This window comes from Sus scrofa, chromosome 6 (assembly GCF_054392235.1).
Source record: "Sus scrofa isolate SSC_HxYL_T2T_F1_AM1 chromosome 6, Sscrofa_HxYL_maternal_Yorkshire_Landrace_v2.0, whole genome shotgun sequence".
Classification (NCBI taxonomy): Eukaryota; Metazoa; Chordata; class Mammalia; order Artiodactyla; family Suidae; genus Sus; species Sus scrofa.
The window spans coordinates 46,282,875-46,747,878 of record NC_139388.1 but is presented as its reverse complement, the minus strand read 5'-3'; the positions used below and the strand labels follow the sequence as shown (position 1 = coordinate 46,747,878).

The window sequence follows — 465,004 nt, the reverse complement described above, 5'->3', positions numbered from 1 at the left end:
TTTTTTGTTTGTTTTTTTGTTTTTTTGCCATTTCTTGGGCCACTCCTGCGGCATATGGAGGTTCCCAGGCTAGGGGTCCAATCGGAGCTGTAGCCACCAGCCTACACCAGAGCCACAGCAACGCCGGATCCAAGCCGCATCTGCAACCTACACCACAGCTCATGGCAAGGCCGGATCCTTAACCCACTGAGCAAGGCCAGGGATCAAACCCGTAAATTCATGGTTCCTAGTCGGATTCGTTAACTGCTGAGCCACAACAGGAATTCCGAAAAGATGCCTTAAAAGATGCCTTTTAAAAGTAACCAACAGTTGGAAAGTCTCCCTCACTCAAAATCTAATTCACAGCCTCGAGGATTTGTCAAGGACAAATAAAAATCTTAAAAGTCTTTTTGGGGGAGTTCTCTTGTAACGCAACGGGTTTAACATCCAGCACTGTCACCACAGCAGCTTGGGTTGAGGCTGTGGCACAGGTTCAGTCCCTGGCCTGGGAACTGCCACATGCCACGGGTGCAGTCAAAAAAAAAGAAAAAATGCTGGTATGGCAAACTGTTCACAATTGCTTACATTTTAGTTTTCACTAGAAATTAAGATTTCTTGAATTTAATAATTCTAATTATTATGTGTAATTAAAGCTACTAAAATTAATAAGAAAAATATCTTTGTACGCAAGAAAAAAATTTTTTAAAGATATAAGGGAATGGAAATGCATGTTGTTAAGGGGAAAGAAAGCAATTTTGTCTTAAAAAAGAGGTTACAAAAAAAAGAGAGAGGGAAATCATAGGAAAACGTCTAAAGGTAAAAAAGGAAATTACAGAAGATTTTGGGAGAAAAATCCTGAGAAAAAAAGTTTTGTGCCTGGTCAGGACTGGCTAAGATTTAAATGAATTTAATTTAGTGAATACATCTTAAAAATAAGCTGGTGCAAAATTAGAATTTGGTTTTCTTCTCTGTGTTAGACAGAGAAGACAAAAGTCGCTAATGATAAGGAAATTTCATTTATTAATTTTTGCTTTTTAGGGCCACCCCTGTGGCATATGTAAGTTCCCAGACTAGGGGTCACATTGGCGCTTCAGCTGCTGACCTACGCCACAGCCACAGCAACAGGGGATCCCAGCCACGTCTGCAACCTACACCACAGCTCATGGCAATGTCGGATCTTTAACCCACTGAGCGAGGCCAGGGATTGAACCCGCATCCTCATGGATACGAGCCGGATTTGTTTCCACTGAGCCACGATGGGAACTCCCTGATAAGGAAATTTTTTAAAGTTTCTCTTTACCTCTGAGTAGTCTGTCTAAAAAGCAGAGATTTTTATATTTCATCAAAATAATTTCCTATGGAAGTTCTCATTGTGGCCCAGCGTGTTATGAACCCAGCTGGTATCCATGAGGATGCAGGATTGATCCTCAGCCTCGATCAGTGGGTTAGGATCTGGCATTGCTGCAAGCTGCGGTGTAAGTCATAGATGTGGCTTGGATCTGGTGCTACTGTGGCCTGTGGCTATGGCTCTGATTCGACCCCTAGCCTGGGACCTCCGTATTCCATGGGTGCGGCCCTAAAAAGACAAAAAATAAAAATAAAATAAAAACAATTTCCTGGGTTGTTTTATCAGGTGTTTGATTACTTAAACTGTGTCTTTTTAATATTACAAGAGCTAAGCTTTTTTTTTTTTTTTTTTTTTTTTTTGCTTTTGAGGCCCACACCTGTGGCACATGGAGGTTCCCAGGATAGGGGTCTAATCGGAGCTGTAGCAACTGGCCACGGCCACAGCCACAGCCACAGCCACAGTAACGCCAGATCCGAGCCTCATCCGTGACCTACACCACAGCTCACCGCAACACTGGATGCTTAACCCACTGAGCGAGGCCAGGGAGTGAACCTGTAACATGTTTCCTAGTCGGGTTTGTTTCCACTGCACCACAACAGGAACTCCAAGCTAAGCGTTTTTTAAAACAATTTTTAAACTTTCTGTATTTGCCTGTGAAGTCTTTGTAGGTTAAGTATTGTTTCACAGTGATCTATGATTCTATTTCACCAAGTGTTTTAAAACCTGATATCTTTGATAAACTTCCCCCAAACAAATTCTAAGTGAAGTCATTTTGACCTATAGCAAACTGGGATTTTTCAGGGGGCCCCTTAAACATCTCAGAGAAAGATATTAAACTAGTTGGGCTTAACTGGTGTCTTAAATTACATGGTAAGCATTGTCAAATAAGTGATGATAAATTATCTTAGGTTATATTGCATTGCTGAATGTAATTTATATGTGTTCTAAAAATTATATGAAATTCCTTGGGAGTTCCTGTCGTGGCTCAGTGGTAACAAACCTGACTAGTATCCACGAGGACGCGGATTCAATTCTTGGCCTCGCTTAGTGGGTTATAGATCCGGCATTGCCATGAGCTGTGGTGTATGTAGGTCACAGATGCGGCTCAGATCTGGTGCTGCTGTGGCTGTGGTCTATAGGCTGGCAGCTGTGGTTCTGATTCACCTCCTAGCATGGGACCTTCCTTATGCCACACATGCAGCCCTAGAAAAGAAAGAGAGAGAGAGAGGAAGGAGAAAGAAATTCCTAAAAATAGGATATGTCCTGATAAAATGCTATCAGCATAATTCTGGTTATTATCTTAAGACATTGTATATCATAGAAATGACCAAATTTCCTTGTCAATTGCCTTATAATCAGATCTTTAACTATGCCGTTTTAAGTCTTTTGTCATTTATGGACCGTTATTGTTTTACTCTGATGCTTTTGCAAAAATGCTTCATCTTCAAGAAGATTCATGGACTCTTTGACAAATACAGGTTTCTGGTAACTTTCAGATCATACACTGAACTGGATAAGATTGCAGAACTCTATCGGAAAATCTGACGGCTTCATAAAACTGCTAACAAATGATCCAGATCAACAAGGATTAGTTACATAGGACTGAAGGAACCGATGAATAGAATTATCGTTTTTTAAGACTTTTTGTCTGAATAGTACTGTTTGTTTGTTTGCTTGCTTGCTTTTTAGGGCCACACTTGTGGCAAATGGAAGTTCCCAAGCTAGGGGTCAAATCGGAGCTACAGTGGCCGGCTATGCCACAGCCACAGCAACACCAGATCCCCGACCCACTGAGCAAGGCCAGGAATCAAACCTGCATCCTCATGGATACTAGTCGGATTTGTTTCCACTATGCCACAGCAGGAACTCCTACTACTGACTTTTTAATGTTTGTTGTTTTCCAGGCATAAGAAAATGTGTCCTCTTGTGCTAACTCCAAATCATAACAATTTGGTAAATTATATCTTTGTAAGCAGAATTGAAACATTTATCTTTCTCCCTCCTCAGCCCCCCAGAATCTGGACTCTTAGTGAGCATTCTTATTTTCATGGCAGAATAGTGATTTATGTAAGCTCATTGAAAATTCGTTCTCTTTGTAACAGGACATAATTGGAAATATTGGTTATATCACCAGTCCTTTAACTGGAATGTCATGTTGGAGAACATGCATAGACTCAGATATGGCCCTGACAGCTTTAAGGAACTAAGATCGACACTGGAGCCATAAAGCCTCTTGGAAAACAGCCTGGTTCCTTGCTTCCAGGGTTCCCAGCAGCCTTACCAGGTAAATAAGGAAGGTCAATTCCTGGCAGGCACAGGAACTTCAAGGTATTTTGGGGACTTTCAAGAAGAGAGGGATTCAAACAAACCTGTAGGTATTACAGGCGAATCTGATGGTAAGTCCCTGATGGCTTCTTAGCCTTAAGAGGCTATTAAAAGTTCAATCTGGAGATTCCTTATGAAAAGTTTCAGCAAAGCAAATTTAAAATAGCCCGTTTGGTCAACTTCTATTCTGGCTGGACTTATGTAAATTATCAGGCCAAGTTTATTTTGCAAACAAGTTAGTCTGGATTTGGCTATACAAATGAGGGTGATTTTAGAGGGACAAAAAGTTAGGTGTCAATAGAAATTATAATATCCAATATAGGAGTTTCCGTTGTGGCTCAGTGATAACAAACCCAACTAATATCCCTGAGGACTCGGGTTCGATCCCTGGCCCCATTCAGTGGGTTAAGGATCTGGCGTTGCTGTGAGCTGTGGTGTAGGTTGCAGATGTGGCTCAGATCTGGCATTGCTGCGGCTGTGGTGTAGACCGGCAGCTGAAGCTCCAGTTTGACCCCTAGCCTGGGAATCTCCATATGCCTCAGGTAGGCCCTAAAAAGAAAAAAAAATTTTTCAAATAAAAACAAGACATAAAGATTACCAACAGGTACAAAGATGCTCAACATCACTAATCATCAGGGAAATGCAAATAAAAATCACAATGATATATCACCCAGCACCTGTCAGAAGAGCAATCATCAAAAACACTAGAGGAGTTCCCTGGTGACTCAGTGGGTTAAGGATCAGGCACTGCTGTGGCTTGGGTCGCTGATGTGGTATGGGTTCAAGCCACCCTGGGGAACTTCTGCATGCTGCAAGGGCAGCAAAGAAAGAAAGAAAAAAAAACCCTAGAAATAGCAATGTTTTCAATCATATGGATAAAAGGGAACCCTTGTAAATTGTTGGTGGGACGTAAATTGGTGCAAGCACTATGGAAAACGGTATGGAGATACCTCAAAAAATTAAAAAATACAATCCAGCAACTCCACTTCTGAGTATTCATCCAAAGTAAATGTGAACAATGACTTGAAAAGATATCTGTACAGTCATGTTTATTACAGCATTATTTATTTTATTTTTTGATTTTTTGTCTTTTTTTGCCTTGTCTAGGGCCGCTTCCGCAGCATATGGAATTTCCCAGGCTGGGGTCTAATTGGAGCTACAGCCACCAGCCTACACCAGAGCCACAGCAATGCAGGATCCGAGCCTCATCTGCGACCCACACCACAGCTCACGGCAACACTGGATCCTTAACCCACTGACCAAGACCAGGGATCGAACCCCCAACCTCATGGTTCCTAGTTGGATTCATTAACCACTTCACCACGACGGGAACTCCACAGCATTATTTATAATAGCAAGATATGAAAACAACCTGTGTCCACTGATGGGGGATGAATGGATAAAGATGTGTGATACACACACACACCTCACAGCTTTACCTGTTCTTCCATCAATGAATACATGTGTATCTAACATATATACATATGTTCTTCAGCCATAAAAAAGGGAAAATCTTTCCATTTGTGACAACATGGATGGAACTTACTGGCATGACACTAAGTGAAATAAGAGAAAAACAAATACAAATACTCTCGATTGTGGGATATTTAAAAAAAAAGGAAAAGGAGTTCCCATCGTGGCTCAGGGTTAACGAATCCGACTAAAAATGATGAGGTTGCAGGTTCAATCCCTGGCCTTGCTCAGTGGGTTAAGGATCCGGCGTTGCTGTGAGCTGTGGTGTGGGTGGCAGACTCGGCTTGAATCCAGCGTTGCTGTGGCTCTGGCGTAGGCCGGTGGCTACAGCTCCGATTGGATCCCTAGCCTGGGAACCTCCCTATGCTGCGGGAGCAGCCCTAGAAAAGGCAAAAAGACAAAAAACAAAAAACAAACAAAAAAAACAAATTGAACTCACAGATACAGAGAATACATATTGTAGTTACGAAAGATTGGGTGGGGGTGGGTAAAATGGTGAAGGCAGTCTAAAGGTACAGCAGGAGGTCTGATTAACAATACTGTGTTATGAGAGCGGAAACCAACCAGACTGGCATCCATGAGGACGCAGGTTTGATCCCTGGCCTCGTTCAGTGGGTTAAGGATCCAATGTTGCCATGAGCTGTGGTGGAGGCCGGCAGCTACAACTCTGATTCAAGCCCTGGCCTGGGAACCTCCATAGGCCACGGATGCAGCCCTAAAAAAGACCAAAACAAAATAAATAAATAAATAACACCACATTGTTTATTTGAGAGTTGCTAGGAGAGCAGCTCTTTCAAGCTTTCATCCCAAGCGGAAAAAAAGTTCTAACTATGTGTGGTGACGGATGTTAACTAGATTTATTGTGGTGCTCATTTCACAGTATGTACAGTTAGCAAGTCCTTGTACTCCTGAAATTAATGTTATAAGACAATTATATCTCAAAAAATGATGGAACAAAGTTCTAAGGTAGAACTGCACTATTCCAATAGCTCTTGGGTATACGTAGATATAGATTGTTTCCTAGATAAGAGTTTTCCGACTGTGCTTTCCTTGCTAATTGTTTTATAGGTAGACTGTAAATTCTTGACATTTAAAGACCTTGCACATTCCACTGACTCTTTATGAATTCTATTTGGAACTCAAGTAGGGAAGTGAGCACCTGTCACACGGTCTTTTGGGTTCCCCAAACATTCTTTCCTTTTTTTTTTTTTTTTTTTTTTTTTTTTTGCTTTTTAGGACCACACCTGTAGCATATGGAGGGTCCCAGGCTAGGGGTCGAATGGGAGCTGCAGCTTCCAGCCTATGCCACAGCCACAGCAATCCCAGATCCGAGCCGTGCCTGCAACCAACACCACAGTTCATGGCGACACCAGATCCTTAACCCACTGAGTGAGGCCAGGGATTGAACCCACATCCACATGGAGCCTAGTCGGGTTTTTACCACTGAGCCACAACGGGAACTCCCAGGTTCCCTAAAGCTCTGAACTGCTGTAGCCGCAGATGGAAGGAATGTAAGATGAAGGAACGTGGGAACAGAAGAAAGTCTGAAAACACGAAGGCAGGTCTGGAACGAGTTGCGAGTGGTGAAGGAAGAGCTGGCATCTGTCCTGAAGGTTTGACTCTGCCCCTGACTCAGAGGAAAAGACATCAAGAGGCCGTGGGGATACGGATTTACACTGCCCAGCTAAACATGTCTTTAAAACCCATTACATGGGAGTTCCCATTGTGGCTCAGTGGGTTAAGAACCTGACACAGTGTCCATGAGGACTCGGGTTTGATCCCTGGCCTCGCTCCGGGTGTTAAGGACCCGCCACTGCCTTGAGGTACAGCATTAGGTCACACATGCTGCTCAGATTAGATGTGGCTGTGGTGTAGGTCGGCGGCTACAGCTCCAATTGGACCCCTAGCCTGGGAACCTCCATATGCCATGGGTGTGGCCCTAAAAAGAAAAAAGAAAAAAAATTGCAAAACAAAGGAATCAAATATGTACCAAATAGAGGACGACGAAATGCAGATGGTGTTAACCTCTTCAAACTGCAAGCACCTTTGCAATTGGACAAAAACACAGTTTGAAAGTGAAGGTCCAGACCTTTAGCAGAAACTTAATTCAGAAACAATGGAATTGTATGAAAAATAGAACATGAAACTTCCCAGGAGATGACCTGTAAGAGGGAACTGACTGCAGTGGGGTACAACTTCAGGCGTTGTACAGAAGAGCTGGGGGCACTAGGAGCTGAAGGTCTTAAAGAATTGGGGGGAAAAAACTGTTTAGACAAATCCACATGATTTTCCCTGAGGGCGGGCAAAGATACCTTATGATAATTGGTTGAACACTCACTCTTCTGGGGAAAAACCAAACCAAACCAAAGCGAAAAAAAAAAACAACAGCTTTAAGAAAAGAAATGCTGGAGTTCCCGTTGTGGCTCAGTGGTTAATGAATCCGACTAGGAACCATGAGGTTTCGGGTTCCATCCCTGCCCTTGCTCAGTGAGTTGAGGATCTGGCGTTGCCGTGAGCTGTGGTGTAGGTTGCAGACACGGCTCGGATCCCCGAGTAGCTGTGGCTCTGGTGTAGGCCGGCGGCTACCGCTCCGATTCGACCCCTAGCCTGGGAACCTCCATATGCCATGGGAGTGGCACAAGAAATGGCAAAGAGACAAAAAAAAAAAAAAAAAGACAAGAAATGCTCACCAAGGACCAAAACTGGACTGAAGGAGATTTCTGACCCTCAACAAGGATTCCCAGGCCCAGAGGGTCCAAACTCGACATGTGGCAGCGGCCCAAGAAGACCAGAGGACTGTCTGCATTAACAGGATGCTGTTAACCTTCTCTAGACCTTGCGGTTCCTGAACGGGGTGAATGGCCAGTACCAGCCCATCTTACAGATTCGGAACGCGATGCTTCGGAGAGCAGCGAAGTGACTCTGAGAAAAGGTGGCTGGTGTGGGCTCACAGGACCCTTCCACTCACCCCCCGACCCTGCTGTCCTCAGTGCTTTCAGTTAGACTATCTGCCCTCTGGGGTGACCTTGACCCCAGGGAGCATTCTGTAGGGCTCTGCAAGTGCAGATGGGCCAGACGCTACCTCTGAGGGCTGCAGCGTTGGCAAATACTTCAGGAGTGACTCACGCCTGTGGGCAGGTCCCGACTGGCGGGGCAGGTCCCAGCCTGACCTCTGGCCTCCAGGCTCTGGACACTCACCCACCAGTGAGCCCTCTGCTTAGGCACTGGCCATGGTGAGCAAGAGGAGCAGACATTGGCCCCGCTAAGTGGGGAGCAGGTAATAAATTTCTCCATCAGAACATCAGGACTCTGGGACAGCACAGGTCTCCCACAATCTCTAGGAGCTTTAAGAGATGACCCTGAGAAATCTGCCCTTCTGTCAGGTCTGCCTGCCCCAACACTCTCCCCAGGGACTCGCCAGCTCTGTCCTGGGAACTGTGGTCTCAGGTGGCTCTCTGGGATGCAAAGCTGCCCGAGGAGATAGAGGAGATAGGTGATAAGTGACAATGCATCGGGCTGGCCTCTTCCTCCCAGATCAGGCCTTATCAGAGATAAGGGATTCCCGGCAGCCAAGGTGTTGGCCTTGGTGGGGAGGGGTGGGTCTTCCCCCAGCCCCTCTGAGCACAATGCAGCCCCTCTGCTCCTCCCCAACAGGAGAGGCTGCCAGACCCCTCCCATAGGACTTCAATTTCCCCTTCAGGTAAGTGATGTCTGTGCCCCTTTTTCACTTTACAATCCTACGAGCTCAGGTCTGGGCCAGCTGACCAGCAGCAGCAGCAGCAGCAGCAGCAGCAGCAGCAGCAGCAGCAGCAGCAGCAGCAGCAGCAGCAGCAGCAGCAGCAGCAGCATATCCAAGGGGTGTGTGGCCAGGGCTGCAGGTGCAGATGGAGCAGGAGCCTGGCAAGGCCTCACTGCTGTATCTCCATTTGCCAAGCTCCCTTGCAGGTCCGGGTGGGGCTGATAGCCAGTTACTGGCCCATGCCTAGAGAATCAGGGGTGGGACGAACCAAGGAGCCTGGAGGCAATCCCTCGGTGGGGAAGGAAGGAGTTCCTACCTGGGAGTTCCTGCCTCCACCTGGGAGTTCCTCTGCAGCCCTACAGTTTGTGCTGCCAGCCTGGGGTCATAAATAGAACCTATTCGCCTATTGGACTGGGTTCCAAAGTTTATCTCCTCTGGTCCAGTCTTTAGAGAGATTTGTCCTTACAGGATGTAGGAGAGTCTGGTTAATATTAAAAACAAACTGATCTGGACACACATGAGCAAAACAAAAACATTTTTGGAAAGAAACTGGCTGCCCGACCTTCCCCTTTTTGCGTGGCGTGTCTGAAACCGGGCATGGCCCTCTGGGGCTCCTAGGCGCCAAAGCCTTTCTGTGTCCCAGATTTCTTGTTCTTAGGAAATGGGCCTCATTCAGCCCCCATGACCTTCCCTGAGTTCCAAGGGGCAGGTTCAGACAGTTGCTGATCAGGGAAGGAAGGAGATGCAAAGACAAGGGAGGAATAGTCAAGACACAATAATCCAGCCCTGGGGCAGGATCCTGGTTCCCCTCAAGGGATACACATAACAATATAGGCATCTTATACACCTAAGAGAAAAGTTGTATTCCGTATGCTTCTTTTAGAAATGAATACTTTAAAACTGAACAGCTCTGAGTCCTGCGTTGTCCTTCTCCCTGGCTTAATTGCACCCTAAACACAATCACCCCTAAGCTAAAGATTAGGCTCCCTGAGCATAATTGCCTGTGGGTTAAAGATTATTAGTGTTAGGGCAGTGGAGTCCAGAGAAGCAGAGGCTGGAGCAGTGAGATCTCAGGGAGGTTTATCAACCAAGAAAGTGGCCGGGAGCACTGAGCAGAGAGAACCGCAGGCTCCATGCTGTGGGGCCAGGGCTCTTTTCTAGTTGGGGTTTTGTGTGGTAGGTCACGTCGTCGCAAGGAAAAAAAGGGAAGGAGGTACAGGAAGCAGGGAAGGAGGATTTAGGTTAAGTGTGAATTTTAACAGTCCTTTTGGCTCTTTTTTTTTTAATTTTATGATTTTTATTTTTTCCATTATAGTTAATTTAAAATGTTCTGTCAATTTCTACTGTACAGCAAAGTGACCTGGTCACACGCACACACACACATATTCTTTTTCTCACATTATCCTTATGTTCCATCGTATATTTATGTTACATCATAAGCGATTAGATATAGTTCCCTGTGCTATATAGCAGGATCTCATTGCTTATCCATTCCAAATGCAATAGTTAGTATCTATTAACCCCAGACTCCCAGTCCATCCCACTCCCTCCCCCTCCCCCTCCCCCTTGGCAACCACAAGTCTGTTCTCCAAGTCGGTGAGTTTCTTTTCAAAGGAAAGGTTCATTTGTGCCATATATTAGATTCCAGATATACGTGGTGTTTGGCTTTCTCTTTCTGACTTACTTCCATGTATGTTGTTGCAAACGGCATTATTTTGTTCTTTTTTATGGCTGAGTAGTGTTCCATTGTGTATATGTACCACATCTTCTTAATCCATTCCTCTGTTGATGGACATGTAGGTTGATTCCATGTCTTGGCTATTGTGAATAGTGCTGCAATGAACGTACGGGTGCATGTATATTTTTCAAGGAAAGTTTTGTCTGGATATATGCTCAAGCGTGGGATTGCTGGGTCATATGGTAGTTCTATATTTAGTTTTCTCCATACTGTTTTCCATACTGGTTGTACCAGCTTACACTCCCACCAACACTGTAGAAGTGTTCCCTTTTCTCCATACCCTCTGCAGCATTTGTTATTCGTTGACTTGGGAATGATGGCCATTCTGACAGGTGCGAGGTACTACTTCCTGGTAGTGTTGATTTGCATTTCTCTAATAATCGGTGATGTTGAGCATTTTTTCATGTGCTTGTTGATATTTCTTTGCAGAAATGTCTATTCAGGTCTTTTGCCTATTTTTCAGGTTTTTTTTGCTGTTGAATTGTATATTTTAGAGATTAAGCCCTTGTCATTTGCATCATTTGAAACTATTTTCTCCCATTCCATAGGTTGTCTTTTTGGTTTTTTTATGGTTTCCTCTGCTGTGCAAAACCTTGTCAGTTTGATTAGGTCCCACTGGTTTATTTTTGCTTTTATTTCTGTTGCCTTGGGAGACTGACCTAAGAAAACATTTGTGTGAGAATGTTTGGCCTACGTTCTCTTCTAGGAGTTTGATGGTGTCTTATCTTCTGTTTAAGTCTTTATGCCATTTTGAGTTTATTTCTGTGCATGGTGTGAGAGTGTGTTCTAGTTGCATTGATTTACATTCAGCTGCCCTGCTTTCCCAGCTTGGCTCTTGTTTATTTTGAGATTTAACAGCTCCTTAAATTATCTTGGTCCTGGGACCTTCATCCCAACTGGAGTCTGCTTTCTTGTCTGTTTGGTGTCTGGAGCCCGGGTGGAATCTCAGTGGTGTGGCTGTGTTACAGCCTCCACTTAGTATTCTTCCTCCAGCTTATAGATACCACCTAACAAGTAGCACATGACATTTTTCAGAAACTTTCCTAGTTTGTTCTAATCTCTGATCAATATTCCCTTTTCACGGAGTTCCGGTCGTGGCACAGTGGTTAACGAATCCGACTAGGAACCATGAGGTTGCGGGTTCAATCCCTGGCATTGCTCAGTGGGTTAAGGATCCGGCATTGCTGTGAGCTGAAATGTAGGCTGTAGATGCGGCTTGGATCCCGCATTGCTTTGGCTCTAGTGTGAGCCGGTGGCTACAGCTCTGATTCGATCCGTAGCCTGGGAACCTCCATATGCCGAAGGAGTGGCCCTAGTAAAGGCAAAAAAAAAAAAAAAATCCCTTTTCGCAAGTCCTGTTCTTCAGGCAATAACCCAGAAGCCCACCATCATGATCATACCGAGATCTCTTGACTCCAGCTTTGATGCCTAAGATTCTCCCAAAGAAAGAGGAATGCATGTTTGTCCCAATCCTGGTGCCCATCTGAAAACCTGTTTTTCTCCTTTTTACTATAAAACTCCTCGCAATTCTTTGGTGGGGGCGGGGGGGGGGGAGAGACACAGTCTTTAGGGCATTAGCCTGCTGTGACCCTCCTTTACCTGGCAAAGCAATAAAGCTGTTTTTTTCTCCTTTACCCAAAACTCTGTCTCTGCATTTCAATTCTGCCCAGGCAGACAGAGGCCGAATTCTGGCAACAAATTCTGGGGGCTCGTCCAGGATCTGCCTGTGGGCAGGTGGCCCACAGGGCTGTAGGCTTGACAGGATGCTCTGAGGTTTCTTTCCATGCCTGTCTCCCTGCGGGTGAGCGGAGGGTTGGCAGGCGCTTTCGGAGGCCGGATTGCTGAGAGCTTCCTGCCGCAGGGTCGGGCCCCGAGCAGACCGCATTGGCCATCACTGAAGTTGGAACTGCCGGTGGAAAAATGGTCGGAAGGGCAAGGACGACCATCCCAGCAGCTGTCGAGGCCCCATTGGCCTTGGGGGACCTCCTTCCTTTCCCTCTGCTCCTGCTGGTCCCAACTTCCCACTTCAACAAGCTTTTGGGGAAGGAGAAAGTAGCATCAGGGACATCACAGCACCTCTGCCAGCATCTGGGCAAGTCCCCCAGCGTGCTCTCCAAGGCCCCTTGGACCTTGTCCATTTGGGCAACCTTTGATTCCTGTTTGGGGATTTTTCTTTTGGGAGATCCCGTTTGCAATACGCCACTTGGACTACGGTCCCAGGCTTCGTGGGACTTGGAAGCCAATCTGGGGAACCTTTCGTTTCCATTTGGGGGTTTTCCTTTTGAGAGATCCCATTTGTAATTCTGTGGCTTCCTTTCGGCGGGCCAGGATTCCAATGTTGCTTTCAGTTTTGTGCATGAGTATTTAATTCCTTCTCATGGTACCCTAGAAAAGATTTTGACAGAGGTTCTAGCCTAGGTCTCAGTTTTGCGAGCTAAGGAAAAACAAAGCCAATATGGGAAACATCTCTGAAATTCCATCAGGCAGTCTCCTGGGGAAGATCACAGGCCACGAGTCAACTTTAGATATAAACCAGCAACTAAGATACCGTGTCTTGCTTCGTTGGACGAGACTGAGGGGTCTGGGATGAGTGTTCAGGTAAGAGGCTGATCTGATGCTTTTCCTCAGTTCCAGCTGCCTTCATGGAATTTGTCAAGATAAAGGTGAAGATGCTAGATGAGAACATTTGCTATAAAGAAAAGGGACAAGATTCCTCCCAGCCAGTTATGGTTTCCTGAGGCAACTGAGAAATTTAAGGGGGGAGGGTGGAGGCCGAGTCCTCATGCCGTGTAGTCACCCCATAGGGAAACCCCCGCCTTAATTAAAACCTGCTCAACCAAGAATGCGAGCAAGAACTGGCCATTCGGTCATCTGGGCACCTGTGGTGTCCCAGATGCCACTGGGAGACCCGAGACCCATAAGAGAGAGCTGAAGCAACTCTGGGCTAAAACCTAGAGGAAGTAAGCTCTCAAGCAGCCCAGTGGCCCACCACACGATGTCAGCAGGTAACTTGATCCCCGACAAATTCAATTTTAAAATGGGAAATAGAGTCTCAAACAGAAAAAGGAGGCGCACCAGAAAGCCAGCCCCCAACGAACACCTCAGTCAGATTTATGTACATACAAAACCCGTACTTGCAAGTATCTACTTAAATGAGTATTAAAGGAAAAACATTTTGCTCTAAAAATGGTCAAAATGGGCTCTTCTAGTGCATATGCAGTTATCAGAGAAAGCTAGCTTGGAAGAAAAAAAAAATCTTTTCAGAATTCGCAACTCCTGGAGTTCCCGTCATGGCACAGTGGTTAACGAAGCCCACTAGGAACCATGAGGATGCAGGTTTAATCCCTGGCCTCGCTCAGTAGGTTAACGATCCGGCGTTGCCGTGAGCTGTGGTGTAGGCCGGCGGCTACAGCTCCGATTGGACCCCTAGCCTGGGAACCTCCATATGCTGCGGGAGCGGCCCAAGAAATGGCAAAAAGACAAAAAAAAAAAAAAAAAAAAAAAAAATCACAACTCCGGTGGGATATCCCCTCTTTGCCTTGACATCCCGGCCACTTGGGGCACCCAAGAACCAGCCTGCCCACTGAGGGACCATACCCCGCGGCTGCAACCAGGACACTTTGGTCCCTGGTCTCCTCCTGACACGGATGACTGGCCAGAGTGCCCAGACCTGGTAAGGGACAGGGGACTGTTGACTTTCCCCCTTCCCTTCTTCTCTCAAACTGGCCTCTTTTCCTCCCTTGGACACCTTTGAAGACCCAAGATATTTCTGTTTACTTTTTTTGCATATACAACTTTTCAAAAAGCAAGCTTGAGAAAACATCTTTTCAGAATTCAGACCCTGAACAATGAGTCCTTCTAGGAGAATTGGCTTTTCTTGCCCTGTGCCTTGAGACCTGGGCTCTCAGGAATGCTTCTCTCATCTAGACCATCTCTCATTCCTGAGACTGAAGAAAAAAAAAAATGGGGAAAGAAGTCTTTTCAAAACTTATTTATAAACTAGTGAGTTTTATTTGTAATAGCTGCCTCATCATTAAGTTTCAAAATGAAGCTATGATGGAATTCCCGCTGTGGTGCAGTGGAAACGAATCCAATTAGAAACCATGAGGTTTCAGGTTCGATCCCTGGCTTCGCTCAGTGGGTTAAGGATCCGGTGTTGCCATGATCTGTACTGTAGGTCGGCAGATGCAGCTCAGATCTGGCGTTGCTGTGGCTGTGGCGTAGGCTGGCAGCTACAGTTCTGATTCGACCCCTAGCCTGGGAACCTCCATGTGCCACGGGTACAGCCCTAAGAAAAAAAAAGAAAATGAAGCTGAGATCTCTATGTCTTTCTGTGAGTTTGTATGTGCATCATATATGTCTTAAATTGGGGATGGTATTCTCAAAAATTAAATGTAAATGAGCTGTACTTAATTGGCTTAAAGAAAATTAAGCACATATATAAATTCTCAAAATATGAAAGGGAACTAATGGTCAGAATTAATTTTAGGTTCACGGGAACTGGGAAATATTCAGTATTAAATTAATATCTTGTATTAGAGTTAAAGTTTGTTGATCTAATTAAGACAGACATGTCATTACAGTTATCAACATTAAGTATAATATTTTATTGTACCTAGGTTTATTTATTTATTTATTTATTTATTTATTTTTTGTCTTTTTGCCTTTTCTAGGGCTGCACCCACGGCATATGGAGGTTCTCAGGCTAGGGGTCCAATCGGAGCTGTAGACGTCGGCCTACACCAGAGCCACAGCAACACAGGATCCGAGCCAGGTCTGCAACCTACACCACAGCTCACGGCAATGCCGGATCCTTAACCCACTGAGCAAGGCCAGGGATCCAACCCGTAATCTCATGGCTCTTTGTCAGATTCATTAACCACTGAGCCACAACAGGAACTCCTGTACCTAAGTTTAATAGAAGTCAAATGAGACACTGAGACATCAGTTACTAGAAAGGGAAACTAAAGGTGTTTAGGGCTATTAATCCATATGTTTAGTGCCACCCTGAAATGTCCTCTATAAGGAAAACACATGTTTTTAGAAATTATAAAAGACAGTCTGTGGTTGCTTTAGAAAAGTAGGATGCGTGTTTGAGTAAAGAAGGATGGGGAATAGAATTTCATTTTATTTAGGGAAAAGAAAATCTGTCTTTAGCTTGTTGCTCTGTATGGGAAAATAAGGGGCAGGCTAGTATGGATACAGAAAGTGATACAAGGTGTGTGGAAAGTGGACACTGAGAAAAGAATTTTGTGCATGGTCGGGACTAAGTCTAAGATAAAGTTAATTGAGTAAATTAATTTTAAAAGTAAGCTGGTGCAAAACTTGAATGTGGCTTCTCTCTGCTGAGAGAACAATATCTTCTCAGAATGCCACTTTTGATCACAGATTATGTGAAGTCCTTTGCCTTTGGGTGATCTGTGTCTGCTTTTGCGACCTCTTGTAACTTTGGGAAAAGTATTATCCACAGTGACCTATAATTCCATTTGTCCAAATGATTTTAATGAACTTCCTATCAAATTCTAATTAAAGTTCTTTTGACTTCAGCTAACTTCAGGATGGTTCTGAGGCCCCCCAGGCATCCCAGAGGTGGGAGAGGGGTGTTAAATTAACTAGGAAAATACATGGAGAGTATTATCAAATGAGTGATAAGCAGCTCCAGATTCTACAGTACGATGTCTCCACAGTAACCAAGTTTCTTTATCAATCGCATCGTAATCAGATCTTAAATGTGCCTTCTTAAATCTTTTGTCATTGTAGGCAGTTAATGGCTTCACGCTGATGCCTTTGCAAAAATGCGTCTTTTTCAAGGAGGTCCATAGAAAGGACTTTGTTGGAAAATACAAGTTCCTGATTTTCAGACCATATTGCTGAACCAGATCCTGCACTGGACTGGTCTGTAGAGAGGACTGCTGCCAAAGTCATGGTCACATGGATGGAAAGCTGTGCCAGGACAAGAAGACAAGACCCTGGCCCACGACGGTGGCCCTGACTCATATGATGATTTATCAATTGACTGCTTGAACTTTTGCATATGGATCAAATGTTTTTCCATCAAGCGCATGATCCTATGCTAATCTTAAAAACAGTCCAATTGTTGGGCTGGTGACAAATTACCTGCGTCCAGTACTTCTGGGCTGCCTTGCTGGCCTCCTCCTCTCCAAGGCTCTGACTGAATCACCTTTAAGAAATTTATTTGTGACTGGGTGGGATTTTCTCACATGGCCAGTGAGACTACCTGCTCTGACCCTGACCATAACTGTGAATTTTCTGCTCCACTCAAACTCAGAACAATGATCTACGTCTCAATCAGAAACTGTAACCTTCTGTTTATTAGAAGGGAACCTCCCACACTTGTGAGATGGATTTAGTGCTTAACACCAGGCTATGGCCATTTAAGTTGAAAGGCTCTTCTGTGATGAGAATAATTAAATCATCCTAAGAGTGATCAACCAAGCCTGGTAACATCAGGAACAACGCCTGCATATGACTACCCTTGGCGATCGTGGCTGGTGTGGACCAGGCTGGGTCACACCGAATAGAACTCAGTGAATTTGTAGTACTAATTTATGGCCTTGGCTTCCACCAGGATGGATAGGAAGATGTATTCTAGAACTCCCTCTGATTCAAGGTCATATACGTAGCAACTTAAAGATGACCCCAACCAATCTACCATTGGTAAGAGCCCAGTGGATCAAGAAATCTGTATTCCACCAGTAGGACAACTTTGCAGGTATTTTTGCCCCATCAATGGGATTGGAGCCTGTAATCAGCAAATGACAGTAACCAGGCTATTTGCCTACTGAATTCTGAGGTCCTTTCCTGCTTTAAGTGACATGCTCCCTGGTCTGGACAACATATTCTAAAACTGGTTTGGAGTAGGAAGCTGTTGGCTTAAATATTTACGTATAACTCTATTAGCTGTATTGCTTGTATTTTGCCTGTCGTATGAGATTATTGTTCCCTGTTCTACCAAATGTGTGACTGAGCCTCCAAGAAAAAGAATTATGACTAGGTAACTTGAAGCAGTTAACCAAATATCTAGTTCTTTACCAGATCTATGATTGTAGTAGTGTAACTCTAGATAGGGGAAAATGCAACAAGATTTTCCCAGACTGCAACAGACTAGTAAGACAGGTGGTCCAGAGACTTTTGGCAACTGTCATAAGGCCTAGTCCAGTACCAGCACACGGAGTGGCCTATCAAGCAAAGTCTTTGCCAGGCCTGGGAAGGAGCATTCCTAGTCCCATGGGATGAAATGTCTCCCAAACAATGGTGGAATTTATGACCATGAAGGAGCCCTGTGAACTGGAGTTGAGCACTGGCATCTGCCTTCACATGCACTGCGTCATGAGCCGCTGCAGCTTCTGACCTCCAACACCCCCTGAAAGAGCTCAGTGCAGAAATCAGGAGTACAGAGTACCTGTGCTCTGGGAAAACTGGCAGAAAATCTTCCAATAGCTATTTTCAGGAGCATATTTTATGAGCCCAATTCTTGCATCTCCTCATACCTAGAAAAGCACTAAAATCCTTAACAGAGATATCTGCCTTGGCCATGAAGGAAAATACTGTTAAAAATGGAGTAGCTGCAGTTCAGACCTCCAAAGTCATGCTAGGCAGCATTAGAATTGTGACTTCAGACAAGCCCTCGGATGGCTGAGCACTTTCTGAGCTGTGTTACATTCTTTTTTTTTTTTTTCTTTTTTTGTCTTTTTGCTATTTCTTTGGGCCGCTCCCGTGGCATATGGAGGTTCCCAGGCTAGGGGTCTAATCAGAGCTACAGCTGCCAGCCTACACCACAGCCACAGCAACACAGGATCCGAGCCGCATCTGTGAGCTACACCACAGCTCATGGCAACACCAGATCCTTAACCCAACTAAGCGAGGCCAGGGATCGAACCCGCAACCTCATGGTTCCTAGTTAGATTCGTGTCCGCCACACCACAGTGGGAACTCCTCATTCCTTCTGCTTCTAACTGGGTCTGTTGCACTAGAATGTTCCAGGGATTGAGATCTTAATCATACAAGACTCAGATGCAGGACTTGGAACTCAAGAATGTTTCTAATTTGGTGTCCATTCCCCAAAGCGAGGCAGGACTATGCCCCATTTCAGCAGGAAGTAGACAGAGCAGTCGTCACCCACGGCCCCCCAACCCGCGTTCCCTGGAAGAAAGATGAAACAGAGTGGGGATTTAAAACTGGGTCCCCCCTAAAATCGAGTTCCTTTGCTGAGTTTATGATTCACATCTTTATCCAAAACGATTATTCCCTTTCTTGCCCAACACCTGTTGTCCTCGAGATTGAGGAGTATCAAAGAAAAAGCGAGGGAAGAAACCAGGCATGACCCTGTGGGGCTCCTGAACACAAAAGCCTTTCTCTGTCCCCCATTTCTTGTTGTTAGGAAATGGGCCCCATTCAGCCTCCATGACCTCCCCTGAGTTCCAAGGGGCAGGTTCGGACAGTTGCTGATCAGGGAAGGAAGGAGATGCAAAGACCAGGGAGGAAGAGTTAAGACACACTAGTACAGAGTTCCCGTTGTGGCGCAGCGGAAACGAATCCCACTAGGAACCATGAGGTTGTGGGTTCAATCCCTGGCCTCGCTCCGTGGGTTAAGGATCTGGCATTGCTGCGAGCTGTGGTGTAGGTTGCAGACGTGGCTCAGATCCCACATGGCTGTGGTATAGGCCCGCAGCTACAGCTTGATTAGACCCCTAGCCTGGGAACCTCCATATGCCGCAGGAGCAGCCCTAGAAAAGGCAAAAAAAAAAAAAAAAAAGACACAATAGTACAGCCCTGGGGCAGGATCCTGGTTCCTCTCAAGGTATGCACATAATAATATAGGCATCTTATACACCTAAGAGAAAATTTATATTCCTTTTGCTTCTTTTAGAAATGAATACTTTTAAACTGAACATCTTAGAATCCCTCCTGTCTTTCTCCCTGGCTTAACTGCACCCTAAACTCAATCACCCCTAAGCTAAAGATTAGGCACCCTGAGCATAATTGCCTGTGGGTTAAAGATAATTAGCATATGATGTTTTTCTTTTTTCTTTTCTTTTTTTTTTTTTTTTTTTGTCTTTTCTAGGGCCACACCCTTGGCATATGGAGGTTTCCAGGCTAGGGGTCTAATCGAAGTGGTAGCCGCTGGCCTACACAATAGCCACAGTAACTCGGGATCCAAGCCACTTCTGCGACCTACACCACAGCTCACAGCAACACTGGATCCTTCACCCACTGAGCAAGGCCAGGGATCGAACCCACAACTTCATGGTTCATAGTCGGGTTCGTTTACCACTGCGCCACAACGGGAGCTCCAGCATATGATGTTTTTCAGGAATTTTCCTAGTTTGCTCTAATCTCTGATCAATATTCCCTTTTCGCAAGTCCTGTTCTTCTAGGCAATAACCCAGAAGCCCACCATCATGCTCATACCGAGATCTCCTGACTCCAGCTTTGATGCCTAAGATTCTCCCAAAGAAAAAAGAATGCATGTTTGTCCCAATCCTGGTGCCCATCTGAAAACCTGTTTTTCTCCTTTTTACAATAAATTCTTTCTGGGGTGGGGGTGGGGGTGGGTGGGGGGTAGAGTCTTTAGGGCATTAGCCTGCTGTGACCCTCCTTTACCTGGCAAAGCAATAAAGCTGTTTTTTTTTCTCCTTTACCCAAAACTCTGCCTCTGCATTTCAATTCAGCACTGGCAGACAAAGGCCGAATTCCGGCAACATATCCAAGCTTCATGGCTTTAAAAAAAAAAAAAAAAAAAAAAAAAAAGGCGTTTAATAATTACCTTTGCTGACCTCTGTACCTTCTGGCTTCCTCCTCTCCAGGGCAGGAGACATGGCCATTCCTAGGGCGCCACTGTGCAGAGACAGGCGGTCAGTCACCCTGGGCAGCTCCCTGGGCTTCCAAGGTCAAGAAGAAGGTAAGGCCACTGGGTGATGGGAAGCCTGACGGATCCTCTGGCCGGGGGAGCTCGAGTGGGACTTTATTTGGAGAAAAGGAACAGGAAATAACCATTAATGAGTTCAGCCTTGAACTGATTTTCCTCAGGGACTTTCCTTGCATCCCTCAATGGAAAAAAATATCTATACCAGGCATCTATTGTGCGTGACGGGGCTTCAATCTTGGGAAGTAATTATGAGAAAAGGCTTCCTTTCTCGGACTTGATTCCACTAAATCTATTCCAGGCAGTTTTAAAATATGTCTTTTTTACTCTTGGAAAAAAATGAGCTTGGAGCATGGAGGTAGAATGACGTTCAGGCATGTCAGCTTCTGGGGGTTAGGGGACAAAGCATAGCTCTGGGAACGTGGGGACCTGAGGGGCTCATGGGGGAGGCTGGAAAAAGCTCTGAGCCCCAGTCCTCCAGAATTTGAATGGCCGTCACGATTTTGCTGGAACTGAGCAGATCATCCGCGAGGAGTGGACAACTTTCCCAAATCACCTACTAGTAGAAGAAGTTCCCACAACCCAGACATTACAGCTGAGCCCACATTTGCGTCTTGCCCGCTAGAGCATTTGCTGAGCGAACGCCCATGCCCTCCTTGCAGCCTCCTAGAAGTGGCAGGAGGGGAAAATGCAAGAGACAAGCCTGAGAAAAAGGAGAGAGGATGAGAAGTCGCTCCAGAGCACTGAACCCAAGACCACAAATCTCCAGAAAGAGGTAGGGCAGTCCTTCCTTGGGGGACAGGTCCTTCCCAGGTCTGTGTGTGTGTGTGTGTGTGTGTGTGTAGCCAAGACCCCCACCCTCAATCTCTGATTGAACAATTTCCTGCCCTTACCTCTTTCCCTCTCACCAGTGAACTCAACATAATCTTGTGAGGCTGATACGCGTATGTTTCTATGTGCTGGGGGAGCACCCAGAGGGGCAGGTGTTTGCTCAGCCCAATGGCTTTTTCCGGGGTGGTCGGAGAGACCCTTTGATGTTTGAGTCCCCTCTACTGCACCTCCACCAGATGTCTGTCCCTCTCGTGTTTGAACACCCCCAGCCATAGGGAACTCCCGTTCCCTCTCAGCGGGTAGCCGGGGTGGCGAGGCTGACACAGGGATGACATAGAAGATCCCTCTGCGTTGGAGCGTAGGAAGGGCTGGACTTGGAGGTGCCTTCGACCTGGAGGGGCCAGAGCGTGGGTCAGACGGGACTGCCTCCCAGCCCGCCAGGAGGAGGGGGAGCTTTGCGGGGAGGGTCAAGGGAGAACAGAGGCAGAAAGGTGCTCTGAGCTCCGTGCTGCACAGTGCTAATCCCCGGAGGAGGGTAGGAGCAAGGGCTTTGGGCGGATGACAAGCACAGCCCCTGCCCAGACAGCCTGGCACGTGTACGTTCACCTTGGGCTCCAGAAATCAGGCTGGTGGCTTCTGGGGGCTGATGTTATAAGCAGGGGCCTGAATCAGACATTTCCTTCCTTTAAAAATTTTTCTCTTGATTCCCGTGTAATTTACATGGAGTGACATGCATAGATCTTCAGTGTTCACTCTGAGGAATTTGACAAGACGACCACCCCAGAAAGTTCCATCTTGCCCCTTTCCAGGTGGATCCTCACCCCCACCCCCAGTTCTATCCTTACAGGTTAGTTTTACCTGCTGTGGACTCCACAGGAATGGATGTACACGGGGCATGTCGGAGCCCCGTCTTGTTGGCAGGAAGCTCGTATTCTACGAGCTTCAGAGAAAAAGAGCCTCAGAGAAGGTTCACAGCCCCCGAGGGTTCTGTCCCTGGAAGCCCCATTGCTCACCTCCCCCCACACCCCAGTCCTCTGACCCCAACTTCACTCTCAGTCTGGGGGGAGAAGCTCTGCCCTTCGTGGCCCAGCTAAGAGGAGTGTCCCAAGGACCTTTCTTATTGGTGACTGATTGTCAGCTTGGCCTTGACCATCTGACCCTCCATCAAGCGCGGTAAGGGTTGGGCATGGAACCCAAGCTGGGTCTAAACTGCCCTGGCTGGGAACCTGGGCAATGATGGAATCTTTCTGTTCCTGTTTTTCTCCTCTGTAAAATGGGTGTGATAGTGAGGTGGCTGCAAAGGCTAATTGACTTAATCCACAGGAGCAAAGGTGCAGGAACAGCACCCTCCTGCTCTCCCCACGATGGCACAGGGGGAAGGTGCCTGGGACACTTGGGGCTGCCCTGGCTGCTCCAGGAGTGGCGGGGGGGTGGGGGGGCTGGAGAAAAAGGGCTGCGTGGGAGCCTCCGAGCCCCAGTCAGTGGCAGCACTGACTCTCTTGTCCCCTGGTCCCCATCCCAGCTGGGCCTGTTCAGTGGCATCTGCATCATCGTGGGCACCATCATTGGCTCCGGGATCTTCATTTCCCCCAAGTCTGTGCTCAGCAACACGGAAGCCGTGGGGCCCTGCCTCATCATATGGGCAGCTTGCGGGATTCTTGCGACACTGGGTAACAAAGCCGCTCTGCCCCTGCCCCTCCCCACCCCCATGAACACCCCCTATTGATTGTGGGGCGGGCTCCCCAAGCTCTGTGTGTGCCTGCCTTGCTGCTGCCCCATCCCCTTTAAGGCTTGTGCACCAATAGGGATAAACCGGGCTTCTTGGGATGTCCAAGGGCCAGAGCTCAGGATGGGAGTCATGGGGGGGAAGGAGGGGCAGAAGCAGGTCCCCCATGGGGGAGGGGGCTCCTTCAACCTGCCAATGCCTTACGAGGGGCCTGGGGTCCCCTTCCTCTGTGCATTCCAGGTGCTCTGTGCTTCGCAGAGCTCGGCACCATGATCACCAAGTCGGGGGGCGAGTACCCGTACCTGATGGAGGCCTTTGGCCCCATTCCTGCCTATCTCTTTTCCTGGACCAGCCTGTTCGTCATAAAGCCCTCATCCTTTGCCATCATCTGTCTCAGCTTCTCCGAGTATGTTTCTTCGCCCTTCTACGCAGGCTGCAGCCCCCCTCAAGTCGTCGTGAAATTCCTGGCTGCCGCTGCCATCCGTGAGTCCCTGGGTGAACCGCCCAGTGGGGGTCAGAAAAGACCTGGCACAGATGAGGTGCAGACACTGGCTGCGTCTCCAGAAAGAGGCCACTTGGGCCTGGAGGAGCCGTGAGGCGCAGGGCCAGGGTCCTGACGCCCTCTGCTGTCGAGTCCCTGCTCTTGCAGGGCCATCGGAGCTGCCCCGGGGGGTGGGGGGGGGGGCAGCCTTTGGCTGGAGGTGGGGGTAGCCTGGCTGCTTGTCCATTGCTAGAGGGCAGGGAGGAAGCCCCTGCTGGATTTCAAAGATGCGTTTGATGGAGGTGGTGGTGGAGAGCGGAGTTTAGGGGATGGACCTGGGAGTGGAAGAGAGACTTTCCAGGGCCTTAAGACAGGAGGGGGTGGTTGAGCCCACAGACACAGACCGTTGCCCACCTTGGACTCTTCCCAGTGGTCATCACCATGGTGAACGCGCTCAGCGTGCGGCTGGGGAGCTACGTCCAGAACGTGTTCACGGCGGCGAAGCTGGTCATCGTGGCCGTCATCATCATCAGCGGGCTTGTCCTCCTGGCCCAAGGTGACCTTCGGCTGGAGGGGAGGGTGGCGCCACACAGCACAGGCCACCCAGAGGGTCTGCTCCTGAGCGGATCTTTAAGGCAGGCATTCCACAGAAATGATCTTTAGTTTCCCGATTTTTCAGAGCCTATTTGTTTTTCTTTTTTCTTTTTGTGTTTTTAGGGCCGCACCCGCAGCATATGGAGGTTCCCAGGCTAGGGGTCTAATTGGATCTGTAGCCTCTGGCCTATACCAGAGCCACAGCAACTCCAGATTCAAGCCGTGTCTGTGACCTACACCGCAGCTCACGGCAATGCCGGATCCTTCACCCACTGAGCGAGGCCAGGGATCGAACTTGCAACCTCATGCTTCCTAGTCAGATTCATTTCCACTTCGCCACAATGGGAACTCCCTGTTTGTGTTTCTTAAATGTGGAGGCTGTAGCTGTGGCGAGCAGAAGTTCCTGGGCCAGGGATTGAACCCGCACCACAGCAGCAACCCTAGCCACCGCAGTGGCAATGCTGGCTCTTTAACCCGCTGTGCCACAGATGAGCTCCCGGGGTTTGTTTAATAATCTGAGGTCCTCAGTCACCCCCTTCTTTCCCATGGAGATGATGCCACGTCCCCAGTCTGATCAGCTGACACCTGCTATTCACTGTCTGGCTTAATTCCAGGAAATACAAAGAATTTTGAAAATTCTTTTGAGGGCACAAAACTGTCTGTGGGAGCCATCGGTCTGGCGTTTTATAATGGACTCTGGGCATATGATGGATGGTAAGGCTCTCCTACAATGTCATCCGTCTGGTTGTGGGTTGCTTTAGGCTACTGAAACGGGGTGGAAAGCAGTGACTTCTCCTTTAGGGGACTTGGTGGGACCCTAACAATTACTTTCACTTCTCCCTCTTGTTAGGCACCCCATCCCTCACCCTTCTGTTCTCCTTGGACCCCAGAGGCACTGCCCTTTCCCAGTCTCTTGTATGGCATCAGTCCTGGACACAGCGGCTCCTGAGCCCCCAGTGGTGAGGTCCTGTGCCAGAAGCTTCACCAGACACACACAGGCTCAGCTGGCGTGGGGGCCAGTGAGGGCTGCCAGGCACTGGGAAAGGCAAGAATACTCAGTAGTAGCACTTCTAGTTCAGCCTTGCAAATACTGGTTTAGCCGATGAGATTCTGTTTAAGTTCAGTTGCCATCCAGGACGGGCTGGTCTTCGCCTCATGCAAAGTATCTGCAGGCTTCATTCTCTTTTCAGACAAAGAATCTTCCTTTTTTTTTGAAGCACAGTGGGGACTCATTAATCCTAATAACTGTTGAAAATTCACGCAATTCCCATGGAGGGCAAAGACTTACACCTAGCAATGTATTCCCACCACTGCCAAGGCGTTCTCTGAATGAAGTTACCCTGAGATTCCTACAGGGAACTTTTGCTCTGATGGAGACACTTAAATGAGGCCAACACTTACTATTTTGTGTTTCATAATCTTAGCAAAGAAAGTCAAAGCTTTGTTACTCATGTTACTTTTTCTCCCCTTCTAGGAATCAACTCAACTATATTACAGAAGAACTTGAAAACCCTTTCAGGTAAGACAGCTGGGTCGTGGACAAGTGAACATACTTCCCTCGCCCCCCAAAAAGGGTGCGGCCCCCCTTTTTTAAAACCCACACCAGGGGCATAGGGAAGTTCCCAGGCTAGGGGCTGAATCAGAGCCACAGCAACACGGGACCTGAGCTGCCTCTGAGACCCACAGCACAGCTCATGGCAACACCAGATCCAAGGATCCCCAAACCACTGAGCAAGGCCAGGGATTGAACCACATCCTCATGGATACTGGTTGGATTCATTTCCACTGCACCACAGTGGGAACTCGGAGGATTCCTTTTTTTTTTTTTTTTTTTTTTGACTTTTTTAGGGCCACATGCGTGGCGTATGGAGGTTCCCAAGCTAGGGGTTGAACTGGAGCTATAGCTTGCCACAGCAAAGCCACAGCCACAGCAACGCCAGATCTGAACTGCGTCTGTGACCGCTGAGCAAAGCCAGAGATTGAACCTGCGTCCTCACAGGTGCTAGTCGGGTTTGTTAACCACTGAGCCACGACGGGAACTCCCGAGGATGCTTTCTTTTTTTTTTTTTTTTTTTTTTTTTGGTATTTCTTGGGCTGCCCCTGTGGCATATGGAGGTTCCCAGGCTAGGGGTAGAATTGGAGCCATAGCCACCAGCCTACGCCAGAGCCACAGCAACGCAGGATCCGAGCCGCGTCTGCGACCTACACCACAGCTCACGGCAACACCGGATCGTTCACCCACTGAGCAAGGGCAGGGACCGAACCTGCAACCTCATGGTTCCTAATCGGATTCGTTAACCGCTGCACCACAACGGGAACTCCCGGAGGATGCTTTCTTATAAGCTCACTTACACTCGTGAGAGAATGGTTTTGCTTTGGATACCAGGATGGTTGCTGGGAGGAAGGAAGAACTCAAAGTTTAGCTTATTTTGCTTTATAAACAACTCACTTTTACTGGAGTCTGAGAGAGGGAGAGTTCCTTCTCATTTCTCCACATGTCGCCCCTGGGACTCTGCTGTTCCATAAGCCCTCTGCTTCTGGGTGGGCCTCAGGAAGGGCATCGGTGACCCCAGCCCACCACAGGGAGCAGGGGAGGGCTGGCCGGGGCGGGTGGAAGAAAGGGCCAGATGAAGGCAATCTTGCGAGTCTCTCATGGGATGCTCTGGTCTGACTGGGTCACTGGGTCCCTGCCCCTCCTAGAAACCTGCCCCTGGCCATCATCATTGGGATCCCACTGGTGACAGGGTGCTATATCCTCATGAACGTGTCCTACTTCACTGTGATGACGGCCACCGAGCTCCTGCAGTCCCAGGCTGTAGCTGTGGTAAGTGCCCAGGGTCTCTGCGGGAGGGTGCCCGGTCTGCGGGAAGGAGACAGGCAAGGGCTAAATGCTCAAGGTGAAGAGCTTCCCGGGGAGGGAGGGAAATCACCGTCTAGGAGACCACAGACCAGACGGGGAGGGCAGACAGGTTAGGGCAGAGCCAGAGACCCAGCTGAGGCTCCAGGCTGCCAGCAGGCGGCAGGTCCTGCTCTCCCAGCATCCCCCCCTCTTGTCCGACGCCCCTGGCCTCCAAGGGCAGACGTGGCAGAGCTGGACTTCGCCAGGGCTGGGGCTTTGACCCACAGGTGTGAGAGAGAGAAGGCGCAGGGGAGTCTTTGAACAAGGGAGTTATAGTGACGGGTTAGGGAATTCAAGCTGGGTGAGGAGGGAAGCGTGGCCGAGGGGGCGGGATGTGAGGGGCAGTGGGAAAGGTGGGTGGGATCCACCTGCTGGAGGAGGCCTGCAGAGTTGGGGCCGGACAGGAAATGAAGCTAGCAACAAGCAATGAGGTGACAGGGACAGGGAGCGTGGAGAGATGCAGGCTTGGTGATGACATCACTGTCCAGCAAAGGGGTGGCTCAGGTGAGAGGAAGACTAGGTCGTTCTAAGTGAGAAAGAGGTGCGGGCATCCGAGGATGCTGAAACACTGAGAATTATGCCTGGGAGCAGTAGAGAAGCGGCTTCCATCACCAGGGCACCATTGGCAGAGGCGAGATTGCCGTTTCCTCCGGACTGGCGCTCCACTGTTGGGAGCTGGGTGGCTGGCGCTGGGAGGGCGCGACAGCTTGCGGGGGTGGGTGACCTGTGGCTCATGGGGTGCACCGCCTCAGGTCTCGCTCATCTGTCTTGCAGACATTTGGTGACCGCGTCCTCTATCCCGCCTCGTGGGTCGTTCCACTCTTCGTGGCCTTCTCGACCATCGGCGCCGCCAACGGGTCGTGCTTCACGGCAGGCAGGTAGGGCCCGCCTCCCATCCTGGGGCGGAGCGTGCCCGGAGAGCGCGCCTGGGGCTCGCGCCGAAAGCGTGCGGCGCGGCACGTGGCTCAGGGCTCGACCGAGGTCCCCAGCAAGCGGGGACAGCCTGCCCCAGCTCAAGGTGGGATTTGGAGACCCGGGTGAAAGAGGTTTACGCACACGCGGGAACTTTCGCCAAATGAGCTTTCTTGACCCTCTCAGGTAAATAGATACACAGCCTAGAGCAGGATTCGCACACGGTCCCTAAAGTGCAGAGAGTGAAGTTTTGGGCTTGCAGGCCTTGCAAATCTGTTGAGCTCTACCTTTGCGGTAGGAAAGCCGGCAGGCGCGGTTACCTTCCATTAAAACTTTATTTACATAAACTGCTAGAGTTTGCCAGCCCCTGCCAGCCTGCCACCTCATGATATAGAATAATTTCACATCATTCCAACTCCTGGGCTGGGTAGGGGCAGTTTGCCTCAACAGTGCAGTAGGGAACATTTGTGAGCACGTTTTTGCCCAGGTGTCCAGTGTTCCGAGAGTGGACAATAGTTGTTTTTTTTTTTTTTTTTTTTTTTTGTCTTTTTTGTTGTTGTTGTTGCTATTTCTTGGGCCTCTCCCGCGGCATATGGAGGTTCCCAGGCTAGGGGTTGAATCGGAGCTGTAGCCACCGGCCTACACCAGAGCCACAGCAACGCGGGATCCTAGCCGCGTCTGCAACCTACACCACAGCTCACGGCAACGCCGGATCGTTAACCCAGTAAGCAAGGGCAGGGACCGAACCTGCAACCTCATGGTTCCTAGTCGGATTCGTTAACCACTGCGCCACGACGGGAACTCCATGGACAATAGTTCTGAGAGTGAAATTGTCAAAAGTTAAAACATGTATATACTCAAAAAAAAAAAAAAAAAAAAAACTATGTACTACAGAATCATTCCTTATCTCTGCACCTTTCACTTTTTCAAAAGTGTTTTGGCTGTTCTAGATTCTTTGCTCCTCTATCTGAATTTTGGAATCAGCTTGTCAATTTCTACAAAAAAAGCCTTCAGGGGTTTTGGTCAGAACCACAGAGAATCTGTAGATCAATTGGGAGAGGACCCGCCATCTTCAAAGTATGGATTTTTCCAATCTGCAGGCATGGGCTGTCTTCCTGTTATGTCTTCTTCAATTAAAAAAATTGCCAGGTGGGGGGAGTTCCCACTGTGGCTCAGTAGTAAAGAACCTGACTAGTGTCCATGAGGATGTGCTCAGTGGATTAAGGATCTGGCATTGCCGTGAGCTGTGGCATAGGTCGCAGAAGCAGCTCAGATCCAGTGTTGCCAAGGGCACAGTGTAGACCGGCATCTACAGCTCTGATTAGAACTTCCATATGCCAAGGGTGCAGCCCTTAAAAAAAACACCCCTCCCATTTTTTAGTAGTAATGTTCAGTATACAGTTCTTGCACATATTTTGTCAGATTTACCCTGAAATATCTCATTTTTTTCATGCTGTTGTCAATGGTATTTTCAAAAGTGTAAAAATGTCCAGTTTCTGATCATTTGGTATTTAAACAGCTCTACTGAGGTATAAATACCATAAAACTCACTTTGTAATTCTACGATTTAGTGATTTTACTCAATTTACAAAGCTACATAAATCCCAATCTGATTCTAGGACATTTCCATCATTTCAAAAAGTTCCCTCCTGCCTAATTATCCCCCTCCCAACTCCAGCTCTAGGCAAACACTGATCTGCTTCTGTGTCTGTGACTTTTCCTTTTCTAGACATTTCCTCTAAGTGGAATGATACAGTATGTCATTTGCATCTGGCTTCTTTCACTAAGCATATTATTTTTGAGGTTCATTAATGTTTTAGCAGGTATCAGTCCATTCATTTTAATTTTTTTAAATTTTCGTCTTTTTGCCTTTTCTAGGGCTGCTCCTACAGCATATGGAGGTTCTCAGGCTAGGGGTCTAATTGGAGCTGTAGCCACTGGCCTACACCAGAGCCACAGCAACACGGGATCTGAGCCACATCTGCGACCTACACCACAGCTCACAGCAATGCCAGATCCTTAACCCAGTGAGCGAGGCCAGGGATCAAACCCGCAATGTCATGGTTCCTAGTCAGATTCATTAACACTGAGCCACGACGTCCATTCATTTTAATTGCTGAATAGTATTCCACTTTATAGATGTATATTCCACTTACCCATTTACCAGCTGATGGACATTTGGACATTTGGATTGTTTCCAGTCTGGACTATTGTGAATAACGCTGCTGTGAGCATTCATGTACGTCTTTGTGTGGATGTATGTTTTCATTTCTCTCTGGCAGAGTCCTAGGAATAGAGTTGCTGGGTCATATGGTAATTTTGTGATTGACTTAAAAAATTTTTTTTTAATTTTTTTTGCCATGACCACAGCATATGGAATTTTCCAGGCCAGGGACTGAACCTGAGCCACTGCAGGGTCAACACTGGATCCTTAACCCACTATGTCACAAGGGAACTCCACGACTTTGTGACTGACTTTTAAGGAAACTGCTTAACTGTTTTCTAAGTGGTTGCTCTATTTTAATTTCTGTAAACAATGCATGAGAGTTCCAATTTCTCCATATCTTCATCAATGCTTGCTGTTATCTTTTTTTTTTTTTTTTTTTTGTCTTTTTGCTATTTCTTTGGGCCGCTCCCGCGGCATATGGAGGTTCCCAGGCTAGGTTCCCACTGGCCTACGCCAGAGCCACAGCAACGCGGGATCCGAGCCGCGTCTGCAACCCATACCACAGCTCACGGCAACGCCAGATCCCTAACCCACTGAGCAAGGGCAGGGACCGAACCCACAACCTCATGGTTCCTAGTTGGATTCGTTAACCACTGTGCCACGACGGGAACTCTGGTATTATCTTTTAAATTAAAGTCATTCTGTTGGATATTAGTATGTCACTGTGGTTTTAATTTGCCTTTCCCTAATGACTAATGATCCTGAGCATCTTTTCATGTGCTTATTAGCCATTCATATATCCTCTGGTGGAATATCTATTCAAATCTTCTGTCCATTAAAAAAATTGGGCTTCAAAAAAATCACATGAACAGTGAAAATAATGAAATAAAGATTAACACGCATGTGTATATGTTTAAAAAACCCGTCTTATTTTTGAGCTGTGCAAGTTCTTCATATATAATGGATACAAATCCTTTATCAGGTGTCTGGTTTTCACATATTTTCTCCCAGTCTGAGCTTGTCTTCTCACTTTCTTTTTAAAGTCCTTTTAGGGCTGCATCCGCAGCATATGGAGATTCCCAGGCTAGGGGTTGAAATCGGAGCTGCAGTCATTGGCCCACACCACAGCCATGGCAATGCCAGATCCGAACCGTGTCTGCAACGTACACCACAGCTCACAGCAACACTGGATACTTAACCCACTGAACAAGGCCAGGGATCAAACCCGAATCCTCACGGATGCTAGTCAGATTCCTTTCCACTGAACCACAACGGGAATGCCTCTTCTCACTTTTTAATGGTGTTTTGAAACACCAGTTTTTTAACTTTGGCAAAGTCCAGTTGATCCTTTTTTTGGTTTGTTTGTTTTAATGGGTCATGCCTTCATTGTCGTATCTGAGAACTTTGCCCAATGTAAGATACAATGATTTTTCTCTTCTATCCTAGAATTTTATTAAGCTTAGCTCTTATATTTAGGTTTATGATTCCTTCTGGGTTCATTTTGTATGGTTATGTATGGTGGGGCTTGGAGACTGTGCTATGCTGAATCATGTCGGATATCATCTTTATGGGGTCCGATCTAAGATTCTTGCCTACTGGTTTCTGAGTTTTCTATCTCACATAGACAAACCTTCCTCTCTCCTTTCAGGAATACCCACCTAGGAGTTCCCACGTGGCTCACCGGGTTAAGGATCTAGTATTGTCACTGCCGTGGCTCTGGTTATAGCTCCAGCTTGGGTTCAACCCTGGCCGGGGAACTTCTGAATACTGCAGGCATCACCAAAACAAACAAAAAAAACCATTTATGTTCTCTTCTAGCATTTTATTTTAGCTCTTTGATCAATCTAGAAAGCATTTTGACATGAGGCATAAATCTCATTTTTTCCCCTCAAACCTTTACCTATTGTCCCAGTTTTATTTACAGAATAATCTCCCCTTTCCCCTGGTTTGAAATGCCACAATTACCATTCCAGTGAACCTGGTTCACTTAGTCTCGCTGATAGGCCTTTTTCTGTGCTGTTATCATACTGATTACAGCTGCAGTAAGGTAAAATCTGGTAGCACGGGTGCTCCCACGTCAGACTTATCTGTTTAGCATCCCAGATGCACTTAGAGCCACTGTGCCCAGCTCCAAAAGTCCTGCTTTGCATTTTGAATGCCTGGAATGTGGACACTGGTTTGTGGAGCACTGATGGAATTTTCAAAATTCAATTTTCAAAATTCAGAGCATCGTCTTGAGTCTAACTAAGCCTCCCCTCCATCTAGCAGTTTCTTTCCATCCAGTTTCACTGATTTGTTCTGGGAATCAATACCATGTTATGTCTTTTCAAAGTTTAAATATGTAGCTTTAAAAAACAGGTCTGTTTGGCCTTTGTATTTCTGACTTCTGATGTTACTGTATTGTACTCAGAGCACATGATCTTACTTCTTTGGGAGTTTTAAGACTTCCCTTGTGGCTTACTGACGTTTTTATAAATGCCTCTCATGGTCTGGAAAATAGCATTTTCTATTAACTCCTAGCTTATGTTATCATTAAGCTTGTACCTTGACTGTTCAAATCTTATGCTCTCACAGTGGATTTTTCAGATTTTGCCTCCTACATTTCAAAGGCTCCTGTTTTTAAAAAATTGTCATTGAGGAGCCAGTTGATTTACAATATTCTGTAAGTTTCAGGCACACAACATAGTGATTCACAATTTTTAAGAGCTATATGCCATTTATAGTTATTATAAAATACTGCCTGTATTCCCTGTGCTGTATAATATATCCTTGTAGTTTATGTTATACATAGTTTGAGCCTCTTAATTGCCCTGTGCCTATGTTGCCCCTCCCCCTCCCCCTCCCACTGGTAGCCTCTAGTTTGTTCTCTATATTTGTCTTTTTCTTTTTTGTTATATTCACTAGTTTACTTTTAGATTCCACATGTGACAATGTACAGTATCTGTCTTCCTCTATATGATTTATTTCACTAAGCATAATACCTACCTTCCATGTACATCCATGTTGTGGCAAATACTAAAATTTCACTTTTTTAAGGCTGAATAGTATTCCATTGTGTGTGTGTTTGTGTGTGTGTGTGTGTGTGTGTGTGTACAACACACCTTCTTTATCCATTCATCTACTGATGGACACTTAGGTTGCTTCCATATCTTGGCTACTGTAAATCATGCTGCTATGAACACTGAGGTGCATGTATCTTTTCTTTTTTGCTTTTCAGGGCCACACCCAAGGCATATGGAGGTTCCCAGGCTAGGGGTCCAATTGGAGCTGTAGCTGCCAGCCTATGCCACTGACACAGCAACGCCAGATCCTTAACCCACTGCCACTGATCAAGGCCAGGGGTCGAACCCGCAACCTCAAGGTTCCTAGTTGGATTCGTTTCCACTGAGCCATGACAGGTACTCCATGTATCTTTTCAATTCAAATGTTTTTGTTTTCTTTAGATATATAAAGAATCATACGGATCATATGGTGGTTCTATTTTTAATTTTCTGAGGAAACTTCATTATGTTTTCATAGTGGCTGCACCAATTTACATTCCCACCAATAGTGTTCAAGGGTTCCCTTTTCTCACATCCTTGCCAACATTTATTTGTGGCTTTTTGATGAAACCATTCTCACAGGTGTGAGGTGATATCATTGTGGTTTTGATTTGCATTTCCTTGATTAGAGATGTTGAGCCACTTTCCCTATGCCTGTTAGCCATTCGCATGTCTTTTTTGGAAAAATATCTGTTCAGTTCTTCTGCTGATTTTTTTTTTTTTATCTTTTTGCCTTTTCTAGGGCTGCTTCCCATGGCATATGGAGGTTCCCAGGCTAGGGGTCTAATCGGAGCTGTAGATGCTGGCCTACACCAGAGCCACAGCAATACAGGATCCGAGCCCCGTCTGTGACCTACACCACAGCTCATGGCAATGCCAGATCCTTAACCTGCTGAGCAAGGCCAGGGGTTGAACCCGCAACCTCATGGTTCCTAGTCAGATTCGTTAACCACTGCACCACGACGGGAACTCCTTCTGCTGATTTTTTAATCAGAATTTTTTTTTTTTAATGTTGAGTTGTATGAGCTATTTGTATAGTTTGGATATTAACCCCTTATTGGGGGGGTAATATCATTTGTAAATATTTTCTCCCATTTCAATGGGTTGTCTCTTTGTCAGTGGTTTTCTTTGCTGTGCAAAAGCTTTTACACATAATTAGATTCCTTTTTGGTTTTTTTTGGCTTTTGTTTCCTTTGCCTGAGGAGATCCAAAAGAATATTGTTGGGATTTATGTCAGAGTGTTCTATGTTTTCTGCTAGGAGCTTCATGGTTTCTGGTCTTATGTCTTCAATCCATTTTGAGTTTATTTTTTGTACATGGTATGTCCCAATTTCATTCTTTTGCATGTAGCTGTCCAGTTTTCTCAGCACCATTTCTTGAAGACACTAACTTTTCTCCATTGTATATTCTTACTTCCTTTGTTGTAGATTGATCATAAGTATGTGGATGTATTTCTGGACTCTCTTTTCTGTTCCACTGATCTATATGCCTGTTTTTGTTCCGATACCATAGTATTTTGATGACTGTAGCTTTGCAGTATAGTCTGAGGTCAGGGAGTGTGATATCTCCAGCTCTGTTCTTTCTTTTTCTTTCTTTTTTTTTTTTTTTTTGGTCTTTTTGCCTTTTCTAGGGCCACTCCCATGGCATATGGAGGTTCCCAGGCTAGGGGTCTAATCGGAGCTGTAGCCACTGGCCTACGCCACAGCTGCAGCAACTCAGGACCCGAGCCACATCTGTGACCTACACCACAGCTCATGGCAATGCCGGATCCTTAACCCACTGAGCAAGGCCAAGGACCAAACCCACAACCTCATGGTTCCTAGTCAGATTCGTTAACCACTGGGCCACGACGGGAACACTTCACTAATTTGCATGTCATCCTAGCGCAGGGGCCATGCTAATCTTCTCTGTATCATTCCAATTTTTTTTTTTTTTTTTTTTTAGTATATGTGCTGCCAAAGTGAGCACTCCAGCTCTGTTCTTCTTTCTCAAGATTGTTTTGGCTATTTGGTGTCTTCTGTATTTCCATACAAATTTTAAAATTATTCTAGGCATTCCTGCTGTGGCACAATGGGTTAATGATCTGGCTTATCTCTGTAGGGTTGTTGGTTCAATCCCTGGCTGGCACAGTGAGTTAAGGAGCTAAGCATTGCTGCAATGGTGGCATAGGTTGCAGATATGGCTCAGATTCAATTCCTGGCCTGGGAACTTCCACATGCCGTGGGTGTGGCCAAGAAAAGGAAATATTTTTTGATTTTTATTTTTTGCTTTTTAGGGCTTCACCCGACAGCACATGGAGGTTCCCAGGCTAAGGGTCAAATTGGAGCTACAGCTGCTGGCCTACGCCACAGCCACAGCAACGCCAGATCCAAGCTGTGTCTGTGACCTACACCACAGCTCATGGCAACACTGGATCCTTAACCCACTTAGTGAGGCCAGGGATAGAACCTGCAACCTCATGGTTCCTAGTCAGATTTGTTTCTGCTGCGCCACCACAGGAACACCAGAAAAAAAATGACTTATTCTAGTCCTGTGAAAAACATCCTTGGTATTTTGATAGGGATTGCATTGACTCTGTAGATTGCCTTGCGTAGTAAGCTCATTTTAAAAATATTGATTCTTTCCATCCATGAACACTGGTTTATTTTTTCATCTGTTCACGTCATCTTCAATTCTCTCATCTATGTCTTACAGTTTTCTGGGTACAAGTCTTTTACCTCCTTGGGTAAAGGGCACTCCTAGGTACTTTTTATTAATGTGATTGTAAATTGTTTCCTTAATTTTTTTGATAATTTTTTGTTAATGTATAGAAATGCAACAGATTTCTGTATATTATGTCTTACAGCTTACCAAATTCATTGACGAGCTCTAGTAGCTTTTTTTGTAGTGTATTTATGATTTTCTGGTATAGTATCCTGTTGACTACAGTGACAGTTTTACTTCTATATTTCCAAATTGGGTTTTATTTCTTTTGTCTGATTGCTATTGCTAGGAATTTCAAAGCCCTCCCACCCCCCGCCACTTTTTTGGCTGCACCCATGGCTTGTGGAAACTCTTGGGCCAGGAATTGAACCTGCATCACAGCAATGACCTGAGCCACTGCAGTGACAATGCTGGATCTTTAGCTTTTGACCACTGAGTATGACATCAGCTGGGGACTGATCATATACGGCCTTTATTATGTTGAAGTATGTTCCCTCTATTCTCACTCACCATCTGGAGAGTTTTTATCATAAGTGGATGTTGAATTTTGTCAAAAACTCTCCATTTATTGAGATCATACATATGGTTTTTATTCTTCAGTCTGTTAATGTGATGTATCACATTGGTAAGTAGATACTGAACCATCCTTGCATCCCTGTGGTAAATCCACTTTATCATGGTATATGATCTTAATGTATTATTGGATTCACTTTGCCAATATTTTGTTGACTTTTGCATCTATGTTCATTAATGATATTGGCCTATAATTTTCTTTATCGTGTGTGGTAGCTCTGATTTTGGTATCAGGGTGAGGCTGGCTTCACAGAATGAGTTTGGAAGCATTCCCCTGCAATTTTTTTGGAATAGTTTAAGAAGGATAATTGTAGACTCTTCTCTCAATGGTAGACTTCACCTGTGAAGCTAACTGCTCCTGGATTTTTGTTTTAAATTTTATTTTTAAATTTATTTTTTATTGTTGTTGTGAGTTTTTAAATTGCTGATTCATTACTGGTAGTTTGTATATTCATATTTTCTATTTCTTCCTGGTTCAGTTTTGAGAGATGTACATTTCTAGGAATTTGCCTCTCTCTACTAGGTTGTCCATTTCATTGGCATAATGAGTTCAGAGTTGTTCATGATCCTTGTATTTCTGTGGTATAAGTTGTAGCTTTTCATTTCTCAATTCTAATTATATTGCTTTGGGCCCTCATTTCTCCTTAATGAGTCTGACTAAAGGCTTATTGATTTTATCTTTTCAAAGAATTTCATTGATCTTTTTTTTGTTTTGGGTTTAGTCTCTGTTTCATTTATTTCTGCTCTAATTTTTATTCTTTCCTTCTACTAACTTCGGATTTTGTTTTTTTTCTAAGCCCTTTAGGTGTAAAGTTGTTTCCTGAGATAAGCTATGTCACTATATATTTCTTAGAATTGTTTTTGCTACATCCCATTAATTATTTTTTGTCTTTTTAGGGCCACACCTGTGGCATATGGAAGTTCCTAGGCTAGGCATCAAACTGGAACTGGCCTAAACTATAGCCACAGCAATGCCAGATCTGAGCCACGTCTGTGACCTACACCACAGCTCACAGCAGTGCTGGATCCTAATGCAATGAGCGAGGCCAGGGATTGCATCCTCATGGATATTAGATTTGTTTCCACTGAGCCACAATGGGAACTCACCATCTCATAAATTTTACCTAATTGTGTTTTCATTTTCATTTGTCTCCAGATATTTTTAAATTTCATTTGATTTCTTCAGTGATCTTTGGTTGTTTAGTACCATCTTGTTTAGTCTCCACATTTTTGGGTTTTTTGAAGTTTTTCTCCTATAATTGATTTATCTCACAGCATTGTAGTCAGAAAAAGTGCTTGTTGTGATTTCAATATTCTTAAACTTACCAGGGCTTGGTTTGTGGCCCAGAATGTGATCTATTCTGGAAAATGTTCCACGTGCACTTAAAAAGAATGTGTCTTCTGTTGCTTCTGGATGAAATTATATATATATATATATATATATATATATATGTATGTATGTATGTATGTATGTATATGTATGTATGTATGTATATATGTATGTATGTATGTATGTATATGTTAAATACATCCAGTCTCATGTATCATTAAAGGCCATTCTTATTGATTTTCTGTCTGGGAGTTCCCATCGCAGCACAGTGATTAACAAATCCAACTAGGAACCATGAGGTTGCAGGTTCGATCCCTGGCCTTGCTCAGTGGGTTAAGGATCTGGTGTTGCCATGAGTTGTGGTGGTAGATGCGGCTCAGATGCCGTGTTGCTGTGGCTCTGGCATAGGCTGATGGCTATAGCTCTGATTAGACCCCTAGCCTGGGAACCTCCATATGCTGTGTAAAGCTGCCCTAGAAAAGGCAAAAAGACAAAAAAAAAAAAAAAAAAAAAAGATTTTCTGTCTGATCTGTCCATTAATGTTGTTGTTAAAGTCCCCTATTACTACTGTGTTACTGTTTAATCCCCCCATGTCTGTTAAATATGCTTTATATATTTGTTTTATGTATTTAGGTCCAATGTTGAATGCATATACATTTACAATTGTTAACCTTTTCTTGGACTAATCCCTTGATCATTATGTAATGTCCTTGTCTCTCACAACAGTCTTTATTTTAGTCTATTTTAGCTAATATAAGTATTACTTGCAGGATTTCTTTTTTATTGTTTTTTTGTCCTTTTTAGGGCTGCACCCGTGGCATAGGAGGTTCCCAGGCTAGGGGTCTAATTGGAGCTGCAGCTGCCGGCCTACATCACAGCCACAGCAATGCCAGATCTGAGCTGTGTCTGTGACCTACACCACAGCTCACGGCAATGCCAGACCCTTAACTGAAGCCAGGGATCAAACCTGCAACCTCATGGTTCCTAGTCGGATTTGTTTCTGCTGCATCATGATGGGAACTCCCGGGATTTCTTTTGATTTCCATTTGCATAAATATCTTTTTCCACCCTTTCACTTTCACTCTGTGTATGTCTTCAGATTTGAAGTGAGTCTCTTGTAGAGATATAATACAAGACTCATTTCAAATCTAAAGATCTAATATGCGTATATATATATATTAGTATTTGTGTCCAGTCACTGTCTTTTGATTAGAGCATTTAGTTCATTTAATTATTTAAATGTATTTCTTATTGTCATTTTGTTATTTGTTTTGGTTGATTTATAGGTCTTCTTTTGTTCTCGTGGTTTATGACTAGTTTTATGTTTACATTTTCTTTTTTGTGTATCTATTATAGATTTTTGGCTTGTAGTTATATGAGGTTTATAATGTAGCAATCTATATGCATATTATTGTTTTAAGTTGATCTCTTAATTTCAAATGCATTTTAACAACCTTGCATTTTTACTCTCCTCCCCTCACAATTACTATTTTGACCTGTTTTTCAGCTAATTGTTTTGTGTGTTCCTTAACTGCTTATTGTGGCTATAGATGATTTTACTACTTTGTCTTTTAACCTTCCTACTAGCTTTACATGTGGTTGATTTTCTGCCTTTACTGTGTATTTGCAAATGCTCCTGGATGTTTTTGCTTTTGTTTTTAATCCTTGGTGGACTTACTCCATTTTTCAGGAACTCTCGCTCTTTATGCCTTAAATTCTATTTTGTCTGATAATGATATTGCTAAAGCATGTCTTTCAGGATGCTACTTTTGGCAACGTGTTCCATACCTTTTATCTTCTACTTCTCAGTGTCATGAACTCTGGCTTTTGTCTCTTTTTTTTAATCTTTTATTTTTAGGGCTGCATCTGCGGCATATGGAGGTACCCAGGCTAGGGGTCTAATCGGAGCTATAGCTACCGGCTTACACCACAGCCACAGCAACAGCAGATCTGAGCCATATCTGTGACCTACACCACAGCTCACGGCAACGCCGGATCCTTAACCCACTGAGCAAGGCCAGGGATCAAACCCGCAATCTCATGGTTCCTAGTCAGATTTGTTTCCCTTGTGCCACAACGGGAACTCTTTTTTTCTTTTCTTTTCTTTTTTTTTTTTTTTTTTGGCTCTTTCAATAAACCCAACCCAGGAGTTTCCAGCTGAGCAATGGGAATCTGATCACATTTGATGTGATTACTGCTACAGCTAATTTCTAACATATTCTTTTGTGTTTTCTTGGCTTTAAAAATCTTATCCTGACTTACCAACTCTTGGATTTCCTTTATTCCTTTTTTTATTTCTGATGTGGATGGAAGTTATATTTATATTCTTTTAGCAACTACCTTTAAAATTTAATATGAATACCTAGTAGAATTTATCAGCATCTCAGTTTTCTTCCCTCTCTTGCAAGGGCTCTCACTTTCATATTATCTAGTATATCAACTACACCTTGCTTACAAACCCAACCAACCCTCCAAAAAAAGTCTATCTTAACAGAAAAAATTCAATACTTACATAAATATTAAACATGATTTACTGCTATTTCCTTAACAGTGCTTCTCCAATCAGTTCCTTAGTTCAGTGTCCTCTTTTGTTGGAGTAGACTTTTTAATAGTTTCCAATGAGGACTAAAGAACAGTGTCTTGTAGTTATTGTTTCTCTAAAAATATATTTTGCCAGTTGTCTTGAATGATAGTTTAGCTATGCAGAATTTTAATATGAAAATCAATTTTCCTCTTCCCTTTGAAAGTGTTATCATGAGATGGCTACTATTCTAATTGCCTTAATTTTATAGTTAATCTTTCAAATTCAGTAGCTTAACATTTTTTTCCCTCCCACTATACTGTTTGTCTGGGTACGTTTTTTTCTAGAACTAGGTTCAATTTGAAGGCTCAGTGCTTCATTATGTAAATGCTCTCTGCTCTTCTTTGAATTTATCTTATCCCATTCAATATATTTGAGCATCTGTTTCTTCTCTTGATTTCATGTCTACATTTTTTTTTTTTTCATCTTTTTGCCTTTTCTAGGGCTGCTCCTGCGGCATATGGAGGTTCCCAGGCTAGGGGTCGAATCGGAGCTGTGCCACCGGCCTACGCCAGAGCCACAGCAACACGGGATCCGAGCCGAGTCTGCAACCTATACCACAGCTCATGGCAACGCCGGATCTTTAACCCACTGAGCAAGGCCAGGGACCAAACCTGCAACCTCATGGTTCCTAGTCGGATTCGTTAACCACTGAGCCACGACAGGAACTCCTTTTTAAACCATTTTGAACAGTTCCTTTTAGCTGCTTGAATAATCAATAGTTTTTGCGGGGAGGTTATGGTGGAGCTAGGCGACTTGTTTGCATCCACTGACTCACCCTTAATTTTTCTAACTTTTTTTTTTAATACAGAATTTGGATTTAGGATGTGCAAGACACGTCTTGTTGTTGGCATCGGTCAGGTGACTGACTTCCGTATTGTTGCCTTTTCAGACTTGTTTATGTGGCGGGCCGGGAAGGCCACATGCTCAAGGTGCTCTCCTACATCAGCGTCAAGCGCCTCACTCCAGCCCCTGCCATCATCTTTCACGTAAGTGTGAATTCCGCCAGGAAAACACCCCCTCGAGGCATAAGGTCCCTCGGTTTGTATGATGAAGTACCTTAAATCTGATCACTAAGCTCCGTGATTTTTCAAATGACCCAGCTTCTCCCAGTCCTCAGGTATATATGTAGGTATATTTAAAAGTTGGGAACAACCCAGAACTCCTGCTGTGGTACAGTGGGTTAAGAATCCAACTGCAGGAGTTCCCGTCATGGTGCGGTGGTTAACAAATCCAACTAGGAGCCATGAGTTTGGGGTTTGATCCCTAGCTTTGCTCAGTGGGTTAAGGATCCAGCGTTGCCGTGAGCTGTGGTGTAGGTGGCAGACTCGGCTTGGATTCCTGCGTTGCTGTGGCTCTGGCATAGGCCGGTGGCTACAGCTCCGATTAGACCCCTAGCCTGGGAACCTCCCTATGCCGTGGGAGCTGCCCAAGAAATGGCAAAAAGACAAAAAGACCAAAAAAAAAAAAAAAAAAAATCCAACTGCAGTGGTTTGGGTTGCTGAAGAGGCATGGGTTCAACCCCTGGCCTGGCACAGTGGGTTAAAGGATCCAGCATTATTGCAGCTGTGCAGCTACAGCTTGGATTCAATCCCTGGCCCAAGAATTTCCATATGCTGGGGAAGCAGCCATAAAAATTCAAAACAAGTCATTACCTACCTTTTGCTCTTTGTTTTGAATTTATCCATGGAATGTCTCTGTATCTTCTGAGCTTGTATCCTCTATACTTCCTACATGCACATTTGTACATTCTGGGGTCCCTAAAAACAAACCATACAAAAGCCTACTAGCTTGTGGGGGAGGAGACTAAGGCATTCTATGAATTGGCTACCGACAACAGTTACTCACTGTGGTCCAGTAATGCAGAAGTCTTGAGATCCTTATGAAGTCAAGGCCCTTTGATATCTTCTGATTGGAGCTTCTCCGTGGGGGAGATTCCCTGGTTGCATATGTATCTGTCTTGGGCACCTGTGGAGCATCCACACCGTAGCCTCAGGGACAGACTCTTTCTTTCACCCTACTCCCTTTGAGGATGAGGAGAGAGGCCCAGAATTACAGGGCCTTTGGAATTGTAAGTCCAGGGCGGTGCAGCTAATGCAGTCAACAGCAGACCTAGACAGCTGAGTTTTATTGTGTAGGGGTCTTGCCCGTGATGAAAACTCTGGAAGGAAAATTCAAAATTAGGTAGATGGTGCAAAATACATACACATTTTGTTTTTCCCCTGCTTAAAACCACTTCAAAGAGCCGCAAATTTTCCAAGTCCTTTCTGTCGCACCTCAAAGAGAAGACCTGTCATGGCCACAGTTGGGTTTAACCCTGAATGTAATGGGATACCTAGGAGGTTTCTTTCTCTCCAACGTATTTATCCACAGGAAAAACTGCTTCTTCCATCGTTTGTGAAGAGATAAGGATGATGGTTTCATGTATTAATTAATGACCTAAGAATTCCTTCTTTCTTCTAGGGTATCATAGCAACCATTTATATCATCCCTGGTGACATAAACTCACTAGTCAATTACTTCAGTTTTGCTGCATGGCTGTTTTATGGCCTAACGATCTCCGGACTAGTTGTTATGAGGTTTACAAGGAAAGAACTGAAGAGGCCTATCAAGGTAGGTTGAGTTCCCCAAATGTCACAAGTGGCTTTGATTTCTTGAAATGAATTAGGCAGAGGTAACTATTTTAAATTCTAGGAGCATGCTTTCTATTTTCAACCATTTTCCTTTTAAATATGTTTTAATTTTTTAAATTATACTTGATTTACAATGTTCTGTCAAATTGTGCTGTGCAACAAAGTGACCCAATCATACATACATACACATTCTTTTTCTCCCATTATCCTCCATCATGTTCCATCACAAGTGACTTGATAGTTCCCTGTGCTATATATATAGCAGGATCTCATTGCTTATCTACTCCAAATGCAGTAGGTTGCATCTATTAACTGCAGAATCCTAGTCCATCCCACTCCCTCCTCCCTCCCCCTTGGCAACCACAAATCTGTTCTGTATGAGTCTATCTGTAGATAGGTTCATTTGTGCCATATATTAGATTCCAGATATAAGTGATATCATATGGTATTTTCTTTTTGACTTACTTAGTATGAGAATCTTTAGTTCCATCCATGTTGCTGCAAATGGCATTATTTTATTCTTATGACTGAGTAGTATCCCATTGTGTATATGTACCACATCTTTTTTTTTTTTTTCCCCACTGTACAGCAAGGGGGTCAGGTTATCCTTACATGTATACAATTACATTTTTCCCCCACCCTTTGTTCTGTTGCAACAGGAGTATCTAGACATAGTTCTCAATGCTATTCAGCAGGATCTCCTTGTAAATCTATTCTAAGTTGTGTCTGATAAGCCCAAGCTCCCGATCCCTCCCACTCCCTCCCCCTCCCATCAGGCAGCCACAAGTCTCTTCTCCATTATTTTTTCTTAGGAGATGTTCATTTGTGCTAGATATTAGATTCCAGTTATAAGTGATATCATATGGTATTTGTCTTTGTCTTTCTGGCTCATTTCACTCAGGATGAGATTCTCTAGTTCCATCCATGTTGCTGCAAATGGCATTATGTCATTCTTTTTTATGGCTGAGTAGTATTCCATTGTGTATATATACCACATCTTCCGAATCCAATCATCTGTCGATGGACATTTGGTTGTTTCCATGTCTTGGCTATTGTACCACATCTTCTTAATCCATTCCTGTGTTGATGGACTTGTAGGTTGCTTCCATGTCTTGGCTACTGTGAATAGTACTGCAATGAACATAGTGATGCATGCATCTTTTTAAATGAAAGTTTGGTCTGGATGTTTGCCCAGGAGTGGGATTGCTGGGTCATATGATAGTTCTATATTTAGTTTTCTGAGGTACCTCCATAGTCTTTTCCACAGTGGTTGTACCAATTTACATTCCCACCAACAGTGAAGAAGGTTCCCTTTTCTCCACACCCTCTGCAGCATTTGTTATTTGTTGACTTGTTAATGATGGCCATTCTGACTGGTGTGAGGTGATATCTCATTGTAGTTGTGATCTGCATTTCTCTAATAATGATGTAGAACATTTTTTCAATGTGCCTTGTTGGCCATCTGTATATCTTCTTTGGAGAAATGTCAGTTCAGGTCTTCTGCCCATTTTTCAATGGGGTTGTTGATTTTTTGCTGTTAAGTTATATAAGTTGTTTCAATATTTTAGAGATTGAGCCCTTGTCATTTGCATGGTTTGAAACTATTTTCTCCCATTCTGTAGATCTTTTTTTTTTTTTTTAATGGGTTTCCTTTGCTGTTCAAAAGCTTTTAAGTGTGATTAGGTCCCATCGGTTTATTTTTGCTTTTATTTCTGTTTCCTGGGAGACTGACCTAAGACCACATTTGTATGGCTGAGATAAGAGAATGTTTTGCTTATGTTCCCTGCTAGGAGTTTTATCATGTCTTATGTTTAAGTCTTTAAGTCATTTTAAGTTTATTTCTGTTCATGGTGCAAGAGTGTGTTCTAGTTTCACTGATTTACATGCAGCTGTCCAGTTTCCCCAGCACCACTTGAAGAGACTTTTTTTTCTCCTATTTTATAGTCCCAGGAGTATGGGACATCTTTTTTTTTTTTTTACATCTTTCCATTTCTTTGAATCCTCTTTAGAATTTCCTTGATTAATGTTTTATAGTTCTCAGCATGTAAGTCTTTCACCTCCTTGGTCAGGTTTATTGCTAGTTATTTAATTTTTTGTGTGTGATTTTAAAAAGTACTGCATTTTCATATTCCTTTTCTAATATTTATTAGTATACAGAAATGCAACCGATTTGTGAATATTAATCTTGTATCCTGCTACTTTGCTGAATTCATTGATGAGTTTGAGCAGTTTTTGTGTGGCGTCCTTAGGGTACCATGTCATCTGCATAGAGTTTCAATTTTACCTCATCTCTTCCAATTTGGATACCTTTTATTTCTTTTGTCTGATTGCTGTGGCTAGGACTTCCAACACCATGCTGAATAAAAGTGGTGAGAGTGGGCATTCTTGTCTTGTTCCAGATTTTTAGAGGGAAGGCTTTCAGTTTTTCTCCATTGAGTATTATATCGGCTGTGGGTTTGTCATAAATGGCTTTATGTTAAGGTATGTTCCCCCTATACTCACATTGGTAAGAGTTGTTACCATGAATGGATATTGGATTTTGTCAAATGCTTTTTCTGCATCTACTGAGATGATCATGTGGTTTTTGACTTTTCTTTTGTTAATGAGGTGTATGATGCTGATTTGCTTATGTTGAATTGAATACCATATTTTAGATTAGAATTTCATTTCATATCCTAGTTTATGATCCAGTCAGCCCTCTATTTTTTTTGTTTGTTTGTCTTTTTGCCTTTTCTAGGGCCACTTCCGCAGCATAGGGAGGTTCCCAGGCTAGGGGTCTAATCAGAGCTGTAGCCACTGGCCTATGCCAGAGCCACAGCAACGCAGGATCTGAGCCGCGTCTGTGACCTACACCACAGCTCACAGCAATGCTGGATCCTTAACCCACTAAGCAAGGCCAGGGATCAAACCCACAACCTCATGGTTCCTAGTCGGATTCATTAACCACTGTGCCAATGACAGGAACTCCTCTCTCACTATTAAAGCTATCAATATCTGTGACCTATTTCTAACCAAAGTGAGATATCCAGTTCTGACAGTTCCAGGATCTCTCGTGTGTACACTTTTTGTAGACTGATGGGGACTTCTGATTCTGGCCCAGAGCCATTCCTGTACATGCAACCACTAGCAGCCCACATTTGCAATCTGTTTTGGGCTCTTTCCTACCTCTCTCCATGGCTGGTGTGGTCCATATACCAATGAGAAAGAAGAACGTATTTCATTTTGCTTATGTTAGGGGCTTAAGAAAAAAGGTATGTCATTTAGCCTATTTTTCTTTTTTGGCTGCCTTGCAGCAATATGGAGTTCCCAGGCCAGGGATCAAACCTGTGTCTCAGTGCTCCAGAGACACCGCCAATCCTACTGCGCCACAGTGGGAACTTCTGTGCTATTTTGCCTATGATAACAAATGCAGATTAAGAAAAAGGGGGGCAACAGGGCTTCAGTAACTAGAACAAGAATCAAGATAATGCCTTTAGCTTTAGAATTCTGTTTCCTAAGTTTGGTTAAAAGTCTTTCTGGCACTGTAGCTTGACTATCTCCAAGTCGCCCACGTCAGTGGAGACACAGGGCAGACTGCTGGAATTAAGCAGTTCCACCTCAATCAGGTCATCTACCAGGCAGAATCAGGACGGTATAGTGCAGATTTTTAATCTTCACAAAATCTCCCAATCAGAAATAAAAAGGATTTGAGAGGAAGTAATTAAGGAGACAGGGGAAAAAAAGAGATTAACACATGTATAATTGGAGTCCTTAAAGAAGAAAATGAAAGTAACAGAATTCTTAAGAATTACTAAAAATGATTCAAGGAGTTCCCCCTTTGTGGCTCAGCGGGTTATGAATCCAACTAGTACCCCATGAGGTGCGGGTTCAATCCCTGGCCTAGCTCAGTGGGTTAAGGATCTGGTGTGTTGCCGTGAGCTGTGGCATAGGTTGGCAGTTGTAGCTCCAATTCAACCCCTAGCCTGGGGACTTCTGTATGAGACAGGTGTGGCCCTAAAATGCAAATAAATAAATACAAATGATTCAAGAAACATTTCTTGAGGCAGAAGGGAAAGTGGAAGCAGGGACCACAAAAGGAGGGGGGACTAGAACCAACACACTGAAAGGCCTACAATATACCTGGGACATTGGAGCTAGAATGGGCAGCAAAGAAATAGATTCTGGTAAAACTATGGAGCTTTAAAAACGTGCTTTGGGTACTCCCTTTCCTCTCCTCCTCCTCCCCAATTTGCCTGTAAAGGAAAGAAAATAATATAGGCATCTGACTTCTCATCAGCAACCCCTCATGCCGTAAGATCGTGGACAGCATATTTAGGATATTCAAGGAAAGAAAATGTAAGTCAAATATATTATATCCGGTCAAACAGACCTTGAAGAATAAAGTTACCAATGAAAGAACTCAAGGCACATATTGCTACTTGAGACCTTCATTCCTAAGGAATCGCTAGAGAATGAGCTTTAGACTCAAAAAGCCATTGGCATAAGGTGAATATATTTAATTACAGAACTAAGACTAAATGATAGGAGATAATATTTACATACTATTTTGATATCTTTAAGGGCTGGCGATATAAGAGACACTGGAGAAGAGAGCATGTGAAAGCATGCCAGTTAAGGAAAGTATGTCAGGGAAACTGCCTTAGGATAACATTTCAAATTAGATGCTGGGGGAAAGGAGGAGGATGCCTAGCTTCTTGAATTACTGCTTATTATAGACAATCTAAAAAAGAGGAGATAAAGGTGTTGTACCTATGTTTGTAATGGTTATACTCAGAAGAGAAATACAGTGTTACAGATACCAAAAGATATATCCGAACACGCACACACACAAAGCTGTGTCATAAAAGAGAACCTCTATATAAAGACTTGAATAACAAAACAAAGCAGAATATCTTCCTGACTGACATTTTCTCAGTAGAGTGCTTGTTGGTTTTTTCATTGTTGTTCCTTTTGGTTTTTGCTTATTAGTTTTTAAAATTCCCAATCTTTACAGATTCTACAAACCTCTCAATACTCTTATTTCTAGTTCATAGGTTATGTGGAAAAATGAATAACTGCCCAAAATGAAATATAATATTTTTAATACAGGTGTGAGAAAAGTTTTGGGTTCTTTGGGTTTTGTTTTGTTTTTTTCCCCCTCTTTAGGACCCTGCCCTCAGCATATGGAGGTTCCCAGACTAGGGGTCTAATCGGAGCTATAGCTGCCGGCCTACACCACAGCCACAGCAATGCCAGATCCAAGCCACATCTGCGACCTACACCACAATTCATGGCAACGCCAGATCCTTAACCCACTGAGCGAGGCCAGAGATCGAACCCACAACCTCATGGTTCCTAGTCAGATTCATTTCTGCTGTGCCAGGATGGGAACTCCAGGAAATCATTTTTAAAGCAGTTTACTTCCAGGTAAAACACTGCATTTACTATCTTTTAGTTATATCTGAAAATTCTGGTTAGAAATGGGGGCTTCATTATGACACATAATAATTTTTCCCACTTAAGAAGGAAGTGGGCCCCCGGTGAGAGTCTTCCCACAGAACATAACTCTTTAAGGGCAGAAAACTGAAAGTAGAGGATGCTTTATATAGAAATATACAGCAATAATGGAAACCAGACTTACCAGTTGTATGAATTAACTGGCGTATTCACTTTAAATGGGTCTAAATCAGCCACTAAAAGAAAAAAACTTTTAGGCAGGTTTACAAAGCCGTGAAAAATTAAGAGAACAGGCAAAGAAATGCCAAGCAAATGCCAGGCAAAGAAAACAGGCGTTGTTATCAGACAAGCACTCGGGCCCAATGCATTTGGCCCAAAACACTGGCAAAGACCATTTAGTAATGCTACAGGCTAAAATTCACAGTAAGGAAATAACAGTTGCGAAAACCTATTCACCAAACCACACAGTAATGACTTTTATGAGGATAAACTGTAGGAAATACAAAGAGAAATAAGCAACACACTAATAAGAGACTTTAAAACGAACAAAACAACCAAAAATGGGAAATAATCCCAAAGAACCACCACGAATGGGAAATAATCCAATCTAATAAGAGATTCTGAAACATCTTCCTCAGTCCAAGACAGATCCAGGCACATTACCAGTAAAAGTCACAGAAGATCTAAAAAAATGTAACAAGGTACATCTTAGAGAGTCATATCCACTTCTGAACCCCCAAAATAACAAACATACCTTTGCAAGAGCACATGGGACATGTCTGAACACAGACAATCTTTAATGCCACAAAGGAAAATCTTTAAAAAAAAATCTTTATTAAAAAAAAAATCAGGGGAGTTCCCGTCATGGCTCAGTGGTTAACAAATCCAACTAGGAACCATGAGGATGTGGGTTCGATCCCTGGCCTCGCTCAGTGGGTTAAGGATCCAGAGTTGCCATGAGCAGTGGTGTAGGTTGCGGACGCAGCTCGGATCCCGAGTTGCTGTGGCTCTGACGTAGGCCGGTGGTTACAGCTCCGATTCAACCCCTAGCCTGGGAACCTCCATATGCCGCGGGAGCGGCCCAAGAAATGGCAAAAAGACAGAAAAAAAAAAATCAGGAATGATACAGATCACATTCTGTTTACAGGAAATTAACTTTTAAAAACTAAACTTTTTGGTCCAAAAAGAAATAGGAAATGAAAAATATGCGAAATCCTAAAAATAACAATAATGAAAAACAAGACATACCTATAATCAGTGCTTTAAGGAAGTTCTACTACATTACTTGTATCAATAAAAATGAAAAATTAAATAGGCAACTCAAAAGGCAAGAGAAAGAACAACAGAAAAACCAAATGAATGTAGAAGGAATTGATAAATATAAAGAAAGAACTTAAGGTTCTTTCTGACTTTTAGAATTTGGCCATGAATTCTGGTTCTGCTGAAGTTGGTTTTAGTCAACTATGTATTTCCTAGAAAACTGTCCATTTCATCTAGGTCTTTGAATTTATCTGAATAAGAGTTGTACAGAATTGTTTGATTTTAAAAAAGAAAACCTCCTATATTTTGGATTATTTCCCATGTTTGGTTGTTTCATTTGCTTTTTTGCTTTTTAAGGCCACACCCATGGCATACGGAGGTTCCTAGGCTATAGGTCAAATCAGAGCTGCAGCTGCCAGCCTACACCACAGTCACAGCAACACGGGATCTGAGCCACATCTGTGACCTACACCACAACTGATGGCAATGCCGGATCCTTAACCCACTGAGTGAGGCCAGGGATCCAACCCGCATCCTCATGGATACTAGTTGGGTTTGTAAGCTGCTCAGAGCCACAGTGTGAACTCCCCCCCCCATTTTCCTTATGTGTATCTTTATGCTGCCCCCGCACCTCTTTTTAAGGTAAGCTACAGCTTGTTTTATTGATGTTTCAAAGGGGTTTTATGGGCTATAACACTGATATCAAGCCTTGCAAAGATAGCACAAAAATGCGGAAGAGAGAGTATCATGGACCAATCTCACTTTTTGATATTGATATGAAAATCTTAAATTAACAAATAGAATCCAATTAGATTAAAAACACAGCATGACTAAATCAAGTCTATTCAAAGGTAGCTAAAGATTAGAATGAATTGGATTTAATTCATCATATTAATATATTTACGGTGAAAACCCCTATAGTTACCTCCCATGGATGCCAAAAACAGCCTCATAAAATTCAACATACATTATGGATAAAAACACAAATCGGAATTTATAACCTCCTTGGCAGGATCACATGCACAAACACGCCCTAAGGCAAAAAGCAATTTGATAATACCGGAGAGGTCTCTGCTGAGGAAGACAAGAATGCCTTCTCTCCGCCTCTACTGCCATTTAACATGTTGTGAGTGCAGTTAGAAAAGAGAGAGCAATGTGGAGCATAAGTGCTAAAGAAAGACTTTCGAAAGTTTCTAAAACTTTCTTCTTTCAAGGAAAATAAAACTATACACCTGGAAAACCCAGAAAGATCAAAGAAAAAAAAAAAACTAAGAAAATACAGTAAAATATAAAATTAGCACATTGAAATCAATAGCCCTTATTTATAAAAATTATATTTAATTAAAAGATAATAAAAGGAACACCTCATCCCAAAAAGAAAAAATAAAAGAAATACCTTGCTCGAGTTCCCACTGTGGCACAGTGGTTTAAGGATCCAGCATTGTCTCTGGTAGCAAAGGTTCAATCCCCGGCCCAGCACAGTGGGTTAAGGATCTGGTGTTGCTGCAGCTGTGGCTTGGGTTGCAGCCACAGCTTGGATTCAATACCTGGCCTGAGAACTTCTTTAAGCCATGGGTTCAGCCATAAAATTAAAAAACAAACAAAGGAGTTCCCGTCGCAGCTCAGGGGAAACAAATCTGACACCTCGCTCAGTGGGTTAAGGATTCGGCGTTGCCATGAGCTGTGGTGTAGGTCGCAGACACGGCTTGGATCTGGCATTGCTGGGGCTGACAGCTACAGCTCCGATTCGACCCCTAGCTTGGGAATCTCCATATGCCACAGGCGCAGCCCTAAAAAGATAAAAACCAACCAACCAACCAACCAAAAAAAAAAAAAAAAAAAAAAAAAAAAAAACTATCTATAAATTTAACAAGAGGTTAGACCTCTCAGTGGAAAAACAGAATTCTCCTGAACAACAGAAAATGTAACTTAAATAGAAATGTCATGTTCTTGGATAGGGAAACTCAACATCACAAAGACGTCACTGACCTTTAATGTAGACACTTAATGTGACGGCAATGAAGAAAAAAGACTTTTTTTTTCTGGAGTTAGACAAGTTGATTAAAAAGTTCATACTAAAGAACTAGCTAGAACAGCCATGGCAAATCTTAGAAATGAGAAAAATGTTGAAATACAAAGATTCTAAAATTTAAATATTATGGTGCTGATACATAAAGAAAACATAAATTGCTTTGTAATCCAAGAATGGTCAAAACCTTTCCTATAACTCAAAATCAAGTTTTTTTTTTTTTAGAAAGGGGCAACCATAACCCCAAAATAAAAATTTATGCGTTCAAAAAAAATTGAAAACATGTACACAACTTATTGGGGGAAATATTTGCAACAATATCACAAAAACAAGGCTACTGTCCCTAATTTAAAGAGTTCCTAAAACGTGAGACAAAAGTTACTAACAATTGAAATGGACAAAAGATATAACTGGACACAAGATATAAAAAAGACAGTTCAAAGAAAAAATGCAGTGACACAAACATGAAACAAATCAATCTCAGCAAACTCAGTCTTGTTCCTATTAGGAGACTGCATACCAAAATTCTAATGAGATACCATTTCTTGCCTATCAGATGGGCAGAAATCCCAGTTTGGGGACTCACCATGGGTGAGGCTATGCGGAAATAGTTTTCTCCAACACCGCTAGTGAACTACAAATGGTATGGCCACTGTGGTGGGAAACCTGGCAACATCCGGCAAAATTATATACGCATTTACCTTTTGACCAGGCCGTCTCATTTGAGGTAATCAATCCTGAAGTGAAGTTGACAAAAATATAAAATATACACAAGGTTATCTATTGTAGCATTAACTGTACTAGCAAAAAGTTGAACACACCCAAATGTCAATAAATGGGAGATTGGTTAAATGACTTTGGTACATCCACAAAACAGAGTGGTATGCAGCAGTAAAAAAAAGTGGATGAGTAATTTTATAGATTACTATGTTATCTCTGGACTATATTAATGGAAAAGGGCAGAGTGCCAAACTGTTTTATGCATTTTCTACCTTTTATGTAAGGGTAGTGGAAGAGGAATGTGGATATATACATGTGTTTATTCTCAAAAAGAAATAATGGAATAAATCAAAGAGAAAACTTAAAATTATAATATTTTAAACATTAAAATAAACAAATATCAAAAGGAAAAAACAAATCCTTAAAAACTGAAAACAAATGGAGATCAAGAAACTTCACTCTAGGAGTTCCCATCGTGGCTCAGCAGTTAACACACCCGACTAGCATCTATGAGGACTTGGGTTCGATCCCTGGCCTTGCTCAATGGGTTAAAGATCCAGCATTGCCATGAGCTGTGGTTCAAGTCACAGATGCAGCTCAGATCCCGCATTGCTGTGGCTCTGACATAGGCCAGCAGCTACAGCTCCAATTGGATCCCTTGCCTGGGAACCTCCATATGCTGGAGGTGTGGCCCTAAAAAGACAAAAAAAAAAAAAAAAAAAAAAAAAAAAAACTTTATAACACGTAGAAGACATAACCACAAAGAGAGCGTAATTACTAGAACTGATATTAAAGTGCAGTATTTTGAATGCATCTCTCTTGTAGCTTTTACTCTGCAATTAAAAAGAACTGCAAAAAAAAAAAATCTTAACAGTGGTAGGAGTAATGGTAGAATAATTCTGAAGTTCATTATAGCACATCTTAGGATAAAGAAAATAATGTAATGGAGTTCTCATTGTGGCTCAGCGGGTTAAGACCATGACTAGTATACATGAGGATGTGGGTGGATCCCTGGCCTCCCTCAATGGGTTAAGGATCCGGTGTTGATGCAAGCTGCAGCTTAGGTCACAGACGTGGCTTGGATCCACCTTTGCTGTGGCATAGGTGGGCAACCGCAGCTCCCATTCGACCCCTAGCCCAGCAAATTCCATATGCCACAGAAAAAAGAAAAAAAGAACAAAGGAAGGAAGGAAGGAAGGGTGACAAGAAAACAATGTGGAAGCCATTAAGATTTTCAGAAGCATAAAGAAAAAAAGACACAAGTCTAAAGAAAGGAAAAAAGTATAGCCTTACATCTGGTTTGGACTATCAGGATAAATCTCTGAATTTTTTTCCCTTGGAAAAAAAATTGCCTCTGTCCTTGCAAAGGAACACTGAGTACTTTAATCACCCAGATTGTGGTTCCTAAATACCATTTCCTACTGAAAGGCAATAGCTCCCTGGAGAAATGGTTGAATCCTGATTGATGGGATTGGAGTCCTCTCTGGCCCCTGAGCCCACGGGTTGACTTTAGTGATTCAAAAGTGTGACAATACAACCCTAGGTTCCCCATAATGTGTTACAAAAGGAAGTGCGCTGGTCCAGCGACAAAGTATTTGTGCCTCCAGATCTCGCTACCAGTTTACAGGCAACAGGAGTGATACAGGAGCAAGTTATCAGGCAAAGCTAGAAGGCAGACACTCTACAGGATAAACCATTCAATTCCACAACAAATGAATGGTGAGATCAAGAGAGGAGGAAACATATTAAAAGCATCAAGTCCTTGTCAGAGATGGGTAATGAATATTTTACAGGTAAAATGACGTGACGGCATTTCCTTTATATTCCGTGGAAAAGGAAAAAAAGAATAGGAGCAATAAGGCTGGCAATATTACATACGAATGACTGAAACCGGAGGGGGGCAGTCCATGGAGTTCATCATATTTTTCTTCCTCTCTCAGTGTTGTTATTTTTATTTTGTGTGTGTGTGTGTCTTTTGTCTTTTTTAGAGCTGCACCTGAGGCACATGGAGATTCCAGGCTAGGGGGTCTAATCGGAGCTGTAGCTGCCGGCCTACGCCACAGCCACAGCCACTCGGGATCCGAGCTGTGTCTGCGACCCACACCACCGCTCACGGCAACGCCGGATCTTTAACCCACTGAGCGAGGCCAGGGATCAAACCTGCAACCTCATGGTTCCTAGTTGGATTCATTTCTGCTGAGCCATGACGGGAACTCCTCAGTGTTCTGTTTTGAAGGAAAGTGTTCAAAAAGAAGACGAACGCACAAGGCCAAATCCTGACCGCGCATTGCCCTGCCTGCAGGTGCCCATCGTCATCCCCGTCGTGGTGACTCTCTTGTCCCTGTTCCTGGTGTTGGCTCCAATCATCAGCATGCCCGCGTGGGAGTATCTCTACTGTGTGCTATTTATGCTGAGCGGCCTCATCTTTTACTTCCTGTTCGTCCGCTATAAGTTCGGATGGGCTCAGAAAATCTCAAGTAAGTATCCACCGAGGGATGGCCTTGCTGTCAGTGAAGCAAGACAGGCCCCGCATCCTGCAGCCCCATCAGACCCCCGTCCAAGATGCTCGTCACAGGAGCTCATGCAGCTAACAAATTTCACCTCCTCTTTGGGAGGACGCCTGACCCCTTCGCCTCAGTGGCCCTCTGGGGTCCAACTTGTGGCCTCTTCTTTTGTTCCCATCAACACCGTAACAAGCAGGAAGAGAAAGCACCACTTTTCCTTTTTTTTTTTTTTCCTTTTTAAATGTAATGTACACACAGCATCTTAGCCTTTTTTTTTTTTTTTTTTTTTTTTAATGGCCACACTTGAGGCATATGGACCAGGGACTGAATCTGAGCCACAGCAGCAGCTTATAGCGCAGCTGCAGCAATGCCAGATCCTTTAACCCACTGTGCTAGGCTGAGGATCTAACCCACACCTCTGCAGCAACCCGAGCCACTGCAGGAATTCTTAACCCACTGCACCACAATGGAAACTCCCATCTTAGCCATTAAGGGCACAGGCCAGTAGTGAGAGCACATATTCACATTGTGACATCGACATCCCACCCCCAAAGCACCGTTTTTTGCCAGATATACAGACGTCATCTGGGAAGCTCAGCAGCATCCCAGAGAGACATCCAAAGGGAGAGCTGGGATGGGGACCTGGGCCTCCAATGCCAAGGCCACAGCTTCTGCTCTTCACTCTGCAGTACTGGTGCTTTGTCTCCTTTAGGACACTGTCGAAAAGTTTGGCTGTGTTAGCCGCTTTCCTTTTGGGGAAAAAAAAAAAAAAAAAGCAGCAATGGCAAAATACATGAGAGGGGACCCCTGAGTGTGTGCTACACTCATGGTGTGTTATTCTACACACGTGGTACACCCAACCGCAGGGCACTCCACTCACAGAAGCCTGCCAGGCTCCTGAGCCTCCTCCCCAGGCCAGCAGCGATGCACGGCCTTGCCTAGTCTCTCTCATCCTAACCCGAGTTCCCCGAAGGCAGGGGTGGACTGTGAAAGCCTCATCCTGGATCTGTACAGCAGCCACTTAATATTACAGTAAGTGTGACTAAAATTCTGCCTCCTCCTGGAGTTTCCATTGTGGCTCAGCAGGTGAAGAACCCAATATAGTGTCTGTGAGGATGTGGGTTTGATCCCTGGCCTTGCTCAGTGGGTTAAGAATCTGGCATGGTTCAAGCTGTAGTGTAGTCACAGATGTAGTTGGATCCGGTGTGGCTGTGGCATAGGCTGGCAGCTGTAGCTCCAATTAGAACCCTAGCCCTGGAACTTCCATATGCTGCAGGTGCATCTGTAAAAAGAAAACAAATAAACACCTGCCGCCTTCTTTCTCCTTCAGCCTGTCTCCACATAAAAGTACCATCACCTCCTCAGGCACTCCTATGTGGGTTTTTTGTTTGTTTTTTGCTTTTTAGGGCCACACCACTGCATATGCAAGTTCCCAAGCTAGGGGTTGAATTGGAGCTACGGCTGCTGGCCTACACCACAGCCACGGCAACACCGGATCCTTAACCCACTGAGCGGGGCCAGGGATCGAGACCGTGTCCTCATGGATACTAGTCAGGTTTTTCCACTGCACCACAATAGGAACTCCCTCCTACGTGGTTTTTATTTATATACATCTCTCTCTGAGAGAGGTAAAGGTACCAAAAGGCGAAACCCAATTGAAAGGCAGCAGAGCCGACCCTGAGACCTGCTCTCAGACGGAGCCAGCAGGAACAGAGAGGGCCTGCTCCCAGCCCTTCTGCCTCCCTGTCCTCACCTTGGAAGTCTGGTGACAGGGGTGTTACAAGCAAGAGAGATCTGTTTTACGTTAACAGAGTGAAACCAGAACACGGCTTTACTGCTTCCCAAGGCCTTTACGCCTTTCTTGAACTAGTTCCCCGAACCCCAACCTCAAAGCCCTCAGCTGAGAGGGGTTGCAGGCACACTGCTACAGAAACAAAAGAAAAGGTATGACTTTCAGAGAAACAGCCACTTTTACCTGAGACTCTGAAAATGAACTTGGATTTGATCATATTGACAGGGAATTTAGCCCAGATGGACTCACAACCTAAAGGCCCCAAATGTGTCTTATTTCTCAGCTTTAAAATATTTAGCCAAGCTGTTCCCTATAAAAACCGATAAGAAGTTAGAATTAAGGAGGTGAAAAGAATGAACAACCTGTATTTTAAACAAGATGCAGACCGAGTGACTTCAGACTAAGTATTCAACCCTTGGTCAGTGGTAGGTAAATATACACGCATAACTGAGGCATTCATGTTTTTCCTACGAATGGTTTGGGGGCAGGAAGGCATTGCGTAGGTTCCCAGTACTTTAGCAGGAAATAACTTACCCCTAAAGAACCACCACGGCCCCTGGCCCCCGGCCCCCGGGGCGGTCTGCCCGCCTCCACCCACCTGGTCCCCTGGGCCTGGGCTCTGACAGGAAACACACCCACCAAGGAGGAGATGAGCCTGCAGCAGTAGGGGAGGCGAGGCTGACTTCTAATTGCGGTTTTCCATCTGATCGTCTTCACTCCAGAGCCGCTCACCATGCACCTCCAGATGCTCATGGAAGTCGTCCCCCCGGAGGAACCACCAGAGTAACAAGCTCAGCCTCCCAGGGCCAAGTCCAAGCTGTGATGAAATTTATTTTTGTAAGCAGTATTTGTGGCTATTTCTTCCTGATGTTTTTAAGAAAAAAAAAAAAGCATTCACATGTGTTTGATACCGTTATTTTTAGCCATCCTTAATGCGCGGGGTGGGTGTCTGCTGAGGGTATCAGCAGCAAGGATGTAACCTGGCAGAAGGCAGGTGGCCAGGGAAGGTCTGAAACAGAGCGACCCCACCACGCGGTGACTCCTTCCCAAGGGGTACGTCACGGAGCTCCCTCCTGGCTCAGCAGTTAGCGAACCTGACTAGCATCCATGAGGACGTGGGTTCCATCATTGGCCTCGCTCTGTGAGCTGTGGTGTAGGCTGCAGACACGGCTCGGATCCCATGTTGCTGTGGCTGGGGTGTAGGCCGGCAGCTACAGTTCCGATTAGACCCCTAGCCTGGGAACCTCCATATGCCGTGTGTGTGCGGCCCTAAAGGACAAAAAGGGGGAGGGGACATCACATCTCCTCAGTAAACAGTATCCTTGGAACCCAGTGATCAGTACCATAGGTGTGTATGTGTGTACATGTATATACACACACATTTTATACATATATACCTATATATTTATACACGTATTTTTATATATAAAATTGGCGAAACATCTGCTGTGAGTGAAATGGATTTTTTTTTTTTTTTTTTGGTCTTTTTGCTATTTCTTGGGTCGCTCCTGTGGCATATGGAGGTTCCCAGGCTAGGGGTCTAATCGGAGCTGTAGCCACTGGCCTACCCCAGAGCCACAGCAACGCGGGATCTGAGCCGCGTCTGCAACCTACACCACAGCTCACGGCAACGCGGGATCATTAACCCACTGAGCAAGGGCAGGGACCGAACCCGCAACCTCATGGTTCCTGGTCAGATTCGTTAACCACTGCGCCATGATGGGAACTCCTGAAATGGATTTTTAAAGCTCTAAAGTACAAATGCTTTACTCCCGACCCCTCCCATTCCCCCATTTCACCTGGGATGCCCGTGGCTGGTCTGTCCCAGGCTGGATGTCAAGGCCCCCCACGTAAAGCTGACAGTCCACAACCATCTGCAGCCTGTGTCCCCGAGGGGCCCTCCTTCACAGGGTCCCTGGCAGCCCTCCCGGGCACTCCTGGCAACCCGGACAGGGTGGTGGACAAAATACTCTTCTGCGTCTGGCCCTTGGGGAGCACCCTGACAAAACACTGCCTTAAAAACGGAAAAAGTGACATGCCCATGAAAACACTGAACTTTTATTGATATGCTGCAACAGACCTCCACACAACTAAGGAGGTGAGCAATTTTAGAAGCACAGAAAGTACTTTTACCTTGCATTTCAGAAATTTCCCCCCAAAACCAAATCAGTGCATATTAATAGTAGACAACAAAAAAAATTAGAAATTGTTTACATTTCACAAGTCAGTGTGCTATGTTTTACCAAATGTTAGAACTTCAGCCGTAAATTTAAGCATCTGAAAAAAGTAATGGAGATTTAAACATGCAGCCCTCCTCTGCCCAGCACTTTCATTTAGCTCTTGGCGAGCCACGCGAGGGAATCGGCCCTGCATCCTCTTTGAGAGCAGGACCCCCACACTCGTACATGGGGAACACACCTGTGCAGCAGGACCCCCACATGCATACGTGGGGAACACACCTGTGCGCTCTACTGTTTGCTGTTATTTGCTACATTTTATGAAAGAGACAACAGGAGCCAGCGTACAGGGAGAGCAGAGCAGCTTGGAGGCCTCCCCCGTGGGAGCAAAGCTTTATCTACAGACATACCTGACATTACAAGAGCTTCAGAGAATCAGAACCTTTGCTGGCAAAGACACGGGACCTTCACATTTCCCGAAGAGCTTGCCCAATTTAGCCAAGAAAAAGGAACATCATTCACCGTACGTATGCTGCAAGTGCCCATCTGCCAGAGGCTGCAACCCACGGGAGTCGGCAGCGGCAAGGACGCACTCCCGGCAGCTGTCCAGGCTGGACGCCACGTCCACCCACCAGAGGGCAGTGGCCTCACCCAGCCCAGCAGCACCACTCCCACCCCTCGCCGCCCAAGGCCAGACCCCACGAGGAGTAGAACTGCTGTTTTTGGTTTTTTTGTTTGTTTGTTTGTTTTGTTTTGTTTACAGATGAGGAAACTGAGAGCCAGGGGTGACCCACACCTGCTCATGGGACATGACATGAGTTTACTGCCCACTCAAGGTGGTAGCTTAGACCCGAGATATACATGGATTTGGGCAGGTGCTTTCTGATGTATAAAAAGAACAAAGACTCGCGGGAAGAGGCCCTAGAAAAGGCAAAAAGACAAAAAAAAAGAGAAGAAGAACAAAGATCTTGGGGTCCATCCCAATAGTCGGACCCAATCAGCGTTCTTTTCCACCTCTAGGCAAAGCCTCCAAGTGCGCACTGAAGCAGCACATGCAGGCTGTAACCTTCCCAACAGCTGCTCTTTCTAACTTGCTCAGTTAATGTGAAGTCAGGCTCGGGGTGTTCCCACACTTAAGCGGAAAGGACAATACACCTTTCCTGATGACCTCGTGACCCTGGGCACCACAGCCTCACCCCGGGATGGGGTCCTGAGGTGTTCAGGGCTCACCACGTTCAGGTGTGCTGCGGGTCACCTCCAGGCACCCCACACGTCCTTTTCTGTGTCCACAGGCGAGAACCTGTGCCCTGCTTGCCCAGGATTCCGCAGGCGCAGAGGGATCTGCAGAAGCACTCGCTTTACTTCCAGAAAGCCCTGGGTCAGGCTGCCACTGCCGAGGCAACCCCCTCCCCATCCTCGGACTATCTCCTGACAAGACGCAACCTCGCCCTGGGTGGCTGTCAACATCCAGAGCACAGTGGGAGCGCTGGCGCAGGACAGCTATGCCCGATTCCAACCACCTCCCGCTTGAAGAGGCCTGTTAAGCTGCACTGAGCATGAATTGTCACAAACCTCCATCCATACGCCCGAGAGCGGAGTTTAAGAAGGTGCCAAACACAGGTCTCAATGAAGAGGAACAGCAACAACAACAAAAAAACCCTAACACCCAACAGTGCGAGTCTTTACCCAAATTCCACGGGGTGCCCAGGCAGGCTTCAAACGAGAGGCGCAGGGCTGGGCCGTGTTTGGGCCTCTGCCTCCCGCTTCCTTCCAGTCTCATCATCAGCCTGCTTTTCAAACACTCAAGAATTTCTCATCCCTACTAATCCCAGCACCACAAGGTGACACTCAGTCATACTTTCTGAGGTGACAAAAGGTTTGTGCGTGACTGCCCAGCTCCTCAGCCTCAGTCACAGAGCCGTGTCCGCTCCTGTTCAGAGTCCTCCGGCCGCGGTGCACGTTGCGATTCCCATTCTCATTCACTGTCACTGGCATCTTCCTCCGAAGATCTGTCACTGGTCTCAACCACCTCTGCCACTTGGCAAGACGGGTTTTTAGAATTTACAACTAAAAGAGTTAGATATTTATTGAAATTATGTGGATAATTATAGATTAAATAGTACATCTTGCCGCGCCCCCCCCCCCGCAATAATTTTGGTCATTGCAGAAAAAGCCCCTTAGGTTCTAGCTCTAATATTTTGTGACTTAGTTTATATTTTCACCATTTTAAGCAAGAAATGAGCAGATGAATTTTGCCTGCTTAGGACTAAATTGTTTTCCTAAGAGAAATGTTTGTAAAAGTGTTATAAGTGTTATAGCTCTTGGCTTACAACCAAGAGTTGATACCTCCTCAAAGCAAAACGTTTGGCACCAAGATCGACCACAAGGAGAAAACTAATTCCTAAGGCTTTACACTAATGGGCCCATTTCCACAGAGGCCACAGTTCTGCAATCAGCCGAGCAACTTGTCTGCGTCCACCCCGAGGTGCTCAGGACCTAGGACTCCTCTAGGGTGTGCCCCCTCTTACCCGTGCAAAAGTGGCTCTCCTCTTTATCCTCGTCACAGTCTTCCCAGTGGTCAAAATCAAAAGCCACGTTAGGATTCTGTTCAACATGAGAGCTTACGTTACGTGAGAAAATAAAACACACTCAGGGAGCTAGGACCAGGCGCGGCTGACTTCCACTCACCCTCTGTTTGAGCAAGCCGCACCAAGGCTCCCTTTTCTCTTTTGCAAGAGTGATGATCGGTTCATCGTTTTTAATTATGCATTTGCAGTCGTCTTTAATGATGCTGGCCTGCAGCTCCATATCAGCCAAGTACAGTTTCTCTCCCACCCAGGCACTAGATTTACAAAAAGAAATAAACTCAGCCTTCTAAAATGTTAGAAATTACTTCTGGTTTACTTTATAAGCAATACCTACACCCACCTGAAAACCACTCTGTCTCTAAAGTATTTACATCTGTAATCTTTTACATTCCTTATTTTTATCTTCAGTATGACCACGTCCTCTTTCTGGAACCACTTTATTTGTGGGTGGAAGCTACAAGAAAAGGAAGGGCATTATCCACTCATCTCAGTTCATTCACTAGGCAAGGACGGAGGAAAGAAGATCCCAGTGTGGTGCGCACCTTTTCGGAGGCTCTGCAGTTTTGTTGCTGGAAGCATCGCCAGGGTTTTCAGGTAAAGCTTCTGTACAAAAAGTCAAATTTTCCTATAGGTTATTTATATGTGACTCCACAATTTATGTGTGTACATATATGTATTTTGAATTTTATGCAACTTTTAGTTGAGGAACTAGAGTATAAATTTCACAGTGACCAAAGTATCCAATTGTAAAGAATAATTTTTAAAAAATTAAAATGCACCTCACTTTGTAAAACTAATCAAATATTATACTAATAAAACAAACATCTGCCTTGACAAATGTTAAAATTAAACAATCAGACCAGCTATGATGGAAAAAATAAAAATCACTAAAAAAAAATTAAAGAATCAGGAGTAAATTTTAAAATTGTTGGCTGCAGGACACAAATGCTCCAGCGTGTCTGCTTCCCTAACCTGCTAGGAGCCCACTAAAGGGGACTTTCAGAACAGCAGCCAATACACACGCAAGGAACCACTGCTGAGCATGACATTTCTTAAAACAATGCAATTTAAATTCTAAATCTAAAACATCTTGAAGCTTCCAAAGACTTGGGCAAAAATGTTTATAAGCAGTTTTAATAACAACATTCAAAAACTGAAAACAACCTCAATGTTTATCAACAGGCAAACAGATCAATTGTAGTATGTTCCATCACAGAATACAATTCAGCAATAAAAAAAAAAAGGCACCACTGCTACTTGAAATAATCTCAGTGAATTTCACAGATGTAACGCAGAGTGAAAGAAGCCATAAGAGTGTATACCAAGGGGCTTCTAATTCAGCAAAACTGATGGTGACAGAGGTCAAAGCAGGGGTCACTAGGAAGGGTCACAGACAGGGCAGATGCATCAGGGAGACCACTGGGGTTCTGGAGACGTTCAGCAGCCTGGCTTGATCCAGGTGTGGCTGATACACACGCATACACGTAACACATTCTGATGGGCTATACACTTAAGATCTGTGCACTTCAGTGGATGAGCATTATACCTCAAGTAACAAAAAGGAAAAAAGGCACCAAAAACTTGGAGAAGAGACTTGTGGTTGCCGAGGGGGAGGAGGGATTGGGATGGACTGGGACTCTGGGGTTAACAGATGCAACTATTGCCTCTGGAGTGGATGAGCAATGAGATCCTGCCATACAGCACAGAGAACCACATCTAGTCACTTATGATGGAGCATGATGGAGGATAATGGGAGAAAAAGAATGTATATATGTGTGTGTGTGGCTGGGTCACCTTGCTGTACTGTAGAAAATAGACAAAACACTGTAAAACAACTATAATGGAAAAATTAAAATCATTAAAAAAATTTAAAAAAAAAACAATTAAAAAAAGGCAGCAAAAAACGGAAACCTGAATTGTCAAAAAGACAAAGTTAGGTAATACCGGTTTGTCACCTCTAATTCATCCAGAAGTGGAAAGCCTAAACCTTAGACAATTTCCAAACATTAATGATTTTAAGTTAACCAACTTGTAAATTACCAACCCTGCTTTTGGTTTTCTGAGTCTGTCTCGGAGTCGGCACCTCTCTCTGGCCCTGTGCTCTGCGGACCAACAGCATCAGCTGCTGAAGGCGGCATCCTGGATAGAAGAAGCAGAGGTTAACTCTGAGAGGAAGAGACGGGCTCTCTACAGGGACCTCCCAGGGAGAAGAGAGAGGCTGGCCAGCAAGACCGCGCTGTGAAGCACCTCCCAGCATGAGGCGGGCCTCACAGAGCTCATGGCTCAGGTAGGGATGATGGGCAGCGCAGCCAGCTCTGTGCATGGCAGTGCCCCGGCACTGGGTGAGAGCAGATGATCCATGCCCATCATCTGATAAATACTCATTTACCAAAATAAAATTCCTTTCATATGACATAACTTTTTTTGCTACACCCATGACATGCGGATCTTCTGGGGCTAGGGATTGAACCTGCAACCACAGCAGTGACAATACTGGATCCTTAACCCACTGAGAATAGTATATCCATGGCCCACTTCAAAGAGGATAAAAGGGGAGAAAATAAAAAGCCATCTCCTTTTCTCTCCTGCCCTAGCTTCTTGGAGACACTCCTTTACCAGTTTGGAACTACTTCTATAAGTTTTTTTTGCATGAAAAAGCAAACATTGCCATCTGTATCTTTCTATCTAACAAACATACACACAGTTGGTTTTTTTTTTTTTTTTTTTTTTTTTGGTCTTTTGTCTTTTTGTCTTTTGTTGTTTGCTATTTCTTGGGCCGCTCCCGCGGCATATGGAGGTTCCCAGGCTAGGGGTTGAATCGGAGCTGTAGCCACTGGCCTACGCCAGAGCCACAGCAACGCGGGATCCGAGCCGCGTCTGCAACCTACACCACAGCTCACGGCAACGCCGGATCGTTAACCCACTGAGCAAGGCCAGGGACCGAACCCGCAACCTCATGGTTCCTAGTCGGATTCGTTAACCACTGCGCCACGACGGGAACTCCCACACACACAGTTTAAACACACAGGAACCTGCTACATTCGCTTTTCCACCCCTTATTTTATTGTACTTAATGACCAGAGATTACTCTAGATCAGTACATAGAAGACTGTCTCGTTCTCATAAAAATTTTTAAATTGTGTTCTTTTGATTAGGTAACCACCACATTCACGTGGTTCAATGTTTTTAAACAGAAAGGTCTCCACAGTGAAAAATCTCCCTTTCAACAGAGGTTCCCCAACCACCAATTTCCTTCCTCATGGGTGACAATGTGTCATGAGACATGTTTCTACCATATTTTCTTAGCCTCTTTGCTGAAAATTTCATCTTGTCCTGCTTTACTTTACCCCATCTTCCTGCTTGAAAAACAGTCACAGTGCTGGCAAATGACTTAAACTTAAGCGCAAAGACCTAAAGGCCATAAGTTTATTCATAGGATCAGCTGAATGAGGACGTAAGGCATTGGTCTAGGCAATCGGACCTGTGCAGATTGGAACGCTGTGTGCACAGCATGATATGTCCTAAGAACAAAAGAAAGAGGAGCCTCATGGCCCCAAGGGGTTTATGAGGGGTCGTTAGCAGGATATGCATCAGCAAGGAGAACCGAGGTGCAAACCTAGGCACGCTGGGTTGCTGCAGATAGGCACACGGTCTATGGAAGCACAATGGTGATTCCCTAGAATGCTGTGCATAGAGAGCTGATGCCAAGCTTCCTCAAATGCTAATGACTGTTAAACGCCTAAAGGTCAGAATAAAAGCTTAATCAGCAACTGGCTATATGACTTTTAAAATAATAAAAGAACTTATAAAATAAAATTAAAAAACCCTATATCCTGCACCTACAACCCCCTCCTCACTTGATGTCATCCTCAAGAGCACAATAAAAGTAGTGTGGTTTCTTGAGGCAGGGCTCTTGGTTCCTGAGACCTTGAGTCCCCCGGTTCCCACCTTTACTTAAGATAAATGTCTCTGTGTCTTGTTTTATGTTAACTTTTTTCCTTAAGTTTCACAGCACCCAATCTTCAGCCCCAACCTGCTAAGCTGGTCTCGGCAACAATGCAATTCATTTTTCATGCATTCTCTTTGAGATAATTCAAGCCTAAAGGAGCGAACATGTACAAATGCATGTACACACACACACACACACACACACACACACACACACACACACACCTGCGGGATTGGGAGTGTGCCTGAGTGTCATCGAGGGGACTTCTGCCTAACACGCATGAAGCCTGTGGCATGGAAGGCGGTGTTCCATGCTCCCTCCAACCAACCACGGCTGCTCCTTCTGAGGCTCCTCCCCCATGTCCCTGCTGCCCCCCATCTCTCAGCCTGAGAGGCCCAGGGCTCTTTGGGGCCCTGGTCCAGCATCCAGCTTCCAGCAGCTTCTCACATCCCCAAAGCCCCCGAATCCGAGCCGCAGTCATCCTGTCCTGAATGCTGGACACAGACTCTGTCCCCGACTCCAGCCTGTTCTCAACACAGCAACCCAAGATGTTCTGATTAAGCCAATCCTGTGCTCAAAACCCTCTCTCAGTGCCACCTTCTCAGAGGAGGAGCCTGCCACTTGCAACGGCCACAGGGTCCAACAAGATCTGCCCCCCGGGACTGCTCCAACCTTCACACCGAGACTCTCCCCTCCTGTGCTGCTCTGGTCACTGTACCTTCCTCCCTGTTCTTAGAGCCAACGAATGACCCAGGCTTCCCTCTCCCACCCGAGTCTTCACCTTGACACCGACCCGGATCAGGCCTCACCTCCTGTGTCTCCGCTGGCTGCGCACCCTCTCAGCCTGTCTTCCCTCTGCATTAACCTGCTCCACCTCACACCACCATCTGACCCGCTGTGCACCTCTGTAACCCGCTCATCATCCGCCTCTCTTCTACCGCATGAACTGGCCCTGCATGCCTTGTGCTCACTACTGCTTTTCCAGGAGATACTCAATAAATATTTCCTGAACAAACGAAGGAGTTTTAAAATTTCAATTTCACCTAATAGCAACTTGAATTAAAAGTATTTATCTGTTACCTACGTCAACAAAAACCAAGTCAGACGGAAGAAATATTCCAGCATCTTGCTACCAAAATACTCACAGAGCAAAATGGCAGATCAGAGAAGAGGGAGACAGGCCAGCAAGGCCGTGCTGTGAAGTGCCTCCTAGCATGAGGCGGGCCCTCACAGATGCCCATCATCCGATAAATAAAGTGACTCAGTTGCCAAAATAAAATTGCTTTCATATGACCTAACTTTTTTTGCCACACCCATGACGTGAGGAAGTTCCAGGGCTAGGGACTGAACCCGCAACCACAGCAGTGACAATACTGGATCCTTAACCCACTGAGCCAGCAGGGAGCTCCCCATATCACTTAACTTTGAAGCTGCAGGTTCCCATTTCCCCGCTGATACCCTGAACAACCAGCAGAGGTCGTCAGACCAACTTCCTATTCCCCCACCCAGAATCCAGAGAGGGCAGAGCAGGGTTCATCTGTGAAATACTGTGTAGCCCATTCTAATCCGTCTAGGGGCTACCTGAGGGACTAAGGCAAGATGCTTTGTCTTTGTTTCACAAAACTCGGAACACAGGTGGGACAGCTGTGGGCACTGCTCAGAAATTCTAGGCCATTACAGACCCACAGACAGGACGGGCAAGGAGACACACAGACCATCTGAGGCCTGGAGGAGAAGTGGGGGAGGCTCACTCCAAATCAGGACATTCGAAAGCAGTACGCTGGACGGCTCTTAGAAAGCCATGGGCATGCCAAAGCAGGACCCACTTCTGGCAGTTCAAATATTAATATGGAATTGTCATATGACCCAGAAATTCCAAAAGACCAGAAAGCAGGAACTTGAACAGATAGTAGTACACTGAAGTTTATTCACAAGCACTATTCACAAGAGCCAAATGTCCACTGACAGATCAAAGGATAAACAAAAGCCAAAACAACAGAATATTTTCCAGCCTTAAAAAGGACAGAAATTCTGGAGTTCCCTGGTCCCCAGTGGTTAAGAACTTGGCTTTGTCACTGCTGTGGCACCGACTGAATCCCTGGCCCAGGGAACTTCTGCGTGCTGCAGACATGACCAAAAATTTTAATTGAAAAAAAAGACAGGCGTTCCTGTTGTGGCTCAGCGGTCAACAAACCTGACTAGTATCCATGAAGACGAGGGTTCGATCCCTGGCCTCACTCAGCAGATTAGGATCTGGCATTTCCGTGAGCTGTGGTGTAGGTCACAGACGTGGCTCGGATCTTGCGTTGCTGTGGCTCTGGCGCAGGCCGGCGGCTATAGCTCCGATTAGCCTGGGAGCCTCCATACACCTCAGGTGCAGCCCTAAAAAGACAAAAAAGACAAAAAGTAAAATTAAATAAAAATAAAAATAGAAAAAAATAAAATTAAATAATTTTACAAAAAGTAAAATTAAATAAAAATAAAAATAGAAAAAAATAAATTCTGATACCTGCTACAACATATGTGAGCCTTGAAAACATTATGCTAAGTGCAATAAGCCAGATACAAGAGGACAAATATTGTTATGACTCCATTTACATAAGGCACCCAGAGTAGATCAATTCATGGAAACGGAAATGAGCATGGAGGATGCCAGGCGCTGAGAGAATAAGGGCCACAGTTTAATAGGTAGAGAGTTTCAGTTTGGGATGATGAAAAGTTCTGGAGCCGGAGTTGGTGATGGTTATACAACAATACGAATGTACTTACTGCCTCTGCAATATATACGCAAGAAATAGTTAACGTGATTGATCGCATTTTCCCCCACGTCCAAAAAACAAGTAAAAATGAGAAAGTCTGCTAAAGTATATTTAACAGATGTTTTTACTTAACACGATTAAAAAAAAATTCCATTTAAGAAAGTACCATTAATTTCGTTAGCTGTGATAACCGCCCTCCAGTGGAGTTCTTAAAGAACTTTGTTTCTCCACATCCTCACCATCACTCTACAGTGCCCTCCACTCATTTCTCACGGCCAAAAGTGGTTTGCTGCCCTGCAGGTTGGGGTTTTTTTGGCCCATTATCACACAATGGATCTTTTAAATTTAAAATACAGTTGATGGAGTTCCCATTGTACCTCAGTGGTTAATGAATCCGGCTAGGAATCATTAGGTTGCAGGTTCGATCCCTGGCCTCACTCAGTGGGTTAAAGACCTGGCATTGCCGTGAGCTGTGGTGTGGGTCGCAGACACGGCTTGGATCCCACATTGCTGCGGCTGTGGTGTAGGCTGGCGGCTACAGCTCCAATTAGACCCCTAGCCTGGAAACCTCCATGTGCCGCGGGTGCGGCCCTAGAAAAGACAAAAAGACAAACAAACAAACAAACAGTTGATTTACAGTGCTGTGCCATTTTTGCTGAGCAAAGTGACTCAGTCATAAAAATACACACATACACACTTTTTAAATATTATTTTCAATCATGGTCTATCCCAAGAGATTGGATATAGTTTCCTGTGCTGTACAGTAGCATGTCATTGCTTACCCATTCTAAAGGTACTAGTTTGCATCTACTAACCCCAAACTCCCAGGCCATCCCACTCTCTCTGCAATCCCTTGGCAACCACAAATCTATTCTCTATGTCTGTGAGTTCGTTTCATAGATATGTTCATTTGTGCCACATTTTAGATTCCATGTGTAAGTGATATCATATGGTATCTGTCTCTTTCTGAGTTCACTTAATATGAGAATCTCTACTTGCATCCACGTTGCAGCAAATGACATTATTCATTTTTTTTATAGCTGAGTAATACTCCATGGCATGTATGTACCACATCTTCTTAATCCATTCATCTGTTGATGGACATTTAGGTTGTTTTCATGTCTTGGCTATTGTGAGTTGTGATGCTATGAACACAGGGGTGCATGTATCTTTTTGAATTCTAGTTCTGTTTGGATATATGCCCAGGAGTAGGACGGCAGGAGCATATGGTAATCTCACTTTTAGTTTTCTGAGGAACCTCCACACTGTTTTTCGTAGGGGCTGTACCAATTTACATTTCTCCCAGCGCTGTAGGAGAGTTTCCTTTTCTCCACATCCTCTCTAGCATTTGCTATTTGTAGACAGAATAATGGCCATTCTGACTGGTATGAGGTGCTACCTCACTGTAGTTTGACTTGCACTTCCCACAATGAGCAATGCTGAGCATCTTGTCACGTGCCTACTGGCCATTTGAATGTCTTCTTTGGAGAAATGTCTATTTAGGTCTGCTGACTATTTTTCAATTGGGTTTTTTCTTGTCATTGAGTCAAAGGAGTTGTTTGTATATTTTGGCAATTAAGCCCTTGTCAGTTGCACTGTTTGCAGATATTTTCTCCCATTCTGTAGGTTATCTTTTCATTTTGTTTACGGTTTCCTTAGCTGTGCCAAACCTTATAAGTTTGATTAGGTCCCATGCTGCACTGTGGTTTTAATTTGCATTTCCCTAATGACTAATGAGTCTGAGCACCTTTCAATATGTTAATTACTCGGCAATTAATGAATTGGACACTGTGAAGTGTCTGTTCAAATCTTTTGCCCGTTTCTACGAGGTGTCTGCCCTTTTCTCCCTGACTGAAAGGGGTTCTTGGTGTGAGTCCTCTGGACACACATGCGGTGCTGCCCTCCCCTCTGGAGGTTGCTGGTGTCCTTGTTCAGTGACTTCCACAGCCTCTCACACGCTGCTGGTGGAAGACTGTTGCGCAGTAGTTCTAATTAGGACTCACCAATTCCATTCCATCAGAGATGCATTCCTAAGGGCACCAAAGCACATGCAGGAGAATGTTTAAAGTGCCACCAGAAATGGCCCAGAACTGGAAATTTCTCCCAACAGCAACAGAGTGGATAAACAAATGATGCTATATTCATACCATAGAATACAACACAGCAAGGAGAATCTGTGGTCCACAGCGGCACATGTGATGTGGATGAATTTCACAAAAAATGCTCAGTTCAAGAAGCCAGATACGAAAGAGCCACTCCGCGTGATTCCATTCCAAGTACGACCAAGGAAGAGCTATCCATGCTGTTTTGTGTCCAGAAGGCAGCTGCCCTTGGAGAGGGAACAGGGGTGGCTGTGAATCATGCACCTTTCCTGATCTGGGGCTGGTTTCTGTGCTCAGAAAATCCACCAAACCACCCTTAGGATGCATGTACTTTTCTGTACGTGTGCTGTCAATAAAAAGCTAACAAAGGAGTTCCCATCGTGGCACAGGGGTTAACAAATCGGACTAGGGAACCATGAGGTTGCGGGGTCGATCCCTGCCCTTGCTCAGTGGGTTAAGGTTCCGGCGTTGCTGTGAGCTGTGGTGTAGGTTGCAGACATGGCTCGGATCCCGAGTTGCTGTGGCTCTGGTGTAGGCTGGCAGCTACAGCTCTGATTCGACCCCAGGCCTGGGAAACTTCATATGCCTCGGGAGCGGCCCAAGAAATGGCAAAAAGACAAAACAAACAAACAAACAAAAACAGCTAACAAAAATTCATTCTGTAAGAGATACAGGTGAAATAATACATTCAGCATTTGTTTTATAATACTAAACCAAAAAGAAAAATGTGGGCTGGGGTTTGGACAAGGAGACTCATTAAACTCTTCTACTTTCCAAAAATCTGTCCATCACATTTGTGAGTTCTATTTCCACAAAACTGTTCCACAAAACAGTATGGTGCAAGTTGCAGATGCAGCTCGGATCCTGCGTTGCTATGGCTGTGGTGTAGGCCAGTGGCTGTAGCTCCGATTCAACCCCTAGCTTGGGAACCTCCATATACTGCAGGTGCAGCTCTAAAAATAACAATAATAATAACAATAATAATAATAATAATAGGCTTCTTTAATGAAAGCAGTATCTTCTGGAAGACCTGTGTAAGTGAAGCCACAAGAAAGCAGCTGCTTTGAACAGAGCAGGGGAATTCAGGGTAAGGTTCAACCACTACCTGCTGTACAACTGATGGATGAGCTACTGCAGCAAAATACTAAGGCCAAACAGCACATACAAAGATGCTCACCATCACTAATTATCAGAGAAATGCAAGTCAAAACTGCAATGAGGTACCACCTCACACGGGTCAGAATGGCTATCATTAAAAAGTCTACAAATAGCAAATGCTGGAGGGGGTGTGAAGAAAAGGGACCCCCCTCCTACACTGTTGGTGGGAATGTAAATTGGTGCAGCCACTATGGATAATAGTATGGGGGTTCCTCCAAAAACTAAAAATAGGAGTTCCCATTGTGGCTCAGCTGGTTAAGAACCCAACTAGTGTCCATGAGGATGCAGGTTCAATCCCTGGCCTCTCTCAGTGCGTTAAGGATCCAGCGCAAGTTGCCCCACAAGCTGCGGAGTTGGTTACAGATATGACTTGGCTCTGACATTGCTGTGGCTGTCGTGTAGGCCAGTTGCTGCAGCTCTAATTCGACCCCTAGCCTGGGAACTTCCACATGCCGCAGGTGCAGCCCTAAAAAAAAAGCTATCAACAGAGTTGCCATATGATCCAGCAATCCTACTCCTGGGCATATACCCCGACAAAACTGTAATTCGAAAAGATATATGCACCCGTATGTTTACAGCAGCACTATTCACAATAGCCAAGCAACCTAAATGTCCATTGACAGACAAATGGATAAAGAAGATATGGGAAAGATATACAATGGAATATTACTCAGTCATAAAAAAGAATGAAATAATGCCATTTGCAGCAGCACGAATGAACCAGAGATTATCATATTAAGTGAATTAAGTCAGACAGAGAAAGACACATACCACGTGATATCATTTACATGTAGAATCTAAAATACACTATGAAACAGACTCAAAGAACAGACCTGTGGTTGCCAAAGGGGGAAGATGGGGTATGGGGCAGAGGGGAAGGATTGGGAGTTTGAGATTAGCAGAGGCAAACTATCATGCATAGGATGGATAAATAACAAGGTCCCACTGTACAGCCCAGGGAACTACATCCATCCAGTGATAAACCGTAAGCGAAAAGAATCTGCATGAGAATATACATGTATAACTGAATCGCCTGGCTTACGGCAGAAATTAGCCCAACAGTGTAAATCGACTACACTCCCACGAAATTTTTAAAAACTTTAAAAATCCACTTACAGATTTTGGCTTAGGCTGTCTTCCAACGTTGGCATCTTAGCGTCTTGGTATAATTTTTTCAGTTGCTGTACATGTTCAGGGTTATCGATGCCCATTCCCGTTGACAAAATTTCAGCTCGAACATTATAATCAATGACAGAAGTTTTCAAGTTTGAAAGTTTTGTAATGTGCACCTGGAATCAAAGAGAAAAGTACGATGGCAGGAATCACAGCGCACTTCCGATGGATCACAAACACTCTCGAGGGGCCCATCCGCAGCTCACCACGCACTTGGCACCACGGTGTGGGGCCACGGCGTGGGACTCTGCCGGAACTCAGCCCCGCACTGGGGAAATGAGAGGAGGTCTGGGACTGGGGCCAAGATCAAGTCCTGGAGTAAAACCCCAGACAAGACCCCTCTGGGATGTGGTACCCAGTTCTTGGATCTTCTGGTTTTCCCACCAGTACTTTCATGTCTCTTAACAAGGAGGCTCAGAGTCTGCAGATGCCCAGAAAGGGCCTCCACCAAGACCCTAGATCCTAACTCCTGGACGGTTTCCTCCACTTTTTTTTGTTGTTGTTTTCTGCAACCAAAATATTCTCATCCATTTCAATTTATAAAAAATTAAGTAAAACATGAAAATCTGTTAACAGTCTGATCCCTCTTGGTGGGAGGTGTGGCCCCAGGACTTTCACGGGGTGGGGGACAAGCTGGCGCTGGCTGGGGCACCTCCGTCTGGGAACGGGATAGGGCCTTTCTCCACAGCCTGGGACCAATGGGTGGGGTGGGGCTGGGCGGTAAGGTGGCAGGTGTAGGGTTTGTCCCCCTCCAACTGCCATGGACACTGCGGCATTTCAGAGCTACGGAAACCAGGTAGGTTTTCCTTCTTTGCTTCACTCTCCTAGCTATAGTTTTAAAAATCCTTTATAAAGTTTCCATTTTTTTCTCTGATAAAGAACCACCACAGGGAGCTCCCACTGTGGCTCGGGGGGAAAGAACGTGATATAGTGTCCGTGAGGATGCAGGTTCAATCCCTGGCCTCGCACAGTGGGTTAAGGATCTGGTGTTGCCACAGGCTGTGGCGTAGGCCTGCAGCTACAGCTGACTCAGCCCCTAGCCCAGGAACTTCCATATGCTGCAGGTGTGGCCCTAAAAAGAAAGAAAGAAGAAAAAAACCCACCCCAGGAGTTCCCTGGTGGCCAAGGTTCCAGTGTTGTCACTGCTGTGGCACAGATTCGATTCCCGATCCAGGAACTTCTACATGCTACAGGCACGGCCAAAACAATAACAAAAACAAAAAGAATCGCCACACTACTGACTACTTTACAATGTCTCTTCACTGACCTGCACTGGTAGTCTCTCTACCTTCTCTTCTAATAACCATTTCTCCTCTTCTCTTATATTATATTCAAACTTTTTTCAGTGTTAAGGCGTTTTCATGCTTACAAAAATAACGTTCAGCAAAATATTTCTTATGATTGAAGTCTAAGAGAGCAAAACTTTGGACTGAAACGGAGAGTTCCCGGGGTGCAGGCAGAGGGGGGGATGGGGCTGGCCCGGAGTCACGTGTGCTCACACTCGGCCCCGCCCACTCCCGGGGCAGGCGTCTGCTCCCGGATGGAAGCCCAGTGCTTGGAACAGGTCCTAGCACACAGCACATGCGCAATAAACACCGGAAAATGAATGAGATGGAAACCACGAACATGATAAAGCCCGTCCTGGAAAGTCCTCCACACTCGCGAGCACTTTAAGATCACAGACAACCAGGCCAGCGCAGGGCTGTGCTGCTGCAGGGCAGACCCTGGCCCAGGGCTCCCCGCCCGTGTGGACAGCGGACTGTGAGGTCAGTTTAGGGGTGCACAGCTGACACTTGGAAAAGGGGACAAGAGCAGAACTGTAAGTGGTAGAGACTGCCATGTCACATGTACTAAGCAAAGGCAGTTTCACAAAGCTTCTGCGTTGGTTGTATGCCTGAGTGTATGTGATTTATACAGACACACCTGCGAACGCTGAGTTACCATGTCAAAGATTCCCTGAAACACAAAAACCCATGAACACATTCATGCAAATAACGTGAAAAAACTTCCCTTTGCACAGAGCACTTTATCAAATAAGCCTCCACTTACGTGAGGCAAATAATTATTCCAGCAACAGATAGAGGAGTTCCCATGGTGGCTCAGTGGAAATGAATCTGACTAGTATCCATGAGGACGCAGGTTTGATCCCTGGCCTCACTCATTGGGTTAAGGACCTGGCATTGCTGTGGCTGTGGTGCAGGCCGGTAACTACAGCTCCAATTCGACCTCTAGCCTGGGAACCGCCATATGCTGCGGGCAAGGGCCTAAAAAGAGCACAAAAAAAAGCAACAGGTAGAATAATTTGGACAACCTTAGGGGCCCACTCAAACACAGGCTTCTTTTCAAGAAAACTACATACTTACCATTGGATCAATCCAAACTGTATTTCCTAAAGCCAACATCACTTTTGCATCATGCAGTTTTCCAATAATTTTATGATGAATGTATCTAGTGACCTGAAAAAAAAAAAAAACCATAAGCAATTGATCTGAAGCTTTAAGAAAACACTGTATTCTGTATATGCTCTATAGTTTTGCAAGAAGCCTTTCCAAGCCTCTCACCTGAGCCTCACCACCACCCCATGAGGCAGGTTACGGAGGCCATCATGCCCCCTCACCAGCAAGGGCAGCTGACAGCAGAGAAGAGGAAGAGGGGGCAAAGGCGAGTCCCAAGCACAGGGTACTCCTGCTGCTCCAGGGGTGGCAGCCACATCTTGGAGCCATTCAGCACCAGGGACGCTAACAGTAGGACCCTCTCTCCACAGCTCACTGAGTTCCAAAGAAACTCAATTTTTTTTTTGTCTTTTTTTTTTTAAGGGCCGCTCCCACAGCATATGGAGGTTCCCAGGCTAGAAGTCAAATCAGAGCTATACTGCCAGCCTACACCACAGCCACAGCAATGCCAGATCCAATCCTCATCTGCAACCCACACCACAGCCACAGCAACGCCAGATCCAAGCCTCATCTGCAACCTACACCACAGCCACAGCAACGCCGGACCCTTAACCTACTGAGCGAGGCCAGGGATCAAACCTGCATCCTCATGGACACTAGTCAGATTAGTTTCTGCTGAGCCACGACGGGAAGTCCAAAACTCAATGTTTATCCACCCTTTCACGTCAGGCTGCTAGGTGTGTGTCAGGCGTCCACAGCATGGACCCGTGTCGGGGACTCGCCTCTGTACCTGTCCTCTCCCAACGCCTCGGTTTATAACCCGAACTCTTTACTTTGCCAACTGCAATGGCTTCTTTCACATCCTATTAATCAGATTAGATGAAATTTAACCTTCCTTGGAAGAACCAGGAGCACCACTAGGAACAGGACTCGCCTCTCTGGTGATGAGCGGGACTGTCTATCTGGTCTCTGCCGCCTGCGAGGACGGGGGGGCCCCCCCGCGCCCCCTCTGACAGCTCTGCGAGGCCACATGGGGCTGCTCTTCTGTGCTCTGCGTCCTGGCACAGGTGGGTTTCTTCCCCTTTGGTGCCTTCTCTGGTCCCCTTGGAGACATCCTAGTGACCCATCCTGAAGGCCCCTCAGGAAGCTTCTCGGGGCTCTCTCCTTCCTTGCCCATCTTCCTGACCCCAGTGGGATCACCTGGGCTCTCCGGAGAGTGTCCCTCACCTACGTCCCCGTTCATCCCCTTCTGTACGTGTTCACGCTGTTTATGCTCCATAAGTGACAGCCCATTTATTTTGAGCACATCGCCTGCATCTGCTCGCACTAACGATAACAGGGCCGATCACGCCGAGGCGCGGCGTGGCGTCGGGCACCCGGCGCTGGAAGTGCAGCTGTGCTTTAACTGCCCAGCAACGCGAAGCATTTTACACAAAACCAACACTCCAAATGCAAACACAGCTCCATTCTGTGTATATTCTAGGTTTCATATGTTCCAAAAGTCAACCAGATAAATATAAAAAGCCGCAACAACTCACTTTCGGATTCCATTCGATTTCATCGTCAGCGGGTTTCACTCTGCAGACGACGAGCTCCACGGCTTGCGGGGGCAGAGTGTGGAAGCACTCTGGGAGATGCAGCAGTTGGTCTCTTGCGGCGAGTCCAGTCCTGCCTTCATCTATAAACTTCACCAGGACAGTATTCAGGGCCCAGGGGTCTTGTTTTTGGCTCATCTCCAACACCTGAACCCTGCAGAACAACAGTGGCAGATCCAACACAGAGACTCAAACGGGACATTACCCCTGCCTCAGCTCACGCATTAAAAGCAAAACACACAAGAGTCCCCTAACCTGCATGGGGACTTTACTTCATACCAGAAATAAAATAACTAGAGGCGTCAAGAGCGCTCAGCCATGACTGATTTATTTTGGGTATACCTAAGTATAAAAATTGCGGAGTACTCTGAATAGAAAAAAATTCCTTATCTGACAACACAGTAAAAATACACACAGCCAATTCAATACTCAAAGTTTCTCAACCTGGACTTACGATCACACGGGGACAGGTGTGGCATTTGAGGGACATTGGTGCAAATGGGCACGTGAGGCAGGTGGGAATACTGACTGTGCCATTTATCGAGCTGGTCTTAGATAACTTACGTGACCTGGCTGAGGCTCAGTTTGCTTGTCTGTAAAATGGGAACTCTGCTTATTTTGTGGGAATTTTGTAAGAATGAAGTGAGTTAAAGATGTACGTGTGTGCACACACACAGTAACAGTTCAATGACTGGCCACATGTGTCGCACTGTCCTCCAGGCTCTGTGCTCAGCAGCCCCAGGGCAGATGAGCCTTGGGTACAGCTGGGCTGGGCATGAGGGGACACAACCCTCCCACCACCCTCCAGGACGCTGGCCAGATAGAGAAGAGAATAGGGATTTGATACCACTTAAAGTGACCTTATGTCACACAGCCTTTAGAGATGAAACACGTGACATTTTACCTGTGAAAGACTGTTTTTTCTGCTAATCCATATAATCCAAATTTCTCCACCTTTTCAACAGCTGTTGTATTACTGGGATCCTCAAAATACTCTTTCATTTCCACACTAAGAGTTGCATAAAGATCCACATGTTTATCAACTATACGACCAAGGTAATTGGTGGCATTTAAAATGTAAAAGGGTATTACCTGCAACATAAACAGTAAACACATCCAGAAAACAGACTCAATCTAAAGCAAAGGGTTATCTGCAGAAGTCAGCACCTGACCTAAGAGCCTGAAGCTCATAAACAGGAATTTTAAAATAAACTAAACTAGAGGCGTTCCTGTTGGGGCTCGGCAGGTTATGAACCCAACTAGTAGGCATGAGGACACGGGTTCAATCCCTGGCCTTGCTCAGTGGATTAAGGATCCAGCATTGCAGTGAGCTGTGGTATAGGTCGCAGATGCAGCTTGGATCCCACATTGCTGTGGCTGTGGTGTAGGCCGGCGGCTGCAACCCCAATTCAACTCCTAGTTCAGGAACGTCCATATGCCACAGAAGCAGCCCTAAAAAGTAAAATAAAATTAAAATTAAAATAAAACAAAATAAACTAGGAAACAGACCAACAAACAAAAAATAAAAAACCTTAGCATACTCACAAATAATTAATTTCACTTTAAATCTAAAGGAAGATGTTTTGGGTAAATATTATTTTAAAACTTCTTTATTATTGATGTGTTCCCTTGTTTGCCTTTTAACTGTACTTGATAAAAGTCCTTTAAAAAATAGCTTCCTTGGGAGTTCCCCTGTGGTGCAGTGGGTTAAGGATCTGGTGTTTTCACTGTTGTGGCACAGGTTTGATTCCTGGCCCAGGAACTTCTGCATGCCACAGGCGCAGCCAAAAATAAAACAAACAAACAAACAAACAACTAGCCTCCTTTGTCTCTTGAGCTCTTTCTGATCTTTGCTCACATAACAAGAAGTATTTTACCAAGAGCTTGCTGTGTGTGAGGCAAAAGGGACACAGGCAGGAAGCATGAGGGACCCTCAGCAATCAGGACAGACATGCCACAGCAGGTATGTAGTTAAGAAGACAACTCCTTGCCGACGAGTGCAGGCAGGTTACTGGTATATGCGGGGGGTGTCAGTGTGCACAGGTGTGCAAGGGTGTGCAGAAGGCATTTCAGATGGGGGCAAACACCGTGCATTAGGGCAGGGAGCCCTGGCAACAGAGCAGACACGAGGAGTGAGAAGCAGTTCCTTGGTGTGATGGCAGAGAGGGCAGTGCCAACTGGGAGGCCAGGCAGGTGGAGGTTAAGGCCACCCCTTGTGACCAAAAGAGGTGTTGGCTCTCACAGGGCTGACAGCCTGTGACGCTCCTCTGTGGCCTCCTCAGCATCACTGCCGGCCCCCCCACACTTGCCAGTAAGCCTTGCCCTACACTACAAACAGTCCCCATAACACACCACACAATCCCTACGTTAGGACTTGGCACTTGCTGGTTCCACTGCCCGGAATATTCTTCCCCAGATATTCTCATGGCTGGATCCTTCTTACCACTGGCCCTCGGGGCAGCTGACCCCTCCTCAGAGAGCCCCTCCTGCCTGTCCCTTCCAAAGGACCCCCTGTCCCCCCAGCACACACCGTAACGTCACTGCATTTCAGCCTCTCCATCTTCCGGTTAACCATCCCCACTGGGACACGCGCCCAAAGAGGAGAGCTAACAGCCTGTCACGGCTCCCACGCCAGCCATTCCCAGCACCATGGAGAACCTGCCACGGTAAACACTCAGGCGGGGAGTGGGCCTCGCCCAGGAAGCAGGCCTCCCCTATGGTTTAGGGGCCCCAGCAACCTGGCATCCAGACATCACCCACTGGGTGACAGCAGTCAGGACACAAGATGCAGAGGGTCAGAGAAAATAACACAACTCATGAGAGACTGGGCAGGACATGACTTAGACCCCAACAACAGGTGCATCTTCTTTGAAAGATACACAAAGAAAAACGACAGGGAAGACACAGTAAGATGCTAACGGCGACTGTTTCAGGTGACAGGAACAAAGGGGAAAGTGTCTTTCCTAAGTCACAAGGCTCCACGTTAAGCCTAAGGGGCTGAGCACACATAGGTGAACACAATCCAGGCCCGAGCTCTGCACAGCATCAGCGCACATCCTCAGAGACACGGAGCAGGCAGAACGGCCGTGGCAGAGAGAAGCCTGGACGCCCCTGACTGGAGGGGGAGTGCACAAGGCCTCCAGACTGAGTGGCTAACTTGTCCAAACGCCCCACCTGGCAGGGAACCCCTTGGGCCTGGGCACATGGGAGGGTGCCTGCCAGCCATACACCGCCCTCATCTGCAACCTATACCACAGCTCACAGCTCGTTACCACTGAGCCACAAAGGGACCTACCCCACTCTCACCACCTTTATCCAACATAGTTTTGGAAGTCCTAGCGACAGCAATCAGACAAACAAAAGAAATAAAATTGGAAGAAAAGAGATAAAACTGTCATTACACACAGGTGACATGATACTATATACAGAAAACCCTAAAGACTCCACACAAAAACTACTAAAACCGATAAACAAATTTAACAAAGTAGCGGCATAAAGATTAACATATAGAAGTCAGTAGCATTTCTTTACACTAACAATGAAATAGCCAAGAGGGAAGGTAAACAAACAATCCCTTTTAAAATGACATTTAAAAAATAAAATACTTAGGAATAAACCTCATCAAGGAGGTGAAGGACTGAGAACCATAAAACATTAACAAAGGAAACTGAAGATAGTTCAGAGAAACAGAAAGATATCACATACTCTTGGACTGGAAGGATTAATATTGTTAAAACCACCACACTTCCCAAAGCAATCTGCAGATTTAATGCAATCCCTATCAAATTACCCATAACACTTTTCACCAAACTATAGCAAATAATCCTGAAATTTATATGGAACCAGAATTGCCCAAGCAATCCTGAGGGAAAAGAACAGAGCAGGGGGCACAACCTTCCCAAACTTCAGACAATATTACAAAGCTACAGCAATCAAAACAGTGTGGTATTGGCACAAAAACAAATGTATGGATCAATGGAACAGAACAGAGTCCAGAAATAAACCCACACATCTACAGTCAATTAATCTTCAACAAAGGAGGCAAGAATATATAATGGAGAAAGACAGTCTCTTCAGCAAGCAGTACTGGGAAAGCTGGACAGCTGCATGTAAATCAGTGAAGCTAGAACACACCCTCACACCACACACAAAAATAAACTCAAAATAGAACAGACTTGTGGTTGCCAAGAGGGAGGAGGGAGTGGGATGGACTGGGAATCTGGGGTTGATAGACGCAAACTATTGCCTTTGGAATAGATAAGGAATGAGATCCTGCTGTGTAGCACTGGGAACTGTATCTAGTCACTTATGATGCAGCATGACAAAGTGAGAAAAATAATGTGTATATATATGTGTGTGTGTGTGTATGACTGGGTCACTTTGCTGTATAGTAGAAAATTGACAGAACACTACAAACCAGCTATAATGGAAAAAATAAAAACCATTTGAAAAAAAAATTAAACTCATAATAGCTTAGGGGAGTTCCCACTGTGGCACAGTGGGTTAAGAATCTGACTACAGTGGCATGGGTTGCCGCACAAGCTCAGGTTCAATCCCTGGCCTGGTGCAGTGGGTCAAAAGATCCAGCACTGCCACAGCTGTGGCGTAGGTCACAACTGCAGCTCAGATTCAATCCCTGACCCAGGCACTTCCTTCCATATGCTGTGGGTGCAGTCATTTAAAAAAAAAAAAAAAAGGCTTAAAGACCTAACTGTAAGAACAAAACCATAAAATTCCTAGACAAGAACAAAGGCAAAACATTCTCTGAAATAAATCATACAATATTTTCTTAGGTCTCCCAAGACAAGAGAAGTAAAAGCAAAAATAAACAAATGGGACCTAAGTTTGCTCAGAAGCTTTTGCACAGCAAAAGAAAACATAAACAAAATGAAAAACAACCCATGGACTGGGAGAAATAGTTGCAAGTGATAAACACCAAGGTCCTAGTGTATCGCACAAGGAATCATATTCAATATCCTGTAATAAACCGTAATAGGAAAGAAGAGGAAAAAGAATACGTGTATGAATGTGCATACTTGAGTCACTTTGCTGTAAACCAGAAACTAACACAACATTGTAAATCAATTATACTTCAATAGAAAATAAATGAAAAATAAAAGGGGGCTTGGTTAGAGGGTTTCTGGGAAGGTAGCAGCACTGAGGTGTCCTCTTTGTGACTCTGAATCCGCCCACATACAACAGACAGAATAATGAGATAGCAAAGCCAAAACCAGGGCCATAATTGCAACAAACTATCCCCCATGGACCCCAAAATAAAAGCAGATGAGGATGATAACATGGGAGAAAATCCAAGTGACCCTGGGTTTGGCAATGACTCTATGGATATAACACCAGAAAAAGCACAACTTATGAGAGGAAAAACTGGAAAGTTGGAAGTTATTGAAATTAACTTCTGCTCTCCAAATGACATTATAATCATCTCTTAGTATTCACGGAGGATTGGTTCAAGGACCCCCCCCCCGCCCCCCATGAATACCAACATTCAGGGATGCTCAAGTCCCTTGTATACAATGTCAATATCTGCAGATAACCTAGGGACATCCCAGCCTCCCATATACTTTAAATCATCTCCAGATTATTCATAATACTTAATACAATGTAAATGCTATGTAAATAGTTGCTGGCCCACTGCAAATTCAAGTCTTTCTTGCCAAATATGCTAGATTTGAGGTTAGCTGAATCCATGGATAACAAGCAATCACTGTATAAAGGGGATGAAAAGATAAGCCAATGACTGGGAGAAACGTTTTACAAAACACACATCTGAGTAAGTCAGCAAGAGAAGACAAGTCCCATATGATACTAGTTCTTTATGGAATCTAAAATAGGGCACAAATGATCCTATCTACAAAACAGAAACAGATCACGGCCAAGGAAAGCAGAAATGCGGCTGGTTGCCAGAGGGGCGAGGGGAGGGAGTGGGATGGACAGGGAGTTTGGGGCTGGTGGATGCTAACTGTAACATTTGGAATGGATGGGCCATTGATGGGGTCCTGCTGCACAGTGCAGAGAACTGTGTGTGATTGGGTCACTCTGCTGTACAACAGGAACTGCAGAAACATTGTAAATCAACTATACTTTGAAAAACATAAATAAATAAAACTTAGCTCAAATTAAAAAAAAAGATTTGAGGGACCCATTAAAAAAACCTCACTGACCCATAATTCGCACACCATACTGATCACTCTTTTTTTCTGTCCTTTCAAGGCCACACCATCGGCGTACGGAGGTTCCCAGGCTAGGAGTCTAACTGGAGCTATAGCCGCCAGCTGACGCCACAGCCACAGCAATGCCAGATCCAAGCCACATCTGCGATGTACACCACAGCTCACGGCAATGCAGATCCTTAACCCACTGAGCAAGGCCAGGGATTGAACCCACAACCTCATGGTTCCTAAATGGATTCGTTTCTGCTACGCCATGATGGGAACTCCTTTACTGATCACTCTTTAAAGTGTAATACTCCATGTTTTTGGGTATATTACATTAGTAATTTTAAAAATTTGTGATAAAATATACAACACTTTCCCTTTTAACTATGTTTTTGGTGTACAGTTCAGTGGCATGACTTACCCTTGCAATGTTGTAAAAGCATCACTGCTCTCTATTCACAAAACTTTCTCAGTACCCCCAGACAAAACTTCTTTGTTTTGCATGTAATATCTCAGCCTGTCCACCCAGGGGCAAGAGCGATGAAGGAAAAGAAAGGCCAGGGAGTTCCCGTTGTGGCTCGGTGGAAACCAATCTGTCTAGCATCCATGAAGATGCGGGTTCCATCCCTGGCCTCACTCAGTGGGTTAAGGATCCAGCATTGCCGTGAGTTGTGTTGTAGGTCACAGACATGGCTCAGATCCCATGTTGCTGTGGCTGTGGTGTAGGCTGGCATCTGTAATTCCAATTTGACCCCTAACCTGGGGACCTCTTTATGCTGCAGGTGTGGTGTCGGAGGAGGTGGACAAGGAGGAGGAGGAGGCGGTGGCGGCGGTGAAGAAGGGGAAGAGGAAGAAGAAGCAGAAGAAGAAAGGCCAGATACACCAGATACGTGGAGGAGGGGCACAGAGCCAGAGAGTCTCAAAAAAAAAAAACACTCAAACTGTGCTTCCACTTTCAATTTTTTTTTTTTTTAAACAAGACACGGAAACGAAAGAAAGTCTGTGAAACTGGAAAAGTTATCCCGACCCACACCTCCTTCTTAAATTTCACTAAAAGGAATTTTATCTAAAAATGAGCAACAGCAAAGTACAAAGGTCAAATCCCAGACTAAGTTACAATGACAAAAAAGAAGAAAAGGAGAATAATCATCTCTACACACAACGAAAACGCATTCGAAAGATGTAGCCACAAAATAGATCAAGACCGTCACCTCCAGAATTCCCGTCGTGGCCCAGTGGTTAACGATTCCAACTAGGAACCATGAGGTTGTGGGTTTGATCCCTGGCCTTGCTCAGTGGGTGGAGGATCCAGCATTGCCATGAGCTGTGGTGTAGGTCGCAGACGCAGCTGGGATTCCGCATTACTGTGGCTCTGGCGTAGGCCGGTGGCTACAGCTCCGATTAGACCCCTAGCCTGGGAATCTCCATATGCCGAGGGAGCAGCCCTAGAAAAGGCAAAAGAAAGACTGTCACCTCCAAATTCAAAACTCCTTTGCCTTTTAGCTTGTTAACTAGGAAAATAATAGAATGTATAAAAGAACAATATAAACCAGAATTTTAAAATTGAGAAACAGAACTCAGGAAAGAATTAGAAATTAAAGAAAAAATCATTCAGCAGTGAAAACTGTATTGGGTTGAATGGTGATCCACCTCCCCCCACTCCCCACCAAAGAAAACTGTCTCTGCACTAACTCCTGGGACCTGTGGCTGTGACCTTATTTGGGAAAGAGGTCTTTGCACATATAATGAAGCATCTCTGGGTGAGTGAGGAGGTCACTCTGGGTTATCTTGGTGGCCCTCCATCCACCAACATGTCCTTCATAAGAGGCACAGAGGGAGTTCCCGTGGTGGCACAGTAGAAATGAATCCAACTAGGAATCATGAGGTTGTGGGTTCGATCCCTGACCTCACTCAGTGGGTTAAGGATCCAGTGTTGCCGTGAGCTGTGGTGTAGGTCGAAGATGCAGTTCGGATCTGATGTGGCTGTGGCTGTGGTTGTGGCCCAGGTCAGCAGCTGTAGCTCTGACTGGACCCCTAGCCTGGGAACCTCCACGTGCCATAGGAGCGGCTCTAAAAAGCAAAAAAAAAAAAAAAAAAAAAAAGAAAGAAATAAAGGCACAGAGAGGGAGTTCCCATTGTGGCTCAGTGAGTTAAGAACCCAACTAGTATCCATGAGGATGTGGGTTCAATACTGGGTCTTGCTCAGTGGATTAAGGATCCAGCATTGCTGCAAACTGTGGTATAGGTCACAGATGCTGCTCGGATCCCGGTGTTACTGTGGCTGTGGTGCAGGCCAGCAGCTACAGCTCTGATTTGACCCCTAGCCTGAGAACTTCCATTAGCCACAGGTGTAGCCCTAAAAAGCAGAAAATAAAGGTGGGGGGCAGAGAGAAGAGGGGAGAGTGGTGTGCAGATGAAAGCAGACTGGAGGGCTGGAGCGGACAGAAGGCACAAGAGGCATGGAAAGGGCTGTCCTCCAGAGTCTTTGAATGGAGCACAGCCTTGCTGACACCTTGATTTCAGACTCCGGCTTCCAGGACGGTGAGAGAATAAATCTGCATTGTGTTTAGGTCACCCGGTTTGTAGTATCTGCACAACAGCCCCAGGATATGAGTAGAGCAGAGCCAGACAAGAAGGAGCGCAAGCATGAACATAACGCCTTAAGGGAAAGGGACAGTGAAAGCAGAACATTCCGACCCAAGATGAAAGGAAACAAGCAATAAGAAAGATTCCCAGGAAAGATGACAGGGTCAACTCAGCAATGCCATCTGAGACTCAGAATTTTCCCCGAAGGAATAAACATGGATGTCCTGAAAAGATCTATGTAATCATCACATTATTTTTAAGAGTCCCCAAAGGGAAACGACTTTCTTTCTGAACATACAACTAAAAAAAAATGCCTACATTGTTTAAGTGGTTTATCTATTTTCCCAATTTAATCTTGGTTTTCTGAACTGGGGCTTTGAGATATGGCTCCATATCAGAACCCCTGCCTGCTGTCAGGATAATGGTGGCGCATTAACACTGTCCTAATTACAGTCTATTAAATTCCACCAGTTAAAATGAAATATGTTCATGGAAAATGTCCATTAATCATTAGACAAAGGGATCTTCAATAGAACTCACTTTTACGTATCCACACACTGGCAGTGTTTGGTTGGATAATTTCCTTGGCATGTCTACTTCTGGATTGACATGGTGTCGATCAGGACAGGTCCTTTTGTCTCTGAAAGAAGCAACAAGATTTTAAAACCAGAAAGAAAAACAGTAAAATTTTTTAATATGAATTATTAAAATTAATAATAATCAAAATTAGTCTATAATCAAAATCAGAGAACTCTTACTCCAAATACTTTGTCTTTTTTTTTTTTTTTTGAGATTTCTTGGGCCGCTCCCGCGGCATATGGAGGTTCCCAGGCTAGGGGTCGAATCGGAGCTGTAGCCACCGGCCTACACCAGAGCCACAGCAACGCAGGATCCGAGCCGCGTCTGCAACCTACACCACAGCTCACGGCAACGCCGGATCGTTAACCCACTGAGCAAGGCCAGGGACCGAACCTGCAACCTCATGGTTCCTAGTCAGATTCGTTAACCACTGCGCCACGACGGGAACTCCCCAAATACTTTGAAGTAAACCATCCCTTAGCTGACACTAACAATGTGTAAATAAGTGGAAAGGGATCCTAAAATTTAATCAACATTGAATAAAGGAGTTATTGCATTATTTCTCTAGCCATTTTTTTTTTTTCTTTTAGGGGCCCCGCCTGAAACATATGGAAGTTCCCAGGCTACACAGGGGTCAAATCAGAGCTGTAGCTGCCAGCCTACACCAGAGCTCACAGCAACTCCAGATCCTTAACCCACTGAGCAAGGCCAGGGATTTGAACCCACATCCTCATGGATATTAGTCGTGTTCGTTACCACTGAGCCACAATGGGAACTCCCTCTAGACATTCTTAAATGCAATACATAAGTGAACAAACCTTACTCTGAAACAAAAACTCTGAATCAGAAACGAACCACTGTAACCCACAATAGATGCCAATTAACCTCTAAACCACAAGCCATTCCCTCATGCAAACTGAGAAGTAGTTAAAGGTTCAGTTTTAACAGTCAATATTTTATTTAAAGGCATAGTGGAAACTGCTAATAACCTGTATAATGTACATTAATTCAAAAAAGTTAACATCAACAGTTAATTTCAAAATTAAATTCAATCCAATAGATACCGATCAGGCACCTACTCCCCAGTCCCAGTGCTCCACTGACCAAGTAAGCATTGTGATCGTGTCTGGATCCCTGAGAGCCATGCTCTCCAAACTGGTTCTTAGAATCAATGCAGTTGTTACCAAAATTCCAGCAATGTTTTAGAAAAAACTGACAAGCCTATTCTAAAATGAATACGGAGATGCACTAGACTTAAAATAGCCAAAACAATCTTGAAGAAGAGCAAAGCTGGAGGACTTACACACTCTAAGGCCCATTCTAATTCCAAGACTCACTCTATCATGAGCTGCGGCACTTAGAGCGCAGCACCAGTGTAAGCGCGAACACACCAACAGAACAGAGTCTACGGATGGGCCACACATACTATCACCTGGTTTACGTCAAAAGCACCAACTTAGTGAGGACACAATGATGTTTTGGTTTTTTGGTTTTTGTTTTTTTAGGGCTGCACCCATGCATATGGAGTTTCCCAGGCTAGGGTCCAATCGGAGCTGTAGCCGCCAGCCTATGCCACAGCCACAGCCACACAGGATCTGAGTTGCATCTGCGACCTACACCACAGCTCATGGAAACACCAGATCCTTAACCCACTGGGTGTTAACTGCCAAGCCACAACAGGAACTCCAACAATGATATTTCAAATAAAGAATTCTGGTGAAGTCAGTCAATGAGACACCAACATCAAATGCTATCACTTACACATAGAACCTGAAAAAAGGACACAATGAACTTCTTTGCAGAACAGATACTGACTCACAGACTTTGAAAAACTTATGGTTTCCAAAGGAGACAGGTTAGGAGTGGGGGGCTGCCCTGAGGGTTTGGGACGGAAATGCCTTAAAATGTGTTTGTGATGATTGTTGTATACCTACAAATGTAATAAAATTCATTAAGTAATAAAAAAGGGAAATGGAAAAAAAAAAAAAAAGAATTCTGGAGAAGTTCCCAGGCGGCTCAGCAGGTTAAGGATCTGGCATTGTTACTGCTGCGGCATGGGTTCAACCCCTGGCCTGAGAACTTCCACATGCCACCAGTGCGGGTGAAAAAAAAAAAGAATGCTGGAGCAAGATTATCCATACAGAAAAAAGTCAAACACTATACACAAAAATTACCTGAGTATAGATTTTATGCCTAAATGCAAAAGGTAAATCTGTAAGTTTCCAGAAGAAAATATAAAAGAATGTCTTCATGACCTAGAGATGGGCAAATATTTTTTGTAAAAAATATATATAAGGACACACAAGAAAACAGCAACCGGAGTTCCCGTCATGGCTCAGTGGTTAACAAACCCAACTAGTATCCATGAGGATGCAGGTTCTATCCCTTGCCTCGCCCAGTGGATTAAGGTGAGCTGTGGTGCAGGTCACAGACTTGGCTCAGATCTGGCATTGCTGTGGCTGTTTCCTAAGACAGCAGCTGCAGCTCCAATTCAACCCCTAGCCTGGGAACCTCCACAGGCCATGAGTGTGGTCCTAAAGAGACCAAAAAAAAAAAAAAAAAAAAAAGAAAGAAAGAAAGAAACAACAACAAAAACAAAGGAATCAGGACAGGACCTAAGAGGAGTGAAAGAAGAAAGGGAGATCAGCCAGAAATGGAGTGGGCACCTCAAAGCCTCAGGGAAGAGTGCAGCAGCTGGACTGAGGAGGGCAAAGCAGAGAGAGAGCCACACAGACCATCAGTACCCCTCCCGGGACACCACAGCCTGAGATGCACAGGTAGGGGCTGGACACTGAGACTCAAGCTCCGGAGGTCAGTTCCAGGGAGAGGACTAGAGTTGGCTGTGTGGAGACAGCCTGAGGGGCTAGGGAGCAGTTTGCCAAGGGCTGGGGAGTGGGGCACCACAGCCGAGAGAACACAAGAGGAGGCCTAGGCCCACAGGAGAAGCAAGGCGCCACTGTCAGGGAGGGCGAGAGGAGGAGGGGTGGGACCATCACAGGAGTATCTTTCTCTGTGCACGTGTGGGGCCTCGGGCGGCAGGCCACTTTATGGGCAGGATACGGGTGCCAGGGTGTTTCTTGTGCGGGCTACAGGTAGCAGGGTGCCTCTTGCGCAGGCTACGGTGTCGCCTCTTTCATGCACTACAAGGACAAACCACTGTAGCCATCACAAATTCCACTGTGGAAAACACTATGGTGATTCCTCAGAAAACTAAAAATAGAATTACCATTTGATCCAGCAATGCTACTCCTGGGTATCTACCCAGAGAAAACCATGACTCGAAAAGATACATGCACTCCAATGTCCACTGCAGCACTATTCACAATAGCCAAGACATGGAAACAACCTAAATGTCCATCGACAGAGGACTGGATGAAGAAGATGTGGTACCGGAGTTCCCGTCATGGCACAGCGGAAACGAATCCAACTAGGAACCATGAGGTTGTGGGTTCGATCCCTGGCCTTGCTCAGTGGGTTAAGGATCTGGTGTTGCCACAAGCTGTGGTGTAGATCACAGATGTGGTTCAGATCTGGCATTGCTGTGGCGTAGGTCGGCCAAGCCCAGGAACCTCCATATGCAGTGGGTGTGGCTTTAAAAGGCAAAAAAAAAGCAGCAGCTATGGTACATATACACAATGGAATATTACTCAGCCATTAAAAAGAAAGAAAGAATGGCATGGGCCTAGAAATTATCATGCTAAGTGAAGTTAGCCAGACAGTGAGACACCAACATCATATGCAATCACTTACATGTAGAATCTAAAAAAAGGATACAATGAACTTCTTTGCAGAACAGATCCTGACTCAAAGACTTTGAAAAATGTATGGTTTCCAAATGAGACAGGTTGGGGGCTGGAGGGATGCGCTTGGGGTCTGGGATGGAAATGCTATAAAATTGGGTTGTGATGACTGTTGTACAACCATAAATGCAATAAAATTCATTGAGTAATTTTTTAAAAATGCTGGAGAAGGTGTGGAGAAAAGGGAATCCTCCTACAGTGTTGGTGGGAATGTAAATTGGTACAACCACTGTGGAAAACAGTATGAAGGCTCCTTAGAAAACTAAATATATAACTACCAATATGGCCCATATTATCTGGGCAAAACTTTTCTTGAAAAAGATACATGCACCCCTATGTCCACTGCAGCACTCTTCATAATAGCCAAGACATGGAAACAATCTAAATGTCCACTGACAGATGAATGGATTAAGAAGAGGTGGTATATACACATCATAGAGTACTACTGAGCCATAAAAAAGAACAAAATAATGCCATTTGCAGCAATATGGAGGGAACTAAAGACTCTCATATTAAGTGAAGGCAGAGGGAGAAAGACAAATACCATATAATAATATCACTTGTATGTGGAATCTAATATATGGCACAGATGAAATTATCTACAGAAAAGAAACACACAGACATGGAGAACAGACTTGAGGTTGCCAAGGGGGATGGGGAGGGAGTGGGATGGACGGGGAGTTTGGGGTTAGTAGATGCAAACGATTCCATTTAGAATGGATAAGCAACGAGGTCCTGCTGTATAGCACAGGGAACTATATCCAATCACTTGTGAAGGAACATGATGGAAGATACTATGAGAAAAAGAATGTATTTATGTATAACTGGGTCACTTTCCTATACAGAAGTTGACAGAACATTGTAAATCAACTACAATAAAAAAATGTTTTAAAAGAGGAGAATGGATATATACATTGTGAGGTCTTCATATAATCAGATTCTGGGCCACACAATAAATAAAATACCAATACACACAACAACACAGATGAGTGCCACAGACAGTGGGTTGAATATACTACAATTCTATTTATATCCAGTTCAAAAACAAAATTAATCAACGTGGATAGATATGATGGGAGCTACCTTTTGAGGAAGAACAAACTGGCAAGGAGCATGAGATTCTAAGGGGCCCCCGCTGAGCTGGGTGGGCGTTTACATGGGTTGCATATATAACATAATATACATAACAATCCTCAAACTGCAAACTTATCATCTGTGCATCTGTATGTTATATTTCAATTAAAAAAAAGATGACTTACTTGCAAAAACCCAAAGCCTTAAGATATGGACAAAGAGGGCTTCTGGCTTTTTTATCTTCTTTGGCTTCCAGAACCCCTGCAGTAAACTCATACAGCTCTGAAGGAATCTTGGCATCTGCTCGCTCCAAATAGCGCAGGACACCAACTGCATGGCAGGCATTTTTCTCCGTCAGCAGCAAGACAGATTTGGTTTTTTTATCTCCCTGTTCTGCAGGAGGACCCTTAAAATTGGGGGTGAGAAAAGGAAGTGGATCATCCATACCAGTCAAAATGACAAATCTCTGTGGACTCAGACTGTGTTGTTATGTGGAAAATGCCAGGGGAATATTAAAAAGATAATAAAAATTAATCAAACCTGCTCAGTTAAACTCTGAAAATGATCAGACATGCAATACAGGCGTCCACCAAAAATTTTTGGTGAGGCAGGAAAGCTGAAGTGAATCACACACGTGGCATCAGTGATGGCCAGGAGGGGTGTGCAGTCATCTGTTAAGGCTGGAGAGAGGATCCAAACAGGTGCAGGTGAGCCTGGACTTACACTGCACACACTTTGCAGAGCAATTCCAGGAACTATACTTCACAGCACGTGGCTTTGTCGGATTTTACTCTTTAGACCCAAAGAAACATCTTTCCTGTTTCTTCCCCCCAAATTTCAGAGAAAATGGTTTCCCTTTTAACTCAAAAAATACCTCTATTACTGGAGTTGCCGTCGTGGCTCAGCAGTTAACAAACCCAACTAGTATCCATGAGGATTCGGATTTGATTCCTGGCCTTGCTCAGTGGGTTAAGGATGCAGTCTTGCCATACGCTGTGGTGTAGGTCACAGACGTGGCTCAGATCCACTGTGGCTGTGGTGTGGGCCAGGAGCTGCAGCTCCTATTCGACCCCTAGTACCCTGGGAACCTCCACATGCCACAGGTGCGACCCTAAAAAGACAAAAAAAGTAAATGCCTCTATTACAAATCTAGGCAGCCCATATAGTTTTCACTTATTTTGTACATTTTGACTTTTATATTTCCAACATTTAAAGTTGATAATCACTTATGACAAGTTTCATCACAGGCATACACACACACACACACACACACACACACACACATCTATGTTTATATATATATGCCAGTGATCCTTGAGCTCCAACTCCAGGGCACATGTCTAGACCAAGGGCTGCTGCCTACTGACCAGAGAGTCCTAGAGACACTTGGATCCACCTCAGCAGCCAAAGCTTAGTTGAGGTTAATTTTCACTTTGAAATTAATAGTAATACATTCCCAATAAACCTGGGAAATCATTTACCTCCTTTGGAGAAGAGGTAAATTAATGAATTGAAGACATAAATTCCTACTAGCTCAGCCTTCTCTAAGTATGAATAGAAATTAAAATAACTTACCTAAAACAATGTGAGAGCCACAACTTAACTTCTTCTTCCACTGTTCTAAGACACTTTTCAAATTAAAAACCAGTTCTTTATGCATTTTCAAGCAAAATATGGAACTACTCTCTACTACCTAAAGATGAAACCACAGAGGCAGGTCAGGAACATCAGCTCAAAGACAGTTTTTCATCAATAATTATCAATGCAAACCATTTAAAACAGTCTGTGAGGGTACTACTTCACTGATCCACTAATTCTGAGATGGTTATAAGTTTAAATAAATGTACTTTCAAAATTTGATAGTTTAGGAGTTCCTGTCATGGCACAGTGGTTAACAAATCCGACTAGGACTCATGAGGTTGCGGGTTCAATCCCTGGCCTTGCTCAGTGGGTTAAGGATCCGGCGTTGCCATGAGCTGTGGTGTAGGTCGCAGATGCGGCTCGGATCCCGCGTTGCTGTGGCTCTGGCATAGGCTGGTGGCTACAGCTCAGACTTGACCCCTAGCCTGGGAACCTCCATATGCCATGGGAGCGGCCCAAGAAATGGCAAAAAGACAAAAAAAAAAAAAAAATTATAGTTTATATCCAAAAACTTGCTCCAGTGAAAGAAACATTATTTTGCTAAAATTATTTTCCTTCCCTTGAAAATAATGCATACATACATATACACATGTGTATACTACTGACAGAGAGCTATGTACACTATACAGCACATTTATGGTACCATTATCAAGAGGGGCTTTTTCACTACTCCTGCTGGTTCATTTTTGCTGGAAGGTGGATTCACTAATGATTCTTTTATTTTTTATTTGGCCTTGCTTCTACATTTTACCATTAATATATACCCAATTAGATTAAATGTATCTTTAGCCAATTTATTTGGCTTTTCTGGCTAACTGATGAGGATAACTGGTGTTATCTTTTTTATTTTTTTTAGGGCTGCACCAGAGGCACATGGAGGTTCACAGGCTAGAGGTCAAATTGGAGCTGTAGCTGCTGGCTTACACCACAGCCACAGCCATGCAGGATCCAAGCCACATCTGCGACCTACACCAGAGCTCACGGCAACACCGGATCCTTACCCCACTAAGCAAGGCCAGGGATCGAACTGTGTCCTCATGGATATTAGTGGGGTTCATTAACCCCTGACCCACAAGGGGAACTCCTCTATTTTCTTAAACAGAGGGCACAGAAGGTGTTCCTGATGGTCTTCAGGAACTGGATGCTTTCAGTGCTCTGCCAGGACAGAGCACTGTTCCCCTGGGGGGCTGTTGGTCCCATCCGCCTGGCTCCTCCACTCAGTGTCCGGCCTCCTGCTGTCCTCTGACACTGCCACCGCTACTCTGCAGCAGAGCCCATTTCAACTGGGGTTGAACTTGTAACATCTTATTTCCTTGTCAAATATTTGACCATCCCAGTAATTCTCTGATGACTCAAGATTCAAGCATGGCTTAAGCAAGCAGCAAGGGCTCACCTTACACACCATCTCTGTTTCAGCGACAGAACAGGTGAAGATTAAGGTCTTTTGGGCCTGACGTGGAACGAAATCAAGGGTTTGGAGTAAAGTGGAGGTTTTTTCACATTCCAGGCAAAGATGTACTACCTGGTAACAAAAGGCAGAAACAGTGTGATTGTCAGAATGTTCAAAGTGCACCAGGTCTGCTTTTCATGGATAAGCCAACATTTTAGCAGAAAAGGTACAGAAGGGTGATACAGATTTAAATACACAAATACAGATTTGTGTATGAAATTAATACTATAATCTTTTTTTTTTTTTCTTTTTTGGCCGCCCTGCAGCATATGGAGTTCCCTGGCCAGGGATCAGATCTGAGCCACAGTCGAGACCTAAGCTGCGGCAAGGCGGGAACCTTAATCCACTGTGCGGGGCCAGGGATCGAACCTGTGTCCCAGCACTCCCAAGATGCCGACGATCCCAGGGCACTGCAGCAGGAACTCCAGAATGCTATCATCTTTTCATATTAAGCCGTGAACAAAGGTGGCCTGCTTGTGCTCCTCGGCCCACCACACACACTCCCGACGCCTCACCTGCTGGACGCTGCCATACAGGGCAGCCTCTTCCATGGCTGTGATCACAACGTAGGGGTCATTCATGAACTCTTTGATTAAATGCTCTATGTGTCTGTTCCAATGAACTCCAACTGCGACGATCTGATGTGGGGCAGATTCCCTTTCTTCAACTTCGATATTTTTTTTAAAGTTCTCTAATATAGCAAACATCTAAAAAATTAGTATAATTAATTTCATTTCCATTTCAAAAGAAATAGCCTGACAGAACATAAAAGGTAAAAGATGTATATTTTCTGTTCTCAGAGCAGGGATGTTCTTTAGGACATGAAAGTAAAGAAAAAATGTTAAAGGTAGACTAAATTAAAACAATCATCTAGGTAAATACGGGTAACACAGTGACAAAGGACCAGCAGCCTTCTATAAAAACCCCTACAGGGCGTTCCCATCGTGGCGCATCGGAAACGAATCCAACTAGGAACCATGAGGTTACAGGTTCGATCCCTGGCCTCGCTCAGTGGATTAAGGATCCAGTGTTGCATGTGGTATGGTGTAGGTCACAGATGAGGCTCGGATCCTGCATTGCTGTGGCTGTGGTGTAGGTTGGCAGCTGTAGCTCTGATTTGACCCCTAGCCTGGGACCCTCCATATGCCACAGGTGTGGCCCTAAAAAGACAAAAAAAAAAAAAAAAAAAAAAAAAAAAGGATAATTCTGGTCAAAGAAAACCAGCAAAGGAAACAAAGAAGCAGCTCACAGATGAATGGGTACAAATGACCAGCAAGAATTAATGCTCAATTTAGCAACACAATCAAGGAAATACAGGTTAAGCAAATCAGGTGCCACAGGTAACAAGTATCCTGGAAAAGAAAGCTGGACGAGGGCCTCCTCCTGCCAGTCGTGCAGGGAGTGTGGCCTGGAGGCACACTGCCTGAAGGAGTGCAAATCGGTTTACACTTGCAGAAAGGTCACTGGACAGGCTAGCTTTGCAAATGAGAACGGTGACTCTAGAGGCATGCAAAAACTCTGCACGGGCCCATACAGTCAGGAAGTAACAAAGCCTGGACCTGATCCTGGGGCCATCACTACTCCCACAGGAATGCTCATGGTCATCATGTTACACGGCTTTCGACAAATGCCTTATAAGAATTCACAGCTTTTGAGCCATTAATCTCCTTCCTGGGGTTTTATCCTAAGAAAAAGGCGTCCAAAAAATACGTATGGTTCTTCAGCCACCGCCCCCCCCATACACACATGACACTAAATATCCAAATATAAGAAAATTTTTAAATCAATGATGTTATGCCCATAGGATTCAATATCATGGCTAGTAACCGACACGCTGGAGAACAGTTAGCTGCAATACTCCCACTGCTATTTAATGAAAAATGCAACTTACAGACTAATACATGAATTAAGGTGCTGATATTATTAATCATATGTCCCAACGGATACAGGAATTACAAAAAGGAAGGAAATACTCTGAAAGAGTAGGAGTGATCACCTCTGAGCATAAGATTTTGGATGTTGGAGCCTTTCAAGTGTTCTTCTCTATTTCTCAAATTTTCTAAAATAAAAATCATCGCTTCCATCACCAGAAAAATATCAAGTATTTTAGAAAATCTCCCTAGGAAAGAATTTTTGCTCTTCAATGAGAACTTTAACATTGGGAAGAGGAGTTCCCGTCGTGGTGGTGGTTAACGAATCCGACTAGGAACCATGAGGTTGCAGGTTCGGTCCCTGCCCTTGCTCAGTGGGTTAATGATCCGGCGTTGCCGTGAGCTGTGATGTAGGTCACAGACGCGGCTCGGATCCTGCGTTGCTGTGGCCCTGGTGTAGGCCAGCGGCTACAGTTCCCATTAGACCCCTAGCCTGGGAACCTCCATATGCCGCGGGAGCGGCCCAAGAAATGGCAAAAAGACAAAAAAAAATTGGGAAGAAACTTCAGATAAATGTTCTCTTTTCATTAAGTATAGCAATTAAAGGGAAAATTTTTTTAGATATATAAGCACTAGACACATTTCCTGATTTTTGAACGCAGTGAAGAGTTTAACTACATATATATTTTTGAGTAGTAATGATATCTAAATGAATGCCATACTTACTTGTTCATTAGCTTCAGAGAATAAAACTTCCACCTCATCTAAAATTAGGTGACAGAGTCGAAGAAATAACAAGCTTTGATACTGGAGAAGTCTCAGGAGGCTATGTGCTGTGGTAACGATTACATCGCCTACGTTTTAAAAGAAAGAACAGTTAACGCTTTAGATTTTCCGCTGGTGTTCCTAAGAATTTCTTTGCTAGGATTCCTCACACTTTGTAGAAATGCCTTCCAATGAAATAACCACCCCGTCTTCTTACTTAGGTGGGTGAGGCAAGAGGCCGGCGGGGGCCGGCTCAGGAACTGTCTGATTCAATACCTGGGTTCCCAACAGATTTTGTGCTTCTGAAAGGCGGGGGTGGGGGTGGGGAGGTGGGGGGGTTAGTCAGCATCTAATAAGCAGTAGGTGTTCAATAAATAGTTGATAAATGAATGAAAAGATGTCAGTTTCTCGGTAAAACAGATGAAAGCCAAGCACACGCCTTCACCACCTACATGGGTTGGTAACTGACAGGTGAGGTTTGGACCAGTGACCGCCAGCTCATCAACACACACGCCCGGGTCAGCGGCAGCCCCCAGGCCTGCCGGAGCAGGGTTCCACTGTGCTCCCCAGGGAAAACCAAACAACCTGGAAAGGATGCTTACACCCCCTGGGAAGCTTCATGTTTTTGGCTTCGTCTTTGTGGAGTCCGATTGTTAACAACACGGGGTGAAGAGGCTTGGAGCACATGCTATAGTCTCCCAATAATTCAAAAATAAACTGGGCCTTCTTCCACCTGGGGCACACGATGACTGCCAGAGGCTGCAAAGACAAATTCACACAGTTCTGGACAAAGGTTAGGAATCAAAGGTGGCATATGCAAATCCTGCAGAATCTCTATCTCCTTGTGCAGAGAAAGTACTGTGTTAAGTTTTGCTATCATGACTGTTATACAGGCCAGAAGAGTTAAAATGGAATTTCATTAGAATGGACTTAGACACACTGACTCAGATTTTTCGGGGGCTCGAACTAGGCCCAAGCATTAAATCATTTATCCTTCAAGTCCCCTTAAGGGGTGAGACCTCACTGCACAGAGGAGGAACCAAAAGCAAAGAGAGGTGACGTCAGAGGCCCAAGGCTACATGGGATTTCAAGCCCGGCCATCCGGCTCCAGACCTCCTGCTGCTAAGCACAAGGCTGAACCAACTGCATCTTGGAAGGGGCTTTTAAAAAGCTTCAATCTCTTCCTTGGGAGATGATGTTTCCTATCCCCCCATCTGAACCCTGCCCTCCACTCCGGCACAGCATCTCCTGCACCACCCACCAATCACCTTCCTGGACACATGCCCTCAATTAACTGAAGCCGACAACACATCTCCTCTCTTTTAGGTGATCCAGGGAAGCGCCAGCTTCCAGGGCTCACACCTCAACGCAGGCTGATCATGGAGACGCAGAGGAAGCATAATGGGTACAAGGGGCCAGCCTGGACATCCCTGTTTGGCCCAGCCAGGGTTCCATCTCAACACCAGCAGCACCTCACCAACAGGGTCAGCTGCTAGACAGCTGAGTGATATGAGTGTATCCATTTAATATCAGTCAATACCTCATAACACAGCCAGTAGAGACTTCCAAGGGGAACTCCCAACTATACCGCCTAATTAGAAATGAACTGGTATCTTCCCTGAGATCCTTTGGTTTTAGGGCTGTACCCATGGCATATGGAAGTTCCCAGGGTAGGGGTCCAATCAGAGCTACAGCTGCCAGCCTACACCACAGCCATAGCAACACCAGATCTGAGCCACATCTGCGACCTACACCACAGCTCACGGCAACGCCAGATCCTTAACCCACTGATCAAGGCTAGGGATCAAACCCACATCCTCATGGACACTAGTCATGTTGGTTAACTGCTGGGCCACAAAGGGAACTCCCCTAAGTGTCTTTCTGCACTGCCATTCTTCACCTTATAATGAGGGATGGAAGCATCTGTAAGATCTGAGTAAGACTGAGATAAAATCTGAGACAGGTCTCATACACAGCAGTTCACCTACGAGCCAAAACCCAGCAAAGCACATGTCGCTCCCCCACCGTCATTTGATCCTCACACCTAATTTCTCTCCTATCATCGTCTCAGAGATTACAAGAATTCCAAGAAATTGGGGATGATAAAAGTAGGATTATAAGACAGAGTGGAGTGGTGTGAAAATAAAGAATAGAGGACAAGATGACAGAAAACCCAAATTCAAATCTCACTTCTTGTCACTTATCAGCTTTTAAGAACTTTTTTTTTTTTTTTTTTTTTTTTTTTTTTTTTTTTTTTGGCTTTCTAGGCTACACACATGGCATATGGAAGTTCCCAGGCTAGGGGTCCAATTGGAGCTGCAACTGCCAGCCTACACCACAGCCACAGCCGCTCAGGATCCAAGCCGCATCTGCAACCTACACCATAGCTCTCGGCAACACTGGATCCTTAACCCACTGAGCGAGGCCAGGGATCAAACCTACGTCCTCACAGATACTAGTCAGATTCGTTTCTGCTGAGCCACCATGGGAACTCCCCTTTTAAGAACTCTTATCAGTAACTTCATGAGCTTAATTTTCTCATCAACATAAGAGTGAAAACAATGCACAGCCGACCATCTCAAAGGGTTGCCATGACAATTAGACAAGGGAATCAGTGAGCTAGTTCTATAAACCATACATTCATCTTTTAAAGCCAGGACTCTCCTGATTCAGCCCACAGCCCGCACGCCAAGAATCAGTGTGAGAGAATCAGAGACTGTTTAAAGAGAGAATTGTCTCCCAGAGGACAGCATCTGTCCTGCCAGTTTTAACGTAATCTCAACTTAACCAAAGGTCAGATGTCACGTTGAAAACAAACACAGGAGTTCCCGTCGTGGTGCAGTGGTTAGCGAATCTGACTAGGAACCATGAGGTTGCGGGTTCGATCCCTGGCCTTGCTCAGTGGGTTAACGATCCGGTGTTGCCGTGAGCTGTGGTGTAGGTCACAGATGCGGCTCGGATCCCGCGTTGCTGTGGCTCTGGCATAGGCCGGTGGCTCTAGCTCCGATTAGACCCCTAGCCTGGGAACCTCCATATGTCGCGGGAGCAGCCCAAGAAATGGCAAAAAGACAAAAAAAAAAAAAAAACAAAACAAAACAAAAAAAAAAAAACACAGAATCCATTTAATAAACTGGCTTCAACTCACTCCGTTTCTACTTGGTAAGGACTTGTAGCAGCCCCCAGTTTGCAAAATCGTCAGCAGTGGAGGAAGGTACAACAAAGGATCATTTCCGCCGTGAGAAATGACCACCACGTCGTAGCCACGAGCTATGGGAGGCCAAGAGTAAGATTCAGTGTGGTTGGGGCCCGGAAACTTATTCTTCTGAAGAGCCTACGAAACATCAACAACAAGCAAAACAACAATCAAGTACAGAAAACGAATAAACTCCTTCCCACCGCTCCCTTTACCCCAACAAGTATACATGGCTCGACCGGGTATTTTCCAAGACCTAACTTGATAAGGCCCCCGAAAGCTTTTCTAGCACCAAACTCGTGCCCAAAGACTCTTGCCTTTCTGGGCTCCAAACTGAAAGAACCCAGTGGGCAGTCTGCTGAAGTACTGGATGCTTAAAGCTCCAGAGCAAGGATGGGGCTTCCCTTCTTCCTCCTGATGATCTGCTGGAGCGTCAGTTCCACTGGTAAAGGTTCTTAAAAGCATGCCCATGCTGGGAGTTCCCTTGGTGGCGCAGTGGGTTCAAGATCCAGCAATATCACTACTGCAGTGGCTCAGGTCGCTGCTGTGGTGCAGCTTCGATCCCTGGCCCTGGAACGTCCACCTGCTGTGGCACAGCCAAAAAACAAGACAAAACACATGCCTTTGTTTCCTTGTTTTCCTGTTAACTGTCACCAAAACCTCCCAGAGGGTCCACAGAGGCAAGTTCTCCAGCCTTGCTGATGCCGTCTTCCAGAAGGCTGAATCGTCGGCATTGGCTCGTCCTTGGCCCTGAGCCCCAGCTCACCAGGACTGGGAACCCCCTGCAACCCCACCCCTTTGTCTGCACCTTTCTCAGTTGACTTTCTTGTTTGGCAGAGAACATGCTTCAGTAGCTTCTTGATAAAGGGTACAGAGGAAGGAAGTCTGAGACTGCATGTGTGAAAGTGTTATCGTTCTATTCTCACATTTCACTAATGATCTGAGCACAAACCTCTGGGCTGGAAGTAACTTTCGCCCAGAGTTTTGGAGTCAGTGCTCCTCTGGGAACCATGGAGAAGCCTGAAGTCGTTCAGATTCCCACCTTCGCTACGGGACCAGTTTCTTCTCCCTGGAAGCTCTCAGCACCTCGGGACTCCTCCAAGTTAGATGCTTCGTAGCAATGTGTCCACACGCCTGCTCCTCAGTTGTGCTGGGTCTGCTACTGGCAAACTCTCTTAATTTACAGTCATATCTACTAAGTCTAGAAAGTGTTCATGTGTTGTTTTCAGAATTTTCTGCCCTCTTCTATCATTCTAGAAATCCCCTTCAGATATGAGACCTTAGATTAACCCTTAAATTTTTTCTTTTTTTTTTTTTTTTTATGGCCACACCTGTGGCAGATGTAAGTTCCCAGGCTAGCGGTCAAATCAGAGCTACACCTGCCAGCCTACACCACAGCCAGAGCAACATGGGATCCAAGCCTACACCACAGCTCACGGCAAAACGGGATTCTTAACCCACCGTGCAAGGTCAGGGATCAAACCTGCAGCCTCATGGATCCTAGTGGGGTTCATTACTGCTGTGCCACAACAGGAACTCTGACCCTCAAATTCTTTCTCCCCCCATTCCCATCTCTTTTGTCTTTTTAGTTTTCTTTCGGATACTTCTATTTTACGTCTCATATCCCGTTTATTTCTACAGCATCTTGAATTTCTAAGAACCCTTTCCATCTCTGACTCTTCCCTTTTTATAGCATCCTATTACTGTTAAATCCAAGCAATATCCTCTCTCAGCCCTGAAGACATCTATTTTCGAATGTTTTCTTCCCCTCCCTACACTGTTTTTCTCAGAGCTTGCTTTGGCTTTTTCCACCCCGAGGTGTCTGCTCACGTTAAGGAGGACACTAAAAGCTGATAAGATCTGCGGGCAAAGCAGAGCTTGTCACCATGTGAGGGTCACATGACTGCAGAGAGTGGCAGCAAGCAGGCATTTTTACTGGGAGGATTCAAAATAGCATCACCCAAAGGTCATCCTCTAGGCTGTACACGTTCCCCAAACAGAGCTTCCAGTCTCCTTCCTGAGAAACCGGCTGTGGACATTCAGGAAACAGAGGAAACGGGTTCACTGTCCCTCCAATGTCACTCCTTCCTCAGGGTGGTCACTTACCCTCTGCTGCTGTTCTTCACCTTCTAAAGACGGTGGACATTTCCTGTCCACTAAAGGCTTTTGCTCTCATTCTATCCATCCTTGCGAGGTTTTTTAAAACTTTTTTTTTTTTTTTAATATCAAGAGGAAAGTAGATCAACATCTATGATCTAAACTGACCATCTAGGAGTTCCCGTCATGGCTCAGCAGTTAACGAATCTGACTAGCATGCATGAGGACACAGGTTCAATCCCTGGCCTCACTCAGTGGGTTAAGGATCCAGCGTTGCCTTGAGCTGTGGTGTGGGTTGCAGACACGGCTTGGATCCCACGTTGCTGTGGCTGTGGTGTAGGCCGGCAGGTGCAGCTCTGATTCAACCCCTAGCCTGGGAACCTCCATATGCTGCAGGTGAGGCCCTGAAAAACAAACAAACAAAAAAAAAAGAAAAATAATAATAAACCAACTATCTAAGTGAAACCACAGGTGTATAAAGCAATTCTGAAAATGTTGAGAAGAAATACACCATGAATGTCCTGACTGCTTGTGTTCCTTCACAGCCCCTTTTCAGAGGCACATGTGGTCACTTACTTCAGAGAAGCATTTAGGTTTCTCCACAAAAGAAATCATTCACTTAGAAGAAGTTAACCTGGACTTAAGAATAAATGAGGAATAACAGAAGCTTAAGAGAAAAGTTCAAGAGCAAAGGAATTATACCAATGCAACCTGAGAACTGTGTATTAAAATCTTTCTACGCCAGACAGGTCAGGACTCCGTTGCGAGTCTGGTCTGGGCACTGTCACCTTTTTCACGTCGGCTGAGAGCGGCGCCATGTCAACAGACAAGCAGGGCTCCACCCTGTTCCGCAGAACCACCAAGGGCTGCCGGGAGCCCGACTTCAGCTTCTGCAACTAAGAACACACGTGTTAGCTGGCCCAGCGACTTAGCACAGAACACCAAGAATGTAACAGAAATGAAAGAGATCCAAGAGTCTGGTTTCAATGCAAAACCCTAGGTCACACGCCTATCAAAACCCAAATGACCGAGGAGTTCCCGTCGTGGCTCCATGGTTAACAAACCTGACTAGCATCCGTGAGGACGTGGGTTCAACCCCTGGCCTTGCTCAGTGGGTTACAGATCGGCATTGCTGTGGCTGTGGTGCAGGCCGGAAGCTATAGCTCCAATTTGACCTAGCCTGGGAACCTCCATATGCCAAGGGCGTAGCCCTAAAAAAACAAAACAAAACAAACAAAAAAAACCCAAACCACCAAAAGGAAAGGAAGATTATCTATTACTCAAAGAGACAAAAAGCTGTGTCTCTAAAGCAATAATTCACTAGCTAATTTCTAAAAGAATGTCTCAGGTAAAGTCCCCAGGAAAGGAGTTTCTCTTCAGGATTTAAAGAGTACCTTTCTTTTTTTGGGGGGGGGTATGGTTTGCAATACCTGCTGCAGATCAGAGATTCCATCCGTTTTCAAAGGATCAGGATTTAAAAACTGCAATAATCTGTAAAATAATTAAAAGGCGACTTTGAAGGAAAAAAAAAGCAGTGTTTCTATTTCTTCAGTTGCACTACTATTCTAATTCTTCCCTGACAGAGGTAAAGTGAACTCCGTCCCCCAAAGCATGGCTCTGATGCTACTGCTTGTTCTGTTTCACTGTGTCTATTGCAACCCAGGGGCCGTGCTGGTCTGGCTGGTCTCCCTCTTGCCCCTCCCCCTCTGGGACCCATGCAGTGGACTCCGTGCTGCCAATCTCAGGGTCACGTGCCCTGGACCAGGAGAAAGACTGCATGATCACCAACTAGGTCATCTCATGTTTCTTCTAGGAAACCCACTGGCTCCTTCCTTTCTTGCTGTCTACTCCTGAATCATTCAAGGCTCCTGGCAACCCACAGCAGGCTGAGACATCAGTTGGTGTCATTTCATCAGTGGGTTCTGTGTAAAGGGCACTTAGCTCGAAAGAAATGAGCGGCATGGACAATGCAAGGTCTCTTGTTCCAAGGAAATAAGCTCCTGCAGCACCACGCCTCTCAGGTATGAGGCGGAGGGATGCCCGAGAGAAAGGTCGGCTCTGCTCCATGAACTGCCGCCCCCAGCACCGTGGGTGCCATGGTGGCCCTCAGAGCCCCTGCCCTGGACACCGTGAGGTGCTCCTGCTGGGCGAGAGGACAGCACGGGACCACAGAGTAGCCTCTGGGAGGTCGGGCCACACGAAGAGCTACGGGGTCACCACCCTGTCCCTGGGCATCCCGGGCCAACTAGTAGATACAGTTCAATCTCTTCACGGCTAAACTGTCTTAAATGCTTTGTCCCTCTGGTGGCTTCAGAGCAGCACATTTGGAATCTAAGAGTGTCTTTAGGCTGGAAATCATAAAAATTGGTAGGAAAACATTTGGTGGATTAAACAAGTATCAAATGAAGTGATTATGCTATAGTAAATAACTTGTAAGTGAACACTACGTGAATCTGGCAGGACCAAAAAAAAAAAAAAAAAAAAAAAAATCCCCAAATTCCACACTGCAAATCATTAGTATCTCCTGCAGGTGGCAGATCTATTTAACATCAGAAAACTGGGAAGCAAGCAAGCACAAACCCATATAAAATCACCAGCCCCCAAAGATCAACTATATATAATTTGTTTCATAAAACTGTTCACTGCACCAAGAGAATCAGGAAGGGAAGGGAGAGAATGGCTATTTACAATGGAACAAAGCTTTAAATCATAAAATACACCCTCATAAATGGAAAAGAAAAAACTAACTTCAAAGCCTATAGACACTCTGTGTATATATTTACTTTATGGGAACGTAGGCTTGAAATTAATAAAATCATATGTAAACCCTTCCTGCTTATAATTTTATGACAATTATTTCAATAAAAAATTTAGGCCAAGAAAAACATCCATACTTCACACAGCCGTTCTTCTCATTGTATTCTTTCTTCTCAGCCGATCTAAGTGGTTTCTCATTTGACTTCTGACATAAAGCACTAGAAATCAAAAACATTCATTAAAATTTCTGAACCTACTGCTGTATAGCACTGGGAACCACATCTAGTCACTTGTGATGGCACTTGATGGAGGATAATGTGAGAAAAAGAATGTGTATATATATATATATATGTACATACGTGTGACTGGGTCACTTTGCTGTAGGGTAGAAAATTGACAGAACACTGTAAACGAACTATAATGGAAAAAATAGAAATCATTTTAAAAAATTTCTGAACCTATTTATCCCAATCCTGAAGATATCTTTATTTTCTGTCTGTCTTGCTCACCACTGTGTTACCAGCACTTAGCATGGGCTCCTATCACCCACTGGTGTTTTTCCAGCTGCAAGTAGGGAAATCCCACTTGAGCTGACTTTAGCAAAAGCAGAATTTTGAGTAAGAGCTTCAGCATCTTGGTCACCTTCTAGGGATAAAGGGGAGACGCTTCTTAGGCTGTGTCATCCTAAGTTCCTAGGGGTGCCTTAGGCTCATGAATCCAGCTCCCCTGAGATCCATGGGGAGCTGCTTGGGGGCCCACCCTGGGCAGCCCTGAGCCTCGTTCAGTGGACTTGAGACTCAGCGAGGCCAACTCTTCAGCCCAAGGTCAGCTGTGGAAGGAGCATTGTCCTGCTCAGCCTGGTCAGATTTTTTTTTTTTTTTTTTGTCTTTTTGCTATTTCTTTGGGCCGCTCCCACAGCATATGGAGGTTCCCAGGATAGGGGTCGAATCAGAGCTGTAGTCACTGGCCTACGCCAGAGACACAGCAACTCGGGATCCCAGCCGCGTCTGCAACCTACACCAGAGCTCACGGCAACGCCGGATCATTAACCCACTGAGCAAGGGCAGGAACCGAACTCACAACCTCATGGTTCCTAGTCAGATTCGTTAACCACTGCGCCACGACGGGAACTCCCAAGATAAATTTTTTTTAAAAGTCTCAAAAGAAGAGGAGAAAGAGATGGGTGCAGAAAAAAAAAGTTTGTAGAATTAACAGCTCAATACCTACCAAATTTGGTGAAAAGACAGAAACCTACAAATGAAGAACTCTAATGAACCCCAACTGTATCAAACACATACAATAATGAAGTTGCTCAAAGCAGCAATAAGGAGAAAAATCTTAAAAGCAGAGGGAAAAGGATAACGTTGCAAACAACAGACCAAAGGAAAAAGACGACAGTAGATTTTGCATCAGGTGCAACATGAGCAAGCAGGTGGACCAACATCTTTAAAACAAAGAGAAAAAAGAACTTTCAACCTAAAATTCTATACCTAGCCAAGGTTTTTTTAAATGAAGCTAAAATAATGTTTCAGACATACAAAAGCTGAAAGAATTCATCACCAGCAGAGCCATAATACAAAGAAATAGTAGAAGGAAAATGATACCAGATGAAGATCTGGATCTACAGAAAAAGTGAAGAGCCTACATGGCAACTACAGAGGTAAGTAGATAAGATTTTTTTTCTTATTATTCAAATCCCTCTAAAAGAAAACTATTTAAATACACATGATAATAGATTCGAGCATTTGGAACAAATGTATAAATAAAATGTTATGGCCACACTACCATAAAGTCCAGGAGGGGAGAAAAGGAAGCATCCTACTTTAAGATTTCATGCCATGTGCGAAGTATAAAATATGACAGCCTTTCTGTGATTTCATTTCTATCCCTGACATGTACCTTGGGGAGGACAGGGTTACTTACAAAGTCTTTGACGCTCATCTTCAAGAATGAAACAAAACAGCCTTTGCTTTCCACCAACTTGAACTGCCACGGAGCACACTTTTAGCCTCCTTTACATCAAGGCAATGTCATTGGACCTGCCTTACAGAAACAACTCTGTCCGACAAGGTAACAAGGAGACTCTAGAACCACGACCACTTTTTGGCCGACTGTGCTACTCGCCAGTTGTCACAACATTTTTATCTTAAATTAATAAATGGAAATTCCCTGCTGGCCCAGCAGTTAAGGACTCGGTATTGTCAATGCTATGGCTCAGGTCACCGCTGTGGCTAGGGTTCAATTCCTGGCCTGGGAACTTCCAACAAATTAATATATGTTTAGTCAAAATTTCCAAAGACAGAGTTCCTCTTGTGGCGCAACAGAAAGGAATCGGACTAGTACCCATGAGGATGCAGGTTCGATCGCTGGCCTCGCTCAGTGGGTCAGGGATCTGGCATTGCTGTGAGCTGTGGTGTAGGTCGCAGGTGTGGCTCAGAGCCTGTGTTGCTGTGTCTGTGGTGTAGGCCGGCCCCTGTAGCTGATTCAGCCCCCAGCCTGGGAACTTTCATATGCTGCAGGTACAGCCTTAAAAACAAACAAAAAAAAAAGTCCAAGATCACTCTTTTTTTGAAATCAAATATTTTCCATCTCTCTTACAAAACATTATGTAAGAAAATATTATACTTAAGTCTCTAGTCAATTACATGGGATTTTCAAATCATACCTTGTCACTGGTATATCTGGATCGGCGTATATGGTTATGTCCCTTTGTGTTGGCCAGTACACTGAAGATTCAACACACTGTAAAAAAAAATTTTCAGAAAGAATATTTATGCTGGTAATATGTGTATTCTGGGAATCAAAATTCCATGGGAGTTATTCTCACAGACAACCATCCCAGATGATACTGAGGCAACCCAGATGTGGAGAGACAAAGATCCGGAAAGCTGGTTGTTTATGCCACCACTGTCACCACTAGATTGAAGTGTTCAAATTCCAGACATCCAGCCTTTCAATGTCCTGTAATTATTTTCATATGTCTTCTCAAAGGGACTGAAAAAACAAGTGAGGCTTGAACTTAACTAACAGAGAGTCCCATAATTCCAGATTTTTACATCCTTGTTGAAATACTTTGAGAAAAAACACCCAATTGTAGGACAAGAACAACGGCTTGACGAGAAGGGAAGCAGGAATCACCCTGTTCTTTCGAAACAGCACAAACATGAAAACATATTTTTTCATAATGATCATAGCCATATGTTTGGTTCCTAGCAAATTTTAAAGGAGAACATTCTAAAATCAACATTATATGAACTTGGAGTTCCCGTCGTGGCGCAGTGGTTAACGAATCCGACTAGGAACCATGAGGTTGCGGGTTCAGTCCCTGCCCTTGCTCAGTGGGTTAATGATCCGGCGTTGCGTGTGATGTAGGTTGCAGACGCGGCTGGGATCCCGAGTTGCTGTGTCTCTGGCGTAGGCTGGCGGCTACAGCTCCGATTCGACCCCTATCCTGGGAACCTCCATATGCCGAGGGAGCAGCCCAAAGAAATAGCAAAAAAGACCAAAAAAAAAAAATTATATGAACTATACATTTAATGGACATTTAAAAATACCTTATTTACATCTTTTAAAGAGATGCACTGCTGTTTCTTTTCAGATTTTTTTTTAGATGAACTTCCCAATGGATCCATATTACATTTTACAGCTTTATCTGTAAAATAAAAAGTGATAAAAATTATCTCAGAAAGTGTTATTCATAAATAGAAAATAGGACAGAAAGGATTATACTGAAAAATTCCTATCATAAACCTTAATACATAAAATTATTATAGAACAGGCTTTTGTATCAAACTTTTATTTGAGGGAGTTAAATTTAAAAATCTTGCTTCAGGGAGTTCCTGTAGTGGCACAGAGGTTAACGAATCCAACTAGGAACCATGAGGTTGCAGGTTCGATCCCTGCCCTTGCTCAGTGGGTTAAGGATCTGGTGTTGCCGAGAGCTGTGGTGTAAGTCGCAGATGCAGCTCAGATCCCGCGTTGCTGTGGCTGTGGTGTAGGCCGGCAGCTACAGCTCTGATTCGACCCCTAGCCTGGAAATGTCCATATGCCGAGGGTGTGGCCCTAAAAACGTAAGAAGACAAAAATTTTTTATATTAAACAATAAAAACTTATAGCTTTAAAAAGAAAACCTGAAGTGGCTACATTAATTTCAGGCAGAGCAGACCTCAGGACAGGAAAATTAGGAAGGAGAGAGGCATCACGTAATAATAAAGGAGCCAATTCTTCAAGAAGCTATAAGAGACCATAATGTGCATGTACTTATTAACAAGAGAGCATCAAAATATTTGAGGCAAACACTGCTACAACTGCAAGGAAAAATAAATGAGTCCACTCTTAGAGCTGGAGACACCAACACCCCTCTATCAGGAATGGACAGTCCCGCAGGCAGAAGATCCATAAGGGCACAGCTGAGCTCAAGAGCAGCACCAGACAACTGGTCACAAGTGTTATCCTACATCATCTTTACCTACAGCAGGATGCACCTGCTTCTCAAGCTCAAAAGGAAATTATACCAATACAGACCAATTACACCTAAACAGCAAGTTCCCCCATGGCAACACAGTGGAAACAAATCCAACTAGTATCCATGAAGATGCGGGTTAGATCCCTGGCCTCGCTCAGTGGGCTACGGATCCAGCATTGCCGAGAGCTGTGGTGTAGGTCACCACCACAGCTCGGATCTGGCATTGCTGTGCTGGGGCACAGGCCGGCAGCTACAGCTCCGATTCGACTCCTAGCCTGGGAACTTCCATATGCCAAGGGTGCAGCCCTAAAAAGGAAGGAAAAAAAAAAACTAAACAAATTTAAAAGACTAGAAATTATAAAATGTATACTCTCAGACCACAGTGGAATTAAACCAACTTAATCACAAAAAGATGGCTGGAAAATCCTGAAACATTTAGAGATTAAACAATATACTTCTACATAATATATGGATCAAGAGGAAATTTCAAAAGAAATTTCAAAAAAAAATTTTAACTAAATGAAAATAGAGGAGTTCTTGTTGTGGCTCAGTGGGTTAAGAACCCAACTAGTATCCAAGAGGATGCAGGTTCCATCCCTGGCCTCACTCAGTGGGTTAAGGATCTGGCATTGCCACAGGCCGTGGTGCAGGTCACAGATGTGGCTCAGATCCAGCATTGCTGTGGCACAGGCCTCAACTGCAGCTCCGATTCAACACCCAGCCCAGGAATTTCCATATGCCGCAGGTATGGCCCTAAAATAAATAAGTGAAAGAAAACACAACTCATCAAAATTTGTGGGATGAGGCAAAAGCAGTAAAGGACAAATGATAGTATTAAATGTGTATATTGGGGAGTTCCCGTCGCGGCGCAGTGGTTAACGAATCCAACTAGGAACCATGAGGTTGCAGGTTCGGTCCCTGCCCTTGCTCAGTGGGTTAACGATCTGGCGTTGCCGTGAGCTGTGGTGTAGGTTGCAGACGCGGCTCGGATCCCGTGTTGCTGTGGCTCTGGCGTAGGCCGGTGGCTACAGCTCCGATTAGACCCCTAGCCTGGGAACCTCCATATGCCGTGGGAGCGGCCCAAGAAACAGCAAAAAGCCAAAAAAAAAAAAAAAAAAAGTGTATATTGGAAACGGAGAAAAATCTAAAATTAATAATGTAAGCTTCCACCTTAGGAAAGTAGAAAAAAAAAAAAAAACAGCACATTAAGCAGAAAAAAAAAGAAAGAAAGAAAAATCAGAGCAAAAATCAATGAAGTTGAAAACAAGAAATCATCGGCCACAATTAGGCCATTCTACAGAATCACTGGTCTATAATCTTCAAAGGTGCCTGATGACTGCTGCAGCCTAAGGGGGACCAGGAGATGCACCGAAGGATGCTGACTGCATGCTCCTGCCATGGGACAGGGGTTACAGGGTATCTGAGGGTTAGATGATCACAATGCATCGATGTTCATTTTCTGCTTTTGAAAGCTGTATTGTGAACGTTTTCGAGAATTTCTAGGAAAAACACACAACTACTGGGGAGAGATGGGAATTCCAGTCAGCAACTTATTCTCAAATGGTTTCCTATATTAGCTGATTGGTTAGCCAAGTACTGAAAAGTACGACACTTTAAAAAAAAAAAAAAGCAACTTCAAAGTACCAAAAATTAATAAAAATATGGTTGAAATAGCTTCTCAATAATTCACAAGGGAAATCTCTGAATAAGTAAAAACGAATAATTTTGTTTCTTATATGATAATCCGGTCACATTTCACATTAGTTTTCTTTTGTTTACGATCAACTTTTTCCTTTTCGAGGACATGCACAGTTCATTTCAACACTGATTATAATAAAGAAAGGGAGGAAATAATTATTTCCCAGCAACCTGGGGCTACTTGAAATCATAATGACAGAATCTATATAATGGAAAGCTTCGCAGTGACTAATCACGATGTAAATGCCTGGTGTTTTTCCTGCTTCCATGAAAAGGTAAGAAATACAAATGGAAATAACGCATTCCTATCAGCAAAGGGCTCCTTGCTGCAGGAATTCCCACCTTGCACCCCGACAGGATATGGGTTCATATCAGAACATGGGTGGGGGAGTTCCCATTGTGGCACAGCGGAAACGAATCCGAGCAGGAACCATGAGGTTGCAGGTTTGATCCCTGGCCTCGCTCAGTGGGTTAAGGATCTAGCGTTGCTGTGAGCTATGCAGTGTAGGTCACAGACACGGCTCGGATCCTGTGTTGCTGTGGCTGTGGCGTAGGCCAGCCACTGTAGCTCCAATTGGACCCCTAGCTTGCGAACCTCCATATGCTGCAGGTACGGCCCTAAAAAGCAAAAAAAAAAAAAAAAAAAAAGTATGGGTGGGACCACATATACCAAAGCCTGCCACTCAAACTCTGCACATGAAGACCCCAACTGACCAACTCAACAAGTGGTAATAGTGCCTCCCTGTGGAACAAGGGAGGGAGTGCACTGATGGACTATCACGTCCAAGCCATGTTTCACATCCTGAAACCACATAACACTGGATCCATTTGACCTAGAAACAGTTCAGCCATTTATTAAATGAAAAACACTCCACAGCAGTATATATGGTAGGATCCCATTTCTGTAAGATAGAGATCGTACACAGGAGTTCCCGTCATGGCGCAGTGGAAATGAATCCGACTAGGAACCATGAGGTTGTGGGTTCAATCCCTGGCCTCGCTCAGTGGGTTAAGGATCCGGTGCTGCCCTGAGCTGTGCTTTAGGTCGCAGATGCATCTCATAGGACCTGGTGTGGCTGTGGCGGTGGTGTAGGCCGGCAGCTGTAGCTCTGATTTGACCCCTAGCCTGGGAACCTCCATATGCTGCAGGTCTGGCCACCCTCACATCTGGAAAACGGTGGGGGGAAAAAGGCTGTAAAATTTTAGTTAGTAGGTATAGTCAAGATGACAGGCTTTTAAAGTTCTGATTATCTGTGTGTTTGTATGATGAACAACATGACCAAGGTAATTTAAAGTGGAGGGAATCTTTTAGCTGATTACGGCTATAGTTTAGTTGAGGTTTACCATGGCTGTATGTGAAATATCACGCCCACAGGTATACCTAAGCCCCATGTAAGTGTGAAATCGTGGAGATCTCCACAGAGGGTAACCAAGCATCAAAGCAGTGGTATATTTCACCCTTGCCCAACAATTCCAATTCATTAAAGATCCTGGAGATAAGAAATTGAAGACTGGGTATTTCTGACTTCGCAGATGCCTCTTTCTCATTTTTATGCATCCTATTGCTTAAAATAAAAATAAACCAGGAGTTCCCGTGGTGGCGCAGTGGTTAATAAATCTGACTAGGAACCATGGGGTTGCGGGTTCGATCCCTGGCCTTGCTCAGTGGGTTAAGGATCCAGCGTTGCTGTGAGCTGTGGTGTGGGTCACAGACAAGGCTCGGATCCCAAGTTGCTATGGCTCTGGTCTAGGCTGGTAGCTACAGCTCCGATTAGACCCCTAGCCTGGGAGCCTCCATATGCTGCGGAAGCAGCCCAAGAAATGGCGAAGACGACAAAAAATTTAAAAAATTAAAAATTAAAAATAAACCATAAATCCATATGTATATTCTGAGGACAAAGAAGACTCACCGGCCTATGGCTGGGCTGGAATAAATGAGTCCTACATGTGAACAAATGCCCATCATGTTCTTTGCATTATGGTAAAAGCCTACGGACTGCAAGGCACATCATCTTTGTCGGCCTCTTCATTGTAAATTGGTTCCACTAAATTGAGGGGAAAAGAGTTCTCATAGCCCCTCTAACCAACCTTACAGTCTTCAGAGAATTAAGAGTATTCTTTTACGTTGCTATGAAATGAAGCAAGAGAGAACTCACCCAAGATCCTAGAGGTTGGCCTGAGGTCACTCACACCCTTGGGCCACGGATGCTGGAGAGACTTCGCCAGAAAAGTTAAACCATGTGAATCTGACAGAAATAATACATTTCCAGATTAAATCATGAAATAAAACCCAAAACACAAATGTGAATTTGTTGGTACGCTTCTGGTTTCATTTTTGGTGTAAGGTTACAGGATAATCTAACTCAGGGCAGGGCAGCAACGTGAGGGGACGAAAGAAAAGTGGAGGGAGAGAGACATGTCATGTTGTTCTTGGAGTTCCCGTCGTGGCTCAGCAGAAACGAATCCGACTAGGAACCATGAGGACGCAGGTTCAACCATCCCTGGCCTCACTCAGTGGGTTTGGGAACCGGCCTTGCCATGAGCTGTAGTGTAGGTCACAGACGTGGCTCAGATCTAGCGTTGCTGTGGCTGTGTTGGAGACTGGCAGCTACAGCTCCGATTTAACCCCTCACCTGGGAACCTCCATATGCCACAGGCACAGCCCTAGAAAGCAAAAAAATTAAAAGTATCTAGGAGTTCCTTTTGGTGCAGTGCGTTAAGGCTTGTCACTGCAGCAGCTCGGGTGGCTGCTGTGGCAAAGGTTTGATCCCTGGCCTGGGAACTTCTGCCTACCACAGATGTGGCCAAAAAATATCTAAAACACTAAACAAATAAAACTTTATTTTGGTAATATCTTTATGAACATAGGGCCTTATAAAAGTATAACTTCATGTTGATAAGAAATTGACAATAGTTTTTTTTCTGTTCTCATAAAAACAAACTGCAGCAGAACTTGAGTTCCCTTCATGGCTCAGTGGTTAACGAACCCGACTAGGACCTAGGAGGACACAGGTTTGATCCCTGGCCTCGCTCAGTGGGTTAAGGATCCAGCATTGCCATGAACTGTGCTGTAGGTCACAGACATGGCTCGGATCCTGCGTTGCTGTGACTGTGGTGTAGGCTGGCAGCGGTAGCTCTGATTGGACCCCTAGCCTGGAAACCTCCAAATGCCACGGCTGCAGCCCTAAAGAGAAAAAAACAAAAAACAAAACAAAAAAACCCACCTACAGCATCTCTTGACCTCTTAACCTCAAACTTGTTACAAACTCATTAGGATTAAAATTAAAATATTAAATTCAGAATCCAATGCCTCCATATGAGGAAAAGTCTGTACAACTCATATCAATACACTAAGACCCCTATAAGTAAGACAGTTTAAAGTAAACATACATTGTTGAGAATCCACTCACTTTCCATCCCTTGAGAATCTTTTCCTTGCAAAAACATCGGCCAAAGAGTAAGTGCCGGGTTGAGTTTACTGGAAAAGGATGCTGACTTTATATTCAATCTTGGTTTCTTTAAAGAATCGAGGTTTTGATTCTCCATGGGCGATACGTAACAAGCAAAGTTCTTTGCAACCAGATCGTCATTAACACAAACCTGTGTAATTTTAAACATTTCATGGATAATAAGTTACTTCAGCAACTATTCCAAACTTAACCCCAAATTTCAATCAACACAATTATTCGATTTCAATCTTCAACACAATTATTTTACAGAATATAATTTAATAGAAATTGATCTACTGACTTCCGCTCTAGTAATGGTGAACTAGATACTTCTCACCAACTTTCCTGAGAAGAAAACAGAAAGAAACTGTATGAAATCTAAGAAACATTTTGAAAGCACCAGAAATGTAAGGAGTTAATATTCAAGATATATAAAGAACTCATATGGATTTCCCATCATGGCACAGCAGTAACGAATCTGACTAGGAACCATGAAGTTGCGGGTTCGATCCCTGACCTCACTCAGTGGGTTAAGGATCCAGCATTACTGTGACCTGTGGGGTAGGCTACAGATGTGGCTCGGATCCTGCATTGCTGTGGCTGTGGTGTAGGCTGGCAGCTGTAGCTCCAATTCAACCCTTAGCCTAGGAACCTCCACAGGCCACAGTTGTGGCCCTTAAAAAAAAAAAAAAAAAGGGGGGGGTTTAAAAAAAAAAAAACCCAAATATATAAAGAACTCATACAACTCAATAGCAAACAAAGAAACAAAAATCCCCAAATAATCCCATTGGAAAATAGGCAGAGGATCCGAGGGTCTAAATACACATTTTTCCAAAGAAGACATAGAGATGGCGAGCAGGTCCATGGAAAGATGCTCAACATCACTGATTATTAGAGAAATGCAAATCAAAACTACAATGAGGTACCACCTCACACTAGTCATAATGGCCATCATTAAAAAGTGTACAAATAACAAATGCTGGAGAGGGTGTGGAGAAAAGGGAGTGCCCCTACCCTGTTGGTGGGAACATAAATTGGTACAACCACTGCAAAGAAAAGAACAGTATGGAGTTATCTCAGAAAACTGAATATAGAATTACCAATATGGTCCAGCAATCCCACTCCTGGGCATATATCGAGACAAAACTACAACTCAAAAAGATACATGGAGTTCCCGTTGTGGCTCAGTGGTTAACGAATCCGACTAGGAACCATGGGGTTGCGGGTTCAATCCCTGGCCTTGCTCAGTGGGTGAAGGATCTGGCGTTGCCGTGAGCTGTGGTGTAGGCTGCAGACGTGGCTCGGATACCGTGTTGCAGTGGCTCTGGCGTAGGCCAGTGGCTACAGCTCTGATTCGACCCCTAGCCTGGGAATCTCCATGTGCTGTTGTGGCTCAGCAGGTTGGGAACCCGACATGGTATCCATGAGGATTCGGGTTCGATCCCTGATGTAAGTTGTGGATCCACTGTTGCCGTAAGCTACGGCACAGGTCACAGACGCAGCTCCAATTCCCAACCCGGGAACTTCCAAATGCCATAAAAGGAAAAAAAAATGTAGAACCCATGATGGAAATGGGCCAACACCACAGAAAAAAGGTTTTGACCACAAGAATCACTGATGGATATTTGCAGAGTCTCAAAGATACTTAATAACTTCAAAAGGAATAAACAGTAACTCTGCAGGAAAAGCCTAGCAGACACCACCTTAACCAGCCAATCAAGGTTAAGGTGACTAGTACTAAGACACATCAACAGTCAACATCAGAGTTCCAGTTGTGGTTCAGTGGAAACAAACCAACGAGCATCCATGAGGACACAGGTTCAATCCCTGGTGCCACTCAGTGGGTTAAGGATCGCTTGTTGCGGTGGCTGTGGTATAAGCCAGCAGCTGTAGCTCCAACCTGACCTCTAGCCTGGGAACTTCCTTATGCCACACCTGCAGGCACCACCCCTCCAAAAACACATGTCAACATCATGACCCCTGCTCTAAAGCAACCCAGAAGCACATCACGTGTGCAGCATTCCTGCTCAAACTATGGGATACCTCAAGCTAACCATGAGAAAACACCAAAAAAAGCCAAAGTGAGTAGAGAGTTCCTTTGTGGCTCAGAGGGTTAAGGGTCTGTCATTGTCACTGCAGCAGCTCAAGTCCCTGGTGTGTCTCAGGTTCAACCCCTGGCCTGGGAACTTCCACATGCTGTAAGCACGGCCCCCCCAAAAAAAAAAAAAAAAAGTGTCCGGTACACTTTAGAAGTGTCAAGGTCTCAAAAGAGGAGGAAAGACAAGCTGTCAAATTGCAGGACACTAAGGAGATGTGACAGATTCAACGTGGAATCCAGGATCTGATTTGAGACCACAGAGAGGAGATTAGCAGGAAAACTGGCAAAATTCAAATAAGGTCTGCAGGTTTTTAAAAATAGTATTTTATCAGTGTTAATTTTCTGGTTTCAGTCACTGTACCGTTTGTTTGTATGGTTAACATCAGGGGAACCCAGATAGAGCACACACACAAAATCTCTCCACTCTTTCGGCATCTTTTCTATAACTGTGAAACTGCTCCAAACTAAAGTTTTAAAATAAATCCATGGTTTAAATGGCCTCTGTGGGCCCTGAGCATTCCCAAATCTGTATCTGCATCCATGACCACACAAGCTACAGCCTTGATAAAGGGCCACCAGCCAAGGGTAACCAGCTAATAACTGGGGCTGGGGGGCTCTCACATGTGATGCCCACTTTCTCTCTTATGTTATTATCTGAATTCTTTACAACAGGCACATATTACATACAATGAGAAAATTAAGGGGGGAAAAAGCAGAGAACATCAGACCAAATTATGTGTATTAAAAAAAAAAAATTATGGGAGTTCCTGTCGTGGCTCAGTGGTCAACACATCTGACTAGGAACCATGAGGTTGTGGGTTCGATCCCTGGCCTTGCTCAGTGGGTTAAGGATCAGGCATTGCCGTAAGCTGTGATGTAGATCACAGACGCAGCTTGGATCCTGCATTGCTATGGCTGTGGTGTAGGCCGGCAGCTACAGCTCCGATTAGACCCCTCGCCTGGGAACCTCCATATGCCACGGGAGTGGCCCTAGGAAAGGCAAAAAAAAAAAAAAAAAAATTACGGCCTCTTATAAGAAAATAACATTCCGTATTCATCACTATAGGAATAATTTCTTGTCCATTACTAAGTAAAATGCTGTCTAAATTAAATACTAAAGGAGTTCCCTCTGTGCTGCAATGGGATTGGCGGCATCGCAGGAGCCCTGGGATGCAGGTTCAAACCCAGCCCGGCACAGTGGGTTAAGGATCTGGCATAGCTATGGCTCAGACCTGATCCTTGGCCCGGAAACTCCGTATGCCTTGGGGCAGCTGAAAAAGAAAAAAGAAAATTAATGAAATGAAATAAATACTAAAGTCATTTTTTAAAATAATTAAAAGAAGTTCCTGTTGTGGCTCAGCGGTAACAAACCCAACTAGTAACCATGAGGATACAGGTACAATCCCTGGCCTCACTCAGTGGATGATGGATCTGGAGTTGCTGTGACCCACTGCATGGGTCACAGACATGGCTTGGATCTGGCGTTGCTGTGACTGTGGCGTCGGCTGGAGGCTGCAGCTCTGATTCGAACCCTACCCTGGGAACTTCCATATGCCATGGGTGCAAAAAAAAAGAAGAAGAAAAACAGTCCTGGCTAACTTCTGATCTAAGCCAAATCTTGAAAGAATAAAAAAATGTCTACGCTGTGTAAATGACATTATTTTCCTTGATGTTCACTGTTTTATTAAAATAAACACTTTTTTTTCTTTTTCGGTCTTTCTGTCTTTTTAGGGCTGCACCTGCAGCATATGAAGGTTCCCAGGCTAGGGGCTAACCCGAGCTACAGCTGCCGGCCTACACCACAGCCACAGCAACGCCAGATCCGAGGTGTGTCTGCGACCTGCACTACAGCTCATGGAAATGCCAGATCCTTAATCCACTGAGCAAGTCCAGGGATCAAACCCGCAACGGTATGGTTCCTACTTGGATTTGTTTCCGCTGCACCACGATGGGAACTCTCAAACACTTTGAACAATAATAAAAATGGCTTTAAAATACAGTTCTTTCACGTACCTTTTCATTTTTCATAGTCACATAAAGGTAAACATCAAAAGTATCTTCTTCCACTGCACACAATTTGGCTTCCACCTGGGTAGTTGCTAAACAGCAGAAATGAAAACACATTAGCTGACATTAAAAGTAATCTTAAAACGACTACAACTATTTCTCACACCGTCTCTGCTAACCACTTAGGATTCCCTAGCACAAGGTCCTGAGGCTTCCTCGTGCAGAAGGGGTCTGGCGGTGGGCAAGGGGTCAGCCCCGGATCCTCTGTCATCACCCCCTGCATCCTCCTCCTGTGACACCACCTCAAGCTCGGTTCTGTGCTCTCTTCTCTTCCAGTGACTCCCAAACCCTGTGCCCAGTCACAGCCTTTCACCCGAGTCCATGGCACCCCTCCATGCCCATGGGCTCATCCCAAAAGCAGCTCCACGTATGGGCACCAACAGGCCCTCTGCTCAGTTTCACTTCACTCCTACCGCCACCCTCTGAGATGGTGCTGCTGTCATTTTACAGGGGAGGAGACGGGGCTCCGGGGAGGCTACACAGAGGCAGCAGGACAATGTTTCTGAGGCACCCTGCCTCCCCCAAAACCGGTCTCCCAGGCCCCCTGTGGGCTCGCAAGGGTCCAAACTACCAAACTAGAGGCGTCCCCCTTCCCATTTCTCCCAGGTGCAACACGGGCTACTGGCCGCTTCTTTACCCCAACAGAGGGGTGGTGGTGAAGAGGGGCCAGGGCCCCAACAGGTGCTGCTCCTCAGAACAGCCCTAGAGGTCAGCACGGTTATTTGGCTCAGACTGCCAAGGTTTTTAGGACGGATGCCACAAACGAGAGTCTATTTTACAGCCAATGATAAAAAATAAAAAGAACACAAAAAAATGGGAGGGGGGGATGCCTCTGGTTTGGTAGTTTGGACCCTCTACACATCTTAATTAGCAATGATGGTGATCACCCAGTAAGCATCCATTTATTGTCCCTTGCTTGCCAAAAACATTAGGCTTTTTGTCAATTGTTGGTTCAATGAAATGCACATAGATATATGTGGCAGTGCTGCAGCGTCTATGCAAACTGAGAGACAGGCATTCTTATTGTTGAAGGGTGCCCCACCCAAACAGCCCCTGTCTGACTTCACCTGTCAATTACCGATGTCCCCATCCACCCCCAAATTCCAGGGGTGCAGAGTCACTGCGACACTTGGGGTGGAAGAAGCTCCAGGTAACTTACGAACCCACACGGGTGGGAGCGGGGTGTGTGTGTTTGACTTCACCTGTCAATTACCGATGTCCCATCCACCCCCAAATTCCAGGGGTGCAGAGTCACTGCGACACTTGGGGTGGAAGAAGCTCCAGGTAACTTACGAACCCACACGGGGGGGCGGGGCTAAGCAGACACATCTCAAACCCCCTCACCAACAGAAGGCAAAACCCTCTTGGGGGTCCGTTCAAAGCACTGCCTCACCTTTTAGGATATTCTGAAAGTACTGAATAGCCGCACTGTCCCACTTCTTGGAGGGTCTGGAACAGAACAGACGCAACTTCATTAAATGAAAAGCCGAGGCTAGTACACCAACGTCACTCTGTAAATTATACTCGGGGTGTTCCTGATATGACATGTTGATGGGAGTCTGGCTCTGCGCTGGGCTGGCGACCCCAGCAGCCAGCACGGCTGGCTCCCCCCGCCCCCCACCCCGCCCCAACCGCTGCCCCAGACGCCAGAGCAGAGACTCAGGGAGAAGAGCCCCCTCTTGGGGCTTCTTGTGCTGCTGTGCCCACCGCCATCATGCCAGCACCTGTGACATGGGTCTCCCCATCAGAACACGAGCTCCGGGGACAGCCCCTGAGCAGGGAGTACCCGGCACAGAGCGAGGCCCCACGTGTGCTGGGAAAACTGACATCCTCAGAGCAGCCGGCCGTGGGAAACCCAGCCTCTACTGTCTCATGCTTTTCCTCACTCTGCTTCTCCCTGCCACTGTGTCCCATTTCTCCCTATCATCTTGCCCTTCCCTACGTGTGATACTGTGATTTATGAGAAAAAATACATATTTGGTCATTGTCCCTGTTGCACAGAGCTCAGCGATTCCAAGAGGGATAAAGCTGTCTTTTGGCATGTTAACGAGGTGACTTTTGGAAAGGACCTAGGTAACTGAGGGAGGCGGGCTGGCTGCCAGGGGAACCAATCTGTGATCAGAGTCAGAACTTTCAGTCCCACCCCCCACCCACCCCCACCTCTGGGAAGGGGAGAGGGGGTGGAGGATGAACCAACCAATCGCCAGTGGATGATGAGTTAATCAATCATGGCTGGTAACGAAGCCTCCATAAACACCAAAAATTAACTTGGTTGTGAGCATCTGAGTTGCGAGGGGGTGCGGGGAGTCTTGTAGGATGGAGCCCCTCATCTTGGGAACAGATGCTACCTCAGGGGAGACTGCATTAATTGCTTAGGGATGTGTTAAAACACACACACACACACACACACACACACACACACACACGCACTGGAGTCAAGAGTCCTACTATGCTTTGGAAAGAAAATCACAGGAAAAGTTACAGGTGGTAGAAGATCACAAGAAACCAGCATTTGGAAGCATGGAACAAAAATAAAATAAATAAGGTTAGAGTGATGTTTTCTGTCTACCACTGGTTTTATTTACTAGAGGTGCCATCACTATCCCCCAAAGGTTGTTTCAAAGATCAAATGAGGTAATGCACATAAAGCACTCGGCCCAGTTAGTTTCATCTTTACTGAGAAAGATACTAAGCACATTACCTCAAGAAAATCATGAAGTATTTCCAAAAGGAGGTAGAAATAAACAAGCAAACAAATAGAGGTTCTAAACCCTGTTGCATAAAAATTACTTAACAAGCTCTTCGTTTTTTAACAAAATGTAGTAGATTCCTAGTAAGAAAAAGGTCAAGGAGTTCCCGTTGTGGCGCAGTGGAAACAAATCCAACTAGGAACCATGAGGTTGCGGGTTCGATCCCTGGCCTCGCTCAGTGGGTTAAGGATCCAGCGTTGCCATGAGTTGTGGTGTAGGCTGCAGACACAGCTCGGATCCCGTGTTGCTGTGGCTGTGGTGTAGGCTGGCAGCTACAGCTCCGATTAGACCCCTAGCCTGGGAACCCCATATGCCTTGGGTGCAGCCCTAGAAGACAAAAGACCAAAAAAAACAAAAAAAAAAAAAAATCAACCTAGGCTATGAACTAGTATATTGAGAAGTCTCTCACAGGAGTGCCAGTTGTAGCTCAGGGGGTTACAGACCCAACTAGCATCCACGAGGGTGCAGGTTCAATCCCTGGCCTTGCTCTATGGGTTAAGGATCCGGCATTGCCTCAAGCTGAGATGTAGGTTACCGACGAGGCTCAGAACTGGCACGGCTGTGACGTAGGCAGGACCCCTAGCCTATAAGCCTAGACCCCTGGCCTGGGAACTTCCATATGCCACAGGTGCAGCCCAAAGAAGAAAAAGAAAAAAAAAAGTCTCTCACAGGCCAATTAGTCTGTGCATTCCTCTCCACATACACACTACATGAGGAGATACCCAACTTTACAAGGCAGAAAAAAAATGCAACATAAAACAAAATACCACTGTCATTCAGCAAAGAGGTGAAAATTAAAAAGCCTGATGTTCAACATTGTATGGGAAAAGCAGCACTTTTTTTTTTTTTTTTTTTTTTTTGGTCTTTTTAGGGCCACTCCCGCAGCATACGGAGGTTCCCAGGCTGGGGGTCTAATCGGAGCTGTAACCACCAGCCTATACCACAGCCACAGCAACGCCAGATCCGAGCCACATCTGCAACCTACACCACAGCTCACAGCAATGCCGGATCCTTAACCCACCGAGTGAGGCCAGGGATCAAACCCGCAACCTCATGGTTCCTAGTTGGATTCATTAACCACTGCACCATGACGGGAACTCCAAAAGCAGCACTTTCTATCCTCCAATGATGGGAGTATAAATTGCTAGTCTTTTTGGAAGGAAATTTGATGAAACCTGCCCAGGCCCGTAATACATGTATTCAGACACACCTTCTTAATGAGGCGCAGACAAAAAGGCACCACCTGTCAAAGAAAGTGATCAAAATGCAGCAAAAGGCTGAGGGGCTTGCTTCAGCCCTTCTTTGTCTACACTGAGGGTCTCCTAGGTTGGGTGTGTCAAGGCTGGGAACGCCCCTGCGGGGCACTGTGGGGGCACTGGGGAGGGGGTCATGCAGAGGGGGTGTGAGGAAGATGGGGGATGGCCTCTGAGGAAGAGCTGAGCAGGACAGCGACGGGGACGCTGCCGGCTGCTCTGAGGATCGTGGTGGCCTCGGCAGAAACCAGCTGGCTTAGTGTCACTGGTGTGGATTCCAAGGCAGCCACAAGGGTGACGGATTTCTTTATATTCTTACGAGAATGTACAGTGCAGAAGAGTTTAGAGACCATCTAGCTGGCCCTCAAGAGAGGAAAGGTTAAACACAGCAGCTGTGCCGATTGCAGTCACCCAGGAAAAGGACTGGAGCAGAGGGGAGCACAAGGACTGGCAAAGAGCTACAGCCCGCGTTCTCATGGGTACCACTGGGTCACTTTGCTGGACAGCAGAAACTGACGCAACACTGTAAATCAACGATACTTCAAGCAAAAAAATGTTTCAAAACATTCTTAAGTTCCCTCTGCCAGTAAGACAGTGTGTTCTAATTTTCATTAAGAGCTCCACGCCTGTGAATATGTATAAAAGTGCTGAAAAAGAGCTGCAAGTTCAAACCTAAACGAGCCCCAGAGGCTCCCAGAAGGAAGGAGGGGATGGGGCTGGAGAAGGGTACCCTGCGTATTTTTTTTAATGCACCATGACCCGATGTGCTAATGTTTTTCTTTACGGTTAATTTCTTCCTTTTTTGTTTCTTTTTTGGCTGACCCACAACATACGGAGCTCCTGGGCCAGGGATCAGATCCAAGCCACAGTTGTGACCCAAGTCCTGCGGCAGCAACACTGGATTCTTAACCCACTGGGCCAGGCTGAGGATAGAACCTGCATCCCAGTGTTCCCAAGATGCCACTGATCCCACTGCACCGCGGTGGGAGCTCCTATTCCTTTTTGTAAGTTAAAAAGACAAACAACACAGAGCTCGGGCCCCTCCTCTATCCCTCACACTGCAGCCTCTGTGGACAGGGCAGGTTTGACACACAGACTCAGAAGACACCTCCTAAAGGACAAAGAGACCTTTGAAATCGCTTAGCATGTCTCAAGAGGACCCGATTTCATATCATCATACACTCGATTTAGGACTTTTAATGAGGGTTCAACATACATCAGCAGGTGTACTTACACAAGCTCAGCATTATCTTCCCGGAAGTCAACGTGCAACGTGACAGGTTTTGTGCAGTATAGTCTGAATTTTTTTGCTCTGTAAGGAAGCTGCATAAACGTCTCCACTGCAACTCGGATGCTTAAGAGTGAAACAGAACAGTTCCAAAATAAAGAAAAAAAAATTACATATAACATAGTTCTTAAAAGTATGCCTATATATTTAATATCCTTAACATAAAACAAAAGACCAAAGAAAAGCCCATTTTTTTCTGTTTCTACTAGAGCCACCAAGAGTAGGCAAATGCTTAAGCCCAGTCGCCTACGAAGATGAAAACTGGGTCTTGGCAGCTGAGAAAAACCTTACTTTCCTATACACCAAGATATACATACGGAGTTCCCGTCATGGCTCAGTGGTTAATGAACCTGACTAGCATCCATGAGGAGGCAGGTTCGATCCCTGGCCTCACTCAGTGGATTAGGGATCCGGCACTGTTGTGAGCTGTGGTGTAGGTTGCAGATGTGGCTCGGATTCTGTGTTGCTGTGGCTGTGGTGTAGGCTGGCAGATGCAGCTCCCATTTGACCCCTAGCCTGGGAACTTCCATATGCTGCAGGTGAGCCCCTAAAAACCAAAAAAAAAAAAAAAAAAGCAAGAAAGGACACACAGCTCTCAAATGTCTGTGTGTGCACAGATATACACACAGTACATAAAAGATATTCAGTACATCTCTGGCATTAAAATTTATTTTTCAGTCTTTTGTCCTTTTAGGGCCACACTAGTGGCATATGGAGGTTCCCAGGCTAGGGGTCGAATCGGAGCTGATGCTGCCCACCTACACCAGAGCCACAGCAACACGGGATCCGAGCCGCATCTGCGACCTCCACCACAGCTCACAGCAACGCCAAATCCTTAACCCACTGAGTGAGGCCAGGGATCAAACCCATAACCTCATGGTTCCTATTCAGATTTGTTTCCACTGAGCCATGACAGGAACGCCTTAAGACTTTTAAATATCAATTTTAATACACGACCAGAACCACCTTGAAGTTTCTGTAAATAAGCAGATGTTTTAAAAATTAGTGTTTGTCGACTCTGCACAAAAGGGTTGAAGGGCTGAGATCAGATAAGTAAGTTTGTCACCATTTTTATTTCCAGTCTCCTTCAGGTAAACCACTTGGGTGTGGGGTTTCCACATCTCACGTGCCACGGCTTCTCAGGTGCCCCATGGGGGGGCCTGGGCACCTGTGTCTCAGCCAGTGTAGAAAAGGCAGCTGGACTAACCGCTCCTCCAGGCCTCCTTGCTCTAACCACACGGTTCTCTTGCCCAAAACAAACTGAACTTAAAACTCCAAATACTGGGAGAAAATATCGCCAGTTCAGTACAATGCTGGTTTTAGTAACCTCTACATTTATAAAAGTAAATCACAAGCTAGGAGGTCATCTCCTTTTCCGCGAGGACCTGCCAGCCCGCCAGCCCGCTGTGGGAGCAACCTCTTGCCAAGGACTCTTCCACCAGGGCACCCGCTGCCGTGGCAGCCGCAGCCTCTATCAGAAGGAAGATTCTTCTTCCTCTATCAGAAGAAGGGTCCTCGTGTTTATTTAGTCCTTAAACTGATATCCTCTTCCTCTGGGGCAGGAAACCATGAAAAACTGACCACAAACACCAAGACCGACTTGCTGGCAGGTTCTCTGGTGCCCTGTGATGTGTGGTCCTAGAAGCAGCGTGGGCCACTCTGAACTGTTGCTCGTCTTCTGGGACAGCGGCGCCCTCGCTCCGCAGGACACCAGGGACACACACTCTGCTCTCGGCAACCCGAGGCCATGCCAGCAAACCATCCTTTCTGTGGCGACAAGAAACGTTTCTCCCTGCCTCCCTAAAGGAACCACTCCACCACCTGAGCGAACCCAGGGGACAGGCCAGGCCGGGTGAGCAGCTGGCCAAGAGCACCCGCCTTTCCAGGAAGGACAACAAGAAGGGCCAGAGGCGCCCACTGAGTCCTCATTCTGACTCTTGCTCCTACACTCACTGCTTGTAAAATGGGATCCTGCGAGTCTCCCCTTCATGAAGCTAAGAAAATTCCAGTTTATGACCTCTGTCCCTTTTAAAGGAGCTCCTTTCAAACTGACATTCGTCTCCGAAAGAGCCTATGTCGAAATAAACACATACGTACGTACTTTTTGGATTTCACGGGAATGTATTTGGCAAAGTCCACAAGGAAACAATCTGCCAGGTAATGGTCCGCTGAAGACACGATGGACTTAATAACAGCCCTGCACCAGCACCTTAGTTCCTGACAATAAACCACACAGACCTGCGAAACAGAGGGACAATTTCAGTGGGAAACTCTCCAGTCAAACAGTGGGAGCACGGAAAGGTACTCTCAACATCACACCTTTCACTTCCAGATGCCAGGAGGCTGGATCACCCCAAGCTAAACTCTGCTTGTCGAGAAAGTAAGAACAGAGGGCACCTGAATTCTAGCTGTTTTTTGTTTGTTTGTTTTTCTCTTTTGGCTGCCCGGCTGCACATGGAGTTTCCAGGCCAGGGGTCAGATCCATGCCACAGCTGCATCACGGCCCTCCAAGCCTGACACTGCCCTTGGCCGTTTGTTACTATCAGCCACAACTGGACGTCAGCTTCACCAGGATGGGGACTTTTGTGATTTTGTTTACTGTCACATCCACAGCACCTAGAACAGTACTTGGCATGTACTAAGTTCCCAAAACCACTGGGTGAGTGAGTAAGTAAGTACCTGCAGGAGTCCCCATCGTAGCTCAGCAGTGAGTGAACCCGACTAGCATCCATGAGGATGTGGGTTCGATCCCTGGACTTGCTCAGTGGGTTAAGGATCCAGCCTTTCTGTGGCTGTGGGGTAGGCCAGTGGCTTCAGCTCCAATTTGATCCCTTGCCTGGGAACCTCCACATGCTGCGGGTGCAGCCCTAAAAAGACAGTAAGTAAGTAAATAAATACCTGCAGCCCCCTTTTAGGGCCTAAAGTTGCCCTGCTGGAAGGACAGCCCTTGGCACTCTGACTGTCCCACAGGACTGCCGGGCCACAGACAGGCAAACACATGCTGACTGTGCTGACCACAGACTTAGAAAGTGGGGACAGCTGTGCCCAGCAGGGAAGAAGTGGACCAGTGGAGACTCTTGCACTTGGGAAGAGAAATTGGAAAATACAGGGCAGCCATTCTGCAAGGCAGAGGTGCTGGAAAGCCTCACATAATTCAAATGATACAAGAGCAATTCTGCCGAAGGATAGAGGGTATTTCTATTTAATGCTTATGTCAAAGAAACCTGTAGTTAATAATTCACACAGTCAACTCTGAAAAGGTGGTGTAATTAGGGCTTCTACTAGCCAACAATGAGATAACATAAGCATCAAGGACAGTGGTTACAACCAATGAACGCATTAAAAGCCATGCATCCAACACAGTACTTAAAAATGCTGAGAAGGAGTTCTCTGGTAGCTCAGCAGGTTAAGAATCTGGCGTTGTCACCGCTGTGGTGTGGGTTCGATCCCTGGCCCAGAAACTTCCATGTGTCACAGGTGAAACCAAAAAAAAAAAAAAAAAAAAATGACAAGGAGGAGAGAAAAACAAACCTTTGGACATCAATGTAGATAATGGAGCACAAATAAGTACACTGAAAGTTGATGAGGAAAAAAGTTGATAAGGGAAAGAATTAAATAATTTTTCTATCTTTCCAAGATGAACTGCATTGTTTCAGGAAGCCGGAGTCCTGACACATGAGGGAAAGTTCTCTATGGAAGAATTTCAGCTCATGAATGCAGAAGCAATGTGAAAATGACCATTTTACAAGTGTGGTGAAGAACAGATGTGGGCAGTGGTGATGACCGGGTGGCGTGCCCGCTATGGGACAAGCTCATTGGCCTGCAAGGAGGGCTCAGACTGCTGCCACCTGAATGCACAGGCCAACCTCAGCATCACCAAAAGTGAGATTCTCTCCCAAGTCAATACAACTTGAACCTCACAGCACCAGTCATTCTTGGGGGGAAAAAAGTGACCCTAAATCTGTTTTTCTTTCTTTTTAGGGCGAAACCTGCAGCATGTGGAAGTTCCCAGGCTAGGGGTCAAATGGGAGTTGCAGCTGCCAGCCCACATCACAGCCACAGCCACATCAGCTCTGAGCTGCATCCGCAACCTACACCACAGCTTGCGGCAACACCAGATCCGTAACCCACTGAGCAAGGCCAGGGATCAAATGAGCATCCTCACAGACACTGTTTTGGGTTCTTAACCCACTGGGCCACAACGGAACTCCATCCCTAAATCCAATCTAAGCCTTATATTCATCAGTCCACAGGAAATACAGGGGAAGTACAGGGGAAAGGTATCACTACCCCCACAAAGAAGTAATCAAGCTATCCAAAATGTGCACTATTTTATTTTTATTTTTTTTAATGGTCATAGTCCTTTATTTTTACAAAATCAGTTATAGATAATAGAGTTGTAGCCTCTCTTACTTCTGGTGTCTGCCCCCCTTGTGGCTGAAATTGGTACGGGGGCTTGCTGTAGGCTTCAAATGTGCACTATTTTAAAAGGACAACAGACCTGGTTTTATTTCTTCAATAAGTCAGTGAAAAATATGTCATGGAAAAAATAATTTTACTAGCGATTACTTAGGATGGGATGGGGAATTCAAATAATTTCTCATTTTTTCTCATAAAGAGTTTAGAAATAAATCTTTTCCCAACATGCCCTTATAAAAATTCAAACTCTCGTGGAGAAGCAGATCGAGGCTTTCTGTGGCCGCCTGGTCCAGATGCTGGGGGAGCCACTCGTCCCGCAGCTCCAAGACAAAGTGCACTTGCTGAAGCTCCTGCTTTTCTATGCTGTGGACCTAAACCCCGAGACGTGGAGCCCTCTGCAAAGGCCAGAGCAGCCCCTGAGGTCCCTCTAGCACTGAACACCAAGAATACCTCCTGAACTCCACCTCCAACTACATGGAAGCTCTGTAAGTACAAAAAGTAGTTTGAAATCTTATAGGACCAAACCCTCTCTTATTTATCTGTAGGCTATAAGAACTTTCTAACTCTTTACAATTTTTTTTTTAATAATCCTATCCTAGCCTGTTCTCAGATATGGCTTCAATATATATGGTGTATATATATACTTTTTTTTTTTTTTGGTCTTTTCGCCATTTCTTAGGCCGCTCCCGCAGCACATGGAGGTTCCCAGGCTAGGGGCTGAATCAGAACTGTAGCCACCAGCCTACGCCAGAGCCACAGCAACGCCAGATCCAAGCCACGTCTGCAACCTACACCACAGCTCATAGCAACGCCAGATCCTTAACCCGCTGAGCAAGGCCAGGAATCAAACCCGCAACCTCATGGTTCCTAGTCGGATTCGTTAACCACTGCGCTACAACGGGAACTCCTATATTTTTAAATAAATTATCTATACTTTTTCTGCAACAAGTAATACCATATACACATATGTTTAACATTTCCATTCGAGCTGTGAAAAAAGAATCCCTGTGGTGAACAAATTCGAGACATCAATGTTATATCATTCAAGGTACTGACAACCTATTTGGAAGGAGAAAGACATTTCGTTTCTCTCTAATGGAACGCAAACATCCTATATTGGACCTGTTATGTTGCCTATGAATTTGATGTTGTGGTCAGTCTATCAAGATCTGATGTAATGGGGGGAGCGGGGTAGAAACAAAAAGATGGGTGTGTTACAAAAATATGATGTTAAAAGGATACAATAAAAAGGCAACGGTTTTTCAAAATACTACGTTTATCATGCTTAGGTTCCATGACTGTGAGAAGGCAGAATGGAATTAACTGCTCTTCACAGGACAAAAAAACTGCCATCCACACTTGAGAAAGTAGTCAGGATTTTTATTGTCAAAACAAGAGATACAAGCATAACAGAAGACACAAATAAATTAACTGTTCTGATCAAAAAAAAAAAAAATTCAAACTCTCCTGAGAAATGACTGACGTATAGAGAGAAGTTGACGATGGGCAGGAGCTGGGGCAGCAGGAAAGGGCGAGGGGCCCTGAGGTGGAGTGAGGAAAACAAAGCAATAGGAGTCGACCAAAGTCATGAGTCACTAAGAGGGAGGCAGCAGCCTGAGACTGGAAAGCTCCCTGATCTCTCTGCTACGGTCGCTGCAAGGGATCTTGAAAAAGCCTCTGGTTCCCAGCCCCAAGATGAGGGCCCCAACGCCTGAATTTAGAGGACACCGCATCGCCTGTTGACCCACGTGAACTTTATACAAGTGAAACTTTCCATGACTAGCCTGACTCTCAGGCAACCAAAAGAACCTAACACAAGGCAATGATTATAAGCAATGAAAATACTGCAAAAGCTTTTACCATCTCAGTTGCCAAAACAGTCTACAATTTGAGCAGCATTTAAAGACACGATGCTTAAAGCACCTTTAGATACTTACCTGCCCTTCTTCCAGCATTAGTGGCTTTATTTCTGTATCTTGACACATGCTATTATAGAAGTCATTCATGGCATTATTTAGTTTTTGATAGTCAAGTTCATGATCTAAAAAGGGACTACATCCTTTTATAATAACCCAGAAGCAACCTGGATCTTCCACCTGTAAAATTTTAAAAGACAAACGAAACAAAACATAAATTAAAAGTGAAACCATGGAATAATAAACCTTAGAATCATGGTGACTGTTTCAGATTTAAGTGATCTAACAAATTCTGGATGAGTGCCTCTGTCTTAAATGGTCAAATTCAAGATACAAAACCCTCCATATATTTAATATATATATATATTAAATCATCACCTTGCATACCTTAAACATGCACAATGTTATATGTCAATTATATTTCAATAAAACTGGGAAAAAAGATAAAAGATGCAAAGCTAAAATTCTAAAACACGTAACCAACAATATGCAAGTAATTTTAAACTATGTGTTATAACTCAAAAAGCAAACTGAAATCAATGCCCTTGATGTGTATTTTGAAAATATCCATAACAAAATACAAAGGCAAGGCTCAGGACAGTTTTTAGTATTCTATGTATTTCATAAGAAAGAAAAGGAAGTATGAATGCATATACATTATGCTCAGAGTCAAAGGAAGAAATGATGGCAAGTAAAGCAAAAACGTATGAATTACTACCCACAGGAAAAGCCAGGGAGGGCATAGAAGGGAGGGACAGAGATGAAAGTCAGGCTTCTCTGAATGTATCTTATCCTCTATTAGGGTTATTAGAAGCCAAGATTTTCATCATTAAAGAAAAGATACAGGGAGTTCCCATTGTAGCTCAGCAGTGACGAACTCCACTAGTATCCATGAGGATGTAGGTTCAACCCCTGGCCTCACTCAGTGGGTTAAAGGATCCGGCATTGCCATGAGCTCTGGTGTAGGTCATGGATGTGGCGCAGATCCTGCCTTGCTGTGGCGAAGGCTGGCAGATACAGCTCCGATTCAACCCCTAGTCTGGAACTTCCATATGCCCCAGGTGTGACCCAAAAGACAAAAAAAAAAAAGTTAAATTTGAATTGAAAATAACAGTAAGGGAGTTCCCGTCGTGGCGTAGTGGTTAACGAATCCGACTAGGAACCATGAGGTTACAGGTTCGATCCCTGGCCTTGCTCAGTGGGTTAAGGATCCTGCGTTGCTGTGAGCTGTCGTGTAGATTGCAGACGCAGCTAGGATCTGGCATTGCTGTGGCTCTGGCGTAGGCTGGTGGCTATGGCTCCAATTACACCCCTAGCCTGGGAATCTCCATATGCCGTGGAAGCGGCCCTAGAAAAGGCAGAAAGACAAAAAAAAAAAAAAAAAAAGAAAGAAAGAAAATAACAGTAAGAACTCATGATTTTTTAAACATACTATATTCCCTGAGTACTGAAAGGGCCTAAAAGCAGTGACATGCCAAGATTTTGGATCCCAGATGACGGATTATTCACTTAGTATTCTGAATGTTTGAGCGTTTTTATAATAAAGAGTTAGAATAAAGAACAGCTGGCCATTCTGGTTCCAGTAATGACAGGGTGTTCTATATGGACTAACCTACCTGCACGTAACAGCGATAAACCTCGAGAAAAAAACAAATGACAATCTGAAAGCAGTGAAGAGCAACCAAAAGCAGGTATGGGATTTCCTCCTTGAAGGGAGGCAACGTCGCTACGTGAGACCCACGTTTATCACAGCTTTTCCCAAGAACAGCCCCTGTCTGGGTGGTGCAGAATGCAACTCAAGCAGAAGCCACCTGTTTGTGGCTTGAGGAACCAGGGGTTGGAGCCTGGGGCAGCCAGAGCAGCTGTACATGAGGGGGAGCAATTCCAAGCCACAGAGGGGAAGGCCCCAGAGTCTGCACATAAAAACCCGCCAATCCTTGGCAGAGCCTCAACTGCACAGTGGAGGCTCCAGGGAGGCCTGGGAGAAGCAGCTGCTGGGAGGCCATCGGAAAAAGTTTTAGCTGCTGCCCATGAGAACTGCAGGACTCTAGGCCCACGGTGACTCGGCCAGGCCTCTGCAGTAAGAGGCACCCAAACTCAGCAGCCTGGTCCCTCTACAACGCCTGCCTGAGGAAGTTCAAGGTCATTGAGTCACTTTCGTCCCAGCCAACACCTGACACAGGCCCTTTCACCCAACAGTTACTACGAAGGGTCTCAGCTGTGGTCCTTCTTATCCCTCTGAGATGGGTGTGACCTCCTTCTGTTCAGGAGCAGTCCTTCAGGGAAATGTAATCACCTAGAAAGACAGGGCCCTGTCTCCCAGTCTCTGCGGGAAGACACAAGCCTGAGGTCCAGAGCTGGTGGACACGGCTACCTCGTCCCAGTGACACTGACCAACCCTCTGTCACATCCCACTGGAGCCCCTCCCCTCCCCCCCTTCCCAGTCACCTCCTCACAAATCACAACGGAGCTCAGCTCCCTCTTCTGCATCAGTGGGGACTCAATCAACCCATGTCCAGCTCCGATTCCCTCTGACACCCATCACAGGAATGTGGAGATCGGAGCAGAAGTTCTGCCAACTTAAAGAAGCTCCGTCAACAGCCCAGGCTCCCCACAGAAGCCCTGCGCGGCCAGGCCTCAGGAGGAAAGACCACATTGCAGGACAAGCAGAATGTGCTCTAACAACAAAACCGGAGAGGTCTCCGAACAGCACAGCGTATAAACCAAGCCGCCTAAACAATGCATGCCAGGCTCAAAGTTTTACCAGCCTGGAATACGTGGTTCAAGTCACTGTTTCTCCGTGTGCTTTACCAGGAGGGGGTGGGCTCACAATTCCTCCCACCCACCCCCACCAAGGTTGGGGTCTGCAGCTTCCCACCAGCGCCATAAGGCAATGCTCCCACACTGCAATCATCAGCCTGACACACTATTTTTTCTGCATGCTGTGTTATGTCCATTAGAAAAATAATATTTATATAAAATTTTGGTCCACTTTCTTCTTTAACTCTACCATTCAAACTTGAATACATTCATTTTACTCAAAAGAGGAATCAGATATCTGGCATGAGAACTAAATATCTCATATCATTAAATTAACAGGATTTCATTGAATTACAGTGTTATTATGTCTCAGGAATAATAAGTCATCCTTCCTACATGTTATTCCTCTTTTTTGGGGGGGAGCGCACTTGCAGCGTATGTCGTTTCTGGGCTAGGGATCAAATCGGAGCCGTAGCTGCCGGCCTACACCACAGCAACACCAGATCTGAGCCATGTCTGCAACCTACATCACAGCTCATGGAAACACTGGATCTTAACCCACTGAGTAAGGTCAGAGACCAAACCTGCATCCTCATGGATACTAGTTGGGCTCTTAACCCACTGAGCCACAATGGGAACTCCTCCCTTTAGTTTCATTTATCTGAGTAATTATGTAGTAAGTGTCTCTCTTCCCACATTCAGTAATCTGAGTGGCTGTACGTGTAATTTATGACATCAGTGACAGAACTCATCACCTAACCTTCAATTTCATGTTCAATTCACCGTAGCACATCGGATTTGCATAATAAGTTCAGCTACTTCAGTCAAGCTTACTTTCCAGTATCAATTATAAAAAGATGCTAATGTCAAAACATCAAGAAAATTCCAGACTAAAGAGCACTCGGCCCACTGTGGTCATGCGTCGTGAGGGGACCCTGGGCAATTCCTGCTTCCATCTCAAGCCTGCCACCTCTGGACAAAGCAGCAGCCTGGTAAGCAGCCCAAACAGGACAACCACTCTTGAACTGTGGATTTCACTGACAGGACTGAAGTCATCCACAGCAGCCAGCAGCACAGCTGTTTCGACCACAGTCATGAGGTCACAGCCTGCCGCCTTCAGAGTTTCACCTGTTTCTAAGGCTTGTTTAGCCTCTTCCATCACCCCTCCTGCAAAAAGCTGTCCCCTTAAAGGGTCTGTGCCTTGTTGTCTTGAAATGTAAGTGACCCTGTCCACTAACACAGCTTGATTTGAGGACCAGTGGCCTTGAGGCTTTCTCTGTGCTGATCACCTTTCTGATCAAGGATGACATAACTAATCCTTTTCTCTTGGAGCCATTCTGGGTCTCACTGCATTCCGCCTTCCTCATTTTTGACACAACTGCCTGTTGCCTGGGCTGCTTCCATAATGTATGTATATATATATATTTGTTTGCCTTTTTTTTTTTTTTTTTTTTTTTAGGGCCACAACATATGAAGACTCCCAGGCTAGGGGTCTAACCCGAGCTACAGCTGCCGGCCTACACCACAGCAACGCCAGATCCAAGCTGCGTCTGAGACCTACACCACAGCCCAGGGCAACGCCAGGATCGTTAACTCACTGATTGAGGCCAGGGATGGAACCCACAACCTCATGGTTCCTACTCAGATTTGTTTCCTCTGCGCCACAACAGGAGCTCTCATAATGTGTACATATGTGTATGTGTATATATATACACACATTTTTTTTCCCCCTTCAGGCCACACCCGCGGCATATGGAGGTTCCCAGGCTAAGGGTCTAATCGGAGCTGTAGCTGCCGGCCTACGCCAGAGCCACAGCAACGCGGGATCTGAGCCGTGTCTGCAACCTACACCACAGCTCATGGCAGCGCCGATCTTTAACCCACTGAGTGAGGCCAGGGATCAAAGCCGCAACCTCATGGTTCCTAGTCGGATCCGTTAACCACTGACTGAGCCACGATGGGAACTCCCCCACAATGTTTATTTTCAATCAACACCTTTTTCTTCCTTAGCCTCATCCTAACAGGTATGTAATGCAAACTATGACTTCTTACTTTTAGAAAATATTACAAAATACGTAACTTAAATTTTTAAAATTTAATCATGGTAAAATACACAAAAACTGTACCCTCTTAACCCTATTTGGTAGCATCAACTACATTCATGTTGTTGTGCTATCATGATCACCATCTCTCTTCAGGACTTTCTCCATCTTGCAAAACTGAAACTCCATGGTCACTGTACAATAACTCCCCATTTCCCCAGGCCCTCAGACCCTGGCAACTACCATTCAACTTTCTGTCTCTATAAATCTAGGCAACTCAGATAAGTGAAATCATACAGTATTTGTCCTCTTGTATCTCTTCTTTCACTTAACATGCTATCAAGACTCACCCGTGTTGTAACATGTATCAGAATTTCCTTCCTTCTTAAGGCTGAATGATATTCCATTGTGTGTATACACTATTTTGCTTATCTATTCATCTACTGGCAGACACTTGGGGGAAAAAACTTATCCATGTAAAAGTTAAATTAATCTGGAAAACTACAGCTGGTACAGGTACCACACCTGGGAAAAGACTCCTATACTGGATACAAAATTTGCTCTGAGCATGAGCAGAGTAAGAACCAGCAGTGGGGGCAGAGCTGAGGAAGTAGAGAAAAGGGTTCTAGGGTCCAACGGAGAAAAAAAAAAAAAAGCTTTCCCAAGCTGGAGGCAATCAAGGTCCAGCCACTCCTTCCAAAGTTCTGCCCCCGTGGATCTGCACATGGCAGCATCCATAGTCCTTGGAAGAGCCCTGTTTTTCTAAAGGAGCAACCCAACCAGTGTATTCAGGGAGAGTGGTGGAGAGGAGCTTGAATCTGAAAACCCTGGAAGTCTCAGAGGAACTCCTCTGTAACAATCAGCTGCTTCAAATGCTTGTGAATCTCTGTGCGTATAAATTACACAAAATAGGAGCAGGAAGGTTGAGTTTTGGCTTTGTTTTTGTTTTTAATGCCATCACTCTGCCCACTGAAGTAGGATCTTTTTATTTCATTTTTTTTTTTTTTTGTCTTTTGTTGTTGTTGTTATTGTTGTTGTTGTTGTTGTTGCTATTTCTTGGGCCGCTCCCGCGGCATATGGAGGTTCCCAGGCCAGGGGTTGAATCGGAGCTGTAGCCACCGGCCTACGCCAGAGCCACAGCAACGCAGGATCTGAGCCACGTCTGCAACCTACACCACAGCTCACGGCAACGCCAGATCGTTAACCCACTGAGCAAGGGCAGGGACCGAACCGACAACCTCATGGTTCCTAGTCGGATTCGTTAACCACTGCGCCACGACGGGAACTCCTCATTTTTTTTTTTAACTTATTTACTTATTTGGACACACCTGGGGCATATGGAAGTTCCCAGGCCAGGGATGGAATTCCAGCCACAGCTGCAGCAACGCCAGATCCTTAACCCACTGCGCCACAGCTTGAACTATGTTTTTTGTTTTCTTTTTACAGTTATTTGTATTTCCTCTTCCCAGGATCCCAAACCCACCCCTTTGCATGGTTTGTAAACGCCTTCCTCGAAGTATGCATGTGAACACCAAGCCTTTGCAGTCTCAGGCATCATTAAAGAGCACGCCCCTTGACTCAAATAAGCAGCAACAGCTGTCGGGACCGCTTCACAAGTCCCCGTCTGGGGCGAGACCCCGCCGCCCTCGCGGGGCTCCGAGCACGGTGCGAGCCCCGAGGCGCCCCGCGTGGAGAAGGGGTGGCCGCCAGAGTCCGGGCGGTCAAAGCCGGCAGGGGTCCCCACGAGGGAAGCCGGGACGGGCCGAGTGTTCGGAGGGGAGATACAAGTCACCCCCAGCCCTGGCCAAAGGGGTTGGGGGTCCACGCTGGGGGAGAGGAACACGTCCCCGGCCGGGGAGGGGGGATGCGGAGGGTGGCGAGGGGGTCCTCTCTTAGCACGGACCCAGGACCAGGTGTGTGGGCGAAGAGGTCAGAATCCGTTCTCCCTGGCCACTCCCGAGGTTCTAAACACAGGACACCTAGTTACACCTTAATTTTGGAAAACAACGAGTAACTTTTACTCGAAGCATGTCCCAAATACCGCACGGGGCACCTCGAACTAAAACTTCCCGTTGTTTATCGGAAATGAAGGGGGCTGCGGTCTCTTCCCGACGCGGACCCAGCGCGGGGAACGAGTGAAAGGCCGGGCCCGGGGCTCCGCGCTCGCTCACCTTCAGCACCAGCACCTCGAGCATCTTCCTCGCGCCAGGCTGGCCGCCCGGGGCCTGGTCCCCCCGTCGCTAGGAACTTTGCGGGAGAAAACGGAGTCCCGGGCAAGGCCGCCTCCCCGGGACCGCGCCTCCTCCCCGGGTCCGCACCGCGGAGCCTGCGCGCCCAGTCAGCGCGCCGACCCCCGAGCCAGGACGCCGCCGCCGCGGGCGCGCTCCGCTCCGGCCCCGCGCCCCCGCCGCCCGACCAAGCCTCGAGGCTTCCGGAAAGCCACGCGCTGCACCAACGGCCTGGACAACGGTCGCCGCCAGAAGCACAAGGCCCTGGGGGGTCCGCGGGGGCGGAGCTTCGGGGGCGGGGGCGGAGCTTCGAGGGGCAGGGGCGTCACGTGGCTCGCTCCCGGGTCCGCGCCACTTCCGAGCGCCCAGGGATGCGAGGGGCCCGGCGGCTAGCCGCCTGGTAGGGCGGAGTGGCTGCCTGCGAGGCCCATGCCCTCTGACTCCTTCTTGGTCATCACAACCCTGTGGGTGAGGAAGCGTCCCTGACCCTGGCTTTCTTGAGCTCCAACCTCTACTTTCTGGAAAGGCTCTGGGTCCCTGTTCTCCTCTTACCTGGACCTCAAAGGTCTTACGGTTACTTCTTGGGACCGTCAAAGGTCGCAGGCTGCAGCCTCATGGACCAGGTCCTGGCCAGGACTTCTATTTTGTTATTGATTGCTGAAGTTCCACAGGGTTTTCTAAATTTTCACTTGTGGTTTCTCACCTGAGAAGTGGGACTCAGAGATTGCCTCTCAGAATTAGATGAGGTTGTACTGTGAAACAGGACACAGGAGAAGTGTAAAGGAGAGTTAGCTTTTGTTACTATCTCGGGACTCTCTCTCCAACATTTGAATAAACTGACAAACAAGAAAGTGAATATTCCTTTAAAATCAAAGGAACCACAGCTTGGAAAATGTGCTGGGCCTAGGTGGTTTTCCGGGTGAATTCTTTCAATATTTTAATTGCGAAAAAAACAATGTCTTAAGCTCCCGGCAAAATGTTAATTTGCTAATAAAGGAGCCAAGAAGATGGCACAAAAAATGCACCAGTTTAGAGCATTGCAATCGTGAGGTTATATATTTGGGAAACAATGTTCACATAAGTATCCAGTCTTATATTGTTTGCTTTCACAAGGTCCAGCAAACATGTGCTTAAAGTCTCAGGCAGGAAGGTTGGAGAGGAGATCTGTGTTGACTACCCACTGGGGGAAAACACAGCTTAAAGTACAGGAAGTTCACCTGTTACTGAATTGGATTAACCAAGCCTCATCCCCAGGCAGACATCTGCAAAGGCCAAATCACCTGAAAGCTCCAGAGCTTGTCAAAAAAAAAAAAAGATGGGAAACAACTCAGGCAAATTTAAACAGGAGGCCCCCGAAGCAGTTTCTAAGCCCCAGAGAACATGCAGAGTACAGCCCTCTCCTAGTTCTTAGTGTGGGGTCAACACTTCTTTTTCCTTTGACTAGATGCCATGCTACAATATGGTGTTTCTCAAACTTTTTCACAGCATGGCTCACAGAAAATGAAAATATATATCACACTGGGATAAAGAGTCAAGACTGGAGTTCCCACTGTGGCAAAGTGGATTAAGAATCTAACTGCATTGGCTCAGGTTGCTGTAGCAGCAATAGTTGATCCCCAGCCCAGTGCAGTGTGGTTAAAAAGGATCTGGTGTTGCCAGCTGCAGCTTAGGTTACAGCTGGAGCTGGGATTCAATCCCTGGCCCGGGAACTTCCATATGCCAAGGGTACAGGCATTGAAAAAAGGAAAAAAAAAAAAAAAAAAAAGGAAAGGATGGAGTTCCCGTTGTGGCTCGGTGGTTAACAAATCTGACTAGGAATCATGAGGTTGCGAGTTTGATCCCTGGCCTCGCTCAGTGGGTTAAGGATCTGGCATTGCCATGAGCTGTGGTGTAGGTTGCAGATGCACCTCGGATCCCTCGTTGCTGTGGCTCTGACGTAGGCTGGTGGCTACAGCTCTGATTAGACCCCTAGCCTGGGAATCTCCATATGCCGCGGGAGCGGCCCTAGAAAAGGCAAAAAGACAAAAAAAAAAAAAGAGTCCAGACTGCTGCAATGGGAGCTCACTGCATGGGGCTCTAGCCTCCTTGAGGCTGCAAGGAGTCCATATCTGAACCTGTCCCCCCTCCCCCCAAATAGTGGGAAGCACTTTTTTTTTTCAATTTGGGGGCTTTTTTTTTTTTTTTCATTTTTTTGCTTTTTAGGGCCGCACTTGTGGCATATGGAAGTTCCCAGGCTAGGGGTTGAATTGGAGCTACAGCTGCTGACCTACACCACAGCTACAGCAATGCCAGATCCAGGCTGCATCTGCAACCTACACCAAAGCTGACTGCAACACTGGATCCTTAACCTACTGAGCGAGGCCAGAGATCAAACCCCCAACCTCATGGTTACTAGTCAGATTTGTTTCCACCGCACCACAATGGGAACTCTTTTTTTTTTTTTTTTTTGCTTGGGATCATAATCAAAAGGCTGTAACATCACATCTTAACATCATTAAGATACCTTAATCGAGGCTCTTGTGTCAATGACCTCACTGTCAGCCCTCACACAATACCTATGTGGGGCTGTGGTCTTCACTTTAAAACATTTTGGGAGTTCCCGTAGTGGCCTAGTGGTAATGAACCCAACTAGTATCCATGAGGACTCGGGTTCAACCCCTGGCCTCACTCAGTGAGTTAAGGATCCTTGGATCCAGCATTGCCGTGAGCTGTGGTGTAGGTCACGGACGTGACTTGGATGCCGCGTTGCTGTGGTGTAGGCAAAGGCCAGCAGCTGCAGCTCCGATTTGACCTCTAGCCTGGGAACTTCCATATGCTGCAAGTGTAGCCCTAAAAAGACAAAAACAAAACAAGAAAAACTTGATTTTGTGACTTTGTGGGCATTCTGCTCTTTCTTCCTGAAAATCTATGCATTCTGTCTGACATTCAAAATGTCATCCAGGTATTGAACAAGTTTTATTTTTCCTTTGACCATAGCAGGAATTTTTTTATCTGAAAACAACATTTTCCTTTGGCTTAAGAAAATTTTATTCTGGAGTTCCCATCGTGGCTCAGCGATTAAAAAATCTGACTAGCATCCATGAGGATGCAGATTCGATCCCTGGCCTTGCTCAGTGGGTTACGGATCCGGCATTGCCGTGAGCTATGAAGTTCACTTTTCCAGGGGAAATGCACTGTGAGGGGAAGACTGAAAATGGAGAAACTGGGGAGGGGGAGGGACTGGGAGCTTGGGGTTCATAGATGCAAACGATTGCTGTTGGAATGGATAAGCAATGAGATCCTGCTGTGTGGCCCTGGGAACTATGTCTAGTCACTTATGATGGAGCATGATAATGTGAGAAAAAAGAATCTATACATGTATGTGTAACGGGGTCACCTTGCTGTACAGTAGAAAATTGACAGAACACTGTAAACCAGCTATCATGGAAAAAAAATAAAAATCATTATAAAAAGAAAAAAAAAGGAAAATGGAGAAACTGGCTGTTACCATTGGCTAAGTGAGAGACAGCTGTGGCTCAGACTAAGGCGATAGCCCTGCAAAGGTGGGAAGGTGGGAAATCAAGATAATTGTGCATAATAGATCAATACGACTCACTAGTCACTTGGATACAGGAATGAAGGAAAGGGGGGAATCATGAATGACTAAGATTTTTGGCTTCAGGGAGTTCCCATCGTGGCTCAGTGGTTAATGAATCCAACTAGGAACCATAAGGTTAAAGGTTCGATCCCTGGCCTTGCTCAGTGGGTTAAGGATCCGGCGTTGCCGAGAGCTGTGGTATAGGTTGCAGATGTGGCTTGGATCCCGCGTTGCTGTGGCCGTGGTGTAGGCCAGTGGCTACAGCTCCGATTCGACCCCTAGCCTGGGAACCTCCATATGCCATGAGAGCGGCCCTAGCAAAGGCAAAGAGACAAAAAGAAAAAAGAAAAAAAAGCAGAAAAACAAAAAAAACCCTGGCTTCTGTCTCTGTGTCCAGGTGGCTTCGGTTGCTACCGTTTCCAGCCAGTGAGAAGGGAAAAGAGAAAGTGAAGGGCAAGCAACTTGTCTTTAAAGATGTGACCTACAAATGCCCGTATACGAGGGCTCCTCCCTGAACCTATCCCTCAGAAGAGAAGTCTCCTTCCCTTCAAGTCCTTACTCTATCTCCCACGTTATATTTTTATTAACAAAGAACTGTGAGGAGTTCCTGTTGTGTTGCAGCAGAAACGAATCCAATTAGAAACCATGAGGTTGCGGGTTCCATCCCTGGCCTCGCTCAGTAGGTTAAGGATCCGGCGCTGCCGTGAGCTGTGGTGTAGGTCACAGACGCGGCTCAGATCTGGCCTGGGAACCTCCATATGCCGTGGGTGCAGCCTTGAAAAGACAAAAAAAAAAAGGAAAAAAAGAAAAAGAAAAAAAAGAAAGAAAAGAAAACAAAGAACTGTGAGAACAAGGACATATCAGCTTAAGGATACTGAGATACTGACACCAGCTCAGTTTTTTTTGTTTTTTTGCTTTTTCCTGCTTTTTAGGGCCGCACTGGCAGCACATGGAAGTTCCCAGGCTAGAGGTTGAATCAGAGCTACAACCATAGCAATGCAGGATCCGAGCCACATCTGCAACCTCCTCTACAGCTCATGGCAACACAGGATCCTTAACCCGCTGAGTGAGGACAGGGATCAAACCCACATCCTCAGGGATACTAGCTGGATACATTTCCAATGAGCCAAGACGGAAGTCCGTCAATTTTGAATTCTCTCTCAAGTCATTTAGAAGTTGATCCTGCTCTGCCTTTTTTTTTTTCTTTTGTCTTTTTAGGGCTGCACCCATGGCATACGGAGGTTCCCAGGCAAGGGGTCAAATCAGAGCTGCAGCCCCCAGCCTACACCACAGCCACAGCCACAGCCATGCGGGATCTGAGCAGTGTCTGCAACTTACACCACTGCTCACAGCAATACCGGATCCTTAACCCACTGAGCGAGGCCAGGGATTGAACCTGTATCCTCATGGTTGCTAGTAGGGTTCGTTAACCACTGAGCCACAAGGGGAACTCCTGCTCTCCATCCAATGCTTGGCTGTGTTGTAGTTTCCTTGGTAACCATCATACCAAGATGTGACAGGCAGACGTGTTCACATCTCTGCTTTTGGTGACAGGCAACAGGTACCACGTGTTAGAAAAAGAAACACATGGTTCTACTCTTGGCTGTGGCACTAACTAGCTGCGTGATTCTGTCTCTCAGTTTTCTCATCAGCAAAATCCTGGTGTTCACTGAGGTCTCTTCCAGCTGGAACATTGTTTTCTCTGAGGGTGGAAGGAGAGGATGCCCAAGGCCAAAGGCACTGAAGAGAACCTCTATAGATTCAGAAGCCAGATGGAATGCGAACAGTATCTGCAGCTCTCCAGACTTACACAGTAGAACCATTTGCTGAAGAAAACAGATTTTACTCTAGATCAGAGTTTCTCAGCCTTGCCTAGATAATTCTTTGTGCTGGGTGGCTGTCCTGTGCCTTGTAGGATATTAAACTGCACCCCTGGCCTCCTCCACTAGATGGCAGTAGAAGCTCACACTCAATTCTAACAACCAAATATGCTTCCAGACATTGCCACAGGGCCCTGAAGGGCAAAAGTGTCTGAGTTGAGACCACTGATCTAGATGTGTTCCTCTAATCAGGATTAAACTTTACTTATCAAGACCTCTATGTTATAGATAGGAAAACCCAGTACATTTCATGAAAAATGAAATGCACTGTATAATTCATAATACAAAGATTTGAAATACAATTGGTGTATTTTGTATCTTTAATCAGTAAACATCATAACTTTTAACAGGAGGTGAAAAGATTACCCATATTAAAAATTCTGAAAATAGGAGTTCCCATCCTGGCTCTGTGGAAACGAATCTGACCAGTATCCATGAGGATGCAGGTTCGATCCCTGGGCTTGCTCAGTGGGTTAAGGATCTGGCATAGCCGTGAGCTATGTTTTTGTGTAGGTCGAAGACGTGGCTCAGATCCCCGAGCTGCTGTGACTGTGCTGTAGGCCGGCGCTACAGCTCTGATTTGAACTCTAGCCTGGAAACCTCCATATGCCACGGGTGCAGCCCTAAAAGGACAAAAAAACAAACAAACAAACAAACAAAAAAACAACCCAAAACCTGAAAATAAGTATCATTAAAAAGTACCATTAAATGATGAATAGTTCTACATCTTTCCAACCTCTTTGTAGTCCATTAATGCACACTCCAAGGTAAAAATAATTATGCTTTTATTATGGTGTATTTCTTTAAAATGGTCACTAAAATAATTTCCAATTTGGTAAACCTAATAACTCATGCTGTATTTTAATCATCAAGCTGAAATCATTTAAAAAAAAAGACACTGTCACATGAAGGTCATCTTCGTGTACTGTTCGCCATCGTTCTAATCAGACACCCTGAAATTAATTCCAATAGAAAGTCCAAGGAATTTGTGGATCAATCTCCTGGCACAGCAAGCAAAGTGTTCATCCATCTTATTTACACTCTCGATTATAAAAGAGTCCACAAGTAGAAGCCCTTGTAAATGTCTTTTCTCATTTTGGTAACAAGGTCATTAATACTTTGACTCATGCGATGCTGTAAGGATTAATGAGTGAGATAAAGCGCTCCACAACACACTTGAAATCTGCAGGACTGTTCTAGAATTCTACAGGCACGAAGCTCCTGGAGTTCCAAGCCAAGCTAGTCAAACCTGTTTTCATCAGCACTCCAAAGAAGGAGTGCTCTACAAACGGCTTTTACTCACTACGAAGTTCTTGGGATAAATGTGTTTATATTTTGACTGAACGGTCACATGGATGTCGTAATCATGCCAGCCATTGATCACTATCCGGTGCCATCTCTTGCCCTCCTTAGTGATGTCTTCACTCTTTTTTTCAGTGACCAGAGTATTTTCTAAATAGTGTACATCTTCGACATACATCTTATCTCCTGAAAAATAATATTTTAATTCCTGTTATTTTAGAAAACCTTCCAATATATTAGTGACATTTCAATCAGTGTTTATTTGTATCTACTTCATGTGTTTGGAACTGAGATAGTTGTTAAAGAATCCAAATTTTAGGAGCTTACCTCAATTTTTTTTTTTTTTTTTTTTTTTAGGGCCACACCTGCAGCATATGGAAGTTCCCAGGCTAGAGGTCGAATCAGAACTGTAGCTGCCAGCCTACACCGCAGCCATAGCAACACTGGATCCAAGCCGCATCTGTGACCTACACCACAGCTCATGGAAACGCTGGATCCTTAATCCATTGATCGAGGCCAGGGATCGAACCTGCAATCTCATGGTTCCTAGTCAGATTTGTTTCCACTGCAGCACGACAGGAACTCTGACAAACTCTCTTTTAATCCAAAAGTTTACAATGTACAAGTTTTCATAATTCAAAATTAAAATGTAAAAACGTGGGAGAATATATGAGAAAGTTGGCAATATCAAGGAAACATATTTACCTAAGTGTGTATAATGTAAAGTATCCAGGAGTTCCCGTTGTGGCTCAGTGGAAATGAACTTGACCAAGATCCGCGAGGACATGGGTTCAATCCCTGGCCTGGCTCAGTGGGTCGGGGACCCAGCATGACCATGAGCTATGGTGTAGGTCGCAGACATGACTCAATCTGGAGTGGCTGTGGTGTAGGCTGGCAGCTATAGCTCTGATTCAACCCCTGGCCTGTTCATTTCCATATGCTGTGGGTGTGACCTAAAAAAAAAAAAAAAAAGACATAAATAAATAAAGCAATGTATCCAGAATTCCTGGTTATAATTAATACCAATGGATCTTACAGATCTTGACCTTATTTGACAAATACCTCTGTAGTATGTAAAACACAAGACTGTAATTCATGATGCAGGGAGGGGGGCGGTGGCAATTGTGCCACACAGCCCAGAGCATTAAGAGTGTGACTACAGGGAGTTCCCGTTGTGGCACAGTGGTTAACGAATCCGACTAGGAACCATGAGGTTGCGGGTTCGATCCCTGCCCTTGCTCAGTGGGTTAACGATCCGGCGTTGCCATGAGCTGTGGTATAGGTTGCAGACGCGGCTCGGATCCTGTGTTGCTGTGGCTCTGGTGTAGGCCGGTGGCTACAGCTCCGATTCGACCCCTAGCCTGGGAACCTCCATATGCCGTGGGAGCAGCCCAAAGAAATAGCAAAAAGACAAAAAAAAAAAAAAAAAAAGAGTGTGACTACAAACAGAAACGCGACGCTTGGCTGATTTACCTGGTAAAAGCTGGATCAACCTATCAGCAGTTATTAACAAGATGGGCAGCCAACTTTCCGCCCCTTCTAATTCACGATCCACACAAAATCTGTGCAAGTCAGAGAGAGAGCTGAAGTTTTCTAGTCTTCTTATTTCGTAGAACTGTGGGGGTGCAAACCAAACCTTCTCTGACAGGAAACTTTCAGTTGCCTCTAACGGAGATAACCACTGTGGAAGACAAAGGTAGTTTCCTGAGGTTTGTCCCATAGACAGTGCAAGATCTGAGATCTTTTTTTTTTTTTTTTTTTTTTCCTGTCTTTTCAGGGCCGCACCAGCGGCATATGGAGGTTCCCAGGCTAGGGGTCTAATGAGAGCTGTAGCCGCTGGCCTACGCCAGAGCCACAGCCACATGAGATCTGAGCCGCATCTGCGACCTACACCACAGCTCATGGCAACACGGGATCCTTAACCCACTGAGCGAGGCCAGGGATCAAACCCACAACCTCATGGTTCCTAGTCGGATTCGTTTCCACTGCGCCACGACAGGAACTCCAAGACCTGAGATCCTTAGATCCGTAACTAAGATCTAACTGAAGATGAAAAATTCATTCATTGATGTGCCCTGCTAGATTCCTCTGAGACCCTATGAAAAGATTTGGTGAAGAAGGCTGGGTTGATCCCCTTCAGAGCTTGATTACTTAGATACTAATCCTGAGAACTAGTAAGTAAACCAGGATAGATCATCCCAAGTTGACCTGGGAGAGCTGTTCAGCAGAAAAGGCAGGAGATGCTAAAAAGGCAAAGTGGTTCTGGTCACTCCCGAAGGAACATTCTGAAGTATAAACTCATGACAGCAGGAAGAGAAGAGTCATTCCTCCCATAAATGCGTGCCTTGGCTAAGCCCTGGGGATGTGCTGGTGGACAAGACAGAACTCTCTAGGGCCCTAACAGGGCCTTCAGCAAACAAAACATAGCATGATGTGTGCCATATGTTACAATGAAGAGTCAGGAGCAAAAGAAGCTTTCAGGGAGGTGCCATTGTGGCTCAGCAGAAATGAATCTGACTAGTATCCATGAGGACGCAGAATCGATACCTGGCCTTGCTCACTGGGTTAAGGATCCAGCATTGCCATGAGCTATCGTGTAGGTCGCAGACGTGATTCGGATCCCAAGTTGCTGTGGCTGTGGTGTAGGCTGGCGGCAGTAGCTCCGATTGGACCCCTAGCCTGGGAACCTCCATATGCGGCAGGTGCAGCCCTAAAAAAAAAAAGAAGCTTGGAGTTCCCGTCGTGGCGCAGTGGTTAACGAATCCGACTAGGAACCATGAGGTTGCGGGTTCGGTTCCTGCCCTTGCTCAGTGGGTTAAGGATCCAGCGTTGCCGTGAGCTGTGGTGTAGGTTGCAGACGCGGCTCGGATCCCGCGTTGCTGTGGCTCTGGCGTAGGCTGGTGGCTACAGCTCCGATTGGACCCCTAGCCTGGGAACCTCCATATGCCGTGGGAGCGGCCCAAGAAATAGCAAAAAAAAAAGCCAAAAAAAAAAAAAAAAAGAAGCTTTCAGGAAGGTCAGGAGGCATGACTCAGTCTATAGTCCTAGGAGTGTAGAAAAACCAGGATGCCAGCCAGACAGCATTTACCCATTTAACTTAAGTAGCCTCACTGCTGTGATCTGCCCTCTTTCCCAAGCCTTCCTTCCATACACATTTAGATAAAAAGAGCTGATTCCACAAATATGGAATAACCCCAAAAGGTCTTAACTGGTTTATTAAAATATCCATTTATACTGGGGAAACAGATTCTCACATCTCAAAACCAGGGAGTTGAAAGTGATTGCCTTAAACAACCACAGGCTAAAGGCTGACAAGCTTGAGTGTGCTTAAACATCCCCTGAGAAACCTGTTTCATCTTCAATCCACAGAGCCCGGCAATCTATGTTTAACAAGCCCCCTAGATTCTTCTGAAGTTGGCTAAGGCTACATTTCGAACCAGACCAACCAATGTCTATGGTACGGACAGAGCACACTGCTTCATCAAATTCCACATGAGTTCAGTGGTAACAGTCAAGATAAAAGGTTACACAATATAGGCATTTACTCAATTCAACCTGTTCAAGTTAGTCCAGACCATAGGTTAAAATAACTTAAAACGAGGAGTTCCAGTGGTGGCTCAGTGGTTAACGAATCTGACTAGGAACCACGAGGTTGAGGGTTCGATCCCTGGCCTCGCTCAGTGGGTTAAGGATCTGGCATTGCCGTGAGCTGTGGTGTAGGTCGCAAATGCGGCTTGGATCCCGGGTTGCTGTGGCTCTGGCGTAGGCTGGCGGCTACAGCTCTGATTAGACCCCTAGCCTGGGAACCTCCATATGCCTTGGGTGTGGTCCTAAAAAAGACAAAAAAAAATTAATAATATTCCACTGTTTCCCTTCAGTTTCGGAACCTCAGCAGTACTGACGTCTTAGGCCAGATATGTCTTTGCTGTAGGCGGTTGTCCCATGCACTGAAACATATTTAGCAGCATCCCTGGGCTCTACCCAATAGAAGCCAGTAGAAGTCCCTGAGCTGTGACAACCAGCAATGTCTCCAGACGTTGCCAAACATACCTGAGGATGGCATGCAGTAAATCATCCCCTGCTGAGAACCACCTGCCTAGAACAGGTTAAGAACTGTTTCAGGTTAAGAATTGTTTCCTATCGTGGCTCAGTGGAAATGCATCTGACTGGCATCCATGAGGACAAAGGTTCAATCCGTCCTTCACTCAGTGAGGTACGGATCCGTCGTTGCCATGAGCTATGGTGTAGGTTGCAGACGTGGCTCAGATCCCGAGCTGCTGGGGATGAGGTGTGGGTCAGCAGCTGTAGCTCTGATTCAACCCCTAGCCCAGGAACTTTAGTAATCCGTGGGTGTAGCTCTAAAAAGACAAAAAACCAAAAAAAAAAAAAAAACCAAACAAACAAAAAAAGAACTGTTTCAGCCATGAGTGCTAGATTACCCTCCCTCAACATATGTAAACAACAGAGAAGCGGACAAACTTTACGAAACCACTGTTTTCAGAGGTTGAAAAATGCAGAATTATAATAGGTGAGAAAAGCAAGTGAGGTGACCTCCAACAATGCCCACACTTTCTGCCTAAGGCTAATTCCCAGACTGCAACACAAAGATGGAGGACGAGTCAGAGTATAGGATGCTTACTGAGTTGGGGAGACTGAGATAGCAGCCTAGGAAGGCAATGTACCTAAGAGGGATCTAAACACGTAGAGGGTGCCCATGAGTTTTGTTTTTTTGTTTTTTTTTTTTTTTTTTTGGGTCTTTTTTTCTAGGGCCGCTCCTACAGCATATGGAGGTTCCCAGGCTAGGGGTCTAATCAGAGCTGTAGCTGCCAGCCTACGCCAGGGCCACAGCAACATGGAATCCGAGCTGCATCTGCAACCTACACCACAGCTCATGGCAACGCTGGATCCTTAGCCCACTGAGCGAGGCCAGGGATTGAACCTGCAACCTCATGGTTCCTAGTTGGATTTGGTAACCACTGCGCCACGATTGGAACTCCAGAGTCTTTTAAACCCTAATCTATGCATGGATAAGATGAAACTATGTGACACTTGGAAAAAAAATAATTCCTAAGAAAGTAATGATTACTTGAGAACTTTAACAGCTCCCAGAGCTGACCTAGGGCCAGGAAGTTTTCAAATTCCCTCCAACCACTGTGGAGAGGCCTTGTTGAATTTAAGCGGCATTCATTCAGTAGATCCCCAGAAGAGTCCTATCTTAGAAATGCAACTAAATTAGCCCTAGAATAAAGGCTTCTGCAGACCGACTCTAAAACCACTTAAAAAAAATTCATTAGGCAAGTTGATTTGCAATAACTTGGTTCAGTGGATCAAGGATCCTGTGTTGTCACTACTTTGGCCCAGGTTTGCTGTGGGCCAATCCCTGCCCTGGCCCAAGAACACTTGCATGCCATGGGAACAGCAAAAACACACATGTGCACGCGTGAGAGAGAGAGAGAAAAAAAGAAAAGAGAAGAGAGAAAGGAAAAAGAAAAGGGAGGGAATTCCCGTCATGGCTCAGCAGTTAATGAACCCAACCAGGACCCATGAGGATATGGGTTCAATCCCTGGCCTCACTCAGCAGCAAGGATCCGGCGTTACTGTGAGCTGTGGTGTAGGCCAAAGACGTGGCTCGGATTCCGTGTTGCGGTGACTGTGGTACAGGCCAGCAGCTGCAGCTCCGACTCAACCTGTAGCCTGGGAACCTCCATATGCTGCAGATGGGATTTGTTTCCACTGTGCCATGATGGGAACTCTGGAAAAAAAATTTTTTAAAAGAATATAGTAGTTCCCATCATGGCTCAGCAAAGACAAATCTGACTAGCATCCATGAAGACACAGGTTCAGTCCCTGGCCTTGCTCAGTGGGTTAAGGATCCAGCATTGTCATGAGCTGTGGTCTAGGTCACAAACAAGGCTCAGATCTGGCGTTACTGTGGCTGTGGTGTAGGCCAGCAGGTACGGCTCTGATTTGACCCCTAGCCTGGGAACTTCTGTATGCCACAGATGTGGCCCTAAACAGACCAGAAAAAAAAAAAAAAAAAAAAAAAAAAAAGAATCTAAAAAAACTTAACCCATTTAAAATTCTATACCCAGCCAAAATATCTTTCAAAAATCAAAGTAAAATATTTTCAAATAAAATTTAGAAGATTCATTGTCATAAGATCTGAAATATAAGACCTATTAGAGGAAATTCTTTAGGTAGAAAGATAGCAAAGGTAGATTTAAATCCACACAAAGGAATGAAGAGTGCTACGAATGGTAGCTCTGCAGGTAAACATAAACCCTTCATTTTCACAGTTTTAACACTGTTTAAAGCAAAAACAATCAGAGTGCATTGCAGAGTTTCTTTAAAACCCTAAAGCAACTGCAAAGAAGTATACTTAATAAGACAATAATGGAGATAAAACAGAGTTCTAAAAATACTCAATCCAAAAAAAAAAAAAAAAGTTGAGAAAAGAAGAAAAACTGTGCAAAAAAGGAGGGGACAGATTAAAAAACTACTAGCAAGACGCCATGAGTTCCCATCGTGGTGCAGTGGTTAACAAATCCGACTACGAACCATGAGATTTCGGGTTTGGTCCCTGGCCTCGTTCAGTGGGTTAAGGATGCCGTGTTGCTGTGGTTGTGGTGTAGGCCGGCGGCTACAGCTCCGATTCAACCCCTAGCCTGGGAACCTCCATATGCCATGGGAGCGGCCCTAGAAATGGCAAAAAGACCAAAAAAAAAAAAAAAAAAAAAACAGAGTAGGAAACAAACTTTCAAGGAATTATGTCCCAAAAGGCATCTTGAGAGTAGGGTGCATATGTAGGCAAAGAAAAAACAATCAGGAGTTCCCGTGGTGGCATAGCATAACTATAAACTGACTAGTATCCAGGAGGACGCAGGTTCCGTCGCTGGATACAGTGTTGCTATGAGCTGCGGTGCAGGGGGAACAAAGGAGGCTCGGATCTGGGGTTGCTGTGGCTGTGGCAAAGGCCCCCTGCAACTGCAGCTGGGATTCCACTTCTAGCCTGGAAGCTTGCATATGCCCCTGGGGCAGCCCTAAAAAGCAAGCAAGCAAGCAAGAAAAGGAAGAAAAACAAAACAAAACAGGAACTGTCATGCCGATTTTTTTAAAAGCAAGACTATACGCTGCCTACAAGACGTATACTTCAAATATAAAGCTACAGAGTTCCCATTGAGGCTCAGCGGTTAACGAATCCGACTAAGAACCATGAAGTTGAGGGTTCGATCCCTGGCCTTGCTCAGTGGGTTAAGGATCAGGCGATGCCGTGAGCTGTGGTGTAGGTGGAAGACATGGCTCGGATCCTGTGTTGCTGTGGCTCTGGTGTAAGCCGGTAGCTACAGCTCCGATTCGATCCCTAGCCTCAGAACCTCCATATGCCGGGGAAGCGGCCCAAGAAATGGCAAAAAGACACACACACACACACACACACAAAATATATATATATATATAAAGATACACATAGGTTAAAGGTAAAGAATGGAAGAAGACATACTACGCTGTCGCTAATCAAATGAAAGGCTGAGTGGCTATATTAGTACCAGACGGAGCAAACTTCAGATATCAGAATAAGGAACATTACCAGGGATAAAGAAAGCTATTTCCTAAACGACTGAAATCATATCAACTGTGTTCTCTGAGGAAAGAAACTGCTGTGCGCTTGAGAGGAGTTAATGCATGTAAGGTGCTTAGGCGGGAGCCTGGCGCCTGATCAGCGGTAGCACAGTGGCTGGGATCTCTGAAGGCAACCCCCTGGAGAAAACCACGTGGGAGAAGACATCGTCGAGGCTCTACTCTAGGACTGTGGAGCCCGTAAAGGTAGACAGCAGCTCGCCAAGGTCATGGCTTTGACCTGCTGGGCCCGGGGACATGACCGCCTGGGTTCCGTGCCCTCTCAGTCACTTACTGGCTGTTTGGCACTGAGCAAGCTAATTAACCTCTCTGGGCCGGGCCTATTGGGAGGTTGATGGTGAGCCTGGGCCCCCTGCCAGGGTCGTCACTTTCAGGCTCCCGTGGGTCCCCCACTGCACGCCGAGAGGGCACCCTACCTGGCAGTTCACTATCTCTCCCGAGTCCGAGAGGACCTGGGGCGGCTCTCGCAGGCAGCACAGGAAGAACAAGGTCTCGAAGCGGAGGACGTCGGAGTTCCTGAAGGGCGTGAACCAACAGCTCCAGTCGTGCAGCGCCCAGATGTCCGGGGTGCAGTCGAGGTGCGCGCACAAGCACAGGAAGTGCTGCGCATCGCGGCGGACGCGGGAGCGCCAGTCAGCCAGGTCCAGCGACGGCGCGAGGGCGAGGCCCGGCTCCCGCTCTGCAGCCAAGGGGCCCCGGGGCCGCAGCAGCAGCACCCCCGCCTCTTCGAAGGCCTCGCGAATGGCGCAGATGCGGAAGGCGACGTCATCCGGCAGCGCTCCCGCATCCCCATCGACGGCTCTGGCCACGGCGTCGGACAGCCCCGGGAAGACGACGCGCTGGGGCGGCGCGGGCCCCAGGCCGAAGCGGGGCGGCCAGTGGTGCGGCGCGAAAAGGCGCAGCCAGTCGGACGAGCGGTCTGCTGCGTCCATCACCCCACCCGGGAAGACGTGCGCCCCGGGCAGGAAGTTTTGCTTCTCAGAGCGCTCCAGCAGCAGCAGCCGGAATCCCTCCGCGGGCAGCTGAGGCCGCGATGGGGCAGCAGGGACCCAGCGCGGCCAACCGGCCGCCAGCACCACAGTGGCTGCTCGCCGCCAGTTGCTTGCGCCCGGCCGCAGAGGGCAACTCATGGTGTGCGGCGGCGCACGGCTTCCGGGCTCTGGGCTCTGGCGTGGCCGGAGCTTACAGCGACTTGGGAACCGAAGCCTGGGTCCCGCTGGTTGAACTCCCGGCGAAGCGCGCACGGGGCGTTCGGTGAATCGGCGCTGTTTGGTCTCACCCGCGCCTGCCAGGAGGGGAGGGGTGGCGCCAGCGGTGGGAAGCACCGCCCAGAGTGCACTTATTCCCGACCGCTCTCGCGGGACAAGGGCTGTCACAGCCGCCTGCTAGGAGGGCCGCGTCTTCCCCATTCTAGACGCTTGGAACAAGAGCAGAATGCTTAGGGTTACACAGTAACCAGGGTCGAGGTACAGCGCAGTGCAAACCTAGGCTTGGTGACACCTATCCGAGCCAAACCTGAGAACTAGGACTCTCCCCTTTAAGCCAATGGTCGACAAAAGCCTTTGGCTGAGGAGTGGGGTGCGGGGGCTAAATGTCTGAGCTTTGCAGTCTCCCATGAACCCCACCAATGAGAAGCTAATAGATGAACCAGGCACCAAATTATACATTTCTTCCTGCACAGCCTGAGTGTGAAAGGTTATCCTTAAATCTTCAGACAAGTTCCTGTCTGGTGTGCTGGACACCTTTTATTGTCAGGACACCCAGGGCCACCCTAAGCATCTTAGGTCATCTGATAATTTCGACTTTCGTGGGAGAATTTTAATCCAAGCCTAAAGATGAAAATTTTTCTCTACTTCACCTTTGTAGTGGCTTACGTAATACTTCCACCTCCAAGAGAAGCGTTAAAAAGCCTTTTAAAACAATCTCCTCTTTTGTAACTCCTTAGTTGTCAACGGTTTCTCCCACAATTGCTATTATACTTGATCACACATTTGTTATGTTTTTGGATGAATATACAGACTACACTCTCGTTGAGCCTCATTGACAGACTATCACTTCAATGTGGGTTATTTCCTGGGAGTGAATCCAGAGATGGCACCACCAGTCATTAGGCTGATTTTGGTTGGCATCATTTTCTAAAGATGTAAATCCCAGGAACAGGACACATGGCCACATGTTGAGAAAAACACACAGAGACCAAGGGAGCCCAGAGTGTGCTGGCAGATTGGGAGTGGGACGGGGAGTCTGCCAACTTTCATCCATTCAGTTGGGGACCCTTCTCTTATCTGCTTTCTCACTGCACGTGGCTTTCTGCTCTGAGAAAGTCATTTCACAGTCTATTGTAGAGTCTGTGGTGGCACTCTGGAGCTTGTGTTGGTTTTGGGGGTTTTTTTGTTTTGTTTTTTGCTTTTTAGGACTGCATGGGTGGCATATGGAAGTTCCCAGCCTAGGGATCGAATCAGAGCTGCAGCTGCTGGCCTACACCACAGCCATAGCAATGCCGGGTCCGAGTCGCCTCTGCGACCTACACCACAGTTCACTGCCACACTGGGTCCTTAACCCACGGAGTGAGGCCAGGGATCGAACCCTCATCCTCACAGATCTTAGGTGCGTTACCCCTGATGGGGGACCTCCCTGGAGCCTGTGTTTTTAACAGTCCCCACCCCACCCACCACAGGTGATTTCTGTGCTTTGGGCCATGGGAAGCCATAAAAGGAGGTGACATGATTAAGCTGGTATCTTCAAATGTCACCCTGACAGCAGCATGATGACTCAATTTGGATGGGACCGGACTGGAGGCCCGTGGAATTTGCTGGGGAAGAAATAATGAGAGTCTAAACTAGGAGAGTGGCTGTGAAGAGGTGGTGAGGTGGGGAGGAAGGAATGATTTATAGAGTATTTAGGAGGTGGACTTGAGGTGATGTGGTAGTTGGTTGAATATGCAATGCAAGGGAAAGCCTGTGACTTAGCCTCAGAAGTCACACTCCATTTCCGAAGTATCTTATCGTTACACTGGTCGGCTCTATTCAATAAGCATTTATTATCTCACAGTGTCTGTGGATCAGGAACTCAAGAGCATCTTAGCTGGGTGGTTCTGGTCAGCCTTTCAGCCAGGGCTTGAGTGGGGGTTGGAGGGCCCATTTCTTTTTGTTTTTTTTTTTTTTAGGGCTGCACCTGCAGCATATGGAAATTCCCAGGGTAGGGGCCAAATCGGAGCTACAGCCACCTGCCTACGTCATAGCCACAGCAACTCGGGATCCCAGCCTACGTCTACGACCTACACCACAGCTCACAGCAACACCGGGTCCCTGACCCACGGAGCGAGGCTAGGGGTCGAGCCCGAATCCTCATGGATCCTAGTTGGATTTGTTTCCACTATGCCGCAATGGGAACTCCCTGGGAGACCCATTTCTACAATGGCCCACTCACATGGCCATTGGCCAGAGGCCTCAGTTCCTCACCACACTGGCCTCTCCATAGGGCTGCTTGGGTGTCTTTGAGACTGGACATTTAACCCCCCAAAGAGAGAATGATCCGAGAGGAAGGAAGAAGTCATGGTGCCTTTTCTGACTTAGCCTCAGAAGTCACACTCCCTCATTCCCACAGTATCTTATTGTTACACTGGTCAGCTCTACTCAGTGTGGGAGGGGACTACACAAAAACACCACGAGGTGGGGATTTTTGGTGATCACCTTGGAGGCTGGCTACCACAATGGATTAAAAAAAAAAAAAAAAACCCAAAAAACAAAAAAATGAAGCCATCTAAGTATTAGGAGAAAACAGGTGAATTGATCTCTAGTCTTAGACTCGAGATCTGGAAGCAGTATGGGAAAAGATTGATTCATTTGACATATCCTCCATATTTATAACTTTATGATGACAAAAGACACCATGAGAAAGTTCGAGATAAAACAAACTGAGAAATTGGGAGTTCCCGTTGCGGCTCAGTGGTAATAAACCTGACTAGTATCCATGAAGACACGGTTTCAATCTCCGGCCACACTTGGTGGGTTAAGGATCCGGCGTTGCCGTGAGATGCAGTACAGGAAGCAGACACAGCTCGGATCTGGCATTGCTGTGGCTGTGGTGTAGGCTGGCAGCTGCAGTTCTGATTTGACCCCTAGCCTGGGAACTTTCATACGCTGTGGGTCCAGCCCTAAAAAGCAAACAAACAAACAAACAAACAAACAAACAAAAAAAAAACCCTGAAAAAATTATTTCTAATGCCTACCACAAGTGATTAAGAGTTAGACAAATAGGAAAGACCTGCAATTGTGTAGAAAATGGTCAAGGGACATGAAATGACAGTTCACTGTGATTTACTTAAGGTCACACATGCAACAGTTGTGGAAATTGTATCCAAACCTACCGGACCGGCATGTCCTCCAAGGGAACTGTCCAGTCCTATTTGGCCAGGAGCACAATGCCAGCTAGCCAGGCATGACACTAAGCATACACAGCCACCCCCTACTAGCGCTAGCAATTACCACGTGCCACTTGATCATAAGAGATGAGACACTGTTATGGCAGCAGGTGCTTTATTCATAGGTTAAGACACTTGGCTCTCTGTTCTTGTAATCCACTGGTTCCTCTCAGCTGTGTTTACAGTAAGAAATGTCCTTATTTAATTCATCAGAACATGCATGATCTTGAAAGAAAAAAAAAAAAACTTTCCCAACTTGTTATCTTGCTTCTTACCCATACCTCCAAGCCAGTTTTTTTTTTTTCTTTTTTTTTCTTTTTAGGGCCACACCTGCAGCATATGGATGTTCCCAGGCTAGGGATCTAATCAGAGCTGTTGCTTCCCGCCTACGCCAGAGCCACAGCAACGCCAGACCTGAGCCGCGTCTTTGACATATACGGAAGTTCCCAGGCTAGGGGTCAAAGCAGAGCTAGAGCTGCCGGCCACATCTGTGACCTACACTACGGCTCACGGCAACGCTGGATCCTTAACCCACTGAGCGAGGCCAGAGATGGAACCCGCAACCCCATGGTTCCTAGTTAGATTGGTTTCCACTGTGCCATGACGGGAACTCCAAGACATTCTGTATCTTGATTGCAGTGCTGGTTACATGATTGTATACATTTGCCAAAACTGGAAACTGCACACCTAGAAAAGGTGGATGTTACTGTATTTAAATTATATCTCAATACATTTAACTTTAAAAATGTACAGATTCCAACTTTTAGATCAACCTGAATTTCCCTCTGTAAAACCTTGACCATTTTATTATATACCATCTCTCATCTGACAACTTTAATCTTTAAATGTATACCTAGCAGATATGACTAATAAGTTACAGAAAGTTAATGTGTTTCATTTTATTTTTCTTTTCTGCACCCTTGCATGTGGAAGTTCCTGGGCTAGGGATCACACCCTGGCTGCAATTTCAACCTACACCATAACTATGGCAACACTAGATCCTTAACCTGCTGCACTACATGGGCACAACCCAGAAAGTTAATGTTATCATATGTATTGCTTCTTTTGCCCAAACATCCCATTTTAGGACTTCTAAAGTAGTATGATATTAATAACAGCAATGGCAGCCAACATTTATTGAGCCCTGTGCCTGGAAAAAAAGTCTTATATCAATATCCCTATGAAGTATACCTATTATTACTCCCAGTGTAAGGATAAGGAAATTGAGGTCAAGGAACTTCTTCAATAAGAAAGGATTTGAGGAGTTCCCGTGTAGCTCAGTGGGTTAAGCATCTGGTATTATCATTGCTGTGGCTCAGGTCTCTGGTATGTTGCAGATTGGCTGGGAACTTCCACATGCTGCAGGTGTGGCCAGAAACAAAAACAAAAAAGGAATAGGTCTCAACTCAAGTGTACCCTATTCCATAGTCAGTGCTCCTAACCTCATGCTATTATTCTGTTTTGATGCTACATTTCAAAACATGCTTCTAATTCCCTGCAGGTAAGATTCCAACAGTGATTTGCTTTGCCTTTGCTGGGGGTGGGGGTGGGGTGGGAGGAGGCTCTGAAATTGCTTCTCATTATAACTGAGACTCTAACTGTTAAAATTTATATTTTAATAACAATAACATAACACTTTCTAGATGATAAGAGCACTCAAACTTTTATTGTAAAAACAATGTAACAATATTAAACACAAATATATTGAAAAGATACCATTCATAATCCTACTACTTTAACATTTTCATTTTTGTATTATTTCCTCATGGATCTTCTCTATAACACGTACCTATAGGCAAAGGTACTCAAATTTGCTTTCTGACGACAGCATATTAAAATGTCTTCAAAATCATTTTGCCAGAAGGAATTCTCATTTGGCTTATAAGCCTTAAGGTTTTAAAATGCTAAAACACTAAAGAGGAGTTCCTGTCATGGTGCAGTGGTTAACGAATCCGACTAGGAACCATGAGGTTGCGGGTTCGATCCCTGCCCTTGCTCAGTGGGTTAACGATCCGGCGTTGCCATGAGCTGTGGTATAGGTTGCAGACGCAGCTCAGATCCTGCGTTGCTGTGGCTCTGGCATAGGCCGGTGGCTACAGCTCTGATTAGACACCTAGCCTGGGAATCTCCATATGCCATGGAAGCGGCCCTAGAAAAGGCAAAAAGACAAAAAAAAAGAAAAAAAGATAAAACACTAAAGAAGGATGCCCAAGATCTCACAGGTATGCAGGGAAGACATCCAGAATCCTCCATGGAATAAGATGAAAATAAGTAAATGAAAGAGAAGAATATTTTTCCAGAAAACTGTCTTGTGCTCATGGACACAGAGCTGGAGTATGTGATCAGTTCCTGCATCTTTGGTCAGTTCCTAAGGACCAAAGAAACAGTATTTGAACATGACTTTGATCTATGTTGATCACATAGATATGGTCGACCTATGACGGTGTGGAGACCTACAACTCTTCATGGATTGAAAGTTGAGTATAATTGTATTGAAAAGCACTTGGAGGAGTTCCCGTCGTGGCGCAGTGGAAACGAATCCAACTAGGAACCATCAGGTTGTGGCTTTGATCCCTGGCCTCGCTCAGTGGGTTAAGGATCTGGCATTGCCCTGAGCTGTGGTGTAGGTCACAGATGAGGCTCGGAACCCATGTTGCTGTGGCTGTGGTGTAGGCTGGCAGCTGTAGCTGATTGGGCCCCTAGCCTGGGAACCTCCATATGCCACGGGCACAGCCCTAAAAAGCAGAAGAAAAGAAGAAAAAAAAAAAAGCACTTAGAGATTTCTAATCCTGCAGTCTTTCTGGACATCTCTGTGTAATGAAGTCTGTGAACGGTAAATATGTTGATAGGATAGTCACTTCAATTTACTTATTTATTTTTGTCCTTTTAGGGCTGCACAGGCAGCATATGGAAGTTCCCAGGCTAGGGGTTGAATCAGAGCTACAGCCGCCGGCCTATGCCACAACCACAGCAATGACAGATCTGCAACCTACACCACAGCTCACAGCAACGCTGGATCCTTAACCCACTGATCAAGGCCAGGGATTGAACCTGTGTCCTCATGGATACTGGTCAGATTTGTTTCTGCTGAGCCATGATGGGAACCCCTATTCACTTCAATTTAAATGTGCATGAAGAGGATTAAGAATATGTATATATTTTGGGGTCGACCCCTGGGCATGTGGAAGTTCCTGAACCAGGGATCAAATCTGCATGGCAGCTGTGACCTGCCCCAAGGATTTGGCAATGCTGGATTCTAACCCTCTACCCTACTGGAACTTCTAGGAATATTTTTAAAAATCATCATAGTGGGAGTTCCCGTTGTGGCTCAGTGGGTTAAGAACTCAACTAGTATCCATGAGGATGTGGGTTTGATCCCTGGCCTCCCTCAGCAGGTTAAGGATCTGGTGTTGCAGCAAGCTGTTGCACAGGGTGGCTGGGATCTGCAGTTGCTGTGGCTGTGGCATAGGACAGCAATGCAGGTCTGATTCGCCCACTTGCCTGGGAACTTCCATATGCCTCAGCTATGGCCCTAAAAAAAAAAAAAATCATAATTGCTAATAATGGAATCATTTAAGGGTGCCTTCTCAACTACGTTATAAATGCTGCATGTTATCTTTAATTTCGTAATTATGTATAGCCATCTTTGTTAGAAGCGTCATTCCAACAGTAGATATGAAGCCTTATTTCCAACTAGGATCTGATGCCACACACAAAACCATCCCTGCTGTGCTGGCTTCTCAACATCAGGCAGCCATGAGGGCACGAGGTTAGTTACAGAAGAGGGTTCTCCTGAAATGGAGTTTTAACTAAAGAACAACCCCCCCCCCCTGCTAAGAAGGCAGCTGCAGGCCTTTCCAGCTGTGCTTATCGCTATGCCACCCTTCTTGTAATAATGTAACAACTGTGTGCTCTCTGCCCAAGCCAGCAGCCCTGCTAATCAGGTACCCAGCATTGCTGATCAGTTCTGCTTCTGTAACCTTGCCGGCTCAGTTTCTTCGGGAGGAACACTGTCTGCTTGGGGATGGGGGAGCTCCGGGATGCTTACATGGGAAAATCAAGACCTTGTAGTGCATAAAAGTTACTGAGAACAAAGACCTGGTGCTCAGACTCTGGAGGTGACTCCTCTGAGCCCACACCGGTGCTGAATAAACCTTGCTTTTCCATATCTCCGAGTGCTGTTTGTCTCCTTCCGTTGTCACAGTTTTTGCGGTTTCCGCAACAGCAGCATGTGGAGGTTCCCAGGCTAGGGGTCTAATTGGAGCTACAGCTGCTGGCCTACACCACAGCCACAGTTAGTGCCAGATCCTAGCCGTGTCTGTGTTCTACACCACAGGTCATGGAGACACTGGATCCTTAACCCACTGAGCGAGGCGTGGGATCCTTAAACCACAACCTGATGGTTCCTAGTCGGATTCATTTCCGCTGCGCCACAACGGGAACTCCAGCCCTGTCTTGTTTAAGTGTATTCTGTTAACGCATTTTAAACCCCGGAAGGGAACTTAGTTAATTAGTCAAGACCCTTCCCCCCACCCCATGGCGCATCTCACTAAATGAGGGAAGTGAGGCACATGGGGGGTCATTGGCTATTCAGAGGTATTGGGAGAGAAAGGCAGAGCCCCTGGCCCTGCCTTGCAGGAGAAGGCACTCACGCCCCAAAGGAATACAGAGGCCAGTCCCATAGCACTTTTATTTCTCAGGCTGACATACAGGCTCACACTTTGGGGCTCACACTCTTTAACAAAGCTTCATTACAGAACCCAGAAATGCATTCTGAAAAGCGACTAGGTAGCTAAAATGTATCAATGTGCACAAGGAAACGGAAAATGCAGCATGATCAGGGTCCTAACACAAACCAGATGGCTTCAACCCAAACTGCTTTTCAGTCTCCTGACCTCACACATCTCTTAGGTAGCTTACTGTAAACCTTTGGTAAATCGTGATGTTTATGCTCTAATTTGACTTACGACAAATATTTTCCCTTGTGGACTTTAAAAGCAGACATTTTCAGTAGTCCCCCTGTGATGCCGCAGGGTAAGGATCTGGCATTGTCACTGCAGCAGTGGGAGTAGGTGTGGCTGTGGCTTGGGTTCCATCCCTGACCTGAGAACTTTGATATGCCCTGGGGGTGCAGATAAAAAAGATTAAAAAGCAAACATTCTCAGAGTACATGGAAAGAATTGGCCAGGCTTTTTTTTTTTTTTCTGCAAATATTAAGTTTTTTTCTGTTTTTTTTTTTTTCCTAATAGGAATAGGTGAAAATTCCCATGATAAATGCCTTGACATTCCAAGTACTTGTCTTCTCAGTACCAGAGAAAGCCGCACAATTTTTCCTGAAAGAGAAGCCAGGGATGGTTTCTCTTTACAGGTGTTTTAACTTCACAAGAGATTTATAATAGCATTTAACTCTTTTTTTTTTTTTTTTTTTTTTTTTTTTTTGCTTTTTAGGGCCTCACTCACGGTATATGGTGGTTCCCAAGCTAGGTGTCAAATCGGAGCTACAGCTGCTGGCCTACAACACAGCCATGGCAAAGCAGGATCTGAGCCATGTCTGCAACCTACACCACAGCTCCCAGTAATGCTGGATCCTTAGGCCACTCAGTGAGGTCAGAGATCAAACCCGAAACCTCATGGTTCCTAGTTGGATTCACTTCCGCTGCACCACAACAGCAACCCCCAATAGCACTTAACTTTTGAGGTAAAGAGCTTTCCTTTAACTTGTACCTTTAATTTAAGAAAATAGACTCTAATTCTGACCATATTATATATACACCATATTAAACATTTGTAATTTTTTAAATCATCTCTATCATGGTATAAGATCCTACCAAATCTTTTTTTTTTTTTTTTGTCTTTTTGCCTTTTCTGGGGCCGCTCCCACAGCATATGGAGGTTCCCAGGCTAGGGGTCCAATCAGAGCCGTAGCCACTGGCCTACACCACAGCCACAGCAACACAGGATCCGAGCCACATCTGCAACCTACACCACAGCTCACAGCAACACCGGATCCTTAACCCACCGAGCAAGGCCAGGGATCGAACTGGCAACCTCATGGTTCCTAGTCGGATTCGTTAACCACTGTGCCACGACGGGAACTCCATGATCCTACCAAATCTTTTTAGACAATTAATGACATGGACATCAAACTCTAAGTTGAAGCAGGCTTCTACCAGAAAGCAATCTCTTGAATTATAGATGGAAATGAGAGAGATATTGTAGAGATCAGCCTATTGCTCAAGCAAGATGACTCTGCTTGCAAAAGTTCTATTAGGCAATGCTGTAACTCCAAATACCAAATATTATGAATGCTTAAAATTTTCAGAGTTAAGTTAGGGGGTGCAAAGGATAAATATGTTTATTGTAATTCAGCTTTTTCGGTGTGTGTGCAACATTTTAACACTAACTTCAGTGAGCAGAGGACTCTTCGTATCAGGCACACATCTGATTGCACATATCAGTAAACACCCAAGGACTGACTAGAAAGAGTAAAAACAAATTTGCTTGTCCCAATTTCTCTCTACAGATTACACACTTCTGATGGGTTGTTTCTTTAATAGGTTTTTTTTTTTTTTTTTTCATGAACCAGAATACCTTGTTAAAAAGTCATAGTCTTAGAAACAGAAGACTTATATTTAGGGCTTGGTTTTACAGGATATTTTCCAACACCGGGACACAATATGCCCCAGCCTCTTCTTGCCTGAGAGAGATGAGACTTTGGGGAAAGTGACATATTCCATGTTGTACTGGGTGTGGGATGAGGAAGAGGGGAGTAGGAAAACTTTCTGTGCCATTTCTAAAGGTACTCTGGCAGGTGCAAAGAGCATCTAACGTGGCCCAATTCAGATTCACCCAGAGTGGATGAGGCTGAAGGAATTCCTTTTTTTTTTTTTTTCCCCTGGCTTTTCTAGGGCTGCACCCACGGCACATGGAGGTTCCCAGGCTAGGGATCCAATCGGAGCTGTTGCCACCAGCCTACGCCACAGCCACAGCAATGCCAGATCCAAGCCTCAGCTGCGACCTACACCCTAGCTCATGGCAACGCCGGATCCTTAACCCACTGAGCGAGGCCAGGGATTGAACCTGCAACCTCATGGTTCCTAGTCGGATTCATTTCTGCTGCACCACAGCAGGAACTCCTGAAGGAGTTCCTTTTATTAGTTACTGCGGTAGAACTTTTAATCCGCTTAAGACCTTGTGGGTCTTTGAAACCCCTTATCACAGGAACGCACAAACAGATGCTGTGCTTTCACTATCTGGAGTACTGGAATTTGTGCTGAGGAGTGGGAGTGGGTGAGTGAAGCTAGGAGGGTGGCCCTTAGGACTGGGTGCCCAGGCGGCATTTCTGCTGCTCATTGCTTCTGCCCCTTGGCCTTCCAAACTGCCCTTGTGACAAACTGCCAATTCCCTCCTCCTGGTCCATTTTTCTCTTCGGGGGTTAAAAAGCGAAAAAAAAAAAAAAAAATCCTTGTCGTTTTTTAGCCAAACCAGCCTCTGGTTTTATTCCACATTACGATTAGCGTTAAATGCATCTGTTTTCTCAGCCTTACATCCCTAGCAATGCTCTCTCTGGATCACAGATTGGAGTTTGTGGCAAATTCCAGTGTTGGATCTAAGATGTTTTCCACATTTCCTTATTTATTGCCCTGAAGAGGCTGGGGCCATTTAACTTGTCACTACACCTGTGGTTTCAGCAGTTTATGCTATGATCTCCTGCCTTCAGGAAGATCAATTTTAAAAATAAATGCAGATGTAGGCTTAGTAACCTAAGTATATAAGTAAAGACACTATGTTTGATTCCTTGGCACCAGCATGAATTTGTGGCCAAATGTCCTTTATAAAAATCAGGTTTGACAGTAAGTGTACAATGTGCAAATGTGCTTTTTCTTTCAAACGATGATTTTTTTTTTTTAAACTTCTTACATTTGAAGTTAGAGCTGCTACATACTAACCCAGTCTCAGGGCTAACTGGCTCAAAACCTCTGTGCCCAGTGATGCCACTTGACCCTCTCAGAGGGCAGTGTCAGGGTCAGGAAGCTGTGCAGCTCCCTCCAAAGCCAGCTCTGCTACGGGTCAGCAAGCAAATTCCAAGGGATAGACAGGATTAAGGGCTCCAAAGAGGATTCCCCAGCCCTCCCCCAAAGAAGGATCAAAAACTCTGGTCTAGTTCTGGAACAAAAATAAGTTCCAGCCAAGGAGAAAGTGCCTGTTTAGACAGCCTGTGGCCCTTCCCAAAGCTTGAGCCCCTCCCAGGCTGACTGGGCGGAGCCCTCTTCAACAGGCAACTGTGTGCAGAAGTGTGTATTGGAAAGCATTTTGCCTGAACTTCTATTTGCACACTTTCCTAAGCTTAGGCCCTCCAAAGGATTAAGGTAATAACAACTGCTTACATCTTTTTGCAATTTGTTTCTTGTCCAGGAAACAAAACCAATACACACACACACACACACCCACACACCCACACACACCAAAATAGCCACCTTCTCAACACTTCATTTCACCTCACCCTTTTTTTCCCCCCAAACTGCCCCACTCAGAGAATGGGATCACTGACAGGGGCGAGAGGACCAAGCCCAGATTCAGTGTAAACACGCCCCAGCAGCACAGGCGGTAACCTATTAACTTGGAGGAATCTCGGGTCACTGTGGACGGTTTTCTATTAATAGAGGATAAAGCTCCTGCATACATTAGCGATAATGCCCTGCTGGCCCGCGCAAAATTAACTCTTCCCTGGCCAGCAAGAGGAAGCCATGTTCTGTCCTAGCAAATGTGTGCTTGAAACGTGCCTATACCTACACGTATAGGCACGAGAACAGCTCTCCTGAAACATGCCACATCCCACTCCCACCCCTAGTCCTAGCAGTCGCAGTTGTTCTTGGAGGGGTGCCTCCAGGGAGGGAGCGGTAGCGTCGGGGGGCCGTCGGGTGCAGGTCAGCTCAGCTTCGCCACGCACACGGCCAAGGCCACAGCCGCCAGCAGCACGGCGCTGAAGATGGTGGCAGCCAGGGCCTTGCTCAGGTCGCAGGGCCCGGTGCGTTGTTCTACGGACACGCCGCCCACAGAGGACACGCCCGCGCTAGCGCTAGAGAGGAGCTCGGCGCCCGCCACCTGCCGGGCCTGCACGGTCCAGCGGGGCACGTTGACTTTCATCTCCATGTCCTGGATCATTTCGCCCACCTGAAGGATCTCCCGCTCCAGCTGGTGCAGGTCTTCCACGTCGAAGTCCCGCTCCGCTTCGTGCCGCAGGCTGCGGACGCTCAGGGCGCGCGCCGCTACGCCCGTCGCGCCGCCTTCCATCCCGGTGCGCACGAGCGGCCGCCGCGGCGCGTGCAGAGGAAACTCGGTGCCCAGGGCCAGCGCACGCCGCATGTCAGCTTCCAGGAGGTCCAGGCAGCCGGAGAAAGCCACCCAGAGGCGCTCGAACTCGGCGCGCTCCTCTGCACCCAGGCCCCGGTCGCGCAGCGGGGCAGTCAGCTGGGCGCGGATGGTCACCGCCAGCTCCTGCGCCTTCCGTCGTGTCTTCTGCAGCTCCTCTCGTAGGTTCTGCGAGTCCGCTGAGCCGCCAATGGTCAGCACCAGGTGGTGGTAGCATGCGGTCGCCTTGTTGAGCGCGTCCAGTAGCGCTTTGCACTCCTCCTTCGCCATGGCGCTGCTCTCCCGCGCAGCCCAGCCGCCTGCGCCCCTCTCAGCCTCACGTCCTCACCGTAGCAGGACGCAGCCAGCCCCGACGGCGTCTCCGGGCCGGGCGGCCCGCGCACTCCTCATGGCTTGAGGGGAGCTTGGCGCGGCAGCTTCGGTCGACAGAGCCACTCAGGACACACGACGTGCGCTTCTGCGGGTTGGCGCGGAGAGGGAGCCCTGTTAGCAGTCTACCGCCCGCTACATCTTCCCCAGGTGCCCTCCTAGTTACACGCCCAATCTCTGCGCAGCCATCGCCTCCATAGTAGCCACCTGCGAAGTCCAAGTTGCGGTCCCCATCCTCCTCCAGTACCCTAGCCAGGGCTAGCCGGCTGCGCAGCCTCGCGATCCGCCTTAGCCGCTGCTAAGGGCGGCCGGGTCGGGTTTCTTAGGATCCGCCCACCCCGCCGGTCTTCGCTAGGCGCTTCCATCCCCGGGACCAGGGATAGGCGGGGCCCCACGCGGGGAGGTCACGTGTAGGCCCCTCATCTCCCCCTTCTCCGAACCCCATTACGGTCTGGAATATTAGCACTTGACAGATCCAACCCTCTTCTATTTTGCGGAAGGGGAAACTGAGGCTCAGATTTAAAAAGGGGGGGTCTAGGTCACGCGACGTTAATGCAAGTGAAGGGGCTAGAACTCAGGGACTCTGACTCTTAGACCCTGCCAGCGACGAGAGTGGAATGCCTCGTAGGACTGGGCACCTTTATCCTCCAAAGCAAGCAGTAAAGGGTGGTCACCTGGGCGGGACGGCTCCCGGACCTCACCGTCCCGGCTCCACCGTCTTTCCCGCAGCGGAGCTTGGGCCCCACCTCTTGTGTCAGATCTGCTCTCGGCCCCGCCCCCTCCCGTTCCGGGCACGCGCAGTCGACGGCTCTGGGCTTGTCCAGCCTAAGTAGGAAGTGCTGTGAGCCGAGGTGAGCTCCACCCCCGGCTGGGCGGACTCAGTGATTGCTCTGCGCACACGTCACTCTGAATAAAGACGGCTTCTCATTGGGCTGACCAGGGGCCTTAGGCGCGGACCCGCCCAACGGCGTAGTAAGGGGGTGGGCGGTGGAGCAGAGCCGTGGCGCTGGGTGGTGGTCCCTGAGGTCCGAACCGAGGGGCCGGCAGGTGTTGGCTTCGCTCAGGGAAGGGCAGAAAGTGAAACTATGTAGCCTTTTAAGTAAGTGTCCTCCTGCCTGTCTCCTCCCGCGCCTCCCTTCCCTCCGGCTGGCTGCGCCTCCGGGCCCGGAGGCCGGGCGGGGCCCCGGAGCGGGAAGGGGGAGGGGCTCGTTCCTCTCCTCCGCCGGCGCCCCACGCTCTGCTGGCAGCCCCCAAAGCCCCGGCGCGTCGTCCGGTGGACTGCCCTTCCGCACTCTCCTCGTCCCGTCCGCAGCTCTGCCTCTCTTGTATGTTTGCGGGGCAAGGAAGGGGTGGGGTTGGCGAAGAATGCGCCCTCTGACCCCACGTCTTCAGGACAGGTCCGTAGATCCGGGATCCCGGGAGCTCAGACTTGGGGGCCGTGGGCAGGGTTGTCGCTCTCTGGAGGCGTCTGTGGTTTAAGGGAGATCTGGCCGGGCGATTGGATGGGAGGCCGTGGGTGGGGGTCCGGAACCTCGGGCCGCGGGCAGTTGTGGTACCTGGGATGATGAAAGCGCGAGGGAGAGAGGAGGGTATCCCTGCTTGCCTGCCTCATGGCGCGGGGTCTCCTCTTCCTGCCTGGTAAAGATTACTACAGGAAAACTCTTAACCACCCTGAGGTGTTCCAGACTCTGAATCTTTTCAGTTCTTTTCGTTGAAAATGGATTGCCCATAGGCGCACCAGCCAGGCCATGCCGCTCTGGCCACTAATGGGGACGTGGGCACTCCCCATCGGTGCAGGACCACCAGAGCAAGAAGCGTTTCTTCATTGAGGAGTTGGGATATTCAGGGAATGATGGGCAGGGGTGACTGTAGGGACTACTAATTTGCCATGTGGTCTGGGATTTTCCAGGTTTGTGGATTTCAGGGAGAAAGGTGTTTGTTATTGTTGTTGTGCCTCTGGCACGTGGAGGTTTCCTGGCCAGGGATGGAACCTGCATCAGGGCAGTGACCTGAGACACACCAGTGACAACTATGGATCCTTAACTGGCTGAGATGCTAGGGAACTCCAAGAGAAGCCTCTATTTTGATTAAGAAATGCACCCTCGGAGTTCCCGTCGTAGCTCAGTGATTAACGAATCCGACTAGGAACCATGAGGTTGCAGGTTCGGTCCCTGCCCTTGCTCAATGGGTTGAGGATCCGGCGTTGCCATGAGTTGTGGTGTAGGTTGCTGAAACGGCTCAGATCCCGCGTTGCTGTGGCTCTGGCGTAGGCCAGCAGTAACAGCTCTGATTCGACCCCTAGCCTGGGAACCTCCATATGCCGTGGGAGCGGCCGAAGAAATAGCAAAAAAACAAACAAACAAAAAAAACAAAACAAACAAACAAAAAAAATGCACTCTCCCACCAGCCCTAAAGAAGAGCAGATCATTAGCAGGATATTTATGTTTTTAGGCTGCCTTGCCCAGCCTGGTGTTGAGGTAGCCGTAGGAGTCCAGAGTGCTGGGCTCAGGGCTCACTCTCATTCAGCAGTTTGTCCTTTAATCAGTTGTTTGGATGGCAATTTGTGGCCAGGGTTAGGTGGTACTCTGGCCCTTGGACATTCTTCTTTTCTTTTCCCTTTTTTTTTTTTTTTCTTTTTGGCCATACCTGAGGCATGTGGAAGTCCTGGGGCCAGGGCTCAAACCCACCACACAGCAGTGACCAGAGCCATTGCAGTGACAGCACTGGATCCTTAACTGGCTGCGCCACAAGGGAACTCCACTTGGCCGTTCTTTGCGGTGGACGGTCTCAGGCATCTATGGGCCAAATGGGGCCTTGACAGAGGAAGAGTCATTTTTAGGACAAAATGGGTAGACGGAAGGAGAGCCTGTCTCTTTGGGGAGCTCTGGGGACAGCTGAGGGAGGTGAGGCTTGCAGAGGCGGGCAGAAGGCCAGGAGTGAGAGGTTCTCTGTGCCAGGCTGAGAAGTTGAGAGTTCATTTGGTTGGGAGTGGAAGGGAAGTCTGAAGACTCCTGCACAGATTGCAGTGTTGGAAAGCTCACTTTGTTGTCTTCCAAGTGGACAGGTTTCCTGGGGGTCAGGAGGCAGGCCCTGTAGCCCTCAGAGGGGGAATGGCAGGATGGGAATGGGAGTAGATATTTATTCTAGGCTCTAGTAGGAGGAAAATGGTTGGGGCTCTGAAGCTGGGGAGACACCTTGGGTGAGCTCTCCTCACCTTGGCTTGTCACCTGAAATAATCCCACCTGCTGGTATTGCTGGGAGAGCAGCAGTAGTGTCTGCATAGGGCCCCTGGTCAAGGTCCTGATTGTGCCTCCTGGTGACACTGGGACTGTGTTGCACTCATGAGGGCAGCTGCTGGGGCTTGGGGCTTCACATGTCTGCCTCTGGTGGTATTTCCGTCAGGGGTCTGTCTCCCTCTGTGTATGAAGTGTCAGGATGCATTTGGTGTCCCGTAACTTCATCCTTTCCTAGAGGAGCAGGGGAATGTGACCATGTGATGATAGACTTAGAAAGGATTCAGACCCGAAGAATTGGACCTGATTTGTCCTGAGGTTGCTTTCACATTCAAGAGACGCTCAGAAGTAAGTGGTCCTTGGGAGTTTCCGTCGTGGCTCAGTGATTAACGAATCCGACTAGTATCCATGAGGATGCATGCTTGATCCCTGGCCTTGCTCAGCGGGTTAAGGATCCGGAGTGGCTGTGGCTGTGGCATAGGCCAGTGGCTCCGATTCCACCCCTAGCCTGGAAACCTCCGTATGCTGATGGTGTGACCCTTTAAAAAAAAAGGGGGGGGGGTGTTCCCGTCGTGGCGCAGTGGTTAACGAATCTGACTAGGTTGCGGATTCCGTCCCTGCCCTTGCTCAGTGGGTTAATGATCCAGCGTTGCCGTGAGCTGTGGTGTAGGTTGCAGACGCAGCTCAGATCCCGCGTTGCTCTGGCTCTGGCGTAGGCCAGTGGCTACAGCTCCGATTCAACCCCTAGCCTGGGAACCTCCATATGCCTCGGGAGCGGCCCAAGAAATAGCAAAAAAACAAACAAACAAAAAAACAAAACAAAACAAAACAAAACAAAAAAACAAAAAAGGAAGAAATAAGTGGTCCTTGGAGCTCCTGCCCAGGATACTGGCAGGGAGCAGGGTGCTAATATCTCCCCTCCAGTTCCAGCAACAGGGTGATGGGGTGGCATTCTGAGGGGCACTTGTGCTCCTCCAAACTCCCTTGCTCCCTTGGGTGGTCACACCCCTCTTCTAGCCTGGAGGTGTTCTCTCCTGTGACCCTCCGTATTCCAGCCCTCACTGTGCTTAGCCAGGTCTGAGCACACCATTTGTTAACGGCTCTTGCTCAGTACCTGTGTGCCTGCCTGGGGCCAGCCCTCGACCCTCCCCTCCCTACAGGCAGTGGATTCCCAGCTCCTGTGAGAGAGGACCCCTCTTGGAGCTGGATCTTTCTCCAGCACCTCACTCTCATTTTGTTCAAGTGCACCACAGTTACTGCATGCCTGCAGTAAGCCAGGCCGCCAGGCTTCAAAGTGCTTTGAAGAAGAGCTGTGAGAGATGTAGGGACAGGAACCATAGATGTTACAGGCCAGAAGGACACAAGTGACCCTATTACCATAGGTTACATCATCAGATTGCTTCCATTTGGTATTAAACATCAATTCATAGAAAGTTTTCCCTTGGAGGTCCTGTCATGGCTCAGTGGTTAATGAATCGGGCTAGCATCCATGAGGATGCAGATTCAATCCTTGGCCTCACTCAGTGGGTTAAGGATCTGGTGTTGGTGTGAGCTGCGATGTAGGTCACAGATGCAGCTCGGATCCCAAGGTGCTGTGGCTATGGTATAGGCCAGCAGCTGCAGCGCTGATTCCACCCCTAGCCTGCAAACCTCCATGTGCTGTGGGTGTGGCCCTAAAAAGCAATAAATAAATAAATACATATATAAATAAATAAAAAACATCAATGCATAGAAAGTTTCCCTTCCTACCTTTTCCTTCTGAAGCACACATTAAGCCAGCTGGAGAGTCTTGCCCATTGCTTGAGAAAGATGCCTGATCAGGGTCTTTGGTCAGGCCCTGGGAGGTTCAGAAGCAGCCACAGCAGTGAGATTTGGCAGAGAGTCCATCTCTGGGAGGATTCTGCTGAGCCAGGCTGCACGATGTCACCAGATGGTCCCTGACCACCCAGACTCATCCGGGCTGGCTGGACGGTTGAAGACCACAAAACCACGAATGTGCACACTGCCTCAGAAAAAGCCTAGTGTTGGTTTGAGGCCTTGCTCGGCTCTCCTGTTGAAAGTAACCTCAGATAACTCATGTGCAGGGGTATTTGGTATCTATGACTAATTTCACTGGATTTTCTATACATCATCCTATCAGATGCATTTAGGCAGGGGTGTAATTTTTTTTTTTTTTTGGTAAGTAGTTTTATATGAGGGTTCACGCGTCTTTCCAATTTTATAAGAAAAGTTCAGTTTGCTTTGCATGGTTTTTTTTTTTAGGCTGTCTGGTGGCATATGGAGCTCCTGGTCCAGGATTAGTTCTAAGCTGCAGCCTCTAAGCTGAAGCTGCGGCAACAGTGGATCCTTAACCCACTGTACCAGGTTGGGGATTGAACCCAGGTCCCAGTGCTCCCAATATGCTGCCGATCCTGTTGCACCATAGCGGGAGCTCCTTTGCATGTTATTTTGAAACCAATTCTTGCAGATAAACTTGTCGGAATGTTAAATTATTTTTAAGCATGTACCCCCTATATAAGGAGTCAGCTCTCGCATTAAACATTCTTTCTTTCTTTCTTTCTTTTTTTTTTTTTTTTTTTTTGTCTTTTCTAGGGCCACACCTGCAGCATATGGAGGTTCCCAGGCTAGGGGTCGAATCAGAGCTATAGCTGCCGGCCTGTGCCACAGCCACAGCAACACCAGGTCCGAGCTGCATCTGCGACCTACACCACAGCTCACGGCAACGCCAGATCCTTAACCCACTGAGCAAGGCCAGGGATCAAACCCGCCTCCTCGTGGTTCAGATACATTAACCACTGAGCCACGACGGGAATTCCTATTTCATATTTTTAACACTGGGACAGAAAGGTTGAGAACAGTGCTGGGCAGGGCTCTTTGTTTTGTTTTGTTGTTTTGTTTTTTTCAGGGCTGCACCCACAGCATATGGAAGTTCCTGGGCTCGGAGTGGAATTGGAGCTACAGCTGCAGGCCTACGCCACAGCCACAGCAACTCGTGATCTGAGCCATGGCTGTGACCTACAACACAGCTCATGGCAACGCTGGATACTTAACCTACTGAGTGAGGTCAGGGATTGAACCCACATCCTCATGGATACTAGTCAGGTTCTTTTCCCCTGAGCTACAGCAGGAACTCCTCGACAGAGCTCTTTGAATCCCTACTCCTGGACAGAGGATTCAGTCCTTGGCAACTAGGAGACCCATGTCCAAGAGAAAGCAGATGACTTGGACTGAAAAATATCCTCTGGTTCCATCTCATTTACCAGCAGTGCTTGCTGAGAATCTTGTGTGTTTATACATTTCACACATTTGAACTGAGTTTTGTTTTTTTTTTTTTTTTTTTTTTTTTTTTGCCTTTGCTAGTGCCGCTCCTGCGGCATATGGAGGTTCCCAGGCTAGGGGTCCAATCGGAGCTGTAGCCTCCGGCCTACACCAGAGCCACAGCAACTCAGGATCCGAGCCACGTCTGCGACCTACACCACAGCTCACAGCAATGCCAGATCCTTAACCCATTGAGTGAGGCCAGGGAGTGAACCCGCAACCTCATGGTTCCTAGTCAGATTCGTTAACCACTGCACCATGACAGGAACTCCCCTGAACTGAATATTTTAAAAAAATTTTATTGGACTGTAGTTGACTTACAATGTTGTATTGATTTCAGTTGTACAGCAAAGTGAATCAGTTATACGTATACCCATTCTTTTTTCCCGTACAGGTTATTATTATAAACTATTGAGTAGTTTTCCCTGTGTCATACAGTAGGTTCTTGTTATTGTCTGTTTTATACAGTAGTGTGTATATGTTATTCCCACCTCCTAAATCCTCCTTCCCTCCCACAGTTTTTTTTATGACTTTGATTTTTTCCATTATAGTTGGTTTACAATGTTCTGTTAATTTCCATTGTACAGCAGAGTGACCCAGTCACACACACATATATATGTTCTTTTTCTCACATTATCCTCTGTCATGTTCCATCACAAGTGACTAGACATAGTTCCCTGTGCTATACAGCAGTCTCCCACAGTTTTAAAAATCTAAGTTTGTTTCTGTTTCATAGATAAGTTCATTGTGTCATTTTTTTTTTTTTTTTGTCTTTTTGCCTTTTCTTGGGCCGCTCCTGCGGCATATGGAGGTTCCCAGGCTAGGGGTCTAATCGGAGCTGTGGCCGCCAGCCTACGCCAGAGCCACAGCAACGCAGGATCCGAGCCGCGTCTGCAACCTACACCACAGCTCACGGCAACACCAGATCGTTAACCCACTGAGCAAGGGCAGGGACCGAACCCGCAACCTCATGGTTCCTAGTTGGATTCGTTAACCACTGCGCCACGATGGGAACTCCATTGTGTCATATTTTAGATCCCATGTATAAGTGATATCAATATTTGTCTTTGTTTGACTGACTTAACTCAGTATGATAGTCTCTAGGTCAATCCATGTTGCTGCAAATGACATTTCATTCTTTTTTATGGCTCAGTAATATTCCATTGTATATATGTACCACCTCTGGTTTATCCATTCATCTCTTGGCAACATTTAGGTTGTTTCCATGTCTTGGCTATTTTAAATAGTGCTGCAATGAACATTGGGGTGCATGTATCTTTTCAATTTATGGTTTTGTCTGGGTATATGCCCAGGAGTGGGATTGCTGGATCACATGGGAGTTCTATATTTAGTTTTTTTTTTTTTTTTTTTTTTTTTGCCAGGGCGGGGCATGAAGGAGCAAAAGACAGCTTTATTGCTTTGCCAGGCCAAGGGGGCCACAGCAGGCTAATGCCTTAAAGACTGTGCCTCCCTTGGAAGGGATTATGAGGTGGTTTTATAGTCTGAGGAGTGGAAAATAGGGCCTCAAATAAGGATAAGGATCAAAATCAGCAAGTGCATATTGTCTTTCAAAGCTGGTGTTTGGTGGCCCCTGGACTGGTTCTGGTGGTCCTCCTCCTTCCCAGGAAGAAGATGCTTCATCAGGTAGTTCTTCCTTTTATTGGGGGTTTTAGCTCTGCAGAAAGCCTTAAATATATTCTGTATATTCCTCGAGGAGGAACCAGGACCCTGCCCCAAGGCTGTGCTATTGTCTCTTGACAGCTCCTCCCTGGTGTCTGCATCCCCTCCCTTCCCTGATGTGCAACTGCCCTTTGCAACTCAGGGAAAGTCATGGAGGCTGAGGCTTATTCCCTAAAAACAAGACATGGAGGATCCAGAAAAGTTGTGTGTCCAGGAAACTCACAGGGCCCTGCTTGGTTACAGGCCCCCCACGCCCCCGCTTTTCTTTGCAACTCCTCAGTCTTGAAGAGAACAGGTGTTGAGCAAGAAAGGGAATATTTGGGGTAGAGATGTTAATCATAAACTCAGCCAAGGGACTCGGTTTCAGGGGCTATATTTAATTTTTTAAGGAACCTCCATACTGACCTCCATAGTGGTTGCACCAATTTACATTCCCACCAACGGGGTAGGAGGGTTCCCTCATCTCCACACCCGCTCCAAAATTTATTGTTTGTAGACGTTTGGATAATGACCATTCTGACTGATGTGAGTTGATACCTCATGGTAATTTGGATTTGGATTTCTCTAACTAATTAGTGATGTTGCGTTCCCACCATGGCCTATCGGATTAAGGATTTGGTGTTGCCGCGGCTGCAGTGTAGATCACAGCTGTGGCTCTGATTCCACCTCTGGCGCCGGAACTTCCATATGCCATGAGTTCAGCCAAAAAAAAAAAAAAAAAAAGGTGATGTCGAGCATCTTTTTGTTGTTTTTTGGCCATCGGTCTTAGATCTTTCTATTTAGATCCAATCCATTTTGGATTGGACTGTATGTTTTCTTGGGATATAAAGCTGCATGAGATGTTTGTGTATTTTGGAGATTAATCCCTTGTGGTCCCTTGAACTGAATGTTTTGGTGCGACAAAACATTCCCTTTGCTTCCTTTTGCTGCCGTTCTCTGAGCACTTTATTGGATTCTTATTTTTTCTCAGAACTCAGTTTCTCATCTAGTCAAAAAAAGTTTACTCGTGAGTCTTCTGTGCCCACTGAAACCTGTTCCTGCTCCCTGACCCTTTGGCCCTGCTCTGGTCACTGCCAAGAATGCCTCCCACACTCCCCACCCTTGCTGTTCCCTCTCTGTGTGGCCCTTACCTCTGCTGGCACTGTTCTGGGTGGTGCTGGTTGTTTTTTCACTCTTCTGGTGCACATTGCTTGTTTCCCAGGTAGGTTGTTAGTTCCTCCATCAAAGTCCGTCCTTGTCACCTCCATCTTGGGCGCAGGGGTGGTTGGTGCTCTGCCAGCATCTTGTTCAAGGAGCAGCAAGAGTGTCCCTTTCCTAGCTTTAGTCTGTCCATATCGCATCCTATTTCTCCCACCATTTTTCTCCAAGACATGTTGAACCATCTGTGTCAGGAATCAGGAAGAATGTTTTCTTGTGCCTCTGTCCCAGCAAAATTATATTCTCCCGTTGTTCTGGTAGAGACTCATCAAAGGATTATCTGGGCTCCAGTAATTATTGAATTCAGCAATTCAAATATCTGAATTGTTGCAGAGCTGGGGCCCAGAGAAGGATTATATGGAGCCATTTTCATGCTAGGCTCTTCTCCCTAAGAGGATTTGCAGGATGCTCAGGGGCCTTCTTTAGGCAGTTCCCAGGAGGGCCTGCAGCCAAGACCGCTCAGGCCGGCCCAGACCGAGGGAATTTGATGTGGAGCCTGTGTGGCTGGCTGGCTGTCATGGGAACTTTTTCTTTAGGGGAAATGAAGTGTGGAGTCTGTGCATCCATGGCTCATGAAATAACCCTTAATCCAGGCATATTTATTTTACATTATGAGCATGGTGGTTAAAGGGACGGATGTTAGAATAAATCGGACCTCTAACTTGAGGCCTCTCTAACCTCAAGTTGGCCCGCTGACCCTCAGATTCTTCATCTGTGATATGGGGCTAATGGTACCTATGGCTGTTGTGAGCATTGAAACGAGATGAGGATGTATAGAAGTTATCACAGTGCCTGGACCAAGGATGCTCTCAAATGGTGGCTGTTTTTAACATTAGCCATAAAGGATAAAATTTATAAGGCACTAACATATACTGTTCTGATGTTTTCCCAGAGAGCCATTTTGGGACATTGTTACATAATGAGAAAGTAATTCAGTTTTTCACTCATATTTCATTCATCTGATTCTGTCAGATGCTCTTTTTTTTGTTGTTTTGCTATTTAGGGCTGCACCTGCAGCATATGGAGGTTCCCAGGCTAGGAGTCTAATTGGAGCTACAGCTGCCGGCCTACACCAGGGCCACAGCGGTGCCGGATCCAAGCCTTGTCTGCGACCTACACCACAGCTCATGGCAATGCCAGATCCTTAACCCAGTGAGCGAGGCCAGGGATCGAACCTGCAACCTCATGGTTCCTAGTCAGATTCCTTTCCACTGTGCCACGATGGGAACGCCCCTTGATGCTCTTTAATAGGTGCCAATTTTCTCTTTTTAATGAAGAAAAGAGGCCTCAGGCTCAAGTTCAGAACTTTTGGCGGCCACGTTTTAAATAATATCAGTTGTTTTTATAATTTTTAAGACTATCTTAATGGGAAGTGATACTGTTTTTCCATTTAAAGTAGTATTAAGGGTTCTTTTAAAACTAATTTTTAGGCATTCTCATTGTGGCTCAGCAGGTAAGAACCTGACATAGTCTACATGAGGACATGGGTTCAATCCCTGGCCTTGCTTAGTGGGTTAAGGATCTCGTGTTGTCGTAAGTTACGGCACAGGTCGTGGATACAATTTGGATCTGGTGTTGCTGTGGCTGCGGCGTAGGCCTGCAGCTGCAACTCTTATTCAACCCCTAGCCTTCCATATGCCATAGGGGTAGCTGCAAAATGAGAAAAAAGAAAATCAACAACAACAACAACAAAAAACCCCCTAAATTTTCAATGGGAGTAGATGTTTAAAGGAAAATGTCAAATATTAATGGTAGAGCCATTGTGTACAATTGTGAAGGTTATTTTTTGCACAGGTGCCCAGCCCTGGGGAGGGAGGTATTGGCAAACTGGGCTAATATATAGCCTGTGAGCTACTTACTAAGCCACACGTCCTCACACAGGACTGGGAAGATGGGGTACCTTTTTCTACTTGCAAAGGCACTCTGTGGGTCCGCAGTAAGAGGTGGTACATTGGTGTGCAGTATGGCAAAATTAGTGAAGGTGGCATGTAACTGGGACTCCTGCAAGACTGGTGTTCATATTCTGCATTCCACAGACTGAGACGGGAGCTCAGAGAGGTGAAATGACATGGCTAGGACTCTGACTTCTTTTCTGTGCCCCTTTCGCATGTTCCTCTCTAGTAGTTCAATAAAACGGATGTATGTTAAGGGGAGCACAGCAGGGGCATAAGAGGCCCCATTTGCAGCAGGAGCAACTATATATAGAATATAGAAATAATCTCTAATGAAAGTAATATATGACCTGCAGTCTTTATGGAGAAAATTCAGTTGGAGGACATAGGAGAAGATGTGGGTGGGAAGGTGTACCATATTCATAGATGATGAGATAATTATAAAGGTGTTGACTCAGAGTTCCCAGCATGGCACAGCGGGAGTGAATCCGACTAGGATCCATGAGGATACGCATTTGATCCCTGGCGGTGCTGAGTGGGTTAAGGATCTGGCATTGCCGTGAGCTGTGGTGTAGGTCGCAGAGGTGGCTCGGATCTGGCATTGCTGTGGCTGTGGTGTAGGCCAGCAGCTGTAGCTCTCATTAGACCCCTAGCCTGGGGACTTCATATGTGCAGGTGTGGCCCTAAAAAGACAAAAAAGGGGGGCTGGCATGCCAAAATAGTAGGATTTCCTTAGATCCAAAAAGCACTGACCAGCAAGGGAAAGACTGACAATTTCAACCGCACTAAAATCAAACACTCATTTCCGAAAATACTCATTTGGTGAAATCAAGAGGCACGTCACAGATTGGGAGAAAAAATATCTGCAACATCTTTTAGTACCCAGTTATTTAAAGAACTACTTGTTGTAAGAAAAAGGCCAATAGCCCATTAGAAAAGTGGTCAAGGAGTTCCCTTCATGACTCAGTGATTAACAGCTCTGACTAATATCCATGAGGATGCAGGTTCAATCCCTGACCTTGCTCTGTGGGTTAAGGATCCAACATTGCCATGAGCTGTGGTGTAGGTTGCAGACACGGCTCAGATCCCGTGTTGCTGTGGCTGTGGTGTAGGCTGGCAGCTGTAGCTCTGATTTGACCCCTAGCCTGGGCACCTCCATATGCCATGAATGCAGCCCTAAAAAGCAAAAAAAAAAAAAAGGAAAAAAAAAAGAAAAGTGATCAGAAGACACGAATGATAAGGTAATTTATGGAACATAAGGAAATGATGTTAAACTTCATTAGAGCAGTCCTACTTAACTTTTCTGTATAAAGTATTTCACTAAAAACACGCATATGTTTTGTTTTGTTTTGGCCGTGCCCTGTGTCACATGGAAGTTCTGGGGCCAGGGATCAAACCCACACCGCAGCAGTGACCTGAGTCACAGCGGTGACACTGCCAGATCCTTAACCCACTGAGCCACCAAAGAACTCCTGCATGTCTTTAAAATGTCATAATTTTGGATGTAGGATGTTCCAAAAGTAGCCATTTGTACTTGCGCAATGACTTGGAGTTCAAGATTTTCTGAAAGTAATTTGTACATTTAACCAGTAAAAAAAGTCATCTTGGAATTGGTAAGTTATCTTTGATCTTTCCTGATAGGTAGATCTATAGTGTAGCATAATACACGTCAGGGCTGCTTTTTTAGAAATTGCCAGATCAGGGAGTTCCCATTGTGGCACAGTGGTTAAAAGTCCCGACTAGGAACCATGGAGTTACGGGTTCGATCCCTGGCCTCACTCAGTGGGTTAAGGATCCAGCGTTGCCATGAGCTATGGTGCAGGTCGCAGACGTGGCTCGAATCCCAGGTGGCTGTGACTGTGGTGTAGGCCGGCGGCTACAGCTCCGATTTGACCCCTAGCCTGGGAACCTCCATATGCCACGGGTGCAGCCCTAGAAAAGATGAAAAGACAAAAAAAAAGAAAAAAAGAAAAGAAATTGCCAGATCAGGACTTTAATGTATTATATCCACCCGAAAGTAGTCATTTATTGCTTTTTCCTCTCTTATCCCAGGAGACTCGCTTCGCCCCATCTGAAGTCCATATGGCTCTGTATGATGAAGACCTCCTGAAAAATCCTTTCTATCTGGCTCTTCAAAAGTGGCGTCCTGACTTGTGCAACAAGGTGGCCCAAGCCCATGGCATCGTAAGTACATCCATCCCGAGGGTTGTCCTTCTCCACTAGGCGTGGACCAAGCAGGGCTGACAAGGCAGAAATGTGGTAGACTTCAGTTTAGTTTAGAGGGAATCAGGTACAGACCTGCTCTGTGCAGCAAGCCCCAAAGAATGCTGGGTAAATTAACGAGCAGAGAAGGAGCCCAGGGCTGCTTCCTCCAGGCAGCCTCTTGGGATTGCACCCGCCCAGGGTGTGGTCCTTTCTTTAACTCTCAGCCCCAGTTGTCAAGGGTCTCATGGTATTCACCTCTGTTTCTTTTCTTTTTCTTTTTTTTTTTTTTTGCTATTTCTTGGGCCGTTCCCACGGCATATGGAGGTTCCCAGGCTAGGGGTCCAATCGGAGCTGTAGCCTCCAGCCTACACCACAGCAACGCAGGATCCGAGCCGCGTCTGCAACCTACACCACAGCTCACAGCAACACCGGATCGTTAACCCACTGAGCAAGGGCAGGGACCGAACCCTCAACCTCATGGTTCCTAGTCGGATTCGTTAACCACTGCGCCGCGACGGGAACTCCTGTTTCTTTTGTTTCTCTGTCGACCAGGAGGTCTCCACGAGGGCAGAAATTGAGTTCCTCCTCAGGGCCTTGAAAGTCCTCACCTGTGAGGTGGGTGCTTGCTCCCACAGAAGAGGGGAACATGTGGAGACAGGAGCTGGCCACCTTCCAAGGCATTTCCTAAAGGGAAAAAGCTGAGAGAACTTTTATAGCAAAGAGGCTGCAACCTCAAAAGCCTACAGGGGCAGCCCAGTCACAGGAGTGAGAGAAGAGAGAGCCCTTAGCCTGGTCCACTGCCGCCTAGAGGGAGGGAGGCAGGCCCCGCACCGCAGGTCTTTCCTGCTCTCATCAGGTGTGGGTCCTGCCTGCACACTGTGGGGTTCGGCAAGTGGGGCACCTCTGTGCCACCCGTCTGCAGCAGGGCCTCCTCTTTGTGTGTGCGGCCTTCTTTTCTTCTCATGCTTGTGTTCCTGCTTCTCTGGCCGAGGGATGCAGCCTCCCTTGGGGTGTCCCCTGACTGAGGATTTGAACCAAAGGCCAAGTGTGTTCAGCTCAGGTTTCTCTGCAGACCTGGAACCCACTTTCCCTGTGCCCAGTCCCCGCCTCTGCCTTCAGAAACCTGAACTTTTTCGAGTCCCTTCTGGTTTTAATCATCATGATGATTTTTTTTTTTTTTTTAGGGCCGAACCCCGGCCTGTGGAGGTTCCCAGGCTAGGGGTCGAATCGGAGCTGTAGTCACCAGCCTGCATCACAGTCACAGCAATGCCATAAAGTTCATTATGTAAAAATATTAGAGAATACAGCTGCTTCCCAAAGAAGAGAATAAAAATCCCATAAAGGTTGTTAAAGGCATTCACTGTCATGCGTTCATTTCACAGTAGTTATTAAATGCTGCTCTATGCAAGGCACTGCGATTGGTGCTGGGGGTTCAACCACAATATGAATATGCAAACCTGTCTTTACCCTCACGGAGCTGAAATTCTAGTGGGAGAGATGGTTGCACTCTGAGTCTATAGTCACTGATGATGGCTGTGGGAAGTATCACAGGATAAAAGGTTAGGATGCCAAGCCATCATGTTGACTGGGAAAGCCTGACCTAATTTGGCAAATATTTCTTTCCCATCATTGTTTTACAGTTTTTTTTTGTTTTTTTTTTTTCTGTCTTTTTGCCTTTTCTAGGGCCACTCCTGCGGCATATGGAGATTCCCAGGCTAGGGGTCTAATTGGAGTCGCAGCCACCGGCCTACGCCAGAGCCACAGCAACGAGGGATCCGAGCCTCACCTACAACCTACACCACAGCTCACGGCAACAGCCGGATCCCCAACCCACTGAGCAAGGCCAGAGATCGAACCTGCAACCCCATGGTTCCTAGTCGGATTCGTTAACCACTGAGCCACGACGGGAACTCCTGTTCTACAGTATTAAAAAATATGTATTGAGTAGGACCTCTCCCTTGGTGCAGTGGGTTAAGGATCTGGCATTGTCAGTGCTACAGCTCAGGTGCCTACTGTGGCATGGGTTTGATCCCTGGCCTGGGAACTTCTGCATGCTATGAGTGCAGCCAAAAAACAAAATATTGTCTAGATAAGAGTGTGTTATCCTATGTAACTTTCTCTCTCTCTCTCTCTTTTTTTTTTTTGACTTTTTTTTTTTTTTTAACCTCCGTGGCATATGGAGTTTCTCAGGCTAGGGGTCAAATCAGAGCTACAGCTGCCAGCCGTAGTAACAGCCACAGTAACGCGGGATCCAAGTCACATCTGCAACCTACACCATACATAGCTCACGGCAATGCCAGATCCTTAACCCACTGAGACCAGGGATCATACCTGCATCCTCATGGATGCTAGTCAGATTCCTTTCCACTGAGCCACGACAGGAACTCCCCCTCTTGCTTTTAAAATGCCATGCTGTGCAATGCTGTTAGTTCTCTTAAATCCCTTGGGGGATCTGTCTGTCTTGCTCACCACTGTGTTACCAGCACTTAGCATGGGCTCCTGTCACCCACTAGGTGTTTTTCCTGCTGCAAGTAGGGAAATCCCACTTGAGCTGACTTTAGCAAAAGCAGAATTTTGAGTAAGAACTTCAGCATCTTGGTCACCTTCTAGGGATAAAGGGGAGACGCTTCTTAGGCTGTGTCATCCTGAGTTCCCAGGGGTGCCTTAGGCTCGTGAATCCAGCTTCTCTGAGATCCATGGGGAGCTGCTTGGGGCCCACCCTGGGCAGCCCTGAGCCTCGTTCAGTGGACTTGAGACTCAGTGAGGCCAACTCTTCAGCCCAAGGTCAGCTGTGGAAGGAGCGTTGTCCTGCGCAGCCTGGCCAGTTTTTGTTTGTTTGTTTGTTTGTCTTTTTGCCATTTCTTTGGCCACTCCTGCGGCATATGGAGGTTCCCAGGCTAGGGGTCGAATCGGAGCTATAGCCGCTGGCCTACGCCACAGCCACAGCAATGTGGGATCCGAGCCTCATCTGTAACCTACACCACAGCTCATGGCAATGCCGGATCCTTACCCACTGAGCGAGGCCAGGGATCAAACCTGCATCCTTATGGTTCCTAGTCGGATTCATTAACCACTGAGCCACGATGCATTAAGCAGAGCAGCTGGTGACCACCATGAGACCCAAATTCACATTTCAGGTCGAGCCTGCCCCATAGACAGGTCTGGCACCCTGAGACATCTCTGGTGGAGGTGGCAGCCTGGGACAGGAAACTCTGTTTCTGTGGCTGGTATTACAAACTATGATCACAATTTGGGTTAAAAAAGCATAGAAGACTTCCCGTTGTGGCACAGCAGAAACAAATCTTACCAGGAACCTTGAGGTTGCGGGTTTGATCCCTGGCCTCGCTCAGTGGGTTAAGGATCCAGTGTTGCTGTGAGCTGTGGTGTACGTTGCAGGCGCGGCTTGGATCTGGCATTGCTGTGGCTCTGGCGTAGGCCAGCGGCTGCAGCTCTGATTCAACCCCTAGCCTGGGAACCTCCATATGCTGTGGGTGCGTCCCTAAAAAGCAAAAAAAAAAAAAAAAAAAAGCATAGAAAAAAGATGGGAAGGAAACCATGTTCATGCCATGTTTATCATTCAGGTCGTGAAATGACCTGTGATTTTGTAGTTCCTTTTCTGTACTTTCCAAACTGTGCTTTCTTCATCTGGAATCATTGCTGAGCCTACTGAGGACAGAGGGGGCACCTAGGGTGGCCGGTCGGGGGTGGGGGTGGGGGGTGGGGATGGGGGTGGGGTGGGATGGGATTTGGAACAGGGGGCCCAGTGGTGTGGGAGTGAGCCCACCATTCTTAGGTCCCAGATGGACGAGACTGTGGTACCTCCTTCCGCTGGGTGGGGAGCCCCCGCTTCCATCACAGAAACAACACATCAACCGCGGACACTAAAGCCAGTGACTCCAGCCAGGCATCCTCTCTGCCAGCTGGTCCCCAGGGTCATGCCAGCTGCAGTGTCTCTGGGAGCATCCCTTTCTGCAGAAGGTGTAGGTGACGCACCTCTTTTGTGTTCACCCTAATTGGTTTTCCCCCACAGGTCTTAGTACCCTGCAAGGGAAGCCTGGCGAGCAGCATCCAGTCTACTTGTCAGTTTGAGTCCTACGTTTTGATTCCGGTGGAAGAACACTTTCAGACCTTAAACGGAAAGGTATTCCATTCCTTTCTCGTGGGTCCACCAGGGCCCCTCACTGGGTGTTGGCAGTGTGGGAGCGGTGCGAATCCTGCTTCTCAGCCTTTCACGTCCATCCGTGTCACATGATGGCTTTGATACCGCAGCAGCCCTGCTGCCTTTGAGGAAGGAGGCGGTGGCAGTGGTCAGCAGGGTCCTGGCTGGGGCCCGGGGAGGCTGGGCACCGCTCCCTCAGCCTGGCGGGCTTTTGCGGGGAGTCGGGGAGTTGGCAGGATACCTCTTCAGAGAGACCCCGTCAGAGCAAGCTGTTCATCCTGGTGCCGTTGAAAGTCTGTTTGCAGTTTCTTGGCCACAAGCTGGACATCAGGGATGAATTTTTCATTTTTAAAGAACATTTTATTGTCCAATCCTCTCAAACCTACAGCACATTTCAGTAAAGTACAGAGAACCCTCAGGTACTCTTTCCCCAGATGTGCCGTATTTATTTTATCTCCCCATCTCCCCACCCCAGCTCTGTCTATCCATACACACACGCACACACCCGGACACACACAAAGACACACACAGACACACACATTATCATTACTATTACTTTTTCTGAACCTTTTCCAAAAAGTGGAAGTTGCAGACACCATGTCCCTTTACTTCCAAACAATGTCTATATTTCCTGCATAACCCCAGTGTAGTGATTACACTCAGAAAACGTAATGCCGATAGAATACTCTTCTCCAACACACTGTCCTTATGCAAATTCCGCTCGTTGTCCTAGCCTTTTATAACAACAGCAACAACCAAAAAAAAAAATCTGTCTTTTTAGATGGAGGCCCATGTCCAGGATCGTGCCGTGTATTCAGTTGTTAGTCCTTTCACTGTCCCTTCGTCTGGAACAGCTCCTCAGTCTGCCTCTTCCATGACATTGCCCTTTTGCTCTTGCTCTATAGCCTCTTCCTCAATGTGGGTTTCTCTGGTGTTTCTGTGATTAGATCACCGTTGTGCATTTTGGGTGGGAACGCCCCGGAAGGGTTCTTTATCTCTCCCAGTGCATCGTGTCAGGGGCCACATGATGTCAGCCTGTCTCATTGCTGATGTTAACTTCGTCGTAGGCATTTTCTTCCTTTTTAAGTGGAAGCAGATAGGTTCTGAGAGGGAGGGGTTCCATCCCTCGTCAGGACTGACTGTGGTCCCCAGCCTACCCATGGTCAGGGGCGGGGGCCACGCTGCCCTTCTCCACCCATGTTGCTGCTGCACCTGGGGCTTGTGAGCCCTGTCAGGCCTGAGGAGGGATGGCGTGGGGGGTTCCAGTATGCCAGCTTGGTGGGGGGCGGTCTGCAGCCCTGTGGTTCCCACGCATGTTCCTCTTTTCTTTCCAGGGATCTGCTCCCGCAGGTGCCCATCACTCATTGGTTTACTTGTTCTCTTCATGGTACCCAAATCTGCCAAGAGAACAGAGGCACCAGGCTTATTGTGGCTGGTCTTCCCGGGCACCCTGGCCATGGCTGGAGTGATGCGCTGTGGAGCGGCTGCAGCACGCATCCTTCAGCCCCTCTGCCCTGCGGCACCGAGGGGCCCCAGGGTCATTCTGGGCTCTTATTCAGGGAGATGAGCCTTCTTGCTTTTTCCTTTCCCAGAGGTACCAGCTTTCTTCTACTCTAAGGAACAGCTTCGTGCTTTTCTGTTGCCATATACCAAAAGGATCAGGGTCCTGTGCCGCCACAGTGACAGGGGGAACAGGGGAAAGAAAACATTTCAGCACCAGAAAGCAAGACGGAAGGGTGTTGGTGTCCCAGCACACCCACCCTGGAGCAGAGACGGGCGGGTGGGGTGCAGTGCCGGATCGGGGCCAGGCTCAGAGGTTGGTGGTCACACCGGCTGCTGATGCAGTGATGGCTCTCTTGTTTCAGGATGTCTTTATCCAAGGAAACCGGATTAAACTAGGAACTGGTTTCGCGTGTCTTCTCTCCGTGCCCATTCTCTTTGAAGAAACTTTCTACAATGAAAAAGAAGAGAGTTTCAGCATATTGTGCATAGCCCATCCCTTGGAAAAGAGAGAGAGTTCAGGTAGGCTGGGAGAAAACCCCTCTCTCCTGATTCAGAGGGATGCGCTTGTTGCACTTCCCCCTGACACAGCTCTTATAAACATCCCATCAGATATTCTAGAGCCTCCTAGAAACCTGTGTGACTGTTTACAATCATTCTTCCTAGAACTTAATCAAAAAGTCATCTCGAGGAGTTCCTCTTGTGGCTCAGCAGGTTACGAACCCGACATCATCTCTCTGAGGATGTGGGTTTGATCCCTGGCCTCACCCAGTGGGTTAAGCATCCGGTGATGCCATGAGCTGCGGCATAGTTTGCAGATGCAGCTTGGATCTGGTGTGGCTGTGGCTATGGCATAGCTGCAGCTCTGATTCAACCCCTAGCCTGGGAACTTCTATATGCTGCAGGAGCAGCTCTTCAAAAAAAAAAAAAAAAAAAAAAAAAGAGTCATCTTGAGCCAAGGAGATGGGATATAGCTGCTCTGTGCGGTTGCACGTGTTAGATGCTGCACACGTAGACCTCCGTGCGAGTGTCACCCCCTGGCGTTGTCTCTGGGTCTAGGCTCTAGGGCGACCTCTTCGAGCATTATTACCACCTGGCCCCACTGTTGCACCTCTTTTTATTTTTTTATTTGTTTTTTTTTTTTTTTTTTAATCTTTTTGCCTTTTTCTAGGGCTGTTCCTGTGGCATATGGAGATTCCCAGGCTAGGGGTCTAATCGGAGCTAGAGCCACCGGCCTTTACCACAGCAACAGCAATGCAGGATCCGAGCTGCGTCTGCAACCTACACCACAGCTCATGGCAACAGCCGGATCCTTAACCCACCGAGCAAGGCCAGGGATCGAACCCACAACCTTATGGTTCCTAGTTGGATCTGTTAACCACTGCACCATGACGGGAACTCCTGTTGCACCTCTTTTTAATGGATAATAATTCTTTGGTGCTCCGGGAAACTGAGATAAGGAGTCATGTGCCAAATAAGAGCTGTTTGAGGCGCTTATTGTCAGGAATCAGGGCTTCTTCACCAGAGCCTCGCATGTCGTGCTCATGGTCCCAGATACTTCAGGTTTTGTCCCAGGAATGGGCTTCAGGAGGACCAGGCTCTCTGGACCCCCAGCTGTCCTGTCACGAGGCTGCTCTTGGGTGATTTCTTGAAATAAGTTTATCCTTCTCCCATAGAAGATGGAGCCTGAAACCCCGGAGGAGCAGAGCAAAGGATTGTGGGACTTGCCCTCTTGGGAAACCGGGAAGGCTTCAGCCAGCCTGACCCTCTGTCTCTTTTTCAGAAGAGCCTTCAACATCCTCAGATCCCTTTTCGCTGAAAACCATCGAAGACGTGAGAGAGTTTTTGGGAAGGCACGCGGAGAGATTCGACAGGAACATTGCCTCTTTCCAGCGAACGTTCAGAGAGTGTGAAAGGAAGAGCCTCCGTCACCACATAGTCAGTAGTCACGTCGGGCTTGGCGAGGCGCGCCCTGTCTCAGGCTGGTTCAGAGCAAGGGGAACCCTCTCGGTTCACCCGGTAGCTTTGCTGCCTCCACCGTTGGACGTTTTATTTGAATGTTTCTTCCTTCCTATTATAAAAGTATTTCTTGGAGTCCCCTGGTGGCTCAGTGGGTTGAGGATCTGGCATTATCCCTGCTGTGGCATGGGTTTGATCCCCAGCCTGGGAACTTCTGCTTGCTGCAGGTGCAGCCAAAAAAAAAAAAAAAAGAGAGAGAGAGAGAGAGAAGTAGTACAAACCACAGTTGAAAACTTGAAAACCACAGAGAAATATAACAGTGAATATGGTTATCATCTATGTTAACCCTAAGGGGAATTTGTCCCTTCTCTTAATGACTATTTACCTGAAAAAAGTTGAGTTTCTGTTGTGGCTCAGCAGGTTAAGAAGCTGACATAGTGTTTGTGAGGAAGTGGGTTCGATCCCTGGCCTTGCTTAGTGGGTTAAGGGTTCGGTGTTGCCGTGAGCTGTGGCATCGGTTGCAGATACAGCGCGGATCTAGCAATGACATGGCTGTGGTGTAGGCTGGCAGCTGCAGCTCTGATTGGATCCCTAGCCTGGGACCCTCCATATGCTGCAGGTGCGGCCATAAAAAGAAAAAAAAAAGTTGAAAAAAAAAATCGCCTTCCTGATTTGATAAGCTTGAATCAGGACGTGGAGCTTGGCACCCAGGGGACACATTTTGTGAAATGTTCTCCTGGCTCCAGGATGTGTTACACTCCTGGCTTTTGTGTCACGGCCTCGGATTACAAAGGCAACCTCTCTCTGCTCTGTGTTGCACAGGACTCCGTGAATGCTCTTTATACCAAATGCCTCCAGCAGCTGTTGAGGGACTCCCACCTGGTAAGCAGCACGGCATTCAAATGAAAGAGTCGCAGGAGTTCCCGTCATGGCGCAGCGGAAACGAATCCAACTAGGAACCATGAGGTTGCGGGTTCCATCCCTGGCCTCGCTCAGTGGGTTAAGGATCCGGCATTGCCATGAACTGTGGTGTAGGTCACAGATGTGGTTTGGATCCTGCGTTGCTGTGGCTCTGGTATAGGCCGGCAACTGCAGCTCCGATTCGACCCCTAGCCTGGGAACTTCCATATGCTGAGGGTGCAGCCCTAAAAAGCAAAAAAAAAAAAAAAAAGAAAAAAAATTGCAGCTTGCCCCTGTGCCAGCCCATGCTCTGTAACCATACCTTTCTTGTCCTCCAGAAAGTGCTTGCCAAGCAGGAGGCCCAGATGAACCTGATGAAGCAGGCCGTGGAGGTCAGGGGCCAGGGCAGGGAGGGCAGAGAAGGTGGGGTGGGGGTAGCAGGGGGCTCCCTTGTTCCCCTCCCCCTCCCCCTGCCCCCACACCTTGAACCTGGGCCCACTGATTTCACAGATGTACGTCCAGCACGATATCTACGACCTCGTCTTTAAATACGTGGGCACCATGGAGGCCAGCGAGGTAAGTTCCCAGTCACCATCATGCAGGAGGGCAGCCCTGTTCTAAGCCTTTTAGGAGATTTGCAGCTCCGTTAAAAATCTGTTCTCAGGATGCTGCCTTTAACAAAATCACGAGAAGCCTTCAAGATCTTCAGCAGAAAGACATCGGTGTGAAACCTGAGTTCAGGTAAGGCCGCGCACTGCAGGAACAGTGTCCTTGGGCTGGGGCACCGTGCCCCTTGGAAGAAGGGGCCCCAGCAGGAGTGGCGGCACTGATGTGATGTGGTTCATACAGAGGAGCAGGGCAGTTATTTGTGACCAGAGATAAAGGGCTGTCACATTCCAGTCCCTGTCTGCCAGCATGCCAGTGGGTGGAAGCCGGGGGGTTGGGGTTTTTCACAGATGGTCCCTGGGAGGGCATGCCACTCGCCCAAGTGGGCCTTGCTTGCAGACAACTCTCCTCACCTGCCTGTCTGAGCAATGCCCCCATGACCTTTGGGCCACCTCCTTTTTTTTTTTTTTTTTTTTTTTCCCCTTTTGTCTTTTTAGGGCTGCACCTGCAGCATATGGAAGTTTCCCAGGCCAGAGGTTGAATTGGAGCTATAGCTGTGGCCTACACCTCAGCCATGGCAACTCCAGATCTGAGCCGCATCTGCCGCCTACACTATAAATTGTGGCAGCGAGGGGCACCTTTTTTTGAATTAAATTTCTAATGAAACAAGAGTTTCCAAACTATTTATATCTATATTTCCTCTGCCCTCCCCCCAAAACCACTGACCTCTTTCACTCTGGGGCTAAGGATTGTTTTTTGTTTTGTTTTGTTTTTCCTAATTCTCTGGTGCAGCTCTATCACTTGGCAGCCTGATTGGGACCCTGAAAGTTGTTGTGCTTTGCCACTGACTTGAATCTGATTACTTTTGAGTTTCTCTTTCTGTTACTTATGGTTTGCTGTAAGAGGTGTGAATCTGGGAGTTCCCATCATGGCTCAGTGGTTAGCGAACCTGACTAGTATCCATGAGGTTGCAGGTTCGACCCCTGGCCTAGCTCAGTGGGTTAAGGATCCGTCGTTGCCCTGAGCCGTGATGTAGGTCACAGACATGGCTCAAATCTGGTGTTGCTGTTGCTCTGGCATAAGCTGGCGGCTACAGCTCTGATTGGACCCCTAGCCTGGAAACCTCCATATGCCAAGGGTGCAGCCCCAAAAAGACCAAAAGAAAAGAAATGTAAATCTGAAACAAGTTGTTAGATCCAAGAAGGGAGTGCTCTCACACCAGGGTCTTAAGTTGGTCCCTTTCCAAATTGTTTTGCAGCTTCAACATCCCTCGTGCAAAGAGGGAACTGGCTCAGCTGAACAGATGCAGCTCTCCACAGCAGAAGCTGGCTTGTTTGCGGAAGGTGGTGCAGCTGATCACCCAGTCTCCCAGCCAGAGAGGTGTGTGCTCGGGCAGGGCGCTGGTGGCGGGCCTGCTGCATATGGTCGGATGCAAACAGCTGTCAAGGAGCAGGGCCATCGGACAGGGTCAAGGGGATGGGCTGGTGGTGGCAGAGCTTCTCCATGCGAGCACCCTGGAGTCTGTTCTGAGGAGGGGGTGCCTAGGGATGGGGGTGGGGGTGGAGTAGGTTAGGTACTTTCGAGGTAAGAAAATGCTGACGGAGAAGCAGTGGCCTCCAAACCAAGCCGAGCTAGTGATGGGAATGTGAGAGTTCAGCCATTTGTTAGGTTCTCTCTAGTTTAAAGAAAAAAAAATTTTTTTTTTTTGCCTTTTTAGGGCTGCACCCATGGCATATGGAGGTTCCCAGGCTAGGGGTCCAGTGGTAGCTACAGCTGCTGGCCCACACCACAGCTCACAGTACCGCTGGGTGCTTAACCCACTGAGCGAGGCCAGGGATCGAACCTGCGTCCTCGTGGATTCTAGTCACATTCATTTCTGCTGAGCTATGACGGGAATTCCAAAAATCTTTCTCTTTTGACGGCAGCACCTGCAGTATATGGAAGTGCCCAGGCTGGGGGACAAATCAGAGCTGCAGCTCCTGCCCTATACCACGGCCACAGCAACATGGGATCAGAGCTGCAGCTGTGAGCTGTGCCACAGCTCTCAGCCATGCCGGATCCTTCACCCATTGAACGAGGCCAGGGATTGAACCCTCATCCCAGTGGACAGATACTAGTTGTGTGCTTAACCCGCTGAGCCACCATGGGAACGCTCTAATTTGGTATATATTTAAAATGTTTCGTTAGAAAGAGTAAAACAAAACAAGCTCAGAATAAAAGTAACGAGGAGGCAAATGAGTGTGTGCAGTTAGGGGATGATCTCCAGAGCACGTGGAATGTTTTTTTGTTTTTTATCTTTTCTAGGGCCGCACCCAGAGCATGTGGAGGTTCCCAGGCTATACCACAGCCATAGCAACGCAGGATCCGAGCTGCGTCTGCGACCTACACCACAGCTCACGGCAATGCCAGATCCTTAACCCACTGAGCGAGGTTAGGGATCGAACCTGTAACCTCATGGTTCCTAGTCGGATTTGTTAACCACTGAGCCACGACAGGAACTCCGAGAGCATGTGGAATGAAAGCGTATCTATGATACCCTGCGGACAGACTTCCCAGACTGTCTCTGGAAAGATATGTGGGAAGCAAGCAGCAGTGGCCTCTGGGGAGCAAGTCTGGGTGGCCTGGGTGGGAGGGACATGCCTGGCGTGCTCTTTTGTTTTGTTGAACATTTTCTTTTCTTTTCTTTTTTGCTTCTTAGGGCAGCATAAGTTCCTAGGCTAGGGGTTGAATCCGAGCTGTAGCGGCCAGCCTACACCACAGCCACAGCCTCGCTAGATCCTTAACCCCCTGAGCAAGGCTAGGGATTGAACCTGTGTCCTCATGGATGCTGGTCAGATTTATTAACCGCTGAGCCACAGTGGGAACTTCCTGTTGAACATTTTAAATGTGTGAATGGATCACTGAAACAAAATTACAATTAAAAAAAAAATCAGGGAGGGCCTGTTGTGGCTCAGTGGTAACAAACCTGTCTGGTACCCATGAGGACTCAGGTTCGATTCCTGACCTCACTCAGTGGGTTAAGGATCCAGCGTTGCTGTGAGCTGTGGTGTAGGCTGCAGATGCAGCTCGGGTCCCATGTTGCTGTGGCAGTGGTGTAGGCTGGCAGCTACAGCTCCAATTGGACCCCTAGCCTGGGAACCCTAAAAATATGCTGAGGGTGCAGCCCAAAAAAAAAAAAAAAGGCAAAAAAAAATCGAGTCTAGCCACACATTAGCATCAGACTTTGTGGTGTATAAAACGGAAGTGACCCCAGGAGTGAGCAGACTTTTGGCAGTGACTCTGGCACACTTTCGAGTTGTTTCCATCGTCACCAGCTTCCCCAGGCTCTTTATCTGTCCCGGGAAGTGGCGAGGGGATGATCTGCCTGGAGCTTGCTTTCTTCCGCCCACGTTCTGAGGACTCTAGGCCTACATTTCCCCGGAATCTGACATCGCTTTGGGACACTAGAAAGGAAACTGTGCGATTGAATTTCCCCCTGATGTGTCATCTTCCCAGATTGTGGTTTTGTGGGTCGGATGGTGGTGGGGAGCTGATAGGCTTGTCGGTCCTTTTGAGTCCAGGATGGCTTTGAACGTGTGTTTCTCCCTCCCTCGCAGTTAACTTGGAGACCATGTGTGCTGATGATCTGCTGTCCGTCCTTTTATATTTGCTTGTGAAAACAGAGATCCCTAATTGGTAATATTTTTTGTTAAACTGTTTTGTTTTGTTTTTTTACAATGGCAGCACCGTACGATGGTGGGTTTAGTATCACTCTAGGAAACTGAGTGGCCCTTGTGAGCCAGGGACCTGCCCTGCCTTCATTCTGCAAGGGGGTAGGGGGGAGGCTGTCATTCCATCTGCAGATGGGCAAACAGGCCCAGAGACCTCGTGTGTCTCATTCTGGAACATGTGGCTCGTCTGGCCGAGTGGGAAGCCGACTCCAGTTCTGTCTGGCTGCAGAGCCTTCTCCCACAGGAACCCAGGTTCATTATGTAATCATCAGCTTTCTAAAAGCTAGCCTACCAGGAAAGTCACAAGCCCCTTGCTTTGTTTTCCCAGTTGCGCCCAATCTAAGTAGAGACCCCAGGGGAAGCCGCCCTAGCTCCCCTGAGCTAACTGTCTTCATGACTGAGCCAATAGCCTTGTTTCTGCCCAGGTGTTGATTGGGTCTATGACACTAAAGCATCTTCCTTCCTTTTATTAGGATGGCAAATTTGAGTTATATCAAAAACTTCCGATTCAGCAGCTCAGCCAAGGATGAGCTGGGATACTGCCTGACCTCCATTGAGGCTGCAATCGAATATATTCGGCAGGGCAGCCTCTCCGTTAAGCCACCGGTGAGCTCTCCCTCCTGCCCTGCCCTTTCTTCTTGTCTCCCTCTCGCGTGTGACGGGCTTCTGAGGGTGGTGTTGGGGAGGGGGGCTCACAGATGCTCTCCCAGGAGAACAGGGTCTCAGCCGCTTCAAAACCACCCAGCATCCTACTCTATAGCCCAGGGAACTATATTCAGTTTCTTGGGATAGACCATGATGGAATATGAGAAGAAAAAAAAAAATATATATATATATATACATATGTGTGTGTGTGTGTATGACTGTACAGCAGAAATTGACACAACATTGTCAATCAATTCTACCCTAATAAAAAATAAATTAAAAAAAAAGCCTACCCGGCAGACGGAACACTGAGCACCCAGTGGGTTGTGAGACTTGGCGGGTTATCCTGGGTGCTCACGTTATTCATCTCCTGCTTCATTAACCCTCCTCATCCTCAAGAGCATGTGGCAGGGGGATCCTGGAAGAGGGGAGTTTGGAGGTCCTTCCTGTGATGGGTAAGGGGTGAGATTCTTTTTTTTTTTTTTTTTTTTGTCTTTTTTCCATTTCTTGGGCCGCTGCCGTGGCACATGGAGGTTCTCAGGCTAGGGGTTGAATCGGAGCTGCAGCCGCTGGCCTACACCAGAGCCACAGCAACGTGGGATCTGAGCCGCGTCTGCGACCTACACCACAGCTCATGGCAACGCCGGATCTTTAACCCACTGAGCGAGGCCAGGGATCGAACCCACAGCCTCATGGTTTCTAGTCAGATTCGTTTCCGCTGTGCCACGAAGGGATCTCCATGGGTGAGATTCTTACTGTCTGCAGTGTTTGGACTGAGGGGCCCTACTCCAGTTTTCCTGCTTGGTGGGTGAGCTTTGGCTGGCGGAGGTGATCTTAGTCCCACGAGAACTGTGAGACTCTTAAACCAAGCGTGCGCTGCCAGCTTATTTCACTGCATACCAACCAGCAAAGTGTGTCAAAATTGCAAAGCCAAAATCAATCGAGCAAAAAGATGTCCGTAGTAAAAACCAGGAGTCCTGGAGTTCTCTGGTAGCACAGTGGGTTAAGGATCTGGTGTTGTCCCTGCTGTGGCTTGGGTTCAATCCCTGGCCCGGGCATATCCATGTGCCACAGAAAAAACAAACCAACCACCCAGGAGTCCTGAGGATAGAGCATTCACTTGATCTTAATTTTCTCCCAAGAATAATAATTAAAAAAAAAAAAAATTGGTGGAAACACCTGGAAAAGAATCTAGGCCTTTCCAGACAGGGCATTTCAGGTACAAGCAGGTCTTTGAATTCTTTCATTGTTAGCATGCTTCTGTATTTTCCAGTCTGTTTCCTGGCCGTGTATACTTTACATACTTGAAATGATACTGTGGTTAATAACACTTTTTTTCCCCTGAAGGGAATAGTTTTTTTTTTTTTTTTTTTTCTGATTAGAAGACTAACAAGTTTGCTTACAAATATTTGAAATATATAAAATTGCCATGAATGCAGCAAAAGCCTCCCATAAACATACTAGTTGAGACTTGTGTTAACATGTTGGTATATATCTTTTTTCTGTGTTTATGCAATGATTTTAAAATTGTAATTGCAAAAGTTCCCAGGCCGTGGCTCAACCCCACACCACAACAGTGACAATTCTGGATCCTTAACCTGCTAAGCTACTAGGGAACTTCAAAAAATCATGGGTTTTTTTTGTTTGTTTTTTGCTTTTTAGGGCCGCACCTGCGGCATATGGAGGTTCCCGGGCTAGGGGTCTATTCAGAGCTGTAGCTGCCGGCCTACACCACAGCCACAGCCACGCCAGATTTCTGCTGTGCAATGACAGGAACTTCTGTATTTTTAACCAAAATTTGAGATTATGCTGTGCTTGTTGGCACATAGCCTGATGGTATCATGGTGCTTGATGAAGAATTAATTTCTGCTCTTGGAGTTCCCATCGTGGCTCAGTGGTTAACGAATCTGACTAGGAACCATGATTTTGCGGGTTTGATCCCTGGCTTTTCTCAGTGGGTTAACGATCCGGCGTTGCTGTGGCGTTGGCCGGCAGCTACAGCTCCGAGTAAAACCCTAGTCTGGGAACCTCCACGTGCTGCAGGTGTTGCTCTAGAAGAGGCAAAAAAAAAAAAAAAAAAAAAAAAAAAAAAATTTCTGCTCTTGTCCAGGGTCAATTTGATTGCCCATACAGATATGGATGAAATTAGAGGCTATCCATCTTATCTCAGATGTGTCAAACTTTCTCTCTTGGAAAGTTTTTTCTAATTTAGGGAGATACTGTTACTGCTCTAGAATGCACAGGCGTGCGCATGAGTGCCTCTGCAGAGTGAGAAATGCTGCTCACTGCCATCGCTGGGCAGTAAGATTTCTCAGTTTGAATTGTCTTCTGTGGGGTTCTCGGAACATAGGTTGTTTTCCCCTGGTTCCCGGAGAGGTTTTTCCGTCATGGCCCTGCCCTTCCAGTTCCTTCCCTCTGATTGGTCTCCCCTCCTGGACCCACTAGCCTGCAGAGGGCTGGCCTGATGCTCCCTGACAGGGCAGGGGCTGCCCCTGGTCACCTGGAAGTAGGCGCTCCCGTCCCCTTGCGCCCCCAGCCTGTACCGTGCCCAGCCTGCTTGCTTCCTCTCCGTGGCCTGTGGGCTGTAAGGCCACACCTTGGGCCAGAGAGGAAGGAGACTGGTTGACCAAGCACTACCCGTCAGCTTCTGACACCTGCTTCTCCTTCAGAAAGTATTCCAGGTGGGACTGGGGGAGCCTGCGAGAGGTGGCCCCTCTTGTGCTGGTGTTGGTTTGAGTCCAGCTCTTGGACACGTCTATTTGTCTCTCTGAGCCTCTGTCCATTTTCCTGTCTGCACTGGGGATGATGCTGGGGAGCTCACCTTTGCCTGGTGGGAAGCAAATGGGCTCTTTGCAAGTGCTTTTTCTGTCCGTCTCTCTGTCTGTCGTTTTAGGGCTGCACCTACAGCATATGGAGGTTCCCAGGCTAGGGGTCCAATCGAAGCTGGAGCTGCCAGCCTACACCACAGCCACAGCAATGTGGGATCCAAGCCACATATGCAACCTACACCACAGTTCACGGCAATGCTGGGTCCTTAACCTACTGAGCGAGGCCAGGGATTGAACCTGTGTCCTCATGGATGCTAGTCACGTTCGTTTACTGCTGAGCCACGGTGGGAACTCCAGTGTTCTTATTTGAATCTCCACGTGGCAGGTGAGGTTCCTGAAGAGCGTTCAGGACTAAGCGTTAGGACATCAAATTATATTTTATTGTCGACTCTTCGTATAATATAGTTTCACAGAAATTTTCTCCCCAAGACATACATTATACTTGAGACGTACTTGAGATGACCACAAACATTCTTTTTTTTTTTTTTTTTTTGGCTCACCCTGCCACCTATGGAGTTCCTAGGCCAGGGATCAGATCCGAGCCACGGTTGTGACATATGCTGCAGCTGTGGCACTGCCAGCTCCCTAACCCACTGCACCAGGCCAGGGATTGAACCTGAGTCCCAGCATTGCAGAGACTCCTCCTAGTCCCGTTGTGCCACGGCAGGAATGACCGTAAATATTCTTTAATTCATTAATGAATTACCTTTAGCTTTTTGTAGATAACCCTTCCTGGGATGACTCTCTTTACCTCTGTGGACAGAGGACGGGGGAGCAACTGAAAAGCATCCCTGCCCCCTCGGCTCCAGCTTCGCAGGCTTCCTGGTCTTTCTGGCTTCCAATAAACAGTATTTACCCTTTTCCCAGATTGATCCTAGCCAATGGGCTATTTGTCCTGGTAGCTCATTCTTCTCCGAAGAGTCAGGCCTAGAAGGTCTGCCTCTTTTTATCACTGCCCTTCAAACTGTCACCCCCAAGAGGAGAAAAGAGCCCAGATGCACCTGAACCGTAAGGTCTTTGATGTTTCTCTGACTCGAAGCATCGCAGCTGTAAATCACTGAAGAAAAAAGGTTGTTAGAGCCTTAGTGCCTGTGCTAACGGGGAGCGCGGTGACCTTATTGCTGAGAGGTTGGCGTTTGTTGGCCAGGACAACCCCGTGGGGGCAGCTGGTGTGAGGGGCCCTGCTTGACGGTGGACCCCCAGTGTGCTGCCAGCTCTGTCTTTAACTGGGCTTCTAAATCAGGACTTAGGGAGCCATAAAGAGACTTGGTTCCATAATTTGGTCAGGGTTTTGGTGAGTTCTTCTGGCTGCAGCTGGCTGTAAACAATTCTGTCCACCTCCAAGATTCTTTTCGAGGAAATCAATTTGTCATCAGTTTAGTTGCAGGTGGTCAAGTGAGCATTGAAGTGTCTGGCTAGAAATTATTTCATAAAGTAAGGATATATTTTTGGATTTTTTTGTATTAAAATAAAAAATCACTGGGAGTTCCTGTTGTGGCGCAGTGGAAACAAATCTGACTGGTGTCCATGAGGATGCGGGTTCGATCCCTGGCCTCACTCTGTGGGTCAAGGATCTGGCATTGTTGTGAGTTGTAGTGTGGGTCGGAGATGTGACTCGGATCCCGTGTTGCTGTGGCTGTGGTGTAGGCCAGCAGCTGTAACTCCTATTTGACCCGTAGCCTGGCCCCAGGCAGATTCCATATGCTATGCGTGGGGCCCTAAAAAGACAAAAAAAACTTACCTGCACTATGACGATGTGAGTTTCTGCTTTGGGGTGGACTCAATATTTTATTGGACTTTGGACCAGTGGCCATTTACTTGATGTTTTAATAAGTTTGTTAAAAAAGCAGGACCATGGAGTTCCTGCTGTGGTACAGTAGGATTGGCAGCTTCTCTGGAGCGCTGGGACACAGGTTCAATCCCCGGCCCAGCGCAGTGGGTTAAGGATCCAGCATTGCTGCAGCTGTGGCGTAGGTTGCACCTGTGGCTCGGATCTGATCACTGGCCTGGGAGCTCCATATGCCTTTGGGTGGCCAAAAAGGGAAAAAAAAAGCAGGACCCTTCTCTCTCCTGTTGGCTGACACTGGGAAGTATAGCCCAGCCTGTCAAATGGTTCCCCTGTTTGTGAGCCCAGATCAAACACAGGGGCCAGGGCTCTGCAGGCAGAAGGATGGACATTTGAGAGGAGGAGGAGGCCAGGACAACTGAGGCTTCCATCTGGAGGATGGTGGTGTGTGCATGCCTCATTACGCGCACACGCACGCACACACACACACACACACACACACACACACACACACACACACACACACACACACACACACACACAGGTCCCCACTGGGAAACCATGGTCAGAGCTCCACTTCCTGGAGAGGCATCGAGGGGAGCCCCTGGCCCAGCCTGCTGAGGGTGCTGGGTGGCTCGGGGAGGGTTGGGAGAGGCAGCGCCCGTCCTGTTCTGCGGGAAAGGGCAAGGATTGTCCCCGGGTCATCTGTTTCCAAGGATCTGCCCTGACAGCTTGTGTGTGATATGTGATAAAATGGATTGTCGGCTTTTCCTGCAGGAGTCTGAGGGATTTGGCGACAGACTGTTCCTTAAGCAGAGAATGAGCTTACTGTCTCAGATGACATCAACGCCCATTGACTGCCTCTTTCAGGTGAGACACCGGAGGTCCGGCAGGCACAGGTATGCAGGGAGCTCTCCATCCTTCCGTGCCTCCAGACTCTCAAAGACTCCATCAGGGTGGTCTGTGCTCGAGGGGGTTGTAGGAGTGCTGAGGTCTTACAGCCCCCCGCCCCAACCCCGGGCCTAGTGCTCTGCGAGTGGAACCCTCGACCAGGCTGTGCTCCTTTATCCATTCCATGAAACACGACTTGTTCTTCACAGTCAGCTCGGTGGGGCCTCACCCACAGCCCCGTCGGAACTGGTGCCTCTTCTGGGCTCCAGGAGCCCACCTGACAGATGTTTGTGTGAGTTTGCTGGGCTGGGAGGCTGGCACATCAGGCAGCTCCCTCCTTGCATCTGATCAACCACGGGAAGCCTGGCGAGATGCCCTTCGAGGCAGTCATCGGAAGGCCACCCGGGGGGAGTTCCCAAGTTCCCACTGTGGCTCAGCGGTTAGCAAACCCTACTAGCACCCATGAGGATTTGGGTTCGATCCCTGACCTTGCTCAGTGGGTTAAGGATCCAGCGTTGCCATGAGCTATGGTGCAGGTCGAAGACTGGGCTCGGATCTGGCGTTGCTGTGGCTGTGGCATAGGCCAACGGCTACAGCTCCAATTCCACCTCTAGCCCAGGAACTGCCACCATATGTCTCAGGTGTGGCTGTAAAAAGGAAAAAAAAAAAAGAAAAGAAAAAAAGCTACCTGGGACCAGAGTGGGTTCCCACTCTGCTACCTGGGACCCAGAGCTATGTGCCTGCACCCCCACTCTGTGCTCCCTGCAGGTCTGCTTCGGGGTGGGGTCTCATGTGAACTGCACCTCTTCTGCAAGCAGAGGCTCTCGTAGACTGTGAGAGGATTTGACCTCCCTAATGAGGGGTCAGAATCGACAGCAAGGTTCCGGATGTATCCCCGACCCCACTCTTACTGCTCTGGAGGTTTTGTCATCCTGTTTTGGTTTTGTTTTTTTAGTTATGGAAAAACGCTAACATTTCCAAAAATAAAGGAGAGTAGCGTAAGGGATGAACCCCCATGTTGCCTTCTCCCAGTCTCGTTTCATTTCTCCCCCCACCCTCCTCTCCCCATCTGCCCAAATTATTTTGAAACAAGTCCCAGAGAGCAAATCATTTCCACCCATCCGTCCGTAGAAACGTGATTCTCTAAGGACACTCAAAAAATTCACACCTTGGAGTTCCCGTCATGGCTTAGTGGTTAACGAATCTGACTAGGAACCATAAGGTTGTGGGTTCGATCCCTGGCCTCGCTCAGTGGGTGTGGCTGTGGTGTAGGCCGGCAGCTACAGCTCCGATTTGACCCCTAGCCTGGGAACCTCCATGTGCCACAGGGGCAGCCCAAGAAAAATGGCAAAAAGACAAAAAAAAAAAATCACACTGCAAGGGAGTGAATAGTTCCTTAATGGCAACGGTGTCTCTGCCGGCACTTTTTAGCACATCGCATCAGGTAACCAGAAAGAAGTGGAAAGACTTCTGAGCCAGGAAGACCAAGACAAAGATGCCGTCCAAAAGATGTGCCACCCTCTGTGCTTCTGTGATGACTGCGAGAAACTCGTCTCCGGGTAAGAGGGTCCTGTGTTGGCTTCGTGCCAGGAAGTGGGAGCCCGGGTGGCCCCCCGGGCAGAACTTTCCCACTTGCTGGCTGAGCCATTTAAAATAAGGAGTTTGGAGTTCCCATCGACTAAGAACCATGAGGTTGCAGGTTCAATCCCTGGCCTCACTCAGTGGGTTAAGGATCCGGCGTTGCCGTGAGCTGTGGTGTAGGTCGCAGATGCGGCTCAGATCCCGAGTTGCTGTGGCTGTGGTGTAGGCTGGTGGCTACAGCTCTGATTAGACCCCTAGCCTGGGAACCTCCATATGCCGTGGGCGCGGCCCTAAAAGGACAAAAAAAAAAGACAAAAAAAACAAAAAATAAATAAAAATAAAAATAAGGAGCTTATTCCTGCCACACTCTGCCTCCTTCGCTGTAAAGTAGAGACAGTAACTCCTGTCTCTAGAGAATCAGATAGAATAAAGGTCTTAAAAATATTTGGCATTTTACCAGGGGTAGGTAGGCAGAGGGTTTTAGGATCGGAGGAACATCAGGTTCTTCCCAGAGCCTGTTTGGCTTCCCCATGTCTTTCTCAGGCTGTTCTGCAGGGTGTTGAGGCCCCGAGTGGTGGGCTGTGGGAGAGGCCCTGCGGAAGCCAGGGCTGATCCTCTTGGGGGCGCTGTAGGGAGACCCAGCTTGGGTCCCACGCGGAGATCTGTCTGCTCCTCCCAGGACCCTGGAGTATCCCATTTCTAAGGTGTATTTTTCTGTCTCTTCTTTCTCTTTTAGGAGGCTGAATGATCCCTCAGTTGTCACGCCCTTCTCCAGAGACGACAGAGGTCATACACCGCTCCACGTGGCTGCCCTCTGTGGTATGTGCTCTTGCCTTTGTGCTGCTGGGGCATAAGGATGGAGCCAGAGGTGGGGCCCAGCAGAGGGTGGCTGCCAGGGGTGGTGGCATTGGGGTGCGGAAGGGCTCTTGTCATGGGCCTACCCCTCAGGGGCCTTCACATGCTGCTTGTGAGCTGGAAGAGACGGTATCCAGTGTGTATGTCCTGACACTGCCCAGGGCTGCTGGTCCAGCCATGGAAGGCTTGAAGCCAGACTATGAGGATGGCCTCAGAATTGGGGTTCTTAGGGAGTTCCCGCTGTGGTGCAGTGGGTTAATGATCTGGCTTGGCTCTGTGGAGGTGTTGGTTCGATCCCCAGCCTGGCACAATAGGTTAAGGGATCTGGTGTTGCTGCAGCTGTGGTATAAATTGCAGCTGCAACTCAGATTCCATCCCTGTTCCCAGACCTTCCATATGCTGTGGGTATGGCCAGAAAAAAAAAATGCAATTGAAGTTTTTATATTTCTGCTTTAAAAATGTAACTTTACTGTCTTTCCAAGTGCACATTTTAAAATTTTATTTATTTAGGGCCTCACCTGAGGCATATGGAGGTTCCCAGGCTAGGGGTCAAATTGGAGCTACAGCGGCTGGCCTACACCAGAGCCACAGCAACAAGGGATCCAAGCCACATCTGTGACATATACCACAGCTCACAGCAATGCTGGATCCTTAACCCACTGATCGAGGCCAGGGGTCGAACCCGCATCCTCATGGATTCCAGTCAGGTTCGTTAACCGCTGAGCCATGAAGGGAACTCCCCAAAATGCACATTTAAAAAAAAGTACACATTCCAGGTAGGAAACACAAACATCTGTAGCGTCACCCACCATCCACCTGTCTCCCAGAGATCACCTGTTTTGATTCATGACTGAAATCTCAGCGTGCTTGTGTGTGTGTGTGTGTGTGTGTGTGTACAGATATGATAGTGTGGGAGTCACACTGTTGGGTCCAGCCCTGTTTGTCGCTTGGCCATATGTCACATTTCTCTGTGTCAGTAATTTTTTCACAGTGGCACAATCTTCTCCCCTGCGAATGGACGCCCCACAGAATCTTCTAAGGCTCTTTTCTCCTGCCTTCTGTTGCTGGCAGTGGGCAGGGGGTGTGTGGACTGGAGCTGAGTCCTTCCGAGGACCACCCAGCAGAAAAGTACCTGCCGGCATGTCCCGGCTGGGGGCTGAGAGGGGAAAATGACGCTGGGGCTTCACGTGGCGGGTTTGGAATCCGCCCCGTCTGGTCGCTTGTGTTCCGTAGGGCAGGCGTCCCTCATCGACTTTCTGGTGTCCAAGGGCGCGGTGGTGAACGCCACGGACTACCACGGCTCCAGCCCGCTTCACCTGGCCTGTCAGAAGGGCTACCAGAGCGTGACGGTGAGCGGTCGGGCTCGGCCGGGCTGGGCTCTGCCCTGGGCATCGCGGGGCCGGCTGCTCTTGCCCCAGGCTGGCTCTGCTGGGCCCATGGAGGGCTGGGGTCTCTGTCCCCCGGGGTCTGCTGGACAAACTCTTAGGTATAGATGTGAAACGTCACAGTCATCAGGGGAAAGAAGGGCGAGGCCATAGACTTATTTTGGGGGGGCATGGGGGGCACACCTGCAGCATACAGAGGTTCCCAGGCTAGGGGTCGATTCAGAGCTATAACTGCAGCCACTGCCACAGCAACGCCAGATCCGAGCCGCCTCTGCAACCAACACTATAGCTCAGGGCAACGCCGGATCTTTAACCTACTGAGTGAGAGCAGGGATCGAACCTGAGTCCTCAGAGATACTAGTCAGATTTGTTTCCACTGAGCCATGATAGGAACTCAAGGCCATAGACTTTTTTTTTTTTTTGGTCTTTTTGCGATTTCTTGGGCTGCTCTTGCGGCATATGGAGGTTCCCAGGCTAGGGGTGGAATTGGAGCTGTAGCCACCGGCCTATGCCAGAGCCACAGCAATTCGGGATCCGAGCCATGTCTGCAACCTACACCACAGCTCACGGCAACGCCGGATCCTTAACCCACTGAGCAAGGGCAGGGATCGAACCCGCAACCTCATGATTCCTAGTCGGATTCGTTAACCACTGCGCCACGACAGGAACTCTGCCATAGACTTTTTAAATCTCTAAGCTTTTTATTGGGAAGGATGAGAGTGATGATCGATCTACCTATCTATATATATCTATTTTTGCTTTTTATTATTATTATTTTTTTTTTTTACTAGGAGTTTCCTGGTGATCTAGTGGTTAGAATTTGGTGCTTTCACTGCTGTGGCCCAGGTTCAACCCCTAGTCTAGGACCTAGGATCCCATATCAAGCTGCTGTATACCTCACGCCCAAAAATAATCTTTTTGAGTTCCCTGGTGGCCTAGTGGTTAAGGACCTGGCATTGTCATAGCTGTGGCATGGGTTTGATCCCTGGCCTTGGAATTTCTTTTTTTTTTTTTTTTTTTTTTTGTCTTTTATCTTTTTTTTTTTGTTGTTGTTGTTGTTGCTATTTCTTGGGCTGCTCCCGCGGCATATGGAGATTCCCAGGCTAGGGGTTGAATCAGAGCTGTAGCCACCGGCCTACGCCAGAGCCACAGCAACGCGGGATCCGAGCCGCGTCTGCAACCTACACCACAGCTCACGGCAACGCCGGATCCTTAACCCACTGAGCAAGGGCAGGGACCGAACCCGCAACCTCATGGTTCCTAGTTGGATTCGTTAACCACTGTGCCACGACGGGAACTCCGGAATTTCTTAATGACATGGGTGTAGCCAAAAAAAATTTTTTCTTAAGAGTTCCTGTCGTGGCTCAGTGGAAATGAATCTGACTAGCACACAAGGCTGCAGGTTTGATCCCTGGCCTTGCTCAGTGGGTTAAGGATTTGGCATCGCTGTTACTGTGGTGTAGGCCAACAGCTACAGCTCCAATTTGACCCTTAACCTGGGAACCTCCATATGCTGTGGGTGTGGCCCTAAAAAAAAGAAAAGAGAGAGAAAAATACATAGATATATTATTTTAAATTCGAGTATTGAAGTATTATTGATTTACAGTGTTAGTTTCGAGTGTACTGAAAAATGATTTGGTTTTATAGCTAATACGTATTTTCAGGTTATTTTCCATTATAGGCTTGATGTAAATTTATTTTTAAATTTTTACATTTTTTAATTATTATTATTCAAGTAGAGGTGATTTGCAGTGGGGGTTGCTGTAAATTTCCTTATAGCGTAAGTAGATAAGGTTGAAAATGGAGACCAGCTGCTCCCCCCGCCCCACCCCATGGGACTCCAGGCCCCTCTCCCAAGGAAGTGTGCACCTGCGCTGCCAGGCTTGTTGGCATTCATTTCCCCTCTTCTCCCTCTCCTTCGGAAGCTGCTGCTGCTGCACTACAAAGCCAACGCCCAAGTGCAAGACAACAACGGCAACACTCCTTTGCACCTGGCCTGCACATACGGCCACGAAGACGTAAGTGCGCTTGCTGTTCTGAGGGCAGCTGCTTTCCCCTTTCCCACTCGGGGAGAGACGTGAATTTCCAGTGAGTTCAGGGTATTTCATGTTGACGATTCTTGGAATATTTGGTGCGTAATTTTTTTTTAAATACAAAATGAAGCAGGAGTTCCCGTCATGGCTCAGCAGAAATGAATCTGACTGGTATCCACGAGGACGAAGGTTCGATCCCTGGCCTTGATCAGTGGGTTAAGGATCTGGCATTGCCATGACATGGTTCAGATCCCCCGTTGCTGTGGCTGTGGTGTAGGCTGGCAGCTGTAGTTCCGATTGGACCCCTAGCCTGGGAACCTCCATATGTTGCACGTGCCACCATGAAAAGACAAAAAAAAAAAAAAAAAAAAAAAAAGCAGGGTATTACAGATGCTCTAGAAACCTGTAACCGTGAGTTCTCTGGCTTAGCACTTAAGGACTTGGCATTGTCACCACTGTGGTGCAGGTTCAGTCCCTGGCCCCAGGAACTTCCACATGCTGAAAGCTAGGCAAAAAAAACCCCCCAAAAAACAAACAAAAAAACCCCCACAAATCTGTAATGAAATTGTCTTTTCCTAAAATGACCTCATTTGCACTCATCCCTGCTCCCATCTGCTCCTTACCTTTGGTCATCCTCAGTTTTTACATTTTATATTTTTCTAGTAATATCAGGGAATTTTAATCGTTTTTATTTTCACTTAATATTTACCTGTGTGTGTGGGTCTGTCTGTGGGTGATTTTTTTTCCCCCTAACCACTCTGCCCCCTTTTTCTCCATGGTCGTGTACAGGTAGATTTATACAGACAGAGGATTGAGGCTGGGTGAGGTGGTTGATGGGTGAAAACGAGATCATAATCTCTACATTTCTAGGCAGTTTACTTTCCCAACTTAGTGCACCGTGGCCGTCCCCTAGGGCCGTAGGCATGGAGGGAGCCCATTCTGCAGTCGCTCCACAATAGTGTGTTATGTGTGTCCAGCTCCCTAAGCCCCTGTTGGATGATTCCTTAGGAGGGCTCACAGAACTCAGCCTCATTCTCAGCTGTGATGTCTCGCAGTGATGGGACACAGGGCACGGATCAGCCAGGGGCGAGGTGCAAGGATGAAATCCGGGGTGAACTAGGTGCAAACGTCCCCGAATCTCTTCCTGTGGAGTCACACACAGGACACACTCATTTCCTCCAGCAACAAGTCCTGACCACGTGTGTGAAGCATTTTCTCCCAGGAGAGCTCATCGAGGGTCTCAGTGCCCGAGGTTTCCCTGGAGGCTGGTCGTGTAATTCCGTCTGCCTGGCATGTAGCCAAGTCCCAGGCTCCCAGGAGGAAAGCAGGTGCTCAGCACAAACCAGAGGGTTGGACACACATTCTAGGCCCCAGGGGGCCCCTCTTATCAGTTAGGGGACCGTGGGAACACTCCCCAAATCCAGGCTCCCAGGAAACATCGCACACGAGTCAGGGGCCAGCCTTGCCAGCCGGCCTTCCAGGGATAACAAGTCTCAGGCCTGCTGTGCTGGCTCCTCTCTGCACACAGATCACATTTTATTCTGCCATTTCTTCTTGATTGGCAGTTGGGTTCTGTTGGGGGGGAAAAAAAAAAAGATGTGCCCTGATCAGGCAGCCTGGAACCCGTGAGAGTCTATAACTCCCTTACTGTAGGTCCACTCGACCGGTGGCGTCTTGGCTGAGTCGGAACACGGACTAGGGCCACAGAGCACACGGCAGCCTCTCCCATTGTGTTTGCAGTGTGTGAAGGCTCTGGTCTACTACGACGTGCAGTCCTGCAGACTGGATATCGGTAACGAGAAAGGTGATACCCCCCTGCACATCGCCGCACGCTGGGGTTACCAGGGCATCATAGAGACCTTGCTGCAGAACGGAGCTTCCACGGAGATCCAGAACAGGCTGAAGGAGACGCCCCTCCAGTGCGCGTTAAACTCGAAGGTAGCCTTTCTCATCGCAGAGCAGCAACATGACTTTTAAAAAACACCCGGGTCCGAAGATTAAGTCTTAGCCGTGTTGTTCAAACTGTGCATTGGTCCCCATGGTGAGAACTTGGGCTCATCCTCCCTGCTGCTTCTGGGACCTGGTCCTTAATTGTATTATTTTTTTTTTTTTTTAACAGTTGTACCTGTGATATATGGAAGTTCCCAGGCTAGGGGTTGAATCAGAGCTACAGCTGCTGGTCTGTGCTGCAGCCACAGCAACTCTAGATCTAAGCCACATCTTTGACCTACATTGATGCTCACGGCAACATGGGATCCTTAACCCCCTGAGTGAGGCCAGGGATAGAACCCGAGTCCTCATGGATACTAGTTGGATTCGTTATCACTGCCACCACGGGAGCTCCCTTAATGGGTTTTATGTATTCCTATCTTGGTCCATTTTAGTAGCAGTGTGTCTCAGAGTTGTGCCAAGGGTTACTCCCAGCAGCTTTGCCCCAGCCTGAGAGTCCTGTTGGTTTAGGAACAGACAGTAAGAGAGGACATGGGGCAGCGGCTCTGGCCGCGTATGTCACCTCCGTCTTGCTGTTTCTTTACTCTCAGCTCCTAAAGCCTCATTCTGATCGGCCCCCTTTGAACATCACTGGGTATAGTTTCCTTCCTAAATGATTTGTTAATGAACGGCTCATCCTTTCCCGCTAGTACTTTCTGGAAGCTCGTAGTTCTGGGCCACATGTGCAGTGCTCATCTCAAGAGCAGGTGGGGACTAGGGGGAGCTTACAGAGGCCAGGCCTTTGTCCTCGTCGCCCAGCAGCAGCTCTGGTGAAGGAGTGCCTTCAGGGAAGTGTGTTCGGCCACTTGGCTGAAGCACAGGGCCCCTCACAGTAGACGGCCACGGTCATCGACTCATGTGTCCGGAGCACCCCCATCAGTGGGTGCATAGGTGATTGGGTGTTCTCCCTCTGCGCAGGCCCTGCTTTCTGCCTCTGGATGGTTTAATGGCTCCTTTTCTCAATTTCCAACCCTCTTCTAGGGCATTCTTTCAGTTTGTTCATGTCTTCTTGTAGAAGCAGCAGTTTTTGTTTTTATTTTTATTTTTTATTTTTTTTTTGTCTTTTGTTGTTGTTGCTATTTCTTGGGCCGCTCCCGCGGCATATGGAGGTTCCCAGGCTAGGGGTTGAATCGGAGCTGTAGCCACCGGCCTACGCCAGAGGCACAGCAACGCGGGATCCGAGCCGCGTCTGCAACCTACACCACAGCTCACGGCAACGCCGGATCGTTAACCCACTGAGCAAGGGCAGGGACCGAACCCGCAACCTCATGGTTCCTAGTCGGATTCGTTAACCACTGCGCCACGACGGGAACTCCAGTTTTTGTTTTTAAACCACTTTCTTGAGGTGTGATTGACCTGCAAAAAGCTGTACATATTTAACGTGCACAACTCGATGAGCGTGGCGTTAAGTCCACACCCGTGAGACCAGGACCACGCTTGATGCGATGACCATATCCAGCACCTCCAAAAGTTTCCTCCTGCCCCCTATTAATTATTCATTTTGTTGTCGTTTTGTGTATGTGGTAAGAACACAATGTAAGGCCTACAGGAACGCAGTTTGGGAAGGTTGACGCCCCTGCCCCTGACCCTGGGGGCCCCCGCTGCTGTGGACTCACAGGGTCTCGGCTTTGTAGCCGCCAGAGCCACGGGACTGGGTGATGCCACCCTTGGCCTGAGATGCCCGCGAGGGGCTGAGGGTGCCCTTGCACTGTCGCATCTCCCAACGGCCATAACGGAGGGAAATCTGCAGGCAGGGGGAGCAGACGGCCTTCCTGGCTCAGCTCCCAGCTGCTCTTGCTTGAGGCACAGGAGAAAGGTCACACTTGAGGCCTGTGGCCAACCAGCTCAGGCTGGACGGGGCAGCTTTGGGTCCCCCGCCCCAAGGGCCTGCGTTTCCCTTGTCCCCAGAGGCCATGCGTGGGCAGCACCGGCTCTTCCAGTTGGACTGATTCAGTGTGATCCTAAGTTCCCCGCCGCCCGCCGGCTCCAGCCCTGGTCTCCCCATGTCTCTCTGCGGGTGTGGCCACCCTTGGCTGAGGTGCCCGCGAGGGGCTGAGGGCACCCTTGCACTGTCACAGGCATCTCAGGCCAAGGGTGGCATCACCCAGTTCCAGGGAGGTGGGAGGCAGTGGGGCGATGTAGGTAACAGGACATGGGTGACCCGTCTCACGTCCCCTTTGTCCTCCTAGATCCTGTCCGTAATGGAAGCCCATCAGCTGTCCTTCGAGAAGAGGCAGAAGTCTTCAGAGGTAAGAGACCTGGGCTGCGCCTGCCACCCCTGCCCGAGACCAGCCTGGCCCCGGCCTCACCTCTCTCCACCCGTCAGGCTCCCCGGCTGCAGGTACCTGCGCGGCCCCCTAAGGGCTCCACGGACTCCAGCAACCAGGGCTCCCCGGCCTCCGGCTTCTCCTCCACGTCGCTGAGCTCCAGACGAGAAGAGCCCAAGAAGGACTACAGGGAGGTGAGGCCCCAGGAAGGGGGGCGGCCAGAGAGACCCCAGCCTGATGGGCCGTCACTGGGGCAGCCACTCTGCTGTGGCCAAGGTCATTGCTCCCAGTGAAGCCCAGCCAGCCTCACCCTGTTGCCCTTCATGGTCTCCTCCCCCAGCAGCTCTTTGCTGTGTAGATAGTGTGTGCGTGTGTGTGTGTGTGTGTGTGTGTGTGTGTGTGTGTGTGATGGGGGCGCAGTATTCTAAGAAAAGTAAAAGGAAAGTCAGCTGTAGGTCCATTGCTTTAAGATCATTTTATGGGAGTTCCCGTCGTGGCTCAGTGGTTAACAAACTCTACTAGCATCCATGAGGACACAGGTTCAATCCCTGGCCTTGCTCAGTGGGTTAAGGATCCCGCGTTGCTGTGAGCTGTGGTGTAGGTCGCAGACACAGCTCAGATCCCGCATTGCTGTGGCTCTGGCATAGGCCGGAGGCTACAGCTCCAATTTGACCCCTAGCCTGGGAACCTCCATATGCCGCGGGTGCAGCTCTAAAAAGACAAAAATACGTTTAAAAAAGTTCACTTTACGAAGTAAATTCTCTGCCCTTGCCTCCCACTCCATCAGCACCACTGTCACCCTGACTTCCTGCACCGTCTGTGTAGACATTTACATGGGCTGGCCCATCGCCTTTGGGAAACGCTGATTTATACCCTTTCATTCCCCCATCTAACCCACCCGCAGAGCAGACCATTGCGTGGACGTGCCCAGATTCCTTTGCCCGACCCCTATGGATGGGGAGCCCTCACTGACTCCACCCAGGGTTCCCCCTGCTTCCTCCCCTGCTCTTGGAGGGCCCAGGAATTTTCATTGGACTCCGAACCTCAACAAGGAAGGCTGAGAGGCCTGGAGTGGTTCCAGGGGTGGGGGAGGGCTGTCTACCCTCAGGGTACCCAGAGCTGGCCCGCAGGAGGGTGAGTCGATGCAGTTCTGAAGGCTGGCTGCCCTCTTAGGAAGTGCTTCTGCCTCCATGTGGCTGTCGTCCCACGGAGCCACACGAGTGGCAGGTCACCTTAGGACCTTACACAGCAGGTGCACAGCAGCCCCTCCTGGATGCCCTGCTGAGCTGAGTCAGGGATGTGTTTGAAAGATACTGAACGAAATTGTGAAGCTCCAGCAGTCAAGAGACAAACGAAAGCTACTAGGTTTTCTCAGGCTGTTATTTTTATTTTTTCTATTGTTATTGTATTATTATAATACTTTTCCTTACGTCTTTCTTCCTTTAATTAAGGTAGAAAAACTTTTAAGAGCGGTTGCTGATGGAGATCTAGAGATGGTGAGTTTTCAGAAGTGAATGGCCAGCAGCCTGCTCTCCATGTACACGGCTGTGCCCCGGGTCTGTGGTCTCCTGCTGAGTTAGGAGCCCCGTGGGTTCTTTGTCGAAAGGGTGCGTTTCATGAATACCTGGTAACAGGGTGGGCTGTGTCCCCTGCCAGTAGCGAGGCAGGGGGAATAAAGCTGCAGAGAGAGCCTGTCCCTGCCCTTCAGACTTGCACATTCCAGGAGGGCCACGATGTTGGCAAGAGGACCAGCCCACAGAGTGTGGGCTTGCTGTCACGCCCCACTAGCCCGGAGCAAGGTGAACTCATGGGAGGGGGGAAGGGCAGAGGAGCAAGGTGAACTGATGGGGGTGGGGGGTGCAGAGGCAACAAAGGGGAGGGCAGAGCCCAGAAGGCATTGATGTGGCCCTGCAGCCGGTGTGGTCAGTGTGACGCCCTGGCGGGGAGGCGGAGTCTCTCACTTGGGGCTCTGAGGAGTCACAAGCACGTGTCCAGATGAGATGGGGCACAGGCGTCTGTCCTCCCGCTCCCCATCGTCAGGCGGTGGGGACCAATCTGTGAGGAGAACTCGGGAGACGCTGTGGGCCGTTCCCCTGGCTCACCTTCGGCTTCCCGAGAGGAATTCGTTGGGTCTTCTGCTTCAAAAGGAGGAGTGAGCGCGGGCTCACCTGATCTGGAGCTCGAGTGGCTGGGACTTCCAGGAGTGCTTTACAGCCACGTGTGTTGCAGGGGCACTTTTGCCGATGATTGAGTTTGAGGAGGTGGACAGAAGGTCCCGACATCTGATTGTCACAGCCTCCGGGGTATGAGGCAGCAGAATGTAGTTGTCCGTGTCTCCCCCTCTGCCCAGAGGCCCCGGTTAATCCCTCAGCTCTGGGGGGAGGGCACAGGGCCTGGATCTGACTGCCGCTCAGTGTTCCCCCTGTGAGACCCGCCCCAGGGAACCCACTGTCCTTTGGGGGGCGCACCACCATGAGCCGAGCCGGGGTGAGAGCCCAGTGGAGAGATTGCAACCTCCTGTGTCCTGACGCAGCTGCTCCTCCTCCCCCAGTGGGCGGGTGAGGACCCCGGGCCCTGTGCTTGTCTCCAGACACATCTGCCCCTGCAGGAGCCTCCAGCCCCCTACCCGAGGCCCCTGCCCCTTCCCCCATCCCCATCTGGGTCCTTGTAATCACTGAGAGGAACTGCCCTCGGTCTGGTCTGTCCTGGCCAGCCTGTTAGGTGAGGTCCCTCGGTCAGGTGAGGCCCCGCTGTTTCCATGTTGCGAAGCATCTGTTGTTGGGGACATGGAAGGGACCTGGGGGATGCTTTGGGGTGGAAGCATTTGAGGTCCTCGGTCCCTCTTGCAGGCAATATGTGGACTTCCTCAGCTCAGATCGGGGCCTAGAGGTGTATTTATATTGCTTTCTCGCATTTAATGTCCTAGAAACTAGTCTTTACTGGAACAGCGATGTGACCTTTTGGGGTCTTTGCAGTGTTTTCACCCACGGGCCAGGGCATTAAAGAGAGCCTGTGTCGAGGTTCCCGGCACTACTTCCTTGTTGTGTGGCCTTGAACATGTCGTTGGCCCCTGGGAGTGAAGCCCCTGCCCTGAAAGACAAGAGGGGCTGTTTGGATGAGAGCAGAAAGTTAGATAATGTGGGAGGTGCTCACGAGATGCTCTAGGCCCGGGGCTCGAAAGCTGTCCCCCCGCAGCACCGCTCTGCTCCTTGTCAAGATAGAAGAATCTGATGTGAGTGGCAGGAATGGAACCTGTCTCCCTGTGTCGCCACTGAAAGGACTTAGAAAGGCTTGAGCACAGGTGAACCCTGGCGTCCTCGAGAGGGAGGGGCATCAAATTACCTCAGCGGCCGAGGATATGTTGTAGGTCTTGATTTGGGAACAGGTGTGTGTGTGTGTGTGCACGTCTGTGAAGCTTATGAAGGAGCCGAGGGTAGGTTTTAAGTCCCTGTTTCTCCCCACTGCCCGGCGCCAGGTGCGTTACCTGCTGGAGTGGACGGAGGAGGACCTGGATGAAGCTGAGGACGCCGCCGTCGGGGCGGCAGAACTTGAATTTTGTCACCCCCTGTGCCAGTGTCCCAAATGTGCTCCAGCTCAAAAGGTTCGGCTTTCCTGGTGGGGGTGGGGGTAGAGGGCCAAATGCTTCCTTTTCCCCTCAGGAAAGTTGTCCGTTTCTCAGCCAGCTCCTGACCCCGTGGCTGGTTGCAGGTGTCCCCTGAGACACAGCTCAGGGCAAAGGAAAGCGGACCCTCACGCAGAGTCCGGCTCGGGCTGTCTGCTTTCGGAAGGGCAGGTCGGGGGCAGGGCCATGCCCGTGGGCTCAGTGTTTCAGGGGCTCTCAGGGCCCCGAGTCACAAGGCAGGGGCGTGTGAACAGATGTGCCTGAGGGTCTCTGTCCCTGTGGCTGTGGGCCCCTGGGGAGGCTGCGGGTGAGACCCCCCGCCCACCACCTTGGCTCACTGTGGTGCACCCTCTGCGGGAGGACCCACCCTCCCTCCAGGCCCAGGGACACCTTCACCCTTTCCCCCGTTTCCCGCATGGTAATAGCTTGTAAAACCACAGTACAGTATCGGCAGGGATCCAGTCCGTGTCTTACTAAGATACCCCGGTTTACTTCTGCCCCTCTGTGTGTGTGTGTGTGTGTGTGTGTGCATGTGTGTATTTAGTTCTGTCTAGTTTTATCACACATGTAGGTTTGTATCCAACACCCCCTTCGAGTTCTCTCATCACCAGGAGAGTCACTCGTGTGGCCCTTCCAGAGCCACACCCACTGCTCTGCCTGTCACCCCACCATCCCGGACCTCTGGCAACCACGAATCTTTGTCCTGTTCTATAATCTTGTCTTTTCAGAAATGGTATGTAAATGTGATCACACAGCACGGAACCTTTTGGAATTGGCTTCGTTCACCCAGCCCGATACCAGGTTGTTGCGTAGAATCCAGTTGATTCTTTATTGCTGAGCGGGGCTCCATGGCCAGTCTGTGCTGTACTGTGTTTAGCCATTGACCTATTGAAGGGCACATGGGTGGTTTCCCGTTTGGGGAAATTGCCAGCACAATTGCTGTGTACCTTTGTTTACAGGTTTTTATGAGAACATAAGTTTTCATTCCTCTAAGACATATGCCCAGGAATGCAATTGTTGTATCATATGGTAATTGCATGATAATTCTGTAGTTTTATTAGGAACTGACAAAGTGTTTTTCAGAGTGGCTTTTACATTCCCACCAGCACTGGATGAGCGAACTGATTTCCCCACATCCTCACCAGCAATTGGTGTTGTCACTTTTGACTTTTTTTTTTTTTGCTTTTTAGGGCCCCACCCTCAGCATATGGAAGTTCCCAGGCTAGGGGTCAAATCAGAGCTGTAGCTGCCGGCCTACACCACAGCCATAGCAATGCAGGATCCAAGCCACATCTGCGACCTACGCCACAGCTCACAGCAACACTGGATCCTTAATCCACTGAGCGAGGCCAGGGATCAAACCTGCATCCTCATGAATCCTAGAAGGGTTCATTAACCTCTGAGCCACAAAGAGAACTCCCACTTTTCACTGTTTTTTTTATTTTCACAATTCTGATCTGTGGGTTGTAATTTGCATTTCCCTAATGGGCGATGACCTTGAATGTTCTTTCACCTGCTTAGCAGCCATCTGTACCTGCTCTTCGGTGAAATGTCTGTTCATTTCTTCTGTCCTTTTTCTTATGGGTTTGTTTTATTTCGATTGAGTTTTGCTTCTAGGTTCTTCACATGGGTTTTCACAGGGCAAATTATTAGTTTTGAAGTCCAGTTTATTCATTTGCCCTATATGGATCATGCTCTGGGTGTCAGGTCTAAGAATATTCTTTGCTTAGCCCTGCATTGCAAAGATTTCCTGATGTTTTTTTCTATAAGTTTTATAATTCTGCATTTTTCAGTTAAGTCTGTGATCCATTTTTGAGTTATTTTTTGTACAGTGTGTGAATTTAGGTTGAGGGTTTTTTTTTTTTTTTTTTTTTTTTTTGCCTAAAGATACCTACTTGCTCCAGCACTGTTTGTTGAAAAGGCCGTTTTCCCCCGACTGACTTGCTTTCGGACTGCAATTGACTGGACTCGTGCATCTATTTCTGGACTTCTGTCCTGTCCCACTGACCAGGCCACACTGTCTTGATGACAGCAGCTACACAGTGAACCTTAAAATTAAGCAGAATGATTCCTCCTAATTTATTTTTCTTTGCCAAGATCGTTTCAGCTATTCTAGGGCCTGTGGTTTTCCATAGACTTTTTTTTTTTTTTTAAAGGGCGGCACCTGCGGCATATGGAGGCTCCCAGGCTAGGGATCGAATTGGAGCTGCAACTTCCCGCTTACACCACAGCTATAGCAACACCAGATCTGAGCCGAGTCTGTGATCTACACCACAGCTCATGGCAATGCTGGATCCTTAACCCACTGAGCGAGGCCAGGGATCGAACCTGCATCCTCAAGGATGCTAGTCAGATTCATTTGCTCTGAGCTATGATGGGAACTCCCTCCGTATAATTTTTAAGATAAGCTTTTTTGTGTTTTCCCCAAACCTTGTTAGGATTTTGATAGGAATTGCACTAAAACAGTAGATTGATCTGGGAGAAATAACCTCGTTACTATGCTGAGTCTTCATGAGCCTGATATTTCTCTCCAAGTATTTAGGTGTTCTTTGATGTCTTCATCAACATTTTGTGACTTTCAGCATTAAGATCCTGTCCATGTTTTGTTAAGTGTATACTTGAGTTCATTTCTTTGAGCAGTTGTGAAAGGCCTCGTGTATGGAGCATGCACTCCCACGCTAACTCATGTCCCTTGCTGTGGAAATGAATTTGACCTCAGAAGACAGCTACGGCAGTGTTATCTTTTGTCTTGCGAGATACTACTACCCGATTAAAAAATCTACACCACGATGTCTCTAACCTAAGAATATTGAGATGGCAGCGTTTTCCCACTTGCAGTAGCTCTTGAGCTGCAGGGTGGTGTGTATGTTGGCATGGACAGCTTTTGTTCTGTCCCTGTGCTGCTGGATATGTACCATCCAAAAAATGGCTTTCCCAGGGCGGCCTGCCAAAGGACTTAAAAAAGGCAGGTGCTCTTTCAAAGGATGTGATACCAAGGTAGCAACAGCCCTCAGGTCCCGTCAGTGCCTGTGTGGCTGGAGGTGGCTGCTGGGTCTCTGTTGTTCTTTTTGTCATTATAATCTTCTCCCCCACCTCCCAGTTTGTCAGTTGTAACAAGGAACCGAATGACCCATTACAGTGGCTATTGAATTTATTGCATGAATTTACCTTCCCTGTTCTTTTAAAGCCTACACTCTTTTTCTCTTTTTGTAATTTCTTAAAAAGACACAAGAGTAAATTGCTTCCTGGAGTTCCCATCGTGGCTCAGTGGTTAATGAACCTGAGTAGCATCCATGAGGACGCAGGTTCGACCCCTGGCCTCGCTCAGTGGGTTAAGGATCCAGTGTTGCCGTGAGCCGTGGTGTAGGTCACAGATGTGGCTCGGATCCTGCGTTGCTGTGGCTATGGTGTAGGCCGGCAGCTGTAGCTCTAATTCGACTGCTAGCCTGGGAAACTCCATTGGCCATGGGTGCAACTCTAAAAAGAAAAAAAAAGTGCTTCCTGTCATGCTTAAATTAAAACTAACCTTCCCCCCACTGCATCCTCTCCTAGCCTAGTAGTATGTTTAGAGTGAGTTTTTTTGTTTAAAAAACATTATTGAACCCTCCTACACTTTTGGTGGGAATGTAAATTGGTACAGCCAGTATAGAGAACAGTATGGAGTTTCCTTAGAAAACTAAAAATTGAGTTGCCATATGATCCAGCAATCCCACCCCTGGGTATATATCCAGACAAAATTTAATTCAAAAAGATACATGTACTCCTGTTTTTATAACAGCACTGTTTACAATGGCCAAGACATGGAAACAACCTAAATATCCATCAATAGATGAATGGGTAAAGAAGATGCAGTACATTTTTACAGTGGAATACTACTCAGCCACAAAAAAGAGTGAAGTAATGCCATTTGCATCAACATGGATGGATCTAGAGATTATCATACTAAGTGAGATATGTCAGGCAGAGAAAGACAAATACCATAGGATATCACTCATAGGTGGAATCTACAACTCTGACACAATGAACTTATCTACGAAACAGAAAGAGACTCACAGACATAGAGAACAGACTTGTGGTTGCCGAGAGGGAGGGAGCAGGGTGGACTGGGAGTTTGCGGTTAGTAGAGGCAAACTCTTACACACAGGATGGATACACAGCAGGGTCCTACCGTATAGCACAGGGAACTGTATTTAATATCCTGTGATAAACCATAACAGAAAAGAAAAAAAAAAAACCTTACTGAAGTATAATTTACAGCAGTAAAGTACATCCATTTATTTATTTATTTGCCATTTCTTGGGCCGCACCCACGGCATATGGAGGTTCCCAGGCTAGGGGTCCAATGGTAGCTACAGCTGCTGGCCTACACCAGAGCCATAGCAACACAGGATCTGAGCTGCGTCTGCGACCTACACCACAGCTCACAGCAACACCAGATCCTTAATCCACTGACTGAGGTCAGGGATCAAACCTGCAGCCTCATGGTTCCTAGTCAGATTTGTTTCTGCTCCGCCGCCATGACGGGAACTCCTATCTAAGCAATTTTTCCTTCTCCCAGTGTTGCAAAGATTGTATGTTCACTCCAAAAAGTCTGAAGTTGTAGATTTTACATTAGGTCTGTAATGCATTGTAGTGTTTGCTGTGAGATAAGGGTTGCCGGGCAGTGTTTTATCTGTGGCTCTCCAGTTGTTCAGCACCGTCTGTCCAATGGACTTTGCCTTCCCCATTTCATTGCCTTGGCCTAATACGGCATCCCTCTCAGGGGCTTTGCTCTCTGAAAAATGGCCGTTAATCCTTTGATAAATCATTCCTTTCTAAAGTAGTAATCCACCTGTGCGCCAGCTAATTCAGGATCCCAGTGTGATTCCAGAGTTTACAGAAGGGCCATGGGGCATGGATGGCTTCAGTTCCTTTGGCCAGGTTTCTTCAGTACTAATGACATTTCCGTTTCCACCTTTTGCACTTGCTAGAAGCTGGCAAAGATTCCTGCCAGTGGCCTTAGTGTGAATGTGACCAACCAGGATGGCTCCTCGCCCCTGCACATTGCTGCCCTCCACGGTCGGGCGGACCTCCTCCTCCTCCTCCTGAAGCACGGTGCCAGTGTGGGGGCCAGAGATGCAAACCAAGCCGTCCCCCTCCACCTGGCCTGCCAGAAGGGCCACTTCCAGGTATGGGTTCTGTCTCCGGGGTGGTGTGCATATGGTCAGGACCTCGCTCGGGCGACATGCTGCAGAGGGGGACGGGTTTGGCGGCTGGCTCAGAGGACGAGCCATTTTCCTCCTCCCAGGACACTCACTTGGCAACAGAAGACGGAACTCGGGGCTTCTGGGGGTGGAGCTGACCCCCTCCCACTGGCACTCAGGGCATAGAGGCTGTCATTCTGATTCTGACCCCAGCTGCGTGCCGACTCTCTGGTGTTGGTTAGGGGCCCCAGCCTTGTCCGACCACCTCTGCATCCCCCAGCCCCTGTCTGTGCCAGTTTAGTATCTATTTATTTTTCCATTCTTCCTTATTAGTTCTACCGTAAGCTTTATATTTATTTATTTTTTGGTCTTTTCTAGAGCCACACCTGCAGCATATGGAAGTTCCCAGGCTAGGGGTTTCATTGGAGCTGTAGCCACCGCCTACGCCACAGCCACAGCCATGTGGGGTCCGAGCTGCATCCTAGACCTACACCATAGCTCACTGCAATGCTGGATGCTTAATCCACTGAATGGGGCCAGGGATTGAACCTACGTCCTCATGGGTTTATTATGACTGAGCCACGACTGGAACTCCGTACTGTAAGCTTTTTAAGACAGGAATCATATTTCAGGTAATGCCTAGTGTCGGTTCCCCAACATGTGAAACTGGACTAGTAATTCCACCTCTCCGTAGCGAAAGTACAGTGATGAAATGAAAAAAACTCGTGTCTAGCCCATTGCCTGGTGCACAGAAGACCCTCAGCAGATGTTAATCCCTTTCCACTTCAGTTGGCCTTTCTCCTGTCTAAAGAACCTTCTAGATAAACTTCCAGAAAAGTCAAAAGAGGATTTCTCCCTGCAAATTTTAATTAAAGTTGAAATTTCTTCTCCGATAGGTGGTGAAGTGTCTATTAGCCTCTAATGCAAAACCCAATAAAAAGGATCTAAGTGGAAACACACCCCTCATTTATGCCTGTTCCAGAGGCCACCACGAGGTCGCGGCACTATTGCTGCAGGTAAGGGCCCCCCAGCTCAGAAGCTGCTGACACGGGTCAGTGAGGGGCATCTGGCCAGTGACGAGCTCCTGGCAGCACGGGCTTTCACTGTAAGCTGGCCCTGGGGAGAGGAACTTTGGACCACATTTCCTTGCAACAGCACGGTCTTGGCATCTGTGCTGCAGAGTTAAGGACTGAGACGCTGCTTTTGCTGAAGGTTTGAATCTTGCTTCACTTAGCAGATCAGTTGAATTGTTACCTGAAGTGTGAGCTGAATGTCCTTGTCGCTGCTGCTTTTTTTCTTCTCTTGATAAAGGTTGACTATAGAAGGAGAATTTTGAAAAGTAGGGAAAAAAGCTACTTTTCCATAACCCTGTTACTCAAAGGCAACTAATTTTGGTGACTTTTAAAAAAGGTACATAGGCAGTTCCTGTTGTGGCTCAGAGGTAACTAACCCAACTGGTATCCATGAGGACATGGGTTCGATCCCTGGCCTTGCTCAGTGGGTTAATGGTCCGGCATTGCTGTAAGCTGCAGGGTTGCAGACACAGCTTGGATATTGCGTGGCTGTGGCTGTGGTATATAGGCCAGCAGCTGCAGCTCCGATTGGACCCTTAGCCTGGGAACTTCCATATGCTGCAGGTGCAGCCCTAAAACCAAAAAAAAAAAAAAAAAAATTCCGCATAGTTTAGATCAGTATTATTTTCCATCTTGCTTTTTTCACTTAACATAGAAAATTGAAAAGCCTCAACATTTTTTGTCTTTTTTGGGGGGTGGCTGCACCTGTGGCATATGAAGTTCCCGGGCTAGGGGTCGAATTGGAGCTGTAGCTGCCAGCCTACACCACAGCCACAGCAACATCAGATTCAAGCCAAGTCTGTGACCTACATCACAGCTCATGGCAATGCGGATCCTTAACCAACTGACCAGGGAGGTTAAGTCAGATTCATTTCCACTGAGCCACAGCAGGAATTCGGAAAAACCTCAACTTTTTAACGGTTGCGTAATCATGGATGTACCAGTTTAAAAAACAAAAACAGTTTCTGCTCATTACGTTTAGGTGACTTCTATTTTTTTCCTGCTACAGTGATAATTGCTGCAGTGAATATATTTGTTTTTCCTCAGTATTACTTTTACCCTCAAGAAAGAATGTTGTAGTAGACATAGGCACTACAGTGATTCAGTGTCGATAGTTTCAGCTTTTGTTTTTTTTGTCTTTCTGCCATTTCTTGGGCTGTTCCCGTGGCATATGGAGGTTCCCAGGCTAGGAGTCTAATGGGAGCTGTAGCCGCTGGCCTACGCCAGAGTGTCTGCGGCCTAGACAACAGCTCACAGCAATGCCGGATCCTTAACCCACTGAGAGAGGCCAGGGATGGAACCCGAGTCTTCAGGGTTCCTAGTCAGATTCGTTTCACCTGCTACAACAGGAACTCCCAGCATTGATAATTTAGTATTCCTTCTGAGTGTAGTGTTTTCTCTTTCTAGCACGGGGCCTCCATTAACACTTCTAACAACAAGGGCAACACAGCCCTGCATGAGGCTGTGATAGAAAAGCACGTCTTTGTGGTGGAGCTGCTTCTGCTTCACGGAGCATCAGTTCAGGTCCTGAACAAGAGGCAGTGCACAGCTATCGACTGTGCTGAACAGGTGAGCGGACAGCATCACTGCCGAGGCCACTTGCAGCCCCCTCCCAGCTCACTCGGATCCCCGGTGTTTACACCAGATCTGAAAGAGCAATAGCCAGACCCTGGACTTGCCCTGTCAGGCTGAGCTGGTGAGCTGAATGTCTGCCACTGTGGCTGCATCCCTGCTCCTTAGTCACCTGGTCAAAGGTGACCTGCTGGGGGAGCCAGGAGCCAGTCCTTCTGGGGCAGTTTTCAAAGGCTGGAATAGAGGTGCCCCCACTGCAGGCCTGGTGCCCTGGTCTCCACTGTCCTGCAGTCAGGTACGGGCAGGGAGGGAGCAGGTAGAGAGCATGCTGGCCTGACCCCCCTGCACTGGGAACACGCCCGAGGTCCCACGAGTGTGATGGAGAACGTCTGCAGCTGGTGGCTTTGAGACTTCTGGGATTTCTGGTTCTGTGGGGGCTGTGACGAGCAGCCTACCACCCTCGGGTGCGTGGCTGTGTGCCAGGGAGAAGTGGGGAGGAGCTCCTCCTCCTGGGGGGAGTCAGCTCTCTACTGTTGCTGTTTTCATGCTGAATCTTAATCTACTTCACTACCCAGGTAGACAACTAGTAGGCTGTTAAATGGCACTACTGACATGTTGAAGTCACCATAAATCCAACCTGCTCACCTAATTTCTAATTTTCAGTGGCATTTATTAACAGAATTGAAACATTTTTTTTTTTTTTGCTTTTTTTAGGGCCGCACTAGCGGCATATGGAGGTTCCCAGGCTAGGGGTCTAATCGGAGCTACAGCTGCTGGCCTGCACCACAGCCACAGAAACATGGGATCCAAGCCTCATCTGCGACCCACGCCACAGCTCATGGCAACGCTGGATCTTTAACCCACTGAGCAAGGCCAGGGATCGAACCCGCAGCCTCATGGTTACTAGTCGAATTTGTTCCCACTGTGCCACAGCAGTTACTCCAGAATTGAAACATTTTAAACTTTTTTTTCCTTGGCTGCCCCAGTGCATATGGAGTTCCCGGGCCAGGGATCAGATCCAAGCCACAGTCATTACCTAAGCCACAGCTACGGCAGTGCTGGATCCTTAACCTACTGGGCCAGGCCGGGCCAAGGATCGAACCTGCGACCCATTGCTCCCAAGACAACGCCAATCCCGTTGTGCCACAGCAGGAGCTCCAAAACATTTTAAACTTTTAATTCAGCACTTTCTCAAATGATGAATATCTTTTTTCCCAAATGATGAATATCTTTTGAGTACTTGCCATGTGCTGGGCCCTTGGTAACCTCATAATTTGACAATAACAGATCCCGTTATCAACCCAGTTGCTCAGAACAGTGAAACACAGGCCCGGAGTTCCCAGTAGAGGGTAGAGCCAGCCCCCAAATGCCAGGCTTTTCTCTACCACTAGGCTTTATGGCCTGTTTTGTGTGTAGTTGTTTCTTAGTTTTTCTGCCCAACCACGCCAATATTGGTATTTAGAGGAAAGGTAGACAATAACCTGCTGAGAAAGAATTAAAAATGTAACTTTTACTTTTTCCCTTTCAAACTGTAGAATTCAAAAATAATGGAATTGCTTCAGGTAGTTCCAAGCTGTGTGGCCACATTAGATGACGTCAGTGAAACAGACCGCAAGGAGTATGTTACTGTCAAGATCAGGAAAAAGTGTAAGACCTCACATTCTTCCTGTAATTCTCACTTGGGCTTGTTTGGAAGCTCATTGACTAGTTGCTGGTTGTAATTATAAATGTAAAAAATGTAATTGTAATCACGGCTGGGGGTGGGATATAGGCACCAAAGAAACACATGTCACGTCCTGTTCCATCAGCTTTTTCGGGTCCTCATTTTCTGGCTGGCTGATGCTCCGTGAGATGAGCACTTTGAGCATTTCCCCTGAAGGCCGGGCCTCCACTCGCTGGTTTCTCGTATGTCTCATGTTCTGAATCCAGGCCCTTTTCTAGGCATTTCCTGGACATGTCGGGTAAATGGAACCTTTAAAGGATGTCTTGTTTAAATCTGCAAGTGTATTGACTGACACGGATGGGTATTAAAACAGCAGTTGCCAAACGGGTGGGGCAGAAGTATTTTCTTTTCTTTTTTTTTGCTTTTTAGGGCCACACCTGAGGCACATGGAGGTTCCCAGGGAAGGGATCATATCGGAGCTACAGCTGCCGGCCTACACCACAGCCACAGCCACGCCAGATCCGAGCCACGTCTGCCACCTACACCACTGCTCAGGGCAATGCCAGATCCTTAACCCACTAAGTGAGGCCAGGGATCGAACCTGCAACCTCACGGTTCCTAGTCAGATTCATTTCCTCTGTGCCACGACAGGAACTCCAATGTATTTTCTTCTTTTTTAAAAGGTTGTTATGGGAGTTTCTGTGACTCAGCGGTAATAAACCCAACTGGTGTCCATGAGGATTTGGGTTTGATCCCTGGTCCTGCTCAGTGGGTTAAGGATCTGGCTTTGCTGTGAGCTGTGGTGTAGCTGACTGGAACCCTAGCCTAGGAACCCCCGTATGCTGCAGGCGTGGCTCTAAAAAGAAAAAAAGTTACTGAAGTTTAGATGGGGTCCTTGTTCAACTTTTTTTTTTAAATTACAAGATAGTCTGTAGTGCCATATCTGGATAATCCTGAGGCTGTCTCACCACAATTGGCTATGGCTGGGGAGTATCAGTTTATTAAGGATTTATCTTTGTTTCATGGGGGTTCACACAGTAATAAACAGGTTATCTGCTAGTATATTTCTGTAAGCAAATGCAGTGCTTAATTTTCTAAGTCTTATTAAACTTCAAAAAGAAAACTGGACATCTGCATCTATTAAAACAATTCTTAAACTATTTTGAAAGTTTTCAGATATTTATCCATTTATCTACAGGGAACTCAAAAATGTCTGATCTGCCAGATGAACCTTTCACAAGACAGTTTTACTTTGTCCACTCAGTTGGTCAGTTTAAGTGAGTATAAAATTTGACCTTTACTTAAAACTCAAGCTGCTGCTTATGTGCAGCTTCAGTGGGTTCTCAATCTGCGCTCATCAAAGGCTGCCCCCTCGTGGCCAGCCAGCGTGTCTGGCGCTGCCATTCCGAACTTTTATCTGAGTTTGTTTTGGGTTTCAGGGGAAGGACTGCAAGGGAGTTTATGGCAAAAGATAAAAGTGTCCCTAATTTTACTGAAGATTCTTTGCATGAGGTGAGTTATGAAACACTGACTTATAATCTTATTTTTTAAAGCCTGGATTTTTCAGAGCTAATCCATGGTAAACACATTTTTCATTTCATTGTTCCCTTCGCTGTTAAGTTACTAACAATTAAAATGAAGTCTTTAGTGGCTTGGTCACATTAAACATATCATATTTAATGCTATACGTCAAATATAACACTTATTATATTTAATAACACTTCTGAGCTGAAAAAGTGGAAAATAATTGTACACGTGGGAAAATGTTGCAGTTCATGGTGTGCATACCAGGTAAAAGATTTCACTATTTAAGCAAATCCCCCAATGTGTTACTGTAAAGAAGAAAACATGTTTTGCATATAGACGGGTAAAAAACTTCTCCAAATATGGTTAAAGTTGCTCGTATGGACAATTCTACATGTGGCTATCTTCCTACAGCACTATTTAATAACTCAAGATATAAAAATCCTGTGATGCAATTTGGTGACCCTTCTTACAAACATGGCACTTCTACTCCAATAAAATTAAAATTAAAAACTAAATGGCACTTCTTATTGCTGCTTGCCAATACAATATATGCCTTATTGATGAGAAACAGAATTTATAGCATGTGTGATATAGGCTTGTCGGAACAAATATACCAAAGTTCTAGCAGTTCCCGTCTAGCAGTAATAAACCCCTGGCTATGCTCAGTGGGTTAAGGATCTGGCCTTGCCGTGAGCTGTGGTGTAGGTCACAGACGTGGCTCAGATCCTGTGTTGCTGTGGCACAAGCCTGCAGCTACAGCTCTGATTCAACCCCTAGCCTGGGAACTTCCATATGCCATGGGTGCAGCCCTAAAAAGACAAAAACAAACAAATCCCAAAGTTGTAAATCTTTGAGAATTATACTGATTTTTGTTAATGTAACTGACTTCAATTACATGTTTAATCTTTCATGGCTTTGATAATAGACTGGCTGCTGGGTGAGAAAGCCTGCAGACTGAAATCTGCCAGGTTCAGTTGAATGCCAGTTTTTCTCCCCTTGCTAGCTAGCGAACTTCAGGCAGATGGCTTAATTTTGTTGATCCTGTTGTTTCCTCAGCTGTATGAGAACAGGGATAACAACAGTATACACTTGTAAGAGTTGTAAAGATTAAGTGTGAAAACGCACATTGGGTCTGACTATAGAGCATGCACGTGTCACACTTTCACTGCAGGGATGATAAGAGCTGAGGTATGTCTGGAAAGCACTGAGTGCCCTGGATGACACAGAACACTCAAGGGTAGCTGTTACCGTGTGATGGTGGTGGTTTAAAGCACAGTGCAGGTGTGCACTGTTTGAATCATACCTTTTCTTTAGGCAGGGTGGCAGAGAGTCACACGGAAGCAGAAGAACCTGCCAGACCAGAGCAGACCTCTGCGTGCTGACAAAGGGAATGATGATCAGCCGTCGTCGTCGTCAGAGAGGCCTGGGCGGAGACAGAAGGCCCCAGCAAGCAGGAGAATGCTCCGTAGACACACAGTTGATGATGCAGTTGTATCCAAGGGCCCGGAGACTGCCAGCAACCTGATCGCTCCCCAAGAGGCTAGCATTTCCCAGTCTTAACAGTAATAGGAGTTATTTACTGCCAAGACGCCAGTCCTCCACAAGATGCTGAGCATGAATGCAGCTTAGAACTCAGTGTACTATTTGGCTTGAGAGAAAGGCGGAAAGGCCCTGCAAGCTTTTCTGTGGCTGATGGAAAGAACGCAGCAACAGAAAGTCATCAGCATCCCCTTCCTCTTCAAAGCTAATGAATGCACTTGCAAAGGAGCGGAAAAAAATTCCAGTTGTGTCCAGACCCTAGGACCAGGGTGTATGCTTTAAGTATTAAGGTTCCTTGGCTACAGTGAGAGGTTTCATCACCAGACTCTGACCTCCTCCTAACGAAAGGTGCTAAACCTTTGCGATGTGTATAAACTAGCAAACCACAGCTAAAAGACTATCTCCCTTTGGGAGGAGCTGAAGAGAAGCAGTTTAAATTTCATGGTACTGTGGAGGCCGGGGGAAAATGCCACGTTTGAGTGAAGAAATACAGGACCCGAAAATGTCCCTTTGCAAGCAACACTTTAACCCAAAGATGCCTAAATGCCATTTTGATGTTCATTTTAGTGAAAAGGACACATATATGTTCGACACTGTGTATGTATGTGGGGAAAGCTGGGTATGATTTTTCCTAAAAGAAAATTCAGATAATGGATCACCACACGTAGGCCCCTGCAGCAGTGTCTCCAGAAACATCCCTTTCCATTAAGAGCCTCCCTTAAAATGTCACACCTGATGGATGGTTACTGAACTGGAGAATAGATTTGGCACATCTTTTTTGTCTTTTGATTCAGATTCAAAACTTAGCACAAACCAGGTCAAAATTACTTTAGGTTAGAATTTATTGCCATTTATTCCTTTTTATATAAATTTCTATAGATTATACTCTTATTTTTTTATGTTATTAACTGGTCTAGGGTTGCAAACATGGGTTTGTCTGGAGTACATTTTCAAATAACTTTGTAACAGAGAAATGGTTTTGTGCATGTTCTTGGAAGTACTTATGTACAGAAGGGAGGGACTGATTATTTTTCTACAAAGTAATTTATGATTTTTAATTTTCTAATGTGCCTTGGATATGTGCCAAATGATGGAGAAGAAACAGTAAATTCTATGATTCTTGAGTGTGTCATGGTGTACTTTTTTTACTTAATGTTTTGCTCTGATGTGTTTCTCGGCCTTTCTGCTATAAACATGTGTTCTGCATGTGGAAAAACCTTCCTCTGTTGGAGGACATACAGTTTGTTTTTCCGTTATAAATGTGAGTATGACTAAAACATGTGAACTGGATCATGTGGAGCAGACCATTACCCATCTACCCTGAGCAGGGCTGATCCAATCAAGTTAAGTGCAAAAATGCTTTTAATGTAACATCACAGGAACTAAACATAGCTTCTTAGCACAAAGAGAGCAGTGTTGCTTTGCAAATTTCTTCGGATTTACTTTTCTTCCTTTTCCCCACTTTTAAACGCTACCACCTCACTGACTTTAGCTGCTGTGCTTCCCTACTACCCTCATTAAGAAATTTTACCCTAGGAGTTCCTGTCTTGGCTCAGCAGTAACCAACCTGACTAGTATGCATGAAGATGTGGGTTTGATCCCTGGCTTTGCTCAGTGGGTTAAGGATCCAGTGTGGATGTGAGAACTGTGGTGTAGGTAACAGATGAGGCTCAGATCCTGTGTCGCTGTTGCTGTGGCTCTGATTCATCCAACTGCTAGTCTGGGAACTTCCATTCACTGCAGATACAGCCCTAAAAAGAAAAAAAAAAAAAAAACTTACAGGGTAAGTTTATCAGCACAGCCATTTCCAAGATGCAAATACATACATTTGATACCACTTAATTTTGGGGGTGGTACAATATGATTTTGAAAACTTTCACGTATACCCCCCATCAATTCCAACACCTGCCCTGGCTGGTAGAATTGTCAGATGAGGAAACAGGCTCATGAAATAAGAGGGCTGGTTTGCTTGCACTGTCAGAGCTGGGGTCAAGGTCTGACTGCTGCTGCCATCAGAGCTGGCAGTCCCCAGCTTGGTGTGCCCTTTACCTGCAGATAAGAATACCAGGAATGGGACTGTCAATCTCAGTGGAGGAGACTCCTCTAGAGCTCCTCTGGAAATCAGCAGGGGAGCAATCTGAAGTGATTACCTCGATTATCTTTAAAACACTTGTGTTTCTCTCCAATTACTTTCCCACTTAAAAACTAAATTTGATTTGATAATTCATAAGTTGGTAATGCTCAAATTTCTATTTTGTGTAAGAATGTTTTGAATTCAAAGTATTGTCAGTTAAATTAGCTTAGAATAACTACTCTCTAGAGAGAAACATACCCCACCCCCTTGACACCTTCAAGAACCTCTATCCTTATGTGTAGAATCACTTTCCAGTCTCAGCATCTCTGAAGGGTGGGACTTTGAGAATCTTTAAACACATTCATGTCAGCAGCTACCATCATCAGGACAAAGAGAAAGCGTGTGGCAAAACTTGCTGAGAGTGGTCTAGTCTCCCTCTAGCATTTCTATATAAATGAGACCAAAAAAAAATTTACCTGTAATTGGGATTTTTCAAAATCCTTGATCAGATTTTACTTTCAATAATTTCTTCTGTTCCTCTGAAAAGTTTTTGATGTTCTTAATAGTTCTAATCATTTCTTATTCAGGAATACACTTGTTCCAACACTGATTTTCTTGTCTATGGCTATAAATTTCAAGTCTCAAGTATGGTAAAATCTCAAATATAGTTTAAACATCTGTCAGCAGTTAAATCAGAGATTGGGATCATAAACCATATTCCCATTACATCCTTGCTATTAATCTTATTCATCTCATCAAATGCTATGAACTTCCTCTGGGGCTGGATCTCACAGGACTAAGACATCTATCTATAAGGTTATAACAGCTCACTTCACAATTAAGATTTAAATTTGTTTCTTCAGGAGTTCCCGTCGTGGTGCAGTGGTTAACGAATCCGACTAGGAACCATGAGGTTGCGGGTTCGGTCCCTGCCCTTGCTCAGTGGGTTAAGGATCCGGTGTTGCCGTGAGCTGTGGTGTAGGTTGCAGATGCGGCTTGGATCCCGCGTTGCTGTGGCTTGGCATAGGCCAGTGGCTACGGCTCCGATTAGACCCCTAGCCTGGGAACCTTGGGAGTGGCCCAAGAAATGGCAAAAGGACAAAAAAAAAAAAAAAAATTTGTTTCTTCATTTTTGGCCATATCCACAGCAGGAGGAAGTCCACAGGGCAGGGATCAAATCAGTGCTCTAGTTTCGGCCTGTGCCACAGCTGAGGCAACGCCGGAACCTTAACCTGCTGTGCCACAAGGGAACTCCCAATGATTTAAACTTACGAGCAAAGTTTTTTTCATAACCTGGCTGGAGTAAAGCACAATATGAGAGATGACATTTGGAGTTCCCACTGTGGTGAAACGGGATTGGCAGTGTCACGAGCCCTGTGACAAGGGTTTGATCCCTGACCTGGGAACTCCACATGCCTGGGGAGGGGGTGTTATCTGAAAAAAATATATATCTGTTCTTAAAAAATAAAGGACATTTGCTTTTTTTTTGTCTTTTTAGGGCTGCACCTACAGCATGTGGAGGTTCCCAGGCTAGGGGTCGAATCAGAGTTGTCGCTGCCAGCCTACACCAGAGCCACAGCAATGCAGGATCCGAGCCACATCTGCGACCTACACCACGGCTCATGGCAACACTGGATCCTTAACCCACTGAGCGAGGCCAGGGATCGAACCCGCAACCTCATGGTTCCTAGTCGGATTCGTTTCCACTGCACCACGATAGAACTCCAACTCCAGAACATTTCTAGCAAAATGTTAACTGCTCAACTGTTTCCACTGGATTTTAATCATTAGAAATCATTTCTCTTACAAAACACGCTTATTAGTGTGTAAGTATCATTACTAGCAGGTCCCAATTATTTTGGTCATTTTTTTCCAATGGATGTATCCTCTAGTTACAGAGGTTGTTTGGAAGGGGTGATATTTGTTAGATAATTTAGTCTCAATGCCTTGGGAATCAGATTATAAAGGAAACCAAGATTAGGGATTTTCTTATGTTAAATATAAGTAGTAACTGCAGGAAAAAAAATAGCTTACCTGCTTTCAGAACCTATGTCTTAGAAATATTAAAGATGACTCAGCTTGAGTATTACTGGTCTTTAAAAATAATTTCTGGACGGGCTCCAATCAAGATGGCAGAGAAGAACATGGAACTCACCTCTTCCCACAAACACATCAAAAACACACCTACATGTGGAACGATTCTCACAGAACACCTACTCAACATAGCAGAAGGCCTCAAACACCTGAAAGGACAAGAAAGATCTCCACATAACCAGGAAGGATGAAAGAGATTTGAAAAAAAAAGAGGAAATGGGACAGGACCAGTGGCCCTGGGAGGGAGCTGAAGAAGAGGCCCCCTCACCACTGGGAGATCAATCAGGATAGAAAAGAAGCTTCAGAGGCTCAGGGGAGACCACAACAACTGGTTTGTGGCAGGCAGAAAAGAGACCTGTAGAGATGGTCAGGCCACTGCCCTACACACCCAAGCCTGGGACTCAGGTTTGTTGGTACAAGCCAGGGCTCGTGTTGGACCTTGGCATTTAGAGAACAGACCCAGGAGAAGACTGGTATTGGCGGTGCAGACAGCCTGAAGGGGCTGGAGTTGGGTACAGCTACAACCAGGGGTATCTGCAGAAGCCAGGACCTGCCACAGAAACAAAGTACCATTGTAAACTGGTTCTCAAAGGGATGGGTGGAGCTGCCCTTACAGCCTCTGCCTCCAGGCTCTGGCCCCAGCTGCGACCTTGGGGGCTCCAACCTCTGGGGGTTCCTGCACCCCAGTACCCCAGTCACTACCTCAGTGGGCTCTCATGCACCAGCTGCTGTCTCAGCAGGTTCTGGAAGTTGACACCAGCTGACTGCCTACTCACAGAGGAGAGGCTGAAACCACAGATAAGCCCTGGGGTAGCACAACGTAGGAAGGAAGGCCGAAATCGCCCCATGGCTACACAAGCTGTTTTTTTTTTTTGTCTTTTAGGGCCATGCCTGCGGTATATGGAGGTTCCCAGGCTACAAGCTGAATTGAAGCTGTAGCCACTGGCCTACACAAGCCACAGCAACAGAGCTGCATTTGCGACCTACACCACAGCTCACGGCAATGCCAGATCCTTAACACTGTGACACGGCAGCCAGGCATCAAATCCACCTCCTCATGGATTCATTTATGCGCTGAGCCACGATGGGAACTCCAAGCTGCAAATTCATATCCTCACCACCAGACAGGTAAATTCAGCTCCTGCAGGACATATGAGTGGACGACAGGTGTCTCTGTGGGTGCGATGGGTCTGGCTTTGGCAGCTGTGGGTTTTGTAGGTGCAGGTACCTGGAGGTTGGGCTGGACCAGAGTCAGAGCTGCCTCCATAGTCCTCACAGTGGGTCTGGGTGCACAACTACTGCAAACCTGGGACGTGACTTCAGGGGATCTGCACTGGTGGCCTTGTGAAAACAATGCCTGAGGGACACCACAACCAACTGCTGGCATTCCCAAGGATGAGATGGGGCTGAGGGCAGGGCCAACAATAGTGTACTCTGCACAACAGGTGACCCAACAGAGCACACTCATCAGTGAAGAGCTCTGGTGGAGACCCTCAGTAGCTCCTCTCCCAGTGGGAGTGCTCCAACCCCATCCACCTCACACCATTGCTCAGACACAGATCTGGGGGCCTCTACTCCAAGAACCAGGGAACATACCTGGCCCCTGACAGGGCTGTGGTAACCAGAGAGCTAAGAGCAGGCCCTGGTGACAAAACCACTCACACCTTCTATCAATGGGATAATAGCCAGCATACATAGAGGAAAGAGGTGGCAGACATCCACACTAAAAACAGCCCTCATGCCAAAAAAAACTACACCTTCATAGGCTACACAGTGGTTAACTCACAGAGCAAGAGAAACATCAGTAAAAATGAAGTGGAGGAATTAAAAGAGCAAGAGAATTCCCCTGAAAACAAACAAACAAACAATGAAACAGGCCTCTACAGTCTAAAAGACACCAAGTTCAAAAAGGAGATCATGAAAATACTGAAGGAACTGAGAAAGGCTACAACAGAAAGGAACTAGAAAACTATAAGGAGGAGCCCAGAAAAGTTAGAAAATTCATTCATTAAGACAAAAGCTGACCTAAAGGCAATGAATAACAGAATGAATAATGCAGAAGAATGACTAAGTGATCTGGAAGATAGAATAACGGAAATCACCCAATCAGAACAGCAGACAGAAAGCCAAATGAAAAAAAATGAAAGCAATGTAAGAGACCTATGGGATAAAAGCATGCCAATCTATGCACAATAGGGATCCCAAAAGAAGAAAAAGAGGACTGAAAATGTATCTGAGGAGTTCCTGTTGTGGTGCAGTGGAAATGAATACGACTGGGAACCATGAGGTTCAATCCCTGGCCTCACTCAGTGGGTTAGGGATCTAGCATTGCCGTAAGCTGTGGTGTAGGTCGTAGATGCGGCTCAGATGGAGCACTACTGTGGCTGTGGCGTAGGCTGGCAGCTGTAGCTCCAACTGGACCCCAGGCATGGGAACCTCCATATGCCACGGGTGCTGCCCTAAAAAGCAAAAAAAAAAAATGAAAGGAAAAAGAAAATGTATTTGAAAACATTATGTCTGAAAGCTTCCCAAATCTAAAAAAGGAAATAGATATCCAGGTACGGGAAGCACAGAGGGTCCAAAATCAGATAAACACAAATAGACCACACACACACTGTAATAAAAATAGCAAAAGTTAAAGAGAGGATTCAAAAGGCAGCAAGAGAAAAACAAAGAGTTAATTATAAGAGAATCCCCATAAGGCTAACAGCTGATTTGTCTATAGAAATGTTACAGGCCAGAAGGGAGTAGCAAGATATTTTCACAGTGCAAAAAGGGGAGTTCCCATTGTGGCTCTACAGTAACAAACCCAACTAGTATTCACGAGGACAGTGGTTTGATCCCTGGTCTTGCTCAGCGTGTTAAAGGATCTGGTGTTCAGCCAGAAAGTCTACAAACAGTAAGTGCGGGAGAGGGTGTGGAGAAAGAGGAACCCTATTACACTGTTGGTGGGATTGTAAATTGGTGCAACCACTGGGAAAACAGTATAGAGATTCCTCAGAAAACTAAATATAGAAATACCATTCAATCCAGCATCCCACTCCTGGGCATCTACCCAGAGAAAACCCATGACTCACAAAGACACATGTACTCTGATGTTCACTGCAACACTATTTACAATAGCCAAGACATGGAAACAACTTACATGTCCATTGACAGAATGGATCAAGAAGATGTGGTACATATACACAATGGAATATTACTCAGCCATTAAAAGGAACGAAATACCAGCATTTTTAGCAACATGGATGGACCTAGAAATTATCATGCTAAGTGAAGTCAGCCATACAATGAGACACTAACATCAAATGCTTTCACTGACATGTGGAATCTGAAAAAAGGAGAGACTGAACTTCTTTGCAGAACAGATGCTGACTCACAGACACTGAAAAACTTGGAGAAGGAGACAGTTTGGGGTGTGGGGGGATGTGCTTGGGTTGTGGGATGGAAATCCTGTGAAACTGGATTGTTATGATCATTATACAACTACATCTGTGATAAATTCACTTGAGTAATAAAAAAAATTAAATTAAAAAAAAATAATAAAGGATCTGGTATTGCCGTGAGCTGTGGTGCAGGTTGAAGATGCTGCTGGGATCCCGAGTTGCTGTGGATGTGCTGTAGTCTGGTGGCTACAGTTCTGAGTCGACCCATAGCCTGGGAACTTCCATATGCCAAGGGTGCAGCCCTACTAAGATAAACAAAACAAAGTGCTAAAGGGGAAAAATCTGCAATATAGGACACTCTGCTCAGAAAAATTATCATTTGGAATAACAGAGATAAAGAATTTCTCAGACAAGAAAAAACTAAAAAAATACAGCAATAGTGAAGCTACTCTAGAGGAAATAGTGAAATCTTCTCTAAATAGAAAAGAATCTATAGGAAAGAGAGAATCACAATTGGAAAGTAAATCAAATAAACCAATACTTAGATTAAAAAAAATTCAAAAAATTTCTGTGAAAGTGATGAAAACCACAATGAATAGCAAAAGGATGAACATGTAAAAGAGGACATCAAAATCATAAGATGTGGGGGAGAAGAGTAAGAAAATACAGATTTCTTTTTTCTAGAATGTGTATGTGTATTGTTTTTTGTTTTTCTGCTGCACTACAACATGTAAAAGTTCCTGGGTTGTGGATCAAACCTGTACCACTGCAGTGACCCAAGCTGCAACAGTGGCAACACTAGATCCTTAACCTCCTGAGACACCAGGGAACTCCTAGAATGTCTTTGAGTTTATATGACTACCAGTGTAAGGCAAGTAGATACAAGACAGGATTAACATACATGAAAAACAGGGTAACCACATATCAGAAACATATAACAGATTCACAAAAACCAAAGACAATATGAGCATAAAACAAAAGAAAATCATCAACCACAAAAGGGAAAACAAAAAGGGACAAAGAAATATAAAATCAACTGGCAAACAAGGTTTAAAATGGCAATAAATACATTATCAATAATTACCTTAAGGGAGTTCCTGTTGTGGCTCAGTGGAAATGCATCTGACTAGGATCCATGAGGATGTGGCTTTGATCCCTGGCCTTGCTTAGTGGGTTGGGGATCTGGCGATGACATGAGCTGTGGTGTAGGTCGCAGATGTGGTTCAGATCCTGCGTTGCTGTGGCTGTGATACAGGCCAGCAGCTGCAGTTCCCATTTGACCCCTAGCCCAGGAACTTCCATGTGCTGTGGGTGCAGCCCTAAAACAAACAAAATTACCTTAAATATCAAAGGGCTGAATGTACCAATCAAAAGACAGAGAGGCAGATTGGATTTAAAAAAAAAAAAAAAAAAAAAAGAGTCTATAATATGCTGCACACAAAGGACCCACTTTAGGGCAAAGAACACATATAGAATGAAAGGGTGGGGATGGAAAAAGATAGGTCAAGCAAATTGAAATGACAGGGGTCACAAAACTCCTATAAAATACTTTTTTGGGGGGCCATGCCCCTAGCATGTGGAACTCTGAGCCAGGGATCAAACATGACCCATCCACAGCAAAGACTATGCCAGATCCTTAACCCGCTGAACCATCAGGGAACTCTTGTGGCAGACAAAATAGACTTTAAAACAAAGGCTATAAAGAAAGATAAAGGAGGACACTACACAGTGATAAAAGGATCAATACAAGAAAAGGACATCACATTTGTCAACCTATATGCACCCAATACAGGAGCCCCCAGATACATAAAACTACCACTAACATACACTAGATACATAAAACTACCACTAACATACACTAAGGGAGAGATGGATGGGAATACAAAAATAGTGGGAGACATTAACACCCCCTCAATCAATGGAAAGATCTTCAAGAAAGACAGAAAATCAAAAAGGCAACAGAGATCCTAAATGACACAACAAAAATTCAACTTGATATTTTCAGGACATTACATCCAGAAAAAGCAGAATAAACATTCTTTTCAAGTACACATGGAACATTCTTTAAGACTGACCATTTACTAGGGCTCAGCAGGTTGAGGACCTAACACTGTCGCTATAAGGATGCAGGCTGGATCCCTGGCCTTGCTTGGTGGGTTAAGGATCCACCTTTGTTGCAAACTTGGATCTGGCTGTTGCAGTGGCTGTGACATAGGCTGGCAGCTGCAGTTCCAATTCAACCCCTAGCCTAGGAACTTCCATATGCCATGCGTGTGGTTGTATAAAGAAAAAAAAAAAAAAAACAGTATGGAGGTTACCCTAAAAACTAAAAACAGAATTGCCACATCATCCAGCAATCTTACTACTGAGCATATACCCAGACAAAACTAATTAGAGAAGATATTCACCGCAGCACTGTTCACAACAGCCAAGATATGGAAGCAACCTAAATGCCCAGCGACAAATGAATGGATAAAGATGTGGTGTGTATATATCCGTATATATATATATATATATAATGGAATATTAAAGAAGAATAAAATAATGCCATTTGCAGCAACATGAAAAGACCAAGAGATTATTATACTAAGTGAAATAAATCACAAAGAGAAAGACAAATACTGTGTGGTATCACTCATATTGGAATCTAAAATATGACACAATGAGCTTGTCTACAAAACAGAAATAGACAGAGAAAAGACTTGTGGTTGCCGAAGGGGAGAGGGACTGGGGTGGGAAAGATTGGGAATTTGGGATTAGCAGGTGCAAACTATGGTACACAGAATGGATAAACAACAAGGTCCTGCTATATTGCAAAGGGAACAATATTCAATACTCTGTGATAAACTACAACGGAGAAGAATATCTATGTGTGTATAGCTGAGTCACTTTGCTGTAGAGCAGAAATACAACATTGTAAATCAACTATACTTCAATAAAAATGAAAAAACAAGTTGATTCAGCTCAATCCACAAGCCTTAACCCCATGATGTTACTGGATGCTATTTTCTTCTTACTGAAGACAGCTTGAGCAGCTTCTATTTCTGCTAAAGCCATCTTCCTACCTAACACTAATGTCACAATTACAAAGGGTATATTCATGCTGCTACACATGTTCAAAAGCTTTGGATGAGAAAGGAAAAAAATTTAAATGCAGATCTTCTTTATTTAGCTATGGTACTAGAACAACTTTGCCCAAATTGTTTTATTTTGCATAACAAGTTTATTTTTAAAAGGTATATGGACAATAAACAAAGTAAACTTCCCGTCAGATCTTAACTGCTGCCAGGTATTATCTGTCCTAGAATTGTTCCATTAAGTTCCAGTCTCTAAACATCTTAAATTCAATAATCGTCATCTTCATCAGAGTCCATTACTTTTCTTCTGTTGAACTGGAGGGAAAATTAAATGAATATCATAACATGTTTAATAAAGCTTAACTCAGATTTTCTGAGAAGATAAATTTCTACCTACTACTGCAAGACATTTCCGTCTTTAAAATAACTTATTTAGTGTTTCAGATCCAAGGGCAGGGAAGGACAACAAAAGAAGAGGCTTAAAAATCAGACCCTTGGAGTTCCCATCATAGCTCAGTGGTTAACGAACCTGACCAGTATCCATGAGGACGTGGGTTCGATCCCTGGCTTTGCTCAGTGGGTTAAGGATCTGGCATTGCCATGAACTGTGGTGTATGTCACAGACGCGGCTTGTATCCAGCATTGCTAAGGCTGTGGCTGTGGATGGCAGCTATGGCTCCGATTAGACCCCTAGCCTGAGAACCTCCATATGCCACGGGTGTGGCCCTAAAAAGATTAAAAAAAAAAAAAAATCAAACCCTAAATATATGCAGCCTTTCTCCCTAGACTTCCTTGTGCTATAAAATGAAAATGTCTAGAGGCTGAAACGTTTGCTATAATAGATGCATATGCAACACTTATTTAAAGTATCAGTCTTTCTTCTGCCATGAGCATTTGGGAAACTTACTTTAACTGTTGTTTTCTTTTCTGTTTGTTGGCTTACTTTTTCGAGGATTTCTATTAAACCTTGTTCTGATACCTAGGATAACCAGAAAGAAAAACAGTACTTTTTTTAAAACAAAGAACTGACCTCAGCAGACTGAACTTTTAGTCCTTCCGGGTGTGGGGATGAAGGTCAAGCGGGAAGGAGAGTAGACCAGCAGCCTGAAACCCCTGGCTATAAGGCTTAGTTTTAAGTTCCACATAAAATCTGCCCTGCTGGTTTTCATTTGAGGGAGGAAACGTATCCATCTTTAAAGAATCCGTCATTCAAGGACATGATCTGCCTTGAAATCTGTCCTTGAATCCACTTTCATTCAAGGAAGTTAGCCTCCTTAAAAAATCCAAAGTGAGCAGGTATTTAAGAACACCTTTATCACCACTAGTAGACAAGGACAACCACTGAGTTAAGTGTCAGGGACAGAGACACACAGCCTCTGCTCTTGAAATCTTGAGAAACCCGAAAGCAGGAAACCAGCTGTCTCTTTTACACACATTCTCAGTGTAAGGGGTTCAGGGCAGGCTGATCCCTGCAGGCTGTGGTGGCAGCAGAGGGTCTCTCAGTGCAGGTGGGGCTCCTCCGGATCTTGAAAGATTACCAGAATATATTCACAGTGGCATTACGGCAATGCACATAATTACCAGGAGTTTTAGCACCTCCTCATTTGCAAAACAAACATAACTTTACCTATTTTAATTAGTGTTACTCAAACCTTATTTCCAGTGTAAAGCAGTTTCAGCTAGCTGACCCTAAAAGTCACTGGTTTCCACATAAATAACACCAACAAGGTTCCACAGCAATGTCAGGAAAGGAAAGCAGAGGATTTTAGGAAAGACAAGCAGTTATCTTTTAGGAACTATGGTAGGTACAGCTATTCTCTCCTTCAGCAACTGCTTCAAGAATTCTATAAGCAGAAAATGATGAAATTGACCTTCTGAAGATAAGTTTTGACTAAGTAGGTAACAATAGGTTAAAACTGCCTCAAGGCAGTCCAAGCTTACCTTTCCACTTAGCTGTCCATATCGTGCCATCTGTATAAGGTAGTTCTCTACTGCTTTAGTTTTCTCAGGCTTTACAAGTGCTAAGTTACTTACTAAAAAGGAAAAAAAAAAAACACACACACATACAAAGAAGTCAAAACTAAATGCACTTATATCATACTTTGAAACCAAGCAGTGACATTTCCAAAGCACTTCAGACTTATTTACGTCTAGAGACTAGCAAAGTAGGTAGAAGAGACACTTGATACTCCTCTGAAAAATGAGATTTAAGTTCAGCTATGTCAGTCTCAGTCAAGACCACAGAGAGGTAGCGGTAAAGCCAAGGTTAAACCTGCATCCTCAGATTCTAAGCCTTATGCTTAAAAAACAAACAAACAAAAAACCCCATATACATGACTGCTTTCTGCAAAGCTCTTTATACATTACTATGCATATAAAATCTTGCTGATCCATCTAAGCTTGCCTTCAAGTTACAATATAGAATATACTGGTTCATTCTGACTGGCTCACTGTTTCTATGTGGTTTTCTCTTCAATTTTTATTATGAAAAATTACAAACATGCACTCAAATGGAGAATATAGGTATTCTTTGTTTTGTTGAGCCTCACTTTTTATACTTTACAGATAATCCATTTTTTACAAATGAAGGTATGTGGCAAGCCTGTTTTAAGCACGTCTACTGGCGCCATTTTCCCAACAGCACCTGCTCACTTCATGCCTTTGTGTCACATTTTGGTAATTCTCATAATATTCCAAACTTTCTATTAATATTACATTTGCTACGTTATCTGTGATCAATGATCTCTGATGTTACTGCAAAAAGATCGTGACTCACTGAAGGCTCAGATGATAGCATTTTTAGCATTAAGGTTTTTTTTTTTTTTTTTTTTTTAAGTCTTTTTTAGGGCTGCACCATCGTCATATGGAACGTCCCAGGAGGCTGGGGCCAAATTGGAGCTGCAGCTGCCAGCCTACACCACAGCCACAGCAATGCCAGATCCTTAACCCACTGAGACCAGGGATCAAACGTGCATCGTCATGGATACTATCAGTTTCTTAATCCACTGAGCCACAATGGAACCCCAGCATTAAGGTATTTTTATTTATTTGTTTATTTATTTACTTATTTTGGTTTTTTTGCCATTTTCTTGGGCCGCTCCCGCGGCATATGAAGGTTCCCGGGCTAGGGGTCGAATTGGAGCTGTAGCTCCTGGCCTAAGCCAGAGCCACAGCAACGCGGGATCCAAACTGTCTGCGACCTACTCCACAGCTCACGGCAATGCCGGATCCTTAACCTGCTGAGCGAGGCCAGGGATCGAACCCGCAACCTCATGGTTCCTAGTCGGATTCGTTAACCACTGAGCCACGACAGGAACTCAAGGTATTTTTAAATGAAGGCATGTACATTGGTTTTTTTAAAGACATGATGCTGTTACACACCTAACGGACTACAGCCTAGCGTAGCTCAATTTTTGCATCTACTGGGAAACCAAAAAATCTGTGGGACTCACTTTATTAAGGTGGGCTGGAACAAAAGCCACAGAATTTCCAAGGTCTGCCTGTACAAACAACCTGATCCCCTATTACACACTTTGACTACCAGCAACACTTTGTGATTAACTCTATTTAAGAGTTTCTGTAAATTTTCCCTTGGTATCTGTAAGGGATTGGTTCCAGGATGCTCTTTGGATGCCAAAACCTGAGGATGCTCAAGTCCCTTATATAAAATGGTACAGTACAATAATCAGCCCTCTCTATCTGTGGGTTCTAACTCCGAGGATATGGAGGATATACATGCACCTGGAGAGCACTTCCTTGATAAGTGAGGACGGAGCTGGTACTTTTAACCATGATTTAAATACATTCTTTTAGGTTTATAAACTTCACACTTCTTATAATCTGTATCTCATGTGTTTTTAGGTTAAACAAATGCTTATTCCAGAGACAGCAATAATTTCATATATTATCTCCCTATTCAAAAAACTCAAGCCAATTTTATGGAAATAAAAAAAATGAAAGATGCTTACACCGGGCCCGGGCTGACTGATCCAGAACTTGGGCTAAGATACTGTTTCTCATTTCTGCTTCCCTATAACAAAAACAGGATAAGCAAAATTAGAATTAAGCAGTCAGCATTCCTACTAAACATGGAGAAATGTAACGAGTCCGATCTTACCCTCAAAGGCCAGCTTTATATTTTGATTATAAATCTACAAAGTTGAAAGGTAAAACTTCACATTTTTATAATCCAGGGTGGAGTTTCAATTCAACCACCATTATAAACACATATTAAGTATCCGTATTGAGTATCCAGTGTGTGAGGGGTGCTAGAAATTTGTAGTGAGATTTTAGGCACTTACAAGGACCAGGTGATGAGTCTATGTAACCTCCTCAGAGATGAAGAACCTGCGTTCCCTGGAAACGAATCCGACTAGGAACCATGAGGCTTCTGGGTTCGATCCTTGGCCTCGCTCAGTGTGTTAAGGATCAGTGCTGCTGTGAGCTGCGGTGTAGGTCACAGACGCAGCTCAGGTCCCTCATTGCCATGGCTCTGGCATAGGCCGGCAGCTACAGCTCTGATTAGACCCCTAGCCTGGGAACCTCCATATGCCGCAGGTGTAGCCCTGAATAGCACAAAATACAAAATACGAAAAGAAAAAAAAGAAGAAAGAAAGAAACTGGGACACACACAGGCAACCATGGCCCAGAGAGGACCAGATCCCACATTTCAAGACTCTCAGTTCTAGTTTTGGGGTGGAGGGGAGTGAATCCTTGCATCTTCCTACCTATCTAGCAGGAACTACTGTTCCTATGTTTTTAAGCATAAACTGTTTTTCAAATAAAGCCCTTCAAAGAAATTAAAACACAACATATGCAAAATTAGAAGCTGGCTCAATTAGAAGCTGGGGCTGCCTGTGCCTACTAATTACTCCCACCTGAGAAGCCTTAGGGTTCAGGAACACAGACTGAAGCCCACTTCCAAAAGCCATTCCTTATTACTCCCGAGTACTTCAACCCTGCCACAACCTACTACTGTATTTCACTGAATCCAAGACACCATCTATTGTAACTCAAGTCATATATAGCGTTATATATGGATGGAAAATACCCCAGATGAAGTGCCTAACATGAGACCCTCATTCAAAGCTGAGGTATCAAAGAGCAAGAGCTTCAATACAAAGTCAACAAGAAATAAACCTGCCATGCAGAAAGAGACGGCAAGGAAGTGTGCATACATCAACCTTGGCCCTGAGAGGAAGTTTTAAAAAAAAAAAAAAAAGAGTCAGAGAATTTGAACTTCAAGCTCTGTAGGCTTGCTGTTTGAGTTCGCACTACCAGGATGCAGGCAAGAGAGAATGCCAAGCAGAGAACTTTAAGAAGTCTCAGGTTAGAAATGAATGACCCAAGTGAAGCAAAAATAAATCCTCTTTAGGACAGAGAGTTTTGTGACTCATGCGAATTTCAGATATGTTAAAATATGTGTGTGGTGGGGGGACGCACATATTAGAATCAATGAAATTCATGTGGTAGTTTTATTTTCGTCTCAGCACTATCCCAAGTACTTACCATCTGTCTTCTCCCTCTAAGGTAAGCTACAGAGGGCAGGAACAGTCTCTGCCTTGCCTATTTCTCTGGACCCAACATAATGGTTGGTCCAGAGCAGGTGCTCTTGGTAAGTATAAGTATTGTTAAGTTAACTAAGAGGCAGCATGGGGGAGGGGGAAATGGGGAGTTAATAGATATAGTTTGTTTTACGAGATGAAAAAGTTCTAGAGATCTGTAGCACAATAAAGAGAATATAGTTAATACGACACAACTATACACTTAAAAATGGTTAAGATGGTAAGTTTTACATTATTATTTAAAAAAAAAATCAGTTAGGAAAAAAGGTAGCATGATGAGGTAACCAGCCATTTATTCAACACACCTGCCAATTGTGAGGTGCTCTGCAAGGTGCTGGGGTAAAATAACACTAAGAATACATTAACAGTTAATATTTATTGAGCATTTACTAAATGTGAACCACTCCTCACAACCTCCCTACCACATAGTCCTATTATCATGCTTATTTTAAGGCAATTACAGTTTAGCGGGGACGCAAACATCAACAAATTTTAGCAGAAAAACATCAATCAGTGATTGTCATATGTGATTGCCATATAGATCATATGTGTTACTGGGTTCTATACATGTGTATTTAGTTAACTAACAGCAACAACGATTTCTGCAAAAATCAGTATGCAAGGAAAAACTTTAACATTCACACATCTATTAAAAGAACGAAAGTAAAAAAACCCCACTTTTTTGGTGAAACCATCTTTCAAAAAGTTCAGAGTTACCATGGACACAGAGAATAGAGCAAGAGGTGAGTTGAGAGGTGGGCAAAATGGGTGAAGGCTGTCAAAAAGTAAACTTCCAGTTATAAATAAGTCATGGGGATGTAGTACACAGCATGATGACTAGAGTTAATAATACTATATTGTAGGAGTTTTCTTGCAGCACATGGGGTTAAGGATCCAAGGATCCAGCTTGGCTACTGCAGTGGCTTGGGTCACTGCTGTGCCACAGGTTCAGTCCCAGGCCAGGGAACTTCCACATGCTGAGAGCATGACAAAAAAAAAAAAAAAAAAAAGTTTAAAAAATACTGTGTATTTGAAAGTTGCTAAGACAGTAAAAAAAGTTCTCATCACAAGAAAAAAATTATATGTATGGTAATAGATGTTCACTCGACTTATGGGGGGATCATTTCACAATATATACAAACAGGAAATGATTATGTTGTACACCTAAAACTAATGTTGTGTCTATTACTCGTTAACTTAATTTAAAAGGAGCTACTACATTAAAAAACTCAAAGTTCCAGCTCATACCTGTGCTTTGCTTCCTGTTGTGCTGCATCACCAGGATCCTGAAAAAATAATTTTATCTTTTAGGAATTTCACGGAGGAAGAAAAATAGGAACTGTTTGTTATCTCATAGAGGGGAGAAAAAAAAAACAAAACAGGAACGGTTCTAGATTGTTTCTGATGCCTAACAGGCTCCTGCGGTGGTAGAGATGGCAATAAATATAAAAAATAAAACAATAAAATAATAAAGCTTAGCTTCCACTTACTACACGTTCTGATAACCTTCTAAAGTCACAATCCAATAGAATGTTTTAGGATACAAACAACCATTAGGGAGAAGAGCCTCTGTACTATGAAACCGTATTTCATGTGGTAAGGATAATTTCTGGAAAGGAAAATTGTGATTTGGTATTGGGGACGTTGATAATTCAAACAGCGCTTCCTTCCAGACCATCCCGCTCCATCCCTAAAACGCTACTCCCCCCCTCTTTTCAAGATTAAGGCGTTTTAAAAACGGTACTAGAGTTCAGTGTCTGGCTCCTCCCTGGACCCGTCCCTGGGCCCGCTACAGCTTCAGCACCTGGCACAGAGCAGACCCTCAAAAAATGTTTGTCGAGCACTTGGGTCGGAAAAACTGAATTCTAGAAAATATTCGGCTAGAAGGGCTAGATTCAAGGCTAGATTCAAGAGCTAGAGGCACCGAACCCCGACGGGCTGAGCATTCTGCTTGGGACCAATGCCGGCCCTGAGGAGACCGACTCCCTGCCCAGCAGAGGCCTGCGCCAGACCCGCCCGGGACAACACGTGGTCCGCGTGCCGCCCGAACCCCTGTGCCGCGGAGTGGAGCCGAACCACCCCGGAGTCCGCGGGTGAGCGGAGGCGGGGTCCTCGGCCCCTGGGAAGAGCGCGGGCTGCGGCGCCTGCAGCCTCCGCCCGGGGCCGCGCCCTCCGCTTCGGGCGAGGGCGGCGCCCCGCAGGGGACGGGCCTGGCGGGCGGCCGGCGCGCTCACCCCATGCTTCGCCTGCAGCTCGGCCAGCCTCTGCTTCCTCAGCGCCTCGAGCTCCTCCTCAGCCATGGTGCGGCCGTCCCGGGCGAGCAGCCGCAACCACGCTTTGGCCCACTCAGAACTCCGGCTGCCCCTCGGCGCGCGCGCGCGGCCCTCACCACTGCGCAGGCGCCCGCAGCGCCCAGGCATCACCAATCCAACCCGAAGCCACGCCTCCAGCCCCAGCCAGGGCGCGGGGAGAGGCCCGATTCCACGATCGCAGGCGGTGAGGCACCGGGCAGAATCGCTGCGCGGGGCATTCCTTCTCCGGTCCCACGTCTCTTCTGCAAATCTGTGCTCTACGCGTGCCGGCCCCGTCCGAGCTAGAATCCGGCCCCTTGCAGGGAAAGATAATAACCTAGAAACAGGCCATCATCAACAAGCGTAATAGTAGGTAAAATTTGTTGGTGGCTTACAATGCGCTAGGCTCCTATCATCTCCATCAGATAAGGATCCGGGCGCTTAGAAAGGAGTGATGGAAAGGTCCTAAACCTGGATGGTGGTGATGGTTGCACAATTGTTAAATTTGCTCAAAAATATTAAATTTACATTTAAAATAGGTTGGGGGGCGCTGGAGCAAGTAAAGACTCCCTGGTCACCTTGCTATTAAGAAGCCAAGAGTTCCCACTGTGGCGCAGTACGTTAAGCATTCGACTGCAGCGCTTGGGGTGGCTGCTGAGGCCCAGGTTTGATCCCTGGTTGGGGAACTTAAATATGTAGCTTAAGAAAACCCAACAAACAAAAGGAGTTAAAACAGGCCTTACCTGAGAGGTTGGAGGAGGGGCTGTGGGATGTGGTGGTGTGTGGAATGTGGTGTGAACTCTGGTACACGCCTGACACTCCTCCCACCAACACACACACACACACCTCCCTGGAGGTAAAAGCAGGCCTTTGGAGTGGAGAAGTTGGTGGCATGTGTTGTTTTTTTCAGTTGTGGCAATATATAAAATTGACTATTTGAACCATTTTTAAGGGCGCAGTTCAGGAGTGTTAAATACATTCACCTTGTGTAATCTTTAGAACTCTTTTCATCTTGTAAAACTGAATCCATACCCTATAAATAACAACTCCTCAATCCTTTCTACCTTAGCCCTTAAACCATTCTATGAATTTGCCCATTGTAGGTACCCCCATAAGTGGGATCATACAACGTTTGTCCTTTTGTGACTAGATTATTTCCTCCATGTTGTAGCATGTGTTAGCATTTTCTTCCTTTTTAAGGGTGAATAATATTTTGTTATATATATTTTTTTAAAACACATTTCCTTTATTCATCACTCGAGGTGTTTCCTCTTATTGGTTCTCGTGAATGATGCTGTGGTGAACATTGACACATAACTCTTGGGTATAAAGAATTCATGTGCTTTGAATTTGACATTCTTAACCATTAAGGATGGCTTCTCTTTAATATGCGAACAGACAAGATTTTTGCGGGGAGAGATTGTGAAAATGGCAGTCTGGAGTCTTGTCTTCTGTTTCAGGGTGTCATGTTTTGAGATCCACTGTGGACAGTCATGCAGTGGGTGATGTGATGGGTCCTGTGACTCCCACTCACACAGGTCAGCCTTGGGTGGGGAGGAGACAGCCAGGTCAGCAGACACAAGGATTCTAAACTCATTCCCTAGATCAAAAACATGTTCTCAATGAATCAAATATTTAAAAGTTTAAAAGTTAAATTAGGAGTTCCCGTCGTGGCTCAGTGGTTAACGAATCCGACTAGGAACCATGAGGATGTGGGTTCGATCCCTGGCCTTGCTCAGTGGGTTAAGGATCCGGCGTTGCCATGAGCTGTGGTGTAGGTCTCGGACAAGGCTCGGATACCTAGTTGCTAAGGCTCTGGCCTCTGGCATAGGCCGGCAGCTACAGCTCCAATTTGACCACTACTAGCCTGGGAACCTCCATATGCCAAGGGTGCAGCCCTAGAAAAGACAAACAAATAAAACAACGATAAATTGGGTTTTTTTTGTCTTTTTGCTATTTCTTTGGGCCGCTCCCGCGACATATGGAGGTTCCCAGGCTAGGGGTCGAATCGGAGCTGCAGCCACCGGCCTATGCCAGAGCCACAGCAACGCAGGATCCGAGCCGCGTCTGCAACATACACCACAGCTCACGGCAACGCCGGATCGTCAACCCACTGAGCAAGGCCAGGGACTGAACCCACAACCTCATGGTTCCTAGTCGGATCCATTAACCACTGCGCCACGATGGGAACTCCAATAAATTCTTTATGTAGTTGTGTGACTATTTTAGGGCAGAAATGAAAGGACTTTCTGTCAACACACCTGGGTTGGACCCCTCTTTGAACATATTTTCGTTTTCTTCATCAGCCTGATCAGGTTTTCTGTCTCTTTTCAAGGTTATTTTAATTGCTAGACAACCATTTCATTCAGGGTTTCATGTTTTAGAAATATCTGGCTATCACATCTGTATCTGTGGTTGTATACCTTTTAGGGATTGCTGATTTGATTGTTTTTTTAGGGGTTATTGTTTCTTCTTTGTGTTTTCTTTCTTTCTTTCTTTTTTTTTTTTTTTTTGCAATTTCTTGGGCTGCTCCCACGGCATATGGAGGTTCCTAGGCTAGGGGTTTAATCGGAGCTGTAGCCACCAGCTTACACCACAGCCACAGAAACTCAGGATCTGAGCCTCATCTGTGACCTACACCACAGCTCACTGCAACGCTGGATCCTTAACCCACTGAGCAAGGCCAGGGATCGAACCTGCAACCTCATGGTTCCTAGTCAGATTCGTTAACCACTGCGCCACGATGGGAACTTCATTCTTTGTGTTTTCTGATTATACTTTCCAGACATTTTAATATTTTGCTGGGGGTTTTCCCCCCCAAGGAACTCAAATTTATTAGTATTGATTACTTTCTTTTTTTAATCTTTGTTTCTACCTCCTTTCATATTTCCATTGTAATTGTCCTTTCGGTTCCTTCCAAATGTTCTATTTGTCTATTTTTATTCTTTCTTTTTAATAATGAAAACATTTAAGGAATGAATTTACTTGTGAGTACAGTTTTGTGTGTGTAGATATACATACATGTATCGTATTTTCAATGTTCTTATCTTTTTCTCTTTCACAATGTTTTAAAATGTTTTTATATCTTCTAAAGGTAATAATTTCTTTAAACTCTGATCAAAATAATATTGATTTTAAAAAATCAGTGGGGAGGAGTTCCCGTCGTGGCGCAGTGGTTAACGAATCCGACTAGGAACTATGAGGTTGCGGGTTCGATCCCTGGCCTTGTTCAGTGGGTTAAGGATCCGACATTGCCATGAGCTGTGGTGTAGATTGCAGATGTGGCTTGGATCCGGAGTTGCTGTGGCTCTGGCGTAGGCCAGTGGCTACAGCTCCAATTGGACCCCTGGCCTGGGAATCTCCATATGCCGCGGGAGCAGCCCAAAATATCACAAAAAAGGAAAAAAAAATCAGATGGGAGTTCCTGCTGTGGTGCATCAGGATTAGCAGCCTCTTGGGGGCTTTGGGACACAGGTTCCATTCCTGACCCCCCACAGTGAGTTAAGAATCCATTGTTGCCGCAGCTGTGGCTTAGGTTGCAACTGTGGCTCAGATCTGATCCCTGGCTTGGGAGCTCCATATGCCGTGGGTCGGAGGGAAGGAGGGAAGGAAGGAAGGAAGGAAGGAAGGAAGGAAGGAAGGAAGGAAAGAAAGAAAGAAAGAGAAAGAAAGATTGATTTTAAAATCAGTGGTACAAAGGGAAGGCAGCTCTTCCTGGCCCTGTTCTAACCAACTCAGTCTCAGTTCCCCAAAGGTAAAACTTTCCCTCTAGTTCCTTCTAGTATTACCTTCGCTTATTCTTTTATGAACTGTGTGTTGAGTGTCGGCCTCCTCGTGCCAAGGACATGTTCTAGATACCAGTGTATACAGAGGTGAATAAAAACAGGCAAGCCTCCCTCCCTCCCCCTCCTACGTAGCACTGGTGAAGTGGGGTTATAATATAAATGTAGAAATAAAAGGCAGAACACGTGTATTAGATGTGGTAACTAAAGTGCTACTGAGAAAAATAAAATCAGGTAGCGGGGATGGTTCACGTGGTGGGTCTGCCAAGTGTTTATTGAGATGGTGACTTTTGACTTGACAGAGGCACAGAGAGTCGCAGAGGTTTCTTGTGGAAGAGAATTCCAGGCACAGGGAACAGAAAGGCAAGGGTCCTAAAGTAGGAGCCTGCCTGAAATGTTTTTTTGTTTGTTTCTTTTTTTTGTCTTTTTGCCATTTCTTGGGCCACTCCCGAGGTATATGGAGGTTCCCAGGCTAGGGGTCCAATTGGAGCTGTAGCCACCGGCCTACACTAGAGCCACAGCAACACGGGATCCGAGCCATGTCTGCGACCTACACCACAGCTCATGGCAACACCGGATCCCTAACCCACTGAGCAAGACCAGGGATCGAACCCGCAATGGTTCCTCATGGTTCCTAGTCAGATTCATTAACCACTGAGCCATGACAGGAACTCCTGAAATGTTTAAGGAACTGCAAGTGAGCCACTCAGGCAGGACTGTAAACAGTGGGAGTGGGGAGAAGGCAAATGCACAGTCAGGAAGTGGGTTGATGCTCTATATTTAAATAATATACCGGTGCGCTCATGTCTTAATTTGCATCATTTAGACATCATCCGATGATCTCCTCCCATGATGGATAAGGATTTAACACATTCCGCAATCCCTATTTCTCTTCCTCTTTTTCCTAAGGCTCATACCCCTTTTCAGTTCCAAAGTTGTTTATTTTTCTGTCCTTAAGCAATACATGTACTTATTGCATCCCTTCTGTTTCTTATTCCATCAGGTATAGACAGTGTCTCTTGACTCCCAGCTTTAAAAGATGAAGATACCGGAGTTCCCGTCGTGGCGCAGTGGTTAACGAATCCGACTAGGAACCATGAGGTTACGGGTTCGATCCCTGGCCTTGCTCAGTGGGTTAACGATCCGGCGTTTCCGTGAGCTGTGGTGTAGGTTGCAGACGCGGCTCGGATCCAGCGTTGCTATGGCTCTGGCGTAGGCCGGTGGCCACAGCTCCGATTCGACCCCTAGCCTGGGAACCTCCATATGCCGCGGGCATTTCTACCCTTCCAGTAAGTTCACATCATTTTTTTTCTACATGCTCCACTTCGATTATCTGTGCTACATCTCATTGATATTCCAACCTGTCATCATAATTTAGTCTTTTTTTTCTTTGTGTTTTATTGAGATATGATTGGCTATAGCACTGTGTAACTTTAAGGTGTATAGCATAATGATTTGACGTACATATATATCGTGAAATAATTACCACAATAAGTTTAGTGGATATCCAGCCTCTCATTTAGACGCAAAAAGAAAAGAAAAAATTTTTAATTTTAATTTAATTTTGTTTTTATGGCTGCACCTGCAGTGTATGGAAGTTCCCAGGTTAGGGGTCAAATCAGAGCTGCAGCTGCCAGCCTGCGCCACAGCCACGGCAATGGCAATGCCGGATCGCAGCCACATCTGCGACCTATGATGCAACTTGTGACAATGCTGGATCCTTAACCCACTGCATGAGGCCAGGGATTGAACCCACATCCTCACAGAGACAGCATCAGGTCCTTAACCCGCTAAGCTGCAACGGGAACTCCAAGGTAAATTAAAAAAAATTTTTTTTGTTGTGATGAGAGTTTTTAGGATTTACTCTCTTAACTTTCATATATAATATACGGCAGTGTCAACTATATTTTGTACATTATAGCCCTAGTATTTTCGTCTTATAACTGGCACTTTGTAACTTTTGATTACCTTCATTCAACTCCCCCTCCCCTGAGGAAACCCTCCAATCCTGTAACTACAAATCTAGTCACTTTTGCCATGAGTTTGTTTGTTTGAAATATAATGGACTGGAATTCCCGTCGTGGCTCAGCAGTTAACGAACCCGACAAGCATCCATGAGGAAGGGGGGTGGGGTGGGTGTCGATCCCTGGTCTCGCTTGGTGGGTTAAGGATCTGGTGGTGCCGTTAGCTGTGGAGTGGGTTGCTCGGATCCCGTGTGGCTGTGGCTGTGGTGTAGGCCGGCAGCTACAGCTCCAATTGGACCCCTAGCCTAGGAACCTCCATATGCTGCAGGTGCAACCCTAAAAAAACAAAAAAGATTGACTTTCTTTGTGGTTCACTTGTTCTGTTTTAGATTCCCCACATAAGTGAAATCCTATGGTATTTGTCCTTCTCTGTCTGACTTATTTCGCTTAGCATAATATTCTCTAGGTCCATCCATGTTATTGCAAATGGCAAGATTTCCTTCCTTTTATGGCTGAATGATAATTCCGTTGTATCTTTATGCCTCATTTTCTTTATCCATTCATCCATAGATGGACACTTAGTTTATTTCTGTGTCCTGGTTATTGTTTATGATGCTGCAATGAAATCAGAGGTGACTTTGTTTTTCTTTATCAAAGAAAATTGAACATTTCTTTCTAAATGCTCCTTCATATCCTGTGTTCTGATTGATTCTACTTTTATTGTTAGGTATCTGTGTTATAAAGGCCTTCCTCTTACTTTTTTTTTTTTTTTTCTTTGTAATGCCACATCCACAGCACATGGAAGTTCTTGGAGCAGGGATTGAACTCCCAAGGCTTTTATTATTTATTTATTTATTTATTTTTGGCACACCTATGGCATGCAGAAATTTCTGGGCCAGGGATGGAACTCTAGCCACAGCAGTGACAATGCCAAATCCTTTTTTTTTTTTTTTTTTTTTTTTCTTTTTAGGGCAGCGCCTGTAGCATATGGAGGTTCCAAGGCTAGCAGTCCAATCAGAGCTACAGCTGCCAGCCACGCCACAGCCACAGCAATATCAGATCCGAGCCATGTCTGCGACCTATGCCACAGCTCATGGCAACACTGGATCCTTAGCCCACTGGGTGAGGCCAGGGGTCGAACCCACAACCTCATGGTTCCTAGTCAGATTCGTTTCCACTGTGCCATGATGGGAACTCCACAATGCCAAGTCCTAACCACTAGGCCACCAGGGAACTCCCTCTTCCCTCTTTAATCTGGGTAGTTCCAGGACTGTTGCATTCCTGTCCTTCCATTTGTTGCTATTTTAGGTTGTATCCTGTTTCTTGGATGCTCTATTTTCTATCCTGGTTTAATCCCTCATTTTGTTGAAATATATCTTCAAGCAATTTTCTAAAAACAGCTGGCAGGTAAAATTTTGATGTTCTTGCATCTCTGAATATTTACTCTTATGCTTGACTAATTGTGTGGATGATTATAAACTTCTAGACAAAATAATTCTACACACATATGTGCATGCATACACGGCACACACACACACCCCCCCATATACTCACACACAGTTTTTCTGAAGCATTTGATTGTAACCTGCAGATACCCTATTGCTTCACCCCTAAGTATATATACCCTAAGAACAAAGACATTCTCATACACAACTACAACTATTACACCCAATGAATTAATATAGATAAGATATCATCTAATTGGTACACAACCCCATGTATCTCTTCAGTTGTCCAAATAAACTTTACCACACCTGTTTGTTTTCTTATCAGCTCATGATTCATTTGTGTTTAGTAATCAGTCCCTTTGAAGTATAAAGGTATATCTCATCTGTTTTCTACCATTTGGTGTTGGTGATTAAAAAAAAAATCTGAATTTTGGGAGTTCCCATCATGGCTCAGAGAAAATGAATCTGACTAGTATCTATGAGGAACAGGTTCGATCCCTGGCCTTGCTCAGTGGGTTAAGGATCTGGTGTTGCCATGAGCTGTGGTGTAGGTCCCAGATGAGGCTCAGATCTGGCATTGCTGTGGCTGTGGCAGAGGCTGGCAGCTGTAGCTACAAATCGACCCCTAGCCTGGGAACCTCCACAGGCTGAGGATGCGGCCCTAAAAAGACAAAAAAAAAAAAAAAAAAAAAAATCTGAATTTTGTTCCTTCATAAATGGTATTTTTCCTTCTGGAAGCTTTTGGAATATTTTTTTTTCCCCAATGTTCTAAAACTTTGCACACATATGGGTCTTTTAAAAATCCTTGTGCTCTTTGCTTTGTAGGTATTTTCAATCTAAAAACTTGTAACTTTAACCTTTGGGAGACTTTGGCATACTGTTCATTTGATCATGTTTCCCCTCTGATTTCTGTCTCTCTGTCTGGAATGCTTGTAAAAACTGGACCTCCTGGATAGATCCTCTAGGTCTCTTTTCATTCATGTCTTCTATCTCATGGGTTTGTTTTCTTCTGCTTTCTGGAAAATTTATTCTCTTTTATCTTCTGAGCCTTCTATTCAGTTTATTTCAGTATCATGTTTTCATTTTATAAGAGCCCTTTCTTGCTTTCTGGTTGTGCCATTTACTTAGTAGCTTGTTCTTGATTTTGATGCAATACCTTCTTGAATATAGTTGTGATAATAATCAGAAAAAATTTAAATTCTCAAAAAAAATAAAAGGGAGTTCCTGTCATGGCGCAGTGGAAACGAATCCGACTAGGAACCATGAGGTTGCAGGTTCGATCCCTGGCCTTGTTCAGTGGGTTAAGGATCCGGAGTTGCCATGAGCTGTGGTGTAGGTTGCAGATGAGGCTCGGATCCCCAGTTGTTGTTGCTGTGGTGCAGACTGGCAGCTGTAGCTCCAATTAGATCCCTAGCCTGGGACCTTCCATTTGCCACGGATGTGGCCCTCAAACGCAAAAAGGAAAAAATTTAAATTATCTTCTATTTCCTAAAGTAGTTCTCTTTCCTTTGAGGGTTTGTTTTATTTTGTTTGTTTTTTTTTCATGTTGGTGGTATTTTTTCATGGCAATCCTTAGCAAATGAATACACATATTGTCTCTCTCGGTTTTTCTTCCCTCCCTCCCCCCTTCCTTCCTTCCTTTTCTCCTTCCCTCTCTTCCTCCTTCTTCCTTTTCTTCTTCTTTGTTATTAAATTTCTTCATGGACAAACTCTCAGATGTTTCATTTGCAGAGCTCACCTTTCTTGGTCCTACATTCCAAGCAAGGGGAGGGGATAAGGACTAGAATGTTTAAGACAGAGCTTTTCAAGGAACCTCGGTGTTTTCGGCCCGGTCTTCCTTGCATCTTCTCTCTTGTGCCTCTCTGGGATTCTGTAGAAAAGATGAGCAGCCTGTGGTGGGTCGTTATTATCATGCCTACATCTGCTTGACCTCATCTTAGAATTTTTTCAAAGCTCTCCCCCACCGATGGACAATTTTCTGTTCTCTTGTCATTATGGATTTAGTCCCCGTTTAGTCTTTTCCTACCATTTTTGTAGGCTCTTAGGGGGAAGAATAGAAAAATGGAGTGATCCAGCCATCATTCTGAAAACAGCACTGGTCTTCTTATCTCCAGCTTGCAATTCTGATCGGCTTAGCTAAGTTGCTTAGGAGGCTTACATCAGTCAGGATGGGCTAGGCTCTGCTGTCATAACAAAACCCTCAAAATCTTCATGGCTTAAAACAACAAAAGTGTCTTTCTTTCTTACCGAGGTTGGCTGGAGGTTCTGGCCCAGGTCTCCTCACTCTGAGACCCAGGCTAGCAGACCCTCTGCCATCTCCATGTTACCCGTTGCCATAGCAGAGAGAACCTTGTGAATTGTTTCTATAAGTTTCCACCCAGAAATGATACCTGTCATTTCTTTTCATATTTCATTGGCCAAAGCAAATCATTTGACTATTCCCAACATCCAAGAGGGTAAAGAAGTACAGTCCTATCCTGTGCCTGGCAAATGGAAAGGTGGGAATGTTTGTTGCACAGTACAGGGAACCACCAGAGGATTATAAAATTTCAAGTGGTTGGATTTTAAACTTTTAACTCTTGAATTTTGTAAAAAAAAAAAAAAAATTGTATCGCAGTCAGACTGTGAGCTTGTGTAAAATTCCTGAGGGTTTTTTCTTTTTCATTGTATTATTTGTGACTATTTTTTTTTTTTTTTTTTTGTCTTTTTGCCAATTCTTGGGCTGCTCCCACGGCATATGGAGGTTCCCAGGCTAGGGGTTGAATCGGAGCTGCCAGCCTACGCCGGAGCCAGAGCAATGCAGGATCCGAGCTGCGTCTGCGACCTACACCACAGCTCAGGGCAACACCGGATCGTTAACTCATTAAGCAAGGCCAGGGATCGGACCTGCAACCTCATGGTTCCTAGTCAGATTCGTTAACCACTGCGCCATGACGGGAACTCCCGTGACTAATCTTTAAAAAATGTTTTACGGGGGAGTTCCCCTCATGACTCTCTGACAACCCAACTAGTATCTATGAGGATGCGGGTTCGATCCCTGGGCTCACTCAGCGGGTTAAGGATCCGACGTTGCCATGAGCTAAGGTGTAAGTTGCAAACTTGGCTTGGATCTGGCATTGCTGTGGCTGTGGCGTAGGCCTGCAGATGCAGCTCTGATTCCACTCCAGCCTGGGAACTTCCATATTCCGCAGGTGCAGCCCTAAAAAGGCAAAAAAAATCATGTTTTATGGAGTTGGAAAATGAGTACTCTCTGTTGGTTTTAGACAAGTGTGACACGTTCACAACATGAAACTATATCTTCTTTATACCTGTTAATTTTTAAATCTACCAGATCTATCAAAGCCTAAAGAATTATTTAAAATTCTTACTATACTATTGTGTTTCTATAGATTTCTCCTTGTTTTTATAACAGTTTTGCACTGTTATTTACCTTGTAAGTTTTCATAGTAGATACGCATTTGCTATTTTGTTTAAATAACCGTTGTCTCAATTAATGGGACTTTTAAATTCCTGTTTCATTGACTACATGTATTTTGGAGTCTCTTAGGATCTCAAACTGTCTCTTAATTTTTAAAAATAGCATTGCATTTGGTGGTAATTTCTTAAATAATGACGCTAAAAGCACAGGCAACAAGAGTAAAAATGAATATAGTGGACTTCATCAAAATTTAAAACTTCCATGTAGCAAAGAGCACTATCAATATAATGAAAAGGCAACCTACAGAATGGAAGAAAATATTTACAAATGATCTATCTAATAAGGGGTTGATGTCTATAATATGAAGAACTCCTATGATTCAACAACAACAAACTAACAACCCAATTTAAAAAAGGGCAAAGAACTTCAATAGACATTTCTACAAAGAAGTTTTACAAATGACCAACAAGCACATGAAAAGATGCTCAACATTTTGGAGTCCCCACTGTGGTGCACTGGGATTGGCAGCTTCTCTGGAGCCCTGGGACGCAGGTTCGATCCCTGGCCCAGCACAGTGGGTTAAGGATCTGGTGTTGCTGCAGCTGTGGTGTAGATTGAAATTGTGGGTTGGAGCTGATCCCTGGCCTGGGATCTCCACATGCTGCAGGGTGGCCAAAAAGGGGGAAAAAAAATCCTCAACATCACTAATTACTAGGGGAATATCTATATATCCGAATCACTTCGTTGTACCCCTGAAACTAACACAACATTAAATCAACTATAATTCATTTTAAACAAAACAAAATCACAGTGCGGTACCGCTGTAGTGGCTACTGTCAAAAAAATCCCCAGAAAATAGCAAATGGTAATGAGAATGTGAAAACATTGGAGTCTTTGTGCACTGTTGGGAATATAATATGGAGCAGTTGCTGGGAAAGCAGTATGGTGGTTCCTCAAAAAATTAAAATTAAAAATAACCATATGATCTAGCAATTCATTTCTGGGCATATACTTAAAGGATGTGAAAGCAAAGTCTTGAAGAGATATTTGCACCCCATGTCCATAGCAGCATTCTTCACAATAGCCAAAAGGTGAACACAACCTACTTGCCCCATGGCTTTCTGGTTTTCTACTAGCTTCTCCTTTGTGGGATCTGGCTGGCTCTTTCTCCTGATATTTTTCTTTCTTTTTTTATGTATAATGATTTTCATTTTTTCCATTATAGCTGGTTTACAGTGTTCTATCAATTTTCTACTCTACAGTATGGTGACCCTGTTACACATACATATATATATATATATTCTTTTTTTTCTCACATTATCATGCTCTATCATAAGTGACTCGACATAGTTCCTCTCCTGACTTTTTATACTCACTCCCTGGCTGTCTCATCCAGTGCCATCTATACCCTGGTGACTCTCAAATCCTATCTGCAGCCCTTGGAACTCAGTGCAGAGCATCCACTGGCCCATCCACATCATAGGTGTCTACCATGCATCTGAAATTCAACGTGCCCCAAACAAATCCTGACTTCTCCTTCAGAACCTACCCCCTTCCAATGTTTGCCATCTCAGTAAATCTTGCCACCAGGTCAAAAAAAAAAAAAAAAAAAAAAAAACAGGCACCTTCATATTTGTACACCAAAGATCTTGGAGTCACCTTGACCCTTCTCTTTCTTTCTCACCCCACATCCAACTCACCTGAATATCCTGTGGTCTCTCTTCAACATCTCTCCAGGATCCGACTCCTCTTCGCCTCCTCTCCCACTCCCTGTCTTGGTCAAGCAAGCTTCTTCAGCTGGAGGGCTGTGATGACTTCTTAGCTAAATGAACAAATGAATAAATGATGCTGCGAGTGTTGCAATTAACGCTATCAACACAGACATGTATTCCTGAGGACACCAGCAGACACGTAACTGAACAGGTTCCCATGCAGCAGCAGGTGAGAATAGGTGATCCTGTATCAGCCCATATAATCCAGAGAACTAGCAGTATCCCCACTAGTACTGGATTTGGTAGCTACTCTTGCCCAGTAGCTAAAGTCGAACCTAAAAGACACTAGTTATCATTGGGAAGTCTGCAAACACACATGCCTGCAACCCTATTAACTAACTGAAATTAAATTCGTAGGGTCATCAGAACTTGAAGAGAGAAATCAGAGAATTTGAGATACTGACCATGCAAAGAACGAGACTATCAGAGAATGGGCTGTTGTGCTCCGGCTGATTGATGGTTCTGAGAGGAGCAAATAGGGTCCGAGTTTCAGAAAGTGTGGGGTCAGACACCCCCACCCCCACCCTGAGCCTTATCCACTTCCCCTATCTGTTTTTGGAAATAGAAACAGCTGGAGGGAGTTCCCGTCGTGGCGCAGTGGTTAACGAATCCGACTAGGAACCATGAGGTTGCGGGTTCGGTCCCTGCCCTTGCTCAGCGGGTTAACTATCCGGCTCAGCGGGTTAACTATCCGGCGTTGCCGTGAGCTGTGGTGTAGGTCGCAGACGCGGCTCGGATCCCGCGTTGCTGTGGCTCTGGCGTAGGCCAGTGGCTACAGCTCCGATTCAACCCCTAGCCTGGGAACCTCCATATGCCGCGGGAGTGGCCCAAGAAATAGCAACAACAACAACAGCAGCAAAAAAAAAAAAAAAAAAAAAGAAACAGCTGAAGTTTAACAGTTGATTTTTTTTTTGGTTTGGCCAAAAGGGACACAGCAAAGTTGTAGCACTGAAATATTTCTGCTGTCAGGGTGGCTGCTACATTAAAACATCCCGTTGCTGAGAAAGAAGCAAGTCTTAAAGTGGGACGAGTGGTAGGAGGCTGAGGGTGGGGTGTGGCCATGTGTCTTGAGTGGCGCTGCTTACAGATGGGGCAGAAGGTGCTAAGCCTTCTGGGTGATGTGGTCTCCTTGGCACCACACAAGGCAGCTGCTGGGCACGCTAGGACTCGGCAGAGCAGAGCACTAGCAAAACTGTTGGCGGGGTCTGACACAGAGCTGGGGAAGCTTCCGGCAGTGGCTGTGAAGTGGGTAAAAGAAGGAGGGAGAGGAGTTCCCGTTGTGCGTCAGCAGGTTAAGAACCCAACATCGGAGTTCCTCGTGGCGCAGTGGTTAACGAATCCGACTAGGAACCATGAGGTTGCGGGTTCGGTCCCTGCCCTTGCTCAGTGGGTTAACGATCCGGCGTTGCCGTGAGCTGTGGTGTAGGTTGCAGACGCGGCTCGGATCCCGCGTTGCTGTGCCTCTGGTGTAGGCCGGTGGCTACAGCTCCGATTCAACCCCTAGCCTGGGAACCTCCATATGCCGCAGGAGCGGCCCAAGAAATAGCAACAACAACAACAACAACAACAACAAAAAAAGACAAAAAGACAAAAGACAAAAAAAAAAAAAAAAAAAAAGAACCCAACATCGTGTCAGGGAGGGTGCGAGTTCAATCCCTGGTCTCGCTCGGTGGGTTAAGGATCTGGTGTTGCTGCAAGCTGCAGCGTGGGTTGAAGATGTGGCTTGGATCCGGTGTTGCCATGGCTGTGGCGTAGGTCGGCAGCTGCAGCTCTGATTCCATCTCTAACCAGGGAACTTCCATATGCTGCAGGTGTAGCCATTAAAAAAAAAAAAAAAAAAAAAAAAAAAGAAGGGGAGAGAGAGAGAGGAGGGTCACCTTGCAGGGGCTGCCTCTCAGCATCCCTTCTGTGACATATTTCAGGATGGACACAGGTGATGGGGACAGTACATCTTGCCATTTCTTTGCGTTTTCCATCACTTCCACCTCTTGCTCCTGGTTCCAGCAGCAGCACAGAAAGTCCCAGGATCCCATAGAGGCAGAGCCTACAGAACGAGTCTGTCTCTCTGAATGTTCAGCCCCATCTTTCTCCTCCCAGGACAGGCCACCTGCTCTATGTAGGTCCCCAAGGATCCCTGAGTGCCTGGGGCTCTTAATATCTCCTGCCAGCAGCAGAGGGAGCCCACACTCTACCAAAAGGGATTGAGTTTTTCATTAGACTACAAAACCAAATACAGTAACTCGTTTTTTTGTTGTTGTTGTTTTCTGGGTTTTTTTTTTTTTTTTTTTTTTGCCACACAGTATGTCCTTATAGATGAAGCTTTAATCTCCCTCATCCATCTCTGTTGCTGTAAATTCCTGCTCCATTGGTACCATATGCCCAGATTCACTGGAAGAAAGCCACAGCGAGCTTGGAGGCCCACTTGGGCTTCTGAGCTGTTTGTGCTGCGTGTTAAATTACATATTATCTCACACTGTAAGGTTGTGTCTTGTAAAGCTCTTTTATATCAGTTTATTAGCCACCCTGCAGTTGATCAGTTACATTATGGAGGGGTATCATGGAGCTCGCTGACAATTACGAGGTGCAAGAGGCAGAAGGAAAATTAGGCCCGAAGCACAATGGAGTGGGGGGCTCATCTGATCACTGAGCAGCTGCCTATTCGCCTTCTCATCTGTTTCTCGGTCATAGATAGTGATGCTTCTCTTTACAGAGCAGGCACACACTACACAGAAGGGCATTTTGAATTTCAAAATCCTTTCAGGCTCACGGTTTTTTGTTTGTTTGTTTGTTTGTTTTTCCTGTCTTTTTAGAGCCACACCCACAGCGTAGGGAAGTTCCCAGGCTAGGGGTTGAATTGAAGCTGTAGCTGCCAGTTCCACCCCTAGCAATGGGGGACCAAGCCACATCTGCAACCTACACTGCAGCTCACGGGAACACCGGATCCCAGACCCACTGAGCAAGGCCAAGGATCAAACCTTTATCCTTATGGATACTAGTCAGGTTCCTTACTGCTGAGCCACGATGGGAGCGCCTCTGGCTGACTTAAAGGCACAGTGTCAGATGCCAGGACCCACAAGGGTTACTCTTGGGCTGAGCCACAGCATCATTGTTCCTTATAACGTGCTCTTTCTTGGAAAAAGAAACAAGTTCTCCTTTTCCTTCATTTCCCTCCCAAAGTAACTGACCAAATTGTGTAACCACTCCTAGGAGTAAAAAATTTCAGGTCCTTTATCCCTTATGATGACAGCTGTCATTTGTGCCTGGTGCGAAAGGGGGGGCGAACAGGAAACATTTAGGAAAGAGTTTCTCGGAATTTCCTGGAGGCTCAGTGGGTTAAAGATCCAGCGTTGCCGCTGCCGAGGCTTGGGTCCCTGCTGTGGTCTGGGTTTGATCCCTGGCCTGGGGAACTTCCACATGCCGAGGGTGTGGCCAAAACCTAAAACCACTTGTGGAGTCTTTGGCTTTGGGAGCAGCTCTGCTCGAGCTTTTGTGACCTGGCCAGGGTGGCATCTTCCTTCTGAGATGGATCTCTGTGCCACCGGGTGAGGACATCACCCCGGGACCCCGACTAGGGCCTCCTTCTCCTAGCTGGAAAGCTAACAGGTTTTTACTTTTGAAGCCCCCACTACGTAAAATGTCAAAAAAAAAAAAAATAGAAAGGCAACTCTAGTTCCACCCCTAGCCTGGGAACTTCCATGTGCTGCAGGTGCAGCCATTAAACATCATGATAGTGTTTAAGTAAATAATAAATGACAAGATGGGCATGGAAACTAGCTGACACACTCTGTCTCATCCAGGGTATTAATCCTGACATTGCACTTTTTCTCTCTAGTTTGTTGCTGATACATTTTTTTTCCCCTCCCAGGCTGTGTGTACGCCCGTGGTCAAGGGAGAGCTGTGGGTTCTGGGCCTTGTCCCTGGGTGGCAGCCTTGATACAGTCAGTGGGGGGCTGAATGGTTGGGGGCCAAAATGTCCTAGCCCTTACCTGCCTGGTCCAAAGAGAACCGACCTCAAAGGAAATTAAGAAGATCCTTACCTGTCCTTACATAGAACCAGAAAGACTCTCACCTGTTGGTTAAAGAAACGGTACTGAGAAGGGGATTCTGTTTCTAGCAATATGATTATTCATCCATTCACTTGGTCCTTTTTTTTGAAAGCCTACTAAGCTCCAGGCCTAGTTCTGGGCATTTGGGAAACAGAGGCAGATAAGACGCAGTAGGAGTTCCCATTGTGGCTCAGTGGGTTAAGAACCTGACATGGTATCTGTGAGGATGCAGGTTTGATACCTGGTCTTATTCAGTGGGTTAAGGATCCGGTGTTGCCACAAGCTGTCACATAGGTTGCAGATGCAGCTCAGATCTGGCATTGCCATGGCTGTGGTGTAGGCCGGCAGCTGCAGCTCCAACTTGACCCTTAGCCTGGGAACTTCCATATGCCACAGGTGCGGCCATAAAAATAAAAAATAAATTATTATTAATTAAAAATATAGGAGTTCCTGCCATGGCTTAGTGGAAACGAATCTGACTAGCATCCATAAGGGCGCATGTTCAATCCCTGGTCTTGCTTAGTGGGTTAAGGATCTGGCATTGCCATGAGCTGTGGTGTAGGCCAGCAGCTGTAGCTCTGATTCAACCCCTATCCTGGGAACCTCAATATGCTGTGGGTGCAAAAGACAAAAAAAAAAAAAAAAAAAAAAAGTAAAGACTCTCTTTGTGATAGAATCATTTCAGAGTGAAAACCCAAAAATCAACTGGTCACTGAAATATATCAAACAAAATGATCCTGGCCAGTATGTATTAATAGCAATAAAGTGACAATTTCAAGGCACATGCTTTCTTTGCTGGGTCTAGAAGAGGAATATGATGGAAACAATGAGCTAGGATGGCCCAGGTCAATTAAAGAAACACGAAGCAGTAAATACCCATCTTTCCAGGAAGGCGTCATAAACAGGTAGTCACTACTCTCTCTATACCTGGTGATGGATTAACCGATATTAAACATCAAGTTATTCAGCTTGGGCTGCTGAAGACAAGACGGATGGTAGGATCTTAATTCACAAAGATAATAGGCAAAAGCAATTTGTCTTTTTTTTACAACAAGCATTTATCTTGATATAAAAGCTTGCATCTATGATATAAATCATATATATGTTTATGTATGCAACATATAGATCATTTATACACATACATGTTATGACAGAGCGTTATGAGACTGTGAAATACCCAGATGAAAAAAGGGAAGTTTCAGTGGGCTGAATGGCTCTTTCCCCACACTGTGGACATTTAGCTTCATGAAGACAGAACATCCAGATCTATGATTTTTCCCTCGTAGGATTACTTGAACTCGTAGACTTGGCTTTCCTCTCTGTGCAGTGGCTGAGACGTGCCTCCATGTGAATGGGGTCATTCCTGCTCACCTCCTGTACAGAGGGGCTGCTTTTGGGGAGTTCATCAAAGACCTAGAGAAAAGAAGCTTTGAAAAGCTCAGAACAGGGCAGTTCCCATTGTGGATCAGTGATAACAAACCCTACTAGTATCCATGAGGATGTGGGTTTGATCTCTGGCCTCCCTTGGTGGGTTAAGGATCCAGCTCACAGCAGACACGGCTGGTGTAGGTTGCAGATCCTGCATTGCTGTTGCTATGGCTGTGGCTGTGGCGCAGGCCAGCAGCTACAGCTCCGATTCGACCCCTAGCCTGGAATCTTCCATCTGCCGCAGGTGCGGCCCTAAAAAGACAAAAAAGAAGAAGAAAAGAAAAGCACAAAACACACGTTTCCTTTACTTGTGGCTGATTATGACTGCAAAGCATTATTTCAATAGATGAGTGAGTTCTTGAATGTTTTCAGAGGGTTTCAGACAGAAGTGTGCAGGCCATGGGACTGGCAGGTGGTTAGAGGACATTTTTGACTTTTGTCTTCTCTGGACTTAAAGTTAAAACAAACAAACTGTACTGTGAGCCCCCAAACAGTTTTTGCAAGGTTCGGCTAGTGTAAAATTATTAATTCACTCAAGTCTTCATTAGCTTATCAGTCAAAGGGTCTTCAATTTTAGGTTGTTTTTCTAAAAATTAAATTTATTGAAGTATAACTTACATACAATAAAAAGCACACATTTTGAGTATATGGTTGGATGAGTTTTGACAAATATACTCCATGAACCATAACGCCAATCAATATACAGATAATTTCCATCATCCAAAATATTCCCTGGGAGTTCCCATCATGGTGCAGCAGAAACAAATCTGACTAGGAACCATGAGGCTGTGGGTTTGATCCCTGGCCTCACTTGGTGGGTTAAGGATCCAGTGTTGCCGTGAACTGTGGTGTAGGTTGCAGACTTAGTTTGGATCCTGTGTTGCTGTGGCTGTGGCATAGTTGAGCCACTGTAGTTCCGATTGGACCCTTTGCCTGGAAACCTCCATATGCTGCACACATGGGCATAAAAAAAAGCAAAATATTCCCTTGTGGCTAAGTGATAACAAACCCAACTAATATCCGTGAGGAGTTCCCATCGTGGCTCAGTGGTTAACGAATCCGACTAGGAACCATGAGGTTGCGGGTTCAATCCCTGGCCTCACTCAGTGGGTTAAGGATCCGGCATGGCTGTGAGCTGTGGTGTAGGTTGAAGATGCGGCTCGGATCCAGCGTTGCTGTGGTGTAGGCTGGCAGCTGTAGCTCCGATTCAACCCCTAGCCTGGGAACCTCCATATGCCGCTAGTGCGGCCCTAGAAAAGGAAAAAAAAAAAAAAAAAGTGAATTGTGGAAACCATCCAAATATATTATCTGGTAGTAAAAGGAATTAAATAGAAATACATGCTACAGGAGTTCCTGTCGTGGCGCAGTGGAAACAAATCCAGCTAGGAATCATGAGGTTACAGATTTGATCCCTGGCCTTCCTTAGCGGGTTAAGGATCTGGCGTTGCTGTGGCTGTGGTGTAGGCTAGTAGTTGTAGCTCCGATTAGACTCCTAGCCTGGGAACCTCCATATGCTGAGGGTGCGGCATTAAAAAGCAAAAAAAAATAAAAATAAAAATAAAAATAAAAAAATTGTGGGTTGTTTGTCTTTTTATTAGTGATTTGCAGAAGTTCTCCATGTATTCTGGATGCCAGTAATGTGTTAGTGTTTTGTGAAGAGCAGACACTTTTAATTTTGATAAAGTCCAATTTATCTTTTTTTTTTTTTTTGTCTTTTTGCTATTTCTTTGGGCCGCTCCCGCGGCATATGGAATTGGAGCTATAGCCACTGGCCTACACCAGAGCCACAGCAACGCCAGATCCGAGCCGCGTCTGCAACCTACACCACAGCTCACGGCAACGCCGGATAGTTAACCCACTGAGCAAGGGCAGGGATCGAGCCCCGCAACCTCATGGTTCCTAGTCGGATTCGTTAACCTCTGCGCCACGATGGGAACTCCCCAATTTATCCATTTTTAATTTTACATTTAGTGCTTTCAGTTTTTTGTGTCTAAGAAATCTTTTTGCCCACTCCACATCGCAAAGATTTTTCCTATGCTTTCTTCTAGGACTTTTATAGTTTACATTTAGATCTAGTTAATTTTTATGTGCAATGTGAGGTAAGGATTGAAGTTCATTTTTCTCTATACAGATAATCCAGTTTACTGGCGTCATTTGTTGAAAATATCCTTTTATCCTTTGAATTATTTTGGTGCCTTTATAAAAAATCAATTAACCATGTATGTGGGGATCTATTTTTGAGTTTTTATTAAGTTCTGTCAATCTATATAGTTACCTTTATGCCAATACTGAAGCTATTGGGTCTTAAGATCAGGATCATACGTCCTCCAACTTTGTCCTTTTTGAAGTTATTTTGGCAATTCCAAATCCCTTGAATTTCCACATAAATTTTAGAATCAGCTTGTGAATTTCTACATAAAAGTCTATTGAGTTCCCTGGTGGTTCAGAGGGTTGAGGATCCAGCATTGTCACTGCTGTGGCTTGGATCAGCGCTATGACTCTGGTTCCATCCCTGGCCCGGGAACTTTCACATGCGTCGGATGCAACCAATAAAAAAAACCCAAAACCCTGTTGGGGTTTTGACTTGTATTGAGTTGTCTTTATAAATCAGTTGGGGCAGAACGGACATCTTAACAAACACGGAGTCTGGGCACTTAGAGAAAGGACAGGAGGAAGAAGACAGGATTAAGATGGCGGAATAGAAGGACTGGGGCTCAACTTCTCTCCAAAAAACAACAAAATTCACAACTAAAGGCTGAGCAATCTTCACCCAAAGGGACTGGAAACCTTAAAAAAGATATCCTACTCCAGAAGAAAAAGAGGAGGCCACATCCAGAGGTAGGAGGGGCGATTACACGACAGAAACAACCCCATACCTCCCGGGTGGGAAGCCCCACCAACGGGAGACTAACTGGGTCAGAGAGACTCACCTACAGGAGGGAGAGTTCTGAGCCCCACATCAGAGTCCCACGAGTGGGGATCTGGCACTGGGAGAAAGAGCCCCTGGAGCATCTGGCATTGAAGGCCAGGGGGGCTTGTGCACAGGAGCTCCATGGGACCGGGGGAGACGGAACCCCATTCTTAAAAGGCGCACACAGACTTTCACGTGCACTGGGTCCCAGGGCAAAGCAAAGTCTCCATAGGAATCTGGGTCAGACCTGACTGCAGCTCTTGGAGGACATCCTGGGAAAACAGGGGTGAATGTGGCTTGTTGTGAGGGAAGGACATTGAAGGCAAAGCTCTCCGGACTATTCAGCAGCTGCCTTTTTCTGGAGGGGGCCGTTCTGGGAAAATCTGGCCCCACCCATCAGTCAGTGCTGAGAAGCCCCAGGGCAAACAACAATCCAGGTGAGATCACAGCCCCGTCCTTTAGTAAACAGGCTGCCTAAAGACCCCTCAGGCACCCAGCTGCCTCTAATCCCACCCAGAGACAAAGCCCCACCCACCAGAGGGATTAGAATCAGTTCCACCCACCAGTGGGCAGGCCATCAGCCCCTCCCAACAGGAAGCCTACGGCAAACCCCTGTACCAACTTCAGCCACAAGGGGGACAGACGCCAGAAGTAAGAGAGGCTACAACTCTATTATCTGTAAAAAGGTCACCACACCAAAAACCTATAAAAATGAAAAGACAGAGAGCTATAACAAATATGGAGTCTTCCATTCCATTTATAATTCTCCATTTTTTTAGGTCTTAAATTTCTCTCAGGAAAGTTCTGTAGTTTTCAACCTAGATGTATAGCACAAACTTCATTAATGTATTCACAAGCCTTTCATGTTTTTTGATCTGATTTCTATTCCTGTAGATTATTGTTGACGCTATTTAACATGGTATTTTAAATTTTTGTTTTCCAATTATCTGTTGCTACATTCTAGAATGAGAATTGGTGACAGTAAAAAAACTGGGAGTCGGATTCGCCTTTGCATGTTTTCATTAAACACACCATCTTAGTTTATGGTGACGATGATGTTTATAAAACATCGTGTTAAATTCTGTTTGTGGGAGTTCCCATCGTGGCGCAGTGGCTAACGAATCCGACTAGGAACCATGAGGTTGCGGGTTCAGTCCCTGCCCTTGCTCAGTGGGTTAACGATCCGGTGTTGCCGTGAGCTGTGGTGTAGGTTGCAGACGCGGCTCGGATCTGGCGTTGCTGTGGCTCTGGCGTAGGCTGGTGGCTACAGCTCCAATAGACCCCTAGCCTGGGAACCTCCATATGCCGCGGGAGCAGCCCAAAGAAATAGCAAAAAAGACAAAAAAAAAAAAATTCTGTTTGTGTATATGTATGTGTGTGTAAGATCTGTTCCCTGATTTCGAGGATTTTGTTTGCTAAGACTGATTAAAAAGAGATGACTTTTCTAGCAAAGTGGGTTTTCTCTTTTCTCATCTCCCACTTTCCTGAAGGCAGGAAGTTCTTGGGTGGAATCCAATTCTTTTGACCCTTTATCTGTTTCCAAACCATATGAATATAAGTGGAGTATTACAAAGAAAAACCAGAATATTCTCAGATGAACCAGGGCACTGGGAATATACAGACCTTTCTTTCCTTCCTTCCTTCTTTATTTGTCTTTTTAGGGCCGTACCCATGACATAGGCCGTACCCCTACCAGGCTAGGGGTCGAATTGGAGCTACAGCTGCTAGCCTATGCCACAACCACAGCAATGCCAGATCTGAGCCGCATCTGCAACATACACCACAGCCACAGCAATGCCGAATCCTTAACCCTCTGAGCAAGGCTGGGGATTGAACATGCGTCCTCATGGATACTAGTCTGATTCGTTTCCACTGAACCATGGTGGGAACTCCCCAGACTTTTCTGTCTTTATCCTATATTTTCTTTCTTTATCCTATGTTTATCCAAGGGCTCTGTAAAGAAACTCTCCCTCTTAATGGAAGGAGTATAGAATATCATGGCTTTGTTCTACAGTGCAGACAGCTATTTTTTTCTGAATATAACTATGTCCTCATCTGACAAATTTTGATAGATATTGCTCTTACTGTCCTTTATTTATAGATGGTGACTTCTGTTGATTTTCAGTTTGACCGGGAGCGTGACTTTCAAGTTTAGAAGTCATTAGATTTTATCTATCTATTTTTTGGTTTCATTCATCTCTTTATTTTTCATGGTCAGAAGTATGGTGACCTATTATTTGGGAAATAATTTAGGCTTTATTTGTAGCTGAGTATATAGTTATTTTATAGGTACCATGGGCATTTGAAAAGCTTATGTTTTTTCCTGTTTAAAAAGTATAGAAGTTGATGGATTTATCGGTTTCTATTTTTGAAATGTCCTGTATCCACTCTGTTGTTTTCTCGATTTGTCTCCTGTATGGTGGCACTTTTCCACAGGAAAAGTTGGGTGGGTGAGGAAGTGTTGAAGTGAAGAGCGAAATCATGATTTTCATTGTAGTTGACTTTGGAGTGGGGACGGGGGAACTCTAGAGTGTTTTTCCCTAGGTCCCTGTAAAACCCAGATGTAAGCCTTCTGTATTTCGTACCCTTAACAATGATCACAACCACGGAAACAAGAGTGCTTCTTTTCAAAGAATGCCGTCAAGATATTGAAGGCAGTGTGATGTGCTCCTTTGCTGCGGATGGACTATGTACGTGACTCAGGGAGACAAAAGAAACAAAGCAAAAAGAGAAGGGAAAACACAGGACCTGGCAAAAAAGTGGTGAAACCAAGCACGTGACAGAGATGAGGAGAGCTGTGGGGAGAGATTGGGGCAGGGAGAGCTTCTGGTCTAGGGTGGGGATCTGGGCTTACAGAGCTGGCTTGAAGCCTAGGCACAATTTCCTTTGACCCAAGGGTAGGGTTGCTCCTTGTTGCTTGAAGCCCATAAGCAGTTTAAGCAGCCAGTTATCACTAGGCTTCCCAGTGTACCAGCAGGTTCCCGTTTTTGGTGGCGCCTTTTCATTTTGAGTTCTTGGTGACCATTGATGTATCTTAAGAATGTTGATCTGCAGCACAGCAAAGGTTGATCTCCAACAGAGGTATTGAGGGTGGCCACTTTGGCCTTCACAGGACAGGAACCTCATGGCTTGCTTACAGAATGATGTGGTGATTTCTGTGATGTCCTTAGAGAACTCATGTTCTTCATGAATATAGAGATTTTTATTAAAACATTGAGGAGTTCCCCTTGTGGCTCAGTGGTAATGAACCCAACTAGTATCCATGAGGATGCAGGTTTGATCCCCTAAAGGATCCGGTGTTGCCATGAGCTGTGGTGTAGTTTGCAGACTCAGCTCAGATCTGGTGTTGCTGTGGCTCTGGTGTTGGCCGGCAGCTGTATCTCCTATCTGACTCCTAGCCTGGGAACTTACGCATGCTGCAGGTGTCATAAAAGGCAAAACAAACAAACAAGCAAACATGGGGGTACAGCTCCAGTTGTTGCAAACTATAACTCATTTTTTTGTCTTCTGAAAATGTTTGCTCGTTGATGGTTAAAATATGACCCTTTTACTGGCCAGGGTGATGCAAATCTCAGGCCACTTTAGATTCAAGAAGAGACTCTCTGTGGGATGTCTTTCTCTGGTCAAGGTAATGACCAGTTCAGCAAAGGGCCAAGCATAATCATGATGTGGAATAAAATGCATTATGCAGGGTGGTTCAAACCTTCAGAAGGTCTTGAACTCCTGTGCACATCTTGATTGCTAATTAGAAAAAGGTGTTTCAGCCCAGAAACCACTGAAATATGAGAGGCATTGGTTATGGAAATTAAAATCAAAAGCATCAAGCTTTGCATTTCTGATTACAGATTCGCACCATACAATTACAGGGTATAAAATCAATTTTTACTGTAGTCATAAGTAGTAATTAGACATAGACTTTTAAAATTCAAATCATATTTGTATTAGATGAAATTCCTCCACTTCTTTACCCTCAAGCAGGAAAAGATCTGAATGGGAAACTACTGCCAGCTCTGTTCTTTGTAGATAATCCTTAACATAGCTCAGTTATAACCCGTTTCGGCTTGAAGGAACACATTGGGAAAGAAATGAAGAGGCTGCCTCCCTTCAAATGTTGTACCATAGAGGTCCACATTTTCTAGCCTTCAAAGCTTCCAGCATTTTTTCAGGGATTTGATGCCAAAGAAGGGGGAAAAGAAAATGAGGGTGGGGTAGAGAGCCGATTAAACAGCAAAGACCAGCTTTATCAGCGTTACCACCAGAGTGAGTAAGTACAAGGACCCGGAACCAGTGAAAACCCCCAGCACCCAGACTGTGGTCTCTAAATACCATTCTCTACTAAAGGGAAGCATGGCTTCTTGGAAAATAGTGGACTTCAGGCCCGAAGCAGAAAGTGTACAAACCGAAACGGAACATCTTGTTCCCAGATGCAAGGACATGCTTTAAGATTGATGGGAATGTGGCAAAAGGATGCAGGAGGTCGCTGGGAGGCATCCCCATTGGGCAGATCTGGGACAATCTGAGCACAATGAACGATGACAGTAATGGATTATGACGCATTGAATAAAAAGAGTTTGAGTCATAGTAATGCTGCCCCTCACACTGTACTCCATAAAAAAGAATGGCAGTTAGTGTAGAAGAAATGGTAAAACTAGAAAATCACTTTTTGCAACACATTTTATAATTGATTTAGATAAAGCTTATCAGTGGATGCTAAACCATTGAGTAATAGATTATTGCAAGAGAATAGTCATGTGGTCTCAACTTATCACTTCCAAAGACTTATTAATTACCAAGGTGGGGAGTTCCCATTGTGGCTCAGTGGTAACGACCCGACTAGTGTCCGTGAGGACCTGGGTTCGATCCCTGGCCCTGCTCAGTGGGTTAAGGATCCAGGATCCAGTGTTGCCATGAGCTGTGATGTAGGTTGCAGACGTGGCTTGGATCCTGAATTGCTGTGGCAACTTCCATGTGCTGCAAATGCGGAAGCTCTCCAAACCCCTTCCTTGTAGAGTTTTTAATGGAGGCTTCATTACACAGACATGATTGACTCAATCTTTGGCCACAGGTGATTCATTCATCCTCCAGCCCTCTTCCCTCCCTGGAGATCAAGGGAGTGGGACTGAAACTTCCAAACCTTTAATCATTTGGTTGGTTTTCTTGGCGACCAGGTCCCATCTTTAGGTGCTTTTCCAAAGTCACCTCAGTAACATAACAAAAGACACTTTTTTTGCCATGCCCACAGCATGTGGAAGTTCCCAAAGCAGAGGTTGGACCCAAGCCACAGGTGTTCCAAGAGGAACTCCCAACAGCATATATTTTAAAGAGTATTTAGTTGGCCAGGTCCATCACAAATCATGTGCAGACTTCTAGTTTGAGCTGGTCTCAGGCATCTGATGTACACTCTCATTGATGAGGCTGATATGCCTTGCAGTTCCTAAAACTACTTTCCTACTCTCATCTTTTGACATTCTTTTTCTTTCTTTCTTTCTTTCTTTCTTTTTTTTTTGGTCTTTTTAGGGCTGCATCCATGGTATATGGAGGTTCCCAGGCTAGGGGTCTAATTGGAGCTACAGCTGCCAGCCTACACCACAGCAACGCAGGATCCTAGCCGCATCTTCGACCTACACCACAGCTCATGGAAACACTGGATCTTAACCCACTGAGCGAAGCTGGGGATCGAATCCACAACCTCATGGTTCCTAGTCCGATTTGCTTCCACTGCACCACGAGGGCAACTCCTCATCACTTGACTTTCAAGGTTAACATTTAGATATCGGTATGAGAAAATCCAGAAATAGTTTTTTTTTTAAAGGATCCAACTGAGTTTTTATTTTTTAACTTTAATCTTTTATTTTTTGGCCACTCCCACAGCATGTGGAAGTTCCTGGGCTAGGGATCAAACCCACACCCTAACAGCAACCTGAGCTGCTGCAGTGACAATGCTGGATCCTTTTTTTTTTTTGCCTTTTCTAGGGCCGCTCTCGCAGCATATGGAGGTTCCCAGGCTAGGGGTCTAATCAGAGCTGTAGCCACTGGACTGCGCCAGAGCCACAGCAATGTGGGATCCAAGCCACATCTGCTCACAGCAACACTGGATCCTTAACCCACTGAGCAAGGCCAGGGATTGAACCTGCAACCTCATGTTTCCTAGTCAGATTTGTTAACCACTGCGCCACGATGGGAACTCCTTTTTTTCTTTTTCTTTTTTTAAATGCTGGATCTTTAACCTGCTGAGCCGCAAAGAACTCCCCAGAAAAAATTTTAGCCAATCACAGATACCAAGAACCACAGGCTGCTGCTACTGGCATTTTGAATGACAGAGGGGGTGGTGTGTGTCCTAAAGGCTCCTCTGGGGCCGTGGTTGCCAGCCCGTGGTTCTTTGTGGCTTCCAGGGCAGGATTTGGCAGCCTGGCAGGTGTAAGAGTGGGACAGGTGGGCTGTGAGACTGAGACAGTGCACTGTGGATCCCAGAGGGAGACTGACCAACCGGGGATTCAGTGTAGGAGTCAGGTTGGGGACGGAACTGGGGCCAGGAAGTTGGTGAAGGTCTGGGGAAGGGCAGGAGGAGATAGAGGTTCAGAAGCTGATGTTCTTAGAGGGAGAATAACCTCTATATGGGTTTCTGGAGAGGAAGGGAGAGGGAGAGACAGAGACACAGATAGACACAAATAGACACAGATAGACTCCTCCCAGTGAGGGAAAAACAGCCAGAATCAACAAGAATGCCCATTAGGCAAAGAACGCAATTGAAATGTCCCTATCTCTGGAATCATTTTTTTTCCTTAAAATTTTTTTCTTAAATTGTGGTTGATTTACAGGGTTCTGCCAAGGAATCACTTAAATAAAGTTCATTTTTTTAAGTAAAAGAAAAGGAAAAAGAGAAAGACATATACTATATAGCACACACATACCATAATGTATACTATTATTGCATAATATATATTTTAGCACTTTAGAATGATTCAATATGTATTTTTTTCTTTGACTGGACCCTCAGCATGCAGATTCCTGGGCCAGGGATGGAACCTCAGCCACAGCAGTGACGACACCAAATCCTTAACCCCTATAGGCCACCAGGGAACTCCCTCTTTTCCTTTCTCGATATTCATAGAAAATAAATAACATTTATTGAGGCTCTGTGGGCCAGGCCCCGGGTTACGTGCTTCCGGGCATTATTTGTTTTAATCCTACTGCAGCCCTACTTTACAGATGAGAAAGTGGAGTCCAGAGAGGTTGAGCGGCTGGTGATCAGAGGAGCTGGGATTGCAGGCCCAGAGGCCTGAGCCGTTAACAGCTGCTTGGGCAAAGAGCTCTGGGCATATGTTTCACCACACGTGTGGGTTATTCAGAGGTAACTTGGGCAGTTCTGATGGTGATGAGTTTGAAAGAATAAATGATTCACTGAGGTGGCAGATTGATCTTCAGTTCTCTTTGCTGCCTTTGTCTTGTCTGGGGCTGTGAAGGTGAAGACCATTGAACAGGTGTTAAGTTGTCAGTAAATAGGTTACAGAAAATAGGTTAAATTTTAAAATAAGGTGCTGAACTGGTTATGGGACATGACATCCTAGCCCCCAAGAAGCTTCTGATTAAAGTCACCTGAGGAATCAGCTCTCTCTTTTTTTTTTTTTTTTTTTTTTTTTTTTTTGGCTTTTTTGGGCTGTACCGAGGCATATGGAAGTTCCCAGGCTAGGGGTTGGATTGGAGCTACAGCTGCCAGCCTACACCACAGCCACAGCAACACAGGATCCAAGCTGCGTCTGTGACCTACACTACAGCTCATGGCAACTGCAGATCCTTAACCCACTGAGCAAGGCCAGGGATGGAACACGAGTCCTCATGGATACTAGTCAGATTCATTTCCATTGCACCACAATGGGAACTCCAGGAATCAGCTCTTGATAGGAAGCTGATAGCCACATCTTTTTCTCTCCATTAGGGCACCCAAGTTAAGACATTGGTTAAAATCACTAGAGACCTTTGTACGATTTTAATGTCTAAGAATCCAAATTAGTATGTCCCTGTCAAAAGGGTATGAAAAAGTAATCTGAGCATAATTATTATATGATGTGATGCCCAGGCAGGGACCTGGAGCCAGCTGCCTATGGACCTAAATTATTAAAGGGGCGGTGGGGGGAAGGGGGGGCGGTCCATGGACTGGTACTGACTATCAGTCAGAATTCCACTTGGATGGAGCAGCTTAGGTGAGCAGCTGGAAGGGTGCCCCCTGGAAGGTCTGAGAGGGGCCAGCTGCTGCTGAACTGTTGACAGCCTCGCAGCCGGGCCATGTAGAGAGATTACTTGTAAATCCTGGAAGAAAACTCACATTTAAAATTCAGATTTGAGATACTCTCAGGGGGAGAATGCTTGTGCAGTGAGAGATGTGACTAGGGCAGCAGGAGGGGGACGGGGTCCTCCAACTGCTGATTGAATGCTACCTGCCTTTGTGCATCAGATCTGCCTTCCGGCTGCTCCAGGGAGCTGACCTGTGTCTTCCGTTTGATTCTAAGAGGTGGGGCCACTTCTAACAGGGCATCAATAAAGCTTCAGGATAATTAAGTGCCTAATTGAGTGCCTAAATTCAGCGGAAGCAATTTACATGGACTCTTGCCATATCTGCAATGGCTTTTTCACTTCTAAGAAATCACTTTTTTTTTTTTACTTATTTAATTAATTTTTTTGGCCGCCCCCGGCATATGGAGTTCCTGGGCCAGGGATCAGATCTGAGCTGCAATTGCAACCTTCTGGGTGCTAGACCAGGGATCGAACCTGTCTCCCAGTGCTCCAAAGATGCCACCAATCCTGTTGCACCACAGCGGGAACTTCAAATTCCTGTGATACAGCTGTGGCTGCCTTTGCGTATTTATGCCATTAGATTGGTTGATGTGGGTACACCACACAAATCAAATAAATGCAGTAGAAAAATAACATAGAAAGGTGAACAACTGGGAGTTGGAAAAGAGTTTAGACAAGAAACCCAGAAACTCCTTTAATGAGAAGGACCTTTGGCTATTTGGAATATTGGCCCTTGTTCCTGCCAGGGAACTCTTGGCTTTTTGTGGAAAATTGGGTACATTTCCATGATGGCCTTCATCAACAGACCTCTTCTCTCACCTCCCGGAAGAAGTTACTGCCTTTCTTCAGCATCTGTGCTTTCCTTCCCAGCCGTCAAGTCAAACAGTGATTAAGTGCCTACTGTATGCACGGCTCCAGTTGCTGGATGGGTTCTTGTTCTCAAAACGCGCCCACCACCAAAGTGGCCTCCTGGCCTGGCACAGCCGACCAGCCCCACCAGGAAATCCGGGGCTGGACCTGGGCAGGTGGGTGAGGGATTCAGGGCTGTTTCAGGAGGGTCCTTGGAGCTTTCAGGAGCACAAAGAACTCTTCCTTTTTGTGCATTGCGGGGTCTTTCTGTTTCACACCATCCAAGAGCTGGAGATTCCTAGTGGAGTGCACACTTTAACCCTTCAATTCAGAAATTTATGCTCAAATCTCTTAGAAGGAGGAGAATCTGCCCCAGTCAGGGCTTCGGCTGAAAACCGAGCATTGCATTTTCTTTTCTTTCTTTTTTTGGCCATCCACCGACAGATGGAGTTCCTGGGCTAGGGATCAGATCCGAGCCTCAGCTACCACCTATGCTGCAGCCGTGGTAACACCAGATCCTTAACGCACTGCTCCTGGCCGGGGATCGAACTTGTGTCCCAGCACTCCAGATACATTTTTAATAAAAAATAAGATGTTAAAAGGTGTGCTGTTGCCACTTAGTATATACATCCCTCTTCTGTGTCTGGCTTTCCTATGGACAATTTCAAACACACAAAGAAGTTGGGAAAATAGCATGACCCCCACATTTCAGTTATCATCAACTTACAGCCAGTTTGGTTTCTTCAGTATCCTCTTCCCACTGGATGATTGTGCAGCAATCTCAGACATCCTATAATTTCATCTGTAAATATTTCAACATGTATTTCTGTAAAAGGAGGACTTGTAAAAAAAATCCACAAAACCAGAGTTCCCGTCGTGGTACAGTGGAAACAAATCTGACTAAGAACCATGTGGTTGCAGGTTCGATCCCTGGCCTTGCTCAGGGTTAAGGATCTGGTGTTGCCACGAGCTGTGGTGTAGATCACAGATGTGGCTCGGATCTTGTGTTGCTGTGGCTGTGGTGTAGGCTGGCAGCTATAGCTCCGATTCGACCCCTAGTCTGGGAACCTCCATACGCCATGGGTGTGGCCATAAAAAGACCAAAAAAAAAAAAAAAATCCACAAAACCATCATGTCATCAATCCCCTTCTGCAATTCCTTAATATCAAAGACCTAATCAGCAAATGCTCAAATGATTTGACTGCTTTTTTAGTTTGTCTGTTCTAGCGGGTTTTCAGATAAGGCCCCACACAATGCCATGCCCAGTTAAGTCTCAATCTGTAGGTCAACCCCTCTTCCTTGTGTTGATCAAGTTTGCTTTAAAATGGTAAAACCAGGAGTTCCTGTTGTGGTGAAGCAGAAACAATTCGACTAATAACCATGAAGTTACAGGTTTGACCCCTGGCCTCGCTCAGTGGGTTAAGGATCCAGCGTTGCCGTGAGCAGTGGTGTAGGTTGCAGACTGAGCTCAGATCTCATGTTGCTGTGGCTGTGGTGTAGGCCAGTGGCTACAGCTCTGATTCAGTCCCTAGCCTGGGAACCTCCACATGGCATGGGTGCGGCTCTTAAAAAAAAAAAAAGAAAAGAAAAAGAAAGAAAAAGAATCCTGGAATTCCTTGGTAGCCTAGTGGTTAAAGGATCCAGCATTTTCATTGCTGTGGCTTGTGGTGGGGGGATCCCTGGTGTGGCTCCGGTTTCATCCCTGGCCTGGGAACTTGTTCATGTTGCTGGTGCAGCCAAAAAAGAAAAGAAAAAAGAGAAAAAGTAGAATCCAATACAGCATTTATATTGTCTGTGAAAATTTAGATCATGTGAATCCTGTTCACTGGAAGAGCTCATTTGTGGTTGAGTTCACCCCCCACAGAATGAATGTGTGGTGGGTCAACTTCCTAATTCTTTGCACGTTTGAAAACATTTGATTGATAGCTGGCCCGGGTTAGGAGTTGTTGGGTCAAAAGTATTTCCCCTAGAAACTTTGAAGGCCTTTTTCCACTGAAAAAGCAATTTGCAAGGTTAATTTCCTTAGCTCTTATTACTATGGTGCTTCCATTTGAGTTCTTAGGATTTAAACAGTGCCAAGCCGTCTTCCAAGTGTTTTAATCCGTATCAAATTTAATCCTTAGCCTTATGAAATTTTCAGTTATTATCCACACTGTCCAGATGAGGCAGCCAAGGCATGAAACTTGTCCAGGAAGGATTTAAACACCGGAACCTGCATTTGGAAGCTGGCAGCTCTCTTCTACCTAGGGCCACACCTCCTATAGAGGACACCCCCCTCCCCCAAAATCCCCAGTGCTCACAGGATTCTTCCTCTGACCCCTTCAGGCCCAGGTCTGGTCCCCAGTGCTTCACTACCCCTTGTGGATCTCCACACCCACCTACATCTTTGAAGAGTCTGTTCATTAAACAGCTTACCTTAAACATAGGAGCACCCAGCAGTCACCTGACCGACACAGTCACATGTCTGGGAAGTACCAGGGCTCAGATTCAGCCTTGTTCTGTGAGGCTCTGGGTGCTTGTTACCCAGGAATAGGTTTAAAACTTAAGAAGGCAATAGTTTAGAAGCTGTAGAAGGTGAGAACAGAGAAAATATTGATTAGTGGGGTTGGGTTTTTTTTTGTTGTTGTTTTTTTGGGGGGGGGTCTTTTTAGGGCCACAGCCTCGACATATGGGAGTTCCCAGACTAGGGGTCAAATAAAATGCCACAGCCACAGCAATGCTGGATCCGAGCCGAGTCTGTGACCTATACTATAGCTCACGGCAGCATTGGATTCTTAACCCACTGAGTGAGGCCAGGGACCAAACCCACATCCTCATGGATACTTGTTGGGTTCACTACCAGTGAGCCATGAGGGAAGCTCGTTTTTTTTTTTTTTTTTCCTTTTTTTTAAATGACCACACCCATGGCATATGGAAGTTCCCAGGCCAGGGATTGAATCCTCAGCAGCAGCTGTGACCCACCCTGCACCTGCAGCAACGCTGGATTCTTTAACCCACTGCAGCCGTGCTGGGGATCAAACCCATGTCTCCACATGGACCTGAGCCAACGCAGCTGGATGCTTATTAACCCACTGCACCATAGCAAGGAACTCCTAGTGTGGTTTTTGTTTGTTTGTTTGTTTTTTGTCTTTTTGCCTTTTTCTAGGCCTGCACCCGAGGCAAATGGAGGTTCCCAGGATAGGGGTCCAATTGGAGCTGTAGCTGCCAGCCTACACCACAGCTATAGCAACTTGAGATGCAAGCCGAGTCTGCGACCTACACCACAGCTCACGGCAACGCCAGATTCTTAACCCACTGAGCAAGGCCAGGGATTAAACCCGCAACCTCATGGTTCCCAGTCAGATTCATTAACCACTGCACCACAGCAGGAACTCCTAGTGTGTTTTAATGTAGTATTGAATATCCCCATATTTTTTTAAAAAGCTAGCCAATCCTGATATTGTTGTACTTATCACAGTGTTCATTTTATCATCTTAATTTATTTATTTTTATTTCTATTTTCTGGCTGCACCCGCAGCATGCAGAATTTCCAGGGCCAGGGATCGAACTCAGGCCACAGCAATAACCAGAGCCACAGCAGTAACAATGCTGGATCCTTAACCCTCTGTGCCACCAGGGAACTCCTCAGTTTTATTTACTACCACTTCATCTCTGTGTAGTAAAATAGTCAATCTAAGCAACTTCTCTTTTTACAAGTGTCATATATAACTTTAAGTTCTTGTTTTTGCCATTTTTGAAGTGTCTTGAAAACCAGTGAGGGTCTCCCTGTGGTACACCCTGGGGCTGCCAGGTGCCCCCTCCAACAGTGGGTTTTATTTGTCATCACAGAACAGAATGGCTGTCCTCCAGAGTTTAGACAACTGGTCCACACTGAAGACATTGTTTCTGAAAGAGTTCCCATGACAACCTCCCTCTTCAAGGTAAGCATTTGAGTTTTATCAAAACAAAAGACTTGGCTTTGTATTAAATCGGTCCCCATGGCAGTGTTCATCACGCCATGCATACTGTATGAGCCGCCTTCTCTCCTGGTGTATTTTTTTTTTTTTTCCCTGAGATTAAGGGGCTCGGTTCATGACAAGGGGACCACCTCCTTGCATCTTGGACTCAGACCAGAAGCCCCATCTCTTCTGTGAAACAAGATCCATCTTCCCTAAATAAAGCAAGCTCTTCGTTGGCTGGTTATGGCTCCTTATCCTGTAGTTGCTATTTTTCTCTTTGAATACAGGCACTTAGAATGAAAATGTTTTGCCCTGGAACAGATGCTTGGTGGTTTTTTTTTTTTTTCCTTTCTTTTTTTCTTTTCATCTGTCTGGCATCTCTCCTCTCCCCTTTTCTCTGGTAATAGTATTTTACTTCTCCTGGTGGACTGGTCCATTGATTAGTTTGTAAATGTTGCCTGGACAGATGGTTATCCATTTGAGGAGAGATCACTTCTCTGCTTTCATGTTATTCACAAAAACCTGGATGGATTAAAAATAAAACGTAAAAGAATTTCTAGAGCAGCAGAAGAAAATATGGGAGCCTATTTACATAATCTGAGAGCTGGAAAGAAAAGAAATTTAGAAGCCATAGAAGAGAAAGAGGGGACCTCCCCAAATTCAAAACTTGTAACCACAACCACATCGTAAATAATGAAACAATAAATAACAAAATTTAAAACATGTTAATGAGTCATGGCAAAGCGTTGATATCTATAACATGTAAAAGGCTTCTAAAATAGATAAGACAAAATAGATAAGACAAATATATGGTTCAAGGTACTCAAGCTTATGAATCAAAGAGATATAAATAAACTATCAAAGGGAGTTCCTGTTGTGGCTCAGCAGGTTAAGAACCTGCCATAGTGTCCATGAGGATGCAGGTTGGATCCTGGGCCTCGCTCAGTGGGTTAAGGATCTGGCCTTGCCAAACGCTGCGGTGGAGGTCATAGATGTGGCGCAGATCCGATGTGACCCCCAGCCTGGGAACTTCTATGCCACAGGCGCGGCCTTAAAAAGAAAAAGAAAAAAAAGTACCATGAGGTCAGACCAACCTAAATGTAAAAATTTAGAAAAAAATGCAGTCTTTGTAAGGGTGTCGGGGAGAAGCATTCCTGCACTGCTGACCAACACGTGCAATTACATTCTCTTGGCAGTGCGGGTCCATTTAAAATGCCCGTGACTTTCAACCCCCAAATTCCTGTCAGGAAAATCTCTCCTATGGGAATACGGACACAGCTTCAAGATGAATGTAAGAATGTGTGTGGGTGTGTGAGCATGTGAGTTTGACATCATTGCAAATATGTCAAACTCACACTCTGTCCTTCACTAGAAGCTCTCTGAGCGCAGGGTTCTCCTTGGTTCCATTCACGCTTTTGTCCCCAGCACTAAGGATGAGGCCCCCGCATGGCCGATGATCAGAAATTTTTAAAATATTTTTAAAATAGGCGTTCCCGTCGTGGCTCAGGGGTTAACGAACCACAACTAGCATCCATGAGGATGCAGGTTCCATCTCTGACCTCACTCAGTGGGTTAGGGGTCCAGTGTTGCCGTGAACTGTGGTGTAGGTTGCTGTGGCTGTGGTGTAGGCCGGTGGCTACACCTCTGATTGGACCCCTAGCCTGGGACCCTCCATGTGCCGAGGGTGCGGCCCTAAAAAGCCAAAAAAAAAAAATGTTTTTAAATTAAGTATAGTTGGTTTACAATGTTGTGCCAATTTCTGCTGGAAAGCATATGTGAATGAGTCACTTTGCCTTTTTTTATAGTATCTTCCATCACGGTCTATCCCGGGAGACGGGATATAGTTCCTTGTGCTGTACAGTAGGACCTGATTGTCTATCATTCTAAATGTAATAGTTTGCATCTACTAACCCCACATTCCCAGTCCATCCCATTCCCTCCTCCTTCCCCTTGGCAACCACAAGTCTGTTCTATGTCTGAGAGTCTGTTTCTGGTTCATGGATAAGTTCATTTGTGCCATATTTTAGATTCCACATATAAGTGATATCATATGGCATTTGTCCTCTTTCTGACTTAGTTCCTTTAGCATGATAACCTCTAGCTGCATCCATGTTGCTCCAAATGGCATTATTTCATTCTTTTTTGTGGCTGAGTAGTATTCCTTTGTATGTGTGTACCATATGTTCTTAATCCACTCATCTGTCAGTGGACATTTAGGTTGGTTACACATGTCTTGGCTATTGTGAATAGTGCTGCAATGACCATAGGGATGCATGTATCTTTTTGAATTGTAGTTTGTCCAGATATATGCCCAGGAGGAGAATTGCTGGATCATATGGTGGGTCTATATTTAGTTTTCTGATGAACCTCCACACTGTTCTCCATAGTGGCTTGACCAATTTACATGCCCACCAAAAGGGTAGGAGGGCTCCCTTTTCTCCACACCCTTCCCAGCAGCTGCTATTTGTCGACTTATTAACGATGGCTCTTCTGAGTGGTGTGAGGTGGTACCTCCATGTAGTTTTGATTTGCATTTCTCTCATAATTAGTGATGTTGAGCATCTGTTCACGTGCCTACTGGCCATCCATATGGCCATTTCTCCATTTCTTCTTTGGCAAAAATGTCTAGGTAGATGATCCAAAATTTGAATGAATTAATGCATGCATAAATGAATATTGGGCAGCTGCAGGAAAAAAAACTGGGGTTATGTTATTAATACATGAAATGGATTTGGGTCAATGTACTAGTGATACAGAGGGTATGATTTACGGTGGAGATGGTCACATCACCCACACAGATGTAGTAAATTAGCAGTTGAACTCTCTAAAGCAAAAAGAAGCTAATGAATAAACTGTCATGATGAAACTCAGAGGGAGACACTTGAACGCAGGATTCTCAACCTTTGACAGGTCAGATAGGAACAACAGACGAGTGAGAGGCTTTGCATGAAGTTGACATACAGGTCTGGGGCACTTTATGCCCTGTGCATAATCACCGTTTTGTCTCAGAACTTAAGAAATTCTCCACTTCCACAGGCAGAATTTGTACAGGGTACATTTTCTAACACTTGAAAATCCATAAAACTAAAAATCCATAGGAAAATTTTTATTTAAAAAATTCAAGGCCCGGACGTTAAGCAAGTAATAAGACTTTTCAGTAACTCTCGGTCAAGGGTTAACTTCTTCCAAATAGCAATTATGGGCTCCTTGGAAGTTAGGACCGTGGAGAGCACAGGGCACCAAAGCTTATGAGAGACACAGGCAAACTTTGCTCAGAGCAAGAGAAGGAAACGTTCTCATTAGGCAAGAGCGAGTGAAAATAAATATTGAAGAGGGACTCAATAAAAAGCTGGAAAACCAATAAAACAAAGCCAAGAAAAATCAAAATGTAACTCCTGGAGACAAAATTAGAGAAAAGAACTAGTGTAGGATTTTTTAATGCCAGGGATGTTTCTCCAGAAAAAAGTGAAAAATGACCTAGGTTTTAGCAATGCTCATCAGGAAAAAGAAGAGAAGGGAGTTTCTGTTGTGGCTCAGCAGTAACAAACCCAACTAGTATCCATGAGGATGCGGGTTCGAGCCCTGGCCTCGCTCAATGGGTTAAGGATCCAGCATTGCCGTGAGCTGTGGTGTAGGTTACAGATGTGGCTTGGATCTGGCGCTGCTGTGGTGTAGGCTGGCAGCTAGGGCTCTGATTTGACCCCTAGCCTGGGAACCTCCATGTGTTGCAAGTATGGCCCTAAAAAGACAAAAAAAGAAAAGAAAAGTAAAAGAAAGGAGGAAAAAGAAGAAAAAACATTAGTACAGAGTAAACAGCATGTAAGCACACAGATGAGAGGGGGAAGATATGCCATTCCAGCAGTCCCCCTCCAACCCCCATTCTCTCCACTGGCCCTGCTCTCGGACATCAGGAGGCAGTGAGGGCGCCCAGGGCAGCCACCACCAGTCCCGGAAGTAGTGTAAGATACTGCAAATGCAGAAACTTCACAGCCTAGTCCTCATCTTGTGGCGGTCAAGGGGCAGATGCTGGAATCCTACTGATCAGTCTCTCTTCTGGAAATGGATTTAAGATTTTTGGACTCTAGGCAATCTGGGCCATCTCTCTAATTCTCCAAAGCCCTTTTTTCTAAGGGTGGAAAGAGAGTCATTCTGAGATAGTCTGGGGCCCCTTACTGGAGTGCTTGCGCCTGGACACACATCTCCTCCAGCAGAATACAAGGAAACTCTGAAGATACTAAAAATAACGACACATATTTGCAGTCGGGACAAATTAGAAACAATTAGGTGCAAAAAAGGCCAAAAACCAACTGCCCCTTCTGAGGTGTCTGGAGCAAAAGCGGGGGACTGTGCATGATCCCTGCACCCAGCACCACCAAGGGGGTGGGCACACTGGCTAAGCCACCCCTCAGGCTCGACACACCAATCCTGTTCCTAGCCTCACCCCATTTAAGGAACCAGCCTGCCCTGTCCCGGGGAGCCCCTGGGAGCAGCAAGGAAAACGGACTTGTTTTCACTCTCTTGTGCTGAGCACGAGTCCTGGTGAAGACTTGCCTGAATCCTTCCTCTGGCCAGTTTCTATTGATGAAAGAACCCAAGTTGGTAACAATTCTGACAAGAGGAGGGTGTGGCAGGGCGGGACCAATGGAAAGAAAAAGAGAGAGCTAGAGACAGTGGCCGTGGGACCTAGAGAGACCTCAAGGCAGTGGCTGCTTTAGGCTCTTGGGTTGTCTGAGACCTATTTTGGAGGGGGCGGGGCTTATGTGAAATATAATTTACAAAAGTTGCAATAACGTGACTCAACAATAACTAGAACAAAAAGCCAAGATTTTCTTGAACTCACTGCAGGAACGAGGAAAATGTTGAAACTTTTGCAAAGTGCATTTGAAGAACTGTACTTTAGGCAACTTTGATAACTAAATGTTAGGGTAGGATTGCTGGTAGATAGAAAACGGGTTGCTCTCCTACGGGGCTATCACCGTGGCACCTGGGATTATTTTCTTCACTGCTTAGAGATGATTCGCCTCTCTAATGGAAAAAAAATCTTTAAATTCAGCACTGCCGGTAGAGAGTTTGTAAAACAGCCCAGTCAATAGAAAAGCAACCACAGGGGAGAGCACAGCATGCACTTGACACCCACCCAGCAATTCTCATTGATCTGTTTTCAAGTTTAATATAGTTTTTTTTTAATTAAAAAAAAATCTTTTTTACCTTTTCTGCCGAACCTGCAGCATACGGAGGTTCCTAGGCCAGGAATGGAATCCATGACCTTCGCCACAACTATGGCAATACCCCATCCTTAACCTGCACCAGAGTGGGAACTCCACGTTTAGGCTAGTTTTGTTTTTGTTTTTGTTTTTCAGGTCCACACATGAGGCATATGGAAGTTCCCAGACTGGGTGAAATGGGAGCAGTAGCTGCCTGCCTACCCCACAGCCACAGCAACTCCAGATATGCCCACGTGTGCAACCTACACTGCAGGTCCCAGCCATGCAGGATCCTTAACACACTGAGTGAGGCCAGGGATCAAACCCACATCCCCATGGATACTAGTTGGGTTTGTTACTGCTGAGCCACGGGAACTCCTAGGACAGTTTTTGTGATACATAAAAATAAATCCCTCCTTAATCTAATCTGAGAGGTGTTTTGGTACTCACAGCCTAAAGGTCTGGTGGGAATTGAGCAGTCATAGCAGCCAGGTATGAACACTTCATGAAGACAGAGCAGGTCTCAGCGGACCGGGGGACCAGCCCAGGGCACATGAACTCCCATAGCGCTTCCCTTCCCATGCTTTTAAATCAAGCTCTGTAAAAGAACAACACTCAGACATGTATCAGTGGCTTTTAATTCATTATAAATTAACCAAACTCTTAATCGTCTTGTGTATTTGAGAGTCTGCTAGGTGATCACAACCGGGTTGGAAGCACAGTCTGCCCTCGGTATCTGCGGTTCCACCTCTGCAGATTCAACAACCGATAGTCTATGGTTGGTTGGAGCCATAGAATTCGAGACACCCGGGGATCAGAAGGACAGGCTGTACTACACCGTATTACCTAAGAGACTTGAGCATCCACAGAGTTTGGTATCCATGGGGGTCCTCAGATACTAAGAGAGCATATATCCATATGCAGAAATATTCTAAGACCACTCTGCAAGACCATTGTTGAAATTAATTCTGCATGGATCACCATGCTTAATGTTATTTTTCCCTAGAAACTTTATAATAATAATTATAGATGTTATTGTGACCTGCGGAGAAACTGGGAATAGTATGCGAACTAGCAGCAATTGTTGGTAGTGAAAAAATGAGAAGACGACAACATTTGTGTTTCAGGGACTACTAGTGACAGTCACACTCAGTGTGGTGGTGTCTAGTACCACAGAGCCTTTCCTGGGAAATTGGGGATCTGCAGATGGTGTCAGTGATCTAGGCTGCTTGACAGACGACCCCCAAACTTAACGTTTAAAAGCAACAACGTATTATTTCTCCTAATTCCTGAGCTGGCTGGGCTCAGCTGGGGGGTCCTTCTGTTGGTCTCGCCTGGCTCACATGACTATTGCTATCTGACATTGGGAGGGAGGGTCCAAGATGGCCTCCTCACGTGCTTGCAGCCCTGACGCTGGCTGTCATCTGGACTGCCGCCTCCACTTGGTCCCTCATTGCTTGGGAACTGCAGGCCTGCTCCCGTCAGAGCTGGAACATTCCAAAAACCGGAAGAGGAAACTGCAAGATTGATTGATTTCTTTCTTTCTTCCTTCCTTTCTTCCTTTCATCTTTTTGCCTTTTCTAGGGCGGTACCTGAGGCATATGGAGGTTCCCAAACTAGGGGTCTAATCAGAGCTGTAGCTGCCAAGCTTATGCCAGAGCCACAGCAACTCTGAACCAAGTCTGCAACCTACACCACAGCTCACGGCAACTCCAGATCCTTAACCCACTGAGCTAGGCCAGGGGTCGAACCTGCAACCTCATGGTTCCTAGTCAGATTCGTTAACCACTGTGCCACAATGGGAACTCCCTGCAAGATTTTTTTCTGCCTAGCCACCGGCGTGCTGTGTTCTATCCACTAAACTTGCAAAGCCTAGATTCAAGTGGTGGAGAAACAGGCCACACCTCCTAATGGGAGGAGCCACAAAGTTACGTGGAAAAAAGATGTGGCCCCAGGGAGGTGTGACTTCTTTGGAGGGTTACATGTCTCATCCACCACAACACTATAATGTACTTGCTCTTTATAAGACATGCATGCAACAGGCATTTGGCACTTAAGGTATCTGCTTAATTTAGGCAGGGCCACACATATGAGAGGATTTTAATAAAAACTTACTGTATTGAACCAGATGGAGGGAATTTAGACCCCAAATGTTTCCTCTCCTTGTTTTATAACCTTTATAACCTTACTTTGTACAATCAATGGACCAAAAGGCCTGAAAAAGGTAGTTAAAGGATTGAGTAAAAACTTCCTCAGAATTTTTCATTTTACTTAATTTTAACAAATAGTATATATATATCAGCTAATGAATATTTCAGTCTTTCATGTATGAACCAAAAATGTAATTATGGATTTGATTTTACCAACGTTTGCTGCCTGCAGTAGTCAGTGACCACAAATCGCATTAAATGAAAGGTGAACCCCATTATGGTATCTGGAAAATGGAACTTAATAAGTTATGTAATTATGGGGCAAATCTATGCAAATTGCAATTTTTATTAGGCAATTTTCCATCTTCATCTAGGCTCTAATAGTCTATTAGACTTGTGGCAGTTCAGTGCTTTTATTAAGGAAGTTCTTTAACTTCTTTTCTGTTTGGTTCCTTATAATGAAGCAATTGTATTTTGGGGTAAAATGGTCACAGGCCTGCTTTACTTATCTATTTCAATCTTATTACAAATAGGAAGCTGAATTCTATGTTAATTCTTCAGCTAAAACTCCATGGAGCCCATTTATGTCCATCTTATATAAAGACAGAACTTAAGAGAATTTTATGCCCTCTCTCCAAAAAAAAAAAAAAAAACCCTTACAGTTGAGTTCTTTTGCATTTATGGCACTGTGTTGTTGTAATGTTGGCCAAAAGAAAATAACTTAATTTTAAATTCTTACCAGGTCAGTTTTTCATCCTAAAAATGTTGTTTCACCTGTTTGGTGATTATGAAGTTATAAGTCATTTTATAAGCTGGAATTCAAAGTTGGCACATGAAATTACCCATTACACTAACTTTTTCTGTACTACTGTATAGTTGTGGTAAGATTTTATGATCTGTAAGCTCTAGTAATTCTATATTTAGCAAATTATCAGTTTTTATTGTCATTTTAAAAAATTTTTGGAGTTCCCATCATGACTCAGTGGAAATGAAGCTGACTAGTTAGTATCCATGAGGACACAGGTTCAATTCCTGGCCTAGATCAGTGGGTTAAGGATCCAGCACCATGAGCTGTGGTGTAGGTTGCAAATGCAGCTTGAATCTGGCGTGAGTGTGGCTGTGGCATAGGCTGGCAGCTTCAGCTCTGATTCAACCCCTAGCCTGGGAACCTCCATATGCCATGGGTGCAGCCCTAAAAAGACAAAAAAAAAAATTTTTTTTTTTAAGAAGTTCATTGGTAGTCTAGTGGTTAGGATTTAGTGCTTTCACCTTTATGGGCAGGTTCAATCCCTGGTCTGGGAACTGAGATCCCACATAAAGCTGCAAAAAAAAAAAAAAAAAAAAAAAAAAAAGCTTTTGAAAATTTATTTGATAAGAAGAAGATGACCCGGTGTCCCTAAGTGTTAGGAAAAAGCCTCGTAGAAAGTTTTTGCAGGTGGCTTGGGTATTTCTAAATGCAGTGTTGGAGATGGCTCAGGTAGCATGGGGCCAGGCTCTGCTCCAAACTCAGAGATTTATTTGTTTATTTTTATTTTTGTCTTTTCAGGCCCACACCTGTAGTATGTGGTGGTTCCCAGGCTAGGGGTCAAATTGGAGCTGTAGCCACTGGCCTGCACCACAGCCACAGCAACGCCAGATCCCAGTCGCATCTTCAACCTACCACAGCTGATGGCAATGCCACATCCTTAACCGATGAGCAAGGCCAGGGATTGAACCTGCATCCTCATGTATACTAGTTGGGTTCATTATTGCTGAGCCAAGACAGGAACTCCTCAGTTAGAGATTTATAGCATGGACTTAGACTAGAAACAGAGAGCATGACAAATAATGCTTGCCATGAATAACTCCTCATGCAATAGAACTTACCTGACTAGGCACGGAGACATGCACAATTTGGTTTAGTTTTAAGAAGGCTTTTGCATTATACAACTACAGATGTGATAAATTCCTTTGAGTAATAAAAAAAAAAAAGAAGGCTTTTGGAGTTCCCTGGTGGCTCAGCAGGTAAAGATCCAGCACTGTCACTGATGTGGCTTGGGGCACTGCTGTGGTGCCCCTTAGATTCCTGGCCCGGGAACTTTCTCATGCCATAAGCATGGTAAAACAAAACAAAACAAGACAAAACAAAACCCAAATCAAAACAAAAAAAAAAAAAAAAACAAACAAGGGCTTGGGCCAGGTACTGATGTCATCACAACACTTTAGCTTTTTGAGGATGTGAAAAACATAGCTGTCTCTTCCAACAAACTACTTTACATGTTCTACAGGTTACCCTTGCAGGTGGTGTAGACAACCTCTCGCTTGGTGGGGTGAGGATTCTCAAGTAAATGATGATCTGGGTTTCCATGGGATCAAGGATCCGACAGAATTATTAAATTCATACAAGTTCATCAGTATCAGTAAGACCCTTGGCAGCCTCTGCTTCCTCCTTCCTCGTCTGACAAGGTCATGGGAGACGTCACCCTGATAAGCAAGATTTAACTATCCATGTATTAGTATCATTCTTCACTGATCTGGTGACATTTCGTGACCTCTCAAAGCCTGTGTTGGTCATCCAGCTCTTCATTTTGAAAGATAATCAGGCTGGGGATGGTATCCCAGGTGCAGAATTATTGTCTCTCAAAACCTTGAAGAGGAGTTCCTGTCGTGGCACAGTGTTTAATGAATCCGACTAGGAACCATGACATTGCGGGTTCAATCCCTGGCCTTGCTCAGTGGGTTAAGGATCCGGCGTTGCCGTGAGCTGTGGTGTAGGTCACAGACACAGCTCGGATCCTGCGTTGCTGTGGCTCTGGCATAGGCCCATGGGCGACAGCTCCGATTTGAAACGTAGCCTGGGAACCTCCATATGCTGCAGGAGCAGCCCTAGAAAAGGCAAAAAGACCAAAAAAAAAAAAACCGCAAAAACCTTGAAGAAGTTGCTCTGTTTGTTGTCTTATATTGAGAATTGTTATTGAGAAATGTACTAATCCTTGTCCATTGTAAGAAATATTTCTTTGGAAGCTTCTCAACGTTTTCTCCCTCTCCCTCCCTCTCTCTCTTTCTCTCTGGCTCTGAATTTCACACACCATGTCTCAGGTAGGTCTCCTTTCCACTGATGCTTAGAGGGCACTCTGACCTGGGGTCTCATGTTTCTTTGTCTTCAGTTACTCTTTCTTCATTTTTTTTCTTCTCCCTTTTCCTCCTGGGTCTCCGGCCTAATTGCTCCGGCTGAAACTCCTGGATCTCAGCCCTCAGGCTCTGCATCCTGGTCTTGAGTGCATCTGGATCCACACAAGGCTCACTCACTGGCTCCTCAGCATTGTCCACTCTGTTGTTTGGCTCATCCCTTCATTTCTGAGATTTTTTTTTTTTTGCCACATCTGCAAAATGCAGAAGTTCCTGTGCCATAGCAGTGATAATGCCAGATCCTTAACCCATTGAGCCACCAGGGAACTCATGCACATTTCCCATTTCTAAGATTTTTACGTGTTCTTTTTCATACTGCCCATTCTTGCTTTGTGGATTCCCAGGAACACACTCTCTTTGCCTCTGCCCACTGTTTGGCATGGCCTGGAGAGCAGACGGGTAGACCTCCGTGGGTGTCACTGCCGCAGTGTGACCAGCACCTGTTTTGGCACTTCCTGAAGGGCACAGCCCCTTCCTGTCCCAGCATCCCACTGCTCCCACAGAAGTCCACTCTTTTTTTTTTTTTTTTTTGGCTTTATAGGGCTGCAGTGCAGCATATGGAAATTCCCAGGCTAGGGCTCGAATCAGAGCTGCAGCTGCCAGCCTACACCCCAGCCATAGCAATGCCAGATCCGAGCTGCGTCTGTGACCTACACCACAGCCAATGGCAGCAATGCCGGATTCTTCACCCACTGAGCGAGACCAGGGATTGAACCCACATCCTCATGGACACTAGTCGGGTTTGTTACCACAGAGCCAAAACGGGAACTCCTGCGTACATTTTGTTGTATGTGTGTAGCATTGTTTAACCACTTATTATGGGAATGTAATTTTTGCTGTCATATAAAGATTTATAGTAAGTGTCCTATACACTATAACTGAGAACTTCTCTCCAGTTATCAGCTCTTGACTGTATCTCCTTGTGTTGTTATTCATATACCCCATCTCCTGTCTTCGGGGTTATTGCCTTTTGTTTCTTTTGGCATTATCAGTCACATTTCGTGTGAATAACCCTCCATATGTCTCTTGGGGCACATGTGCAAGACCTGCTCTAGGTGCACAGCAGTGGGGAATTACTGGGTCACAGTGAAATGGAGCAGGTCGTATGTCCTTTCCCCGACCATGGCCTCTGCCTGCCGTTTGTCTGTATGTCCAGAGACATCTTTGGAACAATTATTTGCATGTATGTCTATTTCAACACATTGGATGTGACACTCACTTGATACCCTAAGCTTCTGAGTAATGTGCTTCTGGTATGTCAGTGGTCTAGAGCCCTGAGGATCCGTTTCTGTGTTGCCCACAGATTCGGGTCTTCATTTTTTTTTTTTTTCTGTCTTTTTGCCTTTTCTAGGGCTGCTTCCCATGGCATATGGAGGTTCCCAGGCTAGGGCTTCAATCAGAGCTGCAGCCACTGGCCTATGCCAGAGCCATGGCAATGCCAGATCCGAGCCATGTCTGTGACCTACACCGAAGCTCAAAGGAATGCCGGATCCTTAACCCACTGAGCGAGGCCAGGGATCGAACCCGCAACCTCATGGTTCCTAGGCAATTCGTTAACCACTGAGCCACGACAGGAACTTCAGATTCATCTTCATTTAACGTGCAGGGAAAGAGTGTAAGGAATCCCAGCTGACAGAGGGCTCGTAGAGGGGCGCCTTAATCTCTTGCTTCTTGCCTCTGCATACAATGTACGTAAGCACAGGTTTATTAATGATGTGAATGACAAAGTCTTGGGACTTCTGGTTTCAGTTTCACCATTTAAAGAGCTTAGAAGAAATAGATAAATCCACTGTTTGGAGATTTAAACTCTTCTGCCAGTAATGGCTAGATCAAGGAGGCAGAAAATCAGTACGGATATAAATGACCTGAGCATTATCCATCAACTTCATCTAATTGACACTCAGAGAACACTCCATCCAGCCACAGCAGATCACCCAGAAAGACCACACTCTGGTCTGTAAAACACACCTGAACAAATTTAAGAGAATACAAATCATGCAAAGTATGTTCTCAGAACGAAATGGAATGAAACTCGAAATCTGTAACAGGAAGCTGGAGAGGGATAGAAAACAGTATGAGAGTTGGAAAATTCCCAAATACTTGGAAATGAAAGAACATGCAAATAACATCTGGTTTGAAGAAATCTCAAGACATACAGGTGGCCAGCAGGTACATGAAAAGATGCTCGACATCGCTAATCAACAGGGAAGTGAAAAATCAAAGCCATAATGTGATATCACCTCATACCTCTTAGAATAGCTGTTATCAAAACCCCAAGAAATAGCAAGTGTTGGGAGGTCCCACTGTGGTGCGGTGGAAATGAGTCCAACTAGTATTCCTGACGATGTGGTTTCCATCCCTGGCCTCCATCAGTGGTCGGGGATCTGGCATTGCCATGAGCTGTGGTGTAAGTCACAGATGCAGCTCAGATCCCACGTTGCTGTGGCTGTGGTGTAGGCCGGCAGCTGTAGCTTCGATTAGACCCCTACCCTGGGAACCTTCCACGTGCCACAGGTGTGGCCCTAAAAAGCAAAAAAAAAAAAAAAAAGAAAAGAAAAGAAAAGAAAATGTGGGATATATACACAATGGAATATTACTTAGCCGTAAAAAGGAAATCCTGCCATTTGTGACATCGTGAAGGAGCCTGAAAACATTATGACAGTGAAATAAGTCAGATAAAAAGATACAGAGTGGTCTTGGATCTGGCATTGTCCCTGCAGCAGCCAGGGTTGCTGCTGTGGTGTGGGTTCGAGCTCTGGCCTGGGAACTTCCATATGCCACAGGTGTGGCTGAAATAAAAGGGTAAATACTATTTGGTCTCACTTATATGTGTAATCTAAAATAAAAAACCAGGAGGTCCTGTTGTGGCTCAGCACACTGAGAATCCAACATAGTCTCTATTGAGGAGGCAGGTTCCATCCCTGGCTTCGTTCAGTGCTTAAGGATCCAGCGTTGGCACAAGCCACGGCATAGATCACAAAGGCAGATTGGATCTGGTGTTGCAGGGGCTGTGGTGTAGGCCTGCATCTGCAGCTCTCATTTGACCCCTAGACCAGGAACGTCCATATGCTGCAGGTGCAGCCATAAATTATGAAAAATAAAAAATAAAAGCAAAGCCCAACCAAAGAAAAATTTCTGAGCTTATGGATACAAAGAAGAGATTGGGTTTTGCCTGAGGCAGGGAATGGGAAGTGGGCCAAATGGGTAAAGGGAATCAAAACGGACAAATTTCCAATCATAAAATGAATATGTCATGGCGATGCAGTGTATAGCATGGTGACTATAGTTAATAATGCTGTATTGCATATTTGAAAGTAGCCAGGAGAGAGTATGCTTAAAAGGTCACATCAGTAATAAAGAAAAATTGTAAAAGCAAAAAAAAAAAGAAAAAAAATTGTAGCTATGTATGGTATTGGATGTCAACTGGACTTATTGTGGTGATCGGTTTGCAGTATATATAAATATTGAACCATTACATGGTATACCTGAAACTAATAAAATATGTCAATTATACTTCAATGAAATATATAAGTAAATAAATTTTGGGAAAAAAAAGAAAAACGTCTTAAGAAAAAATAAAAAATATTCTATTTTTTAATTCTTATTTATTTTTTATTTTTTTGTCTTTTTGTCTTTTTAGGGCTGCAGCCACAGCATATGGAGGTTCCCAGGCTAGGGGTCTAATCGGAGCTGTAGCCGCCGGCCTACACCACAGCCACAGCAATGACAGATCCTTAACCCACTGAGCGAGGCCAGGGATCAAACCCACAACCTCATGGTTCCTAGTCGGATTTGTTAACCACCGAGCCACAACGGGAACTCCAAAAAAACATCTTAAACAAGATGAAAATGAATGTAAACTTATCAAAATGTGTGGGATGCTGTGAAAGCAGTGCTTAGAAGAGGGAAATTCATACCATTAAATGCGTATATTGGGAGTTCCCATTGTGGCACAGCAGAAACGAATCTGACTAGGAACCGTGAGGTGGCAGGTTCCGTCCCTGGCCTCACTCAGTGGGTTAAGGATGCGGCGTTGCCATGAGCTGTGGTGTAGGTTGCAGATGCAGCTTGGATCCCATGTTGCTGTGGCTGTGGTGTAGGCCGGTGGCTACATCTCTGATTTGACCCCTGGCCTGGGAACCTCCATATGCCATGGGTGTGGTCCTCAAAAGACAAAAAGCCAAAAAAATAAAAAAAATTTAAAAAAAAATAAGTGCGTATACTGGATGTTTATCTGAAACTAATAGCCCAAGCTTGCTTCGTTGAATGTTAGACAGAAGAGTAATTTAAGCCTAAAGCCATCAAAAGAAAGAAATTTTTAAGAAATAAAGCAGAAATCGGTGAAAGTGAAAACAAGAAACTAATAGAGACATCAATGGAACCCAAAGCCACCTCACTGAAAAGAGCAGTAAAATTGATAAACCTCTAGCCAGGCTAACCTAGAAAAAAAAAGACAAAATTATCAATATAAAAAAAATGAAAGACGGGTCATCATTGCTGATCTCATAGACAATAAAAGAGTAGTGAAGGAATAGCATGAACACTTCTGCGCCCACCAGTTTGATAACTTCAATCAAACAAACCAATTCTTTGAAAGACACACACTGCCAAGACTTACACAAGCAGAAATAAATAACCTAAATAGCGTTATAGCTACTGAAGAAATTTAGGCAGAAATTAATAACCTTCCAATAAAAGAAAGCGCCAGGTCTGGATCATCAAAAATTTCACAGGTGAATACTTGCAAACACTTAAAGAAGAAATAATACCAATTTCCTCTGATCCTTTCCAGACTCTAGAAGTAGAGGAAACACCGCATAATTTATTTATGAGGCCAGTATTTATTTACTGGCAGAACCAGGTAAGACATTACAAGATCGGAAAACCATAGACCAGTATCTCTCATGCTCACTGATGCAAAAATCCTCGATAAAATATTAGCAAATCAAATCTAATAAATAAAAAAAGATGATGTACCGTAACCGAGTAGATTTTATTCCAGGTACGCAAGAGAAACCCCTTTCTTGTTTGACCAAGGCTACCTTCTTACTATGTCGTCACATGGCAAAAAGCGGGGGAGGGGGAGAGACAGAGATCATCTCTCTCATGTATATTCTTTTTTTATTTCGCTTTTTTTTGGTCTTTTTTAGGGCCGCACCCACAGCGCCTGGAAGTTCCCAGGCTAGGGGTCCAATCAGAGCTGTAGCTGCCGACCTACACCACAGCCACAGCAATGCCACATACAAGCCGCGTCTGTGACCTACACTGCAGCTTGTGGCAATGCCAGATCCTTTAACCCACTGAGCGGGGCCAGGGATAGAACCCGCATCCTCATGGATCCTAGTCGGGTTCTTAATCATCTGAGCCATGACAGAAACTCTCATGGCATACCTTTTTTCTTGATGAGTTCCCTTCGTGGCTCAATGGTTAATGAATCCAACTAGCATCCATGAGGACATGGGTTCCATCCCTGGCCTCACTTAGTGGGTTAAGGATCCGGCATTGCTATGAGCTGTGGTGTCGGTCTTAGATGTGGCTCGGACCTGGCGTTGCTGTGGCTGTGGTGTAGGCCGGTGGCTATAGCTCCAATTAGACCCCTAGCCTGGGAACCTCCATATGCCTTAGGTGCGGCCGTAAAAAGACAAAAAAAAAAAAAAAAAATTCCATATGGGCTGCTTCCAGTTCTTAATAATCATGATTACAGTGGCCATAAACATTAGTGTGCCAGTATCTGTGTGGATATAAGCCTTCACATCAGTTGGGTGCAGGATTGCTGGATCGTATGTACGGTAAAACTAAGTTTCCCTTCAAAACAAACCACCAAACAGTCTTCCAAAGTGGTGGTTCCATTTTGCATCATCTCCAGTAATGAGTAAGATTTCTTCTTGTTCTGCATCTTTACCAACAATTGGCATTCAGTTTTTTGGATTTCAGCCATTCTAATAGGTGTGTAGTGGTATTTTATTGCTGTTTTAATTTCTCTTTCCTTAATGTCAGTGATGTTGAGTGTCTTTGCATACATTTATTTGCATCTCCTCATTTTAAAAATTGGCTTATAGGCTTTCTTATCATCGAATTTTAACAGTTCTTTGTATATTTTAGATATGAATCTTTTATCAGATATGTGTTAGTATGGCTCGTCTTTTCATTCTCTTAACAATGGGTGTCTTGGACAGAGAAGAACTTTTTCATTTTAGTAAAGTCCAGCTTATCACTTTTTTCGCTCATGGGTTGACTTTAGCATTGTACCTAAAAACTCATCAACAACTCTCGAAGACTTTCTTTTATGTTTTCTTCTAGAAGTTTCGTAAATTTCTATATTTAGTCTTTGATCCATTTAATTCTGCGAAATGTGTAAGGCTTATATCTAGATTCACATTTGTGCATATTTCGGTATCCAGATGTTCCAGGAATATTTGTTGAAAAGACTGTCCTTTCTCCATTGACTCGTCTTCATGCCTTGTCAAAAATTAGTTGACTAAACTTGTGAATCCAGGAGTTCTGCTGTGCCACAGTGGGTTAAGAATCTGACTGCAGGAGTTCCCGTCGTGGCGCAGTGGAAACGAATCTGACTAGGAACCATGAGGTTGCAGGTTCAATCCCTGTCCTCGCTCAGTGGGTTAAGGATCCAGCATTGCCATGAGCTGTGGTGTAGGTCACAGAATCAGCTGGGATCTGGTGTTTCTGTGGCTCTGGTGTAGGCTGGTGGTAACAGCTCCAATTCAACCCCTAGCCTGGGAACCTCCATATGCCGTGGGTGTGGCCCTAAAAAAAAGAAAGACAAAAAAAAAAAAAAAGCATCTGACTGCAGTGGCTTGGGTTGCTGCAGAGGCACAGGTCCATTTGCTGGCCTGGCACAGTGGGTTAAAGGATCCAGCATTGTTGCAGCTGGGAGTAGGTCACAGCTGCGGCTCAGATTCTATCCCTGGCTGGGGAACTTTTATATGACAGGGGAGCGGATATTAAAATAAAAATGTGAGGGAGTTCCCATCGTGGTGCAGTGGTTAACGAATCTGACTAGGAACCATGAGGTTGCGGGTTCGATCCCTGGCCTTGCTCAGTGGGTTGAGGATCCGGCGTTGCCATGAGCTGTGGTGTAGGTCACAGATGTGGCTCGGATCTGGCATTGCTGTGGCTCTGGCGTAGGCCGGTGGCTACAGCTCCGATTGGACCCCTAGCCCGGGAACCTCCATATGCCACAGGAGCGACCCTAGAAAAGGCAAAAAAAAAAAAAAAAAAAAAAAAAAAAATTGTGAGTCCATTTCTAGGTTTTACTCTGTTAGATTTATCTATATGTTTATTCTTTTTCCCAGATAGTGCTGTCTTGATTAGGATAGCTTTATAGAAAATCTTGGAATTGAGTAGTGTGTCACCAACTTTGTTCCCCTTCAGTATTGGGTTGGCTATTCTAGGACTTTTGCCTTTCTAAATAAACTTGAGAATCATTTGGTTGGTATTCACTAATATGGACTGAGTGTTTGTATTCCCCCCAAAATTCATATGTTGAAGCCCTAATCCCCAATGTGATGGTGTTTTGAGAGACCTTTGGGAGATAATTAGATCATTAAGATGGAGTCCTCTTGAATGGGATTAGTGCCTTTATTAAGAAAATATATGAGTGTTCCCGTTGTGGTGCAGTGGAAACGAATCTGACTAGCATCCATGAGGATGCGAGTTTGATCCCTGGCCTCACTCAGTGAGTTAAGGATCCGGCATTGCTGTGAGCTGTGGTGTAGGTTGCAGACGTGGCTCAGCTCTGGTGTTGCTGTAGCTGTGGCGTAAGCCAGCAGCAACAGCTCCGATTAGACCCCTAGCCTGGGAACCTCCATGTGCCGAAGGTGTGGCCCTAAAAAAGCAAAAAAAAAAAAGTATGTAACATCAAGCCACACAAAAATACAGATGAAAATAATGCATACTGCTAAATGAATGAAGCTAATCTGAAATACTACATACTTTATGATGCCGATTATGTGACATTCTGGAAAAAGCAAAACTATAGAAATGGTAAATGGATCATTAGTTGCCAGGGGTTTGACTAAGTGAAGCACAGGGGATTTTTCAGAGCAGTGAAACTATTCTGTGTGACACGATCATGCTCATGGTGGATACCCAACACTGTGCATTTATCAAAAACTACCAACTGGTTTCTATGTGGTTTAAAGATTGAGAAGCACGGGTTTGCTGTGACCCACACACTCAAGGGCGCCCCACTCCCCTTGCAGCCCTATGACAGAGGGGCAGGGGCTCTATCCCAGCAGTCAGCTATGGCATCCTCCAATTGCTGCCATTTCAATTCCAGTCACAGGTGTGCCAAGGACTCCAGTTGCCCCATCTAAAAGCTGACTTGTGGTTTTTATGAACAGAGGGCCTGGTTGCCATGTAAGAAGTCCAGTTACACTGAGACCACCAAACTGAGAATGCCCAAATTAGCCAGACAGAGAGAAAGAGAGATGCCCCAGCTATTCTAGCCATCCTGGTCCAGGTGCCAGACGTGTTAGTGAAGAAGACCTCAGATGCCTCCAGCCTCATCTGAAGGCAACAGCATGAGACACAAGAACAACCCAGCTGAGGGAGTTCCCATTGTGACTCAGTGGAAACGAACCCGACTAGTATCCATGAGGACACAGGTTTGATCCCTGGCCTCACTCAGTGGGTTAAGGATCTGGCGTTGCTGTGAGCTTGTGGTGTAGGTCGAAGACGAGGCTCAGATCTGGCAACTACAGCTCCAATTCAACCCCTAGCCTGGGAACCTCTGTGTGCCGAGGGTGCAGCCCTAGAAAGACACTCGCACACACAAACACACACACACACACAACTACCCAGCTGAGCCTAGTCAACCCACAGAATTATAAAGAGATAGTGGTAAATCTTTGCTGTTAAGTGTGGGAGTGGTTTCTAGGGCCACAATAGATAACCAGTCCAGAGCTGCAAGGCTATACCCTGATGTGGGGACTCCTGCTGTGTTGTCTTGCTTGCCCCCAAGAGAGAAATGCCTGAAATATCAGAGGAGAACAGTAGAAAAGATTTGCAGGCAACATTCCCAAGTCAAGGCAGAGGGGCAGTCTAGCTCCCTTCTCGTCCTTCTCACCCAGGCTCCAGCAGCTGAGAGAGTGAACTGATTTCATTACAAATAGCTAGTTCTTCACTTCTGTTTCCAAGGGAAGAAGTAAAGCAATTTTCAGGCAGAAAAGGAACCAGGGTGGGACGTAAGCGTAAATATCATGAACGTGGAGTGAAGAGGGCAGATACTCATTTGAACAAGAATTAGCTCACACAACTGAAGGAACATTTAGGTAAAACTTCCCCAAAGCCTCCAAGACATTATCTTCCATCTTCATCATAGGGCATGCCTCTGAAGAAGAGGTCAAACAGAAGGTCCAAGACAAGAGCATTAAACAACCGAAAGCGAAGGAAAGTGGCTCTTGGAGAATGAATTGAGAGGAAGGCTTTATAAAATGAAAAGCACCTCACAAGCACCTTGGAATCAAATCTGTACTGCTGCCATGGAGATGAGGTCCGAGGGAAGATCCATCAAGTGCAAGGGGCAAAGGCAGAGGAAAAACATGATTAGATGATGGATGTGAGAGCCGACAGTAATGATGCAGCCCAGAGTGGGTTTTCCCGAAGAGAACGGAACAAATGCAACAAAACCGAATTTATAGATAAGTAACAAAACCAAATTTATAGCTAAAGTAGAAGGATGACTGTAATTTGTACACTAAAAAGATTCTCTTACTATAACAAGACAAGTCAGTATAAAGCCATCAGGACCAAGACAAATCCTTTAAGCATCAGGGCAGGATAAGGTCAGCTTAACAGGGGAAATTTTAGGTTGGCTGCAGGCTTTCCTCCAAAACTCAAGATGCCAAAAAATAATGGAACAATTGTTTCGCGAATGTGTGGTGAGGAAAAGCCTTTGAGCTAAGAACGTGCAAATGCTTCTTCAGGTTTGTGCTTTAGTTGATGTGATACTTAGTAAAAGGACAATCAAAATAAAGAGCCTAGGACCATGAAGAATGAAGGCTGTGGTGAGCTTGGAATCCAAATCAACAAAATTGTTAGGTTAACATGACTGGCAATTCTGGCCATCAACCAGAATTTACTTATTACACTGGTACTATTCTTCCACTATGTTGCTTATGCAATAAATGTAAGAGATCACAAAAATCTCAGCTGGTGCCAGCAGAAGTCATGGAAGCAGAGAGCATCGGAAAGGACTGTGGCGGCTTCATTTTTGTCTGCAAGGGGAATGTCTTAGCCTGTAACAAAATGCCACGGATGGGGTAGCTTATAAACAGCAAACATTTCTTTCTCATGGTCTTAGAGATACAAAGGCTAAGATCAGATGCCAGCAGGGCCAGGCGAAGGTGCTTTTCTGGGTCACAGACTTCTTGCCATGTCCTCACGTGGGGCAGGGACTAGGGAGCTCTGTGGGGTCTCTTATGATAGCCTTAGTCCCATTCCTGAGGGCTCCACCCTTGTGACCTAATCGCCTCCTAAAGGGTTGGGATTTTTTTTTTTTTTTTTTTTTTTTTTGGTCTTTGTAGGGCTGTACCCACAGCACATGGAAGTTCCCAGGCTAAGGGTTGAATCGAAGCTGCAGCCGCAGCAATACCAGATCTGAGCTGTGTCGCAGCCTACACTGTCGCTCATGGCAACACCGGATCCTTAACCCTCTGAGCAGAACCAGGGATCAAACCTGCGTCTTCATGGATACTAGTCCAGTTAGTTACCACTGAGCCACAATGGGAACTCCTGGGGGTTTGGATTTTAACATATGAATTGGGGGGACACATTTATACCATAGCAGGGAATCAAGAAATAATATTTTAAAAATTTATTTTCTTTTAGCCACACCCAATGCATGTGGAAGTTCCCGGGCAAGGGACCAAACCAGAGCCACAGCAGTGACCCAAGCCACTGCAGTAACAATGCCAGATCCTTAACCCGATGGGCTTCGAGGGAACTTCAGCCCATGACCATTCTATCCTTGTATGTTGGAGTGGGCCAATAGCTTTGGAGGTGGCGGAAAGAATTTGACGTTTGGTTCTTAAGTCTCTGGGTGGAGAGAGTGCTTCCTTCCACCCAATTTGGAAATTCCTCTGCAATACCTATAAATCCTGGATTTTAAGCCTGATGTCATGATAGGATGGAGCATTTGGATATTACTCTTGGTCAGAGATGTGTAGGCATATATTGCTTGTAGGGAAGAAGGATGGTCTAAATATTTAGAGATGAGAAAGACAGACTCTGATAATCTTTAGTTTGCCAGTATTTCCACTTCTCCCCCTTTCCCGGCTCATTGCAGGTGCACTTTGGAGCCCCCTAGTGGTTGAGTAAGAAGTGAGCAGAAGAGTCATATATCAAGCCTGAGCTTTTTTTAAAAAATTTTATTGTTATTAAAGTATACTTGATTTACAGTGTTGTGCAAATTTCTGCTGTACAGCAGAATGACACAGTCATGTGTGTGTGTGTGTATTCTTTTTCTCATACTATCTTCTGTCATGTTCTATCCCAAGAGACTGGATATAATTTCCTGTGCTGTACAGTAGGACGTCATTGCTTATCCATTCTAAAGGTACTAGTTTGCATCTGCCAACCCCAAACTCCCAGTCCATCCCACTTCCTCCTCCCTCCCCCTTGGTAACCACAAATCTGTTCTCTATGTCTGTGAGTTTGTTTCTCTTTTGTAGATAGGCACCCTTATATTCATTGCAGCGCTATTCACAATAGCCAAGACATGAAAACAACCTAAATGTCCATGGACAGATGAACAGATTAAGAAGATGTGGTACATACATACACTGGAATATTACTCAGCTGTAAAAAAGAACTAAGTAATGCTATTTGTAGAAACATGGATACAACTGAAGATTCTCATACTAAGTGAAGTAAGTCAGAAAGAGAAAGACAAATACTATATGATATAACTTATACGTGAAATCTAAAACAGGCCAGAGCTTTTTTAGTTTGTTTTTTGTTTTTATTTTCTTTATGGCCGCACCTGCCACATATGGAGGTTTCCAGGCTAGGGGTCGAATCGGAGCTGTGGCTGAGGCTTGTGCCACAACCACGGCAACATGGGATCCAAGCTGCATCTGTGACCTATGCCACAGCTTTCGGCAGCACTGGATCTGTAACCCACTGAGCGAGGCCAGGGATCGAACCCACATCCTCACGGACACTGTGTTGGGGTTCTTAATGCATTGAGCCACAGATGGGAACTCCTAGAGCTTTTAATTACTGGTGCAAGACTCCCCGGAGCCATTGCTTCCTCCATGGTAGTGACCTCCCCACCAGGGGCTGCTTCGTCAGCCTGTCCAGGAGGGAGAACAGCATGATGGAAACCCCCACTCACCCCACACACCTCACGGCTTTAAGCTGCGGAGATTTTAGGGCTGTTTGCAGCAGAATCAAGCCTATCCTGGAGACACAGAAATGGGAAGGGAACGTTTCACTTGTATAAAATCGCCTTGCCCTCCGTCTCCCTGTTTTGGGGGCTCAAATCCTCGTGAATGCCAGGGAGGAATCAGCACAGTACTGAGTACGTCCTGGATGCCCAGGAGGTGGTTTTCAATTGATGGGTGGACGTCATAGATTTCATGCTAGAAATTTGCTTCCATTGGGCCTATAATGTCTCCACGCAGCTATTATTAGAACATAAATTGGAACAGACTGCTCTGTAGTGACAGGAATATGAAAGTTGGTAACTTAGAGGCACTTCATTTGGAAATGCTTTGGACAGCTCCCCTTCAAGGTAGTCCAGCAAGAGAGTTTTAAGGAAAGATGAGCACGGGGAAAGCAGACATGACAAGTTGAAAACGCTGCTGCCAGAAGTACTCTGAGGGGAATCCCTGCCCTCGCAGTATTTACTGCGTGATGAGTGTTGAAGGGAGGCAGCTGCTTTTTAGCCTCAGTATCCCATGACTTGGTGTTCTTACAGACCAGAGAAGGAGCCTAGTAAGGCCACGGGGGATTAAATTGTTGGGTGGAGAGCAGGTCAAGCTTAAAGGCATTCGCTTTTGTAGTGACTCCTCTTTACAAAACATGGTTCAGTGAGTTCAGAATCCAACTGCCCTGGCTCGTGGAGGTACAGGTTCGATCCCTGACCCGGTGCAGTGGGTTAAAGGATCTGGCATTGCCACAGCTGTGGCTTGGGTCACAGCCGAAGCTTGGATTCCATCCCTGGCCCAGGAACTTCCATATGCTCTGGGTGCAGCCATAAAAAAAAGAATGTATATATAAATTGTCACAATACTGTAAATCAACTCTACTTTAATAAAAAAGTAAAAATAAAAAATAGAAAACAAGGCAGAATTCACTCATTCAAAAAAGAATATATATATATATATATATATAACTGAATCGCTTTGCTGTACATCAGAAACGAACTCAACATTGTAAATCAACTATTCTTGAATACAATTGTTTTAAAAAGGGGGCAAATATTCGAAATGGTTTTTGTGGAAAGCCAGGCACACAATAGAATTTCTGGGCCTGGTGGTGGGCCCGGAGAAGCTTAGGAATCATGGCTTTAGGGTAGAATCAGAGGCCTCTGTCAGATATAATGAGGTTATTATTCATTTTTTTGAATGGTAATTTTCAGGTGTGTTTTTTTTTGTTTGTTTGTTTGTTTGTCTTGTTAGGGCTGAACCCACGGCATGTGGAAGTTCCCAGGCTAGGGTCCAATTGGAGCTACAGCTGCTGGCCTACACTACAGCCATAGCGACACCAGATCTGAGCCACGTCTGTGACCTATATCACAGCTCACGGCAATGCTGGATCCTCAACCCACTGAGTGAGCTCAGGGATTGATCTCGTGTCCTCACGGACACTCATCGGGTTCATTACTGCTGAGCCACGACGGGAACTCCTGAATGGACATTTTTAATGATGCTGTGATGGGCATTCTAGCCCTCCTGCAGTCTTTCCCTGACTCTTTGGGGGGCATATGTTCACTCAGCGCATGAGGGGTTATTATGTGCCAGACACTCTTTATTCATTAAGCAATTTTTATTGGGTGTCTAATTGATGCCAGGCATTCTGGACATGGTCCGAGTGGGGTCCTGGAAAGTAAGTGAGTAAACAAAATGGTAATGCAGACTCGAACGGGTAGGAAGGCAGGAGGGATGGGGTGAGGAGGTTCGTGTAGGTCAGGGGTCCGGGCAGCCTAATGACAAGGAGTTCTGGAAGCAGAGGCTAGAGCAGTGAACAGGATAAAGGTTTTGCCCGCCTGAAACATCCGTTCTCGTGGAAGCAATAGGAAAGACAAGCAGAATCAGAACCATAGGTGCCAATAGATGGTAGGCGGGAGAATGTGAGTGAGGAGGGCACGGCTGGCATAGGAGGTGCTATCTGAGCAGAGTGGATTCGAGAGAGGGAGGGGTCGCATGCCGAGAGGATGGCAGGGGGTGGCAGCTGGAGATGCTCTGAATGGGACCATGCTGGGAGCGTGCTAGTCGTGGCCAGGGCTCTGGGAAGTTAGATTTGCTCCTTGCTGATGGCCCCAAGTATTTCAAAATAGTCACAGAGGAGTTCCCTCGTCTCAGCAGGTTAAGGATCTGGTGTTGTCACTGCGGTGGCTCGGGTTGCTGCCATGGTGAGGGTTCAGTCCCTGGGCTGGGAACTTTCCATACGCTGCAGGTGCAGCCAGGAAAAAAAAAATAGTCAGGGAGTTAAAAAGGAGGGGGGTGGGGCAAGGTGTCTATTAATAGATGGTGTAGCCACACCAGGGGTAAACATTTTATTCCATGGGGTGAAAAGAATAATTACACAAGCCCAACTCCCTTTTAAGAAGTGTCAAAATTGCGTGAATAACAGCAGTAAATATTAGGTGTTTACTCCATGCCTGGATGGTTGTAGGAGCTTTAAATTATGAACTAATTTAATCCTTTCAGACCTTATGAGATGAGACTATTGATTTAATCTATTTACAGTTCAGAAACTGAGACACAGATTCCTGTGTTTGTGTTTCTCTTCCAAGGTCATGCTGCTGTCAAGTATGGATGCTGGTGTAGACGCTTTCGTTATTGTTCTGCCTGCTTCCAGATCCCCTGCAAGGATATGAGAAAATACTAGCAAATGATAAGCATTAGGATTTCAGTTTAATGGAGTGGGTTATATATGTGAAGGGGAAATTAATTTCAAATATCATAATGTATCCAGTACTATTAAATTGTGGTAGTCTTGGAATTCCCGTCATGCCTCAGCAGAAACGAACCCGACTGGTATTCATGAGGATGCAGGTTCAATCCCTGGCCTCGCTCCGTGGATTAAGGATCTGGCATTGCCACAAGCTGTGGCATAGGTTGCAGAAGCGGCTCGGATCTGCTGTCGCTGTGGCCGGCAGCTGTAGCTTCAATTTCACCCCTAGCCTGGGAACTTCTATGTTAGTTGAGGGACAGCTTGGTTGTTCCCAAGTATTGGCAATTATGAATACAGTTGTCACAGAAGTGGATACAGGAGTTCCCATTGTTCCTGAGTGGGTTAAGAACCCGACACAGTGTCCGTGAGGATTCGAGTTCGATCCATAGCCTTAATGTGGGGTAAGGATCTGGCGTGGCTGCAAGCTGCAGTGTAGGTCACAGATGTGGCTCAGATCCAGTGTTGCTGTGGCTGTGATGTAGCCCGGTAGCTGTAGCTCTGATTTGACCCCTAGCTTGGGAACTTCCATATGCCTCGGCTGTGGCCCTTTAAAAAAAAAAAAAGAAAGAAAGAAAGAAATGCAGTGTCTTGTGCTACTCGTCTACACTGGAAAGATATGTCAGCCATCCTCTGGGAGCTAGGGGAGGGACCTCTGTGTCCTCATCTGCACCTGCCTGGACTGGAGTCCCTGTCACGCTGAATTGGGAGGTGGGGGGAGGGAGGCAACAGGCTGTGGTTCAAATGCCACAGACTTCTACTCTTTTTTTTTGGGGGGGGTGTCTTTTCTAGGGCTGCACCCGGGGCATATGGAGGTTCCCAGGGTAGGGGTCTAGTCAGAGCTGTAGCCACTGGCCTACGGCACAGCCAAAGCAATGCGGGATCCAAGCCCCACTGCAACCTACATCACAGCTCACTGCAATGCCAGATCCTTAACCCACTGAGCGAGGCCAGGGATCGAACCTGCAACCTCATGGTTCCTAGTCAGATTCGTTTCTGCTGCGCCACGACGGGAACTCCTTCCATGTTCTTATTTCTCCTCCCACCCACTTGGAACCCTCTTCCCTCCAGTCTTGGAGGGAATAGTGGCCTCCGTCCTGTCTTTCAAATCCTAGCCTAAGTGCCATCTCCTCAGAGAAGCCTTTCTGAGCATTTAAAACCAAGTACCCACCTAATTTTAATTCTCTTTGAACATTTGGCATTTTCTTGTATCGTCCTTCGTGGTCGTCTACACTGTGATATGACGTTTAATGAGACCATGGACCGTGTCTGTCTTGTACACGAATGTGTTCCCAGTGCCCACGGGTCTCGATAAATATTAATTGAGTCCATTTAATCACTGGGACATTAGATTAAGACTTACCTGAAGGCCTAAGATGCTAATAAATTCCTTTTATGGTTTAAGCCAATTTGAGCGGGGTTTGCTCTCAACCTGAAACTTCCTGAATGGCACACTGTTTTTTTTTTTTGTTTTTGTTTTCTCTTAGAGGAGTTTTTATAACTCTGTCTAAAGCATGTTATCACAGCGATTTTCTCTCCGTACAACAGGATTTTTTTTTTTTTTTCCTTTTTTGGCCGCCCTGTGGCACATGGAGTTCCCCGGCCAAGGATCAGATCCGAGTGGCAGTTTTGACCTATGGTGGATCCTTAACCCACTGTGCAGGGTGGGGGGTGGTTGAACCTGTAGCACGGCACTCCAGAGACCCTGTCAGTACCCTTGCATCACAGCAGGAACTCCAAGATATATATATATCCAATATGTATATATGTGTGTATATGTATGTGTGTGTGTGTATATATATATATATATAATTTTTTTTTTTTTGCAGGGTATAGAGAATTTATTCAAAGTCTGATACAGACTGGCCAAACCACCTTCTACGAAGCGGACAGGAAAAAAGAGCCTACAGAAAAGGTAGGAGTTGTTATAAAATTGCCTTAATTCCACTCTCTCTGCGTTACAAGCCGGGGGTGGGCAGTGGACTGCCGTGCTGTGTGCTCCATGCAATCGTGGGCCTCTAATTGCTGTCATCAAAATGTACATCTGTGTCACCGTAAAAAACTGCATTTGCTGCTTGTGTCTCACGTCTTACAACAGGTATAAATTTGTAAATATTTACACCCGTGTTCCTCCCCGCCTAGAAACTGGAGGTCCGGGCCCCGAGGCAGGCCGGCCAGCACAAGGTCCGGGCAGGGAGCCCCTCTCCAAGATATTTTTATTCATGTTTATATCATGGGACCTTCCCCATCCTTAGGGCGCACCCGGTCATAGAGTAGAGGCTCAGTAAATTCTCATGGAAGGAATCACTGAGCTGACTGATGACATAGGGAAGGTTGTGTTCACAACCCACGAGGCTCTTACAGGTACTCAGATTTTCTATCAAGCAAAACTGCTGTCCACCAAGAGCAAGTTAGCCATACCGTGGGTCCTCTGCTAATGGTCTTGTGCGTTAATTATCCCTAACTGTCAATCATCCTCGTTCATTATCAATAATCCCCAAATACTTTCCAGGCCAGAGAGAGAAACTGGCATGAGATCAGGTGTTGCTAAAAAAAAAAAAAAAAAAAAAAAAAAAAAAAAAAAAAAAAAAAAAAAAGGCAATAAAATCTGAGTGAGCACAACCTATGTAAATAATCTTAGTAGCAGTGATAAGAAAGATAATTGTTCACAGGTGTCATATCCTGGGCTTGAGGGGGAGGAAATACACCTTTTTTTTTTTTTAGCAAGAGGAAATGCTAATCGTTTCATTCAATTTATGAGCCTTAATTAGCACACTGCTGTTGTAATTGCTGAAATCATGTTCCTTTCCTGCTTTCCCTCTCTTGAGCAGATTCCTACACCATCAGACACTTCTACTTTCTTTGTGAATATGTGCATTTTGGCAGGGCTTTGACATTTATCAGTAATGATGATGTTGCTTCAAAAACATGCCATCAGTCGGCTTCTCAGTCTTTGTCTATGGCTTATTTCTCTCACACACACACTCAGATACAGACACAAACACACCTCTCTTTGTGGTGCAAATACGTAACTCAGAAATTACTAAAAAGCTGGTTTTCTTATAAGCTGGTCTCATTAATCTCCAAGTCCCTAAATTTTGTTTTGTTTTGATCTATAAAGATAATTTCTATAGCACTACAGCCAAATAGTTCACATAAAATTACTCAGGACTCTTGGGATCTGTCTGACTCACATAACTTTGTTCTTCAAAATTTCTCCTTGACAGTCTTATTTTGATGATGATGGTGATAATATCCTGTATCTTCCACCTCTTTTTCTTACCATGTACACAATGTCTTAGGCCTGGTGCTTTAAATGTTATCTTATTTATCCACCTAATGTCTCTATAGGTAGATTATTAACCCTCTGTTTACAAAAACAGAAACCAAAGCTAGGAGTATATATATTGTTTAAAATCATATATGCCCGAGTTCCTGTCATGGTGCAGTGGAAATGAATCCAACTAGGAACCATGAGGTTGCAGGTTTGATCCCTGGCCTTGCTCAGTGGGTTAAGGATCCAGTGTTGCCATGAGCTGTGGTGTAGGTCACAGACGTGGCTCGGATCTGGTGTTGCTGTGGCTGTGGTGTAGGCCAGCAGCTGTAGCTCCAATATGACCCCTACCCTGGGAACCTCCATATGCTGTGGGTGTGGCCCTGAAAAGCAAAAGCAAAAAAAAAAAAAAAAAAAAAAATCATATATGCCCATTCCCTTTCTTCTCTTTGTGAGGCTTCAGTTACTCTAACAGGATAAAGTGAGATGTTCTAATATACATCTCAGGCTATTTCCTTTTTCATCTTATCTTCCTTTATGTTTTGATCTCCTGGTGTTTTCTTCTAACCAATCATCCAGTTGATCAATTCTCTCTTCAGCTGTGTCTAACTTGCTAGTTCATCCTTCATTGAGTACTTAATTTATTACAGTTCTCAATTCTAGTATTTACATTTTGTACTTTATTTTATAGTTTTCAGTTCACCTAAATTCTCCATCTTGTCACTTAATTTCTTGAATAAGCATAGTTATTTTGAAAGTCTGTGTTTTAAATTCCAATATCTAAGTAGACTGTGGCTCTGGTTCTAGTTAGTTTCAGTTTCAGTCTTGCTTTTTATTATTCCTAGTTATTTTTTTTAGGATATAAAAATTTTTTAATGACTTTTTTATTTTTTCCATTATAGCTGGTTTACAGTGTTCTGTCAGTTTTCTACTGTACGGCAAAGTGACCCAGTCACACATACATATATACATTCTTTTTCTCCCATTATCCTCCATCATACTCCATCATAAGTGACTAGATATAGTTCCCAGTGCTGTGTAGCAGGATCTCGTTTTTTATCTATTCCAAAGGCAACAGTTTGCATCTATTAACCCCAAATTCCCAGTCTATCCCACTCCCTCCCCCTCCCTCTTGGCCACAAGTCTGTTCTCCAAGTCCATGAGTTTCTGTGGAAAGGTTCATTTGTGCCATATATTAGATTCCAAGTGTGTGATACCATATGGTATTTGTCTTTCTCTTTCTGACTGACCTCACTTAGTATGGGGGTCTCTGATTCCATCCATGTTGCTGCAAATGACATTATTTTGTTCTTTTTAATGGCTGAGTAGTACTCTATTGTGCATATATGTACCACATCTTCTTAATCCATTCATTTGTCAGTGAACATTTAGGTTGTTTCCATGTCTTGGCTATTGTGAACATGCAATGAACATGTGGGTGCATGTGTCTTTTTCAAGGAAAGTTTTGTCTGGATATATGCCCAAGAGTGGGATTGCTGGGTCATATGGTAGTTCTATATTTAGTTTTATGAGGTACCTCCATAATTTTTTCCATAGTGGTTGGAGCAATTTACATTCCCACCAACAGTGTAGGAGGGTTCTCTTTTCTCCACATCCTCTCCAGCATTTGATACTTGTGGACTTATTAATGATGGCTATTCTGACTGGTGTGAGGTGGTATCTCATAGTAGTTTTGATTTGCATCTAATAATCGGTGCTGTTGAGCATTTTTTCATGTACTTGTTGGCCATCTGTATATCTTCTTTGAAGAAATACTATTCAGGTCTTTTGCCCATTTTTCAATTGGTTTTTTTTTTTTTTTTGAGAGTATGTAAAAAAATATAATTTGAGGCCATGAATAAGGTTATCATCCTCCATAGCAGGTTTATATTTGCTTTTGACAGAAAGTTAAGAGTCTTTAGGAGTTCCCATCATGGCTCAGTGGTTAACAAACCCGACTAGGAACCGTGAGTTTGAGGGTTTGATCCCTGGCCTTGCTCAGTGGGTTAAGGATCCGGTGTTGCCGTGAGCTGTGGTGTGGGTCGCAGACGAGGCTCGGATCCCGCGTTGCTGTGGCTGTGGCTACAGCTCTGGTTAGACCCCTAGCCCCGGAACTTCCGTATGCTGTGCGAGCGGCCCTAGAAAAGGCAAAAAGACACACACACACACACACAAAAAAAAACCCCAAAATTGATCCTTTAACTCCCTGAGCAAGGCAGGGCTGGAACCAGCATCCTCAAGTATACTAGTCAGATTCTTGACCCGCCAAGCCACAAGAGGAACTCCTTCATTAGTCTTTCTAAAAGACCCTGCATTTTTTTTTCAGGTGTGGGGAGTATATTTATTATTTCTACTATTTCCCCAGAGAACTGATTTCTGTTCTTGTAAATTTTCATCTTCCTAGTTTCCTGGTTTGTTAGTTTTGATTTCTCTTTTTCTCTATACAAAAAATTCCAACCTAGCTAACACTATATAAACTCATGGCCCATCTTGTTTCATCTATTCCCCAGAATTATTTTGATGTAAACCCTGTACATATAATTCCATCTGAAAATGAATATTTTCATTTTCAGATGGAATATATCTAGTCTAAAAGGACCTAAAAAAATAACAATGTTCATATCACACCTATATTTACAATTGTCTTTAATATCACCACTGTTCAAAGGATTCTATTACAGTAGAGTTGGGGGATAAGACCAGAGCCAAGTTCAAGCTGCCATCGCCCCGGACTCTTCCCAGCTGTAATGGCATGGCTTTCAAACTCTATCAACTCACAGTAAGAAAGGAAACTTATACTGAGCAAGGATATCTGCATGTATAACTGCACCAAATATTTCAAAAACCCTACTTCCGTTTACCACATTGTCTGTTCTCTCTCTTCCCTTTCCTTCTCTCCCCCTCCTCCCTCTCAACCAAAAAAATGTTGGTTGCTTCCCACTGAACTGATTTTACATTACAGCTGTTATCCGCACTTTGAAGAACAATCCTATAAAGCAAATGTCTCAATATTAAATTAAGTGAAAAGGTATGAGATGAGTTTCAGATACCTTTTCTGAAAGGAGGGGCAGGGAAATAGCATTTCATCTAACATGTGCCTGGTGTCACAGGTCAAACCATTACATGTTCCGTCCATTCATATCCTGAGTCTCTCACATATCTATATTGTTGGCCGTTCTTCATTTGCTAGAGCCCATTCTAGTGGAGTGTACTTAATAGCTTAAGTGTGAGTACTCTGAACTGTATTCTTATAAAGTCAGTACAGAATGTTTGAGATCCCACTGCCACTTTCTTATATTGGGAAGTATGTCTTCCTGACCATTTCTGCTTGCAATTTCTGTATCTTCTGTGTTGAACAACTTAATAGTCAAGCACATTTGTTATCTATACACACTTAGCAACAATGTGGACCACCACCCATTTTCCTGAGTTACTAAAGACAGAATTTAATCAAGAAGTAGAAGCAGGATGCAAACTATTACACTTAAAATGGATAAGCGGTGAGGTCCTACTGTACAGCACAGGGAACTGTGTCCCATCACTGGCGATAGACCACGATGCAAAATAACAGAAGAAAAAGAATGTATATATACGTATGAGTGGGTCACTTTGCCCTACAGCAGAAATTAACAGAACACTGTAAATCAACTACCTTAATTAAAAAAAAAAAAAAAAAAAAAAAAAGCAGAAACAATTCCAAAGGTCAAACCAGCAGCACAGCCACTTCTCTCTTTGAGGATAAATTCCACTTGCAGCCTTCTCTTTAGGAATCTTAACTATAGACTCGAGGTTCAAGTGAAGCAAATAACCAGCCATCAAACCAATTTCTGTGAAAAAATAAACTCCTTCAGCATTAACAAGTATAATTAAGACCTTGCCCCCATCCATCTTTAGTGACTCTACTTTATTTAGCACATATTTAGTAGACCTTAATAAGCCAGTTCCTTGGTTTTTGACCTTCAAAGAAATGAAAGACACCCGTCTTAACTTAAAAGAGCTTTATTTAGTACATAATCATACAGTTCAGTACAACAAATTATAAAGGTTCTTTGTAAGATCCATAGGATGGTAAGGACAGAAAATCAATTGCTGCAAGAAAGTATAAGCCACTTTCTCATCTCAAAAGCTTTCTTCCATGAACAGATAAGCACTCTCTTCTAGGCCAAAAGCTTGTCATACATAAAGGATCTGGGAGTAGTATATTGGCCAAGATATATGATCTTAGAACATTTTCCCTTCCTATTAATCCCAAGGTTTAAATGAAAATTTAAAAATGGAGTATTTTGGTTAATTCTGATAGGTTTGGGCCAAAGGTGAGCTAAAATTGGTACAAGGATCATGTGGAAAATCAGAAAAAACATTTTTAGTTAATTGTAAAGATGCAGACCAGATGAACTATCTACCTGTGTCCTTGCTGACAACACTCACCCAACACACACACACACACACACACACACACTTATCTAGTTGATCTCACAAAGGTCAAGAAAATCATCTTTAAATGGACAAACAAATGGCCTAAATAATACCTAATTATGCTCCTGGCTAATACATCTTAAATAAATCCCTATTTTTTTTAAGTCTGTAATAAAGCAATTGGAACCTTCTAACTCTAGGACAGTCTCTATTAGCCACTGTGATCAGTATCAGTAGTTGGTCATTTAAGGAAGTAAAGTGGGGAATCCTAACTTCAAATGTACATTCATCTGCTCATGTTTGATATAAAGCTTTTCCTTTGCATAAGGGTCTAATGACTGCAGTTCTATTCTTGCAGAAGTCATACCAATAATATGATGTGGTACATACATTACATTACACATACATTGGAATACCTCATGATCAGTCTAGATTTTTCAAAAGGTGAAATGAGTACTTAAATCTGTGAAGCAATCTAAGTTCAGAAATTTTCTTGAATTTTATGTTCTCCCAATATTTTACAATTTTCCTAAGCACACCTAATTTAAAAGCAGTTTTTTATCAGCAGCAACCTTTATCAGATTTTACCAAAGCATTCAAGGTAATTTTCGCAGGAATGACCCTTTCTTTTTAGGCCCAAATGTCCAGGGTTTCTGTTGAATTGTGTATTGACAACAGGAAGCAGGGCATGTGCAGAGAAGTCTGGTGCGAGCAGAGAACTCAAGGGAGGGACAGAGGTGTGTGGGAATGTCAGGGAGCAGCCCGGGAAGGCTGGCTGATGGGAGGGACGCTGTGAGTCGGGTAAATAAAGGTTAATTAAGAGCACTTGTTGTACTTAGAGGTGCTTCTGAATGCTAATGCTGAAGCAAAATCAAGTCGTTTTTCTGCCCACAAAATACAGCCATCATTGGCGGCTCTCACCAAATACTAGCACAGCCATTGAGGTCCGTGCGGCAGGCAGCTCAGGCCGCAGGTCACTTGCTTTGGCTTGGCAGAGAGCCAGAGGTCAGTTGCTTTTCCTCTCTTTCCTTCATACTCCACTTATTAGAAGGTCATAAAGGAGAATACTGACGCACACAAAAAAATATTTAACATGATTCGCTAAGAGATTTGGTCATTAGGAAATAACAATGCCTACCATACACGGTCACAGTGTTTTGGAAAGAGTGTATGCATGGATTCTATCTTGCAAGATTTTTTTGGCACTTTGTATTTTACACCAATGACAGGACACGATGTTTTGGCAAAAAGTGGTACCTAAACTATGAAAAAATGATTACTGTGATGTCATTAATGCAGTGATGATGAGCATAAAAATTTACGTATGTTTCTTGTATATTGAAACTCCAAATACCCAAACCCTCAGATTAATGCATATGGGTATATTTAAAATAAATTGAAATATATCTGAGAATAGAGGGTTTTTAAAAACATAACTAGATGATCTAACATGTTGTACCTTACATGTGCTTGGTTTCAGTTAGAGTAAGGCACTCACTGAGGGATGGGCTGACTCGTGCTGTCAGCTACAACAGGCATGCATCATTACTGGCTTAATTAAAGGTTGAGCGCTGATTAAAATGTTTTACTACTGTATTATCCTAAACTGCAGTGGTCTCCAACCTTATTAAGGGATATAAGAAAAATATAATTCAGGAGTTTCAGCTGCAATTTAATAACCTAGCTACTGTGAATCTTTTATTTAATAAGTTTCAATAAAAGCCAAGTAGCCTTGAATCCAACACAACAGTGTAAAAGTTCTTTCAGAGTACTACTTAATAAGTAGTAGCTGAATATAAAATCATTTGACATGATACATACCCATCTTCGGGCCTACAGTAATTTACTTCAGTGTAACTGCAAGGAGAAACAGGTAAGTCATTTTCAAATGGCACCAACAGAGGTGAAAGTTAATTTCATTAGCCATCTTGATTCAATTAAATACACAAGATGCTTTTATCAGCAACTTTTACATGTCCCCATCATTAGAAATTAATTATAAAAGCAATTATAAAATTTTTTTGAGCAGGTACAAGGTGTACATAATCCTCTTTGCTGTTTATAAATAAGCAATGACTTAGAGGCACTTGGTTACCTTTGAGTAAGAAAAAGAATAACCCACCAGGGCCCTCATGGTAAGATTGGAGACCACATATCAAACTTGGTATGAAAATGCTCTCTGCCAAAAATATTGTATTAGTGAGTTAGTTAAGATACAACATTTAAAAAATAGTAATAAGACTTTGCAAGTTCTAGGCTGTAAAAAATACAAAGGCTAAAAACAAAAAGTTTACAAAACTTTGCAAACTCAGTAAATTTGAATGAGTAAGAAATAAAGAAAAATTCTCTTGATGCAGGATAGGTTAAATAGTATCAACAGGTTTTAAAATAACAACACTAAACAGTAACACATTCTACACTCTGCTGCTTTAAGGACTTACAATCTGGACCTTGTAACACTCTTCTGTGTCCAGCATTGAAACATGCATGCACATGCACGTGTACACACACACACACAAAGACACATACTACTGACATGCTACACACTGCATTTCAGACAGAACACAACCAAAAAATTTTAGATACATACAAAGACCTAACATGATTTTTTTTTTCAAATTATTAAAAGCATGATGGTCGGAAAAGATTATAAAATTTTTAGGCGAAACAGGACAATAAAGAGCTTTTTAAAAAGCCACCAGTTGGTCTTCCCTAGTGAAATAATATTAAATAGTTTGATGATGCAGCCCCTCAATTCGATCTAACTACAGCTATCTTAAGTCAATTAAAAATCAGAAGTATTTCCAATCCTGAACAGGCTCTGGATTTCCAACATGATAGGCAGCTGTTCAGGCTACATGTGGGACACTTACTGTCCTTCCCACAACAAAATTCTAGATCGCTTTCGAAAGTTAAACACACTTAAGCCAGAGAACATTAACACAACAAGACAAAAAAAAAGACGTACGTCTGTATAAGCTACTTTCAAAGATGGTCACGCTTGTGTAAACATTTGTAGACTTCATCATATCACAGCTTTAAGGTACGGGCTATCTAATTACAAATGAAACGCTATCTAGCGAGTTTCATTACGATAGTTTCACGTATCAAAAATAGAAATTGGATGGGAAGCTCTGTTACTTGTTTCTGGATAGCTTGTAAACATGGAATGTTTTGTTCTGAAACACTCTAGTGAAGTATGCTGTGTAGGGGGGCAGGTTTCTTTTTATCTCTTCGCAGAAGCGAGGGTGGCCTGCAAGTTTCAAATCCGGGTCATTCTCTCCTGGGCCATCCATCATCTAAGGCCAAAACAAAACCACACACAGTTTGGAAAGAAAACAACAGAAGGAGGAATGGGTATTGGGTTTCTTAAGAATGCTACGTGAGTGACCTTGAATTGAATGACTTCAAGGTCAATGGCTGCCCGGAGACCTTCCGGTCCATCCCTTGCCCCTTCAGAAGGGTACGTCCAGGCTGAAGAGGAGAGGGCAATGTTCCCCTTTAAATGGCCAGGCCAGATCTCAGTCTCCTTGTTCTGGGGAACACACGACACCAGTCCTCCCATAAAAATGAAATACAGAGGGAGTTCCCGTCATGGTGCAGTGGTTAATGAATCCAACTAGGAACCGTGAGGTTGCGGGTTTGGTCCCTGGCCCTGCTCAGTGGGTTAAGGATTCAGCGTTGCCGTGAGCTGTGGTGTAGGTCGCAGACGCGGCTTGGATCCCGTGTTGCTGTGGCTGTGGTGTAGGCTGGTGGCTACCGCTCCGATTGGACCCCTAGCCTGGGAACCTCCATATGCCAAGGGAGCGGCCCTAGAAAAGGCAAAAAGACAAAAAAAAAAATAAATAAATAAGAAAGAAATACAGAGAAGAACTACTATGACCAGAGAGAGTTCTTCAACTCATTTGATGGCCTCATTCGAAAAAGGTACACACACAAAGCAAAAGTGAAGTGCATGTACTGGATCTGTACCTCCTCCAAATTCAAGACAGTGAGGAACAGTTATTTTCCTTGGGTAAAAATCAAGTCTCATGTTCTTTTTCCCCTCAGCTTTACTGAAGCATGACTGACAAATAAAACTGTATGAGTTTAGGGCGCAGAGTCTGCTGGTCGGATACACACACACGGCGAATGATTACGTCCATCCGCTCACCGGTGCCTTCCTACTGGTCAAAGGGGACAGGCCTGCACGTCCACGACAAGTGAGTCCCGGGCTCTGACAGACGGCGTGGTGACGGGTTTAGAACACTGTATTCCACACATGGGATCTGCTAAGAGACTAGATCTTAAGCGTTCAGAATCTCAAAGTCTAGTCAGCTTTTTTTTGGTTTAAAGACATAGACTAGGTGTATCATTTTCCCTGCTTCATTTTAGAAATATCTGTCAGCGTTTATGCCAGTAGTTACAACACATACCACCTCCAAAAGGTGACAATCTTCTGCTTGCTCTATTTGAGACGTGGCATAGCTCCCCAAACAATTTCCTCAGCGGGGGGAAAGGAGAAATAGCGTGTTTTCCTGCTCTGGCGTGTGAGACGCGCTGTAGAAAGCCATGTCTGTGCAGGCGCGCCAGTGGACCAAGAGGGCCGGCCCAGGAGGGAGTGTGGGGAGGGGAGTGGGTTCCCAGCACCAAGACTGGGAGGGGGAGGGGGGCCCCTCCGCACCCCGCCATCATAGCTATGCCTACAAGCCAAAAGGAAGCTTAGGAGCAGCGGTTTTTAAAAGGATGAGTTTTAAAATTTACTTTAAACTTTAAAAAGTGGTGTTTTTTGTTTTGTTTTATTTTTGTCTTTTCTTGGGCCGCTCTCTTGCCATATGGAGGTTCCCAGGGAAGGGGTCGAATTGGAGCTGTAGCCACCGGCCTACACCAAAGCCACAGCAATGTGGGATCCAAGCAGCGTCTGCGACCTACCCCAGAGCTCACGGCCACGCTGGATCCTTAACCCACTGAGCAGGGCCAGGGATCAAACCCGCAACCTCATGGTTCCTAGTCAGATTCGTTAACCACTGACCCACAACAGGAACTCCTAAAAAGTTTTAAATAAATTTTACGCCCGTGCCTCATAACACAGTCCAGCCAAAGACAGTGCTGCTGTGTTTGCTGTCAAGTTGGGAACTACCGCTCCCCTCCCATTTCTCTCGTGGGCAAGTCACTGATGTGCCAAGGTAGGGTCCTGCAGAGTGCAAGGGACTGGAATGCTTGATCTGGAATGTAACTCTGCAGATACAAAGCTATTCACATGCCTTCCGACTCACTCAGGAATGCTCTCCCCCACAGGAGACGCCCCACACGTGGACATGTGGCAGGACCGAGCTTACGTGGCCGTTGGCGACATCCAGCAGGTCCCGCAACCGGCAGCCCCTGCGGTGCCTGCGCTCGTAGCAGATGCTGTCTTCCAGGATCACGTAGTCGGTGCCAAAGGACCTTAGGAGGGCGTGTACTTCCTCTGGAGGCCTCTTTGCGTATATCTGATAAACCTTCAAAATTAGGAGATAAAAAATGGAATATAGCAAATGCTGCTCAACTGTCAGGAAGTTCGTCAAGGACCATCTATTGACGTCGCCTCCCACGGGAGTTGAATCTGATCATAGAGACTTCGCTGCACTTTGGGCCTGGTAAGCCAAGTACCCTTTATTCCTCTAGTAACCCGGGGCCATCTGGAACACTTGGGCCAACTGAAAGAATCCCCATTTTAGCAAGAATCTTAGTTCAGATGACTTTCATATAAAAAATGGGTACTCAGTAAAAATCATCTGCTTTTAGTTTAAATCTCACCCCCCCAAATACTTAACAATTTTTCAGCTATCAAGATTAAGAAGTGACTGATAGAAAACATTAAAAAGTTTGGTAGGAGTTACCCTGTGGTGCAGTGGATTAAAAATCTGACCGCAGCAGCTTGGGTTGCTGTGGAGGCAGGAATTCAACCCCCAGCCCCATGCAGTGGCTTAGAGGATCCTCTGTTGCCACAGCTGTGGCTTGGATTCAATCCCTGGCCTGGGAACGTCCATGTGCCAAGTTTGAAATCACTGTTAGGACTAAGACAGGTACCCTTCTGTACTCCTGACTGGAATGTAAATTGGTATAATTCAGACAGATGTAATAATTCTACCTCAATGACAAATGCCCTTGCCCTGTGACTCAGCAGTTTTACTCTAAGAGTCTGATGTACAGATACACACTTTGTACCCGTGCAGAGTGATGAATATACAGATTTATCATCTGGAACATTGTTTATGTAATTGCAGAAGAAAGGGAAACAACCTAAATGGTTAAACAGAATTTGCTAATCTGCATAATAAAATACTATGCAGCTTTAAAAATAACAAGGAAGCTGTTGATATCCAATACAGAATGATCTCCATAGAATGAAATATTAAGTGTCAAAAAAAGCAAGATGTAGTATGTTAGTTCTTTTGTAAAAAGTGGGACAAGAACATGAATGTGTGTGTGTATGTGCGTGTGTGTACATAAAATTTCCTGGTTAACATTATTTGCCTCCTGGGAGTGAAACCAATAGCTGGAAGACAGGAGTGGGATGGAGCCATTTCACTGTGTACCCTTTTGTATGTTCTGAACTTTGAACTGTGTGGCTAGGTCACGTATTCTCCCCCCCCACCAAAATGGTCCATGAGAAATGTGACTCCTCTACTCCTTTTCCTTCTCTCTCCAGTTCAAAGCTCTGAGGGCTCTGTCCTCAGATGCTCTTTCTGTACATCTCAAGGCACTGTCCTCTCAGTTACTTTGCTAGCCCAGAGGATCATAAGGCCTAAACAGCACGCCTTCACGAGATGGGGGGGCGCCAAGGTCAGACGCCGGGGACAGCCCTGTGCGCGCCCCTCCACCTTGCCCTTACAGAGCCTCCACGCAGCAGGAACCCAACTTTCCCAAATGTGAGCCCGGAGGGACCCTCACCGCTCTGGTTCGCTCTCTCAGGCTGTTGTCCTCGTAGTGCGGGTGGTTGGTTAAGGTCCTTCCCGTGCACAGCTTGACGCCAGCCAGCAACTGCATGCTCCCGGCAAACACAGCCTTTCTTGGCGTGTTAGAGCTAAAAGATGTTTAGAGTCTGCATTAAGCCCACAGCTACCCTTCCACAAAGACAGTCATGACACTCTCAAGATCACCCAGCGATGTAGGTGTGATCTGCTGTTGACAATGATTAGGAAGCTTCCAATTTTCTGTTTTGATGGGTTTACTCTTGAAATGCATTGTCTTAGGATGTGGGTATCTTCTATGTCTTCTAGGCTAAAACCTACAATGCTCTCCTGCTCTTGTTCCAGAGGGTCCAATTCTAACAAGAGAGGCCTCAGCAGACTGCCAGTGCTTTGGTATGAAACAACTAAAGGGCTGCCTAGAGTAAAACAAATTATAAAGCTAGGAACTGCAGCTGGTCATGAGTCAGTTCCAAAGGTTTTTGGTTAAAACAAAGAAGATGATAGGTATCACTAAAAATTATTGTTCAGAAAAAAAAACTAGTAAAAACAAAAGAACATGAAAAGAAGATTCTGAAATAGCAAATAGCTTCTTACTAAATATGAAGATGTACAACACTTCTGATGGAGACGCAGAGGCATTTTATGTATTCTTTTCCTTTAGTCCTGATTATGAAAGATTGCCTGCATCGTAAGGAGTATGGGGCATTCAGATATTAAATTATGATCTTGCCTGCCATCCACCACCACACTGTGGTTCTCTGCCTCCCCATGGGGTGTGAGGGGCAGGGACGGAGGGCCAAGGAAAGGCTTCCTGATTGCAGTGAAAGCATTTCTCTTTTGCCCCCTGGGAAAAAAGATTCCTAGTAGTTGATTTCATTTCCTTCCTTTTTTTTAAAAACCTGGAAGCCACCTGCAAATCAACAAGGTGTCCTTTTATTACGAAGCACTTCAGAGCCCTTCAGTATGGATAGTGCTCAATACAGAATGTCCCCGAGGCCCCCTAAGAATACCGCAAGAAACGCCTATTGTTCGTGTGTTGAGAAAGGAGTCTGTGGCTGCTGGGGAAGTTAACATGATGGAGATTGTTTTGGGAGGAAGTCTAACTGAAATCGTTAGAAGTCAGCATACTCTGCAGCAAAAGCCCGAGCAGGCTGTTCTCGATGGTTCTGGAGCTCAGGGCACGACCTGCTCTGGTGCTCAAGCTTCTATTCAAACACGCCACGAGGATGTTCTGCTTACTCCAATTTAACGTTAAGATTACAGCGTGAATGCCATCCAACAAAGGCCTTAGCACGTCTACAAGCAAGGCAGCCTATGGTTTAAGCCGAAACATTTACAAATAATTTACTTTTGAAAAATGCAAGACTTTTCTAACATGGACACTCTCATTCACTTGCATTCCGATTAAGTTCTCTTAAGGGAGGAGAAAAGTGGAGAGAAATTAGAATGAGCACACAAAGAAAGATACACAATGTGCACCCTCTCCTATTCCTGCTGGAGCCCAGCAGGAGAAAGCTGCAAGTGAGTGTGGCTGTGCTTCACAGGATGTCACCATTCTGACAACCAGATCCAGGAACACAAGCATGAGCAGATGTCTGCTGTGTCCCCCTGGACCAGCAAGTCACAGGGAATTCATGGTCAGGGAAATAGGAGGGTTTACATGAAGAGGTGACGGTGCACAGAGCTCCTTAGTGAAACGTTTTCACAAAACTTCAGTTGAATTCAATACTTACTAACTGCTGAGTCTGTGCCATCTACATCGTGCTGCCTCATTCACAGTCCCCCGTAATTGCTAAAGAGAGTAACGACTGGACGGGGAAATCAAAGATGCCGTCATTTCTCCAAACCAGTCTTCTTCCCTCTGTAGAATCGTAACTGGCACAAACCATTCCACTGCAATACGTTATACAGAACCATCAGGAATGAATGCCACCATGTGGCTGTCCTTGGATCCTCTGGACCAAAGAGATCTGCTGCATGCAGGGCGACGATGAGCCTGGTCTCCAGGTCTGGCAAAGCATGAGGCAGAGGCAAGAGGAATGGGGAGAGAAAACCACCCTGGTCTGTACGCTCTTACTGCCTGAGAGCACCAGAGTGGTCTTCTCCACGAACAACAGATCCAGCAGCCCAGCTGACAGTATCCATTCAAATCTCTAGACTGTCTCAGCATCATCACTTTTGAATACATAACAGGATTCAGCATCGGGGGATCTGATCTGGCACAATTAGAGGGCTGGTTCTAATTGTGCAGAGACAGATGACTGGCCTGTTATCTATTCCTGGCTAACGACCAAGCTTCCGTCCTCCTTCCCAGACTGTAATTAGCACACTTAAAACAGGGGTTAAAATGTCAAAACTCCTAAACTGCTTGCTGGCGAGTTATAAGGTTATTCTGCATTCAGCTGAAAGTTGTTACTGAGGAACTGCTATGTGCTGGGCTGGCAAATGTGGCACGCCCTGTCTTCATGAAGCTTACCAGCTAATCCAGCCAGACTCAGCTCACTACCAGCAAACACTTCAAAACCAACCTGTCATTAGTCCACCACACACTGACACATGATTTCCGTACGCCTGTGGCTATGCTGGAAACGAAACACATCAGACATAGTACAATCAGGGTCAATCCTGCCTCTCTCTTCTGCAACCTCTAAAAGCACCTGCTGTCCCCTGTCACTTGGGGGAGGCGGGGGGCACGGTCCCCAGGGCGGCAGCAGCCATCACCAGGCCAGCAAGTCATGTCACATGACTACCTAGAGGAGGTGAGGAAAAAAATAGAATAAAACTCCTTCAGTTGCGATAAGGGTTAATGTTTGGCCTCAGGAGTAAAGAGTCAGAAAGTGTATAAGAAATATAACCCCTCTCGACTGCTCATGCTTCAACCCTCTGGATTCTTAACAGTCTTTTGCTAAGGTCCTTGGTTTTACTTTAAAGTAGCAAAACACAAGCACCCTAATGCCTATAAAATGGATATAAGATTTGTTTGAAAACAACTGACTTTCAAGCATAGTAGAGATACTGTTTATTTACTTGATTCTGTTTGACTTGGTTTTAAATGCTAGCCCTACGGTAAATCTGAGCTATGTCGTTGCTCCCTTAAACACTGACATTTGCCCGTAAAGCAAATGCAAACGTAAAATAAATGAGCAAAGTGAAGTGGGGGGAAAAAAATCACACATTTTCTAAACTTTAAAAACCTAAATTTGTGGCATTTTACATTTTCTGTAGAAAACTCAGCAAGTAAAAAAAGGGCTTCTTTGTCCTTAAATGACAATGGGCAGGATGACAGACGTAATGATGGCTCTTCTTCCTGCACAGATACTTCTGCTGACACAGTCTGTGGTCTGTGTCTAAAATAGCTCGTGTGCGCTTAACCACTGAATGGCACTTCTCTATTAGAGAAAAACAAAGCAATTTTTACCAATGTTTGAACAAATGATGTATAAAATGAAAGAATAATTTGTTTTTATAGCTCTCTGCCAAGCTCCGCAGCAGGCTGCCCAACCTGCAAACAATTTCTTCTGTAAGAAATGTCACTAAATAATGACAAGGACTCACAGGTCAAACGGATTTACATTATATAATTTAAATGTCATTCCAGGAAGACCTGATGGCATTTTGAACAAATAATCTCATTTATTTTTGAAGCTCTAAGCTTCAACAAGTTAATTACTGTTGAACTAATGGGTAAACTGAGCATTATAACGTGCGAACATGTGCTTTATCTACGCTTCAAAAATTTATAGAATTGTGCAAATGCTCCAAAATGAGGCATTAAATATAAAAGAGGCTTATGAGCATTTAAGGTCTGAACTTAACCTACATCGTATTTAAAATATACGGTAATTTTTCTGCTTTGATTAAATGTGAAGGAGGTTTGGTCCGTTTTCTCAGGCCCATTGAGAAAATACTGCACAAGCAGGCTTCTTGACTGGAAAGAGGCTATTTCTAGTGAAAATCTCCTAAAGCCAAGTAGTTGAAACGTCACACCTCAAAACAGTCAGAGCTATAGTCTCTCTTAATTATTACAAAGAAGTGTTTCAGGAACCACAAATGAAACACTCCAAGGACTCAAGGGAACGAGGTATCAACGACCAACTGCTGTGACATTTGGCCTTGCTGAAGTAAACTGTGCTTTCTAATCACACATAAAATCGATACAAGTACCAGCCTGGGTTTTGCTGAGAGAGATACCAGAAAGTAAAAAAACAGAAACAAAACATCATCAGCTAAAGGGGTTACTGTGAACATCCGCATTTAAATCTGGTGCAAAGGCAGGCACACTGCAGCTCAGTACACCATGGAAGGCAGGCCGCCAGCCCCCGGAACACCCAGGCCAGGGCGTGGAAGGCACGCGGAGGGATGGCGCCCCTGTTCCCACATGGAAGACTCCGTGGCCTGGCTGCCACAACGTCCCCTGGCTGCCTAAAGGGGAATTTAATCTCCAAGCACCAAGCATCAAGCACCAGCAGCGAGCACGCCTTGGAGACTGGGAGATGGCAGAAGCTTCTTCCTGACGCTTTACACAAGAGCTGCCCTGTGCCAAAATGGAGAGTCGCTTGCATCCCCTAGAGCTTTTGCGGGTCACTGTCTCCTGTCCCGGAGGACAGGCAGCTGTCCTGTAAGGGAAGCTGTGCCCCTGCCCCAACAGATGCTGTCACAACCACCCTGGCAGAGGACAGATGTGTGTCTCACTTGGGCTGCGTGAGAATGGAAGCCGGCAGGATGGAGAGCAGGCAGCCCTCACTGACGGTGCAAGTGGGCACCACGGGGCTGGCTCCTGCCTTCGGGGGCTTCAAACAGACTTTCCAATACCTTCTATGTATTCTCAGGCCACAGCCTCTTCCCCAGCACGGCTCAAACCTACTAATAAAGCAGCAGAGTGACAGCAGAAGGCCATATTTTTACCTTTTAAAAAAAGGAGAAATCAGGGCAGGTTAAAAGAATAATAAGTGCTTTCACTTGTGTTTGGAACTGAAGCCTACAGACCAGAGCTGATTTAAATGTTGATTTAAACAGAGAGATTTTGTGTCTAAACAGACCCTATTTTGGCATACATTCATCATCACTTAAGCTTATTTCACAAACATGCCTAGCAGCTATTTTTGCAAAAACAACAATTTGGATTTGAAGACTTTGAAGGGAAAACAGGCAAGATGAGATCACAATGGAACCAATTTGGGGGAACAATACAAATCCTTCAGTTGCTGAGGATTTTTAAAAAGTGAAAAGAGCAAGTCTCCATACGGGGAGAAGAGCCCTTAGTAAGAGGAGATTGTGAGAACAAAGACCACTTCCCCCAGTGGGAGAAATAACAGACTAACACACTGTCTGCGTCACACCTGGGGTAAGCGTGCGTCCATGACTTTTCAGGACCAGAAATGTTACTTTCAATAACTTTTGGTGAGCAAAATGCATGAGAATGAAGGCATTACACTACATACAACCAGTTGACACAACCAAAGAAAGCTGGGGCTCTGCTAGAATAAACTTTTAATGACGCTACAATGAATTCTTAAAAGACTGGGGGGCCGTGGGGGGATGTTCTTAATGAGCCAAGTGGATCCAGAAGATCTGCCACCTTTGCGACTCCACCAGGGTGAGTGCCCTTCCACTATTCATATCGATGGTGCAATTTAAAAAGAGAAAATATCAGCCTCACCTTCAGAAGCACACGTCAAAAATTTCTAGTTGACTATACCTAATGCAAAAGTAATTAGCTTTTCTTCATATGAATGACCTTCTTTTTCCCTTACGCAAATAAAAACTGAAGGAATTATTTACGCTGCAATTGTCTGCCATGATTTAAAGTGAAATAAATAAAGACGAAGCACTGCTTCATACTCTCAGCTCTGGAAATCATACTCACTGCATCTAGTCAAACCCAGTCCAACACAGGGGCCACAGCCACATATGTATTTTTGGTATAAATCTATAAAATCCATGTATTGTCCCCAAGAGACCTAAGCTCTCAAACATTTACCATCTCTTAATACACAAGCTGTACTGGTTAGTAAACATTAGTCATGAGAGAGTGCCAATACGGCTACTAAAATTCCAAGTGATGAAGACAACACAGCCGATCCTTTCAGAAGATGTCACACAAGATTTGCAGCATCTATTTACGTGTGAATCACTACGCGGCTGCTTTTTGGATAGAAAATAGGGCAATACAGTATCACAGGACACAGGAATGCTGCTCTGGGTGGCAAAGTTTATTTTTGCTGGCGGGAGGCAGGTTTCATTAACAGTGCTTTGAAGGACACCAATCTCATGCTGATGCCGAATGCTGAGGCAAAGCCAACAACAGTGCAGGCAAAAATAAAAACCCATCTAATGTGAAATCACTGTCAGCTTCAGAGAGGAAAAGTTCTGGTTTTCATGTTTCAAATTTTCTCTAGGCCTAAGCTTAGGCAGGATGTTTGGTTAAAACAGAGTCTGCCCTGAGCCAGGTGGACTCTAATTAACTGGAGTTTACAGCATAATTTAAAAATGATTAATAAGAAAAGAGTATTTTATGTGTCAGTATTAATAGAAAATTTGAATGGTATTAAACCAAAAGAAATGATAAAGATAAAAGTGGACACAGAACGTAAACTTTTGTTCCATGGTTGTCACTGGTTTGAAACGCCTCCTCTGATTCTGTTTCCCTCTCCATACTGGTATTTTCCCTTCTTCATGGGACTGTGGTTAGAAAGCGTTTTTCTCAATGGAAAGCAATTCTTTTCAAATACAGAGTTTTAAAGAAAAACTAGAGAATGAATGCATCTTCATAATTAGATTCAAAAACCAAAAACCAAAAAAAAACAATAAACCAAAAACTTAATGATGTCCACAGTGACTCTTAAAAGATACTTTAAATTTGAAAGGTTAAAAAAAAAAAAAAATCCTCTTACTTAATCCAGTTCATCAGCTCCACTGTATCTGGATCATAGAATTCTCTCAACTCGGAGAGTTCATCCATCATTCCTGGCCAGAACTGAAATTAAAAACAAAACAAAACCAAAACCAAAATCCATCCCCACACCCACAACTATCACTAAGATTAGAGGGAAAAAGGAGAAACTGCACATAACTGGTGAACTAAATAAGCATGGCAACTGGAACGTGAGAACTGTTTTACCTCTGCAGTCAGCCCTCCTGGTATGAGTGAGATGACGTCTGAGAAAAGTCTCCAAAATTATTTTGACCTGGAGCTAATTAGGACTAGAGGTGTGGTGAACTTTTATTTTACACTAATAAAGATGCTGTTGAATGCGTTGTTAATATGCAGTACAATATCGATTTGGATATGACAGGAATAGCCCCCACGAGAAGGTTCACAGGCTATGAGAAAAATGTGACTGACTTTATGTAATTTGTCTTTAAGTGTAGGATGTTCCCTATAGAAGGCAACACCATTTTAGAGCTGCAGACATGCTTTGGAATAGGGACTCTCATTTCACCCTCGCAGTCAAGTAGAAGACATCATCCCCATAGCTATTTCTTTTTCTTTTTTTTTTTTTGTCCTTTGAGGGCGGCACCCTGAGGCATGTGGAGGTTCCCAGGCTAGGGGTTGAATCAGAGCTGTAGCCTCTGGCCTATACCATGGCCAGCAAGGCAGGATCCAAGCCATGTCTGCAGCCTACACCACAGCTCATGGCAATGCTGGATCCTTAACCCACTGAGTGAGGCCAGGGATTGAACCTGAGTCCTCATGGATACTAGTCAGGTTCGTTAACTTCTGAGCCACAATGGGAACTCTGGCTATTTCTTTTTCATTGTACTTGTATGGAGACCTTGGCTCTGAGAGAGATCCTGACTGTATCAGGCCTCAACAGGAAATCTGACTAAATCCAGCCCTCTTTCCACTGTGTGACATGCTGATGATACTGTGTGCACTACAATTCTGGACCAGTGGTTTGACAACGACTACGACAATTACAGGTACAAGGGGAGAGACGAATATTTGAAAGCAGGACTTCCCAAGAAAATCTGGTACACCTGAGTATTATATTTATGCCACTGGGGCCTCCCACTCAACTTGAGTTACCTAAGTTATGCAGACAGAACGTAAAAACTACACTCTGAATCCACTGCTTTTCTAATACAACGTGTCTTTTTAATTCAACAATTGTTAATTGTTTCATCAGATGGCATTTGGCTCAAGAGACTTGATCATCTAAATATATACCAAGGAGTTCCCACCATGGCACAGTGGGTTAAGAATCCAACCACGGCGAGGAGTTAAAAGGATCTGGTGTAGCCATGGCTGTAGCATAGGTCACAGCTGTAGCTCAGAGTCTGTCTGGGGCCCGGGAATTTTCATATGCTACATGTACAGCCATAAAACTAAAAAAAAAAAAAAAAAGCTCAGGTGAACTGCAGAACTCATTTCCTACAGAATGGAATAGGAGCCCCGTGACAATGTTACAAGAACAATCTTTTTATTTAAGAACCACTTGCTAGAACCAAAGTGGCACCTGACTGGTATAGGGCTATGGTTTTTAGCCCATTCATTCTCTTGTTCTGTTATCTCATCTTTGGCCATTTTTACTACTCATTCATATTCTGTCTCCTGGGTGGGCGAATCAGGAAAATTGCCGCTGATGGAAAAGCAAGTGTCAGCACTGCTAGTTCTAGGTTTCAAAGGAAATGCAGAAAAAATTACTGATTAACTGATACCTTTGTAAGATTTCAATTACTCATTATCCTTTTTTTTTTTTTTTTTTTTTTTTTTTTTTTGTCTTTCTAGGGCCGCACCTGTGGCATATGGAGGTTCCCAGGATAGGGGTCCAATTGGAGCTATAGCTGCCGGCCTACACCTGCACCACAGCTCACGGCAACACCGGATCCTTAACCTACTGAGCAAGGCCAGGGATCAAACCCACAACCTCATGGTTCCTAGTCGGATTCGTTAACCACTAAGCCACGACGGGGGCTTCAATTATTCATTATCCTTATTAATTTTGATAATTATTTTTTTGGCCATGCCCATGCATGGCATATGGACTAGGGATCAAACCCGTGCCCCACAGCCACCTGAGGTGCTGCCCTGACAACACGGGATCCTTAACCCACTGCGCTACAAGAACGCCTTTATAATTATTTTGTTATTGTATTCTATTGAATACTAACTTTTAAATGATATGTTTAAATTATTTTGGTATAAAACATATTTTGAATTCAAAATTCAATGGATATTAAATATTTTTCCAGGCCCTTTTTAGGGCCGCACACACAGTGGAATCAGAGCTGTAGTGCTGGCCTACACCAGAGCAACAGCAATGCCAGATCTGAGCCTCATCTGTGACCTACACCACAGCTCACGGCAACGCTGGATCCTTAACCCACTGAGCGAGGCCAGGGTTCAAATACATGTCCTCATGGATCCTAGTTGGGTTCATTAACTACTGAGACATGACAGGAACTCCTATTTTTCTAGTTTGAAAGTTGCTATTGTTAATTCTGAAAGTGTTAAAATCTAGTGATGTAGTCTTATGGTAAACGCTTTTGTTTTGTTTCTTTAAATTTATTTACTTTTAATTTAATAAATTTTATTACATTTATAGTTGTACATGAGTAAACTCTTTAAACAATGTGAAAACAAATGCTGAATTAACTAATTGCTGTCCCTAAATGATCAGCAGTAGTTTCTATGAGATTGCAGGTATCCCAATAAGTTAATCAACATGATGGCAATAATTTTATTAAACTCTTGATTTTAGAATGGAGACTAGAACTCAGGAACAAGACAAGGATGTCTGCTCTCGCCACTACTCTTGAACATAGTTTTGGAAATCCTAGCCACAGCAATCAGAGAAGTAAAAGAAATAAAAGGAATCCAAATTGGAAAGGAAGAAGTAAAACCATCACTATTTGCAGATGACATGATACTATACCTAGAGAATCCTAAAGACTCTACCAGAAAACTGTTAGAGCTCATCCATGAATTTGGCAAAGTCTCAGGATACAAATTTAATACACAGAATTCAACAGCATTTCTATACACTAACAATGAAAGATCAGAAAGAGAAATTAGGGAAGCAATCCCGTTTACCATCGCATCCAAAAGAATAAAATACCTAGGAGTAAACCTACCTAAAGAGACAAAAGACTTGTACTCTGAAAACTGTAAGACACTGATGAAAGAAATCAAAGATGACACAAATAGATGGAAAGACATACCCCATGCTCTTGGATTGGAAGAGTTAATATTATCAAAATGACTGTACTACCCAAGGCAATCCCTATCAAATTACCAAAGACATTTTTCACAGAACTCGAACAAAATATTTTAAAGTTTGTTTGCAAGCACAAAAGACCCAGAATAGCCAAAAACATCCTGAAAAAGAAAAATGGAGCTGGAGGAATCAGGCTCCCGGACTTCTGACTATACTACAAGGCAACAATCATCAAAAACGTATGGTACTGGCACAAAGACAGAAATAGAGATCAGTGGAACAGGACAGAAAGCCCAGAATTGAACCCACGCACCTACAGCCAACTCATCTATGACAAAGGATGCAAGAATACACAATGGAGAAAGGACAGCTTGTTCAATAAGTGGTGCTGGAAAACTGGACAGCCACATGGAAAAGAATGAAATTAGAACACTCCCTGACACCATACACAAAAATAGACTCCAAATGGATTAAAGACCTAGATATAAGACCAGACACTATAAAACTCTCAGAGGAAAACATAGGCCAAACACTCTCTGACGTAAACCACAGCAACATCTTCTCAGATCCACCTCTTAGAGTCATGACAGTAAAAACAAAAATAGACAAATGGGACCTAATCAAACTCAAAAGTTTCTGCACAGCAAAGGAAACCCTAAACAAAACGAAAAGACAACCCACAGAGCAGGAGATAATCTTTACAAATGAATCAACTGACAAGGGATTCATCTCCAAAATTTATAAACACCTCCTGCAGCTCCATACCAAAAAAACAACCCCATCAAAAAAGGGGCAGAAGACCTAAACAGACAGTTCTCCAAAGAAGACATACAGATGGCCAAAAAACACATGAAAAGATGTTCAACATCACTCATTCTTAGAGAACTGCAGATCAAAACCCACTATGAGGTACCACCTTACACCAGCCAGAAGGGCCATCATCCAAAAGTCTACAAACAAGAAGTAAGTGCTGGAGAGGGTGTGGAGAAAAAGGAACCCTATTACATACACTGTTGGTGGGATTGTAAATTGGTGCAACCACTGTGGAACGCAGTATGGAGATGCCTCAGAAAATTAAACATAGAACTACCATTTGATCCCACCCCTGGGCATCTATCCAGAGAAAACCATGACTCGCAAAGACACATGTACTCCAGTGTTCATTGCAGCACTGTATACAATGGCCAAGACATGGAAACAACCTAAATGTCCATTGACAGAGGAGTGGATCAAGAAGACATACCCAATGGAATATTACTCAGCCATTAAAAGGAACAAAGTAATGGCATTTTTAACAACATGGATGAACCTAGAAATTATCATGCTGAGTCAAGTCAGTCAATGAGACATCAACATCAAATGCCTTCACTGACATGTGGAATCTGAAAAAAGGATAGACTGAACTTCTTTGCAGAACAGATGCTGACTCACAGACTTTGAAAAACTTATGGTTTCCAAAGGAGACAGTTCAGGGGATGGGGGGGATGCGCTGGGGTTGTGGGATGGAAATCCTATAAAACTGGATTGTAAAGATTATTGTACAACTATAAATGTAATAAATTCATTGAGTAATAAAAATAAAAAGAAATAGAATGGAGACTAGTACATACTTTTCCTGTTTAATCAGAATTATCTTAAAGAGACATATAGCAAAACAGGTATTATGAGCAAGCAAATTTGAAATCCTCATTACAAATGCTGTGTAAATGACTTAAAACGAGCTTTGAAACATGAGTTCATATTACCTACAGATAAATGTGTTCAATAGTTGGGAAATATTTAGTTTCAGGGTAACCCCTAATATGCATAAGATCTTTATTTGTGATTTTAAATTTTTACAAGTTTTGAGAAGCTAAAATGTCTAAACTATTTTATTTTATTTTATTTTGTCTTTTTGCTATTTCTTTGGGCCGCTCTCGTGGCATATGGAGGTTCCCAGGCTAAGGGTCAAATCGGAGCTGTAGCCACTGGCCTATGCCAGAGCCACAGCAATGTGGGATCCGAGCCACGTCTGCAACCTACACCACAGCTCACGGCAACGCCGGATCCTTAACCCACTGAGCAAGGACAGGGATCGAACCCGCAACCTCATGGTTCCTAGTTGGATTCATTAACCACTGCGCCACGATGGGAACTCCCTAAACTATTTTATATAGTGAAAGCTAGATGCATTAGGACTGAGAGAGGCGACGCCACCTGTCTTTGGAAGGATTCTGCAGAATTACTACTAAGTCCCTTACTCAGGGTCCATCTACAAAGATGTCTTGAGGAAGTGATGGACTTTTCCAGTGCTGTCACTGGCTCTCCTGTAGCAAAGCTTCTCAGGGGTGAGGGGAGAGATTCTACCCCACTTGCAGGAGACATTTTACAATGTCTGAAAACACTTGGATTGTCATGACTAGAGGTTGGTGCTACTGGCATCTAGTGGGAAGAAGGTAAAAGCATCTTATGATGCACAGGACTGGCCCTAAGACAAAGAATTATCCAGCCAAAATGTCCATGGTGCCGCTGTTGAGAAGCCCTGTTCTGAGCAGGGATTCCTCAGGTTTGATGGTGCAGCAGCACCACCTGGAGGGCTGGTTATAACAAGAATCGCTGGACCCCCTCCCAGAGCCTCGGATTCAGTAGGTCTGGAGTGGGACCCAAACGCCTGCATTTCTACAAGTTCACAGGTTATGCTGATGCTGCCGGTTTATTTCTTCTATAATGTCCTTCCTCAATTTCATCAAGAACAAGAGACCTAAGTATTGGCCCTAAAAAACAATAGGAATTCCCATTGTGGCTCAGTGGTTAATGAACCCAACTAGTATCCATGTGGATGCAGGTTCGATCCCTGGCCTTACTCAGTGGGTTAAGGATCTGGTGTTGCTGTGAGGTGTGGTACAGGTCAGAGACACAGCTTGGATCTCGCGTTGCTGTGGCTGTGGCACAGGCCAGCAGGTGCAGCTCCAATTCGACCCCTAGCTTGGGAACTTCTATTATGCCACAGGTGTGGCCCTAAAAAGACAAAAAAAAAAAAAAAAAAAAAAAAATTCAAATAAATAGCTGAGACATAAGGAACTTGGCCTACATGCAGAGACAGTGGGAAAAGACTGTTACAGTGTGTGTCTGTGTCTTTAGTGGTGAGACAGAACGATGATGAGCAGCATCTTTTCTGTGAGAAGAATCAACGTGTGAAGATAAGTGACCTCATTCATCATTAAACATGTACCCTGTTTAATTCTTAGTTGCTACTTTCCAGATGTTTAAGAAGTTTTATTTATCTGTACTAAAGCAATAAAATTCCTAGAGGCAGGATGGCAGAGGCGATCTATTTCTGTTTTCTAGTACTGGGAGCTGGCCCAGTGGTCTGCCCCTAACAAATGTTCTGATAGACAGGAACATGAAAGAACATCCTTTTTTGAAATATTTACAACAGAATTGCCCGACACAGTGATTATCAAACACTTCTTTTAGCCTAAAGCCTTTGTTTCAAATAAAATTTTACATGAAAACATATGCCAATAAATCCAAAAGCTGAGCTGCAGTAGCTGATCCTCTCTGTGGCTGAGTTCCCGACAACACCTCACCCCCTGGCCTGCTTTTAGCCACCCTCCCAAATCAGCGGCTATATACATGGTGCAGTCTGAAAGCTACTGTTCTTACTTATATCAAAATTTGAAAAAAAAATCTAATCTCAAAAAATATGTAATTCTTTTTTTTTTTTTTTTTAAAGAGAGGGTGAGAGTTCAATTGGATAAGATAATCCAGGCCACTTGTCCAGGTAACAATTCAAGCCTCTAAATCTGAAAGATGTGATTTAAAAAAAAAAAAATCACTGTCTCTCATGTGGAGGGGTCTCAGAATTGAAGCACAGTTAATGTTATTTCAGAAATTAGCCAACTGAGAATATGAAGAACTTCATAATTCCCTATTGAAACTGAAGGAGAGGTGACAAGGAGAACCTTACACTACACTTGTTTATATGTGCCCAGCCCTCCTACAAAGAAGATTTTAAGCACTGAATAAATGTAGGTTAAAGTAAGATGCAGTTTAAGATTCTTACTCTAATAAGAAGGAGGTAACAGGAAAAGCTAATTTTTCTCCTTTATTCACTTCAAAATAGGCCTGAAAACAACTTTATTTTCAGAATTTGCATCAGTTGAATAGTATAAGTCAAAACCAAGATTAATTAGAATGATTAAATTGTAGTATTTGGCTATAGTGTTTTTACTTGTTAAATCCTACTTTGGGAAATAGATCATTTTTCCTGTCAATGCTAATTGCCATAAGAAGAAGCTAAGGAGACATTTATAACCTCTGTAAACTACCCTGTTTGTCAATGATACACAAAGTACACTGAGTCAAAGCAACTATTCTGCTAAATAGAATTCAAAGGCAAGAATGAGGACAATCAGTCTTACCTTATAGCACAGATACAGCAGTATTAGTATCGGTATTGAATATCGCATTATACATATCTATTTAAGAAAGACATTATTTAGATTATAAGTATTTGGAATACTTTTGCTTTACATTTTTGCTTTGTAAACATAAGATTTTTTTTTGAAACAACAAAAATATAATTCAATGGAGCCTGAGTCTCCAATACACAAAACAACTGAGTCATTCATAAGACACTTGTGGTTTCTACCATATTGCCCCCTAGTGAATTCACAGGGCAGAACAACCCAGAACTGCACTAACGGGCTATTAATCACTCCCATACACTTATTAGTAATTACGTTTGTATTATATATCATAATAATAACTAATAATAATAATAATAGTGTTAACTCTGGATAATGGGATTACTGATGATTTTTAATTTTTCTTTTTGTGTTTTTCAGTATTTCCAAATTCTGTATAATGAACTTATGGTCTGGGAAAAAAAATGCTTTAGAAAATAAAGCTAAAATTAAAAATATTATTTATTTTAAAATAACTCCTTATAAAATCATAATGTATCAACTATGAAGCTTTAGCTTTAATTTTATATCCATTTTATCAAACTGATGCATGGGCTACTGAAAAAAAAAACCAAATTGATATGAAAGAAATACTAAAAATCATAAAGATCAAATGGGAAAAGGGAGAGCACTGACCCTCTTTGGGTTATAAAGATGGATCAACTTCAGAAGTAACTCCCATATTTCAGGGCTGCATAAGCCAAATGATGCAAAGACACACATGTGTGATGTCCAGAGGTACTTCATTCTGTAAAAACAGAAACAGGAAAAAGTCAACAGTGCTAGCTGTGCAGAAACCTGGAGTCTGAAATGGTTGTAAAGGCAGCTCTGTTTGCTGTGACGGTAAAATCTCACTGAAACTATGCAGAAACCATCTGCTAAGGGGTTAGGTATTCATGCCATTGTCTTTTGAGAACTATCATACAAATACAAATAGAACTATATTGATAATCAGGAAAAAACTGGTTATAAATAATATTTGATACTGGGAGAAGACAGTAAATAAGGACATTTTTATGGGAACCATAATCATTAATGAAGACGACCGTCAGTTCATCACATTGCTAAATTACGTCAGGTAAAGAGGGGTCAAACAAAAACACACAAACGCATAAGACAAAGATACCTCATGGTACTCAATGCCAAGAATCCAAACAGAATGGTATGTATTAAGTTGTAGGCAGTTTCTGGTTTCAGGCCGATTGAGGACTTTCCTATTTTACCCATGGATTGCTGATTTGTAGAATCACTGGATGAAATAAGCACATATACAAAATTAAAGCTGAGTATCTTATTTTAATTTAGTCAAAACTTTTTTTAAAGAAGAAGATACAAGAAATCTATGCTTTCATATGCTTAGAAATGTATTATTTACCTAAGATAATCAGCTCTGATCAATTCTGAATTTGTTTATGAGGCTAAAAGTGTCGCAATATAAATGAATTGATAATTAGATTAACTAAAATTGAACAAATTTCATTTTAATTTAGGCAAAACCTTGGTCCTTCAATCCCTTAAATTATATAAGATAGAAAAAGTATATTCTTTTGGAAACACTGAAACAAGAGCTCTCTAGAGATATCTTAGGAGTAACTAGTATTTTTAAAGTTTTTATAAAGAAGAAAAAGTAAAAATGTATCTGTAAGCTTCAAATTCATTTGCTTTATGAACTGATGATCACATTTTTAACCTACCAATACCTCATTATGTGTGTCTAACATATTTTTAAAATCAAATATGGCTACATAAAAATGACTGCACCCATAAAATTAATAATCCTTTAACATTAATTATCTAACACCCAGTTCATGTTCTATTTTCTATTTATTGCAACAGCTTTTATCAGATGCTTTCTTGAATCAGGAACCAAAGCTTTCATACTGCCTTTTACAATGTCTCTCTGAATTATCTTTTAGTCAGCAAAAGTACTCCCCTCTTGCTGCTTTCAAGGGTGTTTACTTGTTGAAGAAAATGCATCATCTGTCCTATAACTATTCGCTATTCCCACCTTCTGGATGGCGGGAATGGTGAATATTCCCTTGTGGTGCCATTTAACACACTTCTCTATTCCCGTGTTTCTTATAAACTTGTAATTAGATCTAGAGGCTAATTATTAGAGTCAAGTTCATTTACTTTGGCAAGTACAGTTCATGGGGATATGATGTACTCTATACTGCATCATGCTGAGAAGCGCATCCTGTCTGGTGGTCCCCACTTGAGCGATGTTGAGATGGATGAGTGGGTTTGGATTTGCACAATTTGTTGCCAAGGGAAAAAGGAAAGAACAGTAAGGACTGCCAGTTTAGGATAAAAGTAATACTTCTATAAAGGCCCCGTTTATCCTTTACATAAATCCAATAGACTTGGATATGTACGATGCCTCTATGTAAGTACAGAACTATTATTTCCTGGAAATCCTCTTTTCACAACCCTAGATACTAAAGAAAATTAAAATGATACTCAACGGTAATTTTCACCAGTGGTAATAATCTCTACTTATATGATATATATTATAACCCAAACTCTGGCTTCTACTGATACTAAAAGATTACTCCAGACAAAGAGAAGATACACTCCCATCCTCCCTGGATACCTGGGAGAATTCTACGACACCCCCCTAGGTCCGTCCAGCTGAGCTGCAAAGCTCTATTAATCCCATGAATAAAGAACAGGGTGTATCCTACACACTAAGGCAGATGTGTTGTACAAACATAACAGTAACATCCTTCCTAGTACTAAGAAATACTAAATACTTGGCACTGATAAAATATCTTTTAGAGTTCCCGTTGTGGCTCAATGGGTTAAGAACCCCACTAGTATCCAAGAGGATACAGGTTCAATCCCTGGCTTACCTCAGTGGGTTAAGTATCTGGCACTGCTGTGAGCTGTGGTGTAGGTGGCAGACGCTACTCAGATCCTGCATTCCTGTGGCCATGGCCTAGGACAGCAGCTATAGCTCCAATTCGACCCCTAGCCTGGGACCTTCCATATGCCCCAGGTGCAGCCCTAAAAAGAAAAAGAGGAAAAAAAAAAAAAAAAAGTGAAAAAAAATTACTTAGAATTCACATTAAGACACTATAGTTCTTAAATTACTTTAATTAATCTAGGGCTTTTCCTCTAATAAAGTCTTAATGTCCCTACCTGGTAGAGGAAGATGCTTTAAAATCTTTATCTGTGATCATATACCAAATCAGCTTTCAGAGACGGCTCATAGATTCGCACTGAGCATGGCAGACATTCTCATAAAATACTGCAGGCCAACTCAACTTCCTGCTCTGCCTGCAGTCTAGAGTCCTGTCGACACTTGGTGTGTCTGAAATAATATTAAATTACACTGTCTAGAATAATTTCCATCTATTTTCACAGGGCTAAATTTTTATCTTGGGCTAGGTATAAAAAGAACACTTCTGAAAGATACTAACATCGTTTATAGTCAATGAAATATCTTCATGGTTCAACGTTGCTTCATTCTTAATAATCATAAAATACCTCGAGTGATCAGGGCTCACTGTAATGACTTTCTCCCAGCTCAGCTCTCCAGTGGCTGTGACTCACAGTTCACCAGCACCTTAATTGGCAAGCTAACTACATAGGAAAAGGGCTTCCTTCTGGGCTTCATTAAGTTTTCACAAATGACAGTAGCTTCAACTTCTTGCACTTAATTTTCTTTCAATCTAACATGGATAATAAATGCAAAAACATCCATCGGCTTGATAGGTAGGTATTCTACAAGTTTTTGAAAAGTCTTCATACTCCCCAACTTTAAAAAAAAAAATAGATTAGTAGGCATGCTAAGTTTTTTTTTTTAAAAACACTGTCAATTAATACTTAAGACTTTGAGTAGATGTTAATAATTACAGTCTATTCTGACTTTATAAGCCCTTAAACAAGATACAACAAAACAAATAAACAATGGTTAACTCTTGATATTTATTGAGAAATTAAAAAAAAAAGGCAGCTGGAGAAAGAAAGGTAGAAAAACAAAGGAAATTAATAATGGGAAGAAAACAGAGACTCTGGGTCAATAATAACAACACCAGCTAATATCAGCTAAAATCTACAATGTATTCTATGTATGAGGCACTATTTTAAGTACTTTATGTTATTTTAACTTAGCTGTTTTTCACCAAACCCTGTAGAGCTGGTGTTCTTAATACTCTCATCCTGCAGAAAGGGAAATGGAAAAACTAGAGGGGTAGGTAACTGGCTCCAGAATCACATAGTTCCCAAGTGTGCGAGCCAGGGCTCAACCCAGACTATCTGCAAAGCATCCTCACTTTCTGCTGTCTCTTAACTACCCCATTCCTAACAACGGAGCGTGGAGTCCACTCTAAACTGGGTGTGTTCCTTCGAGATGACTCTACTCTCTCCTGTATCTGACGTTTTGATTTTCCATTTAGCAATTTTTCTGCAACACAGAACAAGTTCGTTAAAGTACAGAATTAGATTTCTAAAATATGCCATACCTGAGATTACGGAAGGCAACAGCTAATGCTGCAGTCACCGTGATGGACAGAACAAATATATAAGCATAAAAAAGCAGAGTATCGGAAAGCCTTTCAAATGTATTAAGAGGCAGAAGGCCAAATGCTTCTTCACACAGATAGAGGTTTGCATCAAAATCTCTGGGAAACAAAAGGGAATGCCAAGCATTAAATTCAATATAAGTAAACCTCAAATTTTTCCTCAAAATAAGCCTAAAATTAACAATTGATAACCTACATCTTAAGACCCTGCTGATTTAATATTAAAAGCAAACACATACTTTAAGTTCAGTCATACCTTGTTGCTCCAAACCCAAATTTTGCCTTCAGAAATTTAAATATGTGTTCATCTGACTTGAGGTTAAGAATTCTCTATTTGGGAGGGAGAAAATGAAAATTGCCATTAGTTCCTCATGCATAGTTTTCTGATAACTTCCCACATATTCAGTGTCCCACTTCACAGGACTGTATGGGTAAAATTAGTAAATGTTCACAATAGTTCTTAGAACTAAGGAATTCTAAAGCAGGGATTATCAAGCTCCCTCCTTTCATTTCATTTCTTTCTTCTCTTTCTTTCACAGAATCATTTTTGCAAACAAAATCGAGGCATAAGTTCAACATTAAAAATAGATAAAAGATGAGGTTCTTTGGTTTGAGAGGAGACAGCTGAAGCCCAGTAAGCACAATTTTTTAAATCAGAAAACCGAAAATATCATAATCTGAAACTTCAAATAGGAACAAAGTCCACAAAAACTATACTTTGGGTTTTTTTAATCTGCAGATATAATTGAATAAGACTTAATCACACAAAGCCAATTCAAACAACGCTAATAACCCTCAAGGGGAGAAGAGACCAAATGCCAGTGCTTATTAATAGTGAGTATAATTTTAACTCATGTTATTTTATTTCTACTTTATGGCTTACAAAACCCTCTACAACATGGGTAAAGAAATTGTATCAGTGGGAAAATGAAGACGGAAAAGAAAGTAAGATTAATCCAGAACTGATCTTAGTCCACAAAACATATTCACTAGAGATGAGCCACAAACTTGGGCTTGGGCAGTCTAGTAGCAAATGCAAAGAAGGAAATAAAAGCATTTATGTTACTCGCAGGGTGATAAGATTAAAATGAACCAGTTGCTCAGAAGAAATTCTAAGAGTCCTAAAACTGAGACTCAAGAGAAATTTTCCCCTGGGGTACGGTGAAAACAGCAAGCAGTCTATAGTCAAAGACTGTTTTTTCTAATTCTTCTCATTGCAAATGGCTGGCAGAACATCAAGTGTAATTCAAAAAACATTGTTCTTTGGGGAGTCAAAAAGCAATGGTCCAGACATTAGCTCTCTGCTGGCTTAATCTAGGCTGAACACCTAGAATGTGGAAATGGATGGACTCCATCTCTTTCAGCCAGTCTTTCAGAAATGCTGGTTGTTCCTTTCAGACAAGCTTTTGATAAGTACTCAACTATATGGAAGGTTTTTGTCCTTGTTTTTGCTTTTGAGGGCTACACCCAAGGCACATGAAAATTCCCAGGCTAGGGGTCGAATTGGAGCTGCAGCTGCCGGCCAACGCCACAGCCACAGCAACATGGGATCCAAGCTGCATCTGTGACCTGCACCACAGCTCACGGCAACACCAGATCCTTAACCCACTGAGCGAGGCAAGGATCAAACCTGCATCCTCGATACTAGTTGGACTCATTACCACTGAGCCATGACGGGAACTTCCACACTATATGGAGTTTAAGAACAGAGTGACACGGACCTGGAGTAGAGGTGTTTAATGTGGCTGAATGAGTGAAGAGTCTTTTATTCTTTGATCATCAACAGACAGGGGGAAGAACTGTAATTCTCTTACAGAGGAATTGATCATGAATGTGCAGATGCCTTCTGTCCTGACATCTGCCTGCCCTGGGGGTGGGGTGGGGGTGGGTGGACAAAATCATCTCAAGAAATCATTCCGGTTCTGAGCAAAAGCAAATATGTTAAGGAACTTAACCCCAATAAAAATCATGCCATCTTTTTCTTAGTACTACAGTATAGAAAACTCTCTCTGAAAAGTAGCATTTTTTTTTTTAAATTTAGAGAAATCACTGTTTAATGTTTTTACAGATGAGGTTTTTTTTTTTTTTTGTCTTTTTGCCATTTCTTGGGCCGCTCCCGTGGCATATGGAGGTTCCCAGGCTCGGGGTCGAATCGGAGCTGCAGCCGTTGGCCCATGCCAGAGCCACAGAACGCGGGATCCGAGCCGCGTCTGCAACCTACACCACAGCTCACGGCAACGCTGGATCCTCAACCCACTGAGCAAGGCCAGGGATCGAACCAGCAACCCCGTGGTTCCTAGTCAGATACGTTAACCACTGAGCCATGATGGGAACTCCCTTACAGACGACTTTTTAAAAAGTCTAGTTAACTCCAAAGGTGACTTCAAAGTAGAACATGTTAAAAGAGTGAATAGAAATCAAGGACTAAAATTTAGAAAATAATCCTGTTACTGAAACAAAGGTAAACTGTGCCTGTTTAAAGAAGAACTGGTAACTCTTTAGTAATGCTAAATTATATATGTTGTTTTATTGACCTACCTTAATAATGTTGTTGAGAAAAAGTGTCAAACATAAAACCACAAATAAATGTAACAACAGTTTTCCAAGCCTATTAAGGAAGCTTCCAGTTTTCAGATTTTTCTAGAAATTAAAAGAGTTGAGTTTCAATTTCTACATTTTAATATAACTTCATAAACATTTAAGATGAGATTACTTGAGGATTTAAAACATTGGGTCATACAACACACAGGGAAAATAAAACCTAATAACCTAATTTTCATGAGGTTTCATGGTCTTAGTATTTGTCATTTTCTAAGAGTAAGTGTATTACCTAATAATAAGCTCCATATGATGAGGAAATGTGTCATAATCCTTTTTTTTTTTTTTTTGAATGGCCACACCAATGGTATACGATGGAACTTCCCAGGCTTGGGATGGAATCCAAACCACTGCTGTGACCTACACTGTAGCTGTGGCAACACCAAATCCTTTCACCCGCTGCACTGGCCAGTGATTGAACCTGCATCTCTGCAGCAACCCAAGCCCCTGCAGTGGGGCAGGTGGATTCCTAACCCACTGCATTGCACTGGGAACTACCCCCCGCCCCCAATTTTTTTTTAAGACCTCTGCCTCCAGAGCATGGTACCTTAGAGGGTACTCAGGATATACCGAACAAATCTTTTCATCATTTACCCATTAATTCATTTATCACAGACTATAACCCATTAAATAAAAAGCCTATAAAAAAGTAAATTGTGTTGATATATAATAGTTTTCTTACAACTCTTGAATAATTTTGTAGATTATCAATTGAATAATATTTAACAAGTTCGAATATGAGTGATGTTTATTTACAGTTAAGGTTAAAAGACTAATAAATGAGAACCAGTTTGTAACACTCAACTAAAAGCCTGCTTTTTAAAAATTTTTGTAAGGATTTGTCCATAGCAGCTGTCACTCAAAAGAGGAACAAGAAAAAGGATTTATGCTTCCTAAAGTGGAAAACAAAACAGCTTGTTGACGCAGAAGTGTTTATGAGAAAGAAAACAGGCTTTGCAACTCTTTAAATCTAATGTAAATTCATTTATTTATTTTATTTTTCATTTTTTGGTCTTTTTGCCTTTTCTAGGGCCGCTTCCGCAGCATATGGAGATTCCCAGGCTAGGGGTCTAATCGGAACCGTAGCCACCGGCCTGCGCCAGAGCCACAGCAACGCAGGATCTGAGCCACGTCTGCAACCTACACCACAGCCGGATCGTTAACCCACTGAGCAAGGCCAAGGATCGAACCCACAACCTCATGGTTCCTAGTCAGATTCATTAACCACTGTGCCACGACGGGAACTCCTAAATCTAATGTAAATTTAATAAAGTTAAATTATATAACAAAGTCAAAAGATCAAGTCGATGTCAAGCATGTTACTCTAGAAAATGTCCCATTATTTCTAAAGGCATTTATTTGGAATCTCAAATTTCTCAAAACAGAGCTAATTTTAATTCACTTCAAAAGCAATAATTTATATGGAAGGATGGGGGGAAAGAGTGGTGTTACTGTTTCAAATAACAACAAGATGCCTATCAGCTTGAAAGACGGTGGCAAATACATTTCCCTAAGCAACAGGTTCTTCTCACTCTTGAGTTCACGCAGGAAAAAAAGTTAACGTTTCTCCTCTTTTATTTCAACTTCAAGCCAATGGTATTCAAAAAAGTATCTCTAGCTAATCCTGAATTGAATCAAGATCCCAATTTTCTAAGAAATAATAAATGTCAAAATGAAGGGATGACATCAAAAAGCTCAAAGACAAATGCTATGCGCTTAAAAAAAAAAAAAAAAGGAAATAATGCCCCCACTGATTTTTAGTGGGAATTTGGTCATAAATTCTACTTTCTATTCTACATGAAAACAAGGGCCAAACAACCACACAACGAAAAAAAACAAAGTTTACTTTGGTTAAGGACAAAAAAAGGTCCTACCTGAATTTTTCTTGCAATTAATACCGATAGGTTGAAACTGATAAGCAATGATCCCAGAATCATGGAATTAAAAAATTGAAGAATGCAGACCAGGAGCAAACCTGTTAGCTGAATACCATAGAGCCATGTCACCTGCGACAACCAAAGATTAGATGGTTAGACAGATTTTATCTAGAGACTCCCACATGCTGACATGTTGGTCCCCAGCTGGATACATCCCATTTATAAATGAGGCAGAAAACACATCTAGCTTCAAGTAATATAGTCTAAGAAAGGAAAATAAATCACAGTCACAGTAATTGTTTATTTACCTTTAAGTTACAGAATATTTTTTCACATCCTGGCCAATATTTGTTATTTGTCTTTAATTTTTTTTTAAGCCATCCAAGTAGTTGTAACATGTATCTTACTGTGGTTTTTATTTATTTATTTCTGTCTTTTTGCCATTTCTTGGGCCACTCCAGCGGCATATGGAGGTTCCCAGGATAGGGGTCGAATTGGAGCTGTAGCCACCAGCCTACATCAGAGCCACAGCAACCTGGGATCCGAGTCGTGTCTGCAAACTACACCACAGCTCACGGCAACGCTGGATCCTTAACCCACTGAGCAAGGCCAGGGATTGAACCCGCAACCTCATGGTTCCTAGTCGGATTCGTTAACCACTGAGCCACGACAGGAACTCCTGTGGTTTTAATTTATATTTCCCTAATGACTAATGACGTTGAGCATCTTTTCATGTGCTTACTGAACGTTTATATATCTTCTTTGGAGAAATGTCTATATAATCTTTTACCCGTATTTTATAGTTGAAAGAGTGTAAGATTTCTTATTCTGGCAATCCTTATTTAGACATACGCTTTTGCAAATCTCTCCCATTCTGCAAGCTGTCTTTTCACTGTCTTGATGACATGCTTTGAAGTACAAAAGTTTTTAATTTTCATGAAGTCCAAATCATCTATTTTTTTCTTTAGTTACTTGTGCTTTTGGTGTTCTATCAAAGAAGGCGTGGCCTACTCCAAAGTCAAAAAAATTTATTCCTATTTTATCCTCTAAACATTTCAGTTTTAGCTCTTAAAATTAAATCTATGATCAGAGTTCCCTGGTGGCTCTGTGAGTTAAGGATCTAGTGTTGTCACTGTTGTGGCTCAGATTGCTGCTGTGGCACAGGTTCAGTCTTTGGCCTTGGTACTTCCATATGCCGTGGACACGATCAAAAAAACTCCAACTAAGTCTATGATCTAGTTTGAGTTAATTATTGTATATGGTAAGAGGGCAGGGTCCAACTTCATTTTTTTGCATACAAATATCTAGTTATCCCAGCATCATTTATTGGAAAGAGCACTCTTTTTCCATAATAACCTTGACACTCTTGTTGAAAATCAGTTGACTGTTTCTGGTCTCTCAATTCTATTCCATTGATTTATGTCTATCCTTCTGCCAATATCATACTGTCTTTTTTTTTTTAATTTTTTTTTTCCCCCTAGGGCCCCATCCATGGCAATATGGAGGTTCCCAGGCTAGGGGTCTAATCAGAGCTCTAGCCACCAGCCTACACCAGAGCCACAGCAACGCGGGATCCAAGCCACGTCTGCAACCTACACCACAGCTCACAGCAATGCCGGATCCTTAACCCACTGAGCGAGGCCAGGGACCAAACCCGAAACCTCATGGTTCCTAGTCGGATTCGTTAACCGCTGAGCCACGATGGGAACTCCCTCATACTGTCTTCATTACCGTAGCTTGGAAATTGTAAAACTGGAAAGTATGAGACTTCTTAGTTTTTCTTTTTCATGATTTTTTTTTGGCTATTCTGGGTCTCCCGAATTTCCATATGAATTTTAGGATCAGCTTGTTGATTTCTGCAGCTGGGATTCTAAAAGGAATTATATTGACTTTATAGATCAATTGGGGGAGTACTGCCATCCTAACAACAGAGTCTTCCAATCCTTCAACATGAGGTATCTTTGCAATTTATGTAGCTCTTTAAAACTTTCCAACATGTTCTGTAGTTTTCAAAGTATAAGTCTGCACTTTTGGAATATAAGTTTTGTTCAGTTTGTACCTACATATTTTATTTTTTTCAATGCTTTTCCTTCTAGGAAGTATCTGCATCTTTTGCTCCCTGTTCTACTGGGGTGTAAATGTTTTTCTCATTAAATCTGGTGGGAACTCTTTAAGGATAATGACTCATTCAGAAATACGTTTTTTAAAAATGAAAGTTTTTTGTCTGTACGTGGATTATGGTGTTTTTTGATGCTGGTGGTTCTTTTTGTAACAAGTAGGCATACTTAGACAAAAAAGAACAGTTTGTTACAAGAGTGCATAGTTTCATAAATGTTCAGTGATCCCAGACCCACAGTAGACAATAAAATCCTCAGAAGTTCAAGTTCCACAGTCTGCCTTCTGCATCCATGACTTCAACCAACTATGGAGGACTATATGTATTTATTGAAAAAAATATGCATAAAAATGGACCTACACAGTGAAACCCGTGTTGCTTAAGGGTCAATGTAATGATATCCTAGGTTCAAGAGAAACACTGCAGGTGACCAGCCAGAAGTGTAAATTTGAGCAGTTTGTATACTAGAAAGTCCTGGATTATCAGTGGTACAAGTCATATTGCTTCTCAGGTTCTATCAGTCCAGAGTTTAGAAACAAGGCAACAGTAATATATTCTTACTTTGTAGACTAATTTAAATTGTCGTCAATGGATCATGCTCATACTCTTTATTACCATTCATAATTAATCATGGTTAACATTTTTTTGACATTCATAAAATACTAGGCAGTGTTATAAATGACTCACATATATCAACTCATTCAAACTGAGGAAGTCTGGTTCTAGAGTCTGTTTTTTTTTATGGGAAAATATTTTAATAGACACTTCATTATAAGAAAATATCTGGTTTTAAAATAATCATGAAAAGATATTCAACATCATTAGTCATTAGGGAAATTCAAATTAATACCACAATGAAATCATTACAGATTTATTTAAGTGGTTACTATAAAAAATACTAACAAGGCTACACAGATGAGGAACAATTAAAAATCTCTCATTAATTTTCTGAAAGAAGGCAAATGCTACAGACACTGTAGGAAACAATTTCAAAGTTAAGCATATAATTATCCTATGTCCCCCAAAAGTGAATTCTATTGCATACAAATTAAAAAATAAATAAGTTAATAAATACCACTCCTGTAATTGTTTTATTTTATTCTTAGGGATATTATATTAGCGTGTTTTCCTTAAGCATTCTGAAGCATCACAAAAGCCTTCATATTCCAAATATTTTTAATATGATTGTTATATACTAGGTATATATATTATGTAATTCAACCCCCTTAAAATAGCATTGTAAGGAATATATTATTCCAATTTTACAAATGAACAAATACTTATTTTTAAACTACTAACTAGGGGGGCAAGAATTGAAAACCAAGCCCTTGAATTTACAATTGCAGTGTTATTTCCACTCATTTTTTCTAACATGGTGTATTAATGGTCTTTACACCCAAATGCCACCTATCCTTCTTCTAGAGTCTGTGTTCTTAATCATTACGCCATACTGTCTAGAACATAAGCAGTACTACAGAGATTCAAAATTTTGGTATCAAAGTCTGTTAACAGTGAGTTCTTAATGCTTCAAGGCAATTATGGAGGTTTGTAATTTTACTGATCTTCTGAATGAACTAGTTTTATTTCACTAATTTTCTCTATTGTGTTTAGTGTCATACATTTTCCTTAGTGCTGCTTTAGCTGCATCCTACAAGGTTTGATATGTTGCATTTTTGTTGTCAATGAGTTCAATGTTTCCTCTAGGCTTCCTCTTTGACCCATAGATTATTTAGAAGTGTGGTTAGTTTCCAATTATTGGATTTCTAGTTTGAATCCATTGATTCAATCCATTGAGTATTCTGCTGTAGTTGGGTGGAGTGTTCTCTAAATGTTGGATAGACCTCATGGGTTGATGGTGTTGTTGAGTTCTGTTATCCTTAATGATTTCTGTCTGATTCTCAATCATTGAGAGAGAAGTGTCGAAGTCCTCAACTCTATTTGTGGGTTTGTCTATTTCTCCCTTCAGTTTATCAGTTTTTGCTTCATATATATTATGGCACTGTAATTTAGTGCATATACACTTAGGATTGCTATGTCTTCTTGGTAGGTTAACACTTTTATCATTATATAATGTTCTGGTAATTTTCTTTGCACTCCCACCTACTTTTGCTGATATTAATATAGGTACCCTTACTTTCTTTTGATTAATATCTGCATGGTGTATCTTTTCCCATACTTTTCCTTTCAATCTACCTATATTGTTTGTTTGACATGAGTTTCTTACAGACAACAACTGAGTTGTGCTTTCTTTCATCTTTTTTGTCCGCTTTTGTCTTTTTAGGGCCCCACCTGCGGCATATGGAGTTTCCCAGTTTAGGAGTCTGATTGGATCTGTAGCCTCTGGCCTACGCCAGAGCCACAGCAACACCAGATCCGAGCTGCGTCTGCAGCCTACACCACAGCTCACGGCAACGCCGGATCCTTAACCCACTGAGCAAGGTGAGGGATAGAACCCGCAACCTCATGATTCCTAGTCGGATTCGTTTCTGCTGCGCCACGACGAGAACTCCAAGTTGTGCTTTCTTAGTCTACTCTACCCACCTGTCTTTAAATTGCTGTATTTAGATCATTTATCTTTAATGTAATTATTGATATGACAGAGGCCTTAAATCTGCCATTTTACCATTTGCTGTTTGTTCACTCTGTTTTCCATTTCTGTTTTTTTTCCTGGCTTCCCGTGGGTTATTTGACCATTCTTAGATTTCTATTTTTACTTTATAAAGTACTTTAAAATGTATCTTTTGGTACAGATTTTTTAGTGGTTGTTCTGGGTTATTACATTAAACATTCATAATTGAATTTTATAATATTAAGACAATATTATAATTTTTGCTTTAGCTATCAATGTAGAAAACTCAAGATGAGAAGATGTTTATTATGTTTATTCATATTTTTCTTTTGATTGCCTTTTCTCTTTTCCTAATGTCCCAACGTTTCTTATCATTTCCTTTTGTTTCAAGAATTTCATTTAGCCTTTTTTTTTTTAACAATAGGTCTGTTGGTAACAAATTCTGTTAGTTTTCCTTCATCTGAGAATGTTCTGATTTTCCTTTCTCTCCTGAAAGACACTTTTGCTGGGTAGAGGGCTCTGGGTTGACCATTCTTTTCTTTCAGCACCATGGTTTCTGATGAAAAACCCAATGTCTTTCAAATTGGTTTTCCCCTATAGGTATCATTTTTCTCTGACTGCTTTCAAGATTTTTTTCTTTATCTTTAGTCTTCAGAAGTTTGATTAGAATAATCCTGGGGAGTTCCCATTGTGGCTCAGTGGGTTAAAAACCTGACATAATGTCTGTGAGGTTGTGGGTTCAATCCCTGGCCGCACTCAGTGGGTTAAGGATCTATCTGGTGTTGCTGCAAGCTGCAGTGTAGGTCACAGATGAGGCTCAGATCCAGTGCTGCTCTGGCTATGGTGTTGACCTCAGCTGCAGCTTCAATTCAAGCTCTAGCCTGGAAACTTCCATGTGCTATGGGTGTGGCAGTAAAACAGGAAAAAAAAAAAAAAAAAAAGGATGTGTTTTAGCATTGATTTATTTGGGTTTATCCTATTTGACATTAGTTCAGCTTCTTGATTCTGTGGGTTCTACCAAATTTGGGAAGTTTTCACCCATTCCTCAAAACATTTTTTTTTTCAGCCTCACATTCTTTCTCTCCATTTGGGATTCTGATTACATGACTGTTAGACTTTTCGCTATGGTCCCACAGGTCTCTGAGGCATTGTTCATTTTTTCCAGTCTATTTTCTTGTTCAAATTAGGTCATTTCTAAATTGTCCTGTCTTCAAATTCACTGATTCATTCCTCTGACCACCCATTCTACTCTTGATTCCATCTACTTAGTTTTTTCTTTTCATTATTGGAATTTTTCAGTTCTAAAATTTCCATTTGCTTCTTCTTTTTATCCTCTAAATCTTTTTTGAAACTTTCTATTTTTCATTTGTTTTAAGTGTGTTTGTAAATGCTCAATGATAATTTTTTTATGATGGCTATTTTAAATTCCTTGTCAAATAATTTAGCTTCTGTGTGACTTGGTATTGGCACCTGTCGATCATTTCAGTTCATTCAAGAGAGATTTCCCTGGTTTAACACATGACTTTCAATTGTACTGTATTATGCTATGGAATGCTGAATCTTATGTAAATCTTCTGTGTCGGCAGACCTCCTCTGACACCATGCCAGCATCATGCCATTGAGCAAAGGATGTGGCCTCATTATTTCCAGATGGGTCTAGATGTCCAGGGTGTCCATCTGACCTCCACGGACCTTTGGGGAGGTGGGAAAAAGCAGTGTCTCATTACTGCTGGGTAAAGATGAAAGTTTAGGATCCCTACAAGGCTTCTGCTGACATGGAGGGGAGGGAATGTCTCAATACCAGTGGGTAGGAGTTGAAGGTTCTCCATGTGGCTGGCCTTCATGCTTCTCCCTTTACGGTCTTTTTGGCTTTTGTTGGGGCTTTTCTGGTCTGAGTCCATTGGTATTTCCCAGTTGCTGACTTTCCCAGTACCTAGTGTGAGATATATGCAGCAAAAAGAAAACCTAGGGAACTCACTGTCATGTTCTTCCTCTGGTCTCAAGATCTCTCAGCGTAATGTACTTTCTGTTCTCCATCTCTCAAAATCACCTTATGTTTGTTTTTTACATATTGTCCAGGGCTTTTAGTTGTACTCAGTGGGAGGAATAAGGAGAAGTGCATTTACTCTACCTTGTCTGGAACCATACCGAGTACTTAAAAATTGCCTCTTAGGAACTGATCATTAATGTGTCTTGTTGTTTTCACAATGGGTACCCTCCATATTCTTTAGTCTTCAATGCAACAGAAGTATATGCTTTATAACACTTAATGCTATGTTTTATATTTAAAAACCCTGTATACATTTCTCACCAAAAATTTAATCTTTTGATGGTAAGAGATTTCCCATCATCCATGAAAAGGAAATGACATGTACCGAACAAGATACTGCTTCTTATCACATCGGGTTCTGAATCTGTATTACCTTCTAAGCCAATTATTCTGTCTTTCCCACTTGACAGGATTAAAGATCAGTGATTCCAATTTATGAAGAAACTAAGGCTCTAAGAAGTTAAATCCCTTGACAAAGTTTAAAGAGCTAGTTATTTTCAGAGTTAATAGAAGCAACTTGGTTTATAACCCAGGATCCTTTCGTTATAATACTGTTCCTCCTTAAATTCTGACAAGTATAAATACTTCTACCACCAACAGTTCCAAATGTAAAAGTTCAATGACGTTTAGAACTGAGTATGAAACAAATTAATTGTATTATTTAGTTTTGTATATCAAAAAAGTACCTTTTATTCTGTTTTCTAATTTTAAAAGAAAAAGAAAGAGACGTTCACTACAGAAAAATTCTAGAAATCCAAAGAGCAAATAGAAGATAAGAGCATTAATCACAGAGCTGATTGCTAATAATGTATGTATTTTTGGAAACTTTTCTCTTTATATAGACATTTTAGTTTTTTATTTTATTTTTTATTTTTGCTTTTTAGGGCAGCATCTGCAGCATACGGAGGTTCCCAGGCTAGGGGTCAAATCAGAGCTTCAGCTGTAGGCCTACAGCCACAGCAACAGAGGATCCAAGCCGTGTCTGTGACCTACACCACAGTTCACGGCAACGCCAGATCATTAACCCACTGAGTGAGGCCAGGGATCGAACCCACGTTCTCGTGGATGCTAGTTGGGTTTGTTACCACTGAGCCACAATGGGAACTTCCTAATTTATTGTTTATGGTAAAATGTACAGCGTTCTTTTGAAAGCACCTGCTAGATGGGGATAAAAGTGATATCGCATATGATACCAACTGGCCTAGGAGCATCTGACAAGAAGAAATAGGCATCTAGGCACCTCTTCCCCTCAGCTTGCAGGTCTCATGAACAAAGTATAAAGACATTATAAAACAGGAAAGCAAATGTAAACAGTCGGGAATAGACTCAGCTTCATTTGCACATGCAGCTTTTAGTGGCATGTGGGCTCCAGTATTATCTAATACCACACACACGCACACATTTTAACTTTGGCTTTTCCACTTGCTTTCTTTACCCTCACATCCTGCCACCTCATACCCCAACCAAATTCTACTCTCCTCATTTTTGGTCCAGCTCTAGCCTCCCACTTCTGTGAAACATTTCCAGCCTAAAAAGAACTTTCCTCTTCTAGATTTTAGCATTTATTCTTATTACATCTATAACTGACATCTGCAGATAAACAGACACCTAATTGTACAGACATTTTTTTCCCTCAAGCTAGATGGCAAACTTCCTACGGATGGGACAATGTCTTACACAGGTCGGAATTTTCCGCGGTGCCTATCCCACTATAATGGCACAGTGGACAGACACTATATATTGCTGGTTGACTTTAAATATTTCCTAACTCAGGTTCAATCCATTTCCAAAGATCGTCTGCAACTCTTTTGACATGGAATATATGAATGTAACTCTTCTCTCTTAGATTATCTTGCTGCCTTAGATCTGGTGATAATGTTTTATTATGCTTGGAAAATACTTACGTTACTGTTACTTTACTATGAGCAACTTAAAAACATACACAATACATTACTTCTGCACATGACAAAAACCATGCAGTTAAATGGCAGCAGCACACACTGGGAGACAAAGAATGGCTTCCTTTATAATTTCCTTATTTCATTGTGACCTTTGACCAATTCACATCCTATATTGCTAAATGTTACTATGAAAATTTTATAAAGTACCACAAAAAAGTTGTTATACACTCATATAACAAAAGTTGTTGATTTCCTTAAAGAAAGGAACACACTTTAAAAGAGCTATCATATATATGATAATAAATTTATAGTATATGATAATACAACTTATAATAAATATATATACATATTTATTTTCTTTTTAGGGCCGTGCCTGCAGCATATAGAAATTCACATCAGAGCTGAAGCTGCCAGCCTAAACCAGTCACAGCAGTGCAGGATCTGAGCCACATCTGTGACCTCTGCCGCAGCTTGCAGCATCGCCGGATCCTTAACCCACTGAGTGAGGCCAGAAATAAAACCCACATCCTCATGGATACTAGTCAGGTTCTTAACCTGCTGAGCTACAGCTGGAACTCCAACTGTCTTTAATTTAAAATTTAAGATAACTTTATTAAGGAGAACTGATCTAGACATCTGTGCTCCAAATGAATCCATCTTTTATGTAAAAACAGCAGAATAAAAGTTAAGATGGTCAAACAAGGCTGCATCGATTACTCAGTTTCAACTGACGAGAGCATATGTATAGTTTACAGTATAGCTAAGAAGCAGCTTCAACTTTATCATTAAGCCTGTGCGTATTCTGAGCTCATTCTATGACATAAAACATTAAACAATGACCATCTCAAGTGAGAAAAGAGAGTAAAGCTTACCTTTACTGCTGGCAGCATGTCCAAGGAATCCAGTGTGAACAGCACTAATGCCTGCATCAGCATCATAAACTGATTAAACTGCCATGTCAGACTAAAGAGAAAAGTTGATGTGAAAATGGCAAGAAGTGTCAGCCTCTGTAAAAAGAAAACCTTTGTATAATTTACATGTCTTTAGTAATAAAAAGCCTCGCAGACAAGTTTTCTCAAGAGCAGCCAGTATCTCTATAAGTGAAACAGAAAAACTATAAACTGTTGCTCTGAAAACTCTTGCCTTTGTTATTTAAGCTCTAACCATCCTAAAGTGACACTTTGCATATAAATGTCCACATACGGTATGTGTACTCCATACTATTATGGAGGTGATAAAGCACCAAATCACAGCTCAAGAGCAATGGCTTAAAAATTCTGACAGTTTTGCAGAAATTGTGTGGGTTTGCTGCAACTACTTAAGGGCAGATAATAGAGAGTACATTTTTAACATCAAAAGAGAAAACATTTTCTTTGCAAAGTAGGAGAACGTTTAGAAAAGGAAAATTTAACTCAAGTTTAAAAATTGGTCATGGAATAAGAACTATTAACTATGAATATCACATTTTCTGAAGCTTCTTAGATAAAACTGGAGTACTAAAAATATAGACAAAGTCTTATAAAACTTACTTGAGAAAGAGGCTGCAAGTTTGGCCTCAGGAAATAGGTAATTGCTGCTATCTGAATTGCAAAGAATGGCAGCGCCCAATTCTCTCTCAGTGGGATGGTAAATTCAACCCTTGTGGTATCTATTCTGCACAGAGATAACACAAAGAGCCAAAGCAGTCATTTTTACTGTCATTACCTCAAAGATTTCCTAAAGTGAAAGATATATTACATGAAGTATATTTAGGTTTTGGTTACTGGTTCTCAATTTGTCCTTGTCATCATCATCCCTGTAACATAAAAATGGCATTGAGAAAATTTAAGTTAACTGTCCACAGGTATGCAGTTAGCTAAGTGGCAGAATTAGAGTTCAAACTCATGTCACTGTGACTCCTAAACCATGAATGTTCATGTCAAACTGCCTCATACTTTTATTTCTCTCCAATTTTACTAAGGCTAACTGGCAACATTTTGCATTCTCCCTTTTCTGTATTTCTTCAGTGCTTTATACTTGTGTCTTAAATTTGTCACTGATAATAATTTTTAAAAGCTCCTTGTCCCCCTAGAGGGCAAGTATAGTTAAGTTTTCCACTTTGTGCACCAGGTACCAAGAACCACCCCTATGCATACTAGGCATTCAATAAATGTCTTTTATCCACTTTTAGTAGGAACAATAAATTTGACTTCCATTTGGAGTTCCTGTTGTGGCTCAGTGGAAACCAATCTGACTAGTATCCATAAGAACGCAGGTTCGATCCCTGGTCTCGCTCATGGGTTAAGGATCCACGACTGCCGTGAGCTGTGCTGTAAGTCGCAAATGTGGCTCGAATCTGGTGTTGCTGTGGCTGTGGTGCAGGTGGCCAGCCTGGGAACTTTCATATGCTGCATATGCGGCCCTAAGAAGACAAAAAAAAAAATTGACTTCCATTTACTCTTAGCAGAAACTAATATGTAAGATTAAAATATTAAGAGGCAGCATAACATAGTGGTCTCACACCCTGCATTTGAATTCTGAGCAAGACTTAGCTCTGTGTGTGCATGTGTGTGTATATGCCTTTGTCTATATATACATATATATGCCAATATAAATAGTCTCTTATATATACACACATAACTTAACCTTTTGAGATATACATACATAATACATATATTTATAAAACCTAAATATGTTATGTATATATGCATGTGTATATAAAACTTAACCTTTTAAGCTTCAATTACCTCATCTTTACAGTGCTAATAATAATAAGAATATGTGCCCTATAGAGTTGTTAAAATAATACATATAAAGCAGGATATAAAGTGCATGGCATATATTAAGCACTCAGTAAGGTTATAATAAAAAGTAATTTATTTAGGGTTACAACATAAAATCAATACTAGAACTCACTCAAATTTTAACACTGCTACTGAATATTGGTGTTGTTTCTATAGGCTAAGCAATAATTCAATATATTTTGAATATTTTTAAAAAGTGTTATTTCATAACACTGATATTGAGAAATTAATAGATATTAATTTAATAATATAAGAGCTTCCTTGATTTGTACAGTGCTTTCTGCTTTGCTAATTATGGGCTGCATATAATCCTACAAAGGCTGGGGAAAAAAGATATTATTAAATCTTTTAAGAGATAAGATACGTGGCACAGCAAGCTGGCAACAGCACGGATGATTCTCTTGATTTACAATTCAATGTTTTGTTCCTAAGCTGTCAATATATATAAGTAGGACTCTCTACCTTACTAAATAAGACACATTCCGCTAGGTATTCCAAAGAAAAAATATTCCCATACGAATGTGGCCAAACAATTTTCTTTAAACTGGAAATGAAATAACTTCACTTTAATTTACATTTTATTTTATTGTTTGTTTGTTTTTTTAATTTTTTTATTTTTTTTGGTTACACCCACGGCATATGCAAGTTTCCAGGCCAGGGATTGAATCCGAGCTGCAGCTGTGACCTACACCAGAGCTGTGGCAATGCTGGATCCTTAGCCTACTACTGTGCCAGGCCAGGAACTAAACCCGTGCCTCCACAGTGACCCAAGACTCTGCAATCTGATTCTTAACCCACTGAGCCACAGTGGGAACTCCTCCAACTTACATTTTAGAAAGGGAGAAAGGAGTACAGACTCTAACTCACCTATTGGTGACATACCAGAAAGCTGCTAATAGTCCTGATAGCCACGTACCACTCAGGAGCCAGCTGGTTATATAAAGAGCTGTGACATAGATTGCTTGGAGTCCAAATAAGGTGTAAATATAAAAATAAACTGGCTCCAAATATTTCTGTAAAAGAGAACAATAAAAAAAAGGTCTCTTAGAGAAGGCTTACTCCTTCTCATTGCAATTTAAAAAATACGACAGTAGAAATTTAATATTCAGAAACTGGGCATTAATTTCAAGAAATAAGCCTACATCACTCCTTCCCATGTAAATGGGGTGGCAGCCTTTCTTCTCACTATCAAGAGCAGAGGAGGGAAGGGAGTCTTCAGGTCTCCGCTTCATTTTTCAGATGAGTTTTACACCTCATTGTTACCTTATTCATGTGAGATTTGCAAGTGATTTGCTAGTTTTCCAGGTTTTTTTTTTTTTTTTTTTAAATTTCAAAGACAAATGAGGAGTAATTCTGTATTTCCAAATGAAAATATGTATCAGCTTCTAGACTGCATACTTATAAGCCTGGAAGCATCTGTATGCAAAAAATACCTTATAAAAGATAAATAAAAAGCAAAATTCACAATATGTATAGGGAAAGTTAGGATACTGTTTTTATCAAGCCAGCTGAAGATAAGAAAAAACATGTGAAACGTTCAACTTAAAATGGCAGACTCTGACTTTCATCTGATATTAAATTCATTGTCACAGAATGCAACATACCTGTATGGGTAGAACTCTATATAAAATACCGAGAAAAACCTCTTGGTAAATATTCATTCGTTGAAGGAGGTTAATTGTCCTCATAGATTCGGTTTTGTTATCATATATTAAGCCATGAAAACCTAAGATTGATATTTGAAAAGTTAGGAAAAAATAATTACAATTACAATTATTTGTTCAAAACCATTCAAGGACTCTTTAGAATATGCCAGAGAATGTGCTAGGCATTGGGGATATAACAGTAAGCAAAAAACAGCCCTACCCCTAAGGAGCTTACTGTATATTAGAGGGACATGATTTACATGTTTACATAACTTTGGTGATAAAACAGAAGAGCCACATGGTTCTTCTACAGAAATGTGAACAAGAGGGTTTTATATTTCCCCACCCTGCCTTCCTGCCAATGAGACCTGTGGTACCTCCTTTGGGAGAGCATTTGAAGCCCCGCCGCCCCGCCCCCCACCACTCCCTGGGGATGGGTCTGGCCATCTGACTTGCTCTGACCAACGGCAAGTGAGCGGATGTGACACATATCACATCTGAGCAGAATCTTTAAGAGACAGTGCATGTTTCCACCAGCAATCTTGCTCTTTCTCTCAGCCGTAATAACGTGTTCTGCATAGGGGCTGGACAATAAAAGCGAGAAATGAATCTGTGGTTAAATAGAATTCCATTGCTAGATTGAGGTCATTTACTACTGCAACCAAGCTGACCAACTAACAGAAGATAGGACCAGATGGTTCACAGAAGAAAACACGCACACCGTCTTCACGCAGAAGAAAAGAGGCTCTACGTCACTCCTGCTGGAGCTGCAAATTAAAACCCACTGAGGTACCATTTCTTAGCTATCAGCTTGGGGAAAAAAATCAAGGAGTGTGACAGCATACTCTGTTGGTGAGGCTGTAAGGCCCTTTCATAAACGATGGTTGGGAATGCACAAGGGTATAATCCCTATGGAGGAGAAGTGGGCAATGCCCAGCCAAATGACATGTGCACTGACTCTCTGACAGCAGGAAGCCCACGTCTAGAAATAGGTTCCAAAGACAGACTGGCAAAAAGACAAAATGACACAGGTACAAGGTCATTCATGCAGTGCCACCTGTAAAAGCAAAAGATCAGAAACAACCCAAAAGTCCATCAATAAGAGGTATTTTGGACCTAACGGGGTTCTCTCAAATTCCTGTGTTGAAGCCCTAACCCCAGTGTGTCTGCATTTGGATAGGGCTTTTAAGGAGGTAACAAAGGTTAAGTGAGGTTGCAGGGTGGGGCCTTATTCTGATAGGACAGGTGTACTTAGAAGAAGAGGAACAAACTGACAACAGAGGGCTTGCTCTCTGTGTGCACACACACGCAGAGGAAGGCCATGTAAGGACATAGCAAGAAGGTGGCCATCTACAAAGCCAGAAAGAGGCTTTGCCAGAAACCAACTCCCACAGTACCTTGATGGTTGACTTCTGACCTCCAGAACTGAAAAAAAATAAATTTGTACTGTGTCAGCCCCTGGTCTGTTGTTAGGCAGTCCTACTAGACTAATAGAGGAGTGTTACGGCTTCGTGTTTATGGGCTCCCTAAATTCCTGTTGAAGCCCTAAGTCCCCCAATGTGATGGCATTTGAAGATGAGGCCTCTGGGAGGTAATGAGGTAGAGAAAGAGGTCATAAAAGGGGGCCCTCCTGATGGGATTAGAGCGCCTCTCAGGAGAGACAACGGAGAGCTTGCTCTCTGTCCTCCCTGGGGGGACGCGAAGAGAGCCTGCACTAGAACCACACCACGCTGGCACGTTGATCTCAGACTTCCAGCCTTCAGAACTGGGAGAGAGTAAGTTTCTGTTTTTCAAGACACCCAGTCTAAGGTAGTTTGTCACGGCAGCCTGAGCTGACAAAGACAAGAAGGCTACTTGGATCAAGTTTGGTTACCCACAAAAAGGAGAACTACGTAACTACAAATAAATAAATAAACAAAGAAGGAATATCACTACACTCTGCTGTGATCAAGATTTCAGTTACGGAGTTCTTGTCACGGCTTGGCAGAAATGACTGACTCGCATCCATGAGGACGCAGGTTTGATCCCTGGCCTCCCTCAGTGGGTTAAGGATCTGTGAGCTGTGGTGTAGGTCACAGATGCATCTCGGATCCCATGTTGCTGTGGCTGTGGCAGAGGCCAGCAGCTACAGCTCTGATTGGACCCCTAGCCTGGGAACCTCCAAATGCTGCAGGTGCGGCCCTAAAAAGACCAAGAAGAAAAAAAAAGATTTCGGTTAAGTGAAAAAAGCAAAAAAGAGAACAGTGTATAGAGTAAGCAGGGACTTTCTGTAATAAAGGGGGAAATGTGAATAAAGTATTTATTTATATTGAAAATATTACCTGTAGAGGAATAAACCAAAAACTAATAAAAATAGTTACCGAAAGGGTGAGGAAAGAAACAGGGTGGAGGGAACAGGGATCGAGGGAGACGCTCCTGAATGCTCCCTGTTTTATAGTCTTGACTTTGGAACCATGGAAACTTTAAATAAGTAAAAAAAAAAAAAAAAAAAAAAAAAAAAAAGTATAAGACTTTTTTTACAAAGAAATTCCTGAAAACCTAAAGCAAGACAAAACAAATAAACCTACTGAGTTGGTAGCTTGTTTACACAAAAAGAACTCTTTCCAGCATTCCTGGGAATAGAGGAATGTGTCTGTTAAGTCTCTAGTAGGTAATATCCTAGGACAAAAAGAATTACAAAGATAGCTTGAACTGTTTTCAGGCAATCATACTGTTAGTAGCAATATTATCACTGCTACTACCTTCAAAGTGTTATAGACAGTAGCATGAAAGAAATAAGTGATGCTGATGTCATAAGAAGCAACATTTTCAACTTAAACAAAACAAAAGGATACAAATATAAAGTCAAGAAAGTAAAAAGCTTGTTATCCTCATTTTGAATTAAATAGCTATATTTATATTTTCTCTTGGGGGGAAAAATCACATTTCCTAGCTCTGCTCATTAAAAAGGTCTGGAAACAAGGACCAACCTAGTAACAACAAGTGCCTCTAGTACCCAGTTTGTGGTCTCCAAACAGCCAAGAAAGAGAAGTGGGGCCCCATGGAGAAACAGCAATTCTAAGTCAGGGGTAGGAAATACAAAATTGGCTTGAAACACCTTTTCACCACAAAAAACAAGGACGTTTTCAAAGACTACTGGGTCATGTCAAAAAGATAGCAGCTGAGAAGTTCCCTTGTGGTGCAGTGGGTTAAGGATTCGATGTTGCCACAGCTGTGGCACAGACCACAATTATGGTGCAGGTTCAACTTCTGGGCCAGAAATTGCTATGCTGTGGATGGAGCAAAAAAAAAAAAAGAAGGAAAAGAAAAGAAACACAACAAAAAGATAGCAGCTGATCTGAAGGGCATCCCAGTGGCCAAAGGTTGGACAATTTGACATAAGAAGAATAATGCGGAGTTCCCAGTTGTGGCGCAGTGGGAACAAATTCAACTAGTAACCATGAGGATGCGGGTTCGATCCCTGGCCTCGGTGAGTGGGCTAAGAATCCAGCATTGCCCTAAGATGTGGTGTAGACTACAGACGTGGCTTGGACCCCATGTTGCTGTGGCTATGGTGTAGGTCAGCAGTTATAGTTCCAATTCAATCCCTAGCCTGGGAACTGCCATATGACTCTGGTGCAGCCCTAAAAAGCAAAAAAAAAAAAAAAAGAAGAAGAAGAATGCAAAAGATTGAAACACATCAAAGAGGTTAGTAATCCATGCATTTATGATGATATTTAAAAAGCAAAGCTTTTATGATGCTAGAGAGGTATCTCATTCTAAAACAAAGAGAGATGATCGATACTTATCCCACCTTTCTTTTAGGAACTGAAATTTTGGACTGCCACATAGTTGATGAGAAATGATTTTCTTTATTACTATTATTATTATTATTCTTTTTTGTCTTTTTGTCTTTTCTAGGGCCGCTCCCGCGGCATATGGAGGTTCCCAGGCTAGGGGTCTAATCAGAGCTGTGGCCGCCAGCCTATGCCAGAGCCACAGCAATGCCAGATCCGAGCCATGTCCATGACCTATACCACAGCTCAGGGCAACGCTGGATCCTCAACCCACTGAGTGAGGCCAGGGATAGAAGCCACATCCAAGTTCCTAGTTGGATTCGTTTCTGCTGCGCCACAATGGGAACTCCAAGAAACCATTTCTTTAGTGGAGAATTCCATCTGATAATGATGGAAGGAACTGCAGAACTAGAATATCACCATGTTATAGTCCTTATGCAACTAACAGATTTAGGTAATGATCATCAGTGGTGCTAAACCATTAGGTGAAAGGCTAATTGAGAGGCTAATGGATGGATTAGTCTTCATCCCAAAAGAGAACGGGCTTAAGTGCATCATGTACACCGTGAGGCGGAAGTATATACTACCACCTGGGAAGTACTCTTGCCAAAAAGCAGAACTGATAATCTGAGCAAATCTCTACATCTAACTGACAATTAAGAAGGAGTTCAGGCAGCAGAGAAAACACTGAATGGCACCACTGGGGCTCCAGCAAAATCCAGAAAGTGGAAAGCTCTCAGACAAAGCAGTCAGTGTTTTCAACAAAGAATTACAAGGAAAAAAGATGGAAAGAAATCCACAGATTAAAAGAAACAAAGAGACACAGCAAATAACTACAATGTATGAGCTTTATTGGATCTCAAGAACTACATTAAAAATCTATAAGACAATCAGGAAAATAAGAATACCAAGTGGATATGTGACATTAAGTAATATTTTTTCTTTCTTCATTTTTGGCTGCCCCACAGTGTAGGGAGCTTCCGGGCAAGGGATCAGATCTGAGCTGCAGTCTTGACCTAAGCTGAAGCTGCAATGCCTGGCTGGGGATCCAGCCCTCATCCCAATGCTCCCAAGACACTGCCAATCCCACTGTGCCACAATGGGAGTTCCATTAAGTGCTTTTCTTTCTTTCTTTTCTTTTCTTTTTCTTTCTTTCTTTTTTTTTTGGTCTTTTTGTCTTTTTAGGGCCACACCCGCGGCATATGGAGGTTCCCAGGCTAGGGGTCCAATCAGAGCTGTAGCCGCCAGCCTACACCAGAGCCACAGCAACATGGGATCCAAGCCACATCTGTGACCTACACCACAGTTCACGGCAACGCAGGATCCTTAACCCACTGAGTGAGGCCAGGGAATCGAACCCACATCCTCATGGATGCTAGTTGGGATCTAAGCCACGACAGGAACTCCATTAAGTAATTTCTTAATTGTGATCAGGATAACACGGTTATGTTTATAAAAGGGAGTTGCCATACTTTACAGAAATATACTGATATATTTAGAGGTGAAGCAATATGATGTCTTGGAGTTATCTGAAAATAAAATAATCCCAGTTAAGGATAGGGGCAAAGAGGAAACAAGATTGGTCATGAGTTGGTAACCTTGTAGTTGGGTGGTATGTAAGTGTTAATCCATTAGAGGATCCACTCTACCTTTTTATATATTTGAAACTTTTAAAAAGAATAACCTTAACAAAGGACTTAAATAAACTGAAACCAATCAAGCACGAGTTTAGTGATACTTAGAAAGAACATACTCATTATTCACCTTGAAAGCAGAGTTTCTCAATTTCAACACCATTGATATTTTGACATTCTGATCCCGATAATTCTCTGGGGGTGGGGGGGGGGGTACTGCCCGGAGCACGCAAGACATTTGGCAGCATCTCTGCCCTCATTAAATTCCAATAGCACACTCCCACACACCTGCCACCAAGCTGTGACAGTCAAAACTCTCTGGACATTCCAGGGGATATAACTGCTTTAAGCGGTTCTTAAAGCAGTAAGAACCACTGCTTTAGTGAATGCTAGAGAAACCACTCATAATTTTGAGAGCTGGTAAAAAACAGTGGATTCTCATTATTCACCATAGGTATGTTCTGTAAAATTGCCGTGAAAATTGTACTAGCAATACTGAACTAGGGTAAAGTTCCTACAAGCCTTAGGTCATGCATTTTTATCAGCTGATCAACACATGAACTTAATTAATGAGTTTTGTTGACTCATTAACATTTAACTCTTGGCCAACTCATGCCTGAACAAAACTTCTCTCTGTATGCCTTCGCCATGGCCTTCGTGCACTTAGGAAGACTAGGCAGAACTTCAGCACTATGTTTGGGGGCCACTTTAAACAGCAAAATCAGAGTTCCCATTGTGGCTCAGCGGAAATGAACCCGACTAGTATCCATGAGGATGTGGTTTTGATACCTGGCCTTGCTCAGTGGGTTTAAGGATCCAGCATTGCCGTGAGCTGTGGTGTAGCTCGCAAACACGGCTTGGATCTGGAGTTGCTGTGGCTGTGGCATAAGCCAGCAGCAGCAGCTCCAATTCGACCCTTAGTCCAGGAAATTCCATATGCCAACCTGCGATATTAAAAAAAAAAAAAAAAAAAAAAAAAGGCAAAAGCACAAATATGCAAAAAAACCCATGGAACTAGAAACTATCACTATTTGTAGATGACATGATACTATACCTAGAGAATCCTAAAGACTCTACCAGAAAACTGTTAGAGCTCATCCATGAATTTGGCAAAGTCTCAGGATACAAATTTAATACACAGAAATCAACAGCATTTCTATACACTAACAATGAAAGATCAGAAAGAGAAATTAGGGAAGCAATCCCATTTACCACCATATCCAAAAGAATAAAATACCTAGGAGTAAACCTACCTAAAGAGACAAAAGACTTGTACTCTGAAAACTATAAGACACTGATGAAAGAAATCAAAGATGACACAAATAGAGGGAAAGACATACCCCATGCTCTTGGATTGGAAGAGTTAAGATTATCAAAATGACTGTACTACCCAAGGCAATCCCTATCAAATTACCAAAGACATTTTTCACAGAACTCGAACAAAATATTTTAAAGTTTGTTTGCAAGCACAAAAGACCCAGAATAGCCAAAAACATCCTGAAAAAGAAAAATGGAGCTGGAGGAATCAGGCCCCCGGACTTCTGACTATACTACAAAGCAACAATCATCAAAAACGTATGGCACTGGCACAAAGACAGAAATAGAGATCAGTGGAACAGGACAGAAAGCCCAGAATTGAACCCATGCACCTACAGCCAACTCATCTATGACAAAGGATGCAAGAATATACAATGGAGAAAGGACAGCTTGTTCAATAAGTGGTGCTGGAAAACTGGACAGCCACATGGAAAAGAATGAAATTAGATCACTCCCTGACACCATACACAAAAATAGACTCCAAATGGATTAAAGACCTAGATATAAGACCAGACACTATAAAACTCTCAGAGGAAAACATAGGCCAAACACTCTCTGACGTAAACCACAGTAACATCTTCTCAGATCCACCTCTTAGAGTCATGACAGTAAAAACAAAAATAGACAAATGGGACCTAATCAAACTCAAAAGTTTCTGCACAGCAAAGGAAACCCTAAACAAAACGAAAAGACAACTCACAGAGCAGGAGATAATCTTTACAAATGAATCAACTGACAAGGGACTCATCTCCAAAATTTATAAACACCTCCTGCAGCTCCATACCAAAAAAACAACCCCATCAAAAAAGGGGCAGAAGACCTAAACAGACAGTTCTCCAAAGAAGACATACAGATGGCCAAAAAACACATGAAAAGATGTTCAACATCACTCATTCTTAGAGAACTGCAGATCAAAACCCACTATGAGGTACCACCTTACACCAGCCAGAAGGGCCATCATCCAAAAGTCTACAAACAAGAAGTAAGTGCTGGAGAGGGTGTGGAGAAAAAGGAACCCTATTACATACACTGTTGGTGGGATTGTAAATTGGTGCAACCACTGTGGAACGCAGTATGGAGATGCCTCAGAAAATTAAACATAGAACTACCATTTGATCCCACCCCTGGGCATCTATCCAGAGAAAACCATGACCCGAAAAGACACATGTACTCTGATGTTCATTGCAGCACTCTTTTCAATAGCCAAGACATGGAAACAACCTAAATGTCCATTGACAGAGGAGTGGATCAAGAAAATGTGGTACATATACACAATGGAATATTACTCAGCCATTAAAAGGAACGAAACATCAGCATTTTTAACAACATGGATGGACCTAGAAATTATCATGCTGAGTGAAGTCAGCCATACAATGAGACATCAACATCAAATGCTTTCACTGACATGTGGAATCTGAAAAAAGGACAGACTGAACTTCTTTGCAGAATAGATGCTGACTCACAGACACTGAAAAACTTATGGTCTCCAGAGGAGACAGTTTGGGAGGTGGGGAGATGTGCTTGGGTTGTGGGATGGAAATCCTGTGAAATTGGATTATGATGATCATTATACAACTACAGATGTGATAAATTCACTGAGTAATAAATAAATAATACACATCTGGAAAAAAACAAAACAAAACCTGGAACTAGACAGACTGTGAAAAGGACTCTGTAGTCTGAGAGCTGACACAAGATGGCATTAGCTGTTCAAACTCAGCTGGGAACATACATGTCTGGCAACTGAAAATTTCCCCTGCTCTGCACATGCCTGGGAATGACTGTGAAAGTCCCATAAAGACTGATTCTGAAGTTACAACTAAGTTTCAGTGAGTAGGTGGAGTTGCAAATATGGAATCCATGAATAACAAGGATCAACTGTATGGAGAAAAAGAATCAATACTTATCCTTCCTGTTTTAATAAACTGTACCTCAGGTTAATCAAATAGCTGATGATAAAAAGCTTTTCCATCTAACAGAGTTCCAGCTAATTAATATAGGACAAATGAGAGTCACTTTTGTAACTCTACTGAAATGAGGATATGAGAAATAATCATCAATGGCTGCTAAAACCCTTTAAGTGAAGGGTTGGTGGATAATTAACCTTATTATTATTATTATTATTATGTGTGAAGGCAACTATCTACACAGAAACCAAATGATGAACTTTTATGGCACAAAAAGAAAGGCAACCAAAATTTCATGTCTCCTATTGTGATAAAATTAGAACATCACCCATGAAGAATTCTTGCCAAAAATATGCCTGAACCCAAACACAGCCTAGAAAAGGGCAATTCTCTGTTGTGTGCACCCAGGTTAAGCATGTCGAGCATATGTTAAGTGGGAGATGATCCCTGTGGCGGTTTCCATTAGGTGGAGTAAAAGTAAAGAGAATGAGGTCCAAACCACTTAGGAAGCATGGAAATGTGGGAAAATGATCATGGCAAAATCAAGGCCTGAGTGGGGGCCCTGGGAACAAAAAGGACAACTGCCACTCTCATCTGTATTACCAAAATGCCTCCTGCTTTTAGACAATACTCCTTTCACCTACAAAGAGCTCTTTCAAAATGATCATGAAAAAGAAATCAACAGTACAACCAGCATACAGATAATTTAGGATGGAGTAGAGCTGAGAAGCAAGGAGACAAGAATTACATAAAACATTATGTAACTTCTGCCGGGGCAAAACATTTCCACGGATTGATTATGTCGCCAAGGAGAAATCTACACAAGTTCTATAAAAGCATTTAAAATATCTTAGTGCAAAAGTTATGTTTTGGCTGAAATACTGAAAAGAATGAAGTAGGCCCCAAATAAAACTATTAGTTGTAATTACCTTGCATGAGAGTTGGAGCCTGCAACATCTGCTTGTAGTAGGAGTAATACAGTCCACATTCTGTTCTGAATGAGATTTCTCGCTCCACTTCCTGAAACAAAGTTAGGTCTACTGGGTTTACATGACCTAGATTTGTTTAAACAGCTATTGTGGAAACAGGATACAGAACTACAACTTAAACAGAAAAAAAGAGAAACTCCAAAAATATAGCCTTAAAGAATCATGGCAAATAAAAACAATAGAAGGCTGATCATTATGGATGCTGGGTGTATATCATGGGGATTTATTTTACTATTCTATGTTTGCGGATGTTTAAAATTTTCTATAACAAATCGTTTTTCTAAAATGGAGACAACTAGCTCCATTTAAGTTGATGCTTCAGTTAACATTTTTCTTTTATCCCCTTCAAGTTAAAACCTTAAAAAAATTACCACAATTCTTATGTAATAAGATACAAAAGAGCAACGAGTATTAAAAAAAATAACTCTCAAATAAAAAGAACTATAATTGCACTAGACACCTGCCTAAAAGCTAACATTATATATGATTAATAATTCTCCTTTTATTCTAAGAGCACAAGTATTCTTAGCAAAATGGGACACACCTTCCACACGAGCATGTTACTTTGACAAGTGGAAACTTGGTGGGAAGATGTTCATATAGGAAAACGGAAACAGGGAATATTAAACTGCTTTCACATACTCATGTTTATAAGAACTGAAAACTAAAGGAAGTTATTAGTCAATTCGGCTATAAAATGCTTTTATGAAATCTAAAATTTAAATCCAGTAAGATAGAATATAGAGACAACTGGTAATGAGCATGAGGAAGACTTTCCGGAATATCCCTATTAATACTCTTAGGTCCTATATATTATGTGTACGTGTGTATCTATATCTATATATAGATATAGATATACACGTATATAACAGTTTAATGAACATAAAATTATAACCTATGTCATTATAGATTCTTTTAGATCAGTGTTCAAAAAACCATGTTCTAAAACTCACAACACATTGTCTAAAATGTACTGACATCTAAGTTTTTTCCTATTATAGCAGATCCATATCCACGAACCCAACTAATTTTACTGGAGGGAGATGGTAAACATTGAACATCTTACTTTCTAGCAGATAATAAACTTCCTTTAGCATTTCTTTTTTTGTTGTTTTTAGGGCTACAGGTTCGGCATATGCAAGTTCCCAGGCTAGGGGTCAAATTGGAGCTATAGCTGCAGGCCTACACTACAGCTCGGGGCAACACCAGATCCCTAGCCCAATGAGCAAGGTCAGGGATCAAACCCGCATCGTCGTGGATACTAGTCAGGTTCGTTACTGCTGAGCCACAATGGGAACTATATTTTTAGCACATCTTTGTTTTCCCCTTCCTCCAAATATTTTTCAAATAGTAATAAACATTTCATTAAAAGAACCACTCATGGGAGTTCTCTTGTGGTGCAGCAGGTTAAGGATCCTGTGTTGTCCATGCAGCAGCTCGGGTTCGATCCCTCCCCTGGCCCGGGAACTTCCATATGCAGCAGGCATGACTGGAAAAAAAAAAAGACCCACTCATGCTGTTTATCTTCAGTCGTCGGAATGATTTTAATATATTTCCTTCTACTCTTTAGATACTTAAAGAAATATTTCTCAGACAATTTAAAAAAATACTATAAATCAATTCATGACTACAGCACTGAAGAAATACTCAATTCAGAGTATAAACATCCACGTATTGACCTTGAAAAAAACTATTATGTTTCATCATTAAATCTTCTTTAAAAAAGCAGGAAGAGGGATAGAGTAGCGAACCTTCTTATATAATGAGCTTCCACTCAGAAAATAAATTTATCCTTGGGAAATCAAACATAAAAAAAAGGCCCATCGAATTCTGAAATTTAATTTCATTAACACACTTGCTTTATAAAAAGGCCAATAGAAAATGACGTAGCTCTTTTAGCTTTTACATTTGCTACTGATTTGTGTTGTAACTTTCATAGCAGTAAAGACAACGCTTCTCATCAGCTATCTTAATCCATTCACCTTTATTTTACACTCTGGGAAAACTGCTCTATTGGTTGTGATAACATAAAACTAAATTGGTATCCCCTGTTTCTAGAATGTTCAACCTCCTTGGTCAAGTAACCACAGAAACCATATGACGTTAACTAAGCAAACATTAGCTTTGTCCACCCAAACAAGAAAAAAAAAATGACATTTAATTACATTCCTTTCCTTCTGTCCCGCTGCCTTAAAGTGTTCAAAGTATGGCTGCCTTTGACTAAATATTTTAACATCAAACTCACATGCCCAAACCAAAGTGGAGAACTCAGGCACTCACTCACATGGTGGGGGCTGCCTATTCAACACAGTTCTAAGAATGAAAGCCAAGACTGACTTCATAAAGATGGGGGGAAAGAAAAAAAAAACACTGCTCAAAGTACTAAAAGCAGAAAGCTACTTGTGTGCCCCATCTCTCTCTCCTTAACCCAGGAGATGTGTAAAGAACAGAGGGGATCCTGTTTAATAAAAATGCATTTCAACATGATTAATTGGTAATCCTGGCACCAGCTGTAGAGAACCAAATGCTATACTTTATTAGACAGACACTTGCAAGTTTTACATCTGCTTCATGCTAAGAGAACATCTGCTTGACTCATTCAAACACTTTTCCAGTTTTACAGCAATTTATACTTTGCCTGGTGGATTGTGCCAATGAAAATGTGCACCAATAGAAGTTACCCTCTAAAGAATGCAAAATGAACAAATACTCCGGTATTTTAATTTGCATAGGTCCCATAGGAAAAGCAATGTTGAGAATGGGAACATGGTCTCTGAAAGTGACAGAAAAAGAGGGGAAAGACAGAAGAATTATATTTTTAAGGAACCGTACAGCTAAAACCATTTAAGCAGTAGTTTAGATAGTAATTTAACAAAAGTACTAAAAAGAAATAAGCATCAAGAAAAAAAAAAAAAATGACAGCTCACAATTAATGATTCCCATCGCCTGGCAACACACACAAAAATAATAAGCCCTTTTAGACAAATGACACCAAATTTGCAAAAGAACCGTATCATTAGTTTTAAAAAAATTAGTAAGTATTTATGTAAATAACTTGCTTATAAAAGCTGCTCCCCCAATAAGTAGGCTGCTGGTAGTGGGGACGCCACTGCAAAGATGAACATTAAAGATAGCATTAATATTAGAGATTACAGGAGTTCCCGTCGTGGCGCAGTGGTTAATGAATCCAACTAGGAACCATGAGGTTGCGGGTTCGGTCCCTGCCCTTGCTCAGTGGGTTAACAATCTGGTGTTGGTCGCAGACGTGGCTCGGATCCAGCGTTGCTGGGGCTCTGGTGTAGGCTGGTGGCTACAGCTCTGATTAGACCCCTAGCCTGGGAACCTCCATATGCCACGGGAGCGGCCCAAGAAATGGCAAAAAGACAAAAAAAAAAAAAAAAAAAAAGGTAAAGATTACATTAAAGACAAATGTTATCTTTCTGACTTAGGTTAACAAGTCATCTCACCAAGAAGCAGGAGCTTGTAATAGGACAGCTGTTCTTAAAGTTCTATACAGGGAATCATGCCCTCAGCAAACACATTTAAGGCACATACACGGTTTATTGTCTGGTTAAATGTCCATCTGTTAGGATGGAATGATTCTTGCCCCAGAGTTGATTAAAGCCGTGTCTGAGACTAGGTTGGACTATTGTTTGAAGTGACAGCACGAGGCTCACGGTAAGCACTCACTAGTCATGGTTCTAACAGTAACCACTGGGTGGATTAACCCTATTCCTTCCAGAGACTCCTTGCTTTGCAGGAGCAGTCAGTGGGAAGATGTGCAAGCTCTATGATAACAAAGAAGAGACAATGCTACCATGAGGGAAAAAAGACAAAAACAACTGAGTGACTTCAGTACTTTTAGCCAAATGAGGATTACCTTTTGTTAACACTGAACATTTATTTGCTGGGGAAACGAAAAGGTGTCAAGAATTCAGTCCTAGATCCCAAGGAGTTTCAGTTTCAATGAGAAAGAATAATGCATTTTTTTAAAAAGGAAAATTGACTATTCAAGGATAAACAGGTAGCAATTAGGAGTGAATAGCCTTTTCCCTGAACTACAGCCTCCCCACTGGATTGTGTGCTAATTGGTCTCTTCCTTCTCCAAACTATCTTTCTCATCCATCCAGCTAGCCAGCCATTTGTTCATTCAATAAAATGTACCCGACCACCAAATGACAAGCATTCTTTTGCTGGGAGATTCAGTGGAGAACCAAAGAGACAAATCTCTGCATGGAATTTATGATCTACAGCAAAAGAAAACAAATACACAAGTGAAATATAAAAAGGAAAGAAGAGAAGAGGGATAGGGAGGGAAGGGGGGTGGTGTGCTCTGGGAGGTGGGCAGGGAAGCGGTGGTGACACCAACCACAGACCGGAAGAGGTGAGACAGTGAGGGGAGCACCTGTCCATAAGACACAACGGCCCACATACACCCTAGAGAACAGCAAGGATGGCAGTGTGGTTTGACAGGAGGGAACAAAGAAGGGGCAGAAATGGCAGAGAGGCTATAGGGGCAGATGCAGGGGGCGTACGTAACGTGGGGTTAGCGGAGTCCTGGGGCACAAGGATGCTGGGCTTGTACTCGGAACCAGAAGGTGTAAGTTCAGGGAGGTGGGGAGGTCAGGAGTTTGGTTTTAGACGTGGCTGAGTTTGAAAGAGAAGAGTTTTGAAGACACACACTGCCATACATTTGAAAGAAGAGCACTGGCTGCGGGGTGGAGAACAGACTCCAGGGCGCAGGGGCAAAGCCAGGAAACCAGGAAGGGGGCAGGCGGCTGAAGCGATCTGGACAGAGCAGGCGGAAGCTGCGAGAGGCCATCGGATGCTAGACACTGCCTGAAGAAAATGGATGGGACTTCCTCAAGGATTTAATGTGGATTTGGACAGAACAGAAATCCTGAGCCTCTGAAGGATGAAGATGCAATTGACAGAGAGGGGGACTGAAGGAGAAACATCTGAAGGCAGGAAAGGTCAGGTGTTTGAGTTTGAACCTGTTAAGTCTGAAATGCCCAGCAACATCCAAACGCAGCTGGTTTAGTAGTGCATCTACTCGATATGAGTTCAGGCAGGGGGGTCTGAGCAGGGGAGAGATGGTGTTTAAAGCTACAGACAGACTGTTCTTGGAAGTGAGGGTGGACAGAAAAACACAGGAGCTAATTCTTGGGGTTCTCTGCCAATAAGAGGTCACTCTGGAGGCTGAGGAGTGGCCTGTAAAGGAGCCAAAGGATCCACTGGAAAGGCAGGAAGAAACCCAGGAGAGCGTGTGTACTGGAGCCAAGAACAAAGGCTAATAGGGCGAGTAAAATGAGGACTGAGAAGTGACCACTAAATTTAGTAACTTGAGGGTCATCTGTGACTTTAACCCAAACTTTTTAGGAGCTGTGCCATGGGGGAAGCCTAGCTGGAGTCAGTGAGAGAGAGGGAGGGAGAAAGAGAGGGAGGGGAAAAGAGAGAGAGAGAAAGAGAGAATGTGAAGAGAGGAACAGAGACTACCGGCAGACAAATTTTGGGGGGAATTTTGGTGTTAAGGTGAGCAGAAAATGGGACAGCAGCTGCAAGACAAGGTGGGGACAGAGTAGACCTTTCCCCGAGGATGGGAAAAAGAGCAAGAGAGAGAATTACTGCTAGAGCGATGTGGTCCAGCAGAAGAAGGGGGGTAGGTTCTCACACCCACATAAGAAGTTGGCAGGTACATGCGCAGCTTCAGGAAGATACACCTGGAGGCAGGAGAAAGGTCTCTTTAGCTTGCTTCTATCTTCTCAGCTGAAGGAGCTCAGAATATGCTATCCCAGGAGTTCCCATTGTGGCTCACTGGGTTAAGAACCCGACTAATATCCAAGAGGATTCGGCTTTGAGCCCTGGCCTCGCTCAGTGGGCCAAGGATCCAGGTGGCCGTGAGCTGTGGTGTAGGCCGGCAGCTGCAGCTGGGGTTCGCCCGTAGCCTGAGAATTTCCATATGCCGTGAGTGAGCTCCTCCCCGCCTCCCCCTGGCCATATGGCCCTTGGCATATGGAGTATTTTAAGCTGAAGGAATTGGAGGGATGGCAGATACAGGAAGGACTCGGACCTCCACCTTCTCCCCTGAAGGTGGGAGATCTTGTGAGAGGTGCCCTTCCTACACCCAGAGGAAAAGAAGCTCCGGGTCTCTGAAGATGGAAGATGCCGAGAGGGATCTGAACGAACCGACCTGGCCTGGCACCCGGTCGCGTTTCCCCAGGACCTCCGATTCATCAAATCTGTTATTCAAATGCTCAGGTTTAATGATTTCTTCCGGTCTCCATTTCATTATGAAGCTTCTTACGTCCTATAAAACTTGTATGCAGGAGTTCCCGTCGTGGCGCAGTGGTTAACGAATCCGACTAGGAACCATGAGGTTGCGGCTTCGGTCCCTGCCCTTGCTCAGTGGGTTAACGATCTGGCGTTGCCGTGAGCTGTGGTGTAGGTTGCAGACGCGCCTCGGATCCTACGTTGCTGTGGCTCTGGCATAGGCCGGTGGCTACAGCTCCGATTCAACCCCTAGCCTGGGAACCTCCATATGCCGCGGGAGCGGCCCAAGAAATAGCAACAACAACAACAAAAAAGACAAAAGACAAAAGACAAAAAAAAAAAAAAAAAAAAACTTGTATGAAATAACTCTATGCTTTTCTCATGTTACTCTGTCTTTTGTCAGTTCAATGTACAGGACTCCACCCAGGGAACCTAGGAGGACAGAAGGAAAAAGAATTTTTTCCTTCCCTACACGGTGAAACATAAGCATTGTCACCAGCCCGACAGTGAAGACGGGGGAAGGTCTGGGGAAGAAGAGGAGGGAAGCAAAGGTTAAAACAGTCACAAGGAGAGCTGTGGAGAAACCAAGTGTTACAGGCTTGTCAGGCAGTGCCTGCTAAAAGGGTACATCTCAAGTCTTCCTTCCTTATTAACTTCAATTTGACAAATTTAAAAATAAATCTTGGTTTCTGTATACTTAATTTTTTATTTAAACCCTGCTACGTCCTGAACTGTCCTATTGCTTGTAGTAATTTTTCAGATTCTCTTGGGGTTTCCAGGTATATAATTACATCGTCTGCAAATAATTTTACCACTGCTTTTCCAATTTCTATACCTTTTCCCTCTTGTCATGCTTATGCTGCTGGTACCTCTAAAACGATGCTAAATAATGGGAGTAGTAATGGATGAGCTTTGGCTTGGGATATGCTCTTAATGCTGTGCTGCCTCCAGCCACATGTACCGACCTAATTTAATTACAACCAAAAATTCAGTTCCTCAGTTCCGGAGCATATCTGGATTATGGCTAAGGTATTACCACAGCACCGATAAAGAACTTTCATCCAATGGAAAGGTCTATTGAATACCATCATTCTAGTGTTTCCCTAATGGGTGAGGTCTTAGAATTTGGTTTTTAGAGGTATGCATGCCCTATATATATAGTCTTTTTAGGCCCGCACCCGTGGCATATGGAGGTTCCCAGGGTAGGGATTGAATCAGAGCTACAGCTGCCAGCCAGCCACAGCCACAGCAACGTGGCATCCGAGCCACATCTGCGACCTCCACCACAGCTCACGGCAACGCCAGATCCTTAACCCACTGAGCGAGGCCAGGGATCAAACCTGCATCCTCATGGATGCCAGTCAGATTTGTTTCTGCTGAGCCATGACAGGAAATCCCAAAGGCTTGTGTGGCTATTTTTTTTTTTTTATCATTTTACCTACCCCATTTTAGCATTCTTTAATTTTCACTCTTCTAATAACCATTTATTTACTGTTTTCCTACTTTTTAGTTAATCAATTTCTTTTACCTTTATCCCTCCTTCTGCTGTGAGATTTCCTAAGCGGAATAATTAGGAAATTATTTTTTCTACAAATTCTCTTCTGAGTACTCTTTTAGCTCTATTCCATAACCCTGAAATATAGTTTTCATCATTTTCTAGATTTCATTTATAATTTCTTTTTTCTTTTTGTTTTTTCCAGGGCCCCACCTGTGGCATGTGGAGATTCCCGGGATAGGGGTCTAAACCGAGCTGTTGCTGCTGGCCTAAGCCAGAGCCACAGCAACTCGGGATCCGAGCCTCAACTGCAACCTACACTACAACTCATGGCAATGCCAGATCCAAAACCCACTGAGCGAAGCCAGGGATCGAACCCCCAACCTCATGGCTCCTAGTCAGACTCGTTAACCACTGAGCCATGAAAGAAACTCCGAGATTTCATTTATAGTTTCTATAAATTCAGTTTTAATTACCTGTGGCACAAGTTTTTTAAATATTTAAAATATTCCAGGTTGACTTTTCTTTTTAATTAGCCATCTCCAATGTTTATTTGCATGAGGAAATTAACAAGAGAGTCTGTGACCTTAATGCCCAGAGTCAGCATTATGCGCTATCGCATTGTGATTAGAGAATATTGGCCATATAATTTCTCTATTTTTGGACCTGAGATTTTCCTCATGGCTTAACTTATCAATGTTTTGGGGAATGTTCTGTGGAAACTTGAGCTGAATATATTTTCTCTCTTTAGATACAGATTAGATCTATCATACTCAATATTTTCACTAGGTCTCCTTTTTTTTTTTTTTTCTTTTTCGCTGAAGCATGCAGTGACCTGATGTACAATTTCAGTTCCCAGACCAGGAATGGAACCCAGGCCACAATGGTGAAAGTGCTGAATTCTAACCACTAGGCCACCAGGCAACTCCCTCACTCGGTTTTCTGTATCTTATTTTTATCCATTTGCTTTTTCATGAACTGTGAAATAATGAAAATGCCTCAACTCTAATGTATTTCTATCCTTCTTGTATTTCCTGTGGGTTTTGCTTTGTATATAATTATCTGATGAATGGACAGTCGTACTTGTGGTTTTTGCATCTTTATCATTGAAATCTTGCTTCTTTGCCTCATTTAACACTTTCTGAGACTTTCTTTCCCCTTTTTGCATTTATTTAGGAAATCCTTATGCACATCTTTGGTCTAATTCTTCTAAATAACTCTGTTCTGGGACGATCTTAGGCCTTTACCATGTTATGTGGATTTTGCTTTGTGATCCAGAGTTTTTAGTAGGTGGGTAAAGCCCATTTATATTTATTTAAACAAAAATATTTGCACGTATTTATGTTAAAACATTTTGTGTCATGTTTTTTGTTATTCTTTAGAACAAAGCCTTCACTATATGATCTGTCTGCTTGTTTCTGTGTATGTGTGTGTGTGTGTGTGTGTGTGTGCATGTGTGTACATGCATGTCTTTAATTTGGAAGGTTTATGATTTTGTTCTTGGGTTATCTTTATAACTGCAATGGATAGTATTTAGGGACTTCCTATGAGGAGTAATGACAATCTTTTGAAATTCATACTTTCCTCCTGTCCAATTTTACTTGATACTTTTCTTGGAATTTTCTTTCATATATATGTTTCTTATCTTATTTTTAATTGAAACTTTTTGGCTTTTAGCTATAAAGATAAGTCAAGATACAGTTACCACCTTCTACCTTCTCTTTCCCTTCCTCTTCTGTATTATTATTATACTATTAATAACATTATTACATATTATTACTTTGCTCACAGTATATATACTTTGTTCTGTAACTATTTAGTCTTAGTTCTACAGTTAAATAAATCTGATCTTCACGGACCATCTTTCTACCATTGTTTTGCCTTTTATCTCTTGACTGGATAAAGTTTTTCTTCTACCAATTTCTCCAGGTTTTCGTAAAAATACATATGTCTCAGAATTTAAAAAAAATCATATGGTGAAATGACTGGGTTAAAATATGTAAATCATGTTCTTTGACATGAGTCCTCTGTAGACATCATTCACGTCTCTGAGGGCTGGATATTACTATGGAAAACTTGGAAGCCAGACTGACCTTTGCCTCCCCTTATAGATAAATGGATCTTTTTGTCTGAATGACCAAAGAAAGGTTTCTTACTATTGAAGTACAGGAATTTCATAGCTATATCCTGCTAAAGATTTTTCTAAGCCAAATATTCCTAGGATCCCCTATAACCATTAAATTTGCAGATTGAGGTCTTCTTCTATTTTTTGTTTGTTTGTTTGTTTAGGGCTGTACCCTTGGCATATGGAGGTTCCCAGGCTAGGGATCAAATGAGAGCTGTGGCCACTGGCCTACGCCACAGCCACAGCCACACCAGATCTGAGCCACATCTGTGACATACACCACAGCTCATGGCAACGCCGGATCCTTAACCCACTGAACAAGGCCAGGGATCGAACCTGCATCCTCATGGATGCTAGTCAGATTCATTTCCATTAAGCCACGAGGGGAACTCCATAGGTCTTTTTTCATTTTTGGAAAGTATTCTTGAATTATAGTTGTAAACATTTTTTTGTTCCTGTCTCATGGCTTTGGTTCTTTTGGAACACAATTTATGCAATCTTGCTCTTGTCTTCCTCATCTGTCATCTCTCGCTAATATTTTAACTTTATTAATTTTATTTCATTGTGTTTACTGACATCAGTGCTGTCTTTCTACAGATTCTGGTGTCCTGTGTGTTGCTTCCAACGCAGTCATGATTTCTATCAGGGTTACATCTTTAAATTCCATTTCTTGCCTAAGTTCTGCCAGCTCATGCCTCATTTCCTTTCGTTATCTTCCTGTATCTCTTTGAGGATGGTATACTCCTTCCTACATTCCTGCTTTGAATTCATCTTCATCAATAAACCAGTGGCAAATGGCTTATTATGTTTGTTTTGTTTTTATGTTTTTAGGGCTGCACCCGCAGCGTGTGGAAGTTCCCAGGCTAGGGGTCGAATTAGAGCTGTAGCTGCTGGCCCATACCACAGCCACAGCAACACCAGATCTGAGCCGCATCTGCGACCCACACCACAGCTCACGGCAACACCGGATCCTTAACGCACTGAGCAAGGCCAGGGATCAAACCCTCATCCTCATGGACACTAGTCAGGTTTGTTAACCACTGCGCCACAGCGGAACCTCCTATTATGTTTGTTCTTTTAATGTGACGTGTTTGGCCACAATCTTTGTTTGCGTCTGCTGTAAAAGTATCCTGGTTTTTCTCTTCCCTTTTCTCTTGTGGTATCATTGTACAGATCCTGCGCTCCTTCCTTTCTGATTATTAGTCATTTCTGGATGTGGCAAGTTCTTACCAAATCAGCTACTTGCAGCAAGTTCATGTGGGGTAAAGGCGTGGGCCATTGCACAGGCCAGCAAGAATCTCTCTTGCGATATGGAGCGGGAGAGGGTTATAAGAGCTCTTTAGTCTTTTCCTCATTTTAGTCAACAGGGATCGGCCGCTTCAGGGCTGTTGAAAATGTACGTTTGCTCTCTTTATCTTTCTCTTCTTAAACTCTACTTTTACCAAAACGGTTTGTATCTGTGATTACTCCTTTCAGCCTACCTGCCTTGTTTCTCTGTGACACCCAAGTGTATCCATGAAAAAAGCTTCTGTCCTTCCTCCTCACACCCAGTCCGATGGTCCTGCAGAGGGGACCACTGGTTTACCCCCTGGGATATGCCAGTGACTCTGGAGGACTAAACTTTGGCAGCGTTATCTAAAATCTGCAGCTCTGAGTCCTCACTCAGCATCCTTCCACACCCCGTGGCGTTTCAGTGGATTTGGCAGCCCTCCCTCACACACTGTGGTTCCAGATTACAGACCTCCCTGAGTTTCATCAAAGAAGGAATCTGACTGTTTTTCATTTTCCTTAGATGCTCTGAGGTAATTCTAAAAAAAGAAGGAACTGACATTTTTATACTGCCACTTTAAAATGAGAAGTTAAGTAAGCCATTTTAGGGATCTAACAACACAATCAGAAACAAATCTCCCCCAATGGGAAAGCATAGAAATAGCGAAATGATCGAGGGTATAAAAATGTCAAAACTATTCAGTTATATAACCATCCTTATTTCCCTAATAATTAACTCATTATCTTCATAAGGAATGTTGGTGAAAATATATAATTGCATATGGAAAAGTATATGATGATTATAAAAACTATCTATACTGGAATCATAAATAAGTAAAACATATACATACACAGGATGAAGACTGGAAGGGAAAAATGAAAACTGTTTTTTTTGTTGAAGATAATGAACACTGAGTAATGTTTCTCATTAAAAACATTTTTGTTGCCACCACTGTGGCTCAGCAGGTTAAGAAATTGATTGGTATCCATGAGGATATGGGTTTGCTCCTTGGCCTCACTCAGTGGGTTAATCACCTGGTGCTGCTGCAAGCTGAAATGCAGGTTGCAGATGAGGCTCAGATCTGGGGTTGATGTGGCTGTGGCGTAGGTCAGCAGCTGCAGTTCAGATTCGACCCCTAGCCCAAGAACTTCCACTTGTTGCAAGTGTGGCCCTAAAAAGAAAAAAAAAAAAAAAACCCACAATACATGTTCAAAAAACAAAAATAATCAAGACCATACAGATATCTACTCTGGCACCTACTAAACACAAGTCATTAAAAATGCAATGACTGGCTCTCCGCTGGCCAGTACTAACTGTACTGTATCCTTGAAGGCAAGCTCCAGGTCCAACCCGGATTCTTTGTAGCAGCCAGTTGTCTCCCCTGCCAACAGCACCCCATCACCCCTAGAGATGAACTCCTCTCCAATAGACCCCTGTCTACTTAGCACCGATGATGTGCCAGACATTGTTGTAAAGGGAGTACAGCAAGTAAGAGCATAGGCTCTAAACCTTCTTGGTTTGTTTTATTTTATTTCTAATAAAGAGCAGCAAAAAAAAAAAAAAAAAAAAACAGGTTGCATTTAAAGGCTGAGTTATAGAGTTAAAATATCTGGGCTCTGGAAACAGCCAGATTAAATACATGTAAAATGCACCTAAAACAGTGCCAAGCATGCAGCAGACATTTGAGAAAGGATATTTTAAAAAATTCTCTTATACTTTCAATTTCTCAGCAAGGGGATATAATAGAATGGGTAAGACAGTAGGAAAATAGCTTTTTAATTAAAAAAATATGCTAAGAAAGGATAATACATACATATTTTCTATGACCATTTAAACCAACATCTTCTTTTCAATTTTCAAGTTTCTCTGCTCCAGGGTTCCCACACCAAATACTAATGCTGCTATGAACATTTAAAAAAATTATTTTAATTGCATAAAATGAATGTATATTTTTTTCTATTTTATTAGCATATTTTTACTCTCTAAATAATTAGAATTAATTCAAAACATGCAAAAGATCAAAGTATTTTCATAAAAAACTAGCCCAGCAATTTTGCTAAGTTATAAGCCACAAATAAAAAAGGAAAACAGGAGTTCCCACTGTGGTACAGCAGAAACTAATCTGACTAGTATCCATGAGGATGTGGGTTTGATCCCTGGTCTCGTTCAGTGGGTCGGGGATCCTGCGTTGCCATTAGCTGTGGTGTAGGTCACAGACATGGCTTGGATCCTGTGTTGCTGTAGCTACAGCGTAGGGCAGCAGCTGTAGCTTCAATTTGACCCCTAGCCTGGGAACTTCCATATGCCCTAAAAAGGAAAAAAAAAAGGAAAACAGATTCACACTTCTCAAATATTCCCATAATCTCCCAATATGAAAATGATGTAAAGGAGTAAATTTATGCAGGTGTATAAACTCTGAAAATGAGCTTTTCCTTAGGCTAAGTAATATCTTTGACCAGAAATGGCTATATTTATCACTGGTTTATTTATAAAAAAATATATACGCATTTTGCAATTTAAGTTCAATTTAAATTAAATTTAAAATTTAGCTCCTCTGTTAACACTAGCCACATTTCCAACATTCAATAGCTACATCTGACCAGCATCTACAGACAGCGTAGACTTAGATCATTTTCTTCAGCACAGAGAGTTCTATTGAAGCCCACTAGGTCAAGATAATCTAAGAGGCAAAAATAAGTAAAATGCCTTTGGTCTGGTTTGAGAAATGGTTAGAACATCCAAGGATCCCTCTGTGACACAGGGCCGGGTTGATGGGGAAAGGAAAGTCTGCTATCAGGTACTGCTTGAATAGAGAGAGAAAAAAAAGGCACTAAGGCTCTGAGCTCAATTTTAAGTTTCACGGGATAGGGTGGGGGAGAAACCTGCTAGAGGATATGCCTGTTTTGTAGCTTCTCCCGGATGGTGTCGGAAGCACAGATGGAATCTAGCCTCAGGTCTCCTTTTCTCACTCCACACACTCCTCAAACAATCTTACCCACACAGCTACAAGCTGGTCATACGAGTATGTCCCTTTCCAACATAGGTGGGACTCTCCTGCCTTCAGATCCGAAAATCCAGCTTCCTTCACTCCACATCTTTACATGGACTGTCCTGAAAGTGACTCATAATGCATCCAAATCTGAACTCATCATTTCTTGCCCTGCTGTCCCCTGTGTAGTAAAGAATTGGGTTGGCCTTTGTCCCCAGTTCCTGGAGGTGGCCATTAAGTTCTTCAATTTCCCAAGTGGTAAGAGTGTCTGCCACTCACATGGGTTTCTTAGCCCACATCCGACAGTCTGTGCTCACAGGGGACTCTGGGTGGACCCCTAGATAGTCTCTGTCAAGGAGCTGACTCAGGATGGGAGTTGGCCAAGCCAGAAAGACCAACCATATGATTAGAAGGATGGGGCTTTGAGCCAGCAGACTATCAACCCAACCTCTCGGGTATGGAGGGGGCTGGAGACAGAGTTCGACCCGTGTCCAATGATTTAATCAACCAGACACATATAACAAAACCCCTGGGGGTTTCGACACAGGTTTAGGAAAGCTTCCCTGGTTGGCAAAATTCTGCATGTTGTCACACGCTGACACGCCAGGAGGGTAACGGTCCTGACTCTATGGGGGAGGACAATGGAACTGTCAAATCTGGTACTTTCCCAGACTTTGCCCCATGTGTCTCTCTCTTTGGCTGGTTCTGATTGGAATCTTATTTCCATAATAAAATTCTAATTATGAATACTGAACTTTCTTGAGTTCTGAGTCATTTCAGTGAATGTACAGCCAGATGGTCAGAATTCTGTAAGGGTAGCCTGGGGACCTCCAAAGTTGTGATTGGTGTTTGCAGTGAAGGGCAATCTGAGGGGAGGGCTGTGTCCTCAAACCATGAAGTGTGGCTTAACTCTGGGTAGCTGGTGTCAGAAGTCTTTGTACCCTCCAGATGGGCTCCTCCCACAGGGTTCACGGTCACAGTGAAGGGAGATCCATCCATTTATCCTTCAGATAATGAAAGAAGGTCATCACTGATGAGTCTTCCTCCTCAATCCCACTCGATACAAATGAGGAATCAATACCTTCTTTCAACTCTATCTCTGTCCATTTCTCTCCAACTCCTACCTAGCCTGCAAAACCCTACATGACCTGGCCTTTTCCTCTCTTGTACCATCTTCCTCCTCATTGCTCATAAAATTCCAGCCATAAGTGTCTTCTGAAACTCGACCAATTTATTTCTACGTTAGAACCTTTTCCCTTTCCCTCTGTTTAGAAAGTCCTCAGAGACCTTAGCTAGGCTGGTTCCTTCTCATCATTTAGGTCTTGGTGTGTGTGTTATCCTCGAAGTAGTCTGCTTTACCCCCCAATTTCAAGTAGCCTGCCAATGACTACCTTATCACCCTGTTTGATTTTCACCACAGTACTTATTTCTTGTTAGTTTCTGATTCATTTCTCCTCATCCTAATTAAGTTCCATATCAGAGTCAAATGCTGTATTCTCCGGGCCTAGATCAGTGACTGCTACACAGAAGATATTCACTTACTAAACATCTTTTTTTTTTTTTAGGTCCAAAGGTGCAGCATATGGAAATTCCCAGGCTAGGGGTCAAATCGGAGCTGCAGTTGCTAGCCACAGCCACAGCCACAGCCACGCCAGATCCGAACAGTCTCTGTGACCTATGCCACAGCTCACGGCAATGCCAGATCCTTAACCCACTGAGCGAGGATACTAATCAGGTTCATTACCACTAAGCCACAACAGGAACTCTCACTTGCTAAACATCTTAATTGGATATTCAGAGAGCACTAAATCCACTGAATAGGACTTGACTCTTCCCCGCCTCAAACCCATTCTCTACACTGTAGCCTCAGCCAAGGTCCTAAAACACCAACATTCACTTGCTGTTCACCTGAAACTTGTGCAACCTGGAGGGTTAACTCTGCTTCAATAAAATAAAATATAAATAAACCCCGCCAACATAATGCCATCAATGCCTCCTTAAAAGCAGGGCTCACTGCCATGTTCAGAAGAAGCTCTCCGAGACACACAAGCCAGGCCTCTTCAGATCCGGCCTCGGTTCACCATTCCCAGTCCATGCCCTCTTCCCATCTACTCTCCAGTCAGGCGCCAACTCCTTGGACATTCTAGGTTCTCTTCCCTCTTGAAGTTCCTGTATACGTCCCTCGACGTTCCTCCCCAGTCTCCCTGGCTAACCCCTATTCATCCTCCAGGTCTCCTCAACCCCTCCTTCCCCTAGAAAACCTTCCCTGATCTTCCAAAATCAGGTTAGGCCACCTCTCCTTTCTGCTCCCGCCTGACTCTATCTCGCCCCACCACAGAGCTGATTTTGAATCTGTCCTACCTATATCCCACTCAAGAATGTTAAGCTCCTTTTGTTTGTTTTTTGGGTTTTTTTTTTTTTTTTTTTTTGCCTTTTTAGGGCCGCACCCTCAGCATATGGAGGTTCCCAGGCTAGGGGTCCAATCAGAGCTACAGTCGTTGGCCTACGCCACAGCCACAGCAACACCAGATCCTTAAACCCACCGAGTGAGGCCAGGGATCGAACCCACGTCTTCGTGGATATTAGTCAGATTTGTTTCCACTGCACCACGATGGGAACTCCAAGAATGTAAACTCCTTTAGAAGAGAGGCCTTGTCTTACTTGGGGGTATTATTACTCCTGTGCACAGTGCCTGCTGGCATACTACAGGTGCTTAATACATATTTACTAAATTAACTGATTACACTGGAAAGTCGGCTAGCAAATTCAGAAGTCTGTTATTCCTTCCAGGTTCCCGCAGTGTTTAAGTCAGTGTTACCCACAGAACAGAGGCTCAATAAATACTAGGTAAAGAAAGATACAATGACTTCTCTAACCTGGTGAGAGTAAGGAGAGAAAAGTCAGGAATGCTCAGGCTTCTTAATGGTGGGGTGTATCTATTTAAGGGTGCTAACAAGGCAACTTACACACTTTAATATTTTTTTGGCTGTGCCCGTGGCATACAAAAGTTCCCTGGCCAGGGATCAAACCCACACCATCGCAGTAAGCAGAGCGACAAAAGTGACGCTGGATCTTTAACCTGCTGAGCAACCAGGGAACTCCATGGGCTTTAAGTTAAAAAGCTAAACTTACACTTTAAAATTATGTCACCTCTTTCACCATGTCCCCTTACCATCCAGTTCCTAGCATTTAATTTTGGCTGTATGCCCACAAAGGGGAAATTCCAACCTTTACTCAAAATACTTGTGTTATTTAATAAATAAGTATTAAATTTCTTAATTCCAGGGAATCTGTTTATAGATACTCCACTGTAAAGAGATATAGGTGAGGGAGTTCCTGCTGTGGCTCAGTGGGTTAAGAACCCAACATAGTATCCATGCTATGGACGTGGGTTCGATCCCTGGCTCTGCTCAGTGGGTTAAGGATCAGGCATTGCTGCAAGCTGTGGTATAGGCTGGCAGCTGCAGCTCAGATTCCACCCCTAGCGTGGGAACTTCCATATGCTTCAGGTGTGGCCCTAAAAAGAAAAAAACAATAAAAAATTAAAAAAAGAGAGATATAGACGAGTAAATTTTTTCTTGATAAGAAAAACTACCACCTGTCACTGAAGGATAAGAATTATTATTCTTTGTTACCATGATAATTTGTATAAATATATATACACAGACACATGCTATACCTATAAAGTAATAGGACAGGTTTTAAAAATAAATGTACTAGAAATTACACATAAAAATAAAATTTGTCATTCAAGTAGCCTCCTTTGGAGCTCCTGCTGTGGTGCAGCAGGTTAAGGATCTGGCATTGTCTCTGTAGCAGCTTGGGTCATCGCTGAGGCGTGAATTCTATCCCCGGCTCCGTGCATTGGGTTAAGGATCCAATGTTGCTGCAACTGTGGTGTAGGTTGCAGGTGCAGCTTGGATTTGATCCCTGGCCCAGGAACTTCTATATGCTGCCAATGTGGCCAAAAACACCCAAACACAAATCAAAACAAAGTAGTTTCCTTTGGAGACCCTGTTCAATAATTGAACAAAGGCTCAAAATATTTTGGCCAACTATCTTTGGGATCTATCTTTAGATTCTGCATAGATTTTTTGAATATTTTCATAGATGATAAATCTTTGCCCTGTGAAAGTGAATTTTACCTTTTTTATATGAAGGTTCCCAGGCTAGGGGTCAAATCAGAGCTGTAGCCACCGGCCTATACCACAGCCATAGCCACAGCAACACAGGATCCGAACCTCATCTGCAACCTACACGACAGCACACAGCAACCTGGATCCTTAACCTACTGATCGAAACTGTGTCCTCATGGATACTAGTCAGATTCACTTCCACTGAGTCAAGACGGGAACTCTGAATTTGTAAGCACTAGTTGCTTACAAAGGTAAAATAACATTCACTGCAGCACTATATCCAATAGCCAAGACATGGAAACAACCTAAATGTCCATCGACAGAGGAGTAGATCAAGAAGATGTGGTACATATACACAATGGAATATTACTCAGCCATTAAAAGAAAAGAAATAATGGAATTTGCAGCAACATGGATGGACCTAGAAATTAACATGCTAAGTGAAGTAAGCCAGACAGTGAGACACCAACATCATATGCAATCACTTACATGTGGAATCTAAAAAAAGGACACAATGAACTTTGCAGAACAGATACTGACTCATAGACTTTGAAAAACTTATGTTTTCCAAAGGAGACAGGTTGGGGGAAAGGGGGAAGCGCTGGGGGTTTGGGATGGAAATGCTATAAAACTGGGTTGTGATGATCGTTGTACAACTATAAATGTAATAAAATTCATTGAGTAATTACAAAAAAAAAAAAAAGAAGTCATGGAAGCCATGCTGGGAAATAAGGTCAAAGAGCATGATATTCCTGGATCAAAATCAAGGTACATTTGGATGAAAAACACTGGCAAGGTGAAAGTTTCCTTTTAAGTGTTCTGAACACAATGCCAAATTAAACAACATCTAGAAATGTTTAAAGAGACAGAAAGAAAGAGAAGAAAGACAACAAGGAAATTGGTGTTTAGAGTCACAGACCCTCTTGACAATCTGATGAAAGTTACGGTTCCCCCAACTCCAGCTACCTGCAGATACTATTAGAAAGTTACACCAACCACATCAAGGTCATCTATGGACCAAGATTAATCTCCATGGTTTAGAGCAATGGTTTTGATTTTCTCTCTTTCTTTTTTTTTGTTGTTGTCTTTTTGCCTTTTCTATGGCCACTCCCACAGCATATGGCGGTTCCCGGGCTAGGGGTCTAATCCAAGTTGTAGCCACCGGCCTACGTTAGAGCCACAGCAACTCGGGATCCGAGCCACATCTGTGACCTACACCACAGCTCATGGCAACGCCAGATCCTCAACCCACTGAGCAAGGCCAGGGATCGAACCCGAAACCTCATGGTTCCTAGTCAGATTCGTTAACCACTGAGCCACGAAGGGAACTCCCTTTCTTTTTTAACTGTACCCGACAGTGAAAAAAAAATTTATACTGTGACCCAGTGTGTACATACATATATATAATTAAAAGTTTCAATATGTGGTAGTATTCTCTTACATTTGATTTCATTAAGAAAAATGTTACTCATAACCTACATTAATTTCACAATCCAGAGTTTGAAAAAATACTGATTTAGACTAAGTAATACATAATTGGAAAAAGTTAATGAAAAGGGGAAAACTCACTTTCTGCTGTTATTTTTAACTAACAAACAAAAAGTCATTTTACTTAATAGCCAAAGCTTTTAAAAGACTAAATTCTTGGGAGTTCCTGTTGTGGCTCAGCAGTAATGAATCCAACTAGTATCCATGAGGACATGGGTTCCATTCCTGGCCCCACTCAGTGAGTTAAGGATCTTGTCATAAGCTGTGGTGTAGGTTGCAGAGGCAGCTCAGTTCTGGCATTGGTATGGCTGTACTGTAGGCCGGCAGCTGCAGCTCTGATTGACCCCTAGCCCTGGAACTTCCATATGCCGCAAGTGTAGCCCTAAAAATTTACAAAAAAAAGGAGAGAAAGAGAGATTGAATTCTTTTTGGCAAAGTGGAGTTGTCTTGGTCATTCATCTACATGGCTAACTACTAGAGATGCTGATGAGTAAATCACACAATGGTCATACCTTAATATTAGAAAACCATAAATCGTTCTCATGCAAAGTGGCCAGGTAGACAGATGTGAGAAGTCCAATGCAAAGGGCAACAGTTCCACCAATTGTAAAGGACAGAATCTTCCATAATCTTCTATTTGTACAACCTTTTAGAAAAATGGAACAGATGAAAAACTAAGTCAGTAAAGAATTTAGCATTTAATAGTTTTATTTCAGACTGCCAGGCATGCTAAGTCAAGCCTTCTCTGTCCCAAGTAGACAGTTAGGGGCTCCTTTCTGGGATTCCACAGACTTTTTAATATTTTTCATACTTTTATGATAGTTTATCCAACTAGATCTAACTGTTCATTTGTCCACTGTGCCAACTAGAGTGTGAGCTTCCAGAGGGAAGTACACTATTTTATTCATCTTACTACCCAGGGCCTGTGTTTGGCCTAGTTTAACAACTATTGCATAACTACTAACTTTCTTTTCTTTTTCCTATTTTTTTTTTCTTTGGCCATCCCCATGGCATATGGAAGTTCCTGGGCCAGAGATAGAATTTATGCCACAGCAATGACCCAAACCACTGCAATAACAATGCCAGATCCTTAACCCTCTATGCCACAGAGAATTCCTAACTACTAAGTTTCTTTTTTTTTTGTCTTTTGTCTTTTTAGGGCCACACCTGCGGCATATGAAGGTTCCCAGGCTATGGGTCTAATGGGAGCTGTAGCTGCCAGCCTACACCAGAGCCACAGCAATGCCAGATCCGAGCCGTGTCTGCAACCTACACCACAGCTCATGGCAACACCGGATCCTTAACCCACTGAGCAGGGGCAGGGACCGAACCCTCAACCTCATGGTTCCTAGTCGGATTTGTTAACCACTAAGCCACAACGGGAACTCCTTTAACTACAAAATTTCTTAAATGGAGGAACAAATAGGTTATAATCTGAACTATAATGTCTTTTAGGTAATCTACTTACAATGTGTACTTTATTCTCAAAAAACTTGATAACAAAATTTTTAAAACCTATAGGAAAAAACCATTACTCTAAAGTGAAAGGACATATAAACTAAGAAAAATACTTACAGAACATATAAGAAAGGTTAAATATTCTTAATATAGGACAAATACTTTCAAGATAATAACAAATAATAAATATTCCAGTAGGAAACCTATTAAGGACATGAATAGGCAATTCACAGAAGAAAAAAAATGGCCAATGAACTTACTAGAAAAAAAAAGTTCAAATTCATTAGTATTAAAGAAATGCAAATCAAAACAAAGAGCTGTAACTTTTCAAATGTTGGCCAATTGATAGTTTAAAAATACTATCAAGTATTTGTTGATAGTATTTGGTAAGGATACAATAAACAGTCATTTTTCAAACGCTGCTGGTAAAAGAATAAACTGATACCTCTCAGGAATGCAACATGGCAACAGGAAGTAAAAGCCACCAAAATGAGCAATCTATTTGATCAATAATTCTAAATCTAGGCATATACACCAAGGAAATAACGTTTTGTTGTTTTTTTTTTTTTTTTTTGTCTTTTGTCTTTTTGTTGTTGTTGTTGTTGTTGTTGTTGCTATTTCTTGGGCCGCTCCCGCGGCATATGGAGGTTCCCAGGCTAGGGGTCCAATCGGAGCTGTAGCCACCGGCCCAGGCCAGAGCCACAGCAACGCGGGATCAGAGCCGCGTCTGCGACCTACACCACAGCTCACAGCAACGCCGGATCGTTAACCCACTGAGCAAGGGCAGGGACCGAACCCGCAACCTCATGGTTCCTAGTCGGATTCGTTAACCACTGCGCCACGATGGGAACTCCGGAAATAACGTTTTAAGCAAATATTTGGCCACAAGGATATTTGTTCAGTTTGTATAGGTAAAAGGTTAAAAAATCATCTAAATATCCTATAGGAAATTAGTTAAATACATTATGCTACAGTCACACAGTGACTATACATTGACGGTATTTTAAAAATACATTGTCCAACGTGATCTGTTCATAACACGGTATAAGAAACATAGCAAAGTTATAAAACAGCATGTTGGGTTACAATTTTGTAAAACCACATCTGAATGCCTGTAGGTATACACATGCAAAGAACAACATTTAGACCACAAAACAATCCAAGTATCATAGGTGGTAACCTATGCCACAGCTATAACCAGAGCCACAGCAGGGACAATGCTGGGTCCTTAACGCTCTGAGCCTCAGGAGAACTTCCTTTTTTTGCTTTTCTTTAGTTTTCTTTTTTTTTCCCCCTGACATGAATAAATACTCTTTTGATACAATGAACAATCCTCAAAATTATGTTTTAATGAAAAAAAAAACTTGAATTTGTATTTGCATAAGGTTTTCAGAAAGTACTCTGTTATTATCCCAAATTGTTAAGAGCTGAGTTGGGTGGCATGACGTCTCAGTACGGATTACTTTTATTTTAGAAAACTGTTATCCCATATTACTTCACTAGCTCTAGCTGCAACTGATGCAAACTCTATCAGATATCCAAAATGGCTGGTGGATGTGGAATTTTTCATGCTTACTTTAAAAAATCCTGACCTTGTTTAGTCTAAGAGAGCAACTGGGAGACAAGAAGTTGGTAATTAATGCCATCTGATGTATGGTTTAGCAAGAGCCTTCAACATTTAAAAAAAAAACTAAACAATTTATCAAACTTTGACCACTTTTCCCACCAAAAAAGAAAAAAAAAGCAAATAAGAAAATTTCAAGAAATTGATGGGAAATAAAAAATGTTTGATTCATCTTTTAATATTTTAATGAGAAACTCACCCAAGGTACGGCTTTCTAGTTGTGAACAGCATACACAAACCAGAAAAATTAGAACTAGACTAAAATCTGAGCAGTGGGAAAAAGCATTCCTCTGGAAAGTCAAAGGATCAGATTGGCATAACCATACTGAACAGACAGCTGAGAGGCAGGGTTCTAATCCTAACTGTAAAACCAACCTCATCAAACTGCAGTTAAAACATGTGGAATACTAAAATATCAAGGTAGTAGAACACGTTTCTTCAACGATTAGGTCTCACCAAATTTTTATCCTGTTTAGAGTGATTCTTTTAATATGCACACAAAAAAGCAATCCAAAATGCTGCTTTCATTTAAATCACCTACTAGATGGCAATTTATTTTCCAACTTCACATTCTCTTCTTGTGCCGCACAATCCTCAGAAACTTCTGTGGTCTTTATTCCTTTTCTTTGCCTGATGGATATCATGGCGTCAAAGACTCACATGCATTGTTCTTCCAACCACGCCTACAAACAACACAGAAGTGAACCACCATCCATATGTCGGTACCTTCTCTCCCCAGCACACCCTGTGCTCAAATGGGCTTAAGTGACTTGACTCGGGCCATTTTCCCTTGCTTGGCATGCCCTCCCGTTTTCCCATCCAAATCTTAACCAGCCTTCAAAGCTGCTCTCAAGACACACCACAAATACTTCTTTAGGACAACCACATTTATGACGCTTCTGTTCTCTGGAAGGCATTGCCCAGAATTAGGGATACAGGTGAGCATCACAGACAAGCCCCTGTCCTTCTTCCAGGAAGCCCTCCTTCCTGGGATGCCCAAGTTCCTGCGGATCTTTCCTCTTCCCCAGTCATAGCAGTTACAATACAATGTGTCACATAATTATATAATTTTATATTATTTTCTACGGTACCATTAAGCAGTTAAGTAAATTAGCAGATTGTTGATAGCCTAATTCTGAAGAACTGAAATATTGTTTCGGGTTTTTTTGGGCCGCACCCATAGAAAGTGGAAGATCCCAAGGCAGGGGTCAAACCTGCACCACAACAACGACTTGACACACAGCAGTGACAACACCAGATCCTGAAGCTGACAGACCACCAGGGAACTCCCTGAAATATTGTTTTATCTCAGGTATCTGAATTTGATACCGATATTCTTTCAAACAATTCACACTGGAAAAATCGGGAATATGCCTCAGTGGTGATGGCAGCGGGGGTGTGCCAATCAGGGCAGTTGCTATGCCAGGGAGCAACAGTGGGAGTGACAGCAGGGAGCAGGAGCCTGGTTTGGAAGCAGCAAGTGGGAGGCGGGGGAGTGGTGGCAGTGAGTAAGCTGGCTACAGTCCCCCAGAACATCTTGCATCACTCCTGCGAAGAATGAACAGCGTTTAACTAATTATTAATTAAGACCGGTTGCCGGACACGATTGTTGGGGCAGTTTACAGAGTCCTAAAGGTAAACAGGTTGCTCTATTGAAAAGAAGAAAGCAATCAACATCATACAATTAACTCATTCATTCATACGTACCAAAAAAAAAAAAAAAAATCTGAGAAGCAAAACAGACTTAGCGGCGAGCACCGAAAATGGAGAATCTGGACAGACGCGGGAGAAAAGGAGGGTTGGCAAAGTCCAAGAGATGAGTTTATCCCCAAATTACCTCGTCCTGGCCTTAAGCCCTTTCTAAGGGCTCTGAGCAGAGTTGTAAAAATCCCACAAGTGAGACACACTGTAACACGTTAAGACTGAAGGGCAACAAATATTTAAGGGCCAACTATGCGTGATAATCCCACTGTGATAATCACATGGCCCTGCGAAACAAAAGTTTCCCCATCAAATGACAAGGCATGCCATCTTAAATGAAAGCGGTGCTTCTTTCTCTACAGCTTAGAAGAACAGCGCGTACTGGGCATCTCAGAGCGCTGCAGAGCACGTTATTCGGCTCACCTCCGCACCTCGACCCTTCGGCGACCGAGGTCCCCGCCAGACCCCGAGGGGCCGAAGTTCAGTACTTGCCCTGGCTCACCCAGGAAGTCGACTGGCCCCCGAGGCCGGAGACCACTCAGGCCCTCCCTCTGCCCGCGCGGCCAAAATGAGAAAGCGCCCCGCCCTCAGCAAACTTGCTCTCTCCGGAGTTGCGGCCCCGGCCCCCCCATCTCAGGCGGACAAGTGGGCGCCGGGTCCCACACCAGGCGACCCAAGTCTCCGCGAGGGCCAGGGCCGCGCCCCCCGACTGAGCGAAACGGCGGGGCGGTCCGAGAGGCTTTCGGTCTGCACGGCGGATTCGGCCGAACGCCTCTAGGCAAGGACGCAGCGCGGCCCGCCTGCCTGCCCGCGGGACACTCTGGGACCGCCGCCGAAGCCTCGCGCCCTCACATCCCCTCGCGCCGCCCGACACGCAGTCACAGACCTGCGGCCTCGGCCGTCCTCGCGCGGCTCCGGACAGGGAAGGAGGCCGGCCAGTTGGGGACGCCGAGGGCCACGGGGGCGGGGCCACACCAGCGCCTGCAAAGCACCGCGGCGGACAGCCAGGACCCGGTAAGTCTCGGCGCTTTGTGCAGCACCCTGGAAATGGGGGGCTGGGGGGCGTCAGCCGCCCCGGGGAGGGGGCGCGCCAGGGAGGCCGGGCCGCTGCGGCCGCGCCCATAGGCCATGGGAGCCGTCCGTCAGCGCGGCCCCCCGCCCCCTCCCGGGGCGCCCCGCCCCGTCTCGTGCGGCGCCGGCCGGAAGGTAGCGGCGCACTTCCGGTCGCCAGACCAGCCAATCCTGCAGAGACCCGCGAAGTCCTGTCGCTGCCAGGACCCCGCTCGGAGCCACTGGAACCGTGCTACCGACCGCCGATCCGAGGCCACCCTCACCCTCGCAGACGCCCGCCACCCCTAGGCCAGAGCGGGAGGCGCGGCTCTCTGGAGGAGGCCCGGGCTGCGAGGAAGGGTGGCCTCAGATCTGACCGCGGGAGCGGCGGGACCACTCCGGCCCCAGGGGAGTTGGGTGGGGCGGGCCGATGGCCGCGAAAAACTTCCTTCCGCTAGTGCCCCTGTGCTGAAGGCTGTAGAGGGGTCGGTAAAGGCACGACGGATGGCTGCAGTTTGGCCACTCGTACGTCTCCCACCTTCCCGCGTTGCAGGGCCTGGGGCACCCCGGGGCGCCCCCCTCCCCTGGTCCTGGCACCCGTACCCTGACCTGTGCTTGGAAGGCTTACCGACTGGCAGTGAGAGTCCTACAGAGATACTTTCGCATCTCCAAAGACACCTCTCTTTGGGGGTTGGAGGTCACTATCTTCTTCCCAGTTTTGTCTTCTTAAATATATTCCTCTGTCCTCTGAATTTATTGTGTTACTCCGTCTCGATACTCAGGCTAAGCCTTTTTTAAGGGCGGTTGCTGTGCTGTATACGTGGATATCTTTGCTAATTACACTGCGAAGAACAACAGTAGGTTAAAGCCTTTTGTCAGCAGATTCTCAGAGCACATGTTAATTGATTTTTGTAAAGAAGTGGTCCTCTGGGTCCTCCACCTGTGAAAAGACTGCCCATCTGTCTAATTCCAGGAATTACTTCAACCATCAGCCAGGTGCCTTTCCTAGTTACCCTTGTTTGCTATTTTTCTCCTCCTTTATGTGTCTGTTGCTATTAATAACAAACACATTGTGAGAATGGGTTGAGGTGCTGGTTGGTTTTAATAAAAATAAGTGTCAGCTGTTTTTTCAGATGGCATTTGTCATGTTTCAACATTGATTGTTGGTGTCTTTATTTCATGTTATGGACTTAAGAACAGGAACTGTGTATTTATAATCTTTCTCTTTCACCTTAGGATGCCTTACGTAAAATACATTTGTGCGCTTAGTAAATACATATGTGAATTGATTCCTCCATAAATAGAATTCCCCCCCTTATTAGTTTTTTCTTAAATTGTCTCACTCTAGGGAAAAAAAATGAGTCTGTTGTAAAACACACCCCTTGAGTAAAGGAAAAAGTACTTGTTAGCAGCTGCTTGTTTTAATATGAAATGTCTTGACCAAGCAAGATAAAATTTTGAGAGCAATAGGCGTCCACTACTGAGGATAGGTCTTGGGAATAAATAAGTTAATTAAGAATGAGTCCAAGTTCCCTAGTGGCTCAGTGGGTTAAGGATCTGGCATTGTCATTGCTGTGCACTGGATCACTGCTGTGGTGCAGGTTTGATCCCTGGCCTGGGAACAGTCAAAAAAAAAAAAAGAATGAGTCCCTAGTTCTCTTACAGCAACCCTTGCGGTAATGGGTAGTGAGTGGTAGTAGGCTTTTGCCACCAGTGACTTCCGGTCATGGACTATGGAGATGAACAGGAATACTTCTTGTTTGCATTATGATTTGAAACCCAATGGAATCTGGCTTTTCCTCTGTTGGAGCCACAAGTAGTTAAACTGCTGGAACTGTGCAACTCAAAAGTAGGTCTGGGGACCTTTGGCATCATTGGCATCACCAGGGAGCTTGATGGAAATGCAAATTATCATATCCTACCCAAGATTGACTGAAGCATAATCCGTAGGGGTCAGGGACCAATAATGTGAGTCTGTTCTGCAAAGATTGAGAGCCATAATGGGATTCAAAGTGCTCTTCAAAATGTGGTCTGTGGACCAGCAATGTTGGCATCACCCAGGACCCTTTTAGAAATACAGGACCTCGGGGACCTGAGGGCTTGGGACCTCCCTGAAACATACTAAGCCAGAATCTGCATTTTAAAATATAATGCCAGGGAGTTCCTGTTGTGGCTCTGTGGTTAATGAGTCCAATTAGGAACCATGAGATTGCAGGTTCGATCCCTGGCCTTGCTCAGTGGGTTAAAGATCTGGCGTTGCCGTGAGCTGTGGTGTAGGTCGCAGATGTGGCTCGGATCCCACATTGCTGTGGCTCTGGCGTAGGCTGGTGGCTACAGCTCCACATTACAGCCTGGGAATGTCCATATGCCGCGGGAGCGGCCCTCAAAAAGGCAAAAAGACAAAAAAATAAAATAAAATATAATCCCTGGGGTTATCTGTATGTACATCACACTGTACCGGAAGAGATTAATGCTATTCACATCCTTCCCATAAAAGCATCGTGCCTTGAACCAAGGAGAGCACTCACCTTCTCCATTGGCTATTTCCTATCTGATGTGCAACATATGTTCAGTTTTAAATTATTTGGCTTAGGAGTATGAACAAGCCAGATCACCCCTGTCTTCTGTGATGGTAGACTCTCACAATACTTCTCCTCAACTACCTTTCTGGCGTTCACTTTCAGTCTCTTTTGTAAACCCCTCTTCCTCTTAAAATGCAATGATTCTCTGGCTCATGGCTGCAATTTCCAGTGATATTCTGATGACTCAGAAGTTTTTATGTCCAGGCATATCTCCTGACGGCCACGTCCCATACGTCCACTGCCTATTGGAAATTTCCATGTGTGCAAAGCACATCAAACTTGGCTTGTTAAAAACAAAATAAAATGAAACAAAACAAAAAACCTTTCTCATCCCCATACCTACTTTTTAATCCCATGTGCCCCATTTACCTAATTGCTCAAGTCAATAATCTAGGAGCCCAACTTGATTCCTCCCTATTGTGCAACCCATGTATTCAATCAAACATTGAGTCCCTTGGGTTTATTCCTAAGTATCTCAGAACTTGCCCAAGATTTGTCCATCTCCATTGCCACTACTGAAATCCAAGTTAGCATTTTTTTTTTCTTTTTATGGCCACACTGTGTGGCATATAGAAGTTCCTGGGCTAGGGGTTGAATCGGAGCTGAACTGCCAGCCTACCACACAGCCACAGCAACGCCGGAACCAAGCCACATGTATGACCTATGACACAGCTTGCAGCCGCCCCAGATCCTTAACCCATTGAGGGAGGCCAGGGATCGAACCCACATCCTTATGGACACTAGTCGGGTTCTTAACCTACTAAGCCACAATAGGAACTCCACCTTTTTTTTTTTTTTTTTGGGTCTGGATCATTTCATGGCCTGGCCTTACCTCCACTCCTGCCCCCTGGCCTTGTTCACTCAAACCATCCACCATATATAACCAGACTGATCTTACTAAAATATAAATCTTTTGGAGGCTTACCGGCTTTATATAAAAATCAAGCTCCTTAATGCAGCTTGAAAGTACTGCCATGAATCAGACTCCATTTACCTCTCCAGCCTCATCTGTACTTTCTGTTCATAAATTTCTTTCAATGTTGTTATAAGTGATCTCCCTGCCTGACTTAATTACTATTCCACCTTTAAATTTCAGCTTAAATGATCCTTGCTGCTTGGTATTTAAATACTCCCCCCTTGCTGAATCACAGCTGTTCTGTGTGATCCATAGGGTACTGTGGCAGTGACATTGTGGGACTTCTGAGGCCAGGTCCTAAAAGACATCCCAGTTTTAGCCTTAGCCTCTCTTGGATTGCTGATTTTTGGGGACACCAGCCACCATATTGGTAGGATGCTCACGCAGTCTGTCAAGAAGGCCACATGGGCAGCAATGGGCTTCTGGCCAACAGCCAGTCTGCCCTCTGAGTGAGTTACCTGGGAGGAAGACCTGCCAGCTCTAGGTCAGCCTGTAGCTGCCTGCAACCTCATGAGAGAGGCTGAGCCAGAACCACCCATGCCACTCCCACATATTTATTGCACAGATATGATACATGTTTACCTTTGTTTTAAGCCGCTAAGTTTTTGGGGGTAGTTTTGTTACCTAATGATGGGTCATCAATACAGTAGCAATCCTCTGTATACATGTATCACAATGTGTTTACTATTCCCCTCTAATTGGACATTTCAATTGTTTCTAGCTTGATCCTATTACAAGCAATGCTGCAGAGAATATTCTTACATTGATGTAATTCTTTAGGATATATTTCTAGAAATAGAATTGCTAGAACTCATATTTTAAATTAGGGTAAACATTGGCAAACTGTGTTCCAAAAAGGTTAAAAATTCTATTACTTTACACTTCCACCAATGTGCATTATGGTGCTTATTCTCCATATCCTTGCCAACAATGGATATTTTAAATCCTTGCCAATCTTAGGTGACAAATGATGTCTCTCTCTCTTTTTTTTTTAATTTTTATGGCTGCACCCACAGCACATGGAAGTTCCCAGGCCAGGGAGTGAATCTGAGCCCCAGCTGGGACCTACACTCTCTGATGCGACAATGCTAGGTCCTTTAACCCACTGTGCAGGGCTGGGGATCCACCTCCATAAAACCCGAGCTGCTGCAGTCAGGTTCTTAACCCACTGAGCCACAGCAGGACTCCAATGAGGTATCATTTTAGATGTATTAGCGTGGTAGAGAAGTTATATCCAGAGAAGGTTGGCTGTTCGTATTTCTTTTTCTTTTTATGGCCATGCCTGGGGCATATGGAAGCTCCTAGGCTAGAGGTGGAATAGGAGCTGCAGCTACTGGCCTAACCCACAGCCACAGCAACGCCAGATCTGAGTGAGCCGCGTCTGCGACTTATACCACAGCTCACAGCAATGCCAGATTCTTAACCTACTGAGTGAGGCCAGGGATGGAACCTGCATCCTCATGGATGCTAGTAAGATTCGTTTCCATTGAGCTGCAATGGGAACTCCTTCACCATCACTAGCCTACTGACTTGAATTACCTGCATCACATACTAATTCCTGTATGTATATGGTCTATTCGTAAACCCATTATTGTGTTTAAATGATTTTTAAAAATTAGTATGCGATAGTTCCACATACTGTATTTTATTTTTATTTATTTATTTTTTTGGCTACATTCGTGGCATGTGGAAGTTTCCAGGGCAGTGATTGAACTTGTGCCACGACAGTGACAATATTGAACCTCTAACTGCTAAGCCACCAGGGAACTCCCACACATGGTATTTTCTTTTATTTTTTATTTATTTATTTATTTATTTTTGTCTATTTGCTATTTCTTGGGCTGCTTCCGCGGCATATGGAGGTTCCCAGGCTAGGGGTCCAATTGGAGCTGTAGCCCGCGGCCTACGCCAGAGCCACAGCAACGCGGGATCCGAGCCGCGTCTGCAACCTACACCACAGCTCACAGCAACGCCGGATCCTCAACCCACTGAGCAAGGGCAGGGATTGAACCCGCAACCTCATGGTTCCTAGTCAGATTCGTTAACCACTGCGCCATGACGGGAACTCCACACGGTATTTTAAATTATTGTTTCTTGGAGTTCCCTGGTGGCTCAGCAGGTTAAGGATCCAGCACTGTCACTGCTATGGCGTGGGTTCTGTCCCTGGCCTGAGAACTTCCGCATGCCTCAGGCATGGCCAAAAGAAAAGAAAAAAGATATAAAGTAAATTACTATTTTTTTAGTAGAATACTTTGATATTTGGGAAAGCAATTGCCCCTTCATTGTGCTTCTTTTAAATACATGTTTTGGCAAGTTTTGCATACTTATTTGCTTAGATAAACTTTATACTATTTTACCAGTTTCCAAAAAAAGAATCCACAAAATTCCTGTTGTGGCTCAGTGGAAACGAATCTGACCATAAGGACGTAGGTTTGATCCCTGGCCCCACTCAGTGGGTTAAGGACCCAGTGTTGCTGTGGCTGTGGTGTAGGCTCCTATGTGACCTCTAGCCTGGAAAACGCCATATGCCATGGGTGTGGCCCTAAAAAAAAAAAAAAAAAAAAGAATCCATGGAGATTGTTTTACTGGAATTGTATAAAAGGTATAGAAAGAAATCTTTAAGAGAAATGAGAGCTTTACAACACTGAATATTCTTTTACAGAAACATGTATTCAGACGAAGACAGTTTTGTCCACTTATATATGTTTTTCCAATAATAGTTTTAAGCAATTTCACATTTTGCCACCTTGTCCATGGAGTTGGTTTTTCAGGCATCTTGGTAAAAGTCAGAGCAGTGGTCTTTGATTTTTTATTTTTTATTTTTTTGCTTTTTGGGGCTGCACCTGCAGCATATGAGAGCTCCCAGGCTATAGCTGCCTGGCTTATACCGCAGCCACTGCCACGCAGGATCCAAACCATGTTTGCAACCTATGCCACAGCTCATGGCAATGCTAGATCCTTAACCCACTGAGCAAGGCCAGGAATTGGACCTGCATTCTCATGGATACTAGTTGGGTTTGTTACCGCTGAGCCACAATAGAAACTCTTTTTCTTTTCAGTTTTTTGTTCTCACAGCTCTATCAAACAAAAAATGTCCTCTGCATGTGTGCGTATATACATATGTATACACGTATGTGTGTGTATACACACATATTTAGCTAAATGCAAATGGAATCCAAGGAGTGTTCCTGAGCATTTCTTTTTCATGACCCATATCAGAGACCTTGGAGATTGGGTGTGTCTGCACTATTCTTTTTTTCCCTACTTTACTTAGTTTATATATACATTTTATTAGAGTATAGTTTTTTTTTTTTTTCGTCTTTTTGCCATTTCTTGGGCCGCTCTCGCGGCATATGGAGGTTCCCAGGCTAGGGGTCTAATCGGAGCTGTAGCCACTGGCCTACGCCAGAGCCACAGCAACGCGGGATCCGAGCCGCGTCTGCGACCTACACCACAGCTCACGGCAACGCTGGATCTTTAACCCACTGAGCAAGGGCAGGGATCGAACCCGCAACCTCATGGTTCCTAGTTGGATTCGTTAACCACTGCGCCACCACGGGAACTCCAGAGTATAGTTGATTTACAATTTCTACTGTACAGTATGTACCCAGTCATACATATATATACAGCCCCCCCCCTTTTTTTGTGGTCTTTTTAGGGCCGCTCTCAAGGCATATGGAGGTTCCCAGGCTAGGGGTTGAATCAGAGCTGCAGTCGCCAGCTTGCACCATGACCACAACCACGCCGGATCCCAGCCACATCTGTGACCTATACCGACCTACACTGTAGCTCATGGCAACATCAGATGTATCCTTAACCTACTGAGCGGGGACAGGGAGCGAACATGCATCCTCATCGATATGAGTCAGGTTCATTACTGCTGAGCCACAACAGGATCTCCTTAACAAGGTATTTAAGTACTGTCAGTGTCATTTCATTTTCTTCCACACCTGCTACTCTTCTTCCCTCTACTTGTCTGTTGTTTCCACCTACACCTCTTTTTTCCATTTCCGCAGTTGGAATATTGTACTTGTACATTTTTGAATGAGGATGTGAATAGCCACGTTATCCAATTAAAGCAGATGATGGTCCTGTATCACAGAATAAGCTTTTGCCAAATGGTGATGATTCCTAGATGTTGGCTGTTCTAGTCCACACACCAGTGGCCTTGGTTGGTCTTTCCAGTTTGTTCCCTTGGACTGCTCTCATGGCAGTCCCTGCAAACAGGCAAATACACAACAGGTGTCTAAAAATCCTAGAAGTAGACATTTCCTACTCACAGATGCCAAGGCGTATTGTCTGTGTGTGTGTGTGTGTGTGTGTGTGTGTGTGTGTGTAAGAAGTAGCACTTTCAGCGAGAAGTGTATGTGTTCCTAATATTCTCAAATTCAGGTACCTTATCATGCCTTAGATTATGGCTCATCCAGCACTGAGCTGGATTTTCATGAACACTTATCAAGTGCTCCTCCCAACCCTTCCTGAGTCCACCTGTGGATATTAATGATTCTAACTCTAGGACTAGAAGGATTTATGCCTAAGAATTCACAGATCTGATTGCATCTTGCCAGGCACAAAAGCTACCAGGACACAATGGACCCCAACAGCTGCATGGAGGCTGCAGTGGGTTGTCTCTGTCCCTTGGTGCTGCCCACATGATGGAGGAGCAAATACAGCTACCTTGGAGAGGTTTTTTTTTTTTTTTTTTTTTTTTTTTTTTGTCTTTTTAGAGCTGCACCTGCCACATATGGAGGTTTCCAGGCTAGGGGTCGAATCAGAGCTGTAGTCGCTGGCCTACACCACAGCCACAGCAACTCGGAATCTGAGCCACGTCTGCGACCTACACCACAGCTCACGGCAATGCCGGATCCTTAACCCACTGAGCAAGGCCAGGGATTGAAGCTGCAACCTCACGGTTCCTAGTCGGATTCGTTAACCACTGCACCACGACAGGAATTCCCTAAGAGAGGTTCTTAGTCTCAATCTCTTGATGGCTTTTATAATTTTTCAGTCAAGATATGAGGAAACAGGAGTTCCCACTGTGGCACAGTGGGTTAAGAATCTGACTGCAGCAGCTCGGTCACTGCAGAGGTGAGGGTTTGATCTGTCCCTGCCACAGTTGGTTAAAGGATCCTGTGTTGTCGATGATGCGGCTCAGATTCAATCCCTGGCTCGGAAACTTGCATATGCCATGGGTGCAGCCATTAAAAAAAAAAAAAAAAAAAAAAGAAAGCAGGAAACAAAGTTTGTGGTATCTTTCTCTTCTCACATCTGTCATCAAGCTGTTCATTTCTGTGAGAGCATGCATCCTCCATGGTGATATTATTCTCCCTGCCAACAGAGATTAACCTGGGTCTTGGGGGTTGAAAAAAATCCTTACTTTTTTATGTCTGAGGCAGAGAAAATACAGAATATCTAAGGTATTCAAATTTCATGGAGGGAGATTAGGAAAAAAAAATCGTAAAAAGGTTCCCTGCAAGGATGACCACAAACAAAAATGTTGGCATGCTGACACACATTAAGCTTTGATGATTGGTCCCCTGGTCAAATTGTAGGGGTAAACTTATTTCTCTTTAATGGATTTCACTAGGCTTAAGTCTTTTGGAGGGAAGACTAGAACTAATGGCTAAGGATGTCAGTATTAATTAGGATGCAGGATGCCTCGCTTAAATGATACCTCAAAAAACAAGGCACTTCTATCATGTAAACACTTCAGTTTCACAGTGTCAGGGACCCAGGGTGTTTCTCTCTCACTGTTCTGCCATCGCCAGGGTATCACACTTGTTATGAAACTGACAGTGCTAACGGCCTGATCCCAGCCAAAACCCAGACTGGGACTTAAACCCACGGTTTTATTTATTTATTTGTCTTTTCTAGGGCTGCCCCCACAGCATATGAAGGTTCCCAGGCTAGGGGTCTAATCAGAGCTGTAGCTGCCGGCCTATGCCACAGCCACGCCAGATCTGAGCTGTGTCTGCCACCTACACCACAGCTCATGGCAACGCTGGATCCTTAACCCACTGGGCAATGCCTGGGATCGAACCTGAAACCTCATGGTTCCTAGTTGGATTCGTTAACCACTGAGCCATGACGGGAACTCCCAAACCCATGGTTTTAAATTCGAGTTACTCACTCTGTGTCTGGACTCACCAAGGCCCAGGTTCTTGATGCCTCCGTGCAGAAAGAATAAAGTGAGAGACAAAGTGATAGCCAAGAAAGAGATTCATGACTATGCTTGTGAGAGATGCAAGCGGGCAGGCAGGGAAGCTCTGCCAGAGGATGCTGTGGGCCACAGTTTTATCATCCAAGGGGCGTGGGGGCTGGAAAGACCCACCTCTTCCTTTCTGAGAGTGGTAGCTTCTCCTTAGCGTCTGGTGAGGTGTGTATTCAAATCAGCTGAAGGGCGGTCTTCACAGGCCGGCCCTTGGTCTGAGTCGGAATGCAGGCCTCATCCCATCCCCCACCCAATGACCTGAGGCAGTTCTGGCAGCTCCACTAGTCAAGCAAGCCTGCCTTGTTCTGAGGGTTTTCTTGAACTTCCAGTGGTCTCCCCGCCTCCCCAGGTTTCCCTCTTTATCTATCATCCCCTGTTGGGACTTCACAACCACCTGTGCCTGCTCTATCCCTCTCAGTTACAGTCACAGGAAAACAGAAAAGAGGAGGGAAGCAAATGGAACGCCCCTTAATTTTAAGGGCACGACCCAGAAGTTTCATACATCACTTCTAATCCTATCTCATCAGCCATAAGTTGGTCACATGGCCTCACCTATTTATAACCCAGACTAGGAAATAGTCTTTATATTATTATTTTTCTTTTTATGGTTGTACCTGTGGCGTATGGAAGTTCCCAGGCTAGGGGTTGAATGGGAGCTCCAGCTGCTGGCTTCTGCCACAGCCACAGCAATGCTGGATCTGAGCCACATCTGCCACCTCTGCCGAAGCTCACGGAAACACCAGATCCTTAACTTACTGAGCGAGGCCAGGGATCGAACCCGAATCCTCACAGAGACTATGTCAGGTTCTTAACCTGCTGAGCCACAATGGGACTCCCTGACTGGGAAATAGTCTAGCTGGTACATGCCCAGCTACAAATTCTACCATGGAGGGGGAAGAATGGTTTTCAGAGATCTGGAAGTGTCTGGCAACAACTTATGTGAAAGTACTTTCTTTTGGAGTTCCTTGGTGGCTCGGTTGGTCACTGCTGTGATTCAGGTCACTGCTGTGGTGGGGGTTTGATCCCTGGCCCAGGAATTTTCACATGCCATGGCATGGCCCCAAAAGTACTTTCTTTCAGGGGTTGAGGTTGAATGTGGATTGTTTTGATTTGTGTACTCTATTAGTCTTGTTTCTTTCTTTTTTTTTTTTTTTTTTGCTTTTTTAGACCGGCACCCGTGGCATATGGAGCTTCCCAGGCTAGGGGTCTAATTGGAGCTACAGATGCTGGCCTACACCACAGACACAGCAAAACCTCAGATCTGAGCCTGTCTGTGACCTACACTACAGCTCATGGCAACACCGGATCCTTAACCCACTGAACGAGGCCAGGGATCGAACTCCAATCCTCATGGATCCTACTTGGGTTCATTAACCGCTGAGCCACGGAGGGAACTCCCTAATTGTAATCTTCCCTCCACCCACTACTCTATGGAAAAATATAGACTTCTCTTTTTAAAATTGGAAATTTAGTTTTACTGGATGGACTTTGCTAGAAGAGTTCACTTGGGGCATTTGGAAACAATGAATAGATGTTTGTTGAGTGTTTGAGAACATGCGTGGAAATGTGCTATGTCAAAGCAAATTACTGTGTAGGTAAGCTCTGGTGTCTTCTTGAATTTCAAAAACAAATCCTCGGAGTATCTAGTGCAGGGTATGGATCCAGCTAGAATTCGATTCTGGCACATCTATTTAACACAAAATGAGTGTTATTGTTTTACGTTTTCATTTAATTAGAAATCAGGCCCTTTGTGTCTCATGCCCATGCATATGCTTTTCTGTTTTGCAAGGTATAACTTACAGCTGGAAATATGGCTACTAGGCTCTCTTATTCCAATTAATCTTTTTTTTTTTTTTGTCTTTTGTCCTTTTAGGGATGCACCCGAGGCATATGGAGGTTCCCAGGCTAGGGGTCGAATCGGAGCTGTAGCCACCGGCCTACACCACAGCCACAGCAACGCCAGATCCGAGCTGTGTCTGCGACCTACACCACAGCTCACAGCAACGCTGGATCTTGAACCCACTGAGTGAGACCAGGGATTGAACCCTCAACCTCATGGTTCCTAGTCGGACTGTTTCCGCTGTGCCACAAAGGGAACTCCTCCAATTATTCTTTTAAGAGTAAGTCACATCGGTGGAAAATCGTTAAACACAAGTGCTGTTTAGGTTTTATCTTTGCCACTTCTGCCATTTTCCTACTGGCTCATAAGCCTACTGGGTGGAACTAGCAGAGCCACAACCCAGGCCCACCAGGCAGCACCCCACGTGAAGAGGCTGGCATGGAAGCTGTCCTGCAGGTGCCCTTCAGAGCTAAGACTGCCCTGCACCAGAGTCCTACAGAAGAAACTGTCCTTGTGAGATGGTTACGAGACTGACTTCTAAGTGAGAGCCTCGCCTGGTCTGAGACAGGCCATTTCTCACCGTTTCTAAGAACTTTCACCTTTCCCTAATAGTGGCACTCACTCCTAAATAGTTAGCGGCTAATTAGACTGGGTGCAAACAATTCGAAGTACGGTTCTCTCACCTTGGGCCCAAGTTTTTTCAATGCTGCCAGCTCATCTGCTTATTTAGGGAAAGGGCCATTCTCATATCGTCCCTAATGGCTAATAATATTAATTATATGAACTTAACATGATGGTAACAGGGCAATTTCAACACTTTCTCCCAGGCTGTTATCTTTATTTTTTTAATTAATTAATTAATTAATTTTTAATAATTTTATTTTATTTTTCATTTATTTTTATTTTTATTTTTTTTTGCTATTTCTTGGGCCGCTCCCACGGCATATGGAGGTTCCCAGGCTAGGGGTCGAATCGGAGCTGTAGCCACCGGCCTACGCCAGAGCCACAGCAACGCGGGATCCGAGCCGAGTCTGCGACCTACACCACAGCTCACGGCAACGCCAGATCCTCAACCCACTGAGCAAGGGCAGGGATCGAACCCGAAACCTCATGGTTCCTAGTCGGATTCGTTAACCACTGCGCTACCACGGGAACTCCTAATTTATTTTTTTATTGTTGATTTTTTTTTTTTTTTTTGACTGTGCCTGTGGCATGAGAAAGTTCCTGGGCCGGGGACTGAACCTGAGCCACAGCACTGAAAATGCCAGGTTCTTAACCTGCTGAGCCACCAGGGAACTCCTATCTTTTTATGTGTGATGTGACTTGTATACAATACTTTAGACACTAATAAACAATGAGTGTCTTTCTTTTTTTTTATGTATATTCTAAGGGATAGGACATTTTATTTTGTTTTGGGTATCCTTCCCTAAAACACAAACAGCATGGTTCTTAAATTCCTTTCCAAGGTGGTATCAAGAAGCTTTGATACCATCATTTATCAGGTCACTTAACACCCTCTCACTCCCAACACACACACACAGTAAATGCCCCAACCGTGATAGGAACTGTTGTTTGAGTTCTCAAATGGCCAGGCCCTTTATACACATGGTTGCTGATCTTCATAACAACCCTACAAGGTTTAACTATTACCATCTGTTTTACCGATGCAGAAATTTAAGGCTCGGACTTCTCTGGTGGCCTAACAGTTAAGGATTTATTTGGCCTTGTTGCTGCTATGCTGCTATGGTGCAGGTTTGATCCCTGGCCCAGGAACTTCCACATACTCCAGGTGCAGCAAAAAAATCATGTAAAAAAAAAAAAAATTCGAGGCTCAAAAAAAGGTTGAATGCTTTACTCAGGGTCCCATGCCTTGGAACCACCTGTCAGAACACACCTAGGTATTTATAGAGGATCTTCTCATTTAATCCACATCACTCTCTGAGGCAGGCATTATATCATCAATTTTACATTTCAGAAAACAGAATAACTGAATTCATAGGAGGTTTTTAAGGTCAAGTCAAACGATATTCCAAACCAGCTTAGGCAGCAGTAACCACTCTGTGTGCAGCCTGGTGGACCGTCTGCCATCGAGTCCTCTCTTTGCTTCCGATGGGACAGGGTGACTGCTTTCCCATTAGGCATGAGTCACACTTATGTTTTCCCTGCGATTACAAAGCAACTTTTAAAAAGTGTCACACGGTACACTGGAGCCTTTTTATCAGCATTTGCACAGCGAGCACGGGGCTGCTCCAGGTGGGCACAGATTCTGGAGATGCTCATTTTTGAGTTTTTAACACATGTGGGGTTACCCTGCATGGGCTCCAATCTCAGCATTATGGAAAGGCACTATCTCTCCGACTGTGTCCTCATGCTTCCTATGGAGAAGTGTGTAGAAAATGAAGATAACCTTGAAACCACTGGTTTCTGAAAATTATTTATTTCAGCATGACTATTTTTTGGCAGAACGTTAGCTGTAGAGGATCAGAAAGAAAGACAGCTTAGGACTTGAACCATATCCTGCTATACTTTTTCTCCTAAGCCCGAAATAGCATTTTCTAACACCTTTTGTGGTTGGAAATACTGAATTTAAATAGGACTGCAGATACAAACAAAAAAGGAGCAAGATGTGGATTGATGTGTCTATTTCAGTAAAAGGCAGCCACATTATTGCTGAAGTATGAATACTAAAATTAATATGACAAGCAGAAAAAAACCCCCAAATCTGGAGATGTGCACTGCAGTGACAATAGGCCTTTAAATGACATTAGGTACTAATGAAAGACCTGAAACATGGGTAACCTGTTTTATTTTGTTGGAGGTCCCTTCAGGTCATAATTTTCTGTTGTGCACCTACTTAGGATGACACATACTTTATTAGTAATTAAAAAACATTTCACTATTACTGATACCAGTGGCAATGACATGGATAACTCTTTTTGTTTTTCCTTTTAACAAAGGATAAAACTGAGAAATCAGAAAGATGACATAGTTGGGTCTGAGCTCATGGTCAAGGATTCATCTTCTTTCCTTTTTCTTTTCACTGCTGCACCTGCTGCATATGGAAGTTCCCAGGCTAGGGGTCGAATCACAGCTGTAGCTGAGGCCTGCATCACAGCCACAGCAACACCAGATCCGAGCCACATCTGCGACCTACACCACAGGCTGCAGCAATGCCAGATCCTTAACCCATTGATTGAGGCCAGGGATCGAACCCACATCCTCACAGAGACTATGTTGGGTTCTTAACTTGATGAGCCACAATGGGAACTCTGGATTGCTTTCTGATTTGTGTAAATCAGAACTCTATCCACCTAGCATGTCATGTCTTTCTCAAACAAAGGCCCCATGTACCTTAGAATTACCATGGAAGTACCTGTCTTACACTGTTTTGCAAACTGTTACTGAATGATGCCTTTTACTATCTGGATTAAGTGACACGGCAGGTGTGAAAGTGGTTGAGAAGCAAAACAGCACCAACATCTGATGATTCTGTGCTAGGATGGTAGGAATTCATATTAGATGCCTAAAATTAAATTTTTTAATTCAAAAGAAGATCTACTATAATCAACTTTCGTAAGGGAAACAATTTAAATGGGAATTACACTGGGCAAAACAATCAGTAGATAAAAATCAAATATGTCATAATCTTACAATTTATGGTTCAAATGAGAAAACTGGATACAGTGTATTTATTAATGTACCACCAGAAAAAGAAGGTCTACGGTCCCCCCACACAACATACCCACTGGATTCTGCTGCACACCTAGGACTCTGGAAATGGTTTAAATATCTCATAGTCATTTGGATTCTAAGTTAGAAATCAAAACATACTACCTATTGTAGGCACCAATAATATGCAGAAACTTCTCTAAGAATTTATAGGGCCAAAAATGTTCATTTTACATATTTGATGCTTGATTTGGAAGAATCTACGTAGGCGAATATTGTGACATTTTCTTAGATCTGCCAGTTTCGTCTACAGTTCTCCATCAAAGCTGACTACAACCTCCACCCGACCCCTGAATCTGCTTTTAGATTCAGACAAGCTATTCATTATGAAGAGGTGCATGTAAGGCTCTCTCTCTCTCTTTTTTTTTTTTTTTTTTTGTCTTTTTGTCTTTTTATGGTTGCATCCAAGGCATATGGAGGTTCCCAGGCTAGGGGTCGAATCAGAGCTATAGCTGCCCGCCTACATCCAAGCCACGTCTGTGACCTACATCACAGCTCGTGACAACGCCAGATCCTTAACCCACTGAGCGAGGCCAGGGATCCTCATGGATGCTAGTTGGGTTCGATAACCACTGAGCCACGATGGGAACTCCTAAGACTCTTTATATCCCGGATTATGCAAGTCAGCTGTTACTGCAGCTGAGTGGATTAGTGGCCAGTTGTAGTGCCCACAGCACTGAAAGAGTGAAGCAGGGAGGGTACCATAGACAACATAAGGTTTTCAGGAGGAAAACAGTACTTTTTAAAGCAGCGTTATTGATTATTTTTGTGTGTGTGGGGGGGTTCCTTTTCATGGCTGCATATGAAGTTCCTTTGGCTAGGTGTTGAATCAGACCTGCAGCTGCTGGCCTAGGCCACAGCCACAGTCACGCCAGATCTGAACTGCATCTGCAAACTACATCACAGTCTGCAGCAACAATGGATCCTTAACCCACCGAGTGCGGCCAGGGATCAAACCCTCATCCTCACCGACACTACGTGGGGTTCTTAACCTGCTAAGCCACAATGGGAACTCCCTGGGTGTTATTTTAAACAAACTGTGTTTGGCTTTAAGCAGTGGAGATGATGAAATAGTGAGTTAGGTTGAAGTCATAAATCATGGATAGGGCTGTAGAAGGACAGGGAGACTTTATAAAAATTATAGAGGGAGAAATGATACAACTTAGATATAAAATAGTGCTATATAAAGCTTTCTTTATAAGAGGCTTTTTCTTTCCTTCTGGGAGATTTATTTATTTATTTTTTGCCTTTTTGAGGGCCGCATCCGCAGCATATGGAGGTTCCCAGGCTAGGGGTCTAATTAGGAGCTGTAGCCGCCAGCCTATGCCACAGCCACAGCCACGCGGGGTCCAGGCCACGTTTTCGACCTACACCACGGCTCACAGCAATGCCAGATTCTTTTTTTTTTTTTTGTCTTTTTGCCATCTCTTGGGCCGCTCCCGCGGCATATGGAGGTTCCCAGGCTAGGGGTCGAATCGGAGCTGTAGCCACCGGCCTACGCCAGAGCCACATTAACTGGGGATCTGAGCCTCATCTTCGACCTACACCACAGCTCACGGCAACACCACTGAGCAAGGGCAGGGACCAAACCCGCAACCTCATGGTTCCTAGTCGGATTCGTTAACCAGTGCGCCACAACGGGAATTCCCCTTCTGGGAGCTTTAAAGCACAGATCATTCCATTGTTCTAGTTCAGAGATCAGCAAACTCTATCAAACTATTTACTATGAAACAGATAGTAGATAATTGGGGCTTTTAGGTCTACACAGTCTCTGTAACAACTACTCAATCAATGCTGCTGTTGTATTTGAAGACAGCCGTATACAATATGTAAATGAATAGGCATGGCTGTGTTCCAATAAAACTTTACAAAAATGGGTGGCAGCCCAGCTTTGAAGCAAAGGCTGTAAGTTTATTAATCCCTTTTCTATACCACCACTGTCCAAGAGAAATCCAATGTGAACCACATATGCAATATTAAATTTTCAATGGGCTTTATTTTATCTTTAGCAACACCTGCAGCATATGGAAGTTCTGGGGCCAGGGATCAAACCTGCGCCACAGCGATGACCTGGGCTGCTACAGTGACAATGCTGGGTCTTTAACCCTCTGTGCCACAAGGAAATTCTGCAATTTAAAATTTTCTAGTAGCCACGTTAAAAAAAAAGGTGACATTAATTTTAATAATGTATTTTATTTAATTCCTGATTATTAACAATATAAAAAACTATCGATGAGATACTTCACACTTTTTAAAGCTATGTCTTTGGAACTGCTGTATATTGTACACTAATCACATTTCAAGTGCTTAAGAGCCACTTGTAGCCGGTGGCTCCCAAAACTCTGCCATTATGTTTCATGCTGGGATTTCTACAGCTGTTTGGAGTTTGGTGACACAGTGTTGGGATTCAGCTCTTGTAAGACAGAGAATATAATTACGTTGCCCCTAGGGAGGGCAAGGGATGATAGCTTTTGGGAAGAAATGCTTGGCCTCAGACACTTGCAGCAGAGGTGGCCTAGGATTCTAGGGCACAACTGTGTAACTAGACCAATGACAGAGTCAGATGATGTTAGCGTCACTTGCCAGTGCAACAGATCAATGCAGGTGCAAAATGATAATTGCTGTTAACAGAGCTAGTCTTTAGTGCTTTGTTTACATCAGAATTTAAAGCATATGAGGATGTGATTTGGAAGATAAAATGAAAAACTGTGCAGACAAGGAAAAAACTTCAAAACTAGATTTAATTTATTTATTTATTCATTTGCTTTATGGGCTGCACGGGCAGCATGTGGAAGTTCCCAGGCTAGGGGTCGAATCGGAGCTGTAGCTGCCGGCCAACGCCACAGCCACAGCAACTGCGGGATCCAAGCTGCATCTTCGACCTACACAGAAGCTTGAGGCAACATCGGATCTTTAACCCTCTGAGCGAGGCCAGGGATCAAACCTACATGCTCTTGAGTACTAGTCAGGTTCGTTTCTGCTGAGCCACAATGGGAACTCCTAGACTGAGTTTTTAAAGTGATTCAGTTCCCGTCGTGGCGCAGTGGTTAACGAATCCGACTAGGAACCATGAGGTTGGGGGTTCGATCCCTGCCCTTGCTCAGTGGGTTAACGATCTGGCATTGCCGTGAGCTGTGGTGTAGGTCGCAGACGCGGCTCGGATCCTGCGTTGCTGTGGCTCTGGCATAGGCTGGCGTCAACAGCTCCGATTAGACCCCTAGCCTGGGAACCTCCATCTGCCTCAGGAACGGCCCAACAAATGGCAAAAGACAAAAAAAAAAATAAAATAAAATAAAAAAATAAATAAATAAAATAAAGTGATTCAAACAATCTAAAGGCTTTTTCAATTACCTTTGTGTAACACAGTTTAATGCAGGCAGCAAGAGTTTAACGTGTTACCAAAGGGTAATCGTACCTTAATTTAACCCTTGGGAAGTTCTTAATTATTCAAACCCAACTTTAAGTCCCTTAAATCAATATTTCCAAAATAAGAATGGATATAACTTTTGTTAATAAAACTTAAAGAGGCAAGCGTTTTTAACAAAAAATTTATTACCAAAATACAATATTAAAGTCAATACATGACAAACTCCTGTAAAGCAAAATAAATTATTCTAACATTGTACAGTATTTCCAAAGGTAGTTAAAGAAGCGCTATAGACCTTGCTTCACTGTGTGTTGAACAGATAAACTGTTCTACCATGAACACAATCCTAGAGTTTTAGGCTTAAGGCATGCAGCTTGATGTGCAGGATAATTTTACGAAATGCAAATCATCCTATTTTAATAAGGTACAGTGTCAGAATTAACTGTAGTCTTTACATGTCAGTGTTCCAGAAATTTTTAGACTTTGGCTATAGAAGCAATGCCATAGTGTTACACAATACTTATTTCTTAAAAAAATACATGTATTCATGTCCATGAATATCGAACTCAAATTTCTATTAAATATATTTTATAGAATATTACTTAGAGCACCTTGCTGTACAATAAAAAAAAAGATTAAATAAGTGTCCATGAAAACTAAAAATATAATAAGTCTCAATAGAGGAGCCTGCTTGTCTTCATCAAGCCAAGTACATTGCAGGAAGATACAATGTAAACACAGGTGCCCACCATCTGCTTTGTTGAGAAAAGACAAAGAAAATAATAACAAAGCCACCAACAGCTACCTCAAATAGGTGAAAGATCTAGAACAAAGGCTTCAGTCAGCGTTGCTACCCTGCACTGGCTAGACACAGAACTTGAAGTCTACAGGTCAGCTCGAATATAGGCATGGTACTGTTAGAACACTGGGGAAACCAACCATAATCTAGGTGATTAGAGAAAGAGAGAAAATGATAGTGCCCTGAAAAGTGTTATTTAGAATGATCAGAAGGCATCCCGTTCCCCCTCCTCACCTTTGCCTTATCCAGGAAGTTTGTTTTTAAAAACTGTTTTCACTACCAAATCTTAGAATTTTAAGTGTTCAGAGCAGAAAACAAATACTATAAGCTTTGTATGGCAAAAGATCTAGTCACCAGTAAAAGGTTATTTCTACAAAGTGGATTCCTGTTGACTATGTTAATACCTATCTCTTCTATAATTAAAATCGCATATTTAGTTTTCATTATTACTTTTCGGATCACTCAGTTGTTTCTGGGGGAGACCTTGTTAACTTAAGGGTTGCCGCAAAACCATAATGGGAAGGTGACAAACACCCTTGGTATAGGGTTCCTCCTGCAGGCCAGGACAGAGCTTTTGAAAATATTCTAGGCTAGAGTCAGATAAGTGTTTAAAAGACTTTTGAACTTCTGGGTTAATTTTTTCCCATGAGTTGGGGAAATTTTAAATTCATAATTCCAAATGGAAAATTTAAGGAACAATCAAGTGGTAGTGGAAGTGGTTTAAGGAAATTAAAAAATTCTCTGCTGAAATTCTGGGAATGCTTTTTGGTTATTAGTATTTTACAAATGATTACATAAAATTAAAGCCAAATTCTTCTAAGGTTGTTAATTTTCAGAATAATAAATTTTTATAAAGAAACACTGAGTCACAGCTACAGTAATGAAAAAACTGACTGAATGGCAACAATATAATGTTGATAATGGAACCATTTAAGATATTTTATTTGAATTTGAAATGAAATATAATAATCATGCTTTAATTCTGAAACCAGAAGAAAACCAAGAAATCCAATGCATGTGGATTTGGGGTTTATAGTTTAATATATATAAATTCATTTTATCTTTTAAAACCACATACCAGAAATCGATTAACTTTCACAAATAAATTAAAACTACCTAAATTAAAGAGCTGCAAACTTACAATCAATCTAATCTCATTTTGATTAGAAAAACAAATCAGACAGTGTTTCCAGGTGCCTGGCCCCGCATGAATAGATTCTAATGCTATCTTTAAAATGTTAATTCATTCAATTCATACCTGGACTTTGGGAAGACAATTCTTTCCTAAAATGTGTCCGCAGAGTATCCTATTCAAAAAGTTCTGTTTTCCCATGTTTTCTAAGTTTGTGAGAGTCACAGCCTCAGCTCTAAAAGGTGTCAGAAGTCAAGTTCAAAAAGAGCACCATGAAGATGGCGCACGCACTGTATGGCGCACCGGCCACCTTTTGACTTGTAGGCAGGATGGACATTAACGAAACGATGCATACATAAATGATCGGAGCTATAAAAGCAAGAACAAAAAACCCTGTTCTCTTCACTCGCTGAAAAACAGCATAATACAAAGTGTGTAATTAATGAGATTTCATCTATTTGATGGCGAGTTTTAACGCAAAGAGCACTTCTAGTTGGTTTTCCATGTATCTTATTGCACAACAAAATGCAATTTCCTGGATAGGAGAAACCCTGTACACTTGCCAAATGGTGTCAAAGTTTTATAAACAATCTGAATTTTTACTATATTTCAGCCACATCTGGTTATACTTCTCATGCTAAGTATAACGAAATAAACTCTAGGAAGTAACATCTCAAGGCAGTATATATTCTAGGGGCTTCTGAATTTCATCTCTCTTCCCCCAAATGATTTTTTATTTGACAGTTCAAGTTATTTCCAAGGTCTGATATTCAAATGCAAAATTTCCTACTTTATTGTTTTAATAGACTCTTTCAGATAACAAGCTTAGTCTAGGTTAGAAGAGTGGATTAGAAGGCAATGGAGAAAATTGGGGTGTTCCATCAAATATGCTGGGAAGCATCTCTGAGAAGTGCACAGTGCTCACCCAGCCACCATTCTTATGAACCTTGAGATCTGGGTGGAGGCTGGAGGGAATTCATCTCTTTCCTCCTTTGCCCATAAGACATTCACTGTAAATTTAAGACAAGAATTTACATTGTAAATGCCTATTTACAATCTAGATTTTGATTTAGAGGACTCTTTTCTTTCTCTTTCTTTTCTTTTTTTGTTTTTGGTTGTGCCTGTGACATGCAGAAGTTCCCAGGCCAGGGATCAAACCTGTGCCACAGCAGCAACCCAAGCCACTGCTGGACCTCGAGAGAATTCCTCTTTCTCTCTTTTTAAAGAATAAAGTAACACAACTCAGATTGTGTATATGATTTATTCCTATCACCCTGGGGAAAGATTTTGGTTGATCATCTCAAAGCCCTCTAAAGACCTTTTCTTTGCTGATGCTGAAAAATCCTCTCCTCATAAGAGGCCTGTCATGCACGTCGCAACTGAGAATGAAGAAAACTAAGCTCTGCTTATGGTTGTGACACTTTCATAACAAGTTTTAGAATAGTTCCTGAAAAGCCCTTTCTTAACTCTTCTGCTTGCATTTCTATACTACAATAAGCTTTTAATAATAAATATACTCAAACTAAGAAGAGGTAACAGAAGGTTATTAGAAAGGTTACATCTTTGCTGTCTCCTCAACCCACTTCCTCTCACACGAAATATTTAAATACTATCACCTCTTATCCATTTGGAATTCCTTCTATTACATTACAAATTTGGTTCCAAAGTCACATGGTCATGTCCTCAAAAATCACACCACTTCCTCTGTATCTAGTAAGTTACTGGACAGTGCAAAGGTGAAACTGATTTAAAGGATTCCTCTTCTACCGTTTTCCTCTTCGGGTAATTACTCCATCTAATTTGTGTTTACAGCTGTGCTGTGGTCCTTATTTAGGATGATGTTTACAATTTCACCCTCATGCTCTTTCATATGATCCAAGAGATTTTCTTTGCTGGTAGATTCAAAACCACAAATACAGCAACAGAAGAGTAAAACACAATACTCCATACCAGGAGGGGCCAGACTGGAGTTTTTTTCTAAACTGTATGAGGTATTACTTGTAGGGCTCAGTTTCTCACTCTCGTTAGGACCTATGACTTCACTGGGAGCCTGAGAAATCAGCTCGGAGGATGACACCAAATTTTCTGAACTTCCAGTAAGAGAATTGGCTCTTTCTTCACTGCTGTTTAACAGAGTCTTTCCAGGGGATTTCCCTCGAACTCTTCAAAACAAAACAAAACACATCACACTTTCAGTTGTTATAAGGCAGCCAGGCAGATTCGGTCCTAACTTTGATTTATGCACAACTTTCATTTATCTGTAACTAATTTATGTATATGTAGTAAGATCAAATACCTGCCACTTTGTGAGATCGCATCATTAATAGCCTTGTTTACTTGTTCGTAGTTATAATTTTGGTCACTGGCATGCTTCCACATGTGAGACTTCAAAGAAGGAGGATGGCTGCACACATACCCACACAAAGAACATCTGAAAGATTGATAGGAAGGAACTCAGACCATCTCGTAATATCATTTTTAGTCATTATAATGATTGTGTAACAATTATTAAGTTTGTTCTGAAGACTTATTAGAATCATATTTCACAGAATCTATAGTGTCACTGATCATCCAGACATTGATTTCAGAGGCTAAAATGCTCTAGAATAGATATCTCAGAATCGATGAAATAAAGTATTTTATATTATAAAGAATTTATAAGAATCAGGATAAATAGCCCCAACTATTTTAGTTATTACAGTATTTGGAAAGATTTCTAATATAGTAAGTAATATGCAAAATCTCTGCTGTAGAGATTTAACCACACATATACACACACAAATATACAAAACCGATACTCTATTATACCACTATCTTAAAAGCTAAAAGGAATTAAATAATTTTCAAAATGAATTCTGTGCTTATTTACATTCACAGAAAATGTAAGGAGTAGTCCTGAAATGCTGTAGCAATTTAGACTTCATAAGCAAATAGATGGTAATCTTAAAGTTTCTATTGAAAATAACAATCATTTCACATAACTGGGTACATAATCAGTAAAAGCTGAACTGAATGAAGTACTGAAAACCTTCTGTAGAGCATGTTTAGGTTTATCCCCTCTCTCTTCTGCATCCAGTTCCTTCTCCTAGTAACACCTTGTATCAGTGTGAATACTTGTTGTAACTGATGAACCAGTATTGATATGTTATTACTAACTAGAGCCTACAGTATACAGGTTCACTGTGTTGTGCAGTTCTATGTATTTTTTTGTTTGTTTGTTTGCCTTTTTTAGGGCCACTCCCACAGCAATGGAGGTTCCCAGGCTAGGGGTCTAATCGGAGCTGTAGCCACCGGCCTACGCCAGAGACACAGCAACGTGGGATCGGAGCCGAGTCTGCAACCTACACCACAGCTCACAGCTGTGGTGTAGTCCCCAACCACTGAGCAAGGCCAGGGATCGAACCTGCAACCTCATGATTCCTAGTCAGATTCGTTAACCACTGCACCACGACGGGAACGCCTCTATGTGCTTTGACAAATGTGTAATTTCACACATCCATCATTGTAACTTCATGCTGAATAAACTCCCTACCCTAAACATCCTCTGTACGCAACCCATTCATCCCTCCTATTTCCCAATTTCCTGGCAACCACTGATTATTTTACTGTCTCCAAGGTTCTGCCTTTTCTAGACTGTCACGTAGTGGAACCACAGAGCAGACAGCCTTTTCATGCTGGTTTCTTTCCTTCAGCCACATGCATTTAAGGCTCCTCCCTGTCTTTTCATGGCTTGAGAGCTCCTTTTTTTTTTATTCTCTTGCTCAATAATATTCCGTTTTATGGATGTTTCAGTTTGTTTATCCATCTCTCTACTGAAGGACATCTACTTGCTTCCAAGTTTTGGCAATAGGAATAAAGCTCCTATAAACATTCACATGCAGATTTTTGTGTGGATACAAGTTTTCAACATTTGGGTAAATACCTAAGAGCAGAATTATGTTTCTCTTTTTAGGAAACTGCAAATGTACTTGTGAAATTTTTATTTATTTTTCATTTAAAAAAAATTTTTAGGAGTTCCCCATGGTGGCTCATTGGTTAATGACTCCAACTAGGAACCGAGGTTTCGGGTTCGATCCCTGGCCCTGCTCAGTGGGTTAACGATCCGGCGTTGCTGTGAGCTGTGGTGTAGGTTGCAGATGCGGCTCGGATCTGGCATTGCTGTGGTTTTGGCGTAGGCTGGCGGCCACAGCTCCACTTAGACTCCTAGCCTGGGAACCGCCATATGCCACTGGTGTGGCCCTAGAAAAAGGCAAAGAAAAAAAAATTTTGTTACTTTTCCGCCTTGCCCATGGCATATGGCAGTTCCCAGGCTAGGGATTGAACCCAGACCACAGCACTGACCTGAGCCGCTGCAGTGACAATGACAGATCCTTAACCCACTGTGCCACAAGAGGACTCTTGCAAAGTACTTTTAAAAAGACATTTTTGTTAAATACTTGATAACAAGCCTAACAAATCAGGTAACTTACCTGTACTGTTCCTCACAACAATAAGAGGCAATCAGCAGAGAAGTAAAAGGACCACTCTGAGATATGGTGGAGGCTTCTGCTCTTAATGAGGTCTGAACTCAGGAGAAACTTTGGAACCAGAGCCTCGCCTACTGGCGTTTATCAAAGCCTATCTCTGACTCGAGGGGAAGGAAAGACCCAACTCCAGCCCACTCCAGCTATCTTGTCTCACCAAGCGGTGGAGAGGTAGGGATTGGGTACATGTATAGTTCACAGCCCAGAGACACAGGCTCACTAAAAACCCGAGACTTGATCATGGACTGCAGAGTAGTTCCCCTCCCCCCACATCTTACCACCATGTTTCTTTTTTCTTTTTTTGTTTTTTTTGCTATTTCTTTGGGCCGCTCCTACAGCATATGGAGGTTCCCAGGCTAGGGGTCGAATCGGAGCCGCAGCTGCCGGCCTACACCACAGCCACAGCAACGGCGGGATCCGAGCCGAGTCTGTAACCTACGCCACAGCTCACGGCAATGCCGGATTGTTAACCCACTGAGCAAGGGCAGGGACCGAACTCGCAACCTCATGGTTCCTAGTCGGATTCGTTAACCACTACGCCACGACGGAAACTCCACCACCATGTTTCTAAAGGCCTATTTGCAGCAGTGCCTTTTACCCAGGACATCATGCCTGGCTAAGAAGAAAAAGTTATAAGACATACTGAATGGCAGAAACCAGAGTTGAAGAGACAAAGCAAGCACAGGAACAAGAGTCAGATATGGCAGGATGTCGGAATTATCAGACTAGTGATTTAAAACAACTTTGATTAATAGCCTAAGAGCTCTAATGAATAAAATATATAGCATGGGAAAACAGATGAACAATGAAAGCAGAGATAGAAATTCTAAGAAAGACCCCCCCCCAAAAAAAATCAGACAAAGAGATCAGAACCAAAAAGACATTAAAAAAAAAAAAAAAAGTAGAAGAGTGCCTGTGATGGGCTTATTATGGAACGGATACAGCTGAGGAAAGAATCTCTGAGTTTGAGGCTATCTCAATAGAAATCTCCAAAACTAGAAGGCAAACAAAAAAGGACTGGGAAAAAAAACAAAAACAGAACAATATACAACTACAAAAGGTGCAATATATGTGTAATGGGAATATCAGAAGAAGAAAGTGAGAAAGGACAAGAAGAAACATTTTAAACACTAATAACCGGAAATTTCCCCAAATTAATGCCAGACATTAAACCATAGCTATAAGAAGCTCAGAGAACACCAAGCAGGATAAATGGCAGAAAAACCAGACCTAGGAATATCATTTTTGAACTACAGAAAATAAAAGAAGAAGAAGAAAAAAATCTAGAAGCCAGAGGGGGAAAAACATTTTACCTATGAAGAAGTAAAGAGGAAATACATCCAACTTTTCGGAAACCATGCAAGCAAGACAGAGTGTAGTGAAATATTCAAAGTGTTGAAAGAAAAATCAACTGAGAATTCTGTACTGGCACAATTATTTTTCAAAAGTGAGCAGAAAAAAAAACGTTCTCAGACAGAGACTGAAGGAATTTGTTGCCAGGATACCTATCTTGCAAGAAGTGTTAAAAGAAGTTCTTAAGAAATAAAAAAAAATTGGGGAGTTCCGTTGTGGTGCAGCAGAAATGAATCCGACTAGGAACCATGAGGTTTCGGGTTTGATCCCTGGCCTCGCTCAGTGGGTTAAGGATCCAGCGTTGCCGTGAGCTGTGGCACAGGTTGCAGAGGTGGCTCGGATCCTGAGTTGCTGTGGCTGTGGTGTAGGCCGGTGGCTACAGCTCCGATTAGACCGCTAGCCTGGGAACCTCCATACGCTGCAGGCGTGGCCCTCAAAAGACAAAAAAAAGAAATAAAAAAAGTTTTCTAAGAGAAAATACACACATGTGTATACATATTCCAGTATGTTTTTGCTACTATATTTTAACAAATCATTTTCTCTTAGACCAATTAGGAATATAAATAAAAGCTATCATTTTATCTTCTCTTACAGCTTATCTGATGTTCTTCCTTTCTTTGTTACAATCTAAGTTTCTGGCCTATGTCATTTTTTTCTTTCCTCTCCCCCAAGTCAGATAGGCTTTGATAAAACCCAGTAGGCAAGGCTCTGGTTCCAGAGTTTCTCCTGAGTTCAGACACACACATATACAGAGGCACTTTTGTATAAATGAAATGAATGAAAGAAATGACTCAGAGTATGGGAGAGAAGAATAAGGGTTATTTTACTACAAGGTGGTCAGGACCCAAGAAGCCAGTATAGTGTTACATGAAGGTAGATTTGGACTAGTTGTAAATGTATTATTCCAAACTCTAGGAAAAGCACTAATAAAAAGTAAAAAAAAAAAAAAAAAAAAAAAATGAAGTATAACCCTGATCTGCTAAGAAAGGAGTGGAAATGGAATCATATAACACACTCAAGGAAAACCACAAAAGGCAAAAAAAGTAGAAGAAACAAAAGAACAAGGGCGAAAAGTAGAAAACAGTAATAAATACGATATAAATTCAAGTATATCAAAGCAACATTTTGAATGCTAATGGTTTAAATACACCATTTAAAATAAAAGTCAGAGACTGCTGGAGTGGATCAAAAAACAAAACCCAACTATATGCTGTCTATAAGAAACCCATCCTATCTATCTATCTACCCACCTACCTACCAGAGAGCCAACCTACGCCATAGCAGCGACAATGCTGGATCCTTAACTGCTTGTCAGGAGGGACCGCCAAGAAACCCACTTTAAATACAAAGACCCATATCGATGCAAAGTAAATGGATAGAGACAGATATGCTACATTAACACTCTTCAAAAGAACATGGGCAACACATTGCAAATCAACTACACTTCAATTAAAAAAAAGAAAGCAGGAATAGTTATATTAATTTCAGACAGGGGAGACTTCAGAGTAAGAAAGTTATTGGTTAAATAACAATAATTATCAAAATTATATTTTAAATAGAAGCCCTAAAGTAGTATATATGATTGCGAACCTAGGAATGATGGGTAAAGGTGGTTTATAACTCAGATATTTTATTCTTGGAAAACATTAATTTTGGGTTTTGCAGAAAATTTTTCTATTCAGAATTTTTATAAGAATCTGTCCCTTATTTTCCCTAAGTGCTCCTTAGCAAAATATGGCAACAGACAGCCTGTGGGATTTAAAGTTATATTTTACCTTTGTAATGTGCTTGTGTCATTAATATTTGAATAAATTAGAAATAATGATTAAAAAAAAAAAGTTATTGGGAAAAAAAGGGGGCATTACACAATGGTAAAGGCGTGGGGGGGGGCGCTTTTCTCCAGGAAGACATAAAGATCCCTAGCATGAATGTGTCTAACAACAAAGCGTAAAAACATGTAAGTCAAAAGTTGACAGAACTACAAGGAGAAACGGTTGAATCCACTATTGTAGCTGGAGTCTTAAACACTCCTCTGTCAGGAATGGACAGATCCATCAGGCAGAAAATCACTAAGTACACAGCTAACTCAACCCCTCCTCTATCAATCAACTGGGTATACCGGACATTTACAGACTCCTTCATCCAAAACCAGCACCACATTCTTCTCAAACTTACCTGAAACAGTCCCCAAGACGGACCACATTCTGGGCCATAAAACACATCTCAGTAAATTTAAAAGAATAGAAATCATGCAACGTCTGCTCGCAAACCAAAAGGAAATTAAACTAGAAATCTGTAATGGAAAGGAAATGGGAAAATCTCATAGTACTTGGAGATTAAATACACTTAAAAATTAAGACATGGGTCGAAGAAGAAATCGCAAGAAAAATTTTATGATATTTTGACCTAACGAAAGTACAACTCATCAAAAATGTGTGGGATGTAACAAAAGCAGTGCTTGGAGAGAAATTTACAGCACTAACGCAGGTATCAGGAAAAGAAGATCTAAAATCAACCACCTAAGCTTCCATCTTAGGAAACTAGAAAAAAGAGCAAATTAAACCCAAAGTAAGTAGAAGAAAAGAAATAATAAAAATCTTGAGCAGAAATCAATGAAATTGAAATCAGTAAATTAATAGAGAATATCAACAAAATCAAAAGTTGGTTCTTTGAAAAGATCAATAAAAATCAATAGGCCAGGAAGTAACCAAGCTACTTAAGAAAAAAGAGAATACAAATTCCTGTCAGAAATGAAAGAGGGAATATCACTATATATCCATGGACAAGAAAAGGATAATCAGGGAATAATATGAACAACTCTATGCCCACAAATTTGATAAATGACATAAATAGACCAATTCCTTGAAAGATACAATGTGCCAAAAACTCACACAAGAATTTAGACCATCTGAAGAGGGCTATATCATTAAAGAAACTGAATCAATAATTAATAATCTTCCAAAACAGAAAGCACCAGGTCCAGATGGGTTCACTGGTGAATTCTACCAAACATTTAGGAAATGTGCCAATTCCCTACAATTTCTTTCAGAAGATAGAAGCAGAGGGAACACTTCTTAACTCATTCTGTGAGGCTGGCATTAACCTAATACTAAAACCAGATAAAGACATTATAAGGGAAAAGAAAAAAATCTATGACCCAATATATCTCTCATGAACAGAGATGCAAATATCCTCAACAAAATACTAGCTAAATTAAATCCAACAATGTATAAAAAGAACTAAATACCACAACCAAGCGGGATTTATCCCAAGCACGCTGGTTCAACATGTGAAAATCAATCAACATAATCCACCACATTAACAGGTAAAGAAAAACCAGATGATTATATCAACAGATGCAGAAAAGGCATTGACAAAATCCAACACCCATTTATTTTAGAAGCTCTCAGCAAACTAGGAATAGAGGGGAACTTCCTTAGCTGGATAAAGAATATCTACAGGAAATCTACAGCTAATATCCTACTTGATGAGAAACTAGCTTTCCTGCTAAGTTTAGGAACAGCACAGATGTCATCTCTCACCATTCCTTTTCAACATTATAATTAAAATCCTAGCTAATGCAATAAGACAAAATAAATATATACATATAGACTGGAAAGGAAGAAATAAAACTATCTTTGTTTGCAAGTGATATGACTGTCTATGCAGACAATCCAAAAGAATCGACCAAAAACCTCCTGGAACCACAGTGACTACAGCAAGATATTAGGGTAGAGGGTGAATATATAAAATTCAATTGCTGGGAGTTCCCACTGTGGCTCAGCAGTAACAGACCTGACTAACATCCATGAGGATGCAGGTTCGATCCCTGCTATCACTCAGGGAGTTAATGATCTGGCATTGCCATGAGCTGTGGTGTAGATGACAGACGCAGCTAGGATACCATGTTGCTGTGCTTGTGGTGTAGCCTGGCATCCGCAGCGCCAATGTGACCCCTAGCCTGGGAACTTCATATGCCACAGGTGCGGCCCTAAACAGCAAATAAAAAACAACAAAAAATTGCTTTACTACATTCTAGCCATGAACAAGTGGTATATCTGAAATTAAAAACATTACAGAATTTATTTTTTCTTTTTCTTTTCAGGGCTGCACCGGTGGCATATGGAAGTGCCCAGGCTAGGGTCAAATCGGAGCTGCAGCTGCCCACTTACACCACAGCCACAGCAACGCCAGATCTGAGCCCCTTTGCAACCTAGACTATAGCTCAAGGCAAGGCCAGATCCATGACCCACTGAGCAGGGCCAGGGATCAAACCTGCATCCTCATGGATACCAGAAAGGTTTGTTACTACTTAGCCACAAGGGGAACTCCTAACATTATACCATTTACATCAAAGTCCTAAAAATGAAATATTTACCTATAGAGTGCACAGCTCCAAGAGTGAACCCTAATATAAACTACAGAATTAGATGATAATATGTGTCAATAGTGGCTCATGAATTCTAACAAATGTACCACTCTGGTGGGGAATGCTGATATCCGGGAGGCTATGAATGTGTGGAAGAGAGGTTATATGGGAAATCTTTGTCCTGCTTTTTAGCAGTGAACCTAAACTGCTCTAAAATACAGTCTGTTAAATAAAGTTGAGAAGTTCCCTGTGGCTTAGCAGATGAAGGATACCATGGCTCAGGTTGCAGCTGTGGTGTGGGTTTGATCCTGGGAACTTCTGCGTATCTTGAGTGTGGCCAAAAAAAGTTGAAAGTCATTGAGAACACAGACCATCAGCTCTGATGACTGCATCAGTGCATGTTCACTCTTTTAGGAAACACTCAGAGAAAGTGCACAGAGAAATGAAAGAGCAAAGTTATTTACTAAAGGCATACTATTCCAATGCCTAAAGTCAATAGAGGAGAGTTCCTGCTGTGGTGCAGCGGGTTAAGAATCCAAATGCAGCAGCTCGGGCCACTGTGGAGATGCAGGTTTGAGCCCTGGCCCGGCATTAAAAGATCCTGTGTTGCTGCAGCAGCGGCGCTGGTTGCAGCTGTGGCTCGGATTCAATCCCTGGCCCAGGAGCTTCCATAAGCTGTGGGTTAGCCCATCAAAAAAAAAAAAAAAAAAAAAAAAAAGTCAGTGGAGAGTAGCCAACTTCTTTGTTATATTTAAATCAGCTCTGGAGAGTTAAAAAAGGCTTTCAAAGTCTTTTTAGGAAGTCAGAATAACACTAATGCTAAAATTTGGTAAGGGCACCAAAAAAAAAAAAAAAAAAAAAAAAAAAAACTACATGCTAATCTCACTTATGAAAATCAAGACAGATATACTGAATAAATACTGTAGAATCTTGCAGTATATTAAAAGAATAACACTACCTTGAGGAAGGGAGGCTTATTTTAGGAATATAGAGAATTCAATATGAGGAAGTATATTATTAAAATTCAGTATCTGAAAGGATAAGAAAAGTCATATTTTCATTGCCATCACTGAAACCTAATCTAAAGAAATTCAGTATCCATTTAAACAAAACTTTTTACTATGGAAATCTTTAAACAAAGACTGTAGGAAAGTAATCTCCATCACCCAGCTCCAATAATTACTGACACTTACCAGTCTTGTTTCATGTACCCTCCAATTTAAATTTTCTTGATTTCTGCAGAAATGTCTTATTTGAATGAGGATCCAAATAAAACCTATACAGTTGTCTGTGGGTATCAGCAGGGAATTGGCTCCAGGACCCCTCACAGAAACCAAAATCTTAGATGCTCAAGTCTGCTATATAAAATTGCATAGCACTGTATTGCATTTGGTTGGCATAAATCTTGTTTTTAATCTGCAACACTTCTTTCCTTCCCTCATCCTCCTCATGCCATTTATGTGTTAAAGAAACCAGGTCATCTGCCTTGTAGAGGCATAGTTTCCCATATTATCAACTGCACTGACAACTTTCTGAGGATATAGTGTTATGTCCCTCTAACCCCCACATTTCTTGGAAACAGGTAGTGAGATCTAGAAAAGGGTTTCTACACCTCAGCCCTAGGTTTGGGCTAGATAATTCTTTACTGTGGGGGCTGTTCTGGGCATTGTAGGATGTTTTCAGCAGCATCATTGGCCTCTAGTAGCTCCCTCTCTCCCTGTTGTGACAATAATGTGTCCAGATATTGCCAAATGTCTCACCTGGTGAGAAGTAATGATGCAGAGATTTCATTAGATTCAAGGTTAATTTTTTTCATTTCTATTTTTTTTTTCTTTTGTCTTTTGAGGGCCCCACCTATGGCATATGGAGGTTCCCAGGCTAGGGGTTGAATCAGAGCTGTAGCTGTGGGCCTACACCACAGCCACAGTAACGCCAGATCTGAGCCGTATCTGTGACCTACACCACAACTCACAGCAACACTGGATCCTTAACCCACTGAGCGAGGCCAGGGATCGAACCCACGTCCTCATGGATACTAGTTGGGTTCTTTAACCACTGAGCCACAACGGGAACTCCTATTTTTTTTTTTTTTTCAAATATACTTCAAGGGCACAGGTAGGTGTACTCCCTACCACATTTTAGGAGGCACTAATAACATCTAAGCTCAATTACACTCTTAATAAAGTTTCTCACCAAAACATGGTAGGTAATTCTTCAACATGATGAAATACATCTGTATCAACCCCCAAACTAGTATAAAGCTTAATGAGGAAACACAAGAAGCATTCCCACTAAGGCCAAGAACAAAATAAGCATGTTCACTATCCTCACTGCTATTTAGCGTTGTGGAGGTACTGGCTAGTACAGTTAGATAACAGGAAGAAATGAGAGGTGTAAATATCATAGAGGAACGGCCGAGACAGTTATCTGCAGATAATACAATTACATACATGGCAATCCAAAAGGAATTAAAACTTTTATAAGTAATATGATAATTTAGCAAGGGTGTAAAGTGAACATCCTGTATAGATCAACAGCTTTCTCATGTGACAACAATACCAGAAGCTAGGAAAGGAAGAAAAAGACCCAAATTATAAGAGCAAAAGAAAAAAAAAAAACAAAACCCAAAAAAACCCATAGGAATAAACCTAACAACAAGAGCATGTATGTATTTTGTGTGTGGGCAGCTCTTGCTTTGTATGGTTCCAATATGCCAGGGTTTCGGTTACCATGGCTTAGTTGAAAGAGTCTCCTGACAACACTGCTCAAATTTTGAAGCACATCACCTATGAGTAACCATGGAGCACAAACGTCACCAGGAGCTCTTTGGTCCACGATGTGAACAAAGGTGCTTCATGATCAGTGGCTAATCCCATCATTTCTTTGAAAGTCTGTCAGTGATTAGTCACTCACTTCTGTTAATTCACTCACAGACAACAAAGCACGTAGTTATGCTGCCTCCCTGTATCCTGGTGGTAAACCCATGTAACATTTTACAAAAATGGATAACTTGAAAGAGAAAACTGGCCAAGAAAATGGATGTTCAGCACCACCCCCCAAAGTGATGATACTGAGAGTGAAAATCAGACTCAAATGTAAATGGAGTCACAGAACAAACAGGGCACCACGGGAATGCTGACACGGCCACCACGGAAGAAACTGGAGATGCAGCCAGAGGATCTAAAGAAGGTGAACTTAATGACATAAATAAGGAAAGTCCTCCCCAGAGGAAGAAGTTATGCCAGTAAAAACATTTCATATTACAGAAACTCTCAGACATGTTTCATGATATTTAAAGAGCAAAGGATAAAATGTTGAAAGCTGATCCGTACTTAGGAAGGAGAATGACAAGTGGCCAAGGCACAGAAGAGGATCACCCAAAGCTGTAAGGCGTCCAACGAGAAGGCAAACGCTGTGTCAACTCCTCATGACAAGCTTCTTACAGGGAAATAAAACATTTAATTCTTAATGTTTCTAAATTTTAAGGTACAGCATACTCAGTAATACTTAGGGTTTTCCATTTCCCTATACATTTATAACTAACAGTATAAGAGTTTTTGATGTTTTAAGAAAGGTCTAAAGGTTATAGAACCACTAATAAGATAGTTAGGGGGAGTTCCTGTAGTGGCTCAGTGGAAACAAATCTAGCATTCCATGAGGATGCAAGTTTGATCCTTGGCCTCGCTCAGCGGGTTAAAGGATCCGGTGTTGCCATGAACTGTGGTGTAGATCTTCGCAGATGTTGCTCAGATCTGGTGTTTGCTGTGGCTGTGGTGTAGGCTAGTGGCTACAGCTTGGATTTGACCCCTAGCCTGGGAACCTCCAACAGCCCTAAAAAAAACGGATGGTTTTGCATGGTTTCAGCTTGCATGGTCATTTTCGGTCCCATGTTATTGTACAAACCAAGGACTACTTGTGTGCTTAATGTATGTGTGTGTGGCTATACACACATTCAAAACAAGAAAGGTACAAAATAGGATACATGGAGAAAACTTTAAATGCTACTGAGGGACAGACTGGATGACTTGAACAAATGGAAAAGTCCATACCTTGTTTGTACAGAGTTGTCAATTCTTTTAAAATCAATTTAGAAGCTTAATATGATCCCAATACAAATAGCAACAGAATTATTTTAAGAGGAAACTAGACAAGCTGATTCTAAAGTTCCTAGGTGCAATTAAAACCTCAAATAAGAAACTGAGCTATCCACAAAATCCAGATACTTGACTCCATTTCCTTATCACCACTTCTACAGAATTTGAAATACTTTGTATATACAATTGAAAAAATGTTTTTTGTGGAACTTATGTAAAAGAGTAGAATAAAGTGTATATGCAATAACAAAAATGACAAACACTGTGTACATGATGCCTGCTTAAGGGGAACATTACCTCTCTCTTAAGAGCTCTTTGGGTTCCTCCGAGTTCTCAATACCTGTTCCTCCCCCAAAGAGGAACTACTCTTCCGAATTCTGTATTGTATGACGCGCGCTTACTTTTTCTTAGGTTTACCTACAAGTTTCCCTAAAACATTGCTCATTTGCATATTTTTGAGCATATAAACAGGATCACACTTAATATATTCTCATGTGACATGCTCTGTTGTACAAGCCAACGTTTCTGAGATTCATTTGAGTTGACAGGTACAGCTTGTTTATCTCACAGGTTACCTGCTTTACTTGGATTTTCACCCTTGTAGTTTCTCAGTTTCCCTGATAGATGAGCTATACATGTAAACATTGTTTAAATATTTACCTAGCACTTTAGTTATCTTTACTGGGAGAGGTATTCACGTCATCTAGTTTGCTAAGTTGGCCCCTATTTGGGATGTTTAGTTTAACTGCTAAGCCAATTTCTGTTGTAATTCAACTGGTCTGCAAATACTGTCTTTCTTAAAACTTTTACCTGATTATATAATCTATGTCTTCATATAAAATGAAATATATAGGCAAGTATAAATTGTAAAAAATTATTTGCATAATTTCTTTTTTAAGGTATATGCATGGATATAAAGCAAAAGGAGAATACCACAGATTTTTAATCTTTTCTTTCTTTCTTTTTTTTTTTTTTTTTTTTGCTTTTTAGGAGGGGACCTGTGGCATATGGAAGTTTCCAGGCTAGGGGTCAAACTGGAGCTACAGATGCCAGCTTACACCACAGCCACAGCAACACGGGATCCGAGCCACATCTACAACCTACACCACAGCTCATGACAACACTGGATTCCTGACCCACTAACCAAAGCGAGGGATTGAAGCTGCATCTTCATGGATGCTAGTCGGATTTGAAGGGAACTCCTTTAATCTTTTTTTTTTTTTTTTTTTTTTCTTTTGGTTATGCCTGTAGTATGCAGAAGTTCCTGAGACAGGGGTTGAACCTGTGCTATAGCAGTGGCCTAAGCTGTTACAATGACAATGCTGGATCCTTAACCCACTGTGCCACAAGAAAACTCCTTAATCTCATTTTCGTCAATGTTCGCAAGTTAAAAGTTATGCATTTTCAATGGAGTATAATGTTCCATCCCATGAAAGTGTCATCACTTAATCACTGTACTATTATCACAGTTAGAATACTTTTGATCCTTTTACCATTATAAACAATTCTCGAACAAACATGTTCTATATGTACATGTACTGCTGATTATTCTGCAGGATAAAGTCCATTCCCCCCACCTCTAGAATCTTTCATAAAGAAAAAAATCAACACAATTAAGATACAGAATATCACCAATATACCTTTGAAGCTTCCTCTACCCCATGTTGACTGCCTCCTCTTACTTTCCTAGAGGTAAGACTGCTCCTGAAATGTGGGACATAGCCATTTTTAAGGCTTTTGATCTGTCAATATTTACTACATTAGAGAGAAACCAGGTATGATGAAATACGTAAATTTAAATTAATAACAGATATTTATATAAGCAGTGAATGACATATTCCAGAAGTAAATGCTCCAATTGTTTTCAGAATAGATGGTGGAGGACAGGTACATCTTAGAGTTTAAGAAAAGCTAAAATTTAGTGAGATATTATTCATGGTCGAAATGTTCTCATCTAATTAAGAGTTAATGTATGAGCTAACCTAGAGTCTATCCCCTTTCATTAGCTTTCCTATATAAACAACGCATACAGGTGAAGCCTCTTACTCTCTTGCTTTCAAATTTCTCTCTCACTGTATTAGACAATGACTTATTTCTGCAAATTTAATATGAAATCCTCAAAATCTTTTTTTTTTGAGAGAGGGAAGAAGAGGCAAGGCAAGAGCAGTGTGCTAAACAACTAAGCCCCAATACCTACCTTAGCCTGGTACAAAGGTTATTCTGCAGGGACTCTTACAATAGTGAATAGTCACTGAAAGATCTAAGTATGAAAAGAAAAAGCAGGAGCAAACCGAAGGATAAGCATTTAAGAGAATCAGTAGCTAATTTAACTGATTAGAGGAGAAAGAATACCACGGGAGAAAACTTCAAAGTTATGAAAAGGTGGCTTAAACCTATTTTTCCTCCCTTTTTAAGAAGAATATATTTCCATTAGCTAAAATACTATTTTCTCATTTTCATTCCTCTTCCACTTTCCCTACATAACTGTATGGAATAAACCAAATTCTCTTAGTTAAAAGGAAAACAGAATGAACCACTATTTTACTACATCCTGGTTCATTCACTTCACTGCACTTATTTTCTAAAATAATATTATTTTTTATTGTCTCTATTCTTTCATTAAGAGGAATCAAGGAGTATGAGCCCTCTAAAGACAGCCAGAGGCTCTGCTCGCCAGTATGGTGAAAAAAGTACCAAATATGCAGGTTGTCTCAAGATGTAGTCAGTCTATACAATCAGAGAGCCAGTCCAAGGGTGGAAGAATTAGCACCAAGGGTATCCCACGACCGTGTTGTTTTGTTGAGTCAGAGAAAGAGCAGAAAGTCAATGCAGAAACCTGTGATACTGTGATTTATAGGAAGAAATATATATCTCGGTTCTTGGCACAGAGTTCTTATAACCCTCGGAATTTTCTAAGCGAAGAGAATGATAAAACCCTTTTGTTATGTTAATAAGGCGACTTTCGGAGAGCCCCGACTTAACCTAAGGTTGGGGGCTGGTTGCCAGAGGAACCAACCAGGGGATGAGAGGCTTGGAACATTCAGTCCCATCTCCCTGAGGTGGAGACAGAGAGACAGCCGAGTTCAACTCAACACTCACTACATGATTTAATCAATCATGTCTAGGCAACGAAGCCTCGGTGACCTAAAAGGAGAGTTCAGAGAGCTTGCAGGGAGAGCGGCAGGTCCAGAGAAGGCACGGGAGCTTCACCCCTCCTGGACTTTGCCCTTTGTGTCTCTTCATCTAGATCCTTTATAACAACCTTTATGAACAGCTGGTAATTGTAAAGAGACTGCTTTCTTGAGTTCTGTCTCTCTAGCAAATTAATCAAAGCTGAGGGGATCATGCGACCCTCTTTTATAGATGATTTTAAAATCTGATTTGGGAGTTTCCTGGTGGCCTAGTAGTTAAGGACTTGGCACAATCACTGCTCTGACTCAGGTTACTGCTGTGGTGCAAGTTCCATCCCTGGCCTTTGAACTTTTTGGGTGCGGCCAAAAACCAAACCAAACCAAACCCCTGATTTATAGCCAGTCAGTAAGAAGCAGAGTTAACAACCTAGACTTGTGATTGGCATCTGAGGTGTGGGCAGTTTTGTGGGACCAAACCCTTAACTGATAAGATTTGATGCTATCTCCAGGTAGCATCTGAGATTGTCAGAAATGAATTAAATTTGCAAGACACAGCTAATATCTTCTGGGAATTGAGTTATTTAACAGTATAGAAAACATTTGACCTTGGAAAACCTAAGGTTTCTCAAATCCAGCTAAAAATACAGACCGAATTTTTCTACAGGCTTTTTCTCATTGCTAATGGGTCAGTTACTTTAGTCCCAGAACCCCACAGAGATGAGGATGAGGTTAAAATACCCGATTCAGGCCCTGGCTCTACCACTTGTGAGATCTGGGGAAAATTGTTTAATCTAACCAGGTTCTATTTCCATAGCTACAACACTGGGATAGTAACACTCCTAAGTACTGGGCTATCATGAGGATTTAGTGAGCTGACACTGAGTACTTAGCACATTGCCTAGTCCAAGACAAATGCTCTAAAAACTGTTAGCTATTATTATCACTTGTAATATATTTTTATTTATATAAAGAACAGACTTTATAAGATGACTGACCACACATAGGAGACAACCCTGTCATTCCAAATGTCATTCCTATCACTTAAACTGTTCTGGAATTTTTTTTTTTTTTTTGGAGATTTTTCTTTTACTTGTTTGTGTCCTATTAGAAAATCATGGTCATTAACACATAAGCACCCAGTATTTTTGACCCAGCTGATGTGAATCCTTGAAAATCAGGCTCATTACTTTATATAAGCACATACTTCTACCTCTCATCATCTACCTTACTCGTAGGCTATTAAAAAACATCAGCATCAGGTTCAGAGTATAAAAATAGAGAAGCCCTAACCACAGAAAAAAGGATTAATAAATTGGATTACATTAAAACTAGAAATTTCTGTTCATCAAAAGACATCCTTGAGAGTAGAAAGGCAAGCCTTGGAGAGTGCAATATCTGTACTCGGAATACATAAAGAACTGCTGCAAATCCGTCAGAAAAAGGCAGACAAGCCAATAAGAAATGGGCAATTAACAAACGAAAAGCTGCTCAACCTCATACATAACTCGTCAGGAAAACGCCTCTGAGAACAACCTACCAGAATAATTACAATTCAAGACTGACAATACAGGAGTTCCCGTCGTGGTTCAGTGGTTAACGAATCCGACTAGGAACCATGAGGTTGCAGCTTCGGTCCCTGCCCTTGCTCAGTGGGTTAACGATCCAGCGTTGCCGTGAGCTGTGGTGTAGGTCGCAGACGCGGCTCGGATCCCGTGTTGCTGTGGCCCTGGTGTAGGCCGGATCCCTAGCCTGGGAATCTCCATATGCCGCAGGAGCAGCTCAAGAAATAGCAAAAAGACAAAAAAAAAAAAAAAAGACTGACAATACAAGGAAAGTGCTAATGAGGGTATGAACTAGTACAACCACTGTAGCCACTGTATAACCCTTCTGAAGAACTGCTGAAACATCCACCAAAGCTGAACATATAGATCGTAGGTAGGCCCTACTGCCCACATAGTCCACTCCTAAGTATAAGCTCCATGGACTCATTTCCATACATGCATCAAACAACCATGTTCAAAATGGTATTATTCATAATGGGAGGAAATCAGGGAATACTCCAAATATCCATCAACAGTACAGTAAATAAATCGTGGTATAATCTTACAACCAAATACTATATAGTGACAAAAAGGAATGTATTAGTTCTACAACGAATTACACACACACGATGTTGAGTGAAAGCAGCCAGACATGAAAGAATGCATACTGTATGATTTCACGTATATTAAGTTCAGAAATGAAACAGGCATAACTAATTTATGACGAGAGAAGTCAAAACGGTGGTTACCTGACGGGGAACAGGGAGCAGTTAGTAAGTGGAAGGGCCAAGAAGAGGGTGCTGCCGGGGAACTGGCAAGTTTATTTCTTGGTCTGAGGAGTTACAAGGATGACTGTGCTTTGAGACCATTCATCAAGCCGTACGATTTTAATTTATGCAATTTTCAGGAAATTGCTGCCTTAAATCATAAGGTCTATTTACATATTTTTAAAAGAGCGCCTTAAGAGACTTATCTGTCAAAAGCAATGTTTGGATCTCTGGATGTAAACAGAATAACTCGAAAAGGATACTTCTGTAACATTTAAGGAAATACTGGGTATTTTTGGACTGGGTAGTAAAATAGGATTGGTATTAAAAAATCAACATAAATACTTGGGTAGCTCTTCTACTTAAGGAAGAATAGTACTATATACCTATTTTCAAAATATAATCTTATAGAACCAGAGCCATTTTATGGATAAGAAAACCTGAGACTGACAACTATCAGCCATTTACTGAGCACCTACTATGTGCCAGGTGGTGTGCTGAGTACTTCAGCCCAAAGTACGTCCCTCTTTGTCATGCAGTCCCTTCTACCCTCTGCCTGCCGTGTAGTTTTGGAACCTAAGTACCAATACAATTATGTTTCCAAGGGAAAAAGGGTTCAGTGCCTGTTTCCTCCATCATCAGGAGGAAACTTGGGTACTTGAGGAAAATGTTCTACTGCCTCATCTTCCATCTCTAACCAGTCATTCACAAAAGTGGCATTGGAGGCATGTAAACCGGGAGAATTCCAGGACTGCAATATTAAACTAAACCCAAGAATCTAATATGTGAAAATTCTGAATGAAACTTTTTCCCCCGGTCACCCCTGCAGCATATGGAAGTTCCTGAGACTGGGATCAAATCCAAGCCAGAGACGCAACCTATGTGGACCTACAGCAACACCAGATCCTTAACCACTGCACGGGGCTGGGGATCAAACGGGCGCCTCCACAGAGACAAGCTGAACTCCCTGAATGGAACTTTTAGTAACTTGGGGGTCACTGTTGGAAATATTAAGTGTAACTATAACTGATGTGTGGCTGACTTAGAAAGTTCCTTAAAAAAGTAGAGTGTGCTGAATTTGGTAGCACTGGGATGGGATGATGCCCTTTTCAAATTTCCTTGTCCTAACACAGGAATGGGAAGCGGCTCTCTGCCTTGTGTAATGAGGACAGGGCTTCTGAGACAACCTCATGACTTCATGAGCAGAAGAAAGGAAGCAGGCCCTTTAATGCTCCCAAAGTAACATGCTGGGTGCTTAATACATATAATCTCATTCAATCCTCACGAAATTTTTGAGCTAGGTAGTATTCTCCCCCGTTTCATCGAGAAAGGTTTAGCTTAGAATAACATCCGCAGAGTCAAAGGCAGAGGTGGTGTACGGTCCAGGCCTGAGACTAAAGCACAAGTGCTCCCTGAGATGCTGGGCTGCCTCCAAGGCAGCTGACACAGCACAGGGACCTCAGCGTGACAGTGTTTTTACCTGGATGTAGCATCTCTCTTGCAAAATAAACAAAACAAAACAAAACAAAAAAACTAATAAGCTATACCTACCTATCCAGGAACAGAATTACTCCATTTCCCAAATGATGAGAGGTTAACAGCTTTTTGCGTGTGAGTGTGTGTGGTTAAATAATGCTTCAGTGAGAAGTGACAAAGATAAAAACTGGGCCCAATAACTATTAGACAGCTACCATTTATGGGGTGCTTATTACGTGCTGAAATCTTATAATACACGGTGTTTAATTTGGTCCTTACAATAGTCTTGTAACTCAGGTGTCTTAATTATCCTCATTTTAGAAACGACAATACCAAGCAAAAAGAAAAACATTTTGCCCAAAGTTACAAATGCGGCAAGTCAGAGAGCTCAGATTCAATCCCAGGACGATCAGCTCTCAGAGCCGGGCTCTGATACATGAAGCTAAACGGTCCAGAGCACACAAATGGGTGCAGTGAAGGACTGGAACGGCAACACAAAAAGGACAGGCACGGGAAATGAATAGTTATCAACACCACAGAGAGTCTATTACCTAACGGGAACATTAAAACGCGTGATCAGCCTGTTCTGTCCTTGTGCAAAGCTTAGAAGTGGTACAATGAAGCACTCCCACTCTGTAAGAAATTTATCACTGCTGCCTGTGAGCGTGTTTTTTTTTTTTTTTTTTTTTCTTTTGTCTTTTTTGCCATTTCTAGGGCCGCTCCCTCAGCATATGGAGGTTCCCAGGCTAGGGGTCCAATCGGAGCTGTAGTCGCCAGCCTACGCCACAGCCACAGCAACTCGGGATCCGAGCCACATCTGCAACCTACACCACAGCTCACGGCAACACCGGATCCTTTACCCACTGAGCAAGGCCAGGGATCGAACCCGCAACCTCGCGGTTCCTAGTCGGATTCATTAACCACTGAGCCACGACAGGAACTCCTGAGCGTGTTTCTTAACAAAAGTAAGGAATCAGAAATGGACGAGGTATGGACTCTGAGAAAACAAGCCTGAACTCTGTAAGTGTACCAGGCAGCAAAAGTGAATGATCTATATATGAAATAAGTCAGGAAAACTACTGTGATAACTTAGATTAAACTAGATACCACCAAGAAGGCTATGCTAACTAGAAGGCAGGCAGTGTGTGACAAAGAAGAGAAAGCCCTAGAAATACACTGGAATAGAACATGTTAATCCATAACGCTCTGCAGACTGCAAATTCCATGAAGACAAAAGACGTCTCTTTAAAATATTTAAAGAAGGTTAAAAGAGGAGTCACAAGATTTGAAAGGTGGAAAGTAAGTCTTATTATTTTCCAGAGTTCCTGTTGTGACCGCTGAGCCACTACAGGAATTCCGGAAAATAAGTCTAAGTATAAGGGAATAATTACATGGAGGGGATGGTATGACACCGTTTTTTCAAAGGCATAAAAACTCAGGCCAGGAGTTCCCGTCGTGGCGCAGTGGTTAACGAATCCGACTAGGAACCATGAGGTTGCAGGTTCGATCCCTGCCCTTGCTCAGTGGGTTAACGATCCAGCGTTGCCGTGAGCTGTGGTGTAGGTCGCAGACACGGCTCGGATCCTGCGTTGCTGTGGCTCTGGTGTAGGCTGGTGGCTACAGCTCCGATTTGACCCCTAGCATGGGAACGTCCACATGCCGTGGGAGCGGCCCAAAGAAATAGCAAAAAGGCAAAAAAAACCAAAAACCAAAAACCAAAAACCAAAAAACAAACAAACAAAAAACTCAGGCCAAATCCATTAAAAAAGTACAGTGTGAACAAATTTGGGAAATAACATACAGAGACTTCTTTGATGTGACAGGGAGAAGATTCCCATAGGATGCAGGATGTTGCTCATTGGAAGCAAAATCCTAGGACAACAATCCTATGAGTCTGAATATTTTAAGAACATAAGAAAACATAATCCTGGAGTTCCTGTTGTGGCTCAGCGGAAACAAATCTGACTAGTAACCATGGCTGTAGATTCAATCCTTGGCCTTGCTCAGTGGGTTAAGGATCCAGCGTTGCCGTCAGCTGTGGTGTAGGTCACAGATGTGGCTTGGATCCTGTGTGGCTGTGGCTGTAGCTGGCAGCTGCAGCTCCGATTAGACCCCATCCTGAGAACTTCGTATGTCACAGGAGAGGCTCTAAAAAGCAAAAAAAAAAAAAAAAAGAAACAGAAAACAAAAAACCCAGAACACATAATCCTGAGACGGCAGAAGCTTTCAAAATGAATCTTTTAAGCTGTATGACTAACCTCTTCAGGTAGATGTGAAACTTTCCTCTACAGAACCAGCATTAATCATTAAGCTCTTTCATAGATTTATCATGATTATATTTTTGATAGTTTACTTGTTTACCGTCTAAAGCTTCAAGATGGCAGGGATGATAACCTTTTTCTTTTTTTGCTTTTTCCCTGTGAAATCTAGGCACGGCTGGCATCGGATGGTATCTTTTTATTAGGACTACAGTCTAAGAGCCTAACACAGCCCTAGAACACTGTATTTGCTCAATAAATATTTCTCAATGAACATTATAATTCTAGACCCAGAGAATATTATTTTATCCTTGCCTGGATCATATGAGTTTGGCATGGTATGCTATTAAATTTAAGAATAAAGACATCTACCACCCTATGGGATCAAGCATGTTAAGGCATCACATCAGGTTTTCACTTAGATATTAATATAGTAACTTTCCTGCACTGACCTGTGTCCTATCTACAAAACCTGAGGAGAGAGTCAAAATGTGAACCAAGTTTTGTCAAGGGGTTTAAAGAGATCATGCCAATGCCCAGTACCACTGGTCATGGTGACTGGCTTAGCTCTGAGTAGAAACCTGATGTTCCCTCATGGCTGCATGTAGAACAAACTGCTTTGTGACAGCTGGACCAACTTTGTAAAAATATTTGCCCCTTTACTATATGTAGATAACAAGTAGTTTATTCTCAAGAGGCAAAGTTTATTTAAGAAACAATTATTTCTACTCACCAGCCTATCTTGATCAACTCGGAATGCCTGTATTTTCTGAATGTGTATTAGAATTGTCTTTTGTGAAAAGTCAAATAACAAAATTCAAAGACCTTATTCTACACATGAGAGATTCATTTTCAAAAAGAGAACCTTTCATGGAGAATTTTATGGCTTTTAAGTTTTAAGAATCTTTTGCTGGAATATTTAGTACTTAACTACCAAACTGTTGAAATAGACTCTTAAGCACTGAAAATTGCTCAGGTAATTTATATCCAAGAAAAACTGAAAACATCAAACTGATGGATGCAGATATCTTCTTATATTGTAACTAGACAAACAAAATGCCTATTATCCTAAGACTCAGGCTTAAAATTCATATTCTTTAACAAACTAAACAATACCTATAAAACTAGAAGGTAAAAGTTTGCACTTAACCTGTGTTTAAAACAAGTGCTATGAATTTTTAATTTGCTTCTAATTTTTCTGTACTATACAGTACTTAGATACAAATATTAAAACTCTAAGTTTGGAGTTCCCATTGTGGCACAGAGGAAGAAAACCCTACTAGGAACCATGAGGTTGTAGGTTTGATCCCTGGCCTTGCTCAGTGGGTTAAGGATCCGGTGTTGCTGTGAACCGTGCTGTAGGTTGCAGATGCGGCTCAGATCCTGCATTGCTGTGGCTGTGGCATAAGCTGGCAGCTGTAGCTCCAATTTGACCCCTAGCCTGGGAACTTCCATATCCCGCAGGTGCAGCCCTAAAAAGCAAAAAACAAACAAACAAACAAAAACAACCAACCAACTAAAAAACCACTCTAGGATCATCACACTTACCTGTAAGGCTTATCAGAGTTATGGATTCGTCTATGGTTTCTGACACCAACATACGTAGTACTTGTATATTCACACACATCACATCTGTACTGTTTCTGGACCGAAGACTTATTCCCTAGACAAGGTATTTCAGAGTTTTAGCGATGTGCGACAGCATTTACATTCCATTGTAAATGTATTTATACCATACAGTATTAACATTTCAATCACAGCTTCCTCAATGTTTAACAAAATTAATAAGTTTGACTGGAGCCTTACAGGTTCACCTGCATCTGAGCCATCAGTGGATGCAGAGTGAACGTCATTTTCTCTGTAAACACAGATATATTGGGTTGGCTTCTACATAACCTTGTACAAAATTCTAAAATGTAGTAAGCCTGATGCCAGCTGCCCTGCTGACAGAAGCTGCTGAATTAACCAGAGATAACACTGTCAACTTGAAATGTGTTAATATAAGCAATATTGGATATATTGTCTTAGAGAAACAATGGAGTTCCAGTCGTGGCACAGCAGAAACGAAGCCAACTAGGAACCATGAAGTTGTGGGTTGGATCCCTGGCCTTGTTCAGTGGGTCAAAGATCGAGTGTTGCTGTGAGCTGTGGTGTAGGTCGCAGATGTGGCTCGGATCCTGCGTGGCTGTGGCTGTGGCTGGCAGCTGTAGCTCAGATTTGACCCCTGGCCTTGGAACCTCCATATGCTGCAGGTGCGGCCCTAAAAAAACAAAAGGAAACACTGATTTGCCAACAAGCTGTAATTTAATACTATAATCTATTATTCTAAAGTATGGTGACAAAGCATATGTAACAAATTCAATACAAAAAGCCCAAAGCCTTTTAACTCTGTAGGTTTCCTGTGTTTATAACTGCCAGCTATCAATGCAACAAGAGAAAGCAACAGCAAATTATTAAGTGCTATTTAATATGGTATAATTATATTTAGTAAACTGGCAGGTTACAAGGATTAACATGGATATGAAGCGCTCTGAAATACAGGAAACACGGGTCCATGGAAACAGGCCATGTTACTAAACTCACTCTGCAGCAACAGGGCTGGGTAATTCAAATCAAGGTAACCTTACGGCAATACAAACAGAATGACTTGATCATATGAAACTGTTCCTGACGGATATTCAACTATTTATTTACTCTTCTGTCAGCACAAAGTCCATAGGCCACTCACAGCCTGACTGCTTTATATTCAGAAACAAAGCAAGCATAGAAGCTGAAGAACAGGATGGAACAGGAAGAAAACTTAGGTAGAACACTAGCACACAGTGCACGGAAGTGGTACAAAAGAGAACCTACACAGAAATTTAACAAAAGAAAATCCTTAGGTTAAATTTAAGCTTTCTAAAATTGAAATTTTCTTCTGCTAATAACTACTTCTGCCAGGCAGAACAAAATGTCCTAATTTCCTGGCATAAATCTGTAACATTAATACACACACTAATCATAATTATAATCTAAGTATTGCTCTTAATTGGTAGGTTAAAAACTTGGACTTGATTATAAGTGGCACTGTTCCAAATACAGTTTTAAAAAAACTTTGAAAAAATGAAGTGTGAAATATTGGATAATGGTTTTGTGTGAGAAATATTACAGATCAATGACAACTAATAAAAATGACAGATGGAAAAACTTAATATAGCACAGAATAAGAGCCTGTGCTACTTCTAGCAACTGTTTCCAATGGAAAGACGATTGGACTGAAAGTTCAAAAACTTGGGTTTAGTCCTCGCTCTGCCACTTAGTACCAGACTGATCACAGGCAAATTATTTTACCTCTTGAGGACTCAGCTGTCTCATCTACAAACTGGAAATACTAGAACCTCCCAGCCTGGTTTTAAGCCCAGGAACACTCTGTAGTCTCCCTTCCCTGCAGTCTGGACACTACGTGCACGTCTGCATCCAGTCTGACTTGTCACTAGCTGGAGACTTCTTGAGGGCAGGAATCGGTCTGTTCTGCTTGCACAGAATCCCCAGGGCTTGGCAATTTATTTACATTCATGAAGAAACACCACTGCTTTGCCCACGGCTCTCTGAGGGCACCTGTCTTCCTCAATGGGCTGGGCACCTCGAAGGCAGTGACACTTCCATTGCACCCCAAGCCCTCAGCACACTATCTAGCTCAAGATGGGTATACCTGGCAGAATGAGACGTCTGAGGTACCATTACACTGGACCTCTGAGTCAAAAACATGCCATAAGTTATCTTTGCTGGCATGACAGACAGAGACTGGGAACCCCAGAAGCACACATCTTCCTCTTGTTTTTTTTTTTTTTTTGTCTTTTTGCTATTTCTTTGGGCTGTTCCCGTGGCATATGGAGGTTCCCAGGCTAGGGGTTGAATCGGAGCTGTAGCCACCGGCCTACGGCAGGGCCACAGCAACCCGGGATCCGAGCTGCATCTGCAACCTACACCACAGCTCACGGCAACGCCGGATTGTTAACCCACTGAGCAAGGGCAGGGACCAAACCCGCAACCTCATGGTTCCTAGTAGGATTCGTTAACCACTGCGCCACGACGGGAACTCCTTCCTCTTATTTAATATGTTTATTAAATGGCTAAAGACATTTTCATAGAACATGTTTTTGTTTTTTTTTTTTTCTTTTTAGGGCCGTACTCATGGCATATGGAAGTTCCTGGGCTCGGGGTCCAATCAGAGCTGCAGCTCCCAGTCTACGCCACAGCCACAGCCATGCTAGATCTGACCCATGTCTGCGACCTACATCACGGCTCACGGCAATGCCGGATCCTTAACCCACTGAGTGAGGCCAGGGATCAACCTCACATCCTCATAGATACTAGTTGGGTTTGTTACCACTGAGCCGCAACGGGAACTCCAAACATGAATTATTTTTACCTTCTTTGTGAGCTAAAAACTTGTTCCTTGACCTGACAACTAGATTTTGAAAGATCTAACAGTGAATCAATAAAGCATTGGTAGAGATGGCAGTTCACAGGAACTCTACCACCGCTTCAGAGAACAGCGAATAGAGCTGAGGTGGCGGAGTGGGGGAGAGGCATGGCAAGCAATTTAAAATCCATACGTGTAACCCGAAGAAACAGAGTATGAGCCACAAAGAAAAGATGCTGCAAAAATGGAGTGTGGTGGATACGATGCTAACGCTATGAAGCTCAAACTGGTTATTTTAATTTTGAGCTGACATTTCAATCTTTTTAATTCCGTTTGTGAGTTTTAATTTGTTAATCCATTTGGACAGTTTTAAATGACTGCTTTTGGGGATGGTGCTAGAAAAGACATATTCCACCGCCGGTAGTAACCGCAGGTGGTGCCACTGAGTAGTACTTACTTTATTCCTTCATTAGGGATTTATGGTCCAAAGATATCAAATGTTTTAATGTCTCCTTTAAAGGGATATGGAAACATAATGAATTAAAATAAAAGGAGGCATTCAGGGCTATTCTGTAAAAAGGAAACAAAACCGTTTTAGCTCAGCCATCTATTGCAGAAACAGATGCTATGTCATAAACTCCTTTTGTTTTGGATAGTTTTACAGGGACGGCATCTGTTTGACAAGGGAATTTTGGTGCTACAGTGGTGTCAAAATCAGTTCTTTCAGAAACATTCGAGAATCAGTTATGCTTTCTGGGGTATAATTTAATGAAACATTATGGTAAAACATTTTACTCTGCAGTTGTTTCTAACTTTAATTCTTAGGGAATCTAAAAAGGAAAGTCACCCCAATATGTTTTATTTCCCATAAACACTATGTACCACACTTGAAACATTTAAAGTATATCAATTTAAGTGAGCTGATGCAAGGAAACACAGCTTATTACACTTTATCCCTAATTCTCTGGATGTGGCATCCGCCTTTTCATGGAACTCTAATTGAATCTTTTGATTCTAATATTCCTATTAGCAGACACTTGGCCGACTGGTACCTAACGAGTACATAAAAAGAGGCTGTTTTTTTTTTTTTTTTTTTAAATAATGCAGATGAAATCTGGCAGTCACACTTGGGTAAGAATAAGGACACAGCAGGAAGCCTCAGTTAAAGTTTGAGTTGGGGGCCTACCATCTGCAAAAAACTCCGTTCTCAGTGGGTCAACTGGTACCGAGAGAGGAGAGGAGGCTTTCTTTCCTCCCAGCTTGCTGGCATGTTACCTCAGGCTTCCTGCTGCGCTTGGCTCTTACAGGACAGCATAAATTTCAACATACATCGACCCACACAGTTGAAGCTGCGTACTTAGTCATACAGTACTTTGTTGAGTACTCAGGATTTCCACAGGAACAGATCTAAGATTCACTCATGTAATATAAACACGGAGGAGAAGAGATGCAGTTTTAGTCCTGAAAACAACCGTCGTGACAACAAAGAGCATCTTGTGTCTCACACGCTAGACAATGGAGTCTACATAAAAAAATGCAGATACCTTCCTGAGCACATTTTCCATCAGGGATATCGCTGGAAATTCTTGACTCATTAGAGGTTGCTATTGACAAGGTATCTGGAAGACTGTGCTGCTCTCTCTCATGGTTCCTCAGTTGACTCTAAAGAAATGGAGAGAAATTAATATGTAATTTTCAATAAACATACCTGCACAGTTATTAGGAGGCTGTACAAGGAGGAGTTCACTACTTTCATGGCTCAGTATCTAAAACATTACCAACATTTAAACATCGAATGTACCAAAAGACCACTTCACACACGTGACAGCTTCTGGAAAGAACTATGCCAGGGAAAACACAATCCTAACAAAAAAGGCAGTTCCTCTTTTCGTCTTCTCTGAAAGGAAACCACTGCTGTCTCAGGGAGCGCTTATGCATGGCACGTGTGTGCTTCCCGAGCCGCCGGCGGACCCAGTGGAGGAAAGAGCAGCGTGTTCAGAATAACTCAATACTTTCACAAGAATGTATCCAAGCAGCTAATGTCTGGTCTTCTGCTGACTCTGGCTTTAAATATCCACTAAATGTGTAAGAGAGACCACTTGGCACTGCCACTCCAAGGACTTCTTCCTCCTTACCCCATGAATCAAGAGTGCACCAGCAAAAGAAACTCCTGGAACTTCTGCAGCCCGTCTGGATGGCTACTTGTCCAGTGGCCTGAGGCCATTTCAGAATGTCATGGGGGAAACCCAAGTGGCTTTTTAAATTCCTAATTACCTTTTTACTACCAGCTGGACCCCATCTGGGGCTAATCTGAGAAAAAGTCTACATCCCCGCTAGCCCTTTAGGATACACTTCCTCCCCCGCCCCCCAAAATAGTCAACTAGCACACTGAAGAAAAGTTCTAAAGCAACGATCCAATGAATGCAAGTTCCCTTTAAAAACACAGTATTTCACACAGGTTGCTGGTTTTAAGGTAGCACATCAAATGAAAATCGCACTCAAAAGTAATCGTTGAGAGTCCCTTAAATGTCCCACCAAAACATAATTACGTGGCTCTATTTCCACGGCACTGTCTTTCATTAAATCCAATACAGTCCACTTTTCCTCCTGCAATGATATACATCAGTATTGGTTGGTTGCGTAGCAGCTGAAGTAAATAACTTGCATTTTGGGGCCAAGTAAGAGGAAAAATAAGGTTTTTTTGGCATTGATGACAAGGGTCAAATGTGTGTACCCTGTTCCTCCAATGTATATCCCCTTGTAATTTCCCTTCACTTTAAAATTAATGTTTTTTTTTAAGGGCTGCACCTGTGCCATATGGAAGTTCCCAGGCTAGAGGAGGGGTCTAATTGGAGCTACAGCTGCCGGCCTACACCACAGCCACAGCCACAGCCACAGCAACACTAGATCCGAGCTGCGTCTGCGACCTGCATCGCAACTCATGGCAACGCCGGATCCTTAACCCACTGAGCGAGGCCAGGGATGGAACCTGCATCTTCATGGATACTAGTTGGACTGTTTCTGCTGCACCACAATGGGAACTCCCTAAAATTAACACATTTTAAAAAAGATATTATGGAGTTCCCATCGTGGCTCAGTGGAAACAAATCCTACCAGTATCAATGAGGACACAGGTTCCATCTCTGGCCTCGCTCAGTGGGTTAAGAATCTGGCATTGCTGTGAGCTGAGGTGCAGGTCAGACTGAGCTTGGATCCCATGCTGCTATGGCTGTGACGCAGGCCAGCAGTTACAGCTCCGATTCAACCCCTAGCCTGGGTACCTCCATATACTGTGGGTGCAGCCCTAAAAAGACAAAAAATTAAAAAAAAAAATTACACACTAAAACCCGAAAGCAATCAACACAGGGACTGTTCCGGAGGCGGCAGGCTGGGGAAAAGAATCCTACACCAGACATTCTGAGAACACAGATTTCAGTCCCAACGTTAATACTAATTAGTTGGGGTCCCATGGGCAGATCATGAAACTTTTTTGGGCTTCAGGTTCCTTATCTATAAAATGAGGTGGGTGGCCTCTATCTACAAAGGTCCCTGCTTGCTCTGAAGGTCTGAGGTTCTCCGAATGATGTCACGAACAGACACTTACCTTATAATGGAAGGACTCCTCACACTGCTTGCACTGGTATATTCGTGCTTTACAGTGGTTGATCATGTGGCTCTCCAAGTCTTTGCTGTTGTCCGCTATGTGCTCACAGATAGGACACTGATAGGGCTGTCTCTGCCGGTGGACTCGCAGGTGCTGCTTGATGTAGCCCTTGTTGCCGCTGGTGTAGTGACACAGGCGGCAGCGGTAGGGCCGGTCGGCGTTAGGGATGTACTCCACCACGCTGCTTCCTGACAAACCCGTGTCGCTGTTGGGTTGGCACTGGGCGTTGTCTTGCAACTCTTTCAAAATGTCGTCATCGGAAGCGTTTTGGTCTGTCCTTTCCCGTAATTTTTCAATCACGGTGAGCAGGGACATGCTGATGCCTGTCTTTACCTGCCCGTCTGACAATTCCTGCCTACCCTCCGGGAGTGCCACCAAGGTAGGGTTGCTTTGGTTGAAGCTCGTTAACCCCTCTGAAGAGGTTTTAAGTGGGGACATCATTTTAGAATATGCTGCCAACGTACTGTCTACTTGCCTTTGTCCGGTGTCTGGATCTAGGAGGTTGATGTTCCCGTAGTGCCCAAGGTTGGCTCGTGTGAGCTCCACGGCTCTTATAGGCATTGTGACCAGGGCTTCTGCAGCCAACGAGTGCAGCCTGAGAGACTCGGAATTTGTCCTTCTCCGGCCTGGTGGGGCATTCTCATCGGTAGGCAGCCCTTTATTTATTAACTCGCCATCTTTCTTCTCTGTGTTGCTCCAGCCTATGATCAACCCCCCGATGTCCACGGTACACTTCTCGGCATGATAGACGTCGTCGTTTCCTTCACATTCAAGCTTGGCTTCCGTCGCGCTCAGGTTTTTGCCCTCTTCAATTTCGGTGTTCATGAGGAAATGTTTCTGTGACAGAGTTTCTTCGGCACTTGGCAGCCGCTCCACGATCACGTTAACGTGGCCTTTTTTGTTCGGGCTACTGCTGATGATCTTCTGTGCTGAGGAAAGTAGGCTGTCGGCCACCAGATTCTCCTCTGCATCCGAAGCCACCTCTAGCACTTCTTCCTCGTTGGCATCGAGGGTAACTGACTGACTTAGGTGAACCCCCTCTTCCACATTCTGCTCTAAAGGAGATGAAGATGATAAGGGCTCTGAGCTGCAAATCTGCACTTGCACCGATGGCCCGTTGTGGATGCTCAGTTCGTTGTCTCCGATTGCAATGACGACTGCGTCGACCCCGCCAGCTGCAGCAGCCACCGAAGAATCCAGCAGGCCCAGGGGCTCACTTTCATTTTCAAAGATTGGGTAGGAGCAATCAACCTCCCCAGCGTGTTTCCAAGCATGTGTTTTCAACATTCTCTGCTGGCCACAAGTGTAACTACAAAACAAGCATCGATACATGCCATACTGCTCATAGGCATACCATTTCCTCCTGCCCATTTCTGCCACGGATGCCGTCTGGACCATGTGAGTCTGTGGTGGGTTGTCCACACTGACTGCGTTGTCAGGAATGGTTTCGGTATTTCTTTCTGAGGTTCTCGGACACAAGGAGTCAGTGGGGCTTCCACATTGTTGGGCTTTGGGTTGACTGTGACCGTTGGCATCGTTTTCGTGGTCGTTTACCACGTGGGCTTCAAGTTCCTCTTGGCTTTTGGATGTGATATGGCATTCGGAGCACATTAACAACACTTCATCCTGCTGACCATGCTGCCTGACGTGATCTTTTAATACAGAAAAAGACGACGACAGAAACTTACAAAGGCTACATTGGTAAGACATAGCTTTCCCATCATTCTGGGCAAAAGAATCAGGGGTTAAATGGATTTGTGACATCTCAGCCCTTTGAAGAGCAGCAGCAGGTGACTGGGTTACTTTAGCGGGGATCTCACAAGATTCTTGACTTTCAAGAGAGCGTGTTGCAGCATTTGAACGTGACCGTTTTTTCCCAATCAAAAGACATTTTTGTGACTTTTCGTGTTCTACTATCTTGCTTAACTTTTGGATAACGTGGATTAATGGATCTGTTTTAGCTTTTCTTTGTTCATCAATTTCCAATGATGAACTGATGACAGTTTCAGCAGTCAATATAGCTTCCTGTTCCCCAATATCTGGCACCAACATGGCGATGCTGCTGCTTTCTTCCATATCTAAAAAGAAGAATGTATGACCGAAACAAACACCAGGTTACAGGATAATTACAGGCATGTAATTCAGGAAATCTAAACTTATCTTAGAGTTGAAGTTATTTTAGGTATTTTCTAACCCAGCAGCTCCATATTAATATACTTGGCTATCCTCAATAGAGGCTTTTAAGAAGCTCAGAAGTCTTCTTTGGAGTGCTATCCCCTAACAAGGCTGATAATGGACAGCTTCCCATTCTTCATTTCCTTGGAAAGGACTAACAACCCGCAATTCCCTTTTTCTTCACTTTTTCCCCCTCTTTGACATCTAGCTGGTCTTAATCAGTACTTTTTCTCATTTGCACAATGCCCATGCTCCACTCCCCAGAAAAGACTGCTATTCCTTTTTGGAAGGAATGTGGCGGTTCCCAGGGCATGCGGAACCACCTCACCTTATTATGAAATACCATTCTGTAGAGCCAACACACGACTGATAGGGTTCTTGGGAGACAACGTAGCATACCAAATATAATTGTGGTTTTCTTACTAAAATCATAAACACCTATTTTTTTCTCCCCAGATCTTTAGGATTGTGAAAATATGGGTAAGTAGCCTATTGTAAAGGGCATAGTGAATTTTGACAAGTATTATGCAAATGAAACCAAATAAAAGCAATGATCCAGTTCCTTCTTTTACTTCCTTTGATTTATCTTCCTGAAGATAAACCACAAACTATGCTGTGGTTTCTTTCTAGAGGTCATATTAGTGGTCAACGATTACTCACATACACACATACATATTTTTTCCTGAAAGGGAAAGGGGCATCCGCGAAGGAAAAAATTGATATCCTAGTTGTGTTTTAGGTCTAAAAAAAAGCACAGAAGCCTTAGAAGGGGTTATCTGTAGGTTCTAATAATGCATGAGAGCCAAGGAAGTCACTGAACATAAAAGATTTATCTTTCAGTCTGAGTCTTGAATACTCTATTTCCTGGCAATACTTTCATTTCAAACATTTCCTTTGGCTTAAAGTGAGCTTAATTTGTTGACTTGGCTAACGTTTTTCAGTTTAGGCTTTTTTCCAGCGACAAGTTTTGTTTTTCCACATTTTAGGTGCATTCTGGAATCTTATCCACAACATTCGAAAAATGCCAGCAAAATTTCTAATGGCATTAGCTACCAGACCAAAGATCATAGACTAAAGACCACACTATTCTTAAGCCTCAGTCACAGGCTCTGGTCTCTTATTTTAGGAGCTCAATCATGGCGCCTCTTCCCTCAGGTGGCCAAGTTAACATAGAGGGGCCCTTCAATCCTTGCCAAGATCATCCCTAACCTCCCACAAGACCTCACCAGTGCTCTGACCACCTTTAGGCCCAGTTCTCACACATCAACTGACAACAGCTGTGGCTTTTCCTCCCTTTAGTTTTTATTCTTCTTGGTACACTAACTTGCTACATCCAGATCCATGTCATGTGAAAATGCAAACATTTCACTCCCAGTTTCTTCAGCACTACTTCTTCCCTCTGCCCGGTGCCACCGGCTTGTCTCTTTTTCCACCTATGTTGCCCTCCCGGCAGGGACTGCATTCCATAGCCCTTACAACAATGACAGTCATGCCTGTGCCCCACAGCCAGTGGCCCTTTGACCATGGTCTCCCATGAATAATCTGAGGACTTCACCTCTCAAGGACTTCTATCGTTTTCAAGTAGGAAGAAGTGCTTTTCAATCTCTACATTTAACCATAAGCTACTCAAGAAGGGACCAGTGTGGGGAACTGATCTGTTTCTGGAGAAAAAAACCCTTTGTGATTTCCTAAGTCAATTTTCTGCTTGAGAATTTCACATTTGGAAGCCAAGGGAAGCTTTGGCTCTTCATGTGACAACTGATTTCCCTTTAGGGTCATTCACTTCAGGCTTTATTTCTTTCAGTTCAATTGTTAAATGCAAATTTCTTAAACAACAGTTAATAGGGACTCCTAGAACGTCCAATTTCTTACATAAGAACAGTGCTCTACTACAGATGGAAGGGCTCCTTCCCATGAAATGTGACATCCACGCAGGCTGACTGATAATCTGGAGGTTAACAAGTGAATGTTTGCTCAACAGGCTCCACACACCCACAGGGTTACAAAGGTGACTCATGTTATCCTTCGTCTGTTTAATGATATAATAGGAGGGAGACAGAGCAGTGCAAATTGCTCCCTGTGGATATTTCAGTGTGTACCTTAAAAAGAAAGTGAAATGAAGAAGAGGAGGAGTTCATCTTATCTCAAGAAAAAGACTAATACAAAAGAATCTGATAAAACATTCCGATTTTAAAGCTGTGTCTGCTCAGGCATTAAGAGCTAATGGAAATTTGCAGCAGATGCTCCAATTTTCCCTGAACATTTATGTAAGTATCTCATTTTAGAGGCTGCATACATTTGGGGATAAGTACAGAAATGGCAGCTATAAAATAGATATGACAACATAAAATACATCAGGAAACACCTGAAAAACCAGTTTGGGTCCACATGGCACCATCAGTGCACAAGTCTCATTAAAACAAAAGTCTCTGTTAAAAAAGGTTAGATAAACAGCTCATAATAAAGTATAAATAGAAATGAAGTTAAATTGACCTTAAGGCCAACTTTTTAAATTTTCACAGAAATTTTACTTAGGCCACCAATGTGCATATACATACACACACATATGGGATTACATGTCATGGGAAGTCAAATTTATTTGAATAATAAAAGAGACAGAAACAAGGAGTACAAATACAACCCCAGTGGCTCAAGAATGATGACAAGGTGGATTATGATAATCTGCATACTATCCATGACCTCCAAGGGATTAGCGTAAATGTCACTTAAAAGAAAATTACCTGGGGGGGGGGGGTGAGGGAGAGTGGAGAGGGTAGGATAAAGTACGAAAGGCAAATTTTCTAACTAGAATACCTATGAGTTCATTATACCATTCTTTCTACTTGTGTAAATGCTTAAACAATTCTTTAAATAAAAAGTTAGGAAAAAAATAATTGTTATGTGCAAGGCACCCAGCAAAGTACAGGAAGCATGGAAAACATGTTAAAGTAACTGTACTCATGAAGTTTAAAACTGAGTTCAGCAGATGAGACTAACATATTTAGGCGTTAAAAAGAATCAACAGCTTTTAAATAGCCCAACGGTACACCAGGTGAAATAGGTAGAGGGTAACAGTCAATGGCCAAATCCTAACAGAGACCGAGGAGCTTATTTTGGTCTAGGAAGGGCTTCTGGAAGAGGTAAGACGCACGCTATATTCCAAATGATGAGCATGCTAGACACTATCCCTTTGCCCCCATGGGCTCACTGTCTCCTCCACTTGGCTCTCCATCCTGGGAGGGATTACATCATAGGCTCCCATGCCCTCTGGTTCCTGGCTTTTATGCCAAGGGGGAGCCATGACAGGAGGTCAGGAGGAGGTAGCAGAGGGAAATCAAGATAATCATTTCCAGGAGTTCCCGTCGTGGCTGGCGCAGTGGTTAATGAATCCGACTAGGAACCATGAGGTTGCGGGTTCAATCCCTGGCCTTGCTCAGTGGGTTAAGGATCTAGCACTGCTGTGAACTGTGGTATAGGTCGCAGACACCGGCTCAGATCCTGAGTTGCTGTGGCTCTGGCATGGGCTGGTGGCTACAGGTCCTATTCGACCTGTGGCCTGGGAACCTCCATAAGCCCTGAGAGCAGCCCAAGAAATGGCAAAAAAAAAAAAAAAAAAAAAATCATTTCCAGTTCCTCTCCTCTAGGTCACCTTGGCTGGCTGTGTTCCTCAGCAGAGGCCATCCTCCCCTCTCCTGATGCTGTTAGCTCTGGATAACTGGATTATCCCCGTGGTTTGCCTTTACTACAAGTCCTACACCTTTATCATAAGGATCTCTATAAGTACATCCTCCTCGAAACATCCTAATTTGAGTGTGCCATTTGCTTTCTTGGAGTTCAGTTGACAAGAAGGCAGCCATAACATTATTAGATGTTCAGAAGTGACAAGAGGCATGCTATCCAGGGATTAGTGAAAAGACCCACATGGGTGAATAGAAAGGTTTACTAGGAGGAGGAGAGACTATAGACATCAGCAAGACTGGGGGTTTCCTGTTTGGAATCTTTAGATATACAATTAGACTAAGTATATCAAGTTGTTACAAATAAATACATACACGTTGTAACCCAAAGCAGAAAAGTTCTCCAACTTTTTCTACAGAGTCTCAAGTCTTTCCTAGACAACAGAATTCCACTGGTAAAAGCTTATCATTAATGTCTGTTCTAAGAGAAGAGCCAAATTATTTCAGGAGTCTTTATTTCCTTATAATTTGCTATTTGGTTTATTTGTGTATCTAATTAGTCCCTTTCAGTTTTAGCAGTATGGTTTATCATAAGTAAAATCAAGTTGAACAGTTCATGGGGGCTTGAGAAAAGCTGTAATTTTCTGTGTACATATGAAGACAGCTCAGTATGTTATATAAAGAGCTTTTTCTTTCAGAGTAAGAATTTGTTCTTTCCAATTAGAAAAAAAATCATGTTATACAAGTAACGGCCAATTCCTTGTTCTTCCCACATTATCGTAACTCTAAAATAGAAGGCAGGGGACATAGCTCACGGGTTCCTCTCCTAGAGGAACCTCAGTTAGCTGTGTGACCTTAGGCAAGTCACTGTGTCTAAAGGCTGTAGATGTGTGCACTGTGTCTCTGCAGATGTGAAAGAGTTGTGTTGGATGAACCTTCATGTTCCTGAACTTTCATGTTCATTATCTATAAAAAGTTACCTGAAATTGCTTACACATTAGATTTACCTTACTAACATTAGTTATAATTTCCTTAAATTAAAAACACCTTAGCTTAATGTAGTTACTAATTGCCCACCAAGAAAAACTGAGTATATATATCAAAGTACATGAATTTCATAGTCTAAAATTTCTTAGCTGGCATCTAGCCTGAGAGACTATTTGAATTTGGCAGCTGCAATTAAGACATACGGTCTAACTAATGTTAACCAATATTCAGATTTAACATTTACTAGGGCACGTATGATGTGCCAAGCAATGGGCTGGCAGCTACCAAAATAAGTAAGAGGGAATCCTTGCCCTTGAGGTGCTCACAGACCAGAGAGTAGATTCTGTATATTACTTTAAATAATGCTGCCCTGCTTTTTTTTTTTTTTTTTGCAGATGGGGACTCTGAGGCTCACAGATGTAAAGTAATAGCTGGTTGAAGAACTGGAATCCAGGCCTATCTGATTCTAAATCCATCCTTTCTCAATACACTAATTTTCCTCTTATTTCTTAGTAGGAACAGAAAAGTGGATGAAAATATCAATACTGGAAAGAGCAACAGTCCCTCACAGTTAGGCTCTATCAAACACTTTACTGTGTTTGAGCCTCATAACTCTTTGGGACAGGCTAGTGTGTTACACAACTCTACAAATAAGGAAACACTCAGGGCAGTTTAAGTGACTTACCCAAGGTTACATGGCTGTTAAGTGGCAGAGCCAGTGTCTTTCAAATCAATTCCTGAAATTAATACAGTCCCTTGGATCAATCTTCAAAATCCAGCTGTGGCCAAGAATGAAAGTATATAGTATCAAACATTTCTCTTTCTTGGTGAAACAAAGCAATGTTTTGTTTGTTTGTTTGTTTTCAGTATATAATTGCCCAATATTGCATGTCATAAAGAAATTCAGAGGAATGCTCATGCAACCAGATCACGTGACACAAATTTACAAAATTTACCTAACAAGCAGACTTCAGGATTTTGCGAAGGTTAGAAAAAACAGCTCTAGAAACTTCTCCAATAAATTGTGTATTTTATGTTTTAGCTCAGAATTTTTATCTAATTGACTCAAAATACTACCTACTGGTTCGATTGCTAGCACTTTCTAATGAAGAAACAATATATTGTACATTGCCCCTTTAACCTTAACCAAAAACAATCTAAAGGGTGATTCTGCACATCCAACAATTTTACAACTGAATGGCAGCCTGAAAAGATAAGACACAGTGGACTGACCTATATATCTTCTAATGCAGTTTCTTGCCCCTGTTCTACTTTTCTTTGCTACTGTTTATGTTAGCTTGAATGAACCTAAAAGATCAAAGAACGCGAATTCCTTTCACCTAGAATGCAACTTCATGATGATGGTTAAGTAAACAGTTCACTGCCAGGGCAGAAAGCACGTATTTGGCTTTCCTCTGAATTAATTTTAAACGGGTTAGTGAGGTAAAGGAATGTAGAGCCAGGCTTTCTCTTTTGATCAATGATGCAACCCATACACTGAGTCAGAATACTTTAGAAAGTACACACTCAAAGAGGTGATAAATCTAGTAATTGCCGGATAACGGAGATCAGACTGATAGCAAATTACAGCCCACTGCAGTAACTAAAAAGATCGCCTATGGGTTGGGATAGTGGCCTCGGCCTAATTAATCATCCAGGCCTTCCACACACAAACCATTCACTCCGGAAGCTCCCAGGTGTTAGAGGGTGGGAGCTTTTTCCAGTCATCTCTGGGGAGATCACTTCATCGAAGAGGTTCGAAATAGCTGTAGAAGACCAGGACTGTTTCTATGTACCAGCTTTTCCTACACCAAACAGCGGCTAAAGGGCTGGAGCGGTGGGGGTTGAGAAAAGTAATCAAAAGATGCAGTGAGGACACAGTTGTTCGCTCCATCCCTGCTGTCCTAAAGCGATTTCACATCTGCTGATGGGAAGGAAGCGACGCCTCGGCGGGCCTGCCTGCGGACCAGGCTGGTGAGCGGGAGGTTCCCCCCACCCCCAGCTGCAGGGCAAGCCCTGGGTCTCCACAGGCCTTGCCGTAGGCGGCACAGGGAACTGAAAAGAGCCACGGAACTTGGCGCATGTGGCGAGCACCGGTCGCGTGTCGGCCGGCTGAGGAGCAAGCGGGCGCCGGTAGAGGCCTGAGGGGAGGACGCACATGGCCCGCGGCGGCGCTAACAGCGGGCGGAGGGGCGGCCCCGGGGCGCGGTACCTGCGGTCGGGCGGCAGCTGCTGCTTCCGCGAGCCTCCTTTGGCCGGCCGGGAGCCTGGCCGTGCCCTCGCCCGGGTCCTCGCCCACCTCTCTCCCGGCTCTTTTCCCTCTTTTCCCCCGCTTTTCCTTTCCTCATCGGGAGCTCCAAAATGGCGGCGTTGGGAACAGATCACGTGAGCCCCGGGCAGGTCAGGTGACCCGAGTGGCGGGCGGCGGGGGCGGGGCGATGCTCAGGCCCCGCCCACTGGCATCCCGGGGGCGCTTGGCTGGGCCGGCGCGAAGACTGTATCCTGCCTTCTCAGTGCAATGCCCGGCACCTAGGCCGAGTTCATGTGCGGGTTGTCGCGTTTCCAATACCCCTGACGTTGTCTTCTCAGTGGTCGTTGGGTCTAGAAGTCAGTGAGTATTCACTTTGGACTCCCTCTATGTCTTCCAAACCTGCTGTGGGCTAGTTTTATAACCAATTAGCCTCTACCTGATCGCCTTTGAACAGTGGGCGTTGACATTCTTTTCAGCCCGCTGCTTCTGACTTAGTTACCGCTTTGGGTTGGGTTATAATCTTTTTGCGGTTCTTGGCCAAAATGCAGAGGTGCTATCTAGGTTCGTGGCTGGACCTCAAAGTGTGTCTGCTGCGGGGCAAAGCTGGCCCTGGAAGATTTATTTGTGGGAGAGATTGAGGGTTTTCAGGGAATGAACTCATCCTGGGGGTTGTAGGGCCAGACTTGGAGCTTGCTTGACTTAATAACACAGCCTCAGTCCTCTGAGGGCTCAGAGTGTGTGTCGTCTGGATCTGTTTTCCACGTACACTCCAGGGTCGTAAGCAGTCCTGTTCTGGTACCCCGCCTGACAGTAAAATGCAGTGTGAGTGAAGCAGTCCACCCAACTTCAGGAATGGTGGGCAGGTTTTATATAGTAGGAACTATACAGCAGGGTGCTTGTCTCTGGACTGAGCAGGTGGGCCGTGAACAGTAGGAGCAGGGCAAAAACACTGAAGATTCCAGGCGTGGTAATGGACTTGTGCATTGAGATACAGGCATTATGGATTTGGTTCTCAACTACTGCAGTAATGTGAGTTGCATGAAGTTTCTGGTTTCCCAGTGCATATAAAAGTTATGGTTATACTATACTGTATAAGTGTACAATAGCATTGTGCTTGCAAAACAGTATACATGCCTTTATTAAAAAATTCTTTATTGCTAAAACATGCTAACCATCATCAAGCCTTCACAGAGTCGTAATCTTTTTGCAATGATAACATCAAAGGTTATAGATCACTATAATAAATATAGTAATAACAATAAAGAAATATTGCAAGAATTACCCAGATGCGAGGCAGAGACACGAAGTGAGCAAACGCTGTTAAAAGTGGCACTGATAGACCAGCTTGGGGCAGGGGTGCCTCAAACCTGCAATTTGCAGAAAAAAAAAAAATGCAGTATCTGCAAAACTCAGTTTAAAAAAAGGTGCAATAAAACAAGTATCTCTCGGGGACTTCCAGGTGTACTTAAAGGCCTTTGCAGCAGTTTGGGCTCTCACTTATCAAGTGAAAAGAAGATCCAGTAAAACCTAGTCATTGTTCAAACAGGTCAGTAATTCCTGAGATAACGGTAAGTATCTCAGCTCAGGATACAAACTCACTTGAATGCGGGGGTGGGGAAACCCACGAAGTTAGAACCCTGCTTTTCCACAGAATTCTTTGCCAGTTGAACCAAAAAACTAAAAAGAAGGAAAAGTAAAGGGTTAAGTAATTTTTTTCAGTAGAAGAGATTGAGACTGGCATGGAAGGGTGGAAGGAAAAAAAAAAAAAGCAGAGATGCATAAAAAGGGAGAAAGAACAATGAGTGTGCAAATCTCTTCCCTTTTCCTTGTGAGCTGCTGACACAAACCCTCCTCATTTTAACTATCTGAAGAGAGGCTTTTTTTTTTTTTTTAAGTACTGGTTTAACTGTAATGTTTATGAATCTAAAAGTGGACAGAACAGGAATTAGAGGATTACTTGATCAGAGTAGGGAGCAAAAACAAAGTGGAGAAACTATTCTCTAGGGAAAGTCAGGGAATTCCAAAACAAAGGAGAGAAGGTTAAGTGTATCTTTGTAGTTCCTGTGGGTCATCTTTTCTGATATTCATCAGCTATTTCCCAGTGTCCTCCTTCCAGCACTTGTTTAGATAAAACTTCCTGGCCCTCTTCCTGGCTCAGAGGTATGGCCTGTGGCAGGTGTTGGCTAATGAACTGTATGCAGAAGTGAGGGCGACCATCCTGGAACATTTAGTTGCCAGGGCAGTTCCTTCCAGACTGCCCTTTCCTTGCTGGCTAGAGGCCCAGCAGTGTTCGCAATGGTGGCCACCCCTTCAGCCCACATTTTGGCCTAGGACTGTGAGTGGCAGTGAGGAGCAGAGCCCCCAGATGACCCACAATGGATGTGCAGAGTGAGAAAGTCACCGAGGTTTTGAAGCTGTGTCATACCACAGCACGACATGGCCACTGCTGACTGACCCTCCTCTTCCCTACATTGAAGTAACTGGAGGAGGGAGAACCGCTAGGAATAAAACATTACAGGCAGATAGGAATGTGAATGAATGAAGTAGGGCCTTCATTCCTGAAGACAGAGATGCTATAAGACACAGAATCTGGAGTTCCTGTCATGGCTCAGTGGGTTAAGAGCCCGACTAGCATCCACAAGGATGCAGATTCGATCCCTGGCCTCCAGCATTGGGTTCAGGATCCACTGTTGCCGTGAGCTGAGGTGTAGGTCACAGACACGGCTCGGATCCTGTGTGGCTGGCAGCTGCAGCTCTGATTTGACCCCTAGCCTGGGAACTTCCATTCGCTGTGGGTGTGGCCCTAAAAAGCCAAAAAAAAAAAAAAAAAAAAAAAAAAAGAGAGAGAGAGAGACACATAATCCAATAGAAAAACGTAGGCAACTTCAAAAAGCCAGTGGAGCAAAACCTCAGTATTTTTTCTTTTATACAAAAGCGCTCCAGAAAACTGAAGTAAACATTTCTATGGGACTACAAAGACATTCAGGTGTATTATCACTGGACTCATGGATATCTCACCAAAACTCTTCATTTCTTGGGCTGCTCCCACGGCATATGGAGGTTCCCAGGCTAGGGGTCTAATTGGAGCTGTAGCCACTGGCCTACACCAGAGCCACAGAAACACCAGATCCCAGCCACGTCTGCAACCTACACCACAGCTCACGGCCACACTGGATCCTTAACCCACTGAGCAAGCGCAGGGATCGAACCCGCAACCTCCTGGTTCCTAGTCGATTTGTTAACCACTGAGCCACAACGGGAACTCCTCACCAAAACTCTTCTAAGCGCCTTCCACTTGCCACAGAATGTCATTTATCATGATTTAATTAACTGATCATAGTAAGATTAGGTGTTATGGATAAGAAAATTACTCAGTTATCTAGTACCTTCTCAGTGGAATCCCACTCTGTCTCCAGATGGGAGATGAGCCAGATAACTGAATCCTTATCTCCCCCCATCTCATTATTCTCCTTTGGGATCATTTGTTAGTTGCTGCGCTTAAGAGGTTCACTTCTACATGTGTCATGATCTGTATCTTCTTTTTTTTTCTTTGCTTATTAGGGCCGCACGTAGGGCATGTGGGAGTTCCCAGGCTAGGGGTCAAATTGGAGCTGCAGCCATCCGCTTACACCACAGCCACAGCAATGTGGGATCTGAGCCTTGTCTTTGACCTATACCACAACCCATGGCAATGCTGGATACTTAGCCCACTGAGCGAGGCAGGAATCGAACCTGCATCCACATGGATACTAGTCGGGTTTGTTACTGCTGAGCCACAATGGGAACTCCTGTATTTTCTAAAATGACCAGGTTGTCTGATTATACATGGCATGTGCTTGATAACTTACAGCAGAGCGCTCTTTAAATTTGGGGAACACTCAGGACAGTGCAGTTAAGTCACCAAGGTCACAACCGGTTATAAACATGGACATGGAAGGAGTTGAAACTTGAGACCAATGTGTTCCCAGACGTGATCCTTAGGAAGGACACCTTGTCTTTGGTGTAATAAGATTAGATTAGATTTCTTTTGAAGGAATTAATCATGTAAGTCTTTGGCACAGCACAGAGAATTGGAGGAGACGTGTCAGCCTACATTTCTTTTAGTTACAATTTTTATCACGATCTCAACAAAATATACTTTGAGGAGTTCCCATTGTGGTGCAGCGGAAACAAATCGGACCAGGAACCATGAGGTTGTGGGGTTGATCCCTGGCCTCATGCAGTGGAATAAGGATCTGTCGTTGCCACGACCTGTGGTGTAGGTCACAGATGTGGCTCGGATTGGCATCGCTGTGGCTCTGGCATAGGCTGGTGGCTGTAGCTTCAATTAGACCCCTAGCCTGGGAACCTCCATATGCCCTGAGCGCAGTCCTAAAAAGCAAATATATATATATATTTGAATATACTGCCTCAAAAAAGGAAAGATTGTGGGAGGGTAAAGAGCAGGCAGGAGGGCCAAAAAGGGGGAAAGGGGGTGCAGTGGTGTGAGCTGAGAAGATGAACACAAAATCTTTTCTTGACTTTCTTTGCGGCTCTTGTAGGACTGTGAGCAGGTGGGCTGTATCCTCCTAATGTTTTCATCGCGCCTGTGAAACAAGAAGTTCAATTTCTTTTTTTTTGAGCTTTCAGATGTCTGGTAGATGGAAATACAGAGTTTAATTATAGGCGTCCTCCAGGTTCAAAATGGGACCTGATCATTAAGAATAATGGCAAGGCTTGATTTTATTAATGAATGAAAAGATTGCTTGATGTAAGTCAGAAGGAATATAAGATTAAAAGACATGATATATTATTATACATACAGCTGTCAGTAGTAAATTAACATTAGCGCTAGGCTTCTTACACTTTGCATCCTGAATGTACACCTAGAAATACTTCATAATTATAGTTCAGGTCTCAAGAATCATCATAAATTATCCATCTGTCACTCATCCTCTGCTAAAAGCCACAGACCTACAACATTTCAGCAGCACCTTGACATCTACAGTCTCTTGTGCTACAAGGCACACGTAATTAATTTCTCACTTATTGAGGATCAGAATAAACTAAGAGGATACACAATAACTGATAACGACCAGGAAGAATTGGAGAAAGAGCATGGGCCCCCCAAAGTGAGAGTTGGGGTGTCTTCTAGCTGACATTGGTCTTGCCTCACTTTCAGCTCAGCTGTTTTGGGTCGGAGCCACTCACTGATTTAGAAGAGGCCCCCAGTGGAGCTCAGAATGTCCTAGCATCTGAAGCAGCCCTGTCGTCCAGGTGGGGACCGAATTCGGAGAGTTCCTTTAGCCCCCGACTCTGTCTTTATTAAGGACTAGAATCCGTGGTGGTGACATCTAGTGGCCTCCCTGGGATGTGCAGCCAAACCACAGAGCACTCCAGGGGGAAGCCGGGCACATTTGCCTTCTCCAGCGAATCTAGGCCCGACCCCTGGGTCCCCGGGATGGGTTGAAGAGCTAGCTTTCCGGCAGAGCTGCCCCGAAATTCATGTTGATTTATGGTGGGGGTGCAGGAAAGGCACCAGCAGGCTGGGAGTAGAGGTGGAGAGGGGCTGCTCGCGAGGATGTCGAGAGGCTCCTTTCAGTCTGGTCTGCGCGTGCCGCAGACTCTGCCGCGGAAAGCCGGGCTGGGCGGAGCTGCGCGGGCAGGCAGGGAGCTGGCCTCCGCCAGGCTGTCTCTCTGCTCCAACACAGGCCGGTTATCGGAACGCTCAAGCAATTTTCAGTCCTCTTTGTCAATAAAGTCAGTCTCTTTTCCACCAGCGAATGAAAATGGTGTTTTGAGGCCTCCAGAGGGCTGTCCCCTTTGGCCACTTTATCTGCCCAGGAGCTTCCGCTGAGCTGGGTGGCAGCTATTTGCTATGTCCCAAACCCTGCTGACAGGTAATACCACCTGCTTCGGAGCAGGACAATGTGATTCTAATAGGGTACCGTTAAATTCTTCTCACAGAAGAGGTTTCCTTAATGCAGTGACCTTTATTGATGAGAGGGGCAGAGGGAGAAAATGAAAAGAAGGTGGAGAAGATGAAGAAAGACACTATGAGGAAAAGTAGCTGCTAATCAAACCAAGAGGGCCCGGCTAAAGGATAATCCTGTGACCTCCAAATGTGTCGTTTGTTATTTTGACAGCTCCTCTGGAGGTGATAGACTAGGAGAAGCCGCCAGCCAGCAGCATCACTGGCTGGCTGGGAGTTCCACCTCTCCCTTCCTTAAGACCTCAGTAAATGGACAGCCACGGATGGTAAGTAGTCCACCTTCTAAGGTTCTCCACTCTAAGCCCTTCGTATCCCTCAGAAGTCCAGCATAAGGAGCATGGTTTAGTATTTGATCTTCTGGGATGTTTCTCTCATCGAGAAAGAAACTTGAGGGAGAAGGGGAAGGGAGGATGCATGTGGTACCCAGAAACGGTCCACTCGGTTATCGTCCTGCCTTTTCTGGCCTCGAGGCCAGACCTGGTCGTCATTAGCTCCAGAAGCCTATAAGGTTGAGAAGGCCCAACAGAAATCTCTTGATGGAAATCTCTTGATGGAAGTGGCCCATCCAACACCGGGCTTGCATGGGGCTGCCAGGCACAAGTGAGCATCATGAGCGGGTGGCCAGGCTCCCCGGTCATCCGTCTGTCTTGCACCAGCGCCTCTCCCTCAGCTCTCACCTGTGGGCCACACAGAGGGGCATCCCTGTGCCCAGCTGATGGGAGGGGGAAAAGCCTGAGCTAAGGCTGTACAAAAACCAGCTTGGGACATGGAAGAGCATGGACCACTGTGAATGGAGGTATGAGGTGAGAGTGGACACAAGGCATCTGTCCGGATTGTGATGATGCCTCTGCCTGGCGGGGAGGGCTTGGAGTCGGGGAATAGGGAGAGCTTTGGCCTGAAGGGCACCCTGGGGCTGGGGCAGACCCAGGTGGAGACAGGCCACAAGCATCTTTTGAGGGCCCTCGTGGTGCAGGGCCCTGTGTTAGGGGCTCTGCTAGTCTTATTTCACACATCTTTGTGGACTCAGCTCTGCGATCATTAATTATGTGTGTAATTCCTGCCTCAGCATCTGTCTACTCTGGCAGGGAATGAACTCCAAGGGCCCAGGGAGCTTGCCAGTCTTGTGCATTGATATTCCCCCGGGCCTAGACTAGGGCCCAGAATGTAGTTACACACAGCAAACACTCATTGATGGAAAGAAAAAAGTGATTTCATTCAGCAGACATGCTCCCAGGCCTGGGCTTTATTTGAGGAGCTACTTGAAAGCAGTTTGGGGGAAGATCAAGCATTTGATTGAGAGCCAGGGGTTTGGGAGAGAGAATAAAGATGAGGTCTGGGAGTTCCCGTTGTGGCTTAGCAGGTTAAGAACCCAAAATAGTGTCTGTGAGGATGCGGGTTCAATCCGTGGTCTTGCTCAATGGGTTAAGGCTTCATCGTTGCTGCAGGCTGCAGCATAGGTTGCAGAGATGCTGCTCGGATCTGGCATTGCTGTGGTTGTTGCATAGGCCAGCAGCTGCATCCCTGAGTCAACCCCTAGCTCAGGAACTTCCATATGCTACACATGTGGCTGTAAAAAGGAAAAAGAAAAAAAAGGTGGTTTCTGATTAGGGACCTGGGAGTTGGCCCTGGAGAAGCTCTAAAAATCCAGGCTGTGGACTGGGTCTTACCCTAAGCTTCAAAACCTATTAGCATTCACTGGCTGTGTGATCTGGGCACATTACTTAACCTGTCTGTGCCTCAGCTACTTCCTCTGTACGGGACTAGTGATACCTAGTTTAGGCTGTTGAAAAGTTTAAAGGACTTAATGAAACACCAATGTACTGAATTGATAAACAACAAGTAGGATTATTGCACAAGTTCAGGCCAGAATGATATGAAATAGAAGGAAGAGATGCGAATGAGGGGCTCTGTGAAAAAACATGTGAAAACAAACAAACAAACAAAAAACATGTTGCATTTGAGGCTGCTTGGAAATAGGGTTCGAAGTGGAGGGTGTGAAGCACCAGTGGGCACCTGGTGCTTTCACTTGGCCTTGGTGGGAAGGACAGTCAGCTCTGGGCTGCAATACCAGTGTCAGAGGCAGGCGCAGAAGTCAGAGGACATGCGCAAAAGAGGCCAGAATCACCGAGGGAATCTAGAACCAGCTCCTCAGTCGTGGAATTTGACATGTCACGTCCTATACAACTATGTGGGTTTTCAGCCTCTTTTCCCTAAATGGGGATTTTGTTGGCAAGGGAATGCCTGCTAACCCCCTAAGATTTTTGTTACATTTTGGTTAAGAAGTCCAGAAGACTTTGGACTTGGCTTTGAAAAATGGAAAGCGAATTGAATTTGCGTTACTTAAGTGGCTTATTCAGATGAACAGGATCTCTTCGATTTAGAATTTCCAAGACTCAAGATTTGATATTTCAGCAGCAACAATGACATCTAGGGGTTGGTTTTTACGGGTTTTATCTTAGATACGTGTCCTCTGTGTTTTGAAAAACGGGGGTGCTCACACAATGATTTGATCTAAAATGTCTGGACCCTGTGAAGTCGGTCGGTGGCTTAGGCAACACCGATGGATCAAAGAAAGGAAAAACCTAGAACAGACTTCTGGTGTTGTCTAAGAAAGTGACTTTCCTTCTAAAATTGCAGGACCTCTCAGTTTGCTGAATATACTGGTTTTCCTCCTGACCTTTTAACCAGTGATGTGACGTCCTTCTCAGCTCTCCTGTTTGAGCCTTGACCACTCTTCCTGTGGGTGATAGCACCACCTTCCTTGCACGGAGAGGGGCTGGGACCACGGGTTAAGCTTCTTCCAGTTGATTTCATTCCTTAAAGAGCCAGTGGAGGGAGTCTTGGGATTGTTCACCTCTTCTCTATTGTATGTTTTTACTAGATTCTTCTAAATGGACCCTTCTCTTGACTTTATGGCTTTGACTGTCAGACTCAGAGGGTGCTTTTGGTTTGCTGTCAGAGAGTCATTCAACTAACAGTGTTGATTGAGTACCTTGCGGGTACAGTCTTTTGTGCGTGTGTGATGGAGTTCAGGTAGGAGTGAGAGGGGCCCAAAAGGCAATACACCTGGGTTGAGTCAACAAAAAAACAGTTTCTTTAGAGGACATCAAACATATGTTTTCTTAAAAATCACATAATTTTTTTCTTTTTGCTTTTTAGAGCCACACGTGGAAGTTCCCAGGCTGGGGGTTGAATCAGAGCTGCAGCTGCAAGGGATCTGAACTGAGTCTGCAACCTACACCACAGCTCATGGCAATGCTGGATCCTTAACTCACTGAGTGAGGCCAGGGATCAAACCCACATCCTCATGGATACTAGTCAGGTTCGTAACCTGCTGAGCCACAACGGGAACTCCCGAAACATACATGTTAATAGGAAATAAATTATGCATGGAAATGTCTCCTGGAAAAATTCACAAATATTCAGATGATGTTTAAGGTTCCTCTCAGCATGAAAATTCTGTGATTTTTGTGCAGATTAAAATTAGTACCCTGTTAGACTGGTGCATAATAAGGTTGGTAGCAGCACAGGAATTATAGTTTTTTTTTTTTTTAATGTTCAAATGAAAGCAATGCAAACTAGGGCCCATCTCCACGGGTAAGTATGAGTTGACCCTCAGTGTTATCAAACTGAGAAGCTGCCTTCTGGTTTGCAGAACTGTGTGGAGTGAGCTCAGGGTGGGGAGATGTGGCCCAAGGGTGCCACTCTGGAAACATACACCCTGATCGCTTAATTTCCTGATTATCTTAAAAAGGGCCAGGAAGTCGTTTTGTTTCAACATCTTGCTGTTGACCTTTCCTTCTTTGCTCTTAGCATGTTTGTCCAGTTTCCTGCCACAGCAGAGTGTATAGAACTGATGTATCACCAGTTTGTCGGTTTCACCTCCCAACTCGTCCTTGACTCTCCCTTCCTGATGGTGCCTAAAAGTCTCCACCAGCTGCTGCTGCTGCTGCTTTTTCAACACCCAAACTTTGGTTTCCTTTTTTTCTTGGCAGTGGGGGCACCCCCAGGGCGGGGATTGAACCCATGCCCCAGCAGCGATCCAAGGCACAGCAGTGACAATGCCAGATCCTTAACCTGCTGCACCACCAGGGAGCTCCTCCACCAGACCTTTATCCAGCCTTTGGGGTCTTGCCTGATGCCCCTGGCCACTGCCCAGCCTCAGCCCCATCACTCCTGCCCATTCTCAGGGGTGCTTTTTGGTTTTCCAGCCGCACCACGCTTGGTGTCCTCCTACCTCTTCCCGCTCCTCTTCATGTGGTTATCGCTTCCTCTTCCTCAGCTCTCAGCAAAGAGCCATTTTCTCAGGGCGGCCTTCACTGACTTTCATGACCAGGTTTAATCCCTTTACCCTCTTTCAGAGCCGCGTTCCCTTAGCATGCACTGGCTGACCGTCACAGCTCTGACCATTGCCACGGTTTATCTGTGCAGTTATTGCATTCACGTCCTTCACCCCCTCCCCCTGTAAACAGCAGATTCTGCGATGTCAGCCAGTGTGTTGTATTAGCGTGGTGCCTGCCACTAGTAGATGCCAGTGAAGAAACAAGGAATGAATGCCTGAATAATGAATATAGTAGCATTTGTCTTAGGTGCTTGAGATTCTTGGTGGTTTTTTTTTTTTTTTTCTTTTTTTTAGGGCCACACTTGTGGCATATGGAAGTTCCCAGGTTAGGGGTTGAATCCGAGCTACAGCTGCCAACCTGCACCACAGCTCACAGCAACGCCAGATCCCCAACCCACCGAGGGAGGCCACATCTTTCTGGGTCCTAGTCGGGTTTGTCAACTGCTGAGCCACGAAGGGAACTCTGAGATTCTTAGTTTTTTATTTATTATCAAAAAAAAATTTTAGTATAGATTTACAATGTTCTGTCAATTTCTGCTGTACAGCAAAGAGACCCAGTCATACATATATACCTTCTTTTTCTCTATGTTCCATCACAAGGGATTGGATATAGTTCCCTGTGCAATACAACAGGATCTCATTGTTTATCTGCACCAAATGCACTAGTTTGCATCTACTAAGTCCATCCCAGTCCATCCTACTCCCTCCCCCATCCCCTTGGAAACCACAAGTCTGTTCTCCATGTCTCTGAGTTTTGTTTCTTTTCTATAGATAGGTTCATTTGTACCATATATTAGATGCCAGAGATTCTTGTAGTGCTTTAGATTCATCAACCCTGTATCACATCACTCCAGTTTAGTCCATTCGGGCTGCCATCACAGAAAACCAGCGACTGGGGACTGATTTAAAAAAAAAAAAATCAACAAAACTGGAGTTCCTGCTGTGGTGCAACAGGATCAGTGACATCTCTAGAGTGATGTGACTCAGGTTCAGTCCCCAGCACAGCACAGTGGCTCAAAGATCTAGTGTGGCTGCAACTGCTGTGCAGGTCGAAACTTCAGCTGGGATCTGATCCCTGGCCTGGAAACCCCATATGCTGTGGAGCAGCCAAAAAAGAAAAAAAAAAAAAATTTTCTTACCGTTCTGGAGGCTGGGAGGTCCGAGATCAAGATGCCAGCAGCGTTGGTGTACCATGATGGCCTGCTTCCCGATTCATGGACCTCCATCGTCTTGCCGTGTCCTCACATGGCAGACAGGTTGAGGGAGCTCTCTAGGGTCTGTCTTACAAGGCCAATGATTCCATGCATGAAGATTCCACTCACATGATCTCAGTACCTCCCAGGAATCCCACCTCCCCCATTAATCACACTGGGGATAGGTTTCAATATATGGATGTTGGGGGAACACAGCATTCAGCCTATAGCACTCCGCTTGCCTGTGTAAAATAGAGAACTGCTTGATAGACGAGATGGGTTAAATATGTGTGGGTTCTAACACCCGCTGAGGAAAATTTGAATTAAAAGTACTCCACATCACTGCGTCTCAGTGCTGAGTATAGACAATCCCAGATGGAGTTCCCGTCATGGCGCAGTGGTAACGAATCTGACTAGGAACCATGAGGTTGCAGGTTCGATCCCTGGCCTTGCTCAGTGGGTTAAGTACCTGGTGTTGCTGTGAGCTGTGGTGTAGGTCACAGACGTGGCTGGGATCCTGCGTTGCTCTGGCTCTGGTGTAGGCCAGGGCTACAGCTCCGATTGAACCCCTAGCCTGGGAACCTCCATATGCTGTGGGAGCGACCCTAGAAAAGGCAAAAAGACAAATAAAAAAAAAAAAGAAAAGAAAACCCCAGTTAACTTGAGTCATCTCATTGATCTGAGGTCCTCCCACCTATTAACACTGAGATGTTGTAGAGGGGCACTGAAACTGACTACACGGACGGCCTGAACCCAGCCAGCACACAGACTGGAACTTGAACCCACGTACGGGGACTCAACCCAGCCAAAAGCCAGATTGGGACTTAAACCCACGGTTTTAGATTCGAGTTATTCACCTGGTGTCTGGACTCACCAAGGCTCAGGTTCTTGATGCCTCCGCGCAGAAGGAATTCCACGGGAGACAAAGTGATAGGCAAGAAACAGATTTATGAGGATAGGACGCTGGTAAGAGGTGCTGGGGGGCAGGCAGGGAACCTCTGCCTGAGGATGCTGTGGGCCACAGTTTTATCATCCAAGGGGCGTGGGGGCTGGAAAGACCCACCTCTTCCTTTCTGGGAGTGGTAGCTCCTCCTTAGCGTCTGGTGAGGTGTGTATTCAAATCAGCTGAAGGGCGGTCTTCACAGGCCGGCCCTTGGTCTGAATCTAAATGCAGGCTTCATCCCATCCCCCACCCAATGACCTGAGGCAGTTCTGGCAGCTCCACTAGTCAAGCAAGCCTGCCTTGTTCTGAGGGTTTTCTTGAACTTCCAGTGGTCTCCCCACCTCCCCAGGTTTCCCTCTTTATCTATCATCCCCTGTTGGGACTTCACAACCACCTGTGCCTGCTCCATCCCTGTCCGAGGCTGGTTGGCTAGTTTTGCGGTGATGAAGAGGTTCATCAGTGTTAGCCGAGAATTCATGTGATCTGGTGTTCCCGCTGTGGAATAGCGGGTTAAGGATATGGCCTTGTCGCAGCTGTGGTGTAGGTTGCAACTGTGGCTCAGATTCGATCCCTAGCCTGGGAACGTCCATATGCAGCAGGTACAGAAAAAAAAAATTGTGATCCAAACCCAGGCGGAATCTAAGAGTGGGAGTTGCATTCTCATAGCTCCTTGAAAGAACTACATTCCACTCTCTCTAGGAAAGAATTTTCTAAAAAGCTTTACCTCACTGACATCAGGTAGTCTTTTTTTTGGGGGGGGCACACCTGCAGCATATGGAGGTTCCCAGGCTATGGGTCAAATCAGAGCTACAACTGCCGGCTTACACCACAGCCACAAGAACGCAGGATCTGAGCTGCGCCTGCAACCTACACCACAGCTCATGGCAAGGTTGGATCCTTAACCCATTTAGTAAAGCCAGGGATCGAACCTGCATCTTCATGGACACTAGTCAGGGTCGTTAACCGCTGAGCCATGACGGGAATTTCCCTGCTTGTTTTTGTGTTTATCCTAGATTTCAAGAAAAATGGCATAGCGTAGAGGTTAAGGGCACAGATTCTGGGCCCCATCTGGGTCTCATTAGCTTTATAACCTTGGGCACCTCACTTTACCTCACTGTGTCCCACTTCCTCACCTTTCACATGCAGAGATTAACATTTCAGATCTCATAGGCATATTGTGTGGCTTTTATGAATGAATACCCCAGAGAACGCTTTGAGCAGTGCCCTGTAGAAAGCACTATTTCAGTCTTAGCTGTTATTCTTCCTTGAGAAGTGGAGAAAGATGTGCTTGTGCTTATTCCAGTGCATGAATAGAGTTTGTGGTTTGCAACCTCTCTTGTCCACTTGGGTTTTTTTTTGGTTTATTTTTTATTTTGTTTTAGCCATGTGTGTAGCGTGTCAGGGATCAGGGATCAAACTCAGGCCCCAGCAGTGACCCCAGCCACAGCAGTGACAATGCCAGATCCTTAACCCACTATGCCACCAGGAAACTCCCACTTGTCTTGTTTTAAAGAACCAAAGGCATGCATAGTGCTGAATAAGATGCTATAGGGAGCATCCCTGCTTTCAGGGAAGTTATGACCTAGTTGGAGAAAAAAAGGGCCCTCTAAGCATAATCACAGAGTGAACTGAATCCATTTTTTCAGTCAACAAGTATTTCTTGAGCACCTACTGTGCTGGGTGCTATTCTAGGCATGAGGAAAATGGAGGTGGAGAGGACAGACCGAATCTTAGCCCTCGTGGACCTTAGAATCTAGGGAGGGAGATAGGAATAAACAGGACAACACGAACCAATAAGTAGCATGATTGCAGTGCTAGGAGGAAATGGGAGCAGAACGAGAGAATGGAAGGTACAGGGGGAGGTGAGAGTCAGTCCCTGTTGTAGAGAAATGGGGTGTTGAGAAGAGGCTGCTCTAAGGAAAGCCGGAAGGATGAAATCCAGGAATTGATTGCCTTGGGCTTAGGGGACCACAGGGTGGACAGAGCTGGGGCTGAGCTACCCCAAGCCCAGGCAGGCCAAATGGCGACCTGGAGAGTCTTGAAGAAAACAATGGGGCGTTCCCACTGTGGTTCAGCCAGTTATGAACATGACTAGCATCCATGAGGATGCAAGTTCGATTCCTGGCCTCGCTCAGTGGGTTAAAGGATCCGGTGTTGCCGTGAGCTGCACTGTAGGTTCCTGATGCAGCTTGGATCCTGTGTTGCTATGGCTGTGGTGTAGACCAGCGGCTGCAGCTCTGATTTGACCTATAGCCTAGCTCCCATTTGACCCCTAGCCTGGGAACGTCCATGTGCTGTAGGTGTAGTCCTAAAAAGAAAAAAAAAAAAAAAAAAAAAAAGGAAGAAAAGAAAATGATGGGCGTGGACCTGCAGAGCAAAGGAGGAAGGCCTTCCACTCCCTGTTGGTGGAAGCTGGA

At 44.4% G+C, this 465,004-nt stretch overlaps 9 protein-coding genes, 2 long non-coding RNA genes, 1 other non-coding gene and 1 pseudogene across 87 annotated transcripts in view; 4 read left to right on the top strand and 9 right to left on the bottom strand.

Moving 5' to 3' along the window:
• The first annotated feature begins 20,432 nt into the window (after positions 1-20,432).
• SLC7A9 (solute carrier family 7 member 9) lies at positions 20,433-57,593 on the top strand. 3 transcript variants are annotated; one of them, XR_014804728.1, is made up of 13 exons: positions 20,433-20,524; positions 21,114-21,263; positions 22,842-22,989; positions 23,286-23,528; positions 23,957-24,082; positions 24,735-24,834; positions 25,595-25,639; positions 26,821-26,944; positions 27,794-27,897; positions 41,219-41,315; positions 42,790-42,939; positions 54,707-56,111; positions 56,364-57,593. XR_014804728.1 is itself a non-coding variant. In XM_021093176.2 (13 exons), the coding sequence occupies exons 2-13, from the start codon at positions 21,177-21,179 to the stop codon at positions 57,485-57,487; spliced, it is 1,464 nt and encodes a 487-aa protein (XP_020948835.1). In that variant the 5' UTR covers positions 20,433-20,524; positions 21,114-21,176; the 3' UTR covers positions 57,488-57,593.
• LOC146402320 (U6 spliceosomal RNA) lies at positions 34,984-35,088 on the bottom strand. Its single transcript, XR_014808672.1, has one exon. It is a non-coding gene; the product is annotated as a U6 spliceosomal RNA (small nuclear RNA).
• Positions 57,594-58,742: 1,149 nt separating the features above from the next.
• TDRD12 (tudor domain containing 12) lies at positions 58,743-137,241 on the bottom strand. 7 transcript variants are annotated; one of them, XR_014805977.1, is made up of 34 exons: positions 136,957-137,241; positions 130,005-130,163; positions 125,750-125,886; positions 123,595-123,714; positions 119,751-119,806; positions 118,304-118,389; positions 117,523-117,561; positions 114,154-114,343; positions 112,900-112,989; positions 108,135-108,232; positions 107,246-107,322; positions 104,718-104,798; positions 103,254-103,314; positions 102,612-102,719; positions 99,679-99,864; positions 97,136-97,292; positions 96,495-96,622; positions 94,413-94,604; positions 93,841-93,969; positions 92,382-92,499; positions 91,347-91,486; positions 90,992-91,212; positions 85,894-85,993; positions 77,499-77,686; positions 76,538-76,748; positions 74,970-75,062; positions 72,550-72,722; positions 70,321-70,502; positions 63,510-63,604; positions 62,008-62,068; positions 61,806-61,919; positions 61,566-61,719; positions 61,406-61,481; positions 58,743-60,944 (listed from the first exon to the last, which is right to left on the bottom strand). XR_014805977.1 is itself a non-coding variant. In XM_021094274.2 (33 exons), the coding sequence occupies exons 1-33, from the start codon at positions 136,978-136,980 to the stop codon at positions 60,853-60,855; spliced, it is 3,954 nt and encodes a 1,317-aa protein (XP_020949933.2). In that variant the 5' UTR covers positions 136,981-137,241; the 3' UTR covers positions 58,743-60,852. The 7 variants fall into 7 exon arrangements, 2 of the variants coding, with proteins under 2 accessions (XP_020949933.2, XP_020949935.2); XR_014805978.1 differs by having other exon boundaries at positions 59,597-60,944; positions 70,321-70,497; XR_014805981.1 differs by lacking the exon at positions 92,382-92,499.
• LOC102161189 (2-iminobutanoate/2-iminopropanoate deaminase pseudogene) lies at positions 133,634-134,166 on the bottom strand (annotated as a pseudogene).
• A 5,997-nt stretch (positions 137,242-143,238) lies between the features above and the next one.
• NUDT19 (nudix hydrolase 19) lies at positions 143,239-152,684 on the bottom strand. 5 transcript variants are annotated; one of them, XR_014806018.1, is made up of 4 exons: positions 151,037-152,684; positions 147,823-148,711; positions 145,246-145,453; positions 143,239-143,958 (listed from the first exon to the last, which is right to left on the bottom strand). XR_014806018.1 is itself a non-coding variant. In XM_021094273.2 (3 exons), exons 1-3 carry the CDS (start codon positions 152,535-152,537, stop codon positions 143,753-143,755), a joined length of 1,128 nt encoding a protein of 375 aa, XP_020949932.2. In that variant the 5' UTR covers positions 152,538-152,684; the 3' UTR covers positions 143,239-143,752. The 5 variants fall into 5 exon arrangements, 1 of the variants encoding a protein (XP_020949932.2); XR_014806021.1 differs by having other exon boundaries at positions 145,246-145,581; positions 146,732-148,130; positions 151,824-152,684; XR_014806020.1 differs by having other exon boundaries at positions 147,823-148,130; positions 151,824-152,684.
• A 9,475-nt stretch (positions 152,685-162,159) lies between these two features.
• RGS9BP (regulator of G protein signaling 9 binding protein) lies at positions 162,160-166,350 on the bottom strand. Its single transcript, XM_021094272.2, has 2 exons — positions 166,246-166,350; positions 162,160-165,659 (listed from the first exon to the last, which is right to left on the bottom strand). Exon 2 carries the CDS (start codon positions 165,470-165,472, stop codon positions 164,759-164,761), a length of 714 nt encoding a protein of 237 aa, XP_020949931.1. The 5' UTR covers positions 165,473-165,659; positions 166,246-166,350; the 3' UTR covers positions 162,160-164,758.
• Positions 166,351-166,550: 200 nt separating this feature from the next.
• Positions 166,551-225,491, top strand: ANKRD27 (ankyrin repeat domain 27). Of its 7 annotated transcripts, none has more exons than XR_014805991.1 (30): positions 166,551-166,670; positions 178,944-179,075; positions 183,127-183,237; positions 185,121-185,277; positions 186,542-186,693; positions 187,537-187,596; positions 187,953-188,006; positions 188,125-188,190; positions 188,279-188,355; positions 189,479-189,600; positions 191,817-191,895; positions 192,404-192,536; positions 197,967-198,059; positions 199,512-199,639; positions 200,398-200,480; positions 201,750-201,865; positions 203,827-203,919; positions 205,675-205,872; positions 208,113-208,172; positions 208,250-208,384; positions 209,642-209,686; positions 211,666-211,791; positions 212,541-212,613; positions 216,783-216,980; positions 217,892-218,011; positions 219,476-219,637; positions 221,176-221,287; positions 222,502-222,580; positions 222,743-222,815; positions 224,145-225,491. XR_014805991.1 is itself a non-coding variant. In XM_021094270.2 (29 exons), the coding sequence occupies exons 2-29, from the start codon at positions 178,974-178,976 to the stop codon at positions 224,388-224,390; spliced, it is 3,180 nt and encodes a 1,059-aa protein (XP_020949929.1). In that variant the 5' UTR covers positions 166,551-166,670; positions 178,944-178,973; the 3' UTR covers positions 224,391-225,491. The 7 variants fall into 7 exon arrangements, 4 of the variants coding, with proteins under 4 accessions (XP_020949929.1, XP_013844003.1, XP_084816490.1 ...); XR_014805989.1 differs by having other exon boundaries at positions 186,539-186,693; XR_014805990.1 differs by having other exon boundaries at positions 166,551-166,968; positions 186,539-186,693.
• On the bottom strand, positions 225,197-233,339 carry LOC146402319 (uncharacterized). 3 transcript variants are annotated; one of them, XR_014806046.1, is made up of 3 exons: positions 232,845-233,339; positions 228,156-229,531; positions 225,197-227,342 (listed from the first exon to the last, which is right to left on the bottom strand). It is a non-coding gene; the product is annotated as an uncharacterized LOC146402319 (long non-coding RNA). The 3 variants fall into 3 exon arrangements; XR_014806048.1 differs by lacking the exons at positions 228,156-229,531; positions 232,845-233,339 and adding an exon at positions 231,352-232,201 and having other exon boundaries at positions 225,436-227,342; XR_014806047.1 differs by lacking the exon at positions 232,845-233,339 and having other exon boundaries at positions 225,436-227,342; positions 228,173-229,270.
• A 1,787-nt stretch (positions 233,340-235,126) lies between these two features.
• On the bottom strand, positions 235,127-242,997 carry PDCD5 (programmed cell death 5). Of its 3 annotated transcripts, XM_005655804.4 has the most exons (6): positions 242,799-242,954; positions 241,813-241,850; positions 238,969-239,030; positions 236,942-237,033; positions 235,908-235,979; positions 235,127-235,315 (listed from the first exon to the last, which is right to left on the bottom strand). In XM_005655804.4, exons 1-6 carry the CDS (start codon positions 242,862-242,864, stop codon positions 235,268-235,270), a joined length of 378 nt encoding a protein of 125 aa, XP_005655861.2. In that variant the 5' UTR covers positions 242,865-242,954; the 3' UTR covers positions 235,127-235,267. The 3 variants fall into 3 exon arrangements, 2 of the variants coding, with proteins under 2 accessions (XP_005655861.2, XP_084816550.1); XM_084960424.1 differs by lacking the exon at positions 235,127-235,315 and having other exon boundaries at positions 235,919-236,525; XR_014806025.1 differs by lacking the exons at positions 235,127-235,315; positions 235,908-235,979; positions 236,942-237,033; positions 238,969-239,030; positions 241,813-241,850 and adding an exon at positions 242,054-242,173 and having other exon boundaries at positions 242,369-242,997.
• Positions 242,998-243,041: 44 nt separating this feature from the next.
• On the top strand, positions 243,042-351,396 carry LOC110260976 (uncharacterized). 9 transcript variants are annotated; one of them, XR_014806043.1, is made up of 9 exons: positions 243,042-243,224; positions 247,641-247,884; positions 256,036-256,137; positions 276,594-276,685; positions 304,196-304,281; positions 314,107-314,258; positions 315,334-315,671; positions 317,298-317,381; positions 326,693-327,819. It is a non-coding gene; the product is annotated as an uncharacterized LOC110260976 (long non-coding RNA). The 9 variants fall into 9 exon arrangements; XR_014806039.1 differs by lacking the exons at positions 256,036-256,137; positions 276,594-276,685; positions 326,693-327,819 and adding an exon at positions 349,599-351,396 and having other exon boundaries at positions 247,641-247,926; XR_014806041.1 differs by lacking the exons at positions 256,036-256,137; positions 317,298-317,381 and having other exon boundaries at positions 247,641-247,926; positions 326,693-328,747.
• Positions 309,624-388,939, bottom strand: DPY19L3 (dpy-19 like C-mannosyltransferase 3). 33 transcript variants are annotated; one of them, XM_084960373.1, is made up of 19 exons: positions 388,728-388,939; positions 386,678-386,823; positions 383,571-383,704; positions 363,226-363,333; positions 353,621-353,742; positions 352,884-353,029; positions 350,763-350,886; positions 350,106-350,240; positions 340,595-340,726; positions 338,661-338,762; positions 336,379-336,452; positions 336,063-336,221; positions 332,723-332,845; positions 332,233-332,344; positions 331,552-331,608; positions 323,882-323,964; positions 316,969-317,101; positions 315,375-315,533; positions 309,624-313,355 (listed from the first exon to the last, which is right to left on the bottom strand). In XM_084960373.1, the coding sequence occupies exons 4-19, from the start codon at positions 363,251-363,253 to the stop codon at positions 313,194-313,196; spliced, it is 1,851 nt and encodes a 616-aa protein (XP_084816499.1). In that variant the 5' UTR covers positions 363,254-363,333; positions 383,571-383,704; positions 386,678-386,823; positions 388,728-388,939; the 3' UTR covers positions 309,624-313,193. The 33 variants fall into 33 exon arrangements, 31 of the variants coding, with proteins under 31 accessions (XP_084816499.1, XP_084816518.1, XP_020949925.1 ...); XM_084960392.1 differs by having other exon boundaries at positions 350,763-351,028; positions 363,226-363,316; XM_021094266.2 differs by having other exon boundaries at positions 363,226-363,316.
• Positions 388,940-407,703: 18,764 nt separating this feature from the next.
• Positions 407,704-450,265, bottom strand: ZNF507 (zinc finger protein 507). Of its 12 annotated transcripts, none has more exons than XM_021094261.2 (7): positions 450,100-450,265; positions 448,573-448,666; positions 440,989-443,126; positions 438,929-439,046; positions 434,528-434,642; positions 411,764-411,898; positions 407,704-411,629 (listed from the first exon to the last, which is right to left on the bottom strand). In XM_021094261.2, exons 3-7 carry the CDS (start codon positions 443,122-443,124, stop codon positions 411,263-411,265), a joined length of 2,871 nt encoding a protein of 956 aa, XP_020949920.1. In that variant the 5' UTR covers positions 443,125-443,126; positions 448,573-448,666; positions 450,100-450,265; the 3' UTR covers positions 407,704-411,262. The 12 variants fall into 12 exon arrangements, 3 of the variants coding, with proteins under 3 accessions (XP_020949920.1, XP_003127060.3, XP_020949922.1); XR_014805966.1 differs by lacking the exons at positions 407,704-411,629; positions 411,764-411,898 and adding exons at positions 427,995-431,556; positions 432,296-432,869; XR_014805967.1 differs by lacking the exons at positions 407,704-411,629; positions 411,764-411,898 and adding exons at positions 427,995-428,615; positions 432,321-432,869.
• The window catches only part of LOC110261352 (uncharacterized), a 600,020-nt gene continuing 584,674 nt past the window's right edge, over positions 449,659-465,004 (top strand). The window contains exons 1-3 of one of the 3 annotated variants that reach the window (XR_014805974.1): positions 450,343-450,498; positions 455,300-455,394; positions 456,264-456,375. Coding sequence is in view for 1 of the 3 variants with exons in the window: in XM_084960354.1 (XP_084816480.1) it covers positions 449,815-449,861; positions 456,264-456,375 (159 nt within the window). In the remaining 2 variants the exon portion in view is untranslated. Of the gene's footprint in view, positions 449,862-450,342; positions 450,499-455,299; positions 455,395-456,263; positions 456,376-465,004 lie in introns of those variants that run through there. The other 2 variants (XR_014805973.1, XM_084960354.1) reach the window with 2 other exon arrangements.

What these genes read in the sequence shown, in the direction of transcription:
- DPY19L3 (XM_021094264.2), bottom strand. Translation starts at nt 386,784, where the DNA reads ATGATATCCATCAGGCAAAGAAAAGGAATAAAGACCACAGAAGTTTCT. An exon ending in ACTTGCAGCCTCTTTCTCAA is followed by an intron (nt 350,241 to 350,762) that starts GTAAGTTTTATA and finishes TTCTTTTTACAG; the next exon opens with AGGCTGACACTTCTTGCCAT. An exon ending in TGCTGTATCTGTGCTATAAG is followed by an intron (nt 323,965 to 331,551) that starts GTAAGACTGATT and finishes TTTTAATTTCAG; the next exon opens with TTCTGGCCAGGAATGATGGA.
- SLC7A9 (XM_021093176.2), top strand. Translation starts at nt 21,177, where the DNA reads ATGCAAGAGACAAGCCTGAGAAAAAGGAGAGAGGATGAGAAGTCGCTC. An exon ending in TCGTGCTTCACGGCAGGCAG is followed by an intron (nt 27,898 to 41,218) that starts GTAGGGCCCGCC and finishes TTGCCTTTTCAG; the next exon opens with ACTTGTTTATGTGGCGGGCC. An exon ending in AACTGAAGAGGCCTATCAAG is followed by an intron (nt 42,940 to 54,706) that starts GTAGGTTGAGTT and finishes CCCTGCCTGCAG; the next exon opens with GTGCCCATCGTCATCCCCGT.
- TDRD12 (XM_021094274.2), bottom strand. Translation starts at nt 136,980, where the DNA reads ATGCTCGAGGTGCTGGTGCTGAAG. An exon ending in CCTTACCAAGTAGAAACGGA is followed by an intron (nt 97,293 to 99,678) that starts GTGAGTTGAAGC and finishes TTGTCTTTGCAG; the next exon opens with CCTCTGGCAGTCATCGTGTG. An exon ending in AAGGCTTTGGGTTTTTGCAA is followed by an intron (nt 85,994 to 90,991) that starts GTAAGTCATCTT and finishes TGCTTCTTTCAG; the next exon opens with AGACAAAAGGACCTGTCCTG.
- NUDT19 (XM_021094273.2), bottom strand. Translation starts at nt 152,537, where the DNA reads ATGAGTTGCCCTCTGCGGCCGGGCGCAAGCAACTGGCGGCGAGCAGCC. An exon ending in GAGAGATAGTGAACTGCCAG is followed by an intron (nt 145,454 to 151,823) that starts GTAGGGTGCCCT and finishes TGTCTTCCACAG; the next exon opens with TGGTTATCTCCGTTAGAGGC. An exon ending in GTTGATCCAGCTTTTACCAG is followed by an intron (nt 143,959 to 145,245) that starts GTAAATCAGCCA and finishes ATTATTTTTCAG; the next exon opens with GAGATAAGATGTATGTCGAA.
- ANKRD27 (XM_013988549.3), top strand. Translation starts at nt 178,974, where the DNA reads ATGGCTCTGTATGATGAAGACCTCCTGAAAAATCCTTTCTATCTGGCT. An exon ending in GCCTCTCCGTTAAGCCACCG is followed by an intron (nt 192,537 to 197,966) that starts GTGAGCTCTCCC and finishes CTTTTCCTGCAG; the next exon opens with GAGTCTGAGGGATTTGGCGA. An exon ending in CCATTGACTGCCTCTTTCAG is followed by an intron (nt 198,060 to 199,511) that starts GTGAGACACCGG and finishes GGCACTTTTTAG; the next exon opens with CACATCGCATCAGGTAACCA.
- PDCD5 (XM_005655804.4), bottom strand. Translation starts at nt 242,864, where the DNA reads ATGGCTGAGGAGGAGCTCGAGGCGCTGAGGAAGCAGAGGCTGGCCGAG. An exon ending in TCAGTCAGCCCGGGCCCGGT is followed by an intron (nt 237,034 to 238,968) that starts GTAAGCATCTTT and finishes TTTCCTTTTTAG; the next exon opens with TAAGTAACTTAGCACTTGTA. An exon ending in AAAAGAAAACAACAGTTAAA is followed by an intron (nt 235,316 to 235,907) that starts GTAAGTTTCCCA and finishes TTTTCCCTCCAG; the next exon opens with TTCAACAGAAGAAAAGTAAT.
- RGS9BP (XM_021094272.2), bottom strand. Translation starts at nt 165,472, where the DNA reads ATGGCGAAGGAGGAGTGCAAAGCGCTACTGGACGCGCTCAACAAGGCG.
- ZNF507 (XM_003127012.6), bottom strand. Translation starts at nt 450,235, where the DNA reads ATGAGGAAAGGAAAAGCGGGGGAAAAGAGGGAAAAGAGCCGGGAGAGA. An exon ending in CAGCTGCCGCCCGACCGCAG is followed by an intron (nt 443,127 to 450,099) that starts GTACCGCGCCCC and finishes TCTTCTTTTTAG; the next exon opens with ATATGGAAGAAAGCAGCAGC. An exon ending in AACTCTGATAAGCCTTACAG is followed by an intron (nt 411,899 to 434,527) that starts GTAAGTGTGATG and finishes TCAATCTTTCAG; the next exon opens with ATGTTCTTTGTGTGGGTATG.